Genomic DNA, 576,716 nt, shown 5'->3' on the forward strand with positions numbered 1-576,716 from the left:
AGAGAGGAGCCACCCTCTTTGCTGGAAGCTGAACGCTCATCAGGACACCCTGGCCATGAAAAGGAGCTGCTCACTATGGGTCTTTGCTGAGCTGTTCTGTTGCTCAGCAATCTTCGTCTTGCGCACCCTCCACTTGTCTGCATAACTCATTCTTCTTGGCCGCAAGACAAGAACTTGGGACCCACCAAAACGGTGATGCTAAGAGAGCTGTAACACAAACAGGGCTGAGACATGCCCCTTGCTCACCACATTGCAGGTGAAGAGAAGGAGAGAAGAGCTGCAGCCCTTTGGCGAACCCAGACCTGGGAGCTCCCTGAGCCAGGGCTGTGACTCCCTCTTTGGGGCCCTGCGGTTCCTGGCATCTCCAAGCTTCTGGGAGCCACTGCATTTCCTGCTGCCAGCTGGGGAAGCTGCTTGCAGTGCGCCTAGTCCAGCCGCAGCCTTGCTGCCAGCACCTACAGTGCTACAGCACCTACCCATACTGGCACCTGGAACTGCCCATCCCACAGCAGCAGCCAGCGTGTCTGACTGCACAGTAGCTGGACCCCACACTCGCTCACACACCCCTTGCTGCTCCACACCTGACTCACAGCCTCCCTTAAAGGCATGGGATCCAGGCTGGTAGCATGATCCAAGCACAGCCTGCCAGGCTGCGTAGGCGGAATGAGCCCAGCGGGCCTGAGCAAAACTCAGGCAAAGGCGCCACCAGCCACAGGTTTCTGGCCAGAAAAGTGACACCGCAAAGATCCCGTAACACAAACGACGAAGCATAAACATTCATAAAGCAAAATCTTTAGGAAATTTAATGAAAAATAGAAACACAACTTATCTCTTTCCAGAAATGCATGGATGTTTCAACATTAGGAAATCTATTAATATAATTTCCCATATTATTAGATCAAAAGACAAATCATATAATCATCTTTATTTATGCTGGAAAAGCACTGATAAATCTCAACAGCCATATTTTTATTTTTCCAGCTGCTCAAAAATAGCTGGATTGATACTTAATGTGACAAAATGCATTTATCTCATCCCAAAGGTCAGCATTATAACTAATAAGATAATATCTATAAACATTCCTGTTAAAGTTAAGACAAGACAAAGAGATCTATTGTTACTATTATTGGACATTATCCTAGAGATACCAACATAAACAAGAGAAAGAAATAAGATACGTAAAAATGGAGAAAGTCTGCAATTATTATTATTTGCAGATGATATAATTTTATATCTGGAAATTCCAAGAAAATTAACTGAAAGATTATTACAAATAATGATAGAATTCACTAAGAGCGCAGACATGAAGTTGGCATATGGAAAGCGATAGGTTTTATATATCAAAACAAAATGTATTAGAAGGTATAACAAAAATGATTAAAATATCTACAAATAAACCTAAGAAATGCTCAAGCTCTACTTTTTAAAAATTAAAATGGAACTAGATATAAAAGAAGACTTAAAATATGCATACACATGCCATGTTTTAGCATAGGAAAGCTAGACAACATCGAGATATTAATTATCCTCATAGAAGACATCAATTGGATGTTTTGAGAAACCAGATATGCCAATTCAAAAGGTCTCACCAAAAAGATTAGTGAGTGACTACCCCTACCAGTTGGTAAAATGTGTTAAAATTACAAGAATTTAAAATTTTTGATCCACGTACATTCACATACAGATCATACACACATTTGGATAGAGAAGACATGAGGAAATGTACTGTATTATAGAAGTAGAAGGTCCAATTACAGGAGAAGATAGATTATACAGTTAATGGTGTCTGGGGAAAAAAATGGAATCCCTCCCTTATGTTTTACAGAAAAAAAAATAATTTCCAGATGGATGAAAGACTTCAATGGAATGATAAAACTACCAGAAGAAAACAAAAGAGAATTATTTAAATCTCAGGATGGCCAGAACTTCTGAGCATGTTAAATATGCACACACGCATAGACACAAATACCTCCCAAAAAATGTGCACATTTTGACTACATAAATGTTTTAAAATTATGTAATGTAAAAAAACCCATAAAGTTGAAAGACATAAAAGAGTAGAAAAATGCGTGCATTTCATATCACAGGACTGTTTAATATGTAAAGAGCTTCTATAAACCAATAAGAAAGTCAATAGATAAAAGGAAAAAATAGACAACAGTTAAAAACAAACAGTTCACAGAAGGAAAAAACACATTTCTTAAACATTTGAAGAAATGTTCAACCTTGGTCATAGTAAGGAAAATGCAAACTAAAATTAGATTTTTTTCTTTTACTTACCAGGTTGGCTGTGATCAAAATATTTGTCAATTTCACATTGATATGGGTGTGAGAAAATAGGCAGCTCAATGCACTGGTTAAGAGCATGGGCTCTGGAACAAAAATGTCTGGATTTCAGATTCTCTTTCATCATTTAATAAACCTGGGAAAGTTGCTTAGTCTACATAAACCTCAATTTCCTAATCTGTAAAATGGGGTTGTTCTGAGGATTGAGTTGAAATTTGTCAAATGCCTAGAACAGATATGTTACATGTGGTGTTAAAGAAAATACCTGTAACATATATGTTATGTGTAATGTTAAATAAATAAAATATATTGGTGATGAAAATGTAAATTGACATAAATCTTAAGGATAAAAAAAATTAAAATTAAAAATGCACACAGCCTCTAAATAGCAATTCTACTTCCAGAAATTTAATACTACAAATACGCTCTCATGTGTGTGAAATGTATGCAAGATACATTCATTATAGCATTGTCTGAAATTCTGAAAGATTCCCAATATCCCCACTCAGGATTGGTAAGCAAATTAGGCCACATTCATGTAATGGAAATAGAAAACAAGATTAACCCCAGAAAACCAAGGAAGAAAACAAGGGAAAGAAAAGCAGAGATTACTGAATTAGAAAAGCAGAAAAAACTACCAATAAATTAATATGACAACTGCTGGTGTTTTTGTTTTGTGTGAGAAAATGGATAAGTCTCCGGAAAATGTAATTCAAAACATAAGAGAAAAACAAACAAAAAAGCATACATTAAAAAGTCCTATGTATACTTTTAGGTTGATATATTTTGAGCTTTCAACGAAATGAGACGTTTCCCTAGGAAAATATAAATCATAAAAATTTCTGGAAAATGTCAATAACTAATAACTATGTAAGGAAATTTTAAAATTTAATTTAGAAACCTCTAAATTGTTCCAGGCTCAGATGATTTCAAATAACAGATCCCTCCAGTGCCAGATAAACAGTTCCAGGCCATTAAAACAAATCTCCCCATTTGTTTTATAACAGCATTTAACCTTGAATCAAAACCTAGCAGCAGGATACTAAAGAAAACCACAGGCCGATCTCACTGATTAATAGACATGCAAAGCCCCTCTTCTCATTGGACAATGGGCAGGCTCTCCGTGTGGCAGGCACCGGGCTGTGTCTCCGGGACACAGCGGGGAGCACGCTGTGGGGAGGCAGAGACTGCACGCTAAACACACACCGCACACCTTGCCCCTTCTTGTGGGGCACGGATTCCTGAGAGAGGGGCATCCCAGCAAGAAGGGGAGGCATTAAAGAGAGAAGGCGGCAGGCGGTGCCCATGGAGCAAAGGGGCAGGAGGGCAAGGAACTAGGACAGGAGGAGTGAAGGATGCAGGGTGGCACGGCTGTGTCCTGCCACTGCTATTACAAAGCCCCACACACCCGTGGCTTTTATTCACTCGCAGTTCTGCAGGCCAGAAGTCTGGGTCCACGTGTCAGCAAAGGCCGCGCTATCTCTGAAGGCCCAGGAGAGGGTCCTTCCACACCCGTTCCAGCTCCTGCTGGGGGCTCCCTCCCGGCATTCCTCCGTGCTCCTGAGCATGCTGCGACCCCACTCCGGCCTCTGCCTCCCTCACCACATGGCTTTCTTCCCTGTGTGGCCCTCTTTCCAAATTTCCCTTTTCTTTTAAGGATGCCAGTCACGGATTAGGGCCCACCCGAATCCACTGTGACTTCATCCTAACTCGATTACATCTACAAATACCCCATTTCCAAATGAGGTCACATTTATAGATATCGGGAGTCAGGACCTAAACATATATTTTGAGGGGACACAATTTAACCCATAACAGAGGGGATAAGGAAGGTCCTTGGAGCCCCAGTACAGGAAGCTGTTAAAAACAGGCTGTGTCTACACATGTGTGTGTGGAAGTGTTTGTGCAGGTGTGTGCGCATGTGTATACATTGGAGCATGTGGATGTGACTTGTATGTGTACAGGTGTTTTCCATGTGTGACCTATGTACATAGGTGTGTACATGTGCATGCACATGTGTACATGGGTGTTTGTGTTACTTGTGTTACTTACATAAGTATGCATATATAGGTACTTTACAAGTGTGTGCTTATGTACATAGATTAGTACATAAGCATGCACATGTGTACATGGCTGTGACAAATATGAACAGATGTTTTACATGTGTGTGCCTGTGTACATAGATGTGTATACATGCTTGCATGTGCAGATGGATATGACAGATATGTACAGATGTGCATGACTGTGCCTACGTACATAGATGTGAATATATGTGCATGTGTGTACATGGGTGTGTATGACATACATGTGTGCAGGTCCTGGGCATGGGTGTGCCTATGTACATGGATGTGTATACATACGTGCACGTGCGTACAGCTGTTCTGCATGAGTGTGCCTATGTACATGGATGTGTATACATACGTGCACGTGCGTACAGCTGTTCTGCATGAGTGTGCCTACGTACATGGATGTGTATGCATGCATGCACGTGTATACAGGTGTTTTGCATGTGTGTGCCTGTGTACATAGATGTGGATGTGTTCACGTGTGTACGTAGGTGTCGGGGGCAGGAGAAGGGAAGCGACAGGTCAGATTTGACTTCCTCAAAGATCACTGACTGCAACAGGAATGAAGGCCTGGAGGTGGCAGGGTTGGCCCAGGTTGCAAGGCTGTTGCAGGCGCCTGTGGGCAGTGCTGGGGGTGTGTGGGATTCTCTCACAAGCAGAAGGGGCGAGGGGAGGGATGTTGAGGAAGACCTGGCAGCCCCGTGCCTCGGGGAGGAGGGGTGACAGAGGGACAGGGGTGTGGCACGGAGGCAGAGGAGGTGCAGCAAGGGCTGGGTTTCTGATGCCTGGAACCGGACCACAAGGCAGACTTCTCCTAGAGAGACCAGGTTTGTGGGGTGGGAGGGTGTGGGGTGAGCTGAGATCCTGTGGCACCTTGGGCCACTTTGAGGGTGTGGAGCCTTCCAGGCATCCCTGTGCGGGCATCAGTGGGCAGATCTGTACACGGATGGAGGCTCCGTGGAGCAGTCTGAGCTGGAGATCTCACCCTGGGAGCTCTGTGCACGGACAGCACCCAAACCACTGGCCTCAGTGTGATCTGAGTGGGGACAAGGAATAAGAACAGGGACTAGCGGCAGCCGTGAGAAACTCTAGCAAGAATGCCCGGGTAGGAGCCTGCATGGGGGCCAGGAAAGGACCACACTGATCCTAAAAGAAACACAAGGGCAGGATAAGGACAGAGAAGGATTCAGAGAGTGGTAGTGGCCCCGGGGAACGGCAGCAGGAGGCGTACGGTGAGGAGGTTTTGGAGACACCAGGGCCCTGGGGCCTTCAGCGTGTGGGGCGCAGTGGGCCAGCGCGGGAGGGAGGGGAGTAGGAGAGAAAGAACAACCAACAAAAAAGGCCCTCAGGAGAGAAAGCGATGGGCCCCTCCTACTGCCAGGGGAGACAGACATGTTAGCAAATGGAACGAAGACACCCATTAGCAGGGACAAAAACCAAGGAGGGCATACCTCAGCAAAGGTGCTTTCCAGAAAGAAAACGGATTCATACTAAGATACACACCGACCACATCCATGGTCCCATGGGGCCATCTACCCGCCTGCCCCTCCCCAGGCACGCCCACATGGTCACTGCTACAAGGCCACAGAAGGTGTCTCAGGAAACCAGGACTTCCAAAGCCACCCCTATGCCTCCCTCAGTGACACCCACACTCCCTCGGTGACGCCCACACCTCCCTCGGTGATGCCACACCTCCCTGTGCCGTGACGCACCAGAGGCACCCCCACTCCTGACAGGCGTGGGCCAAGGATGGGCACCTGCTCCTGGCTCACGGTCATTTTCTGAGGTTTCAGCAGATGCCGGGAAGCATCAGACAGACCTGCAGTCCCCGCCAACCTGCGGTGTCTCTCTCGGTGGCTTCAGTGGCCCGCAGTGAACTGCCATCGAAAAGTAGTGCGTACAGCACAGAAAGCCATTTTAAGAGAGCGCATTCACACAGCTTGCATCATAGTATATCATTAGAATTGTTCCATTTTCTTATTGTGATTATTGCTCGTCTCTTACTATGCCTAATTATAGTTCAACTCGATCACAGGTATGGATGTAGAAGAAAAAGCACAGCACGGTGCACACAGGGGTCCGAACTACCCAGAGCTTCAGGCAGCCACTAGGGGACTTGGAATGTGCCCCCACAGATAAAGGGGGGCTTGTATATAATGACTGGAAAGGAAAATATAACAGTATATCGAATTTGCCCAGGATACATGGGTGTCACTTTCAGTGCCCAGAAAACCCAAGAGAAGTTACTTTTTTAAAAAATAGTGTTCCATAGCACAGTCAGGGACTGTAGCTAACAACCATATATTGTCTGTTTCAAACTAGCTACAAGAGAACCTTTGACATGTCCCCAACACAAAGAAATGGTCCATGCTTGCAGTGATGGATATTCCAAATGCCTAATTTGATCATGACACATTGTATACATGTATCAAAATACCACATCTTCTGTAAGTATGTACAATAATTATATGTCAAGAAACATTCTGTAAAAACACAATTGATGGTTTAGCAATTTGGCTAGATTCTAAAGAAATTAAAGGCCGGGCATGGTGGCTCACGCCTGTAATCCCAGCACTTTGGGAGGCCCAGGCGGGCGGATCATAAGGTCAGGAGATTGAGACTATCCTGGCTAACAGGGTGAAACCCCATCTCTACTAAAAACACAAAAAAGAATTAGTCGGGCGTGGTGGTGGGCACCTGTAATCCCAGCTACTCGGGAGGCTGAAGCAGGAGAATAGCATGAACCCAGGACATGGAGCTTGCAGTGAGCCAAGATCGTGCCACTGCAGTCCAGCCTGGGTGACAGAGCGAGACTCCGTCTCAAAAAAATAAAAATAAACAAATAAAAATAAATAAATTAATTAAAATCTATAGTTTTCCTATGTAATAGTAATTACCAGTTAGTGACTAAAATGGGGAAAAGAAAAGGTTCCACTCAAAATAACAACAGGTAAAATGTTTGTATGACTTCGAAATAGCAACACAAATATTTCAGTACTGTGTGAAGACAAAACTCTCGGCTTTACTGATAAAATATTTAAGCATAGAAGAACATGTTACATTGATGGAAAGTCTGAACGTTGTAACTATATCAATTCTCCCAAAATATTTCAAATATTTGGCCTAATCCCAATCGAAGTCCTACTTGAAAAACAACAACAAAACTTTGCAGCAATACTGCACAGCACTAGCAGAAGATAAATGAAAAGGACATTTGGAAAAGAAGGGAAATGGGGAATGCCCTTCCCTCCCAACGACTGAGACGTATATTTAAAACAACAGTAATTACACACTGTGGGACTAGCACGAAAATAACAGGTGGATCATTGAGCTGAAATACAGACTTGAAACGGGCCTTCATACATCTAAAGACTTGATATACAAAAAATGAACCATCAAGAATGATTTCAGGAGTTGACAGAAACATTCTAAAAGCTGATTTACAGTGATGGTTGCACAACTTAGCGAAATAACTTAAATCATGGAAACGTATACTTGAGGGGGTGGATCTGACGATATGCAAAATATGCCTCTATAAAGGTTTTTTTTTTTTTTTTTTTTTTTTTTTTTTTTTTTAGATAAGTCTCGCTCTGTTGCCAGGCTAGAGTGCAGGGGCGCGATCTCGGCTCCCTGCAACCTCCACCTCCTGGGTTCAAGTGATTCTCATGCCTCAGCCTCCTGAGTAGCTGGGATTACAGGCGCCTGCCACCACACCCAGCTAATTTTTGTATTTTTAGTAGAGACAGGGTTTCACCATGTTGGCCAGGACGATCTCAATCTCCTGACCTCATGATCCACCCGCCTCAGCCTCCCAAAGTGCTGGGATTACAGGCATGAGCCACCGCGCCTGGCTCTTCCCCTCCCCAGATCCCATGTAAATGATTTAGGAACATAAGCATCAACACAGTACTGGAAAACAGAGAGAGGAGAATTAGTGAATTAGAAGTGCTGAGAAAATCTGAGCTAAATAACATGGATGAGATGAACTGATACAGAAAGTGGGCTGCCCAGAAAAGTACGAGAAGGCAGCTCCAGCACTGGAAGGATCCCCTGCAAAACTGGGCACTGGTTTCTCAATGAGCAATCCCCAAACCCCAAACATTGGTGGACAAAAGCGGGAAGAGGAAGCTGCCATGGAATGTAAGAAACAAAGACAAATGACAGAACCAGGGCTGGTCCCTTCCCTGCAGCAGAGGAGGTACCTGGTCCAGACTGCATATGGCCAGTGAAGACCAGTACTGCAATAAAGCTGGGCGTGTGGCCCCAAGGGCTCCAGCCACAGGCTAGAGCAGACGTTGGCAAACTATGACTCAGAGGCCAAACCCTATGGCCAATTTCTATCAAGTTATAGAGGTACATAACCTGACCCACTTGCTTACCTCTCACCTCTGTTTTTTCTCCAATGGCAGACTTCAGTAGTCGCCCCAGGGCCTGTACGGCCCCCAAAGCTGAAAATACTTATTCTGTGGCCCTTTGTGGAAAAAGCTTTCAACTCCCGGGTTACAGAGAAAAGTGTGGTACTAGCTACCAGGGCCACTGCAGGTCACTTCCTTAGACATGGATACAAGTACACTTACCTCCACGGCAAGCGTGTCTACGGGGCAGTGAAATCCTTGAAAACACATCTCCAAAATGACCAAGCAGACAACTAATCCATGAGGAATCAGGATTAATGCAGGAAACAGAAGAAGATGTTAAATTTCTAATGAGCATCCACAGAGAGACTCAAAAGGATATTACATCCATAAAATTGGAACTGGCCACAGTCTTTTAAACAGGGGATTGAATACCAAAAAAGAGATCTTTGAAATTTAAAACATGATTACGAAAATAACAGGCGCTGTGAATAACATGACTTAAACTCAAACTGGTGAACTGGAAGGCAGTCATTAAAGTCTCTTGGAGCTTAAGAAGAATTGAAAGAGATGGGAATTACGAGTGTTAGGTTAAGAGATAGGTACAGACTCAGGAAAAGTGAACGCATTCCCATGGGGGCCCAAAGGAGAGTGGGGAGAAAGAAGTAATTAAAGAAATAAGAGAAGAAAATTTCCCCTGGAATGGAAAGAGATGAGAGCCTTCAAATCACAGGTGAACTGTCAAGGAATAATAGAAAAATGTCACGCTTCTATATACATTCTAGTGAAACTTCTGACTCAATGGATTAAAAACTCCTTTAAGCTTCCAGAGTACAAAAATAATAGGTTGCCTTTAAAAAAGAATAAAAATCCCACTGCCATTGGTCATTCTTGTCTGCAATTCAAAAAGGCTAGAAGGTAACATTTGTGGCACTAGCTACAAGGTTCTGAGGAAACAGGACCTCAAACTGGAATTCTATAGCTGGACAAAACTATTGTGAGGGCAAAATGAACTTGAGGACTCAGCATACTGTACACAGCTCTGAGAAAAATAACTATGGGGCAAAAGTCATTAGAATGAAAGAAAAACAAGAAAGGAATGGCATTGGCATGAAAAATAATTGTGAGCAAATAGATCATTAAAATTTAGAGTTAAGTACAAATATTAATAATTACTGAGAAAATGAGGAAGAATGCAGCTGTTAAAAAATATTCCCCACATAGACAAGACATCATGTTCTTAAAGTAATTGACGTAATGTAAAAGGAAAAAATCATATTCTGGAACCAAAATTCCGAATGATTGCAAAAAAAATGCCAAATATCTTGTCATAGTCAAGTGGTAATTTATGGATACGATTAATACTTGAAGTGGATAGAAATGTGTCTTAATATGTTATTGATTAGGACTACATTGGTTGCATGGAACAGAAACCCAACTCAACCCAGCTTAAGCAAAACTGTGAATCCATTGCAAGAACATGAGAATGTTTTATAGGACCCACAGAGAAGACGAGGGTTGGACCTCAGAGACAAATGGGACCAGGGCTTCTAGAGGCCAAGGGCCATCTCTGCATCTCTCTCCATCCCACCTCTTGCCTCTGCATGGGTGCCCCTCTTCTCTCTGAGTAGATCTGCTTCCTCTGCTTCTGAGACCCACGGTGCAAGATGTGGCCACAGACAGTGTTAGCACTCTGCATCCACCTCCATAGGCACTCAAAGCAATGTTGAATTCTTTTTTCTCAGCTCTGGTTCCAACACCCTTGGAAAGACTCTAATTGGCAGAGCTTGGATCAAGTCCTCACTGCAGAATCAATCAATCAGCTGGGACCACGAGGCCTGATCAGTGTTTATGTGGCTGATCCAGGGACACAATATGTGTCAGCAAAGGCAAGTCATGCCCTGAAAGATGGGTGCTTAAGCAAACAGGCCCGTTGTGGCTCCTGCAGTCCACCCCTTGTCTACCCGGCACATGTGGGCTCACACCCACTCACAGACAATTCCCTGGATATGCTGGATACGATGCAACCTTTTAAGTTCCTGCGAGGACTGTGGCCCAGTATGGGTTCAGGAATTTGACCCACCCAAGTATCTGGGCCAGGCAGAGAGAGAGGTGGGAAATGAGAGGCCTGCAGCTCCCACTAGTGGGCAGTCTAAGCCCTGTAACAGCTGCGGGAGCATCGCGGACAGATGCGTTCCTGCGCCCCACGCCTGGAGGGAAGGAGACACATTAAACTCATACTTACGAATAATCGCTTGGGTTAAATTAATGCTCTAAGCCCTCAGGCACAGTGGACACGCACATATTTGAGTGTGGATGGTCAGTGTAGACACACACATATTTGCATCCCGGCATTTACAACAGCACGGCACCATGTCCTAGTGTGGAAAGGGCATCTTTTCATTGCTGTCTTGGGAACATACTGGGAGATGTCCCAGAAGGAGCTAAAATAATTAAAACTGGGCTTTATTTAGAGGTCGTGCTTACTTCCATTTGTTCTCTACACTTTTGCGTGGCTGTTTCCTCCCTGTCCTGCCCCTGCAGGTGACTGGGACCTTGCTGACCCTATTAGGGGTGGACATGCCTTTGCAATTGTCTACACACAGGTCCGTGTCTCCCAAACCTTAAGATACTTGAGGACAGGGGCTGTGCACAGTTCGGGGATGCGTATGCACTGTGAAGGCAGACAGACCGCCCCCCTCCTCTGGAAGGAATGTCAGTTCCTCATTACCATCATCTTCATCATTGGAAAATAGCAGCAAATGCAGAAATAACAACAATAATGGATTAAATCCTCACAATTAAAGAAAAGAGCAACAAACTCTTGCGAGTGTTTGTGTGGGGGAGGCATCGTTCCAGGAACTCCCTGTGCCCCAACTCGTTTACTCCCTCCACGCTCCATTCTTCAAACAGAGTAAACTGAGGCAGAGATAAGACAATGACGTCATCCTCGAGCCCATTCAGCTCATGTGCAAAATGGGTACAAGCAACCGTCCGGAGTATGGAGAGATGCGGGTGTGCGGCGGAGCTGCCGTGACTGGTGGGCCTCTGCAGGATGTTTCAGAGCCCACAGGCCCCGGCCAAATTCCCAAAGCACTGTGAAATGGCCCAGAGTGCTCCAAGCTGAGGGAACGTGGGTGTCCACAGGATGGGGGTCCCATAGCCTGTCCCTTTCCTGCTAGGCTCAAAGCTTTATTGTCCCCTCGCAGCTGGTGCAGGAGGAATGAGGGCTCAGTGGGCCTTCTTGGCTGTGGGCAATGGGAACTGATGAGAGGACCCTGGGTCCTGTCCAGGGGAGAACAGGGCAAGGATGAGGGGGCACCAGGGCAGGGTGGGAGCTCAGGGGCTCTGAGGAACGTGCACTCTCCAGCCTTTGTCTCTGGGTTCAGGAATTAAACCTTCGAGCAGCCATCAGGTGGGCCTGGCCGGGGCTGCTTGTGCACCTCCCACTGGAACTGCCCCACCCAGTGTCAAATGATGACTGAGGATGGCTCCCGGAGAGGTGAGGCTGGCAGCCACACAACACCCTGTAGCCACCACTACAGGGGCCACGCCTCAACCCACCACAGAGGCAAGCCCTGGACGGCCACCCTGCAGGACCCATCCCCCCCAACCCTCCACAGAGGCAAGCCCTGGACGGCCACCCCGCAGGACCCATCCCCCCCAACCCTCCACAGAGGCAAGCCCTGGACGGCCACCCCGCAGGACCCATCCCCACCAACCCTCCCGGGTGGTGTGGCCTCCCACAGCAGCTGTACAGCTTTGCTGGCTGACGACATTGGATTCAGGCCCAGCAAAGCCCACTCATCCCCTAGACACCGACGGCCCCATAAGCTTCACTCCTGCTCGGGCCCCTGCCCAGGCCCTGGATGGCAGAAGCCGGCCCTCCCCTGTGGGCAGGTGCATCCCTGGGGAGTGTGGGGACCTCTCTGGGCCTCGGTCCCCAGTCCTTCGTAAAATGTCCACACAGCTTCTCCCCATGAGCCCCTCTGGTGAGGCCCACAGCGTGGGGCAGGCGCAGGGAGGCCCCTCCTGCCCAGGGCAGAGAACAGCTCTGAGCCTCCCCTCCTGAAGCATCCCATCCCACCAAGGGCAACCACCCTGTGGGGAAGAGACTGAAGACCGCCAATCGGGCTGGCAGGTGTGGCCCCTGGCTGGTGGCCTTCAGGCCAGGTAGGAGGTAGCCAGGAGGGGTGTGGCCACGATCCCCAAAACCTGGGACACCTGGGCTTGGTTCTCGGCCAGCCCAACCCACCCAGCCCCACGTTCTTCCTCCAGAGGGCCCAGGGTCTGCATCTCTGCCCCAGCGTCCACCTGCTCTGTCACCCTGTCCCGCGTCCTGCTCCCCACGCCACCATGCTCCAGAGCATGCCAGAGACAATGTGGGGAGGGGCACCTGTCACTCTCTCCTGACGAGCGGAAACACTGAGGTCACGTAAACAGGCGAGATGATGCCTAAGGTACCTGTCCGGCTTCAACACAGGAAATGTCCCTGCTCACTGTGCAGCCCGCACTGGGGAAGCTCACAGAGCGGCCATCCCCAGGGACCCTGTGTGCCCCTCAACAAACACCTCCCTCTCCACGAGGAAAAAAAAATGCACGACCATTTAATGACGCACCCTCAGAGTGCCAGCAGGCAGAGGCAGGACTGGAGGGGAGTAGAATCTGATTAATTTAACGGGGAGTCCAGGGGAAAGATCTCAGAGATAGGGCAAAGAGGTGTTTGAAAAGCACGGCGATAAATACACTAAATCACGCAGAGCAAACAGAAGCAGCTGCTTTGCTGATAAATGCTTAAGCTCTGCGACTTTCAAGATGAAACGGCCCAGCCTGAGATAGACGGAGTGAATTCCATGGGCTGAGAGCTGCCGGCGCCGCGTCCTGAGTCGCTCCCCACCCCCTACCCCCAGCGTATGTTCCTGAAGATAGTTAGGATCTTACCTCGGGACAGCGTGTTGCCTTTTGCTCTGAAGACGATCTGACAGTTCTGATCTGCGGGTTTATTATCCGGCTGTCATGCATTTCTCCTGTGCTGGGGTCACATCCGTTTGGGGAATGAATCTGTTTTGAAAGCGGCATTTGGGAGAGGAAGATAAGGCGGCCCTTGGCATGGCACTGAGGACTCCCAGCTGGTTGAGCCCCTCTCCGTCCAGGGCAGCCAGAGTCCTTCTCACTGCAGGGGGCATTCAGAGCCACTCTGCCAGGAGACCTAGCCCTGAACATCCTTCTCAGCTCAGAGATGGTAAAACTGAGGCCCAGCAGGCTTGGGCTCCGTAACCATTGACTGACAGCTGGAGCTCATGACCAAATCTTCTGGCCCCAAACTTAGTAACCTTTTCCTCACGAGGGCAGCCTGCACGGAGCGCGGCTGGGCGAGTCCCCAGTCTGCAGCCATCGCTGACACCTGGTGCAAAGGGGTTTACCTGCTGCACCTGGGACAGGAAAGCAGGCCTATGTCTGGAGGAAGAGGGTGCGGAACGGGTAGGCACAGAATCACACCACAGGTGGGATCACGTGCTAGCTGCAAATGAGTGCTCCAAAATTAGGCAGACCTGGGTTCAAATGCCAGCCCCACTACTTACCAGCTGTGTGAAATGGAGAGGTTTCTTCCCTCTATGAGCCCCAGTCCTGTCCTCTGAGACTGATGGTAATGAAAAGCTCTGCTCCCTGTGGGCTGTTGGGAAGATGGTGAGATCCCTTTGATGCATTTAGCCCAGTGCTCGGCACAAAGGAAAGGCTTAATAAAAGTTCTCAACTCTTAGTATGTGTGTCGGTTATCTCCTGCTGTGTAACAAAGCACTCCAAAATTTAGCAGTTTAAAACATCAGCAAACCTTTAGACTTGTAGTTTTTGGGGGTCAGGATCCAGGGTAAGCTTGGTGGGTGGCCCTGGCTCAGGGTCTCTCCGGAGGCTGCCTCACGACACTGGCTGGGGCTACCATCATCTGAGGGTTTGACTGGGGCTGCAGTCTCTGCCTCCAAGATGGGCTGCTGCAGGGAGGCCACAGTTCCTCACATGATGGCTCCACGGGCTCTCGAAGGTCCCACCCCACAGCAGCGGGTGCCCCAGAGCACGTGATCAAGAGAGGACAGAGGGGAAGCCATAGTGCCTTTTCTGACCTGGCCTGGGAAGTTCCATGCGGCCACTTCTTCCATATTGTATGTGTGAGGAGGGCATGAAATTAGCTTCTGCTTCTTGGAGGGAGGAATGATAAAAGACTATGGTGGACGTATTTTAAATCCACAACGTCATTGCTGGAAGAATGAGACCAGACCTCAAGGGAAGGAAACAAGGAAATTGCCTAGAAAGGCCCATGAAAGAGCCAGAAAATAACTGAAAGTGACTTGCAATTTTCTTTGCTACATCCAGCCAAGAGCATGGTTCCCACCGGCCCAGCTGACTGACGCTTTAGGTGACAGAACCACGTCACCCCAAACTTTTTCCAGGGCACAAAAGCCTTCTGAGCTACATCCATGTGTGGGTCTTTGATACTAGAACCTGCACCTCCAAACCACCTGGAGTCCAACACATACGATGCAGGGCAGGCAGGCCCACAATGGGGGCTTAGTCTGGGAGGGTCCTTGGCTTTACCTGGGAAAGAATTCAAGGGCAAGCCGGTGGTGTGAGACAGCAACTTTTACTGAAGTGGCACCAGAGGTGCTGCTCCTTACAGAGCAGGGCTATCCCATGGGCAGTGTGCCCAGAGCAGTAGCTCAAAGGCAGTGCTGCATTCTTTTTTTTTTTTTTTTTTTTGAGACAGAGTCTTGCTCTGTTGTCCAGGCTGAAGTGCAGTGGTGTGATCTTGGCTCACTGCAAGCTCCGCCTCCCAGGTCCAAGCAATCCTCCTGCCTCAGCCTCCCAAGTAGCTGGGATTACAGGTGCACACCACCACGCCTGGCTAATTTTTGTATTTTTACTAGAGATGGGGTTTCACCATGTTGGCCAGGCTGGTCTCGAACTCCGGACCTCAGGTGATTTGCCTGCCTTGGCTTCCCAAAGTGCTGGGATTACAGGCATGAGCCACCGTGCCTGGCCTGGACTCATATTTATACCCATTTTTAATTACACATAAATTGAGGGGCACTTTATGCAGAAATTTCTGGCAAAAGCATGATAACCTCTGGGCTATTGCCATGGAAAGGGGTGGTAACGTCCAGGTGTTGCCATGGCAATGGTAAACTGACATGGCACAGGTGGCCATGTCTTATAGGAAGCGCGTTTGCCTCTTCCCTGTTTTAGCTAGTCTGCAATCTGGTCCGGAGCCCCAGCCCTGCCTCCTGCCTCCTCTCCATTTTCCATTGAATAATTTTCCTGCCACCTCTCCATTTTCCATTGAATAATGGAATAATTCAGTAATTCAGTAATTCCATTGAATACTGGAAAATGATGAAATGGACTGGAATATGCAGGCTGGAATATTTTCCCAGGATTCTGAGGGAGGGACTGAAACCAAGGGAATTATAACATCTCCCTCCAAAAAAGAGAGGCTCAGGGATCCTCCCACAAAGGGAGATGGTCACATTCCTCTAACTGTGGCTCCACCCTTGGGAGGTGTTATACGCCCATTTCACAGATGGAAAAACAGAGTCTCCAAAAGGGCCAGCAAACTGTCCAAAGCCACACAATGTGGAATGCAAGAGCCTGGCCGAGTTCAAGACGCCCTGCCACCAGCCTGGGTTTCCACACCACCCACGTCCATCCCAGGCTTGCATAAAACACATCTGCCATGACCAGATGATGTCCACGGTAGGGACGGAGGCTGTGAATGCACAAACCCACTACCAGGGGCTAAGCACAGCCACCTGGGGGACCACAGCAGCCATGCTCTCCTCCCCATCCCCTCCCTGCCATTGCACCACCGCCTGCCACCTTGCAGACACTGCTGCAGAGACCTGTCCCTGCCTAGAGATGGGCCGTGGAGAGGGCACCGGGCTGTGAGCACATTAGAGAGAGATGCCCACACCAAAACCCCACAGAGCTCAGGGGAAGGCAGGGTCACGTCTGCCTTCCAGAAGTGTCCCTGAAGTGCCCAGGGAGGGAGGGTAGCCTCAGCAGAGAGGCTGGGGAAGGAGGGTGACATGGGGGAGCCCGGGAGGGAGGGAGACGTCGGGGAGCCGGGTAGGAAGGAAGAGGGGAAAGAGAACAAGTGGCCCTGCCACACAAGCAGTGTGAGGAGACCCACAGGGCGGGGGGGCCCAGCCTTCAAGCGAGCTCGACAAAAGAACAGGGTGTGTATTTGGGCTGAATGGGGTAGTACGAGAGAGGGCTGCTCCAGGCCTGGGGCTCCGTGATGTGTGAGCTTGGAGGTGGCCAGGAACGGAGGCCCCGTCAGGATGTCTCAGCTTCTGGGGGTGGCCGTGGGCTGAACAGGAAAGTATTTTGAGCATCCCCACAACCCAGCAATGCTCACTGGCCCAGCGGACACTCTGACCCCACCCCAAACAGGCATCCCTCATCCCTCACCTGTGGCTCCCACTAGTAAGGAGGACCCAGCCACTCCCTCCACCTCTGTTCTCTCTCCGTCACCCCACATCTAACCCTGAGAGAATCACCTGCTGCTCTAGCTCACCCCACATCTAACCTGCCGCCTGAGGGCTCGCTGCTCTAGCGTCCAGCCCGAGTTCCCAAGTCAGAGGATCTCATCGGTCTGAGAACACACAGCGAACACCTGCTGCGCGTCTGGCATCCTTCCAGGCCCTGGGATATGACAGTGAACAAAAGGGGCCAACACTTCCGAGGAGAACACCCTGAGCAAATGGGCAGCATGACTGGCAGCAACGGGCACACAGCGGGCAAAGAATGCTGGGCAGAGGGATGGGGAGACCAGGCTGGGGTCCACTGAGATGGGCCAAGCACAGAAGAACTCCAAAAAGGCGACGCTGGGGCAAAGAGCTTACAAGACAAAGGGGTGAGCCCTGTGGGCCTGTGGGGCGGAGGGTCGCAGGCAGAGGGCAGAGTGAAGGCCCGGGCCGGAGGGTCAGGTGTGGCTGAGAAGCAGCAGGATGGCCAGCAGGCCTCGATTGTGAAGGGAAGCAGAGACGCGGGATAGAGCGAGGTGGAATCTGGTGAGGCGGCCTGTTTGGATGCTGATGGGCGTGGCCCAGGAGAGGAAGAAACATTCCTGATGCAGGACAGGGAGGGGACCACAGCTAAAAAGGAGTCCCGGAATAATGCCAAGGAAAAATGATTCACCGGACGCTTGTTAAAGACAGCAAGGCAGACGCCACCCCGGCTCCTGCAGTGGGGAGAGACTCGTGCACAGAGCTGAGCTCAACTCCCACTAGAGCAAGGCCGTCGGGGCACACAGCCAGCAAGCAGAGTGGGGAGACGGGAGGGTGCGGAGTGGGGAGACGGGAGGGTGCGGAGTGGGGAGACGGGAGGGTGCGGAGTGGGGAGGGGACCTTGCTGGACATCAGAGCTGGGGATAAGGGGCTTCATCTGATATCAGAGTGCGTGGATTCTCGATAAGTGAGCTTAGCAGGGTCCTTTGCTAAAACTGGCTCAGCCCACCAAGGACAAAGCTTCTTGAGAAGAGGGCTCCAAGGAGGCCACTCCAGCATGGGCAAGGAGGGAGTCCCTGTCACTAGGTGAGAAGAGACAGGCTTCCGTGCGGGAGGGACGGGGCCGGCCTTGCTGGAGTGGAGCCAGTGCAGGGAAGGTGGAGACAGGAAGGTGGAGACCCGGAGCACACAGGTGGGCTGAGGAGCACGTTTGTTGTTGCTGGCCCTGGGGACGCAGCAGCTGCCTCACTGCCACGGAGACGGGGATGCGCCCGTGGACGGCTGCCCAGCCAGGCCTTGCCTAAGTCCCATCTGCCATGGCCATAAGGCAGCAGCTCAAGGTCATCAAATGGGCCTCTCTTTCCAGGGAAACAGGTTTCTCTCTTCACTGTCATTCCGGGGGTTCACGCAGACGCTGGCCTGGCAAATGCTGGGGGCCTTCCACGTGTTTCACGTAAGAGGCTCCCCCAGCTCTGTCCTCCACGGTTTCATGACTTTTATCAGTGCCAGGATGAGAGTCTTCCAAGGATGTTGGGCTGTGTCTGCCTTGAGACAGGATCCCATACTGACACCCGTGGGCCATGAGTAGGGAAAGGAAGGCATGAGGGTGCCAGCTGCCTTCCCTGCCAGTCCCAAACGTCTAGCCTGAAATCAGACACAGTGTGCGGATGTTGCTACCCTGCCAGTACCCTGCACGTGGCGCCCGGAAACTCCGATGTGAACTTCATGCCGTTAATTAGAATCAGGCCCTACCATTGCAGCCCTTCTCGGGAGCATTCTCACGAAAGAGAGCCATTCCCCAGCCTTCCCAGACAACCACCAAGCACGGCCCCCATGCTGGAGGATGTGGGTAAAGGCAGTCAGCTCATTGGCCCCTTTTGGGGCGTGAAGGGCACGAGTTCCTGCCTTGCTAACTGGAGGTCCCTGTCTCCCGGGTATTTACCAGCGAGTCTCCAAAACCTGAGCCTGGCTGACCGGGACGCTTACCCCCGGGACCACCTGACTGTTGTCACGTTGCTCATCAAAGCTGCACCGCAATGCTGTTCTAGAGGCCTGCAGTGCATGGCTGTCCTGGAGGCCTGTGATGGCAGTGGCAGGCCACACGGAGCAGCCAGCCGTAGCGGGAAGGGGCAAGCGATGGCGGCAGGAGTGGCTGCAGGAGCATCGGTGGCAGCGGTGAGACCCCTGTGTCCCGTGTTCCCTGTGCCCTGTATCCCCGAGGCAGCTAACTGCACCACCCTTACTCGCACGTGGCCGGGTGGGACCCGCCCCCAGGCCCAGAGCCTCCGCCACTCCCGACCCCGGCCCCACATCATCGCTCTCACCCCCCACCCTGGGGGCCGCCGTAATGGGGCTGGGCCTCGTTGCCTGGCAGCAGGGTAGCAGTGTGGCCAGGAGTGGAGGGGCGGGCAGAGAGGGTCCCCAAGGCAGAGATGGCCCCAGCGTGATGGTGCACTTGCAAGTGGAGCATGGGGGCCAGACCCAGGGCACAGAGCTGGGGCTGCGCTTTGGGGGCCCAGGGCAGGAAGTGGGAGTGGCTCCCGCTTTGGGGGGCCTGGCCAGCGGCATGGCCACTGTGCCCACCCGCCAATGGCACCAGGTTCCTGTACCTCAGGGGATGCTCTTCACAAGGCCGACTGGGGCCCCATGTCTAGGGTCCACCCTGCATTGGGGTGACCACCAAGCCTGACACTCCCAATGGCCGGGCTCAGCGCCAGCAATCCACTCCCAGGGGCATCCCTTCTGTGCAAGGCTCTAAGTGGGCGAGGGCGAGCCCCAGGCAGCCCCTGAGCGCTGGGGCCATGGTAAGAACTTGCAGTCATGTCACCCCTGTTCCAGATGCCAACCTGGGCCCATCAAGGACCTGGAGCCCCTGTACCAGGCTGCAAGGAGGCACAGCCAGAGCTGCCCGCATGCTCCACGGGGCAGGTGGGAGTCCCACCCTTTCAGGAGCAAGATCTGGGCATCTCTGCACTCTGCACCCTTGGGGGTCCCAGAAGGCAGCCCCTGCCTCCACAGGCTCAGGGTGTCTACTCCAGCCGCCTGGCCTCTCCCGGCTCCCAGCACCCGCTCCAATCTTGCACCAAGGTTGGGGCCGAACCCAGGTGCTGTCACAGCCTGGCTGAGTGTGCAGACGCTCAGGGCAGCACTGACATGCCAGCTTCCTGCCACTTCGGCCCCTTCTGGACTTTGGAGGCCAACAAGTGCAGGAGGAAAGCCGAGCAGGGAGTGGAGGGTGGCTCGGTGCTGGCCTGTAGGTGCCCCGTGGCACAAGCAGCCTGGACTCCATGGACGGTGGCAGGAGGCAGACTGTCTTCTGGGCGGAAGGGGGCGGGTCCCTGGTGAGGCCCCACCTTTGGGTCATGGAAGGCCTGAAGGCTGGGAGCTGGGCTGCCAGTCCCAGGACCAGAGTCGGAACTTGTGGTGCCTTTTCTGGGCCCATCTATGGCCACCCATGGACCAGTTGGCATGTACTTCCTCCCCTCTGAGATCCATAAAACCCGGAGCTCAGCCAGAGCAGAGAAGACGACGAGAGGACCAGCTGCAGAGAGGAGCTGCCGTCTCTTCAGAGAGCTGGATGCTCGTCGGGACACCCTGGCTGCGGAAAGGACCTGCCCCTGTGGGTCTTCTCTGGGCTGTTCTATTGCTCAATAAAGCTCCTTTTCGTCTTGCTCACCCTCCACTTGTCTATGTAGACCCCATTCTTCCTGCCCTCAGGACAAGAACTCGGAACCAACCAAATGGCAAAGCTGAAAGAGCCATAACACAAACAGGGCTGAGGCACGCCCCTCGCTCACCACGTTGAAGGCAAAGAGAGGGTGAGAAGAGCTGTGGCCCTTCCAGGAGCCCAGACCTGGGAGCTCCCGGAGCCAGGGCTGTAACACCCTCTTTGGGGTCCTGCAGTTCCTGGCGTCTCCAAGCTTCCAGGCACCACCATGTTCCCCAGTGCTGGCTATGGAAGCTGCGTGTCCAGCCACAGCCTCGCAGACAGCCGGCACCCATGCCAGCACCTCAGCGCCCCGCCCCGCTGCGGCAGCCGGCCTGTCTGACTGTGCAGTGGCCAGACTCCATGCTTGCTCACACACCCCTCACTGCTCCATACCGACTTGCCCTTGGCAGGCGTGGGAGCCAGGCCGGTAGTGTGAGCTGAGTCCAGCCTGCCAGACTGAGTGGGCAGAACAAGCCCAGTCCCAATCAAAACTGGGCAAAGGTGCCACTGGCCACGGAGGTTTCTGGCCAGAAAAGTGACAGCCCAAGGATCCCATAACACCTGCACTGCATGGCCATTCTGGAGAGCCGTCCCACGTCTGCTGGCCCAAGCCCTCCACTCACTAAGGAGCAAAGCCAGCCCCTCCGCTTTCTGCATTTGTGCTTCCTCCTGCTGGCCCCTTCATGTCTCTTTCCAAAGCCCTGCATTCTTCCTGCTTTGAAGCAGGCAAGAGCCTCCACACATTTCCTGGCCTTGGGTGGAGACCAGGTCACTGCTGGGGATGCCTGGACCACATCCACCTGTTTCATCCCAGCTGCTGAGTGGCCTTGAACGCCACGCCCTTCAGCTTTGAGTGTGTGATCCACGGCACGCAGGAAGCACTATCTCTGCAGATGTTAATGGACTCCCTGTCCGACGCAGGAAGCACTGTCTCTGCAGAAGTTAATGGACTCGCTGTCCGATGGTGGCTGGGGGCAGAGGCCACGGAAAGCTGCCTGTGATGCTGCAGTGCTTCTTGGCGGTTTCCCAGGTAAGAGGAAACTGCCCCACTGCAGAGAACCCACGGGTCCAAACACACCTGCAGTATTTCCCTCTAATATCCCGGGTCTGTATTTTACTCCTCAGATTTCTCTCGTGGGGGACAGGGCCATTTACATCAAGCTATTGGGGATCAACCGTGGACGGCACAGACATGTGGTCCCTGCCCTCGGGGTGTGTCAGCACCTAGAGAAGAAATCTGAGCCTGGGGCTGGGCACACACAGTTCCTGTGGAATAAAAAAGCCGGTGACTGGATACAGGGTGCCCATTGGCGAGGCGGTCACGACGGGTGTGAGCAGGCCGGTGACTGGACACAGGGTGCCCATTGGCGAGGGTGCGAGCAGGCCCGTGACTGGATACAGGGTGCCCATGGGCGAGGCCCTCACAATGGGTGTGAGCAGGTTAATCAATTGCATTCCACGCGTTATTTCCAGACATGAGCGACAGTGTCTGGACAGCTGGGCAGTGTCCTCACAGAGGCCCCCAAGTGGGGCTGCGATGATGCCCAGGGGCGGGGCTGGCAGTTGTTGGGGTCAAGCAGCCTCCTGTGCCCCCACCGGCCTCCTGCCCTCAGGGGGACACAGAGCCTTGAACAGCGTGAGGTCAGCGGGGTGGGGGCCGGGGGCAGGGTCAGCGGGTGGTGTGGGTGCAGGTTCAGCAGATACACCAACGATCGGATAGAATCAAACACTTTCCAGGATCCAAAAGTGCTGGGGGCAAGATCGGGGTGATGTGTCCACAGTGATGGGGGAAGGACCACTTCAGGGTGGGGGTCAGGGTGGTCCGAGTGAGCCTGAATGACCAGGAGGACCCCTCCACCCGCTGATGTCTGGGGACAGAACATTCCAAGCCAGGGAAGTGCTGGTGCAGAGGCCCTGAGGCCAGAGCGAGGGCACGGGCATGGCTGGGGCTCCAGGGACAGGAGGGCCAGCGTGGCCAGAGCGAGGGCGCGGGCATGGCTGGGGATAAGCATGGGAGAATTGGGAGTTTCCTTTGGTGCAAGGGCAGGGCTGGTGGGACACACTAGGCAAGCCTTTCCCAGCTGTGCTGAATAACGCGCCTGAGGCTGCATTCACCACCAGGAGACAGACTGCAGCGGGCTCTCGGGCCCAGGGACTACGGGAGCCCCTTCTGCATAACTCACATTCTGTGGGTGGAGAAACTGAGGCATGGAGAGGTTAAGTCTGCTGCCCAAAGTCACACAGTAAGATTGAAACCATCTAGAGAGACGGTGAGGAAGGCTGGGTGGGGGTCCAGCCATGAGAGGACCCCGGTTTGGGCCTGGGTGAGACCTCTAAGCATGGAGGGGCGGGAAGGGGGGACGTGGGAGGGGCCCTGACAACAGTGACCACAGCATGGCGTCCATGGAAGAGCCCGGAGTCCCCTGACTCAGAGCACCAAGCCAATGCCAAGACGCATGCGACCTCCTGAAGCCTCATGGGTACCAGGGCCCGGGAGTCACCACCGTCTGAAAGGCCCGTGCACCAGCCCCTGGAGCCCCCCCTTCCACAGGGGCCGTGGGTGGAGCCCGAGCTGAAGTGGGGTGAGCTGAGCAGCCCTGCACCTTCCGAAAGGCACAGGGCAGCGGGGCTGCGCCACTGCAGGGCAACAGCTCCTGGATTTACACCCCCAGAGTAAAGTTCTTCAGGCTGCTTTCCACATGCAAGGGCCAATTTATTGTGGTTTTTTTCCAAAAGGAATCATTCACTGAGCCAAATGTGAATTGTCACCAACTTCCAACAACAGGCCAGAGATATCACACATGTGCATCAAAGCACCGTGAAGCGAACGGCCCTTCCAGAAAGAGCAGAAATCATTATTTTATTGTCATCTTCGTCTGTTATCATAATTTACAATTTCACTACACTCCAATTACTGGGTACTTGGAGAACGTTTGTTAATGTCCCCAGCACCCTCAGCACACGGCCCCCAACAAGTGGACAGTTTAACTCTCCACTCAGCGCCTCATGCCGGCCCCTGGGGTGTGAGAATGGGACACGCCAGTCCCCGCCCGCCGTACTCCCAGGTCCAGAGGAAGATGGATGATGCCATCCGTGAGAGCACATGGTGCCGTGCTGCCCTCCCAGCCCTGGCCTCCTCGCTGGCACAGCCTCCCTGCGTCACACACCAGGAAGGGCGCCCCAGGAGCAGGGAGGCAGAGCCACATCCAAGTGTGAGCTACCTGGGGACTGGCGATGGCCCTACCCACCAGGTAAGGCTGGGGCCTGTCTCCCCTCGGGAAGGAAGCCAGCAGGCTCCAGGAGAACCAGGTGGAGTAGATGGTGTGTGTCCTGGAGACATCCTCCTGGAAGCTCAGGCCTGGGCTTAGGGTCCTGCAGCTCTCAGGGCCCCGTAACAGGTCTCAGTCCATGGAACACGGCCCTCACCTCACATCCATCAGCAGAAATTTGCCGAAGTGGAGCCAAGCCTCAGGGCCCTGGGAACACGGAGCTTCTAGGCAAAAGCCTAACCATCCCAGAACAACTGGCAAAAGAGCAGGGCTGTGAGGCCCTCGCTTGGCAGCAGCTGCCTGAATCCGTGTCATTTTGGCAGCACCTGGACCTCGGTGGAAAGACAGCGCCTCCCCTCAATGCACCAACAGCCAAGAAATATGGGGCTCAGCCCAGTCGGCCCCTCCCACCGGGAAGGTGGGACGCAGTCGCTGCCTTCTTGGGGTCTGGCAGATATTTACGGTTTGTTAACGTTATTGCAAAAACCCCTCTCTGATGAAGCCGGCTTGGGTTGTTTAAATTAATGACCTCAGGTAGGATCACTAGGAGCATCGCCCAGCCCTGCCAGAAATCCTGCATGTCAGCAAAAACTCTGTCACCAAAGCCACCCTGGAGAAATAACTCAGCCACCAGCAGTGAGCGCAGAGCGGGGCTCTGTGTCCCGGCACCACAGGGCGGGGGCGGCCCAGGCAGGAGCGGGGTCCTGGATGCAGGGGTGGAGCAGCCCCACGGAGAGGCTCCAACACCCACAGCTTTGCCAGGCGCTACCCACACGGGAAGGGACCCTGCTCACAGCCAGCACAAGCGGATCTGTTCTAGGATAGCAAAGATGACCCCTCACCCCAGGCACCATGTCCCGCTGGTCAGATCTGCATGACCAAGGGCACCAAGAGCCCCCCAAAGGGTGCCTGGGGACTGAGGGGGTAGCTGGGGCTGGAGGCAGCACGTGGTTCACTTCCAGCCTTGGTGGAACATTGTTCTGGTGCCCAGAGAGTCTGCTCCTGCCCCAGCTTCTGTGGCTGCGCCTGCCCCAGTCCCCTGTATCTGGCTGCCCCAGAAACTGGAGGGGGGTTTGCCTCAAAAAGCTGCAGCCCTCTCCACTGAGAAGCTGTGCAAAGGAATGGGCCTGGGGATGTCTTGGGCTGCCAGTCCTCAGGCTCTGTCCCGCCTCCAGGCCTATACTCTCCAGGTTCCCAGAGAGGGCATCCACACACGCACACACACAATACACACATATCAATGCACATCCACACACACATGCACATATGCCCATGCATACATACACATACACACACACATGCTCATGCATGCACACACAATATGCACATGTACGCATGCACGCATGCATCAATGCACATCCACACACATGCACATATACCCATGCATACATACACATGTACACACATATGCATATGCACACGCCATACACATATGCACACACGTCACACACATACATTTACACATGCATACCTATACATGTCTGCACATCCACAGCAGGAAACTATGCAGGTCAGGGCTCAACACATTCTCAGGTTCTACCTTAATAGAGGGCTCCTTCCTTCTTCACAAGGTCCCTGGATGCCAGGGGAGAAGGAAGGCCCTTCCTGGCAGAGGTGCGGAGGGACGTGGAACTGGCAGGGTCAACCTGGCAGGATCAGCCCAGCCCCAGGCCTTGGTGAGCCTCCTTCCTTCCACCCAGACACTGAGAGGGCAGCCCAGCCTGTCCAGGCAATCAACAGCTGTCAAACGAGAGCCAGGCTGGCTGAGGGTCCTTTTGCACCATGACCCCTGTCCCGACCTGTCCCCAAGGGCCAAGCCGCAGACAGCCTCTGTCCAGTTATCCAAGATGCCAGGTTCATCTTCAGTCTTACGGAAGAGAAGGAGGGAGAAGTGAGTGGCAAGTTGGGTGGGCGGCAAGTCAGCTCACAGGCGAGCCAACACCAGCGTGACAGGAGGGATGACTCACCTGGAACGTCAAGCAGGTTGAGGCCAAGGTGGTCCAGATGCTGTCTCCTCTCCCTCCCTCACTGCCTCCTGTCCTAAATTCATTTTCTTCAGAGTTGCTGGAATGAGTCCAGGTGGAACTCTGTGTCCTGCAGCCCAGGGGAAGGGCAGGCAGGGTTGGAACTGAGCCCAGCAGCCTGGAGATGCTGCTCACCACCAGCGGGGACCTCACAGCAATGGCTTTAGCCCCTGGAGCCCTGGCCGAAGAGCTCAATGTGGAGGAAGACTGGGTGTCACAGACATGGAGTGGGAGGAACCTTGTCCCGACCCAGCCTTAGTGGCCAAGCGTCTCCCCCACAAGCTCCCAGTGCAGGGGTGCACACACCAGGAGGACAGTGGGGGGTCACTGTCCTGGGAGGAGGAGGGGCTGGAGTTAGGATGGAGGAGATGACGCAAGGGTCAGGGAGGAGTAAACCAGATGGGGACCATCATCACCAGAATCCACTCTGACTCCTGCCTGGAAACCCAGGCTCCTCGCCCAGGGAGAGGGGATGACCTGGGGGTCCAAGAAGGCCAGGAGGAAGCGCAGAGGAGGGGGCTGCCCTGAGAGCTTGGAGGGGCTGAGGCCTTCTGGGAGGGAGAGAAAGGAGGGGGCCCCCAGCAGGCTCAGGCTCCAGGGTGCAGGAGAAACAGCAGGGCGCCCTGATGGACGGCACTGCCATGCCCACCCGCCTCGGAGTCCCACCGAGATCAAGCCATCAGGCTTCTTGCAGCTGCCTCCTGACACGCTGGGCCTCGGGTCCCAACCTCTGCACAGAGTCACACTCAGCGAGAGGCAATCCAGCCACCAAGAGTCCCGAGAAAGAGCCCCAAGGCTCACCCCGAGGACGCCCCACCTGCTCCTTTTCCCAGAGCCCTAAACTCTGGGAACCTCAGCCTCGGGGCATCTGGAGCTGGTCCTAGTCTATTTTTCCAGAATTTTCTCTTGCCCCTCTTTACCCATGTCCCTTCTCCCCCACGCTGTGTTCCACACTGGATCTCCAGCCAGGCCCCCTCCAACTTTGTTCGTGCTCTTCTCTTTCCAAAATGTTCTCCCGTATCCAACAAACTCCTATTCATTCTTCAAGGCCCAGCTGAAATGTCCCATCTCTCAGAAAACCGTGACCCTCGCCGGTTGGAATGAGCCCGGATTGTGATGGCTCCCACACCCCAGCTCTGGGCTGGGCTCAGAGTGGGCAAACCTGAGTGATGCTGAGTATGTGAAACCCATTTCCCTTTATCAGGAGAGAGCTTTGGCCTGAGGCCCCTGGGTGGGCCATGCCTGAGCCTGCACTTCCTGCTGTCTCTAAACCACTGACCCCTTTCGATGAGCCCAGCCAGATGGAAACAGCTCTGCACTCCCCTCCCTTGGGGATCTGGACAGCACAAAAGGGCGGCTGGGTATGAAGTGCGCAAAAAGGGCCCTCACCTTTCCAGGGGCAATTATTACTCCCGGAACCTTGAACCGTGTTCTTCATTAGGTTACCAAATAAATTGTTACGTTATTACATTTTAAGTTGACAACTAAATCTTATTATAAAAGTGTAATGACACCATAAAAGACGTTTTATTCATCCGTTTCGTCCTCTTGTTCCTGTTGACACTTCATTACAGCTCCCGAGACATGGAGAACTAGAACATTAATTTGGCAAATCGATGGAACTCTTTCAGGAGCCGGGGTTTCCAAGCTCTGCCCCAGGGGCCCCGATGAACGCTCAGGGAAAAGACCCCCAGGCTTGGGGGTGGAAAGAGCTTGGAGGCCTCGGGTATAGACACCCAGGGAGGGCTCCCCTAGCACCACCCCTGGAGCGTCCCCCAGATTCCCCCAAGGCCCTGCCAAGGCCCAGCTGGCCCACGCCTCTAGTCCCCCTGGGACGGTGTCTCAGCTGCACTGGTCTGTGGCCTTGAGTCCATCATCGGACACCCTCCGCGCCATCTTAAAACCGGGGATGTCTTGATGAACAGATAGAAACAATTAGGGCAGTGGTGAACACCCCGAGCCCGGAACCGAAAGCTCAGGTGACTAGGGGACACTTTCCAAGGACCCAAGAGGGTTAGGGCTGAGACGGCACCTGTCAGGGTCAGAACCCTGGGGCGGCTGGTGGGAACTCGCCGTCTTCCTCCTAGTCTCTAGTTTCCAATTCATTAATGGCCTCTACTACCTTCATGGTGGAAAACATACATACAGGTACTAATATGGATAAGACTTGATGGTAAGTGCACAGCTCATGCTTGTCAGCCTTCAGGGCTTGGCCAGCAGCACCGGGCCCCTGCCCAGGACACAGCCACTCCTCTCCAGGGTCCCCGAGGCACGTCCTCTCTCTCTGTCTCTCTTTCTCTCTCACAATTCAATGATCGATGGGTTTTTCCTATCTTCTAACCCGCCTGTAATTTGGAAATTGTGCTACTTCAAACAATTCAATTTAAAATTGGGATTTTTGAGGTTGATCATTTTTCTCTTCCTCCTACCACTATTAGCAGGATGCTACACAATTTCTAAGTAAATGATTTGAAACTGGAATAAAAGCAGTAAATGGTCTCCACTGGGCTGTGAGGAGAGACCAGGAAGCGAGTGGAGCCCAACCAGGAGACAGACAGGTGATGCCCCGCCCCTATGACACCACCCCCAGGACACCACACCCCCTGTGATGCCACGCCTCAAGATGCCTCGCCCCACGGTGCCGGGCCCCAGCAACGCCACGCCCCCATGATGCCATGCCTCAAGATGCCCCGCCCCATGACCGCGCCCCTGCTCCCCTTTCTGCCTTGCCACACCCACTGACCCCAGACACCTTGAGGATGGTCCTGCTCTGCAAAGGAAGTGGGGGTCCACTCCCCTGCACCTGGAGGCACCCGGACTGCAGCTGGGACTCCCCCTTGCTACTGCAGAGCTGGGGAACCCCTACCGAGGTGCTCCCCCTACTCCATCCCACGAGGCAAGAGTGGCCAGGCTGGAGCCTGTCCCTGCCCGGAGGAGGGGGTGAAAGGTTGCAGGTGCACTCTTGTGACATAGGGTGGGGACTGGACAGAGCAGGACGGGGCTCTCCAGCGTCCCACAGATGGAGCCACCACAGGAGAGCCCTCGACCATGGCCCTTAAGCATGGTCATGGTCGGGGATTTTCTGCCTTTATGGGCAGAGGGAAGAGCCCAGGCAGAGGTGAGGGGTGCGGTCAGCCCGCAATTAGAATGCAGGGGACTGGTCCGGGGCAGGCGGACAAGAGGGGAACTGCAGATAGGCCACATATCCAGGGGTAGGATATCCAGCACCAGGGCTCAGACACCACAGGATCGGCTTGTTCTGTGGAGGGGCCGGGGAAAGAGGCTGGTCAGGGGCAGGTGAGGAGTGCCCCAGCAAGCCGCGCCGGGACACAGCCTTACCTCCCCGGGTCCTGAGCAGTGCCCTGACCCCACATCCCACAGCCACTGGTTGCAGCACAAGCCAGGAGCCTCGGCCCCGCCAACCCAGGAAGTCACTGGAGAGCAAGGACTCCTGGAGTAGCCGTGGGTGCCAGGCCCCAGCAACGCCACGCCCCCATGATGCCACGCCCCCACGATGCCACGCCCCACGATGCCACGCCCCCGTGATGCCACGCCCCTGTGATGCCCTGGCCGGCACCGTCCTCACACGGCCACAGTTGGCAGGCCCAAGGCAGGCTGAGCCGGCTGTCTCGGCTCCCAGCAGAGGACTGCATTCTCTCAGAAGGACAGGGGGAGGGGGGCCCCCCACACGCCAGTGACCAGGAGGAGGCAGGGACCGGCATGCTGACTTGGCCCCTTCACTCCTTGAGTTACTGGTGGCTGCGCAGGGCCCACAGCACGCAGGGCTGGGGACAGCACTAGGCCTGAGAGGAAGAATCAGGGATCCTCAGAGAGACAGTAGAGCAGGGCCCCCAGGGACGCTTGGGAAACACGGTGCACGGCCCATGAGCCTGAATCTCCCCACCCCCAGCTCAGGCTGCTGCCCAGGAGGTTTCAGGGAGCCGGTGCGTGCTGCAGACTCAGAGACGCAGGTAAGGCGTCCTTCTCTTTCTCTCTCTCTCCTTCCCCTGCCTCCGCCTCTATCTATCCCTCTCCTTCCCTCCCTCTCTCTCTCTTGATCTATCTCTTTCTCCCCCTCCTCTCTCCTCCTCTCTGTGTCTCTTCCTCTCCCTCCCCCTCTCTCCCTGTTCCTCTTCCTCTCCCTCTCTCTCCTCCATCTCTCTCTCCCCGCTGTTTCTCTCTCCCTCTCTCCATCTCTCCCCTCCCTTTCTCTCTCCTTTTCTCCCTCTCTCCCCCACCTCTCTCTCTCTCCCTCTCTTTCTTTCTCTCTGTCTCTTCCCCTCTCCCTCTCATTCTCTCTCTCCTCCTGCTTTTCTGAACAATGCACAATGACCATCACTGGGCTCACAAAATTAAATATCTGAAAGATGTTAGGAACTTACTTTGGTTTCTATGGCAACATGAGAATAATTCACATTTCCCAGCCAAACTGGAGGCAAACACATTTTTCGTCTGCTTTATGGGTGGTCAATTATTTTTAATAGCCGGGTCAGCAGTGGCAGTCCCTGGGTCCTCTGTTCTCATTAGCATTCCCCGGCGACGAGTGCGTGAGGATGGTGGTCACCAAGTTTACTAAGAGACTCTGACCTGGTGTGGGGAGCAGAGATGACCTTCTGCTGCTTGTCACCAGGAAGAGCGAAGCTGGGCCACCCTCGCCACTATGAAGTCCCAGCACCTCCACCCAGCGGCTGCTGGCTTGGTGGAGAGGTGTGGGTCCTGACACCAGCGTCCTCACTCATGGGCAGGTGACCTCCAATGTCCTACTCTGCTCTCTGACACTAGAGTGGAACCATAATCCTCACCCCAGGGGCCATCAGTCACTCCACAGATCCATGCCTGGAAGACAGTAGGTGTCCAATAAATGCTTGTGGAGTTAAATGACCAACCAGTCACCCTCCACAGCGTCAGGCCAGCCTCGTCGTGCCACCTGCTGGATAAAATCTCTCCTGCCCAGTTGATCACCAAGACAAGAGCTGGCGGGATATCCCTGGGCCTTCAACCTCGACTGATGAGGATGGAGGAACAAAGCCAAGTGCAGAAAACAGGTCATCTGGGTCAGCCCGGCCTCCCTCGATGCAAAGCCCTGGGCCGAGCTCCCTAGTCTATCTGGAGCTCATTCCTTCACCTCTCAAATGTTGTCAAGGACCCGCCACGGGCCCAGTCACATGTCCAGCCCTGTTCTAGATGCTGGGACAGGAATGGACGAGAAAGACACGGTTCTGCTGCGTGGAGTTGGTGGCCTAGTGGAGAGAGGACCCTAGACTAGTAAACAGCACGGGATCCTTGCAGGTGACAGTCATGACCGGAAGAAAATGGAACGGGTTAAGAGAGACGGCCAGGGGGAGGGTGTGGGCGCTGGGTGGGGAGGGCTCCTGGGGAGGGCAGCACCCACCCCCTGGCTGCTTCCCAAGCAGGCCTTAGCTTTCCTAGGCCAGGCCCCACGCAGGGACAGACAGCTGGGGCGGGGCTTATGCCACAGCCATGCGGCTTCCCACGAGGAAGGAGAGGCAAGCTTTGGGACACGGTGGCTGAGGCCGCTGTGCCACACCCCCCACTCTGTGCAGCACAGGGGCCACCATCCACCTGGCTCCTCACCCCTTGACCCCAACAAGCCGTAGGCTCCGGCTCCCAAGGCCAGGCCAACTCTTTTTTTTTTTTTAATCAATTAAAAATTACAGAAAAGAAAATGAATAATTTAACAAACACTCTCATACCCACAACAGGATTAACCCCTGTTAACATCTGGTTGTATCCGAATCATTCAGATTATAAGAAAGTGTAACTTAATGTAATTATGTATAAATGTAAGTTATATAACTTTTCAAGTATATACAAAAATATACAAATATATGAACGTATAATATGTAAATATAATATAGATATAATTAGCTCAAATGCATATACAATATCAGATAATAAAGCACACAGCTGCCGCTGGGCCCCTCCCCGCCACCTCGCCCACCTTCCCACGGTCACGCTGACGGGCTCACTTCTTTCCATCCTGTGCTTTCTGTCTTCACAGGCATGTCCACAAATGATACACGTGTGGGTCAGTGATGCGGCGGGGGAGCAGCAGCTTGGGGGGCTGAGCTGTGGATGCCCCTGCCCGAGTCCCCATCCGGGGAAGGCAGCAAAACCCAGCTTCATGGTCCAATGAAGGCCCAGCAAGCCACCAAGGCAAGACCCTGGCATGGCCTGAGTCTGGTCAGGTGCAGCCACGGCTTTGAGCCCACCCCGGCTGTGCCAGTGACCCCAATCTCGTGCATTCTTTTATGCCCTAAATTGTGATCCCTGGGGTTTGGGAAAGGTGCCATAAAGCCATCTCAGCATGGGGCCTTTGGAAAGGAGAGATCTAAAGCTGCCGCTTCAAGTTACTGAGTGCTTTGTGATTTATTCAGGGCTTTTATTTCCTTTTTGAGTCAATATTTGTCATCTGTATTTTTCTAGAAAGTTGCCCATTTCAGCCAGAATTTCAAATTCATAGGTACAAAGCTGCTCATAGGATGCAATTATAATTTTTGTAATTAATAGACTACAGTTTTTAGAGCACTCTTAGGGTCATAACAAAAATAAGTACACAGAGTTCCCACCTAACCCCACCCACATCCGCCCCCTCCAAGGCCAGCACCCTGAACCATAGACACATTTCACAGACACAACTGATGACCAGCACTGACACATCATTATCTTCCAAGGTCAACAGTTTGCATTAGGTTCACGCTTTCTGTTGTACATTCTATGGATTTGGACAAATGTGTATTATCCACCATTACAGAATCATACAGAGCAGCTTCACTGCCCTAAAAATCCTCTGCACTCTGCCTATTCATCCCACTACCCTCAGCCCCTAGAAACCTGATGTATTTACTGTCTCCGTGGTTGTCCTTTCTCCAGAATGTCATATACTCGAAGTCCTAGTGTGTAGCCTTTTCAGATTGGCTTCTTTCACTTAGCTGTGTGCATTAAAATTTCCTTCCTGTCTTTTCTTTTTTTTTTTTTGAGACGGAGTCTCGCTCTGTCGCCCAGGTTGGAGTGCAGTGGCCGGATCTCAGCTCACTGCAAGCTCCGCCTCCCGGGTTCACGCCATTCTCCTGCCTCAGCCTCCCAAGTAGCTGGGACTACAGGCGCCCGCCACCTCGCCCGGCTAGTGTTTTGTATTTTTTAGTAGAGACGGGGTTTCACCAGGTTAGCCAGGATGGTCTCGATCTCCTGACCTTGTGATCTGCCCATCTCGGCCTCCCAAAGTGCTGGGATTACAGGCTTGAGCCACCACGCCCGGCCTCCTTCCTGTCTTTTCATGGCTTCATAGATCATTTCTTTGTTATCACTAAACAATATCCCATTGCATGGGCATATCGTAGTTTGTTTATTCACTTATTGAAAGACATTTTTGTTGCTTCCAGGTTCGGACAATCATAAGAAAACATTCATTTGTAGTTTTTTGTGTTTGAACATTTTCGACTCAATGGGGTAAATATCTAGAAGCATGACTGCTGGATTATATGGTAAGACTACAATTAGCTTTAGAAGAAACGGCCACACTGTCTTCCAAAGTGGCTGCACCATTTTGCATTCCCACCAGCAAATGCGTGAGAGTTCCTGTTGCTCCACATCCTCATCAGTAGTTGGTGTAGTCAGTGTTTTGGATTTTGGCCATTTTATTTTTTTAAATTTTGCAACTTAAAAAAAAATTGTGGGTACATACGTGTATATATTTATGTGGTACATAAGATGTTTTGATACAGGCATGCCATGTGAACTAAGCACATCATGGAGAATGGGTGTCCACCCCTCAAGCATTTATCCTTTGAGTTACAAACAATCCAATTACATTATTTTAAAATATACAATTGTTATTATTGACTATAGTCACCATGTTGTGCTATCAAATACTAGGTCGTGTTCATTCTTCCTATTTTTTTATACCTATTAACCATCCCCACCTCTCCATGCAACCCTCCACTACCATTTCCAGCCTCTGGTGATCATCCATCTGTTCTGTATGTCCACTGGTTCAACTGTTTTGATCTTTAGATCCCACAAAAAAAGTAAGAACATGCGATGTTTGTCTTTCCGTTCCAGGATTATTTCACTTAACATAATGACCTCCAGTTCCATCCATGTTGTTGCAAATGATGGGATATCATGCTTTTTTATGGCTGAATAGTACTTCATTGTGTATATGTACCATTTTTCCTTTATCCATTCATCTGTTGATGGGCAGACACTTAAGACTGCTTCCAAATCTTGGCTATTGTAAACAGTGCTGCAATAAACATAGGAGTGCAGATATCTCTTCCATATACTGATTTCCCTTCTTTTGGGGGTATATATATATCTTATGATATATATACACATATGATATACATATATAAATATATATGATATATATGATACATATGATATATAAATATATATGATATATATGATATAAATATATATGATATATATATATCAGTAGGATTGCTGGATCATATGGTAGCTCAATTTTTAGTTTTTTGAGGAACTTCCAAGCTGTTCTCCATAGTGACTGTAGTAAATTATATTCCTACCAACAGTGTACAAGAGTTCCCTTTTCTCCACATCCTTACCAGCATTTGTTATTGCCTGTCCCTTGGATATAAGCCATTTTAACTGGGATAAGATGATATCTCATTGTATTAATAGTTTGATTTGCATTTCTCTGATGATCAGTGATGTTAAGCACCTTTTCATAAGCCTGTTTGACATTTGTATGGCTTCTTTTGAGAAATGTATATTCAAATCTTTTCCCATTTTTGATCAGATCATTATTTTTTTCCTGTACAGTTGTTTGAGCTCCTTATACATTCTGGTTATTAATCCCTTGTCAGAGGAGTAGTTTGCAAATATTTTCTCCCATTCTGTGAATCGTTTCTTCACTTTATTGGTCGTTTGCTGTGCAGAAGCTTTTTAACTAACGTGATCTCGTTTGTCCATGTTTGCTTTGGTTGTCTGTGCTTTTGGGGTAGTATTCAAGAAATCTTTGCCCAGACCAATGTCCTGGAGATGTTCCCCAATGTTTTCCTGTAGTAGTTTCATAGTTTGAGGTCTTAGATTTAAGACTTATTTTCATTTTTTATTTTTGTATATGGCAAGAGATACAGGTCTAGTTTCATTCTTTTGTATATGGAGATCCAGTTTTCCCAGCACCATGTATTGAAGAGACTATCTTTTCCCCAGTGTCCATTTTTGGCACCTTGGTCAAAAATGATTTCACTGTAGGTGTGTGGATTTGTTTCTGGGTTCTCTGTTCTGTTCCATTGGTCTATGTGTCTGTTTTTATGTCAGTGCCCTGCTGTTTTGGTTACTATAGCTCTGCAGTATAATTTGAAGTCAGGTAATGTGATTCCTCCTGTTCTGTTGTTTTCACTTAGGCTAGCTTTAGCTATTCTGGGTCTTTGTGATTCCATATAAATTTTAGGATTGTTTTTTCTATTTCTGTGGAGAATGTCTTTGGTATTTTGGTAGGGATTGTATTGAATCTGTAGACTGCTTTGGGTAATATGGACATTTTACCAATCTTTATTCTTCCAATCCATGAACATGGAATATTTTTTCGTTTATTGGTGTCCTCTTCAATTTCCTTCATCAGCGTTTTAGAGTTTTCATTATACAGATTTTTCACTTATTTGGTTAAGTTCACTCCTAGGTATTTAATTTTGCATGGCCATGATAAATTAGATTACTTTTTAAATTTTTTTTCACATTGTTTGCTGTTGGCATATAGAAATGCTATTTATTTTTGTATGATGATTTGTATCTTGCAACTGTACTGAATTTGTTTACCAGTTCTAACAGTTTCCTTGTGAAGTCTTTAGGTTTTTCCAAATATGAGATCATATCATCAACAAATAAGGAAAATTTGACTGCTTCCTTTCCAATTTGGATATTCTTTATATATTTCTCTTATCTGACTGCTCTAGCTAGGACTTCAGTATACTATGTTGAATAACAGTGGTGACAGTGGGCATCCTTGTCATGTTCCAGATCTTAGAGGAAAGGCTTTCAGTTGTTCCCCATTCAGTATGATACTTGCTGTGGGTCTGTAGTATATGGCTTTTATTATGTTGAGGTATATTCCTTCCATATCCATTTTTTTTTTTTTGGCAGGTTTTGAATATGAAAAAATGTTGAATTTTATCAAACACTTTTTCAGCTCCAAGAGTCAAGTCCTAGAATTGGGGACTCAAAGAGCCCACCTGATGCTTTAACTCCCTGTGGCAGTGTTGGTACCTAAAGCCAGCAAGTCTCAGAGGCTCACTAAGGCCCTGGATACAGTACCTGGGTATCACTGCTGGTTATTCAGGGCCCAAGGGCTCTTCAGTTAGCAAGTGATGAATGTTGACAGGATTGGGTCCTTTCCTTCAAGGCAGTGGATTCTCTTCTGGTCTAGGGTGTGTCTGATTTTTGACTCTTACAAAGGTGTTTTTTCAGTGTAGACAGTTGTTAACTTGGCATCCTTGTGTGAGGAGACGATTGATTGGTGGAGATTTCTATTCTGCCACCTTGCTCTGCCTCTCCTGCTTATATCAGATTTTGGCCATCCCGTGTGTAGTGGTATTTCATTGTTGAGTGTATTTTGCAATATGCTAAGCATATTTTTGTATGTTTATTTGCTATCTGTGTATCTTCTTGGGTGAGGTGTCCAGATATTTTGCCCATTTTAAGATTGGGCCGTTTTTTATTGAGTTTTAAGAGTTCTTTTTAAATTTTAAATGGCAGTTCTTTATCAAGTATGTCTTTTGCAATTATTTTCCCCCACTCTGTGGCTTGATTTTGGTTCTCCTGATGCTTATAATATTTAAAATATCTCCAGCATCTGCAGTTTCACCTCCCTTCATTATTACAGTTGGATTTTAATCCTTAGGAGTTCATCTATTTGTCATTCAACAAACATTATTCGGCTCCTACTATAGACAGGTCCTGTTTCTGAATGCTGGAGATACACCAACTGCAGAACAGGCAAAGATGCTTACTCTCAAGTCTCCATTATTAGTCTTTTCTAAAAGTAAACTTTTGTTTTTCACAGTCGTTTCCATTATTTGTGTTTATTTTCTACTCCAATAATTTTTGTTTCTATATTATTTTGTCTTCTTTTTAAACCTTTTTCTCATTGGTCCATCATTTTCTGCAGATGAGTTATAATTTCCCATTATACTTGTGGATAGGTCAGTATTTCCTCATCATTGTATCCATTTTTGCCTTGTTTATGCTGAGGTTAGGTTATGTTGTTATATTTATACAGGTCCATGACTGAGTGAAGCACTTTTGATCACATGAAACACCCTCTTTGTCCTTGTTAATCCTTTTCAAATGTGATTTGGGGGAATACAGATATTCCAGCCACATCTGGGGAGGTGGGTAATATTTCCCCCATATTTTTTCCATCCTTCCATTTCAAACAAAATTTTTAGTCTTGGTGTATCTCTCATCAATGGTATGTTGTTGGCTTTTATGGAGTTTTTAAAAGTATAATGTATCTCCTTTTGAATAGGTGACTATAAATTATTTATCATGATCATATCTGAACTTGCTTGGGCCCTGGTAATTAATGCTTCGTATTTACCATGCTTTTTCTTTGCTTTTTTTCCTACGTCTTTTCTTGCTCCTTAACTTTGTTTCTTCTTTTTCCCCTCTCCTGGAAGTTACACACTCCATTCCCAATGTTATCTTTAAATTTCTAAATAATTTATCAAACTTACATTTTCTAAGATATTCCAAAGGAAACCAGATGTGCAGACCTGCAGCCTCTGTTGCAAACCACTGTGGGGTGGGGAGGGCTTCAGCGATTTTGTTGACTCCTGTATTCGGCAATAATGACTGAAGAATCCCACTACTAAAAATCTATTATGGAAAAAGTACCCAGAAATGTAGACATTTATCACAGCACCATTTGCTAGAGGAAAAACATAGCAGCAACTTGATGTATAATAAAGGAATAAATTATGTTAATCCATGCAACTGCATATTATGCAGTCATTAAAATCACATTTTTGAAGAATTGTAATGATATGAGAAAATGCTTATGATCATAGCATCACACGAAATCCCAGGTTAGTCTCTTTATGTCTCTTTTGGCTGCAGCAGGAAGGAAACAGATGCTCCACCACAATGGGAGTTTTGAGAGAGGCCAGGTATGCAGCTCTGTGAGCAGCAGGGAAGGACAGATTACCCAGAGATGCAGACATACCCGTAAGAAGGGCTAGGACCGACCACACCCAGTGTGGGGGAGGAACGAGAACCATCGCCAGCCAGTGGAAATGTAAGCTGGAGAAGGTGCTTTGGAAAATCATTTGTCACAATCTATTGGAGGGAAGGATGCACGCCCTATGACTCTGCAATCCTGCTTGTAGGGGAGAGAAAAGCACAGAACTGGGGCACATGTCCACCGAGAGGCACGCAGATATTCAGAGGGGCATTGCTTATAATGGTCTCAAACTGGACACAATCCAAATGTCCATGAGGAGTAGAAGGGACAAATTGCAATCTATTCATGTGATGGAAAACTTTACAGCAATGGAAAAGAAGAAACCACACTTAATACCACACAGATATTCCCACAAACAGAAAGTGGAAGCCGGGCGCGGTGGCTCACGCCTGTCATCCCAGCACTTTGGGAGGCCGAGGAGGGCGGATCACGAGGTCAGGAGATCGAGACCATCCTGGCTAACACGGTGAAACCCCGTCTCTACTAAAAATACAAAAAATTATTTGGGCGTGGTGGCAGGCACCTGTGGTCCCAGCTACTCAGGAGGCTGAGGCAGGAGAATGGCGTGAACCCGGGAGGCGGAGCTTGCAGTGAGCCGGGATCGAGCCACTGCACTCCAGCCTGGGCGACAGAGCGAGAGTCCGTCTCAAACAAAAACAAAAACAAAAACAAAAAACCAGAAAGTTGAGCAAGAAGAGTTGTTCACAAAAGAGTATATATTGTCTACTTCCATTCATATAATAAAAGTGTACAAATAAGCAGAACTAAAGGATGGTTTGGAAGTCAGCGGCATGTCATGCTTGGGAAAGGGGAGCACACAGGGAGCTCCAAGGTGGGCCATGTTCTATTTCTTGACCAGGGTTGTGGTTACCTGGTGTCATGAGTCCATTCTCACGCTGGTAATAAAGACATACCTGAGACTGGGTAATTTATAAAGAAGAGAGGTTTAATAGACTTACCGTTCCACGTGGCTGGGGAGGTCTTACCATCACGGTGGAAGGCAAGGAGGCATAACGTCTTGTCTTACATGGATGGCGACAGGAGAGAATGAGAGTCAAGCAAAAGGGGTTTCCCCTTATAAAACCATCAGATCTCGTGAGACTGATTCCCTACCATGAGAACAGTATGGGGGAAACCACCCCCGTGATTCAATTATCTCCCACCAGGTCCCTTCCACCATACATGGGAATTACAGGAGCTACAATTCAAGATGAGAACTGGGTGGGGACACACCCAAACCATATCACATGGGGTGTCTGCTTTGGGATGATTCTCCGAGACCTAGGTTTGTGTTGTGTCTGCCCCTTCACAGCTTAAATGTAAAAACAGCAACAACGAAAAATCATTGCAAAATATTCAGAAAAAAATACAGACTAAAAGAGAGAGGGTATTCGTTTTCTCCTGCTACGTAACAGATGATCATAGCCACAGCCCAAGGTCACGCAGCCAGCCCTGGTGCAGGCAGACGGCTGGTGAATGTTGTTTCATTTCTGTGACTATTGGTGATGTGAACTTCTTATCGGTCACTTGCACCACTTTTGTGAACTGCCCATTTTCTGTGCTGTGCCCATTTTTATCGATTTCCAGGATCTCCACGTGCTGAGGAATCTGAATCTGCCTTGCCTAGGTGAACCGGCGTGTCGTTCACATTTGTCTTTGGTGACAGTGGCTGGGTCTTAGTGGTCCCTGCCATTTGCTTTGGTAGCATGTACTACAGATATATATTATTAGTCTTTTTCTATCTTGTTTTTGCCCCTGGCATCATGCTCAGAAAGCCTTTTACCATTGCCAATAACAAAAATAGCCATGCGTTTTTGAGTATTTGGGGGTGATTTTTATATTTACATCCACTTATCTGGAAGTTGAATATAATTTTTTTTCCTAAAAGAATAATCAGGTCAGGCATGATGGCTCACACCTATAATCCCAGCACTTTGGGAGGCCGAGGCAGGCAGATCATTTGAGGTCAGGAGTTCGAGACCAGCCTGACCAACATGGTGAAACCCCATCTCTACTAAAAATACCAAAAAAATTAGCCGGGTGTCATGGTGGGCACCTGTAATCCCAGCTGTTCAGGAGGCTGAGGCATGAGAATCACTTGCACCCAGGAGGCAGAGGTTGCAGTGAGCTGAGATCATGCCACTGCACTCCAGCCTGGGCCACAGAGCAAGACCCTGTCTCAAGAAATAAAACAGTAAGAATAACCATCCTCATCTTGTCAACAAAATGGACTCCAGCTGGGTGGCTCACACAGGACCACGTAAGTGGCCGTGTGCGCTCCTGGGTGGAGGCCATCCTGTGCTGAGGACCCTCCATGCCAAGGAGCGGCAGGGTGGGTGTGGAAAGGCCTCACAGCTGAGTGGGGCCCAGCCCAAGCAGCCCGCAGCCCCGCAGGACTAAGTGCAGCACCAGAGGGAAGCGAAGGGGCTGGAGCTGAGAGAGGAGAGGAACAGTGGGCAGGGGCCGGGGAGGCCCACACCCCCAGGGGTCTGAGTCTCTGGCGAACTCCACAGGACTGCGGCCCTGAGGGCAGATCACTGGGGTCGCAGGGCAGACAAGCAGCCTCCAGCTCTGGAGGACGGCAGGGAGGCTGGTGTGCTGCAGCTTGGGATGGCACCTGTCATTCTGCAGCCTGTCCCCATGTCCTCAGTGGAGCAGGTCTGCTCAAACACAGATGGGATTCCTCCCGTTTCCATTCATCAGTGACAATGCACAGAAGCGTCCCACCTGCTAGTTCTTCCAAAAGCACAAACCACAGACTTCCCCTCTCTGACTCCCCAGGACCCCAACACTCCCCAACGTGCCTGACCTTGCCAAGGGCACAGCAGTGGTGCCAGCAGGCTGAGCCTGTCCCCGGGACCTTGCCAAGGGCACAGCAGTGGTGCCAGCAGGCCGAGCCTGTCCCTGGGACCGGGCAGCGTGAGGTGCACGGGACAGCAGCCACCACAGGTCAGGGACTGATCTCAGGGCCGCTGGGCCCGGGCTACCTGCAGGAGCAGAGTGAGCATAGGCTGTGAAGACCCCAAGCTGGGCCCAAGGAGCCAACTGCTGAGCTGCGAGCTCCGGGGAACCGGGAAGGCAAATGGCAGCTGCGGGGCTGGGACCTGGAGTCAGGAGCTGAACGTCTGGTGGTTGCTGGGGACAGCCAGTCTCCGTCCTGCAGCCCACAACCCTGCAGACCAGTCAGGCATCAGTGAGGTCAGCCCACGTGCCGGGCCACCGGGCCCAGGAAGGCAGCCACGCCTGGCTCAGCTCCGCACTGGGTTGCCACGGAGAGAGGGGAAGGCACTGCTCCCACTTTGTGGAGCCACCAGCCCACCCGTGGGGACGGGAGCGCACCCCACACCCAGGCAGTGGGCAGCACAAGGCAGTGGAAAGCCAAGTGCTGCCAAGGGAGGGTCCTGAGGGTGGAGCACCCAGGGGGGTGTGGGGTGCCCGAGGGTGGGGACACAGACGGGGGTACTCAGAGGGGTGTGGCGCACCTGCAAAGCTGCCCTGAGAAACTGAGGCCCTTTGAAGGGCAAGGAGGGCGTTTCAGTGTGTGGTGGGGGCGAGGCAAGCGTATCCCAGGAGAGAGGGGGTAGACCCCAGACCCTGGTGCCTCCCTTGGAACAGCCCTTTTCATGGCAGGTGCTTGACAGATGTGGCCCAAGGGGAAGTCCCTTGTGCAGGAGCCTGGCAGGGGCCAGCCTGGACCCCACACTCCCATGTTCAAGCCAGTGCAGAGCTGGGCTTCGGGGATCAGACCGGTGCCTGAGTCTTGCCCCGCCCGGGCAAGTGGCATCCCTGCACCACCTGTGCAGCTGTAACCCCATCTCCCCAAGAGGTCCTGTGGGTGGCAGCGAGACCACAGGTGCTGCTGTGCCCACACTGGTGTGTTGTAATGGCACCACCTGGTGCGCTGCAATGGCCCTGAGCTCAGACTCTTGGCAGGGCTGGCCCAGGGTGCCCCGTCCTCGATGGGCAAGTCCTCGAATCACAGGCCAAGGCCGCGGCTTTCTCACTGATCTTTATTCCGTGTTTTTAGCACGTCACATCCAGACAGCACACCCCGAACATTCCAGATGGATCTGCTCAGACTCTAGGCCCGTGGCCAACACCCCTCGCATTCAGTCTTGGCGTTTACATGTATGTGGAGATGAAACGCACACAGGGCTGAACTCCATGGAGCATCCTATTCAAAACATAAACCACCTCAAGAAGCAGGTGAGTTGTGTCCGCAACCTTCTGGCCACACGGCATGATCCGAGCTAGAGAAGGGGATTCTCCCAGGGCTGATCTCGGCAAAGTGACCCGGGGCTTCCTGTACACGGCCATGGGGGTGGCTCTTCTTGTGACGGAATCCCCTCCCCATCTAGAAAAGGAGGCGGCAGGAGGAGGAGGCATGGCTGGTCTGAGGAACCCCTGACCCTGGGGTGTGGACAGGCAAGGCAGGCGTAAGGCGTGCCCACATCTGATCTGAAGCAAGCCCATCCCTTTGCTGGTCTGGGAGCATCTGACGTTTGCACAGCATTTTGTGCTAATTTCCATGCTGTGTGTAATGACCCTGGATTTTTAAAACAGAAGCAGAAACACACACATCACTTATGCCTGTATGTCCCACAGTCTCCAGCAGTGTCCCAGGGCCTGGGAGAGGACACGGCTGCTCCTGAGGGACAGAGAGGCTGAGAAGTCGGTCGCCAGTGGGTCGCTGAGGACATGAGCCTGTCCTGGGATCAGAGAGGCTGTGGCTGTGGCCCTGCCCACATTCCAGGGGCCATGCGGCCTGTGACACACAGGGAATACTGGGAAGCCAGTCCCAAGGCCACTGGAGCCACAGACACAGCCCTAGCAGAGCGCTGGGCAGGGGCCGGGTCTGCGCCCTTCCACACTTAGAGCCCCAAGGAACCAGTCCATAGCGGAACCAGTCCAGGGCAGAACCGGTCCAGGGCAGAACCGGTATACAGCGGGAACCGGTCCACAGTGGGAACCAGTCACACCTCCCCCACCCCTGGCAGATCTGGACAAGGACAGCAAGCCTGGGGAGCCTCCAAAAGCTCATTCCACTTCCAGGCTGTGGTGAGAAGAGCACTGCGGTTCAGGGCTTTGATGACGGAGCCGCGACCCCCTACCCCGTCTGCCAGCCCAACATGGCCCAACAGCCTGGGTGGGTCTCCAGGGGCTCTGTCTGAGGCCAGCCCCTACCTGCATGGTGGGGCCACTTGGCCCTGGACCTCAGGGAGGTGGGGGGTTTTCTCTTGTAAAAGAGGTTCAAGGTGGAAAGTAAGGCGATGGCGAGGCCTCCCTTTGCTCCCAGCCTTTGGTCCCACGGCCTCCCAGGCACTTGGCGGGTTCGCGGGTCGGACTCCAGCCTTCAGCTTCCCAGCCACATGTAAACCAAGCAAGCAGGAAAACACACGGAGGGAAAGGGCCAGCAGCGGTGAAATATGGCTGCGAGGGGATCTCACAGCACAGAGACCCCGGGGCAGTGCAACGTCTCGGTCTAGATTTTGTCTATATTTTATTCTTTCACTCAACAGAATAGCAGTTTTGCATTTCAGAGTAGGTATGAGATGGCCACTGCCTTGTTCCGGCCCTGGAGACAGCGGGCCTCCCGAGAGGGTTGGCCTCCGAGGCTGCCCCGGACTGGGGGCTACAGGAGGCAGTCATTTGGCAAGGACACTGCAGGGAAAGGGCGAGGGGACCCCTGACCTGCCTCTGGCCGCCGAAGCCGGGGCCCTCCCCTGGCTCTCTTTGGTATCCCAGAAAACAGAGGCTGTCCCTGTCCTTGTCCGCCCTAGACCAAGCCTGGGGCCCGTCCTCGCCAGCTCCCCTGGAGGGTGTGGCCACCTTGCAAGGCCTTCTGGCAGCCCAGGACCAGCTCACAGGGGCCTACCAGCGGCCGGGCAGGTGGGGCGCGCGCCTGGGGCAGTGTGGCCAGCTGCAGGTGGGCCCAGCCTCACTTCTTATAGTGATTAGGGGCGTCGGCGAAGGCAAACTTGAGGCGGTAGGCCTCGGCCAGCAACAGGCTGATGTCCTCGTCATCCCACTGGGCGGTGGGCAGGTTCTGGAGAAAAAGCAGCAGCTCCTGGGGAGAAAGAGACAAGGCCAGGTGAGAGGAGGTGACCCACAGTGGAGGGCGGGTGACCCCAGAAAACTGGAGAGAAAGAGACAAGGCCAGGTGAGAGGAGGTGACCCACAGTGGAGGGCGGGTGACCCAGGAAAACTCGCCCAGCCGGCAGCTGCTCCCTGCTCAAGCCCAGCAGGGCCCCAGGCCTCGTCCCACAGCCCCCGCCCCATCCCAGCAGCCAGGCGGGAGGCCCACTGCGCAGCTCCAGGTCTGACATCTGAGAAGTCGTGGCAGGGGCTGCCCAGCGCTTCACTTAACTGAATCTCCTGCCCCTCACGGGGAGACCCAGCTCTCGGGGCCCTGTTGCAGCTTTGCAGTCTCCGCCCAGAGGCTTCCCACTCCCCTAAAGCCTGTATCAGCCCAGGAAGTACCGCAGCACCCCTGGAACTGTCACTAAGCACAGACTTCTGTGCATCAGGAGACCCCTCTGGGCAGCAGCACAGTCAGCAGGTGAAGCCCACACATGTGGGGACCACGGAATGGAGCCAGCTCAGGCCCACCCCGGGAGCCCAGGAACACAGCAAAGCCCCACCCCGCCCCTCCTCCATGCCTGCCTCGCACCAGTGGGCGGAGGTGCGGGACTCCACCAAACCCAGCTTCAGGTCCAGGTCCAACCTGGGGCCCTGGGACGATGACTCCACCCTGAGGCCCAGCTTCCTCCTCTGCAAAATGGGGCCACCATTGCCAGCCTGTCAGGGCTGCTGGACAGACTGGGAAAACACTCACACAGCCAGCAGCACAGCCAGCACTGGGTGGGCACACACTGGGTTCACTGGGCATGCTGGGCGGGCACACCGGACTCACTGGGCAGGAGCACTGGGCTCACTGGGTGGGCACACCAGGCTCACTGGGTGGGCACACTGGCCTCACTGGGAGTGCTGGGTAGGCACACTGGGCCTATGAGGCTCACTGGGCAGGTTCACTGGGCTCACCAGGCACACTGGGCAGGTGCATTTCGCGCACTGGGAGTGCTGGGCGGGCTCCTCTGGCCTGCAGCTGGGCCGTGTCTCAGCTCAGGTGGGCTATGGGGGCACTGAGTCCCACCCCCAAAAGACACACGGGGCACTGTCTCCAGAGCTCATCTGGAAGCCTGCGGACACTGGGAGATGGAGACTGACCTATGTCCACTGAGGCCAGGACGGGGAAGGAAAAGCACAGGTCCTTGGGGAACCCCCTCCACGATCACCGCCTGACAGCCCTGCCTCCCACATGACCACGCCCACATCCACAGCAGCTGGCGGCCCACCAAGGACAGGGCAGGTCTCGGGGGACCCCAACACACAGGGGGCTTGGCAGAAGTAGGGATCAGAGAGGGCTGAGTGGCCAGGACAGCCTCCTGGTGTGGGGGTTCTCAGAAGAGAAACGGGACCATCGGGTCAGGGCCAGCCCAAGCTCAGGCTCCGCATGAAGCTGGGCAGATTCCCTGAGGGAGGGGTCTACACTTCTCGGATGGCCCTGCAGGCTCTGGTCCTTGATAATTTGCCCCCGGGGGCCACCTGCAGGCTCCCCGGCTTCTCCTACCTCCCACCCCAAACGGAAGCCAGATCCTGGAAGTCAGGAAGGCGGCTGAGGAGCCCTGAGGGTGCTGGAGGGTGCTGGAACTGCCCTTCCCCAGATCCTAGCAGGTGACAAGGGACAGGGAGGGCCACAGGCTCAGGATGCCCATGTCACCTGCCTCGAGAAAACACAGTCCAGCAAGGCTGGCATGGAGGGGAATGGGGGGGTAGCTGGGCTCTGCAGTTCACATCCTGTCTCCTTGTCCAGGAGGTCTTGGGCAGGGGGCCTGGCTCTCCAAGCCACACTCTTCTTCATCTGGAGATAAGGATGGCAAGCTCTCTACATGGGCACAGCCAGGATAAGCTGAGCTGAGCTGTGCAGGCACCAAGCCTGGAAGATGACCCAGGCTTACATCCTGGCTGTGCCGGAGGCTGTGGTCTGCATGTCACTAGCCCCACCCTCACTGAGGCAGGCCCCTTGACCATCCCGGAGCCACACTCTCCATTCCCGAATCAGGAGGGTTACACACCAGGACTGTCCTCTCTCCATTCCCACATCAGGAGGGTTACATACCAGGACCATCCCGTCTCCGTTCCCGCATCAGGAGGGTTACACACCAGGATTGTCCTCTCTCCAGCCCTGAATCAGGAGGGTTACACACGAGGACCGTCCCCTCTCCGTTCCCACATCAGGAGGGTTACACACCAGGACTGTCCTCTAATTGCTATTTCGCAGTTGCTGGGCTTCCACCCCCACTTCCTCAATTCCATTTCCTTTTGCATTTTGGATACTTTCAGTGGGCCTTTAAATTGAATTCAGGGAGCAAATTTCACCGGCTAAAAGTCCCCAGGGACATATCAACAGCAATCTGCTGTCTTTCACCATTAGATGCAACTTATACGGACGCCAATCCAATTCTGAGCAGGTCATAAATAAATACCTTTGGTTTTATTTTTAATCCACTTCGCTTCATATTATCATGACCTCGCTCCTTGCAAGGTGAGAAGCAGTACCCTCCCATTATGGTAACTCACCGACTCTACTGAACACTCAATTTCAGAATCTAATTTAGTCCCCCAGGTTCACTGGATGGAGGGAGAATAGAAATGCCCAGTTCTTCGCAGCCTGCAATGCTAAAGAAGGAAAAATCTATCTGGGTGACCTTTACGGAAGGCGAAGAACATAGCCAAACATGTCCTCAAATACAGATTTCTTTTTGAAAAAGGCTTGTCTTATTTATGCGCTAGGCCAAGCTGTCTCCTGTCTGGGAAACACGGCACATTTATTAGCCAAGAGCTGTTCTGCGTCGCCCACACCAGGCAGGCGGAGGGGCCACGACGGGCGAAGCCATCCCTCGGTCACATTCAGGGACATGGCTCTCCCAGCAATGACGATGCTGCCTGTCCAGGAGGGCAGGTGGAGAGAGGCCTGCCCAGGGCCCGGCCCAGAAAACTGTAGACAGCACTTGCGTTTTTATTCTTAACTTTTCCATAAACAATTAAGGGCCACATTTGTGGATCTAAAAGTTAAAGGAAGGCTCAGCTCATGACACTGGTGCTGTAGAAGTCAAGGTCGCCTCAGGTCTCTGTAATCCATTCCCTACCCCGGTCCCTGGGGCACCCACTATCTCAACAAAGCCATAGCTGGAGGGCAGCGTGGAGTGTACCCCTCCTTTCTCCATCACCCTGTGTCCCGAGAATCCTTCCAGCGGATGTCGAATGTCTGCGGGGCCCTTTGTAAAGGTTGTGGGGTCTATGGGCATAAAGGCTGTGGGGTCTATGGGCAGTGAGGGATCAAAAGCAACAACTCGCTGCATGGCCTGGAGGCTGACGGTTCTCAGGCCTGACCACACATCCATCAGCACCCAAGGAGCTCGAAAAAGCACCCCATTGTCCTGGCCCCAACCCAAGCAACTGACCTGGACCTGGGAGGTGGGGCCTGGGGAGAGGGATGCCTTGGTCCTCAGGATGGTGGGCGACCTGGGTGTGCCCTGGACACTCTCAGACACATCATGAGAGTGGATAGAGTTCTCCACGCTTTCTGCCAGGTGGCCCCTGTTGACGTCGAGGGTTGGGGGGGCCCTGCTCACACCACCCAGGCGGAAGTGGAGCCCTGACTCACACACCACCATGCAGGCAAAGGCATCTCTCTAAAACCTCAGTGAGTGGGACACAGGGTGGAGGTGGGAAGCCAAGCTGGGATGTTTCCAACCGTTTTCCCCCATGGACCATACAGCAGTGGACGGCACTTAGACAGAAGCCGCCATGCCACTCACTCCTGCCCGGCGGGTTCCAACAGGTGAGGCTCCCGATGCCGGAGACCAGGTGAGGCCTCCTGATGCCGAACAGCAGATATCGCCATGGCTTTGGCTACTTCTTACCAGAAGGGTTGTATTTTTCCAGAGTCAAACGAATCCTAGTGCCATCCGTGGAGGACGCTGACCTCCCCCGTGTGCCAGGCCTTCCCAGGAAGGGTGAGACGGTGACACGCCCATGTCCTAAGGCCTCAGGCTCCAGAACAGGGGTGGGTGGGTGACTGCAGACCCTGGGCTGCCTCAAGACCCTGAGCTCCGTGCGGCTGGCCCAGGGCTGAGGCTCACGTGAGAATGGGCAGCAGTGAGGGAAGCAAGATCACTGGACCAGATGCGGGAGTGCTGGGCTGGCGCCCGCCCCCGCTGCCACCTGACCCCATGAGTACCGCAGGTGTGTCCCTGCTGTTCTCCCCAGCGTCTCCGCCACTCCACCAACAGGTCTGTGTGTCCCCGTGTCCCGAAAACTGAGCCCACAGCGTGTGCTGGGCAGTGAACGTCACAGAGTCCAATGAAGCAATCAAGAGCATGTTTGCGGGTGCCCCACAGCCACATTCAAATCCCAGTCCTGCATTTATTAGCTACGCGACCCTGGGCAAGTCTCATAACCCTCAGTGCCTGAGTTTCCTCATCTGTAAAACGGGATAATAACAGTGATAGCGACAGGAGACAGACAAGTTCCTAGACAGACACGGACCGGTCCCCGGTGAAACCTGACCTTCAAGCCAAGGACACTTTAGAGCCTGAACACCAAACTGCCAGTTCTGGATAGAGTCCATGACTGGAGTGAGAACTTCCATCCGTCTTACCCGCTCTCTTTCAATTGGTTCCTCCTGAATGATGTCCTTTATCTAATCAAATGGTGCTTCTTCCAAGCCCACCCATGGACCAATCAGCATGCACTCCCCCATTCGAAGCCCATAAAAGCCCTGGACTCACCCTCACAGATGGCTACCCCGCCTTCAGGTCCCTTCTTGCAGCTAAGAGCTTTCTTTCTGTTGCTCAGTAAATTCTACTCTGCCTTGGTCAGGAGTTCGAGACCAGTCTGGCCAACATAGTGAAACCCCGTCTCTACTGAAAATACAAAAAATTATCCAGGTGTGGTGGTGTGCACCTGTAATACCAGCTACTTGGCAAAGCTGAGGCAGGAGAATCGCATGAACCCGGGAGGTGGAGGTTGCAGTGAGCCGAGATTGCGCCACTGCATTCCAGCCTGGGTGACACAGTGAGACTCTGTCTTTAAAAAAAGAAAAAAAAAAAAAAAGAATTCTACTCTGTCTTACTCTCTGGTGTCCACGTACCTTATTCCTCTTGGCCGTGGGACAAGAACCCAGAACTTGCCAAACTGTGGGAGCAAAAGAGCTATAATGCTTGCTGAGCTGTGGGCGGCAGGAGTAAAAGAGCTGGAACCCTCCCTCCCGCTCGCTGAGCTACGGGAGCAAAGAAGCTGCTGGGTGCCACTCCTTCCCACTTCCTGAACCGCTGGAGTGAAAAAGCCAGAACAATAACTCCCTTACTGGGTTGTTGAATGTGTGCAAAGTGCCCTCGACAAAGATTGAATGGCTGGCCACACCTTCCACAATGGGGCTTCCAGTGCCCACGATGAGCCAGGCACATGAAGGTGCCCCGCTGTGCACACGCCTGGGTGTTACCTTTCTGTGTGTATATGCAATTTCACGGACATGCACTTGCATGAAGAACTCCAAAAGGACCATCAGTCAAAGACGAACGTGGTCATTGCTGGGAGAGAATGTGATGATTTCTTTTTCTTATCCATAGTTTCTAATCTTTTCAAAATAAACATGCATTAGCTGTATACTAAAAACAATTTTTAAAATAAAAGAAGTGCAGGGTTTGCTCTGAGATCACGCTGGAACCTCCTTGTCCAGCTGGGCAGCTGCCAGGACAGTGCCCCGCCCGGTGCTGGAGCTCTGCTTACAGGGGTAGGGAGAAGACCAGGTGCTGTGAGGCGTCCCCCACACTGCAGCCAGAGCACCTGGAGCACTGGCTCCCACTCACACCCTGGCCCCTCTCCTCCAGCAAATGGGGCGTGAGGTCCAGGCCCTTCGTGCCAGACCTTCTCACAGGCACTGCAGGTGTTCACTGGGTGACCACACGCCCAGGGCTGCCCCACACCAGCCACCACTCCAGGCACACACTCAGCCCACAGCCCGGCAGGGCGTACATGCGTGTGTGTGTGTGCTGGTAGGTCAGGCAACAGATGGAGAAATAAACAAGAAAAGAGACAGGGTCCAGCACTATGCAGAGAAGCGTAACGGAACCATGGGACGCAGGCTACTGCAGACTTCGCCTTCCAAGGGCCACGAGTGGTACGTCTGAAACGGGGTGGGTCTGTGCGGAATGCACTCTGGACTTTGAATATTTATTAAGAACAAAAGAATGTAAACTACTCTTTTATGATTTTTATATTGATTCTAGGTTCAAATGATAGTATTTTGGATGTGCTGGGTTAAATATGTTACTAAAACTAATGACACCTGCCTCTTTCTTTGTTTTTACGTTTCCATGTGGCTGGTGACACATTCCTTCTGGACAGCACTGTTCTAGGTATATATCCTGCCTCCCTCCTCCGTCTGCTTCACGCCAGGGTCTGCTGGCAGCACTGACCAGTGCTTCCCTCCCCTGGACCCTCTGTGCACACAGAAGGTACTGGAAGGCTCCCCCAGGCAGGATGGGCTGTGTACACAGTGGCAAAATTCGTCAACACCTGCTCCCGGGCACAGCAGACAGCACACAGAGGTCTGCTTAAAAGCTACTCAAGTCAGAAGTTTACAAATTGCCAACATGCAAAGATGAATAAATTAATCACGATGGGGCTAAAAGGCCCATTTGCCTACTCTTGTTATTTTCTTCCCCTAACCGAGAAAGATGAAACAGGACTCACCACGGTGACATGCGAGGCGGGGAGCAGGGTTAATTGGTTTAATTTGCTTTTCCACAGCCTCCTGACACTCTGCGTGCACAGCCTGGTGAGAAACCCTAACCATTGGAGGTGCTGCGGAGTGCCCGGCTGTCTGCAGCGGGGAGGCCCTGGTGCCACCTGGGGAGACCACTGAGGACCCTGGGGTATGGGGGACAGGGCAGCAAACATGAGGTTTCCCAGCAGGCAGGCCCTCGGGCACTTCTCTCAACCCCTCCGTCTTTTAGCTGAGGAAACGAGCGGACAGGCTGGGCGACTTGTCCCAGGAGGCATGCAGCAAGCCTGGCACCCTTGTGGCACCCACACTGCAGTCCCACTCCCCATAACGCCGTGGGGGGCAGCGGGGCGGGCTAGATCCCTGCTCTAGAACCCAGCAGGCTGGAGCCCACTCTCCACGCACTGTCCCTGGAGGACGAGTCCCTGGTCTAAGAGATGGTGACAGCAAGGGGAGTCACCCCCAGGCTAGAGGGGCAGCAATACCCGTGCTGGTGCAAAAGGCTCTAGGAACTCGCCCTGTTGTTTCGTGCTCATCATGACCACCACCCTCTATCTGCAGGAGTTGCAGGCACCTCCTGGGAGGTGATGGAGGAGCCCCTCGCAGGTGCCATGAGGGCTGAAGGATTCTGCGCACCCCCTGGAGCGGGACAGGCAAACAGGAGTCGCTCCTCTACCCCTGCCACATCCTCCTCACCACGGGGCCCTGGCAATCACGAGCCCTGGCAACCACCGGGGATGATGGCCACAGTTCAGAGAGCAGGAGGCGGCCAGGAGGGCTGAGGCCAGAACCAGAACAAAGGCCCTGCCGCGCCTGGACTCCGCCCCCTGCCCTCCGAAGAGGCTGGAGTGAGCACTGGATGGGCTCCTCTTGGGCTCACTGACCCCTCGCTGTCACTCCCACTCCTGATCTGACAACAGTCTCCAGGGACCACGCACTACAGAGGTCAAGGGTCATTGTTCCTACCCAAACCCACGGGCCTTTCCGCAGACAGCGGGGCATCTGGATTCCTCCTGCGCCGGGGCTGCAGCGTGTGAATCCATATTCAACACCAAGTATCCGCTCCCACGAAGTACACGTGTAGATGAAGGAACGGGACCAGCTGAGATGAAATCATGCTGAAAAGGCCGTTGCTGCCAGCGCTGCCAGCTGAGGGACCCCAGTGAATTTCAGGAGACCCGCAGACCGTGCCTGGCCCACTTCAAGTGCCTGAATGAGGCCATTTCCTTCCTCTCGGGTCTCCATTTGGGTTCCTGACTCGACACTGACATTCAGCCTTAGGAAACAGGCCCAGGAACCCTCCGTGGCCAAGGGATCGCCAGCCTCCGCAGCAAAGGCAGCGGAGACCCAACACACAGGCCGTCCCATGCCCCAGGCAGGCTGGGACCCCCGCCAAAAAATCCCCCGGGAGGAGCTCAACCTGACACTCCCCAGGTCCTGCCTGTCCCTCACACTCAGGTGACCAGGGGCTGCCCTGGACATGCATAAGTAACAAATGCCTCCAAATCAGTTCCCTAACAAGACCCACTGAGAGTACACTGGGCTTGTCAAACAGGACTTCAAGCTGGTGACCGAGGTCATAGTGGCCCAGGTCTAAGGAGCTGGCAGAGTGTGTGGCTTCTCCTGTACAAATGAGAACGGCCTGTGGGGAGGGGCTCCTGCTCCAGTGCACACCCTCCGAGACACGCAGCTTCATGTGGCTGGGCCAGCTTTGCCTCACCCTTGGCGCAGCCCACGGAGGCCTCGGGTTCATCTGAAGCCGGCTGAGATCTCCGCACAGCAGCGTCAGAGATACAAGGCTCAGCTCTGTTACTTGCCGCGGTGATGGCTGCTTCGTATGAGGAAAAGCATGGGCCTTGGAGATGTTGCCACGGGAAAGAAGTAAGGCCATCTTCGCAAGGCGGCCATGGGCTGCTGACAGCCGAATGATGAACTTGGTGCTGATGTGTGCGGACATCCAGGGAAAGGGGACCCACTGGGCTCTTGGTGTCCTGGTGCTCACGAACCCTGCTCAGCGGTGAAGTATGTGCGTGAGGAAATGACCCCGCGGTGCAGGTGTCATGACCGGTACAACGGTGAGGCTGCCCTCAGAGCCAGGTGGCTTGAGATCCAGATGCCAGGAGCCCCGGCAGCATGCAGGCACTGGTAGCACTGGGAGCACCGTGCTGTGCCCACCCCCTCAGAGGCAGTGCCCGTCCCGGGCTCCTTGCACAGAGACCCATGCTGTCCGTGCTCTTCCCCCACTGCCCTTCCCTCCTACCCTCTGACCTCTCCTGGCTGTTCAGGCTCCTACAGCGACCATGGCTGTCCCTTTCCCATTGCAACCTCACCTGTCTGCCTTCTGTGTAACTCCAGGTCACCTTTCAAGACTCTAGGAGGACGGAACCACGCACACCGACCATAGCACCTTTAGATGCACCTGTGCTCCAGGGGGCCCTGCCTGTCTCCACACTGCAACCAGAGACCTTTGGTTTCAACCCCCTAAGAACGGCATTTAAAGGTTCAGAGACTATTGTGAGCAGGAATTATGGGGAGAGGGCAAGCAAGACAAACGGGGTCCCCAGAGAGGATGAGAATGAGTGCAGGCGTGGGGAGGGGACCCGTGGTCTCCGCTCTGGATACCAGAGAAAGAGCGGCTGCTTGCTCAGGGTGGGCCTCCCAAGCCTCCGATGGCCATGGTCCTCCTGTCCCTCTGTCTGGGTGGGGCAGCTGGGAGTGGGGGAGTGGGGGCTGCGCTTGTTGGAAAAGGAACCACAGGGGAGGCAAACCTGCTCACCCTGGCCACTGGCACGCCTGCCTGGTCAGTGCCCACCCGGCCCAGTCCAGCTCCGCCTGCCCCATCTCCTTTGGTCTCTGGGCAAAAGGGTATTTCTAGGGAGCAGGGTTCCCGCCTGAGGTGGGGTTTGCAGATTGGGTGTGGGCATGGCGTGGTCCGTGATTCTGAAACTTTCAGACACATGGTGTGCACTTTAAATCCTGCTGGAGGGGAGGGCCTACATATCAAGACCATGAGGAAGTCCCTGGACCAGGTCCCACTCCCACGACTCTCCCCACACCGGGTCCGCGGTCCCACCCCCGCGACTCTCCCGGCACCGGGTCCACGGTCCCACTCCCCCGACTCTCCCTGCACTGGGTCCGTGGTCCCAGCCCCGCGACTCTCCCCACACCGGGTCCACAGTCCCACTCCCACGACTCTCCCCGCACCGGGTCCGCGGTCCCATCCCCGCAACTCTCCCCACACTGGGTCCACGGTCCCACTCCCCTGACTCTGCCTGGAGGACAATCTCGAGGCTTGCAGGAAGGTGAATGTAGAAAGGTGCTCATCTGTGCACTGTTGTTCACAGCCAAAGGAAAAAAGGAAACCTCGAAGCGCCCAGGCCAATGGCTACATGCCCCTGGGCTGTGCAGGAGGCTCGGTCAAGGGTGCCGGAGAAGTGAAAGTCGCCTCTCCCCTCACACCACATGCCGGGGCAACTCCAAGGGGGCCTCAGTCAACGCCACGTGGACCTGAGATTGGACATGCAAAGTGAAAACATGAGAGCACCAGGTGACACGTGCTGAGTCCTTCACCCTCAGAGGCGGGAAAGCCTTGCTAACTATGACTCCCAGTCCGGGAGGAATACAAGACGGATAAGTTCAACACACAAAACCTCAAAACAAAAAACAAACCCTTCCAATGAAAACTAATACATGGTATCTCTCATATATTTATATATACATAAAGGCCACAGACAAAAAAAAAAAAGGAAGAAACACTTGTCATTTTTATCAGAAAGGAGGAAATGCTGGCATTAGTATGGAAAGAGCTCTTGAAAGAGACAAACAGATCAAAATCCTTAAAGCAATGGGCAAAATACAGGAACAGGTGTCCAGAGCGAGGAGGCCCTGTGATCCTTACACAATGCAAAGATGCTCAGCGGTGCCACAAGGCAGGGTTTGCTGCCACCCCGAAAAACGCAAAAGCGCCGGCAGCCCACTCTGGGGCTGGCTCAGTCATCCCCAGGGACATCTGGGGAACAGCTGAGGATGCTCGAAGAGCCTCTGGGTATTCGCGGGCGCTAGAGAGCCCAAGCTCACACTGTCGGGTCCACAAGCCCACGGCACACACTTTCGCAGAAGGGCTTTCTCGGGAGCCGCCTGGCTGCCTCTGTCACTCATTTCCAGGTGTGTACCCAAGACGAGACACTCGGCCCCTTGCTCCAGGTCACTCATGCAAACACAGCAAATGCTACCAGCTATTAAAGCTAGGTGGTTGTCCCGGAATGATGCTTTCTGCCTCTCTGTATTTTAAACTTTTTCACAGTAAAAGGTGAGGGGGAAAAAAGGCCAACTCTGCTAGTGTGTTGAAGGCAATTTTGGTCTATCCATGTAATGAGATGTTTATTTATTTAGCAGTTAAAAAATACGTGGTTGAAAAAAACATAACGACGCTGGCAACTCCTGTGAGTGTAAAGGTTGCTGAGGGGCAGAGGGTGGCAGCCAGGTGGGAAGCCCAGTGCCCCCTATACCAAGAGACGCATGGCAGCAGGTTGGGCAGGGGACGGACTGTCCTCCACAGCTGCCGGCCTGAGAGGGAAACAGCTGTCCTCCAGTTCTCGTCTTTCAATTTCTGTTTTCCATTTTTTTTTTTTCATAAGGGCATGTACTGAAAACACGATTTCAATTTCTAAAAGACAATCCAGGCACTGTCTCCTTCCAGAAGTTTCTCCTGGCAGTGTTCCCTCCCCAGCAGGGCCAGACACACCTCCACGGTCACCTGGTGTCCCCAAGGCCAGCTGGGAGGCGGGGCCTGACCAGCATGTGCTGTGGCAGGTGGGTTGCTCCCTTCTTTCCAGGACCCTGGAAACCTCAGGTTTTCTAGAACCAAGAAAGGCCCGGGGAGCAGCCGAGGCCCCCTTGAGGTCCCCCCTAAACCAAACAGCAGAAGAGTGTGAAGACTGGCTAGGAGGCTCCAGGGGCTTGCTGGGCCCCACAGCGCATGTGGGTCCTGAAGGGGAGGGTCGGCGGGGAGGCCATGGGGTGCCAGGGACTGCCCCGCCTGGGATCTCCTGCCCATTTTTATGATGTTCCCACGGGATACACCTTCCCTTTGCCATCTCAGTCCCCGTGGCTTAGTCATGTCAGGGGTGGGGACACTTAAGAATTAGTGAGAGAACAGGTCAAGGTGTAAATGATTCAAAGATTCAGATTTCAGACATTTGAAATAGTGAGTCACGGCACGGCTCCAGTGAAGACCCCTGTATTTTCATATTCAATCCAGCATGTGGTCCCGGGGGAGATAGAGAGGACTCGGCCGGGGAGGCACGGGCCTGGGAGACCTCCCATTGCCCCGGGACCCAGGTGTCCACGTGGCCTGCAGGACGCCCTGGCCCTGTGCTTGGGGCTGCAGCCGCATCAGCTCCCGGCAGCCCTGCGGAGACCTCTACCCGTTGACCAGGACCAGGACGTTCCCTTCTCCCAGGCAGGTAGGATGAAGGGCCCACGTGATTCCAGGAAGACGGCAGGGCCTGGTCCTGGATCCCCAGTGAGTGGCAAGGGAGGGCCCCTCACACAGAACCCGAGAACCCTGCTGGGCACCCACCCTGTATCCTGACCACGTGCTCCAGCTCCGCCCCACACTGGCTCCTTGGTCAGGCAGTGTGCACATCCTGTCCACACCCTACTCTCAGCACTGAGCGTCTGTGCGGGAAGCACAACCCAGGCTGTGTGAAGGGGAAGAACGGTGGGGAAACCGAGTAAGGGGTTGGGCAGCCTGGCCTCCCTTGCCCTTCCCCGCCCTGCATGCTAAGTGCATGCTAGTCCTGTGTGTGGTGTGTGACACACACGTGTGTGTATATGGTGTGCAGTGTGTGTGGCGGTGTGTGTGAGTCATCTGTATGGTTTGTATGTGTGCTGTCTAGTTTTGTGGTGTGTATGTAACATGTGTATGTGGCACTTGTGTGTGGTGTGGAGGGTGTGTATATGTATGGTGAGTGTACTGTGATGAGGATGTCATGTCTGTGATGTGTGGTGTGTGGTGTGTGTGTGTGTGTGTACTGTATATACATGGAGAGTAGTGTGTGTAGTGTTTGTGTAACATGTGTGTATATGTGGTGTGTGATGCATGGGGTGTCTATGTGCATGTGTGGTGTGCAATGTATGTATACATGGTGAGTGTGTGGTGTGTGTGTGTACTGCCTGTGCATATACATAGTGTGTGGTATGTGTGTGTAATGTGAGTATAGATGGTGTATGTGCTGTGTGTATAAACATGGTGTGTGTGGTGTTTGTGTATGTGGTGTGTATGTGGTGCCTGTGTGTATACATGGCGTGTGTGTTGACTGTGTATACATGCTGTGTGTATGGTGTCTGTATATACATGGTGAGAGTGTGGTGCGTGTGGTGTGTGTGGAGTGTCTGTGTGTATACACGAGTGTGTGTGCTGTATGTGAATACATGGTGTGTGTGGTGTGTGTGTGTACATGAGTATGTGTTGTGTGTCTATACAAGGTGTGTGTAGTATATGTGGGCGGTGTGTGTGTATACATGGTGTGTACTATGTGTATACATGGTGAGTGTATTTTATGTGTGGTGTCTGTGTGCATACATGGTGTGTGTACCTGGTGTGTGTGTGTGTATAAATGGTGTGTGTTGTGTATGTACTATTTGTATACATGGTGTATATGATGTGTGTACATGATAACTGTGTTGTGTATATGTATACATGGTGAGTGTATGTGTGTTGTCTGTGTGTATACATGGCATGTGTTGTGCGTCTGTGTGTGTGGTATCTGTGTATACGTGGTGTGTGTATACATGGTGAGTGCGTGTGATGAGTATTGATGTGGTAACTGTGGTGTGTGTGTGTGCATGTGTGTGTGTGGCCTGGCGAGGGGACCCATGCCTGCCTTGCCTCCTTTCTGGATGCAGGTCCTGCCCTGGCTGGTGGCTGCAGGGCCCTGTGCAGGTGCTCCTGACTGAGGCAGGAGGGTGACACCAGTGGTGCTATCTTCCTGGGATGTAAGGCTCCACTGTCCTGTTCCTTCCACAGGACGGGCCACCTGGCCGAGGAAACCAGAGCTGTGTGGCATGTCCTTCGCAGGGGGTCCCGAGCAGGACGCAGCAGAGGCCCCATGCTGGGTCCAGCAGCTGGGCTCCCGGCCCTTCTCCCACACACAGGGCTGGGAGGGAGGGCACAGCCTGCCCATGGGGCTGTGCAGAGGGTGGTCTGCGATCCACGTGTGAAGAACCTGTCAGGGCTGGGCAGCCCAGGGCCTATTTTTCAGATGGCGGGGGCACTGCCCCCGACCCAGGGCTGCTGCCTCTCTCCGCCCTCACTGCCTTCCTCTCCCCTTTCTTCCTACTTTGTGTTCCTAAGAAGAAGAGCTCCACTCTCATCCAACACGAATGAGAGTGCTAAACAACCCTTCCTTTACAAACTCCTCTACTTGGGACTTTCTCAAGCACTTTGTTGTTGCAGCCCTCAATGTGCTTAAGCGTCTGGGTCACATAGAGCTGATTCTGCTAAGTTTCTAGGATGTCAACCACAGAAGCATGCAAACACTGAGCACTGGCTGAGGCCACACTGGACACCAGGTCACGGAGGGGCTGGGTGCAGAACCTTCCCGAGCCAGAGCCTCCGCCTGACTCCCGGAGCTGCGGCGTCCTGGGAAGGCCGTGGTGCTGGGTGAGACGCAGCCTCACAGATGCGGGGGTGGGGGTGCAGGGATGGACGGAGAGGAAGCCCAGGCACACCCGCCGGCTGGACGGTGATGGGCAGCGCAGGGAAGACCCAGTTAAGAGCCGCGGCACCCATCCAGCCACCAAGCACCTGCCTGGAGTCCCCCGTTACCCCTGCCTCACACCCAGCATGACACGGGGAACTGGCATCTCAGTAAGAAAGAATGAGGGCTTGGAGGGCGTGTGACTTGTAGAGATGCCGCCAACTAACAGCTGGGCCTCCAGACAGATGTCCACTGTCCCACACCACCGTCTGGGCACTGGCCCTACCCAGCCCTCGGGAAGGGAAGGTGAGGCTGGGAGCTGAGCCACACCGCCTCACCAGCAGACTCGGAGCGAGGGTCAGCGAGCTGTGGAACCAGGACCAGAACGGGCAACCACATGGCCACACAGGGCTCACGACGGCTCTGAAGTGGGGAGCCGTGGGACGCACATGTGGGAAGGGTCACCACAGCGCACCTGCCATCCTGCGAGGCCAGGCACAGAATGGGTAAGCAACGTGGGAGAACCACATCCCGGCCCATGCAGCAGCAAGGACACCTACAGCAGGCCCCAGCCATAGCTTCACTTCATCTAGATGGACACGTGCACACACCACAAACACACAAGTTAAAGCCGCCAAATAATCAGAAGATAATGTGTGTGGTGCCAGAGTCTGCAGTCACGAACTTGAATCACGAACCCTAAAAAGAGATCAGAAAAGCGGCTGAGAGGTGCAGAACAGCGCAGCTCTGTCCCGCGGGGCTTCCACACGCCCGGACTGGTTTCTCTCTCCAGTTGGGAGGAGCTGCAGATCACAGCACTTGTGCCACGGTTATGCCGCGTGCTGCTCTCCCAGGTGCTGAAATAATTCACGCAGGAGTACTGCAAGGAGACAAATCGCCCCACAGGAGGCGCTCGGCACCCCAAGACGGCCACTCTGCATCCTGCATCACCTGCACGCCGGGGGCACCCAGTGCCTGGCCACTGCCCCTCCACAGGACCCAGTGCTGACATCTGCCCCTCTGGCTAGGGATGGTACCGGGCGCAGCCCACATTGATGCACAAGCAGCTGGTGCCCTGGAAGCCTCCAAGGTTCACGGGACTTAAAACCATGGGGCTGTGACCAGGACGACGGGAAGGAGAGGGCAGATGGGTGCAGCACGCGGACCCTGCTGAGCATCAGGTGGTCGGCGCGGGCAGCAGTGGCTCCCAGATAGCAGCTGGGGGGCCAGAGAAGGGGAGGGCTGCCGGGTGGCCAGGCAGGCAAGTGCACTCACGGATCCATCGGGTGACAGTGCGACCCAGCCCGGGGTGGGGGACTGCGCTGTGAGGGGAGAGAGGGACACCCCCAGGAGGGGACAGGAGGAAGGCACGGAGGGGCGTTCTGACAGCCTCAAGCCCACCCTCACCTCCCCAGCTGCCCCAGGTCCCTCCTCTGGTCGCCTCAAAGAGGCTGCCCATCCTGGTGTTCACTTGGCCAGCCTCAAGCCAGGCATGGATCTGACAACTGTGAGGTGTCCTCCATACCCGCCATGTCCGGGGGAGAAGACGGCCGCTCAAGAAGCCTAGTGACAGCTCAGGGTCAAGCAGCCGGCCCGCGGCAGGGCTGCCGCCTCCCCCACCAGCAGGGCTGCCCTCCTGAGCCACTGGACCCGACCACCATACAACCCTGTCTCTCGGAGAGGGTTACAGGGACTGTCCCCACTAAATGTGTCCCTACTTGGCCCTAAAACTTAGAATGACATCTTCATGTGGAAGCCAGGAGCCTGGACTGCTGTCGGATCGTCTAGGCTCTGACTGGTCCCAGCCCAGACACTACCTGTCACCTTCGGCACAGCCTCTGAAACCGCACGCCGAGTGTGCGCGTGGGGTATGGGTTTTCTGTGGGCGGTCAACACTGACCAGCTTCTCCAAGAGATAAGCAGCCCTGGCTTCGGCCATCTGGGAGGACGGGAAACTCCATCTGGGGAGGGGGCTCGCCGGCAGGGGGAGGGGCTGAGTGATGAACCCAGTGTCACATGTAACACGACGCTGGGTGCACTCTATAGACGTAGGAGGACCATAGAGGTCCTGGTAGGAAAATTGCCTGTGAAAAGTTCATCCTTATTTACCTTATTTTTAACCTTTCTATCACACTCAATGCCCTTTTAACTAGAAGATCAAAGAATACAGAATATACCGCCTGATACACAGAAGACAAAGTAGCTCTGCACAGAAAGGTCAGGCTGCGCCTGTCCACACCACTGCCCCTGAGGGTGGGCACTCAGGTGGGGGTCTGCGCCGGCCCCAGCCCATCCTCTGTCTTGTGAGTGCAGGAGCCCGTGGGAGAATGGCCGTGGTGCCCGAAAAGAGGGGCTTCCTTTGCTGGTGTGTGCAGGGTGGGGGTCTGCGCTGGCCCCAGCCCATTCTCTGTTTTGTGAACGCAGGAGCCCGCGGGAGAACGGCCGTGGTGTGGGGAAGAGGGGCCTCCTTTGCTGACGTGGGCAGGGTGCTGCGATGTCAAGTGTCACGTGTCCTCGCCGGCCCTAATGCCTTTGAGTTGGGTCAGTGACGATGCCACCATTTGCCCAACGTGGTCCCTGGTCCACAGTGGCCGGGAATCCCCAGGGCGTCTCCTGCCTCTCTCCCTCTCTCCCCCTCCCAGACCATCCTGGGAGCCCGGAGTACAGGCTCTGACAGCTGATTTCTTTGACAATCCAGTTATTAGTTTGAAAATCTTGTCAAGTTCTGGACCAAACCAGCGCTAAAAATAGAAAGACAGTGACAGCCAGCCGGGACAGGGTGGCAGCTGCTGGAGCTGGCCAGCCCGCCAGGAGGACAGCCCTGGGAAGGTGACAACTCAATACATCCACCTTGTGAGGAGTCTCTCACGGCACAGGGATGTAGCCTGTGCTTGTAATTCATCTCATTTTTTCTTTTTTCCAAAAAAGGAATTCTAAAGAGAAAAGCGGCTTTCAGTGCTGAAAACATGGGCTCGGCATGGAGCGTCCCCATCACACTGCCCTTCCGTTCCATCCCTGGGCACACGGCTGAGACTTCCGATCCACACGCAGAGGACGCTGCAAATCCTGGCACAGCCCTTCCTCTGTTTCAACCCGTGAAGACTTCCTGCCTTGTGGTATTTGGGGCCAAGATGCTGCGGCCACATTATCCCTGGAGGCGCCACTCAGGAAACGCCCAGCGGGCAGCAGGGAAGGACGCCCACTTCTAGAGGTGGCACCCTTGGTCAGGTGCCTATCTACAGGGCAGCAGAGAGGCTCTTCCCACAGCAATCCCGAGTGAAAACGCCAGAGGAAAAGGCTGGGTTTGCCAGGCGGCTTCTGCTCCTAAAGCAGAAATCATGAGGAGTGGGCCGCTGAGAGTGCGGGGGAAGAGCAGCCGTGTGGGCTGTTTCTGGCATCCCGGACCTTGGGCATGTGTCCCAGAGCAGCCACCATCACTCCCTGCCTAACAGGGCTGCAGTCTGAGCTCAGACAGCTCTGGGCACACTGCCTGCTAAAGGCAACCGCTACCAGCTCCAGGGTAGGCTGACAGGACAGGCACCGCTGGGGTCCCCCAGCTTCCTGAGGGCTTTGGGGAGCCAGCCTGGCACCCTGTCGGGTTTGGAGCTGGGATAGACAGTGTCTGCACATTGCCAGGCCCATACTAGGGCCTGAGGTTTAAGGAAGGGAGAAAGCTGTGGTCAAAGAGTCATAATTTCAGAGGTGGGGCGTTTCCAGGCCATGGCAGTGTCCTGCGTGTGACAAGTAAAGGCTGCAGCTACAGTCAGTCGAGATGCAACCAAGCCAAACATCAAGTAACAGAGCTCAGAGGATGAGGCAGGTCACTCATGACCCGGAATCGCTCAGCGCGTGGCAGGGCCACACTAGGACACTAGGAACAGCTCTCAAAAGTGCAGAGTGGCAGGGCCACACTAGGACACTAGGAACAGCTCTCAAAAGTGCAGAGTATGAGGAGGTGGGCTGGAGGAGGGGATGACAGGGCCACAGGGGACTCCCGTGTTCCGGGGACCTGTCTGTTCCTCAACAGGAGGGGGGAGAAGTCACGGCCTGGAGGCAGTGCTGGGGGCCCAGGAGGCCCCAGAGCTCCTCTGCTCCCGCCAGCCACGCACCCTCTTCCCGGCCCTTCTCATCCACTCGCAGTCACAGCTACTCACATCTCTTCCTACTCTCTGCCCACCCTCCCATGCCCAAGGGTGACTTCTGCCGACCTTCAGACCCATAGGCCAGTCCAGTGTCCCCGGACCTCCCACAGGCTCTGTCCACTCCCCGCCTCCACACAGGACTCATCGTCGCCCCTGTCAAGCTGCCCTTGCCCTTGTGGGTCTTACCTTGATCTCTGGCAACAGCACTCAGCCAGTCACCCGATAAACAAATGCAGACATTGTCCCCAGTTTCTTTCTCCTTCTTCTCTGACCTTGCCCTGTGCCCCCGCCCCCCGCCATTTCAATCTATCACCATACCCTGTGGGTTCTAGGCACACCTCCTAGGCACCCTGCAAACGCACCTGCTTCCTGGCTCACTTCTGGGGGGTGGTATCTGTCATCTCTCGCTTGGATGATGGCCACAGCTCCTCCCTTTTCCCTTGCCCGTCCACCTGCATGGCCACCTCCCTACCTCTTTCCCCCTAGAACCCACCACCCCCAGGCAGACCGGGCCCCCTTCTCTCACGCGTTCTGCCTACAGGCTCTCCTGGCCCCTGGGTCACCCCCCATGCTGTTTCCTCTGCCTGGAGCACCATGGCAGGGGCTGCCAAGCACCACTCAACAGCCGTTCAGCCACTCTCCCCGTCTTTAAGAACAGAACTTTAATTTTCTTCACGGAGACACAAGCCTTGCTAAAATACTGCATTTCCCGGGCTCCCCTGAAGTCAGATATGGCCACATGACTGAGTTCATGCACGTGAGGTGCATTTGGAAGTAGTGGGCGGAATTCAGGAAAAGCTCATAGAGGTAGCTATCTTGGCAGGGAAAGGTGCCTTATATCCTGCTGCTGCCAGGCTGGACTATGGATGCAATGGCTGGAGTTTCAGCAGCCATCTCAGGCCACGAGGTGCCTCTGAGAATGGAAGCCACAGACAGCAGAGAAGACAGACAGGAAAGTGGGTTTCTGAAAGCACTGAGGTTGCTGTTCCAGCCTGGAACTGCCTACCTCAGATCTCCTTTAATATCAGAATGAAATAGGCTGTGATTTTTTTTCCTTTTCTTGTCTTATTCAGTCAATCCTACTTCCAATTAGCCTGAGTGCTTTTCTCCCACAGCTCTCGGGGGTCTTGCTTCCAGCAAGCTTCCCGTGACCCACCGTGGCATCCTACGTCTCCCCCGAAGGGTCAGAGACATGTGGACCCCGTCCCGGCTCTGCTGTGCAGCTGCGGCCAATGCTCTCTCTCAGAGGCCCCATGCCCTGGCCTGTAAAATGGGAAAATGCCACCTTTCTCATCACGAGAGTTAAATGAGATGACAAATATAAATGGGCCAAGCACACTCAGTAAATGCTAGTTCCATCTCAAAAGCAAGGAGAGCCACCAAGAGTGGCCATTAAGTGTGGCTTTGGGACTTAGAAGCAACAGAGAGTGCAACTGCGAGAGCCTCATCAGGACCAGCTATGTGGGGGGTCGTGGCTGGCCAGAAACTCTCTCGTGAATGTGCCTGTGGGCTGAGGGGTCATCATCCCACGGAAGAGGGGAGCAGCTGAGATGCCATGACTGGCCACCGATGCCCGCCAGCCAGAAGCAGAGGAGGAACCCACCGCGGCCTGGGAACCCTGAGCTTGCGCTGATCTGGCACGGTGCCCACAGGGCCCAGGGTGGGGTCCTTGTGGGGGGCTGCGGTGGTTTCTCACCCAGGGAAGGGGAATCCGCCGCGCTGACCCAGTCTGGATTGTGAACCCACTGTTTTGAACAAATGACTGAGAGAGAACCTCGTACTGGTCAACTCAACCTGAGGACAGAGAGGTCTGCTTCCCAGCATTAGTGACAATTTATCTCAGGGCACTTAGCCAGGCAGAAACAGCTCTTCAGAATAAAAGGAGAACCACGGAGCCCTCGGACCGGGTTCTAGTCAGATCCACGCAGGAGAGTGGGTGAGGCCCAGGCGGGCAGACAGCCCAGAGGAACCCTCACATGGGCTGCCAGCAGCAGAGTAAGGCCTGGACCACAGCCGCACACGCTCCTAGGCACACGGCCCTCCGCAGTGGGCCTATCTTCGGGAGCTGAGACCCCAGAGGTGACATTGCTGGTCCCGTCAGCTTGAAAAGCGTAGGTCACTAGGCCGCACTGCCACGTCCACACCGCGAAGGGGTCCTCCCCTGGGTGACGCTGCTCCTTCCCGACAGGCCGGCATGGTGGCTGTATGCTCTCCGTTCCCCCAGGGGTCTCCTTCAACCCCAGGGTGGACACAGGGTGGACTCTGCCAGGAGAGTAAGGTCACTGGTGACCACACAGGTCTGAAAGACCTTCAGGAGAACTGACTCATGGGACCTCCCCGAGCCCCACAGGAAGCAGCCCTGGCTCAGCAGCCAGCACAGCCCAGCGCTCAGGACCCCCGGGGAGGCCCCCTGGAGAGGGGCCACGAGGGAGCCCAGGTACCAGAGCTTCTCCCAGCCATGGACCAAGCCTCCAGGACTACCTTTAAACCTGTGGCAATATTGACTTTCAACAAGTTGATTTCATAGATTCACTAGCAAAATGATCTTTTTCCTCGTAATATACATTGTGAAAATTATTCAATTTCCCGAGTTGTTCAAGTCTGCGTTGTCACATTGATTTTTCTGCTGCCTGGGAGGGCAGGAGGAAGGCATGCAGTGGGGCTGCGATCTGGAAAGGTCAGTTCTGCATGAGTGCGCCGGGAAGCTGCTGGCCTGCCTCACCAGGGAAGGTGGAGAGTACACGGGTGGGCGCCGAGTGTCACACAGAACCCCACACCATGCGGCGTTTAAGTGTGTTCAGATCAATCGCCTGGTGAGGCTCTGGGCCCGCACAGCCAGGCTCGCAGGAATCTGCGCGAATCCAGCAGGCCCGGGACCCTTTCCTTTAAGCGGAGCAGGTTGCTCCCCACACTGCTCACAAGCCCCTCAGAGGCCGAGGGGCCACAGCAGATCCCACATCCTCTCTTGAGACCCCACGGCCCCAGCATCATGGCCGGAAGAGCAAGGCCGCTGGTCACGCCAGGTGCCTCAGGCAGAAGCACAAGGCCTCTGTGCCAGCCACACAGCCACATGCACGCCACGTGAGGGCCACAGAGTTCCCACGGAAGGAAGAGAATGGCACCATCACTCAGCAGGGCGGTGGGGGCGGAGGCTGGTCTCCAGCTATCTGGTCCCAAGGGAGGGTCACACGAACGGGAGCCCTGTGGGTGCAGGGAATGATGCCGGGGGTGGGAGTGGGGCACCTGGTGACACACAGAGAAGGGCCTGGCTCAGAAGGGGGCTGGGGAGACCGCGTACTGGCCTTGAGCTGGCGCTGCAGCTCACCAGCCCGTGCCAGGCTCTTGTGGAGCTATGGCACACGTCCTTGTGGCCCACAGGTAGGCAAGCTAATGAGCAGTCAGCTTGGCGAGAAGGCCCAGGCACCCACATGCAGAGGCGGCTCAGCAGAAGCACCGGGGCACAGGGACTCCTGTGCCACCCAGCAAGCCCGGCCACCCAGACCGCCTCAGGTGCACAGGCTCGAGAGGTGCTCTAGATGGAAGCGGGATGTCCCTGGAGCAGAGATGGAAGAGCACACGGTGAGTCTTAGGTTGAGTGTTTACTGACTTTTGAGATGTCCAAAAGATGAACTCGGGGCCGCATGTTTACTGACTTTTGAGATGTCCAAAAGATGAACTCGGGGCCTCAGAGGTAGGCTCAAAGATGCCTGGAGCCCTCGCCACTCCACTGTGAGTACAGCCGGGAGGGCCGCCCGCTCCCCAGTGCCCTCCAAATCTGACTCGTGTTTGGTGATATTTGTTTCCCACTCTCCCTGAACAGGGTGGCGGTGCCCAGGACCGTGGCTGCCACTTCCGGGGCCCTTCCTGACCCTTTCCTCATGAACTCTAACAGGCTTGGAGGAACATAGTCCACCCATTTTATAGACAAGAACAGAGAGACCAGAGAGGCCAATCCCGGCCCGTGGCCCATCTGCTCCTGGTGCACAGGCCCCGCCCCGCTGCCCCTGAGGAGTCAGTGCTGTAGGGTTTCTGCTATGGGAGAGGAGGCCCCTCCTCTCTGAAGGGGCTCATCTGAGGCTCTGGAGGGGATTCATACCCCAGAGAGACCAGAGATGAGAGCTGGGCCAAAGGGCCCAAGGCCTCCCATTAAGTTGGAGGTGACAATCACCCTGGTCCACAACGAGTAAGTCACATCATCAGGAAACCTTCCCAGGAGGTCATCACATCCTCCAAAGAACAAGCCTCTAAAAGCCCGAGAGCCTCAGCCACCTCGGCCCCAATGCCAGCCCTCCTTCCAGAACCTTCCTCCCTGACTCTCCACTGCGGCTACCTCCTGCAGCCCTGCCGGCTCTGCCATCCTTCCAGCCTCTGTGAGCTCCGGGGGCAGGACTGGTGGCCTCGATCATGTCCCTTCCCCACCAGTCTTCACAAAGCTGCCCACCTGGGCAGGGGAGCGGTCCCGCCACAACACCGTCCTGCCCGCCTCCTCCAGCCTTCTCGGCAGCCAGCCTGGCCCGTGCCCGTGGGGGCGGCACGCTGTGTACACGGGAGAGCTTTTTCTCCTGAAGAACTAACAATGCGGCCAAGCGCAGGGATAAATACTGTGTGGCATTTTGCTAAACGTCTCATTAAGTTCCTATTTTTAGAAGGTTTTGAAAGCCATTTGAGGGAAATAAATGGAGGCCGCACAGGATGCCACGGAGCAGATGCGAGCGTCCGTGATTCCTGCCGCCGCTGGGCCGTGAGCTCACCTCACAGGCCGGCGGAGCCTGTCCCCCAACCACAACGTGCCACGGACACATCTGCGGTCCAGCCCTGCCTGCAGCTCCTGAGGGGACCCCGAGCCATGTGACCCCAGCCCCAGGGGACTGGACCAGCGACGGGCACCAATCACTCGGTGGCCAGTGACAAATGCCAGCTTCCTTCCTCCACTGCCACACTTACTCTCCCTTATCTCCACCTACTCGCCCACTCACCCACACAGCCTGCATGAAGGGCCACATGGGAAGGCCCCCCAGAACCTGCGTGAAGGGACACATGGGAAGCCAGGTCTCCCCAGTAGAACCTGCATGAAGGGCCACATGGGGAAGCTGTGGCCCCCCCAGAACCTGCATGAAGGGCCACATGGAAGCTGTGTGGCCCCCTCTGAACCTGCATGAAGGGCCACATGGGAAGCTGTGGCCCCCCAGAACCTGCATGAAGGGCCACATGGGAAGCTGTGGCCCCCCAGAACCTGCGTGAAGGGACACATGGGAAGCTGTGGCCCCCCAGAACCTGCATGAAGGGCCACATGGGAAGCTGTGGCTAGGTGGGACCAGAGCCAGGAGGTGGCAAGGCTGGGTCAGGTATTCGGTCCCTGAAGCACAAGCAGGCACTGCAAGAGAAATCCCCAGGAGGGGAGCCCGGGAGAGGGACCCAGGGGAGGGGAATCCAGCGGGGAGGGACCCCAGGAGAGGAACCCTGGAAGAAGGACCCCAGGAGAGGAACCCGGGGGAGAGAGGGACCCCAGGAGAGGAACCCTGGGAAAGGGACCCAGGGGAGAGGAACCCAGCAGAGAGGGACCCCAGGAGAGGAGCCCAAGAGAGAGGGACCCCAGGAAAGGAATCCAGGGAGGAGGGACTCCAGGGGGGGGACTCTGTTCAGGCCCTCGAGACCCACCCCACACCCGGTCTCCAGCGATTCTGAGTGGGTGTTTGTTCTCTCAACGAAGATCACCAAACTCTCTTAGGCACATCCTCCTTTTTCAGATTTCTATTTTTAAAATCCAACTGTTCTTTTCTCGTGCCATATGGTTTCTCTTCTCCGCCTCTATTTGTGTTTTTAAATCGTTGGGGTTGCTCTGGAATTCCTCGCCCGGTGGCTGCAGAGGTCCCCTGTGTTGGGAGGTGCCTCTCTGTGACAGGATTTCCCCCAGATGTTGTCACTAGGGCAGGAGCACACCTGCCGGGGCCACTTTATCCGCAGGAATCCCACCTGTCCAATGGGATGGTGGCCTCTCCGGGCTTTTTAAAAATTTATTTTGCTTCTGTTGAGATGCTTCGTTTTTCATCAGTTCAGACCAGCTTTGTTTTGTGCTTTGATTCTGGTCTCCACCCCACCCTGAGCCACTTCTGGGATCAAGGGCCTGTGGGAGCCTCTTCCCTGGCACTGTCCTAGGAGGAAGGAGGAGGCTGGTGGGGAGTTTCCAGCCCTCCCAGGAGCAGCACAACCCCACAGATTAGAGGGCTCCAGCTTCACACCGAGCCCTCAGTGGCCTCCGCTTCCCACCCTTCCCTAGGCTGGGCCTCCGGCCTCTGCCCAGAACCGACACAGTCTAGCTCCCCGCTGGCTCTGAGTCCCATTCTCCCTTCTGGCCGCTGGGCACAGCTCCTTGCTGACAGTGTAGCCAGGCTACCTGTGCTCACCGCTGGGTCCGCTCCTGCCCTTAAGGATAGACCAGGAGCCCTGTGGTGGGGCTCACTCCTAGCCTTGCCCTGTCCCACCACATCAGAACTGCCAGAAACAGCAAATGCTCCATGTGTGACCAACGTATGGATGGAAGAAGGCCAGGTGCAGCCCGGATGGAAAGAGCAGGGCGCACCTGTGCCCCAAGGCCTCTCTGAGGGCACTATGCATGACCCCTAGGTCCTCACAATGCCCCAGGAGATGGGTGCAGAGCGTGTGTTTGTTGGAGGACTGCAGCCCCCCAGCTAGCCCTCTGACAGACCACCACATGCTATATACCAGGCCGGCAGCAGGATCCACTCAAGATCAAGTCAGCAAAACACACCCACTTGAGGCTTTACACATCTATTATTAAAAGGTAACAGGAGTCACAGAAATGGTTTTTACATGAACAAAACGCCTTTTACAGGGAGGAATATTTAATCTCTGGCATTGCCTGTGCTTGGCAACTGATTATAGCAAAAGCAGACCGACTCCGAGTTGGTTTAGTGTTGCTCCTCAGTCCTCTGCAGACGGCGGAGCCCTCCCTGTCTCCCTGTCGGCCCCAGACAGTGCCCGCTGCCTGCCGAGGCCCGGCCTGGCTGGAGCCGCTGCTCCTCCCTCGCCCTTCCAGACTCAGGCTGGGTAGCCGGCCGCCTTCCTTCCCCACAGTGGCCCTTCCCTCTCACCTAACGCTGTGTCTTCCCACTCTCCCCAGCCCCGTCAGTGCAATCTCCATGTAACTGCCACTGTCACGGGCCAGCTGCTGGGCTGTGGTATTTTTCGAATGAACGGGTGAATGAATGAATGAATGTGTGTCATCCGAAAGGGTGGAGGCCTCCAGGTGGGCAGACAGCCTTCTCCTAGTCCCTTGACCTGTGACAGACCCGCCTCTGGAGCTAGACGACAGAGGGAACAAGGTCTGTGGGAAGATCGCCCAGCCCTGGCATCCCATCCTCCACAGATGAGGAGACCTCCTGCGTCCCGGCAGGCAAAGCCCTCCCACCGCCCTATCAAGAGCGGGCCACCGAGTCACAGGCCACGTATCAGGAAGAACCATCTCGCTGCCTGTCCTGTAACACAGTCTAAATCAATTCCTGCAGCCCAGTCTGAAAGCTAATCCAATCTGATGATCTCTGAATGATTACAGAGCGGCATCGGTGCCGGCTGCCTAGGGTGGAGATTAAGCTGTGCCATGGGTGGGGACGACATCAGAGATAACAGTTGCCAACACTCTCTTGGCCTGGCCCAAAGGAGCCACAGGCCTGGGCTTTCTCTCTTCAGGAATAAAGCTTATAGATTTTTTTCTAACGTCTCTTCTGCTGTCTCTTCATCAATTCTATCTAGCAACTGTAATCAAAGGCTTCAACGTGATGGCAGGATTCTGAGCTGGGGAAAGAGAGAGTTCATCAGCCCTTTTAACAATTCCACTCAAGGACTAGCGTGAACGGGTTTGGAGGTTATCAGGAAAGCCAGCAGCACGAGAACGCGAGGAGCCCTGGGTGAAAGGGACAGCACGGAACAGGTCAGCAATCCAGTACATCCCCGTGCTGTGGGCCCCGGTCAACCCGCTTTAAGGGACAGCAAGGAGCAGGCCAGCAATTGCGCCGTAGCCCCCTGGGTCAATCCCTGCTTTAAGGGACAGCACAGAACAGGCCAGCAATCCAGTGCGTCCCCATGCCGCGGCCCCCTGGTCAACCCCTACTTTTTGGATGATCCACTCCGCTGACTCTCAAATGGGCTGAGGCCGACCCAGGCTGTGTAGGCCATGAAGGTTACACAATGTGGGAACCTTCTTTTAGAAAGAAAAAGAACATGAGATATGAGTTCAAAACTGGCAGTGCAGGTAGGTGCTTACTTAGAAAAAAATCAGAACTATGAAATTTAAAAGCTGGCAAATACCATAAACATAAAAAATCCTAAAACAAGAACAACACCTCTCCGAATGAACTGCCTGCCAGGCCTCTATGATAGCCCCTTCCCTGCCTTCTGGCTGCATAGTCTTTGATTAGCTCTTCATATGACGATGCTTTTGTAATATCATGTCTCAAAGGCAATTCAATCTTGCACGCTAGCGACCCTTAGTCAGTGATTCTCAGTTGGGGCATTTCTGGTTGTCACTACACCTGTGATGACAGTCCAAGGGGTCAAAGGTGCTGGCTAACAAGGACTCTGGGCCGAGGACCTCTCCACTCAGGGTCCTCCTTCCACAGAGCAGTTGCCCTCTTGACTCCCTGCAACACCAGCTAGACGGGCCACTCCCTGAGACAAGGGCCCTGCCAGTGACCTGGGCATGTAAAGGACGATGCCGAACCTCCCCACAGAGGAACCGGCACCTTCCCAATCCGCCTGGGCCAACTTTTGGCAGAAGACGCAGGCAGGGATCCGGGGCTCGGTCATCCACCTGTCCTAGCTGTAAACAGGTGTTAACAGCAGCCCTGCCCTTGCCAGGCTGCTGTGAGAATAAGGTGAGATGCACAGGAAAACGCTGCGGCCGGCACGTGGTATGCACTTATTCATGTCTGCCACCATCACCAAGGTAGTTCTGATTTAAATCAACATCTACATGGCTCTGGTCCAGGGGCACCAAACAGCTCAGCCGCCTCCAGACCCCAAGACCCAGGATCTCAGCCAGCAGGCACCTTCATGGGAAGCATCCAGTCCCACCGGTGCTGACTGGAGATAGTAACACCAACGCACCCCCAGGCGGTGGGCACTGACTCTGGAGAGCCCCTGAGTGTGCCCTGAGTGCATGCACATGTGTGTGCGTGTAGACTGTGTGCACGCCAGGCAGACAGGGGTGCAGTAAGCACAGGGGCCAAGGAGGGACGCTGGTGCGGTCACAAAGACTACCTTGCGTGGCGTCCCAAGGCCTCAGAGCCCCCCAAGGTGGGACTGGTGGGTTCTGGAGTACGGCAGAAGTGGTCTCACTTCATCTTTATGCTGCAGCCTGTGCCAGAAAAGGGCCCTTTCCAAACACAAAGGACCTTTTGGGACGGACGCTGTCCTCTGGGAGAGGAGCTCTGGAAAGGGAAATGGGCAGCTGCAGCCACTAGAAACCCACAGGTCCTCACAGGTCCTGGCAGTCCAAGTGCACGGCTCTGACAGTGATGAAAAGTGAGCACAGGAGCTCAGGAGGGGTGTGTGTGGCAGAGGGTCCTTTCTCTAAAGAGACAGTGATACTCTGAGACACCCTTTCCCTGGTGTTTGGGAACGGTTTGCCTCCCACATCTTCAGGTACAGGATCCCACGACACTGTCCAGGGACATCGGGCTGAACCAAGGGTGCGGAGTGCTGGAGGAGGGGCCTTTGGACATCACAAACTAAAGGCTTGATTCGGAGTGTGGCCAGGCACCACGGCCAGCCCGGCAGGACACAGGATGCTGGAGGAGACGGAGGCAGCAGGCCCGCCGTAAGTGCACACCTCTCCACATGTTTCCGGCATCCTGTCTCTGCAGGCGAAGTGGAGGGCTGCAGTCGTCAGCCTTCATCCCCAGGCCCAGCCCTCCTCGTGCACCCCTGGCAACTCCAGGGACCAATGTTCAAACAGCTGCCTCTGACAGGACCTCTGAGCATCAACAGCTCAGCTGGATACACGCGGTGCGTGCAGAGCTGCTAGGCACCCGTCAGAGAGCTTAGGGTCAGCTGGGTACACGTGGTGCAAGCAGGGCCGTTGGGTGCCCGTCAGAGAGCTCAGGGGACCCTGCAGGCAGGGCTGCCCACTGGAAAGAACTCTGCATTTCCCAGGACCCAGCTTCTGTTGTTCAGTCACAGGCTCTCCGCACGTCGGGCAGTGCCTAAGTATCATTCCAGGTAGAGCACCATTCCCCAGAAGGCGCAGGGCCACTGCACTGATGGTGATACTCTAAACGCACGCTTACTCCTGAAGCGGTTCAAAACTCATTAGCTAGCTGGCACAGCATGGCTTTTACTTCCTAATTCCAGTAAAATCCTGGCTGTAAATCCTCTGCTGTTAGGACACCTTTTCTTTCTTTTCAGGAATATTAAAGGGTCACTGCCAAGTACTCAGGCCAGAGATTTATAGACTTACCAGCAAAAAGTTGCTGTCAGGTCTCCATCGATTTGTAGACCTCAGAGTCTACACTCTGAGCTCCACTAAGGCTGGCTCAAACTCAGAAGGGCAGAGGTGGGGACAGGGGTGGCTCCAGGGTACCGATCCACCTGGATGGTTCCCCTTCTGGGAGAGAGAGGAGGGGTTTCCAGGAGAAAAGGTCCCTTTGAGGCCAAGGCTTAGGTGGGGCACCCTCTTCCCAGCACCTTCCTCTGGGGAGTTGGGTGGTTCTTAATGTCTCCACCAGGTAGTCACCTTCAAGGCCTGTGCATGATTCCAGCAGGCCCTCACAGGGACCTGAGTCTGCCTCCCCTGAGGGCAAAGGCTCAGACCTCCACAGTGCTTGACTGAGAGCAACAGAGTATGTGTCCAAATAAATGCTGAATGGTGGGTGGTTGGGTGGATGGGTGGATGGATGATGGGTAGATGGATGGGAGGGTAGGAGGATGGATGGATGAGTGGGTGGGTAGATGGACAGCTGGATGAATGGGGGGGTGTGGTATATATACGTGTGGATAAATGGATGGAGTGGGTGGGTGGGTGGGTGAGTGGGTGGATACATGGATAGGGGATGGGTAGATGGATGGGGGATGGGTAGATGGATGGGGGTGGGTGGCTAGATGGATGGATGGATGCATGGATGGGTGGATGGAGGGCTGGTGAATGGATGGATGTGCAGATGGATGGATGTGCAGATGGGTGGACAGATGGGTGGATGGATAGATGGGTGGGTAGGTGGATGGATGGGTAGGTGGACAGATGGGTGGGTGGGTGGATGGATGGATAGGTGGATGGATGGTGGGTGAATGGATGGGTGGGTGGGTGGGTAGATGGATGGATGAATGGGTGGGGGGTGGGGGGGTGGGGGCGTGGGGGCGTGGGTGTGTGTGTGCGGGGATGGATGGGAAAGTAAACAGCTTCTGGGGTGGGCTTGAAAGTAGGCTCCACAGTTCCCATCTTCCTACTGGGAACATGGAGGGAGCCAGTCCTATGAGGAGCTGACCTTGGCAAAAAGTCACAGGGGCCAGAGCTGTGGCAGATGTGGGAAGAATCCTCAGTGCCTACTAGTGGGCCCAGCACACAGGAGGCTGATGATGTTTATGTCCAATTAGCACCGGTACTGATAAAATTGATCCATAAAAATCCAAACACATTTCATGCCAGATAGCCATTTGGTAGAACAGAAATTTCAGCCACAACTCAGAATATTATCCAGCTAAGCTCTATTTTGGAACTAGTAGAATTTGACATAAAAAAAAAAACTGTAGCATTTCAGGTATTAGCCAAGTCATTTCCTTCCTTATTCTCTCCCTCCTTCTCTCCCTTCCCTTCTTCCTCCTTCCCTCCTTTCTAGGAAAACACTACAAGCAATGTAGGAAAGAGCAGGTACATGGCACAAACCGGCATGTGGCTCAAATCCCATTTCTTTACAGAATCATGGTGCCTGCTTCAGAGTGAGGTGGCCGGGAGGGCCTTCCCGAAGGCACGGAAGAAAATCAGGGCAGCGGACGAAGCCGAGAGTCCCGGCGTGGAGTCGACTGCCCTGAGTTCAGCTCACAGTGCCACATACCAGCTGTGTAGCTCCAGTCAAGTTCATCTCTGCTCTGGGGACAACCGCCCTCTGTGGGAGAGCTGGCCCGAGGATTATAAATGTGTGCGTAAGGGGAAGGCAAAAAGCATGGGGGCAACTCTCAGGACTACCGATGGGAATCTGTCTGCTTCCAGGACTGGGTGAGGAAGGACAGAGTGACCTGATCAAGGCCGCAGGCTAAAATGGTTTGGCCATGTCCCCACCCAAATCTCATCTTGAATTGTAGCTCCCACAATCCCCACGTGTCATGGGAGGGTCCTGGTGGGAGGTAACTGAATCATGGAGGTGGGTTTTTCCCGTGCTGTTCTCGTGATAGTAAGTTTCACGAGATCTGATGGTTTTATAAAGGGCAGTTCCCCTGCACACGCTCTCTTGCCTGCCACCATGTAATATGTGACTTTGCTCCTCCTTCACCTTCCTCCATGATTGTGAGGCCTCCCCAGCCATATGGAATTGTGAGTCCATTTAAACCTCTTTTTCTTTATAAACTACCCAGACTCGGGTATTTCTTTATAGCAGTACGAAAATGGACTAATACACACACTAACAAGCCAGATCAGTCCTAGAGCCAGGGCTGTGGAGTCTGTATGCCAGACCCCTCCAACTCCAGCACCTGCCCAGGGCTGTGTGCTGCCAATTGTGGGAGGCAGGTTTTTTGGGGGTAGGCGGCAAGTTGCACTTTGTGATAAGCTGCACCAGCGTGGGGAATGCTCACAGGGCTGTAGAAGCCAGAGCAGCAACCGGGCCCCAGGGACAGCCCCCAGGCCCAGGCCACCAGGGCCAGGCTTCCAGGGCCTGCAGAAGGAGGGAAGGCAGGGGCAGGCATCCCCTGCAGGCCCGGCCGGCTGCCAAACGAGGCCAGCTTCCGGATAAACAAGGCTTGTCTCCCGAAATGGGCGCCACACGGCAGCATTTTCACAACTGATGAGATGTATTTTAAAATAAGCAGAGCAGCCTGGGCCACCGGGAAGAACAGACAGACTCAGCGCGCGCACATTCAGAGCCTGATCGATGCGACGTTTTCAATTGATTTCTAAATACCCACAGCTCAATTTTTGCTCAACATTAGGTCTGTGGCTCCCAGTGAGGAGAAATCACTTCAAAAATTGCGGGGTTTCACTGTGGGGGTCACCACTGCTCCTAGCTACGCATCTCCAAAGTGACAGAGGTGTCATCTGATAATGATTATAAAAAGATATGAATGAATCAGGGAGTGCAGACAAGACCACAGCTTGACATTTCAGAATGGGACCCTAATCAAGACTGACAGTGTAACAGGAGCAGTTACACGATGTGGACGTCGCAACAGGTCCACAGGCTGGTTCTCACGGACCGGCAGGAATTAAGTTTATTACAATGGGATTATCTGGAGGCATAAGCAGGACGGTGAGGCAGTGAGAGTGGGGCTTCTCCCGCCGCCACTCTTGAACACAAACTTGGGTCTTAGCGAGCACAGCTCAGCCCAGGCGCCCTGGGCAGACACTAACAACCTCCCCGGCCAGGATACCGCGCCTCCTAAGTGACTGGAAGCAGGGGGCTTGGAAGGTGAGTTTCCTAGGCTCACCCAGGAGTAGTGGTCCCTCTCCTGTCCCAGCGGGCCACCCTCAAGCAGCCTCTCATGAGAACAGGATGGGGAGCTGACCCAAAGCCCCCTGGAAGTGCTATGCTCAATGTACAGGAGGGAACACAGGAGCTGGGTGGAGACCAGAGCCCCTTTGAGGCCGCCCCAACCAGCCCCTGACAATGCAGACCCCGGGCCTACCCAGCCGGGAGCCCTCCACGGCTCATGTTTGGGTGAACACCTGTCTCGAGGTGCGCACCTGCTAAGGGGCCCTGGGAGGTGCGGCCAAGTCAGCACCTGTGGTTTGTGCCAGTGGTGTCCTCTGAGGTACTTTCTCGGCAACTGGGCCCCAGACACACAGTTCCGTGGGGGCGACCGGAACCAAGGGCCTGCTTTTGGTGGCCTCAGTGTTCTGTGCCTGACTGGTCGCTGCAGGGGCGGAACAGTGACTGAAGTACGTAAACAAAGCGATAAAGCACATGACGTCCCCCTCAAGGTGGGACTCACAAGGGCTTTGGCCGAGCCAAAAGGCTGAGTCCAGGCTGGGCCCCCAGGGAGGATGGCCGCAGGCCAAGAGCTGGCCTCCTGGTATTCTGAGTTTCTGCCACATAACGTGCTACAGCTCGAACATTTGCATTTTCCCCACTCCATCAGCTGAAATCCTCATGCCAAGGTGGTGGTATTTGGAAGCGGGGTCTTCGGGAAGTGACTGGCCATGAGTGGGAGCCCTCGGGGACGGGATTGGTTCCTCTATGAAGGAGACGCCGAGAGGCCCCTCCCCATTCCGCCGTGTGAGGACATGGCAGAGGGTGCTGTCTATGAACCAGAAGCAGGCCCTCACCAGAGGCCGGGTCTGCCGGTACCTTGATTATGGCCTCCCAGCCCCTAGAACTGAGAAGTAAGTGTCCACTGTTTCTAAGCCCAACGTCCATGCTATTTTGTTATACCAGCCCAGAGAGACTAAGATGCTTGTCAACTGCAAAGCACGCAGAATTGGCAAATACCCTAAGACCCACCGAGGGGGCTCTCCGAGGACAGCCTTTGCCAAAACCTGCCTCCTGCAGCTCAGGGGAGGGAAGAGGCAAAGTTAACTAGGGAGGGTGGCTGGGAAGCCGGGGATGCACGGCACCTGCACTTCTCCAGAAGTGCTGCTCGCCTCTCCCCAGCCTGCAGGTCATCACTGTCCACTGCCCTCCCTGTCCCCTGGAGGCCGAGAGCGCCCTGGGGTGGGGTCTGTGCGTCCTACTGCTCGCCCCTCCCCAGCCCGCAGGTCATCACTGTCCACTGCCCTCCCTGTCCCCTGGAGGCCGAGCACCTTTTGGGGTGGGGTCTACAGCGTCCCCAGCTGGCGCACAGAGCACACTGCAAGGCTATGCAGGATGCCGCCTTTATAAACGAGGCTCTGGCCACTTCCTCAACAAAGTGGGATGGGCTAGTGAGACAGTTGTGAGGTGCCGCTACCTGGGACAATCCCACGCAGGGCTATAGCTCACAAGGTATCCCCTGCGTGCCGGAGCTCTGGACGCCTGGGGACCATGCGATCCTATCAGGTGACAGTGGCACTGACAATGACACGCCACAGAGCACCCAGTTTCCCAGCATTTGCAACAACCCTGAGAGCTGGGGCGGGGGCTGCAACATCACACACAGACGGAGACGCTGAGCCCTGAGGAGGGAGGCAAAGGCAGGGCCAGCCCCTTTCAGAGACGCAAACTTCCTGTCTGAGAAGGTTCCCTTCCCACTCTGGCACCCCCCGCACCCCCACCCCCATCCCTCACCCCCCACTCCCCATTTTATTTTTGATTTCTGACTTCGATCTGATTTGATTTTGATTTTTTGATTTTTTTGATTTCTCTGATTTCTTTTGTTTTGATTCGATTTTGACTTCTCTCTCGATTTTGATTTCGATTTCTTGATTTCCTTGATTTTGATTTTTATTTGACCTTTATTTTGATTTATTTTCCGGATTTGACTTTTGATTTTCTGATCCTGATTTCCTGATTTGACCCACCCCCACCCAACCTCGTGGGAGGCCCATTTTCATGACGATTTTCCCACCACTTCCACCCCTTTCTTTCCCCAGTGGTAAGTCACATGAAGATCACCGCTTCAGGGGCCAGGCTTGGGTGTGGCCCAGTGTGGCTGGTGAAGGTGGCTAGGCAGGCCTGCAGGGACAGTGGTGGAGAGGCTGGGGTAGGGGGCAGCCTAGGGCCAAGGGCACAGAATGTGGGCTTGTGCAGAGGCATCCAGCACCCCGAAGTCAGGGAGGCCTGGGAAAGCTGCCCTAAGGGAGAAGGAAAGCAGGGGTACAGGGGGGGTGCAGGGGGTCCTCAGCTCCTCACTAAGGGGCAGTACCTGTCCCCTCTTTGTGCAGTGAGGGGGCAGTGACAACAGGGCTGGGACGTCACCATGCTCCAGTGTCCACTCTGACTGAATCCCACCAGCCCCTCCAGCCTCGGTGAGAATCACACACACTAAATCAGAGAAGAGCAAATATTTTTTCTTTGCATGAGGAATTAAAAGATCAATGCAACTTCTCCTGTGTGCTTTATCTCAAAAAACAAACACCCCAAAGTTGAACTGAGAAATCCTGTCATGTTTGCCCTGAAAATCCTCAAACTAATTAGGGTAACAAAATGAACACACCGTACAGATCCAGGGCTTCCTGGACTGGAAGTGGATCACAAGGCGGCACGAAGACCTCCTCAAGCGCTTCCACTTTCTTCCATTTTATCTTATTTTCCTTTTTTCTATGCCCGTGCCAAGTGAAGATGTAGCCAGGGCCCAGGGCCAGGTTTGCTCACACTCCCACCTGCACAGCACGGGCTGGCGACACCCGCAGCCCTGGGCCGACTGGGAGGAGATCTGCCATGAGATGTGACACCGGGACAGGTCTGGGGGCTCTGGAGAGGGGGCAAGTGCATGTCTGCCACCACCCCACCTACGCAACAGGGTGCAAGAGGGGTCCCGATGAGGCAGCTCCCGCTCTGAGGGCCACAGGTGTCCTGGGGGCACAAGCAGTGATGTCCACCGCCCCTGCTCACCTTAGCAGTCCTGATCCCACGGAGCATGCGAAAGCTCAGGGTGGGTGGGTGCTGAAAGGCCACTCAGAACTCCCAGGGACGTGGGGGCTCAAGCCCAGGAGCCCTGATCGCCCAGGCTCTTGGTGCCACATGGCCCAGGGCTGGTTCCGAGGAACTGGGTTCACAGCCTCACCTCCCGGTCCCCCCGCCCAGGTCCGTCCATCACTGAAACAAGCCTCCTCCAGCAAGGTTGGACGCTGGGGCGTTTCACACCCCACCTTTACACTGCTCTTCAACACACAAACTGGGGACAATCAACCCACTCCTTCCAACATCCTACAGCTTTGGTTGAAGCGTGGAACTTGGTGCCGTAGGAGAGACCACCCAGGTGGGTGGGAGCCAGCCCCAGGAGCTCGAGGTTGTGGGGAGACCGGCTGAATCCTGGGGCCAACGCCAAGTAGCCAAGTCTACCAAAGGGGCTGTGGGGACCTGGTGCGGGGGCCAGGACCCTCACTGCTCCTAAGAGGCTGAAGAGGGCAGGTGGGCAGGCAGCGGGCAAGGGTCCCCACCGCAGCCGGCACTGGGAGGCCCCAGGGGATGTGGTAGAGAGAGCCTGGGCCCTGACCCCCATCTCGAAGGCCTTCCACACCACCGCGCCTCACTTCCCCTCCGTACGTGAGGTTCTGGGAACCTCAGCCACTCACTCCTCTCCTTTCCCACTGCCCTCTCCATGGAATCTGCCAACTCCTACCCGAGCAACTAGCACTGCCTCCTCAACCGGTGTCCCTGGCCCACCTCCTCAGCCAGAGCAACCTCACCACGTGTGTCCGGATGGTCCTGGCACGTGGCGCACGCTCAGTGAACAAGCACTGGGCGAATGAACACAGCGCTCCACATACGTCCTGCCTAGAGCTTTTTGGTCACTTCCCCTCAACTCTCATTCCTTCAACAAGTACCAACCTAGGCACAAGGATCTCTGGGCAATTTAGAAGCTAAAGTACTGCAGACTCACTCCCAACTCCTCCCCACCACGGCTACCAGCCCTGTGGGACCCGGCCTCGAGGCTCCTCATCCTTGCCTTGGGCCATGCCCCACTATCGCCATCAACCCGGGGCTGGCTCTGGCACCTGTGCCCCCTGAGTGGAACTCTCTGCAGGGCCCAAGGTGCCAGGCGTTGACCACCCCGCATCTCCCCCCACCCTGATCGCTGCCTTCTGGCAAGAACCCCAAGCTGTGTGAACCCCAGGCTGTGTGAACCCCAGATTGTGTGAACCCCAGGCTGTGTGAACCCCAGGCTGTGCTCGTGTTTATTTTCTGGTTCACTCTCACTCTATCCTCCCTGCCAGGACCGCAATGCCTGGGACCTCCAGGCCCAGAGTGTCACCTGGTCCAGGACATGCGCTCTATACACGGCTGCTAAATGCAGAAATCAGTGAAGGAGGAAATGGACCCACCACAGGCCCTCATCAAGGGGCCGGGATTAACTGGGATGACAGGAAACAGTGCTGAGCCCTGCGCCGGCCTGCCAGGAGGTTCTGGGAAGGCCGGCTGCCCACAGGTGGGCTCTGCACCACTCTTGTCAGGGAAGAGGCCCCATCCTGCTCATTCCTGAGGAAGACACTCAACAGCAGAGCCACAGCCAGTGTCCCCTTCCCCTGGGGCCTGGGGTCTGAGTCTGGCCACAGGTGCAAGAGGGGTCCCGATGAGGCTGGCTGAGGTCTGACGGAGCGGGTAAGTGGCCAGCCCTTCGGGCATGGAGGTGGTGGGCAAAGGCACCACTCAGGCTGGAATCAGCCAAGGCTCCAGGAGAGCTGGGCAGGGAAACTGTATCAGCCTCCCCTGTGGTGCCACGTGCCCTGCCAGGCAGAGGACCCTGGAGGCTGTCTCCCTGCTGCAGCCCATCTAAATTTGGGGGTGCTCGGTTCTCACATCAGAAACCCAGGACGTAAGCAGAAAGGATGGCAGCCGCACAGCACAAGGAATTCTTTCTGCAAACAAAGTCCCGGGGTGTGATAGTGAAGCCGGCTGACCCTAGGTTTCACAACAGGATGCAGCCTCGGGGAGGCGGGGGGGTTCCACAAGACACTCCCAGGCTGCCAGTTGCTTTTTGATTCCTTTAACACCCCAGGTTTACATAAAAAGCTCAGGCACTCTCAGCCCTAGCCGCACACAAAAGTGACTCTGTCTCTCTAAGTTTCGCTGCCTGTAAACATTGGCAGGTCCGGCCCTGAGGGAGGCCTGTCCTGGCCAGGAGCTGGTGAGGGGCGGTGGGCTACCAGCCAGTGGTGCGCCAGCAGAACCCACCCTCCTCCCACCCCGGCCCGGCCCGGCCCACCCTCAGGCCGGCGTCATTTATTTCCATACTAGGTTCTTTCAGGTGTCCGGAAAAGGCTGCAAAGTGGGAAACCTGACAGCTGAGATGGAGACGTTTTATAAGACCCAGGATGTAATCACATTTCTTCAGGGACCGAGCGGATGAGCTTCTCCAAGTTTATCTGCCTTAGATATCAAACACCACTAATGAGATAATAAGGGCTTTTCAATTAATGATTTGAACGGGGGTATAATTTTTTTTCTTTAATGGCAAAACTAATTCACAGGCAGAAACGTGATAAAGGGGAGAGAGACACTCAGCAAAGTCCCTGTCCTCCTACTCTGCAGCAGGCAGCTTGGCGAGGGAGGCAGGGGCAGGGCACCTTCTCGAATAACAAGAGGACACACAGGGGACCCGGCTCAGGCCCAACAGAAAAGGCGCATTAAGTTCCGATAACCGAAAACCAACCATCCAGCAAACCGAACCATATGATAAGATGATGATGCATTGATGACATGATGATGATGATGACATGCATAATATGATGATGATGATGATGATGATGATGATGCCGATGACATGATGATAATATGATGACATGATATACGATGATGATGATGATGATGACATGATGATGATGATGACACTCATGATGATGATGATGATGATGATGATGATGATGATGATGATGACGGGCGATGATGATGACATGATGATGATGACATTTACATGATGATGATGATGATGATGATGATGATGATGATACGATATTTACGCAGCGACGATGATGATGATTACGATGATGATGATGATGATGAGAAGGGAGGGAGGGAGGGAGGGAGAGGAGAGGAGGGAGAGAGGGATAGAGGAGAGTGGACAGCCCACGGAAGGACATTTGAGCTCTCACGAGAGCAACACGATCGTGGCTGCCAGCCTGAATGCTGCTGATTCCATGAAGTGTATTGGCATGATGCACGTGGCAGCCGCCCGGCCAAGAGGCACGGGGCCAACCTATGTCACCACACCAAGCTCCACGGCCCTCCCATTTCCTGACAGCCAGCAAGTGAGAGCTTCAGGCACAGAGTCCAGGAGCCGCTGGTAAGTCCCAGCCAGAAGAGACCTGCCAAGTTCCCACAGGGGACAGATGAGAGTCCTAAAAACCAATGTCGAAAAGCCACAGTCCCATCTCAAGCAGTATGTCAACTCCGCTGCCCAGCTGGAATCACCTGGAATTTCACAAAGGCATCTGGGAGTGAAAATCAAAACCAGCACCCACAGGTGGCCCTTTCACGTGGGGCTGGCAAACCCTCGGAATCAGCCTCCCGCTCTGGTGCTGGGGCCGCCTCCGCAGGGCTGGCTCACGTTCCTCTCAGTCCTTGCCCCCAGTAGTTTAGAGGCTCCACCCCAAGCATATTAAAATGCAGCCAGACTCCACACTAAGTCTATTTCTCCTTAGAAAAACATGGAAAGATCTGTATAGTTTTGCTTCGAAATTATTCAGCTGCAAGTAATTCATTTAACTTAAAACTGGCTATGGTTTCTAAGATGTCCCTGTGCACACTTGGGAACCGCTGAGAAGTGACAAATTCTAGGCCACAATTTATGTTCAAATGTCATCAACTTTATATGAATACAAAGTTGAACACTTAGTGAAGTGGATAAGCTGTTACATTTTATAGGTGTCACCTAAACATTTGCCTACTTCGATTTTTTGGAGTTCGTTATTTTCCATATTCCAAAGAGCACACCCGGCTCCCTGAGACCGTGGTGGCCGCCCTGTCATGAGCTCACATCCAAGCGAGCCCTTCAGTGAGGCTGAAATCTCCAAATGAACTCCATGTCCACCCCAGGGAGTTCAAGGCCTTGGTTGGAACTGAAGTGCAATGGCTTGGTTTCAGTTATGTTCGAAGGTGCCATTTCCGCGGACACTCGGGGGTTTCCTGCATCCCCGGCAAGCAGCCCGCCTTCAAGCCACCGCAATGGGGGAGCAGGAACCTGCACCTCCCAACCTGCTGTACAAGCCGGGGCCATCGCAGCCTCCCCCCGGAACATGGCGCAGCAACCATGGCAGCGTGGCAGACAATGACAGGCCGGGAGCTGGGACAGGACTCCCGACACGGCCAGGGAAGAGGAAGAAAGGCCATTCGCGCTGGAGAGAAGCAGGACACAAGCAAGGAGGAGGCTCATGTCCTGCGGGTTCGGAGGCGCAAGTCAGTTTGGGTAGCAGGCCAGGGAGAACAGGGTGGGGCGGTGCAGGGACAAAGGCCAGGCAGGTAAGCAGCCAGGGGGCAGGGGGCAGGGGGCACGTGCCCACAGTCCCATGGCAGAGCTGGCTGCTGAAGGGTTGCAGGCAGGCACATGAGGGGATCAAGCATACATTCTAGAAAGCTGTCTCTGGCTGCATTCTGACAGGTGGATCAGAAGAAAGCAGGAGTGGGGGCAGGCAGAGCCAGCTCCTGTGACAGTCCCAGAAGAACGGGGTGGCACGGGGCCAGAAGAGGGTTCAGGAACATGGGGTGCAACCGCCAGGCCTGACGACCAAGACTCAAGGGGAATCCAAGCACAAGCAGACCCCATCTCTTCAGGCACCAAATGGGAGCTCCTAAAGGTGGGGTGGGGGCTGCAGTGTCTCCCAGCTGGTTTGGTCACAGCCCTCAAGGATGTATGTGCAGAAACTGAGGGAGGTGCAAAGAAACCGGCAGCACCCTGCACCCTTGCCACGCCACCATTACGGTACTTTAGCAAAGTATCAGTCTGAAATGAATTGGGAGAAAATCTAAACTGGCCTTCCACACAGAGAGTTTGGGAGGTACTGCCACGAACTCGAGTGGCCCCACAGACGGGCTGGACTAAGCCCCAAGCGCAGCTGGGCTCGGACAGGGCGGGCGCCCCGGGACTGCGCACTCACTTCTGGCTCCCACGTGGGATTGCTCTCAAGGAGGCTGCAGACCCCAGGGGCCTCTGCGAGAGAGCCGAGGTCACTGTGCATGATGGGCAGACGCTCTCCTTTCTGCTGAAAAGGGGCCTGTCGCTGCAGAGGGAGGCAAGACGACCAACGCCAGGCTCCAACCCCCACTGTCAGCAGGGGTGGCCCTGACATGCTCCTGCTTCCCCAGGCGGCAGGACCCCATCACACGGGCAGAGGCCATCTACTCTCCTTGCTCCAGCAGCAGGGGCACAGGCTGGATTTTTACCCCCACATGGAATCACAGATCACACGGAGCCCACAGGGGGCAGGGGGAATACCTAGGGGACCTGCTGAAGCTCATCAGTGACAAGACTTGGCAACTCCAGAAGGGCTAAGAGTCTTCACCAAGAGGTGACGGCACTCACCACGGTGAAACTGCAAAAAGTGAGAGACTTATACATCCTGGTGAGTGGACACCGCAGACACACACCCGTCCCGGTCAGCCAGGCCCACACGCACACACTGTAAATAAAGGAATGCTCTCTTCACTCTGCTGATGTGCCCGTTACTTGCCGGCCTCACACCTACTGTCAAGTGTGACCTCATGAAGACTCGGGCATTTTGAGGACCTGGGGCCCACCTGCCTCGGACGCAGCACAGAGCCAGTTACACCGTCGCCAGGAGCTTGCCCGGAGTCCACGTGACTGTCCGTGGCTTAGCCACAGTCATGGCCACTGGGTTCAGCAGGGCCGCTGGGCTTGGGTTCCAGCTGCTCTTTCCCCAGAGAAAGTGGCATCCATCACAGAGAGGGATGATTTAATAAACACACAGATAATCTGTGAGCCGAGTCATGGGACAAAAATCGATTTTCTGCAGCCTTGTGCAGGACTCCATTTCTCTTCTTTGGAAAGTGCCTTCATGAGTTAAGTTCTTAAAGGAAAAATGATCACAGCACACCTGGGGACAGCAAGGTGCCCAGACCTCTCTCTGGAGAACACCACTCAGGAGCCTACTCTTGGGGACGGCAGTGACAGAACACGGAAGGACCGGCTCCCCTCCCTCCCCCAGCCACTCCTGATTCTCCACCATGGGGCTCCCCACTGGGAACAGGTGAAAGGCTCGCATCAAACTCGTCAGCTCATCGAAACAAATCAGCAAACAAAGGCGTCAGTAAAATAAAAAGAAATCAATCAAATCGAAAAAGATCGAAATCAAGAAAAACTCTTCGTCAAAAATAAACTCAAAACCAATCAAAACATCCAGCAAAGTAAATAAATCATAGAGACAAATCGCGGTGGCAGTAATGGAAAAACAAATCAATCTGGCGATCAATCGAAAAAATCAGATCAGATCAATCATCAAGCATCCTCTCACCTCAGGGAGGCTCAAGGCTGGGCCAGGATGGCTCAGGGGAGAAGGTGAAGACCACTTACCCCGAAGAGAACCAACACAAGGCACTTGCCATAAAAGCAGGCACCAAGAGCGCCACATCCGTGAGCCCTGGATGGTGGATGCCTCCCCTGTGGCCCCCGCTCCTCCTGCTACCTGCAAGTGCTCCAGCACACATGGGCAGGACACAGGCAGGATGTTGCTTTCTCCCACCCAGCAGGGCGCTGGCGGCAGTGGAAGAGCCAGCTGGCCGCAGGTGCAGGCAAGAGCCTCTCAAATGAAGACTCTCACTGCAATAATGAAAGCCCAGGAGGCGTATGTCAAAAGAAATCCAGGCTGGGCGCGGTGGTGGCTCATGCCTGTAATCCCGGCACTCTGGGAAGCCGAGGTAGGTGGATCACCTGAGGTCAGGGGTTCGAGACCAGCCTGGCCAACATGGCAAAACCCCATCTCTACTAAAAATATTTTACAAAATCAGCTGGGCATGGTAGCACACACCTGTAATCCCAGCTACTGGGGAGGCTGAGGCAGGAGAATCACCTGAACCCGGGAAGCAGAGGTTGCAGCGTGCCAAGATCGCATCAGTGCACTTCAGCCTGGGCAACAGAGTGAGACTCTGTATCAAAAAAAGAAAGAAAGAAAGAAAAAAATACAAAAAAGAAAAACAATCGAAGCCAGTTCCACATGAGGTAAGGAGTAGTTTTCCTTATCACTAACCAAGAACTTTCCACTTGCAAAGAGAGAAAGGGTTTGTTTTCCAGGGATCAAAAAAGACCAGGATTAATTTTTCCCCTGCCTGGTTTCCTGAGACCCCGAGGGTGGGTGGGTGTGCATGCACACGTGTGTATGTGTGTACTGTGTGCACCCGTGCCTGTGCGTGTGAAAATTTGGTAGCTCTGAGCCCCTCCTCTGTCCATCATCTCACCTGACCCTCCAGCAGCCCTAAGAGTGCAGTGAGCAGACGCCGCCATCTGCCCTTTCTGGATGAGAAGTTCAGAGATGTTCCAGAACTCTTCCCACTCACAGTCCTGCCCACCCTTCTGGGTCGGTGGAGGGATTTTCCCGGGCGCACCCGGTTAAGGCAAAAGGGCCACCCTGCCCTTGACATGGCTTCCCATCCCAGGAGGTAACCCCCTGCCAGGCCTTGAGGCCTCCAGCCTGACGCTTCCTAGAGAAGCTAGTGCCAGGGGTCACTCCTTCCATCCTCACTGGAGGGCCTGAGCTGCTAGAGCGAGAGGCACTCAGTGAGCAGATGACACGTGGACAGAGAGAGCCGCCCACCCACCAGGATGCAGAGACCAGATCCTGTGGGCCCCCGGCGGGCCCACCTACCGATGGCCGCATGCTGGCCTCCGCCCAGTTACAAGAGGGAGGTGTGGGCCGCCTCCGATACTGTTTTACAGGACAGGGCTCAGGAACGGGGAGAAGGGGATCATGGAGTCCCTGTCTTCTGCTGGCCTGAAAAGGCTCCATCTTTCTTAAAAACATCATCACCTGGCCAGGCACAGTGGCTCACGCCTGTAATCCCAGCACTTTGGGAGGCCGAGGCAGGCGGATCACCTGAGGTCAGGAGTTCGAGACCAGGCTGACCAACATGGTGAAACTCCATCTCCACTAAAAATTCAAAAATTAGCTGGGTGTGGTAGCGTGCGCCTGTAGTCCCAGCTACTTGGGAGGCTGAGGCAGGAGAATCGCTTGAACCTGGGAGGTGGAGGTTGCAGTGAGCCGAGAATGTGCCACTGCCCTCCAGCCTGGCTGACAGAGCGAGACTCTGTCTCAAGAAAACCAACCAAACAACAATCAAAAAAAGCATCGTCACCTTCCTTTGTGTTCCCACGTGCTCTGAGTGGGCACTGCCCTCTGGCAACTGACTCTCTGGACACCAGGAGAGTCACTTGTACTCAACCATCTCAGGATGCCCGACGGCAGCTGCTCCAGGAGCACCAGCTGGGCTCAGGCTGGGGTTGGTCTGCCGCGTGCGGGTCCCTCTCCACAGCAGCCAGTAGGGAGCCCTCAGCAAGGGATATCAAAGAGATGCTGGCAAGTTCTTGCAGAGTGGCCCAAATTTCTCTTGCCTTAATTGAGCCACAGAGAAAAAGATCTCATTACTTGTTTTAAAGATCCCTGCAAATCACCCCAGAGTCTCTCCCAACAATCCTGTTCCTTCATCTTAACTCACACTCCATCTTCCCAACCTTTCGTCATTTACTCCAGGAAGAAAGCTATTAAACTCTGCAGCCCAAACCCCACTTCACCCAGAAACGACCTGAACCTTCCAATTCTACCGCATTATCGTAACGAGAGGTATAATTTAATAAGGAGGGCCCATTTTTTGAAGTATAAAGAAGTTGCCTGCTGGTGTCACCGTGTGAGGACTAGGAACAGAAGATGCTCTGGGTGTGTCAGGCCTTCCTGCTCCCCTGGGTCTCCAGGGCACGCCTCTTAGCTGTGCCAGCTTCTGAGAAAGTCCCACCCCGGGGAACAACCGAAAGTATTCTGGAAGACGCTGGGAATCCCGTGGGCTCTCTGGGGACGGTCGCCCTCCCTGAAGTGTGAGGAGGAACCCAGGGGGTGCGTTTGGCCATGCTGGCAGCAGACCTTGGGGACTCGATGGGACTGAGATGTCGCCCCTCGCCTGGGTCTCTGCAGGGCCCTGCCCCATGGGCCTGGAGCAGGAGTGTGGTCACTGTGCTGGCCACACCTGGTCCCCGTGCTCACCCTCAGCATGAAGGCTGCCTCCCCCGCAACCCTCTGCAGGTCCCTGCCCCTCTCTCCTTTACAGGGCTTGTCCCATCCACGCTCCTTCAGCCTGTGTCCCCGCTCCCGCCTGGCCCAATCTCTGCAGGCGCCATCTTTGTCCTTCCCTGTCCCCTCCAGGCCTCTGCCTGCCTGTCCTCCCAATGGCCCTGTGGCCAGCACTGCTGCCTCACTGTCCTGCACGCTAGCTGTGCTCAGACTGGCGGACCTCAGTGGAGCCCAAACTCATTGCCTGCTTCCCCCGCGGGGCCCTCACTGCTCCTGAAGGCCTGCCGCTCCTCCAGGCTAGGAACCCCGTCTATCCCCCTCACCCTGTGGCCCACTCTGCAAGCCCTGCCTCTGGGACCAGCTCACCTCCTCCATGCCCCTCGGTGCCACCTGTGGCTGACAGGGCAGCACCCCATGCCCAGTTGATTTGCCAACTCCACATCAGGCATGTTTTAGCTCCGAAAATGACATGCACAGAGGCACAGGCAGGTCCCCTCCCCACAGAGCTTCCACCTGCATGCCCATCCCAGGCCCAGGTCAAGAAGAGACAAGGTCCCAATGCCTCCCAGGACATGCGCCCCTAGGCTGACTCGAGGACCTGGCATGGGTAGCCTGTCCTCCAGGCGGCTCCCAGCCCTGCTTCACTCAGGGGATTGCTGTCCTCTTCCCCAGCTTTCCCACAAAGAAAGCTCTGCTCCCTCCTCGCAGCTGAGCCCAGGTCCCAGCTCCCATGGCGCCCTTCCCTCTGAACCCTGCACAGCACCACCCCATCCCCAACCTCTGTGCATTTACCCTGTGGCTCCTGCAGCAGGGATGCAAATGCTCAGCTCAGGCGTGCCCTCCCCCACTGACCCGAGAGTCCTCTTCTCTCTCTGCCGCTCCCACACAAGGACCCCTCTTCGGGGAGGCCTCATCCAGCAGTGAGCGCACCCACCATGGACCTGCCACATGCCTAGCCGTCGTGAATGGTGTCCTCTTTCCTCAGTTTCACGCTGTTGCATCAGAACATGGGAGGCCGGGGTGTGGGCCCCCAAGAGCTTCTGTTCAAGAATGGTCCAAAGAGCTAACACCACATGGCCACACAAGCCCCACACAGCAACACAAACCTGATCTCACAGCACGCATGACCCTGTAAACCCCACACTTTCACACACGCAGCAACCCGCACACAAAGGCACAATTCACTGAAGAGATTACTTTTCAATTGACTCAATTTTGTCTTTAAAATGTCTTGAAACAATAGAGACGGAGACAACGATCTTTACTTTGGCATTTCATGACATTTGCTGCTCCCAGTGAACGCAGGATGAAAAAGAAACCTGTATGAAGCCTGTCGAAGGCTACTCACCATTGCAAGATCAGTCCCATTTGACAGAGACATGGCCCACTGCCACGGGCCGTTCTGTGAGCCGATGGGCAGGCTGAGGCCCAACGGACTCATTAACTGGGTCCTGGGTGTGAGTTTACCAGTGACTCAAGGCAGCAATGGACTGGCCCAGAAGGATGCTGGAACCCCAAATGAAAGCATGCAGAAAAGCACGCCAGTTAGGACTGGTGTGTACAAAGTCATCCTGCCGGCCAGCAATCACCCCTTCCATTCCTACCACGCGCCAGGTGCTGTGCTGGATGCAAAACCATGGCTCGAAACCCCCAGTAAACACAACAAGGGGGCTTCACAGGTGAGGGGCCTCCGGCAGGAGTCTACGCCTTCCCGGAGAGAATGGAGGAAGCGTCACGCAGGAAGAAGCTGGTGCTCTCTGTTTCCATGCCAAAGGGAAAGGCTGGGTGGCCAGGAGTAAAGCCAAGCAATTCCACTCATCTGCCCCGAAGTCTTGGCAGATGGAATCTCATAGGAACACCCCTCAGCCTCCTGGAGGGGCTGAGACCTCATCGTCATTAATAATGTGGTTCTCTCAGGTAAGAAAAAACTAGAAATGATAAATCTCCATGTGCAAACCCCGTCTTCTCTCCGCCTCCTTCCAGGTGTAACTCTAAAGCTGCCATTGATCTTTAAAGCAACCTTCAATTACCCTGAGACCCCAAAGGCCAAATAAGCCAAGGCTCGAGCGAAGGAGCATCTGCTTTGAGGCCTCTCATGAAGCAAATGAAGGGGACTCCAGGGGTCTGCAGCCAGAGAGGCTGGGCACACCCTGGCACCAGCTTCCGAGGCCAGGGGACGGGGAGGAGGGAGGCCTCGCTGCTGCCTCTGCGCCGTGAAGCCCGCTGGGGTGTCTGCAGAGCACAGGGCTTTTGCTGCTGTGTCTTTCCTACTTTGTAAATCACAGACGCCCAAGAGAACCTGTGATGTCTTTATTGCTTGTCTCCTTAGCAAAGATCCCTGAAGTCTGAGGACAGCAGCATTTAGGGTGGCCTCCTAGGGGCAATGGGTGACTTCCAGACTCATCAGGTGGCCATATATGGGCTGAGAGCACCTCCAAGTAGGGGCTGGGCCCAGGGGGCCAGCTGGCCAGCTCGGAGGGTCTCAAAGGTCATGGACTGGAATTTGGTCCCACTGTGCACACAGATCCTCGCAGGTTACTCGGAAATGACCACACCCAGCCCCTCCTCTGTGATGGGGACACTGAGGACCCTGGAAAGAGGCCCAGGCCCATGAATGAAACGCAGCCCTTACGTCATCTATGGGCAGGACTGGGCAGTTCAGGAAACCTCATCATGGTGGCTGAGCCAAAGGGAATGCACAGCCACTCACTCAACGGCACTTTGTGCAGCCTGGGAGCTGGGGTGACCTGCAGAGTCCACCCACCTCTCTCTTCCCACAGCCCCTGTGACCCTCTCACACTCTCGTCCCCAGTGCCCCTCATGTGTTACCCAGGAAGCATCTGGTAACTAAGTCTCCACCAGACAAGCAGGGCATGCCTCTTGCCTTGAAGGCCATGGGCGTGTGTGCTCTGTGCGAGTGATGTGTTTGCACGTGTATGTGTCAGCGAGCTGAGGGGACACCTGAGGGATGGACACGGCAGGACACCTGAAGGGCAGGCACGGCAGGTCACCCGAGGGGTGGGCGCGGTGGAGCATCCTAGAAGAAGTGCAGAGAACCCACAGCCCTGCATTCTGAGCACCAGCTCCAAGCCGTGAACCTCCCAAAGCGGTGGAATTCCCACAACCATCCTTAACGTGGGAATTAACCCTAGTGAGAAAACTATGTTGACACATATTGAAAAGAACATGCAAAATACAAAAAAAAAAAAAAAAAAATCAAACAAGAAAATAAAATATCCATAACTCTACTAATGAAAACTAAGTCAGGCTAGCACACCATGGTTTGCTTCTGTTCGGTCTTTCTGTCCATGCGTGGAATAGAAGCAAATCTGGGATCATTTTTATCTGTATTACATACGCCGATATATATAATTTCAGGTCATGCTTTTCCTCCACATAGAAATGCACTGAAAACATTTTCTCCTTTCAGTAAATACTACTTGAAGATATAATTTTGGGTAGTTATGAAACATTATAACCAGTCATGTACCATAATTGAGGTAACTGTACCCCGGCCGCTGGATATGCAGGCTGCTGCCAATTTCTTTTTCCGTAATTATAAACAAGGAGAATCACTGGGTCGAGGAAAGGCTCTTGATATTATTAATAGCTCTCCAGAAAGGTTCTGTATCACACCCCTCGTCAGAATGAAAGAGCATGCCTGCTTTACGCCAGCTTCATCCACTTCCAGGAGGGCCCTCGCTAAAAGCAGTGCTTATTTCAGAGAGCGTTTGTTTCCATTTTCGATTCTTTACTAATGATTGGAAGAAACACTTACATTTTCTGGATAGCTACATAAATTCTCCTGTGGGTTTCTGACTGCTCTGATTGTCCTCATCCATTTTCTATGAGGACATTTTCTTTTTATTAGTTATTTGTGTGAGTTCTTTGTATATTAAGGGTATAAGCTATGTTGTGAATGAAGAACCTTGTCAACTGCCTCTGAATTTGGTTTATGTTGTTTCTGGTACACGGATATTTACAACTTCTACGCTGTGCTTAAAATGGGCCACTCTAGAGCGAACTGGCGTTTTCTTGGGCTAGGCATCTGGGGCTCTCTGGCCATATTAAGTTAACTTGTTAGCATTGGGTTTTTCAGACATAAAAGTAATGTAAATTCTAGACCTAAGTGAGTGAGAAGGTGGGCTGGGGCCACAAACTTTCAGAGGAGACTTGCTTTTATTCCTCTTCCCTTCAGAGCTAAGCGTCAGGCAAGCAGGAACCTACGAAGGCCATTCTGTCTGTCTGTCCTGGTTCACTTGCTTGGGTTCAAGGGTCCTGACTTAGGCAAAGGGTCTCTGACTCACATCCACCTGCTCCAGCCCCAGGCCTTCTCCCCTGCCCCCTGCCAGGGTGTTTATACTGGGAAGCTGGCCCCAGAGCAGGAAGCAGCAGATGCCTTCAGGGCAAACACTAGTTCTAGGGCTGGCTTAGTCCTCTGAAGAGTCCATGAACTTAAAAAGTATTTTGTTAATATCCACGTTGTGTGTGCTTGTGTGTGTGCATGCACCTTGTATGGGGAGAGGACAAGGAGCCTTCGCTGAACGTTTGTTCATCACATTACAGAAACAAAAGAATAGTCCTGATCTCAGTGGGGCTGTCTCTAGCATTTCCCTAGGTACTGGTGGTGGCTGATTTAAAATGTTCTTTAGCGTGTTAATAAAGTATTATTTTAGTTTTACTTAAGGGTAAAGTTTTCTATTCATTAAACTCAGGAAAAGCTACTGAATCTCTTAAGATGTGATTGAGGGCCTCTGGTTTACTGATAGGATACTTTTATTAATAGTGTAAGCCGGACAGAGTTACAGGTGTACTGGCCTGATCTTTGAGGCTAACTCTAGGCTGGCATCCCGGAGTATGGCTACGTTCTGGTGGTATTTTTATGGGATATTTTTTATTTTATAATATTGATGAAGGTGGGCCTCATGAATGAGATGGGTGCCGTGAGGGAGGCTGATGGGAGCGCCCAGCCCTCTTGCCCTCCTGCCTTCCACCATGTGAGGATGCAGTAACGAGGTGCCCTGGGCAGACACCAGAGGCCGGAGGATGCAGTAACGAGGTGCCCTGGGCAGACACCAGAGGCCGGTGCCTTGATTTTGAACTTCCAGTCTCCAGAACGGTGAGAAACAGATTTCTATTGCTTATACATTACCCAGCCTAAGGTATTTTGTTATAACAGCAGGAATGGACTAAGACACTCCATGTATGTGGAGGGAGAACCTGGCAGATGTGGGATCCTGCACAGAAGTCACCGATGATTCAGCTGAGACAGGGCGCTGGGAGCCCCGTGTCCGGTGGGCAGCTCTGTGAGACACAGGGCCGAGCCTGCTGCTTCTCTCCGGCAGGACAGGTCACACAGGGTAAGGTTTTTAGAAACTGTGAACAAACTCACTAGGAAGACATTTTCTGGCCTTAAGAATCAGATTTAAAACCACGACTTTTGGCGATGTTTGGATTTACTCCCAAATTATAAGTCTATACAAGTTTGGTTTTTTTGTTTTTTTTTTTTTTGAGATGGAGTCCTGCTCTGTCACCAGGCTGGAATGCAGTGGGGTGATCTCAGTTTACTGCAACCTCTGCCTCCCTGGTTCAAGCGATTACCCTGCCTCAGCCTCCCGAGTAGCTGGGATTATAGGCATGTGCCACCACGCCCAGCTAATTTTTGTATTTTTAGTAGAAACTGGGTTTCACCATGTTGGCCAGGATGGTCTCCATCTCCTAACCTCGTGATCTACCCGCCTGGGCCTCCCAAAGTGCTGGGATTACAGGCATGAGCCACTGCACCTGGCCAGGTTGGGCTTTTCTTAAAGCTTGAGGCAAATTTAGCATTTTTAAAGTACGTGTGTATAAATGCCTCTTTTCTAACACAGAGGAGGACTACGTTTTCACCCATCTATCTTGGTCCTCCTTACTGGAGGTCTGCCTATTTCACTAGCATTTTCAACTGCCCCTCTAAGATATACTTAGGAATTCTACATAAAAATCCTGTCTTCTAATGTATTTGTTTGCTTTTACTCATTCATTCTTTTATTGTCTTTATCATAAGTTGTCTTTATTTTTCTATTTTTAACTTCTTGGTTAAAGGCTTAGTTTACTTGTTTTAATGTTTTTAAATAATGAAAGCATTGCATCTTTGAACCTGTTTGCAAGCCCAGCACTGGTACATTCCTTGTGCTTTTCAATATCCTTCAGTAATTACAGGGTCATTTCCATCTTGACCCACATTATTTTGAAGGGAGTTCTTTAACATCCAAATGCTTGGTTTTGTCATTTTAACTTTATTATGATCTAATTTTAAAGGATTATGCTCAGTGAACAAAGTTTATGTCATTGCTGTTTTCTTATTTTGGAAATGTTTATGGCCTAGGTTGAGTGATTACTTTTTGTAAGTATTCCATAAATACTTAGAAAGAAGATGCATTCTTTGTTGGTACAAATTCCACTCAGAACTCCTAAACCACTCCTTTTTTATGCCATTCAGATTCACAATCCTCCTCATTTATTTATTTATTTATTTATGAGATGGAGTCTCGCTCTGCCACCCCAGCTGGAGTGTAGTGGTGCCATCTTGGTTCACTGCAACCTCCGCCTCCCAAGTTCAAGCGATTCTCTTGCCTCAGCTTCCCCAGTAGCTGGGATTATAGGCGCCCACCAGCATGCCCGGCTAATTGTATTTTTAGTAGAGACAAAGGTTTGGTCGGCTTACCAAAGTGCTGGGATTACAGGTGAGAGCCACTGCGCCCAGCCCCCACCTTATTTTTAATCCAACTAAATACGCTTCAACTTTACTCCTATGGTGGCTTCACTGAATGTCTTTGTATGTTTTATACAGTTTTAAATTCAAGTTTAATACGAAGACTGGAAAGTGCACAGATCACGGCCTCTACCAGGAGGCTTCCGACAGAGCTGGCGCTGGGCTCCTGTGCTCCCAGGGGCGTCCTGCCTTCCTGGCTCCTGCGGCCGCTGCCAGACCCGTGCTGGGAGAATACCACAGTATGGAGTGACTCTCTCTGCTCGATGCCATGGTGTGGGGTGACTCCCCCTGAGATGCCACCATGTGGGGGGACTCCCCCTGCGATGCCATGGTGTGGGGTGACTCCCCCTGCGATGCCACGGTGTGGGGTGACTCCCCCTGCGATGCCATGGTGTGGGGGGACTCCCCCTGCGATGCCACGGTGTGGGGTGACTCCCCTGCAATGCCACGGTGTGGGGGGACTCTCCCTGCTCGATCCCACAGTGTGGGGGGACTCTCCCTGCTCAGTGCCATGGTGTGGCGTGACTCCCTGCTCTGCCCAGTGTTTTCTTCTTGAAGTCCGAGGACACGATTGTTCCTGCTTCCTCCGTGCGCCATCCTGCCCCATCCCTGTTCGTCTTTTCATTTGTATTGCTCATGGCTGCTTGTGTTCTAGCTGCCAACCCACCCTCGGTGCTGAGTTCACCAAATCACTTCACATTGCAGAGCAGGCTGTTACAAATCCATTGTTATGGGAAGGCCACCCCATCCTCTCTTTGCCACTCTCCCCCACCGGCTCCCCTCTCCCCCATCTATCACTTCTATTCCCTCGTCCCTGCTCACTTGCCGATCCCCGCAGAGCAGTCCCTTCATGCACCTGCCCCTCCCAACTTGCCCTGCCCCTCGCGGGCAGAATCTGCAGCACGGGGCCTGGCTCAGGGCGAGGGTTCCAGGGGCATTCAGTGAAGGAATGAACAGACCGGCTGAGGCTGTGAAGCCCAGGGTCACAAAGCCAGACTGAGCCCCTCACCCTGGGCACTGCGCACACCTGTGTGTGTTCGGCTTCCCCAGTGAGCAGCTGGCAGATGCACAGAACTCAGTCCCAGAGCCAAAGGGGACAAAGATGAAGGCTCCCAGGCTGGGCAGCTTGGGCTGGCACCCGCTGGTCCTTCCCATGCAGCCCACCCAGCAGCTGGGGCTCCCACAGAGACGCAGGCCCAGGGCCAGGTGGCTGCAGACTGCCCGGAGCATGCTTCCAGAGCAAGGGCCTCAGCCTTCCACGATGCCGCTCTGCCGCCTCCTCGCCGCCTTCACCAGCCTCCTGGGACAGGCAGCCACCACACTGGAGGAAGCTGCTTCTCCCAACGAGGCTGCCCACGCATCAACATCAGGCAGTGGCGCACCCACTGATCAGAGACATTCACAGACCTCTCAGCTGCCGAGGCCCCCTCAGAGAAGGTTCCTGACTTCACGGAGGTGCCACACTCTGCTCACATAAAAGTAACTGCTTTTTCTACTTAGAAAAACGACTCTGCCAACTGCCGTCCCCACTGTGTCTAAGCGGCTTGCTTACTTTAAAATTACAAACCACAATGGTCCCAGCTCCTGGCGGGTGGTGGGGTTTCCAACCTCACGAGGCATTCCCACTTCTGGTGGGCACCTCCTGGACGCTGGCAGAGCACAGTCGATCCCGTGTGGGCGGCCTCCTCTCAGCCAAGCCCAGGGTGAGGGCAGTGGGGCTCCAAGGAGGGGAAGCTGGCGAGGATGAGGGCCGGCGGGCATAGGGCGGCCTGCAGCGGGGTTGGCAGTTGGACCCCCACTCCCCTGGGAAGCCAAACTGAGAGGTTTAGACTCGGGGGGTAAAATGGATAAATGAAGATTTTCTCGGATAGCTTATTTTCTAATTTTACAATGCCGTGCTTATTAATCAGCAAAAGATCCCAGTAATGCCGACATCAGGCGCTTAAACTACACCCCCAGCCGGTCAGAACGGGCACAGGATGTGGCTCAGTTCTGGTTTAGGATGACGACACCTGGGCTGGGTTCCATCTGCTCGGCCAGGCCCTGTTGGCAGCTCCAGGCCTCAGCACGACCCTCACCTGTCTGGTCTCTCCTGGAACCGAGATGAAGTGGGGCAGCAGGACCTCCCTGGCTCCTCCCAAGGCTCTCGGAAGGAGGAGGGATGCTTGGAGCCACCGACGAGCACGGAGCTGGGGAACAAAAGGCTGCCAGCTATGGAGAGCACTGCCCTGGGGACCCAGGACCGTCCCTTTAGTTGAGAGACGAGGGCCTGGAGAAGGCAGAGTGGTGAAGCGTGGCTGACCCCAGCCGGCTGGTGCAGAGTCTGTCTGGTTCCCACTGCTGGGGTCTTCCTTGCTGCACCCAGAGCCCTCTGCTGGGTGAATACTGGGCAGAAGGACTTCCCAGCCAGCACCTCGGAGAACAGTGGGTATCACCCCGTGAAGGGGCCAACAGTCCACAGGGTGCTCGGGACGCCTCACAGAGGAACATGTTGGGGGGGTCAGGGGCTGGACACTAGTCCACAGGGAGTCCCACAGGTAGAGCACGGGGCCCAGCAGGGTGTGCCTCTGATGAGTGGGGTGCAAGGAGGGCTCTCCCACTAAGTTGCCAGGGACTAGCTTAGTGAGGTTAAACAGTGCGTCCCCAGTCACACAACTCCCAGTGGCCTGGCTGGAAGGGACCCCAGGCTGTGTGATTTCTTGCCCAGCCCTGTCCCTAAAGCATCACAGTCCAGGTGCTGTGAAGAGGGTTCCAGGGACCAGAGGTCACGTGCTGCACCCTGCAGGGGTCGCGCTGCTGAGGGGCACACTGGCCCAGGGAAGGTTCTGCGGGGAGCTTGTCACACAGTCACATCAAATAACTCATAACTTGGGCAGCATTTCCACTGCCATGACCACATGACCACTGCCAGGCTCGTCTTCTCAGCTAGACGAGCTTTCAACCAGCGGGAGGTCAGCGGCGAAACGCAGGCAGTGCTTCTCAAAACTCTTCCACAAATAACCCTGTGAACTAAAATTTAATAAACCTCTCTCCTAGTAGAAAATCAAACTCGGGTTCTTTTGAAAGGGCATTTACTTACTTGAAAATCTTTCTCTTCTAGTATTTCCTTCCTCCATCTCACGAGAAAAGCAGCGCACACGTACAAGTGGAAATGAGAAAAGCCCTCTGGTTCAGACTAAAAGAGAAAAAATAACCAAGAGAGAAATTGTAAAGTGTGATCCATGAACATCACTGCAAGGTTATCTGCAACAGTCAGGGTTTATCTAGTCAGGGTTCAGAGAAAACCAAAGCTTGTGTTGACGTACTTTTACTTAATGCCTTAATTTCAAAATTGTCAGCTCATTAAAACAAACACCATTTTCTCTTTAAGTACCAGCAGGCTGACAAACAGCAAGTGAATAGCAGACCAAGCTTCGGGCAGCCTCAGAGGCGGTTGTTCACTCTCCTCTCTTGCACAGACAATAGCCAAAAAGCATAAGAGACAAATTCAACATGTGCTGGTGCCGTGCCAGGCACAGAGTCTGCTCCTCACAATGGCATGTGAGGGAGGCCTCCTCCCACTCCACAGATGAGGAAACAAGGCTGAGCCCAGGCCGGGCCTAGTCAAGCCGGAGATCAGGTACTGGGCCCAGGACCACTACCTGGTCCGGGTCTCCCTGGGAAACGAACAGGGAAGTGATGCTGATCGGAAGCCACAGATGTGGAAGGACACGGCTCACACCCCTCAAATCACCACCCATGTCTCTCTCTCCTCACTGTCATTCAAACGTGCCTCCCTGCTCCCCCTTCTTGAGGTAGCTACCCCTTACTCATCCTGGAAACCCAGGACCACTGTCAGCTCCCAGAGACCCTCCCATACTGAGGTTCGGGGCGTGCACACCTTGGGGCTGTGGTATTAGTTCAAGCACACACAGCCAACTGCAAAGACTGAGGGTTCCCAAAACTCCAGTTCTTGGGGTACCACCTTTACTTTTCTGCCTTGCCCATGCAACATCTGTAGGACTACTGTCAATGGTTCAGTAAGTAAACAAATCAAACGCACAGTGCATTAGATGGTGATGTGCTACGGAGAAAACAAGGCAAAGACTGGGACGAGGAACAGCAAGTGGGTTTGTCTGTGAAGAGGGGGATACCACTTTAGTTAAATGGTCAGTCACCTAAGGTGACAGATGAGCAAACATTCAGAGAGAAAAGGCGTTTATTATTATTATTATTATTTTCTTCACTGAGACGGAATTTCGCTCTGTTGCCCAGGCTGGAGGGTAGTAGCATAATCTCGGCTCACTGCAACCTCCGCCTCCCGGGTTCAAGCAATGTTCTTGTCTCAGCCTCCTGAATAGCTGGGATTACAGCTGCACGCCACCATGCCAGACTAATTTTTGTATTTTTAGTAGTGGGGTTTCACCATGTTGGCCAGGCTGGTCTTGAACTCCTGATCTCAGGTGATCCACTTGCCTCAGCTTCCCAAAGTGCTGGGATTACAGGTGTGAGCCACCGCCCCTGGCCAGAAAAGGCATTTACACACATGGCAGAGAAACATTCCAGGTAAAAGCTACAGGAAGCACAGAGACCCTGTGGTTAGAGGCTGCCTGGCACGTTCCAGAAATAGCAAGGAGACCAGCACAGCTACCACAGAGCGAGGCGAGCAAAGGGAAGCGTTGGCAGGCACGTGTGGGGTATAGATCCTCAGGGCTCTGAGCAGGGAAAGACACAGGCTTCAGAAGCATCCCTCCGACTGTCATGCTGACAACGGATGGCACAAGGCAGGGTGGGGAGAGACAGAACCAGGAGAACCAGGAGGCAGGTTAGGGGACCATGGTAGTCAGAATTCAAGAAGGGCTAGTGACTCGGGCCAAGGGGGAGCAGGGAAGCTTGTGGGAAGACCAATTCGAGATGTATTTTGAAGGTTTTACAGAAAAACTACACCAACACGCATGAGAGATCTGGGGTAGGAGAGAAAGGAACCAAGGGCCACTCTGACAATTTGAGCCTCCACAGCTGGAAGGGTGAAGCTGCCAGTTCCTAAGATGGGGAAAGGTTTGTGGAAAAGGCTGTAGGAGACAGTGTTTTGGTGGGAAGGCCGTGAGCTGTTCTTTGGAACTACCAAGTTTAAGATACTTGGGGATCCAGGTGGAGATGCCAGGGAGGTACACGGACACAAAAGACCAGAGAGTGACCAGTGATTCGGGACAGAAATAAACACCAAGGACTAAACCGCACACAGGAATGATCAGCAAGCTGGGGCCAGATCAGAGAACATGAAGAGGGTGCATATTCTAGAGTTCTTGGATAGAGTGCCCTGCATATGTCCACTAAATAAAGTTCATCAACAGCGCTGGTTCAAGTTTCCTATAAATCCTGTGGTTTTTTTTTTTTTTTTCCATCTACTTATAATCTATCAATAACTGACAGGTATGCTTCAAAACTCCCATTATGAGAGTGAGTTTATGTCTTTCTCCTTATGGTTCTGCCAATCTTTGTTTTCTGTGTTTGGAAGGTATGTTATCAGGAGCACACGAATTCAAAATTGTTTTCTCTTCTCTTGAACAGTATAAACACTTATGACCTCTAACCTCACACAGGGCTTTTGCTCTGAAGTCTCTAGTGGGGAGGAAGAAGTCTAATTGACTACAACTACGTATCAGTTTTTGTTGGGTAATGTATTTTAAACAGCTCTCCTGAGGTATAACTGTTATGTAATAAATTTTACATACTTCAGGCCGGGCGTGGTCACTCATGCCTGTAATCCCAGCACTTTGGGAGGCCGAGGTGGGTGGATCACAAGGTCAGGAGATTGAGACCATCCTGGCTAACACGGTGAAATCCCGATTCTACTAAAAATACAAAAAATTAGCCAGGTGTGGTGGAGGGCGCCTGTAGTCTCAGGTACTTGGGAGGCTGAGGCAGGAGAATGGCGGAACCAGGAGGCGGAGCTTACAGTGAGCCAAGATTGAGCCACTGCACTCCAGCCTGGGTGACAGAGCGAGACTCCATCTCATTTAAAAAAAAAAAAAAAAAAAAAAAAAAAAAACTTTACATACTTCAAGTTTACAGTTTGATATGTTTTGATATATGCACACACCTGGGAAAACACCATCACAACCAAGGTAGTGGACATATCTATGGCTCCAAAGGTTTCTTTGTGGCCATTTGTAAATCCTCCCTTCGAGCCCTCCCAGTCCCAATCACCGACTTACTCGTGTCACTACACATTAGCTTGCATTTCCAACACTTTCAAATAAAGGGAATCCTATAATACACATTTGGTTTTGGTTTAGCTTTTCCACATAGGATAATTACCTTAGATTCACCGTGACATTGCATGTACCAATCGCTCATTTCTATCAACGCTGAGCAGCACCCACTGCACGGATATACCACAGTTTGTTCATCCGTTCATCTGCTGAAGGACTGAATTGTTTCGAGTTTGGGGCTACTACGCAGAAAGATGCCATGAACATTTGTGTACTCATCTTTGAATGGACATAGGCTTTCCTTTTGCTTGGAAAAATACTTAGGAGTAGAACAGCTGGATCATATGGTAGGAGTATGTTTACCTTTTGAAAAATCTGCCACTAGTTTTGATATAAATCTTTTATCAAATACATGCTTTGCAAATGTTTTCTCCCTGTGCCTTCTCTTTTCATCCTCTTAACAATGACTTTTGAAGACCATGGGTTTTTGTTGTTGTTGTTGTTGTTGTTTTTGAGACAGAGTCTCACTCTGTCGCCCAGGCTGGAGTGCAGTGGTGGGATCTTGGCTCACTGCAACCTCTGCCTCCCAGGTTCACGCCATTCTCCTGCCTCAGCCTCCCAAAGAGCTGGGACTACAGGCACCCGCCACCACGCCCAGCTAATTTTTTGTATTTTTAGTAGAGATGGGGTTTCACCATGTCAGCCAGGATGGTCTCAATCTCCTGACCATGATCCACTGCTTAGGCCTCCCAAAGTGTTGGGATTACAGGCGTGAGCCACCGCGCCAGGCCAGATCATGCATTTTAAATTTTGATGAGGTTCAACCTAGTACTTTGTTCTTTTACAGATCATGCTGTTGGTGTCTTATCTAAAAAAATCATTGCCTAACTCAAGGGCACAAAGGTTTTCTTCTAGAAGGTTTATAGTTTTAAATTTTTACTTTAGATCTATACTCCATTTTTAGTTAATTTTTGTATATGGTAAAAAGTATGGAAGTTCATTTTTTGTTTGTTTGTTTGTTTTGAGATGGAGTTTCATTCTTGTTGCTCAGGTTGGAGTGCAATGGCATGATCTTGGTTCACCGCAACCTCCGCCTACCAGGTTTAAGCGATTCTCCTGCCTCAGCCTCCTGAGTAGCTGGGATTACAGGCGTGCGCCACCATGCCTGGCTAATTTAGTATGTTTAATAGAGACGGGGTTTCTCCATGTTGATCAGGCTGGTCTCGAACTCCTGACCTCAGGTGATCTGCCCACCTCAGCCTCCCAAAGTGCTGGGATTACAGGTGTGAGCCACCGTGACCGGCCTGGAAGTTCATCTGTATGCACATGAATATCCAATTGTTCCAGCAATTTGTTGAAAAGACTAAACTTCAGCTAGTGCTAGCCTTCCCTTATGTCTTCTTCTTTTTCAAGGCCGTTTTGGCTATTCCAAATCTTCTGCATTTCTGTATAAATTTTAGAACCTGTTTTGTCAATTTTTACAGAAAAGTTTGCTGGGATTTCTGACTCATGACCATAGTATAGCTTTTAATCCATCTTCTGACTCATGACCATGATATAGCTCTTCATTTAATCAGATCTTCTTTCTCTTCACCCGTGTTTGATGGTTTTCTCAGTACAGGTCTATTATTCTGTTTTTAGATTTTCCCTAACAAGTTCATATTTTTGATGATATTGAAAATGGGGTCCTGAAAATCTTCATTTCTGTTTGTTGGTAGTTGTTGGTCTCCCCCCTAACCTTTATTTCCTTATATTTCTCTTATAACTAGCACAGCACTGGGTTCTTAAACTCCAGTCATGCTTTCTAACCGAAGAGCTTGGTCCCTGCTGGCTGTGACTCCTGAAGCATTCAGGTTAATTCACATGCTCTCGTTTAGAACTTTCCAACTGTTCTACTTTTTCTATCATTTGTCTTTCTTGCCTACATGTGGACTAACCTACTTCCCTCTACATTCTAATGCCCCAACCCCAATTAATCAGGAAGTTACTGAATTGTTTCTATTATTTTAATAGGCCCTCTACAAATTTTAACATGTATATTTAACTTAATGATCTAAAATGAATTATCTTTATTCTCCTCCCAAACAATACAAAAAATTAAGAATATTTTAATTCTAGTCATATCATCACAGCAGCACCACACACTGACCTAATCTTCCCTAGCTATGTACTCGTGCTTTCCAGAATTTCAGTTCTATTGTGACTTTTTTGTTTGTTTGTTTTGTTTTGGTTTGTTTTTTGAGATGGAGTCTCGCTCTGTTGCCAGACTGGAATGCAGCGATGCAATCTTGGCTCACAGCAACCTCCTCCTCCCGGGTTCAAGCAATTCTCCTGCCTCAGCCTCCCGAGTAGCTGGGACTACAGGCACGCACCACCACGCCCAGCTAATTTTTCCATTTTTAGTAGAGACGACGTTTCACCATTTGGCCAGGATGGTCTCGATCTCTTAACCCCACGATCCACCCGCCTCAGCCTCCCAAAATTATAAATGGAGATCTTCTTTTTGTTCTTTTATACATCAAAGTTTGTTTAGAGTCTTTCATGACTTTACCTATCTTTTTTTCTCATTATTTCTTCTTGTACCTAGACCTTTCTTTGGAAATTATTATCCTTCTTGAAATTCAACATTTAATGAGAGGGTCTTTTGGTTGTAAACCCTCTCAGATTTCATTTGTCTAAAAATGTCTTTATTCTCATTCTTGAAAGATAGTTCGCTGGATATACAATTCTAAGTTGAGTATTATTTTAAAAGATGATACTGCATTATCTTCCAGCCTCCACTACTGAACGCTATCAATCTATTTGTCATTTCTTCATCAGCAATCTAACTTTTCTCTCTGACTGCTTGTGAATACTTTCTTTGTCTTGGACGTTTTGCAGTTTCCTTGTGATATTTATTCTGCTAGAGATATTGGTCCTTCTGAATCTGGAGAATAAGTAGTTTTCATCAGTTTTGGAAACAGTCATCCATTATCTCCTATCAAACATCCATCTGTACCCATTCTCTTTATTTTCCCAGAACTCTGATCAGACAAGAGTTGGGGTCTTTTCATTCTATCCTTCGTTTCCTTTAGCCTCTCTTTTTATATCTTCCGTCTCTTTGTCTTTCTGGGAGAAGTACTTTCCTCAAATCTCTCTTCTACTTCATTAATAATCTCTTCAACTGTGTCACAATTTGTTTCACTTATCTATTACGTTTGAACCTTGGTTATTTCTTCAGACTTGCCTTGTAAATTGATAGTTACTCCTCCTCCTTTCATTCAGTATCTTTCTTTGCATTATTTAAAATGTACCAGCTTATTTTTATAGTGCATCTCAGATAATTCTAAAATCTCTGTAGATCTCTTTCTGCAGTCTGTTTTCACTGCTGATTCTTGCTCCTGGTGGCCCACTTCCTTGACTTCTCCTGTCATTATGCTCCTTAGAATGTATATCTGTTGGAATTCTTTGAGGCTTTTCTTTTTCAGGTTGGGGGACTGTATTTGCTTCTCTAGAGCCTGAAGGCATTGTTATCCCAGACTACATTAAACCAAATTTTTAGCTTGCAATTTTTTAGGTCAAATAAGTAACATGAACTAGGGTTCCCAATCCATGTGAATGTAGGATTGTAGGTGGAAATTCTGAGGAGGGGGAGGGTTCTTTCTTCCTCCTTTAACCTGGCCAAGGCTAAGAAAGGCAAACACAAGCACCTGTTTAGACTCTGAAAAAAACAATCCCCAGGTTTTGACTCCTGCCAGTGGCTCATTAAAATCAACTCACAGATACCCCTGGGTAAAGACCAGCTTTGATGTTGCTCCCCTATCTCGCTAGATTTGTATTTTCTCGAGATTTCTGGTCTCTGATAGTCTCACCTTTGTGGTTATGTTTTTTAAAAACACACCAGCATTATTTGGTGTATTCACACAAAAAACAGAAGGGCCTTTTGCACATCACATTCACCATACCACCAGAAAGGGAAGGCTCTGCCCTATTATTTTTTTTTTAAATCCACTCATTTCAAGAACCTTAAATATATTACTACTGTGGCTTTGTAGTATAGGTTTGATGTGCTAGTTTTTTTATGATATTGTTGACAAAAAGAGTCAAACTCTGTAAAATATTTAAAGAGATTTATTCTGAGTCAAACATGAGTGACCACGGCCGATGACACAGACCTCAGGAGGTTCTCAGAACATGTGCCCAAAGGGGTCAGGGTGCAGCTTGATTTTATACATTTTAGGGAGGCATGAGACATCAATCAAATACATTTAAGAAATACACTGGTTTGGTCCACAAAGGCGGGACAACTGAAAGGCGGCAGTGGCAGCGGTCGGGAGGTTGTTCCCAGGCAATAGGTAAATTTATACATGTTCTAGTTGACAATTGGTTGAGTTTGTCTAAAGACCTGGGATCATAGAAAGGAAATGTCCAGGTTAAGATAAAAGACTGTGGAGATGAAGGTTCTTTTGAAGTCTTATAGTGGCTGCCCTTACAGACAATAGAGAGAAATGTTTCCTATTGAATCTTTTTTTTTTTTTTTTTTTTTTAAACAGAGTCTTTCTCTGTCACCCAGGCTGGAGTGCAATGGCACGATCTCAGCTCACTGCAACCTCTGCCTCCTGGGTTCAAGCAATTCTCTTGCCTCAGCCTCCAGAGTAGCTGGGATTACAGACGCGTGCCATCACGCCCATCTAATTTTTGTATTTTCAGTAGAGATGGGGTTTCATCATGTTGGTCAGGCTGGTCTCGAACCCCTATCTCAGGTGATCTGCCCACCTCGGCCTCCCAAAGTGCTGGGGTTACAGGTGTGAGCCACTGCGCCATCTACTGAATCTTTAAAAGGTGCTAGACTCTTAATCTCTTTAGGATTGGGAAGGCCTGGAAGAAAAAATCCAGCTATCTTAATAGAGATTCTTTTTTGTTTTGTTTGTTTTGTTTTGTTTTTTGAGACAGAGTCTCAGTCTGTCGCCCAGGCTGGAGTGCAGTGGCGCAATCTCAGCTCACTGCAACCTCTCTGCCTCCTGGGTTCAAGCGATTCTCCTGCCTCAGCTTCCCAAGTAGCTGGGACTACAGGTGCACACCACCACACCTGGCTCATTTTTTATATTTTTAGCAGAGACAGGGTTTCACCATATTGGCCAGGCTGATCTCAAACTCCTGACCTCGTGATCCACCTGCCTCTGCCTCCCAACGTGCTGGGATTACAGGCGTGAGAAACAGTGCCGGCCAAGATTCATTACAGATGCAAATTTTCCCTGACAAAGGACAAATTTGCCATTTCAAAATATGGCAAAGAAACATGTTTTGGGGTAAAATACTTTGACTTTGTCATATAATGTTATGCCAGAGTCAGGCTGGAAAGTAAGTCATGATATACAGGGTTAATTAAAACCCATCTGATGAGAATTTTTGTATGGTTTGTAGGGCCTGACTCTCCAGACCCCTTAGGAATTTGGGCAAGATAAAAAAAAAATCAGAGCTTAGTCCTCAATATCCATTAAAATATATAGAGCCATTAAAATGTCACATGTTTGTGCTGGAATTAAAATCGACCAAATATTTAAACTGAGTTTAAATGCCACTGAGGCCCCTGTATCCCATTATCTGGGCATGTCAGCCCTCTCTGTGCTGTAACTAGGATGCCCTTTCTAATTCAGCGGGCTCCTATCATGTCACCATTTTATCTTTAAATACCCATTGCCTTCAGGACAAAACAGAAGTGAGCCAGAGCAGACCGGACATCCGGTCTCTACCCACCCCGCACCTGGTGTTCCAACCCTCTGCAGCCTTGGCTCTCTTAGGCACTCTGCTACCGCAGGAGGGGATGCTCCTTGTTTGTTCTCCTAGATAAACCCTTTCACTCTTCAGGATCTTCCCCCTTTCTCCCAGGCAGTGGGGCTGTCTCCACCCCTTCTTCCCAGGAGCCCTGGCCATGTCTCCGCGCGGTACGTGCCACACCGTCACGGTCCAGTGTGTCCCGTGTGTCAGCTTTCCCCCGTGACCCCTTCTTCATTATAATCCCAGCCCCAAGCCTAGAGTAGGAATGGAAACTGAATGAAATTACACATACCCCCAAATCCACGACTTTGGGTTACCAGGAGCCTGGGGAAAGGGACAGGCCAGGTGCATGGAAGCTCAGCTGTGAGAATGTACCTACAGAAATGTACCTCACCCCCAAATCCATGACTTTGGGTTACCAGGAGCCTGGGAAAGGGACAGGCCAGGTGCATGGAAGCTCGGCAGTGAGAATGTACCTAGAGAAATGTACCTCTTTCTGGGGTGAGGGTGAGGGTTAGGGGGAAGAAAAAAGAAGAAACATGCATCTTTCCTTTTAAATACCTTAGGTGACTTGAACAAACAAAAACCTTCAGGTGCGTAAGGCCCTGAGCGAACCAGCCCTGAGGAATGCATGAGTGGTAATTAGCATTGCAAATAGTGAGAGGGAAAAGGTCTCCAGGAGTACTCTGGGATATTCCAGAATGATGGGTTCTCCAAGGAATTCTCTTTACACTCTCAATTTGCTTAAAAGCCTTTTATTTAACCAGGGAGTGCAAAGGTCAGCCTCCGGCCAGTGGTAGGACCCGCTCCTACTCAGAATTAGTAAGGCTGGACTGTAAATTCTGCTGCTCACAAGATGTTTCCAGCCCAGGAGCGGAACTTAGGAGAGTCCACACTTTCATGGAAACAGAGCACTGGGGAGAAACAGAGCTTTACGGCATCACTTAAGTGGATTATTTGTCTTGGATGACTTGGTAAATTGCATTAAAACACTAATTTAATAAATAAAAAATGCATATCATCTATGGAAAATGGGCTTCTGCTTTAATGAAGCATAATCCAGACAATAAATATCATCCAGCACTCAGTGGGTAAACAGGGAGGCGAGAGCAGTGGCCGCAGGCCAGCCCTGGGCACCCGGCCTTGGCCTAAGCCCACTCAGGACTGGGGCTCCATCCCCTTCACTGGGAGGCACACACCTGGGGTGGGTCAAGCAGAAGGAGGCTGTGACTTGGAGAAGCCCCTGGGGCTGTTGGATCAGTACCGGCTGACTCACAGGGAGGTGCAGCCCGCAAGGCCGCTTCTGGCATCCCCACCCCCATGCCACCAGGCCTGTCCTGCAAATCAAGATCTCCCCTTCCTCGCAGGCTCCAGGCTAGTTTGGGGAGGTAAAGGAGGGAGCCAGAGACTGGGAAAGGATCCTCAGTGATGAACCTTCAGCAGATACTCAGGACTGTTCTGCAGCAAAGGCAGGTGGGGGTCCGGGGGACGGAAACGGTTTCCTCCCTCTGCCTTGAAACAAAGGTCTTGAGCTGGTCACCTGTGAAACCATAAGCTCTCCCTTCTTCTCCCAGCAGAAAGCCAGAAAGACCAGATGAGGAAATACCATCATGTGTGTGGAATATTCTGGATTGGGGGTGGGGTGTTCAGCTACCCTGCCACCAGCAAATTACCAGGCAAGTTCTGGACGTCACCGGAGCAAGGACAGCTGTCTGCCACGTGCAACGGGTATGACGTAGTGGGCAAAGTCTCAGTGAGCGGATCCTAACAGTCGGAGGCGCCCCGTCTCCCGTCAAGGAAGATGAAGCCCCCAGTTCCCCTCAAGGCATTTGAGGCCCCATCCACCTAACTCAGTGCCCCGACTCTGTCCCATGACCCCTCCATATTGGCCTCCAGTGCTGGGCCTGTTCCTGCTGGCACCGGTCTGCTACAGCCCTGGCACTTGAGAAAAAGCCCAACACGCAATCAAACCCTGGAACCAGCTGGGTTTGGAAACCAAGCATGTCCCGTCCGCGGACAGAGGATGCTGGGGAAACTGCTCCTTTCCTCCTGGGGCCTTGGCCTCCTTGCCCCACAGGCAAGGCTGAGGCAGCTGGGCACTGCATTGGGAAACTCCCACAGGTCTCGGACCCAGCCGAGGTCTGGAGAGACAGAGAAGCTGGAAGGACGTCCTCGGCCTGACCAGCGCAGTGACAGGCTCTGGAGACCGGCCCAGCATCCAGCAGTCCTGGTGAAGCAACGTCCCAAGCCCGTCCCTGCTTCCTCTCTGTGGTTGAGGGTAGGGGGGCACCTCCAGTCTTCCTCACACTGCCAGTCTGCAGAGGAAACACTCCGGTGTCATTTAAAGAGTGAGTCAGGAATATTTCTTTTAGGATTCTGACGAATGACGAATATGGTTCTGATTAATACAACAAAAGAACACTTTGGCAATTTTTATTTCAGATCATTTCAGTATTACCCTCTCTTAATCACTAATGAAGGAAACAGCAGCTTTGATTGACGACTTGACAATAAGTCTGCCGGGGCCACACTGAAGCACAATGCCCAAGGGCTCCCGGGAGTGCCATGCAAACCGGGCATGTTTCCACACTTTGCAATGGAAGAGAAATATGGTTCTTTTAAGCAGATCCTGGCAAGCTCACAGACTGTCTTACAGAAGCCCAAAGCTAATTTAACCGAGGCTCTAACCGCCTAATCAGAGACCAAGCGATCACTCCGCGGCCCGCCATTGGTAGAGAGGGCTCTGCTTTGAAGAAGGAAGCCTCCTGCAGGAAGGGGAGGAGGGGCACACCTCACCCCGTGTATTAGTCCGTTTTCACACGTGGTTGATAAAGACATACCTGACACTGTGCAATTTATTTTAAAAAATATGTTTAATTGGATTTACAGTTCCACATGGCTGGGGAGCCCTTACAATCATGGCAGAAGGCAAAGAGAAGCAAGTCACGTCTTACGTAGATGGTGGCAGGCCAAAAAATGAGAGCACTTGTGCAGGGGAATGCCTCTTTTTAAAACCATCAGATTTCATAAGACTTATTCACTATCATGAGAACAGCACGGGAAAGACCTGCCTCCATGATTCTGTTACCTCCCACCAGGTCCCTCCCACAACACGTGGAGTTCAAGATGAGATTTGGGTGGCAGCACAGCCAAACCATATCACCCCTGTTCCCCGAGGCCTCACCCCTGCGCACCAGGGCTTCATCCCTCCTCCCCAGGCCTCACCCCAGCACCCCACAGCCTTACTCCTGTGCTCTGAAGCCTTACCCCTACGCCCCAAGGCCTCATTCCTATTCCCCAGGCCTCACCCCTGCACTCCATGGCCTCACTCCTGAGCCCTGAGGCCTCACTCCTGCACTCCACAGCCTCACTCCTGTGCCTTGAGGCCTCACCCCTGTGCGGCACTGTGTGAAGTACTAAGAACAAGCCAGGACCGGCCTGCAGCTACAGGGATGGGCCAGGCAGGGGCCCTGGAAGCCACCCAGCTGGGTTTCAGCCCCCTACAGTTTTCACTGCAAACACTGCCCTTGACCTGCAATCTTGGCTCTGTCAGCATCTACCCACTCTCAGGCCTGCAGCCCAGTCCACACAGCCCCAGGCCACCCCACCTCCCTTCTCTGGTGCTCGAGGCCTTCGTCAAACACCAGGGCTGGAAGGGCTCTGAAGGTCAGCACGTTGCACCTCTCTCTATGGATGAGAAAACAGCGGCGAGGCGGAGTGCCTGTGTGAGGTGCCCCGGAGGGTGGTGTGGAGTACAGAACGGGCCACATGACACCTGGCAGAGCCACCCTGATGTCTTCTACCTTTAGAAAGCAGCGACGAGGCCGGGTGCAGTGGCTCACGCCTGTAACCCCAGCACTTGGAGAGGCTGAGGCGGGTGGACCCCCTGAGGTCAGGAGTTTAAGACCAGCCTGATCAACATAGAGAAACCCCATCTCTACTAAAAATACAAAATTAGCTGGGCGTGGTGGCGCTTGCCCGTAATCCCAGCTAATCAGGAGGCTGAGGCAGGAGAAATGCTTGAACCCGGGGGGCGGAGGCTGCAGTGAGCTGAGATCACACCACTGCACTCCAGCCTGGGCAACAAGAGGGAAACTCTGTCACAAAAAAAAAAAAAAAAAAAGAAGAAAAAAGCAAGCAAGCAGGGACGAGGCTGCTCACTATCTTTGCCTCTGCTCACGCCTTCCAGTAGGCCAAACCATTCTTGACCGCCCCTAAACCCAACTCTCCCTGGCTCCTCCACCCCCAGCCTCTCTTGCCTTCCTGAAAACCCTCCAGACTCCCTCCCAGGCTTCTTATCTGGTAATGAGAACAGACAGCGCCTCGGCCAGGCCATTCCCTCTGGTTATGGCTTTTCCTCCCAGCTGCCGTCTAAGGCTCTGAAGAGCAGGGTCTGCATTGCCACACGGTGACACCCAGCACAGCACAGAGTAAGCGCTCAGGACTCCTGGCTTTCTGAGGTGGAACTTTCTCCTCTGCAGCAGCCTTGGCATTGGGACCCCTGTCAGGGTCTGAGTAAAGAGGGGTTTTCCCTGGAGCAGACCCACTGGCTAGGATGGGAAATTCGTCGTCAGGAGCCCCTGCAGTCACGGTTTGGGGTCACTGTGTGCAAGCTCGCTAAGTCAAGGGTAGCACCTGACTGCACCCTATGCCTGCAGGCTCCCCAGAGGCCCTGGCTTCTGTCCTCACAGGAGGTCCCGGTCGGAGCTCAGAGCACAGCTGTTTGCCAGAGACACTGTGCCACTAATGGCTGCACGACTCCCTGGGGTCCCCATCTCAGCCCAATGAGGGAAGGACTGTCAGCAAAGGTAACGGGCAACAGGGAAGAACCTGCAGACTCCAAGCCACCCGTGACGCAAGTCGTCTGACCTGTCCCCAGGGCAGCCTGATACACAGAATCGGGGGCATGCCTCACCCGGCCCTTCCCCGGGGCAGCCTGGTGCATTGGTGGGGAGCATGGCTTCTGCTGCACAGTGCACAGGGAAGAGGGTCCAGTTTCTGCAGTGCAGCCCCACAGTGCACGGGCCACCTCGGGGGGGGCAGCATCCGGGAGGCAGAACAGCCGTTAAGTGAGGTCGGGGCTGTGTCTGGACACGTCCCATGCTGCCCCTTCACCCCTGTGAAAAACAAGTCCATGAGAAGAATCTCCTTTGAAAATGCTCACCCTGGAGAAAGGGCAGGACTCTGGGGACAGGGGGTTCTGAAGGTCAAGGAGAAATACTCTTCTTTGAGCCAACACCGTCTTTAAAAATAATACATCTCTTTGGTTAAGGGGAAGACATTTCACGGAAGAGCCCACACGCCTTGGAAATGACCATTAAAAAGTCCTGATCCTATTCCAATTGGATTAGACAGCTGAAATCTCCCAATCCTGACTTTTTCTTTTTTTTTTTTTTTAACTACCTCCAGTAAACTGTATCTAATAATGTAGCCAGCATGCCACGAGAGCTGCTCCAAAGGACAGCAGCACGGTAGCAGGGGCCCCTGCCGCTCCAGGGGATAGCTAGCGCTCAGAGTCCGTCTTACTTCCAGGTACAAAGATGAAAGGGCATTCTGACCAGTCAAAGGCAAAGGCAGGTAGGCAGCCTCTGGGCACAGGAGCCCACCCCTGCAGAATTTTTGCTGAGTGAGAGGGACAGAAGAACTCAGGAATATATTACACAAATATATGCAAGACACTTTTGGAAATGATGTAAAAGTTACCTGAAAGACATAAAAGAAAAGCTAATTAAACACAGAGATATACCAGGTTCATAAACGAAAAGATTCAAATGGAAAAGATGTCAATTATCTCCTTTTAATTGATATGTTCAATGTATTTCTTTTCTTTTTCTCTTTCTTTCCTTTTTTTTTTTTTTTTTTTTTTTTTTTAAGATGGACTCTCGCTCTGTCACCCAGGCTGGAGTGCAGTGGCACAATCTCAGCTCATTGCAAGCTCCGCCTCCCGAGTTCAAACGATTCTCCTACCTCAGCCTCCCAAGTAGCTGGGATTACAGCTGCGCAGCACCATACTGGCTAATTTTTGTATTTTTAATAGAGATGGGGTTTCACCATGTTGGCCAGGCTGGTCTCGATCTCCTGACCTCCTGATCCACCCGCCTCGGCTTCCCACAGTGCTGGGATTACAGGCATGAGTCATCATGCTGACCCCAATTCAATGCATTTCTAATAAAAACTCCCTATCCTCTATCCAGAATTTTTGTGGAATTAAAGTATATTCCAAAGTTGACATTGAAGAGTAAAGGGCCAAAAATAGCACGACAACCCCAAAGACAAAATGACAAGGTGAAGACTGTACCAGATAGCAAGACATTCTGTGGGACTAATGTAGGCCACGTGGCCTAGGCCCCGGACAGAAAGACCAGTGGAACAGAGGACACAGGGGCACGCCCATACTGAGGTGGACACTCAATCATCCATGATAGGCACAGCAGTGCCGGCCGGAAGGCAAAGGATGGAACGTTCCATCCGTGGTACAGAGAAAACAAGTGGTTATCCATGTGGAAGAAGGAAACCGGACCCCGTTGCACACCACATGCAAAAGCAAACTGAGGGCAGGGGAGAAAGCAGCACCTAAAAACACCACCTCAGGGCACAAAGGAGACATTTTATTTCTTTCTTTTTTTTTTTTTCCTTTTTTGAGGCAGAGTCTTGCTCTGTTGCCCAGGCTGGAGTGCTGTGGTATGAAATAAGCTCACTGCAACCTCTGCCTCCCAGGTTCAAGCAATTCTCCTGCCTCAGCCTCGCAAGTAGCCGGGATTACAGGTGTGCGCCACCACGCCTGACTAATTTTTGTATTTTTAGTAGAGACGGGGTTTTGCCATGTTGGCCAGGCTGGTCTCGAACTCCTGGTCTCAAGTGATCTGCCTCGCTCGGCCTCCCAAAGTGCTGGGATTACGGGCGTGAGCCACCATGCCCGGCCAACAAAGGATAAATTTTAAAAACTGATGAAGTTGATTACCCCAAAATTTTAAACTTCTGTATTGCAAAAGACACTTAATCACAGACTAGAAAAAGATATTTGTAGTGCGTATGTGACTTGACAGAGGATTTGTATCCAGAATGTATTATATGTCAAAATCCTCCAAAGAATCAACAAGAAAAAAAATCTGGGGCATGCAGTGCAGTGGGTCAGGTAAGAGGCCAGTTCCCAGTTTCCAGATAGGCAAGAACTAAAAAGATGAGGAATACAAAGTTTAGGCGAGAACGTGGGTTACAGGAAACCGCAGACTGCAAAGGAGAGGAAAGGAGGAGAAGAGGCTTCCCTAGTACATGTGAAGTGTGTTTCTAAACAAGAAACAAACAACAGATCTGAAGCTTTTTAAAAATGAAACAAATCTTTTAGATTTGACAAAGCTAGGTAATACATTCAAAGGCATTCATGAGACTACTATCTACATGTTTCTGTATATTTAACATTTTTTATAATTAAAAAAAGCAAACAGATCAAGGACTAATCTGAAGTAGTCTTTTCTAGTTACCAACAGACTCATCTACGTGGCGGCACCTCTCATCCATGTGACTCAGCCTCGGGTCAGCCAGAAGTGGACAGGGCCAGCCTCCAGCCCAGCCCCGGGAAAGGGTTCTGGTTCCGCCCCCTCTGCTGTCACTCAGACTCAACCCGCTCAGCATCCTCACACTGGGAAAGGTGCATAGGCCTGGGGCAGCTCCTGACAGCTCTATAACCTCCCTCTCAAGGGTCTCCCTGCAGGATTGTTCCCTTAAGAACTGCCATGAGTTTCCTCAGGGGCCAGGACCCTGGTGTTGGAGAGAAGCTCAAAGGGACGGACAGCAGGACAGAGCAGAGCTGCTCCTCTCCTTCAGTTCCCAGCGGGGAGACGGGGGGAAATCCTGGTGCCTCCCCACATGAGTTCTCTTAACACTGCGCCCCAGTTCTGCAGCGGATTTAGTTTTGCTTATAAAATGACAAAATGAAAGTTCAAAATGACTAAGATTAACTAAATGCAAATTACTTACAGATGATATACACTTTTTAAAATGTAGGAACTAAGGCAAAGAAACGATTTTCCTTCTGTTTTTTATAATGGAGAAACTGTGATAAAAGGAACAATATTTCACCTTTAATTGCATCGTTCGATTTTCCTTATAATTTTTGGCACAAAATAAAAACAAATGACCTTCTGGCCTCAGGAGAGTTCCCCGCATATGCGTATTTACGTAGATGTGGTTTTGAGGCCATTCAAATGACAGAAATTGTTTCCCATTCTTCGTTAAGATTCAAGTGCACCAACTTCAGCTGCACAAGCAAAATCTTTGCTATGATTTCCTTTGAAATATTCATCACCAGACCATTGCGTTTCACGATTACCGGCCCATAATGCAGGGCATGGCCGTTTTAAAATTCACGCCAACATCCCCATGTTTAGGGCATGCGCTGTAGTGAGAGCTGCGCGTCATATTTCATGGCACAGTCAAATCTTAAAGCCTAAATGAGCCTGTCTCTATCCAAGCAGCCTCAGTGACTCATTCAGTAGCTCTATGCCACCCATGTTCTATTTTGCCAGATACTTATTGGCACGTGTCTGTCCAGGTCTGAGAACATTCTAACTGGTTAAAGACAAAGGTCACAGCCACTCAAATCTAGTGAGTCACAGGACGGGTTCTCATCTCTACAGTCTCGGGGGCTGATCGGGGGAACGGAATGACCTACAGGGTCTGCCCCTTGGTCCTGGGATTCTGGTCTAATGTATGAACACTCTGTAACTGAAAGAAGCCTTTTAAAGTCATATAGTATAAGAGAAAAACATAAACTATACTGAACTTTAAAAATTCCTAATGGATATTTATTCTTTGGTTGATGTATCAGTCAGGGTTCTCTAGAGAAACAGAACCCAAAGGACATACGTACATGTACATGTATATAAAAAGACATGGGGCATTTATCTTAAGGACTTGGCCCATGCGATTGTAGAGGCTTGATGAGAACAAAATCTGGTGGGGTAGGTGGCAGGCTAGAGACTCAGGGAAGAGCCGTGGTTTAAGTCCACCCAAAAGCACGCAGAATTCCTTCTCGCTTGGGAGAGGCCAGTCTTTGTCTATTAAGGCCTTCGACGGATGGGATGAGACCTACGCTCATTATGGAGGGTCATCCTTTGCTTTATGCAAAGTCTCCTGACTTAGATGTCAACCTTGAAACCCACTCAATAGTCCCACAGTCCGTTTTTTTGACAAACTTAGAAACTGACCCTTCTGATCTTAAAGCTTAAAACTTAACACTTTTTTTTACCCGAGTTCCTTCCTCAGGAAAGGACTTGCAGGTTTCTCAAAAAGTATCAAAGGACTGAAACTCACCAGATCCTGACAATGAGATACCAGGCCTCTCAAAAAATATCCAAGACCTGAAACTCACCAGGTCATAGCATCCAGACAGCTAGATGCCAAGCCCCTCATTCATCTTGACGGCTTCTTTACCCCTCCCTGTTTTCCCATACATCATTACATTTCGTCCCTGCTATGTTTGAGTCAGTCTGGGAGATGGATTTAAGACTGAGTTCCCACCTCCTGGGCTGCAGCACCTGATTAAAGCCTTCTTCATTGGCAACAATTGTTGTCTCAGGGATTGGCTTTCTGCGCAGTGAGCATCAGGACCCAGACTGAACCCCTGGTGTTTCCGTAACAACCTCAACCAAAAAACACCTTCAGAGAAACATCCAGAATAATGCTTGACCAAATCTCTGGCAATGGTGGTTCAGCCAAGTTAACACATAAATTAACCGTTACAGTGATGACCGCATCCGTCATCAATGATGTGGTCAGTGATGGGAATCGCTCCCATGTTCAAATTTGAAAGGCGTTTTCCAGGGCTGTGTTCCTAGGTCCTTTCATAAACCAGACGACTGGTTTAAATATTCAATTTATTAATGAACAAATCAACATGCACTGAGAACCTGGGAACTCCCAGGGCTCACGGATGAGAATGGCCTAGCCAGCCTTTCCGGTGGGCAGCTGAGAGTCTGGAGAGTGAACAAGGCAGCCCCCTCCTCCAACCTGCTCTCTCTCACCCTTTGCCGCTGCTGGCCCTGCAGGGAGCCAAGAATCCTTAAACAGGAAAAAATGCACATCAGCAAAAACTAGTTAAGAATCAAACACAAAAAAATGACCTTGATTTACATATTTTAGCAAGGGTCCGAGGAGAGATGCAAGGTCACCAGCAGGCGCTTAGAGCAGACCACAGGAGACTCGGCGTAGGATCACAGGGCCCGCTGGCCGCCAACTCCCATCAGGCAGGCGGCTCACTTCACAAGCTCCCATCACAAGTACTGCACCGCCTGCAAACGCCTGTCTCCTTTATGGATGAAATCAAAGACATCCTTTTAATGCTGCTCTGTCAAAACTTCATGAATTATACAAGCTCAAGAAGAATGTGGAGGCCAGAGCTGCCACTAAGTTGCAAGAAGGATTAACTTTCTGCTGCTAACCTCAGCCACCCTCAATGCTCCTCCTCCCGTTTCCCGAGTCTCAACATTCCATGTCTGATGACTCAGCATTTCTAGAAAATGCTGTATCACCACGTGGTCTGTGAGCACCACTCTAAAGGTACTTTTGCTATCCTGTCCAAACTGATGAACTTCGCTGTTTTCTTAATTTTTGTCAAGGACGTTCTCGGCAAATTCAAAGGGAAGAGAACTGCTGTGGGCCTTGATTATTTTTTCTTTGAAGCAAGAAATGACATCACACCAGTTAATAAGTCAAAGCCTGAACTCTCTCTGTAGACTGAACTTAGCTACAAGAGCACAGGGGTCAGAGAAGGAGTAAGTGTGGGGCAGCTCTCAGTGAGCGACCCATGTTCTGTCCCCAGCCCTGCAATGACTTGTGAGGCCTGCAGGTGGGCGTGTCCACAGGCTGATGCTCACAGGCCTGCATCAGTCACACACACACACACAGACACACACACGGGCTCACCTCTGTGCACACGAGTGTGTGGCCTGCAGCCTGCTCCTAGGACACGCATGCAAGGTGTCTGCCAGGTCCCTCCACTCCAGTTTCCACTCCTGGACATCCTCGTCCACTCTCTCCTGGGACTCATTCCTGCTCCCCCGGCCTGGGAAGCGCCTTCTTCCGCCTCCACCATCCCAAGGCCCCATCCCTTACGGTGAGTCCTGTCCCTCTTCACTGATACTCTCTGGGCTGCCGCAGGCTCCCTCCACACTGCTCTGTCCTGTGCTCTGGGGCTGTATTCCCCCTGCAATCTACCAGGACATCCATGCACAGTACATCCCTCTGGGTACTACTCACTTCCCCACAGGGACTCCTGAGGCCAGGGTAAGGCGCCCTGCTCCAACATCCCTCCAGTGCACAGCTGAGACACAGGGACACAGTGTGCCCTCTGTTCTGTTCTCGTGGAAAGAGCAGGGGCACTGAACTCAGGCCTGGCCCACAACTCCCACCCCGTACGGTGCAGGGCAAACTGAAGTCCCTGCCTCAGGTTCCAACCGCTCATCTGTAAGATGGCAATCATGATGTCCAGTACGCGAGTACACACTTTCCAGTACTAACGATGGTAAGAATTAGAGATGACATTGAGTGCGTATCACCATATCACAGAGCTCTGTACCCAAAAGAGGCGGTTAAGAGAATGGTGAAGCCTACGGTGTGTTAATACCTGTCTCACTGTAAGCACGAATCTGAAAATTCCTCAAAACAGACAGCTTAGGTGCAAATGAACCTCGGTTTCCTCAACTGGAAAAAGGAAGAGTCAAGCTGGATAATCTAAGGGTCTCAGGACCTCTGAAACCCAGACCTGTGGAGTCCTCCACTCAAGAACGCTGCTTTGTGAAGGCTGAAACAGCCTGCAGGTGCACAGGACCTGAGAAGAAGCCCAACGAGGCCACTCCCCAGAAGACGACTTCTCATGCCTGTCTCGATCAACACGCAGCCACCCCCTCCCGGCTACTGTCAACTGCAAATGACCCAGACCTGGAGCAGGCAAACGAAGGGGACGCTGAGGAAGCAGAGGCTGTGGCAACCTGGGCCCACCACCGGACACCCCCAGGAGAGCTTCTGCAGGCCTAGCATCCACCTGGAGAGGGGACACAGCTGCTCATTTTCTAAACAGGACAGTAAAGGGCATTCGTGTTGGGTTTCTGACAGCACTGACTGGGACTTCCCGAAGTTACTCGGCTGCTGAACACGGAGCTGAGCGGCAGTAGGGGACGAGCACATCCACCCTGGAGTGGCATCCAGACAGAAACGTCTACACACCTCCAAGATGCCCCGTCTGTCTGAGTGCTCCCTGGGCTGGGACTGCGTCTCCTGTGCCTATGTCCTTGTCATTCCTGCCCAGCTCAGTGTGTGCCGGGTGGGGAGATAGGCTGGCGGATGCCGGCCTTTCCCAGCACGAGAATGGGTGGCAGGTCCCGGAATCGTCATCTTTCACAGGCTCCCGAGATGACTCCCAGGTGAGGTGGAGCTGCAGAACCACTTTGCTGGGATATAAGCTTCTAGAGATGAGGACCCCCCACACACACCCCTCTGGGACCCCACAGACTTAGCACAGGCTGCTGCACGTGGCAGGGCCTGGGAAAATGATACAGACATCCAGCGGGCAAGCAAATGCCAGGCTAAAGTTCTGGACTGTTCACATCCCCAGAGGCTTCACACTGGGCTGTTCTGACCTCTGTTTATCACTGATGACCGAGCTTTTACAAGGACCTCCCACCACCAACCTTGAGCAAACACTTCAACCTGTCCCCTTGTAAGTCAGGCTGTGGATAAGACTCATGAATAAAAGTCTTATTGAACTAATTTGAACAAAAAGAATCCACATTCACCTAATAACCATTAACCAGGGAATTCTTAGATATAACAGAAAATGGAATAGTGAGAAGATTTTCTTAGGAGCTAAAACAAGGAAAATTATACAGGTTCTGCACAATAGTAAGAAACAAGACAGGATCTTTAAGACAGTCAAACTGTCCCCTTGTCACCTCCAGCTTCCCACTCTGGTGACTACTGTGACAACTCCCATCCTGCCGGACTCACTCCTCTCACACGAGCTCACCCAGGCCAGGCTTTCCGCCTTTGCGTGCACGTGTGTGTGCACGGACTGTGTGTATGTCTACGTGAGGCGTGATGTGTAAAACCATTTTCAAATAAGACTTTTCAAGAAATTCCCCAAAGTAAAAAGCATAGTAGAAACACACCCCTGCATCCATCACTCAGGATTCACGATGATCAATATTTGGCCAATGCCATTTCATTTATTACTGACCCCCGCTCTGCCCACATGCTGCTTGGTTATTTGAAAGCAAATCCCAGACATCACATTTTAGCCATAAACAGCTTCTCTCAGAGATAACAACTTAGACACATAATCACAAGCCTATTATTACATCGAAATAATTAACCATGATTCCTTAATGTGATCCTGCATGCCTCCTGATCATGTGTCTTTCTGCTGTCACTTTGTTCTAATCAGGCTCCAAATGACACATACACAATGCATCTGAGAGCCAACTCTCTCACTCATTTAAAATCTCGGACTCCCTCCTCCCTCTTTCTTGCTTCTCTGTCGTGCTTTTGTGGAAGCAATCTGGTCATGGCCATGTGGGATGTTTCACACTCTAGTTCTGGCTAGTTTATTCCCCTCGTGAGTTCTATCCGTTTCCCCCTTCCCTGGCACTCCCTGGAAGCGAGACTGAGGTCTAAAGGCTGGATCCGATGCAGGTGGGATCTGTGTGTGTGCGTGAATGCTTCGCTGTTGGAGCTGTGGCCTTCGCATTTCACCGCATCAGAAGGCGTGGAATGTCTGGGGTCTCCTTCCTGGTGATGCTGTGATGATCGGCAGGTCCAGGTGTTACCAGGCAGAACCATCCATCACCAAGTCCCCTGCAAGCTTCCCCTCACGGTTCTGAATGCTACTGGTGAGCACTGGCTCGACTCCTCATTTCATTAGGGTGACAGTGCAACTCTTTCACTGCCTCTGCATTTACAGCCACAGTCCTTCCTTAAGGAATAACTTGCCCACATAAAAAAAAAAAAAAAAAAAAAAAACCTATTTGATTACCAGGAAAATAGAATATTGCTTGACTCTTTCCTTTTATTTACCGGTTGGTGCCTTAGCAACTTTCACAGGTGAACTAATAAGGGCTTTACTTAGAAGTTATTATGAATTCACAGACTTTAATATTCTTGGTATGTTCTAATAAACTGCCATCATAATTCTCTCTGACGCTTAATTTTCCTATTTTTGGCTAGAGGGAGTCCCTTTAAATTGGGTTTCTGGCATGACCCCAAGAGTCTGTGAGAAGTTCCTTTGCTTTCTTTATGACTAGATGTTCCAGATTCATCTTAAACATTTCCTGGCATCAAACATTTCTCTAAGGAGCCTTGGTTACTTTTCATGGGAAATGGCTTAAGGACTCCGCAGGGGTGCTCATCTCCAATGGGTTGATAACTGGGTCCAATAATTTTCAGTGGTCAGAGCCAGGAGATAAGACGTTACGTTTTCAAAGGGCAGAACCCACCAAAAGTTCACACTGAATCTTAATTCATATTTAAGCTTGCAGGTGTTTTACTTCTTTGATTTTATGCTTGACTCTCTTTTATGTCAGAAATTGTGGTTCCTCTAACATTATCATAATTACTTACCTGCTTTGTCTTAATAGATGTATGCGCAAATATGCATTTCAGTAAGTAGGTATATAAGTCATAGTTTCAAACAGCACTAATAATATTACCAGCAATCTGAATTTTGAAAACTTTTGCAATTCTTTTTTGCTTAAGATAAATCCTGCTGGGGCTGTACATTCAAACTGCTTCAAAGTCTATTTGAAGTCATTTTTCTCTGTGTGATTAAAGTACCGACTTGGTATATAGTTTAGGTTCTCTTTTCATTTGATTTTGTTCTTGCTTTTTAAGAATAGCTTTCTGATTTGGGTTTAGTTTGGCTTTATAATTACGTAAAGCAATACATGATTCAAAGTAAAAAAACCATAAAACAAAGTACATTCAGAGAAGAGAAGTCAGGCTTCAGATATGACTCTTCCACTATATCTCATCTTCCCCATAGAGACTATAACCCTTCTTCATTGGTTTCTGGTTTATTCTTTCATTAATTTTGTTTGTTAATATAAGCAAATAGGAATGTTTGTGTGCGCACACGTATGCGTTTATACTCGTACTCTGCCAACCAATCAACAGATAAGTGATGGCATATGACACACGGTTCTGCACCTAGCGCCTCCAGTGAACAGTGAGGCAACCAAGAGTTCACCAGCGGCAGACAGAGCACCCACATTCCTTTCAGGCCCATGCAGAACTCCAGCTACGGAGTGGCAGGTGTAGAACAGCTCATTCAGCCCGTTCCACATTGACGGATATCCGTCTTTTGCTGTTGCAAACAGTGCTATGACGAACAGGACTGTAGATACGGCGTTTTTCATTTTCTCCAACTAATCTTTTGGATGGCTCCTGGGCCAACAGTTGTCCAGGCATATGCTACTTGCTAAGAGTGTGAACCACCCGTCTGTGCTCATTCTTGCTGCGTCCCTGCGTCTGCCCTGCTGCCGCACTGTGCTCCCCTCCCGGCTGTCTGCCCTCCTTTCCTCTCACCGTACGAGGAAAGTCACCATGGGCTGAGGGCTCTCTGCTGTTGGGCATTAGATAATATTACCTGTGATAAAATACTATCATGTACACGCTGTTAGTATATGGGGAGAGGAGAATACTTTCTTTATTAAACTTTTTATCCTGAAATAATTGTAGCTTCATATGTAGTTGTAAGAAACAACACGAAGCAATGCCCCTGGACCCTTTACCCAGATTAAGGCTACAGTTGTTTTTGGAGGGTTTTGTTTTGTTTGTTTGTTTTTTGAGACAGGGTTTCACTCTTGTTACCCAGGTTGGAGTGCAATGGCACGATCTCGGCTCACCACAACCTCCGCCTCCCGGGTTCAAGCGATTCTCCTGACTCAGCCTTCCAAGTAGCTGGAATTACAGGCGCCCACCACCATGCCTGGCTAATTTTGTGTTTTTAGTAGAGACGGGGTTTCTTCAGGCTGGTCTCAAACTGCCGACCTCAGATGATCCACCCGCCTCAGCCTCCCAAAGTGTTGGGATTACGGGCATGAGTCACTGCACCCGGCCATGGCTATAGTTTTAATTTACAGTAGAAAATGGTGCACATGGGAGCCACAAAGCTCCCAGAAGAGCACTGGGCTACAGTGCCCAATGGACACGTCCTGATGCCACCGTCAACTGACACTTCACACACTGTACTAAATTCTTGATTCTGGTGGGCACTGGCATGCTTCAAACGCTTAATCTAGGCACATGGTTTTAACCTAACTGTTTACATCACAATTTAATCTAGTTTGCACTGCACATTCATCAGTGCACACATACGTGTGGGTAGACAGCAGGTGCATCTGTGTGCATGAATCTAGATGGCAGTGTGATTTCTTCTAAAAAGTCTAGCTATTCTCCCATCTCTGGATTCCCAGTGAACAAATATTAATTTGACCATAAAACTATATTATTTGAATCCTTGGCCCTTTTTTTTTCTATTTGATAACTCACACACTGATAAGAAAGAATTAAAGTTCTCTCTTACAACTGTAATCTTTCTATCAGATTTTGGCTTTCTGTTTTCTTATCTTGATGACTCTGACATATATATTTAATATTGCTTTACTACAATAGAATGGCTCTATGTAATTAACTTAATACAGTTTTCCTGAGTCTTTTTTTAATCTGAATACTATAACTCCTATTTTGCCTGTAGCTCAAGTTTGATTGGGAGAGCTCTTGCCAGCATTTTACTTCTAATCCTTCCATGCCTAAGAATAAATGGAAAGTTCAAGCAAAAATTGGCAACTCTAAGATTGCATGAATAAAATATTTATCTAATCCATAGATGAAAGAATATTTTTGGTGCTCTATGTCACTTTCTGGAAAAAAATTCATGATCAACCAAAAACTCTGATATTTTTATAGTTCTAAATGATTTAAATATTGAGTTAATATCAATTTATTTATTTATGAGACAGAGTCTTGCTCTATCACCCAGGCTGGAGTGCAGTGGCACGATCTCGGCTCACTGCAACCAACGCCAATACAACCAGCTAATGTTTGTATTTTTAGTAGAGACAGATTTTCACCATGTTAGCCAGGCTGATCTCAAATTCCTGACCTCAGGTGATCCGCCTGCCTCGGCCTCCCAAAGTGCTGGGATTACAGGTGTGAGCCACTGTGCCTGGCCTCAAAATATTTTTTTAATATGAAACTAAAAGAATGCCAATAGATCAAGAACCCTCAGAGTTACCATCTATTGTTTAAGGAGAAAATGAACCTCTGGATTGGTGACTTCACCTGAAGCCGGCCATTTCCATGAGATTCTAATCCTTCCAAGGTAACACTGTCCTAAACAGGGCATTTATCATTTCTTCCCCTTTCTCTATCTTTTACCATCGTTGTTTTCTTCTGGTTTTGAATTTTAGATGAAGATAAGCATATACTAAGTGTTCATCAGGGACTTTTCATACATTCACACTATTTCGTGTACCTGCAGACCATTATTAATTTTCAGTTCCCTAACAATACTCCACAGTTTATCCATTCTATTGTTCAATGTTTAGGTTCTGCTCCTTTCTTGCTATTAAAAATCAGGACTGCAGGAATCCGCGTGCACATTTTCAAGAGTCCCTCTAGAGCAGTGGCTCTCAACTGCTGTGTGCTCCAGAACCACCTGGCGGGCTTGTTAAGCACAGCCTGCTGGGCCCCGCCTCCTGCATCTCTGACTTGGCAGATTATTAAGGAACGAGACCCATGACTCTGCATTTCTTTTTTTTTTTTTTTTTTTTTTGAGACGGAGTCTTGCTCTGTCGCCCAGGCTGGGGTGCAATGGCCAGATCTCGGCTCACTGCAAGCTCCGCCTCCCGGGTTCATGCCATTCTCCTGCCTCAGCCTCCCGAGTAGCTGGGACTACAGGCGCCCGCCACCTTGCCCGGCTAGTTTTTTGTATTTTTTAGTAGAGATGGGGTTTCACCGTGTTAGCCAGGATGGTCTCGATCTCCTGACCTTGTGATCCGCCCGTCTCGGCCTCCCAAAGTGCTGGGATTACAGGCTTGAGCCACCGCGCCCGGCCGACTCTGCATTTCTAATAGAAATGCAGCATCCCGTTGATGCACCTGACAGCATCCTGCCGACACGGATGCTGTTGGTCCAGTGATCACCCCTGGAGAATCAGTGCTCTCAAGCAGCACCCTGGAAAGAATTCTGCAATGATGGGAGTGTCTATGTCTGTGCTGCCCAATACTGTAGCCGCCAGCCACAGATAGGTCTGCAGTATCCGAACTGTGACGAGTGTGACTGAGAAATGTCATGTTTCAATCAATTCATTTAAACAACTGCATGTGGCTAGCGGCCACCATCCTAGACAATGCAGCTCTGACTGCGTGTGACCTAAGCATGGAATACCTGGATCACACCTGGATGCACCTCCTCAACTCTCCCGATCAAGATATACAACATGTCCTTCTGCCAGCAATCCTGCACTGCCCAGTGCTAACCAGAGGAAAGCACTGTTTTGATTTCTATTACTATTGATCGGTTTTCGTCAGTTCTAGAACTTCGTGTAAGTGAAATCAGGTGGTATGTTCTCTCTTGCTGGTTAAAATGTTTTGAGATTCATCCACATTGTCACTGAACAGCACTGCTCACTATGAATTTGTTTATCCATTCCCTTCCTGACAGATACTTGCATTGTTTCCAGGTTTTGGCTGGTATGAATAAAGCTGCTATGAACATTCTGGTGCAAGTACTTTTTTGTGGACATAAATGTTCAGTTCCCATGCACATACCTAGGAATGGAGTTTGCTGAATTACAGAGTAGGTACATGTTTAGTTTAATAAGAATGTGCCAGTTTTCCAAAGTGGTGGTACCACTTAACATTCCCGTCCGCTGTGCCTGGGGCTTCCGGCTGAGCCACATACTTGCCACCATTTAGTGTTGTCAGCTCTTATTTTTAGCCATTCTGGTAGGCTTGCAGTAGTATCTCGTTTGTGGTTTTAATTTGAATTTCCTTGATAACTAATAATGTTGAGTATTTTTTCAAGTGCTTGTTGGTCATTAGAATATCTTCTGCTGTGCAGTGTCTATCTGAACCTTCTGTCCACTTTTAAATTGGGTTATTTGTAATGTTAAGCTATAGGAGTTTTCATATATCCTGGATATGGGTACTTTGTCAGATGTATGTATTATAAATACATCCTCCCTCTCTGTCCTTTGACTATTCAGATCTCTACTCGATTCCATTATTCCATTATCCATTCTTATGTCAATGCCACACTGTCCTGATTGCTGCAGCTCTGTAGGAAGTACTAAAATCAAGAAGTTCTCAAACTTAGTTGCTCTTTTAAAAAACTTTTTAAATTTTATTAACTTGAATCCTTTGCATTTCCACATAAATTTTAGAATACACGGATTTGTGTCTATAATAAAGGTTAGTAGGAATTTGATTAGGATTTCACTGACTTTAAAAATCAATTTGGGGACAATTAAATTTTTTTTATTTTTTGAGAGGGAGTCTCGCTCTGTCACCCAGGCTGGAGTGCAGTGCCACAATCTCGGCTCACCATAACCTCTGCCTCCTGGGTTCAAGTGATTCTTCTGCCTCAGCCTCCTGAGTAGCTGGGACTACAGGCATGCGCCATAACGCCTGGCTAATTTTTGTATTTTTAGTAGAGACAGGGTTTCACCATCTTGGTCAGGCTGGTCTTGAACTCCTGACCTCAGGTGATCCGCCCACCTCGGCCTCCCAAAGTGCTGGGATTACAAGTATGAGCAACCATGCCCGGCTGGCAATTAATTTTTTAACAGTGTTAAGTCTTTGTATTCATAAAACATGGTACATCTCACCATATGTTTAGATCTCTTTCTATTTCTCTCAGCACTGTCTTGCAGTTTTTAGTGTAAAGATCTTTTACACTAAAGATAGTAGTTTTAAATTCATCCCTAAATATTTTTAGGATTTTTAATGTTGTTATAAATGATACCAGTTTCTAAATTTTATTTTCCAATTGTTTATTGCTAATATACAGAAATACATTTGAGTTTTCTGTATTAACCTTGTAACCTGCATCCATGTTTTCTGGTAGATTGTTAAATTTTTTCTATCTATATAATCCAAAGGACAACTGAGCTTTTTCCCTGTCAATCCTCATGTCTTTTATTTCCCTGGCTACACTCCCCAGCACAATACTGGATGCAAGTGGTGAGAGCAGAATTCTTGCCTTGTTCTCATCTTAGGGAGAAAGCACTTGATAACTTCACCACTAATTATGATGTGAGATGTGAGACTCTATGCATGTCTTTCAACACTGAGGAAGTGTACTTCTACTCCTAGTTTATGGAGCTTTCTACCATGGTGGGTGCTGAATTTGGACAAATGCTATTTCCGCATCTACGGACATGGTCAAATGGTTTTCCCCTTTATTCTGTTAATGTAGTCAGTCACATTGGTTGCTTTTGGAAGGGTAAAGCAAGCCTGGGACAAATACTACTTAGGGATGATGTACTGTCATTTTTTTATATTACTTGATTTAATTTGCTAACGCTTTGCCAAGGATTTTTGCATCTATGTTATTGAGATATGTTAGTGAAAGACAGTGGTTTCTAATTTTCTTATAATGTCTTTGTCTCATCTTGGGAGCTGAGCTATGCTTGCACAAAGCTTGGTCATTTGTATACTTCATGGAATTTGTTCACTTTAGGTGACGATTATTGTTATAAAATTGCTAATATTATTTTATCTTTTAAATCTCTGTGGGATCTGTAGTGATGTCCCTTCTTTTATTCATGGTATTTGTAATTTTTTTTTCTGTCGCTTCATTGATTAGACTAGCTGGAGATGTTTCAATGTTACTGATTTTTTGATTCTGTTGATCTCCTCTACTGCTTGCCCATTTTCTATTTCACTGATTTCTGCTCTTTTAATTTTCATTTCCTTCCCCCTACTTCCTTTGGGTTTAATTTCCCCTTCTTTTACTAGCTTCTGAAGGTGAAAACTAAAACTCCTGACTTTGAGTCCTTCTTTTCATTCTCTCATATATATATATAATTATATATATGAAATAATATATAATATATAAATACTATATATAAATTATATATTATATAGAATATATGTACTATATATAATATATAATATATATTATTTATATATAAACTATATGTTTTTATATTTTTTATATAGTATATATAATTTATATATTATTTATATATAGTTTATATATAAATCTCTGTGATCCCAGAGATCTATATATATAAAATATATATTTATATATTTATTTATATTATTTATTTATATATTTATATTTATTTATATATATTATATATAATTATATTATATATATTATATATTTATATATTATTTTACATATATGTTTATATATTATAATATAATAAATAATATTATAAGTATAAATACTATTTACTTATATAAAAATATATGAGTTTTATATATATATAAACTATATAAACTATATATAAATTATATATACTATATATACTACATATAATTATATATATTATATATATACTTTTTTTTAACAGGTATATGGTTAGCTCCCCAAGCACTGCTTTAGCTATAACCCACAAATTCAAAGGTTACATTTTCATAATCCATTCAGTTAAAAAAAAATTCTCTTTTCCCTTCAACTTCTTTAAATCAAGGATTATTCAAAAGCATGCTGCTTAATTTTCAAAAATTTTGAGATTTTTATCTTTCTCATTAATTTCTAACTTAATTCTACTAGAGTCAGATAACATATTCCATATAACTTCGATCCTTTAAAACCTTCAAACTTGTCTTATGGCCAGTAAATCACGGTGACTTGTTACTGAGTACTTGCAAAGAATGTCACTGGGTATCTGCCATTGTTGAGTGTGGTATTCTATAAATGTCAATGAGATCAAGCAAATTACTTCATAATTTTATTTAAATCAAATATACTTTTACTAATTTTTGGTCTATTTATGCCATCAATGACTGAGAAACAAAAGTCAAAGTCTCTAGTTATAACTAGTTTATCTACTCCCTTCAAGTCTGTCCATTTGTGCTTCATGTAATTAGATGTCCTGCTAACACATTTAGGGTAGTTTATATGTTTTTGATTAACAGACCTTTCATTGAAAACAAAAAAGTCCGTCTCTAGCTGTGGTAGTATGCCAAAGTATGTCTTGCAGTCTCCCTAATCTGACATTAATGTAGCCAGCCTTCTACTGACTAGTATTTGCATGACACATATTTTTTTAAATCATTTTTCCTATCTGTGTCATTATATTTGAAGTGCTTCATCTGCAAACAGCATATAGTTGGATCTTGCTTGTCTATTCACTCTTACAACCTGTCTTTTAATTGAAGTATTTAATCCATTTACATCTAATATAACCGTTGATATGATTAAGTGTAAGTCTACTATCTTGCTATTGCTTTTGATGTTCTCGTCTGGGCTCCTCTTTTTTTCTACACTTCCAGCCCTCTTTTGGATCAATCAAATATCTTGCAGTACTCCATTTTATCTTGCCTACTAGGATTTTACACCCATGTTTCATTTTGCTAGTGGTTGCTCTAGGGTTTATAGAACACATCCTTACCTCATCTGAATTTATCTTCAGTTATTTTGCACCACTTAAATATAAGAACCTTACAAGAGTTTACTTCCATTTACCCCTTCCCTGTGCTATTATAAATGCTATTTTCTAGCATTTTTATTTCTTTTCTATGGGAAGGTGGCTATTTCACCAACCTACTAGAAATGAAACTTCAATTTTTCTTTATCAAGATGTCTGTCCCAGCTGGGCACAGTGGCTCACGCCTGTAATCCCAGCACTTTGCGAAGCCAAGGCAGGTGGATCACCTGAGGTCAGGAGTTCAAGACAAGCCTGGCCAACATGGTGAAACCCTGTCTCTATTAAAATACAAAACTTAGCTGGTTGTGGTGGCAGGTGCCTGTAATCCCAGTTACTAGGGAGGCTGAGGTAGCAGAATTGTTTGAACCCGGGAGGCAGAGGTTGCAGTGAGCTGAGATCGTGCCACTGCACTCCAGCCTGGGCAACAGAGTAAGACCTTGTCTCCAAAAAAAAAAAAAAAAAAAAAGTCTGCCCTACACTCTCACTTACTGACTCAATGGTAACAAGCTCCAAGCCATGTAAAGCAGTGCTGTCTCGTTTGTACATATACAGAGTGTTTAGAGAGGGCAAAGAGAGAAGCTCTGCACAGTTGAGGACACTGTAGCTGAGAGCTCTGTAAACTGATGGAATCGGTCCGTGCCCTTCTGTGAGCCTTTCCACCCCAATACTCTCTATCCTACTACAGCAGCTCCCGAAGAGAAAACCAATCCCCGTGGGAGCATTCCTACCATATGACAGACTTTACATGAATGTAAGGAAAGCCGTCTTAACTAGAACCAATTAATAACGGAAGAGGCTGCCTTGTGAGTAGTGGGTTCACTGTCACCACAGGTAATGCAGCAGATGCTGGATGATCATCAAAGAGGGGTGCAGCAAACGGATTGCATATGGGGTGGTAGGTTCCCTAGACCTCAATGGTAAGAATCACACTAATAGCAACTACACGCTACGGCTCTGACCTGTGACACGGTACTGCGTGCCACAACTGTGCTAAGCACTTGACATTCACTATTCCATTTGGTTTATTCCTTGCAATGGTCTCATGAAGTGGATCCTACCACCAGCAATGCCTTACAGGTAAGGGAGCAGGGGCACGGAGCTCTTCCATGCCAGCCATTCTCACCTGCCTCAGCTCTCCAGGGAGGAGGCCACACTAGCATACATGGTTACAATTCCCACCCTTTTTCTATGTTTATTTTAAAAGCAAAACTCTTACAGTATAGATTGAAAGATACTCACGTCCATCCAGGGAGAGAGGTGACACAAAGACCAAGGGCAGAGGGAAGAGGAGCGGGCGCCACAGCACTGCCACATACTTTTACCAAGTGATAGCCTGCTCATCCACAAAACCTGAAATCACACCTTCTACTCCCTTGAGGGTGTCCGGGGGGATCAAAGAGAGTGACTCCGTGGATGGGCCTGGCATGGAGATCCAGAGCACTGCTATAACAGATGGGCATGTATGGCCACGTTCTTTTACTGTTCTGTAAATTTCAAGTGCTAAAGACAAGATGCTGCTGGGCAAGGCAAGGCAATACTGAGACAACCATTCCAGGAAAGAGTGCAAAAAAGAAAACTGTGAGGTACTGACTACATACTGTGGGCCAAGTTCTATGCAAATTCTTTTAACTTTTACAAATCATGGCGCACAGGCATTCCTATTCCTTTTTTTTTTTTTTGAGACGGAGTCTCGCTCTGTCCTCCAGGCTGCAGTGCAGTGGCGCGATCTCGGCTCACTGCAAGCTCCGCCTCCCAGGTTCATACCATTCTCCTGCCTCAGCCTCCCCAGTAGCTGGAACTACAGGCACCCGCCACCTCACCCAGCTAATTTTTTGTATTTTTAGTAGAGAGGGGCTTTCACCATGGTCTCGATCTCCTGACCTTGTGATTCACCTGCCTCGGCCTCCCGGAGTGCTGGGATTACAGGCGTGAGCCACCACGCCCGGCCCCTATCCCATTTTAAAAATGAAGACACAGGTTCAGGAAAAGAAGCCACAAAATGAGCTTTATCCCAGAAAGCCTTCTCTGACCCCCTAGACTAAGCCAAATGGCCCTGCCACCTGCTCCCATGGTCCCGTCCTTCTGCCACCACAGCCTTCAGCGCCCTGCAGTGTAACTGTCTCTTCACTTGTCTCACTTGTCTCACTGCTCACTGGGGTGTGAGCACCTCACTGCTGGGCTCCTTACTTACAACAGACACATAAAAAGAGCACCATAAATACTCAATGTGTAACTACAGATCGCCAGGCATAGAGCTGGAACTTGAACAAAGACCTTTCAGACCCCACAGAGGAACAGAAGCAATAAGAAACCACTTCCAATAGGTGGGAGGGCTCTGCTGCCAGGCCTTGGGGAAAGGTAAGCACTGCAGACAACTCGAGCCACAGCAACTTGGGATCACAGGTTAAAGGGACAAACTGCCCTTAGCCACAAGTAACTCATATCCCAAACTGGAACTCACATACTGGTGAAGACTGAGTCACCAGAAAGAGTCCACACTCACCAGGTAAAGAGGAAAAGATGTCTAGGCAGAAGAGATAGTATGTACAAGAGTAATGAATGCACACAGAGAGTTGGGGGAATGGCCAGTGGAATGATGTGGCCAAGTGTGCCAGCTTCCAACCCAAATACTCATTCTCCCCTTCTTCAATAAGAGATTCCACAATTTTTAGCTGGGCCATTGGCACCAGGAACAAGTGGTCATGTGCCCAATCTCCTTTTCAGCTAAGTCCGGTCATGTGATTATGTTTTAGCCAATAATACGTAGGCAGAAGTACAGGCAATAATCAGGAGGCATCCTTCAGTAAAGGAGGCATGATGCCCTTCTTTACCACTTCCTCTTTCCTGCTAGCTGGGATACTGACATGATGGCTGGAACTCAAGCTGCCCTTATGGACTATGAGGTAGCACATTAAGAAGATCAGAGCATCAGGATGTGTGCCACCAATGATCTTACAGTGCCACAGATGCCTACGTTTACACTCTACTCTGTGACAGGGAGATGATATTCTGTTTTAACTTGTTTTTGTTGTTGTTGTTATTTTCCCCCACCTGTTACATGCAGTCAAAGCAAATTGAACTAACACAAATGGGGAGACCAATAATAGAGGTCAGGGAGGAGAATGAACACGAAAAATGGGACGAAGAACTAGTGGAAGGAAATGCAGGAGATAAACCTATCCTCACATAGTTTCCCTGGCCTGCAAGACTCCAGTCCGCCAGATCTCTTTAATAAATACCTAATCACCTACCAAAACACGATTCAATTATTTAAAAAGTGCATTTTAAAATTTCCAAATGCAGGGGATTTGGTATTGCTGTTCTCTTTGCATTACCGGTTTCTATTTTAAATGCACCATGGTAAAACAGATCTGTATCTATATCTATATCTATCTATATATCTCAATATATATCTATATATATCTATATATATATAACTCAGTCCCAATTTGCTGGAAGAATTTGTTGAGATTTGCTATGGCCTTCCATGTGCTCAATTTTTACAAATGCTTCATGTTATTCTCTGTTTTCAGGTGCAGACTTCTATATACAACCATTCAATTAAGCTTGTTTTTGTACTGTTGTAGTCTTCTATGCCTTCTCACTTTATGTTTGTTGGCTTATCAACTAATGAGAAAGGAAAGATAAAATCTACCACAATGATTATGGATTTGTCAATCTATCCTTGTAATTCCGGCAACATTTACTTAATATACTGTAAAGCTAAGCTTCTTAGGTGCATATACATTCAGAACTGCCATATATCCCTAGTGACTTATTTATTTTAGCATCATGTAGAGATCTCCTAACACTAACACTTTTTGGCTTAAAACCTATTTTGTCTGATATCAGTGTAGCTACTACAACTTTCTTTAGTCATGATTTTCCTATTGTATTTCTTTCCATTTATAAAATTCAAAACTTTCTGTGTCCTTATATATGTATGTGTCAATCATGAATACCACATAGTTGGAGTTTAGTTTTCAAAAATCACTGTCTTTTAACTGGCAAATTTAGGCCATTTATATTTATTTAAATAACTATCTCAATATTTATTTAAAATATCTTATTCAGGATTTTTACTTTTACTGCGTTTTAAAAATATTTCTTCTCCTTTTATGTCTTCTATTGTATTGATCAAGGTTTTCTTCCTCTCCATTTTTCCCTCTACTAATTCAGAAGTTGCATGTTCTATTTCTACTCATTTAGTGGTCACCCTTTAACACTGAGAGATGGGATTTTGCTATATGCCCAGGATGGTCTTGAACTCCTGCCTCAAGCGATCCTACCACTTCAGCCTCCTGAGTTGCTGGGATTACAGGCACGGGCCCCCTCACCTGGCTGAAAGTCTGTTTCTGATGCTCTATCAGCCTCTCTGGGAGTTCTCAGGATCATGTGATATATGATATTGAAAGCTCAGCACCCTACAAAGCGTCCTCCAACACACACGAGCAGCAAAGCAGGGATCTATGTCCCCGTAAACTCCTGGTTTAGTACTTTGGTTCTCACTCTTTTTTTTTTTTTTTTGAGACAGAGTCTCGCTCTGTTGCCTAGGCTGGAATGCAGTGGTGCAATCTTGGCTCACTGCAAGCTCCACCTCCCGGTTTCACACCATTTTTCTGTCTCAGCCTCCTGAGTAGCTGGGACTATAGGCGCCCGCTGCCACATCCGGCTAATTTTTTGTATTTTTAGCGGAGACGGGGTTTCACCGTGTTATCCAGGATGGTCTCAATCTCCTGACCTCGTGATCCGCCCGCCTCAGCCCCCCAAAGTGCTGGGATTACAGGCGTGAGCCACTGCGCCTGGCCCTTTGGTTCTCTATTACACCCCTTTGCTCAATCTGATTAACCCAGGAGGTCTGGGCCTAACCCAGAGTAGATGCTCACAAGAACACTGACGAATGAGGCTGAATGAAAAGGACCCTCACAGCCAGGCTGTGGTGTGCAGACTTGATTTGACAGCCAATGGAGGTGCCAGCGAAGACGACTGGGCAGGAAGGCGGTACGACGGCTCTCGAGATGACACGGAGCTTCTGTCCCTCACAGCACCGACAGAACAGAATTCAGACAGCGCCATTTCCAGGTCCCTGAGGGGTTGGCTATCAAAAAGCACTCCAAAAGATCTCACGTGAAAATGTACAAAGAAGGGATATTAGATTGTATGCATCTATTTTTCTAAACCTGCACAAAGACGTCCATTATTCACTTGAGTGGATGTAGCTGAGGATCAATGAGACGCCTTCCCTAAACAAGCCTATTTCTCTCCAGAGAAAAGGTTTTGAAGTTGCCTGGGAAGGGTTAAGACTCAGAATTAACAAAATGCCTGCTTCCAGCACCTCCTGGGTTGTCATGGTGACATTTCCAAGTGGAAATCATTGATACTGAGCAGTCCTTTCCCCTCGGTTCTCCTAATAGATGTGCTGACACACATTAGGGAAAACAAGGGAGTCTGCAAAGGCTGATGCAGGCGATCTCAGCTAGCAGCTCCATCGGTCTCCATTTAAGCCATAACCTGGCCTGGATTCCTAGCCTGGGAGGCGCTCCGGACTAGGACACGCACCGTCCACATCACTGTTTCATTGCCTTGGAGTAAGAACAACAGTTGGGATGTTAAGTCTGAATCATACACTTTGTGAGGTGTTTTTCTGTTTTGTTTTTGAGACCGGGTCTCGCTGTCACCCAGGCTAGAGTACAGTGGCGTGATCACAGCTCACTGCAGCCTCAACCTCCAGGGCCCGACTGATCCTCCCACCTCAGCCTCCCGAGCAGCTGAGACCAGAGGTGTATGCCACCACACTCGGCTAATTTTTGTAGAGACCAGGTCTTGCTATGTTGCCCAGGCTGGCCTCAAACTCCTAGACTCAAGTGATCTGCCCTCCTCTACCTTCCAAAGTGCTGAGATTACAGGTGTGTGCTACTGTGCCCAGCCTGAATCAGTCTTTTAATATTATCTTTTTTAAAAAGCTCCCATGGGGTGGTGTCTTCAAGGCCTACTAAGGAATAAAGGGCTGTTTGGCCATGTATTAACTACACGCAGACTTCTGTAGAAAATAAGCATCCGGTCTGATTTTTAAATCTGTTTTCCTCCCTGCTGCCTGCCCTGGGGTCTGGCTGCCGGGCCTTGTTTCTGCTACCATCACTGTCGGAGTGGGGACGTCCTAGACCCTGCAATCAGAGCCCTTGTGGTTTTATGTGTTTTTTTTTAACTTTTATTTCGAATGCTTATGGGCACACACAATCATTGTATATATTTATGAGGTTTCATGGTTTGTCCCCGCCGCCTCAGCATGCTGGCAAAGCTCTGTGGAAGGCACCCTGAAGAGGCATCCACACGAGACCTTCTGATATCAATTGTGGGGTTCAGTCACCCTCCGCAGTGTTCCAAACAGGGAAGGCTGCTCACCCAGTTCTAGAAAAGCACAGTGTTACTATGTTAATAAAACCGCCAGCGGCACAAAATAGATTCTGTGCTTCAATATCTGGAATAAAAATAGTTGCTTTCTACAGCCTGGAACAACATTATGTGGATATGGTTTCCACAAAGTACACGATTTCCTCTTTCCTCGTGAGTTTTCTGGGTCACATCTATTTCTTCGCCGAGTCTGTACTTCTGCTTCAACAGTTAGAAGAGTCTTTCAGTATCATTTTTCCTGGAATAATTTGCTATCCATCATTTTTATGGCAGTATTAAATTTTAAGAGGGAATTGAGAGGGATAGAAAATCTATTGCATATTCCAGCCCCAAAAGAAAGCCTTTAATAAATTTAGAACTTTTCAGTTTTACATTCAAATCTGACCCCAGAACCAAAAAGCTGCCCAGAGCCATCCATCCTTCATATAGGAGTGTGGGGCCGGCCACCCACACTTCTCTGCAGCTGGGCAAGAGGCTCCACGCGGGCCCTCCCAGCAGACAGGCAGGGCAGGTCTGATGAACCAGATCATGACATGTATGGCCAAGAGGCACAGCCTTGACGGCCAGAGGGCAGGTTCTGTCTCCACCCACACACAGGCCTGGCAGGTATTCACAAGTATGCCTGACAGGACACCAAGTAAATCAGATCGGGGTGCCATGTGCCCACCACATACCTATCCAGTTCTTAGCAGGCTGCCAGCGTGCCAGGCCCCCCTGTACAGGGTGTGGGATGCAGAGCCAAGTCTGGCACTGCCCTGGGTGCTTGCAACAGTGGCCCTGGGAAATGGCAGGGGTGCTTACAAGGGTGTGGCCAAGCGCACAAGGCACAGAGAGACAGGAGCCCCTGCATCTGAAACATGCCAGGCAAGCTCTCAGGGGAAGGCCACTCCACGGATGAGACCGGGAAAACTCCACTTCCACCAATGCAGGCCCAGGCACCGCACTGCTGCAAAGCCAAGAGGGCTGCGACCAGAAGCACGACAGGCACATTGTAAGAATCACACAACTGCTTGGTGCTGGAGAGCTGGTGAATGAGGCAGAATGGCCCCAAAGGAGAAGCTGTGGCCTGGATGAGTGGGGACTGAGCTTCAGTCCCAATTCTGCCACCTGCCAGCTGGGGAGCTCCACACCCTCCATTGGCCCGCACCCCAGGAGGGCAGCCTCTTCAGGCTCTGTCCCGCTCCTCTTTTTCCTCCTAATTCCCAGAGAAGCCCACCAGTGTCCGGGACGTGCCTCTGCCTCGGGGGCCTCACCTTTCTGAGCACACTCGGAGGGCTGCTTGAGAAAACTGCATCTCTGAGTATTCATGACAAACGAAACCACCTTAGAAACATGAAGTTTTCTCTAATAATGCTCGTAAAGACCAAGGCAACACAGGCCTGCTTCCAACATTACGCCAAGTGTGTAATCTGCAATATAAAAAGGCAGCGGGTCTCAGGAGAGGCCATGACTGAGCCCAGCCAAACACACCACGTTTTATCATCACAACCCAGGGTGATGCACAATGAGAAACTGTCTCTCCACTCCAAGAATAACAAGATTGATGTCTGCATCATATTGACTCTCAGGACTCAGAAATTCAAATGAGGAAATAACTTTTATTTATTAGGACTGGCTCATTTCTTTTCCTCTTTCCCAGAAGCACGACAAACCACAGCCATAAAGCATTAGCAAGTGTTTCTGGATTGACAGATCAAACCACAGGATGATTAATGGACAGAGTCTTGTTTAAAAGGAAAGAAGGGAAGTGGCAGGGCTGGATCCTCTCCCGCCGGCCCGAGGGAAGGGTTTCCCGTTTTAACTTTGACTGTAAAAGCAAAGAGCCTAAAAGCGGCCGCCCACCCCAGAGCGGGGACGACTTGGGAAGACTGAAAGGGCTTGTGCTGCTGCAGAAGCTCAGTGGCTCAGGTGGCTGGGAGGGCACAGTGGGGGAGAGAGAGGCCTGCACTTCCACCAAAAAGCAGCTGAGGACAGGCAGGGAGCAGCTGAGAGTCACTCCCGCTGGGGGGTCTGACTGCTGACCCGTCTGCACGCCTCCCAAGCACAAACGTCTTTTCCTTGGCCACAGCAGCACAGGCTGTAAGGTGGGTATCTGTATCCACCTGTAAGGCTGTAAGGTGGGTATCTGGCCATGCTCTGCGTAAGCTCCCGGGAAGGTGAAACAAGCTAACAGGTGCGGACTGTGGATGACAGTGATGGGCGCATGTGGGCTCTTAATACGTGGAAATGACTGTGGTTGTATTTTTTTCTCCAGTGGTATGGGAGGTGGGTTACTAAAATTACTTTTCAGTTGCCCATTAAAAAGAAATAAGCACAGGTATGGGGTAAAACATTTCCAGCTAGGCCTATCACTTTAAGTTCGACAATCTTATGAAATGTTTATACTCTTAGGTTCGCAGAAATGGAATTATTGGGCCGTCTAAGTATACTCAAAATAACGGGGAAACAGAAACAACTTCCACAACAGCCTGCAACCGCCAGGTCAGCTCCGCTCCAACCGAACCTCCGGGTCAGCTCCGCTCCAACCGAACCGCCGGGTCAGCTCCGCTCCAACCGAACCACAGGGAACAGCCCAGAACCGCTGGGTCAGCTCCGCTCCATCCAAACGACAGGGAACTGCCTGGAACCGTCGGGTCAGCTCCGCTCCATCCGAACAACAGGGTTTTGCTCCAGCAATGACAGGGAGGTGCAATTCAGATGCACTTGCACGCCAAGACTCACGTTCGTCCATCCTGACATGTGCATCACTGAGGCTACAGCCGAGGCCCGACCGAGAGGACACGGCAGTGGAAGCACGTTCCATTAAGATTCCGCTGCTCCGGAGAGCCATGGAGCCAGCACTCAGTCTGGACTCTGGGAGGGACGACTTTCCATCTGCACCACTCACACTAAAACGAAGTTGGTTTTTGAGATTGTCTGGATCATGTTTGCAACAAAAACATATGTGAACCTGCAGACTCTCTGCTGACACTCTTTCAGTTTGGTCTATGTATGCCAGATCTCACTTGGAAATTTAGCCAAATGAATTCCTCTAAAAACTTGCTTTTGCAAACTTTTGTTGTATTATTAGATTTTGCAATAGAAGTTATTTTAACAATGTACAATATAATTAGCCACTTAATGTTATTAAGAAAATTTATGAGCCATTGTGGTTGAAAAACAGTCCCAAATGTTATTTATTAACTATCCAGGACTAAAAATAGGAACCTATTGCCTCAGTGAACCACATTTAAAAAAATGTAGAGTCACAAATAATATGTCTAATTACGTATTAAACTAATTCTCGCCTTCACCTTTTGAATTTCTAAACTCTTTACCTCATGTATCATTTTAATTATTTTTCCAGTTCATTCCCAGGGAAACTGGCTGATGGGGAATTAATTAATGGGTCCAATAAAGAGGCTGCCAGCATTGTTCTACCACAATCTGCACCCTGGCCTCATTTGCATGTCTCCTTTTATTCTAAACAATAGCACTGCTGAGATTTCAGCATGAAATTGTTAGCTCATTTAAAAGGACACAATCATATCCATTTCCACAGATATTCATCAATTATCACATTTTACTGCAACATGAATCCATGAATAGAGCAACCACTAGAGTTTCTGGCCCCAGGGTTTTAGAGAAATTACAGGTATTTAAATATTATATGGCATATTCCACTTGATGAGATGATTCTGGATTATTTCAGAAAGATCTTATATGAAAAGCAGGTGCTCTATGGTGCTGCAAGTCGCGACATTGAAGTCCACACCAGAAGAGCTGCCTTCATCTCCTGACATCTCACACCCTGTGGGACTGCCACACGGACTTCAGAAAAAGAAACATGACTTCCTTTGGTGACACCGGCTTTCCTGATGGCCAGCAGCGTCAAGGACGCCTGCTTTCGACCCAATGATGCTGGCAGAGAGGGAGGGAGGGCACTGGGGGCAACGGCTCCTCTCCCCTGACAGTGGTGCCATGGACGGGTGGCTACCCCAGTGAAGGGTCTGGCCAGAGTGGGGAGCCTGGCACCCACATGGGCACCCAGACTTCTGCCCACAGCATCTCCGCTGCTGGCCTGCCAAAAGTGAACACCAGCCGGGTGACTAGACACTGCCCGTGGCCAGACGGGGAGCCCCTCTCCCTAACTCTCCGTGCCGAGCGCTTTCGCTGACTCTGGTCGAGGTATGTCTACTCCCTGCCCCTCTCAACTGAAGGCTCCCCCAGAGCAGGGGACGGTGCTCACTGGTCTGTTATGTCCAGCATGCAGCACTAGAACACATGGAGTCCAAATGTTCAAAGCATCGTCCACGAAAAGATGGTCGACAGACAAGGGTGTGTTCCAGAGGCCTTCAGGCACCTGAAGAGGGCCGCTCAGCGGGGAAAGTACTGAGCAAAGCACCGTTCTGTGAGTTCACGTATGCACGCTCAAGTGTGTGTGTGTGTACGCGCACAAGCGTGGTCTTAATCTGTTTCAAGTTATTAAATACATGATGATGGTCCCTCCCCGAGGCTTTGGAATCCAGCCCCAGGCATCTCCGCCTGTTCTGATTCCTGACACCACTCACACCGACCCTGTTGAGCCCGACACAACAGGAGAGCCCGGGGCGGACACGCCCAGCCGCTCCGAGCACCGTGTCTTTCAACAGGACAGCCTGTGGTGGATACGCCCAGTCGCTCTAAGCAAGGCATCTTTCAACAGGACAGCCTGGGGCGGACACGCCCAGACGCTCTGAGCATGGCATCTTTGGAGCTGGCGCCTCCTTTATTTGTTGCACAGATCAGAAGGGAGTTCTCTGTGGATGTACAAGGAGCATCGTTGCAAAGGGTGGAAGGCCCACCTCTGTCCTTTTGTGTGCTAATGCCCATCTCTTTGTGCACCCTGGCTTTCCTCCTGAGCAGTCGCCCCTTCATTATCAAGATGAATACAGGAGGCAGGATTTATTAAACTACAAACAATGCCTGAAAGAGCTTGTGCTGGAGCTTACAATGGTTCTCTTCTGCCTCTAAAGGCCTGGAAGGAGAGGCAGAGTCTTACTCTGTTGCCCAGGCTGGAGTGCAGTGGCACCATCTCGGCTCACTGCAACCTTCACCTCCCGGGTTCAAGTGATTCTCGTGCCTCAGCCTCCTGAGTAGCTGGGTTTATAGGCACGTAGCACCACACTTTACTAATTTTTGTATTTTTAGTAGAGATGGGGTTTCACCATGTTGGCCAGGGTGGTCTCGAACTCCTGACCTCAAATGATCCATCCGTCTCAGCCTCCCAAAGTGCTGGGATTACAGGTGTGAGTCACCGCACCTGGCCAAAATGAGTCTTTTAAAAGGACTGGTATCAGGCAAACCAGGCCAGGCACAGGCAACAGAGTCTGCGTGGTGTCAAACCTTTTTAACAGGCACATCCCATTCAAGACAGGATTTGCAATGACCTATCCAGACACCAGCCCTAGAGCTGCATTAAAATACAGATGTGGAAGGGGCCAAGGGAGGAGAGCAGAGATACAAGTATGCCAGGGGGTTGAGCACAGTTCATGGGGGGCCTGGGGTTTTCTTGATGCCCAAGGCAGATGAGTTTCAAAGAGGCTGGCTGCCTGGGCAAGCGCTGCCTCCCGAGTGGCTGAGTGCCAAGGTACAGGGAACTGTGGGACACAGCCGGCCAGCACTCTGTTAACACCGTGCTTTGCCTTCCATGGGAATACCTTAGAGTGGACACACGGCCAGGCTGTGCTTCCCAGCCTCCCTCTGCACGTGCTTGCTCCCTCACGAAGGGATGCAGAGGGACAGGTGCCCTCCAGAGAAGCGTCTCTTCCATGGGGCGGAGCCATGATATATTGTGTACGCTTGGGCGGCCAAAGCTTGGCCCGACCTCCCCTGACTCGAGCATCCCCTCATATGCCCTCTAGTCCCGCACGTACGTCCCGGCACGCCACCAGCATTCCGAGGAACCCCCCTCGTGGGTGCCGCCCACTTCGGGATTCAGGCAGCAGCACATCCTCCTGCATGAGCACCAGGTGGCTTTGCCATTGTTTGTGTGAATTTTAAGATGCTTTTCCTTTTCAACAAAGTCAGCTTTTTAAGAAGTGCCTGTGAGTCGTACCCATATGCCTTGGTTTATCTAGTCCCCAGCAGCTTAGTTCCCAAAATGCTGCTGGCATGTTGCAATGCAAAGTGTTTCGATGACATCAATCACCTTCCCTCATGGTCCTTGATAAATGTGTTTCTTTCCACCAGCTTGTTTAATACAAGCCTTTCTATATCTCACATGACGCACAGGACGATGTGACTCAGAGGAGGGCTCTTTTCCTGGATCCACGTGTCCAGCTGTCTGCTGGGCATGGGCACCAGTGTCCCCAACGTCCACTCACTCAGTGTGTTCCCAGGGGGACACTGCATTTCTCCTAGATCCTCCTTCCTTCCCACCCCACGCACAGCTGGACACAGGGGGAGCTGAGGAACTCAGAGCAGGATTCACGAAGTGGCCGAGGAACCCACATCTCCTCACCTAAGGACCTGAAGTCACTCATTTGAAACAAAACAAAACACAACACTGAAAACCAGCTGCTTCTAGGCCTTAGAACTTTGTAGCTTCCTCAAATCAGAAGGGAAAACTAAGGATGTGATCCCGCAGGTCTTCCCGCAATCCAACCAACCAACCCAGTCCCCACTGAAAGGCCTGCTAAGTCTCCGTGGAGACCCACAGCAAAAAAAAAAAAAAATCTTCAATAATACTTGCTTCTCAACCCTCCCCCAAGGGCAGGCAGGGGACGGGCAGGGAGCCAGGTCTGCCCCCAAGAGAAGCAGGTCCAGGAGTGTCCAGCCACAGGGGAGGCTGGTGGGAGGGTCCTGAGCCCTGCCCCGTGGAGAAAGGCTACCGCCTGCACAGAGCCTGCCTGTGAGATTGCAACTCTCGGAACTTCGCTTTTCCCTAATGTTAGTGAGGAACCAAAAAGAACTACAAAATAACCTTAATGTATAATTGAGATTCCTGTTGTTTAAAAAAAAAAAAAAAGGCTTAGGCCAGGCGCAGTGGCTCACACTTGTAATCCCAGCACTTTGGGAGGCCAGGGTGGGCAGATCACGAGGTCAGGAGATCAAGACCATCCTGGCTAACACAGTAAAAGCCCATCTCTAATAAAAATACAAAAGAATTAGCTGGGCGTGATGGTGGGCACCTGTAATCCCAGCTACTCAGGAGGCTGAGGCAGGATAATCGCTTGAACCTGGGGGGCGGAGGTTGCAGTGAGCCAAGATCGCACCACTGCACTCCAGCCTGGGTGACAGAGTGAGACTCCGTCTCAAAAAGTAAACAAATAAAATAAAATAAATAATAAAAAAATTTTAAAAAGCTTGATACATCCTTTAGAAACTGCCTCTTTATAATGACAATGATTAAAGTGTACAATCCATTTCTCAAAAAGACTGTCAACTACAGAGAAGAAATTAAAGACACTTGGAGAGTTAACATTTATTCTTCGTGAAATTTAATTAAAAGCAGCACATTCCTGACACCGTAATGGGCCGGCGATCCTGAGTATGACAGAAGACAGGAGGTGCTCAGAAGGATGATCTCAGCGTTTATGAATACCTAAACGCCCCTAGGATTCCTTCTAAATCATCTGGTCCTGCGTTATGGTGACAGCAACAGTCACTACACAGCCCTGCCAGGCCCTGAGGACAAGGGGGCAGTGCTGAGCACGGCTGGGCAGGGCCAGGCCCAGCCTGGCCTTAAAGCCACGTTGAATGATAGTTCATTCGCAGCAGTAAGCAATGGAGTAACTTTTTCCTGAAAATGTACTACCGTCTCTGTACTTAAATAAAATGCCATTGGGTAAGTGGATCAGACGGAACCATTTAATCCTCCCTGACATTAACCACACTGAGCTGAACAGCTCAATCTGCAGAGATGTACAACAGGGATTCTGGTTTTCTAATTCTGTGTTTGCTGAAGCACACGTGGCCTCCCGCGGACAAACCTGCCCAGCTTAGAGCAGCATGACCGCCCGGCACTGCTGCCCAGGAACCACACAGCTGCACTGGCCTGTTCCGCTGCTGGGCGGGAGAGGAGGGCCAGTCCACCATAGAGACAGCACGGGTGCCAGCAGCGGCTCCCCGGCAATGGCAACGCATCAGCCCTGCTCCACGAGGACCTGTCCATGGTGAGTGGATCTGTGTCCCCCAAGCCCCAGTCCTGGTGGTTCCTGTGAATGTGACCTCACTGGAAAACAGGGCATGTGAAGACGCAGTTCAGAGGAGGTTGCAATGGAGTAGGGTGGGCCTTGATCCAATGATGTATGTCCTCGCGGGAGGAGGAAAATGGCCCTGATCCAACAATGGGTGTCCTCGCGGGAAGAGGAAAATGTGGACGCAGCCACACAACGGGAGAAGGCCACGTGGCGACAGAGGCAGAGACTGGAGTGAGGCTGCCATGAGTCAGGAATGCCCAGGATGGCTGGCAACACATGGGGGTGGGAAGCGGAAGCATGGGGCAGATTCTCCTTCGAAGCTTCCAGAGCGAAACAGCCCTGCCCATACCCCAATTCCAGAACTCTCAGGCCTGCAAGCCCTCAGCATGTGGCGCCTGGCAGCCCTAGGACACGGATACTCCATGCCAGTGACAGCCCATTCCTGACGTTCTCCACCTCCTCAGGTGTGTCTGGAGGGGCAAGCAGGCTCACCCTCAACACAGTGCTCCCCGGACTCCCAGCAGGCACGAGGCTGGTGGTGCCCGGGCCTTGTACCACAATGGCCAGGCTCAGTGTGCCCTGGTGCACACCCCCTGCAGTCTCTCTGCAGGCTGTCCTCTCCGTCACCCAGACGAGGCCTTGCTTCCACCTACGGGGCTCCGGGACATGACCGGGCCTAACTTCCACCTCCCTGGCTTTCCACAAGCGTTTCACAGGCTGTGTGAGCCCACAGTGGGCAGACCTCTCAGAGGCAGGAGGAGAGCGGTACGGATCGTGTGGAGTCCAAGGAGGGAGCAGCTAAGCTTGCACTCCAGGACGCCAGGGGACAAGATGAGGATGAAGAACGCCAGTTGGAGGTCCACGCTGGCCCGGAGACGCCACCACTGTCATGAGCGCTACTTTAGAGTAAGGGACCTGAGAATTGGAGAAAGAAACTCCACCCACCAAGGCCACAGACCTAGGGAGGCGCGGGGCCACAGGGTGCCCTCGCCTGCACCACACGGGGGCTGAGCCTGGCTCCGGGGTGGGGGCCACCATCGCCCCACTGTACATGGTCAGACACCCCATGGCCTTTCTGCTAGCAAACAGGAGGCATCGGGAGCTGAGTGTAGGCCAGTGAAACTGCAAGCCATCATCATTTCTGATACTGCACAGCCTCTAACTAGTGCCTAACAGAATCGCATATTAAGGATGTATAAAGTGGCCCATGAAAGGCCAAGACAAGAAAGCTGAACAATTAGAACCTTCCAGCCACTGGAGTCACTCTCAACCAAAGACAGTGCTGGCGGGAGGTCACATGGCAGGATGGGGGTGGGGCCCTCCCTGGCTCTGCACCCCCGCGTCGTCCCCTGCCCCAGAAGGAACGCCCCCGATCACAAAGCAGGCCCGGGCTGAATGCTGAGAGGTCAGAACGGAGCTGATTAAACTGCATTTGCATATGTATTCCGTTTTTCAATATTCAAGAAATAAAAACGTGTGAAACCCTTTTAATAACTTAGACTTAATTCACACTGAGCTCTGCCTTTGTGTGAGGCCGCTTGCTTTGTTGGTGTGAGGGAGCAAATGCACGCCCTCTGGAGAGCTAACTTCTGCCGACCGTGATATCCAGTATCAATATCCCGCACCCGATTCCGGCCCATGGGGGGCTGGGGCTCAACTCTGACAGGCTGCTCGGCTGCCAAGGTTTTCTCAAGTAGAAACTGGTGGAGACAGAATAGAGGCTTCCCAGCCTGAGACAGGGCAGGTTGTTTAATGTGATGAGGATGAGGACAAAATCCTCATCTGGGGCCCCCCAGAATGGGGGAAAAGAGGGGGCAAATGCCCGGAAAAGAGAGGGTGATTAAATGGATCAGGGCCCTGGACCCAATGGGACTGTATCTTACAGCAAGTTCACAAATTGTCAGGAAGAAATTCAAGTTTGTTTCATCTCAACCTGATGATTTAACTGAAAAACCATTCTCAGAAAGAGCATTACTCTTATTATCTCGAATGCTCCCTCCAATGACACCAGGGTAAATCCGCACACGCTCCCCTTGGGCCCACAGATAGGGGACCCCGGGACACCCTAATCTCAGATGCAAAGCCCGCAGTTGGGCGGCTCCTCCCGCCACACGCCTGCCGCCTCCCTGCACAGGGTGCCAGTGGCCAGAGCTCTGGAAAGAAGCGTGTGGAGCCTCCTCCTTCTGGGGTCAGAACAAAGCAGCTCACACAGCCCCCAGCCCCAGGTGAGGGGCCAGCTGTCACAGGCAGGCGCTCAGGGACGGCTGCGGAGTGCTGGTCTGCAAGGAGCCCCACTGTCAAAGAAGCACACAAGCTAAACAGCCCCAAGGAACGCTCGGTGTCACAGCCTCTGGGAAGAAACCTGCACTGGGTACACTCGGGTATTGCCGCAGAGGGAGAGAAACACTGACTCCCAGAAGCCCTGTCTCCAGAAAGCTGAGGGGCCCAAAGGGCTCCAGACAGGCTTCTGGCCACAGGCAGGGGCATGGTCTGGCTCTGATCCCAGGCTTCAGGGCCTCAGGGCCTCTGGGTGCTGGCTGAGACGTGGCAGAGAGGCGGTTCCATCTGTGGAAGGCAGACATTCGGCATGTGAGTCGGGCTCCTTACCTCCACGACGGGACAAGAGACACAACGCGCTGATCCCGCAGGCACCGCACCCTTCACCGTGGCCTGCCGGAAAACTGCCGGAAAGGAACCCACGTGTGACCCCGCCACGCGAAGGGCAGCCCTGGTGTGTGGGCGTGAGTGCAGTCAGAGGGGCGGTCGCACACTCACTGAGTCCTACCATGTGCAGGCCCCAAGGACACCCTCCCTGGTCTCAGAGCAGGTACGGAAGGGGGACAGGAGGTCATTCCAACAGGAGGAACAGGAGATGACGTTAACAGGAAGAGAGGTGAAGAAGAGGGACGATCACACGAGGCAGGAGCTGCTGGTGCCACGGCTTTGGGCCTCTCCTCCCGCATGCTCGGCCGGAAGCTTGCTACTGCTCCACGCTTGCCACTGCTCCACCAGGAGGGGAGTCCACATCCCCCCATGATTCTGGGTGGGCCTTCATGGAAGTGGCCCGGCACAGCGGAAGTGATGCTCTGTGACCTCCAAGGCTAGGCCATTAACGAGCCAAGCACTTTCACCTTGTTCTCCTCAAATTCAGCCACCATGCTGTGAGGAAGCTCAAGCAGCCCATGGAGAGGCCCATATCGAGAAGAGTGGGGGCTTCCAGTCCCCAGCCCTGGCTAAGCTCTCTGCTGAGCCAGCACCAACTTGCCAGACAGCTGAGTGAGCCATTTTCCAACCTGGGGGTTCTCTAGCCCCCAGGATAGGCCACCCAGTCCAGCCATCCCCACTGAACCCTGCACAAACCGCGTATCTGTGAGCCAAACCATTGTTATTTTAAGTCCTTAAGTTTGGAGTGACTTGCTTAATCCAGATGAACCTGCGGGTTGCCCAGGTTATCCATGAGTGGCGGGTGGTGGCAAAGATCAACCATTCCAAGCAAAGGAAGAAGACTGGCACACAGGACCCTACTCCACAGACCCCTAGGCCACCACGTGCAATGAGGTAGCTTGGTCCTGCATCTGGGAAAAAGCCTGAAGGTGAGAAACAGCAGTGAGCGCAGGAACATGGAAACAGGCAGAAGGTGGCACGATGATGACCCCAGAGGAAGGAGGCCATCTGAAGGCAGGCACGGTGGAGAAACAGGATGGGCAGTTCCAGGTGCAGGAGCAGCAGGACTCGGTGGAGGACAGACAGAAGGAAGAGTCTAGGCCAAGGGCCTCAGCCCTGGCTGAAGAATCGCTGGGGCTCAGGAGCCACAGATGCTTGGATCCCGCCTCCAGAGATCCCAATCTAATGGGGCATTGGTAGTAAAACCACCCCGGGTGGTTCCAACGTGCAGCCAAGGCTGAGCGTGACCAGTCTAGTGTGGGGGGCCAGGGCTAGTGGCTGTCACTAAGGGCCACCCAGCAGGAGTGGTCTGAGGGTAGGTGAAGAGGCTCCCTTAGGACTCGAGAGGTCTGTGCTGCCTGTGGGCCCTGAGGCTTCTCTCCTCACCCACTTCCTAAGGTTGACCAGAGACTGTACTCATTTTCCTACTCTTTTCCACCCAAAGCTGCACCTATGGCTGCAGTTTATGTCGTGACAGCAATAGAAATCACTACGGCGCTTATGCTAGAGGAACCACCATGCACTGTATTTTGGAATAAAACAGAAAGAAACACACGGACATTGGGTCAGGACAAAGGAAGCAACACCAAAGGCTTTGTCCAGACAGCCACGTGCTGCTTCCGACCTGACCGTAAAGCCAGCAGGCCCAGCCCTCATCCTCCCTCGCGCCACAGAGAATGGACCTCAGACCTCAGACACGAGCAGGTGTCCAAATCCCCAAGAGCACACAGACTGCCGGGACACCCAGAGCTTCCAACTCAGGAGGCCTGGGTAGGGCCTGAGAATGTGCTTTTCTAGCAAGTTTCCAGGTGATGCCAAGGCTGTGCTGGTCCAGGGTCCACACTGCTGGAACTCTGGGAAAACATTCCACGTTCTGACTGATCTTGTCACACTGTCTTTTTTTGTTTTTTGAGACAGAGTCTTGCTCTGTCACCCAGGATGGAGTACACTGGAGCGATCTGGGCTCACCGCAACCTCTGCCTCCCAGCTTCAAGCAATCCCCCTGCTTCAGCCTTTGGAGTAGCTGGGATCACAGGCCTGTGCCACCACGCCCAGCTAATGTTTGTATTGTTAGTAGAGATGGGGTTTTGCCACGTTGGCCAGACTGGTCTCGAACTCCGGACCTCAAGTGATCCGCTGGCCTCAGCTTCCCAAAGTGCTGGGATTACAGGCATGAGCCACCACACCCTTGTCACACTTTCTAACCTCGAGACAGGGAGGAAACAGATGAACTTTTAAGGAAAGAATCCTTTACGATGACAAACCACTCCACTACACAAAGACACAAGCCACCGACAATGCAAACTCCTGGCTAAATCTCAAGATGACTGTGGAGACTGAAAGAAGTCAGGTGAAAAGGGGCATATGCTGGAGCCCAGCTTGTCTAAGGCTACAAAAGAGACAAAGCACCGCAAATATGTTTAGGACTGTGTGGGGAAGCTGCGGTGAGGGATCAGAAGCCACCCTTGGATCTGCGCTCGAAGCTTCTGTGAGAGCTGCTGGTGGAGCGAGGGCTCCGCCAAGTGCTGGTGGCTGAGGATGAGCAGGACAGGACGTCCCCTCTCGAGGGACTCCCAGAACCGTGGAACCAAGCAGGGACCATGACCAAGGCAGAGGAGAGAGTGAGGGGAGGAGGAAGAGGCCCTGCACATCTGGGCATCTCTGGGAGAGCAAGCCAGGTCCTGCATCTGTCCCAAGGAAAGCATCTGAGCACCTTCACAGAAGACCATGGTGAGGACACCGAGGAAGACAGTGTGGCTCAACCTTTCCAGGAGGTCGCGTGCGAGTGGTTCCGGTGGTTATCTTAAATGACCCCGAGTGTCATTCCGGGGCTCCAAATGTATCTTAAGTGGGCAAAGACAAGGGCCCTGATGATAAAACATAAATGACCACCTGCCTTTTGCAACCACCCTGATGATGGGAGCCGAGTGGCGTGGTGCTAATGGAAGGGAAGCGGCCTGAGACACATGGGACACCAGGAAAGCCTCCGAAGGCACCTGCTGCTGGGCTGATTCCACTAAATCATGTGCCCTTTCCTTTTTTTTTTTTGAGACGGAGTCTCGCTCTGTCGCCCAGGCTGGAGTGCGGTGGCGCAATTTCAGCTCACTGCAAGCTCCGCCTCCTGGGTTCACGCCATTCTCCTGCCTCAGCCTCCTGAGTAGCTGGGACTACAGGTGCCAACCACCACACTCGGCTAATTTTTTTGTATTTTTAGTAGAGACGGGGTTTCACTGTGTTAGGCAGGATGGTCTCGACCTCCTGACCTTGTAATCTGCCTGCCTCGGCCTCCCAAAGTGCTGGGATCACAGGCGTGAGCCACCACGCCCCGCCTCGTGTGCCCTTTCTGACAGCATTTTCCTATGTAATTTGACAATTATTTGTCTGTCGAACCATCGCCAACTTTTCCCAAAAAGAAAGTTTGAGGCGGTCGGATGACCTGAGGTCAGGAGTTCAAGACCAGCCTGACCAACACAATGAAACCCCATCTCTATTAAAAATACAAAAAAGTAGGTGGGCATGGTGGCAGGCATCTGTAATCCCAGCTACTCGGGAGGCTGAGGCAGGAGAATCGTTTGAACCCGGGAAGCGGAGGCTGTAGTCAGCCGAGACTGTGCCACTATACTCCAGCCTGGGCTACAGAGCGAGACTCCATCTCAAAAACAAACAAACAAATTAGCTGGGCATGCTGGTGGTCACCTGTAATCCCAACTACTTGAGAGGCTGAGGCAGGAGAATTGCTCGAACCCGGGAGGCGGAGGTTGCAGTGAGCCAAAATGGTGCCATTGCACTCCAGCCTGGGCGACAAAGCAAGACTCCATTTAAAAAAAAAAAAAAAAAAGGTCAGAAACCCTTCGCAGGGGCCGCAGAAGCTGAAGGGAGACCTGATCTGCCTGCTGGAAGTACACAGAGCACTGGCTTCTGGCATCCTGGTTTTAATGATAAACGGAGCTGACGAGTGGATAAAACATGCAACAACAATCAGGACATAAACTGCCACAGTCCTGTCCAAATGAGGCCTTTTCTCCAGGATCTCGAGCACCCAGAATCCTCTTCCGACAGGAGGACGGCCACGTCATGTGTAGTTCCCTGCGGATTGGGTGGCTGTGCGATGCTCCTGCAGCCCCTTGCACCCTGGAGTGGACGGCTCGGCCTGGAGCTCATCTTCTGTGAAACACACAAACACCACAGCACTCGTGTGCACAACTGAAACTGTGCACTTTTTTTTTTTTTTTTTTTTTTGAGACGGAGTATTGCTCTGTCGCCCAGGCTGGAGTGCAGTGGCCAGATCTCAGCTCACGGCAAGCTTCGCCTCCCAGGTTTACGCCATTCTCCTGCCTCAGCCTCCCGAGTAGCTGGGACTACAGGCCCCCGCCACTTCGCCCGGCTATTTTTTTGTATTTTTTAGTAGAGACGGGGTTTCACCATGTTAGCCAGGATGGTCTCGATCTCCTGACCTTGTGATCCGCCCGTCTCGGCCTCCCAAAGTGCTGGGATTACAGGCTTGAGCCACCGTGCCCGGCCGAAACTGTGCACTTTTATAGTCACGGATGGTCCTCTTCCAAAACCATCTTTAGTAATAATCGTAAGATCCCTCCTGTTACCGTAAAGTCTAAATGCCAGAAACATGTGCTGGCTCAGACCTGAAAGCGAAGGGATGCTGCCGGAGCTCAGGCAGAAATGGCACCTGCATTTCATTCCAATTAGCTCATGACAGAAAGAAAGAGCTTTGAGTCTTACACACTTGGAGGTGGGAGCTTAAAAAACTGCCTTTCAGGAGATCAGCAATTCTTTATTCCTTACAGTAATTTAAGGTATCCCTCAATTAAACAAGTATCTTTGGGTGATAGACACAGACTCGCTCGCAGTGGAGCGGAAACACACATACACATTCCCAATTCAGTGCTCAGGAGAAAACTTCAAAACCTTCACATGCGGCTCAAATGACTCCAGCGGAAAGAAGGCGCAAAGCTGCGGCTTCTGAAAAGCCAAGCGAGAGCAGGTGCTGGTGTGAGAGGCGGGGGGACGCTGCCAGTGCAACCCCCTGCTGTCTGCACCTTCTAGTTCTCGCTGCTCTCTTACAGCATCAAGAAAGGACTCCGGGCCTCAGACACGTGTGCACCCTCACCAGTGTGTCCAAGAGGCCCGGCAGGACCATGGCAGAAAGTCCAGGTGCCAGGCAGTGCAGGCACCCACACAGCATGGCCTGTCTCCCAGCGCTTTGCTAGTTACCAGCTGGATGGCTTTGGACAAGAGCACCTACCCTGGCCAAGCCTTGATGTTCTCATCTGTAAGGTGACCATCACAGCGCCTACTGCACATGGCAGTTCTCAGGATGACAGGGGATGTGTGGAATGCCCAGCGCAGGACCGAGACACTCTGCAGTTCTTGTGTGATGATAACTGGTCCTTCTTCACTGTCAATTGAAGGAGGGGTACAGGGAGAGGTTCCCCAGGGCCCCGCCACTGCTTAAGATCTGTCTCCTTCACCTGGGGTCCAGCAGGCCCCACTCATGCTCCTTAGTCATCCATTTCATTTATGCCACCCTATTCAGCCAGCAGTCACAGAGCAACACGGCTGTGTCAGATGCTGTCCTGAGCACTGAGACCAATGAACCAACCCCACCAAGGCCTGGGCCTCAGCGAGCCTGGTGGGGCAGAGCCACTGTGGCTCTCCAGGGACCCGGCCTGTCCACTCGGACATCTCTCTGAGCCCTGCCTCCTTGCTAAAACAGGGAATCACAGGTACATGATAATGTGTAACTCGGAACCAGGGGACAGTGGCCTGGAGCAGGCAGAAGAGGGCAGAGAGATCAGGGAAGAGTAGACAAGGGAGGGGAGGCAAGAGCTAAGGGGAAGGGGGGCTCTCAGGCTGGACTGGACTGGGTGGTCACACCACCAAAAGGAGCCGGGAAGAGGAAGGACAGTGGGGCTGAAGGTTGAACTGATTCTTGCAGGGCTGGCCTGGCTGCCAAGCACTGGCCCTGTGGCGGCTTTTGTCAGGTGGGTGGATTTATAAGCTGGGGGCCAGGGAGAGGGACAGGATCGTAGGAGTCTGAGAAGAAAGTCAAGTCAGTAACAAGTAGCTCCAGGCCTGCAGGGCATGGGGAGGAGGCCGGCCCCTCAGAGTCACCTTTGAGACGCAAAGACCCGCTAAGGGCAGGGAGCTCCAGGTGGCTGGGCCAGACAGAGTCCACACGCACGGTGCGGCGTGAAGCTAACCAGCTGCTTGCTGAGACGACAGTGGCCACCGGAGCTCAGATCTGTTGGGCAGTCCTTGCCGTGCCAGCCCCTTGGCCTACAATCCTTGCCGCACCCAGGGCAGCCCAAGGGGGGTTGAGGCACTGCCCGGTGCCACACAGTAGCAATGACGCAGCCTGACCACAAACCCAGGATCTTCACCTGTCAACTGCCCAGCGGGGCGGTCCCTTTACAAGTGCAGTTGCATTTCACCTTGTAAACCTCCACAGGGCCGGGGTAACCATTTTTATATGGTTTGGCCGCGTCCCCACCCAAATTTCATCTTGAATTGCAGCTCCCATAATCCCCACGTGTCATGGGAGGGACCTGGTGGGAGGTAATCCAATCACAGGAACGGTTTTCCTGGGCTATTCTCGTGATAGTGAGGAAGTCTCATGATCTGATAGTTTTATAAAGGGCAGCTCCCTGCACACACTCCTCTCTTGCCTGCCGCTATGTAAGATGCACTTTTGCTCCTCCTCTGCCTTCCGCCATGATTGTGAGGCCTTCCTAGCCATGTAGAGCTGTGACTTCATTAAACCTCTTTTTCTGTATAAATGACCCAGTCTCAGGTACGTCTTTATTAGCAGTGTGAGAACAAACTAATACACATTCCCACGTGGCTTAGTGGAGTGAAGGGATGTGCCCATGTCTCCTAGAAAGAAAGTGTAGCACTTTCCATCTGGGTTCGAGCCACCCTGGTCCCCTGCACCTGGAAGGAAACTTTTGTAAAAGTCCTGCTGCAAAGTGCAGGGGAAGCCGGGACGGTGGCCTAAGCAGCCATGGGGTGGGAGGCAAGAACCTCTGCTCCTGCGGTTGGAGGAGTCGGGGACTGCCCGGGAGGGGAACAGGGAGGGAACCCTAGCCAGGTGCCCAGCACTCATTCATGGCAGCCTCGACCTGACTGAGGAAGGGGCAATTCCGGCTGAAACCCACCTACAGACTTCTGAAAATGACCAAACTTGACATCGAAACAGCCTCAGAATCCAACAACACTGCATTCAGCCTGATTCCCAGGCCCGAGTGCCACAGACCCAGGGCTAAGGCAGGGTCAGGCACCTGCCAGGTGGGCTGGCCTCACGGGTTCTCTCCTGAGTGGCTGGGCCTAGGCAGCAAGGCAGGGAAAGGCAGTGTAGGAGGCGGCTGCTGGACCCCTCCCTGTGACTGCAGCCCGCCAGCACCCCCCATGAAGGACACCCCTGCATCTCCTCTGCTCCACACCCCTTCCACTCCGTGTCTGTCCCTGCAGCTTCCCCGGCTAAAATGCTGTGACCCCACTCTGAGGACCACCACCCCAGGAAACCTGAGGTGGAGTGAGCCGTATCCACTCCAGATGCTGCTCAGACAGCTCCCGCTGGTCTGGTAAGAAGGTCACCTGCCATAGGACCGTGTCTGGGACAGAAGGTCTGGGTCCTCTGAATCCTTGGGGTTGACATGAGTGTGGCCACATCTGTGTCCTTAAGACCCAGCTAGCTGCACGGCTCGAGGCCTTGTAGCGAGGAAGGCCAACAAGGAGGATGGTGGCTGTGCACAGGAAAACTGTGATGGGGAGAGGGATCTGAGACAGGGATCTGAGGCAGGAGGAGAGAGGATGGTGGCTGTGCACAGACGCGGTGGAGAGGGATCTGAGACAGGATCTGAGGCAGGAGGAGAGAGGATGCTGGCTGTGCACAGACACGGTGGAGAGGGATCTGAGGGAGGAGGAGAGAGGATGGTGGCTCAATGCCTGAACCAGTGAAGAGATCGAGACTCGAGATCAAGAAAGGGAGGAAGAGAGGATGGTGCTTCATGCAGACAGTGAGAGATCAAGGGGAGAAGGAGAAAGGGTCGTGAAAGCAAGTGAAAGGGTCAGAACAAGGATCAAGGGGAGGAGGAGAAGGATCGTGGCAAGCCACTGAAGTGAAGAGATCAGAATAAAGGATCGAGAGCAGGAAGGATGCAGTGAAGATCGGGTGCAGGCAGGAAGGGTCTGCTGCTCTGGGCTCACAGTGAAGATCAAAGGATCAAATTAGAAAATAATGATGGAAAGGATCAGAACAATCAAAGGAAGAAGAAAGAATCTAGCTAATACTGAACTCCTGATGAAAAGATCAAAGAAAGGAAAAGAAAGGAATAAGTAAAAATACACACAAACAGTGAAAGAGATCTAGAGACAAAGAGATCAAAAGAGGAAGAAGAAAGATAAATGGCTAATACTAAACAAGGTAAAAGATCTAAGGAACAAAAGGAGATCAAAACAGAAGAAGAGAGATAAATGCTTTAATACTAAACCGCAGTAGAAGATCCTAAGACAATCGAAACAGGAAGAAGAAGATCTGCTTAGGCTCAATGAAAGGATCAAAGGGAGGAAGGATGGTGCTATGCACACAAACCTTGAGTGAGAAGAAGAAGGATCTGAGAGACAAGGGATCTAAAGGCAGGAAGGAGAGAAGGATGCACTGGCTATGCTGAACACAGTGAGAAGGATCAGAGACAAGAGGATCTGAAGGGGAGGAGGAGAGAGGATGGTGGCTGTGCAGGCAGTGCAGAGGAACAGGGCAGAAAGGGATCTAGAGGTAGAGGAGAGGGATGCAGCTGGTGGCGGTGGAGAGGGATCTGAGACAGCGATCTGGGCAGGAGGAGAGAGGATGGTGGCTGTGGAGGCCAGGGTGGGATCTGAGACAGCGATCTGAGGGAGGAGTTGGTGACGGATGGCACAGGGCACAGGACGAATGGCCACTTCTCTCTGGCTTCTGCCTTGGGAACGGGGGTGGCCTCATCTGCTGAAAATGCACAGGCTTATTCTGAAGGATCGCTCAAGGCTCCACGGTGAAGTCAAATCAGCTCACAGGCATGCTTGTGCCTTCAAAACCAACTCAAACTCAAACATGCTGTCAATCACCGACCAGCACCCAGCCGGAGGAGATTTCCTTGAAAGAGCAAGCAGGGCTTTACATACAGGAGCCCCAAGGGCACCCAGGTCACATGGAGGAAGGCGAAGCAGTCTACACCACAGCTGGGGGGCAGCAGTGCGGAGCATCACCCTGTCCAGCCCACCACCCACACACGCTCTCCCTGAAAGACTTCTTTGGGCCGCTGTTACCCGACCCAGACCGCTCAAACAGACCCAAGACAACGGCAGTCGCTGCTGTGTGCACGGGACCCCTAACTCAGGCAAGTAATGAAGCCTGAAGATGGGGGTCTGCCCAGCCCAACAGTCCCAACGATGGGGAGTCCTGCTCCCTGGACAGCACCTTCCTTCCCACGGAGCCAAACGACAAGGACCCTCAGTGCCGTATCTCACTGCCCAAGAGCTCAGACCCAATTATGGCCGAATGTGGGCGGGGGTCACATCTATGCTCTACTCATCCCAGCTCCCAGCAGCAGCCAGGTAAATGGCCTTTTCCCCCTGGCCACAAGTGGCCAGAACAGCTCTTCCCCAGCCTCCTAGGTGTGCCTGCCCACTCCCTCCCTCCCCATGGTGGCTCCTTTGCCTGGCTGCATCTCTCTGCCTCCCCATACCCACCCAGTGCTGAGATTCCCTGAGGGCAGGGGCTGCACCTCACCCCTCCATGACCCCAGCTAATAGCATAGGGTCAGGCTCCAAGTTCTTACCTTACAGATCTTTGCTGAATATCACAAATGTACATACCCCTGATAAGGGCCTAATCAAGATTCTCATTACGATCTCTGATTTGGGTGTGTACTGACACAGTCACTACTGGGGCTAGTTTTCTTCCAGCCATCCACCCATCCATCCACCTCTCCCGCCGTCCAACTGACCACTCCGGCATCAGTTTGCCAGAGACGTGCTGGAGCAATTAACCACCCACCCGCTCCGACCCTGAGCATCAGCTCTGGGCTTAGCAGCAAAACACTCACATGACTCCATCGTTCTCCTCCCATGTCTCACACAGGGATAGAGAAAACGGCAACAGGAAGAGAAAGACTTGTGGGGGCGGAGCCCCAAGCAGGGCACAAGGGCCAGTCCAGCAGGTGTGGGCTTTGGGGCAGACCCCAACACCCCAGGAGGGAGCGAGCACCCACGTAGTGTCATACCCAGCTCCTGCCAGTGCCCTCGAGACCCCCTCACCTCCTCCACCTCCGAGGTGAGAACGAGGAGGCTCAGAGGCCAGGTCCCCTGCCCACGGCCACCCACCTGCTCAGGGGTGGTCAGGACTCTGACCCACGGCCATGCTGGAGCTGGGCTGTGAGCCCCAGCCCGTGCTTTAAGGGTGAGAGTACCAGACCTGCACCCACACCCCACGGCGTGTGCCCTACACACCACGACGTTTCTGCTGTTTACAAGCTAACGATGGGAAGGAGGGGGACTTGAGGGAACTGGATGAGTCCCCCGCCCTTGCCCCACAACTTCTGCGTGTGCACGATCATCATCCCGACCTGCCCAGGGACAGCCCTCCCTGGCCACCTCCCAGGCACCCGCCACCAGCCCTGCTACTTGACTTCAATCAGCAACAAAGCGCCTTTCTTCTCTTATCGCATCAGCAAGGGGGAAATGAGTGCCCAGGATTCGACGGGCCTGAGAAGGAAGTGGAGCCGCGCGGCCGGAATAGCAATGAGCTGCAGCTGGGAAGGCTCTCGGCCGCACCAGCAGATGGACACGGTGAAGCCACAGGAAGGCGGCCCAAGCAGATGCTGGAGCCAGCTCTGTGGAGCGTAAGTCACGCAGGCAGGAAGCAGGGCAGAGTGGGAAGTGGGCCAGGAGTGGACATAGACGATGGGGAGGAATGGCCAGGCGAAACCAGCACCCCTCAACTCAAGTGGTGCCACGAGGAAGAAGAAAATGAAGCCCAAAGGTGGCTGCTCATCGTCTCCACCAGCTTTTCCAACACAAGCAGTGGCAAGTCCACTCGTTTCTAACTTGGCCAAGAGAGACTTCGGGATCTGCCACGTGCTCTCACCAATATCTTGCTTTTTTCCTGAAACAGCATCCCTCTTTTTCTGCACTGTGGGTCCCTGCGCGTCCTTCCTCCTCTCCCAGCAGCCACGGGTGCTGGGGGCTCTTGAGTCAGGGATCCGTGCCCAGAGCCCGGGTACTGGCTGCTACCCAGAGGCTCTGAGCAGCACTGGCCATTGCTCAGGGAGGGAACTGCAGCTCTCTGGACAGACTGAGTCTGTCCCTTCGAAGCCGGATGACCAATGAGTCAGGGCCTCTCTCAGTCTGCTTCCTCTTCCGTACAACGGAGAAGTGACAGCCCCACGGTAACAGCTGCCACTTTGGGAGCATTCCCATGTCCTTGGTTCAACTCCATTTCTTACTGGGGTTGAGGCTGGGGTTGCGGCTCCCAGAACCTCCTCTTATTGTTCCTGGAAGATTAAATGCACTGGTAGACATGTGAGTCCACAAGGCAGCACGCAGGAATCCAGACCAGCGCCTGGAGTGCAGAAGGGCTCAGCCAGCCTCAGCGAGAGGCCTCCCTTGTCGCTGGCGGCGTGTCTGGCGGCGTGTCTGGCTGCTTTGGCCTTTCTGCTCTCCTGATCCTCACCGGCCTGGCGAACTCCTGCCCCGACTGGGAGAGAAGCGCCTTCCCCTCCTTCGAAGGCGCTAGGGAGCAGCACTCCTGAGGCCTCTGAGTGCGCCTGACGAGGCGGCCCTGGGACAGGCCACCCTGCTTGCTGGTCCTGCAGGTAACTGTGGCCTCCAGAGGAGGGGATGCCCTACCAAGGGGGATTGGGACAGCAAAGCCCTTAGGCTCTGCCTCTCAGGAGGGGCCCTGGCGACCCCTCACCTTCTCCACTGCGGAGGTGAGAAACAAAGACACGTGCACCCCATCCACAGGCAGGCAAGGAAGAGAGCGGAACAGGAGGAGGCAGACAGTGGCAGAGGAGTCCCCCAGGCCAGAGGGGACACACAGGAAGCAGTGAGGCCCTGGGCTGGTGGTGGGCATGAGGCAGTGAGGCCCTGGGCTGGGGTGGTGGGCACAAGGCAGTGAGGCCCTGGGCTGGTGGTGGGCACGAGGCAGTGAGGCCCTGGGCTGGTGGTGGGCATGATGCCTGGGGCAGTATTCGGACACAGTGAAGGTGCCCAAGTCAAATGACAGAGACGTGACAGTGACCACACAGGCAAAGAAGAGGGAGGCCAGTGTGCAGGTGTGAGGAGGCCCACCTAGCAGCCCAGAATGTCACAGCTGCATGGCATCCAGGGTTTAGACCAAGACCCCAAGATCATCAACAGGGGGACACTGGGTCCCGCAGAGGGCCAGCCATGTGGCAGCGATGTGCCGACACAGATGGGCACCATCACGTGGTGGGCTTGGTGTCACTGATTGGGGAGCAGTGGCCTGGAGGGACAGGAAGACGCCCAGGGGGACTGTGGGAGGCTGTCCTCCTGCAGTCCCGGCTGCCCCAGCAGAGCCTGCACAGCGCTGTGTGAGGCCAACAGGAGTCCTGCTCAGGACAGGCAGAGCCTCCGGCCACTGCCCCTCCGAGCAGGAGGGCCGTGATGTGGCCACCACAAGCACAGGGCCGTCCCCACAGAGAAGCTTGGTGCAACACTGGCAGGCAATGGCCTGGGCACACCGTGCTGCGTGGCCCCAGGCGAGTCCCCTGCCCACTGTGGGAGGGTCTCAGGGTCCTCTCTCTGTACACAATGCACCCCAGGGGTTCCATCCATCAGGCCGTCTCCTTCTAAACGGATCAAGTCCATCTTCCTTCTCAGCCTCCCCGCTCCTCACCTTGAGGGTCCCTCCCAGGCATCCCCGGGCTTGTCCGCTGTTCCTGTCCCTCCCAGGACCCTCCCTGGCTGCTACCGGGAGCCCACACAGGCCGCATGGCCGACGGGCACCCTCATCAGGAGGGCGCTGGCCCGGCCTCTGGACCACGGAATTATTCAGTATTTCCTGATGGACTCAAGTATTCAAAATGAATGCAAACTGTTCTAAATACGTGCTCATAAAAACATCCCACTGTAACTCCACAACTGGCTTCCCTGCACCGTCTGCTGCTCTCCAAATGAGCCCACGTTCAGAGTGATGGGGGGACCTGTGGACACCTTGCTGGGGGCAGGAGGCCCAGTGACAGCCTGCCCCACCCTGCCTTCCCACCGAGGAGGAGGCATCCCGCCCGCTCTGTGCTTTCTGTCCACACTCGCAGGCTCCCCGGAGGCTGAGAACGCAAGCACCGTGAGCTGCGCTGGTGGCAATGCACCCTGCTTCTGTTCACCTCCGCACAGCCACTGCCTTTCAGGGCAAGATTCCGGAACAGCAGGGAGCCGGGAGAGCACTGCTGAAACAAACTTACTCCCAGAATACAAAGCAAAGGACTCTTCTCCACTCACGACAGAACACAGCGGAAGCAGAGGAGCGCGAGGAAGGAAAGGAGGAGGGAGAGGAGCAGGAGAGGAGCAGTCCCGGGGCTGTCGGGAGGTACCAGCTGCCCCCACCCTAGGCATGCGGCCAGGGTTCACTGCCCAGGTTGGCCCACCTGCTCCTACCACAGAGGGTCTCCTCCAACAGAGCTCCACAGCCTGGCATGGGCCCGGCCCCTTGAGGGGACCTGAAAAGCACGGCTGGCCCAGCCCTGCAGGAGAATCACCAGGGCCTCCATGGGAAGAGCGTTTTGAGATGAAAGGATGTATTAGCTCCCAGCTCCCTAAGCCACCCCTGCAGCACCCAGGGTCGGCATCGAGGCAAGTCCAGGAGGAGCCACAGCGCACAGCTGAAGACCATAAATCTGGAACTAGACTGTTCTTTAAGGTTGGAAAGACAGTATTTTCCAAATGTGTGCATTCAGGACTATAAAAAAAAAAATCTTACAAAGATTTTAAGGTTAAATTGTAGTTAATTATCTATAACCAGGTACCTTCTCTGATAAATAGAATTATAGGGAAACTTGCTCCAGTCTGGAAACTGGAGGGTTTATGTATTTAGAGACAAGATCACTGGAATGTTCTGCTGAAGCTGAGGTGGGAACTCCTCCCTGCTCCCCCTCCCTCAGCTCCTTTGCTACAATCTCCAGCCCTGAGGGAGGAGAGGTCCCTGCACTGACCCAGCCTCCCACATGACCTGCCAGGCCACAGGGCAGAACCCACAGAACCCCCTGGGGAAGCCCCAGAGCCCCCGCCCCAGGCAGGGTCTCCTTAGGAAAGAGAGCGCTGCTATCCCCAGGCGACTGCAAAGGTCCCCGCGGCTGCCCCGTCGCCCCCTGCTCCCTCCACTGCATTGGTGCGTCCATCCTCCTCATCCAGCGACATTGGGACCAGCAGCTGCCACCCAGGGTCAGAGTGGAACCCAGTCCACCTGCCCACGGCACGGCAGAAAGACCACAGGCTCCTCCCAGGCTGTCCTCACCACCCCCCACCTCCACTGCTGCACACTTCACCCTCATCCCACCCACCCCAAGGTTCTGCCCTCACGAGGCCCTTCCTGAGTCCCCCACATGGCCTGCAATCTGACTGCAGGCCCCACCCATCTCTGGCTACTCTTCGAAGCTGTCTCCTGTGGCCACCCTGTATTTTGTGCAGAAGGCAAACTCCTAGAGTCAGGCCCGAGAGGCGCCTGGAAATGCCTCACGCGCGGTCCCAAGCGAATGCTGGCCGCAGCGAACACACTGAATGGAATCTCTCAAGCTTAAAATGTCCCACCAAGACACCACAGATGAAATAAAAGGTTACCTAAAACACAGAGCACAGCCAGCTGCTAAAAACATGGGAAACTTTTGAAATTAAATAGCAGCCATGGAAATAAAAATAGAATCAGGGTGTTTCTGTCTACTGCTTAACCAAATGAGGAAGAACAAGGAAATGCCCAGTGATCGTGAGGGTAAAGAAATGCCCCCTCTCGGCCGGGCGTGGTGGCTCACACCTGTAATCCCAGCACTTTGGGAGGCCGAGGCAGGCGGATAACCTGAGGTCAGGAGTTCGAGACCAGCCTGGCCAACATGGTGAAACCCTGTCTCTACTAAAAAATAGAAAAATTAGCTGGGCGTGGTGGCAAGAGCCTTAATTCCAGCTACTTGGGAGGCGGAGGCAGAGGTTGCAGTGAGCCAAGATCGAGCCATTGCACTCAAGCCTGGGAGACAAGGGTGAGACTTCTCTCAAAAAAGAAATGCCCCCTCTCACAAAATTGCTGGCTGCTGGGCAAACCAACTCAGTGGGCCCCAGGGTCACTTGGCCGTGTGCACCAAGTTCCTCAAACATGGGGGGACCCGTTCACCCTGCAGCCCCTCTCCTGAACATCTCTCTTATGGGATGATTTCTAAATACAGGAAAAGCTTTAAGCACAAACATATCATCTCTCAGTCATAATTACACTGAAAAATCACCCACCACATTTAAGTAGACTATAATCTATCCACAGGCCAGAACATTATGCAAACATTAGCTATAAAAACTCCAAACACACACAGAAAGCGTTCTGACCAGACAGTGTGACAGACGCAGAGAGAAATTTACGTACTATTTGATTTGTGTTATGTTTTACAAAACACTCGTAGAAAAGGATGGAAAAGGGACACTGACACCTGCTCCACTGGGGGCCATTTAAGTTGGGTTGGGTATATTCAAAGTTTCAGCAATATACATGTACTCTCATGATGAAACCTTAAAAATTAACACTTTGGAAAACAGACAGTGAAGGAGGCCAGCTAAGAAGTGCATCGCTTCTGCAGGTTTACGCCGAGCAGCGCCATCTGCGCAAGGTCCCGCTGCCCGGGGGATCTTGATGTGGACGTGAACCCAGACCCCGTGCCTGTTCTTCTTTCCCACACTTCTGCGTGCTCGACAATTAAGTACCAAGAGGTTCGCCCAGGAGCTGGGAGGTTAATATTGGGAAATGTCAATACCAGAACAGTGGCGCAAAGCTGAAGGTTGGCCCCAGACACCGTCCTAATGTCACAAGCCTGGTCATGTAGGGCCTGGAAAGGAAGAGCACAACGTGTGCCCGGCAGAGCTGTGAGTGCCACACTGGGGACCCAGGCGGAGCGCCGGCCTCCTCTTCCCGGCCATTAACGAAAGGTCACAGAAAATTGGACTGGAAACCTGGAGAATACTCTCCATGCTGGGGACACACAAGGCCAAGCTCCTGAAAGCGATTCTTAGGTTAACGTTTCCTTTTTGGATTTCTTCCAGAACACATAAAAATGAAGGTAATTACCAGGCTACACCAGACCTTAAAAGAAGAACCTATAAATCCAGGGTGCATGCGGGCAGTCAGGGGTGCCCTTGCATGGGGGCCGCGATGTCCAAAGGGCCCCTCACCCCCACACTGCCCCTGATTATGTCACGGCAGGTGCCCCACCTCCCCCCAGAGCTGGGCAACAGTAAGTCAGCCCTTCCCCGTCCCACCCTGCACAGGAACACAGCAAGCTCCGTTCACCAGGAGAAGCACTGGAGGAGGGGCCTGTGCAGGGGACTGCAGAGGGAGGGAGAGAGGGACAGGAGCTGGTGGGGGAGGCCCGGCCTCAGGGAGCTGTAAGTGCTTCCCATGGCTCTGTCTGCCCCATGCTCCTCAGGCCCAGTGGCAGCCACTATGAACATCTGGAAGGCAAGGCTCCTGTGCCCTTCATCCTTTACTCCTTGTCCTCTGCCTGCCAAGGAGACCTCTGTAACCAGGAACCCAGGCCAGAGACTCCTGAGCACCGTCTCGGCAAGTGACATAGGAACTGGATGTGCTGGGGCCTGACCACCCTGTCCTGGAAGGTGACGCATCCTCCACTTCCCGACCTCAGGCTGGATGCCACCCTTTCCCTACCTGACAGCAACCGTGCGTGACCCTGGGCTTGGGCTGACCCAGTAAGTGCTAAGGGGGTGCTCTGAGGGGAGCCTTTCCACACTGTGAAACCCTGAAACCACACCTCACAAAGAAGACGGGTCCACACACACCTCTCAGCAGCAGGGCCCAGGCTTGGGCTCCCCTCTCAACTGCACCCAGCGAGCTGAGGCCCAGGAGCCGCAAATGCAGTAACAGCAGCAGAGCCGGGGCAGCCCGGGGAGGATCGGAAGGCACCTCGGCCTCCACTGGGACCCTGTTCTGGCTTTTTTCTTATTCCTTTCATTTAAGGAACACCAACTTGCAAAGAGGACACCCAGCCACACGGTCTGGGGAGGGGGCTGTGTGGAAAGACTGAGGGGCTGCCCTTAGCTTCCGGGCTGGGGTCAACTCTGCGCTTTGCAGAGGTCCTGTGAGCAACCCAACAACGAGATGGGAGCAGAGTCTGCAGCAGAAAACAGGGCACAGCTGGAGCAAAGGCAAGCAGTGGGGGCAGATGGCAGGAGCCTGGAGAACGCACAGCCTCCAGGGCACCCGACAGGCTCTGAAGACCCCAGCTCTGAATCCTGCACACAGGAGAGGACAAGCTTCTTCCATCATCAAGGATGAGGTCCACTGAGTGTTCATTCTCAAAGTCCCGTCAAACTGCAGGCCTGACCTCTTGGTCACCATCACTGGTGGCTCCAACCTGGGGCCATAGGCCCCGGCCACTTGCCCGGGGTTGGGACAGCTGGTGCTTCCCGACAGCCCCAGGACTACTCCTCTCTGGGTCCTCTCCTTCGCCACCCCACCCCGGGCTGTCTCCACCCATTCCCAGCAACTAGCTGTGCTGAGGGTTTGGCTCCTTGAAGGCAAGAACTTCTCCTCTGTACCCCTCTCCTTCAGCGCCCAGCACGCTGCCCTGCGCAGGTGATCTTCTCAACTCTTTAGGACTATGATTTCAATCACCGGCCACGAAGATACAATTCAATAATTTTCCTAAAAATGTATGATTCGTATTTAATATGCAGCCTTCGGCTGGGCGCAGTGGCTCACGCCTGTAACCCCAGCACTTTGGGAGGCCGAGGCAGGTGGATCACAAGGTCAGGAGATCGAGACCATCCTGGCTAACTCGGTGAAACCCCGTCTCTACTAAAAATAAAAAAAATTAGCCGAGTATAGTGGCGGGCGCCTGTAGACCTAGCTACTCGGGAGGCTGAGGCAGGAGAATGGCGTGAACCCGGGAGGCGGAGCTTGCAGTGAGCCGAGATCGCGCCACTGCACTCCAGCCTGGGCGACAGAGCGAGACTCCGTCTCAAAAAAAAAAAAAAATATGCAGCCTTCATTAATAGGCTTTGTGTATTCCTTTCTTTCTAATCTTGTCAAAAATCTTCCCAGGCTATGCATTTCTAGCGAGAGGGTAGGGCTGGCCTTGGTATATCACAGAATTGCTCCAAGCAGGGAGGGAAGGTCCCCGAGCCCTCCTCCACCACACCCTCACACTAAGAACAGGCTAAGATCAGGAGAAACACAAATCCTCACAGCAAGCGAAGTCAAGCCCTCCTCTAGGGCTTCGTCCCACAAGGGGCCTAAAGCAGTTAGACAAGATGCTTAAGGTCACACTGTAGATAAAATATCAATGAATACATCATCTCAAAGCTTAGCAAATTGCCCCCTAGAAAGTAAACTCTTCGTGGCCTGGAGTGCGGCAGCCCCGCCAGCCTTTCTTACACTCCTGGGGAACAAGCCCCCAGGCTCCCTGCACGGGCCCTGCACCTGGCACATGGCTCTTCGCGCAGCCTTGGTCTGGGACCTGAGGGGATCCAGGGCTCTGAGACAGAGGGGCCCCTGGAGATGATCAACTGAGACATCAACGGTTCTCTGACTCCTCTTCAGTTAAAATCTGGAGAAGTGCGGGGAGCAGGCACTGCTTCGGGGGCCCACGCGCCATCACTGCAGCAGCTCTGACAGAAAGGTACGCTTCACGTTCAGCCCTGTTCTTTCTACCCACAGATCCCAGTCCCACCAAGACCAAGTCCAATGCCCATGCCAGGACCCAGCTCTCAAACGTGAGTGGAACTGTGTCCCTGGCTTCCCTCCCGTGGCCACACCGTCACAGGGCCAGGTGCGACAACCGTCCCCAGCTGGCCTCTACCACACCCTCACTCAACGGGTGTCCCCCTGGGCGCTCCCCCAGCACAAATCCTGACCAGTCGCTAAGGGAGGTACAGGGACTTGGGGGCCCAAAGTGTTCCTAGACTGCCAGGGACCCCACAGGCCCGTGACCTATAGATGCCCCAATGAGGGCAAAGCAGCACATCTCAGAGGGAAGCCTGCACAGTGGGGTACAGGGACTGTCCAATCTGTCCCCTGAGCCGTGACCTGTCAGAAACAGTCTGCAGTCCCACTTGGGGGCTCTCCCAGCAACCTGTAAGCTACTTAGACTTGGACACCCTCCTTGGGGGGCAAGGCCTTGTGTACCCACACACACAGACACCCAAAGGTGGACCACACCTCACGTCCTCCCAAGGCCCAGGGAGTGTCAGCTAGTCCATCTGAGGGACCCTGGCCCTGTCTCCCCATCACCAGGGCCCATGCTGGGAACCTCCTTGGCCCAGGTCTTCTCACCTCCACCTCCGCCCAGGGCTGTCCCCACTAAGACCTGCTGCTTTCTTTACTCACCTCCGAAAATCAGAGGCTGGGGGTGCTGTGGGGGTGCAGTGCTGAGTGTGGGGAGGACGTGGAGACAAGGACGTGCAGCCACCAGGAGGAGCATGGACTCTGGGACCAAAACCAAGTCCCGCTCCAATCCGCAGAGCAGCAGCTTCCTGCGGGAACAGCAGTAACTGGCCCGCTCACAGGCTGCTGTGGTTGGAGATCACAGCACGTCCCCCACATGGTGGGCAGTTTCTTTTTTATTTAACATTCCGGTTCAAAGCCTAGCACACAGTGGGGCCTCAGTAAGGGACTGGCGAGCAAGAAATGAACACGATGGGAGAAAAGAGTCATCAAAACGTTAACCTGCTAACAACAGAGCCCGTTTTGCTGCATGTTTTTACTATTAAAAAAGAAGTCTTTAATGTCTCCCTAAGATATGTCATTACCATTCCATTCAAACTCTGGAGCTGGCTAAGGACTCTTGTCTACTTTGGAGCAAGTACAAGGACATTTATTCAGACCGGTCACCCACTATCGATTACCACAGTGCGGTCTGACACCTCTGCACGACCGCTTCCGGGAGGGAGCTGGACGTCCGCGGCGTGGGGAGGCCCAGATTGACTTCTCAGAGAGAAGTCGCATTAATGGGATTTCCAAACCACGGAGGAGCGCAGCCGGGACTGTGGCTCTGCGTCACCCTTTCCCGCAGAGTCCGAGGGAGGTGACCACGGAGCCGCACCTGCAGCCGGGTGCCATGCAGCCGCAGTTCACAATCCTCATCACGTAACTTTTCAGAAAGAACAAAGATCTTACGTATTATAAATGTACAGGTCAGGGCTGAAAACGTTATACAAACCACTTTTCTTGCTCCAAGCACAGCTCTGTATTTTGTCCACAAAGAGAGGAGAGACCGCCCCATGCGAAGGGCCGTGGAGGTTGACAGGGGTCCCGAGTGCCCACCTGGAGACTCCGTCTTTCCTGGAGGCGCCCAGACCAGACCTCAGGGCCTTCACACGCCTATCCAAAGGTGCTGGAGCACGCCAGGCCTGCAGGGGGAAGAAACCATCTCCTGCACAGCCCTCGAGCCCCAAATATGCTCTGATAAAACACAACGTGGTTGATACATGGAGAAAGCAAGCTTAAAGTCGCTAAGGACTCTCCAGACATGTCTTTAAATACAGCTCTAAATCCCCAGGACACCAACTTTACTGCCACTCTGAAGGAGTAGATACACTCCTCTTCCAGCTCCTCCCTGCAAACATAGCAGCAGCGAGCCGTATCCTGCTGAATATTCTCATTTCGAAATCCCTCCCCAGCTGACAGTGATCTATGCCTACTTCCTGTGGGCGGGCAGGCATGGAAAGCTTAGGACCTCAAATCTTAATGGGCTCATGAGAAAGTACGACGTACGGAGACCAGCTCCTCCTGCTTCAACAGGTTAACCCGATCACCAGTTTCATTGCCACCTGATCCACAGAATCCATGCTGTGGCACCTGGGACACTCAGAGAGCCCCAAAGGCTGTTGCCTGGCACATGGGGCAGAGGACCCAGCAGGTGCGGTACTTGGAGCACGCTGTCCACCCTCACCCAGGCTTGGCAAGGGCAAGTGGAGACCCGAGGCAGCCTTTCAAAGGAGCCAGGACAGCAGGTCCAAAGGACTCCTGGGGAAACGCAGGGCTGAGGACACCCAGATGGTGGAGGAAGTGAGTGACCAACCAGTAAATCGTTTACATCCAGCAAAAATCCCTAACAGGGACCAGAGGGAGGCTCTCAGGAAAGCACAGCACCGGACAGAGGCACAGAGCAGAAGGGTGCAGGAAAGGGCAGGGCCTGAGACAGACACAGCAACTGGCCCCTACTCTGCCCTGATGGAATGTGGGTGAGCTGAATGCCAGGCAGCACAGCCTCAGAGATGCCCTTCCAACCCCAGTGCCCAGCTGCCTGGGCTGTTATGAGGACCGACGGTGAAAGGCGGAGCCGTACCCTGCTCAGACAGGCTCCTCCCCAGCACCTGCCCCAGAAAAAATGCAACGTCTGAGCAAGGCACGCCGAGCCTCCCACGTGGCCCCACCTGAGTCTGGCAGCCTTGAACCTGCCCTGGCATCCAAATACTCGGGTGCAGCCACACCCAACTGTACCTCACATAGAGCACGCTGTGCCCACCTGACCTTCAGAGCCTTGGAATGCTCTTCCTCCGTGCAACCCACCTCTCACTCATTTCCTGGACACCCGCTCTGTGCCCTGTGGAGGGACCTTCTTTGCACCCTTCCACCCTCCTTCTGTTCAGCTGCAACTCAGTCCCCAGACCCTGCTCACATGTCTCCCCAGGAAGCCTCCTCCAGCCCCGGGAAGATGAACACACCTCATCTGCCCCACGTCCTCAGCACACCCGGGCACCTGTATGGCATTCTTCCTGACTGCTGGCCACCGGTTGGGCTGCGAAACTGCAGGTGGCAGGGGCTGCTGCCTTAGATAGGGCCCCCACTCGCTCAGTCCCCACAACGGCTTTTCCTGACCTCACTTTGTCTCTCACCTGGAGCACTGCAGGTGTGCTGCACCTCTCCAGCAAGCCCGGGGGCGGCCGCATCCTGGCGCTGACCTCGGGCCCTTCGCCCCAGCCTGCCTGCTGCTCCCCACACCCTTTGCCTGCTCTGTCCTGGCCCAGGCACTCGAGGCAAGAAACATCCTCCTACTAGAACCCATCATGCAGCACAGATCTCAATTCAGGACCCCCTGCCATGGCCGCCCTGCCTGGGGGCCGGCTCTCGTGGCCTCCCACCATGTGGCCTCATCACCTGAAAGGTGCCTGAGAGATGCTGCTGGTTTGCTGTCAGGATCCCTCTCTGGGAAAAGGGCCCTCAACAGCAGGCCCAGCTTTCCCGTTGCTGTGCCTGAGTGATAAGAACAGGGCCCTACCTGGAGGAGATACTGATAACTACACGTGGGCTGAGTGATTCGGGGCCCAAGGTGGCCAGGATCAAGCTCTCTCCTGAGAGATATCAGGGACATCTGCAAAGTGCAGGCCCCACCTCCAGCTACCTTCTGACGCACCCTCCCCAGGGATGGCAAGGCTTGCACTGGCCATGCTGAAGAAAATAAAATGAAGACATTTCACCTAAGATACTGAACGAGGATCAGGTGCCATGACAATGCACCAGCTGCAGCAAAACAGGCTGCTTCTGGATCAAAGCTCCCTCTAGGAGACGTGCCTCAAGGCCTGCAGGGATCTGTGTGGCCCCTCTCAGCAGTGGACAGATGGGGGTCCCATCAGGCAGTCGGCATTTAACACGCTTGGAGGCTCTGGCCCTGACTTCTGCCCCATGCCCCTGGCTGCCACAACTGGTGTCCTGGAATGTGGGGCTGTATCTCAGAAATGGCACGGCCAGACCCACAGGGCACAGGAGGAACACAATCAGATAGCTCCTCCTGCATGGAAATCAGAAGGCTGCGACACTGAGTGCCAATGTCCCCGCATCATTTGCATTCTCATTCATTCATATTCTCTCTCCCTCTCTGGTACAGGCTGGCAAGGTACCAGTTCCACAGGCCAGGAGCCATGGCACGCCCCCACTGACATAGTGCGCTGATGGGGGCTCTGGCCAGGACAGAGATGTGGACTGGCAGTGGCAGCCCTGGCCCCTGGCCTCTGCTCCAGCCATGCATGGCCTGGTAACCGACAGACCAGAACCCTATTCGCATGGTGCCTCAGCAGGGCCCTGGAGCCCAAAGTACCTCACGCGGGGCAGAATATAAGCCACTGTGACACAGGATGAAAGGGAGGGACCCTGGGCAAGGTGCTCACGCTCCTAGACTCCCAGTTCCATCTTCTATAAAAACTGGAGAACAATGATAGACTGGTAATAAAGCCCAGAATGTGTACAGCACCACAGCTGACAAAACACCAGTGATAAGGGCTGTGGGGAGACAATCTTGCCTGACGCCTACTCTGTGCTTGGTGCAGGGCCAGGCACTTGCTATAGGTTAGGGCGGGCGAGGAAACCACGGCTCGCTGGTGCCTCGGTAGGCAAGTCTCACGGAGACACGGCCACGCTCGCTGTCCACGTCTGTGGCTGCTTCTGTGCTACAACAGCAGAGAAGTTGTGAAAAAGTCCATATGGCCCGCAAGCCTGAAAATATTTACTATCTAGCCCTTTACAGGAAACGTCTGCCAAGCCTCACTGGAAAAACCGTCCTCAGTCCTAGCAGCAGCCCCTCGAGGCGAGGATCGGGAACTCAGCTTGCCCAAGGATGCACAGGTAAGCACTGAACTAGGACAGAAACGCCCTCGGTCCGAGCCCAGGACGCCGCACAGAACATGGACCCACCAGGGCTTCATGAAAGACTCAAATAAACCTTCTCCTGAATGGACCCAGATCTGTTTGGTGAACAGTAGGCAATTTTGAGCCTCCATGTATAGAAGTGTCCTGGCCACAGATTCTCACACTCCAGTCCCTCCGCAGCACCTGCCCTTGGGCGTGAAGTGGGAGGACGTGCCCTCAGCAGGAGTCCACCGAGTGCGGTGTGAGGCGGCTCTGACCCTCAGGAAAGGAGGCAAATGGTAGAGGAATGACCAGATCTAAAGCTCAGGGAGACAAGCACCATCTTTCATCCCCTGCAATTTACAGCCAGCCCTGTGTGAGGAGCGCGGGCACTGATGATTAAAGATACACTTTGGGATATGGGTGGTGGAAGTGCAATGATTAAAATTCAAGTGGCCTTTTGGATGTCACTAGAAAGGAATTTAATAAATGCCTTAAGCCAAATGAAGTCATCTTGCAATACTTACCTGGCAAAAACAAATGTTCCCTTTTCTTAGGGGGAAAAAAGCATCAAATCACTAGGGGATAGGAAATGTAAAGTGTGGGGATGTTCGCCCGTTTACCAGGGAGTTCCCTCCCCACCTGCACAAGGTGTGTGTGAGGAGCTATTCTAAAGCAGCATAAGTACCTGCTTCAGGTGTACACAGGGCCCTGAAGGCAAACAGGATCTCAAACGAGAGGGGGCCTTCACCAAACTGGAAACAAAAATTCCCAGGCCCAGGAGGCCGGCTTCGCTGCTGCTCACTCACCGATCCACAGAGGCCAGGGAGCCTGTACTCAGAGCCCTGAATGTTCCCCAAGAGGAAGAAGTCACTGGAATTTAGAGTAGAGAACCTGGCTTTGCATGTCCTGTCAGAACCTGTTGTTCTTTTTCATTCCACGGCCTACCCCAGCTGCTCCTCTGCTGCTGAGTCACATCGCGCACGGGGTAACCTCGCACAGGGCCCCCCATCAAGTCAGCCGCCGCCCTGCATCCTCCCCTCCCCAGCAGCCTCACACACCCAGGTAAAGGAGGAGACCACCTCTCATATGGTCTTATGCCCAATTTCTGCCTCCAAAGAAAGAAGAAGTAAAAACTAAAAGGCAGAAACGAAATCCACAGGCAGACAGCCCAGCGCCACACCCTGGGCCTGGTAGTTAAAGATCGACCCCTGACCTAACTGGTTCTGTTATCTATAGATTACAGACATTGTATAGAAATGCACTGTGAAAATCCCTATCCTGTTTTGTTCCGATCTAATTACCGGTGCATGCAGCCCCCAGTCACATACCCCCCTCTTTCTCCAATCAACCCGGCCCCCCTCACACGCACCCCCTTCGAGTTGTGAGCCCTTAAAAGGGACAGGAATTGCTCACTCGGGGAGCTCGGCTCTTGAGACAGGAGTCTTGCCGATGCCCCCGGCCGAATAAACCCCTTCCTTCTGTAACTCGGTGTCTGAGGAGTTTTGTCTGCGGCTCGTCCTGCTACACAGGGATCGCCCACTGTGGGATCGCCCTCCCCAGGTTCCACCCACCCCCCATCTGAGCTTCCCTCTCCCCATTAGAGCCATACTTCTCAGACTTACTGATGCCCCCGTCATCCTGGCTGAATTCAGCTCCACGCACCCCCACGCACCTGCTCTCAGCCATCGATGACCACTGCTGACACAGCGTTTGGATCTGCGTCCCCAGCAAATCTCATGTTGAATTGTAATCCCCAATGCTGGAGGTGGTGATGAGGCGGTCAGACTCTCCTGAGTGGTTTAACACCACCCTCCCTCAGCGCCGTTCCCATGCTAGTGAGTGAGCTCTCCTGAGATCGGGCTGTTTAAAAGTCCGTGGCACCTCCCTCACGCCTTGCTCCTGCTCCAGCCACGGAAGACACACCTGCTTCCTCTCCACCTTCTGCCATGATCGCAAGTTTCCTGAGGCCTCCTCAGAAGCTGGGCCGATGCCAGCACCATGCCTCCTCCACAGCCTCTTTGGAACCATGTGCCAGTTTAACCTCTTCTTTACAAATGACCCAGCCTCAAGTGGGTTTTTTTGTTTGTTTTTTTGTGGTTTTTTTTGAGACGGAGTCTCGCTCTGTCGCCCAGGGTAGAGTGCAGTGGTGCCATCTTGGCTCACTGCAAGCTCCGCCTCCCGGGTTCACGCTGTTCTCCTGCCTCAGCCTCCCGAGTAGTTGGGACTACAGGCGCCTGCCACCTCGCCCGGCTAGTTTTTTTTTCTATTTTTTTTAGTAGAGACGGGGTTTCACCGTGTTAGCCAGGATGGTCTTGATCTCCTGACCTCATACCCCTCGGCCTCCCAAAGCGCTAGGATTACGGCGTGAGCCGCCGGGCCCGGCCAGGTGTTTCTTTACAGCAGTGCAAGAGCGGACTAATACAACCACACGCCGAGGCCCTGCAACTCTCCTCGCTGATGGGAGGTGGGAGCTGCCGTCTCTGCACAAATGACTCACGGCTCCACCAGAACCACATTCCCCGGTAGGGCCACGGCTGCCTGGGGAGCCTACTCAGCTGAGTTGCTGAAGGCAACAGAGATCCAGAGATCTGCTGAGTGGGGTCTGGTTCTAGAGGGTGGGGTGTGTCTTTTCTACTGTCCAAAAATGGGGGCAAAAGGGAAAGTGGCATCCGTGTTTTACAGAGGACCCCAAAACTGGCTCTCACGGGCTAGGGTTCTTCCAGGAGCTGGGACTGCCTCGCCCACCCGTGGCTTCCCCACGGCCACTGCATGCATCCATGAGGGAGCACGCGACCCCTGGGGGAGCAGGGCCATTCTCTTCCATCTGGGCTCTCTCTGCATCATCGGCTTTTCTTCCATGCCTTTTGTCACCTTCATGACAACGCCCCTCATTCGTTTTTTTGTTTGTTTGTTTGTTTTGTTTTGTTTTTTGAGACGGAGTCTCGCTCTGTCGCCCAGGCTGGAGTGCAGTGGCGTGCCTCGGCTCACCGCAAGCTCCGCCTCCTGGGTTCATGCCATTCTCCTGCCTCAGCCTCCCGAGTAGCTGGGACTACAGGCGCCCGCCACCACACCTGGCTCATTTTTTTGTATTTTTAGTAGAGACGGGGTTTCACCATGTTAGCCACGATCTCCTGACCTCGTGATCCGCCCGCCTCGGCCTCCCAAAGTGCTGGGATTACAGGCTTGAGCCACCGCGCCCGGCCCATTCGTTTTTATGAACTATCTATTTCAGGGCCTGGGACAGTATAGGTGCTTATAAACAACCTTTTATTGACACATGTCCCAAGAGGATTTTAAGCTACCTTGTAAGGGGTTAAAGAGTAACTGAAACCTGTAATGGCTCAGCTAATAAACACCCCAGTTTAGGGGAGAGTAATCACCCGATTGCTTTCCTATGATTACTATGTATTTTCATTGCCAAAAGATGCAATACAATTTCATGGTTACTTGGCCCTGTAAAATAGAAATACCCCCAATTTTTAAGATATGAAGAGGTTTATAACCAGGGTACTGTCAGTTCAAGAATGAGTCCCTGGTACAAATGAGTCAATTCATGACAAAATTTAATTTCAAGAAAATTAACTCAATAAAGATGCCACAATTGTGCTTAAAGTTTTAATACCTATTAGGAGTTTTAGGGAGGTGGTGCAGAACCGTGGGCAAGCCGATCCATTTTCTGGCTCCTCAAAAATGCGACTGACTTAATAACTAATTTATTCATAATGGGGACAGTATTACAAGGAGCTCTGTGTTTAATGAGGGAGGTCTGGGTCTCAAACAACCTAACCAATCACAAAAATGGAGAGCATTTGCAATTTACAGGATATTAAGTTTTGTTTCCTGTAATATTACAGAGAGCTGATCAATAGCACTAGACTGACAGCTACTTTAACCAAACAGCCCAAGGTAAGGCTTTATGTCCCAGCAAATGCTGCTGGCCAGAAATTCTGTAGCTGCCAAACACTTCGAAGAGCAAAACCCAAGTCGCAGACACGAATGACAGGCTGCTGACTGGTGATAATTTCCGTAGTGAGATCATTAGACCAGACAAGCGGCATGAAGGAAAAGCAAAGTCAAAATACAGGCCTTCAGAGTCACGAAACACTCACACCCACCAAGGGGCACACTGACCAGCAACCGGTGTCAGGAACAAAGCTTTGGGGCATCGTTCTAGAGGACTCAGACGAAAACAGGCTCAGAATAAGAGACTGGACAGCACGGAGGCCCAGCAGGCACCCCGTTCTGTGGGAAGAATGCATCTAGCCTGAGGCCCTGTGGGGAGCAGCTGGTCAGAAAGACCCCCCAGGCCCTTCCTAGCAGCTCTGGGACCCCCAGCCCTCCCCACCTCCACGGGCAAGGCACCAAAGTTGGGACCCGAAGCAGTGCCTGGGACCGAAGCAGCCTCAGAAAAAGCCTCCCGCCTAGAGCTCTCCTTTCCAGAAACGCCCAGCATCAACCTCCAAGGGCGGCTGCCCCCCTGCAAAGCCCGAACACACAGCCCATGAAGGGCTGTGCTCACTGCAGTAGAAAGCCTAGCTCTTGAGGTGCCGGGATGGAAACCAGCCATACGCGTCTTTCTTTCGCACTCTGTAGAGATTTGATTCCCGATCCCACATAATGGTGCCTGCTATTTGTAACCGATGATGAAAGGCTGGCGCAGAAACCCCCCACAGCACCGCCTCTGCTTCAGCAAACATCTCAAACAAAATGAAAAGGTGCTAGAATAAGTGATGGGACACTCAAGGGAACAGAAGTGGCTTGTTCCAGAAAACTCAATCTCCTGAAGAACTGAATTTCATCAGAACTGGTGAAGAGTAGAAAATTTCATAGCACACTGAATCTGTGATTTTTTAAAAATCTTTATTATATGTAACTCAAAATATAGACAAGGTGTGAGTCCCGAGCGTGAGTTTTTTGGCAGATGCGGCTCAAACTCACAGCAGAGTCACCGGCATCCCTGGCATCCTCCTAGCACACTGCTCAGAATGTAACTTCCCAGCGCGTTCAAGGCTGCTGTCACCGTGCAGGCAGAATGAAACTCAGCCACAAAGAGAACGGCCCGAAGTTCTTTTCCCTGTTTTACATCTCCTCAGATAAAAAACATGCCAGGAATACACTTTTTATTCTTATTTATTTATTTTTTCAGATGGAGTCTCACTCTGCCACCCAGGCTGGAGTGCAGTGGTGCAATCTCGGCTCCCTGCAACCTCCGCCTCCCAGGTTCAAGCAATTCTCATGCCTCAGCCTCTGAGTAACTAAGAATACAGGCGTGTGCCACCACGCCCAGCTAATTTTTTGTGTTTTTAGTAGAGACGGGGTTTCGCCATGCTGCCCATGATTGGTCTTGAACTCCTGAGCTCAGGCAATCCACCCACCTCGGCCTCCCAAAGTGCTAAGATTACAGGCGTGAGCCACCGTGCCCGGCCAGGAGTATACTTTTTAAAGACCACATTGCAATGGAGAGAGCGTTTTGAGGGCACAATCGAACGCAGCACACAGGCCCAGGGCAGAAGGCGACAGGAAGCGGCCCGGCTCCTGGCACCCCCGTGGCGGAGGGCGGAAGGAGAGCTCACCTGGTAGGTGTCCCACAGGCGGATGGTGCAACGCAGGGGCACCTCCCTCATCAGCAGGTTGTTCATCCAGCGGAAGGCAAACTGCAGGTATCTCACCTCGTGCTGGTCCAGGTGCCGGTGCACTTGCTCTGCACAAAACAAACACAGGCCCCAAGGCTGTCAGGGGTGCCCTCTGGAGGCACTGGCAGCCAGGTCACTGGTGCCCCCAAGGCCCTGTGCCCGCCCCAGAACCCCACTCCAACAGGGAATCCCAAGCAACAACCCCTAAGGAGCAAAGAACTAATTCTATTAACGGGAGACTACGGGTCTCTCTTCCTACAGGAAAACGAAAGCTGATGGTGCTGCTGATGTGATGATTATAATCATGGCCACGTCCGGGCGCGTCATGCCCTAACACCCGGGAAGATGGGGGGAGAGGGCTTGGGTCGACACCCACACCGTGGGGCTCCACAGATAGACACTCTTTCCCCGCCCCACACAAGCTCCACAGACCCAGGCTGGTGTCCGGGGGGGCTTAAAGAGAGAGAGGAGATGAGCTTGCCAGCTCCTCAAGAGGGGCCCAATCTTGTCCAGGGAAATGCTCCACCTATGCCTGGACCCAACTGTTGAGTGAGCAAGTGGGACATGAGGCCTGCAGGCCAGGTGGAGGGCACCCCTCGATTCCAGGATGGGGACACCCCTGAAGACAGCTGGGCCTCTGGAAAGAGGCAGGCTTTACCAAGCATCGCTCCCAGAAGCACATGCCCGCACCAGCCCCAGGAGCTCCCCTCTCATCAAGCTGCAGTGGGCGGCAGATTTGCAGCCTGAGCTCAGACCCTGTGCTCCCTGCCTCATCCCCTGCAGAGTCCTGGAGGTGTCACTCCTGGAGGCAAAATCCCAGCAATCATGGTGCCTATGCTCCTCTTTCCAATGTTCTGTCCATGAAGTCCTACTCTAAAGGGCCTAGAAGAACGGTTACTGCTTTATAAAAACAAACAATCATTACTAATTATTGCCCAAGTGAGCCGGACAGTGGATCCTTGGTTTTTAAAATGTGGGTGCACCCGAGGGCAGCTGAGAGCCTTCTTTCTGCAGCTCAATTCCTTACCCTACTTCCAAGTTACACCTTCCTTCTCACCACGCTTACCTGACCCTGGCTTGTCCTGAGAAGTGACCCGGAAACACTTCACAGGGATCGCCATTCCCTCAAAGAAAGTTCTAGAAACGGCATATAAACAAATGCCAGAGAAAAGCTACTGTTCTGTTTACTGGTTTGTTTTACTCAAGTCCCTGGTAACTTGCAATATTTCAGCAACAAGCGAGAAGCAGGGGGAAGAGGAACAGGAGGGTCCATCCTGCAATGCCCTCCACCTGACGGACCAGGAGCTCTGCCAGGACATGCGAGTGCCGGCCTGGACTTCAGGGCTGCCCTCACCTAAGGACGGGGTCTGGTTTCCAAGCAGGCGCCACTAGGCTGGCCCTGGAAAAGCATGGGCAGCTCTGGTCCCATGATGGGACCCTGCTGTGATGGGAGCTGGTCCCTTCGCTGTCTCTGTCCTCACTGTCGCCCTCCTCCCCTAAACCACTGCTGTCCTCAGCTGACCACAGCAAACGTGCTGGGGCAGGGCTCCTGTAGGGCCGGATGTCGGGGATGCCTGCAGGACGAGGCTTTGGTTCACACTGTGGGGTAGACACAGCAACACACGCTCCATTCCAACACGACAGTGAATAATTAATTATTGTGCTTCGTTAAAAGAGACCTGCGATTATAGTTATTTTCAGATAGCTAAAGAATGTTTTTTGGAAGTAGGATTTGATTTATTTTATATAGGCCTAGAATCTGGGGGATGAGGAGGATATAGGACATCATATTTGGATTTCATTATGGAAATTATTTTCCTGTGGAAAGATAAGAGAATGTGGCCAGGCACAATAGCTGTAATCCCAGCTCTTTGGGAGGCTGAAGTGGGAAGGTTGCTTGAAGCCAGGAGTTTGAGATCCACCTGGGCAACAAAGTGAGACCCTGTTTCTACAAAAACATGAGAAACGTGGTGGCGTGCATGTGTAGTCCCAGCTACTCAGAAGGCTGAGGCAGGAGGATTGCTCGAGTCTAGGAGTTCGAGGCTGCAGTGAGCCGAGATTACGCCACTGCACTCCATCCTAGACGAGAGAGGGAGACCCTGTGTTTTTCCCCCATAAAAGAAAGGAAAAGAGAACAGACTGTTGTGTGAGCTTTGGGGCTTCCCTTTCATTCCAACAGGACGTGAATAATTAACTGTGGAAACTGCACGACTTGGCGGAGCAGAACAGCAAAGGCTCCCCTCTGAGCCCCAGGGACCAGCCCGGGCGGAAGTCACCAGGGAGACTGGACTGCCTTGCCCACGGCCCAAGGGAATGCCCTCCAGGAGGCTGCCCGGACCCAGAGGCACCCACACACACACCCACCACTGCGCGCTGCCTCTGCAGTAACAAACGTGAGCACCAAGAGCTCCAGGCCTGCAGAGAGCAGGTACAAGCAGGCCAGGCAGGACCAGGAGGCAGGCGGGGGTGGGGGTCCCTGGCAGCAGAGCAGCCTGCAGGGCGGCTCCTCCAGATGGCATCTGCTCAGACACGCAGTTGCTACAGCAGGGGGTTGGCCTGCTTTTTGCTTTATGAAGAGGTCTGGCGCACACCACACACACTTAGCCACAGACGCCCACACGTCTTCATTAGCAAGCCCACCTGTCTCCCCTGTCCCCACGAGAGCTTCAGAGGTGGAACATTTGGGTGGATGAGTGGCTGGGAATGCAGGTGCCTGATGACTCAGGGAGCCTGACGCATCAGTGCCACAGTCGGCCGCAAGCAAAGAGGGTCACACGCAAGCAGCAAGGACAGTTTACTCTGAGCGACTGAAAATGTTATTTGTGTATTGAAACCAAAACCAATGCATAATATGCCATAAAGTCAATTATCATCATGAGTTGTTAGGATAAAATCGCGATTTCGACGAAATTTCATCTCTGCACTGGGCCTGTTTGAGCTCCGTCGTCCAAAGTCCCCAGCACGTAGGCCAGGGATTGCCTCCCCCGCCGTGGAGCACTTCTGAAAGGTGTTGGGCTAGAAACGTTTGAGGAGCCAGGCCCAGAGTAGCCGAGGGACAGGGAATGCATGGGCCTGCTTTGGGGGTGAGGAGGGCCTGACGCCAGGGTGCAGTGGGCTTGGCAGTGACCTCAGGGATTCCCAAACAGGGCTGGACATCATCGTGTCTTCATCTTCCTCCTCCCCCTCCTCTTCATCCTCATCACCACAGGAGCTGTTAAAATACAGATTCTCATCTCGACTCTCTCAATCAGACTCTTCCAGGTGGGATGTCAGAGACTCTGGAGAAGATGCTGACGTGCCAGTGACACCTCCGCACTGCAAACACCTCAGAGGGCAGTTCACACAAGGATGTGGCACCATGCAGGCTCCCAGAGACAGGAAGGTCGGGTCCCAGTGGCTCAGGCACCCGCTCCAGGAGCTCCAGGCCGAGGGAGGGGAGGGCTACAGTGCAGGTCCAGAGGCGGCGCCAGCATGTTGCTCACTTAACAGCTTCCTTCTAATCCGCTGGTGCTTTATTAAAGACATTTATTTTAAAAATAAAACTAATTTCACTACCAAGAAATGGTTCCCACAGTCTCGTAAGTAAAGGGCAGCAGGGCGAGTGGAGGAAACAAAGCAGTGCGGCCAGGGGGCCCCTGAGGCCGCAGCTCAGGCAGAATTTAACCTCACGGCTGCTCATCGGGGGGCGGAGAGACCAAAGGGGGTGCCAGGTGTCTCAGGATCCCCACAAATGGCCCACAGATGAAGAAACACTGGCCCCCAGAATGAAGTTAGAGTGCCTAAGAAAGGCACCAGACCCCCACTCCCTCCTCAGCCTTCACCGCTGCCCTCCCCTGCAACGCCGTGCCTCCTGCAGTGGCACCAGGTAACCAACAACACCCACGCCACCATGCAGGCTTCCCGTGTCCCGGGCTCACCCTCATGGCAGCCTTCCACCAGGGCACCTGTCTCTGCCCAGTGCGAGGCTACCTGGACGTCAAAACTCCTAGATGCTTCCAGAAACACCCCACGCTGTGAGTCGTCCCCTCTTCTTGGTTCTATACACACCTCTATGGACGCATTTATCATGAAAGGGGCATAAGCGCTCAGGGCGCCTGCCCACTCTGGGGTGTGAGCCGGTCAGGTGCGGGTCCAGGTCTGTGTCGTCTTTGTTTCCCTGGCCCCCAGTACACACAACTGAGTGTCTGTGAGTGTCTGTCAGGTGACTGTGATGAACGAATGAGTACAGAGAGCAAATGGGTAACTGGAAGACAGACACATTCCCAGCCTGGCCGTCCTCCTCTACTTCTATTTCTCAACACGGCAACAGCGAGGAGTTTTCCAGCCACACCCTAGAGCATGACGTTCTTCTCAAAGAACTTCCAGAATCATTTCTAACCTGAAGTTAATCTGCAGCTACAAAACTAAACCAATAGAAAGTTCTATGAAGCCCTGAGGGGGCTCCACCAGCCAGGCCTGACCTATGCCCGTGCCCCTTGGAGGGCGGAAGTCCGCCCGGGCTGCTACCAGCCTCTGCTGCCCCAGCGCACTGACACGTGGAATTCCAGTCTGATGAACATGTAAAACCAGCTGTTTAGAAAATGACTCCATTTACTCAACAAGGCTCTTTTGCACATCTTTTTACTCAACAAAGGTCATTCTTCAATGAGCTTCTATGAAGCTGACCACTTGGGGAAGAGCAGCCAGGACAACAGCGACAGCTCCAGAGGAAAATCACTGCCCGAAACACAGCACCTGAGGAAGGAGGGGACACACAGGGTGGCCTGGCATGGCAGTGTGAAAGGAATGCTCCAGGGCAGGTAACTGGCCTGGCAGGTGGCACCTGGTTTCGCTGGCCACTCCCAGTCCACAGCTCCGTGTGGACATCTGGGCTGCAGCAAGTGGGTGCCGCCTTGCACTGGCGTGAATGAAGTTCTGCCATAGAGATGAGCTGAAGTCAGCAGCCTGGGGCCTCCTGGGACACACGGCCACACTGCGCATCCCTGTCTGGCCACTGTTCTGAAGGTTCTCCAATGCTGCCAGGGCAGGGCCCCAATGTACCAAGGCAGCAGTGGGACAGTCATAGGCTAATCACCAGGACACAAGTGCTGAGCCCACATTTTACACAGGAGGCTTCAGGCAACTTTAGACAGGGCTCTACAGAGCCTGGGCGTTCTTCCCTTTGGGTTTGTGCTCGCATCCACTCCCTCTCTCCTCTCACTCCAGGCACGAATACAGTAAGAACCAAGCCCAGTGTATGATGAGGGCTCTCAACCAAGCACTCCCCGGGCCAGGCCCTGGACCCAGCCTCGGGGACCTGGTGTGGGTGGGACTTGCCAGAGGGTCTTATCCTCTAGACTGTGACTTCCTTGAGGGCAGGGACTTTGTCTGGGCTCAGAGACCAGCACCAAGGCAGGCCATGGCCCATCACGTGTGATGTGTGCATGGCACACGTTTGTTAACCGGGCAGCCTGGCACCCAGGGCGGCCTCTGCCATGGATGAGGACGAAGTGACTGCTGGGGAAGGTACGCACCACAGAGTCACACGCAGAAGAGGAGCCGTGGCTCACCGGCTGGTCTGTGACCTGCCTAGAGCAGCAGTAGCCCACCTGCGCCAGGGCTCGGCATATCCTCACCTGGGGAAACAGACAACTCTACCATGGGCCTGGGAGGCAGGCAACACCTTTCCAACACAAACTGGCAAGAAACAGACTTGAAAGTTTAAACACATATCAATATTTCTGGAACACCTGTCATTGTGGTAACTAAACAGAGTACAAATTAACCCGCTTGCAGGGACTGTGGGGTGGAAAGCACAGAGACCACCAAGACCTCAGCCCCTCCCTGAGGGATGCTGACTTGAGGAGAAGGAGCCCATTCCGGCCAGAGCACAATGGCCAGCTGACCTGCACAGAACTCCCACTGCACAGTTCCTGAAGGGGGACATGCATCTCACACCCTGACCCTGGGGACCCTGGCCCTGCACCTGTCAGGTGAGGCAGGTGAGGGGACCTGTCCAAAGGTGCACACAAGGAGGCAGCCAAGCCAAAATGGGCCTGAGGATTGCCCCGCTCTGTCCCCTCGAAATGACCCCGCCAGAGCAAAGCATGGACCCACCCTTGCGTCTCTGGGCACCTGCACCCTGGGCACAGCCACCCACCCTCCTCAGAGCAAAGCCCAGGACATCTGCAAGAACACCCAGTCACGAGGAATTAACCAGAAAACCGGACACAGTGTTAACCTCACAACAGCACAGGCAAGGCCATTCCAGGACGAGCGGCTCCTCTTTCACTGGTTCCTTAAGGAAAGATTTACCAGGGGGCTCCACGTCCCAGGGCTGCCTCTGAAAGCAAAGCTACCGGGAAGACAAGGCCTATTTCTGCCCGCCAGGGTCTCAGCAGCCTGCAGCAAACAGCAAAAACAAAGCTGTGCACTGCATCCACATCACAAGCCCTCTGAGTCCTGAGTGCCTTCGGCCCAACAAAAGGAGCGAAAAGGCAAAATTCCGAAAGGAGCGAAAAGGCAAAATCTGCGCCCACCCGGAGGTGACGGCAGGTGCAGCACGAGGCCATGGGGACCACAGCGAGGGACTCTGTGGCGAGTGCTACGCTGGGTCACCCAACACAGCCTGGCTAAGCCAGCTTGATTCTGAAGCCCATGGGACATCCAACCCGAAGGCACCGGGCAGCGTCCTTCTTCACACGGAAGTGGTCACCTACCACGATTCCGTGCCTTCTCTGGCAGCGGGTCATGAAGGGGGCGGGCGCAGCCAGCCAGGGCCTCACACCCTGGACGTGCATCCCCAGCAGGTGAGCCTCCTCCCATCTGGGCACGGGGAAGGATGGGCTGCTAAACTCCAGGCATTACTTCCAATTTATACACATCAAAGCTGCAAATGCACACGCCGAAAGGATTCATTTTTCTTATTTTATAAGTAATTGCAAGCAGATGCTCTTTCACTGATAAAGGTAATTTGGTTGGCAATAATTCTGAATTTGAAATTTCCATTTCACTGGAAATAAGAGTATACCTACAGTGAATGAGCAGGCAGGTGTAATTATTGTCATATTTCAGGCGGAAAAGGTTCTTCCATAAAGCCCTTATGTGGCAGGGCAAGGCAATGTTATTGTTGTAAAGTCACCAGGAAGAGATGTGTCATATTGGCAAGCTGGAGAAACAACCACAATATTTGTTGAACACTTTTCTCAGCACTTTAAACAGCAGATCCACAGACCGAAAATTCTGCTGAAACATCTTGTCTTCTTGATTAAAAATAAAAATAAATTATGCAAACACATTGTGTCCCAGGATTTATGCTAAAAAGGAAAAAACATGTATCCCATTGACTTGGCATGAAAAACACACTGTTTATGCAGGACCAGACACTACGCAGATTTATGGCCCGAGGAGCAGCACAATTGCTCACACTCAGACACCTGACAAAGAAAACCTTTCAACCCCCTGCGCAAAGCCGAAAACAGACACAAATACATCACGCTTTGGCTGGGACAGCCATGAATAGGCTTTGATTTTGGGGGAAGATTTCAATTCTCTAATTGGTTAAAAGATAAAAAAGAACAAAAGCAAGAGCCACTGACAGTGAGCAGGGCCCCTCCGCACCAAGAGGCCCCTCGCTCTGAGTCCACCTCCTTTCTCATTTGCATTTGGCTGATGTCGCGGACAGCTAGAAAAGCCAGGTCCCCAACAAGCAGGGTCCAGTCACACTCACCAGCCAGAACACCAAGAGCCACTCACTCCAAGGGTGGGCAGAAGGAGGGAAGGGTTCAGACCCAGGATGAGCAGCAGCCCCGGCCCAGCCCACTCTGTGGGGGAAGCAGTCAGGGGCTGACAGCTCAAGACAGAGCACTGTGGCCGCTCACCAAGGCCTCCGATGGGACAGCAGGCCTGAGCTGGAAGGGAACAGGGGAGAGAGATGGGGCTCGAGGAAGAACAGCAGAATCATGGACCCACAACTCCACTTTCCCGGCACGGGACACTCACTGGCAAATCCCTACAGGCAAACAGGCAGGGCTCCTGCCATCCCTGCCCCAGCAGCGGCAGCCAGGAGCCCTGGCCAAGATCCAGGCTGCCGGCAGGTCTCCTCTGGGCAGCAGCCGAGTCTGGGCTGGACACCAGTGAGCACATTAAGGCCTCAGGTTGTAGAGTCAGGTGAGCCTGGGTGAGGGGAAGGGAGGAAGGAGGAGGGAGCTTGGGCACCGAGCTTGGCACCCTTCAGTCATCTGGCCAATGCAATGAACCGCAATGAACCAAGCTCTGAGGGGCTTTCTTGTTGGTGAACACATGGCTATCGCAGGAGAGCTAGCACCCTGGCCCCGTGGGGAGGGGTATGGCAGCGCTGCGTCCCCCGGCCCCGTGGGGAGGGGTATGGCGGCGCTGCGTCCCCCGGCCCCGTGGGGAGGGGTATGGCGGCGCTGCGTCCCCCGGTCCCGTGGGGAGGGGTATGGAAGCACTGCGTCCCCGGGACTCTTGCAGATTTCGTCCCATGCTTCTCCACATTTGGCTGGTCCTCCCAACCTGTACATAAAACTGGAATCATAATCACCGACTTTCTCGAGTCCCATGAGCCATTCTAATGAATAATCAAACCTGAGCAAGTCATGGACACCACTGAATTTACAGCCAGTTGGGCAGAGATGCAGGTGGCCTGGGGACCACTGAGGTGCGGCTGGCATCTGAAGCGAGGGTGGTCTTGTTGAGGACTGAGCCCGCCCAGCATGAGTCTGGCAGCCACACCAACTCTGGGACATTAGCATCAGGATCGTGCGGTGGTGTCCCACATTTGGGGGCAAACAGAATGCTCCCACCATCACCAAATGGCCCTGAGGGCTGAGATCCAACCAGACTGCAAGGCAGAGGCCAAACTGCAAACACATTCCCTCAAGATAACTTCTCCACCATTCAATTTAATGTCAAAGTCGTGCCACACAACTGTCTTCTCACACGCTCAACACAAGGACGGGGCTGAAGACAGGTCAGACCCAAGACACAGCTAAGCATGCACAGGCAGGCGAGACCGAAGTGGCTGCCAGCACAACCCCAGAAAGAGGTCACACTAGGTTCATTCCTGGGCCGTGAGGGACAGGGACCGAGGGACAGGAACGCAACCACTCACTCTCAGAACCTCAGCAAACATGAGCGCAGAATGAAATAAAGCCTCCTGGCAGGTTGTAAAGAAATGGTGTTTATCTGACACCACAACACGCAATCTTTTCATCTCTAGAGAGGTATTGAGGTCTATTTTTTTGACAGTAACAAAATCTAAAATACAACTTCTTCTAGAGCTACATGGAATTGAAGCAACGAGGTATTAAATCATTTTCACTTCACAGATGTGCTTGTGAGCTACTCAGCAAACCCCTCCAAAGCAGGGTCATTTTCATAGGAGGAGGCAACAGAAAGTCTGATTTACTTCCTTTAAAAATGCAGGTGACAGAGCCACTTCCCGGGGTGCCTGAAGCTCCAGGGGCCCTGACTACACTCCATGGCCAGGGAACCCGCAGTTCCACAGCTGCCCAGGGAAGAAGAGTGGGCTGGACAAGACAGGGAGAGTCTAGAAGGCGGGCCTGGCCCTAGGCTCTGTCACAACCCGCACTTCTGGAAGGCTCGCCCAGTCTTTAGCTTGTCTTTTCATTATATTAACAGAACAGCATCATCTGAAGAGCAGATTCTAATTTTGGTAAAGTCTGATTTATTTGTCCAAGCTGTCTTTAATGTCTGAGGGTTTGGCCATTATTCCCAGAAATCTTGTGTGCCTAGCTTGAGGTCACACACAGATGCTCTGTGTTTCCTTGCGGAAGTTTTACAGCTTTAGGTTTCAAACATAGGTCTCCGAGTTACTTCACTTAGAAGACTAGTCTCCCACCCCCACCAGGCTAAGCCATGGGATTCAAAGGCATGACAACGACGCAATGGACGTTGGGGACTCAGGGGAAAAGGGTGGGAAGCTGGTGAGGGATAAACGACCACGAACTGGGTTCAGTATATACCGCTCGGGAGATGGTTGCACCAAAATCTCACCAATCACCACTAAAGAACTTACTCATGTAACCAAATACCACCGGTTCACCAAAAACCTATAGAAATAAAAAGAAATTTAAAAAACTAAACAAAACATAGGTCTCTGATTCATTTTGAGGTAAGTTTTTAACGTGGCACAAAGTATGAATTCAAACTTCTTCCTCCGACGTGAATTTTCAATTGGAACTTCTTCATTTGCCCAACATATGTAACGATTATATGCATAACAAATAGATGCTTTGCCACTGAATTTCTTTTGTACCTTTTTGGAAATAATTGTGCACATATGCACGGTTCCGTTTCTCAGCACTGTCTTCTATTCCATTGATCTCTTTGTCTATCTCAATGGCAGCACCATGCTGTCTTGATTACTGAAGCTTTATAATTCTTGAAATCGGCTAATGTGAACAAAAAAAAAAGAAAACAGTGAACAAAGTCCTTCAACTTTGTTCATCTTTGTGTTGTTTTAGGCATTCTAAGGACTTGGTATTTCCATATGAATTTAAAAATCAGCTTGTCAATTTCTATAGAAAAGCATGTTGGGATCTTGATTGCCACTGAGTAGAATGTACGATCAGTTTGGTGAGAGCTGACATTTAATACTCTCGAGTCGTCTGATCTCTGAACGTGATTAGGTCATCTTTAATTTCTCTCTGCATTGTTTTGTAGTTTTCAGTGTACGGGCCTATTACATATTTTATCATAGTGTTTTCACTAAATATTTCATGTTTTCATGCTATTATAAATTGTATTGTTCATTCAATTTCAATTTCTCATTTCTTACTGTGAGTATATAAAAACACCACTTTGGGAGGCCGAGGCGGGTGGATCACGAGGTCAAGAGATCGAGACCATCCTGGCTGACACAGTGAAACCCCGTCTCTACTAAATATACAAAAAATTAGCCGTGCATGGTGGCAGGCACCTGTAGTCCCAGCTACTCAGGAGGCTGAGGCAGGAGAATGGCGTGAACCCGGGAGGCTGGAGCTTGCAGTGAGCCGAGATCGTGCCATTGCACTCCAGCCTAGGCAATGGAGCAAGACTCCGTCTCAAAAAAAAAAAAAAATTGTATGTAAATCTTGTATCCTGAACCTTTGCTAAATAAACTCTTATTCTTTCTAGTAGCTTTTTTGTAAATGCCATTAGACTTTCAAAAAAGATGATCATGTTGTCTGCAAAAGCAGAGAGTTTTACTTCTTCCTTTTTGGTCTGGATGCCACTTACACTTGTATGTATGTACAAATAAATGAAAGTACCTTTTTGGCCGGGCGCGGTGGCTCAAGCCTGTAATCCCAGCACTTTGGGAGGCCGAGACGGGCGGATCACGAGGTCAGGAGATCGAGACCATCCTGGCTAACACGGTGAAACCCCGTCTCTACTAAAAAAAAAAAATGCAAAAAGCTAGCTGGGCGAGGTGGCGGGCGCCTGTAGTCCCAGCTACTCGGGAGGCTGAGGCAGGAGAACGGCGTGAACCCGGGAGGCGGAGCTGCAGTGAGCTGAGATCCGGCCACTGCACTCCAGCCTGGGCGACAGAGTGAGACTCCGTCTCAAAAAAAAAAAAAAAAAAGTACGTTTTTGTCTTTCTGCCACCAGAATCTCCAGCACACATACCGGACAGAAGTGGAAGGAAGGAACACTGTTCCCATGTTTCTGATTTGGGGGTAAAGCTTTCCATTGACACCCTTTCCTATCATGTCAGCTATAGGTTTAAACATGGAACATGCTCTTTATCCAGCTTCAAAAGTTCCTTTCTATTCTTGTTTACTGAGAGTTTTCACTGGGAGTGGATACTGGATTGTGTCAAATGCTTTTTCTGCATATATAGAGATGATTTTTATGGGTTTATTCTTCTTTTTAAATATATTAATAAAAATGAATTACACTGACTGAAAATCAACCTCACATTCTAGGATAAACCCTACATCATCAGGATGTGTATTGCTGGATGTGATTTACTAAAATCTGTTCAGGATCCTTACATTTATGTTCACGATGGATACCAGTCTGCACTTCTCTATAGTACTACACGTTTCCCTCTAAGTACTGCCATCTTCTCACACACTCAATACTATATGATTCCCTCTAAGCACGGCCGTCTTGCCATGCACTCTATGCTATACGTTTCCCTCCAAGTACAGCCTCTTCTCACACACTCAGTACTATACGTTTCTAAGCATGGCCTCTTCTCACACACTCGGTACTATACATTCCCCTCTAAGCACAGCCTATTCTCACTCACTCAGTATCATACGTTTCCCTCCAAGCACAGCCTCTTCTCACACACTCAATACTATACGTTTACCTCTAAGTACTGCTTGGTGCTCTAGGTTTCCCTGTAAGGGAAGTACTATACATTTCTAAGTACTGCTCTTTTGCATCCCACAAATTTTGAAATGTTGGATTTTATTGTCATTCACTTCAAAATACCTTCTCATTTCCCTTTTGTTTCTTCTACGATCCATGGGTTACTTGAAAGTGTGTTAATTCATTTAGAAATATTTAGGATTTCCCAGGTATCTTACTAACTATTGCTAATTTAATTTCATTGTGCTCAGAGAACACAAGAAGTACTTCATCTTTCTTGAATCCTTTAAGATTTATTGAGACTTTTCTAATGGCCCAACACATGGTCTATCTCGGTAAATGTTTCATGTGCCAAATTAAAAAGAATGTGCACTCTTGGAATTTTCCATAAAAATTAAGTCAAGTTTGTTGACAGTGTTTTCAAGCTTCATATATCCTGATTTTCTACTTGTTCTATCACTTACTGAAAAGAAGAGATCGAAATCTCCTTCTGTGACTGTGTCTCTGTCCATTTCTTGTTGCATTTTTATCTGATTTTGCTGTATATTTTGATAGTCTTATTAGATGCATAAACACTTAAAATCATGTCCAACTGATTAACTGACCCACTCTATCATGAAATGATCCTCTTGATACTTGATAGTATATTCTGAAATCTGTTTGCCATTAATATAGACATTACTGTTTTCTTTAGATTGGTGTTAGCATGAAATATCTTTTCCTATCATTTTATATTTAAACTATTTGTGTCTTCATATTTGTGGGCTTTTTCTTTTTTTTCTTTTTTTATTTTGAGACAGGGGACAGGGTGTTGCTCTGTCACCCAGGCTGCAGCATGATCACGGCTCACTGCAGCCTTGACTTCCTGGGCTCAAGCAATCCTCCCGTCTCAGCCTCCCACATGGCTAGGCCCACAGGCACATGTCTGCCACTACACTATGCCCAGCTAATTTTTTTTAAAAAGAGACAGGGTTGCTTTATGTTGCCCAAGCTGGTCCCAAACTGCTAGGCTCAAGTAATCCTCCTGCATCAGTCTCCCAAAGTGCTGGGGCTATCGGTTTGAGGTACCATGCCCCAAAGTATGGAAAATATATTCAGCTTAATACCTGAAAGGAACCCCTGCAGAGCTTTGGTTCTGAGTTGCTTTCTCCTCTCCCACCCTCAGTCCAAAGAACCCTCGTGTGAAGGACATAGTTGCGTGTTGATTTTAATCCAATCTGACAAGATCTGCCTTTTAATTGAAGTGTTTAGATCATTTGCATTGAACACACTTACTGACACGGCTGAGTTAGAACCTGTCATACCACTATTTGTGGCCCAACTGTCCCATCTGTTCTCTGTTCCACTTTTCCTTTTTCTAGCCTTCTATTATATTAATTGAGTATTTTATATAATCTACTTTATCTCCTGTGTTAGCTTATTAGCCATAGCTCTGTCTGGTGATGTTAGCGGCGACTGTAGGGCTTACGGTATGTGTCCTTGCCTTACCACAGTTTCCTCCAGATATGATTACCCGGCTTCACAGGCAGCACAGCGTGAGCGCCTTATCACAATCTACTTCCATCTCTCCCTGCCGGTGCCTGTGCTCCTGCCATCTTCATCGCACTGCAGAGTGTGTTAGAAAACCCACAGTACACTGTTACTGTGTTTGCTTTAACCATCTGATTGTTTCTGAAGATATTTCAATAACTAGAAAAAGGGTTTCAATGCATTCCTAGAGTTGCCAGTCTGGGCACTCCTCAATCTTTGTGCAGGTCCACATGGTCATCTAGGACCATGTTCCTTCCACCTCCAAGTTTACCTATTGCTTGTCATGCAGGTATCCCGGTCTCCTGGTGACAAATTCCTTTAGCTTTTATATGTCTGAAACAGCACGGATTTCGCCTCCATTTCTGAAAGATACGTTTGCTGGTTAATAGGTTTCTCTGGTTTGTGGTTCTTTGAAGAGTCCAAATAGGCTGCCCCCTTGTCTCCGGGCTTGATGCTTCCAATGAGACTTCTGCTGTCAGGCTTACCTTTGTGATGCAGCGTGTCTCTTCTCTGGATGCTTCTGAGGTTTTCTCTATATTAGTAGTTTTGGGCAACTGGATTATGACGTGCCTTGGACTGGTTTTCTTCATGTTTTCTGCTCGGTTGGCATTCATTCACATCCTCAATTCTACAGGTTTACAGTTTCCATACAATTTTTTTAAATTAAGTATTATTTCTTCCAATGTTTTTTCTGTTTCCTCCCTTTAGTGGACCACAGACTACACATACATAAAGCTATTTAAAATGTCCCACAGTTCGGCCGGGCGCGGTGGCTCAAGCCTGTAATCCCAGCACTTTGGGAGGCCGAGACGGGCGGATCACGAGGTCAGGAGATCGAGACCATCCTGGCTAACCCGGTGAAACCCCGTCTCTACTAAAAATACGAAAAAAAAACTAGCCGGGCAAGGTGGCGGGCGCCTGTAGTCCCAGCTACTGGAGAGGCTGAGGCAGGAGAATGACATATACCCAGGAGGCGGAGCTTGCAGTGAGCTGAAATCTGGCCACTGCACTCCAGCCTGGGCGACAGAGCGAGACTCCGTCTCAAAAAAACAAACAAACAAACAAAAAACAAATAAAATGTCCCACAGTTCACTGACTCTGTTCGTTTTTTTTCTTTCATTTTGAATAGTTTCTATTGCAGTGTTGGCAGGTTCACGAATCTTTTCTTGTATAAAGTCTAATCTGCTGATAATCCCACACAGTATGCTTTTCATTTAAGACATGGTAATTCCTCCCTGTAAGTTCAATGTGGATCATTTTTATATCTCCCATGTCTTTACTTCCATGTCTTTATTTCTCCAGATTTTTAATATATGAAACACAGTTATAATACCTGCTTTAATGACTCTGCCTAACTAACGAGTCTAACATCTGTGCCATTTCTGGGTCAGTTTTGATGGACTTTTGCTCTCATTATCTGCAATATTTTCCGTTTCTGTGCACGCCTGACAATGCCTTTGAAAGCTAGATATGGTGACTTTTACCTTGTTGGGCACCTGGTAATTTTGTAGTCCTATAAATATCTTTGAATTTTTGCTAGGATGCAATTAAGTCATTTGGGAACAGACTAATTGTGTAGGATCCTGTTTTTAAGCTTTGGGCCAGAGTAGTATTTAGGTTAGGTTTCTATATTATCACTACTGAGGGAAAACCCTTCTAAGTTCCCTGCCTGATGCCGGGGACTTCTAAAGGTTTCCATTCTGGCTTTGGGGAACAGACACAATTTCCACCCTGTAAGGGCTCCGAGGCTTGTTCTCTCTCATCATTTCAAGCGGTTCTTCCCCAACCTCACCTCTGTGTATTGATCAGTACTCAGCTTAATACCTGAAAGGAACCCCTGCAGAACTTTGGTTCTCTGAGTTGCTTTCTCCTCCCCCAGCCTCAGCCCTAAGAACCCCAGCTGCCATGGCTTCCCCAGACTCCCTGCTCTATCTAAACCCGGGGAGACCCACAGGTGCCTCCCCACACCATGCTCCGAAGACTCTCTCCAGGCAATGCGTTCGGGCAATCATGGAGCTCACCCTGCACTCTTCCTCCCTCCCAGGGATGGCCCGGCTGCCTTATGTCCTGTATGTTAAAAACCATCGTTTCACATATATTTTCCAGCTTTTAGTTGATTCAAGCAGTAGAGTGAGTCTGCTCCCTGAAAACATGAACTAGAACATTGGGTGTACAGGCTGTCACCAAACCTGAAGGCGTCTTTGTTTGGAGATCATCAACATCAATGTTGACTGGAAATAGGAAAAATTTCCAACATTTGGTGCTCATTTCCCTGATCAAGTTTAAACAAACTGTGGGGCTGTGATTTTTCTTTTAATCCTGATTGTATTCCTTTCTCTATTTGAGGGAAAATGCCCAGCCTGTGGAGGGGAAGGGGTGGTGGGACCCTTCTGAGACCCTCACTGCAAGACACTCAGCCCTGTCTACACTTGCCACAGCCAGCAGCGCCTGCCAACAGTGGGCAGGGTGGCAAGCAGGCGGCAGTTCCTGACCCAGGAATGTCAGAGCCGCATTGAAGTGAGTGGAGCAGGCCCTGAATCCCAGCGCTGGAGCGGGAGGGAGACAGGGACTCTGTGGGATTATTTGTCCTTTGTTTATTTTATTAGTTTTCTGTTGCTCTGTAACCAATGACCACAAACTTAGCAGCTTGAAACAACATATATTTATGAGTCTGTATGGGTCACAGTCTCTATGGGCCCAGGCTACAGGTGGGGTTCTGCTAGAGTCTCTGCTCCGGGCTCCAGGTGACACATGGGCTTCTGCCAGGTTCCCTGCTCAGGGCTCCAGGCAACAGGTGGGGTTCTGCCAGGTTCCCTGCTCAGGGCTCCAGGCAACAGGTGGGGTTCTGCTAGGTTCCCTGCTCAGAGTTCCAGGCAACAGGTGGGGCTCTGCTAGGTTCCCTGCTCAGGGCTCCAGACAACAGGTGGGATTCTGCTAGGTTCCCTGCTCGGAGTTCCAGGCAACAGGTGGGGTTCTGCTAGGTTCCCTGCTCAGGGCTCCAGGCAACAGGTGGGGTTCTGCCAGGTTCCCTGCTCAGGGCTCCAGACAACAGGTGGGGTTCTGCTAGGTTCCCTGCTCGGAGTTCCAGGCAACAGGTGGGGTTCTGCTAGGTTCCCTGCTCAGAGTTCCAGGCTACAGGTGGGGTTCTGCTAGGTTCCCTGCTCAGAGCTCTAGGCAACAGGTGGGGTTCTGCCAGGTTCCCTGCTCAGGGCTCCAGGAGACAGGTGGGGTTCTGCTAGATTCCCTGCTCAGAGTTCCAGACGGGTGAAGAGTTCTGCTGGGTCTGCTTGGAGTTCCCGGGCAGCAGGTGGGGTTCTGCTGGGTTCCTGTCAGAGTTCAGACAGCAGGTGGGTTCTGCTTGGGTTACATAACAGGAGTTCAGGCAGGGCAGCAGGTGGGGGTTCTCTGCTGGAGGTTTCCTGCTCCGTTCCCAGACATGGTGGGGGTTCTGTAGGTTCCACTGCTCGAGTTCCAGACAGCGGGTGGGGACTGCTGCCGGGTTCCTGCTCAGGATTCAGGCAACAGGTGGGAGTTGCCTTGGGTTTCCTGCTCAGGACTCTGAACAGGTGGGGAGTTCTCTGCTAGGTTCCCTGCTCAGGGCTCCAGGCGACAGGTGGGGTTCTGCTAGATTCCCTGCTTGGAGTTCCAGGCAACAGGTGGGGTTCTGCTAGGTTCCCTGCTCAGAGTTCCAGACAACAGGTGGGGTTCTGCTAGGTTCCCTGCTCGGAGTTCCAGGCAACAGGTGGGGTTCTGCTAGGTTCCCTGCTCAGAGTTCCAGGCTACAGGTGGGGTTCTGCTAGGTTCCCTGCTCAGGGCTCCAGGCAACAGGTGGGGTTCTGCCAGGTTCCCTGCTCAGGGTTCCAGGTGACACATGGGGTTCTGCCAGGTTCCCTGCTCAGAGTTCCAGGCTACAGGTGGGGTTCTGCTAGGTTCCCTGCTCAGAGTTCCAGGCTACAGGTGGGGTTCTGCTAGGTTCCCTGCTTGGAGTTCCAGGAGACAGGTGGGGTTCTGCCAGGTTCCCTGCTCAGAGCTCTAGGCTACAGGTGGGGTTCTGCTAGGTTCCCTGCTCAGAGCTCTAGGCTACAGGTGGGGTTCTGCTAGGTTCCCTGCTCAGGGCTCCAGGCGACAGGTGGGGTTCTGCTAGATTCCCTGCTTGGAGTTCCAGGCAACAGGTGGGGTTCTGCTAGATTCCCTGCTTGGAGTTCCAGGCAACAGGTGGGGCTCTGCTAGGTTCCCTGCTTGGAGTTCCAGACAACAGGTGGGGTTCTGCTAGGTTCCCTGCTCAGGGCTTCACAAAGCTGCAGTCAGGGCTGCATCCTCATTGGGAGGCCTGACTGGGGAAGAAACTGTATCCTGGTTCATTCAGGTTGCAGGCAGGATTCACTCTCTGGCAGCTACAGGACTGAGGGTCCCACTCAGGGCCAGCTATGTGCTGGAGGCTGCCTACAAGCCCCTGCCATGTGGGCTTCTCTGGCCAGCCCCTTACTTCAGAAGCAAAGGGAAATCTCTAGTTCCTGCTTGCTAAGGGGGAATCCTATATAATTACAGGACTGACATCCTACAATCTCACGTTCCATGGATTAGAATTAAGTTCAGACTGTATCTGAACTCCAGGAGAGGGGATGACACCAAGGCAGGCGATGACCCATGGCAGTCACCTAGGGCCTGTCCACCACGATCCTTTGCTGCATTTGTCTTGGCAGAAGGAAAGCCACTGACCCCACTGCACTCCTCTTTGCAGCAAGGCAAGGAGGAGACGGCTCAAGATTCCCTCAAACTCCAGCACGGAAACCCAGATACGGCAGGGAATCAGGAGAGGAACAAGAAAGCTCTGGCCGACAGTGCCACACCAACAGGCGGGCCCTTGTTTTAAATGGAGAAGGAAACAGAGAAATAAGGAACTCCCAGTGAAAACAGCACAAATGACTCGGATAAACAAGTCATCCCATCTGCCGTAAGAAATCCATGATGGGGCCCAAGTCTACAGCGAAGTTGAAGACACAGAGCTTCCCCGGATAGAGTCCCTCTCTCCCGATGCACTGTATGGCTGAGAATCCTGCCACTGCGAGTCCGAGCTGTGATCCTCATCCCAGAGCCTCCCACCGCGGCTGATGGTCAGCTGACTGCCCCTTCCACTGGGCCCACTCGGTGGCCTGTAGGTTGTGTGAGGCGGGGGAAGCACATTAGTGGCCTTGGTGGTTTGCACGGCTGTTCCTCCCATGAGACTGCGAGCTCATGACGACATGAAATTTTTCCATTCCTTTCCATCCCTAGGCCCAAAGAGCAAGACCCAGTAAAAGTTTTCCATGGATGGATGGATGGATTGATAGTTGAAACATGGGTGAGGGAATAGATCAAGGCAAAGTGGAAGGATGGACGGTTAATGGAGAGGGAAGGATGGAGGGCTAAGGGAGAGGGGATGATGGAGGGTTAAGGGAGAGGGGAGGATGGAAGGTTAAGGGAGAGGGGATGGATGGAGGGTTAAGGGAGAGTGGAGTATGGAGGGTTAAGGGAGAGGGGAAGGATGGAGGGTTAAGGGAGAGGGGAGAATAGGGGGTAAGGGAGAAGGGAGGATGGGGAGTTAAGGGAGAGGGGAAGAATGGAGGGTTAATGGAGAGGGAAAGATGGAGGGTTAAGTGAGTGAGTGAATGGATGTGTGGGTGGCTGGATCAATGGGTTACCCAGTGAGGGACAGATGGGTAGGATGGATCATCCTAGCATGCCTTCGGGGAAAAGCACTTTCCAAACCAAGTCCTTCCCTGAACACCCCCCAATGCTCACACCGTTGCCCACAACGTCTCTATCCCACATGCCCCATACCGCTACCCCTGCCCACCCACAGCCCCCACTGCTGATTCTGCTGCCCCCATCCTCCCAGCACACCTGCACTGCTTCCTCTGCCCCCAAACACCTATACGAGACTCAGCACCAACGTCCCAACCTCTGCACAGCTATCTCTGGACACTTCTTCAACTCAGTCCTTCACGCTGTCACAGAAACTACAGACAGTGATGGCTCCCATCTGTCCTCGCAATCTGCCATCTCATCAGAGAAGAGTTCCCTAAGAAGGACCTTGTCTAGCTCATCACTGTCCACTCAGGTCCCAGCACACAGTGGACATTTCACAAATGCTTGCTGAAGTGTGAGGGTGTTCATGTCCTGATCCAGAAGCCACCGGGCTGGGAGGGAGTGGGAGGCACAAGTAGGTGCTGGGACCACTGAACAGTGGAGAGGTGCTGCCTGCTCCACCCAGAGCACTGGGAGGTCACTTGGAAAGTGAACAAATGCAGGCTCCGTGCTCCCTCCCTGCGCTGGATGTGGGCGCCAGGCCAGCCGGGAGGCGCTGGAGTGAAGAGGGGCTGTGGCTGGCCTTGCTCACTATCTCCTGCACCAGGGCCTCCAACGCTACAGGGCTGGACAAGACTTGCTGAGTAACTGACTCCAAGGATCACGGGGGCTGTCAGGGCCCCACAATGAGTGCTATGGTGACAGGAACGTCTGGCAAAGACAGGAGGAGGATGAGGGGAAGGAAAGGAGAACTGCTTCTGAAGTATGCCACATATTGAATTCCTCCAGATACATTGAGTGACAGGCGAAGGCCCTGAGGATCCCGAGTTTCTGCTCGTCCCGCCCAGGATCCCAGTCGCCTTCATTTTCAGCAGCCTTGGCCCCGCTCACCACCAGGACCCACTCCCCATGGCAATTATGACCTGGGGGCAGGAGGCACGGTGGTGGGGGAGTGCTACCAGCCAGTGTCCTGGCTCACGCATCTTTAGAGCCCAAGCCTGACGTCCTTAATGCCTCATGGTGCTCAGCAATGTGGCCCAAGTGGCCACTCACTAAATGGCCACCAACAGTGACTGACTCACGTGAATGTGTGTAGTCAGCCCAAGCAGAGGAGAGTGGGACGGACAGACGGACGGGCTCCAAGAGGCACGACAGCCAAGCCGAACGGCAGGCAGAGAAGAAGAGGCTTAAATTAAAAGCAGTCTAGCCAACGTCTGTCTCCTCAGATTCCACTAAAATGGGGGCACCTGTATTCTTCACACAGTGACTGATGTCATTGAAACAACAAATCAAGGACAAAAACTAGAAGTGAGACGTGACGGGCTTGCGTGTGCGCCCAGCACAGACCAGTGGCACAGATCCACACGCATCCAGCAGAACACGGAGAAACTCCGCCGCAGACAAAACGCGGGGAAAGCTCCACCCTCCACAGGCGCCCCTTCCACGGATGGGAAGAACAGAAGTGCCAGCAGCCACGCTGATGCAGGGGAAGCAGGAACTGCAAGAGTCAGGTTGCTCTGGGCCCCGGGCCCCTGGGCCCCTCGCCTGGCACAGGCCTCAGTGCCCAGAACGAGGTGCCTGAGCAATCTCTGGGGCACCCGCCCACACCAGAGCTTCCTGGGAATGTGACTCCCCGTTACAAACTACTTCTGCTCCAACACCCCATCCATAAGCAGCCCCACTGCTGCCGAGGGGTCCATAGGCAGCACGCAGGAACGGAACGTGTTAAAGGCACGTTCACAGCTACCAAGAGAGCAGGACAAAGTCACCTGGGCACTTAGCTCCAAAGCTTTTAAATAATAAATGGAAGGTGTTTAAAAATGAGATTCCTTTATCAAAGGATAAATTTCAAGGGAAGTTTTATCACCATCACATTCAAAGAACTAAGAGGTCCCTTGCCCCTCTGACAGAAACGAGTTTTTTCCACTTTCCTAGCACTGAAATCTAACCACAGATACCTGAAAAACTCTCACTTCCCGTAAAACCTTTGACTGGGAGCAAATCACAGTTTACTCTGTTTTCTGATGGGTCATGCAAAGCCTGAGCGTCCCCACCTCACTCCCTCCCCACCTGGCATTCCCAGGGCACACAGGATCCGAGGGAGGGCAGAGCACGTGTGTGTCTCACAAGTCACTGGGTGTGCCCAGAGCCCACCTCCCTGCCAGCATTCTGCAGCCAACCCCATCACGGTGCCTGCCCAGTGCCCAGCTCCAGGTTCCCCCAACACTCAGGGAAGGCAGCTCCCACATCCCCCAACCCCATCTCAGAGAACAAGGCAACCCCTCACCTGTGGCCAGAGACTGCAGCCTTGGGATCACTCCCTCATCATGTGTGGCCCTCCTGTCCTCTCCCATCTCCCTGCACGGACCCTCGCCTTGGCCTTCCCATGCGCCCATGTGACTTTCATACAAAATGCAAGTTTCCACTCTAGAGTAACTCTATTACCACCTTCTTCCCATGGAAAAATCCTTAAAAGGTCTGCCACACCAAGCTTGGGAAATGTGGAGCATCAACACCATTCATGACAGTAAAGACTTATAACTGGTAATAAAGTGAGAATCCCCAAGTCCCACTAAACAGGAGAAGAAAAGCTTCTCCTCATGGCCAGAAAGCCAAGTAACAAATGGGGGAAAACTGGAGTTCGAAAGCCGCCATCCGCAACCATCGCAGGCCTGAGCGCGTCAGACAAAACCATCAGCGGACGCTGGGACAGGTGCACCAAGCCTGAGCGCAATGGGAGGCTCTCCAGGCCCCAGAGGGCAAGATCCTGGCCCAGGACTCTGAGGAGCACAACAGCCCCGCAGCAGCTCTGCAGGAGACAGGCCAGCAGCCCCCTCTGCACTCCACCCAGGCAGGTCGCGCCAGGACTGGCAGAGACATGATGACACCCACAGCAGCAGCTTCTGAAACTAATACGGCTGTGACTGGAAGCAGAGCAGTGTGAGCCTGGCTCCACCTGAGAGGATGGCCAGGCAGACGCAGGAAGGACTCATGCAGTGGACAAAGGACAGGAGCTCACGGAGCTCCTGGATCCTAAGTGGAAGAGCTTGGGGACAGCAGAGTTCTGGAACCTTCCAATGACACTATCAGGCAAAGAGCTCAGTGTCCTGCAAGCACATACTGCCCCTCCCAGCCCAGCCCTCAGGATAAGCCAATGGAAGGGCTCGCTCTCCAGGGACACCTGAGCAAGCTGACTGGGGCAAGGACTGTATTCAAAACACTAAACAGTGAGTATCACGAAGGCAGCTTCCCCGGGCCACACGAGGGTTCCTTGCAGGAGGGCCAGCCAGTCGTAGGCAGCCACCGCATGTAGCAGGGAGGTGGGGGATGAAGACCAAACACGTGCCCACCAGGATGCTGGCACCCACACCAGGGGCTTGGCTACCCTGCCAGGCTGCCTGGCAGGTCACCAAGTGCTAAGGGGGCTTCCCTAAAGGCCCTCCAAGGTTCCCAGGGCTGAAACACAGGGGGTGCACTCAGGAGTTCAGGGCGCCAGCGCCCAGTGTCAAAGCTTCTATAATCTTAACAACCGGGAGCCCTGGCATGACTGGAGGGCTGGACTCACAGGAAACACGCCGGGACAGAACCAGGGAAGTGCATGCTGGCGACTCTTCAGGAACCCCTACTTCCACCCTTAGTGGCTCTGCCACCCCAGGGGGGCATGTGCAGTGTGGAGGGCCAGCGGACGCAAAGGAAACCAGGCAGAGGGCTGCAGGGTCCTGAGTGGCAGATAAGCAGAGGCTGCATTCTCCGGGGATTAAAGAGGAGGAGGCAGATGGACGTGAGGAGAAGCCCAGGCCCCTCGGCTAGACTGGCTCCAGGCTACATAGGGCAATGTAAGGCCAAGACCCCGAAATGCTCCAGACGCCAGGCTGCTTCGAGGAGGGAGGCTCCCTTCTCCTCCTGGCTGAGACCACCGCAGAGTGGCTTGTGGCCAGGGATGTTGGACCTCCCATCACTGCACATCTGCCTCTTGGATGCTGGGCCCTGGCTTACCGGCTGCTGCTGTCAGGGAGCAGCCCGCACGGACACCGCATGGTAAAACGTGTTCAACCAGAACAATTATATGTGTGTGGTCGCAAGACAAGATACGATTCCTTCTGGAGCTCTCTGTGCTCACAGAAGTATGATGGGAGAACAGCTAGAGTAAGATCAAGTAGAAAATTACAGATTCCAGTTGAATTGCAGGTTTCCTCGAAATTAGAACGGAGGCGCCAAGTGTAAAAGGGGGTGGGCATGGCCTCCTCACACCTCTATAATTCAGTCATTTAAACAGGGAGCTAAAAGCATTCATTGTTCCTGGAATGTGTTGTGGGTGTGAATTAAATAAAGCGAGCCTTCCTCCCCAGGCAGCTTAGGCAGAGGGACCCTCGGGAGTGTCGCACTCCTCCAGGTGCCCCCCAGGCACCTGTGCCAGGAACCGCATCCTGGTTCTCCAAATCACTAAGCCCATGGCCGACACAGGCCACCTTCAGCACCACGTACGGTCACATGCTATCACTTGCTGGGTGTGTGCGATGTACGACTCTGACAGTGGCTCTGTGCCCCCAAAACACCCTGTGTCCAGTTTGTCCCACAGGTGTGGCATCAGGAACGCCTGAGCCATGTACACAAGTTACAAGAGGTGAACCTATGGGTCCAAATTCCTTCTGCTCTGTGCAGGTGTGTGCACAAGCACCAGGGAGGACAGGGCAGGTGAACATAAGCCCCTCGGGGTCCCCAGTCACCCAGGCAGCTCAGAAGGGAGACAGCGGCTCTGTTTGCAGCTGGGCGTGTCCCAAGGACATCAAGAGGCTCCCTAACAGAACATGGCGAGGGAGGCCCCCACGTGGCAGCAGCTAGAGACTGGAGCAGTCCCCCCAGCACACCCACCCCACACACAGGCCGTGCTAGAGCCCTGGCTGAGGGGCAGCAGGCAACAGGTCCAGAGACGACAGACCCAAGCTCCAATATGGACTCCAAGTTTCACCTGTGTGACTCGGACAAGAGTCCCCCTCAGCCTCAGTGTCCCTGTTGGTCAGGAGGAGACACTGTTAGTTCCGACCTAACGAGCTGCCGTGAGGAGTAAGCGAGGTGAAGGACACGGCTGCCTGGCAGGGCACAGGGACAGCAGGCTCGACGAGCAATGAGCGCTGAGCACCGGAGGGGGCTGCGCCCACCCCAGGGCCCTCACATGGCTGCGTGCAGGAGCCACCTCACTACAAAAGCGCACTCACGGCACGTCCAGCGGGGACTGCTGGGGCCCTGGGTCTAGTCTGGGGCAGCGCGGACTAAGGCCTGGGGCTATGGGAGTCATCAGAGGGCCCTGGGCACCTGTATTCACCTCTCCTGGTCCCAGCGCCTCACAAACCACAGAAGAGTCAACACTCAACGCACACAAGGAGGGGAGAAAAGCCAGATGGGAGGACCTGGGAGGCAGATGGACAAGTGGTCCTCACAGGGGTCTGAGAAAGCAAAAGCCCAGGCCAGTGCTGCAGAGAGCCAGGGGCAGCCCGGATGCAACCGATGAGGATGCACTGTGCATCCTCAAAGAGGGGCACCGGCAGGGTGAGGGGACACAGGAGTGTGGTCTGTAAGCAGCAGCTAGACCCCACAGCCACCCCTGCACATCCCCATACACCCCACCGCCTGGGTCCAGCGCCCACCCCCAGATCACCAGAGCTTCTGCTCGGCAGAGGATCAAACCGAGGGTCTCTGGAGGGGAGGACCCAGGCACAGCAGAGTGGGAGGACCGGCGTGTGCAGTGACACGGACCTCTGACTGCAGAGGGAGGCCTAGGTGACAGTGGGTCTGAGAAGAGTGGGAATGTCCCTCACCTCGAAGGGCTGATCCAGCGGGAACCCACAGTCCAGGGTCTAGAGAGACGAGGGGGTAGAGAGGAGTAAAGAGATGGGATGTGCCCTCCAATGCAGGGAACAACGCCTTTTACTTCAGGACCAATGGCTTATGGTGTGGAAAGGAAAACGACCGCATCAAAATAAACTGTCCTCATCCCCAGCAAGCCCTGGCATGGAAAGGCAAGGCGTTTCCACCTGCAATGCGGCCTCCTATCCTGATTTTAAGAGGGACACTGAGCTGGCCGGGCGCGGTGGCTCAAGCCTGTAATCCCAGCACTTTGGGAGGCCGAGACGGGCGGATCACAAGGTCAGGAGATCGAGACCATCCTGGCTAACACGGTGAAATCCCGTCTCTACTAAAAAATACAAAAAAAAAAAGCTAGCCGGGCGTGGTGGCGAGCGCCTGTAGTCCCAGCTACTCCGGAGGCTGAGGCAGGAGAATGGCGTAAACCCGGGAGGCGGAGCTTGCAGTGAGCTGAAATCCGGCCACTGCACTCCAGCCTGGGCGACAGAGCGAGACTCCGTCTCAGAAAAAAAAAAAGAGGGACGCTGATTCCTTAAAATGAAGAAGAGAAAAGACACAGTCTCTCTAGCACCTTGTAACGGCGATCAGCAACAACTCTGGGAATCACTTCCAAACCAGTTTGCCGGCCTACGTTCGAAACCACGACGGCTCTTTCTTGCTAAGGTCAAAGAGAATCGCTTTATTTGTATGTCTCTACTTACAATTTAACTAATTAGTCTCAGCTCGGCAATAAACCCCAAACATCAGTCTCGGCATGGAGAGTCACACAGATATCATCATCAAGGAGAAAAGGGCCTGGATCATGAGCCCGGGAGGCCTCACGTGTTTCTTTTTCATGACACACAGGATGGTCATCACCACTTTGCGATGGTAAACACACTCCACACTTGAGCAGCTAAAAAGAAAAATGCTAATCACGACTTTGTTGCTCCCACTCCCAGCACCTCAACGGTCCTGGGAAGGAAGCGACTGGGACAGACGCAGCGGAAGAAGCAGTGCTCCCAGCAGCTCTGCAGCAAGCTCTATGTCCAGCTCCACTCCCCCAGCAGGTGGGAGGCTGGAGGGCCAGATACAGGCAGCCCTCTCCCGGTCCACCCCAGCTCAGCTGTAACTGGAGCAGGATGGCTTTCCGAAAGCTGTACGGCAGACTGGCTGGGGTGGCCAGAGGATCTCAGAGGACCCTCCACTCTGAACAGCAAGTTTTTTTATGATTCTGTGCTAAGCACAGGCCTGGAAGGATGAGCTCTCGGAACAACTGTTAATGTTCCGTCTTCTAATGTAGGGCAGAATGTCCTCCGCGGTCATGAGCCAACCACACATCAGCATGAGCTCTGCAAGAATAAGCGACTCCTTTTGTCCAGCCGGGGACTGAAGTGTGGTCCCACCTGAAGGCCACAGTCCAAAAGTGGGATGAAAGCTGTCCCTCAGTTTTAAGTAAATGAATCTCTCTCTACTTGTTCAGGAGGAATACCTTAAAATGAGCTGAAATTGGGAGGAACGCAGGAAAAGTCAGGGAGGCAGCAAGGCTTAGAAAGAAGCAGAGTAGAGAAACAGGTGAGGGCCACAGGGGACCCCAGTGACAAGGCCATACCCCTCTTCCAAGGCACCACTCTGGACACAGAGGCCTGATTCCGAGGGCCCGGGACGACAGTGAGGGGCCTGATAATAACCCCCTGGGGCCTGGGGACCTCAGGGAAAGGCTGGCAGGTTCCGGATGGGGACAGAGAAGAACGTGCCAGCGCCGGGCTGGTCTGGGTTTTAATGGCTCAGGGGCAGGAGGGGTGGGGGGATGTGAGCCCCAGGACCCTCTGACTCATGGAATCTTCCGTTCAGGCTTTTGCCAACTTTTCACAGCGGAACCGAACATTTCAAAGCACCCTGGCAGGCATCACCTCCTTCGACCATCTTAACAACTTTGGGGTGGGGGAAAACAAATGTGAAGGTTGTCACTCCAGATCAAGGCTCTTCCAAAGAGGAAACACGGCCTCTCCTCCCAGCACAATGGTCGATTGCTGGGAGAGGCCAGTGAACCCGAGGGGCCCACAGGTGAGTGTGCAGGGGCGGGTACGCAGAATCCGCTGGGGGCAGGGTGGGGACAAGGCCACCAAGGCAGAGCGGGGTGAGAGAGGATTTACTGTGAGGCAAAGACAATTCTCGGATGTAAGCAAGGGAGCCAGCAAGCATCCTCGTCATTTATACCAGAAACGTAACACTGTCTTCTGTCACTTGTACGGGGGGTGTAGCAGTAGCGCAGGCTGCACTGGTAAAATTACAGAGCTTTTCTGCACATGCAGATTATCTATTCTATGAATTAAAAGGGCAGTAGGATGAGGATTTGAGATCCTTAGGGAAAACAAAAGCTATGGAGAAAACCCAAAGGATATCATAGACATCTGGAGATGAAAATAACGGAGAAACTGCTTTAAATCCCCACTCCAAACATCCTCTTTAAGCAGGGGGGCGTCACCCATGAGCTATATTGAAGCAATGTGAAGCCACACAGGCTGCTGGAGCCCTGACGTGCAGGCTGCTCCATTAAACACTTTATCCCTTAGTTCCCCAACATTTGCTGAGGCCACTCTACAAACTGGGCACTGGTTACGGGGAACATCGGGATGAAAACGTAGGCATGTGCTCAAAGCCAAAAAAGAAGGAACGACCACTCCTCATTTCGAACGGGCACATTCGACCTTCTCATCTCCTCCCACTTCTCAGGGTCATGAGGTGGGCGGGGCACCATAAGGCACAAGACACTGGTCAGGAGTCCCAGGAGGAAGCCTGGGGGAGTGGAGGTGGAGGGCCCGACCACAGGCACAGCTGCAGGCTGCGGCTCCCAAGGAAACCCCGGAGCAGAGACAGGCAAGCCCCCTGGGTCCACAGGACACCCCAAGGCTGCTCAAGTGGGTAGGAAGGAACAGGGAGGGCTCTCTCCTGTGCACCAACCCAAGATGGGCAGTGCCGGAAGCAACCTGGAGATAGTCTAGCCTGCGGGAAAGCTGAGATCAGAGATGGGCAGGACTCTGAGCATGGGGGTGGGGCCCATTTACGCACTTGATGGGGCGGTTACGAAAAGTCAGCACAATGAAACAGACACAGAGCTGAGAACAGTGATCCGTACACTGCAGGCACTTCATCAACGCTGGCTGCCATTATCGTCATCATTACCAGCAGCAGCCCAAGTCCAGAGTCAGGGACCGAGGCTGAACTAGAACCCAGGTGTATATTCCTAACACATTATTTTGGGGATTACATGAAACTTCTATTTCTTTGATTTTTGTTGTTGTTGTTGTTCCATATAACGCATCCCTCTTCCCAAAAAAGGAACAAAATACCCATTTAGAGTTTCAATAGAAAGCACATTAAATCAGCCTGACTTAAGGAACTCAGGACGTCCATCCAACAAGAGAGCAAATTCCTGCCTGGGGTAGCCTGGAACGCAGGCTGCAGACAGGTTCACCGAAACGATTTCAACAGACAGTGACAAGCAGAGTCATCTGGTCACAGAATAAACAGCCATGTTCAACTGTGAAGACCTGTAGGCAGAAGGCCCGTGGGGACCAAGACCCTGCCTGAACCAGGAGACCAGGAGCACAGGAACGCAGCCCTCGCCAGCACACACAGCATGCCTCCCAGAAAGTCCACACACACCCTAGATCTCACATAACAGCAACTACGCATGTGCCTTGCCAATTGTCACGTCCTTACGTCTCAAATGAAATATCACTATCATTTCAAATGCTCAGATCAGCCCTTCCGGAGCCTAATGAGGACAAGAGACGGGGGAGGGAGCCTTGCTGCCTGTTCCCCGGTCTCGGCTGCACTGCTGATTTATCCTCTGCTCCTCGGCTGCTTACTTTGTAGGGGTAATAAAAATATTTCCACCTGGGTGGTAATAAAGCTGAATCTAGTTTCCTAGCTGTAACTGAATTCTATCTTAAAAGAATAAGTCAATTTTAACCTTACAAGGTAGTCAAGACAACTTTCAGAGAAATTTCATTAAAATCACATTTAACCTGAATTAAAAACACAGGAAAAGGAAAATGTTCAAGTACATAAAGCCGTTTCCCACACACAGGTGGAACCATTCTCCAGTACCGTGTTTTGGCATTTTCTTCCTTACAGGTGAAAGTGTAAGATATGACTCATAACAATGGCCACCGTCACCTCGGTGCCACTGACGCAGACTCAGCCAGTGTCTTCCACTCCAACTGACCTCCCTGGGGGCTGGACAGAAGAGGCTGCCTCAGGAGCGGGCATGGACAGGGACCTTGGCAGCTCAACAAGGTCCAACGTGGGAGAAGCAGAGCCCTTCAGACTAAACTTCCAACACTCAGCCCCACCATGGACCCATCTGTTGTACAATTTGTTGATGGTGATGATGGTGAAGATGGTGATGGTGATGAAATGATGATGGTGATAGTGATAATGATGGTGATGATAGTGATGATGGTGATGGTGATGAAATGATGGTGATAGTGATGATGGCGGTGACGGTGATGATGATGGTGATGGTGGTGAAGGTAATGATGATGGTGATGATGGTGATGGTGATGATGATGGTGATGATGGTGGTGAAATGGTGATGATGGTGATGGTAATGATGATGATGGTGGTGGTGATGATGGTAATGATGATGGTGATGATGGTGATGGTGATGAAATGATGGTGATGGTGATGGTGATGGTGGTAGTGATGATGATGGTGATGGTGATGAAATGACGACGGTGATGGTGATAATGGTGATGATGGTGATGGTGATGATGACATAATGATGGTAATGATAGTGATGATGACATGAGGGTGGTGATGATGGTGTTTATGATGCTGGTGATGACAATCATGATGATGGTGATGGTGATGATAATGACAATAATGGGTACTAACACTGCATAAGAGTTAAGTGTACCAGGCAGTCCTATAAGTACTTTATTCCCATGACCTGACATGCGTGGGGAAACAAGGGTTAGAGTGGGGACATTCCTCACAAAGCCAATCCTCCAGTATACAACAGAGCCAGAAAGTCAACCCAAGTCTGCCAGCTTCCAAAGTCCACGCTGTTACCCCACAGAGCAGAAGAGTAGATTAGAATAAGCCAGAAATTTCTGAGAATTATTTCTAATAAGTCCTTTCCTCCTCTAACCCACAAACTAGTCCACAAACCAAAATCTCCCATTGTTGCTCCTGGCCTGACATTTTTGCTGTCACTTAGCCACCAAAACGTAAGGAACGAATTTCCTTCTAACTTCCCACTGGGAGGTCAGCCTGTTCCTGAGGTTTCTACCACTTTACAGGCATCAGCTTGTTTGCTCTACATGGAAGAAGGGACAGAAGGCTCTCCCGCCGCTCTCAGCACCTGCACCCAGGCCTCACTCCAAGGGGCCAGCACTGGCTGCCCTGATGTCATCAGGAAGCACCCTGGGCAGGAACGGGCTGCCTTCCAGATGCAGCCTTGCCCCTTGCTGCAGCCCACTGTTATCCTATCCTTCCTGCAGATATGGAGCAGGTCAGGGTTGGGATGCTCCGCACAGCAGGTGGGCAGAGACACTGGACACAGAGGCTGCCTTACAAACCAGCTCCACAAAGACTGGCCCTGAAATGTGGATCCAAGGGAGATGTGAGAAGGCCCTGTCCTGGTTCAGGTCCCAGGCAGGGTCTCCAGGCCAACTCTATGAGGGAGCTCTATACCTGGGGAGAGCTGGCAAGTTCCAGTTATCTGCATCTGCTCCCTCCGGGCTAGGAAATGAATGGAGAGGACTGAGAAAAGGGCACCTGACCCCAAGATGCTCCATCCTCAACCCACAGCACACTGAGAGCTCCACACAGAACAAACGTAACAAACATTGGAAGGATCTCATTTTGTCAGCAGTCATCTATCACGAACCAGTATTCTGGAGTAAGTCCTTCACGGCCATTTCAATGGACAAAATCCAAATTTGCTGCTGTTTTTTGGTGCCCTTGATTATAAAGCTTCAAAGACTCGATTTCGAACAGAAAAATGAAGAGTCCTCTTTTCCTTCCCTCATGGCATTATTTTGATTTGGAAAATCTGAAATATTTGCAACCTGGTTCTTCTGCTCCACCTGCCCAAGACATGAGTCATGCTTCCTGCTAATGGATGATAATGATGAGCATTTCTTCCATGAACTGTATCTTGGTCTAAACCCCACACTTCCAAGCTGAATGCCAGAGCTTCCCCAAAATTCCTGCGTTGAAGCCCTAACATGCAGTGTGGCTGTATACGGAGATGGGGCTTCTAAGGAGGTGATTAAGATTAAATGCGATTGTGAGGGTGGGACCCTGATCCCACAGGATTAGTGTCACTATAAGAGATGGCAGATAACTCCTGCTTGTTCTCTCTCTCTCCCATTGCCACCCCTCCCCTCCACTGGCACTCCCACAGACACCTACCCAGGAAGGGCTCTATCTACATGTGAGCGAGAAGGCAGCCTTTTGCAACCCAACCCTAGGGGAGAGCCCTCACCAGAAACCAAAGCAGCTAGAACCTTCATCTTGGACTTGTGGCATCCAAAACCATGAGAAAGTAAACTGTGCTTTAAGCCACCAGCCTGTGCCTGTGGTATGTTGTTATGGGTCCAAGCAGACACATCTCTGGGGCAGGAAAGTCTCCCGAAGGGTTCCTCTGCCTCTCCCACGGGCTCCTACAATGCACCTGTCGCTCTGTGACACTTATCAGTCACTGTCGGAAGCGGTTGCCTTTTCATCTGTGCAGTCCCCAGGCCACCCTGCTGGAAACGCTCTGCAGAGGTGCGGGACACAGGTCCTGTGCCTGCCCAGTGCCCTAGGCACAGCAGGCCAGCTGTGGCACGCTACCAACCCACTTCAGAAATACTCATGATGGCCCCAAACCAGGAGGAACATCACAGAAAAAAACTCTTCAGGGACCCAGGAGCTTTGGGACCCCTGAGTTCAATGTGACAGTGACATCCTTCTGGGATTCCGAGAGCGCCTTCTTGTCTTTGGCCTGAAGAAAGGGCTGCCCACAGACCCCTCCCAGCAGGTGTACCGCGCCATCGAGCACATGGCACAGAGTCCTTCTTGGGCTGGCATCTGGCTGTTTCCTGCTTACGTGTTACCGTCTCCAGTTCCAGGCTCTCTGAAGCCCAAGGTCCTGTGTGACAGTTGTTTCAGGCTTCTCACCCTTGGCTCAACCCAGCAATACATCCTCCTACCTCTAAGCACCATCAAGAACTGGTATGGCTGGGCACAAATGAAAAGCAGCCTGCCAGGGAAGGTGGCAGGAGGGCAAGAAAGGGTTTTAGACAAAGGAAAGGTCAGGAACAAAGGAAGCACCAAGGCAGAGGCCTGAGAGCACTGGCTCTAGTATCCCATGGCCTAGGGCTGGAGAAAGAGGAGCGGAGGGTCTGGGGTGCAACTGCCACTAGAGCAGGGGGAGAAGGAACTAGAGAGGAAGAAATCGCAAAGCTGATTAAGGAGCTGAAAAGCAGAAATAAGAAGCTCCTACAAGGTCGGATCAATGAGGCCGCCATCCTGGGTGCCCTGAGACGGCCACAGAAGATGTGCTGTGGACGCAGGCTCACAGCCTTAAGGTCTCAACACCCGGGGTCACTGCCAAGATCCAGCCTACTACAGGGCGGTCCACCTCCACCTGACTGTGAACACATTCACCACAGCGGTCAAGAAGTCCTAAGCCAGCCCTTCAGGAATAAGAAGGCAGAAATGTGCCAGAAACTGACCAAAACTAAGGAAGGGTAGCTTCACTTCAAAGCCGTCACTGGGTGAGCAGCCTCACCACGATGCCTGCACTGTGAACAGTCAAATGAGAAGAGTTTATTTATAGCCCAATCGAAGTCCTTGGCCACCAACAAAAATCTGTCCTGGAGGAGACAGGGTGGCCCTCCTCTGACACATCAAGCAACAGAAACGTGTGACCAGTGTCAACACGTTCCCCAGGAATATGGGAACATAAATGGCCTCAAACGCAGTGACCATATACCAATGAGATAAACCGTATCTAAAGTGGGTGTGTCTAAATATGTGTATGTGTGTAAAGACATATGTATAGGAGTGTGTGTGTGCATGTATAGGCAGGTGTGTATATGGGACTCTGTGTAGGTGTGTGTGTATGGGGTGTGTATACATAAGGGTGTGTGTACGTGCATACATGTGTCTGTGTATAGATGTGTGTAGGAGGTGTGTGTGTATATGGGGGTGTCTGTATAGGCATCTGTGTGTAGCTGTGTATGTGTATAGGGGTGTCTGTATATGGAGAGTGTGTATATAAGGGGGTGTGTGTGTATACTGGACATGTGTGTAGGTGTGTGTGTATACAGGAGTGTATATGTATATGAGGGTGTGTGTATAGACGTGTAGGTGTACGTAAGTGTGTATGCGTATGTGTATATGGGTGTGTGTGTGTACAGAAATGTTTGTAGAGGGTATGTGAGTATACAGAGGTGTGTGTGTATATAGGTTTGTGTACATATGTATATGCATATGTGTGTAGGAGTATGTGTGTGAATACAGGGGGTGTGTGTTACAGGCATGCATGTAGGCATGTCTAGGTGTGTGTGTGGGTATGCGTGTGTATATGGTGGGTGTATAGGCATGTGTGTATAAGGGTATGTGTTAAAGGGTATGTGTATATATGTGTATTGGTGTGTGCATAGGGGTATGTGTGCACAGCGTGTGTGGAGGTGTGTGTACATATGAGGGGTGTGTTTGTATAGGCATGTGTGTAGGGGGTATCTAACAGGAGTGTGTGTATATGTGTGTATAGGCGTATGTGGGGGTGTGTGTATAGCAGTGTTTCTGTGTATATATGAGGGGCATGGATATGCAGCATGTGTGTATAGGCATGTGTGTATATATGAGGTGTGTGGATATACGGCAGGTGTGTATAAGCAAGTGTGTAGAGTGGTATGTGTATATACAGGCATGTGTTTGTGTATAGACGTGTTTTAAGAGTATGTGTGTATACAGGCATGCATGTGTATATGGCAGGTGTGTGTATATGGTGGGTGTGTACAGGCATGTGTGTATAGGAGTGTGTATATATATATAGGGGTGTGTGTATAAAGGCAAGTGTGTGTATGCATATATAACAGGTGTTAGTACAGACATAAGTGTGTGTGTATACAGGGGTGTGTATGTAGGTCTATGTGTATATGGCAGGTATGTATATATAGGGGGGTGTGTGTATATAGGCACTTGTGCAGGGGTGTGTGGGCATATGTGTATAGCATATATAGCAGGTGTGTATACAGGCATATGTGTAGGAGTGTGTGTGTATATAGGCATCTGTGTGTGTACACAGAGGTGCGTATGTAGGTGTATGTGTACATGGCAGGTGTGTGTATGTATGAGGGGTACGTGTGTATACAGGCACGTGTGCAAGGGTGTGTGTATAGAGCCTGTGTGTGTATATGGCAGGTATGTGTATAGGCATATGTGAAGCAGTGTGTATAGGCATGTGTGCAGGGTGTGTGTGTATATGGCAGGTGTGTGTATATAGGGGTGTGTGTAGGGCTGGGTGTGTATACAAGCATGTGTGTATATATGAGGGGTGTGTGTATATAGGAGTGTGTATATATGTGTATGTGGCAGGTGTGTGTAGGGGTGTGTGTATGAGGGATGTGTGTATACAGGCATGTGTGTAGGTGTGTATGAATCGGGTGTGTGTATCAGTGTGTGTATACAGGCGTGTGCAGCGGTGTGTGTGTATGTATGAGGAGTATGTATATAGGCATGTGTGCAGGAGTGTGTGTATAGGAGTGTGTATGTGTATATGGCAGGTGTGTGTATAGGCATCTGTGAAGGGATGTGTGCGTGTATGAGCGTGTATGTACACAGGCATGTGTGTAGGGGTGTGTGTGTATAGGGGTGCATATGTAGGTGTGTGTATGCGTGTAAGGCAGGTGTGTGTATAGGAGTGTGTGTAGGGGTGTGTGTATATGAGGCTATGTGTGTATACAGGCATGTGTGTAGGGGTGTATGTGTATATAGGGGTGCATCTGTAGGTGTGTGTATGTGTATCTGATGGGTGTGTGTATATAGGCGTGTGTGCAGGGTGTGTGTATATAGGCATGTGTGTGTAGGGTGTGTGTGTATACAGGCATGTGTGTGTAGGGTGTGTGTGTATACCCGTATGTGTGTGTAGGGTGTGCTTTAATTTCAAATATTACATTTAAGGCAACATTCTTGTCATCTGCAACCTCGGGGAGGAAAGGGTAGCCTGGAGCTCAAGCCTGGGACCGAATTCCACTTCACCCCACGCAGAATTCACCCTTGGAGGATTACCAGACAAATACAGAAGACTCAGTGAACTCTGAATTTCAGCGTGTGCCAAACACTGCTCAGGGCGTACTCATATTAAAAAGAAGTTCACTGTTTATATGAAACTGAAGTTTAACTAGCGTTCTCTATTTTTATTTGCTCAGCCTGGCGCCCCTAGCCCTTGGAGGTTCCAGGGGTTAGAAAGTAGAGAGATCTAGTTGTTCCCAATTTCTACTAAAGAGAGGCGAAGGCACAGTTTGCAGGAGAAAACTCAGGAGGCACATGGCTGTGGGCCATCCTACACCCGCTAGGTGGCCCCGGCAACGGCTTCGATGCTGTTGCTGGGAAGGCTTTGGGTTGCTGTTCCTTGCAAGCTAAGTTCAGATCAGCTTAGCGATGACCAGGTTTTGCCAGCAGCTCCTCCTGACCCAACGTGAGGGTAGAGCCTACCAGCACCAGGGCCCCAGGGAACAGCTCTGCCCACTCCTCTCGTCCATGGGTGCCCAGGCACCATCACTGTGGCACCAGAAACAATCCATGAGCTTCCCTTTTAGGGCCAGTGTCACCCCCAATGGGACAGTTCTCTGATCTGCAGTGCAGTTGTTTATGATCTGATCTTTAAACCTGAAAAAATCGAGAATGGACATAATCAAATGGACGTATCTGCTGAGGTTTTCAAATATTCTTTTTAAATATTGAAGTAAGTTCTCCATGGTTTTTTAATCAAAAAATGTAGCAAATATCTCATTTACACAGACATCATCTATGTCACAAAAGATGCATGAATCTGAGTCCCAGGTGAGGCTGGCCCCAGAATTCAGACAGAGGGGCTCTGACTCCAGCCTTTGGAAAGGCTAGGGCTGAAAGCCCACTTTTCTGGCCATTCTATCTTGGGGGGCAATGAGGGATCACGTGATTTCAGAGGTTAACATCACATGTAACAGATGCAACAACTAAACGTACATGGGACATCATTAGGATTCACTGCAAAAACGTGGAATTTCAAGTATGTGCAAGCGTTCTCGATGTGGAAATCTCATCATGTGATTTACATGTTGAAATTCTGTCAGTTGGAGAGTAAATGTACATTTATTATTACAGCAGTAAATTACTAAATAATTGGTGTGAACTGTTGATTTTACATACGAAATCCTTTGCTAAGTAGGGAACAGACTGACAATTAATACAAATACTGAGAACATATTAACTAGATAATTTTAGAATGAACAGTGTATCCTCTTTAAGCCTACAAATGCTTATAAAATTTTAAGTAACACAAGGCAGGATAATACCGATTAGATGACATCCTAATTCTATTTTTTGTGGAGTTGCTGGACACATGCCCTATTCTAACATAAAACAAAATAAACTTTAAGACTTATACTTAATTTTTAGTTATTTAATTCCACTTGGCCATAAGCCTTGTTTCAGTAATTTTTCAGAAAAATTATTATTCCTGAAGAAAAATGCCAAGCCCTTAAAATATTCCAAAAGATTATATAAAAGAATTAAATTTGGGGTAAAACTCCAGATTTATACTCTTATCTCTGAAGTCTTTTCTAGGCTGGTGCCTGTGGAACTTGGCAGCACTTGCCACCAAATACTCACTTAGAATCATGCATAGGTTCTTGGAAGCTGTGACCTGAAGCAAAACGACATATAATGAAACCAATTTTACCACAGGCTGATTGATAGAATAACAGTTAACTTCCAATGGCATATTTCTGGCCACAAAAACATCATCCAACTCTGTGTGTGTGTGTGTGTGTGTGACGATTTCACTCTTGTTGCCCAGGCTGGAGTGCAATGACGCGATCTCGGCTCACCGCAGCCTCCACCTGCTGGGCTCATGTGTATGGGTCATTGTATTTGAAAAAGCTGTTTGGGGTTATTTAAAAAAAAAAAAAAAAAAATTACAATTTGAGTTGTAACTTCCTCCAAAAAAAAGATTTTGTGTTGCTTCTCGCTAGCATTTTGGGGAACTCCAGTACAGACTCACCATAATTAAGGTTCAAACAACCCAGGTCCTGTCAGGTTGGAACCTAGATTTTATGAGGGTGTATCACTTCCGCTTTACCCTCACGTGTCACTATTCTGGGTCTCGGAAACTATATGGGCATTTCTCAGATCCCTATCCTGACTAAATGGGTTGGATCCAAGCACGACATGAGGCGTCCAAACTACAACTAGCTTTGGGATGATTTCTTCTGCATCAGCAAACACACACTCAGAACAACGGGGGCTTTAGTGCTGGGCATACCTAGCTGGGTCCTAGCACCACTCTGGCCCAGGAAGTCCTTATTTTGTAGATAGCAGTTCAATGCTTTTAAGACATTTATTTTTTTCTTTCTTTCTTCTTTTTTTTTTTTTTTTTTGAGACGGAGTCTCGCTCTGTCGCCCAGGCTGGAGTGCAGTGGCGCCATCTCGGCTCACTGCAAGCTCCACCTCCCGGGTTTACGCCATTCTCCTGCCTCAGCCTCCCGAGTAGCTGGGACTACGAAGCCGCCACCTCGCCCATTTTTGTATTTTTAGGAGAGGCGGAACTACCGTGTTAAGCCAAGGATGGTCTAGGCCTCCCTGACCTCGTGATCCACCACCTTGGCCTCCCAAAGTGCTTTGGGATTATAGAGGCGTGAGCCACCGCAGCGCCCTAGCCTCTTTCTTTTTGCTTTGTTTGTTGGCAAAAAACAAACAACCAACCAACCAAACAAACAAAAACACTCTTATCCAGTGGGAAACGTGGTTGAAATTATCTAGCCTGCCACGACTGAAAATGCATGTTCCGGCCAGGCACGGTTGCTCACGCCTGTAATCCCAGCACTTTGGGAGGCGCAGCAAGGGCCAGGTGCGAGGAGTCAGGAGATCGAGACCATCCTGTGAACAGTTAAACTCCATCTCTACTAAAAATACCAAAAAATTAGCCAGACGTGGTGGCCCGAGCCTGTAGTCAGCTACTTGGGTAGGCAGGAGAATGGCGTGAACCTGGGAGGCCCGAGGCTTGCAGTGAGCAGCTCGGCGCCACCCAGCACTCCAACCTGGGTGACAGAAACAAGACTGTCTCAAAAAGAAAAAGAAAGAAAATGCATGTTCCTCCTACTCTCACCTTTTTCTTTCACTCCAAATTCAGTGGCTCCAGTCACCCTCTCTGACTCTGTGGGAGCTCATACAGTGTCTGTCCGGAAGGGGATTCCCGGGGAGTTTCGCATCCACGAGCTTGCCTCTCGCTTTACTGCCCGCCCAGCACACACACACCCTGAAGGCTGCCCATCCTCCTTTCCACACGGCTTCCATTACAGACACAGCCCTCTCTCTTCATTCTCAGTACCTTCGTGTCTCCGCGGCAGACTTTTTCTAAAGGCTTAGGGATGACAGAGAAGGGTCACAGTACTTCTCAAGATAGGAAGAAACTACTCAGAAGTGCTTCTGAGAGACTCTTTCACAACTCCTTACCACAAGAAAACGAGAGTGATGTCCGTCTTCCGATCTGCCCTCTCGCCCCTCACCAGGCTTCCCTCCATCCCCAAGACCTCCCCCTCCTCCAGCTCTCTGCTGGCTCCTGATGAGCCCTTATCCTCACGCCACCACTGCTGAAATTCCACTTGACTTTGCAGAGCAATTCAGCTCTTTTCTGAAGTATTCCCATCTGGGCAATGTCCGCAAAACCTCTCCATTCTCAACCAGTCCATGAAGATGTTTTCCTTCACCGAATTATCAAAATTTTCTGAAATAAATGCTGTCCTCCTAAAACGCGGAAATGAGGAGAGGCGTTTTGTTTTTGTTTGTTTGTTTGTTTGTTTTTGAGATGGAGTCTCGTTCTGTCGCCCAGGCTGGAGTGCAGTGGTGCCGTCTGCACCGGCTCACTGCAAGCTCCGCCTCCCGGGTTCACGCCATTCTCCTGCCTCAGCCTCCTGAATAGCTGGGACTACAGGTGCCACCACCCCGGCTAGTTTTTGTATTTTTAGTAGAGGCCGAGGGTTTCACTGTGTTAACCAGGATGGTCTCGATCTCCTGACCTCGTTATCCGCCCACCTCAGCCTCCCAAAGTTCTGAGATTACAGGCTTGAGCCACCGTGCCCGGCCTGACAGGCTTGTCTTTTTTAAGCAATTTCTTCTTGAATTTTTTCTTGAATTTTCCTAGAATATTCTCTGCCCTTAATAAAATCTTTACAATCCCTGCAAAAGTTCCAACCCACAAATCCTTCCTCTAGGAGGCAAGTGATGAAACTGGGGAGGGGAGCTTCACATGGTCAAGGCCTGCAGATGCTTCTCCCAAGCTTGCTCAGGCATGATGGCTCCCACCAGTCTGAGAGCTCCAACGCGAGAAATTCTATGTACTGCTTTAGCAGCCTGGGTATTCTTATTTTGAGGCCATGAGAGAAATTCCTTAGGGTTTCATTAGAAGAACAGGAACAAGTTACACGGTTTAACCTCTTTACAGCAACACACATCTTTGTCTGCTGTGAAGCACAATCAACTTTAAACAAAAGGGTATTGCCATGAAAGTAAGCCTGCTCAGAAGGCTGTGCTGAAAATAAAAATATGATTTACCAAAAAGTACAGATTTCGTTGGGGTTCCTTTGGTTGCTGCTCTTTTAAACAATCATCCAGCAAATCCGCAATGTGCTTCTTTCTAAACCACAGCACCAGAGAAAATCAATTCAAGTATTTCCCAAACTGCAGCACTGGAACAAACGAGCACTAACCACAAGTTTCTAACCTCCAAGAAAACATGAAATATGCCTTCCAAGGGGCACAAGCAGGAAAGGAAGAACCTGCGAAGAACGTGTAATTCACATCTACTGCAAACCATATTTCAAAGAGCTCAATGGGGCTGGGGAACGCTTGTGAAAGTGCTGGCAGGGAAAAGAATCCAACCGTACCCAAACAAGACCTCAGGGTGCAGCGTGCGATGAGTGCCCAGGAGCGCACTGACGGAGGCAAAAACAGTATTTTTAACAGATGATAGACTGAAAAGCAGCTAAATGTAATACTGAAAGTATTATCAGAAGAGCTGCATACAACTTCCTGATATGGAAATTAGGTAGCAATCGTTAGAAACAGAGTTAAAAATCAGATTCAATCAAGGAACAAAATGGAGTTTGTAATTTGTAGGAGTCCACTTTAGAATATCACTCAGCAGTTTCCCAAACCGAGCGCCTTCCCCGTGAAGACTGCTGTCACAGCCTTCCATGCTAAAGGCGCAGGGAGGGGAAACGGCGCGGTGACCTGCGACGCCGAGCGGGCAGGACCCTGCAAGGCACATGGCCAGGGCTAAGTTTCCAACAAAGTGCAATTTCTCTCCACGTTGTGTGAAATAATTTGCCAAGCACGCGTAGAACTCTTTGTGAAAGAGCATGTCTCTCTTCCATAGCTCATCGCTGACCAGCTGGTATCACAAATGCAGGCCTGGTTCTGCTTGGCATCACTTGCTTAATGCTCTGTTCATGAATTTAACAAACTATCAGGAGAATATGCCTGGAACGGGCAAGCATTATCTCTCAACTTCCATTTAATTAAACTCTGCTATTGTAATATGACAGTCAGCACATCGCAGGGGGAATTATTTTAAAGATGAAGGTAAAGAGTATTTCAAAGCCCCCACTTAAACATGAAAGCATAATCTGAAACTGCCTGAGCACACACTGTCATTTTTCTGTAATATTAAAGATGTTATTTCCAGACTCAGTAATTAGTTAGATTCCATGGAGGATTATTCTAGCATCCTTGATAGAAAAATGATGTACAGAGCCAGGGAACAGAGTACCGAAGGACCACCACAACCAACCATCTGTCACCTAGACTATGATAATCACCAAACTTAATAAGGAGTGAGCACTGCCTGCTTCGGGTGCACACTCACTACTCTCCTGCAAAGCGAATGTACTGAATTCTGATGATATCGCCTTAAGACGAAATAAGAGCAGCTTGCGCGCCAGCAGCTGTCTCAGAAGGATGCCCATGAGGGATCCTGAGCAGGCCAGGATGCCACCGGCAGATGAGGACAGCACCCTGTCCCACCGAGGGCTGGGGGCCACCTCCCCCTTCCCACAGAGAGGGGCTGCACAGGAAGCTGGCTTACCATCTATCCGGCTCACGAGTTCTTCTAACATTTTCACTTTCATTTGAATTCCAGGTTGGGCAAAGGTGTAGTTGTCCTAAGGAAAAAATAATAATGTGAATCATAGGCATATAAAATAAAACACACTTTCCAAAAGGGAAAAAGGCAGCTGGGATAAAGGGAACAGCTTGATAATAGGACGAATTCACAAGCAGATTTTATCTTGAGAAACAAATAAGCGGACACGCACTGCACAGCACAGCCCCTCGCGGTGCCGCCGAGTGCTATTTTGAGAAGGGAAAGTCCAGTATTTCCCGATGTCAGGTGATGAGCACGCACATCTCAGGGAACACTGAATGGTACATTTCTATTTGTAAATGTGAGACACTTATATCTAAATTGAAAATCAGGCATCCAAGTGCATAGCTCATTGACCAGAACAGTCTTTGGGAACTGACCACCTCACTGGCCACCTGGACCTCGAGAACTCAGCCCTGCTGGAAGCCAATGGCAAATGTGCCCGGCGCTGACAGCACCATCATCGTGGCCACAATCCAAGTGCCGATGACATGATGCTGAAAACAGTGGACATGTGGCTTTACCCTCGGAGATATAGTTGGGTGAACTCAGGTTAAGTTCAGATACTAACAGAGGAAGGTCTGCATAGCATCAAAGGGAAAGGGGCCTGGGCAGTTTCAAGTCAAACAGCCCAGGAATGGGGCCCCAGCTCTAGGACTCAGGAGCTGTGTGACCCTGGCAAGTAACACAACCCCTCTGGGCTTCCGTTTCATTACCAATAACACGAGAGTAATAACACTGCCTTCTAGGACTGTCTGAGGTCTCAAGGAAATAAGTAAGTGGAATGTGGAAGAGATTTCAAGACACAGCAGGTACCAGGCAGTGACAGGTCTATTACTCCTGTGTCACCACCTAAGAGAGCACACACACGACACTGGGGGGTGCGGCCAGAGAAGACTGGTCACACTGCCTCATCCCACAGCAGGAACACAAAGAGGCAGCTCCCATCAACAAGAGAACGGCATTCCCTATGCAGGCTGCCCTTTGGGCCTCAGCCATTGCTCGGGGGCATTTGCAGAAGGAGGGTTTCAACCAGACTCGTGGTTAACAGACTTAATCTGTACCCAACAGCAGTGAATGTGGAAGGCAGAATAATAACCAGCCCCAAAGATGTCCAGGTTCCAATCCCTGGAACCTGTGGATGTGTCGCCTTACATGGCATGGGGAACCAGGGTTGCAGGTGGAACTAAGGTTGCTAATCCATGAACCTGTGCAGAAAGGAGAATCAGAAGGCAGCAAAATGACGGGTGCTGTGCCTGGGGCTCCTGTGGGTTCCGGCCTAGGCTTCTAACTCTTTAGTGAGCACACAGGGCCTCTGGCCCGGCCAGCACTGGGAGATGACTGCCTGTGGCAGCTTTGCTCTCAGAGAGTGACACTGGGGATGGCCCCAGGAGCCTCAGCTAGGGGAAGCCAGGCAGGCCACTGGCCTCAGTAAGGGTACAGGTAATGCAGTCTCAGTCCGAACAGGAGGTGTTGGGCACAGGCAACTGCAGCTCACCAAGCGGGCTCAGGCCACCAGGCAGGTACTAGCTTGCAGCAGGCAGCGTCAGAGCAGCCTCTCCGACAGTGGGGGATGATCTGCTGCCTGTGCGCCCAAGAGGGCAGGGGTCTGCAGGCACCACCTGGCAGGACGGAGGTGCTAGCTTTGCGTGACAGGGGAGCAGGTCTACACGGGCAGCTGTCCACATGGCACCCGACATTCAGAGCCCAGGAGGAAAGTGGAAGGACTGATCTGGACTTGATACTGATACTCCTCTTCCATAGGCTCAGGACTGGAAAACGGGTCGAGAACAACGTTCCTGGAGGTGGTCAACCAGGCAGGCCTCCCTGTGCTGTGAGGGGACGCAGCCACGGAGTGCACAGAATCTGCAAGTGAAGGAAGGGTGACGGGGCACACAGCAAGGGTGTCAGCCCTCGGGAGGCCCCAGTGATGTGGAAACAGCACTCACAGAACCCCCAGCTCCAGAACCCAGGAGGGGACCCCAGGTAAGACAAGCGTGGAGCTGAGCGACTGCTTTCGGGCCAGCAGTATTCCCAAGTCTGGAAAGTCGAATGTGAACACACGAAGCCAGCACTCGCTACGTTTCTCTCTCTCTCTCTCTCACACACACACACACACACACACACCCGCGCACACACCCAGAGCACACGTGACATCTCCTAACAAGAACAGGCACGGCGGCCGCTGTGGCACAGAACACAGAAAATGCCTACACGGCACTGAGGATTTTTCTGTCCCTAGAAATGGAAAATGAGCCGAGTCAGACCTGCCCGCTTGCTGAGGGATTTCTCCCAGGTGGATTTCAAGTGACGGGCTCTGGATTCCAAACTGTCGCATCTCTGTGAGGGCAGAACCGCGAAAACTCCGTTTGCCACCTTCACTTAGAATGACGCCAAGGCCCTCTGGTGACACTGGGCGGCAGGAAGGATGGGCTCCGGAGAGCGGATCTCTGCAGTGACTGCTCCGGGGCCTGGGGATGATCTGTTTCCTAGATGTCGTGGGCCGATTCAGGGATAAGCTTGGAGGCCTCCTGAATTTGGCTGTCCAAAATACGGCGTTTAATGGGCAGGACTTTTAGGCCTGAAGGAGCTGCGATGGTGTCAGTGAGACCCCGGCACCTGTCCAGCTGAGATGGAGCCGCGGCAGCAAGTGAAGGACAAATTGTGAGCTTTCATATATTTGAAATTTAACAGGAGTAAGAAATTTTGGCTCCAGACTTGAATTCCTTTGACTGTCATCATCGTTGGACCTGAACTTGCAATGGTTACCCTTTAAGACTGAATTTCTCCCCAGAGACTGGATAACAGAAGCAGATTTATGTTAACATTTAGGACATACTGCGTGTTGCAAGTTTGCGTCATGTCGTGGAGGAATCCCGACGAGCCCGGCCGAACAATACAGCCGCACAGAACTAAGGGTGAGAAGTAAACCACAGAGTATGCGGCCGCCTCCAGTACAGAGAAGCCTTAGGATTACTTAATTAATGTCCTATTCGACAAATTCCGGAGCCGTGGGGAGCACATTCTAACCACCCCACTGGTCTGTCCTGAGGGACTGTGATCTCTGCCACTCCAAGGGAGGCCACGCCCCCGGCTGTCCAAGGCCCTGATGGTTATGTGAATAGCAGACAGACCTGGAGTCAGCGTCCAGGTGGAGGGAGCACAGCTGCTGCCTCTCCTGTACTGGCTCTATTCCCAGAAATGCTCGCTCCACGGAGGCTAAAACGGGGAGAGGCGAAGATGGGTTCAGTCCCTCGCACTTCTCAGAGGTTCCACAGCAGGCAGGCAGGGCCCGGCCCGCAGCGCCGGCTCTGATGGGGTGGGCGAGCCTGATGGGTCCTGGGGTCGGTCAGCCAACTCAGTGGCTCTCCCACTAAGACAGGATCTCAGGCTCTCGAGCAGAAATAGTTATTATTTGGCCTCCATCTGCCACAACTTTATTTCTCAATTTGTTCAAAACTCAGGTAGGGAAGACGGGTTCTCAGAAATCCAAACAATAAAAAAGAATGGCACTGAGAGCCCATAAAGTAAAGGTCTGCATTTTGAAAGACAAAAGGTTTGTATTTTGGAAGACCTGCAAAGACTGACAGCTATGGCCTTGGCATTCTGGCTTCAGACTAGGAGCAGAGAAGACCAGCCTTCAGAAGACTGCAGCACGGACGCCCGGCTCCACCTCCGGAGGGCGAGACACACCAAGCCACGGGGGGGCGGGGAGGGGGTGGTCTGGGCCCTCCTGGCTCCGGAGGTGAGTCCAGGCTACAGAAGGCCCCACTCAGTGGCCAGGAAGCCTCCAAGGGCACTCTAAGGAGGCAGACACCGTGGCCAAGGAACCCAGAGCCAGGCGGCTGAGGAAAGGAATGACTAAGACCACCCCATGGCCCTCGCAGCAGCCTGTCCCGGGGAGGCACTGACTGCCCGGGCCCTCCCAGCAGCCTGCTGCCCGCAGGTTCCACCAAGGCCCCTGGGCAGATCACGGGCTCTGTCTGCTTAAGGCCCAGAAATCAGATTTGCCCTCAGGATACCCCAGCCCAGCACCCCACCTCCCACACCTGGCCCCCAGATCACCTGTGCTAGTGAACATGTACCTGGGCAGCAAAACAGGATCTTGTAAGCAAAAATACTCTACGCTTATAAAAATATCATTAGTAATAATATTAACATTATTCCCTTCATAAAAAGTAAACATGCATATCCTTTCCAATTGAGATCGTGTGTCTTTGAAAAGGGATATAATTTACAAAACGTATGGGTCAGAGGGAAGAAAGGAAGGGCTGAAGACAATGGCCTTTTGCGAAATGTTTCACAGAAGGTAAAGTCTGTGAATATAAATTTTTTTAAATGCTCTCAGCTTGCCTTACACCTGTTGCCATTACAACATCACACTCCTCCCAATAACAAATAACACTTTCTGCGCTTTTCGGAAGAAAAGTAGAATAAAATTTTCTCAGGGAGCATTTTAGAGAAGAGTTGAAATATAAATTCCTATCAGCTCAGCTGGAAGTACCAGGAGGCAAACCTGCCAGCTCACGGAGAAGTTAGACTCCGCCTGCCTCTCTGACAAAGGGCTCTTCCACCTGGACCAGGATCCAACTCCCCACAAAGTCCAGCCTCCTCTTTCCAGGCTAATCTCACCGTAACATAGTGTCTTCCCCACGCCGAAACCAAATGTGCCTTCCGCACACAGGCCTTGACCTGCCTCCGAAACAGCTCAGGAAGTCTCTTCCGCAAGCAACGGCCTGAGAGACTTCAGATTCCTTCAACTCTTAAAAGACTCCCTTCCACGTCCTCTCAGGGGCCCCTGGCCACCAGCCCTCAACACAGAAGCTGGGCTCTGATCATGCAAGGACAGAGCTAGGACGCCTCCTGTCACAGCTGCACTCCACTGTCAGCCATTAATACATTAAAGCAGTTAATGCACCAGTCCAGCAGAAGGCAGAACCACATCAGATACTAGTTCTCTCATCTGTTCAACAAACACTGAAAGCCTCCTACGTGCCAGAAAATCAAGTCCTGAGTATCGATGTGTGCGAAGGAGTCAAACACGCAGGCCTGGGAATGCCATCCCCGGAGAGTCCTGCTTGCAAGGCCGGTCCCCGGCTGGTGCCTAGAATGTGGGTTTCGGGAGAGTTCCCACCATTCCCTGACTGATCTGGCTGACTCGGCGGGTCTACACTGTGCAGTATGGTTCACCCTGGGCACCTGCTCTCCCCGTAGGAGGCTACATTTGGGCACATGCCAAGCAGAGAGTGTCCGTATGCCCAGTCCCCACTAACATTCTCGGTGCTGAGTCTCTAATGTGCTTCCCCAGCAGGCACAATGTTTCGGACAGGTCGTCCCAGCCCCATGCTGGAGTGATCCAGTGTGTCCTGTGTGACTCCGCCAGGAGAGGGCTTGGAAGCTCACCCCACTTCCTCTGGACTTTACCCCTTGATGGAGTCTCCTCTGCATCCTTGCCCTGTGAGGAATCACAGCCACGAGTGTGGCTCCATGGGGTGGCCTTGGGGTCCCTTGACACAGATGGGGAAAAGTAGACAGGTAGACAGGGCCCTTCTGTTCACAGGGATGACAGTCTGGCAGCTGAGCCAACGTTCACCACATGCCAGGCAAGTGCACATTTACTGCTAACGAGGACCTGGGTGGCCACACCATCACAGCACAGAACCAGGCTGGGCCTGGAAAACCACTTGGAGGGTGTCAGGCCTGAGCAGAGATGAGAGAGAGTTCAGGCACCATGCGACAGAGCCCCGGCGGCCCGAGGGAGCACGTCACATCCCAGAAATGAAACAGAGGCCAGGGCAGCTGAAGGGCAGTGAGGAAGCTGCGGCTAAGGTAGGAGGAGACTGTTCCGAGGCTGGAAGGCCATGTCCGAGGCAGCGGTGAGGCCCAGGCAATGCTCTCAAATGCAGGTAATGAAATGCAAATGGGGGCCACTGCAGGTAAGAGATTTGCATCACAGAAAGATGATATAGAAACAATGGAATGAGGCCAAAGAGGATGCAGGGGTATCATTCATGAGGCAACTGCCGTAATCCAGGCAAAGTGACCACACGCGCTTCCCACGGAAGACAAAGTCAACCCCAACTGTCCACACTGCCTTCTGCTGAGCCGACTGATCGGCTCGTGCACCTGAACGTAGGACTTGCCATTTATTCCTATTAGCTCATTCATTTGATTGGTTCCCGGCTGGCAATGCAGGCAGTTGAACCCGTTCTGAATCCTGATTGTGCCTTCTATCACATTCGCTGTCCCTCTCAGCTGAGAGGCACTGGCTAAACAGATCCCCTTGACGTCTTCACTGCAGTCTCTGCAAAGAGGAGGGAAGGACAGGGCCAATGATGGGGCTCTGTAGCAGCTCTCAGAAAGTGCCCTCAGAGCACAAAGGTGTCAAATTCGATGAAGCCTTGTTTAAGCCCCTGCTTTCCTACCTGCCAGGTTCATTTCTCTGATCTCCTGTGTCCCCATCTGTGAAATGGAGAGAGGAAGAGCTCCGTTGCAAGGGTACAGGGGGTATTGAGTTACTGTGTCTAAAAGAACCTAAGACAACATCCATACAAAATGCAAACCCAACCTCCCCGCAATTCTGCACCTTCCATGACATGTCGGCCACAAAACAGTGGTTTAAGACTGAAGGCTCCCAACCCAGCCAGGCCAGAGGAACCAGTGCCTCTCTAAACCACCGGAAACTGGCTGCCACTTGTCTTCAGACACAGACCAAGCAGTAGAGTAAAGCGGCCGCACCACCAGGAGGCGGCCATCCACGGTCACTCCCAGAGGCACACTGCGAGGAGCAGAGCCGTCATGAACGCCGGCGCGGGAGGGGGACAGCCAGTAAGCCAACGAGAAGAGAAGCAACCGTAGCGCAAGCAGTCAGGCTGGAAAGGCTCCAACTGCGGGATTTCAACCAAGTCACATTCTGGTAAAGGCGAAACTATGGAGACAGTAAAAAGCCCAGGGGTTGGGTGGAAGGGGATGACCAGGCAGGGCACGAGGGTGGTTCAGGGCAGGGGATGACACTGTATGACACTTTCTTGGTGGACTCATGTCACTGCACACCTTTCAAAACCCACACCTTTCAAAACCTACAACACAAAAAGCCAACTCTGGTGTAAACTATGGACTTGAGCTGACAATAATGTATCGATATTGACTTCTCAATTGTAACACATATGCCTCACTAAAGTCAGTGAGGGGAGATGCTAATCTCAGGGAGGCTGGGGCTGAAGGAGGACGCTGAGGAGCGCATGGGGCCTCTCTAACCTCCTGCTCGATTTTTCTGCAAAGCTGACACTGCTCTAAAAAGCCAAACTCCATTAACTTAAAAAAATACTCAATTCATCCAAAGAAGGTAGGGAAAAAAGAACAAAGAAAAAATAAGAAAAGATGAAACAAATAGAAAATAAATAGGAAAATGGCAACCTAAACTCCAACCATATAAATAATTAGGTTGGACAGATCAGATGAATATATATGTGTGTGTGTATATATATGTATATGTAAAAAATATATATACACACATATATGTGGTCTAAGCACACACTAAAAAGTTAAGAAAGCAAACTCCAAGAATAAACTATCTACAAGAGTATATTTTAAATAAAACATATATTTCGTGACCAGGCGCAGTGGCACATGCCTGTAATCCCAGCACTTTGGGAGGCCGATGTGGGCAGATCCATTGAGCCCAGGAGTTCGAGACCAGCCTGGGAAACATGGCGAAACCCCATCTCTACCCAAAAATATAAAAATTAGCCAGGTTGGTGGCACCTATAGTTCCAGCTACTCAGGAGACTGAGGTGGAAGAATCACTTAAGCCTGGGAGACAGAGGTTGCAGTGAGCTAAGATCACACCACTGCACTTCAGCCTGGGCAACAGAGTGAAGCCCTGTCTCAAAAAAAAAAAAAAAATATATATATATATATATATATATATATATATATATATACACACACACACACACACACATATAATATATATACACACACATACACACACACACACACACATATAGTGACTCTGTTTCACATTTTGGCAATTCTCTTAATATTTCAAACTTTTTCATTATCATTACATCTTTTATGGGGATCTGTGATGAGTGATCTTTGATGTTACTATCGTAATTGTTTTGAGGCACCACAAACCATGTCATGTAAGACAGCAAACTTAATCAATAAACGTTTTGTATGTGTTCCAACTGCCCTGCTGACCAGCAGTTCCCCATCTCTCTCTCTCTCCTCGGGCCTTCCTATTTTCTGAGACACAACAATATTGATATTAGGCCAAGTAAAAACCCTATAATGGGTTAAGTAAAGAAAGAGTTGGACGTTCTCTCACTTTAAATCAAAAGCCAGAAAGATTACGCTTGGTGAGGAAGGCATGCAAAAAGCTGAGACGAGCCAAAAGGTAAGCCTTTTTTTTTTTTTTTTGCCAAGCAGCCAGGTTGTGAAATGCAAAGGAAAAGTTCTTGAAGGAAATTAAAAGTGCTACTCCAGTGAACACACGAATGTTAAGAAGGCAAAACCGGCTTCTTGCTGATGTGGACAAAGTTTCAGTGGTCTGGATAGAAGATCGAAACAGCTACAACATTCTCCTAAGCCAAAGCCTAGTCCAGAGCAAGACCCCAACTCTCCTGAATTCTATGGAGGCTGAGAGAAGTGAGGAAGTTACAGAAGAAAGGGTGGAAGCTAACAGAGGTCAGTTCATAAGGTTTAAGGAAAGAAGCCGTCTCCATCACATAAAAGTGCACGATGAGGCAGCAGGTGCTGAGGGAGAAGCTGTAACACATTCTCCAGAAGATCTAGTCAAGATAATTGATGAAGGTGGCTACTCTAAACAATAGATTTCCCTGGAAGAAGACGCCATCTATGACTTTCATTGCTAGAGCAGAGGAGTCAGTGCCACACTTGAAAGCTTAAGGACCAGCTGACTCTCTTGTTAGGGACTAAAGCAGCTGGTGACTTCAAGTTAAAGCCAATGCTCATTTACCATTCTGAAACTCTAGGGCCCTTAAGAAGCATGCTCTATAAATGGAACAACAAAGCCTGGATGACAGCACATTTGTTTACAGCAGGGTTTACCAAGTATTTTAAGCCCACTGTTGAGACCTACTGCTCAGAAAGAAATATTTTGTTCAAAATATTCCCGCTCATGGACAATGCACCTGGTCCCGCAAGAGCTCTGATGGAGACGTGCAGGAAGATGAAAGTTGTGTTCGTGCCTGCTGATGCAATATTCATTCTGCAGACCATGGATCAAGGAGTACTTTCAACTTTCAAGTCATTATTTGAGAAATATACTTGATAAGGCTATAGCTGCCATAGACAGTGATTCCTCTGATGAACTGGGCAAAGTCCATTGAAAACCTTATGGAAAGGACCTGCTTTTCTAGATGCCATTAAGAAATTTGTGATTCATGGGAAGAGGTCAAAACAGCAACATTAACAGGAAGTTCGAAGTTGATTCTAACATTCGTGGATGACTTTGAGGGGTTCAGTACTTCAGTGGAGGAAGTAACTACACACATGGTGGAAAGAGAAAGAGAACAGAATTAGAAACACAGTCTGAAAATGTGCCTGAATTACTGCAGTCTCACCGTAAAATCTGAATGGATGAGAACATGCTTCTTATGAATGACGGGAAAAAGTGGTGTTTTGTTTGTTTGTTTGTTTTCCAGAATGACTGGACTCCAAGACCGGACTTCTGTTTCTTGAGACAGAAGCTATTCCTGATGAAGATGCTGTGAACACTGTTGAAATGACAACAAAGGATTTAGAACACTCCACAAGCCTAGCTGATAAAGCAGCGGCAGGGTTTGAGAGAACTGACTGGGGTTTTGAAAGAAGTCCTACTGTGGATAAAGTGCCATCAAATAGCTCGGCAAGCTACAGAGAACTCTTCCAGGAAAAGAAGGCTCCGTTGACACAGCAAACTTCAAACTGTTGTCTTAATTTAACGAATTGCCACAGCCACCCCAACTTCAGCAACCACCACGCTGATCAGTCTGCAGCTGTCAATACGAGAAAAGACCCCCCCCCACCGAGAAAAAGATTACAACTTGCTGAAGGCTCAGATGATCATTTGCATTTTTTAGCAATAAAGTAGTTTTGAATTCAGGTATGTACACTTTTTAGACACAATGCTACTGTATGTTAATAAATTAAAGTATAATATAACTTTTACATGCATTGAGAAAGCAAAAACTTGTGTGGCTAGTTTTATTATGATAGGTGCTTTCTTGTGGTGGTTTGGAATCAAACATGCATTATCTCCAAGGTATACCTATAAAAACCATTTGTCTTGCAAAGAAAGAAGAGTCTCTTTATTTGCTGATGATATCACTGCGTACAGAAAATCCTAAGGCATCTACTAACAAGCTCCTAGCAATAATAAGTGACTCTAGCAAGATTACTAGAAACAAGTAGGGTATTTTCCAAAAGTGGCCACATTGTCTCCCGTCCCACATGCTCTTTCAGGAGGGGACTATGCCACTCCAGCATCGAGAGATGGAGGCTAATTTCTCCCTCTTTGAATTAGAATAGGCTTGTGACTGCTTCCACCAAAAGTGTACAGGGGGCACGACTTCTGAGTACGGTGTGTGACTTCTGAGGCTCAGTCACGAAAAATGCAGCTTCCACCTTGTTTGCGGACAGTCTCACCGGGAGCCTTGAACCATCCAGCGACAGGTCTGACTATCCCAAGGCATATCATGGCCACTATCATGGCCACTATGCCATGAGGACACTCAGTGTGTGGAGAGGCCAGGAGTGGGTGATCCAACCCAAAGTCCTACTCTTAGAGTCACGCAGGCCCAGGGCGCCACGCTCTTAAATGAATGGGAGTCTAGATGCTTCCAGCCCCCACCTGAGATTCCAGACATCATGGTGCACAAATGAGCCATCCACACCAGGCCCTGACGGAGATCCTGACCCACAGAACCCGAGAGCACAAAGGCACAGCTGCTTCCAATCAGGGGGTTTGGGAGTCATCTGTTAGGCAGCAGCGCCTGGGAAACTGTCCGTTTGCAAAAATCAGCTGTATTTGTATATACCCCTAGTATATCAATCCCAAACTGATTTACTACAAATCAATAGTAAAAAATCCAAAAATAAAAAATACCAACAAAGCTATACCATTTGAAGTAACATCAGAAAAAAACAAAATATTCAGAAATAAATTTAACAAAGTATGAGCAATACCCTACACCAAAAACTGCAAAATGTTTGTGAGGATAAATTAAAGAATACCTAAAGAAATATACTATGCTCACAGATAAGAAGACTCAATATTTGTTAATATTGTCAATATGAGGGAAACTGACATACAAATTCCACATATTCTCATTCAAAATCTCAATAGGCTTTTTTTTTTGGTAGGAAATGGCAAATAACAAACTTTATATAAAAATGCCAAGGACCAAAATTACTTAAGATAATTTTTAAAAAGAACAAAGAGGACGGTCTTACCCAACACCATGAAAATCTGCAGTAATGAAGACAGTGTGAACCGGATTAAGATCCATTCGTAGGTCAATGGGACAAAACAGGGTGTCCAGAAACAGACACACACTTATACAATCATCTAATTTTCAGCAAAAGTGAAATAGGACAAAACTGTTTTCAATAAATGGCATGTTGTTCACCAGGATATTTGTAGAGGAAAAAAATGAACCCTGACATCTTCCTTACACCATATACAGAAATTAAGTCAAGCTAGGTTGTAGACCTAAAACTAAAAACTAAAATTATCAATCATAACATAGGTATAAATCTTGGCATTGTGGAGGTAGGCGGGACACAGAAAACTATTACGACAAAAGAAAAAAAAATGATAAATTGATTTTATCAAAGTTGAAACTGTTGGCTCATAGAAGACGTCGTTAATGAAATGAACTGACAAGTCACAGGACTCAAAAGCATGCTCAAAAGATCTATCTTGACAAAGGACTGCTATCGGAATTGGAATAAATGAAGACCCTGCGGGGGATGCAGTGTTGGAGAAATCGCATTCTGACGTGGTACGGCCAGAACTTAACAGGCGTCTAGAAGAAGATGTGGACATGAATGTTCCCAGAAATGTTATTCACAAGAGCCCAAGACCAGAAACAGCCTCGGCTGCCACCAACAGGAGGACAGATAAACTGTGATAGATTCACGCGGTGGAATACTACTTAGTAATCAAAAGGAATCTACTATTCATTCAGGCAACCACATGGATTCTTATGGTTTTCAATGCTATTGTAAATTGAATTTTTAAATTTTCGTTTTTAAACTGCTTGCTGCTCAATGATTCATTCTTAATGAACCTTCTGTCACAGCCCAGTAACTAACACATTCTTATCTGTTTAATAAACCTTTCTAAAATCTTGTCAGGAGTCCTCAATTTTATTGACTGGGACTCTGAAATCACCTACCTAAGATTCTCCCCCACAGGGGCACAGTTGAGCTGGCATCTGGGGCAGGTGTGGATTTGACACATCTAAACGGACTCGGCGCTCCACGCATTCATTCTCCTACCCCAGGCCTCCACCAAGCGCTCCAATGCCCTGTCCAGGTGAAGACTCTGCTTCTTGACGTACACAACAAATGCCAAATCAGAGCTCAGTTGGAGTGCACTTTCTCTCTGCCACCTTCCTGGGCATCAGACCAGTCCTTCCTTTGTTACTCTCTTTCAGATAATGACATCCCTGGGGCTTAGTCCATTCCAAGTTCCAGCTGCCTGAGCTCATGGCAGAGGCTCCTGAGCCGTCCTCAACTGCCTTTGGCCGGCCCCCTCTGTGAACAAGCACTGTAAGAAGCCGCACGTCTCCCCAGCTTGGTGTGCAGGATAGGGCTTCCCCCAGCTACCCTGTCGCCTCCCTGGTGTTAACATCAATGGTCAACTCACACCAGCCCTACCTGAAGGGCAACACCTGCTGGCAGGCAGAGTCCATTCCAGCCCGAGTCACGGGCCTGGCCGTTTCCTGACCTTTCTCTAAATGAGTCACAATGCCACTGCGTTTCTGGCCTTTTCTCTGACAAGTTCCAAGACAATTTAGTCACTTTCCCCAATATTCCTATCACTTCCATGCCACCGACCAGTTCTTAGAATTCAATAATTCTTCCCCAAGGAAAGGAAATGTAAATGACTAATTATAAAAGGCAACGGTTCTTTTCTACTCAAAGAAGCTGTCCTGTTAAGTAATGAATCTAAGAGTAATAGTATGACTTCGGGGTAGGCAAATATGGAAGCTGTAATTCAAGAAGTCATAGCGAACCGACAACCTTGGGGCGAGTGCTGTTAGTGAAATGAAAAGACTGGCACAAGTGCAAGAATAATCCCCTAAAAGCCTGAGAGGGCCTCATTCAGCCTGAACTTATATATAAAATTTTTTTTTGAGATGGAGTCTGGCTCTGTCACCCCAGCTGGAGGGCAGTGGCTCAATCTCGGCTCACTGCAACCTCTGTCTCCTGGGTTCAAGCAATTCTCCTGCCTCAGCCTCCCGAGTAGATGGGATTACAGCCACCAAGCCTGGCTAATGTTTGTATTTTTAAAAGAGACAGGGTTTTACCACGTTGGTCAGGCTGGTCTCAAACTCCTGACCTCAAATGATCCACCTGCCTTGGCCTCCCAAAGTGCTGAGATTACAGGCGTGAGCCACCGTGCCCAGCCCAGAACTTCTCACTGGATACCCAGTTTAAACTCCCAGGGAGAGGGAGGGGCTGAAACAGCACTAGTTGAGCAGCTTCCACTGCCCAGAAAGTGCACACTCAAAGCCAGTTATCTTCAGGCCCCGAAGCCAACGTGCTGTGTGAAAGCAAATCCTTCTTAAAGAAGGGTTCCATCAGCTGGAATCGGCCCAGGTATATTTCTGTGATCTACACGAAAAATCATCCCCAAAACATAGCTACTAATACCAAATAGCATTAAAAAGACATCCATGAAACCACTGAAAGAAACAGCCCACCAAATTATTTTTTTTAATTAAGTGACTGGAACCCTCACAGTGTACTTGGTAGAGAAGAAGAAAACAAACAAACAAACAAACCTGGTCTTCTCACTCTGGCACCAGCTACTCTGCCAGCTGGTTGGGGAGCCACAAAGGACCCTCCCTCCAACCTCACACCCCAGGTCACTACAGAAAAGCCAGAGCCCCGGAAACCCACACACGGTCAACCTGTGCACACCCACCCACCTCACATCACCCAGAGAACGAGACACACACAGAGTGAAACTCAGGCAAATGGGCAGAAAGCCCAGCCGGGAAAGAAAATGAAAAATAAAGACAAGAATGAAAAGAAATTATTTCTCCAAATTAAGCTTATCTGAATTTTTTTTAAAGTACTTACAATCAAAGCTACCACACAACTGAGGAAGACAGCACAGAAATTCTGTCCTCAACATTGAGGATTAGTCCCCATGAGGCTTAAATGGGAGGTTCAAGGTCATCACTGCCGCACTGAGTGGTACCCCACTTTGAGGGCAACCCACCCCTGCCCTACCTCACACCCGTTTGCCCACAAGCCAGCCTGGGCACCCTCCTGCGCTGTGGAAACTTGACCAGATGGCCTGCCGTGCCAGATCCAAGACACTTATTGCACCACAAAATACAGGACTTTTCTCACAACCTCATTCACTCTCAAGATGAAACCGTCCAGCTGGAGTCAGTAACAGGGTCACGCAGGTGGAAAATGTTGAGCCCAGATCCAGTGACTGCAAGTGCAGCATTCCTATGCAATGCTTCTTACTGTGGTGCCACAAAGGTTCTTCCCAGGCGGAACTGTCCATGCAGCGGCATCTGCCAGAGGTGGTAACCACTGAAAAGCTCCCCAGACATTCCTAATGAGGCAGTAGGGCACCCCACCGCTGCCACCACTCCACACCGGGCACTTGCTCCGCATGGCCAACAAGGTCTACAGCTGGCCTCGGTGTTCTTGCACCTGCCCGCCAATGCCTGTCCCGCCACCACCTAGTTTAGGCTCCTGTTTGGGTCCTAGGTGAAACTCCCCTCCTTCATCCAAATACAGCCCACATCCCACTGCAAGCGTAGACGTCCCTCAGGGCAGTGCAAATGACCTCGATTCGTTGTTCACATGACCGGCAAGTCGGCAATGGATTTCCAGGTATTACTTGCTGGACAGAGCATCTCCCCTAAGACCAGCACATCTGGAAATGTAGCTGCTTTGCCTTTTCCCCCAACATCAAATGCCCCCGAGTAAAAAGACTGTCTCTTGGCTGGGCGTAGTGGCTCACGTCTGTAATCCCAGCACTTTGGGAGGTCGAGGAAGGTGGATCACGAGGTCAAGAGATCAAGACCATCCTGGCCAACATGGTGAAACCCCGTCTCTACTAAAAATATAAAAATTAGCCGGGCGTGGTGGCGTGTGCCTGTAGTCCCAGCTACCCGACAGGCTGAGGCAGGAGAATCGCTTGAACCCGGGAGGCAGAGGTTGCAGTGAGCCAAGATCGTGCCACTGCACTCCAGCTTGGCGACAGAGCAGGACTCCATCTCAAATAAAAGAAAAGAAAAAGACTGTCTCTTAGACACCTAGCAGGAAGGGCATCGATCCACCAGAGATGAGTGATGAGGCCCGAGTATCTGGGGAGGGTCACAAGGACACTTTCCAGAGCTGTCAAACATCAACCCAGCTTCCCAGCCTCAAGCTCCAGCACACACTCCTACTCCCTAAGCACTCTGAGTGGTCCCACACCATGGAGTCTCACTTTAGTCTAGAATGCTCTTCTAAATCTGCTAATCCCCCACCCAGACCTTGGTCTACCTGGCTCCTGGTAACTGCTGGCATTGCTGTTCTTACAGATGTTCTGTGCAGGCTGGAAAAGAAAGAATATTCTCTGTGTGCTGGATATGGGGGTCTAGATATGTCCAGTTGGCCAAACTGTGCAGTGTGCGTCCTCCCAGATCTTGCTAATTCTTACCTGCTCGATCTACTGTATTAGTCCGTTTTCATACTGCTATAAAGAACTGCCCGAGACTGGGCAACTCGTAAAGAAAAGAGGTTTAATTGACTCACAGTTCACCATGGCTGGGGAGGCCTCAGGAAACATGGAATCATGGTGGAAGACAAAGAGGAAGAGGCACCTTCTTTGTAGGGCAGCAGGAAGAAGTACCGAGCAAAGTGGGGGAAGAACCCCTTATAAAACCTCAGATCTCATGAGAACTCACTATCGGGAGAACAGCATGGGGGAGACCACCCCATGATCCAATCAGCTCCGCCTGGTCTCTCCCTTGACACGTGGGGGATTATGGGGATTACAATTCAAGGTGAGATTTGGGTGGCAGCACAAAGCCTAACCATATCACCTACTAATCACTGAGAGACAGGAAGGCTAGTGCTGGACTGTGTGGGTCTAAATCCCAACGCTGCAACTAACTAGCCACAAAATGGGAAGTGCCTTATGGGTTGTTGTGAGGGAAAATGAACTAATATTACAACGAAGCACTCAGGACAGTGTCTGGCACTGACAACCACCACCCCTCTCCCATCATACTTATGTACATGTGCAGAAATATGGGGTCAAGGTCATGCATTCCAGATTAACTTTTCCCTGGTAAACGTATCCACTGACAGTGATACTCTTTGTCTCTAGGAATGTTTTTTGCCTTAAAAATCTATCTCATTTAATACCTCCATGGCTATTACACAGCTACATATGGGCTACAGAGCTACATAACTATTACTTTGGTTAATATTCTTCTGTTGCATATCCTTTCTACTTGTCTTCTTGTGGTTTAGGTGTCTTGCAAGCAGCAAATAGCTGGATTCTGTTTTTAAATCTAATCTGACTGGACAGCTATTTTTCTTCAGAAGATGAGACACATTATTCTCCTTTTTTCTGGCCTTTCTTCTTTCCTGTGAGACTTTCTCTTCTCTTTCTTATTCAGTGGCTTCACTCTCATGTCTCTATAGGTAATTTCTTTCAACTCATCTTTCTGGAGATTTGTTTATTATTAACAACATCTCATCAATGCTGAAAAAATCCCAGCCATAGCTTTACAAATATTGACTTTCCTCCACTACATTTTCTCTTTCTAGTTCTATTTTTTAAATTCTATCTTTCACGTCTTAATCTGCTGTATTTTCAGTATCTCTCTGTGTTGCCCAGTCGGTAATTTTCTCAGCACTACATTCAATTCTAAATAACTCTCTCTTCTCTTTTGTCTAATGAGATTTAAATTTCAGTGACTCTGATTTTGACTGCTGGAAGTTCTCTTTGGTTCCTTTTAAAATCTGTGACTTCTGGCCAGGCACGGTGGCTCAAACCTGTAACCCCAGCACTTTGGGAGGCTGAGGCAGGCAAATCACAAGGTCAAGGGATTGAGATCATCCTGGCCAACATGGTAAAAGTACAAAAATCAGCCAGGCATGGTGGTGCGTGCCTGTAATGCCAGCTACTCAGGAGGCTGAGGCAGGAGAATCACTTGAACCTGGGAGGTGGAGGTTGCAGTGAGCCGAGATCGCGCCACTGCACTCCAGCCTGGGCGACAGTGAGACTCCATCTCAAAAAAAAAAAAAAAAAAAAATCTGTGAGTTCTTTCTTCAGAGTCTTTATTTTAAAACTGTTTCTTTCTCCTTAATGTTTCAAAGTTACACATTGTCTGGTTCCTTTCAAATCGCTGTTCTAGTGTCTCAGGTCTCTGGGTACAAATCCTCCTAATGAGAGTAATCGCTAACATTTATTCCCGGCGCACTCCTTCTCCGCTTGGTTTGTACTTCGTCTGCTGTGAGGTCATCTGCAGACGCCTCTTCCCATGGGAACGCCACAGGCCTGTGGCAGGAGATCATCCCTCCAGGGCAGAAGTTCTCAGAGGGTAGCCAGCCAACTGCTGGGGGTCACCAGACCTTTCAAGGGGTCTGTTACATTGAAACTGCTGTCATAGTAACATGAAGGCATGATTCACCTTCCTCACGGTGCTGACATTTGTGCCGGTAGTACACAGGCAGCTGTGGGCAAAACTGCGGGCATGCTGGCAGCAGGCAGGGCAGTGCCCTCACCACACTCACCGTCACTGTCTTCCCAATAGCACATGCTCACGGTGTGAAAACGAAAGGCTGTTTCGCTTAAGGATGCCCTGGATGCGGCGGGAAAGGTCACTCATCTTACTATTAATATTGTGTTCAGCCTCAGCCCTGAACAACAGGCAGGAAGAACACGGAAAGCCCGAGGGGCAAATCCAGAAACAGAGACTTCAAGGAGAGCACTTGGTGCGCGGGCTTCAGTTGTGAGCCGAACTGAACACTTTCTTCAAGAAACATCATGTTTACATGAAAGAAGGACTAGCAGACAAACCAGTTATTCAAACGTGGGTCTCTGGAAGATATTTTCTCAAAAATGAATGAAGTCGGCCTGTCACTTCAAAAGAAACAAGGAACTGTGTTTGTTGCCAATGATAATACCTGAGGTTTTAAATTAAAATCTGAATTTTGGAAGACTTTTGTCTGCCACCCTGGGCCTGACAGCTGTTTCTTATGAGATGGTGGGTCTAAATCCCACTTATAATACTAACAAATTTGATCATACGATGAAACATATCAACATTTAAAAGATCTGCACACCTCAGTCAGCCAATATTTTCCAAATCGCCAATGAATGATGCTACAGAGCCAATATATGGGTAAAAGATCCTATCGAAGTATAAGACAGGCCATCAACTTTAATGTAACTGAGTATAAAACATTCACTGATCAGGTTTCAGATTTCATATCGCAACTAACCTTTTTTAAGAAACTACCATTTGTTGAATAATAGTATAGTATTAATGAAAAAAGAATCCAAAATTCCCTGAAAAGGCTATTAAAACACTTCCTGGCCACACATGGTGGCTCATACCTGTAATCCCAACACTTTGGGAGGCTGAGGCAGGTGGAACACTTGAGGTCAGGAGTTTGAGACCAGTCTGGCCAACATGGTGAAACCCTGTCTCTAACAAAAATACAAAAATTACCCGGGTGTGCTGGTGTGTGCCTGTAATTCCAGCTACTCAGGAGGCTGAGGCAGGAGAATGGCTTGAACCTGGGAGGCAGAGGTTATAGTGAGCTGAGACTGCACCACTGCCCTCAAGCCTGGGAGACAAAGCGAGACTTCATCTCAAGAAAAAAAGAAAAAAAGACAGTTCCTTTTCCAACTACGTATCTAGGTAATGCTGGATTTTCTTCACATTCTTCAGCCAAAACAAAAACTACCACAACAAATTGAATGTAGAAGTAGATATGAGAATTCTTCTTCTATGAAGTCAGACATTAAGGAGATTTGCAAAAATGTAAAACAATGCCTTTCTTCTCACTAAACATTTTTATTTTGAAAAATGTAATTTACCATAAAAATATTACTTATAATAATACGTAATGTGTTTTTCATTGTTGTTTTTAAATAAATTACTAAGTATTTTTAATTTTCTCTATTTGAATTTCTAATATGGCAGTTATCAAGAGAATTAACCCCACACAAACAAAAGCTCTTCGAACTCTTAATAACGTTTGGAATGCAGAGTCCAAGGCACACAGGCCTGGGCGTGTCCACGGCAGAGTTCGTGTCTCTGCTCTGGGCAGCTCTTGATCTCCCTGCACAGGACTGGCTTCTGTGATCGCACCTTGCCAGGGCAGGAAAGCCTGCACTCCTAGCCATGAGGTGGTCTGACAATTCCCTCCAGTTCACTAGCGTCAGCCAGTGGAGTCAGCGCTGTTCACTCCTGGAGGACCTCGCTGCTGCTCTTAAGGAGACCCACAATGTGTGCTAAACAATCTTTGTTTAATACCGCGGATACGGTTTGGATCTGTGTCCCCACCCAAATCTCATGTTCAGTTGTAATTCCCCGTGCTGGAGGCGGGGCCTGGCTGGAGGTGACTGGATCATGGTGGGGAGGGGGGGCAGTTTCTAATGGGTTAGCACCACCCCTGCTAGCGCTGCATCAGGAGACCTGGTTGTTTAAAAGTGTGTGGCACCTCCCCCAACCCCTCCCTCCTGCTCCGGCCACGTAAGACGCACTGGCTTCCCCTTCACCTTCTGCCGTGATTGAAAGTTTCCTGAAGCCTCCTCAGCTATGATTCCTGTACAGCTTGTGGAACAGTGAGCCAATTACACCTCTTTCTCTATAAATTACCCAGTCTCAGGTACTTCTTTAAGCAGTGCAAGAACAGACCAATTACCTAACGTTTCCAGGCATTTGTCGGGAGAAGAGTGGTTTGCTCTTTTTCCTAGTTTGCCGTCTATCTGGGGGCTAAAAGCCTCCTCTCCCAGCACTCTGTCCCTCGCCTCCATCAGCTGTCCTCTACCCCTGCTCCCTCCCACCAGGCTCTGAGCTTCTTGGGGACAGAGGGGTGATACTGACTCACACCCCAAAGTCTTCCGCCTCTCTGAGCACCTGTAGAGGGCAGGTGCTTCACACATTCTGGCCAAAATGACAAGGTTGATGAATTACTGAAAACAAGTAGAATATGGAATCTCAAATTGAGGCTCCAAGGTGAGTCAAAAGCATAGTTATGACTATTCAGGACATCCAAAGGTAAAAAAAAAAAAAAAAAAAAAAGATGTGCTTTCTGCCCTCTAGAACTTCCCCTGCAAATGGAACTCACTTCTGTGTATTTCAGCCAGGAAAGGTCATAGAGCAGCCAACGTGGGTTTTAACACAAGCCGTGTCACCTGGGCAATGGGCCTCATCTCTCTTGGTCTCAGCCTTGTGTGCTGGGTGTAACCGAGCTCCAACCTGTCCCAGGAATGCCCACGCCAGGAAGCACCGTCACGGTGGTGACACTGTTAGTTCCTCACATTCATTCCCATGGTGACTACCCACCAATCACAGAAACTGTGGGGCTAGAGGCCCTTTAAGATCCTCTTCCGGGTGAAGAAGAGCCCCTGGCACACGGTTCCGGTTCAGCGGCTCCACTAAAGCCTCTGCAGCAATGGCGTGGACGGCTGCCACAGAGCTGATGAATAAACACGCCCGTGAAAGAGCACTGGGAATGACTGGCGGAGGCCAGGCTGAGCGCGCACTTCAGAAAACCAAGAGAGCATTTCCCCAAGGGGTTCAATTAGGGTGATGACGTGATGAAAAGGGTGCTTGAGGAAGATGGTTCCAGCAGTTCCAGGAAGAATGAAATGCAGATAGTAAGACCAAGAGTAAGGAAAGGAGCTAAGAGGCAGAAGCGGCCAGGTCCTCCGGGAGCGGACACGCCGATCCGCATGTTGCCTTGGTTTTAAGTGAGTACATGGCCTCATACTTCTCTGAACTTAAAACAGCGGCAGTGTTTGTAAACACTCAACAGTCCCCAGGAGGAGCTCTGCTCGGGCGGCCTTATCTACGGGAATCACAGCTGAGCTGCCAAGTCCCCTGGATGGTGGGCACTGACATCCCTCAACTCTTGCTCCTGGGAGGATCACGTGGAATCCGTCGTGGCAGGTGAGAGAAAGATAAATGGCTGCCACGGGACGGCGATGTGCCATAAACACACACGCCAGGAAAGCATGATCCCCTACACTCATCGGCCCTGCCAATAAACCATTTCATCAGGCTACAAATCTCAGGTGAAAAATGAAAAGCCAGCATCGATTTCATTGTACAGTGGATTTTATTTACAAATAGAGGCCAGATAATCTTGTATTTAAATGGCACAAGTCCCATCACTCACCATCAGAGAAGTGACATTTGAAATTTATAAAGTTTTACATTATGATTCAATCCTTTTTCTAAGAGGGCAAAAAGCCGAAAGGTCTAGGAGAAAGAATAAAATGTATGAAAATATTAGCAAAGGAGGGGAAATGATAAATTGGTGCTTGGGCCAAAATATGTCTCTAGTGGGCACATTTTTCTTTACAAGGAACAAAGTAAGTCAGGAGGAGTCTGGACCAGCCAATAGATACAAGGTTTCCATTCTCCAACCGCACGATAGGCTTCTACTTTCTCCTTTTTCATTCCTACATTATGAAAAGTAACAGCAAAAACCACACATCTTTCCTTAACAGAACCTTTCAGCTAATATATTCAAACTAAACCTAGAGTCTAAACCTTAGACCACAGACTATAAAAGCCATATTCTGACGATTTCAAGTCAAGTAGATGAGCTGAGACCTCTTCACTTAGGGGTATCAGGAGCAACCTTTACCGCAATGGCTCAGGAAAAGTCAAGCCCTGCTAGGCAATGCAGATGACAAGTGACAACCCCGTCTCTGTCTCTCTCAGATGAGGGCCCCCTTTGAGCTGGGATAACAAGGATGCTGGTAGAACATGCAGAACCTCCCAGGAGGCCCCAGCTCTCAGCAGAGGGCCACCTACATGCGAACACCTGTGACGGCCTTGGCATTTCGTTCCTCAGAAAACGATTATCAACCCAAACCGTGCTCTGGGCTTTGACCTTCCCCTGCCTGATAAGTCCTGCCTGCTCTGTCAGCAAAATTCACTGTCCCCTGAAATCTACTATTTCCCACCTTTGGGTCTTTGGGGTCGAGTGCCTTCTGTCCCCTCATGTCATACTTACCCGTCTACCCTCCGCCCCCAGTGAGCTTCCGGAGCAGGCCTCACCCTTACTGGCCACTATTCCCAGGTGTGGAGCACAGCACCTCACAGGAAGCGGGTGTCTAGAAAGGATGTGCCAGGCTCAGATTAACTAAGACGCCCACACCCGCTCCAGGGCCTGTCCATCCCCATCAGTCATTCTTCTGTAGTGTCAGCTGGTTCTAGTCCTCATTCCTGACTCGCCTACCAACAAGGCCCTTCCCAGGCACTGTGTGGAATTCTGCCCCTACGCCATTCCACAAGATCGGCCCTGTCACTGGGAGACCTGTGGCTTTTCTACAAAAATCTCAGCCACTAACCCTAGTTAGTCTCTGCAGAGACCCGCAGAGTCCCCACTGTGGTGCAGGGGACTCCTACCAGCTCGTGTTGCTCTCCGGGAGCAGGCACGGCTGCAGCGCCCCACGCACGTGGAGCCCCCGCCACCAATACTTCAGGACGAGGGCTCACGGCCTGGTGTCAGAGACCAGGAGCTGCGGCCCCCGATCTGAGGCCCTTTAAGGGGGATCCCTCTTAGCACAGCCAGCCACACACACGCAGCTACCGTGAGCCTGTGCCCCATTTGGTGGTGGTGGCTACAGTCTGCAGGCAGCAGGGGATGAGACTCTGCACCTCCCTTCCTGCCGGGCCCTCAGCAGGACACGGTGACCGTGCCCAGAACGAGGGGCACACACACTGTGTCTCACACTTCGTCAGCCCGGAGGGGTCTGTGCTATTCCAGATGTAGGAAAGTGAGGCTTCAGGACAGACTGCACGGCCACACTGAGACTCAGGAGCAGCCCAAGGCCTCAAGCTCTCTTCACCTCACGGGCTGTGGACGTGGGCTGTGTTCCTGTGGGTGCGGGCGCTCACCTGAATGCCGTCCAGCAGCTTGCTCATGCACCAGTAGGTGTCGGCTTCAATGTTGCGCAGCACCTCTGCGGGCACGCCGGAGACGTCCACCGTGTCCACCTCCTCTGCCTCTGGGCGGCGCCGAGCATGCAAAAGACAAGGAGACTTAGCCACACGGGACCTTTACTCACCAGGAGGCCCACGGAGGAAGAGAGCTGAGCCCGCATCCAGCTCCCCCCACCCACTCTCATCAGTCTAGCTAAATGACTCATGCAGCCTTCCACCTCATCACTTACTGCTTCTCAATCTTAGCACCTAATTAGTTGCAGATAATTAATATTCTGAATCCTCTACAATTAATTAACATAATTAATACATTATAAATTATTGCTTCTCAGGCATTTCACATTCTAATAAGAGAGAAAATAGAATATATTACTTAATCCTAACAGATCTGAAAGTTTTTTCAGAAGATTTTGAAAACTCTGCTTCTGATATATTTACATATTCATTTGGCAATCATTCCTCTAAAAACCTCTTTCCAAAGTTAGAGTTTCCCAAACTGCGCTGGGTAAATACTTCTATGCTAGGATCGAAAACCCCAGAAAGCCGTAACACAGATGTGCTTCAAAGATAGAATGGACAATGGTGCTCTAAATAACTTCCTTCTTAAAGTACAAAAAACCTAATGAGAAAACATAATCTAAAAGTTTTTAAAATGCAAAACAGATGCCTAATTGAAACAGTTTATCAGATATTTGAACAAACTAATTTTAGATCCTTACGAAACTGCTGTCATCCAGCAAAATACTCATAAATGTTTTAAAAATTATCTACCCTATTTTTAATTTTTTTTTTCGCTTTAGTTTTATTTGCATGGCATCTTTGCAAGGAAAATGTTCTTTAAGAAAAGAAACATTTCAGCCCAGAATATATTTAGAAAGGTTTAAGCAGATAAACATCACAATCATGATAGGGATGTTAACACTGCCGGTGTTGGCCGGGGGCTGCTGATGCGCCAGGCCCTCTCCTGCGCGCTGTGAACGTGCGCGCTCATTTCAGCTGTCACCACTCTGCCGTCACCACCCTTGAGCCCTGACAACAGTGGGGTAAAGAGGGGCAGGGCCGTGGCTATGCCGAGCAGCCTGGTACACACCGGGAGGAGGGTACTAGATGCAGTGCCACCTACTGGTCCCAGAACCCAGGTCCCTAAGTGCTCCCCAAGGACCCAGAGGCCCACCTCACATTCGTGTTGCATACAGTCCTATCCCATCGCGCTGCTTCCCAGCCGCGGCCCTGCACAATGGCTAACTCACACTGAAGCTCTGCACAATTGCTAACTCACACTGAAGTGTGACTGGAAGAGACGAGGTGACACACCACCTCCCACGGTTCTTGGTTCACCCCAGAACCAGCAGGATAAAAGGGGAAGAGCGCCTCCGTGTCTGACCCTCCAGCAGGAGCGAGTAGCTGGGCGCTCGAGGGCCTGGACAGGGAGGTGACAGCCCCGGACACATCCAACATGGTGGGGCCTGTGGGAACACGAGAGGGTGGGCGGATTCCAGCCAGTTCGTGCATCACTCCTCTCTCTGGGGTGGTGGCGGTGGATCCTCAGTCACTCCATGGGTATTGCTTTGATTGGGTCCTGGGTTTTGTAAACTGAGAGATAATTCAACCGCCATAAAATCCACTCTTTAGCGTGTGAGACGCAGTGGTCTTTAGTAGGGTCACAAGGCTGCACAAGCGTCACCACTAGTTCCAGAGCCTTTCCGTCCTCACAGAAAGAAACCCTGGACCCTCAGCGGCCGCTCCCCACTCCCCACCCCGCGCCTGGCAACCACGAACCTGCCTGTCTCTATGGAGTTGCCTATGCTGGACATTTCACACTGCTGGAATCAGGCTCTGCGCCCCTCTGTGACCGGCTCCTTCTCACTGAGCACGATGTTCTCCAGTCATCCACGTGGCAGCCTGTGTCAGTGCCTCACTCCTCTTCACGATAGAGCCGCACCCCCTACGGCCAGGCCACCCCCCTACGGCCAGGCCACGCCGCGTCTCTGCATGCCTCGGCTGGTAGACCCTGGGCTGTCTCCACTGAGGGGTAACGTGGACACAGAGCAGGTCCCCTGTGTGGGATCCGTCCCTGTATGCCAGGCACCAGGCACAGACATGAGGGAGAGACTTGACGCTCTCAAGATGCTCATGAATTAAAGGGGAAAACAAGTGACTTTAAAGTTTGAAAACATCCATGTCAGTGTCACCCAGTGGCATGGAGAAATGGATGGGTTCCTCCTGGGACCTGGCGTGCGAAGGACACCGTCGTCCACAGCATACTGGGCACTCCCAGGCCCTCACTCTCTTGGCCTGTGTTTTCACCCCAGAAGGCAGGTCCCAGTCCCCCATTCCTCAAATGTGGGGCTAGGATGACAAGTGCTGCTGGCTGACCATGGCTCCATCCCTGGACCCTCCTCCCAGGCAGGTGTGTCCATGACACTGGCACTCTCCTGGTGGCTCTGTCCACCCACCGGCCCCCTGCAGGGCTGCAGGCTCTCCCTCCAGCAAGTGGCAAGGTGTCTGGCCTTAAAACTCTGCTGGCCCAGGAGCCCGGGTTGATGTGAGCACACCGTCTGATGAAGCCCTCACAGGGACTCCCAGGGAAAAAGGCCCTGTCTCCCAATTTCCCACGGCAGCCCGAGGTGGGAGGTGTTATTTCCGCCGGTCTACAGATGCAGAAACTTAAGCCTCCACACGCTGATCAGTGTGCTTTGTGAGGCAATGGCGGGAGTGAGCAGGACAGGCCTGCCTGGACTCCAATCCGACCCCCTTGTAACGCCTTTCCTACTGGAAGGAACGCCAGCAAAAGCCAAGCACGTAGACAGGCGTGTGAGTGGTCTCCCCAGGGCCCCACCTCCTCCCTGGGAAAACAGTCTGGGCAGAATCAACTCAACATTCTGCCGGCCTAGAGCAGGTCTGATTTCTATTGCATCTCAGGGAACTGAATCAGCAACAATAATCAGCGGGCTTCCTCGGAGAGGTTTCCCATCGATGTATCCTCTTTCAAGGGCCTTCCAAGCACGGAGACATTTCCTCAGGGATAATAAGAGTAAACAGGGAACCGAGGCCTCTCCAGACCTCCACAGCCTCTCCCCGAGGGCACAGACGCAGCTGGGCTGTTGGAGCTCTGATTCGCAGAGCCAGGGGTGCATGAGCCAGGCAGGCCTCGCTCTCTGGGTCTGTTTAGCTGGCTTGTTATTTTATCTGAGGAAATGTCAGTGGCCTATTCTAGGTGTCATTTCTCACAATGGGCCATTTGTTACTCTTCAAGGTAATGAAGTAACGGCATTTAACTCAGAGAGGCCCCCGCGGCGATTTGTCTTCTACACGCCAGGAGAATTGGAATTACCCTTATTGTTAGAATGAGATAAATATCCCCTGCCACAGAAAGCATCCCCCACTTTGGCGAAGGCACACAGAGTGGCACAGGACACTCTGGACTCCAGGCTGTGACAGCAGGGTCAGGACCAGGACAAGCTGCAGAAAATACTCCCAGGCTGGTGTGTCTGGCCCCTGGGGAGACAGCCTGGGAAGGTCAAGACCACCCAGAGGAGCCCTGGCCCTGGGTGTATGGCCCAGACGGAACTGCAGGCAAGATCAGGTTTTCCCTGGCTTCCATCTGTTAGACGTTGATCTACAAAACCACCTGGCCCAAGGACTAGACAGAGTCCACTGTGGGGTGACAATGGTCTCTGAATCAAGACTCCGAGATGTCCAACAGCCGTGACAGATTTTAACCCAAGACCTTCCCACTCAAAGGTACACACTGTCCACCAGGCATGCTGCCATCCATGGGGCAAGGAGGGAGGGAGACCGAGAAGGAAGCAAACTGGAACGAGGCACGACCTGGGAAGCCTCGTGGCTGGGGCCCGCACCGACCAGCACTGGGATGTTCACAGCCGGGCAAGCCACAACAAGGACGGATTTACCTCCCAAAACGTGTCACTCCATAGGACAGCAGAGATGACAGCACTGACACCAATGGAAAGAAAGATTTTTCAGCTAAGATCACAAATGAGGAAGGAAAACACAGACACGGCAATTCCAAGCAATTCCAGGGTTCAAAGGAAGAAACAAGATTCAAAGGAAAAAAATGATCAATACACAGGTGAAAGCAGAGGAGGGAAGCAGAACCAGATGCCAATCAACGGAGGGCGGGGCCTAATGACATGGCAGCCATGGCTGTGGCCCTGGGGGTGAGGGTTGGGCGAGGGGCGCTCTCAGGCCCCAGGGCCTTGGGAGATCTGGGCTTAGAGATCTGAGCCATGGGAAATCTGAAGCCATGCCCAAGCTGCCTCGAAGCAGCTGGATGCCAGGAGGTGGGTAATTCACAGGGCACCCCTGGACTGTGGTGAGGGCGAGGGCAGATGTCTACAACCTCAGCTTCCTCCCAGCCAGGAGGGGCCGTCGCAGCCTGAGAGCCATGACAGAGATGGACCACTGTGGGGACTTTCGAAGTTGACATTTTTACAAACACATAAAAACACTGAAATTTAAAACAACGTGTTTCCACATCTAAATATGATTCTTTTACTTTTCTCATTTAATTATAAACATTAACACCAGCGTGCATAACAGTGTTCTGGAACTGCATTTGGCCTTTTCTTCTCCTTCATCAGTCACCACACCTCCATACAAGGGGCAGCCCCGTCCCCCATACCCTGGGGACACCACGTTGAGAAAAGTGTGAGTCCTGACCCCAAAGAGCCCGCACGGTGGCGGGGTGGCGAGTGCACAGGCTAACCCCAAGGGGAACCTGGAGGAGGCAGAAAAGGCTCTCCCACAGCCCAGGGCAGAAGATGAGCAGGCCCAAGTGGACCACAACAAAACGTGAAGTCATGGGACATAAAAACAGACGCTGAATTAAAAACCATCTCGCTTGCCCTCTTAGACTGGAGAAAGGCTTTGGGGGATGATTTAACTAACCTTCTTTGAAAATGCTGCCCTGCTACAGTATTAAGGAAAAAAAACAATTTGTAAAATAAGCCCACCTTTATCAACAGCTCCGTTTACATGGAAAAGTCTACGACTGCATCTACATTAATCTACACAGAGGAGCATCATCCAGGGATGCCACACACAGGAAAGTCTGAACACTCCTGCAAGGCGGGGGGAGTGGGGCGGGAAATTCGCACTATTTTCTGCAGAAGGGCATAGAGTAAAAGGGAATGTGAGTTTTCACAATGAGCAGTTATTTCTGCAATAGAAAAAAAAAATAATGTTTAAGCCTTTAGAACAGTTTAAATAAGGCCTGTCTTCTCCTCAGATAACTACCCCCAGAGCAGAAGATCCCACAGGTGGTGGTACTGCCCTTGTGAACGTTTCGAGAAACCTTCAGGGCATTTGGGGGTCAGAATGACTAGGGTGAGGGGTGCTGCTGGCATTCAGTGGGCAGTGTTACAAGGTGGGGAGAGCTGCACAGTCACCACGTCCAGCCTGAGACTCCACCAGTTCACGTGGACAGAGAGATGGATGAGTGGACAGATGGATGGGTAGGTGGGTGGATGAATGGTGGGTAGATATACAAAGCTAAGTTTTTGAAATGGAGGATATTTAGCCTGGTTAGGAGAAAAGCACACAGGGATATAATCGCCACTCTGAAATATGTGAAAAGCTGTTTTAGGGAAAACAGAGCAGAAATTCTTGGCCCCTCTTTCCACATCCAGAAAACAAAAAGGGTCAGAAGATTAAAGGAACAGGGGGATGAATGACTCAAAATCCAGATGGTCCTGGTGATGAAGGTTGCCTACCCAGGACCACCGGCCACACAGTGAGGACACCTGCCCACCCAGGACCGCTGGCCAGGCAGTGAAGACGCGTGCCCACTCAGGACCACCAGCCACACAGTGAAGACACCTGTCCACCAACTGACAAGGCACTTGCGTGTTTCCACAGCTGGCCTTTCTGCATGGGAGCCCACATGTCCACACATTATTCCACTCCATCCAAAAGCCCCCAGGGGGGTCCATGCCACGCTGCGCAGGTAAGGAGGCTGCAGGTAACGTGCCCAGATCCTGCGCTAGGAAGTGGCAGAGCCTGGCCGCGAACCAGGTCTCTGCCTAATTAGTCTACATGCTTCTAATCGGGTTCACAGCAGGACCCCGCATGGCACACAGGCCTCTGACTTGGTAAGAAGCGTCCATGATGGAGCCTCCCTTGTGTTGCTCCAACTCCAGGCAAGTCTAATTCCAGATATAAAACAGCTCTACAGCCACGCCATGGGCGCCTCTCCTGTCATTCAGCAAAAGAGCCTGTCACCACAAAACCACCCAAGCTCTGGGTCTCCTAAGCGGCTCATTTTCCTCATGGCCCCCCACCCCACCTCTGTGAGATGACGTCAGCCTCTGGAACTGGAGTAGAGGACTGGAATCGTAGCTTGTAATTACCAGGAGGTGCACTGGAATCGTAGCTTGTAATTACCAGGAGGTGCACTGAATCGTGAGTTTGTAATTACTGCAGGAGGTGCAGTTCGGAATCAGAGTTTGTACTCACGGTGGGTGTTCTCAAGAACAAAGAGGCTTGACGCGGGTTAGGGTCTCCCTCATATTAAACCACATGGAAGAGCTTGGTACTGGGGAAAGGGGAAAATCCCTTCAATTTAAACAGCTCCTTTCACTTCAAAGGATTCCAGGACACTGGTACCAAGGTATGGAAGCAGTCACCTATAGCACAAATGCTGTGGGTAAGAGCCAGCCCCCACGGGGAGCGCGGGGAGGGAGCTATTGCCGTTACCACCACATTCATCACCTGCACGGCACAAACCCTGCAATAAGCCTCTTCACTTAATTAGGAGCTTAACTGGTAATCAAAACTGTTCTGTTTTATAAGCAAGATGGAATTGCTCTATGGAGCTCACCTTTTGCATTTCCCAACGTGGGACTTTTAAATTGGAAACTCCGGCACTTTGGTGAGAGAGATTTGAACAGTTCATTACGTAGATTTGGGTTCCAGGACGGAGAAGAAAGTCCTGCCTTGGTGAGAGTGGCATCACAACTCAAGACTATAAATTCGCAAAACTCTTTGGTTCAGCAAAAACCACTAACGTTATGATCAAATGGCTCTAGCAGCGGAAATGTCTAATTCTAATACAGATAACGTTCAACTCAATCAAGGTTACACAGACTGAACCACAGTCACAGTTGCCGACTCTGCTTCATGGCTGTAAGCCTGGGCCGTCTGCCTGTAGTCCACAAGCGCAGGCATGTGGTGGGAGGGCGAGACGTTGGCAGATGATTATCACAGGATGAGGACAATGCCCTCAGCATGGCTAGGTGAGGTGGCGGCATCAGGCCAGCTCCAACAATCAACTGCCGTTCCCAAGAATGATCCCAAATGATGAGAACCAACACACGCTTCTCACCAACAGCATGGCTGCTTCCCATCCCACCACCCACAAACTGACCCGACCCGCAGCCAGGGGGTCTCCAACCTCAAAACCCAAAGCAGGAGGCCTCAGGGCCTGGGAACAGCACAGTGTCTGTGAAGCAGCTGGTCTACTTTTTGTATAAAGAACTTGGTACCAAATTCCACGTGGAAAAAGTCTGTAGACAACACTTGGGAAAAGATCAACTGTGGGATAGATACTGCGGTAAAAAGTGAAAGAAATCTTCTGCATCTTTCACCGTCCTCATTTTGATGAGGCCACTTCTGCAAAAAGCAAAAATTCCAATCTCATAGCATGCTGGTGGCTTGATCTTCAATGATTCAATAACGCTGTGACTAGAAGTTTTGGTTCATAGAAAACCTATTTGTTGAAACAGTGATTTCTTCTACTAACAGTACCAAACACTTCCATGTGGGAGAAACTGTGGGACCGGGAGAAAGGCGAAGACGAAACAAAGAACATCCTAGTGCCTGGAAGAGAGGCTGTCCCCATGCGCTCCTCTGACTCATCGACTTCATGCGCTCTCCCGATGCTCTCGACGGTCTGTTACAGAGAGACGCAGCTCACACAACCACACCATGTGAGCTGGAACCTGCCAGGTGGAGAATGAATAGGGTGAAGGGGCAGAAGGCACAGAGGTGGGCTAGGCTGAAAAGCATGAGCACAGAGCCCCTGGCATTCCAACCAAGCCTGGAGGGCGGCAGGATCGGAGAGAGTGCAGGTGATGGGAAAGGGCAGAGAGTTCGCAGACGTAAGGAGGAGGAAGAGGTTGTGGCGAGCGTGATGCGGAGGCCCCCGAGACTTCCCTGCAGAGGCCCCTGAGACTTCCCTGCAGAGGGACGGGGAGCGCCGGAAGACAGCTGTGTGTTCGAGTGGTGCCCTCGGCACAGGGCCCCAGGAGAGTGCCGTGGCTGCGGGAGGAGTGAGGAGCCCGCCCACCACGCATGGGCAGGTGTCAGGGAGGGACGTGATGTGCATTCAGTGCTGTGGAAACGAGGTGGGCACAGGCGGGTGGAGATGCTGCCACCTGGGGCCTGCTGGCCCAGCACTGCTGAGGCACACGAGGAAGGTGTGGGCCCACCACAGCTGCCCCTCCAGGTAGCAAACACACTGCCAGAGAACCAACGACTGCACCATCACGAAACCCCACACTGGGCCACAGGCCACGGGGACTAGATGAGGCAGACGGCGTGCCTGCTGCCGAGATGTCACCCCTGCTCAGGGCTCTGCCTGTGTGTATTAGTTACTAAATAAATTCAGTAACATTCACCAAGCTCACCAATAAAACTGGCCAAGATCCCCAAGTTTAAATATTCCCCCACTGATACAAGTAACAAGAAACAGACCCTCTGAAACACAAGGACCACTCAAAACACAGTTCTCCATTCGCTGCTCCAGAGATGACGATGCATTCTGCAAAACAATCTGACAAAGCACATCAAAGCCTTTAAAATCCACGGAGCTCTGCTGAGCCCAGACAGTGCACCCAGTACTGAGATGGGGCCATCGCAATCCAGGAGAAAAACAGTCCTGGGCCCTGCACGTCCATAGCTCATGGTCTGACATGGGAGTCGGCAACAAGACAAGGCCCCACAACAAATGAGAATGGGCGGGGCACCCCGTCCCCAGAGGTCAGATGGCAAAATGGCACGCTGGTGCGGAGAAGGTGCCCTTACACTTTACTGTTAATAACACAAAAAAACAAGAAATACACCCACGAAAACACACTGCAGGTTACTCTGCTATTCAGATGAGGTGGCTAGCATCCAAAAGTGCTGGCTAACTGGAAGAGCTTGCTGCTCTAACTAACAGACAATCCAGCTTTCACTGACGGCTCCAGCAAGTGACTTTGGTTGGAGCCACTTACAAAAGCCTACGTCCCTTTCCTCACCAATCCTTGGTCTTCGATAAATAACTCTGACGCTCGGCCCCAAAGTTCTGCTCCTGTTTGGGTACCGCTTACCACCCAGCTGGCAGCCCCACCACTCAGAGCAAGAGCGGGCATGCAGCTCGCCAGTGCCCAGCGTGGCTGCGGCCCCTGTCGCAATCCTAACGAGCCTGCGTGAAAGGTTGGCTATGGTCACTCATTAGGCATGGCCTTGCCAGGAATCAGGTTGGCAACTCGACCCCTCAGCCCTCAGTGCCCCTGCTGGCCCATCCATCTGGAATCGATACATTTCAAAACACTCCTCCCTCTCTATCATACCCAGAAAAGGGACTATAAAAATCAGGTGAAAAACTGCTTACATTGTAACTATCCAAACTGGATGGATATAATCACAGAAGGATATGAGGCTACTGTATCAAAACCAAAATTGGACAGACTGTGCGTGTCTTATAGCACAAAGCCAAAGCAAACTAAGACGGCTTCTTCCGGATGTTTTCCAATATACTTCTGCTTAAAACAATTTAATCAATTGTATGGCTCTTCAATTTCTCAACGAAAAGAAACATGATCCACTGAAAAGAACATGTGGGCCTCCCTTCAACACAGAGGGCCCTTCCCTTCCAGTTTCTCAGGCCATCCTGGCTGGCGGAGGCCACAGGCTCTGCAGGTCATCTGTAGGTGGGGAGTGCCAGAGGGGCCTCCACATGCCCAGAAGGTACTCAAAAGGTATGACTGCAGAACAGCCCCACAAATAAACTTCTTCCTAAGTGACAGATACCTATATAACTTGCAAACAGCCCTGCTTGCTCTCCATGCCTACCCTAAAGAGGCTTCCCATAAAGAATGTGTTTCGGATGGCCCAGCTTTCCTACACAGAGCGGCACGAAACCAAGGCTCCAACCAAGTGCACAGCCAATTACTGTGCACCTGCCAGAAAATCAAATGGATGCCGCTGGCAGCCAAGGAGGGGCAGGAACCCGGCCCTCACACTAACAGGCAGCTGCATTGCCCACACTCAAGTCCTGGTGCTCTGTTATCACAAGTGAACATCTCAGCACCCCACGGAAATGTGCATCGCTCCTGCTCGACCCAAGATCAGAGCACACAGAAGGAATGGTGGCCAGCCAGCTCCCGAGAGCCTTCAGATAACAGGTGTCCCTGCGGGCCCATGCCCTGCTCCTGCGCCTGCGCCTGCCTCGCCACTGCTGAGGCAAAGGCTGGAGAAGCTGGCGCACAGCAACAGCCTGTGTCCTCCCCAACATGCAGCGTGGGGGCCCGGAGGGGAGGTGCACGGCCCCAGAATGCAGAAGGGCCTGCTCAGCCCAAAGACCCCATACCCTGCCCGGAGTGGCACCTGGGCCCAGAGAAGGATACAACCTTATGCCTGTAAATTGCCCTATGCACCCTTGATTCAAGGATGAAAAGAAAGGAAGATACGCGCCTTCTCAGGCTTCCAAAATGGCTTGTCTCTTGGGTTTTCCACTTGCCAAGGTTCTACTTTCCTGAACAATATGTGTAGCACTCACTGGGAGCTGGAGAAGGCACAGGAATAAGTGCCTGCTCCGTTCAGAGCCAATACACTAGGCCAAGAGAAAGCAGAAGATCACACAATCGTGGAGGCCTGAGAGTTCCCTGAACACTCCCTGGGCCTTCCCAGCTTCAGGCACTGCGGGACCCAGGGCAGGCAGTGTGATGAGCACTGTGTGGCCCAGGCAGGGTCTATAGGGCATGTCCAAGACACCATGGGGTAAGGTGATCAGGCACTGATTTTTTTTTTTTTTTTTTTTTTTTTTGAGACGGAGTCTCGCTCTGTCGCCTGGGCTGGAGTGCAGTGGCGCTCCGTCTTGGCTCACTGCAAGCGCCGACTCCCGGGTTCACGCCATTCTCCTGCCTCAGCCTCCTGAGTAGCTGGGACTACAGATGCCCGCCACCACGCCCGGCTAAATTTTTTTTTTGTATTTTTAGTAGAGATGGGGTTTCACCGTGTTAGCCAGGATGGTCTCGATCTCCTGACCTCCTGGTCCACCTGCCTTGGCCGCCCAAAGTGCTGGGATTATAGGCATGAGCCACCACGCCCGGCCCAGGCACTGATTTTTTTTAAAGTCATCGTCACAAAAAAATTTTTAGGAACTCACAATACTAAAGAGAGAAATTAGCCACAGATACATTACATAAAACACAGCCAGGATATCTGTTGGTCTAATTTTATCCCAATTTGTTTCTACATAGGTTTTGTTCAACTGTTACAGGACTACGGTTGCATTATAAATATAAATGTGTGCCCTGTTGAATCTGACGTTTGTAACAGGGATCTCCCATTTTATAACATGCTCTTTGAAGCCATCCCTCAGTATGCTGCATAATCATCTAAAGGACTGCAATCTCCTCGTCCACACAGCCACATCCCTACTTTGGGATGCTGGCATTGTTTCAAACATCTTACTGTTACAAAGAATGCCCCAGTAAGCCTGTTTTCTATATAAGGTATATGATCCACACTGAGAGAGATTTCCTTAAGATAAACATCTCAAGTGAAATTGGCAGGTGAAAGAGTAGAACATTTTATTGAGAGATATTGGTAAAATATTTGAAAGACATGTTGGAAGTTTATTCTACAACCAGCAGGACCCAGGACCATCCACCTTACCGATCACTTCTCAGCAACATGACCTTCTGTGCAGCTCTAGTCACTAGGAAGGTAAAAACATCCATTATAATGAGATCTAATTCACATTCTTTATTTTCTGGTAAAGTTTTGCTGGTTTTCACACATTTGTGACTGTTCCTTAAATCCATCTTTGATTCCTGTGGTTCTCAGTTAAAGTCATGCAGAGCAGGAGGGGTGGTGAGGCGGCGAGTACCGATCCCGGGCAGAAGCCAGCTCTCCTTGGCTGGGATCCTAGAGACACCCGCATCTCCTCCCAGACGGCACACTCCCCCAGGGCCAGAGGGCTGGCCACAGCCAGTCCCGCTCAGGGACTTGCAAGAGGCAACCACCTGCCACTGACAAAATCTGCAGGAACCTGCAGTGACTTTTCGAAAACACGCAGGAAACCAAGCAATCCAACTCACACAATCTGGATACATCTGCCAGAATACACACTCAGACACACTCCCACTCACACACACACAATACTCTCTGATAGCAAATTCCCCAGGGCTCTCACATGCCCGATGCTGGTGACGCCACTGATTGTGCCACACTCACGCCACGGACCGAGTCCCTCTGTGCTGCTCTCGGGGTCCCTCTCAAACCCTGACAGAGCCATCCGTGCCCCGCATCCTGGAGTGAGGAAAACAGCCACTGAATGGAAAGCCTGGGTTCAAATCCTGGTCTCTATCAAACAAATTACCTGAAGAAATGACTTCGAGCTGCTTCTTCGCCACGCTCACGTGGGAATTATAAAACGCAAACCCAGGGCCGCAAGCACAAAATGCTGCAAGCCATACAGAAATCTGGAAACTTCACCAAAACCACACAATCATTTGCTGAAGTTTCTGTATTTGCTTCACGTGGATACAAGCTCTAAGGATGGTCTCGGAAATGTCTGGAGTCGCTTGAAAAGCTAAACGTAACATGAATACAAAATTACACAGAAATGCACTACAAGCTAAGGTGCCAGTGTCTTGCTGGCTGTGGCAGAACTTAGGTGTGAATCTACAGCAATTATTCAAATTGAATCTGAGGACAAATATATAAGGAAGGTGGATGATTCTTGACATCATTTGCCGTATTTTCCACAGTTCTTAACTGATTTTTTACAAAACAAAATTGTCTTAATATTATGGTACAATGAATATCTCTGTTCACTCAAAAGCAGTCTAGAAATTAGCGTTCAATATGATAGCTGCCTAGGATAAAAAGTAAATTATCATTGACGAACACTAATTACCAAGAAAATAAAGAGTTTAAGCCTCAAAATGAGGCTTCGAAGATTTGTGTTTGTATCTTCCATGAAGGGTGCAGAATTCTCTTCATGCCAGGAGTCCTGGGCAAGGGTTTTTGTTTCTTGTCTCTGAGAAGATGTGTCCGCTTAGCTACGGACTGGGTATCTTTTGTTGCTGTTGTTGTTGTTGTTGTTGGAGATGGAGTCTCGCTGTCACCCAGGCTGGAGTGTAGTGGCGCGGTCTCAGCTCACTGGCTCACTGCAAGCTCCGCCTCCTGGGTTCACGCCATTCTCCTGCCTCAGCCTCCCAAGTAGCTGGGACTACAGGCACCTGCCACCGTGCCCGGCTAATTTTTTGTATGTTTTAGTAGTGACGGGGTTTCACGGTGTTAGCCAGGATGGTCTCCATCTCCTGACCCTGTGATCCACCTGCCTCGGCCTCCCAAAGTGCTGGGATTACAGGCAAGAGCCGCCGCGCCCGGCCTGGACTGGGTATCTTTTGTCCTCAGCTATGCCTGTGTGGTAGTGGCAGACCAGACTGCCTGGATGGGGACACTGCCAAAGAACCAAAAGATGCCAAGAGGCTGGGCGTGATGGCTCACGCCTGTAATCCCAGCACTTTGTGGGGCTGAGGCCGGCGAATCACTTGAGGTCAGGAATTCAAGACCAGCCTGGCCAACATGGTGAAACCCTGTCTCTAATAAAAATACAAAAATTAGCTGGGCGTGGTGGCAGGCGCCTGTAATCCCAGCTACTCAGAAGAATAGCTTGAACCCAGGAGTCAGAGGTTGTGGTGAGCCCAGATCCTGCCATTGCAGTCCAGCCTGGGCAACAGAGCAAAAACTCCGTCTCAAAAAAGAAAAAAAAAAAAAAGATGGGTCCAACACTGTACCTCCTACATAACGTCTGATACGGCACTATATAACAGGCCAGCACCGAAGACTGTGAAAAATGCGCTAATAACAAGATTCCTGTTGGAGGCAGATAAAAAGCACTTAGTTAAATTGGAGGTAATAGAAAAGACTCAGGCCCTTTTTCCTGCTGCATCACTAGCGGTCAGTCCCACTGTGTGAGTCCCCTGCTAACTAATGAGATGTTAGTCTCTGACACCATCCTCTACTACAAGGAACCAGGGCTCTCAGCTGATGTGGGTTTGGGCCAGAAGAATTCAAAAGGAGGCTGTGGACAAAACTAAAGGAGGCTTTCAGAGGTGTCTGAAGGCAGGGCTAAAAAGGCTAAGTAAAACCAGTCAGTTCCAAAGGCCAAGAAGCCAAGTAAATGTCAAAAAAACAAATGCCGATGGCAGGTCATTAGAAAACAGGGAGTCTGGAAAAGCCACGTCCAGACTGACAATAAGCCACAGGAAAACCTTCCGACAAGAGTGAACTGACAGGTGCCAGGCTGCCCAGAAAGCCGGGAGACGCAGCTGGGCTTGGCCGGCTCTGACCAAGCAAAATCAGAGTGCATCAGAGGTCCATGGCAATCCCGGGCACCAGAACCAAGCCGAAGGACAGGGGAGGGGACAGAGGGGCCATCCGCACAAGGGACCAGGAAATGGGCCTTTCCCTACTGGGGTCTGTCTGTCTCCAGTGTGGCAGCAGGGAGGCGGCCCGACTCCCAGCAGGCCCCTCAAACCCGGGACCGCACAAGTCACAGCACAGCAGCAGAGGGCCAAGGCTCATCGGGGGCAGCCACACCCACACCCTGTGTCCTGACACCACCTGCAGCTGGCCCTGCCAACCAACCAGAGGGTCAGTGTCAGGACCCACTGTTCCCAACAGTGCACATCTAGCTCCATGGCTGAGTCCAGGCAAGATCCAACGTGTGCGTGTCCCTCTCCTGTGCCACCCTCACACCAGCCCCATGCCACTGACTCCTCACAAACTCATCATCCATCCGTCACAGAGTTTAGGGGTTGCTTTCGTTTTAGTTTTTGTTTGGGTGGAATGCAAAACACAGGGCAAGATCCTAAAGCCCCACAGCTCCTCGTCCAGAAATGCGAAAACTAACAAGAAAACGCTCTGTCTGGCCGAGCTGTCAGGGGAGATGGCCGGGGGCGCATTCTCATAACCGAAGCTGCCTCAGTGAGCCACGGCCAATGCCCGTTTCATTTTCTACTGAATTAGAAGGAGAGCTTCCCGCTTCACAGGCAGCGGGAAGAACGAGCATGGCATGCGGCATCGTGAAAACATCGTCGGTCTCCATGCATTTCATGAAGGTACTCAATGAGAAGGCCGCAGCTGTTTCAGGAACCACAGGCCTAGGCAGAGGCAGGAGCACATTCAAAGTAAACAAAGTGCTTCTCCTTTCCAGAAAGAAATGCTAATTCCCTCCAATCCAGTAAGCCTATGGGTAAGGCAAAGGTCAAACAGCAACTTTTCAAAAGAAGCAAAGCCTGCTGTCTCCTTTAAAACACAGAAAACTGTTCCAGCAGCTGGGGGAAGAGTCCCAACACTGGGCACAGGGCTAGAGACGCCCTGCTACAAAACGCTTATGCATGAAGAGCTCATCCTTGTGCCAAGTAGACACGGAGGCTGGCTGAGTGAAGACAGGCTGGAGGATTAACTCTGCATCACACACGTGAACAGGTGGAACTGGCCGGAAGTCCCAGCTCTCCAACGGTGAGACGGACACCCAGGTGGACAAGGTGGGGGCCTCTCCACATGCATATGCCGAGCCCCCCGCCCCATCCCAATGTAACGACTGATGGTTGAGCACCCACAGTGCAGAGGACACAGGCTGTCCTGGGACCACAGCCACAGGGAGACGCTAAGGAGCTGGGGGTCACAAGGTTTGCACATCCACTCAGAACAGGCAGCCAGCTTGTACCTCCAACCCCAAAGGGAATCAAACAGAGGGCCGAATAGACCTGATCAATAAACCTCCCTGGTTCTACAAAACTCCCAGGAGGTCACAACCACCAGAGAAGGGTGCCACGTAGAAATATAAAAGAAATGGTCAATCCTTGGGCCAAGCCCTCAGGGCTCCCTGATGTGAGCCACACTCAAGACCATAACTGCTCCTCCACCTGCAGAAACTCCATCCAGGCAGCACCCTCCTCCAGGAGCCCCCTGGCCTGCCCCATCATTCCCCCAACCCCCGCCAAATGTAGGAGATGCAGGGTGCTCTGTGGGGGTTCTACCACCACAAGTTCGGGGGGGTTATCGTGTGCCTCCTGCCTCTGAAGCTCCAGCTCCAGTCCATCCTCCATCATCTGCAAATGGATTTGTCCACTATTGTTAGAAACGTGTTCCATGCTTGCTGTTTGATGGCCGTCCCTCCCCTCAAGAAGGCAAACTGGGTGCTGAGTGGCTGCAAGAGGTGTGATCCACTTCCCCACATAAGCAGCGCAGGCACAGCCTCACCTCTCACCTGCCCAGGATGGCGTCTCCTGCACTGGAAGGCCCCACTCAGCTCAGCTGGCCCGTGCTGTCCTCATTCTGGGATCCCGAGCCAGCTCCAACCCATCTGCTGACTGGCAGTCAAGGCCCTTGATATGGTCTGGTTCTGTGCCCCCACCCAAGTCTCATCTCAAATTGTAATCCCCACGTGTTAAGGGAGGGAAGTGATTGAATCGGGGGGCAGTTTCTCTCAGGCTGTTCTTGTGACAGTGAGTTCTCACGAGATGTGCTGGTTTTATAAGCATCCCACATTTCCCCGGCTGGCACTCACTCTCTCCTGCTGTCTTGTGAAGAAGGTGCCTGCTTTCCCTGCGCCTTCCACCATGATTGTAAGTTTCCTGAGGCCTCCCAGCCATGCTTCCTGTTAAGCCTGCGGAACTGTGAGTCAATTACACCTCTTTCCTTTATAATGACCTAGTCTCCGGTGGTATTCTTTATCGAGTGTGAGAACAGACTAACACAGCACTACTCCAACCTCCCTCTGCCAGGCCTGTATTTCCAAACAGTTGTATGCACAGGTGAAGAGGGGCGCTTTCACGGGGTCCCTTGGCCCATCACACCTGGCGCCTGCAATGGACACATCAGCTGGCTGAAAGCTGGAGACCACGTCCCTCTCTAACAGAAAGGCCTCAAGGCTCCCAACTGTCTTCAGAGCAAGGCCTCCAAATGCGAGACTTCAGGGACCTGCCACGGCTTCTGCCCAGCACTGCCCAGGCTGGCAGCACCCCAGCCTTTTCCTGGGTTCCTTGTTTCTTATCTGCCCAACTCCCACCAACCCTTCTGAAACCTAGTTCAAGCTGGATCTGGCCCCAGCCTAACCAGCAACACAAAAAACATGTAAATTCCTGAAAGCCAGTGCTCAACAGTCCGTGCTGGTTTAGAATCTAAGCCTCCATCTGAAAGAGAGAGGAAGCGCCTCACATAAAGCCCCTAGTGTCTCCTCAGTCACACCCCTCGGCCGTCTCACAGTGGCCTGCGTGCACCACCCCTGCCATGCTGAGGGGAACGCGCCCCACAGACGGCGGACCACAGGCCCACAGGCTTCCGCACACACCACACGAGACACACACAACTTTCGGGCTGGGCAGGGCACCACACATTAGCACAACGCCTTCAACTCAGAGCTGACCAGGCTGAGCCCCAAAGAGGAAGGGGCTTCTGTCAGCTTCTGCTAAGTCTCTCTATACAGACCAAGGAGGAAACTTCCCAATAATGCTTTGTTACATGATTCTTGTAAGTAATTTGGAGAATACGGAAAAGTTTAAAAAAGAAAATTAAATCATCCATAAATGTACTATGCAGATATAATGAATATCTTCATTTAGTTTCACTGTATTAGCCTGGGATGCTGTAATAAACTCCCACAGACTGGGCAGCTTCAATAGCAAAAATGTATCTCTCCTCACAGTTCTGGGGGCCCAAGGTCCGAGGCCACCGTGTCAGCAGGGCTGGTTTCTCCAGAGGCCTCTCTCCTGGGCCTGCAGACGCCATCTTCTTCCTGTTTCCACTCATGGTGTGCCTCCGTGTGTGTCCCTGTCCTCGTCTCCCCGTTTTTTTTGTTTTTTCTTTTTTTGAGACGCAGTCTCACAGGTACGAGCCACCATGCCCAGTCAATACTATTGATTGAATGATTGATTGACTGATTGAGACAGAGTCTCGCTCCATCGCCCAGGCTGGAGTGCAGTGGTGCGACCTCGGCTCACTGCAAGCTACCCCCTCCAGGGTTCACGCCATTCTCTGGCCTCAGCCTCCCGAGTAGCTGGGGACTACAGGCATCTGCCAACACACCCAGCCAACTTTTTGCATTTCTAGTAGAGACAGGGTTTCACCATGTTAGCCACGATGGTCTCGATCTCCTGACCTCGTGATCCACGCACCTCGGCCTCCCAAAGTGCTGGCATTATAGGTGTGAGCCACCACACCTGGCCCCTCGTCTCTTCTCACCAGGACATCAGTTCCATGGGGTTAGGACGCACCCTAATGGCCTTACTTTATCTTTATTACCGCTTTAAAGACCCTATCTCCAAACATCTTCTGTGGTATTAGGGGTTAGGACTTCAACAGATGAATTCTGGGGAAGCAATTCAGCCCCTAACATTCACACACATGAACCTTTTCGATCAACCAGAATTGAGACTAAATATGAAGTTTTATGTCCTACTGTTTTTATTTACACCCTGATCATTTTCACATACTGAGAAGGGTTTTTATGAAATCATGTGTCAGGTGACACAGGAATCAATGTACCCAGTGACTTTAAACTTCCTCTATCGATGGTCATCTGGGCTGGTTCAAGCCTCAACTCATGCAAACATTTGCCTCCACCGTGAGCCCCGTGCTCAACCTTCACAGACATCCCCTTCTATGTCCTTGGGGCAGGGAGGCACCGGGCTGTTCAGTGGCCACCAAACTGCTTTCCAGAATGGCTGTTTCATAGCAAAAGACTGGAAGAGTGTCAACTTCACCTCGCCTGAAAAGCACTGAGTATTATCTTGTTTAATTTGTGATGATTTGATAGACAAAAATAGAACTGCATTATTGGTTCAATTTGCATTTTCATTACCTGTGAAGTTAGATGGTTTTTTCAGCTTATTAGTCATTTGTGTTTCCTGCTTTGTAACATGTCTGCTTATTTCTAAAAGAAAGAATTTTAATATATTAATCTCCCCGAACATAAGAAATGGCTCATAAAGACAAATACTACCACACACACACAAAAGAGAACAGGTGTCAAGGTGAGTAGCACAGGTTGTTTTGAAAATGCAAATACGGCCTCCGCTGGTACATATGCCTAAGAAGCTGCCAATCACAGCAAACCCTTCCAGCCAGTGTGAAGCTGCCTTTTTACATAAACATGAAAGATTGCTAAAATTCTGAAACTATACAGGGTGACTGGAAAATAATTTATTTTGTTTGGCCTTATTCAATTCATCATTAGTGTACTTTTAATCAAATATATCAACACGCACTAATTAACCCTGCTTTGGGTAAATCAAAATTAACAAACCACTTCAATAATAAATCAAACAAACATAATTGGTATTTTAATTTTTAATTCTTTATAAGTAACATACCATGTAACACTAGGCTGAACATTATATTACCACCACATAATGACCCCACAGCATAGCAACAGCCTGTCCTTAACACTGTTACTAGACTCACGAAATACGCTTCCAGAATGAGAAAAAACAGCTGTCAAGAGCCGCGTCTTATTATTCAACTATTAAACTTCCTTAATCATCAATCAGTTTAATTGCTCCTGACATGGGTTATAAATAACATTTTGTGGTTCAATAAAATATCACAAGGATAACCCCTTCGCTCCCCAAGCTGATCAGAAATTCCTCCTTGAAATATTCCAGTACAATCCATTTATCCTTTGCTGGGATTCAATTATTTCCACTTCACTTGCATGTAACATTTTGAAGCATTTTGCTAATTTGGGCAAAAAAAAAATGTTAAGAAATCACTGTATTAAATTGCACAGTATTATTTTCAATTAGATCCGTAATGGGTAGATGGCCCATTTCACTCCGGCCCACATCAGTCAGCTGAACACAGCTGGTACTCAGCCACATTCGGGGGCTGTTTTGTCCCGTCCTGCACTTCACTCAGCTCAGCGTCCTCAGCTCCTGCTCTCCACCCAGAGCATGGAACCACAGCCACAGTGACATGAGGGCTGTGCTTCGGAAAGATGAGCCCAGGAGAGGAGGCCAATCGGAGGGGTTGAAGTGTGAGGCAGGATGCTAGAGTGCGTGCTATGCCCACAACTCTCAGCCTTGAATGAGGAAATCGATGTGGTATCTGACCTGCACAAAATCCAAGTCATTCATTCAACAGGTAGGAGTGAGCACACCCCAACCAAGAAAACCTTCCCAGTGTTGGCCACAGCACTCACACACAGCATCACGTTTCTTCATCCTCATCTAAGGCAAATGGCGGCTCTCACCTATGTCAGAGATGAAAACACAAACTGAGCAAGGACATGTTCAAAGTCACACAGCCTGCAAGAAGCAGAGCGGGACTGGAGCTGAGACCTGTCCGACTCTAGTGCCTACGGACTTTCTATTGCGGTAACAGCATTTTAACTACACTAGTATGACCCTGACCTGACCCTGGACCTTCTGAAGAGGATGAATTCAATAAACAGTGGTTAAGATGCAGATTGTCTCTGGCATCAGACCATCACAGCTCTGCTGCCTCCTAGGTAAGTGGCCTTGAACAAATCAGTTAACCTGCTTAACTCTCAGCTTCCTCACCTATAAACTGAAGAATATCACCTCCCTCCCTCCCTTTTAAGGGTGTTGGGAGAATCACACACACGCACAGTGAAGCTGAACAAAGCACCTGACAGAGGTAAATACTCGGTCAGTGTTAAAATACTGGAGCTGGCTAACTTCGACAGAACTCTACCAAATCCTAAGCCATGGACCGAAGATAATAATGACAGCAGACTTCCTGTCGGAAATTATGCAGGACAAAAAGACGACAGAATGACAGTGTTAAAGGACTGGGAATAAAACCGGTAACCCAGGATTCTGTATCCAGTAAAAATATGTTTCAAAAACAAAGTGAAATATTTTTTCAGACAAATTAAAGCTATACTACAAAAAGTGTTAAAGTTCTTCAGGAGGCCTACACAAAGAAATGAAAAAAACAGGAAATTATAAAAATAAAGGTAAATACGAAAGGCTTTTTTAATATAATTTCTTTAAAAGGTAATTCACAAGGAACATACCAGGCACACAGATCTTGGTTTTAATACAATCCACCAATAAAAGGAACTAGGGATCCTTGGAGAAATGGCCACATACAAACACACACACACACACACACAGATGAGAGTGTGTCACGGGACCCAGGGGCCAACTGAAAGAGCCCCCAGTGGCAAAGCTGAAACAATCTGAGCAACAAAACATATAATGTAATACTGGACTACAATCCAAAGTATGAAGTATTTAAAATCCATATTGATATAAATAATTGGATAAATTAACAAACGTGGAAAACAGAAAAGTCTTCCATGCAGAAAAATTCCAAATAATTTCTGAACATGCTCTCCCCTCAAGGAAGTGAAGTATGACCCCCAGCCCTTCAGTGTGGGCTGCACACAGGGACTTCCAGAGAGTGCAGTGTGGGAAGCAAGGAAAAAAGAGTGACTTTACAGTGAAGACACCCGGCAAACACTTCACCAGGTGGTCAAGGTCACAGACTTCGGCTGCTAAGACAAAGATGCCACCACCCTCAGATCAGACCTGGTGAAAGGCCATCCAAGCAATGTGGCAAGAGGAAGGCCAGAGGCAGGAGACAATGGGGTGGTCCTGACATGGAGGACAGAAGGAGAGAGTGGCCGGGGACAGAGTCAGATCTGGTACCCACAATGTTGAGGGGTTGAGAGAGAGAATCCAGGGGCCCTTGGGTTTCAGCAGACTGGGCAGATGCACTGACCAAAGAATACAGCCAAGGCAGCAGGTGTGGGAGGCCACGCTGCCTCTGCCTCCAACACTGGACTCTGTGGTACCAGCATCTTCAAGGAGCTGGCAAGGAGGCAGGTGTATATAAGGGAGTGGAGCTCAGGACACAGATCTGGGCTAGAAAGCTGACACTTCACAGCACTAGGTCTTAACCTTGCAGGCTAGCACCCATGCCCAAAACTGATAAAAAATGATGCTTCTTTTCTCCAGAAAAACGTACAGAGATATAACATTTGGCATCATGTCAGGAGGCTCCTAAACCTGCTAAACGCCACTTGTGGACTTTTAAGTACACAGTGTAATGAAGACACTAGCATGCAAGAGTAGAGAACGCAGGATGAAAGGGGAGAGGGTCAAGAAGAACGCTCAAGAGAACCAACAGCCCAGGCAGAGGAGGATAAGAGGCACACACAGGAGCCGAAAATGATGGGGAGGAGGGACGGGGGCCACAGGAATGCCAAGGCCACGGTGAGGAGGGACAGAGTCCACAGGAATGCCAAGGCCAGGAAGGTTTGCTATCCCAGAGCATGGGAGGAGAATGCTTTCAAAGACGTGGATGTGCTGTGAGGGATATGATGGCTGCAAAATGTCAACCACACATGGGGCAGCCCAGTCACTTGTGACCTCAGTAAGAACTTGCTCGCTGAGGGACAGTAAGAACTGTCCCCCTGTGGACATCCACGTGCCCTGTGCTGTGGGGCTCGGTGGGATACATCTTATTGACAAAACTAGTAACAAGCAGCCTCCTCTGTGACTTATGCTCTTAATGTGATCATTGGTCCAACTCCAACAAGCTAAATGGGACTTCCTGCAAGATGAAAGGAGACCAGGTGCACCTGCTTCCTCGTCTCCCCTCATGCAGAGTCTCTTTTGTCATCACCTGGACATGCTCAGGGATGAAAGCATCAGGACACCTTAAAGAAAAACATTTCCTACTAAACAAAGCTCTGCCTTTGAGCCTTCTGCTTCCAGCAGCACAAATCCCACTGGTTAGAAATCAGGTTTATGAATTTTGCATGGATCTGAAAGAAAAAAACCCAACAGTCATCACTGAGACGCTCGTCCACTTTACGCCTCACTGTAACTGGACAGCTGACACGAGATGCTCAGCCCTGATGACGCATTATCACCAAGTCAAGCTCTGAAGGCTCCAAGACGGCGCCAGCTGCAGTGACAGCCCCTACCTAGAGTGAAATACAGCCGTGTCCGTGCAGACGTCCCGTCACTCTCTTAGTACAACTGGCCCAACTGTACATTTTCAGTACTCACTGCTCCGGGCAATCCTGCATGCTCTTGATTATTCTTTGAAAATGCATAATACATGAATCATGAAACCGACTGTGAAGGCCCAAAATTAGACACTGCTGCCCGGCCTCAGAAAACGCTATCATTTTAGAACGTTCTTCTAAAGTGGTTTGTGTTTTATTGGCAAACCAGTATATTATTATTGCAATAATAATGATTTACATATAAATACCATTAGAGCTACAATAATAATACACATATACTTTGTGATTTTACTTCAAAGGCTTCCCAGCACTACACACATACTCAATCATTAACCTCCCAGAGAGAAGAAAAGCTGCAAGGATTGTCTCTGTTTTGCAGATGGAGAGTCTACGGCAGAGAAGCAAAGGGTGGGTAGTCCCAATGCCACGTACAGGAACAGCTGAAAGCTCCGGAAGTGCTGGGCCGTTTCTGCCCACAAACATGCGCATATGCACACATACTTCTACGGATGGATGCAGACTCCACACGTGTATCTCAGGACAAACACATATCCCGGACATTTACAAGGAATGTGAAAGGGAGATTATTTACAAGGAACTTCTCTAGTGAAAAGGAACAGAATTAAAACTACACTGGGAAACTGGAGAAAAATAACACAGAAGAGCAGAGGTGTGGGGTGTGTTTGGTTTTGTATTGTCCCTGGCTCTCCACGCACACATCCATCCAGGAGATGAAAGGGTCCGTAAAACGTGCTCTCTCTACCTCTTCAGATTCTCCTCCACACTCACCCGTCGTTGGCGCACATCTACCGTGAATAACTCAACCTAGGAAAGTTACCACCACCGTCCTCCTGTTGTTCCTTGCAACTTCCTGATGAGATGAGACATCGCCATGTCCACACTGGAAAGGAAGAACAGGAAGCTCCGAGATAACAGCTGGCTCTGACCTCGGACAGCAAAGTAGGAGCCAGCAGGCCCTAAAGCCTCCATCCAGCCATTGGCCCTAAAGGACAGTCCAGCATTTCACAGCGGACACAAGGACCTCAAAACGGGGGCAGAAATCAACGACTGCCTGGTAGGACAAAGTAAAGCCCCGTGGGGTTTTGACCAAGAGTGTTGAATGATTAGGACGTCCGACAGGCCACATAAACAGCACCCATCCAAGACTAAGCTCCTGCCATCCTTCCAAACCCAGAACCTCTCCCACCAGCCACTCAGGAATGGCAACTCCACCCTCCCTGCCAGTGAGGGAGAAACCTTGGAGCCATCTTTAACCACCCTCTCACTCGTTCCTCCAATTCATGAGCAAACGCTTTCATCAGCTCAACTTTCAAACCAGAGTCAAATACAACCACCAATTACCACCCTCTTGCTCCAAGCCACCACCAGTCACCCCGACCTGGCTTAGCACAATGACCTAACTGGTCTCCCGGAGTCCACCCAGCTTCTCCCTATAACCTAGTCTCAGTACGTTCCCAAGGCGACCCTTTTCAAAAAAGACCATGTTAACCCACGTTAACCAACGTCCCTCCACCGGCCTCCAGGTCCCACGGGGTCACTGCCGCTCAGATGACCCTGAGTTCAGCCCTCCCTCGCTCAGCCCGCTCCAGCCCCATGAGACTCGGCTCAGGCCCTCAGGGCCCCCGGAAGTCTCCGCACTCACTTGCCTGCCCTTGAGCACGGCACTCGCCACTCCTGTCACTGCTGACCCACTCAGTGAGGCCTTGCTGAGCCAGCATTAAAGACTGCAACGCTTTCTTTCCCTGTCTCAGTTCTTTCTTCTTAGTGCTTGCCAATATCCAACTTACTGTATACACTTTAATCTTTTTTATTTTCCCTCTCCCCACCAAAAGAATAAAAGCTCCTTGAGTGCAGAGATATCTGTTAAGTAGATGGATGAAGTGATACAGATTTGCTAACAAGAGACCAATTCAGATGCTTCCATGTGAAGCATCCATTTGCTCTATCACCAAACGCGTAAGAATAACCGCCAGACACACCCCAGATTTACACGGGAACATTTAAAGCAGGCCATGCCCTCCTCTAGGCCCCATACAAACACTGTGGCGGGAGGCAGGGCTGGAGGGGAGCATCAGAGTAGAGATGAGGGACAGGGTCAGGCTCAGCTCCATCACAGACGGGGCCCTTGGAAAACCAACTTCTTTCTCTGGCATAGGCTTCCCTGAGAATGAGGAGGATGACTCAGATGATCCCGAGGTTCCCTCTGGCACTCACAGCCTCTAACTCCCTGAACCACACTCGGTGGCCGGCTGTTGTCATGCTCATGGTGGTTCCAGGTATGCGGGTGGACCTTGGTGTTGCATCTTGTTTGAGGGTCAGCTGTGAAGACAGGACTCAAAAATGGAAGAGAAGCAAAATGAGGCACAATGAGTCTCTCGAACAAAGACTATTTTTGGACCCCAAATTTCTGCTCCCTCATTGGGTCAGACGGTCGTTTCTTGCCAATCTCGGATGAAGTGAGTGACCCTCACTCAGAAGTGGCACCCCGCTCGCTCCTGCTTCCCGCAGGGCTTCTGCTCCTCAGCGAAAGGCAGACGGCACTCCCGCGCCTGGAAGCAGGCTGATCTGCCTGTGGGGCTCTCACCCACCTGTTTTTGTTGACCTGGAAGCAGGCTGATCTGCCTGTGGGGCTCTCACCCACCTGTTTTTGTTGACCTGGAAGCAGGCTGATCTGCCTGTGGGGCTCTCACCCACCTGTCTTCAATCTGCATAAGGTAAATGTGTGTGACGGGCCTCTCCAGTGATTTTCCGGCTTCGGTAACATGCATCTGCATGCTTCTGTTTGGCCGTGCTTGCAAGATGAAATTGATTCTGTGGGGAACGGCAAGGTCTTTACCTGTCTCACGGGGCCTCTTAACAACAGGAGCCGGCTCCGTTTCAGCAACTACCATTTCTTCCTTCTTGAGAAATTGCAGCTTCTGCCCCACGGGGACAAAGACCGAAGAGGGGAGACAGCCTCTGTGCTGCATCAAAGATTTCCCAAACCAAGCTGAGCACAAACCATCGCCACGGAATACATGGAGACCAACTCCAGAGACTCAAAAGGGTTACTGACCAATACACGCCTGGATTACAAACCCACCATAGGGGGGATGAGCAAAGCTCATGACTGCGACCAAGGCTTTGGGTGCAGAAGACTCTACCCCATGGGCACCTACCATGTGGGAAAATCTCAGAGCATCACCAGAATGTGGACTCTTGCCTACAAAGGCATGACCATGTATACACATGACTCTTAAGTGGTGAGTAGTCAAGAGTTCGTGAGAAACTCTAGTACTGTTTCTTTAACAAAGTCTTGCTCTGGAGTAGAACAAAAGGGAAAAAGGTCTGGATGCCATCTTACTTGTCAATTTAAGAGGGAAAAATGAAAATCTTTCCTGCTTAAGGGGCTTTGATTTCTTGTTTTCTCTTTCACCTAAAATATTTTATTTGAAGATATGCAGGTTTGTTTTTATTTGCTTTGTTTTGCAAATCTCTTTTGTTCGCCTCTAATACCCCAGCCCTCCGTCCTTGCGGCCCTCCAAATGCATGTTTCCTAGACAACCCAGCGTAGCCCAGAGCACCTCGTTTATGCAAGTGTACAAAGAGCGTCCTTCTCTCATTCACAGCCGGCATTAAAAGGCGAGTTTATCAGGTGAGAGCAGGATTCTAAAAGGCCTGGCAATTTTTCTGAATCTCTCTTGATGAGAAAGAGCTAAACAAACAGGTCCCCAAAGTTAGCAACAGAATGGAAAGGTGGTCACAGAATCCCCAGAAAGAATAGGCAGACTACTGAACAGGCTGACACAGAGGGCCAGGCAGTCCTCATGACATCTCTGGCCAGGTTCCTTGGGCAGGCGTCTCTGCCCACATCCCACTCCTGGCAACAGGGTGCGGGGGGAAGGAGGAGGGAGGCGGGAGGCAGGCGGGAGGGAGGGATCACACTTGCAAGGGCCAGAGTCAATGTAGGAAGAAAACCGGGACATGCAACACAGACAAACGCAACACAGACAAACACCAGTAGCAGCTCGTGGCTTCCACGAGGCCTTGAAATAAGCGCAACAAAGATGGTGGCGGCCTGGAGGGGGCACCTATAGACCTGTCTCTGTCCCACCAGCAGGTTCAGCAGGTGCTAGGCCCTTACTGCCCCACCTGTAAGATGACGGTGGAGGACTGAAGGGTCTCAGAGGCCCACCCGTCCACCTTTAATGTGCAGGGATAAGTCACTGAGCCCCACGTGGCCTGGGCCTTTTTCCCTAAGAACAATGGCTGTACTCGGATGACCCTGACTTCAACCAGCCTCAGCCATTCGACTTCACACATCTGGGTCCAGACAGAGCGACTGAGAAGAACTCAAGAACCATGTCCAAACAACAAAACCCAGACAAAGTGGGTGACTTAGGGTCCATCAGTTGATACAGCAAACATTTTCCCCATTCAAACTGGGGACCCAGTAGCAGTTCTTTATACTGATTCACGTCACTCTGCAGAGAAAAAGCACAAAGCTCTACTACCTCATCCACATCACAGGGAGTGGCCTGGGGAGACTGGACCTGGCAGTCTCTGGAGAGCCCTTGGCCTCAAATTCTATGATGAAGACTTGCTCCTCCTGGAGAAGGCCACGGCTCAATATTCAGGCCACGGGAAATGATCATACAACTGGACTGTACTGTACACGTCCCAGAAAGAAGGCGCAGCTTCAGTCTCTCTCTAAAACCTGCTGGAGACATAACATGCCAACATAAAAGTAGGAGGAGGTGTTATCAGGTTGCAAAGAAAACTCTAGAGATTTGCTCAGAATGCACTTCCTGATGCAGTCAAGCACGCTGGTCTGAATACCAACCTGGAGGAAGGGCCCCAGGCTCATTCCTGGTAGCAGAGACTTGCTGAGAAAGCAGCTGAGGATGCTGACTGAATGAATGAAATAGACTCACCTCAAAATGAAAACTGCCAGGGAAACTCAGCCATCAACAGGAGCCCATGTGCCCGCACAGCCGTGGGACTCACGCAAGCGCCGTCCCAGAGGCCCTGCTTGTGCACCTACTCAGTGCTTCTGTGGATGGGGCAGTGAGGCGGCCCCCTGTGCCCTTGAATCTTACAGCTGTATCTACTCTCCATCTGGCTGGCTGGCCTCAGGCTTCTATTTGCTTCTGAGCCCAGTGCCACTCTTTACACAAGAAGTAGAGTCACTGAGGCTCACCAGCCGCCTGAAGGAACAGTGGGGAGCAGGGGGCACCAAGGCCTCTGCTCGCCAGGAGCACCTTTCTCCTGCAACCTCTTACAGCCTGGCGGGAGAGGCCTCTGTGTGTTCTGGCCAGCTCTCTTCCACACAGCATCCTCTGTGCAGCCAAGGATGGGAACACGGTTCAGTTCAGCCACACAGGCCCAAGCAGGTACTGTCACACTGGCTGCACGAGGCCAGCAGCTCCTACAATGCACAAGCTTACGCTGGCCCATCCAGAAGAGAAAAGGAACTACGTGGAGGAAGCTGGTAGGACAAGACTCCATTCCCCGCCTTTGGAAAGCTGTGTACACACACCCTTAAGGGCGAAACGGTAAGAGTCAATACTGTGCAGAATCACAGGGCTCCTGAAAACTCCTCTTCCAACCACAGTGAGAATTACACAGAACGTCACTGTTGCTTCAGCCGCTGATAAAAATCATTCTAAAGCACTTGGGGTCCCAGTTCTGCAGTATGAAGTAGAAAAGTAAGTTCTAAAGAAAAGGGTACAAAATACTAGTCAGCAGGATGAAGCTCACTGCAACTGATTTTGAGCCGTGGGCCGTGGATGAGTGATTCGCTTCTTTGTGCCTCGACCCGCCTCTACGGAAGGATCGTATCGCCAAACCCAAGGAAGGCACGAGGCAGGTAATATTCCACCAGCAAAGTGTGTGCCCTGACGGAGGGTAACCAGGGGGATCCCTGCTCCTGTACAGGCCCACAGAGGAAAGGACAGAAGGACTCAGAGGCTGGGAGGCAAATGCAGACCCCTGGACACAGCCTTAAACCCCCAGGGCTTCTGATGTCAGCTGGTTGGTTACACTTTTCCCCATAACCAGAAATGCCGCCAGCACAGCTGCAGCCTGGGTTAGGATCCTGGCTCAGACCCTCAGTGGCTCTGCGACCCTGATCAAGTTATTCGATCTCCTGTAAAACAGGGGTGATAACAGCATCAACTTCATGAATCAGTGAGACGTAACAACAAGGAAAGTTCTTTAAAAGCTTCGGAAACCACATGCGAAATAAACGTCAGCTGCTGCCTCCAACGCAACCGCCATCACAGGCCTTATAATTTTCGTCACCTCTGTTTCTACAGCCCCCAGCAATAAGTGCTGAACGAATGAGTGAATGAACACTATAAACTGCCGTGGATCCTTCCTGAAATTTAAACTGCCTAAGAGCAAAGATCGTGGCACACAATCTGGCTTTTCGAAAACCCACCAGTATAAGTAGTTTTTCAAAAGTTTGTGGGATTGAACTGAAAATTCAAGGAGACCAGAAGATAAGGATTCCATTTTGACTTTTAAGAACCAAGGTCATGACCAAACTACAGATTTGGAAGGGGCTCACAGTTGCTAAAAGCATGAAGTTGCAAAGTTTGAAGTGGTTGCCTCTTATTTCCAAATTTCCCTTTAATCTCTTAGGCACAAGATGACAGAAATTGAGATAATCAATACATATTTAATTATCTATCTTAAAAGAAAAATCATCTACATGTTCAACTTTCAGCTTTTTGTGAATTAAAAAAAAATCGAATTTTCACACTCATCTTCAAGGATTCTTTTTGCCTCTAACCAACAGAAAAGACAAAAGGGTAATAATGATAAAAAATGTGAGACCAATTCCACTCAAGTTATAATAGATCAAAGAGCATGGAATAGAAAGTTTTATTTTTAAAAAAATGGAGTACAGGCCAAGCACAGTGGCTCACGCCTGTAATCCCAGCACGTTGGGAGGCCGAGGCAGGCGGATCACAAGGTCAGGAAATCAAGACCATCCTGGCTAACATGGTGAAACCCTGTCTCTACTAAAAATACAAAAAACTAGCCGGGCGCAGTGGCGGGCACCTGTAGTCCCAGCTACTCGGGAGGCTGAGACAGGAGAATGACGTGAACCCGGGAGGCGGAGCTTGCAGTGAGCTGAGATCCGGCCACTGCACTCCAGCCTGGGCGACAGAGCGAGACTCCGTCTCGAAAAAAAATAAAAGAAAAAGAAAAGAAAAAGAAAAAAAGGAATGCATAGAATTCAATGCAATTAAAATAAATCTAAAGTTTAAAAATTTTTAAATGAATCCAATCAGTATCAAATGTAATTGCCAATGAAGAAATCATCCAGGAAATACAAACAGAAACACAACAAGCCACCACTTTATACCCAGTAGGATGGCTAAAATAAAAAAAATAAATAGTAAGTGCTGGCAGGGATATGGAGAAACAGAACCCTCACCCTTTGCTGAAGGGATGGTAAATGGAGCAGGCCCTTGGGAAACAGTCAAAAGGTAAAACGTAAAATTCCCATATGAACCAGGTATATCCCAAGAGAAATAAAATCACGCCCACATAAAAACTATACTAAATGCTTACAGCAGCACTGTTCATAATAGTCAGAAGTGGAAACAACCCAAACGTCCATCCACTGATGAATGGATAAACAAGATTCCATATTGTACACGGAATATTCTATATGGAATATTACTCAGCCGTAAAAAGGACCAGGGTACGGATGTGTGCTATACCACCAGCGAACCTCGAAAACATTATGGTCAATGAAAGAAGCCAATCAAAAAAGGCCACATGCCATAGGATGCTGTGAACATACAACACGAAATATCAGAACAGGCAAATCCACGTGACGAAAAGCAGATCAGTGGTCACTGGGGTCTGAGGAAAGGAGGTCATGTGGCTGCTGAAGGGACTGGGATAAGAGTGTGGCACAATTCTGTGAAGACACCAAAAACCACTGGATTATACACATTAAATGGAAGACAGACAGATGGACCAGACGGAATACACGAGTAGGAGACAGGAGGAGTACTTTCCCCTTCCCACGCACAGTCCCCGACGCGCCAGCCCTGGCCAACCAGCAGACCGCGCCATTACTCTGTGCTTACAGCTTTCAAGGTAAGAGTCAAGGCTGAACGTTTAAAGCCTCAGATAAAACACAACTTCTTTCTCTGCCTTGGGTTTTAAATTCTGTTCTTACAAAAGTAGAGATATTGCAAAGGTCTTTCATATGCGGAAAAAACACAAGGTTGCTTTCCGCCCCCAGCTAGGACAGCTGGGCGGCCTCCAGTCCAACTCTACCACCTCCTGGCTTCTGAGTGGGAGAGGAGGCTCATTAATGACACCGAGATGGATGCCACGGGGAGGCTGGGAGGAGAGCACAAGCCAAAAGTGAGGCGGGCAGCCCCCTTCGGAGGACGTCTCTCTCCTCATAATTACATTAATTGCAATTAGCTCTCTCCTCCTCCATAATTCTTTTGCACGGACACCTCCGGAAGTCTTCTGGCTCCTGTTCAACGCCATTTTCCTGCTGCCACGGGTCCTCCAGCTCATTTCCCGCTTGGTTCCAGAAGCACAAAGCTGCTCCACCCTGCAGTCCTGGGTGACACACCTCCGTGTGCAAGCACGCCCTGCTTTCACCAACCAGCCCACGCCTCATCTTCACACTGAAATTAATTTCTCCCCCAGTCAGCCCTGAAATAAAGTTACTAATGACGGGCAGATACTTCCATCTTTTCCTCCTAATTCATTCACCCGTAAGGAAAAGTTTCATAAGTAATTAAATTGATTTTTCCTTTCTATGTGGGACACAGGTCTATTTAGAACAGCAAAGTAATAGAAAGCCTGATTTCTCAGCAAGGATCCCTCAGGAAGGCCTGACGATGTGACTGCTACAGCAAGAGGCACTTCCTGAAGCCAGCTTGGAGGGGCCTCGGTGGACCGGTGGCTGAGCGCACATCAGCCCTCTTCCTAATTGACATGTGCTGTATAAATTACACTCAGAAGGGATTTGCAGGCACTTTCTGGATCTGAAAAGCTCTTTAATATTAATGCAGTTTGAATCCTTCTTGAATACTATTCAATTCTTATTACTGAAGTAAAAACTTCGATGTGTGACGTTAGTGGCATAGCTAAGCAGCTGAAAAGGTGTGACCAGAGTAGCCACGTCTAATTACCCACAAAAGTCACTGAAACGTCCCCAAAGAAACAAACAGTAGTGGTGAAGCTTGGGGCCTTGTGAAGTCAATAACATAGCTTTATAAAGCTCAGCTTTTCACCCAAATACAGAACAGGATTTTTTCCTATTTACAACTCAGAATGAAAAAACACCTCAATACAAAGTTAAAACAAAAAACCAAAGCTGGCTCCATCATTGATACCTGATGTGAATCTCATGCCAGGCAGCCTGCCTAGTCCTGTAAGACTGTGGACTGTGTATATATATGTATGCTGGTGACCCCAGCCTCCACGCTGTTCAAGGGTGGGCTGTGTATATATATACATATGCTACTGCCCCAGCCTCCATGCTGTTCGAGGGTGGTGTGTGTGTGTGTGTGCACGCGTGTATGTGTGTCTGTATACATACCTACATATATATACACACACACACTAGTGCCCCAGTCCCCATGCTACTCAAGGGTGGACTCTGTGTGTGTGTGTGTGTGTGTGTGTATATATGTATGCTAGTGCTCTAGCCTCCATGCTGTTCAAGGGTGAACTGTTTATGCTAGTGTCTCAGCTCCCATGGTGTTCAAGGGTGGTGTGTGTGTGTGTGTGTGTGTGTGTGTGTGTACATACATACATATACACATACATATACACATACGTACACACATATATACACACATATATACGCATACACACACACACATATATATATTCCAGTGCCCTAGTCCCCATGCAATTCAAGGATGGACTATGTATACGTATACGTATGCTGGTGCCCCCAGGCCCCATGCTATTCAAGGGTGGACTGTGGGGGGGGGGGGTGTATGTGTGTGTATACATACACACATATACACATACATACATATACACATATATACACACACAAATATATACACAGGCCCCATGCTATTCAAGGGTGGACTGTGGGGGGGGGGGTGTATGTGTGTGTATACATACACACATATACACATACATACATATACACATATATACACACACAAATATATACACACACACATATATACAATATATACACACATATATATACACACACACATATATATATATTCTAGTGCCCTAGTCTCCATGCAATTCAAGGGTGGACTATGTATATGTATACGTACGCTGGTGCCCCCAGCCCCCATGCTGTTCAAGGGTGGACTGTGTATATATATACACTCACGCACGTTGTTGTATTGTGCTTTGCTCTATTGTGCTTCACAGATCCTGCATTTTTTACAAACTGATGGTCCGTAGTGACCCTCCATCGAGCAAGTCTATCAGTGCCATTCTCCCAACAGCATGTGCATGCTTTGTGTCTTTGTATCAGCATTGTTTAGCAAGGAAGGATTTTAAGTCATGGTATGTATGCTGCTTTTTGAAACACACTGCACACTTAATAGATGACAGTATAGTATAAAACATAACTTTTATATGGACTGGGAAACCAAAAAATTTGTGTGACTCATTTTCTCACAATGCTCCCTTTCTTGCAGTTGTCTGGAACCCAATCTGCAATATTTCCGAAGCATGCCTGTATAGTGGATCTAAAATGGCCAATATCCCGTGAATGCGAACGACCGCTCACCAACTGTCATCACTGAGCCTGGGCCACATCTGTAAACAGTGATGCTGGCTTTCCAATTCCTCTCTGATAGGTCCCCTCTTTGACACTGCTTTGGGTTCTTGTTGCACTGATGTTGTTGAAATGCAACTGTGATTCTAAATTTCAAATGCGTCTCTAACAGGTTTTAGCTCATCATTACTTCTAGCTCTTTCTCCCATATTTTCGTTGTGAAAACACAGTCTCTTTGAAAACTTTGATGGCTTACAATTTTGTTGAAGATAGTCATCTTCAATGTTCCAAAATCGGAGAGGATTTTCATTTTTAGATTTTAAGACATCAATTACAATGACCAAGCCAATGGCTATTTTCATTTCTATCTCTATTTCCTTCCAATTATCTCCTGATTGCTTTTAGCAATTATCCATTTACTAAGTATCAAGGTGGGTCATAAACATCTTAAAAGACAAAAGACTACTGTCACATATCTGTTTAACAAAAGGGGACGGTCCACATTCTTGTCATAAAATATTATGTGATAAAGCCCATCCTGTTGAATGACTAATTGGATGAGAAACCATATTCCCTTCATATTCTTAGAATACTATTCACTCATTGATGCTTGATTTTAAGAAAATTCATCTAAGCTATCTTCCACTGAAGGCGCACAGTCTGCGAATTTGCTGATATGATCAATTTCACCATCATCATTAGCATCTAGAGAGCTGCTCTCAATCTGTCTGCATTCATCTTCTGATTCATTTAATAATGGTGAAATGTCTTCCTCTGCCAATTTTCCTCTCATTGCTATTACAAGTGAAAAATAAAAAATTCTAAATTCTCTGTGTTTAATGAAAGCTAAAAGAAAAACAGACTTCAAACATGGTGTCTCCAGACTGTATTCATACCTTTTTGAAAGATAATGCAATCGTGTGGGTAACACAGTAAGAAAATTCAAGGATCATATAAAAGATATGGTTTATTCCACTATCACATGATTCTTGATAGCATCTCTTATTCTTCCATTCTATTATTTTAGTCTATTTCTACCACAGTTAGAAATAACTGGCCGGCCATGGTGTCTCACACCTGTAATCCCAGTATTTGGGGAGGTTGAGGCAGGCAGATCACCTGAGGTCAGGAGTTCGAGACCAGCCTGGCCAACATGGTGAAGCTCCATCTCTACTAAAAACACAAAAATTAGCCAGATGTGGTGACAGGTGCCTGTAATCCCAGCTACCCTGCAGGCTGAGGCAGGAGAATTGCTTGAACCTGGGAGGCAGAGGTTGCAGTGACCCAAGATTGTGCCACTGCCGTCCAGCCTGGGCAACAGAGCAAGACTCCATCTCAAAAAAAAAAAAAAAGAAAGAAATAACTGTTGAATAATGATAAAATAGCATCGAGAAAGAGAAAACAGCAAAATGTTTCCAGATATAGATTTAAAAATACCATTCAGATGTGATAATGCAGCCCTGCACTGCTTAACAGGGACACATTCTGAGAAATGCATCACTAGTCTATTTCATCATTGTGTTAACGTCACAGAGTGCACTTACACAAAGCTAGAGTGAAGCCTACTACACGCCTAGGCTATATGGTATAGCCTGTTGCTGCTGGGCTACAAACCTGGGCAGCGTGTTACTGTAGTAAATACTGCGGGCAAATGAACACAGAGGTCAGTTTTTGTGTATCTAAACATATCTAAACACAGAAAAGGTACACTGCAGATAAAGTAGTGGAGACAAAAAACCGTACACCTGTATCGGCCACTTACCACAAGTGGAGGCTGCAGGGCTGGAAGTTGCTCTGGGTGAGTCAGTGAGTGAGTGCTGAGTGGCTGTGAGGCCTGGAACATCACAGTGCACAACTGGAGACTTTGCAAGCACTGTATATTTAGGCCACACTACATTTATGATTATTAATGTCCTTCAATAATAAATTAACTTTAGCTTACTGTACCTTTTTTACTTTATGAACTTTTTAACTTGACTCCTTTCTAATAATACTTAGCTTAAAACTCACCCACACTGTACAGCTATACCAAAATTATTTTTTCTTTATATTCTTATTCTATAAGCGTTTTTCTGTCTTTAAAATTTTACTTTTTACTTTTTCAACTTTTTTTTTTAAACGCTAAGATACAAACATTAGCCTAGGCCTATACAGGGTCAGGATCATTCATATCACAGGATCATTAATACCACATTAATTCCACCTCCACACCTTGTCCCACTGGAAAGTCTTCAGACGCAACAGCACAGCACCTAGGGAGCTATCATCTCCTCTGATAACGACGCCTTCTTCTGGATACCTCCTGAAAGACCAGCCTGAGGCTGTTTTACAGTTAACTTTTTTTTTTTAATAAGTAGAAGTATTACATTCTAAAATAATGATTATAGTATAGTAAGCACTTAAACCAGTAACACAGTCATTTACTATCATGATCAAGTATTATGAACTGCATTTCTTATAGACCAGCAGTGCAGTAGGTCTGCTGACAGCAGCATCACCACTAACACGTGGGTAATGCATGGTGCTAAGACATTACGATGGCCATGACGTCACCGGGCGAGAGGAATTTTCCAGCTCACACACACTTCTGTGGTATACGCCATCCAGTGCTGATAAAAACGTCGTTACGTGGCGCAGAATTGTATGTCCAAGATTTCCCACAGATGCAGTGGTAACTGCAGGCTAGAATGCTTTTTCTTCTATTTTTCAAAAATAAGATTTTATCCTTGTTCTTTGAAGAACAGGATAAAAATCACCAAATGTCAATCCTTATAAATAGTCTGAAATGTTCAAACAGGAAACCTAAAATGGACACGAGATTACGCCTTTCTTCGAAACAAAAGCCAAGAACAGAACATACCTCCGCCGGAATACAAACTCCCACAGCCCTCCGCAGAAGACGCAGAAGAACCCTCTGTCCCTGCCCCCCACAAAAAAGCCAAGCCTGATGACTGTCAGGTGAAAATATTCATCTCAAGAATAGCTGGCTGGGTGCGGTGGCTCATGCCTGTAATCCCAGCACTTTGGGAGGCTGAGGCAGGTGGAACACGAGGTCAGGAGATCGAGACCATCCTGGCTAACACGGTGAAACCCCGTCTCTACTAAAAATTCAAAAAATTAGCTGGCCGTGGTGGCAGGCGCCTGTAGTCCCAGTACTCAGGAGGCTGAGGCAGGAGAATGGCGTGAACCCAGGAGGCAGAGCTTGCAGTGAGCCGAGATCGTGCCACTACACTCCAGACTGGGTGACAGAGGGAGACTTTGTCTCAAAAAAAAAAAAAAAAAAAAGAATAGCTATACACTTAGAGATTTTGAAACAATTTTCAGTCCCCAAGACCAGTCTCATTTGTTTATTTTTGTGAGTTTGCTTTTTGGTGAGCAGTTTTGTTTTTACTTTGAGTTAAAAACTTTAAAACTTCTGCAGACCAGGTAAGCAGAGCAGGGTGAATACTGCTCCATGCCAGCTTGGTAAACACTCAGGACTAACTTTCTGCTCTACTGGGCTGTGTGTCCTCACAGAGCGAGGCTCCCGTTCACACCTGATTCTTTTGTTCAGTGCTCCATTGCAGAGCCTGAGCGGGTAACTGACAGCCCTTGTCCGGAATCCGACAGAAAGATCCATAATTACCTTGAACCTGTCTCATGCTCTGCTTGTCAGGCTGTCCGCCTAAACTGTTTGGTAACGGAGGTCATCAAAGGAGGATGGGAATGCCTGAGCTGGCCCCAGGCCCCTGCGGGTACAGTTCATTAAAGAGATATGCTATGTACTGTTTGGGGCACTGCCTGTATATTCTCAGTTGCTTCTGGAGGACTCCTGAAAGCTCCCCAGCAGGGAGGCTGTCAGGAAGCCAGGAGGAGGGCATGCAGAATCGCGAGGACCCTGGCCCCAGCGGGACCCCCCTACACTGAGTCTCCCAGGCCTCACCCAACCACAATGCAAAGGCAACAAGTCCCTATAGCCATCAAAGGTGAGGGGACGACTCAAGGAAAGAACCACGGGTGTCAAGGTGACCGGCACATGCCCAGCACCCTCTGGCACCTAATAAATGGCAGCTACATGCATGAATTCTCCACTAAGGTAGAACAGTGCTTAGGATGAGGCACTCAGACCCCCTGGCATTAACTCAAAAGCTGATGAGGACAGAATAACCCAATGCTGACAGTGATCAAGTGACAGAAAACAGGTGCATAAGCACAAAGCTTCAGAGTTCAGAGGAGGGGCCCAGGAGACAGCGTGACAACCAAGACCACAGAGACACGGGCATGTCTGAAGAAGAGACTGGAATAGAAGGACAGGGAGGAAGTCTAACTGGTTGCAGCGCACAGACAGCCCACAGCACAGCAGCAAAGCCACCTGGGGAAGTGACCGCTGCAAGACTCCTAGACTCGGAAAGGAGGTGGGGGTGAGACAGAATCACAGGGAGAAATGTCACCCAAACTTCAAGCTCTGAATCCATTTAATGACTGGTTATTTCCCAAGAACTTTCTGAAGCTTCATGGTTTCTATCTGTATTTTCAAACTGCCAATACAGCCCTTGTGACGGGGGCCGCGGGGGAGTGGGGGTTCACCTAAATTTACTGTGCGAACTAAGTAGCCCAGAGGCAACTTCAGGATTATAATTTTTTTAACTCACTTTTTAACAAGAATTTCCACTTTTTCTCGCTGTACTCCAGGATATCACTTAGAGTCCTGAAGGTTCAACCAAAGTTTCTAATTTGCTGAAATACAGGGGCTTCGTCCCAGCCCTCTGAATGTGAGCTACAGGACAGAAGGTGCTAATGTTGGACTCGACTCTGCTTGGCTGACATCAGAGGTAATATTACTTGTACCTTCTTAAGGCCACTTTCAAAATCTACTGACGCCTTCGTCGCTGGGCGGGTCACATCAGTGACCAGCTGTGCCTGACGCACAGATGTCTCGCCCTGAAAACCTTCATGATCAGACAGTCAGCGGAAGCCCAGCACACCCAGGCCCCCATTTGACAGAAAAACAAGTTAACTGAAACCATCAAACCACCAAACCTCTAACCGTGCTATCAAACAGCTTTCTAAAGGAGACACCACCTCCCCTCCGCACGCTCTCTCTTCGCCAGGCGTGCTGGCCTTGTGAAAACGCTGTGGCCACCACAGGGTGATGGCCAGCGAGCCCAGGGAGGGCCCCTGGACAGGCGAAGAGTGAGCCGCCCATATTTCACGTGAGCTGCTCCCTCTCCAACACCGTAACACCAACACCAGAGGCAACGCTGAGCGGGGGCAGCACACATTACCCTGCACTGAACCACAGAGAAACAGATTTAGAGCAGACCCTTCCTGCCAGTGGGTGACGTGTCCCCGGGCTAGAGCACGGACGCGCCTCGCTCGCCCTCAGGACTCCATCACTACTGCTCAGGGACTGCAACGGCAGAGTCCTTGCCCTCTTATGAAGTGAGTCCTAAAAAAGACGAGTCTTCCCCAAGAGCAGTATAGACGATGTGGGGGATGGTGAGAGACTCCTGCTCTCCTGGCAAGTGGAAAGAGCTGCAATTTGGTGACAGCCAACTGCACACTGCAGTCTTTAATTTTCCTAACAACCTTCCAAGATACTCACTCCTCCCACTGGCCCAAGGTTATGACACTGAGAAAGGGTGAGTGCCCACACGTACCACACAGCCTAGAGCACCACGGCTGAGAATCTAACCGAGGTTTCCAGGACTCCAAAGCCCAGTGCCTTCTGCTACACACTTGAGTGTCTCCAATTTTTTTTGTTGTTTTTTTTTTTTGAGACGGAGTCTTGCTCTGTCTCCCAGGCTGGAGTGCAGCGGCACGATCTCGACTCACTGCAAGCTCTGCTCCCCCAGGTTCACGCCATTCCCCTGCCTTAGCCTCCCAAGTAGCTAGGACTATAGGCGCCTGCCACCACACCCAGCTGATTTTTTGTTTTAGTAGAGACGGGTTTTCACTGTGTTAGCCAGGATGGTTTCAATCTCCTGACCTCGTGATCCACCCGCCTCGGCCTCCCAAACTGCTGGGATTACAGGCGTGAGTCACCGCGCCCAGCCGAGTGTCTCCACTTTTGAAAAACACATAACTTGCATGTCCTTTTTTGCTGTTACTTAAAATTTCAAGGTAAAGTAGATTCCTTAGTTATTTGCAAAGAGCAAATTTAATTTTGATCATGAAAACTAAATATCTTTACTTGGATCACGAGAAATAAAAAGTTTGCAAACTCACCCATTCACTGGGTCAAAAAGGCTTGCCTTTGCCATTTTGTTTTTCCTTTTGAGAAGATAAAGATGGCAAGAAAATCAAATAGAAAAAAGAAAATATAAAAAGACACATATCAAGTATAAACTCCCACACACCACAAAGTGGGAGTCCAGCTTTCTCAAGGGCGAAAAGCCGGAACGCTGGAGACCACTTGGCCACACAGCCTCACCTCAGCCTGGTTCACCCCTGCACCCCATCCCCACCTCTGCTTCCTCTCACACTAAAGCTGTGCTTCCCAAGACCAGAACCAAGGCACATATGGCTACTTAGTCTGAAATGAATGAAAATGTAACAGAACTGAACCTTCAGGGGTGCTGGCCACATTTCCGGTGCTCAGGGGCCACGTGGCTGCAGTCAACACCCACCCCGGACAGTGCAGGGAGAGAACACACACATCCGAGTGCAGAGGCTGCCAGTCAGCGCCACCCTGGCATGGCAGCGTGCCTCCCCCTGCAAAACCCCTCCAGTGGTCTCTCCCTGTCTCTGTCCTCAGAATTAAATAGCATCCCTGCGTGGAAGTGGCCAGAGGTGGAGAGACTCAGGAGAGGAAGCAGAGCTTCCTCTCGCCCCGTCAGAGACTGTCTCGTTTCCCTCCCGCCTTGCTGACCAAGAGAAAGCCCTGCCCAGCTTGGCCAAGAGAAAGCCCTGTCCGAGAGCAGAACCTTCACACACCTCAATTCGTCACCATGGCTTCAAGTAATTCCAAGCCGTGCTGAAAATCCTGGATCTGGAGCAAACTCTCCTTCTACTGAGGATCGGAAGACACCACTTACCTAACAGAGAGGCCCACCTGAGGCCCGGGAAGTGCACCTCACCTTGATTGTCCTCTGCCCTCTGCTCAGTGTGCACGCTGTGGTTATGATCATGGTTAACTTTTATTGGGAGAAAGTGGTCCTGAGAAGAATGCCACCTGCTAGAACTGCTGATGGATCCTAACAGCTCAAAGATACGAATGGAAGGCAGATGGGTGCTAGGCAGAAAATGTAAAATTTCCGGAGGGAGGAAATACAGGTAGCAGAAGACAAGGGCAGCCAGCAAGCTACCCGCTCCCAGCAGTTCCTCCCAAACGATGCCAAAAAGCAAGGAGGAGGCCGGGTGCGGTGGCTCATGCCTGTAATCCCAGCACTTTGGGAGACTGAGGCAGGTGGATCACAAGGTTAGGAGTTCAAGACCAACCTGGCCAACATGGTGAAACCTCGTCTCTACTAAAAATACGAAAATTAGCCAGATGTGGTGGCACGCACCTGTAATCCCAGCTACTCAGGAGGAGGCAGGAAAATTGCTTGAACCCGGGAGGCGGAGGTTGCAGTGAACCAAGATCAATCACACCACTGCACTCCAGCCTGGATGACAGACGGAGACTCCGTCTCAAAAAAAAAAAAAAAAAAAAAAAAAAAAGCAAAGACACCGCACACTGCACTAAAACCCTATCCTCAGAGAGAATGCCTCACTGCCAGTGAGAAGGAATCATCTCCACCCGTGATCTCCCCTTACCACCCACCCAACGCTCCATGATGGGTAGAAAACCATGGGGAGGAGAAGAGAAAGGAAGTGGGCCGTGGGAAATGAAGTAAACTTCCTACTTCCTTCTATGAGGCAAGCATAACATTTATTCCTAAACTTGAGGAAAATGGTACTCCACCAAAAAACCCTACACACCACTGTCACTCATGGATACAAACGCAAAAGCTGAAGGACAAATACTGCAAACATACGAACAAGAAAAAATCAACACCACATCGGAATTCTCAACAGGTCTTTCTCTGGCCTTTACTCTTCGAGGTGACAAGCTGGTGGAGAAAGCACGAGTTCCAGGGCCAGGAGAGCTGCCACGCCACGGCCTTGACAGGCAACCTGGGGGAATCACAACAGTAACGTATGGTGGTACTGCCAGAGGGCATTTAAGAATTACAGGTGATAATGTGATTACCTGCTTAGCACAGTGTCTGACACGGTGAACCCATTACTAGTCACAGTCATCTTCGCTGACAGAGTCTTGCTCTGACTAGCACAGGACTTACACTTTCTATAAACGCACAAATGGTGGTATGCATGAGCCAGGAAAGAACCTGCGTAACATCAGAATAAGGCATTCCTCGACAATGCATCAATTTGTAAGCAGAGATTTGTTTCCCAGGTTGTGACACTGAATTGGAAATACAAAGAAAACAATAGATCACAGAATAGACCATAAGGATCTCATAACTAAATGCCATTAAGTTTTTAAAGTCCATTAACATTTCTCGGAACAAAATGAAAATCATGTATAACATGCAACAACAGCCAGGAATGGAGAAAACCACATGAAAAATGAAGCTCCGTCAGATCAGTCTTGACCACGCTCCTCTGTATGGCTTTAAAGGGATTAAGAATCAGACCCAGGAAAGAGAGTCTGTGAAATTTCTGAAACGTTCATCGAAGGGTGGGGTCAGGCGTCTGTCTGGGGAGAAGAGGATCCACAGTCTTCAGGACATTCCCAAAGGTGCCGCCCCCAAATCACAAGAACTCCTAACACAAAGCAGACACCCTCTGCTGGCTGGAGCCGACTTGGATGAATTTAGTATTAAGAGTTTTCTAAAAAAATAAAAAAAATAAATAAATAATAAATAAATAAATAAATAATAAAATATATAAAATAAATAAAATAAAAAAATAAAAAAATAAAAAAAGAGTTTCTAAGGTGCTGGTTTGAATTACTCAAGTTCCTGGATATTAAAATATGTGGCATTTACATAAGGAGGATTAAAAGTGGGAGGATATCTCTTATGTATTTGTTGGTTTATTTCCTCTTAGAGCCAGAACCACTTCAACGACTGTCATTTTAAAACTGGAAATGAAGAGAAACTCATTTTTTAGAAAAGAAAATGAACTGGAAAAAACATGAAACTGCATTTCAGTGGAATAGAAATAGAACTTGTTCTCCGAAGGAAAAAGTCCAAATTAACAAGGATAAAAATCCCGACATCTCAGTCTTGAGGACCAGATTCAAATGAATAAGAACTCGGGCTGTGTATCATTAAGAAAAGCCAGATACTGGAGAAAGGAATCCTTTGATTTAACTACCAGCTGCAAGCATAAAAACCACGTGACCAAGTAATTCCATGGCAGGCTCTCAGACAGCAACTTCCAAAGCTGCCTGCAGTCCAGAGGTAGAACAGGAGGGACTAGAACTCTGGAACTGAAACGGTAGGGCCTTACAAGCCACTTAACCTCTCCATAACCCTTCTTCTAAACTACGAGCAGTAGTATCTACCTTACAAGGCTGCTGTGAGAATTAGGGAGATAGACGGTGAAGTTACTCCAACTGGAAATTTAGCTTAGGTGGATTCGTGTAAGGTAGAAAGGCAGGCAGGAAGGAGAGCTCCTTATTTATCCCCATAATCCCACATCATTTAAACTAGATACTGGCTTTGGCTCCAAATAAATGGAAGCCAGGATTTAAAAGCAAGGAAAGGCCGGGCGCGATGGCTCATGCCTATAATCCCAGCACTTTGGGAGGCCAAGGCAGGTGGATCACGAGGTCAGGAGATCGAGATCATCTTGGCTAACACGTTGAAACCCCATCTCTACTAAAAATACAAAACAACAATTAGCCAGGCGTGGTGGCGGGCGCCTGTAGTCCCAGCTACTCAGGAGGCTGAGGCAGGAGAATGGCGTGAACCTGAGAGGTAGAGCTTGCAGTGAGCCAAGATGGTGCCACTGCACTCCAGCCTGGTGGACAGAGCGAGACTCAATCTAAATAAATAAATGCAACGAAAAACAAACAGGTTAATTCTTGGATGTTGAATATCAGAGTCCCCAAGTCCTACTGACTTCAGGGACTATGAGAGTAGTTTTAACTCCCCACAATTTCACTTTAAAATCTAACCCAAGCTATCCACCACCATACGCATATAACACTCGGCCTGGAGAAAACACCCAATAAATGTCAGATACTATAATACAAAATGCTTCACCAAGACCAGTGTGTTGGTAATACAGGAGCAGACTGCAGGCCGGCGTGGTCTGACGGGGGAGAGAGTGAGAAGGAGCCAGGGAATGAAGAAAACAGAAAGCAAGGTCCCAAAAACAGGCACAAGGCCAAAGAAAGGGCTGACTTGCTGCTTGGGGAGCTTATGATGATCTCCAGGTTCCACCTCATTGTTTACAAGGAATGCTAACATCGTCCTCTGCATGAAGTACATCAGGGACTTGCAAGAAGCTGACTCAGGCACTGCACTTCCATAAAACGGCCCAAACTGAGCCCTCTACTGCTGCTCCCAAAGGGGTCCACACACTCCTCAGGGGCTGAGGAGCAGAGCTATGTGTGGCAAGTTCCCAGCACCCCAGGTCCAGGGAGCCACTGGGCACATGCTTGCTTCTCCCACTCTAAACACGAGGCCTGCAGTCCCCGGGTTCCAACCCAATTGTTCAATTGTTGTTTTACCACACACATGCATGCATGCGCACGCACGCGCGTGCACACACACACACACACACACACCCTTGTCTTTGCTGACTTTTTAATCAGACCAGTTGAATAAGATACCTTTAGGTTGAAACCTCACACGTCAGTACTGGAGAGTGTATTAATTGCTCCTGGCTCTTTAATTCACTGAGTCACTTAGCATCTTTGAGCTCATGCCCATGTGGAAAGCAGCCTTGTGTGTGAATACTAAAGCATCTATCCATGAATGAGGTACATCTGGAAGCACACAGACACAGATGTTCTTCCTGTCAAGCCAATCAAAGACCTATTAATAATTAAGGTAAAGAAAATACCAAAGATAGGGTAAGATGGCACTCTCTCACATGGTGGTGAGAATATACATATTCATTTCTTTCTGGAAAACAACCTAGTAAATGTTATCCAGACCTAAAAATACTCACAGCCATCGATTCAGTGACGCCTCTTCTAAGAATGCATCCCAAAACCAATCCACAACACAATCAAGGATTTGTTTACGGAGCCACCACGTGCATTATCAACAGTGAAAAAGCAGAAACTACACAACATTTGTCGATAGAAAACTGCCGATTACATCTCCTTACAACAGAATAATGAGCTTCCACTTTCTTTTTTAATGTTTAACTGAGATATAATTCACATACCACATAATTAAATTATTTAAAGTGGTTTTTCAGATATTCACTAAGTTGGGTAACCACCACTACAATCTAATTTTACGACGTTTTGCCTCCCCCCAGAAGAAACTCTGTACCCATTAACAGTCAATCCCCCAGCCCCCCCATTCTAATTTCTCCACGTCCTTGCCAACATTTGTAATTGTTAATTTGTTATTGTTCATCTTTTTGATAGTAGGGTGTGAAGTGGTATCACACTGTGGCTTCTGACTTGTATTCCCTAATGATTAATGATGTTGGCCATCTTTTTGTATATTTATTGCTCATTTGTAGATTTTCTCTGGAGAAATATCTATTCAAACACTTTGCCCATTTTAAAATTAGGTTTGTCTTAATACTGAGTTGTACGAGTTCTTTGCATATACCAGATATGAGTCTCTTTTCAAATATATGATTTGCAAACATTTTCCCCCGTTCTGGGGAATGTTTTTTTTTCATATTCTTGAGAGTATTATTTGTAACATGAAAGTTTTCATTTTGATGAAATCCGATTTATCTATCCTTTGTCCCTTTTGCTGTTATATCTCAGAAACCATGGCCTAGCCCAAGGTCATGAAGATTTCTTCATGTTTTCCTTTAAGAGTTCTGATTTCAGCTCTTACATTTAGGTCATGATTCACTTTATTTTTTGTGTCTACGGAGAGGCAGGAGTGGAACTTCATCTTTTTGCATTTCAGTATCTAATAACCGTCCCAGGACTACTGGTTGGAAAACACCATTATTTCCTCATTGAATTCACTTGGCATTTTTGTCAGAAATCAATTGACCAAAAATATGAAGGTTTATCTTTGGCCTCTCAATTCTATTCCACTGATCTACATGTCTACCCACGAGGCGGCATCATAGTCTTGATTAATGTAGCTTTGTAATAAATTCTGATACCAGAATGCATGAGTCCTAATCTTTGTTTCTCTTTTTCAAGACTGTTATGGCTATTCTGGGTTCTTTTAATTCCCAAACGAATTTTAAGATAAGCTGGACAATTTCTGCTAAGAAGCCATTTAGGCTTTGACAGGGATTGCACTGCATCTTTACGTCAATTCGAGGGTGAACGCCACCCTAACATCTTTACGTCAACTCGAGGACGAACGCCACCCTAACATCTTTACGTCAACTCGAGGACAAACACCACCCTAACAATATTAGGTTTCCAATGCATAAACATGGGATGCCTTTCCATTTACTTAGATCTTCTTTCATTTATTTCAACAGCATTTTGTAGTTTTCAGAATGCGAATCTTGTACTTCTCTTGCTAAACTTATGTCTAACTATCTTATTCTTTCTGATGTAAGTGGATTTTCCCAGTTCCATTTTTAAATATTTCATTGCAAGTGCATAAAAATGTAACTGATTTTTTAATCTTAATCTTGCATCCTACAAACCTGAATTGGTTTATAAGCTTTCATAGAGTTCTAGTGGATTCCTCAGGGATTTTCTACGTACAAGATCTTGTCATCTACAAATATAAGTTTCATTTTTTTCCATTCTGGATGACTTTTGTTTCATTTTCAGGCTTAAGTGCCTTAGCTAGAACCAATACTAAAATAGATGTGGAGAAAGTAGACATCCACATCTTACTCCTGATCTTAGGGGAAAAACTTTGTCTTTTAAACTAACCATGATATTAGTCAAAGGATTTTCATGGAAGCCTTTATTAGAGAGGAAGTTCTCTTCTATTCCTAGTTTGTTGAATATTTTTCTCATAAAAGGATGTGGGATTTTGTCAAATGCTTTCTCCAGATCAACTGAGATGATCGTGTAGTTTTTGTCCTTTACTCTGTTAATACAGTGTATTACACGGATTGATTTTCAAATGTTGAACCATCCCAGCATTCCTGAAATAAATTCCACTTGTAATAATGCCTAATCCTTTCAACACATTGCTAGATTCAGTTTGTTAGGATTTTGCTGAGGATTTTTAAGTCCATTGTGATAAGGAATACTGTTCTATATTTTTCTTTCCGTGTTAAGAAAAATATCTTTGGTCTCAGAGTAATACTGGCTTCATAGAATGATGTGAAAGGGGTTCCCTCCTCTTCTATTTTTTGAAAGAGTCTATGAAGAAATAGTGTTAATTCTTTGTTAAACATTTGATCAAATTCACAAGCAAAGTCATCTAGTCCTACGATTTTCTTTGTGGATTTTTGAAATTATTATTTCAATAACACGAATTAATAACAAGTTAGCTTAACATTATTTAAATTATTGATGAAAACTGGTTCATTATTAATTTTAAATTCTTAATAATTAATTCAGTCTCAAAGAGAGACTTATTTTGTGGAATTGGCTCACACAATTGTAGGGATTGGCAAGTCTGAAATCTGTAGGGTAGGCCAGCAGGCTAGGAACTCAACCAGGATTTCCCATGATGCAGTCTTGAGAAGAATTCCTACTTCTTCCAGAAACTTCAGTCTTTGAGCTCACGGCCTGATTAGATTAGGAGACCCACCTACACTGTGGAGGGTAATCCGCTTTACTCAAAGTCCACCAACTTAAACGTTAATCACATCTAAAATACATCTACACTGCAGCTACAAATAGACTGGTGTTGGACCAAACAACAGGGCACCAGAGCCCAGCCAGGTTGGCACAAAATTAACCAGCATAGTCAGTTTTGGCAATTTGTGTGTTTCTAGGGGTTTCTTTGTTTCATATACACTGCCTAGTTTGTAGAGTTGTTCATAGTATTACTTTAATGCTGTATATTTCTAAAATTTCTCATGAATTTAGTAACTTGAGTTTTCTCTCTCTCTCTCTGGTCAGTCTAGTTACAAGTCTGTTTCACTTATTTCTGTTCTAGTCTTCATTATTTTCTCCCTTCTGTTTGTTTTGGCTTTATTTTACCCTTCTAAGTTTCTGAAAACGGAAAGTTAATGATTTGAGGTCTTTTTTAATACAGTCTGTTACAACTATAAATTTCTCTTGGATCACTGCTTTAACTGCATCCTGTAAGTGCTGATATATTGTGTTTTCATTTTCTTCATCTCACAGCAATTTCTAATTTCCCTTACAATTTCGTCTTTGACCCACTGGTTATTTAGGGTGTGTCATAAAATGTCTACGTATTTGTCATTTTCTTCAAATTTCCTTCTGTTAACTGGCTTCTAACTTAATGACACTGTGGTCAAAGAACACATTTTGTATACACTCCATCTTCTCAAAAGTATTAAGGCTGGTTTTATGGCCCAGCATATGGTCTATTCAAGAGGATGCCCCACAAGCACTTGAGAGGAACCTGCATCCTGCTGCGGCTGGGTGCAGTGTTCTGTGGATATCTACTAAATCTAGCTGGTCTTCTGTGTCGTTTATTCTTCTAGTTTCTTGCTGGTTTGTCTCATTTCTCTAGCCGTTATTGAAAGTAGTATGTTCTACTTTTAAAAAACATGATTTTTAAAAATGTTGAATGACACTGGAAAATGGTTAGATACTAAGCAAAAAGCAATATTGAAATGTGCACGCATAATATAATAGCTACTATGGAAAAGAACCTACAGAGTAAAAGGCCAGAAAAAAATTAGCCAAATGTTCAAGTGACAGCTTCTGGGATGGCAAAGCCATATTGTTATTAAACTTTCCAATTTTTTAAACAGTAGGTCCATTATCCTAATTATTTCCACAACGTTTTTAACTAGAAAAAATGAATATATATGAGTCACGGGCAATGGAAAGATGTGGCACCTGTACTGTCAGTTCAGGGGCTGCAAAGCCAGCCACCTCCACTTTGCTATTCTACCCACGGGCAACCCCAGGCAGCTCTCTGCTTGTCTCACGCGGGGCCTAGAACTGCCACAGAAAATGTGCTATGCTCAGATGCTTTGGTTTTCACCTTTCAGTGTTTCTGAGATTAACTGTGGAGCACAAAAGCACCTAAGCTGTGAGGAACATTCAAGGAAGTCAGGCAAAGGATGTATTTGGCAGCAGACTTGCTTTAGACAACACAGAAAAACAAGGTAGAGTGAAGTGAAATTTAAATGCAAACAACGGAAAGCTAAAACAAATCATTCTAAAGCTCTAACTTATCAATGAGAAACTAGCACCAGCTCTTCCTTCCCTCACTGTCACTCAAAGCCCTAGTAATACTGATAATGGAAATAGGCAAAGGAATGACTGTGCTGCTAAGATCCACCAGCTGCGAGCATGTTCTCTGCGTTATTCCTCTCATGTGTCCCACTGGCTGTGGGGATTACACGAATCACAACTCTAGCAGTCCTCCAGCTCCAGGAGCCACATGCTAGAATGTCCTCTCTGGGCAACTACATGTTTAAGAACAATCTATACTTCAAGAATTTGACTTACAAACAGGAACATAAAAAAATATTTTTTGAGATGGAGTTTCACTCTTGTTGCCCAGGCTGGAGTGCAATGCACAATCTTGGCTCACTGCAACCTCCGCCTCCTGGGTTCAAGCAATTATCCTGCCTCAGCCTCCCAAGTAGCTGGGATTACAGGCACACGCCACCACACTCGGCTAATTTTTGTATTTTTAGTAGAGATGGGGTTTCACCATGTTGGTCAGGCTGGTCTTGAACTCCTAACCTCAGGTAATCTGCCCACTTCAGCCTCCCAAAGTGCTGGGATTATAGGCATGAGCCACCGTGCCCGGCAAAATAAATATTCTTAATGTTCTTAAGTAAATGCACTGTTTATTCCAAACCCATTGCACATTTGCTTTCAAGAGTAATTTAAGGGAAAATAACAAAGAGAATCAAGTCAATTAGATATTAGACCTCCTGATGGTGAGAATCCATTGTAAAACACTCTTCACCTTCCAAAATGTGGTCCTACTGCTCCCCTGCAGCACAACCAACAACCAGTCAGTCCGAGTTATCAGTCCAAAGTACTCAGTCAAGATTGTTTCTACATTTAAATAGCACGGAGACATCAAAGATGGGGAGGGGGGCAAATACTTCTTCGTTTCTTGCTCTGCTAAAAATGTTTAAGCTAAAATACAATTTTCTGCTTAAACTGTGGAATTCAAGGTGATGGAATAATACTCCTTAATTCAAAATCAAATTTAACATACTTAAAAGTAATATGACAGTCACTGTTTGAAAAGTACGGGCTTTACCTTAAAAATTACACCCTGCCTAAAGGAAAGAAAAACTAAAAAAAATTCACCAACACTGGATGGTTTCAGAAATTATGCTACATGATCTCAATAGAGTATTATGTACAGAAGATAGAAATCATTTTTATAAAGATTTCTTAATACAAGGAAAAGCTTATATTATAAGGTTAAATGTGGAAAAAACGTGAAACAAATATTATAGATAATATGCACTTGACTATGTAAATACAATGCATAGAAAAAAAAATTAAAGGAAATACAGAAAACAGCTGCTTATGCGCAGTGGTATGGCGGCTGCCTGGTGGCCACACACAGGACAGTAACCCCTGAGTGAGCACTGAGCGGGCAAGTGCCCGGCACCCTGGCGCAAAGGACGGGCTGGAACCACAGCTCAGGCTCCAGGCGGGATGAGTCCTTCTTTCTCCCAGCCCAGACCTAGACACTGGGACCCTAGCAGCCTAGATAAGAGACCCAGGCTAGCTTAGAGGCCCAGCCCCAGGCAGGGCAAGAGATGGGAAGGGCCCAGACTCACACTGCTTGCCACACAGAGGTGATACCGTGATACCACCCCCAAGGAACTGAAGTAGAGTCGAGGAGTCTCCCCATGCAGATAGCCACTGGTCTCTTGGGAGCAGAGAAAGTAGGGAGACCCTTCTCCAGACCTCCCAATGTGGCTGTGTGGGGAGAAAGGATCTTAATCAAAGGGGAGGCAGCACAGTGAGGAGATAGGCTTCAATAAGTCTTCTCAACAGTGGGATAGCCAAGTATTTTAACTGCTTCCTTCATAACTTATCTATGTCTTCCAGTATCTCTATACTGTTTCTATTAAGTATTTAAGAGCCATGCTTTTACATTATTCTGTAACACTGAAGGAACATACTTCAAAATAGGAAGAGCCAATTATGACAAACCCACAATCAACAGCACACTGAATGGGCAAAAGCTGGAAGCACTCCCCTTGAAAACCGGAACAAGACAAGGATGCCCACTCTCTAAACTCCTATTCAACATAGTACTGGAAGTCCTTGCCAAAGCAATCAGGCAAGAGAAAGAAATAAAAGGCAACCCATAGGAAGAGAGAAAATCAAACTGTTTGCAGTCAATATGATTCTATACCTAGAAAATCCCATAGTCGCTGCCCAAAAGCTCCTAGATCTGATAGCTGAAGTTTTAGAATACAAAATCAATGTACAAAAAGCAGTAGCATTTCTATACACCAACCATGTCCAAGCTGAGAGCCAAATCAAGAATGCACTCCCATTTACAACAGCCACAAAAAGAATAAAACACGTAGGAATACAGCTAACCAGGTACATATAAGATCTCTATAACGAGAATTACGAAACAGTGCTCAAAAAATAGAGATGAATATACAAATGGAAAACCACTCTATGCTCGTGGATAGGAAGAATCACTATCGTTAAAATGACCACACTGCCCAAAGCAATTTACAAACTCAGTGCTATTCCTATTAAACGACCAATAAATGACATGTTTTGCAGAATTAGGAAAAAAAACTATTTTAAAATTCACATGGAATAAAAAAAGAAGCTGAATAGCCAAAGCAATCCAGAGCAAAAAGAACAAAGCTGGAGGCATCACAATATTCACACTTGTGAATATACTTGTGAGTATACTTGAAACTATACTTGAAGGCTATAGTAACAGAAACAGCATGGCACTGGTAACATGGCACACTAACAAAAACAGACCCATAGACCAATGGAACAGAAATAAAGCCACACATTTACAGCCATCTGATCTTCCACAAAGTCGACAAAAACAACCAATGGGGAAAGGACTCCCTATTCAATAAATGGTCCTGGGATAACTGGTTAGCCATACACAGAAGACTGAAACTAGTACCCTTTGTTATACCAAAATCAACTCAAGATAGATTAAAGACTTAAATGTAAAATCTAAAACTGTAAACACCCTGGAAGATAACATAAGGAAATACCACTCTGGACACAGACCCTGGCAAAGATTTCATGACCAAGATGGCAAAAGCAATTGCAACAAAAACAAAAATTAATAAATGGGACTTAATTACGCTAAAGAGCTTCTACACAGCAAAAGAAACTATCAACAGAGTAAACATACAACTTACAGGAGAAAATATTTGCCAACTATGCATCCAACAAAGGTCTAATATCTATAGGTCAGAACCTATAAGGAACTTAACAAGCAAAACACAACCCCATTAAAAAGTAGGCAAAGGACACAGACACTTTTCAAAAAAAGACACATGCGTGGCCAACAAACATATGAAAAATGCTCATCACTAATCATTAGAGAGATGAAAATTAAAACCACAATGAGATACCATCGCACACCAGTCAGAAAGACTATTATTGAAAAGTCAAAAATAACAGATGCTGTGGAGGTTGTAGACAAAAAGAAATGCTTTTACACTGCTAGTAAGAATGTAAATAGTTCAGCCACTGTGCAAAGCAGTTTGGGGATTTCTCTAATAACTTAAAACAGAACTACTGTTCAACCCAGCAATCCCATTACTGGGTATACACCCAAAGGAATATCAATCATCCCACCATAAAGACACATACACAGGTATATTCATCACAGCACTATTTACAATGCAAAAAATACGGCATCAATCTAAATGTCCATCAGTGGTGGACTGGATAAAGGAAATGTGGTACATATACACCATGGAATACTATTCAGCAATAAAAAAGAACAAGATCATGTCCTTTGCAGCAACATGGGTGGAGGTAAAGGCCATTACCCTAAAAGAACCAATGCAGGCACAGAAAACCAACTACTGCATGTTCTCACTTATAAGTGGGAGCTAAATATCGAGTACACATAGAACCAACGAAGCAAACAATAGACACCAGGGCCTGCCAGAGGGTAGAGAGTGGTAGGAGGGTGAGAATCAAGAAACTACCTATAGGGTATACGCTTATTACCTGGGTAATTGAATAATAGGTACAGCAAACCCCTGTGACTCACAATTTACCTATATAAAAACCTGTACATGTACCCTTGAACCTTAAAGTTAAAAAAATAACATAGTGACCGGGCACAGTGGCTCATGCCTGTAATCCCAGCACTTTGGGAGGCCGAGGCAGGGGGATCACTTGAGGTCAGGAGCTCGAGACCAGCCTGGCCAACGTGGTAAAACCCCGTCTCTACGAAAAATACAAAAATTAGCTGGGCGTGGTGACACGCACCTGTAATCCCAGCTACCCGGGAGGCTGAGGCAGGAGAATCACTTGAACCCGGGAGGCGGAGGCCACAGTGAGCTGAGATCATGCTCACTCACTCATGAGTGGCTCATGCCTGTAATCTCAGCCTGGGCAACAGAGCAAGACTCCATCTCAAAAAACTAAATGAATAAATAACATAATATTAACTTCAAAAAATAAATAAGAATTATATATTGTTTCAGTGTTTCAACAAACATTAACAAAGTGCTCTGTAAACACAGAAGCTTTCTGCAGGGATCCAATTCAACAGAGTTTCTCCAATCCACTGAGCTCCTCTGTGCAAAGCGTGATACACGCATGAGACACAGTCCCCAGTTCCCTCTTATGACAGCAAATGTGGCACTGGGCACGAAGGCTGTCAACACTGCAGGTGTGCTGGGTTATGGGGAAAACAGCAGCACAGGGGAATTTATTTGTCTTTACAAATAATTTCTATAGTCAACATCCCTTCTTATCTGAGTTGTTATCACAGTTTGAGAGTAACAAGCAGAACTTAATCTCTTTCAATTAATACGAGGTTCAGTAAAGTCTACAAAAATAAAAAAAAAAAAGTGAAAGATAATGACAAGTGTTGACGAGGACGTGGACACGCTCCTGCGGGAAGAGGAAACTACGCTCCTCCCACACCGCACCAGGACGTGGACACGCTCCTATGGGAAGAGGAAACACACGCTCCTCCCACACCGCACCAGGACGTGGACACGCTCCTGCAGGAAGAGGAAACCACGCTCCTCCCACACCGCTGTGGGCAGGGAAAATGGTGCCGCCACGTGGAAAGCAGTCTGGCAAACAAAAGGCAACTCAAAAGGTTAAACACAGAGTCACCACGTGACCCAGCAATTCTCCCTCCCAGTTACATACCAAGATAAATGGAAACACACATCTACACGAAAACTCATACATGAATACTCACAGCAACGTTATTCCTGTTAGTCAAAATATTAGTCAAAAATGGAAACGATATTAGTCAAAAAATGAAAACAATCCACATGTCCATCGACGGATGAGTGGAAAACACACGTGCTGTGTCCGTACCAGGGGCCGTTACCTGGCTACAGAATGAAGGAAGTACTGATTCACACTGCGTGGATGAACCTTGAAAGCATGAGGCTGAGTGGAGGAAGCCAGGCACGTATAATTCCACTCACGTGAAACGTCCAGAGAGGCAAATCCACAGACACAACGCAGATGAGAGGCTGCCTGGGGCTAGTGGATAGGAGAAGAGGGAAGGATGCGGAGGGACTGCCAACGGGTACGGGATTTCTTTTGGGGATGATGAAAATATTCTAAAATCAAATGTGCTGATGGTTACACTCCTCCAAATATTCTAAAAATCTTTCAACTTTACACTCTAAGTGGGTAAAAGTTATGGTTTCTAAACTGAATCTCAATAAAGCTGTTTTTAAACAGCAGTAGTAAGTGCAGTTGGATGGAGGTCGGGAGTGGGTGGGGGACAGAAGGAAGGAGAACGGCCGGGCGCGGTGGCTCACGCCTGTAATCCCAGCACTTTGGGAGGCCGAGGCGGGCGGATCACGAGGTCAGGAGATCGAGACCATTCTGGCTAACACGGTGAAACCCCGTCTCTACTAAAAATGCAAAAAATTAGCCGGGCGAGGCGGCGGGCGCCTGTAGTCCCAGCTACTCGGGAGGCTGAGGCAGGAGAATGGCGTGAACCTGGGAGGCGGAGCCTCGACCCGTCCGAGACCCCCCCTCTACCCCCCCCTGGGGGACAAAGGGAGAGTCTTTTCCACAAAAAAAAAAAAAAAAAAAGGAAGGAGAACGGTGACTGCTGGTGGCTGTGGAGTCAGATGACAGGCACGCGGGTTCTTCCGACAATTTTGGTGACTTTGTGTTTGAAACTTTCCATCATAAAAAATTATTTAAAATGAAGTTGCAAGAGGCTGTGGTCCACTGAGTGCAATATTCCCCTAGCACAGAAACATTCAGGCCCCCATTTCTGAGGGAGGGCGGGGAGCTGATGTGACAGTTTGCTTGCCACCATTCTTCAGCCCGTTTCTGGCAGGTCGCTAGTGAGATCCCCACTATCAAATGCTTTGACCAACTTTCGGTCTCCATCCCTGTAGGCTCTGCTGACCACTCCCTCCTTCCTGAAGTTGTCCCCTCCCTTGATTTCTGTGATACCTCAGGCCTGGCCTTTGTCCTACCTCTGACACCACTTCTTCCCCATTTCCTTACCACACCGCCATAGCTCTCCCGGGGGCACACACTGGTCTGGGAGCCTGCACGCACGTACACAACCTCTTCCTTGCCTCCAGTCTCCACCCACATCTTCTCCAGGCCCCCAGTGGCTGGTGGGTGGCAAGGGTGTGGCCGATGGAGGACTTCGTTGTGTGCGTTCCGGGAAAGCTTCCGAAAACACATGGGCTCAGCTGATGCATGCTTTGGCCCCAGCCCTGCGCCCTGCACCCTGCACCCTGCACCATCTCCCTCTCTCCAAACCTAGGACAGGGACCTAGCGGAGGCACGGCCACCATTTTAAGCAGAGGAAAGTCACAGGCGGCGACAAGGAAAGTGACAGTACGATGATCACCTGCTGCGTTCCACACCTGGTTCTAAGCTAGTTTTGCCTCATTCAGTCTTCACGCCAACCAAAGAGACTGGTGCCATTATGATCTCCATTTCGCATCCATTGCAGAGATCACTGAGGCACCAAGGCCGTCTGCAGCTCTTCAGGGGCAGCGCCTGGATGTGGACCCCAGCGGTCAGACCCCAGAGCGGCACTGCATCCTTCACAGATCCTGATGGCGGCCCTCAGCAGCAGGAGCCACCTGGATTCTCCATGCCCAGACTCCTGCATGGGAGAGCGCCATCAACCTCCCTGTGGGACAGCCCCACTGCCAGCTCCTCGAGTCACAGTCACACCTTGGAGACCCCTGACACATGAGAGAGCCACGGGATCCTGTGACCCGCTGCACTCCACTCTCCCCAGACACACACACCCACAGCCGTGACTGTCAGCAGCCATTTCCGGACCAACAATTTCCAGACTAACCTCCACTGCAGATCTCCTGCCCAACAGACTCTTCTACTTGATCACTGCCGACAGAGCACACTCAGCACATCCTAAATCAGAACGCCATCCCGCCTCCTCCACCTGCTCTTTCTACTCCACGTCTCATCCTGGAAAACGGCACCACACCCCTCACAGGGCCAGGAATCTAGGAGGCCACTGGATTTTTCCTTCTTGTTCACACTCCCCTCCGCTCACATCAAGCCACTTTGGTGCCCTCACGGCAGCCTATTTGACATCCAGGACCAGGGCCTCCTCTCAGGCCCAGTCCTCCCTCAGCGAGTCTCCTGCCTCTGCTAGCCTCTGGTCTGGGCCCGCTCCTGTGCCCCGCAGTGTCTCTAGACCAGGTGTTGCTCCTTTGCTGTTATAAACTCTAAGATGCCCTGGACCCTGTGTTATTCTCATCCTAGACCTGCCTTCTTCCATCCATGGCCTGAAGTAAGTCCAAAGTACAATGTGCCTTGCTGTTTCCTTTCACTTCCAAAAGATTAGACTAAAAAGTGGGTCTTCTGCCTGTTCCTAGTTGAGTGTCGTCTCCAGTGAGTGTGCTACCCGGAGTCTCCTCCGTACTCTGCCCGCCCCGTGGGTCAAGGATGCAATCTGCAACAACAAGCACCCACGCTCGGCTCTGAACTGGAACGGCACACTCGAGCTTCAGCAAATTTATCACCACGCACCTCTAGTTTCTTCCCCACTCCCTAAGGCTTCAACCTCCGAAACTTACAAGCTGCGAAACCCTCCTGGCATAGAGAACTTCTCCGTGATCGATCTCTCCAATCAAATTATACCTCTCATTTCATTTTCACTGGTAGGGTTTTCTCCCCAAGCTTCAGTGATGTCTAACTGGCTGTATTCACTGGACTTCATGATCTTCACATGCTTTGCACACGCTGCTGCTCCTGCCTCTGAGGTCATGAAAGATGGCTTGACCTCCTTCTCTAATGCCAGGCTCCTCCAGGGACTGAGCGAGACTGGCGGGTGCCACTCAAACAAAGGTTAGTTACAGATTTGTTCCCCATATGCTTGGAGAGGTTGAGGTTAGCACTAGTGAGGAGTGTGCAAGCGGGTTTGTGTCTCTGTGTGGTTGTGTCTGTGTGCAGAAGCCTGCACACCTGTGTGCATAGCATGTGTGTGTGCAAGTGCATGCGCTAAACATGCATTTACAGACTCTGCATCCATCAACAGCAGGACCAAACTGCCCTTCCCAAATACTGGCAAGCTCCACGAGGAGACCTGGGATGCATACCATGTATTCCTGACTCAGGCTGGCAATGTCCTGGCACCCACGGAGACCCATGGAACCCTGACCCCCTGAGCACACCTCCACACAGCTTGAGCACGGCTCCCCCACTACAAACTGTTCCTCTGACTCTGACATGCTGGCCGCCTCCTGCCGAAGATGAACCTTCTCTCCTGTGCTGGGAAGCAGTTCACCTAGTTGACTGGTCTGCCTTCAGACCAGGTCCTGTGTGTCAACCTCAACCACCGCAGCTCTCATTAGTTGCTTAGCAATGAGACAACCTCCTATGAAATCATAAATGGAAACGAAGTGTCAGAGGGGTTGCAATAAAATTCACTACATGGATATGTCCTTATCCTAGGAGGATAATCTGTCCTCGGGTAAAGCTCATCTCTCCAGATTACAGCAAGGATGGGAATCTGAAGCCCACCACATCCTTCTTTCCAAGTCAAAGAACATTAACACTGAGAGGGCTCTGAGTACCAGCATGTGCAGCGTCGGAACCTCCCACTGAGAGCCAGAACGAGGAGCCACTCCTGAAGAGCTGTTCCTACTCAGGACCTGTGCCACGCTCCAGGATTCCCCACATCCCGTGGAACCAGTGGGAGCATGCGGCAGGCCAGGAGCTGTGGCTCTTTAAAGGCTCTGGACACGGCGAACACACGTCCCCAGAAAGAGCCCAGCTCCCACTAAGGCATCACAGATCTGTCTGCTGTTGTCTGAAAGCCCCTGGAGAAATCCCACACCCTGGGGATTTCTTAAACCTTTGATTAACTGGGATTCTGTCCTGTACTTCAAAGAAAGAGGATTATCCAAGTAACAACACAAGCTTACCGCCAGAACCAGGCCAGCTGCAGCTCTCAGGAGGTAGCCACGCCCGGGCTAGTGCTACAGGCAGCTGCACCAAAGGTGTACGAGCGGTCACGTGACAACCTGAACGCTGAGGCCCAAGGACTGGCGGGTGCTCAGGTGTCGAAACCACAGAATCCCATGACCAGGTTCTACTCTCCGAAGGAACCGTCAATCTTGAAGATCTTCACTAAGCAGAGTGTTTGAGGTTTACTGGCTTGAAGACTCAGCAAACTAAGAGTTCAGCAAACCAGAACAGCCTCTCTGGAGGGGACCCGTGCCTCTGCCGGCGCTGGAGCCTGCAGATCCCTGGTCTGTGAGCTCCCCCAGAAACCCTCCAATCACATCCATGCAGCTGCCAGAGTGAATGTTCAAAGACGAGAACCTGAGCACAGTGGCTGGGGGTTTTGCACGCCCCTGAGACTCGACCCCAAGCTTCTCCTTCTGAGCACCGCAGCCCAAGTTGCCCTGCCCTTCCTCCCAGTGCCACTACTTGTCACTGTGCCTTGGATTCCAGGCCGGCCCTCCTGCTGCCCTCTCCGAATGCCCAGCCTCAACCTAGCTCCTCCTCATCCTGTGAGACATGGCTAAAACATCACCTCACCCTGGAGGCCTCCCCTGACCCCTAAAAGGGAACAGGTCCTCACAGCAGCCCAGGCTTCCTCTTGATAATGTGAATGTTAATTACTTTAATTAAGACTTTAAATTACTCATCTAAAATCCGTCTTCCGTGCTACAACCACAAGCTCCGAGAGAGCAGGGATCAGGCTTTCCTTGTTCTCCTGCCCAGCTCCCACAGCACAGGGCCAGGAGATGCTCTGTCAACACTGGCTGCATTGAACTGAAGTCATATTCCCACCCCAGCGCTCTGCACCAGACCCAGCAGCAGGGCAGGGCTCCATGAAGGGCTGCGTGAATGACAAAATTTCAGCCCCATAAGGAAGCTGGACAGCACACCATGCAAGTTAAACGCCTCTTTACAACATAATGAAAGATGGACTTGGACTATACTAATGAACATTCCCCAAACCTAGGAAGCAAGATCTAAAAAGGACTACAAATGCAATAATCACATGTGAAATCCGGGACCAAACTTTTTTTTTTTTTTTTTTTTTGAGACGGAGTCTCACCCTATCGCCCAGGCTGGAGTGCAGTGGCACCATCTGGGCTCACTGCAACCTTCACCTCCCAGTCTCAAGCAATTCTCCTGCCTCAGCCTCCCGAGGAGCTGGAACTATAGGCACGTGCCACCACATCCAGCTAATTTTTTGTATTTTTAGTAGAGATGCGGTTTCACCATGTTAGCCAATGGTCTCAAACTCCTGACCTCATGATCCATCCTCCTCAGCCTCCCTAAGTGCTGGGATTACAGGCATGAGCCACCGTGCCCAACCCAAACATTTTTATATGTCCACTTAATAGCTGACCAACAGAAATAAATGATATGTTTTACACAGATGTTTGAAAGTGACACTGTATACCAACACAATGTGTGGTTGTGTTCTGATGTGTGCATACATGCGTGCATGTGCCTGCGTGTGTGACAGGGGTGCAGGAAAGATAGGGACGCAGGAAGGACGGGGACGCAGGAAGGATGGGGACGCAGAAAGACAAGGAAAGTGTCTCTGAGCTCATCTGAAGACACCACTCATAAGACACAAATTCCATTTTCTCCAGTCTTTCTTTCTTCCGGACAATTAAGATCGTGGTCATGCCCCTTCGTCCTGTCTTGCAGATAATCAGGCAAATGCATTAAGAATCGCTTGGGTCTTACAACAGAAGTTGGTGGTAAAGTAGTTAAAACAAACTTATTTACCACATTAATTAAATGGTCTATTTAACACGGAATATCAATTCTCTAATCACATCTCAGTTGAACTTCTCCTTTCAATTAACAACTCTGAAGTCTACTGACAGAGGTCCTACTGTTCCAGGAGCATTAAGAGCATTTTCATTATCTGGCAAATGAGGGGTAAGAGGCAGAAAAGCAAAGCACCCTCAGGAGCGGCCTCTCCCCTACTTAAGAGATGATTAGGGAGGGAGGCGCGGCAGCTCTCATTAGTTGCTTAGCAATGAGACAACCTCCTATGAAATCATAAAGGGAAACAAAGTCTCAGAGGGGTTGCAATAAAATTCACTCCATGGATATGTCCTCATCCTCGGAGGATAATCTGTCCTCCGGTAAAGCTCATCTCTCCAGATTACACCAAGGATGGGAATCTGAAGCCGACCACAAACTGGAAACGCTAAAAACACCATGTAATAAAAACAGGCAAGCGCCCAGTCCAGAAGGCTTGCAGGAAGACAAACCCGGGTTTAAATTAAAATGCTGTGAGTAAACAGTAAAGTCCCCTCTTTCCTATTTGTTTTTTATTCATAGATGAATTTAAAAGCAGATCCTCACTTTTATTATCAGAGGTTTTAACTTAAAAACATATTCAAAACAGATTAAGTTATAGTACAGTTGATTGTGATAAAGGAAAACCATGCAGTGCTTAAAGGGAAACAGCATAAAAACATAGCCCAACCGAAACCGCTGTTCAACCAGCTATTTCACAAGTAATTAATACTCTCATAAAACCAAATGTTACTAGTATAGCAAAAGTAGAAAAGGGATGAAATGCCACAGAAACACAATTAAAGAAGATTTGATTTTCAGCTTGTAAGCAAAATATGTGACTGATGCTCTATCACCTTAATCTTAAATTCAAACCACTGACTGGGCATGGTGGTTCATGCCTATAATCCCAGCACTTTGGGAGGCCGAGGTGGGCAGATCATGAGGTCAGGAGTTCGAGACCATTCTGGTCAACACGGTGAAACCCCGTCTCTACCAAAAATGCAAAAATTAGCTGGGAGTGGTGGTGCATGCCTGTAGTCCCAGCTACTCAGGAGGCTGAGGTAGAAGAATCGCTTGAACCCGGAGGGCGGAGGTTGCAGTGAGCCGATATCGCGCCACTACACTCCAGCCTGGGTGACAGAGCAAGACTCCATCTCAAAATAAACAAAATAAACACACAGATTGATTGATTGAAACCATTAAACTCAGTACTGTGATGGCCTTTAGAATAAACAACACTCCCCAAATATATTATCTATCTTCAAATATTGTTAAAAAGAAGATATTAATCATTATAACTGCAACTTAATGTCTTCAGTAGTTGAGCATGTGGATTAAAGACATTTTGGAAAGCTGTTATCCATGAGAAAACTATTATTCTCTAATATTCCCTATCATTAATAACATTAAACTTAGTGGCAATTCTCAATATTGTTATAATTATGCATAGTAACACACAGCAAGTCCACTGAAGTTCACGTTTAATGTTTGCGAGAAATCTTACCTATGTATTCACAAATGAAGACCACAAAGAAGGGAGTGACGAGATCATTTATCCCCTGAACATATCCACTGGCGGGGTGGCGGATCGCCCATATAAACAAGATCCTTTCAAAAATCTGAAAGAAAATGGAACAGGTGGTAAAGCACAAAGTAAACATGGCAGAAACTTTAAAATGAAAGCATCCATTACTTGAAATGTATATTGTATATTTTCATTGTTCCTAATATTAAGATACAAATATAAACAAAAATCAATTGCTTTTTTTTTTTTTTTGAGACAGGGTGTTACTCTGTCGCCCAGGCTGGAGTGCAGTGGTGCCATCTCAGCTCACTGCAACCTCTGCCTTCTAGGTTCAAGCGATCCTCCCACCTCAGCCTTCCAAGTAGCTGGGACTATAGACACGAGCCACCACGCCTGGCTAATTTTCATATTTTTTGGTACAGACAGGGTTTCACCATGTTGGCCAGGCTGGTTGTGAACTCCTGACCTGAAGTGATCCACCCACCTCAACCTCCCAAAGTGCTGGGATTACAGGCGTGAGCCACCATGCATGGCCCTTAATTTTTTTTTTTAATCAAGTTTGAATTATCTTAACTATTTATTATCTCACAAGCAATGTGCAGCATTTCACCAGCCCCTGGCTCAGTCCGTCCCTACGCTGGCTCTCACAGCAGAAACTCTCTGCTCCTCCACACCCCACGGGCCACTGTGCAGCAGCACCTGGCCTATCAGTGGAGACTTCCTCAGGGAGGGAGGCATGGATGAGTGAGGAGGTGGGTGCATGAGTGGATGGACAGGTGGGTGGATGGATGCTCTAAATTTCCCTCATTAAGTAAACAGGTTTCTTTAAACCTCTGAAAAGTTATCACCATTCAAGAAGACAAACTTAAACATCTTCCATCACTTACAAAATCTTAGCAGGGATTCAGGTACCCAGGCCAGGCAGGCAGGAGTCATCCCAGCCTCCTCCCTTCCAATACTCTCAGTATATTCAGTTGATCCCTCTCTTCACCATCTCTTCCTCCCACCCACTCTCTTCCATCTTCACTCATAAGGAGGGTTTTATTACAACAACGTGCAACACAGTCCTATCACCCACACCATACACGTGCACATGCGGCTGAAGACCTGTGTGTGCTCCTCACCTCCCACGGACAGAGCCCCCACCACCACCAGCACAGGCCCAGTGCAGTGTCCCTGGCCCCTCAGTCTGGTCCCTGCCCCGGGTCTCCCCAGCCAGCACCCACATTGTGGGTGCACTGAGCTACGGCACTCTTCCCCAGCTCAGCCTGCCAGCCATCAGCCCGTGCTCCTACCACTGCCTGGAAAGCCTGTCACACCTGCATCCTGAGTCTCAACACCCCTGGCTTCCGGGATTCACCTCAAACACCACTCCCTCCGTGAAGACTCTGCTGCCACCTGTTCCCCCTCCACTGTCTTTCTGGAAGAGCCAACCACTACCTACTTTGTGGCCCCCTAGTTCCCATCCTCTCCACTGGGTCACCGGCTGATGGCTCCAGCCTGACCTTCGGGCTGCCTGGCAGCTAAGGCCGGGTCCAACTGCTCTGTCCAGGCTCATCCACACAAGCAAGGCACAGGAGGTAGACCTCAGGAACACACACTCCGTCAGATGGACGAATTACATCGCTTCCATACAAACTCGGCCCCGCAGAGCCGACCACGCTCGCACCCTGAGGAGTCGATCCCTTCCCACACTGCCTACAATCCTAAATCTTACTGGGCTTGGCAGGCTCCATCCCCAAAATCACATCCCCAAAATCACTATCAACTTCCTGTGTGTGTACAGGAGGACTTTAGGCAGTGGAGCACTCCCACCATTTAACAAGGCCCCTCACTTTACAAAGGAGGGACCTGGAGCCGACAGGTAAAGTCTCTCAACCCAAGGAACCTATCTAGAGTGGCCTCACCAGCCCTCAAGTCTAGGCCCCACCCTATCCCCACGCTAGCATGCAGTCCACACGGCTGTTCAGATGAGTAACAGAGCAACTGCCTAACACAGCAGGCATCTGAGAGACGCCGGTGGAATGAGTAATACATTCGCGCATATATATTCATACATGCTTTTCATTTTCAGTCCACATCTTTCTAGAGAGAACTGAATATTTAACATCAAAGACCAAACCCACTCAACAACACAGTGCTATTTAAGAATTTCTCACGTACCACAGCTTCGCAAATGATGTGAATGCTATTTAACCGAGCTGCAAGTAGTGGCCAGAGGAGCCACGTGGGGGCAGCCCCTCGGTGGCCCCAGAGGGAGATGAAGAAGCGGGACGGCAACAGGAAGGGCCCCTCGGCCAACAGTGCTGCACCACGAGTCACCAACGTGCAGCCCCATCCCTGCCCGGCCACTGAGGCATGAAGGAAGAAGCCCAGGGGACGGCGTGTGACTAGAAGACAGGGAGACTAGGCCCACGAAGGCAGGCACGGGGCACAGGTCCAGCTCAACAGCCCTTGGGTCTGTTCACCAGCAAGCCTCTGAGGGGCCTCTGAGCCCCCGAAAGGGTCAGGAGCAGGAGGTGGAGGGGAAGGAGCCACACGAGAACAGCAGCAGCAGCAACAGAAGGCAAAAGGAATGACAGAGGCGGTGACTCCACAGAAGCTGACCACACGGTCATGAAGAAATGGAGAAACTCTGCCCAGCTCCTCCTCACCAAAAAGGTCCAGGGTGCCTGAGGCCACTGATATCCCTCCACACGCATCCAGGGGGCCACGGCAGCCAGCAGCCACCGGACCCGTCCCTGTCGCCACGCGGTGTCCTCTACAGCCCAGGGAACAAGCAGTGCAGCGCCCCAGGAGCACACACCCTGGACAGAGGGAGTCAAGGCAGGCACTGCCCAGAGCAGGGGGCAGTCGCACTGCACAACGAAAGAGAGACACAGAGAGAGAGAGAGAGAGAGAGAGAGAGAGAGCGCAAGCACATGTGACTGTGTGTGTACAGGAAGACTTTAGGCAGTGGAGCACTCCCACCATTTAACAAGGCCCCTCACTTTCAGAGGGCTTGTCTCACATGTGCACGCACGCACACACACAAACACTCTCAAGCCTAAATCTACTCATACGCATGAATGCAATACTTCCCTTAGCAGCCTAAGTGCCGGAAAAAACCAATTTGGCAAATAGGACATACCCAGCTTCACCCAGGGAGGACGCCAAGGGGAGCCTAAGTCCTCTCGGCACAACAAGTTCCTGGGCTGTGCGGAACATGAAACAGGCTGCTGCAGGGACAGAGATCTGAGCAGGCCGGAGCCCCTGACTTGGTTCCACAGCAGAAGGCTCCATGAGGCCGCGTCTCTGAGTCGTACCTGAGATAGACCGAGTTCTGCCTGAGTACAGCCTCGGGACAGACACAGAATGCGGAACGCACTACGGGGCAAATCGGTGGCACCAAACAGGCACAGCGGGAGGTGGCGAAGCCTTCAGTTAGCAAACAAACAGTGCTGAAGCACTTGCCACGTGAGTGCCCTTTCACAGGCAACCCAACGACCCAGCAATTACCTTCTTCCCCTCATCCAAGTCAGGGCAGAGGGCCTCCGCCCACCCAGACGCCGGGACGCTCTGCACCAGCCTGGGTAGTAATGCCCTTTAAAAGAGCACGCGTGTACTACTTTGAGGAAAAATGCAGAATTCCGATTTCTTATTGACTGAAGAAAGCTAGTCAGTCCAAATTCTTCAGATTGAACTCTGCTTGATGTCCGCTGTCATCCCACTAACATGTAAATAAAGGACAGCCAGCTCAAGCATTGAACAAAAATGACCTTTAACGCAGCAAGCAGGCTAAAACAGTGAAAAGCGGGTGTCCTGTGGCAGCATGTGACACTGCACACAAAGCCTGGCTCTGCCACTAAAGGCACATGCTTTTAGGCCATTGCTCCTGAGGCCCGCCCCTCAGAGAATCCCAGGGAGACCTACGGACCCCCGAGGCCATCACCACTATAGCAAACCCCAGACGGGTGTGGCATCCAACCCCTTCCCCCCAGTTCACTGCCACAAGCCTGACCACCATCACCTTGTGCCTGGTCCACAGTGACAGTCTCCTGGCTGGTCTTCCTGCTAACACCCCCATGCTCTGCATCCTGCTGAGCAGCAGAGATTGCTGCTGAAAATGTCAGGTCACACCGTCCGTGCCCGTGGCTTCCCAAGACCCTGATGAGACCACGCACTCCTGAGCACGGCTTCAGGTGCGTGCCCAGCCACTCCCTGCTCTCTGGCCTCCAAACCGGCACTGGGTGCTCTCTCACCAGGCCCAGCCACTCCGCAGCTGTCTCGGGGCCTTGGCACTGCTGCTCTTTCCACCTGGAATCCCCACCTCCCAAACTTCCCACAGCTCCCACGATGTTCCACCCAAGGTCTTAGTTCACATGCGTCTCCTCAGAGACAAACTCCTCTACCACCTTCCCCACCCAAAGCAGCAGCTCCTCCACCGCGCCAGCCCGGCTCTGGCCTGCGGCTCTCGTCCAGTTCAAGATGGGTCCCTGGGAAGCGTTTCCTCCACACACTTTACTGCGGCACCCTCAGTCCTGCACGGCCAGCACAGAGGAGGACTGGGAAGCTCTTTGTGGCTGAATGGAGATACGGACGGTGGAGGCGCGGATGGTGCTGCTGCTCCCTGGTGCCCTGCATGTGAGCCCTCCCCTTCCTCCCTTCTCCAGGTTTTGTGCCATTGGCAGGGCCTGGGCTCATTCTGGGGGTCTGTGGGGACTGATAATGAATGCCATGGGTGCCTGCCTGGGTTTGTGATCAGTCTCTCCCATCTGTTTCCTCTACCAGGCAATGCTGCAGCCTGGTACTTCAAACATCAACCAGTCAGGACCTCCGGGCCCCCACTGTCTGAGTGGAAAAACGCACAGAGAGGAAGGGGCAGAAGTAACTCCATCGAAAGGGACAGGGAAGATAGGAGCACTTGGTGAAGGGAGACTGCAGAGAGGTGACGGGAAGAGAGGGGGGTGAAAGCTGAGGTGGGAGGAGGAGAGGAGCCTTCTATGCAGAGAAAAGAGCATGTGTGCACATATGGAGAAGAACACATGCACAAACACCGAGAAGAGCACACACACAGAAGAGCACACACACGTAGAGAAGAGCACATGCAGAAAGCAGCACACGCACAGAAGAGCACACACACGTGAAGAGCACACACACATTGAGAAGAGCACACACACAAAGAGCGCACACACGTGGAGAAGAGCACATGCACACAGAGAAGAGCACACACACAAGAAGAGCACACACGGAGAAGAGCGCAGAGAAAATCCCGTGTACACACACACAGAAGAGTGTAAGTGCTTCGATTCACACCCACAGAGAAAAGCTCATGCACGTATGCAGAGAGCACACGCACACACATGAAAAGCTCATGCACACATATACACAGGGAGGCAAGAGCCCGTGTACACACACAGAGGCACATGCGCACATACACAAAAAAGAACACACACATGCACCTAGAGCACACACACACACAGCCACAGGCCAGTGAAACAGCTCAGCGTCTATCTGGGAACTACATGTGGCTGAGAAATGGACTGAACAGCCTTTCCTTAGTGACTTGCTCGTAGGTGGAGAGCTGTTTCTTTTCTCCCTGAAAAGCCTTCCTATTTCCAATAAGCCAAGCATCTGGGATGGAGAGGCCCTGCCAGATGAAACCCACGGTGCGTGCTCCTGCATCTGCCATCAGTGCCGAGTCCCTGCTACTAAGAGAAGGCCTGAGCATGTTTCCTGCTCAGGGATGGGCTGCCTGCAAGCTGTGTCCAGACCCGCTGTCCCCACTGTAGACAGCGGCACCCAGGCAGCTCACCTATCCTAAACGCACACCAGCCTTGCCAATTAAATCACTGCCACAAACCGCGCAGAGCCATGCAGCCCTCCCCAACATTTATTCTGGGCAGGCTCTCCTTGCTCTTCGTGTAATTACGGATCTAAACTCACCTTCTCGCTGCTTAGCTCCCTCCAACGATAGCTATTAATTTAGAAAGTAAGAAAACATATATGATTTACATTTCTTTGGATAGCAGCAGGGAAGAAAAGGTAAATTACTTGCTTGAATTTCCTGCAGCTGCCCTTTCTCCCATCACTGCTGTGCTGGGGGCACACCAAGAACCAAGATGGCTCCATCCTCCACTAAGCCAAACGCAGGTCGCGGGTCGCAGGTTGCAGGTCCCAGGCGCCCCGCACATGGCTGAAAGGCTAATGTGAGCCTCACCTGCCTGCAAATCATCCCAGCTCAACTTACCCCAGCAGCAGGACCTCCCACCAACCCACCAGAAAAGTGCAAAAGCAGCAGCCATCCCGCCAACGCAGCAGACAGAAACCGACCTCTTAAAATGCTACCACAGATCAGCCTTGTCTAGACTCGGAAGAGGAAAATCCCCACCACCCACAACAATGGAAACAAGTTTCCACAAACAGAGAATGCCTGCGACACTGGAAAGTCATGACCCTAGAAGGATGGTCTGATTTCTGCCTGCCCATAGGCTGCGGAACAACCTGCGGGAAACCAGCAAGGCAGGGGGAAGCTCGGCCCCCAGGTTCAGGACATCCCTGGCCATGCCCCAGAGGCTCCCTTGGCCCCAATCTCTAGGACCTCTGACCCTCGAGTGTCCGCCTTGAGACCCCCACTCAGCTCAGTCCCCAGAGACCCTGCCTGTCCCCCCCCACCTGCCAGCCAACTGTAGGCTCCTCTTCCAGCGCCCACCCCGTGCCCTCCTTCCCAGGGCCGGCTGCAGGGCTGGAAGCTAAGAATGCCGGCCCAGGGGGTGGCTACTAAGGACACCCTGCACGGACCCAAATCAATCCGCTGCTTTACCAACTTGCTCACGAAAGACTCTGAGCAGAGGTGACAGTCACAGATCCCGAGCTCCTCTTCATGCTGGCAAACTGTGAGGCCAACTGACAGGATGACTGTCTCCATCAGAAAGGACAGTGGCCTTCTCCAGGCCCGGGCTTCCCCTTCCTTGCAGCTGCTGTTGTTCTCACGGACTCATTCCTTTTATCTTTTGTCTTAAATCACTTCATACGAGTTATGCCAGTGTTTTGAAATGGCAAAAACTAGTTCTAATCCCAAAATAATTTAGTATCATTTTAAAACCTCCTTCCCAAATCACCTGATTTGTACTGTGGCACCTGAGGGTCCCCACCGTCCCCCTCGGAAAGCCGCAGAGGCTTTAAAACATTTTCTCGGCCAGGCGCGGTGGCTCACGCCTGTAATCCCACCACTCTGGGAGGCCAAGGCGGGCAGATCACCTGAGGTCAGGAGTTCGAGACCAGCCTGACCAACATGGAGAAACCCCGTCTCTACTAAAAATACAAAATTAGCCAGGTGCGGTGATGCTGCCTGCAATTCCAGCTACTCCGGAGGCTGATGCAGGAGAATGGCTTGAACCCGGGAGGCGGAGGTTGCTGTGAGCTGAGATCACGCCATTGAACTCCAGCCTGGGCAACAAGAGTGAAAATCCGTCTCAAAAAAAAATAAAATAAAATAAAAATAAAAAAATAAAAATTCTCATCCTAGTCACCAGCAGGCAAGCCAGGAAAGCGCTCACAGCTGAGAGCACATTTGTAAGGTATTGCCGAGGGTTACCCTGAAATTATCTTGCCACGTGATTTTCACCACAATGAGCTCGCCACATAGCAGACATCACTGAAAGCCTTTTGGAAGAAAAAGAGGTCCCATCCCCAACACCAAGGGACACATGCTGTGGGACTTTGAAGCCCTGCATCAAATAATCGTACCTTTTTTTCCCCCAAAAAAACTGCACTGAGCCAGTTCTAAGCTTTTGCTCTCAGACTGGTAAATATATACATATATATACTTTTTAAATTTAGATATGTATATATATACACACACATATACACACATATATACATATATATATATGACAGATTTCATATCATTTTTTCCAAATAAGCATTTTCAAAGTCTACAGGTGGACACTGAAAAGGGTTTGGGTAAAAGTTAAGCATGCCACCTCCCTTGAAGGTGCGTCCACGGGGGGCAGGGCCCTCAGCAGCAGCCGGGCAAGCTCTGAGCAACTGATGTTTTTCCCGGTTTGCTGGGAGTTCCTGCCACCCCTCAATCCCAACCACTACCCAGTGCCTCCACTGCTGCCTTAGACAGTCTCAGCCAGAAAAGAAGTCAGGTAAGAATCTCTTCAAGGAAATTCCTTTCCTCCCCGCTCCACTGGGGCCGTCTCACAGCAGCGGCCCAGCCAAAAGGAAACGTGCTCCTGTGTGCTGCTTCTTACCCTGCTGGGGCAGGCACAGGAAGACCTGGCAGCTGCAGAACACTGAGGGGGCCTCTCAGACTCCCCACGCCCCCGGACAGGGCCCGATTCCTCACAACTCCCTCAGGACCTTGCTGGCCCCTCTAGACTCACACTCAGAGCAGTGACCAGAGGCAAGAGCTAGGGTGGAAGTCCACTAAAGCGTAACAGGAAGAACCGACAAGTCCCCAAATTCAAGCAGCAAAAGCCAGAGGTACAGAGTCAAGAACCTCAGAGAAGAGGCCTAGCCAGCCGGAGCAGCCATCAGGGTGGGGAGGGCACATAGGCTGGCTCAATGCAGGGAGAGGGCCTGGTCCACAGCTTCCCCGAGTACAGCCACCCCTGCAGGCTGAACCTTGCTCTGCTACCATCCTGTGGGTTCTCAAAGGGGAGCCCATTCGCCTGCAGCCTGGGATGGCTGGGCCACTGAGCTTCACCTCGGCCCCTGGCCCCAGGCACTCACCAGGCCGAGGTCTGTGCACCCTGCAGGGCATGAGGCTGGGTTGCAGAGTCCCCTACAGAAAGAGATCCACAGAGACACCAGGTACACCAGGGAGGTGTCCGCGGCCCAACCGGGCCAGGAAATAGAAGAAATCACAGAGCAGGGAAGTGAGGCAGCCCCAGCAATTCAGTATGACCCTCCAGAGTCGAGTACCCCATACGCTGCCCCTCCTCGGGCTGTCCTCTCCAATTCTTTCAGCCACCCTGGAATGGAGTCGGCAGGATGCAAACTGTGGTTTCATTGACAACTGTACATGATCTCTCTGGGTTTCATGCACATCTGTCTTCATCCCTGACTTCAACTGTGCGCTGCTGAGGACAGAGACATCTGAGTCTTCATGTCACCCCGTGCCCACCGGGTGCCTGTCTGCTGCTGTTCTTCAGGAATCACAACCTTACACCTTTGTGTGTCAAAAATCCAGGTGTGTTACTTGCAGTTTATCGCAGGAAAGGTGAAAACAATGTGCCCACTTGAACGGGGCTCTAAGTGACGGGACTCTGGAGGCGAACAGTCAGCTCAGTGCACTCTGAGTGGAGGCGAACAGTCAGCTCAGTGCACTCTGAGTGGAGGCGAACAGTCACAGCTCAGTGGACTCTGAGTGGAGGCGAACAGTCAGCTCAGTGGACTCTGAGTGGAGGCGAACAGTCAGCTTAGTGGAAGGGCTGGTCTAGCGGACACAGCGGGGCTCTGTACCAGGACAGCAACTTGCATTGCAATGAGCGAGCTGTCGCTTAAGTGGTGATATTATCTAGCAAAGGGCAGTAAAGGAAGGATGACTTAAGGATGTGGCTGTGTTTAAGGACAACACAGAATAATCTGAAGTGGTTCAAACAAGAAGTACTCACTGGATATCATTAGCTACTGAAGTTCTAGTAACATTCTGGATGTTCACACCTTTGTTAGAGAGTGGGAGTTCATTAAAAGTAGTACAAACGGCCGGGCGCGGTGGCTCAAGCCTGTAATCCCAGCACTTTGGGAGGCCGAGACGGGCGGATCACGAGGTCAGGAGATCGAGACCATCCTGGCGAACACGGTGAAACCCCGTCTCTACTAAAAAATAAAAAAAAAAAATTAGCCAGGCGAGGTGGCGGGCGCCTGTAGTCCCAGCTACTCGGGAGGCTGAGGCAGGAGAATGGCGGGAACCCGGGAGGCGGAGCTTGCAGTGAGCTGAGATCCGGCCACTGCACTCCAGCCCGGGCGACAGAGCAAGACTCCGTCTCAAAAAAAAAAAAAAAAGTAGTACAAACTTTAAACTCTTCCCAAAGTATCTTTTCTGCAAATCAGTTAATATTCAACAATAATAAAAATGGTTGCTACTACTGGTTACCACCAGGGCTGAAGAAATTTAAAAACTAGAGGCATTCCCAGTTTGCTTGCCAAACTTTAGAAACCTGAACGCCAGAACACACGTGCTAATTCAGAAGGAAAAGGTTCTTCCTAAAAACCTCAACAGCACTCTCCCACAGAAGGCTCCCAGGAGTGGCTTGAGGTCGCCTACCAAGGACCTCAGTCTTCACCGTGTCCACCTAACAAACACCCCGCATGGCTCCAAGGTAGGCCCGGAACACCAGCAGTTCAATGCACACAAGGGAGCTGAGAGACTCTGCGTAACTAAAAAGGAACTATATTGAAATTGAAAATGTTGCTGTACTCATGTTTACTTATAAACAATCTGATGTGAGAAATTTTAAAATACCATAATTCTACTATATGCATCAGCAGTGTGACATCACAGTATATAAAGTACCACGGAGATAATTTCTGGGAGAGGAGCAAAATAGAGAATTCTCCTGAGAAGACCTGTGGGATGTACAGCCCTCAAAATCCAGAAGCATTGTAACCTCGGAAAGAAGAAATTATTTACAACTCAAGTTTCTGCAACATGATTCAAGGAACATTCTCCCCGTATGAATTATAACACTTCATGAATGAAACCAAAATCAAACTGTAGAAATCTAGAATATGGGTTAAAAGACAACCATATATCACATAAAATCCACACTGAGTACACCAAAACTACTGACTATACGTTTACAACCTAATTAATGGGTAGAACTCTCTTGCGACAAGCAGTAATGCTACATTTGGTGTGTGAATCACTCAACATTCGCCTCATTCAAACATGTTAATTTACAGACCACGTTTTGTGCCCACGTCAGGTGTCTTGATAGGTTAGCAAAACACAAGGGTTTCATTACATCCAAAGAACTAAGTACTGAAAATAAACAATACTTTCACACCAAACATCACAGGGTCACTATTACCAGAGAGAACAACACAGCTGAGAAGACTCCACATCAGAGCTTAACTGAAGAATCAGTACAATGGTCAGAAAGCACTCTCCAAATTAAAGAGAAACCTGGCTTCCACGTCTGGCAGCGTGGCACATCACACGTTAGCAAACTTAACCCTGCAGGGTGGCCTGGCACGTGAGATGCCAACAAACTTCTGAAATGCACTTTTAAAAATCCATCATGACCAATTTGGATTTATTTCAGGGATATACAGTTGGCTCAATACGAGAAAATCTAATAGAATTCACTAGGTTAACAGATCAAAGAAGCAAAAACATCTCTCAGAGGATGGGAGGAAAAAGGATTTGATAAACCTCCACAACCATTCATGATTTTAAAAATAAGAGCAAGGCACCCTCCTTAAAATAGTAAAGATTCAAACCACAAGTCAGTGGTGCAGTGTTAAAAGACTTCCCTTTAAAATCAGCAGTGCGACCAGGACGTTTGCTTTCGCCACTAGGATGAGCACATGAAGGTTTAGAGAAAATTGATTTTGTAATGGGCAAAAATTAGAAAGAACTCCAGTGTCCGTCAACTGGTGCACAGACACACACACTGTGGTATGGCCATCTGGGAATACTACTCAGCAGGAAAAGGCAATGAACTACTGATACTTGCAACAGCAGGCACGAACCTCAAAAACACGATGCCAAGTAAAAGACACAGACTGAAGTCTACAGTTTGTACGATTCCATTTATATGAAATTCTACAAAAGAGCAGGACTCTAGAGGCAGACAGAAGATCAGCAGTTGTCAAGGGCAAGGGTGGGAGAGGAGACTGACACAAAGCGACGGGGAACCTCGCAGAGTGACGGAAATGTTCTGTATCACATATTAGGGGGTTGGTACACACCTATAAACACAGCTGTCAAGCTGGACGTGGTTACTCAAACCTGTAATCCCAGCACTTTGGGAGGCCAAGGCTGGTGGATCTCGAGATCAGGAGTTCAAGACCGGCCTGACCAAGATGGTGAAACCTCGTCTCTACTGAAAATACAAAAATTAGCTGGACATGGTGGGGGGTGCCTGTAATCCCAGCTACTCGGGAGGCTGAGGCAGGAGAATCGCTTGAACCCAGGAGGCGGAGGTTGCAGTGAGCCGAGATCGCGCCACTGCACTCCAGCAGCCTGGGCAACAGAGCAAGGCTCCGTCTCAAAACAAACAAACAAACAAAAAAACTCACAGCTGTCAAAACATCCAATTATAAACCTAAAATGGGTGGATTTTATTCGAGCTCGCTAAAACTGACCAGAGAGAGAGAAAGAGAAAGGGAAAGAGAAAAGAAGGAAGAGAAGGAAAGTAGCAACTGATCACCGTGGACCCGACCATCACCTGTGGAATGGGTAAGTCAATGTTTCCATAGATGTAGGGGGCTGGAGGGATGCTTACGGCAGAAATCCTTCTTCCTACTAGAAGCCCAAACTTTAGGGGAGCACATAACTAAAAAAATCAAAGTTACATTTTCCCTGATCCATACAGCTAACTATACAACCATGTCACTTCGGATGACAGGCTAAGTCACAGCCAGTAAGAAACAAGCAGAAGTGCTATGCGCAGCTGCTGGGACACACTTTTAAAGTGGGGGTACGGCCTTCTCTACCCATGCCTTATTAGCCCTGCCAGTGGAAGGCAAACGTGATGAAGAGTGCTAGGCCAGCCGCCCTGGACCACGAGGTCAAAGACAAGCACACAGAGGAACAAACAATTTGCTGACAATGACCTCGTACTGGAGACAGTAATCGAGTTCTGTCCTGTGAAGGCACCATAATTAGGGATTTGCCATCACTTGCAGATGTATTCAAATCTAACCTCTACAATGCCAGAAACCATAACTCAATGTTTTCTACTGGCCAACACAAGACAAACTTTTTTTTTTTTGAGACAAAGTACTGCTCTGTCACCCAGGCTGGACTGCAGTGGTGCCACCTCGGCTCACTGCAGCCTCCACCTCCCGGGTTCAAGCAATTCTCCTGCCTCAGCCTCCCAAGTAGCTGGGACTACAGGTACACCCCACTACGCCTGGCTAATTTTTAAATTTTTCATAGAGACAAAGTTTCGCCATGTTGGCCAGGCTGGTCTTGAACTCCTGACCTCAGGTGATCTGCTTGCCTTGGCCTCTCGAAGTGCTGGGATTACAGGCGTGAGCCACCACGCCCGGCCAAGACAAACATTTCAATACTTTCCTAAAGCCCCTTGCGCATCATTCAGTTTCCCCACACACACAAGGCTGTGCTCAGGTTACCCCCTCTTCACACTCTGCCAGCCTGCAGGAGCCTGGCTCTCCCAGAAGCTCATCTACCCTCCAAGTTGATCCATTCTGCCAAGCCTTGCTGAGCTGGGACCTGGAGAGGATCAGCACCCCCCAGGGGGAGCACGTGGGAGCCGAGCAAGACCCACTGCCAAGGGCGTGAAAGGAAACTGAATCTTGAAATCCCAAACTTATTGAGCCAAAGGGAAAAGTCAAGCTGGGAACTGGGCGACGCAAACCTCCCTTCCCCTTTTGGTTCCAAAATAAGAAGGCTACAAGATGAAGCTACACGCCTCCCCCATATTTTGCCCACAAGGAAATTCCTAGTGAGCTGCAAGACCTTTTAAGGTGCTTCTGCAAACATTTCACCATGGCAGTGTAAATGGACAGCTTATGTTTACAGGTGCAGTCTCCCCCAGCCCACCAGACACAAATGCATATCTGATTGTTCCCCGGCCCCATTGTGTCTAGGTTATCTTATGTAACACGCAGACTCCCTGCATCTTCCCTCTGCTCCATTTGTCTATGTCATTTTACATTTAAAAAAAAAAAATGCAGATTCACTGAGCCAGACAAAGGCATGAATGACTGTTTTTCTCTATCTCCCTCTTACATGAAAATTGTGCACTTCTCAATATCCGGCCCTGTCCCCTTTAAATTTGGAGCCCTGAAAATCATCGTCGGAGAAAACATAGACCTGAATCCCAGGCGTGCTTCCTTAACTTTGGCAAACAAACCTCCTAAAATGATCGAGAATTGTCTCATCATTTTTTCTCAATTGACAGGGGAAGCTTTCCAAACCAACAGCTCGAGGCCCACGGGGGTCAGAGACAAGAGGACCAATTGCCAATTGCTACCACTAGCAGTAGTGACTCAGGGTCCACACCCTGAGACCAAGGGGCCGAGAGGTCAGCCGCACAAAGAATGTGGCAAGTGGCAGGAAAAAATAAATGAGAATAAACCAAAGATCCTGTGGCAGGCTCTATTTCCCATTTTTAAAATCATAAGTAAAAAGGAGATTATAATAAATTATTTCATTTTCCAGGTATGATAAGCACAATTACTAAAAAGGACAATCAAAGAGAAGCGTCTCATAATGGCTCCTTCCGTTGGACACTAATTTTCTCTTTTTGTATTCTACAATCTATAAGTACTTTTGCTTTAACAATCCTGAGTTGTTTTTTTAACAGATTTACTGCACAGACAAGAAATGTCAAAGTTTAAAAGTGCATTTACTGAAGCAATCAACATGCAAAACAAAATATTTCAAACGATAAAAAAATTCAGCTTTAAAGAGATAACATTTACTATAACAAGAAAAAATGTGATAACTAAGAATAAATCTAATAAAATATGTGAGGCAGGAGAATAGGGTCTGGAGGCAGGTAACCTAAGGCCAATTCACACTAGCTTCCTAGAAGTAAAAAAAAAAAAAAAAACTTTCCGTGCCCAGGTAACAAAAGGACCAGAGGCTACTCCCTTCACAATCCACCCTTTTTCTGCGTGGCAGATGAAATACTGAAAGTACCTCTGATTGGTCCCAGGCCAAGTCTTCATCTGCATAGAAGTGTAACTTTGTGACTTCAGCCTCCGATTCGTCACTTTCTGCAACCAATCAGACGTTTGCATAGGGTGTTTTATAACTTCACTTCAGCCTCTCATTGGTCGCTTTCTGCAACCAATCAGACTGATCGTGGGCCACTACTTCATTTACATAGGGTGTACACCAAGTAACCAATGGGAAACCTCTAGAGGGTATTTAAACCCCAGAAAATTCAGCTACCAGGCCCTTGAGCTGCTTGCTCAGGTCCACTACTGACTGAGGAGTGTGCTTTCATTTTCAATAACTCTCTGCTTTTGTTGCTTCATTCTTTCCTTGCTTTGTTTGTGCATTTTGTCCAATTCTTTATTCAAAGCATCAAGAACCTGGACACCCTCCATTGGTAGGTAACACATGTACAAGGCCCTTCATGGGGAAAATTCAAAAGCTTCACTGAAAAGCATTAAAAATGACTTTTAAAAGAGGAACGAGCACGTTCACGAAAATAAATATTTAATTTCATAAAGCTATCCATTCTCCCAAACTGAAAATTGTCTTTTCTGACCCCTAACTTTCCATGCAACAGAAAGATTCCATGCAATTCCAGTCATAAACCAAACAGACCTCAAAAACAAAAACCAAGTGAAAGACCTTGGCAAACTGACTCTGAGACGTGTGTAGAAGAGCAAGGGGTGGGACTGGCCATTCACGGTGAAGAAGAAAATACTGGGCGGTGTGCGCCCCCACCAGGTAGGAGGACTTCATGAAGCTAAATTACTTGCAAGGTGCAATACGAAGGGAAGACTCCCTAAATACTGGGACCAAAAACAAAAAACACACAACACAGATCTATATGAATGTGGTAGTGACAGAAAACAGGAGTGACGTCGCAAATACGGGAGACTAGCTGGACCCAACAACAGTATGGGGCCTGCCGCTGTCTCAGGAGGAAATTAAACAGTTTCCTACCTCCCATCACACAGCCATCAACTGCAGATGAACTGAACACGGAGGCATGAAAAGCAAAACTTTTGGATGAAAATCTGGGCAGACACCTTCATGTGTAGAAAAAGGTTCTTTGGATAAAGCGCGAACCACTGCTCACCAAAAGAGACTGTGAAGTTCAACCACACTAAAGCTAACAACTTCTGATCATCAAGATCCACCAGGAAAAAAGGAAGAGAAAAGCTGCAGGGGGCAGAAGATCTTTGCAACATACAAACTGACAAAGAATCAGAATTCTTCCCATGTAAAGATCAACAACTCATGAAAGAGTGAATCAACAAACCAAAAGAAAAATGAGCAAAAGGCAGGAACATTTTGCAGAAGGGGGAAGACAGAAGACATCCGTAAATATACAGAGATGCTTAACTCTGAGAGCAACCAGAGAAACGAACTGAGGACTCCAGTAGGAATATCCACCAGAGCAACAAAAACAAGAAGTCCGCGGCATGAAGAACTGGCAAAGAAGTGCGGCGCGCGGAGGGAACGCTCACACCCTGCAGAGGGGAGATGCATTGGTAGAGGTCGTCTGGGAAGTGTGTGGACATTATCTTGAAGGTACAACAGGCACACACCACACCCAGTGATGCAGTAATTGTACTGCTTTGTAAACGCCTTAGAGAAACCTTACCTGTGGGCACCTGCAGAAACGTACGTGAAGGCTCCAGATAGCACCCTTCCTAACAGCAAAACATCAGAAACAACCCAAATGTCCAACAGGAAGAAGGCGAAGGAGAGTGTGGAATATTTAAATAACAAACCATTATACAGCTAGATACAACAGATTCGCTGAATCTTAGAAAACAATGAGAGAGGCCGGGCGCCGTCGCTCACACCTGTAATCCCAGCATTTTGGGAGGCCAAGGAGGGCAGAGCACTTGAGATCAGGAGTTCGAGACCAGCCTGGCCAACACAGCAAATCCCCATCTCTACAGAAAATACAAAAATTACTTAGGTACAGTGGTGGGTGCCTGTAATCCCAGCCCAGGGAGGCTGAGGCAAAAGAATCACCTGAACCCAGGAGGTGGAGGCTGCAGTGAGCTGGGATCACACCACTGCACTCCAGCCTGCGAGACAGAGCAAGCCTCTGTCTCTAAATAAATTAAGGAAAAAAACAAGAGGCAGAGACCAGACTACACAAAGAGTGATGCAGCTCCAAAAGACCCAAATTAAATGAATACATTGTGTTCCTACTGTCCCATGAATGAAAGTCACAAAGAATCGAAAACATAAAAGGCAAGAAAGCGTCATCCAGGAAGGGGGTTGCAGGGGGTGGGGGATACATAAGCAGCCTCAGTGCTCTGGGTCAGGCCTGAGGTCATGGCCATGTGTGTCGCTGGGCAGCACTGGGGGGTTCTGGTTCCTCAGTCTGGTGGTGGATCATGAGTGCATACATCCACACATGTGTATTACATACATTGCTTGCTGTGTGTCAATATTATACAGTAAAAACACTGAAAGAACAAATAAGATTCCTGTCAGCAACTGTGTCCACAAGGGCCAGACGCACTGGCAGTTCGCCACAGCAACCTTGCTTCTGGGCAAGCACCTCCGGCTGCACCCACTGTTTGGTTAGCACAGGGGGCATCAGCCACTCCCAACAAGGGGAACTGCCTCACGGCAAGAGCGTCTTACCTCCGTCACCTTGGGCTGCAGGATCAACGCTTCAGGGCTCATGCGAGGGATGTCTATGTGGATCTGGAGAAGCAGGAGAAAAGACATTTATGTTACGTGACAACAAACATCATTGCAAGCGTTATGATGACAACCGCAACACTGAGGGAAGTCCTTCCCCTGCCTCTACCCTGCTCTCTCCTTGAGGATTCTTGTTCTCTGTTACCGCCTTCTCCCCTGAAGGAGGCATCCAAAGTCTATTCTTTCCGAACAGCTTGCCCAGTCCTAGGCAACAGGCTTGCTTAACACTGACCCCATCCAGCAGCCACTGCGGCGTGATTAGGAACAGAGCAGGCCTCGGCCGCTTAGTACATCAGCCACAGCAATTAGTAAACATCGATTTTCAGCCTCTGACACAGAGAGCAATTCAAGTACATCAATAGTTTACACGTTTTCGGCTGTGACAGCTTCTTCTTGGACAGAGGCCACATTTTTCTCCACTTTATGAAGTCCTGGGGGAATCTAGAACATTTTTCAAAGGAAGCATTTGAAAGCCTCTGTTAGTGTCAGCTGGTTCCTGCTTGGCCACCATCTGACATGACAGTCATAATAAAGTCCCCAACACTGCAGAGGGGGACACTTGTGGCTTCAAGAAGCAACCAAACGAGAGTGTTATGAGCTTGGGCTGGCATCACAGGCTGGCCCCCAGCATCCCACGGGAACATCTCACACCAGCCCACGCTCCCGTTTATCCAGGACAATGGCGCCAATGGGCTGAGGGAAACAGGCAAATTTTAATGCCAAGGGAGATGCTACGATTGCGTTTCATTTCACCCCATCCTTGCACATCTCCACAGAGGACTGTAACACCCAGGAGGCTGGGACACCATCACTCTGCCACTTATCACGCTGTGGCCAGGCCTCAGTTTCCTTGTCTACAAAATGCCTGCTCCAAGTATCTCAAAAGGTTACTGGTGAACATCAAGTAAGACTGAGAGTCAACAGCCAAATGGAATAAGCTGAGATGCACACACATCTGTGATGCATGCCAAAGGAGGCCTGCCAGCAGCAGCGCTGCCGAGGAGGAGGAGGAAGGGGAGGAAAAGCAGGAGGAGGAGGAAGGGGAGGAAGAGCAGGAGGAGGAGGAAGGGGGGGAGGAGGAAGGGGGGGAGGAGGAAGGGGAGGAGGAGGAAGGGGAGGAGGAGGAAGGGGAGGAAGAGCAGGAGGAGGAGGACGAGAAGGAGGAGGCAGAAGCAGCACTACTCTATCCAGACAGGCAGGGCCAAAGGACTGCAGCTGGCCCCATGCAGGAGTCCAGGTGCCAGCAGGAACAAGGGCCCAGGTCTCTTGTCAGGGTGTCCTGGAGGCCTAACTGCTCTCCCATACAGTTACACTTGTGTGGACACACATCTGTCCTGGCATGAACAGCGTAAGCTCCTGCAGGGCATGAACCAGGTCTGAGCCACCTCTGCACAACCAGGGCCAGCACAGCGCCCCTTACAAAGGAGCACCTGTCACACATTTATTAAGCAGACGAGGCGGCGCCCACCAGACCCGACCCGTGCCATCATCCTCACTGTCAGGAGAGGCTCCAACGTTAGACAGGCGGTCCTCCACAAGGCTGGGCACGTGGGGCTCTATGCATCCCTCCTTCCATCCTGCCGGCCTCCCATGATACACAGAACTGGGCAAGTCAGAAAAAGGCCACAAGAGAGCTGACTGAGGGAGGAACAGACAGACCAGATGAACGTTTAACTCTGACTCCATGTGGCTCTGACATAACATCTTCAGCAGAAGAGTGAGCACATAAAAATCAAATGAAGAAAGGATGGAAAGCGAGTGGGGACCCTGCCGAGACCACCCCCATCCTGCTCCCTCTACCAGTGTGCAGGGGCGGCACTGCCCACTGCGGGTCAGACGACCGGTCGGGCTCAGCCCACAGGTCAAACACCTAAGTGGATGTAAAGGAGAAACCAGGGTCTCCAAACCCCCACTGGGCCCAGCTCTGCCTGAAATGGTGATGGCGAGAACGTAGAAGGCACAGTTCCAAGAGGCCTCAAAGCATCAGGCAGACAGGAAAAACTACCATGTTGCCGGATGCATGTCTAATCTGTATTAATGTAGAAATAGTCTGGGAATTCACAATAATCTGGAATCTTTTTATTACCTATCACAGTAACTAAATAAAGATGCATGCAACCTGTTCGTAATTAACTTTCTCTTCAAAAACTCATAACAGAATTCTGCTTGGTAAAACTCGCAGATAGATGCTAGTGTCATCCTTTTGAAATCTTTTCTGAAATTAAAATGCATTAAAAAACGGGTTCAAAATAATGCCAAATTTATCAATTTCCTAAAACCAGTGGAGTGGCAAAGGAGGCCAGGTAAGCTAATATTTCCTTAAGCCAATCCAAAGTAATCTGTGTATCAAATCCGTTTCCCAGAGTAACTGGGTGGCGGCCCAGTGAGGCCCAGGGGCCCTGGTGTGGGACAGAAGGCAAGACGGGCCACAGGCAGCTCCGGCCTGGAAGGAAATGGAGGTGGCCGCTTTGCCACAGCCTCACTCCTAAGTCACTTTTCCTCCTGCAGCCCTGTGTCCCATCCATCTTGGAAGATGCCGTCCAGGAAAGCATTTAACTTAAAGAATCTTTTATTACGTAACAGAGGTAAGGTGTATATTTGGCCTTTTTTTTTTTTTTAACAGATAAAACCAACTACCAAAGAACTGTAGCTATCCCATGTCTGAGAGAGAAAATGTGGCAAAGCTCCTTCACCTAGAAGCAGGGTTTGCAGAGGGAAACATTCCTGCCATGCATCAGGAAACCCACAAGCTGATTTCAGATAGCTAAGCCAATGATGCCAATTAAGAGCTACCATTTTGACCTTTCACATATTACAAAGAGAGTGAGAACTATAAAGTCCTCAAAGAGCTATTCTAACAGCAAATTCTGAGTGTAGTGTGAATCATAAATCAATTTTAAGTATTTTCCCAGTACGTACATCATCTGTCAACTGACTATTTAAGAAACCATCATTAGACACACTTTATATTAAACTAAATCGCAAAATGGTAACTTGGCTACACCTTCCGCTATGGTCTGAAGTGTGTCCCCTGCAAAACGAAGCTGATGAACACTCCTTTCCTGGGCTGGTATCACATCCCTAACCGGACCAAAGAGCCCAGGGCCAGTGAAGTCCCAAGCAACCTCTCTGTCCCCATGCCATCCAGCTAAATGCCTGGGCTGGGCCTTTAGGAATGACCTTTGATCACCAGACAGCAGCTCACTGTGATACAAACTCCCACCATCACACCAAGGCTGGTCTCAGGAATCCCAGGCATTTATTTTGTAACCTCAATTTAAAATACTCTCCTCTTGTAGAGGGAACTGAAGACAAGCAAGATAGTACTATCAGAGGAAATCTGCCATTATTTGTTTTAAAATGTACTTATTAGAAAATAAAACTCTGAGAGCTAATCAGGGACCTGCATCTTTAACTCTGACCAACTCCACATGGTTTTCATAAAACATTTCCTCCCATAAATCACACCAAACAAAGTACTTCAGGCAACATACGAAAAAGAGAAAGGATCCCCACCTGCCTGTATGTGTCCTGGTGAACTTCGTCGTTCCTAGAATCGTAATAGTGCTCAATAAATGCAAAATATTCTTTTTGTTTTCTCTGGAGAGTGGCTGGTCTCCGGTCTACGTTGGCAGGAAGGTAACCCTGGGTGAGAAATAAAAAAAACAAAAAATATACATGGTTATAGCTAATGCATGGAGTCCCTGTTGGAAGTGAGAAATAAAAAGGCTTCATCCTACCTGAGCTTGGCATTCTGAAATCTGACACAGAGAGGAGCACAAATTGGGAAAAATGAAACACACACAGCGAAGTTCAGCCAGCTCCACACAACACAAGCGCCACTCCTGACAGCACTGAGGAAGCGGCCCGGGCCTGCGTCCCCAGCCTCCCGGTGCAGGCCCTCTCCACTCAGCCAGACAAGAGTCCCACAGGCTCTGCAGCAGGTGGGCCCAAGGTTCTTCTACAGCAGGGCTGCAAGATTAAACAAGCCCTTCTCTAGAGGTCTCATACACCAGAAAGGATTCCAAAGTCTGAACAGTCTAACAGCAACCACGCGCACACACACACATATACATGTATACATGCATGCACATATACACATACGTGTGTATGTACTGTCACTTATGCAAATGTGCCATCTTCAAAGACTCATGGGCCTGTGGCAGCCGCAGCACCAGTACGTGAAGGGGACCTGAAGTCAGAAAGGGCCAGGCAGCACAAGGAGGTCATGAAGAGCCTGATTCCTGGGCCAGACTGCCTGGGATTTCATGTTTTCTGTTGCCTTATTTCTACTTTTTAACTTGACATTATTGACAATATATAGTTGTCCCTAAGTATGGGAATTTTGGAATACCAAAATTCTTTTTTTTTTTTGAGACAGAGTGTCGCTCTGTCACCCAGGCTGGAGTGCAGTGGCCGGATCTCAGCTCACTGCAAGCTCTGCCTCCCGGGTTTACACCATTCTCCTGCCTCAGCCTCCTGAGGAGCTGGGACTACAGGTGCCCGCCACCTCACCCAGCTAGTTTTTTGTATTTTTTTAGTAGAGACGGGGTTTCACCGGGTTAGCCAGGACGGTCTCGGCCTCCCAAAGTGCTGGGATTACAGGCTTGAGCCACTGCGCCCAGCCAAGAATACCAAAATTCTTAGCTATGCAAGACCCTTATATAAAATGCTGCAGTATTTGCATGTAACCTATGCACATCTGCCTGAATAAATAATCTCTAGATGACTTATGACACCTGACACAAGGTAAATGCTACATAAGTAATTGTTATAATACTGTTGTTTTTTATTTATATTATCTTTTGTTGCACTGTTACTTTTTTTTTTATTTTTTGAGACAGTCTTGCTCTGTCACCAGGCTGGAGTGCAGTGGCATGATCTTGGTTCCCCACAACGTCCGCCCCCCAGGTTCAAGTGATTCTCCTGCCTCAGCCTCCCGAGTAGCTGGGATTACAGGCACCCACCACCATGCCCAGCTAATTTTTGTATTTTTAGTAGAGACAGGGTTTCATCATGTTGTCCAGGATGGTCTCGATCTCTTGACCTCGTTCTTCACCCGCCTCGGCCTCCCAAAGTGCCGGGATTACAGGCGTGAGCCACCACGCCCGGCCTTTTTTTTCCAAGTATTTTCGACGCACAATTGGTTGAATCTGCAGATGCAAAACCCCCAGATATAAATGGCCAATTCTAATTTATAAAATAAGATGCGCCCATTTTAAGCAATCAGTTTGGTGGCTTTTGACAAGGGCTTCCAGCTATGTAACTACTACTCCAAAGAAGATACACACTTCCATCCCCCTGCCCCCATAGACTTCCCAGTACCCTCTGCAATCCATCCCAACCCTGGCCGGCGAGGCGCTCACCTCCTCACTGTGCATGGCTGACGCTGCCCTAGGACTCCCCAGAAATGCAGTCACTCAGGACCTGCGCTTTGTGCGAGCTTTTCCTTCACTCGGCAGCACAGCGCCTTCCGAGACGGATGCAAGTTACATGAATCAGCTGTGATTTCCTTTTTCTAGCTGCATCCCTTGAATTGATCCGCCAGTTTGTTAAAGATTCACCTGTCAATGAGCATTTGGGTTGTTTCCAGTTGGGGGTTGGTTATATTCCTGCACAGGATTTTCGTGGGCATACGCTTTGGGTTTTCATGGTTAAATACCTAGGAGTCGAGTTACTGAGCCATAACACTGGGATATGCTTAGTTTTCTAAGAAACTGTGAGCTCTTTTTCCAAAGAAATTACTCCACTTTACATTCTCACCAGCAATGTATGAGAATTCCAGATGCTACATAGCCTTCCCAACACCTGGTATTGTGAATCCAACTATCAGCCATGCTTTTGGGTGTGGTTTTAATTTCGTTTCCATCATGATTAATGATAAAGAAGAGAGACTTCATGGAGCCATCGCATCTCTTCTTTAGTGAAGTATCTGTTCAAATCTTTGGCCCAGCTTTTACCCAGCTTGTGTGTCAACTTATTACTGAGCTCGATGAGCTCTGTACACACTCTAGATACAAATCTCTCTTTTCTTCGTATGTACTGTCATTCCTCTCCCTAGCCTATGGCTTGCTTTTATGTCTCAAACAGATGAGGTCTTAAAGTTTCATGAAGTCCAGTTGATAGTTTTTCTTTTATAATTAGTGTTCTTGTATCTTATCTAAAAAAGATTTTCGGCCAGATGCAGTGGCTCACGCCTGTAATCCCAGCACTTTGGGAGGCTGAGGCGGGCAGATCACGAGGTCAGGAGTTCGAGACCAGCCTGGCCATTATGGTGAAATCCGTCTCTACCAAAAACCAGCCAGTTTTTAGTAGAAATCCGTCTCTACTAAAAACCAGTCTCTACTAGCCAGGTGTGCTGATGCGTGCCTGTAATCCCAAGTACTCAGGAGGCTGTAGCAGAAGAATCACTTGAACCCGGGAGGGAGAAGTTACAGTGAGCCGAGATCATGCCACTGCACTCCAGCCTGGGCGACAGAGCAAGACTCCGTCTCAAAAAAAAAAGAAAAAGTTTTTCTCCTTGTTTTTTTTCCTGGCAGTCTTACTGCTGTGCCTGGCCACGTCTTTCTCATCCCTCAAGTGTCTCCAGTGGTCACTTCTCCCATGAGGTCTGACCAGGCTCCTGGTCAGTAGTCACTTTTCCCACGAGGCAGGGCTGGTCATCCAGCCCTCCAGCAGCCTCTAGGAGGAAGTTCGCTCAGGACCAGCCCCTCATGGTGCCAACCAGATGGCGGGCACACAAGCTTTCACTGGGTGAATCACATATGAACGAGTGACTGCATGAACAAATACATCCCGGACGGTGCTTTCTGCCTTTGAAAGTGCTTCCACGTCTGTAGTAGACATCACTGTGGTAGTCACCAAACAACTACTCATCCTCGCTGGAACAGAGCCCTGAAGCTGCTCTGGGTGCCATATCTCCCTCTGCCCAACCCTTGCGGTCCGGATGAGGAGCCTCTTCCTTCAGGAGAGGTCTCCACCGGGCTAAGCTACACGGCTAAGCCATCCTCCAGTCACCATGACTGACAGTTCGGGGGTGGAGAGGTGGCCCAACACGGGGATAGGAGCCAAGCCAGGGCTTTCCTTGGCTGCTGCTGTGAACAAAAGTGAATGTGGCAAGTGTGGAGTTGCAGCGGCCACCCTCTGACGGGAGGGGAGAATCACAAGCTGCAGGTCCGTCAGGAAAAGCTGACCTGAAGGAGAGCGGGACTCAGAGAGTCCAGGCCTCGAGCATGAAGCCAGACTTCAGCTGTGTGAGCACTGGCCTTCCTTCCATTCTCCAGTTTCCACTGGCCTCTATTCTGCATTATCAATTACACTCAGGCACACTCGTGTTAACACATTAGGATCACACCACTGAAACTTCTTTTTAATAAATGCTTACTGAAGTACAGCATTCTTATATAAACGCATACCCCAAAATCATGTGTGAATTATCACAAACTGAACACACCTGTCAACACCACCCAGGTAAAAGCCAGACCATCACCGTCTTAGCAGGCCTCTCAGTCACCGTCCCTTACCTCCTCCCCTCCTAAGTGGCATTTTTTCTGTCTGGCTGTTTGCATTCAGTGTTACACTTGAAAACTCATTCATGTTATAATGCATCACAGTAGTTCCTTCCTCCACTGCTGCGTAACACGGCCGTGTGTGAAATCCATTCTGTTAACACACATTTGTGCTGTTTCCAGTTTTTGCTTTAAAATTTCTTGAAGCTCCCTTTTACGGTACATGCTATGCATTTCTGTTAAGTGTATACCTGGGAGTGGGCCTGCTAGGTTTGCATACCTCTGAAAGACTTTGCTAAAGGATTTTCAAAGTGATTCTACTCCCGTCAGAAGTGTGTGCAAATTCCCAATGTCCTACATCCTTGCCAACACTTGACACTGGAACCTTTTCGCATCAGCCTTTCAGATGGCTTTGCAGTGGTAGCTATCAAGCTCCATTTCGTTTTCATCTGAATTTCCCAGGAGACAAAGGGATGCCGTTGGGTGTCTGCATCTGTGAAGTGTGAGGACAGATGGATTAGTCTCTCCTATGAGGCCATCTGCCTCCTCCTTTCTGACTCACACGCGTTCATATCTAGATAGTACACGTGAGCCCTGCTGTAAACAGCCTCCTTCTGTGACTTGCCTTTTCACCTTATTAATGACGTCTTTGATGAAGAGAAGTTCCTAACTTTAATGTAGCCCAGTTTATGAATCTTTTATGACTGGTCCTTTCCCTTTAAAATCATGACCATATTCCCACTGTCATGAAGTCCTGTTCTACAACAGGAATCAGCAAACTAAGGCCCATCACCTATTTGTGTAAATAAAATTTTGCTGGACAGGGCACAGCCCATCTGTGTATGTGCTGTGTGTGGCTGCTTTTGCCCTATCGCAGCAGAGTGGAGTGGCTACAAGAGACCACACGGTCCACAGGCTCAAATATTTACTATCTAGGCCTTAACTGAAAACATTTGCCCACCCTGTTCTAAAACATGCATCTGGAAGGCGACACTGGCTTCCATCATACGCACTTCTATGTCACCTTTCCCCAGTTTGTGAGTATTTTGATTATTTCTAATTGTCCAGTATTCTAAAACATACATCAGCTAATAATGTCAATTACTTCCTGAAGTAAACGTCCCACAGTGAACTTTTAGCTCAGAGGAATACCGGATACCTTCAAGGTTCATCATGCGTGATTTCCAAGTAGCCCTGGCAGAAAGGGCAGTGGGTCACAACCCAACAGCCTGGTTACACGCGTGTCAAACGCATCCCCAACCCAATGGGAGGAGGTGCCTGAGGGGAGAACACTCTCTCCAGAAAACAATCGCTCGGTGAATTACGGTATTCTGGAGAGGGGCACAGAACAGTCTAGCTGCCAAGATGCACTCCAGAGGGAGACACTCAGAGTCCTCGTGATGGAGCAAAGGTGTGGCCATTATTCCCACCTGGCATCTATTTTCCCATAAAATGAGGCAACAGTAGTATTCCAAAGAGCGTATTGCTTTGCATGATTCTAACACTGACTGGCCAGGCGTGGTGGCTCACGCCTGTAATTCCAGCACTTTGGGAGGCCAAGGCGGGCACGAGGTCAGGAGATCGAAACCATCCTGGCTAACACGGTGAAACCCCATCTCTAATAAAAATACAAAAAATTAGCCAGGCGTGGCGGCGGGCGCTTGTAATCCCAGCTACTCGGGAGGCTGAGGCAGGAGAATCGCGTGAACCTGGGAGGCGGAGCGTGCAGTGAGCTGAGATCACACCACTGCACTCCAGCCTGGGTGACAGAGCGAGACTCCGCTCCAAAAACAAAAACAAAAAAATTCTAACAATGACAAAAAGAATAACCAGCCCCGAGTATGCATGGAAGTGCCGGGCATGATCCTGCAGTGCCTTCCGGGTGGTTAACGACCCCCCGACCTGAGCACCTCCAGAATCAGGCCTCTTTCACTGGGATGTGCTGGCTGATTGCCAGACACAGAGCTCCTTCTGTTGGGTATCCAGCCCTGCCCCCAGTGATGGGAAGGCATAAAATTACAAGGCCGGGGTGACGGCCAGACCTGAGTGAAACCAGCTTCTACTTCAAGTTAAAGTCAGCTTCACAGATAACCCTCTCAGAGTCACGGGCTTCATCCAGACCTGTCTTCACCTCATTGTTATTTCAAGCCTGTCTGTCTCTTGGCAGTAACAATTACAGAAGATTACTTCTTTTTCTTTGTCCCAAAATTGCCATACCCGTAGGTGAACTAAGGAAGGGCTGGGTCCTCACCAGGCTTCGTGCTTCACACAGTGCTGCTTTAATCCCACTAATCACAGAAGGCTGTTACTGTCCCTATCTGCAGACGAGGAGACGGGCTCAGGAAATGTGGTTAACATGCCCAGAGTCACACGGACACAAAGGCAAACTGAAGCCAAGCCCCAGCTCCTGACCTGAGGTCCCACACTGCTCAGGAGAGCCATGTGATCCCAAGTCTCCAAAGACCTGGGGACAAATCCGCAGGCTGAGAGCCGCTCACAGATACACACACAACAACATTCATTCACCCAGCCCCAGCCACTCTCCCACCCGCTGCTCAGCCCTGGATATCGAGACGCTGAAGACTAGCCAGGCTCATAGGGGACTGTCCATCAGTGGGTGGACACAGACTCCACAGTCCTTTCTCTACACTCTGGCCACAGAGACCCTGTGAAAATCCCATCATTTTAACACCACCACCCCGAAAAACTTCCAATTGCTTCTAATCATGCTCAGCATAAAAGCCCAAGCCCTGCCTAGGCTGACGGTTCCTGCGGGCCTGGCCCTTCCTGCTTCTCTGACCAAGAGGCCGACACTCATCACTCACCGTGGCCCCTCCCACTTTTACTATGCTGCTTAAATATTCCTTAAATGCCACACCTCTCCTGCCTCAGTGCCTCTCTCTGAACGTACCGTTCCTCTGCTGAGACCAATTTCATCCAGAACAGGGTCAGTGAACTGACCACCAGCCAATCCTGCCCACCGACTTTTGTAAATGAAGTGTTATGGGAACACAGCTGTGTGACTTCCTTTATACGGATTCCCTGTGGCTGCTCTGGGCCACGATGGCAGAGCTGAGCTGCAACAGACCACAGGGGTCACCGAGCCCAGGCTGTTGAATGGCTGCCCTTTCAAGGACAGCCACTGTCCGCTGCTCTCAGTCTGTGCAGAGCCGGCAGCGCCTTTCCACAAGAGCGCCCTCTCGGTCTCCACCTCCCCGGCTGCAGGAGGAGCCCACGGTACTGCTTCCGGTTACCTACTGTTCTCCCTCCTCATCACCTGTGTCTGGTGGGCACTACTCCCCGATGGGAAACACAGTGAGGGAACAGGTAAGCCATCTCCAAAGCATGAACCAGATAGGAATGCACCCCCAGGCGCCTGCATAGCTGCCTCCCAAGCTCCTCTAAGTCCTCGCTCAAAGTCAGCTCCTCAGTGGCCCACCCTGACCGCTACCCAGCTACTTCAACAGCCCCTTCCCCTCCTCGGCCCTCACCATCCCACCAAGCTGATCCCAGGCCTTTCCCCAAGCACTCCTCACATTCCACAGCACATCAAATCTACTTCTCGGTGTAATGTTTATCTTCTCCCACCAAAATGTGAGGTCCACAAGGGCGGAATGTTCGTCCGAGGGCTTGGAACGCTGTTTGCCCCAGAAGGGACCCTCAGTCTTTCCTCGCTGAGTGCACGAGTGATCACGACGTGCAGCGATTCTGTCAGACCCAAAGGGGGCCACAGCCCTGACACTCAGGGAGAAAGACGCGTGCGCTCACTTGGGACAAGTAAGAACGAGCACACGCTTCTGGGTTTGGTTTTGATAGTGGAGAAGACAGAGGTGGGGAGAGACAGAGCATGGAGGACACAGGGAAATGTGTGCCGGTTGGCCCGGGGCAAGGTCGGAAACAGCCTGGCCAATGAAGCCGCGTGCAGCAGCCAGGAGAGAGAGGCCTGCGTGCCAGGAAGGGGCCCGGCCTTCAACACAGGGCAGGGTGGGCCACCAGGGGTGGTCAGCTAGGCCGTGGTGTAGGCAGCCTGACATCATCTGCATTCAGTGGCCACTAAAAGCGCTCTCAGAAATACTTCCCACAAAGACGGCTCTCAGAAATACTTCCCACTCCCCAAATTTTAAACTTAACTTGAAACACAAGTTCGAAAAGGCAAGTACGTCATGATCGGAACACAGGCAATAAAAACCCTACGTGAGCTCCTGACACTCCTATCCCTACAGGAAAACACACATATGCAAGTTGAGGCCTTTCAATAATTAAGCAAGACTAGAAATTATGCAAATGAAATACATTCAAGTATGCAATGAATTTTAAATGACAGAACTACAGAAAACTTAATTGCTGTATTAGCATGCTATACAAACACTAATCATAAATGTAAAACAATGCATGCACATACTTATATCTAAATTGTCCCGGTGACACCAAAATCAAATTGTTCCCTCCCACTGTGTTCATATGCAAACCTACCTCAACATACTGCAGAAAGAAAATACTGGAGCTTCACTCATCATTTTTAACCATTAGACTCACTAATGCAAATGTTCAATGTTTAATTAGTTTTTGTGTCATGTTTCTGAAATACTTATTTTAAAAAGAGCCAGAAATGTGATTCTCGATAGCAGTAATTTTTAAAAAGTTACTACCCTGCTTGCATAAAATGTAAACATTAAGTAGTATTACTTGTGGCTGAACGGTATGTTCTAGACTAGATGTTAGTTTTTCATAAAAGACAAGTCATGTTTCTCATCGTTCTTCATTGAAGTGGCACTGCCCACTCATCAATTAAAAATAAGGCTACTAGAATCATGTTAATTACAAATCATAAACACAATGAAAAAGAGTCATTAGTGTGCCAGACCCTGAAATAGGTTCCCATTCAAGCACAGCTTTGGTTATCTGCCTTTTTAAGCTGGACAAATGATAAATTCTGAATTCTGGGTGTAACTGTTAACCTCTGGATCCTGGACGGACTCTCGGACTGGGATAAACCCCTCCCATCTTACCCTACTCACCCGAGCCCTCCCAGACGACATGCTCGTGGCTCTCAGCGAGTCTCACTCAGCCTCTCTCCTCCCACGCGGGCCTCCAACGCCCCAGGCGGGTTCTCCTGCCCAGGTTCCTCAGCCCAGGTGTGTGCTGCCTGCAGTGGCAGGCATAGCGCATGACTTTCAATGACCTGCTTCCCAGGTGGCTCATGTATACCCCACCCTGTCCCACTGGAGCCTGAGGGTCCTAGAGCAGCCGTCTCCAACCCTGGGCACCTGTGAGAACCCCTAAGAACTCAGGTAACAGGATTTCCTGAGCTCCCCAGGTGATACTAACATGTGACCAGAATGGAAACCCACAGGTGAAGAGGGCAGGCCTGAACCTCCCGCACCCTCGCCTCCCATCCCCCGCCTAGCCGCAGGGTGGCACTCTGTGGACTGCGTGGTTCGCAGCATGCCGGAGTCAGTCAACAGCCTGGCGCCTGAGTCCACCCTAGAGATTCCAATTTGTTTCATGGGCCCGGACACAAGGATCGGGAAAAGCTCCCAGGACAGTTGAACTGGAAGCCAGGCTTAAACCCTGGGATTCAGGGAATGATACAGAGGCATCCTTGATTGGGGAGACCCCTTCCCTGCTGAGTTCCCAGTCCCCACCATTGTCCCAGATGTTCTTGTAACCCCAGCACCTGCAGAGGGCCTGGCTGAGGGCAGATGTGTGAGCAACATGTGCTGACTCGGGGATGGGTGACTGGCATCGTGCACTGTGCTCCCCAAATCTCTACTCTTACAGAAGGCCCAGAGCCATGGTGCAGCATGACTGCCTGGGGAGCTGGATGGCATCAGTGCTCACCAACAAGCTGGATGGCATCAGTGCTCACCAACACAGGGCACGGAGCGTGGCGAATGCACAGTGAGCACTTGCTCCCGGAAAAAGAACCAACGCTTGCTCCCTACTCTAGTTGCGAGAGTCCTCTTACCCCACCCCTGTAGCCTTTGGCCCCTCAACTCCCTTCCCTGTCGCTTCCCAGTTCTTCCTGTCCCAGCTCTAGTCCCCTCCCAAGAGCCCGCCAGAAGCAGCCTCCCCTTACAACCAGCACTGCTCCTCCAAGCCAGACACTGGGCAAGAACAGCCGGGTCCTGGAGTTGCCTGCCCACACGCCTGTCCGCAAGAACCTCTGAATGCATGGTCTGATGCAGGGCAAGCGCTCAGCCAGGGACAGACACAGGGCAGCAGTGCACTGGGAGCACGGGAATAAGATCCTGAGAGAACGGGCTCTGTCTCCATGTGGCCTAGGTCTCTTGGGGCTGGAGAGGGTAAGAGAAAAAGACAGGCCATCTACCGTCTGTTCTGCGGGTCCCAGGGGGACAACTTGGTCTTCTTCCCTGCCTGCTATTTCCCAGCACCGGACACAGTGCCTAAAACACAAAGTGCTCAATAAATGCTAATGGATGAATGAATGGATGAATGCAATGGATTAATGGAATGGATGAATAGGATGGATGAAAGAATGAACCAACCAATGGCTCTTTCAAGGCTTTTCTCTTCCAGAAACACAGGCTCACCACTCCCCCCTTAAATCCTTCAGGATAAAACCCAAGCAATGGGGCGATAGGGAGGGCAGTAGGGCGCCTGTCACCTGGCCTCCTCTTGGGCCCCTCTACCCCAGCCTATGTTCCTGCTTGTCCCACCCCGACTGTGTGCCCCAGCTCTTACAGCCTCCCCACTTCCCACTAGCAGAGAGAACACTAACATCCCTTTTGAGATGTCACGTAAGATGCCACCTTCCCCAAGAAGACTTACCTGGCATCCTCATGAACCCTTTCTTAGCATCCTACACTTGCAAGGACAAGCTTTGCTCCCTGACGTAACATTTATTTTCTACTCATCTGTCAATCCAAGCCCAGAGAGGGCCAAGAACCACCATGTTCATCCCTGTGCCTTGTGACTGCAAGACTCCCCATCCTCCCCTCCTTCCCCACCTGCCATGGCCTTGCGGATCCCAGGTGTGAAGTCCCCTCCTAGCAGGAGCTGACCCTCAGCACTAAACTGCCCCCACGCTGTGGTACTCCTCCACCCCCTGGTTCATACTTGTGTCCTGTCCAACCTACAGTATGTAGTCCCGGCCTCCACCACCACTGTCCCACCACAAGTCTGCAGCACCCGACCTCCTCCTAATGGCAGGCTAGTGTCTAATTCATCTCCATCTCCCAAGCAAAGGACCCTGGAAGGAATGATGGTTGAAGGACTGCATGTGTCTTTCCTTTCATATGACAAAGCCCTGAGAATGCTCAGGCTTTCTCTTATGAAAGGAAAATACTTGGGCCCCCAAGATCACTAAAAAACTCAAGCTGGAAACTGCTCAGGGCAAACCTGCCTCCCATTCTATCCAAAGTCACTCCTCTGCTCACTGAGACAGATGCACATCTGATTTGCTTCCTTTGGACAGGTTCATCAGAAACTCAAAAGAATGTAACCATTCGTGGATCACCTATCGGTGACCTGGAAGCTCCCTCACCACTTTTTACATGTTTTGATCAATGTCTCATGTCTCCCTAAGTGTATAAAACCAAGCTGTGCCCTGACCACCATGGGCACATGTCGCCAGGACCTCCTGAGGCTGTGTCACCAGTGCACCCTCAACCTTGGCAAGACAAACTTTCTAAACCAACTGAGACCGTCTCAGATTTCCTGGGTTCACACACTCTCACTTGCCTCACCGGCATTCCTGGCTCAGACTCCGCCTGCACCCGCCTGCCCTCCTGTCCACAACCAGCAAAGTGGGGCTGTCTGTCACCTCCCTCTCTGCTCCTCTGTCCCCTGAAACCAGAGTGTCCATTTCCACATCAGCCCCTATGCTACACACATTAGGGAAGTGGAACCATAACCCGCGGAGGCTGAGAACTAGAAGAGAAAGAACAATATAAAATAACTCACGTGAGACTTTCCACCTAGACACGGCACATCCTTAACAAACAGAAAACTGCAGTTCGGTATTTTCATCAAAACTTCCTACAAACTAACCTGAGAAGTTTGCAACCTATCTGAGGGGACATTTAGAAAACCGGATATAAACTGGAAAACTAGGTTAAAATATAAAAGCACAAAACCAAAACGTAAGCAATCGCAGCAAGTCTAATTTTAATTGCAAAGAATATTTAATTAATAAATATTCACTGTTCAGAGCTGCATCTGCATTTAGGATTATGAGGTACTAAGCTGTAAATTTATTAAGACTCATTAGCCAGGAAGAGTCTTTTAAATACTAAAAGTCAGACCCAATTTAGAGTAAACACTTAGAGCACACTATTGACTTAGCTCCAAAAATAATGAAAAAGGAAAAGAGAAGAAAACTGTCTATAACCAATTCTGAAATGGTCGGCAGGGCCAAACTCACTTGCAATAGTAAGCCTGAGCTAAGAGTACGAGGGCGTGCTGATGGTCACCACCGCCTACCCCAACCTTTCCCAAAGCGCTTCCAGACAGGCAGCTCAGCGCTATAGCTGAGGCAGCCGGAACTCCACACTCCACCCAAGAAACACAAACCGCTTCTCTCATCCACTTTTTTCTTTTCCTAACAACACTACTAATACTTACAAAAAAAACTTGGTAAAACATATGTCCTTGTTTTCAGCATATCTCAAACAAATTTAAAACGTATTTCCCTGTTTCAACTCCTCAGAGTTGAAATAACCATCTATGCTGAAACCTTTCTATATCACAGGCTGGAACATATAAAGATTTTCTATTAATAAAATCTGAGGGGAAAAAACACCATTGTCGTAATTATGATCTATCCTTGTTTTCTGCCAGTGCTGTCAAACCAAGCTTAAAATTAAGCAAAGAATGGAAAATGTCAGTTTAGCCATAGCAAAGGCCTTTATCGCTGCAACAAAGCCAGGGCAAACCCGTGGGCAGTGGCTGTCAGGCCCTACTCAGGCCAGACGCCCGCAGTCCCTGTGCACAGGAAGGAGGCGCTGATGGGCGGCGCGGTGGGACTTACTGGAGGAGCTTCCACGTCATTGGACGCACTGGCTTAGGGATTCCGGACCAGCTCAACTTCCGTAATTCCTCTGTTGATGAAAAAAGAGACAAGGAGAAATAAGATTTACAAAAGTTAGCAAACCTCCCCAGTGCTTTAACACATTCCACCTGTTTTACGTAGGAACGGGCCCGTCAACAAATTAAACTAAATGATCAACATTTCAGATACCAATTGATTTCAGTACCTCAGAGAAGGTAAGTGACCATTCTACTCAAACCAAGCTACCGGTCACCTGTTTACAACAGAATCCGAGTACATGTCTGCAAAAGGCATCCCCAGTGCCCCTGCAGCTACCCTGGGACAGGTGAGGCCCCATGACCCCTTCCCTCCTTCAACCAGGGAAGTCCAGGGCTACCAGCCTCAGCCCGCCCACACTCCTTTGCCTGCCCTCCCTCCCACCTCCTTCTCTCTCTCCCTCCCACCTCCTCCTCTCTCTCCCTCCCATCATTTAATGTCGCGTAATTTTAATGTCATTTTAATAATAATGTCATCACTTGTCATTTATATGTATCGCATCGACATGTATAAGCCATCATGTCATTATGTCATCGCATCGTATGTATGTCGTAAAGCATCATCATCATCGCATCGTAAATATGTCATCGCATCATCATGTCATCATCATCATGTCATCGCATCATCGTATGTCATCGCATCGTGTAATAATAATAGCCATCGCATCGTGCGTAATAATGTCATCGCATCATTTAATATGTCTTCCGCTCATCGCATCGTTTAATATGTCATCGCATCATTTATAATAATATGTCATCGCATCATTTATGTCATGTCATCGCATCATTTAATATGTCATCGGATATCATTTATAATATCATCATCGGCATCGTTACCACAATAATATGTCATCCGGTATCATTTAATAATAATATCACCTCCACACCTCCTTCTCTCTCACTCTCCCTCCCACCTCCCTCTCTCTCCTGAAGGCTTTTACCACAACCTGATCATGTTAATTGGTTTTCCTTTCTTTCATCCATCTCACTTTCCATTTACTATTTAAGCATACCTATATGATGCCGTTTTTTCTCACTACTGGTTTTGAAAGAAATCGTTTCACGGAGATAAGTTTGTCTTTATACACCATTAATTAAGGATGTGGCCATATTCTACACAGACAAAGTCTTCAAGGTAGTCTAATACAAGTCAATGAGGCTTTATAAATACTCACAAGTAGAAAAAATCACGAGAGGGGAGGGGCTGGCCAGAGGCAGAGGGGTCCTGGAGCAAGGTCCAGCACCTCCAAGGGCAGGGAAGGACAAGCACCGGGGCAGAGGGGTAAGGATGTGGGCCCCGCATTCCATCGACCTTCTGAGTCTCCTTGAGTGTCTCATTCCCATGCCCTGAAGGGCGGGAGAATCTATTTCAATGTCTAGGTATAGCAACACTTGCCCAATCCCACGGAAACTCAAGTAATTCTTTCCTTTAAGTTAGGAATCTACCATTAGGTTCTTCTCCTAACAGCTTGGAGCTAATGATTAATAACAGGAATAAAAGAAATGATTAAAGAGAAGACTTTGCTAATATAATCAACAAAATACAAAGTCCTGACATCTAATCTTTTTCCAATTACTAAAGTCTAAGTAAAATAAGTACAGAATAATTGGGCGACAGTCGCAGCAGTAACTTGCATTTTACAGCAATCTCAGAAAATATCAAATCTTCCCCAGTACCCTAAGGATATTATGAAAAGCAGGAACCTCATATCTGAACACCAATAATGTAATGTTTACCAACCATGTTCCCAGTGCCTCTCCCTCAGCATAACTCTGGTTTTCTGATTATGGTTTATGAGGAAAAGCTGAGAGGAAACTTATTTGTTAATGTTCTCTGAACCTCTCTCCTCACTGGAAGAAATTCACAAAAATTCAAAAATCCTGAATCTACATAATGAGACAAGGCTCTAACTCTGCTCAAGCTTTGGTGTTAAAAGAGAGCTTTCATACGTCTTATCTCATTTGATCCTCAAAACAAGCTTGTGTTACTTAGGGCTGTGATCACTATTGTATACGAAAGAAATAGTCTCAGAGAGGTTAAGTGACTTGACCAAGGTCACACAGGAGCTAAGCAACCTTCAATACCAGGGTCTTTCCACTACGTCCCTTCCATTCTTAGAAAGACTTTTGTAGCACAGACAAATCTCACTTCTGAATACAGACAAAAAGATCCAAAGTAAAACCTTAGGAGATCAAAGCACAGCAGCAGGATAGTCAAAGAATAATACACGTAAAGAATGAAGGAGGGACGGTTCAACGTCGGGAAATCTTGTAGCTTTACCGACATGCTGAATGGGGTTGACAGGGAAGCCACATGACCATCCTCAGAGGTGTTTGGTGCATCTTTCTAGCAGAATCCCAGCTTCGCGAAGTATTCACACCTCCCTGCAGCAGCCCTGTGGGTGGGGACTCAGTCCAGAGGCCGCTGAACCCACAGGTGGGCCTGGTTGGAGCCCTGCAGCGCTAGGCCACACCTCACCAATGGCTGAGTCAGCAAAGGGCCTAGGCCCCTACTTAAGCCACTGAGCACAGACAGCTGAGGGCTTCTGAGAACACTCCGCCGGGTTCTTGGGAAGTTCCTGGAGGCAACCCACTCCTCTTCCACTGAAAGCTACCAGGGTCAGATGTGGGGGTCAGAACTGCTGCAACCATCTGCACCCAACCAGCCTGAGGAATGACGCCAGCAGAGACAGACGCAGAACCGAGAGAATGGCAGGAAACGGAGTTCTGAGATAAGCAAGATGGCCAAATACAGGAACATTCAGAAATCAATAGCCCTCCTCTGCCAGCAAAAAGAAAATAACATGGCATAAACCTAACAAGAACTGTACAAGACCTCACGAAGAAAACTACAAGTGTTCACTTGAACACTTACATAAATAGGAGGAAACACCACGCTCACTGACACCAACCTGCATTTACGAAGCTCTTCCTCTGGGCCAGGGAGAGGAGGGGAATTACAAATGTGAGCAACACCAAACACAGTCCCCGTGCCTACACAGACCCCTGTGCTGGACAGCCTGCCTGGCTTAGAGAGTCCCCTGGGCTTCCAGATCCGCCCTGTGCTTAAGAGAGTGCACCTGTGCTTACAGAGCTCACCTGTGCTTATAGAGCTTAACTGTGCCTAGAGAGTTCACCTGTGCTTAGAGTTCACCTCCCATTCCAAGGAAGAGCAAAGTAAACTTACAGCTACCCTGAGTGCTCAGATGAAGAGGCAAAGGGTGCCCTGAAACCGTAAATGGGGAATTGTACCTTGTTAGGAAGGTCAGGGAGGTTTCCTTGAGGAAATGACAATGGGGATAAGATCTAAGAATGAGGGGAAATGAACTGAGTGAAGAGTGAGGCCAGCAGGGGAGTAGTCAAAGCCCAGGGAACAGTTAATGCAAAGCCTGGATTATCCTGGAGAAGAGACTGGGGGGCCAAGAGTGGTCATAAGGAGACCACTCAATGGACTACTTCACAAGCCCAGTGTAGGGGTGATGATGGCAGTGAAAGTAAAGCAATGACCAAGGAGATATTTGGGAGCTGAAAGCAAGAAGACTCAAACAACAGACTAAATAGAATACATGGATCTAAGACTCAAAATTACAATGCTGTCAGGTGTCACTTTAGAAATCGTCAAGTTCAATGCAAACCCAATCAAAATTCCAACGGGATATATTTATGTGTTCTGAAACTTGGTAAGTTGACCCTAAGTTTACCTGGAATTTGATTGGCGTAAGAAGAGCCAATAAAATTCCCAAAAGGAATAATGTGAAGAAACTCACATTAACTGATAAGAAAAACATATAATGAAGCTACGGGAATTAAGACAACAGGGTTCAGAGAGACAGACTAAGACAAAGAAATCAAGGACACAGAATGAATGGTTCAAAATCAAGCCTATGTATTTATGAGCACTTAGTTATGATAAAAATAGCATTTCGGCCGGGCACGGTGGCTCAAGCCTGTAATCCCAGCACCTTGGGAGGCCGAGACGGGCGGATTATGAGGTCAGGAGATCGAGACCATCCTGGCTAACCCGGTAAAACCCCGTCTCTACTAAAAAATACAAAAAACTAGCCGGGCAAGGTGGTGGGCGCCTGTAGTCCCAGCTACTCGAGAGGCTGAGGCAGGAGAATGGCGTAAACCCGGGAGGCGGAGCTTGCAGTGAGCCAAGATCGCGCCACTGCACTCCAGCCTGGGAGACAGAGCGAGACTCCGTCACACACACACAAAAAAATAGCATTTCAAATCAGGGGGCAGTCAACCAACGATGGTCATACAATATGGTATCTGGAAATTCGACCATGTATCTTACCATACACAATTCCAGATGCTTACAGATCTAAACAGGTGGGCAGATGAGTGTGTGTCTGTGTGTCAAGGAAAGAGTGAAAACACTAGGAAAAACTATCCTGGTGGGGGAAGGGACTTCCTAAGCAAGACATAAATCTCAGAAACTATAAATAAAAGTATTAACAAATTAACTACATAAAAGATTGGAAATGACTGTACAGTGAAGGACTTTTGATATGCAACCAACAAATAACAGACTGAAAAATACATGCAACATATATAAAAAGGTTAGCAGCACACAGTAAAGTAGGATGATGAACAGCCCACGAAAACTGGAAAATACACAGAAGAGGAAATGCAAATGGCTAGTAAACATATTGTGTAAAAGACATATGACCTCAGGCTGGGCACAGCAGCTCACATCTGCAATCCCAGCACTTTCGGAGGCTGAGGCGGGCGGATCACTTGAGCCCGGGAGTTTGAGACCAGCCTGGGTAACATGGCAAAACCCAGTCTCTACAAAAAAAAAAAAAAAAAAAAAAAATTAGCCAGGCATGATGGTGTGCACGTCTAGTCCCACCTACTCAGGAGGCTGAGGTGGGAGAATCAGTGGAGCCCGGGAGATTGGGGCTATAGTGAGCCATGATCACTGCACTGCACCCCAGCTTGGGCAACAGAGTGAAACCCTGTCTTTTAAAAAAAAGAAAAGACACATCACCTCAATAGTGATCAAACAACAAATTAAAACAAGAAATCTGTCAAAAATAAGCTGGATAACATTTTTAATGAATGATAATGCCCAATACTGATAAGACTTTGGGTAAACAGCCACTCTCTCACAGTTTGGTAAAAGCGTATACTGGCATAGATTTTTTGTTGGTCAAATTTCAAAAGTATATAACCTTTAAGCAGCAAGGTTTTTTTGTTCTTTTTGTTTGTTTGTTTGTTTGTTTTGAGATGGAATCTCGCTCTGTCCCTCAGGCTAGAGCATAGTGGCGCAATCTCGGCTCACCTCAACCTCCGCCTCCCGAGGTCAAGCGATTCTCCTGCCTCAGACTCACGAGTAGCTGGGATTACAGGCAAGTGCCACTGTGCCCAGCTAATTTTTGTATTTTTAGTAGAGACGGGGTTTGGCCATGTTGACCAGGTTGATCTTGAACTCCTGACCTCAGGTGATTCGCCCACCTTAGCCTCCCAAAGTGCCGGAATGACAGGCGTGAGCCACCGCTCCCGGCCTTGGGCAGCAACTTTTAAGAAACCTATTCTACAGAGAGATTTGCAAAGGAATGCAAAGGCTATGCACAAGGCTGTTCATTTGAGTGATGCCGTATTTTAAAATGCCCATGAATAGGGAGACGATCCATGCACTGGAATACACTGTTGCCGCAGAAAAGAATGTCTGTCTTTTTGTGTGGACACGAAGTTTATCTAAATGATAAAGTAAAAAGGGAACAATGAAAACAGTCTGTAAATACAATGATGATTTCTGTAGCACATACGAGAATCTGAAAGCACAGGCAGCACCTGGGGAGGGGTTCCCAGGATGGAGTCAGGGATGACAGAAGACTTACTTTCTACTGTATGCCCTACGGTGTTTCTACAAAACTACAAAGTTTCTGTGACATTGCCACTTTAATCCCCGATTTGTCAAATTCCATGCAGCTCTCGGGGCCCATCGCAAGACCTGCCACGTCTAAGATGCCTTCCTGACAGCTACAGTCCTCACTCACTTCTCTCTTCTGTGAGCGCCAATGACAGGGGGTGTCATGAGCACCCGCCTTGTCTCCTAGGAGTAATGTATGCGTTCCTGAAGGTCAGATTCCACCACCTGGCTTTTGTCTGTCTCCAGTTAACTGCCGGACAGAATGCTCCATCCTTTCTTCCTCCCCTTTAGTGATTTGCTTGTTGCGGGGTGTGATATTTTGAAATCAAAGTATAATTTACATATAATAAACATATTGCTAGGCCAGGCGCAGTGGCTCACACCTGTAATCCCAGCACTTTGGGAGGCCAAGGCGGGCGGATCACCTGAGGTCAGGAGTTTGAGACTAGCCTGGCCAACATGGTGAAACCCCATCTCTACTAAAAATACAAAAATGAGCCAAGCATGGTGGCTGGCACCTGTAGTCCCAGCTACTCAGGAGGCTAAGACAGGAGAATCACTTGAACCTGGGAGGCGGAGGCTGCAGTGAGCCGAGATCACGCCACAGCATTGCAGTCTGGGTGACAGAGTGACAGTCTATCTCAAAAAAAAAAAAAAAACAGTATTGCTGCCCTCAGACAGGACATAGAACATGTCTATTGCTCTTTTCTAGTCGTTCTTGGCCCCCACTCCAAGTTAACTGCCTTCTGATATCTATCACCATAGACTGGACTTGCCTGTTCTTGCAATTCATATAAACGGTACAGATAGTATATATCCTTTGTGTCCTATTTCTTTTGCTCAGAATGTGTAAGAGTCACACATGTTGCCAGCATCAGTAGTTCATTCTTTACAAGCAGTAAAAGTATTCTAAGAATATACCACAACTTGTTTACACATTCACCCATTCATAGACTTCTGTGTTAGTTACTGATTTTTACCATGAATAGGCTGCAATGAACATTCTTGTGGATGTATGTTTTGTGGGTTGTATGTCTCCATTTCTCCCAGGCAGGTGCGAAGGAGCGGAACTGCCGGGTGATTTTTACCATGAATAGGCTGCGATGAACACTCTTGCGGATGTATGTTTAGTGGGTGTATGTCTCCATTTCTCCCAGGCAGGTGTGAAGGAGTGGAACTGCCAGATCACAGGGCAGATGTACATTTCCCTTTATTTAAAAACTGCCTTTCTGCAATCTATGCATCTGACAAAGGTCTGATATCCAGCATCTATAAGGAACTTAAATTTACAAGCAAAAAACAACTCCATTAAAAAGGGGGAAAAGGACATGAACAGACACTTTTCAAAAGGCCAGGCGCAGTGGCTCACATCTGTAATCCCAGCACTTTGGGAGGCCAAGGCGGGCAGATCATTTGAGGTAAGTAGTTCGAGACCAGCCTGGGCAACATAGTGAAATCCCATCTCTACTAAAAATAGAAATATTAGCCAGGCATGGTGGCAGGCACCTGTAATCCCAGCTACTTGGAAGGCTAAGGCAGGAGAATCACTTGAACCCAAGAGGTGCAGGTCGCGGTGAGCCGAGATTGCACCACTCACTCCAGCCTGGGTGCAAAGTGAGACTCTGTCTCAATAAAAAAAGAAAAAGACATACCTGTGGCCAAAGAAACATGAAAAAAAGCTCAACATCACTGATCATTAGAGAAATGCAAATCAAAACCACAATGAGATACCATCTCGTATCAGTCAGAATCGTGATTACTAATGGTGGTGAGGTTATGGAGAAAAAGAAACACCTTTACACTGTTGATGGGAGTGTAAATTAGATCAACCATCATGGAAGACAGTGTAGCAATTCCTCAAAGACCTAGAGACAGAAATACCATTTGACCCAGCAATCTTATTACTGGGTATATACCCAAAATAATACAAATCATGCTATTACGAAGACACATGCGCACCTATGTTCATTGCAGCACTATTCACAATAGCAAAGACATGGCATCAACCTAAATGCCCATCAATGGTAGACTCCATAGAGAAAATGTGATACATATACACCATGGAATACTATGCAGCCATAAAAAGGAACAAGATTGGCCAGGAATGGTGGCTCACGCCTGTAATCCCAGCACTTTGGGAGGCCGAGGCAGGCGGATCATGAGTTCAGGAGATCAAGACCAACCTGGCTAACATGGTGAAACCCCAACTCTACAAAAAATACAAAAACAAAAAACAAAACAAAACAAAACAAAAAAAACAAAAAACAAAATTAGCCGGGCATGGTGGTGGGCACCTGTAGTCCCAGCTACTCAGGAGGCTGAGGTGGCAGAATGGTGTGAACCCAGGGGGTGGAGCTTGCAGTGAGCTGAGATCGTGCCACTGCACTCCAGCCTGGGTGACAGAGTAAGACTCTGTCTCGGAAGAAAAAAAAAAAAAAGGAACAAGACTATGTCCTTTGCAGGGACATGGATGGAACTGGAGGCCATTATCCTTACCAAACTAAAGCAGGAACAGAAAACCAAATACCACATGTTGTGGGGCCTACTGGAGGGCGGAAGATGGGAGGAGGGAGAGGATCAGGAAAAGTAACTAATGGATACCGGGCCTAATACCTGGATGATGAAAGAATCTATACAACAAACCCCACGACACATTTTACCTATGTAACAAACCTGTACATCCTGCACACGTATCCCTGAACTTAAAAATAAATAATTAATTAAAATAAATCTGCCATAAGGTTCTTTAAAGTGATTGCACCATTTTACACTTCTCACCAGCAATGTATGAACATTTGAATTGTTCCACATCTTGGCCAAAATTTAGTGTTGTCAGTCTTTTTATTTTAGCCATTCTAGTAAGTGTTAAATGGTATCTGATTGTGATTTCATAGAGCAATTCTATGAAGATTAATGATGCTGAGCACTGAAGAGATTTTCATGTGTTTACTGTGGCCATCTCTATACTTTCTGCGAGGTGTATGTTGAAATCCTTTACCCATATTTTATTGGGTTGTTCAAAATGTTATTATTGATCCATGAGTCTGTTTCTAATTACTAATATTTTTTCTGATTACGGGTCATATTTTTCCGTTCCATTGCATACCAGTTACTTTTTTACTGAATGCCAGATATCCCAGGTATCAGTTTATTGCCACTGTGGTACTGGAACTGGATCTTGTAAAAACTTTTCCTTTGTCAGCTGGCGCGATCTCATCCTAGTCAATAGAGAGGGCTGGAGGGACACGAATGGTGTCTTTCAGGTTCATGTGGCTCATTTGCCAAGTTCCTGCAGGTGCCGTCTCTCCAGCACTCGATTCCCACGGCTCTTGGGATTATTCAACTCACTGCTTTCTGGTGACTTTCCCCAGCTCATAGAATTCCACCCTACTCCTGAGCAGATCAATACTCAGCCAAGGACTTGACAGGACTTTGCAGACATCTGGGGTTCTCTCCCTGTACAATTCCCTCCTCTCCAACACTCTGCTCCATATATGATTTCTGTTTCGGCCTCCTCAAAACTCTTTCCTAATTCCTCAACTCAGCAAAGCTGCTTGGTTTCTTCGGGTTCCCCCACTTATGCTGCTGCTTGGCAACTGCATTCAATTGCAAATTGAGTCCTTATACAGGTCACCTTACTTATGTCCTATCTCACAGGGTCACAGTCCTGCACTGCCTGTTGCCAAGTATCTGAAAACAATTGTTTCACATATCTGGTCCAGTTTTCTAGCTGTTGATAACAGAAGAGCAATTCCTTTGGCAGTTACTCTTTCATAGGTTAAGGCAAAAGTCAATTTGCTAATATGTTTTTAAAGAATTTTTTGTCTATATTCATCATAAATATTGGTCCCAGGTTCCCTTTTCTTATAATGTCTTTGTTAAGATTTTGATATCAGGATTATGTTACCTTAAAAAAATGAGAAGTGTTTACTCCTCCTTTCTTTTCTGAAAGCGTTCCTGGAGGATTGCTATTATTTCTTCTTTAAATGTTTGATAGAGTTCACCAGCAAAGCCATCTGGTCCTGATGTTTTCCTTGCATGAAGGCTCTTGTATAACAAATTTAATTTTTTAAATCAATATAAGGATAATAAAGGTCTCCATTTCTTCCTGCATTAGTTTAAGTTGTGTCTCTCTAGAAATATCTCCATTTCATGAATTTATTGGCATAAAATTGTAAATAACATTCCCTTATTAGCTTTTTAATGTCTGTAGGATCTGTAGTGATGTCCCCTCTTTCATTTCTCATATTGGTAATTTGTTTTTTCTCTTTTTTTCTGTTCATTAGTCTAACTAGAGGTTTTTCAAGGGTCTCTTCAAAAAAACTTTATATTTTAGTGATTCTTTTCTTGTTTATCCATTTTTCAGTTTATTTATTTTTCACCCTTATTTAGATTGTTTCTCTTCTTTTACTTGGTTTTTGTTGTTCTTCCAGTTTCTTAAAATGAGAGCTTTGAATATTAAGTTGAAACCTTTATTCTTTTCTAATATAGGCATTTAAAAGTATAAATTTTCCTCCAGGCACTGTTTTAGGTGCATCACACAAATTTTGACACGTGTTGTCATTATCATTCAGTTCAAAATTTCCTTATGATTTATTTGACCCATAGGTTGTTTAGAAGTATGCAGGTAAATTTCTATCTGAGGATTTTCTGTGTACCTTGTTGTTATGGATTTTTAATTTAAAGCACTTGGTCAGATGAACTTGGTGGTATTTCAACCCTTTGATATTTACTGTCAACTTTTTGGGGCCAGCATATAATCTACTTGGTGAATGCACCACATCCTTGAAAAGGATTAACATTATCAGTTAGCAGATGTGGTATTTTATAAATCAATTAGATCCCACTGGTTGATAATGTTATTCTAATCTTCCATACTTTTACTAACATTTTAATTTACCTGCTGTTTTAATTACTCACAGAGGGCTGTTAAATTTTCTGCCTAGGATTGTAAACTTGTTTATTTCTTTCTTTATTGCTGTCAATGTTTGCTTCATGCATTGTAAAGCTGGCGCATACACATTTAGGATTCATCTCTCTACTTAATGAATTGATCCTTTCATCATCATGAAACATCCCTCTTTGTCTCTAATACAACTCTTTGTCTTGAGGTCTACTTTTCCTGATGTAATTATAAGCAAATTCATTTTCTTGTGATTAGAGCTTGCATGACATATCTTTTTCTACTCTTTTATTTCAACTGCCTGTCTTTATGTTTAAAACATGTGTGTCTGGCTTTTGTTATGGTTTGAAAGTTTTTGTCCCTCCAAAAATTCATGTGTTGGAAAGTTAATCCCTGGTTAATCCCCGGTGCAACAGTGTTAGGAGGTGGCCTTGTGGGAAGGTGTTTAGGGCATGAGTAATCCACCCTCGTGACTGCATTAAGGTCATTATAAAAGGGCTCCCAAAAGTAGGTTTGCCCTCTTCTGCTCTTCTGTCACATGAGGACGTAGATTTTGTCCCGTTTTGCCCTTTGCCTTTGACCATGTGATGACATAGCAAGCAAGCCTTCACCAGATGCCAGAGCCTTGATGCGAGACCTCCCAGCCTCCAAAACTGGGAGAGACGGAATTTCTGTTGCTTATAGATTATCCAGTCTGTGCTATTCTGTTAGAGCAACATGCAACAGACTAACACGGCCTTCCTTTCAGCTTTCTGTCTCTAAAGTTTCATACAGTCAAGCAGTAAAATCATAAGTGCTCTGAGACAGAAAACTAAAATGTAAGAAATACTTACATAGGTAGAAAATGAATGAGATTAAGTGAATGAGAAATAAATACCATTTCTCCTACAACAGTGGATTTCCTTTCTGAGAACTGAAACTTTGGAATATTTTCAGGAAAACACCACCAAAATCACAATTCCATGCTCATCTGCACTGTGAAAGCTTTACTTCTCAATAGGAAATTACCAAGCGCTAACTCTAAAGCGAGCAGAGAGAGAGCAGAGCGTAGAGTGACAAACACTGGTTGTGGGTTCAGTGCACCTGGTTCAAGGACCAGCTTGGCCAACAACTATCTGGAGGCTCTGGACAGTCCCCTTTATCTGTCGAGCTTCAGTTTCCTCCACTGAAACACAGGACAAATAAAAACACCTGCCTTGATTAAGTCACATAATTTTTACAAAGAACAAAGAGACAATACATGGGGAAACATTTGTGAACTGTGACATAATATACAAATGCAAGAGCACGCTTCTGTTATGCTGACAGATGCAGTTATTCAGCACACTCTGTGAACCCAACCCATAAAGCAATTGGGACTCATTCATTCTAATTGGATGTAAAATATCACATCTGAGACTGAACCAGAAATCTGTCACAAAATGGTATATGCAAAGAACTCCTAATTATAAGCACCTTTTTTCTGAAAAGCCAAGAATAACAGAAAAATCAACCCATCATTTAAACTTCTTTAAGATTCATTTCTTATTAACTGCTTTTAATTATGATTTTTAAAACCTTTTGTAATAATAAAATCTGGGAGAAACACTGAACAATAGTAAGAAATGCATGTGCACTGCACTTAGGCTTACATGTGGTTCTAGACTAAAAGCTGAGTGTCACCAGCATAAGGAGGGTCTACAAAAATATGCATATGTGCTGTTCCTAAAGCCACATGCAGGGGAGCCTCACAGATCAACTCCATGTGGCCAGCACTTGCTGAGCACGCCCCCTGTGTAAGCTGCCTCTGGGCAAAGCCACTGAGATGCTCCCCAGGCCGAGTCCACCCACACATTAATCCATCCCATTGGCAGGTGCCAATCAACACTCACCACAGACCAGGCCCTGAACTAGCCTCCAAGGGAGTGATTAAACCCAGTTCCCTCCCTCAAGGGGCTCGCTGTCAAATAGCAAGAAGAAACCTATCCAGTGAAATCACTGTTCACCAGGACTATGAGAGAAAGGAATGCAAGGTACAGTGAGTCACCAGAGGGGTGGTCTCTTCTCTGAAGAAGGGGACATCAGGAAAGATTCTCCATGAGCTGCTACTGGAGAGCCATCTTGAAGCCAAGCAAAGCACAGATTTATCTCTACTTCCCCTAATTCTCACCAACAGGGCAGTAAAGGAACAATGTCATAAACAAGGACAAGGGTGTAAAGGAGGCAGACAAGAAATGTCAGCAGAAATCTGAAAGATGGACAGCAGACACAGTAGTGGGAGGCGGCACAGCAGCACGGATAACAGCCTGACAAGGGGACGACAACAGGGAGCGGCCAACTGAGGACAAAGAACCCCTAGAAAGGGCTGTGTTGGAGCAGAACACAGGAGCAAGCCCACCTACTCCCACCCACACAGTGAGCTCCCCCTACCTCACCCCGCAAATGAACAACTTTAGGATAAAACAAGTTATACGTGACAGGTACTCAGTCACGAACCAGAGTTAGAGTTATCACATCACAAACAATGAATCCCAATGTCACCAAAAATTAAACTGAGAGAATGGGGAAGGAGAAGAGGAAGAAGCACGGTAAGAGAGTTAAAACCCTCTGCTTCAGAGTAGAAAGTTAATAAATACGGCTAAACTGTAAAAATCTGCAAAATTACCACAGTATTTAGAAATATCAAGACCAGTACCAGCAGCAACAGCCAAGAGGTACAATCACAGCCTCGTCTCAGAGACGGAAGGCAGGGATGATGAAGGGTGGGGACGGGGGACTACCCTTTCCAGTACAAATCTTATAGTGCCTGTTGAGTCTCCCTTATCCAAAAAGCTTGGGATCCCAAGTGTTCAAATTCTGGGTTTTTTCCAGATTTTGGAATATGTGCATATATATAATGAGATATCTTGGGGATGAGACCTAAATCTAAACACAAAATTCATTTATGGTTCATATATACCTTACACATATAGCCTCAAGGTGATTTCATACATTTTTAAAATAATTTTGCCCGTGAAACAAAATGTGTGTATACCGAACCACCTAAAAGCCAAGGTGTCACTATCTCAGTCACCTGTGAGGGCAATCTGTGGTTGTCTGGCATCACCATCATTCCTGACTCTAAATTTACACGCTACCAATAAGCAATCATTTTCTTACACTTATTCCCACATAAGTACTTAACAATAAAAAATATGACCTACCATTAATACAGTGAAAAAAACTGTTCAGAGTAGCTAAGTGGCACGGCAGCCTCCCCAAAACACCCGCGTCCACTGCGAAGCAACAGCGGCAACAAACAATGGCGGCTTCCAGTCTCCATCTACAGTACTGGGTTTCCATTAAAAGGTTCCTGGACACTGCGGGTTTTTTGCTTTTCTCAGTGAGAAGAAACATCAGAAGCAGTTGAGGGACCAGGAAGTGAGTGCTCTAGGGATGAGAAGGCATTCTGCCTGGTGGGTTTTTTAAATGTTTCCTCTGGAGTCATCTGTTCATTAGCGACAGTTTTTGTCTTTTAAGTGTCTCTTTGATTTTGTAAATTGATGTGATTTCTTGCTCTGCTGTGAACACATGCTGCCCTAGCCCTTCAGTAAGCCTGTCGCACATTTTCCTATGTCATCTGTAGGTGCTTTTTCTACAGTGTGAATGTCATCGTTTTCATCGTCACTATCATCACAGTTACCTCGACTCAAAAACATTTTTGCTATTTCAACATCTACTGATGGTTAACAACTGGTACCTCATTTATCCATGTTGAGGACTTCTTTGATATCCACTTCTTCCAGCTTTCTGATGAACCTTGATGGTGTACGTAAGGAGGTCAGACATCACTTTTGTCTCGCTTGACACGCAGAATCCTTCAAAGTCACCACTTTGTTCATCATCATCACTGAACACACAGTCACAGCCCAGAGGCTGTGTCAGGCATGCACAGCTGTTTGTTTTGTCACTGTGTTCCAAGCGCTGGCAGCAGCAGATACAGCATTCTTCGTGCTAAACTCCTTTGGACAACCTTCCAAACCCACGCCGCCTCTGTTCACCGCCACTGACATGCTGCCTGAGAAAGTGTTTGGATATCGATTCTTCATTGATCTACAGATACTTGGTCACGTGGCTGAATTAATAAAGTCAGATCTCGGGGGAAATACATGGCATAAACATTACTATTGTTGAGAATTTCAGCTGGAGAAGAAGCAGAACAGCTGTCATGAAATGACGAATCCTGCAGTCATCATCCAGTCCAGCCTCCCTGCAATGAGCACAAGCCACGGATACAAAACGTTTGTGAAGTGAATCAGAAAAGATGTCCTTGGTGATCCATGCCTTTGTGTTAGCATAATAAAGGACTGGTGAGAAATCCACTCCTTGAAAACAGCAAGGATACAAGCTTTTGCCGATTACAGCAAGTTTACGCTTCCGCATGCCTGCTGCATTAGCACGTCCCAGCACAGTGATTCTGTCCCAGGATCCTGAATTCCTGAAGGGGCTGTCTCATCAGCTGTCGTCAGTATCTTTCTGGGGCAAGAACACCAAAGCAATGATGGTTCATCAGCACTACAGACTTGTTCCAGCATCAGCGTCTCATTAGAGATGATCTTGGCAAACTAAGGAATTTCTCCACCGCTTTGTGATCAGCACAAACTTTTAAACATGTAATGCCTTATCTAGTCTTAATTTCTGCAACCAGCCTGCACAAGCGTCACAGTTCCCTTTAACTTTTAGTTCACGGCGAACGAGCTTTGCTTGCGGCTTGACAGGTGTATTGTTAAGTGGATGTGTTCACTGTGATGCTGATGGATTCACTCTCTCAATACACAAACAAGATCTTCATTTTTGGGGTCATGCACGGTGGCCCACACCTGTAATCCCAGCACTTTGGGAGGCCGAGGTAGGCCGATCACTTGAGGTCAGGAGTTCAAGACCAAACTGACCCAACATGGTGAAACCCCATCTCTACTAAAATACAAAAATTAGCCAAGCAGGGTGGCACACGCCTGTAGTCCCAGCTACTCGGGAGGCTGAAGCCGGAGAATCGCTTGAACCCAGGAGGAGGAGGTTGCAGTGAGTCAAGATTATGCCACTGCACTCCAGCCTGGGTGACAGAGTGAGACTCAGTCTCAAAAAATAGATAAAATAAAATAAAATGTTAAAAGATCTTTATTTTTTGGCTTTATGCACTGGTTTTTAATTTTTCATTGACTTCTATTCAACAATTTCGGCACAGAACTTCAACGGTTTCTCCTTCTGATTCTTCAGGTCCCATAGGGTGGTCATTCCAACACCACACTCTTGTGTAAGATGTTTCACTTACACCACGGTCCAGTTTCTCCAACAGCCTGACTTTTCTGTGCTACAGATAAACATCAATGCTCCTTGTTCTTATCATTGTTACCCACAGGGGTATCTACAGGTCTTTTTTGGCATTTTCAATAGTATCTTTACGCCCCAGAACAAAGAATAAGCAAAAAGCCACAGTGAGTAATGCACAAAGGCCTCGCTCATGGGCGGCTTCAGGGGGAACCGGCCCTTGGTGCGTCCAATGCACAAGTGTGGTCTTATTACCCCCTGTGGACATGCCTGTGCAGGGGAACCTGGACGTGCGCAGACAAGACACATCACAGCTGAAGGGGCTGGAAGGCTCTCATTTCCCTTGGGGATACTGATAAACTGTGTGTTGTGCACCTAAGAGTTCACATGTGATTTCACATAAGATCGGGTGAAGAATTGTCTACCTGTGGTGTCAAATCAGTGCTCAAAACATTTCAGACTTTGGAGCATTTCAGATTTTAGATTTTTGGATTATGGATGGTCAACCTACACTACTCCATTTTTAAAACCAGGTACATAAATGACTTTGTAAAATAAATATCTGACCTAAAACTAACCAAGTAAGGTATATGTCAAGGACACTGCAGCTAGAGAGGAAGCAGCACAAATAGAAGCACAGAGTGTGAAGCAATAAAACATCTGCCCGTCACTGCAAGAGCTTAACACGGTGCACCCATCCAGAGGGTGGAGATGGGGGGTGCCTGCAAGAAACAAGACTGGAGAGAAAGGCAGGGCCTGGATCCTACAGAGAGGCTGGAACAGGTGCCAACTACCTGGATTTATACACACAGGTGCTGAGGAGACGATGGGGACTGGGAGACGGACGTTTGGCAAAGATTTCAGAGGTATGACCTGGTGTGGGTTCGGTGAGAACACCACCAGTATTTGGACAGATGCCACAGGTCTTGCTGGGTGACTTGGGAGGTGAAAGTCAAGCACAGTAATGGGAGGCTCGTAACAACCAGAAATGGCAGAGCCCAAATGGGAGCCAGCAAACCCCTAGGCCTGAGTTCCTCACTCACTCACTCAGTTAGTCGCGCCGCCAACACTCAACACACAGGATGAACTCGGTATGGGCCGGGCACTGTCCTGCAACAGAGGTGGGAATCAATCAAGCCAGGAGCTGCCCACAGTACCCCCTCAGGTCCCCAAAACAGTGCAGGTACACCTAGAAGCAGACTACACCCCCATCGCCCTCAGGCTTTCAAAATGGAATAATTAACTTTCTGAAAAAGGCTGTGTTTCTTCTTAGGTGAAAATAGGGGGCAAGAGAAAACCACCAATCCAGAAGACGATGTTTCAACATTTATCTGCTGAATTGTGTGCTCCTTACCAATTTGTTTGTGCAGAAGGCTGAATGTCAGAGGGGAAAGTACAGCAGCCCTGAGGAACACGTCTGTTCTTTTCCTCTCCAGCCTTTGGCAGATTTCAACAAGTTTCATTTCTACAGACAGAGCTAGGAGGGAAACTGGTTTTCCCCGATCAGGTGATACAGTTAAATGAGCCTTTCAGAAGGTGTTCTTTCTGCAGGATCCTGGAGGCCAAACCGCAGCAAGGGATGGTGGCTGCTCTGTCTCTGGTTCCACCGCAGGACCATTAGAGAGCCATGGATGCTCGTCACCTGGCAGCTTTTCTAGAGAGTTATGGGAGTCTAGGCTTCGTGACCCTTAATTCCTACCATTAACATAACAGAGTTTTTCAAAATAACTTCTCTAGCTTTAACTTCTTCTTTTATTTGAAAGTTGGGGGGGGTGGTGTGTGTGTAATTTCAGGCAGCTTCTGGTTACAAATAGGAAGGAATATGCACGTGGAGGCATCAGGACTGTCCGAAAAGGTGTTGGACAAACGCTCCTCTAGGCCATGTGCTGTGCTGAACCCCAGGGAGGCAAACAGCTACCTGAGTGAATAAACACAAGGAGGGGGCCCAGGGACAAGTCGAGAGGCCTCGTACAATGCTAAATGCTGAGCTAGAAAAGGCCTCGCAGAGGAAGCTCTATGTCTCTGGAAATAAGAGATGTCCGTGAGGCCAGCAGACAGAATGGAGGGAGGCATTCTTCATGGAGGGGGAGCGTCTGAGAAAGCTATGCAGGCCAGAGGCAGGTGCAGCCCAGGCTGGGGGAAGGAGGCATTTTAAGGGAAAAGCTGAGAGAGACGTGGGGGCTGAATGAGGCTCCTGAATGACAGAAATGCTTTTGTTTTGTGTAGAATCATATCGCATGACCCCTTTGGTTTCCAAAACACTTTTAAAACTCCATTATGGGGCTCTAATTAAATCCTAATTGGGATAAGAACAATGACCAAGAAAGTACATCAAATGACAAGGTTAAATACTAGAGGTGGCTAGTTGCTGAGATACCAAATAGACCAACTTATCCTGACCAGTCAGAACCCAGCCAGCCTGAAAGAAACGGGATCAAAGGGAGCAGGGCTCTGAGCTCACTGCTCAGGTGGCTTCTGTTCCTTGGTCAGTTGGAATTAGTATGCACCACCTGTGTCACCAATGCAGCGCATGATCAGAAGAGACATTCCGAATTTACTACTGGCATTTCTGTACGTCTCCTGCCCCTCCCCCTCCCCTCTGAGGCAAGCCCTGCTCATCCTTGGAACATCATCTCCTCCATGAAGCCTCCAGCTCCTCCTCACATTGTCTTGGAGAGCGACCACCTGGAGAGCCACCTCCTGGCTGCTTGTCATGGGTGCCCATCAGACTCAAGGCCCTGGGGGGATGGGGCGCATGCTGTGGGCACCTAACCTGTGACCAGTGTGACCACAGAAAGAGAAGTGAGAGTTGCTCCACTCCTCCAGGAGGGCAGCTCCCGCTGGGGCAGCCATGCCACACTTACCCTGTGCAGACTATGGCAACTGCAGTGGTAAAACCTGGGCAAGATGCTTTGGAAGCCCATGGACCAGAGGCACTCTACCTACAGGCAGAATTTCTAAAACAGAAATTTCAATTTAGAAATTTCTAAAAGTGGGTCCACGGTGCCTCTTCAAGAGACTGTCCCCTTTCCTCCCATGCTCCCCAGTCCTGCATCCCAGAATCAGAGGTCCCCTCCATTCCAGAAAGCCCCAGCATCCGGCCTCTCAGCTGCACCTCCCAGGGTGGGGCCTCCGCCCTGCCACAGCCTCCTCTCTGCTTCTCTATGGCCACAGCAGGCGATCCACCACCCTTCTGGGCTGCTGCCTTGGATGGGAAACCCCCTACACCCACCCCTGCAGACCCTCAGCTTGCAGCACTCCCACCCTGTCTCCAAACAGCCAATTCCCACAGCCCCGCTCTCGCTGGCTGGTTCCCGGGGCTGAACAGCACTGAGTGGAAGCAGGTGCTTCACTGGGAGAATGGACTCGGGAGCCATTTTCAACCAAGGTGGCAGGCTCTGGACAAGCCACAGAGACAAGCATGCATACATGCCCTAAGAACAGAAGTAAGAGAGGACTGAGGAAGGCCGGTGGCAAGAGAAAATCTCCAAATCTCATCTCACTGCCAATTCCACCACCAGCACCTCCATCTGCAACCATTCAAGCCTCTCCTGCCCACAGCCTCCCTGGGCCACTGTCAACTTCACACACCCACGATTTACAGAGGACCCACTTCGTGAGGGCCAGGCACCCCAGGGGGTGCTAAGAGCGAGAAGACCTCACGGAGCTGGGGAACAAAAGCTGACATTCACTGAGCACCTGCTGTGGGCCAGGTTCCATCCACTGTTCATCCAATCTTCACACCCACTCACTAATACATGAATGATACACCGTTCCAGCCAATCTTCACATCCACTCACGAATACATCAATGTCATCACTGAGGGCCAGGGGAGTGCAGCCACTTGCCTGAAGCCACAAGGCCAAGGAGGCCACACAGAGGCCCCAGTATGCTGTCCTGACACGACATGCTCAGTCCCTCCCAGAAGCACAGGAAGGGACAAACAGGGCCAGGGACTGTGCTCTGTGCCTTCCACACATGTTCTCATGGGATCCTTAGGCCAAGGTGAAAAGTCAGAGTCAAACTGGGTCAACACCGCCACAGCCAGAGAGAAGCCGAGCGGGCTGAGGAAGCCCACCTCCCACCCCACTGTCAGCCACGCCGAAACGACTGCTCAGAGCCCCAGCGCAGCCGGGATACACAATTCTGAGTTTGCCCATGGGTTCTGAGCAGGTGGGCGTGAGGTGAGGGCAATAGCTGCCCTCCTCCCTCTCCTGGGAGGTGCACAATTCTGGCCAGTAGAACATGGGCACCGTGGGCCCAGGTGGCCACCCCAGTGAGAGACAGAATCTGAGGATGCAACGTCCTCAGAGACAAATTCAAGAACCACAGGAGAAGCCAGGCCATCCACTCCCAAAATCCTGCAAGTTCTGAATGAAGGGGAGGCCCCCTGGGGTCTCCGGCCATCTGGGCTGCTCACAGAGGACAGAAACCTGCAAGTCACAGGTAAAACACACAGTGAGGCTGCCTGCGCTAGACGCTGGCCATGCTATTAGATTTTGAAAACCTGAATAGACGAATGTTTTAAAAGGAATGAAAAAGTAAAACAGGGACATATTTTATTCTAGAAACTGTCCTACGATTAACTAAGTCATTTTATGTGAGACAAAACACAATTCTAAAAATTAAGTTTATAATCCCAGCACTTTGGGAGGCCGAGACACGGTGGATCGCTTGAGCCCAGGAGCTCCAGACCAACCTGGGCAAAAGGGTGAAACTCCGTCTCTACAAAAAATAAAAAAATTAACCAGGCATGGTGGCGCACACACAGTCCCAGCTACTTGGGAGACTGAGATAGGAGAATGGCTTGAACCCGGGAGGCAGAGACAGTGAGCCAAGATTGGCCATGGCAACAGAGCTAGACCCTGTCTTAAAAAAAAAAAAAAAAAATTTAATTTATTATCTGTTTTCAAATGTGCCTTCACCAAAAGAGCTTCTTAGAACGAGCAGAGCCTCCCCCAAAGGAAGTGGAAGCTGATGTGCACCTTCTCCCTCTGTCCCACACCCTGTAACCCCCACTCACTGCCACAGGAAACACTCATGTAATTTACACTCGAGCCCGAGATGGCCTGACCTGCTCACTGCTCCAGGAGACCCATCTGGCAGCAGGACCCTCCCTCAGTGGTCCCAGAGCCAGTCTCTAGGACAGATGTCACCAGAAGACGCCGGCCGTGCCAAAGCCAGGAAGGGGTACAGCACAGCGCAGACTTCTATCTAAAAGGATTCTGGTCTGCGCGTGGGCATGTGGGCCTTTTTTTTTCTCATCATTTGTTTTTGTTTTGCTTGAATTTGCTAGTTTTAACAGTCATGTGCAACGCATGTAGAATTCTTTTATTTTTAGTAATTTACCACAGTGAACGCACCCAAATCATAGCAGGAAAAACAAATCCTATTAGGAGAATAACTCCTCTACCCTACTCGGCGGTGGGTGTCCTCCCTCTCCTTAGCCCTTCCATCTGGAATGGCCGAGGCCACCTCTCCCAAGAAGCGCTTGAAGCACACCCGCCAGCGCATCGCTCAGCGTTCCCCCTCGGTCCACCTGCTCTTCTGCAGGAGAGATGTCTCCCGGGGAAGCATCGGGAACGCCTGCAGGCGCCTCTGCAGGGACACGGATGGCATGCGTTCCCGCGACTACTTCATCATAAACATGGAACGTGGCTCTGAGGCCCAGCTCGGTCATCCCTGAGAAACACATGGATCAGAGCTGGGGGAAGGGGTGTTCGCCACAAGAAACAAAGCCTGCTGGCCCAGGGCGGCTGGCCTGCTGTCGGCTGCCGCCAGCCTGGTGCTCATGGCAGCCAACTAAAAAAAAAAAAAAAAAAAAAAAACAGACAGTATTGAGTGTCAAGAGTCTTGGATATCAGTAACAAAAACATGAGTAATCCAATTAAAACTGGGCAAAGGGTATGAATAGGCATTTCTTCAAAGAAGATATACAGACAGCCAATAAGCATGGGAAATGATTCTCAAACTTAAGAGCCATCCGGGAGCTCAAAACCACAATGAGATACCCCTTCACGTGAGGATGGCAACAACGTTTAAATGTGGGATCACAAGAGGATGGCGACAATGTTTAAATGTGGGAAGACCAGAGTCCTCGTGCATTGCTGGTGGGAAGGTAAAACGCTGCAGCAGCTGCAGGAAAGTCTGGCAGCTCCTCGCAATGTTCACCATGGAGTTACCACGTGAGCCAGCAGCTCCACTCCTTGGTATATCCCCAAGAGAAAGGAAAACATGACTGCAAAAATGTGTGTATGAATGTCCATAGCAGCAGTCTGCATAACAGTCCAAAAGTGGAAACACCCCAAATGTCCATTCACTAACAGTGGATGAATAAAACACGGCATATCCATTCAGTGGAATCTCATTTGGCCAAAAAAGAATGAAGCAGGCGTGCTGCAACCCGGATGAGCCTTGACAGCCCCATGAAGGGAACGGCGAGCCAGTTTCAAAGGCCACAGATTGTGTGATTCCACTTATACGAATCCACAGAGACAGAAAGCAGACTCCTGGTTGCCTGGGACAGGGGGAAGGGCTGGAGGAGTGGGGAACGATTACTAATGGGTACAGGGTTTCCTTGTGAGGTGATGAAATTGTTCTGAAATTGACTGTGATGACAGTCACACAACTCTGCAAACACACTAAAAACCATTGAATTGTACACTTTAAATGGTGAACTCTATGGTACGTGAATTACATCTCAATAAAGATGTCTAAAAAGAGTCTAGAATAAGGATGTTTTAAGGACATTTATAAGCCCAACTACCTTCTCAGAAGGCAGCTCTCGGAAACAGAGGCCCTTTGCTGTGGGACTACAGCGACGATGGGCTTTGATGTGCAGCTTTCAGGTCAGAGCTGAGGAGGGCTGAGCAGCCCCACCCAGGGGCAGCAGGGATTTCAGTCTGGATGGTGCTTCCTGGATGGCGAGACGGCAGCAGAGCAAAGAGAACTCTCCCAGGGACCCCAGGCCTGATTACGCTAATAGAAATCTTTGCAAAGGATTGATGTAAACGGTTGTGTTGTTCTGTTTTTTTGTTTTTAACTAGAGAGGGCTTGAGGTTGGCATAGGGCAAACCAAACCTGCCTGGGAAGACACCGTGACTCCATGATGCCCACAGCATCCCTTCCACAGGGGCACCCCACACATGGGAGACACAGGCATTCTGGGGAACACTCCAGCCTTCATCAAGCAAGAAATAGGCCTGGAGGCAATTCTATGACTAGACCTCATGGGGAGAGATGCCTCTAGCTCGCATCCCAACCTCATTTAAAATGCTTGCACCCTCTGAGCCAGTAATTTCATTTCTGGGAATCTGTCCCAAGGAAATTATCCAAAATGCAAACAAATATTTATGTAGAAAGATGGTCATCACAGCATTATTTATACATCGAAAAAGATATGATCTAAATGTCTAATAATATGGAAGTGATTAGAGCTATATCCCATTTGTTGCTGACACGAAATCAAGAAACAGACCCAAAATGTTTAAGGGAAAACCTTGGCCTTTCAAAGTCTATAGCAAGGAAAGGCAAAGTGCAACTAATCTGCACGTCCGGTACCAGCCCCCACCCCCACTCTTGAAAGAGAGCCCTAATCATTTGTTAGTCACTTCACAAGGCCTAATTACACTGTTTTTTCCTTCAATATCATTGATCTCACAGCCAATGTTGCATGGTATTTAATTAAAGGAAAGGCTACTGCTATTTCATGTTAAAAAATCTAAATCCTTTCAAACAAATTAGAAGCTTGAAGTTCACATTTTTACTTTCCAGTACAACTCACTCAGCCTCTTATAATTTCAGCATTAAAACATATACAGCAGGACTCAGCTCAAGCCCCTTCTGAGGTTAGCAGCCTTTGTTGATAATAGTACCTGGCAGCAAGTTACTCCATTTCTTAACAGGCAGAGTCAATAACAAGATTGGCTTCAGCAAGGATAATCGTTCTGATGCTACGATATGTAAATATTAATGGGGCAGCCGTGCAGAGGCTCCTGAGACAGTTTTCCACCGCATCCACGCTTTGGGTAGGGCCCTGGCATCACAAGACCTCTCTGGCACGTGCTGTACTCCAGGTTCATCACTCCCACACCTGTCACCCTGTAGAAGCCCCCGGACCAAACCTCAGGGGGCATGCAGAGGAGCGGCGTAGCCTCTCAGCACTGCCAAGGGACTCCCTCTGCCCACTTTCCTTCTGTGGCTCTGGAGGCCAGCATGCACACGCCTAACTGTCACACGTGACTGAGAAATCCACCAGACAGGAAGCTGGATACACAGAAAGGCTAGAGAGAGTCTTGTCCGTGATAAGCTCAATTAATTTTAGATAAGTATGCAATGTAATTATGAAGGCAAAGCAACATAATCCCACAGTCCCCTGCATATAATTTCAAATATAAGGCACAGAAGCACAGAAGAAAGGCTCAGATGGCAACGAAAGACCCCGGGACAGTCAAGAACTGACCATCAACCTCCCCTGCTGGCCTACAACCCATATGGCATGGCCAGGCTTGCTTTATCCTGCAGAAGCCTGATCTGGTGCCCCAGAGCGCTTCTGTCTAAAACCCCATCAGTCCTGGATTTCTACCCAGCAGCTCACTGCTACTCCGTGAAAGGGACGGCATGGATCCCACCCTGACTCCCAGGCTGCACACGGTCACTGCTACCCCATACTGGCACAATCACTCCCTTCCTGCACTCATGCCAGCAAGAGCTGTACCTGTTTCCAGGCCCCTCTGAACCCCAACCACAAGCTCGTGGTCTGCACCTCCCACATCCCCGTGCTCCTAACTCCTGGTGGTATCACTGCACAGACGAGGTGCTGAGGAAGGTTTGTTAAACAGAACACAAAAAATAACAGTATGAAACCCTCCACCTGTCTAGTGAGATGGGCAAGAAAGAAGGGCTCTGGGTAAGCTAGATTTCAGTGGAGTGCCATTCACACTCTGTATTACGTATAGGTAAGGGGACCATACGACGTACCGTCCAAAGCAGACACCTTGGGCACAAGTAATAATTATCCTAGGACAGCAGGGGTAAACCAGCACCTCAGCCTCTGATCAACCTGTGTCCATGGCTCTGCATAGGTGCTTTCGGTAGCACAGGTGCAGGAGGCTTCCTGGTAGCACTGGGCCCATAGAAAACGGGTGGAAAGACACCGTCCAGGCAAAGAAAAATATTAATCACTGTTACTTATTATTAACTATTATAATGGTTACTACCTTGCCATTTATTGTGTCATTGGAGTATTCTATGTTTTCGCATATATTTCAATAGTTACTGTTCACAAGTATTAGGCAGAGATTAATAATGAACAGGGGGACCAGCAGGTTCCTATGTCTGGATGGAACAGAGGATGAACAAGTAATCAGGAGTCCGATGAAGAAGGGCATTAAATATCAGGAGTGTGATCTCTGTCCTGCAAGCGACGGGGAGCTGTTAAAGCAGAGGTGAAAGGCACGTTTCAATGTGATTCACCTCCCGCCAGGACGTGGAATGCATCGCAGGGGAAGACGGAAGCAAGGAGACTTGCTGAGAAGCTACTTCAATGCCTGGGCAGAGATCATAAAGGTGTGATCTAGGGCAGACCCATCAAAGCCAGGAAGGAAAGGCTGAAGGAATTAGTGCAAGAACATCCGGAAAGAACAAGAACGGGTGGGGGTGGGCTTCAGCAATAACTAGACATGGGGACAGAGAGAGGCCAAAATGACAATGACCAAACATTACCCTGGAGAGGAGGATTAGCACCATCTATGATGTAAACAGGAAGTTGAGGGGGCGGCTTGTTCAGTGGAGGAGGAGCAGGGAACGGGAAGGGGCAGGAGAGAAGGGATGTCGAGGCTGTGCAGCAGCGTCTGTGCCACGCACTGGTTTCCACGTGACAGTCTGTCGTCCTGGACAGCAGTTCCCATCCCCAGTTTACAAATGAGGAAGGGCAACTCGGGGGCCTGACTCTCAACCAAAGTCCATGATCTTCCTATCACATGTGACACGTTTCTCACAGGGAAAGTCCGAAGACAGTGCGGTGGGCACCTCCGGAAGACAGGGACACTGGGCAAGGAGGCTCAGGGGTGCGGAAACGCAGGTGGAGTCCCAACCAAGGAAGAGCGTGTTAAAAACAAGAAGTCCGGAAACGCACATGGGTGTGAAGGAGAAAGAGAGCCCACTCACAGGGGACACTCGGAGACAGCGGGGGAGCATCAGAGCAAAATGTCACAGAACACTGGGAAAAAAGTTTTCACGAAGTGTCCATGGGTGCAAAATGCCCCTGAGGTCAAGCAGCATGGCTGAGAAAGCAACCCCTGAAACAGAAAAGAGCCGCACGTGCCGTCCGGCACTGCCCGCGCCCAGCTCTGTGCCCATCACTCCGACCGGCCACCACACACCGTCCGGCACTGCCCGCGCCCAGCTCTGTGCCCATCACTCCGACCGGCCACCACACACCGTCCGGCACTGCCAGCGTAGCTCTGTGCCCATCCTCCAGCCGGCCACCGCAGCCCGTCCGGCACTGCCAGCCGCTCTGTGCCCATCCTCCCGACCGGCCACCGTGCTCACTGCTTTCGTCTCAGGGCCCAGCCGGACAGGCCCTGCCTCAGTGAGTGCTCAGTAAGTATCTGTTGAACAATAGACCTCTTCCCTTCTTCATCTATAAGGTGATTTAATTAACTTCTCGGTTCTGGATTCGGCTCTCAAGTACACTTGAGAGGCCAAATAATGTGGCGTCTTTGGTGGCCAGTTTCAGCAAGAGTAGTGAAAACCAGATTTTAAAGAGCAGCACTCAAAGAACTTCCGAATCTCTCCATCCCTCACGGCAGCTGGCGTGAAGCTCGCTCCGTGAGCCTCTATTGGAGGCTGGGAGGAAATCCTCGAGTGCTCACTGCTGCGTCTCCGGGGCCCAGCAGACGAGGCCCTGCCTCGAGTGAGTGCTCAGTAAGTATCTGTTGAACAATGAACCTCTTCCCTTCTTCATCTATAAAACTGAATTAATTAACTTCTCGGTTCCCGTTCCGCTCTCAAGTACAACGAGGCAAATGTGGCGTCTTTGGTGGCCAGTTTCAGCAAAGTGAGTGAAAACCAGATTTTAAGGGAAACAGCACTTAAAGAACACTTCCGAATCTCACGCGATCCCTCACGGCAGCTGACGTGAAGCTCTCGCTCCTGCGTGCTGAGCCTCTATTGGAGGCTGGAAGAAATCCTCGAAAGAGTCACGGCCAGCCACGTGGGCACAGAGCCAGGCATGGGGCCAACCCTCATGTAAAGAACATTTTTTCAAATGTTCAAGACGTCCTGCGCCCATCCTTCCGTGGTACATCCTGTAGCACATCCTGAAGGAGGCAGCTTCATGCCTCTCGCCTGCTTTCAACATTCCCAAGGTTCTGCTCAGATCCTAGAGGTACCTCCGTCACCCCTGCCCCACCACAGCAGGTGACAAATGTGACCAGGCTGGGGTGCTGATGGAGCATGAAAGGAAGGACGAGGGGAGGCAGAGCCGAGGACGAAGGCAGAGAGGGGCAAGTGCTTTGGAAACACACGCAGATGCTCAGCAAAGGCCCTGTCATCCTCTCAGGCCTCCATCTTTCCACAGACAACTGCCTGCTCAGCTCCTGGTCTTAAAAGGCCTCCAAAGTGTCCCCTCAGCAGGAAGGGCTGCAAAGGAATCATGCTCCCAACAGGAGCAGCATCGGAGGTCACAGTGTGCAGGCAACGGACTGTCGTCCAGTCCCACAAGAGCCAGGGGACCCAAACCAGGCTCTTTAGGCAATACATGGATGGACCTCAGTCAGCAGAGATGCAGAAAATGCCAGTGACATGGCGCTCCGGGACAGGCAGGCTCCGAGCACAGGGAGATGGGCAAAGCGCAACTCTGCCTAGAGGAGCTCGTGATGCAGCCAGCAAACAGCCAACCTTCCACAAGGCGAGATGGACGAAGCTCAGACAGAGACGCAAGCAGGAGCAGAGAGACAGGAGTCAACAGACTCAGCAGGAGTCTGATGTGAGGAAAAGGGTGGGCACTGATGGTCAAAGGCATCAAGAAGGAAGCCAGATGAGTGAAGTAGGGCAAAGGCAGAGGCCTCGTGGAGCCAGAACCAAGAACAAGCCTTCAACCCAGTATGATGTTTCCAGCGGCAGATTCGTCCACCCCTGAGAAAACAAGGACCTCACGCCACTGAGATTCAGACAAACGTTACCATGATCCCAAATACAGACGGAAGATTCCGTAAGTCTCATAACGTTGTGCTCAGCCTCAAGGGAGTGGGTACCAAGGGATCAGCATGTGAATGGTGTCGCTGAAGAAACAGGTCAGACCACAGACAGGGGCACACGCAGCAGCAGCAGCCACCCTGCGGTTCTGGAAGACGGAGGTGCTAAAGTTCTCTGCGGGCAGGGAAGCCGGGAGGCCCTGGAAGGGGAGGGAGGCTCCGAAGAGCTTCAAGGCACCCTTTCTTCTGTATTTCTCTCACTCACTTTGAGAAGGACAAACCAGCAAGGGCTCACAGAGATACCAGGCCACTGTGGTGCCCATGATATCCCCCCAAATAGCTCAGCAGCCGCAGCACGCATGGGAAAGACAGCTGACTCCCAGAAACCACCAGAGCTGCACGGCTGCCTGCGGCGCCCCTGAGCCCCACCACAGTGCCCACGAAGCATCTTCTAGGCCCAGTTTGTCCAAGGAAAAGCCTCATGTCTTCATCAAATCCAAATGCACAACAAAACCAGAGGCTGCCACCGGCTCGTGGCCCCTGCCTCTTAATGTTCCCTACTTTGACCAACATTACATTCACGGCAGAAAGACAGAAAGAGCACACCCCTATTAAGAGCCTAAAACTCAACTGCCACCGTGTGCTGAGCCATGCACCCCTTCCTAGCCCTGCCAACCACAATCAACAAAGAGCTATGGAGGTCGCTAAGTACCTCTGAAATTCCATTTCCGATTCTTCTCCCAATGGCACCTCTTCCCATCTGAAGACGGGATGAGGAATTCTAATCGCTGCACTAAATCCCGATGGCTCACACAGGCCACAGAGGAGAGCTCCCAGGACTCCTTGTACTCTGTCCTTATTGGGGCAGAGCAGCCAGGACCAGGAAAGAGCACCAAAGCAAACCGTTTCAAACAACCTGGGTCAGCGCCTTCTCAAACCATCGAGGGTCTCCTGCCTCAGGGCCGGGGACAGGCCGGCACCAGCAGGCTCTCGGGCACAGGCACTCAGGCACTAAGCTCTGGGGAGCCTCTCCGGCTAGAAGGGGTCTCTAGAGATGAGTGCAGCAGCGGGAGGGGCTCTGTGACCTGAGAGCGATGCCTGCCCCAGCCCGGGTTTGAACCCTGGAGGTGATGTCAGGTAGGCATACGGTGAAAGTCAAGCCTGTTCAGCTGTGTTTTGTGGTCTAATACTATTCCTCACCTCTCCGACAGACTGAAACCTCTTTGAGGGCAGAGTCTCTTCTGGATCCCCTTAGGGACATCCCATGGCAAAGCCAACAGGTATATGTTTTGAGTTTTTTTATTGAGACATAATTCACAAACCATAAAATTTAACATGTAGGACTCAGTGGTTTCCAGTATTATGCAGAGCTGTGTGACCGTTACCACTGTAATCACAGAACATTTCCATCACCCTATACAGAAACCACGTGCCTGTTCACCATCACTCCCCACCCCCTACAACTACCGATCCACTTTCCGTCTCTATGGATTTGCCTGTTTTGCACATTTCATATAAATAGGAGTCACACAATATGTGGTCTTCTGTGAGTGATTTACTTCACTTAACATAACGCATTCAAGGTTCATCCACTTATTCCTTTTTATCACCAAATAATATTCCACTGTCTGGAGAGACTCTGTTTGTTTATCCATTCATCTGTGAGAGACACTGAATTGTTTCCCCTTTTCTGGCTACTATGAAAAATGCCGCTAAGAACATTCACGTACAAGCCTGTTTGTGGGCATGTGTCTTCATTTCTCTTGGGAATATACATACCTAGGAGTCCCGCTGCTGGTCACGTGGCAGCTCTTCGTTTAACTGTCTGAGGAAACCTCAGGCTCTTTTCCACACCAGCTGCATCACTGTATGTTCTCAGCAGCGGCATATAAGGGTTCTGATTTCTCCACGCCCTTGCAAACATTGGTTAATGTCTTTCTTTTTCTTTTTGGCCTTTTTTATTATAATCATCCTAGTGGGTGCAAGTGGAACATTTTTGGAGTGGGATAATAGTTAGTTCCCAAAATTTTGGATCTAGTTTTAAACCTTCCCAAAAGGGTTCTGCACACCACATTTGCATGTGTGAATTTCTAACGCACGCGCACACACACACACACACACAGCCACCAGGCTGGCATCAGGTGCATGACAATGCCAGGGGATGAGACATTTCACAGTGTACCTCAAAGGCACCCACAACCCCACGGCACACAGCAGCCTGTCTCCTGAGAGACAGGGCAGACAAGAGGCCCTCCTGTGTGCCCCTCAGCACTCATCTCCATCCCCACTGACCTGTAAGCTCCAGAGGCACGTGGCCCCTGCCTGCATCCACCATGCACTCCAGCACACAGCAGGAATGCAGTCGAGCTGCTCCACAGACGCACACCCAGGAAGGAAGGGCTATGTCCCCACAAACGCAGCAGCTGTTCCAGGGGCAGCTAACTTCCTCCAGATGTTCCCCAGATAGCAACCACGACTAAACTAAAATATCATCACCAGCTGTCTTTTGCCCAAGTTCATCTAAACCAACCTGGCTAAATACGTAACTAACAAGAACAACTTAAGTGAAGACAAAGAAGGCATGTTCGGAAATCCACCAGCCACGCAGCACAGAAAGAGCACTCATGACCGAATGAGAGAAACTACGGTACCAGGCGACGGTCATGGTGCACGGCAGAGCTGACACTTGTATCTGGCACCTCATTTTGTCGTTGCTAGCTGAAGACCCCCAAAAGTTGCACAACCGATCCAAGATCACTCCATTAGAGAAAAGCGGAGACAACAAATGAAATCGGGTTGTGTGACCCACATTTCCAGGTGTCCCTTTGCCTGCTGCCCACTGCCCAGCCTCTCCCAACAATCCTTGCAGGCTGGGATGAGAGTAAAAAGATAGATGAACATGTCCAGCCCAGGACATGTGACTTGACTTAGCTGTTCTCTAATAAAGATGACAGAAACTGTGTCTTAGTCAACAGCAGGTTCAGTGAGGACCAGAGCGCGTGGAAGCTGTCCTGGGAGGTAATGGGATCTGAGGCCTCCACTAGTCAGTTCTAGAATTTCGCAGAGAAACACTGAGAGACAGAAAGGTGTCCAGGAGGAAGGCGGTTGGCAGAGGGCCTTGAGGGCAGGCTGGGGCTGCATGAGCAACAGCAGGTCACCCACAGAGCAACCTGCCAATTGGAGACCCACGTGGACAGAAGCATCTACTCCAGCAGCCAAGGCCAGGCCAATGGGGACAACCTGCAGGCAGACGGCATCGCCACAGAAGAACTGTCCAGCATCGGAATAACAATGGCCGCAACCAGGCACTCTGCCTAGAGCATCACATAAATTGTGAGATAGCCCCTCCCTACAGAGGAGGTTAAGTACTGTAACTAGCTACTAAGCAGTGAATCCAGGATCTGAGGGTGATCTGTGAACCGTGTGTCACAAAAATGGCTCAAACAGAGATGGGGACGGGGAGGGGAGGGTGCACTGGTTAAGGGTCTCCACAAGGTCCCCATTGGCAATGAAATCTCACAGGAGTTTAAAAAAAAAAAAAAACAAAAAACACAGTGAAGCAGTGAGGTGCTATTACCGTGGGCTGAAGCACACTCAGAAAGAAACACCAAGGGAAAAATACAAACTGCTCAGCCCTGCAACCCGAAGTGTACGTGAGACTACTTAGAGCAACGTGTCACAATGCACTCAAAACTGTAACAATATTTGTGACTATTTGCAACAGAAATAGTATGCCATAAAAAAGTAATATACGGTAACAGCATAAACATCATCATACAGACTCAGCAATGCCAACCAAAAGCCCTTGTTACCAAGAAAAAGGTGATAAATATTTCTACCAGAGAGCCTAACTGGATTTCTATCTAAGGCACTGACAGAAGGGCTGCAAACAGCTGGTCGACCCCCTGTTGTCCCAGGTCTCTCCCTCAGCTTAGAGAACCATACAGGCTGCTCTGAAATCAGAGCCTCGATGAGGCATCACTTAAACTTCACAAACAACCTGCTTTAAAAACTCACTGCAGTTACTCACAGACCAGTTCACGAGCCTAGAATCACCTCTAGCTGGCTCTCCACTACCTGCCTTCCAGCAGCAAGCACTTCTTCCCTCGTCTCCAGGGTCCTGATGGAAACCTTCTAGCATGAGATTTATGCCCGCAAGGGTGGAGGGCACCCTGAGTTCCACTAGAATACTTCCAGGGCTCTTCTGACACCCCCTCCACGATACCATTTTTGTGGAGTGGGGAAAGTTACAGGCAGAAGTGTAAAAAAATTAAAGGCTTTAAAGTCGCTCTTAACGAGCAAAAACTTCCTATTGCAAAGTCATCGTCCAACTAACTTAGATCACTCTCCTAACTATTTAATCGTTTCCCGTCCTCTCCCTTCTCAGACAGGAATGTCACCCAGAAAGAACATCTACTGCTCAAGAAGTGTTTGCAGTCTTCCCTCCGGGTGTTTACTGTGTAGAGTACATGCGCGCGCACGCACACACCCACACACACACACACGCACACACACACGCACACACACACGCACACACCCACACACACGCACACACACACGCACACACACGCACACACACACACGCACACACCCCCACACACACCCCCACACGCGCACACACGCGCGCACACACACACACGCACGCGCACACACACGCACGCACACACACACACCCACACGCACACACACACGCACGCACACACGTGCGCGCACACCCACACACGCGCGCACACACACACGCACGCGCACACACATGCACGCGCACACCCACACACGCACACACACGCGCGCACACACACACACCCCCCATGAGGTGCCATCGGAACTGGTCCTCTACATGTTTTTAGATGTTTTACATAAAAGTGTCCATTTACAATGGAAACTGTTTTCATTTCAAACCCACGTTTCCTCCCTGGAATGAGTGGGGCACTCCTCTCCAAACACGGAGGACCAACAAGCCGGGGCGCCGCGACTGCAGGGTTGTTTTGCACATAAAGTCCTTTGTAAGAAAGGACTCAAGAGTCCCAACCTGGGAAAAACACAGACCTCAGATACCAGCAGCAGACCTGGCAGGCGTGACGTAGACCAACAGGAAAACCCAACGCATCCCACATTTTCCTACAGACACGTCCGCACGGTGGGGCAGGAGGAGGGTGTGAAGAGAAGGGACAGAAGAAAGGCAGAGAAGCCGCAGAATGCCTAACGGTGATCATCCTCAACACGCAGAAAGTGTTCTTGACAAACAAGTCAGGAAAACGACAGATAACGTAAAATAGGCCAAACTTAATGCCTTAGGACCTACTGGGCACGTCTATGGCAGATACTGGTGGATACGTAAACCAGCACTGGCTAGTGACTTCTGCTCTTCCGAAAAGGTGTATTCTGGTCTTTACAACCCTCCAGGACACCTGAGGCCAGGCCTCCTCCCTCCCAGATCTCCCATGGTGGCAATCTCTTCTACAGTATTTGTCCTATGTGGGAATCTAAATGTCAAACTAATGGCACAAAACATACCAAATTCCTCCAGGTTAGACCCACCTGGGGTCTCCGAAAATGAGGGAGAGGTCACTGCAGAATTGATTTTCCACACTGCAAAGTCCTCAGCCCAGTCCCAACTGACCAAAGATCATTAGCTGCACGGCCGATAAGAAAGGCCAATGGCTTCCAAGGCCCGGCCCTGGACTGCTGAACTCCACGCAAGATTCCACAAAGGCAGACACCAGCCTAAAGGCTCTCCCGACGGCACCGGCACCAGGTTCCGAAAACAGCATTGTTTTGTTTTTTGTGGAATGCATACTGACGTTGAGAAAGGGGAAATGACAGGATGTCTGGGGTTTGCTTTGAAATACTCCAGCAAAGCAGAAGGAAAAGAAGAAGAAAAGCAAGGCACAGATGAGAGGATGGTGGCGTATCTTGATACCTGCCGAATCTGGGCGATAGGTGTGTTGTTTCACTGCACTGTTCTCTCAACCTTTGAGCATGTTTGAAATTTTTTATAACACAGGTTTTGTTGTTGTTGTTGTTTTTTAAGCGTGAGAGATGGTAAAGGTGGCCCAGGCCTGCTGACAATGATTGATGACATTCCCGTTTGGGAAAACTCTGTCCATTTCCCGAGGAGCAGAGCCTTTCCCCCTTCTGGACAAGAAGTCACCCCTCCTCCCACACTTAGGTACCCCACAGCCCACAGTGAACTGTCTCCTCTGACCTCAACACTGCTTGCAGGGTAGCTCTTCAAGATGGAAAGCACAGATGAGTAAGCTATGTCACCAGGCCCACTGACAAACATACATACAAATGGATCAGTGCTGCTAGCAACAATTCTAACTCACTAAACAGTTCCCATTGAAAGATCACAACAGCTATTGCCTGTTCGCCTCATTATTTAAATCTACATCATGGTATATGTGTGCTGTCGAGATAGATGAGTAACAGGAGAGGGGAGAAAAAGCACTTGGCACATCGCTGCCTTCCAGATGCATTGTGGCAAACTCCGTGGTTTCTGCCTGGCAACAATACTAATGGCAAGATACCCATTTCTTGTCCCAAACAGATGGATGTCTAAAAAGCATCTCATCTTTTAAACACAGAATTTTTTTACCCCTAAGCCAACACCCCAGCCCTCCCACAGAGCCTTGGCTGCTGCCAGCTCCCCGGCTGCTCCTGCAGGCCGACTGCAGCAAGGTGCATCATCCGCCTGGAGTGGGCTGGCCACCGGTTCCTTCCCGAGGGCTGGCGACCCAATGCAAACAGAACAACAGACTCTCAAGTCCCCAGCTTGCAACTAGTACATGATCATCATTCTATCACTTTCAAATAAAAGAGCCTAATATTTTGAGCATAATGATTTTAAGGAGCTCAACAATTTCTTTGCATGCATTATTCATTTTGTGACACAAAACTGTTATTTCACTGAGATTACTGTAAATCGCTACATGAAGAGCTGGCTTGCATGAACAATTAAATGATAGATATGATAAACTAGATTTATAAGCTTTATGTTCCCATAACATAAATTCCTTGAATGATTTAACTCAGCAGAGCTAGAAAATTCTTTTCAGACACCAGGTTCGTGGATCTCCAGCTCCCCCATCAGCATTTAATGAAAACTTACCTCAAAACTGAAAGCAAAAATATTTAATAAAAGGCTTAATATTACTATGGTAACCACAGCAACTTGTTTCAAAAATGAATAATAGCTCTGTTAGGTGCTTCATTAAAAATTTTCCAACCAAATACTGCCCTTAATCTTCTCAATGGAACAAAAGACTTATTCAGGATCCATGTAGAAGACTAAAAATAATGTCAGATACAACCTTGTGCTCAGGCACAGACATCCTTACGTCTCAAGCACAGAGAAAGATGGAATCTAATCAGCTAAGAGGAGAGAAAGTTGGGTATTTATCCTAAAACAATTGATTAACAATCTCAATATCCCATTGTTACATTCTTTCCTCCACTGATCAACAAAGACATTCCTCGTCTCACCAAAATGCCCTTCTCCTGACACAGGCAACCGCCTGCAGCTAATGCAGGAATCAAAGACTACAGTCGCTGGACACCAGGGTGTGACCAACAAACACCAGGGCCCGCTGGACTCCAGGAACAGACAGGACTCCCTTCTCCAGAGAATTCCAGAGTTGGAGAGGTCCAAGAAACCAAATCTGACTATGGCACAGGACTTCTGAGACCACCCACACAATACTTGCCGGGATGGAGGAGAGCGCGGCATCTCCAACCCAACAGTCTCCTACCGCTCTCCACTCAAGAGCCCAACAGGACCCCTGGGCCTGGGATGACTCTGCTCAGACGTCTAGGCCAGCCTCACTGTGCTCAGACCATCAACCTCTATGATGCCTGCGAGTGAGCAGGAGGACTTCGTTACAACTGGGTAAGGTGACTGCTCCAGACCCCACAGGGGACCCAGATGGAAGCATCCAGCTCAGCCCAATCCTTCCCAGGAATCACTCGGCCCCACCTCTGCCTGGTGCACTCTGGCTGTGCTGTGCTCCTCTACCCACCCATAAGCTCCGCCCATCCTCACACTCAGGCTCCTGCAAACTCGCTCCTGTCCCACCACCATGTCAAGCTGACGACTCAACCACACAGACCTATGGCACCCAGTCACTAGCTTTATGCTGCTGGCTATGCTGCCTGGCACAGAGGAGGTGCCAAATGAGTGCCCACAGGGGGTACAGTCAGAGGGAGACAGGGCTGCCCAGATGCTTTACAGCTACATGCAACTAAGCTTATAAACTTCTCCAAAGAGGAGAGTAAGAAGAGAAGGAAGCAGCACGCAGTGGAATAGTTCACGGTCTACACAGCAGTTAATGGCATGACACAGTGGACATGGGCACCGTGGCACGGTGAGACCACAGAAGGGGATGCTTCTCAATGAGGCTCCTACTTGGAATGCTTAGAATGGCTTGACAAGAATTGTGCTTGGATCAGAGTGCCCACGCCCAGCATCCAGCATGCCTGACCCACATGTTTACACCCACAGGAAGGCTGGCTGGCCAGTCCAGCCCAAGCTTGTACTCTTTTGCAAACGACAACCAAGAAGACAGAGACCATGTGACCATCAAGACCAAACAATCCCACAAACATCGATCTGCCCTGAGATTTCCTGACCCCATCCCGAATGCTTTCTGGCCCCAGCACAGCATGCCAACAGCATCTGCCCGTGTGGTGACTGGAAGGCAGCTGAACTTCCTGATGATGTGAGAACACAGGGTGCTGCTGGCTGCTACTCACCAGGCTGTGTTGATGCTCACAGGTGAATCCGCTGTGAATGAGGTGCAGTTTATTTTCATTAATAGAAAAGCTTGGCCTCCTTCACCCCAGGAAACTAGGATATCATCCATCTCAGTTTACCCGGCTCACCGCTCACCTGCCCCTCTTCAACTGTCAAGAGTGCCCCGTTTGCCCCCAAAACAGATGATAAATAATACGGCCCCTCTACTGAGAAACCCCAGAAGTCTACAGACATCATCTACAGAATGCATGACACCCACTCCCAGCCCCAACTTACTTCTGGATGGGTGTAAAAGCTTCACCCAAAATGTACTGGGGGCCACACCGTGTGCTCTTTGGGGCCCAGATAACAAAGGGGGCACGCTGAGGTGGCTTAATCACAGTGAATGATTCCTATTTGGGACAGCTTCAGAACAAACCCGAGAGTCTCAATTCCCTGGCACCCCAGGAGGAAGAGCTGCTGCAGACCCGGCCGGGTGGCCACTGTATACCCATGGCTGTTTTATCTCTGCAGAGGAGTTATTATTATTACAAAAATCAACAACAACAACAACAGCTGACTTGACGGAGCGCTGCTCTGTGCGGTTGGTGGTTTGTATCAGTGTATTTGTACACTGAATGCGCGTAACAACAGAAGTGAGTGATGCCCACCTGACCAATGAGGACCCTGAGCTAACAGCAAGCAGCAGGACCGGCTCGGGGCCTCCCCCGAACCACCACACTAGAGTGGGTTGTTTCACAAAAGATGCCCTGAAATCCAGCCACCCAACTAAACACGCGGAACTAAATCCACTTCCCACCAACTGCCTCCAGTACACAAAGTGTGCATGAGGCACGGTGGACGCTCAGAGAGAGCCAAGTCCCAGGGGACCCCAGGATCCTGGCCCTGCCATTCTATCCTCCTTCTATCTCCTCGTGAACATGGGCCGCCACACCTCCTTCAGCTCCCTTCTCATTGATGTTGCCCAGACACTGCTCCATTCAACTGTGATGTTGTCAAGGCACGCCCTGGGCCCGCAACAGCAGCTCTGGAACATCCCTACCCGTCAAGGCACCAAAGCCCTCCCTCCCCCACTCATCGCCCGAAGCTGCCTGCTGGGTGTGGCTGTACAGTCTGTGCACTGCCAAAGGGCCCTGGAGAACTTTCTGCAGTACGGCTGATGTTCTATAGCTTGATCAGAGATCACGCTGCATGGCATGCCTTTGTTAAAACTCATCCCACTGATTTTTGTGCTGCAGATTTGTACATTTCATGGTGTAAATATTACCTCCACGAAAACCCCAAATCTAGTTAATGGCATGCACACTCAAGTGTTTAGTGGGGAAACTGATGTCTACAACTGACTTTGAAATGCATCCAAAAAAAAAAGAGATGGATTGATGGATGGATGGAGAGAGACAGAAGGAGAGATGGAGGGAGACCTAGCATATTCTATATGGCGGCTTCAATGGATGGCCATGACAAGTCTTTCAGCTTTTCTCCATGTTTGAAAAGTTTCAAATAAAATGTTAAAAATAAATTCCAAGTCTTAGATCCCATAGAGACCCAAACCCACGACTGCTCAGCCTATATGGCTTTTGGCCAAATGATATCCCACATCTTAGTTGTCCCTACTATTCAAATGACCCGAAAGAAACCAGTTTGTTATTTCAGCTCTGAGTTCTTCATGCCTTTACCAAAGAATGCAAAATTGGTGCCTGTTTTAAATTAAGGAAAAGTTTTTAAGTTGCAGCAAAAATATCTATACTTGTAACTTACAAACCCATCTGTCCTTGTTTTGTGTTGAATGGACCAAATAATAATACAGAATGTTATTATTAGGGATACAGGAATATCAGGGATGCAATTATTTTTTCCAGCTTAAAAGATGTAACCAAAGAGTAAAAATGGTATGCATATAAGATGCTCAACATGGTGTTCTGATTTATATATACATTGTGCATTTACTACCAAAATCAAGCTAATTATATCCTTCACCTCACATGTTATAGTTACCTTTTGTGTGCATGGTAAGAACGCTTAAATCCTACTCTCTTAACAAATTCCAAGTATACAGTACTGTTAACTATAGTCATCATGCTGTACACCTACAGATCCCGGGAACTGATTAATCGTATAAATGAAAGTTTATTCTCTTTGGCTCACATCTCCCCACTTTGCAGCCCTCCAGTTCCTGACAACCACCATTCTACTCTCTACTCCCAGGAGTGCAATGTTTTCGGATTCCACCTATAAGGAAGATGACGAATATCTGTCTTTCTGGGTATGGCTAATTCCATGGAGGATAAAGTCACCCAGGCTCACTCATGTTGCTGTAAATGACAGGGTTACCTTCTTTTTTAAGGGTGAATAATATCACTGTCCCACTCCCCATTAGTACTATTAGAACAAAATATCTGAGACTGGATAATCCATAAAGAACAGAAAATTTTTTCTCACAGTTCTAGAGGTTGAAAGTCTAAGATCAAGGTGCTGGTGGGTTAGGTGCCTGACAACCGCCCTCTGGCTGTGTCCTCAAAAGGCAGAAGGGACAAAAGGGACAAATGTCATTTCCTCACATGACCAAATAGCAGAAGAGAGTGAACCCACTTCTTCAAGCCTCTTTCTAAGGGCCCTAACCTCAACCATGAGGGCTCCACCTTCATGAATCAATCACCTACTATAGGCCCACCTTTGAATACTATCACATTGGTGATTACATTTCAACACATCAATTCTGGGGATCATTAAGGCCATGGGAATCCCATTTACACACACACACACACACACCCATTTTCATTATTCACTCATTCATTGGTGAATACTTGGGTTATTTCCACATCTTGGCTGTTGGAGAATAATACACCAATGAACATGAGGGAACAAATATCTCTCTGAGGCACTGACTTCATTTCCTTTGGATATATACCCAGAATCGGGACTGCCGGATCATCTGACAGTTCTATGTTAAATTTTTTGAGGAACCTCCATACCGTTTTCCATAAAGGCTATATCAATTTATATTCCCAACGGCGTAAAAAGGTTCCCCTTTCTCCACATTCTCACGAACGCTTGTTATGATTTGTCTTCTTTTTTATTTTTGGAGACAGAGTCTCACTCTGCCACCCAGGCTGGAGTACAGTGGCGCAATCTCGGCTCACTGCAACCTCCGCCTCCCAGGTTCAAGCGATTCTCCTGCCTCAGCCTCCCAAGTAGCTGGGACTACAGGCGCACACCACCATGCCCAGCTAATTTTTGTATTTTTAGTAGAGACAGGCTTTCACTGTTAATCAGGCTGGTCTCAAACTTCTGACCTTGTGATCCACCCACCTCGGCCTCCGAAAGTGCTGGGATTACAGGCATGAGCCACCGCCCAGCCTCATTTGTCTTTTTGATAAGAGCCATTCTAACAGGTGTGAAATGATAACTCATTGCGATTTTTATTTGCATTTCTCTGATTAGTGATGTTGAGCACCTTTTCATATACCTATTGATAATGTGTATGTCTTCTTTTGAAAAATGTCTATTCAGGTCCTTTGCCCACTTTTTCATCAGGTTATTTAGTTTGTTTGGTTTTCATTTTTGCTGTTGAGTTGTTCGAGCTCTTTATGTATTTCAGACATTTACCCATTATCAGATGTAGAGTTTGCAAGTATTTTCTTATAACCCGTAGGTTGTCTCTTCACTCTGATGATTATTTCCTTTGCTGTGCAGAAGCTTTTTAATTTGATGAAATCTCATTTGTCTATTTTTGCTTTTGTTTTATGCTTTTGGTGACATATCCAAAAAGGCACTGCGCAGAACAGCGTCAAGAAGCTTTTTCCCTATGTTTTCTTCCAGTAGTTTTACAGTTTCAATTCTTACCTTTAAGTATTTTATCCATTTGAAGTTGATTTTTGTATATACTGTGAGTTAAGGGTCCAATTTCATTCTTATGCATGTGAATATCTACTTCTCCCAACGAACTTATTGAAAAGACTATCCTTTCCCTAGTGTGTTCCTGGTACCTTTGTCAAGGATCAGTTGACCACAAATGCATGAATTTATTTCTGAGCTCTCTATTCTCTAATCCATTGATCTATATGTCAGTTTTTATGCCAATATCATACTGTTTTGATAATCTAGTTTTATAACATATTTTAAAATCAGTAAGTGGGGTACCTCCAGCTTCACTCTTCTTGCTCAAGACTACTTTGGCTATTTGGGATATTTTCGAATTTTAGGACCATTTTTCTTCTTTCTGCAAAACATGTCATTGGAATTTTGATAGAGATTGTCCTATGTATAGATAACTTTACACAGTGTGGACATTTTAACAATATTAATTTTTCCCATTCATACCCATGGGATATCTTTCCATTTATTTGTGTCTTCTTTACTTCCTTTTATCAACTGTTATAGTATTCATTGTAAGAATCCTTCACCTCCAGGTTGCAGTGAGCTGAGATGGCGCCACTGCACTCCAGCCTGGGCGACAGAGTGAGACTCCGTCTTAAAAAAAAAAAAAGAAGAAGAAGAATCCTTCACCTCCTTGGTTACATTCACATGAAAGTATTTCCTTCTTTTTGATTCTTTTGTAAATGGGGCTTTCTAAAATTTTTTGGAGAGTTGTTGTTAGTGTATAGAAACACAACTGATCTTTGTATGTTGATTTTTGTGTCCTGCCACTTCGCTGAATTTATTAGTTCCAACAGTTTTTTGGTGGAGTCCTTAGAGTTATCTACGTATAAGATCATGTGAACTGCACACAGACAATTTTATGTTTCCTTTTTGATTTGAATGCCTTTTATTTATTTTTATTGTCTAATTGCTCTGGCTGGGAAGGCATCCTTATCCTCTTCCTGATCTTAGAGGAAAGGCATTTGTAAGATCTTAAGCCACAGGATTATCATATATGGCCTTTTTATGTTGATGTACATTCCTTCTATACCTGATTTATTGAAAGTTTTATCATGAAAAGATGTTGAATTTTGTTAAATGCTTTTTTTGCATCTATTGAGATGATACAATTTTTCTCCTTCATTCTATTAATGTGATACATATTTACTGACTTGCGTGTGTAGAACCATCCTTGAATCCCAGCGATAAATCCCAATTGATCACAGTGCCTGATCCTTTTAGTGTGCTGTTGAATTCAGTTTGCTAGTATTTTGATGAGAGCTTTTGCATCTATGTTCATTAGGAATACTGGCTTGTAATTTTCATTTCTTGTAATGTCCTTGTCTGGCTTTTAAATCAGGGTATAATATATCCTCATAATACAGCTGGGAAGTGTTCCCTCCACTTCAATTTCTGGAAAGACTTTGAGAAAAAGTGGCATTCATTCTTCTTTAAGTATTTGATAGAATTCACCACCGAAGCTATCTGGTCCTGAGCTTTTCCTCGTTGGGATATATCTGATTACTGATTCAATCTCCTTTTCATTATTGGTTTGTTCAGATTTTCTGTTTCTTCATAATTCACTTTTGGTATGCTATATGTTTCTAGGAATTTATCAATATTTCCTCATTTATGATTTCATTTGAGTCTTCTTTTTTCTTAGTCTAGCTAAAGGTCTGTCAATTTTATCTCCTTAAAAAACCAACTCAGGTTCTTTTTAATCTCGTCTGTTGTTTTTCTACTCTCTATTTCATTTACTTATTCTAATCTTTACTGTTTTCTGTCTCCTGCTAACTTTGAACTTAGTTTGTTCTTTTTTTTCTAGTTCCTTCAAGTGTACAAGCTGGGTTGTTTATTTACAATTTTTCTTTTTTTTTTGAGATGGAGTCTCACTCTATCTCCCAGGCTAGTGTGCAGTGGCACGCTCTTGGCTCACTGCAACCTCCGCCTCCCAGGTTCAAGCAATTCTCTGCCTCAGCCTGCCAAGTAGGTGGGATTACAGGCACCCAACACCACACCTGGTTAATTTTTTTATTTTTAGTAAAGACGGGGTTTCACCATCTTGGCCAGGCTGGTCTTGAACTCCTGACCTCGTGATCCACTGCCTCAGCCTCCCAAAGTGCTGGGATTACAGGTGTGAGCCACTGCACCCTGCCTGCCATCTTTTTTCTTAACAAGGCACTTATCACTATAAACATCCCTCTTAAAACTACTTTTGCTGTATCTGAGAAGGGTTGGTATGCTGTATTTCCATTTTCATTTGCCTCAGTATTTCTTTTTATTTCCCTTTAATTTCTTCTTTGACCCACTGGTAGTTTAGGAGTGTCTTGTTCACATATTCGTTAACTTTCCTCCTTTTATTTCTAGTATCACACCACTGTGTGATATCAAGTATTAAAGATTCTTGATATTATTTCAATCCTCTTAAATTTGTTAAGACTTGTTTTGTGCTCCAATAAATGATCTAACCTGGAGAATGTTCCTTATGACTTGAGAAGAATGTGCATTCTACATGCTGTTGGATGGAATGGTCTGTCTATATGTTGTTAGGTCCATTTGGTCCATACTGTTATTTAAGTCTGCTGTTTCCTTACTGATTTTCTGTCCAGATGATAGATCCATTTTTGCAAGTGCAGTACTAAAATCCCTTATTATTATTGTATTGCTATCTCTTCCTTAAATTCTGTTAATACATGCTTTATATATTGAGGTTCTCCAATGTTGCATACACATATACTCACAATTGTTATATCTTCTTGATGAACTGACCCCGTCATCATTATACAATGGCATTGTCTCTCGTGACACTTTTTGTTTTTGTTTCTTGAGACAGGGTCTTGCTCTGTTGCCCAGGGTGGAACTCAGGGGCGTGATCAGAGTTCACGTTAACATCAAACATGTACCTAGGACTACAGGCACATGTCACCATGCCCAGCTAATATTTTTTTTTTTTTTTTTTTTTTGAGACGGAGTCTCGCTTTGCCGCCCAGGCTGGAGTGCAGTGGCCGGATCTCAGCTCACTGCAAGCTCCGCCTCCCGGGTTCACGCCATTCTCCTGCCTCAGCCTCCCGAGTAGCTGGGACTACAGGCGCCCGCCACCTCGCCCGGCTAGTTTTTTGTATTTATTAGTAGAGACGGGGTTTCACCGTGTTAGCCAGGATGGTCTCGATCTCCTGACCTTGTGATCCGCCCGTCTCGGCCTCCCAAAGTGGTGGGATTACAGGCTTGAGCCACCGCGCCCGGCCGCCCAGCTAATATTTTTAAGAGACAAGATCTCCCTGTGTTGCCCAGGCTGGTCTCAAACTCCTGGCCTCAAGCAATCCTCCCACCTCAGCCTCCCAAAGCACTGGAATTATAGGCATAATCACTGCACCCAACCTCTTGTGACAGTTTTTAACTTAATGTCTGTTTTGCCTGATATAAAGATAGTCACCCCTGCTCTCTTTTGTTATCATTTGTGTGGGATATCTTTTTCCATCCCTTCACTTTCAGCCTGTGTGTCACTAAAACTAAAGTGAGTCACTTATAGGCAGTATATTGTTGGATCTTGTTTTTTTAATCTATTTGGTCACTCTTTGTCTTCCGATTGGATAATTTAATCCATTTACACTTAAAGTAAATACTGATTTAAGTACTTACTGATTGGTAAGGACTTAACTATGGCCAGGTTGTTAACTGTTTGCAATTGCTTTATAGCCCTTTTGTTCCTTTCCTCCTCTCTTGCTATCTTCTGCTGTGATGTGATGATTTTTTTTTTTTTTTTGTAATAGCACACTTCGATTCTTTTCTCTTTATATTTTCCATATCAACTATATGATTTTTCTTTGTGGTTACCATGATGCTTAGATAGCGTTACAAAATGCATAGTGCTAACAATCTGTTTTAGACTGATAACAACATCAATTGCACACAAAAACTTTACACTTTTAGTTCTCTCTCTCACAAATACACATACACACACATTTTGCTATTGATACCATAATTTATATCTTTGTATATCCATTAACAAAATGTTGTAGCTATAATTATTTTAATATTTTTGGTTTTTAACTTTTATACTAGAGTTAACTGTGGTTTACACACCATTATTACAATATTAAAGTATTCTGAATTTGACTACATGCTTACTTTTACTGGTGAGTATTATACTTTCATAGGTCTTCATGTTACTAATTAACATCCTTTTATTTAAAATTTAACTCCCTTTCACAGTTCTTTTAAAGCAGGTCTAGTGGTAACGAATCTCCACCACTTTTGTCTGGGAAAGTCTTGCCCTCATTTCTGGAGGACAGCTTTGCTGGGTATCGTATTCTTAGTCGGCAGGTGTTTTTTTTCCTTTCAGTACTTTGAATATATCATCCCATTCACTCCTGACCTACAAGGTTTATGTTGAGAAATCCACTGATAGTCTTAGGACATTCCCTTGTATATAACAAGTTGCTTTTCTGTTGCTGCTTTCCAAATTCTGTTTGTCTTTGACTTTTGACAGTTTAATTATATTACGTTTCAGTATAGACTTTCTCATGTTCAATCTATTTGGGGTCCTATGGGCTTCTTGAGTCTGGCTGTCTATTTCTTTCCCCAGATTTAAGACATTTTTTGTTCCTATTTCTTTAAACAAGCTTTCTACCCCTTTGTCTTTTCTCCCTCTGAAATTCACGTAATGTATACACGGCTTTGCTTAATGTTGTTCCATAAATCCTATAAGCTTTCTTCCCTCTTTTTCATACTTTTTATTTTCTAATTGGGTAATTTCAAATGACCTGTCTTCGAGCCTATTGATTCTTCGGCTTGTTAGAGTCTGCTGTTAAAGCTCTCAATTGCATTTCATAGTTCAGTCATTGTATTCTTCAGTTCCAGAATTTGTTTGGTTCTTTTTTATGATTTCTCTCTTTGTTGAACTTCCCATTTTTGTTCATATATTATTTACCTGATTTTGTTGAGTTGTCTGTTTTCTCAATGTCTTAAATTCTTTGTCAGGAAATTTGTAGATCTCCATCTCTTTGGGATCAGTTACTGAAAAGTTATAACGTTCTTTCCGTCAGGTCATGTTTCCCTGACTTTTCATGTTCCTTTAAGTCTTGCATTGCTGCCTTTGCATTTGAAGTAACAGTCACTTTTCCCAGTCTTTACTGACTGGGTTCAGAAGAGAAAAATCTTCCAATCAGCCTGACTAGGAATTCTAGGAGCCTGTCAAACCTTTCCTATTGATGCACCCACTCCACTCCTCTTGTTCCCTAGTTGGGGCTAAGTCTTAGGATTGTACGCCTTATCTCAATCCCACAAAGCCAGGCCAGGTGTTACGAAGTTTCCATTTATTTTTCCTAGGGCTCAGGAGTGTTGAAGGTTAAGATCTTTCTCCCAATATAGCAGAGTCAAGCCAGCTATCTGTGTCTGCTTGTACACAATCTGCAGAGGCTCACATGCTGTCTACAGGGGTGCAACTGTGCCAGCTGCCAAGGAAGGGAGGCATACAGAATGCTGGAGGCGTATGTGGGCTAGCTGGGGGTGTCTGCAGGAAACAGATCCTATGAAATTTGTGGACTAGCCTCTTGGTGAAGTCCACAAGGCAGTTAGTAGAAACTGTAGCCCTTTGTTGAGTTCCATGCCCTGACCGCTGACAGTTCCGGCCCCTTTTCTCTGCACTTAGTTGCTACCAAACTATTCAGTCATTCTGACCCCCTCAGTGTTCTGCAAGGGATGAGAAAGGAGTGGGCCTTTTGGACAGCATCCCACGTGGCTGGGGTCACTGGGTGTTCACTACGCTCTCACCTTCCCTTTTGAGAGAAATCAAGAACCAAGGGAGTCTCTGTTGGCACTGAGCTATGCTGCCTCGGGGGAGGGGTGTTATGGATAAGTGAAACTCTTCTTCTTACCCTCTTCAATGTGTCTATTCTTGAGTGTTTTTCTCCAACAAGACTGCTAAGACCTCTGCACTTGTACTCCTGTGCTCCACAAAGGTACTCTCATCTGTGGACATTTGTCAAAATCAGTATTACTGTTGGGGGGATGAGGGCTGAAAACTCCTATTTCACCATCTTTCTGACATCATTTGCCACAGTGTGCTTTTTTATTCTGGTATTTCCTTACACCCTGAGCCTCTTCCCTATTTTATTCAACCCAGCAGTCTGTATTCATTCCTCTTAATCAGGATTTGAGCCTTGCACCTGCTCCTTTTGGCTGGGGTTGAGCCTACTTCAGAGGCTAGGGATATAGAGGGTCCAAGTACAATTTAAATAAGAAAATGCTACTAATAAAAATGTTGAGAAGAATATGAATTCTAAAAAAAAATGAAAGAAAATGGAAAGAAAAGAATTTTAAAATGTTAAGGCATCTGGCAGAGAGACGAAATGGGAACAAAAACCCAATTCCTCTCTCCTGACAAGTCCTTGCACCCTGGCCTACGGTTGCTTCAACCCACAAAAACGCCTTTGTTTATTAGCACTCAGGTATCAATAGGCTGCCATGCAGTTGCAATTTTACCCAAAACCAAGGCTCCAGAGAAACCAGACCTTTCACTGCTCTGGAACTAAATTCACAACTTCACCCCACTGCTGCTTCTGGAATATTATCCCATCTCTCTATTTACTTAAGACCAAGCTCCTCTGCTCAGTTGTCATCTTCTCCTTTAAAAATGTTCCGATCATCACGAGGTCAGGAGATCGAGACCATCCTGGCGAACACGGTGAAACCCCGTCTCTACTAAAAATACAAAAAATTAGCCGGGCGTGGTGGCGGGCGCCTGTAATCCCAGCTACTCGGGAGGCTGAGGCAGGAGAATGGCATGAACCCGGGAGGCGGAGCTTGCAGTGAGCTGAGATCGCGCCACTGCACTCCAGCCTGGGCCACAGAGCGGGACTCCTTCTCAAAAAAAAAAAAAAGTTCCTGATCACTCCAGCCAGATGTGTTCCTCCCTGCCTTTGAATATTCGTCCTTTTGTTGCTGGTTTGAATCCTATCAACCCATGAGTCATGAAGACCTTGAGGACAGGGACAGTAGCACAAAGCCCTTCAGGCAAGGCAGCTTGAGCCCAGTAGAAGAATGTGCCGTGGGACTCAGGAGAAGCCACTGCCTGCAATGCAAGGAGCCGGCCATCCATGCTGGTTTCTAACTGCCAATCTTCAAAGGCCCTCAAGTGGTGACAGGTAACTTAGCAGTTAGCCTAAGCTGGTCTGTCTAATTGCACATTCTCCACCTACAATTCAAGTATGTTTATAATAAGGCCTGAGCTATGACCTTCAGCCCAAACAACTTAAGCTTCCTATAAGTATGGTCAAATAAGTTAAAAGTCATGTTAGCGCATTGACACACAGCAAACAAAGATTTCAAACACTGCCTAGTCATCACATATATAAAATTAAGACTTAAACAGAAAGAGATTAACGCATATGTATCTTCCCACTAACCTGAAAGTTTCAAATCACAGCTTTTTTTTTTTTTTGAGACCGAGTCTTGCTCTGTCGCCCGGACTGGAGTGCAGTGGCCGGATCTCAGCTCACTGCAAGCTCCGTCTCCCGGGTTCACGCCATTCTCCTGCCTCAGCCTCCCGACTAGCTGGGACTACAGGCGCCCGTCACCTCGCCCAGCTAGTTTTTTGTATTTTTTAGTAGAGACGGGGTTTCACCGTGTTAGCCAGGATGGTCTCCATCTTCTGACCTCGTGATCCGCCCATCTCGGCTTCCCAAAGTGGTGGGATTACAGGCTTGAGCCACCGCGCCCGGCCCTCAAATCACAGCTTTAATTGAGGCTGGGCTTCCTAGTCAGGGGAGATCTAACCTTCCCTCTTCCTGGGGCTGCCCGGGCGGATAGGGCCTCAGAACGCAGGCATGCTTTGTGCTCTCCAGGCTTCCGTTGACACTCATATTCAATCTCCAAGAGGAAGCCCCATGCAGCTTAGCTGGGATGGACACCATCTGCCTTTCTCTGTCCCTGTTCCATCCCTTCTTCCTCACACTCCACAGAGCCAAGTGAAAGCCAGGTGACAGAAAGTTCATTCCAGTGCCTGCTGGCCGAAGTCTCACCAGTGAGAATGTCACTGGCCAATGACTTTAGTGACTTAGCACCACATATCCAAAAATCAGCCAAATAATTATCATTTATTTCCGCAGAATAAGAATAAATGTATTTTAAGTATTTTTATTAAAATATTTCATTTATGTGGACAACGTATTTTATTTACTTTTTTTTTTTTTTTTGAGATGGACTTTCGCTCTTGTTGCCCAGGCCGGAGTATAGTGGTGTGATCTCGGCTCACTGCAACTTCCACCTTCCTGTTTCAAGTGATTCTCCCTCCTCAGCCTCCCAAGTAGCTGGGATGACAGATGCCCGCCACCACACCCGGCTTTTTGTATTTTTAGTAGAGACAGGGTTTCACCATGTTGGCCAGGCTTGTCTCGAACTCCTGACCTCGTGATCCACGCACCTCGGCCTCCCAAAGTGCTGGGATTACAGGCGTGAGCCACAGCGCCCAGCCAACACATTTTAAAAGAAAACACACGCTTTTCCATAAATCATAACTTTCTGGGACACAATTAAGAAGGGCACAACAAGATTTCTAAAGAGAGACCACATGACTTCCCCATACACAGGCCCAGGGCTCCTGCTCTGGATCTGCCCTATGGCCACCTGGTCTCCTGTTTGGCCCTTCCCTGCCATGATGCATGGACTGTCTCTCAGATACAAGGGCAAAATCAGGCCAGACATCCTGCCCAAACCCAGCCTCTTGCTGGGCCTCCACTATTTTCCAGGACATGAAGCCCAGGAGTTGACTCAAAACAGAAAGGAATAAGAGAAATATTGACTTGCCTCCCTAAAATCCTGTACCTGCAACTGATGGCTTTTATCCCACTTAGAAAGATACAATAATAATGAGGGGGGAAGGACCTTCCAACATCGATAACACCAAACAGCAATTCACTGGAATCAGCTAATTTTCATATTTAAAACATTGCAACACTGTATCCTGTCCTTCACTTTCCTGACTTTGCCACGATGATCTACCGCTCCTTCTCTTTCAAACGGATTGCCAAACAGCATTTTATTGGGGATTTCCTCTAAAAGGCAATTGGAGGTTCCTGCAACACAATTTATAGGTGCATTGTTTCCATTTATTTTAATTTTATTTATAGCCTTCTGCCAGAGTCCGCTGGGCACAGGCAGTTATAAATCAAAGATCACAAACACAGTGCTGCTTTGTTCCTCTGTGGATGCTCACATATCAGGGGATTGTTTGGTAAGCTCTAATATGAATACTAATTACTTTTTCAATCAGACCATGGGTGTGAACTCACTTGAAAAACTGCATAAAACAAAATTTCATTGTATACTAGATATGATCTTGAACCAAAGGACACCAGGAGTGGTCCCACTTGAGAAGGAACACACACGCCGGAGAGAGCCACGTGCTTGTGCTCCGAGTCCAGGAGTTACTGCAGGTTCAGTCTCCTCTGCCAGATGACCTTGGAGCAGGTATCTTGACCTCTGTGGGCCTCAGTTCCCACAACCATTAAACGAAACAATGGTAAAGAGAATCTACTCTGGAGAGTTGCTGGAAATCCAATGGAAGACTCTACAGAGAGTTCTGGAACAATGTCAGACACACAGGAGGTCTTCCACGTCAATGTCCTCCCTTCCATGGAAATGTCAGGGGTGGGCTCTGTCCACGCTCTCTGCTCCTCCCTGACACGAGCCCACTGGGTTATTTCCTCCACCAACACCTCCATTCTCATGGTGCCAGGACCCAGTGCCCAATATCGAATGCCTTGGGCTTGCCCACTCTGCTCCTCCTCTCGTGTCCTCTTAGATGAGGTCACTGCTATCTACCGTGACTCCAACGCCCAGCATGACTCACGACGACCCTGGGGCTCCCTCACGCCACCAGTCACTAGATTCTCTGACTCCATCTTCCTCTGAGACACTCCTTAAAGCTTTTCTTTCTTCACCATCCCCACTCCAACAGCTTGACCCTCTGCCCAGAGCTCGCTGGGCACAGGCAGCGATAAATGTATTTCCCACCTACACTGACCCTGAATCATCTGCACTTTCCCAGGCCGCCCTCCCTACTTGCACCAGAACGAACTTTCTAAAAATTATAAATAGGATCACATTACTTCCCAGATTAAAATCCTTCAAGTGCTCTGAGCAGCAGCCTGTATCACTGTTCTTGAAGATTCACTTCCCTATAAAAGGATTATACATGCCTGCCCAATGATGTTGGACTTGGCCTTGTGCCATCAGCTGGCCAACGGAAAGTGATACGACACACACTGTCCTGGCAAAGCTCGAAGAAGCACTGGGACCTTCTACCAGCCCCTTGCTTCAGCTCTCTGCCAGGGGAGCGGTCCCAGACAGACTGCACTTTCCAACGAGGGCCTGGAATGAGGACAAGCACGGAGCTGCCCACAGTTTGCAGCCTACATGCAACATGACGCCCTGTGATTTCCAGCCCTGGGAGATCTGAGGGCTGCTGGAAATGCTGCAATGACTGCTTTGTCATTTATTGAGAACAGGACCCTACCCTCCAAGGGCTCAAAGGGTGATGGGAAGTAGTAAGAGTGGAGAGAAGAAGTCACATACGATGAGCAGTCACTCTCAGGCCTGGCAACCACAAGCCTTCAGAAAACAGATCATCCAGCACGCCGACCTGCCTCCAATCACTTGCCTCAGTGTCTCCATGCATGCCCGCCTTGGGTGCAGCTCGCCTGATGCCCACAACACCTGTGTGCAGCTCCACACCCTTCCGGCCCTGCTGCACCATCAGCAACTGGGAAACGTCTCCGCTTCAGATCCTTTCCTCAGCCAGGGCTCTGCGCTCACAGCACCAGGCAGACGGTCTGCCTCTCACCGAGCTCAGCGCCTTGGGAACAGAGCCTGCCTCATTTCCCTGTGTACCCCTGCTCCTTTCGTGGTGCCTAGTACTAAGCTGGCACCAAATCTGGTGTCTTGGGATTCTTTTTACGACCTCCATTGTTTAGAAATATCGACACACACAGTTCTTATGAAATCGTTTCACACGGCACTGAACTCCAAAGCTCTGGCCCCCAAACAGGAAGACAGCCAATTTTGGAAACAAAGGCTAGAGATAACCTCAGAAATCCATGGAGGCAGCTAAGAGCCAGAAGGCCATTCGGAGGCACAGAAACGCCACTGCCCCCACTGCATGAATAATAGCCGCATTATCATTCCCTACCTTGGGCAAACAGGCCATTGTAAATGCTTATTTTATGACTCAGACTTTCATAAATTATGCAATAAGATTCTCTTAACTTGGCTTTTCTCTGGCCTTCCAGAGGCAGTATTAATTTGGCAGCAATGTTAAGTAGATGTATTCTCTCCGTGCTAGTAAGTCCGTTAAAAGAGTTCTGTCTCTAGATCAGCAGCAAAAGCAGAGGTGACTTCAGGAGCATCGGGGAGCACAGGAAGAGAGAAGCAACAGCAGGACCGCTCCTCACAAACCCCCACTCACCAGGCCATGAAGGGGGGTGAGTTCCACAACATATGCTTTCAAGACATCCCAAACATTACCTAATTTCACCAGGTACCTACTTACTGTGTGCCCTGAACCTCAGAACCTGAAGATGAATAAGATGCACCCCTACCCTGAGGCCTCACAGCCCAGGCCACAAGTAACTATGAAACAATGTGCTTGATTACCGCACAGTGAATTTTGTGAGGATGGACAGAAGAGTCAAAGAAAAAAAAGCCACAAAGAGGAGGTGCTATTTGATCCAACACTTGGAGAATGCACAGAAGCGAAGGAGGGGAACCCCCACTCCCACCAGCACAGCAGGAATGTGGAGGGGGTGGGGGACACATCTGGGCTCTCATCCCAGACCCATGACATTGGAGACTGTGTGACCTTGAGGACTTTGCTTACTGTATCAGTGCCTCTAGCTTATCTGAAACGGACAATATAGTACCTGCCACACAGGTCATTTCAAGCATGAAATAAGACCCATGAGGCACTAAGAACAGCGCCAGGCACAAAAGAAATGAGCGCTCGACCTGAGGGCGTGTATGTGTGTGTGCACAGGCGCACAGCTCACCTGAAGAGCAGAGATGAGCCCACATGGCTAGATGACAGTGGGTGGCAGAGAAGAGTCCAAAAAGAGGCAGGAAGGTGGGGGAAGGCCTAAGTGGGAGGTGGTGAGAAGTGTGGCCTCCTGTCCCAGGCTGAGGAGTCTGGACTCTGAGCTCCAAGGAGGAGGCTAACCAAGGCTCTGAACTCAGAAGCTCAGGTAAGCGGACTGGCCTCTAACAAGATCGCCTGTGGGAGACAGGCAGGAAGAGGTAAGCTGGGCGCCCTCGGGCCAGACAGGAGACTCCCAAAGTGGCCCGGGCCAGAGACAGGGAGAGTGTGAACTCCAGGATCGGTGGGAGACGGGCAGGAACGGGCAGGAAGAGGTAAGCTGGGCACCCTCGGACCAGACAGGAGACTCCCAAAGTGGCCCAGGCCAGAGACAGGGAGAGTGTGAACTCCAGGATCGGTGGGAGATGGGCAGGAAGAGGTAAGCTGGACGCCCTTGGGCCAGATGGGAGACTCCCAAAGTGGCCCGGGCCAGAGACAGGGAGAGTATGAACTTCAGGAGAGGCCATGGGAGTGGCTAGAGAAATGCAAGAGACAAACGTCTCACAGTGACAAACGTCTCGCAGTGACAGACGTCTCGCAGTGACAAACGTCTCGCAGTGGCCCACGCAGTTCTTCAAGTGGACACGTTGTTAGAACCAGAACGTGAACAACTAAGAGGACAACAGGCCACTTCAAAGGCTTCTTGCCTTTTCAATCTTTAACTCCTTTGTCTTTCTTCCTGCAGAATTACGAGGCCTCCATTTTTTAACTTTATCACACGTACGTATATGTATTAATCCGTGGGCCAGAAATCATGCTGAGCCAATGTATCCCACCTCCATCCATTCTCTCAAACATAAAGGAAAAATCCCGCTGGAGTCCTGACCCTGCACCAGAACCTCTGCTGTGTGGAGGGCACAGGAGCACGGAGCGGCCCCCTGGCCTCGAGATGCTTCTAATCTTAGTCAATGGCACACGGAAGCCCCCGGGGCGCAAAAGTCCTGGGAATAATCTGCAGCGACACCTTGTGGGGCAAAATTATACTGAACAACGCACAGGCCTAACAACATCTGAGGTTGTTTTAGGGTGAGGAGCACAAAGGGGCGCGCCTGTGCCATACATCCGCACAGAGAGCTGCAGAGCGGCCTTAACGCTGCTCACGTGGTTGAGACAGACGCTCCCTGTGGATAAGACAAGCAGCTCCAGATGAAGTCTTCACTGGCCGCCAGTAGAAAGTGGCCCATCACCCATCATGCTGGGACCCCAGTGCACTCCAGCCAGGCACGCTCAGAGAAGACAGGAGCCACACGTCCCACTTCAGAAGCCCACCTGAGGCCGAGACCTCCCTCACACCACCAGGCTGCACAAGCTGACCAAGCCCACGCACGTCCTCAGGTGGAAACAACAGCAGCTCTCTCTGGGCAGGCCGATCCCCTAGACTGCTGAGATGTTCTGCTGGCGGCCAGGACTCGTTTTGATACAAGAAGACCGACTTATAAAATACCATTTGGTACACGCATGTTCAAAGGGTAAGTCTGTGAGAAAGGAAAGCAGATTCTGAAGGGGCTCTGGGTGGCTGAAATGCCTTAAGAACAGGCAATGTGTGAGGTAGTCACATTTTAGAAACACAAGCTGTACCAATGGTGGAAAAGCCAACGTCACTAAGAGGACACCGAACACAGTTTTCTCCCGAGGTGATGCATTCGCTGCATGGGAGCTCAGGAACGCCGACTCGGCCTGCACGACTTGCCCCACGTGAGGTCACAACACCATTGCGTGGTGACAGCGGGCAGAGCACTCTGAAAGTTAGAAGCCTGATCTGAACAGGGGGGCCATGGGACCCAGGAGCCCCCACTCACCTGAGGACACAGATTATAACCAAAGAGTGCTGAGGAATCGTGGCGCTTATAAATAGGTTGTGAAGAACATTTTAACATAATTTGCTTTCCAGGCACAAAGAACCCTGTCAATCAACTCTACAACACGACAGAGGAAAGAGTCTCTGTTGACGGCTTCCTGGCAAAGGAAAAAAAAACAGATTTTACAGTCAGCTAATCTGTCTTTCAAAAAAAACGGAAGCTAAAACCAGATTTACGTTTTCATGTATTCATTCAACAGCTATCTGAGTGCCGACTGCGAGCCAGGAACCGTCCTGCACAGCGACCACGAGTTACACTCTGGATCGGACAAGCGTCTGCGCAGGTTCAAATCCTGACTCTGCTGTGTTAGGTGCTATGTGATTGTCCAGAGTCACCCCCCTGAAACTCATTTCCTCATCTCTAAAATGGGTATAATACTTAACTTTGTAGGACAGTAGCACTCAAGTTGGGCAAGCTCCAGGACAGTCTCCTCCACTTCCACCCAGGCTGGCCCTGCTGAGCCTCACAGGAGCCCTGGGCGCCCAAGCTCCACCTGCATCCCATCCACCTTCCAGGGCACCAGGACATGAAAAGCCCTCTCCCAAACACACTAGGACAAGACAAAACCATCAGAGTAAAGTCCGCTCAGGGAATTGACAGCAGAAACACAGATGGCCCATAAGATGTGAAAAAAGAAAACTTGATCAAGTCTTAAAAATAGGCATATCTTTGGAAACAATTTTACATCGAGTGATTATCCCAAGAAAATAACCAGAGATGAGAGCTAAGATGTGAGTACTAAGATATCTGAGGCTGCGTTTAATGGGAAAAACTTGGAAGAAAAAAATGGAAAACAACAGGGGCGGCCAGGGAAGTGTGGTCCAGCCAAACGATGGAACCCCATGTCGGTACCGAATGCTGGCTTGCAGAAGAACATCCAGTCACAGAAAGGGCCACGGTTTAGCGATCAACGAACCACCACTATGTCTCATCGCCCAGGTGAACTTCTGTTTGAAAAATGTTTTTTCATATCACATATGCAATATATGAGAGCGATTTTTATTTAAAACAATTCACTGTAGGCCAGGTGCGGTGGCTCATGCCTGTGATCCCAGCACTTTGGGAGGCCAAAGTGGGTGGATCACTTAAGGCCAGGAATTCGAGATCAGCCTGGCCAATATGGTGAAACCCCGTCTCTACTAAGAAGACAAAAATTAGCCAGGCGTGGTGGTGTATGCTTGTAATCCCAGCTACTTGGGAGGCTGAGGCACAAGAATCGCTTGAACCCAGTAGGCAGAGTTTGCAGTGAGCTGAGATCGCGCCAGCCTGGGTGATAAGAGTGAGACTGTCTCAAAAGAAAAAAAAAAAAACAATTCACTGTAATCTTTTTTGGCAAGTGGGTATTACATAATTCATATGAAGGGAGAAAACAAAGTTCTCTGCACCTCCTGGTAAAGGGAAAGGGGCAGATTCCAAAGACAGAGCCACTGTGGGTGCCCTGTGCCGGTGAGGGGAGCTGGGCCCCTGCAGAGAGGAAACGCAGCACAGGCATGCGCATGGCAGGGTTCAGATCCCCAGGAAGAAAAAGCCACCTGTAAGAAATGCCTGGTGGCAAAAGGAATTTCTTTGGGGGGAACATGGATGTTTAGGAGTCGATTTTAAATTATTACGTAACTATTACATTATCCCTGAGACTCCAAAACTCCACTGACGCCTGCTGCAAACACAAATGCCTTGAGTTAAAAGAGAACACAGGCACCACCCTTCTTTGCAGAATTAAAAATGTGTTGACCCCAGCAGGTCAGCACATGAAAAAGTATGCTGGGCAGGCCAGGTCTTAACGCAACTCCAGCGTCCACACCCCATGTCCCCATCCTGGCACCTGCCCTGGCTACAGATCACTACAGACATGCCTGTGTCCAGCTGCCCACTTGATACCCTGACTTAGATGTCCCAAGCCAAATTACGTCTCTTTTCTCCCCAAATTTGTTCCTCTCCAACTTGCCCCATCCTTGACAGCCACTCCTGATGGCCCTCCTTCCCTCATCCCTCACACCCAGTCCCTCAGCAAGCCTCCTCCCCAGAGCTTTAAAATACACCCCCTCAAACCCTAGACTTCTTACCATCTCCTCCACCCACTCCAGCCACCACCCTCCTAACTGGTCTTCCTACCTCCACGGAAAAGCCAGACAGATCTTCTTGAAAGCCTTAGTTGACTCATGCCAGTCCCCGCTCAAACCTTCCACTGGCTTTCCACCACAACTAGCATGGAATGTAACCTCCTTCTACCGCCCTCAGTGGCCAGCAGGGTGCAGCTCTGATTCCCCTCCCTCCTCGCTCGCCTCCGAGCTCCACCCTCACTTCACTGCAGCCACAGTGGCCTTCTTGGAGAAGGACCACACGCACACCAAGCTCATCCCCACATAGCCCTCCTTAGAGGGTTATGTGCCCCCAAATCATCAGGTGGCTATCTCTTCCCATCCTTTGGGTCTATGCTTCACTGTCACCCCATCAGAAGGACCATCCAAATCAGCTCCATAAGCAGCCCCTCCTTCACCCCTGTGCAGGAGCCTCGCGCCGCGCAAGCTACAGGACGCCTGAAAAGTGGTCCAACTGAGAAACGCTCTACGTAGGAAACACTCTAGGCTTAGGACAAAAAATTGAGTGTAAGTTATCTCCTTGATAGTTTTTATATCGATTATATACTGAATTTATAATGTGTTACGATGATACAGTTTATATATTATATTAATAGAATGCATTACTAAAACTCCTCTCACCTGTTGCTTGCTACTTCCTCACCACAGCTACAGGAACGCTTTAAATCACACCCGCGGCTGGCACCGTCGCCCTGGGCGGTGCTGCCCCGGACCATGGTCTTGCGTCATCTGAATCACAGCTCCACTGTCCATCCCACCTTATGTGCTGATGGGGCCCGTCAGGTGTGTGTGCAGCACCTGCTGGTCCTGGGCACGGCCACACTCCCAGCTCCTGTGACAGCACATGGCACGCAGCAGGGTCTTAGACCAGAAGTGCTGTGGGCTGATCAAATTACATCAAGAGTTCTGGAGAAGGCAGAGCAGACCCAGCCGTGACCATGAGAAGAAAACTCAATAGCATCGCTAACATGTATTAAGTACTGCCCCCATGCCAGGCACTATTCTAAGAGCCTACCTTCCGTGAACTCACCGAATCCTCCCCATAAGTAGTGAGGCAGGACTGAAGCCACACTGCAGTCTGCATCCTGCCCAGCATGGACAAAGGCACAAACACCATGTGGGCACCTGCCACACGGCTTCCCACGCCCCGAAACTCACCCAGGGTCCTCAGCCTCCCCGAACGGACCCGCCCTTCTCAGGAGACCACAAATGGCAGGCAGGGTACAGTAGTATCAACCACATGAAGAACAGAAACTAAAATGGAGCTGGTGATGCACACGTGGTGATTTCTTTGCAGCAGTTTTTTATATTTTCCAAATTTTCCCATAATAAATATGCATTATTTATCTAAGCCTAAAGTTTTCTGTATCACATCTTTCAAGAAATCAGATTGGTAAGGCTGTGGGTCACCACGAATCACTACAGCTTGGCGTTGCCCTAGCTTTTGGATTCTTCACGGAGACACTGTCACGGACCCTCAACCTTATTCCTCATTCGGCCTCCTACATGCGTATTTCTTCAAAGAAGACAGTAAAATGCTTTGGATTTCAAACTGCAGTCATTCCCAGAAGCCTGATGTAACCAGATACTTGTGGTTCCTGACAGCAGAGGCTACCCACATTGGTCCGAATGGTCCCAGCACTGACTCTCTTGCTGTCCTTTACCCTAGGATAGTGGTTTTCAACCCAGGAATGGTGGGGTCCCTGGCTTGGGGAGCTCCCCAGGAGACAGGCAATTGTCACATATACTGGAGCTCACCCAGCTCTTAGCCCAGGGTCCCCATTCAAACAACAGTAGGGACCCTTCATTTGGTAACCTGAGCCCCCACCAACCCTTAGCCCAGACGAGTGGGTTAGCCCGCAGCGAAACACACCCTCTCCACCAAGGGACAAAGTGCTTCCTTAAACGGGTCCTGCTCCCGGTGCCACCCAGCTGGGTGAGACCCTCCAACAGGGGTTATCAGACACCCGATACAGGAGCGATCCTACTGGCATCAGGCTGGTGCACCTAAAGGTCAGAGGTCCCAGAAGCAGCAGCAGGTCCCCATCTTGGCTGCTGTCCAGCCTCCATGAGGGACATCTCTAGGCATGGGAGCGAATCAGTTGAATAGGGCCTGAACCCCCAGCAAACTGCAGCAGCCCTACAGAACAGGGACCTGACTACTGCAAGAAAAACAAGCAGGAAGTGACAACAGCAGCATCAACAACAACAATGAAAAGTCTCCCACTAAAACCCCATCTAAGGGTCAGCAGCCTCAAAGTTTGAAACTAGACAAACTCACAAAGATCAGAAAGAATCACTGAGAAAATGCTGAAAACCCAAAATGCCAGAGTGCCTCATCTCCTCCACACGATCAGTGTCTCTCCAACAGGGGCGCAGAACTGGACAGAGGATCAGATGGACAAACTGACAGGAGTAGGCTTCAGAAGATGGGTAATAAAAAACTACACTGAGCTAAAGGAGCAGGTTCTAACCCAATGCAAAGAAGCTAAGAATGTGGATAAAAGGTGAGAGGAGTTGCTAACTAGAGGAACAAGTTTAGAGAGGAACACCAACGACCTGATGGAGCTGAAAAACACGGCATGAGACCTTCGTGAAGCAAACACAAGTATCAACAGCTGAATCGACCAAGCAGAAGAAAGCGTATCAGAGACTGAAGACCACCTTATTGAAATAAGGCATGCAGGCAAGAATAGAGAAGAAAGAATGAAAAGGAATGAACAAAGCCTCCAAGAAATATGGGATTTCATAAAATGACCGAACCTACGATTGACTGGAGTACCAGAAGGAGACGGGGAGAATGGAAACAAGCTGGAAATCACACTTCAGGATATCACCCAGAACTTCTCCAACCTAGCAAGACAGGCCAACATGCAAATTCGAGAAATACAGAGAACATCATTAAGATACTCCACAAGGGCCGGGCGCAGTGGCTCACGCCTGTAATCCCAGCACTTTGGGAGGCCAAGGAGGGCACATCTCGAGGTCAGGAGATCAAGACCATCCTGGCTAACACGGTGAAACCCATCTCTACTAAAAATACAAAAAATTAGCCGGGCGTGGTGGCGGGCGCCTGTAATCCCAGCTACTTGGGAGGCTGAGGCAGGAGAATGGCACAAACCCGGGAAGCGGACAGTGAGCCGAGAATGCGCCACTGCACTCCAGCCTGGGCAACACAGCAAGACTCCGCCTCAAAAAAAAAAAAAAAGAAAAAAAGATACTCCACAAGAAGATCAACCGCAAGACACATAATCATCAGATTCTCCAAGGTCGAAATGAAGGAAAAACTGGTAAGGACAGCCAGAGAGAAAGGCCAGGTCACCTACAAAGGGAAGCCGATCAGACTAATAGCAGAAACTCTACAAGCTAGAAGAGAAAGAATCAATATTCAACATTCTTAAAGAAAGAATTTTCAACCCAAAATTTCATATCCAGCCAAACTAAGCTTCATAAGCGAAGGAGAAATAAAATCCTCTCCAGACAAGCAAATGCTGAGGGATTTCGTTACCACCAGGTAACCTGCAGAGCTCTGCCCTGCAAGAACTCCCAAAAGAAGCAGTAAATATGGAAACGAAAAACCGGTACCAGTCACTGCAAAAACACACCAAAATATAAAGACCAATGACACTATGAAGAAACTGCATCAAGTAGTGTGCAAAATAACCAGATAGCATCACGATGACAGGATCAAATGCACACATAACAATACTAACTGTATATGTAAATGGGCTAAATGCCCCCAATTAAAAGACACAGACTGGCAAACTGGATAAGGAGCAAAGACCCATCAGTGTGCTGTATTCAGGAGACCCATCTTACACGCAAAGACACACACAGACTCAAAATAAAGGGAGGCAGGAAAATATACCAAGCAGATGGAAAGCAAAAAAAAAAAAAAAAGCAGGAGTTGCAATCCTAGTCTCTGATAAAACAGACTTTAAACTAACAAAGATCAAAAAAGACAAAGAAAGGCATTACATAATGGTAAAGGGAACAATTCAACAAGAAGAGCTAACTATTCTGAATATATTTGCACCCAATACCAGAGCACCAAGATTTATAAAACAAGTTCTTAGAGACCTACAAAGAGACTCAGACTCCCACACAATAACAGTGGGAGACTTTAACACCCCACTATCAGTATTAGATCAACAAGACAGAAAATTAACAAGGACATTCAGGACTTGAACTCAGCTCTGGACCAAGTGGACCTTGTAGATGTCTATAGAACTCTCAACTCCAAATCAACAGAATATACATTCTTCTCAGTGCCACATGGCACTTATTCTAAAATCGACCACATAACTGGAGGTAAAACACTCCTCAGCAAATGCAAAAGAACTGAAATCATAACAGTCTCTCAGACCACAGTGCAATCAAATTAGAATTCAGGATTAAGAAACTCACTCAAAATCACATAATTTCATGGAAATTGAACAACTTGCTCCTGAATGACTTCTGGGTAAATAATGAAATCAAGGCAGAAATCAAGAAGTTCTTTGAAACCAATGAGAACAAAGAGACAACGTACCGGCATCTCTGGGACACAGCTAAAGCAATGTTAAGAGGGAAATTTATAGCACTAAATGCCCACATCAGAAAGCTAGAAAGATCTCAAATCGACACCCTAACATCACAATTAAAAGAGCTAGAAGAGGCAAGAGCAAACTAATCCAAAAGCTAGCTGAAGACAAGAAATAACTAAGATCAGAGAAGAATTGAAGGAGATTGAGACACGAAAAACCCTCCAAAAAAATCAACAAATCCAGGAGCTAGGTTTTTGAAAAAAAATTAACAAAATGGATGGCTAGCTGGACTAGTAAAGAAAAAGGGAGAGAGGAATCCAAGAGACACAATAAAAAATGATAAAGGAGATATCAGCACTGACCCCACAGAAATACAAACTACCATCAGAGAATACTATAAACACCTCTATGCAAATAAACTAGAAAATCCTGAAGAAATGGATAAATTCCTGGATGCATACACCCTACCTAGACTAAACCAGGAAGAAGCTGAATCCCTAAATAGACCAATAACAAGCTCTGGAATTGAGGCAGTAATTAATAGCCTACCAACCAAAAACAGCCCAGGACCAGACAAATTCACAGCTGAATTCTACCAGAAATACAAAGAGGAGCTGGTACCATTCCTTCTGAAACTATTCCAAACAAATAAAAAGGAGGGACTCCTCCCTAACTCATTTTATGAAACCAGTATCATCCTGGTACTAAAACCGGGAAGAGACACAACAAAAAAAGAAAACTGCAGGCCAATATCCCTGATGAACAGCAATGAGAAAATCCTCAATAAAACACTGGTGAACCGAATCCAGCAGCACATCAAAAAGCTTATCCACCATGATCAAGTAGGCTTCATCCCTGGGATTCAAGGCTGGTTCAACATACGCAAATCAATAAACATAATCCAAACATAAACAGAACCAATGACAAAAAACCACATGATTATCTCAATAGATACAGAAAAGGCCTTTGATAAAATTCAATATCACATCCCTTCATGTTAAAAACTCTCAATAGACTATGTATTAATGGAACATATCTCCAAATAGTAAGAGCTATTTATGACGAACCCACAGTCAATACCATATTGAATGGGCAAAAGCTGGAAGCATTCCCTCTGAAAACTGGTACAAGACAAGGATGCCCCCTCTCACCACTCCTATTCAACACAGTATTGGAAGCTTTGGCCAGGGCAATCGAGCAAGAGAAATAAATAAAGGGTATTCAAATAGGAAGAGAGGAAGTCAAGTTGTCTCTGTTTGTAAATGACATGATTTTATATTTAGAAAACCCCATCAACTCAGCCCAAAAACTTCTGGGACTAATAAGCAACTTCAGCAAAGTCTCAGGATACAAAATCAACGTGCATAAATCACAAGTATTCCTTTACACCAACAATAGGCAAGCAGAGAGTCAAATCATGAATGAACTCACATTCACAATTGCTACAAAGAGAATAAAATACCTAGGAATACAGCTAACAAGGGATGTGAAGGACCTCTTCAAGAAGAACTATAAACCACTGCTCAAGGAAATAAGAGAGAACATAAACAAATGGAAAAACATTCCATCCTCATGGATAGGAAGACTCAACATCGTAAAAATGGTCATACTGCCCAAAGTAATTTATAGATTCAATGCTATTCCCATCAAACTACCATTGACATTCTTTGCAGAATTAGGAAAAACTATTTTAAATTTCATATGGAATCAAAGAAGACCCCGTATAGCAAAGACAATCCTAAGCCAAAAGAACAAAGCTGGAGGCATCACGCTACCTGACTTCAAACTATACTACAAGCCTACAGTAACCAAAACAGCATGGTACTGGTACCAAAACAGACATATAGACAAATGGAGCAGAACAGAGACCTCAGAAATACCACCACATATTTAAAACCATCTGATCTTCAACAAACCTGACAAAAACAAGCAATGGGGAAAGGATCTCCTATTCAGTAAATGGTGCTGGGAAAACTGGCTAGCCATATGCCCAAAACTACAACTGGACCCCTTCCTTATACCTTAAACAAAAATTAACTCAAGATGGATTAAAGACTTAAATGTAGGGCCGGGCGCGGTGGTTCAAGCCTGTAATCCCAGCACTTTGGGAGGCCAAGACGGGCGGATCACGAGGTCAGGAGATCGAGACCATCCTGGCTAACATGGTGAAACCCCGTCTCCACTAAAAAATACAAAAAACTAGCCGGGCGAGGTGGCGGGCGCCTGTAGTCCAGCTACTCGGGAGACTGAGGCAGGAGAATGGCGTGAACCCGGGAGGCGGAGCTTGCAGTGAGCTGAGATCCGGCCACTGCACTCCAGCCTGGGTGACAAAGCAAGACTCCATCTCAAAAAAAAAAAAAAAAAAAAAAGACTTAAATGTAAAACTCAAAACCATAAAAACCCTAGAAGAAAACCTAGGCAATACCATTCAGGACATAGGCATGGGCAAAGACTTCATGATAAAAACACCAAAAGCAATTGCAACAATAGCCAAAATTGACAAATGAGATCTAATTAAACTAAAGAACTTCTGCAGAGCAAAAGAAACTATCATCAAAGTGAACAGGCAACCTACAGAATGGGAGAAAATTTGTGCAATCTATCCATCTGACAAAGGTCTAATATCCAGAATCTACAAGGAACTTAAATTTACAAGTAAAAAACAACCCCATCAAAAAGTGGGCGAAGGATATGAACAGATACTTCTCAAAAGAAGACATTTATGCAGCCAATAAACACGAAAAAAAGCTCATCATCACTGATCTTCAGAGAAATGCAAATCAAAACCACAAAGATACCATCTCACGCCAGCCAGAATGGTGATTAAAAAATCAGGAAACAACAGACACTGGCGAGGCTACAGAGAAATGGGAACACCTTTACGCTGTTGGTGGGAATGTACATTAGTTCAACCATTGTGGAAGACAATATGGCGATTTTCCAAGGATCTAGAACCAGAATTACCATCTGACCCAGCAATCCCATTACTGGGTATATACCCAAAGCAATATAAATCATTCTACTATAAAGACACATGCACACACATACGTTTACTGCAACACTATTTACAATAGCAAAGACATGGAACCAACCCAAATGCCCATCAGTGATAGACTAGATAAAGAAAATGTGGTACATATACACCATGGAATACTATGCAGCCATAAAAAAGAATGAGATCATATCCTTTGCAGGGACATGGGTGAAGCTGGAAACCATCATCCTCAGCAAACCACCAACACAGGAACAGAAAACCAAACACCACATGTTCTCACTCATAAGTGGGAGTTGAACAATAAGAACACATGGACACAGAGAGAGGAACAACACACACCAGCGAAAGAAGGGAACTTAGAGGACAGGTCAATAGGTGCAGCAAACCACCATGGCACACATAACCTATGTAACAAACCTGTGCATTCTGCACATGTATCCCGGATTTTTTCTTTCTATGGAGGAATAAAGGAAAAAAAAAGGACAACCCAGTTATCTTCGTATACTGAAAGCGATGTGGACAGGGAACTGGACTCATCCAGCACAGCCCCACTTATTACAGCCAATGGGTAGAGGTTACAGAGAAAGCTATTCCAGTACAACCAAAAGGAAAACAATTTTTAAGACACTCTTGAGATATGATTGACTTACAAAAACATGTACCTACTTAATGTATACAACTTGATGAATTTAGAAAGAATTTTCTAAGCTATGCGATACAAGATGTTCTTGTTACTGGAAGTCTTTAATGTTCGAATATCAGCATTTTGCCTATGTGAGGAGGACACTGAGAGAATTCAGATGTTAAGATCTGATGACTAGGGAATCAGAGGGAATGACCCTTTGAATAAGGTTCAATCAGAGGGAATGACGCCATGAGTAAGGTTTTCAGTTTCCACAAGCTCTACCAGCTTCCTGTAGAATACCACGACAGTGAAATGTTAGTGGCCTGTGAACAAGCAGCTCTGTAGACAAACGTTAGGAAATGCGGCCTATCTTATTTTGGTCATGGGGATCGATAATATGTATAAGCATCAAAAGGCTTTGAAAAGTACCCCCCGACAAAAAAAAAAATCACGACCTCAGCCTGTCATCTACCACATGGCTAACTTCCCTGTACTAACTGTTCCCCACCTCACTCCACTGCCTAAAGCAAAGAGCCGCACACAACGTGTCCCAATAAAATCTACTGTTGTTGAGACGTACTGTTTTCGGGTTGACTTCTCATGGAACTGGTTCTCCTTCAAGTCCTCACAGAATTTACCTAATCTTATTGGAAAGAATAACTTCATTCAGTGCTTAGAGAAGGGCAGTAAATTTCTTGAAAAGGACAGTTTTTGGCTGGGATAAGGGAAAGAATGAACACAGCTCCAGGCAGAGCTTACTCTTCAGTTTACCAAATTATTACCGAGCATGGCCCTGAGCCAGGCCCGGCACCAAGCCTAATCACTCCCCGGAGATACCCTCCAAACCACAGTGTACGGGAACGGGAACGAGGCACAGGGGCCACAGACAGCTTCAGTAGGGAGGCGCAGGGACAGCACTGCAGGCAGAGGAGGAGCTGCGGGCAGAGAGCAGGCAGGCAGCCGCAGCAGGAGGCCCACAGCAGGCTCCCAGGATACGCGCAGCAGCCAGAGGGCCAGAGGCTTCGAACCCTATCCCAAGGGCGTGGGCGTGATTGTTAAAAAAAAAAAACTGTAAGCCGGGAAATGACCCCACCTGCAGGATAAAATCCAATCTGCTTCAGGTTCCCAGAGCCCTCCCCTAGGCTGCAGCGGGATCCACCTGCCCATGGCACGCACCGGCACACCCCACGGGCTCCAGCCACTTCCGTCCACTCACCCCCGACATACCAGCAGGCCTCCCCTCCACGCAGGCCCTCTCCCTCCATCTTCCATCCTTCCACCAGCCAAACCAGCCCCATCCACGGAGGTCCAGGCACCCGTCCCCTTCCTTTACCTTGCCTTAAAGCTGGAGTTCTCCCGTTCTGCCCGGTCTCTCGGCATGGATGAGCTGCCACAGGGCAGGGAGCACGACTCACAAATACATCTTGGTATCGTCAGTGCCCAGCACGAGGCAGATGCTTAAGAAACGTTTTCCGAGTAAATGAGTGAACAAATCAATGAGCGAATGACTGAATTCATGAGGGAGCAAACAAGTGAATAAATTAGAAAGAGAAATGGCCACAGTCTTGTTAGAACGGCCCACCGACCTCTGAAGAATCTAGGAAGTCTGAAGCAGGGAAACCTTGGCAAATCAAACACAGGGGAAGTAGGATTGCGTGCTCTGAGAGAGACAGTATCCGAAGGTCCAAATAAATTACTGTGTGCCCAGGAGCACTTCAATTCAAAAACACTGATATAGAGGAAACGAAGGGCAAAGAGTAACCAAGTCAACAGTGGTTATCAAACTGCACGGGGCCAGCAGGGAACCGCAGGGGCGAGCAAGACAGCATGACTGAACAAGCAACTGCCGCGTGGCTCCGATTAACACTGAGTCCTCGCCCCAGGGCTCACACCGCGGAAATACATAAGGAAGTGTTCAAGAGTTATGTGTCGGGGTCTGCCTCCCAGGTTAGTAATTACAATAAATAAAAAACAACATCAAAAACAAAACTGGAAACAACTTGAACACCCAAATAATAGAAAGTCTTCAGAAATGTTTCACCTACAAGCAGTCGAAAGAAATGAATGTGTTTTGATGACTGTTACAAAGCCATTAACAATCATGTTTTCAAAGAAAGTTAGTGTCATAGGAAAAGACATTATTTAAAATAAGTAAAAATACGCCGGGTATGGTGGCTCACGCCTGTATTCCCACCACTTGGGAGGCCGAGGTGGGTTCACCTGAGGTCAGGGGTTCGAGACCAGCATGGCCAACATGGTGAAACCCCGTCTCTGCTAAAAATACAATAAATAAACAAACAAACAAACAAATAACCGGTGTGGTGGCGGCTGCCTGTAATCCCAGCTATTCGTGAGGCTGAGGCAGGAGGATCCCTTGAACCCAGAAGGCAGAGGTTGCAGTGAGCCGAGATCACACCATTGCACTCCAGCCTGGGCAAAAGAGCGAGACTCCATCTCAAAAAAAAAAAAAAAAAATTAAAAGTTAAATAAATAAAAATAGATATATAATTAGATAAGATACACTGCTTGATCTCAAGTCTATGTGAAAAGGAAAACACACACATACAACCCTCCCAAAAAGACAAAGAAGATAAGCTTTGGTAACATCCTGGGGAAACCAGGGTGGTAGTTCACACGGGTTTTTATCTTTCTTCCTGAGACTGGTCTTGGGAGGTTGCACAGCAGGCAGGAGAGCCTGTGCCCAGTGGACTCAGACATTCCTATAAGTTTGAGCCCTGGCTCTGTGCCGTCAGAATCTTGGAACACCGGGCGTGTTTCTTAACCCCTTCAAGCCTCGGTTTCCTCATCTGTCAAACAGGAATAAAAAGAGCGTCCGCTTCACAGGACTACTGTGACAAATGATCAAGAAAATGCACGTCAAGGGCTCCACACCCCACACCTGGCACGTAGCAAGCGTTAAAATACATTAGATTCTATTATTATTATTACTCTCAGTAGTTGCTAAATTTCAAACACTGAACGTCTGTAATTTTAAATCATATTGAAGAATAGTAAAGATGAACAAAAGTAAATATTCTGTAAGAAGATAAGGCAGGCCGGGCACGGTGGCTCAAGCCTGTAATCCCAGCACTTTGGGAGGCCGAGACAGGTGGATCACGAGGTCAGGAGATCGAGACCATCCTGGCTACCACGGTGAAACCCCGTCTCCACTAAAAAATACAAAAAAAAACTAGCCAGGCGAGGTGGCGGCGCCTGTAGTCCCAGCTACTCGGGAGGCTGAGGCAGGAGAATGGCGTAAACCCGGGAGGCGGAGCTTGCAGTGAGCTGAGATCCGGCCACCGCACTCCAGCCTGGGCAACAGAGCAAGACTCCGTCTCAAAAAAAAAAAAAAAAGAAGATAAGGCTGGTGCTCCTGCTGCGCCGGCCCGTGGGTGAAGAGGCCGGGGTGTGCACTGACCATGCCAGGGCTGCGGAAAGGCAGAAAAACCAGCAGCAACTTTCTGTCCCCACCAAGGCTCCGGGAAGGAGCGCCAGGGCTCGGCCTCCTGTGTCCGACACAGAGATTCAATGTCCAAACCACGCCACCTGCCCAAATACTGTCTGCATTTTTAGATCTGATTTCTTGTCCGTAAGGTGCCCCTGCTTTGGTGGAACACCCTGCCCCAGTCCTGGGCAGAGGAGGTGGCTCAACCTCCGGTACCCAGCACAGACAGGATACCTTCTTGCAGCTATTCTGACCCCTGAAGGCTCCCACCCCCAGCCACATCCCCAGCAGAATCCATTACTTGTTCCTCCATGTTTCCACAGAACTTCTGACATATGCTTAGGGGCCCTAACCCTTCCTGGCTCTATCGTAATTACCTGCGGCAGATCCGTTTCTCCACCGAAGCGGAAGCCTTCGGGTCCTCTGTGCCTCGCCTGGTAGGAGCTCACTACATATTTTAATTGAATGAAATAATCAGAAATAATTTTCACTATTATTAAAGCATTCTTCTTCTACCCCGGGAACATGGAAAAGCCAATAAAAAGTTAAAGTAAAAACAAGATTTCTCTCTCTCAAGAGCAGTCACCCGTTCTTAAATTTGCCAAAGCAAATTTAAAATCTCACTGAAGATAACTGTAAATTAAATGCTGCATACTAAAGATCAAAAACTGACTTTGCTAAATAGATCTTATTCTTTAATATTTGGCTTAGGTAATAGGGACAGAATTTTCAAGCACAGAAGCCCCAAGCCTAGAAAAGTTTTAATGACCTCTGATGGAACGGGCACACACAAGGAAATCTGTGTCTTACGAATTCAATACACACTTTATTGAGGAAATAACCGTGAATCAACGGAAGAAAAGAGTGTACTTTAGTGAAGTATTTAATGGTCTGATCTGGAAGGTCATTAAAGTAAAGCAAGACGCAAATGAAACGCAGTGGCCTGCATACAGAAAGGCCTGCAGAGCCGCCTGGGAAACGAAGAGCGCACCGAGGGGAAGCGGCGGCTGCGTGAATCACCTCACAGACAGCTCCGGACACGACAGACTAACAGGAAGAGATCACACACACCACGAGGATCAACTGCAGCCTGGGAAGAGTCAAAAGAAGCATCAAACGGCTTGAAAGATCCAAAGCAAGAAAAGATAAATGCGAACATTAAGTCAAAACAAGCAAGATTTTGCCCATCGAGCCAGACCAAAGCCACACACAGCCAGCAGAAAGGTGGCAGTCCCCGCAGGGGTGGGCAGAGTCCCTGCAGGGGTGGGAAGAATGGCTGACGAGGCTGTGAGGCCAGGCAGCCCACAGTGTGACCAAGCCGTGGGAGCCCCAGAGCCTGCACACTTCGAACGCCAGCCTCACATCTGGGCCGCCGTCATCCCCACAATTCATGGGTGCTCCGTGTCTCCTCAGCACCACAAGCCCGCCCAAACAGCCTCATCATCCTTGTGCCTGCTGTGCCCACAGGGTGTGCAGAGAAGCCAGCGCTGGTGCCAGGGAACGAGCAGGCAGGAGGAGGCAGCGGCAGGCAAGAAGCTGCCACCAGATCAAGAAACGGCATGAGGGAGCTCCAAACAGCCACAGCTCAGAGCACAGCTAATTCACCTGCTGCTGAATTTCAAAGTGTCACCCCCACGTCACTTCCAGCCCTACAGCAGGATAATCACAAAGCACCAGAAGCCCGATTAACCTCCCCAAAGAGCAGCTCTGATCATTCCACTCCCTGCCCAGAACCTTCCGGGGCTCCCAACTGCACACAGAACAAAGACTTCCAGACCTTGGCAACCGCCCGGACCAATTCCTGGAATTTAGCGATGGGGAAACTGAGGCTACGGCGGGATTAAGCGGCTGAACGGTCTGAGGGTGGCAGCGGCAGGATCCGAGCCCGGGATCTCAGCGTCTCCTCTCTGTCTCCAGTGGCTTTCTCACGGCACCACAGCGGCCTCAAATCGAATACCTTCACCTGGCAGGCCAGACCTTCCAAGAACTGACCCCGGCTGCATTTTTGGCTTTTCCTACCACTGCCTTCTTCTGAAACTGTCAGTCCTGCAGGGCGAGACTGGGTGCTGGCTCTGACACACTTGGCCTCGAGTGCTGGCTCCACTAGCTGGGCGACCCTGAGCCAGACACTGAGCTTCTGTAAGTCTCTAGGAATCGCAGAGGGACTGCACACAACGCGCTCAGCACACAGCTCCATACATCGTTGTGACTGTTGCTACTGCTGCCCTCGCCACTCAGACGCCGCTCTGCCTCCTCCCCTCAACTCTCCGCTTAAGTGAGTCCCTCCCTGGGAGAGTCTTGCCCCATCTCCTACTATGGAAATCACCCCCACAAGATAAGATGCCCCCCCAAATGCCAGCCCTTAGAAGCTACACAACTCAAGTACTCATCACCGTCCGGCACAGGGCCTGGCAAGGCAGGTACCTACTCGTGTCTGATGGATGAATGAAGAGATGGGAACCCTGCTTTCTTGTCACCTACGTCTCTCTGCTGGTTCCACCCCACCCCAGAATCCGTCCCTGACAGTTCCTCGCCACTCCGTCCAATGGGTCTTCCTGACCAGGCCACTGACAGGCACCACAGCCTGTCCACGTGGCCCAGTCACCACCCAGTGCCTGCATCTGGCCAAAACAAGCCTCACCAAATATCCAATGCCCACTGTCCCCTGCCCACAGGAACCTGAGGCCAGTCTGCTGCCCTGCACCCAGGGTACTTGGTAATCAGCCTGTCCTGGATGACAGCCGTGTGATGGACTCTGACACACAGCCTGGCCTGTGCCAGCCACGCTCCCCAAAGTAAGCCCAGTCTCTTTAATCATCCTGCACGTAAGGGTTCAGACTCGCAGCAGCCCAGCTGCCCCCAAAGTACTCACATGAGGACAGAAGGACGGATTTGATGTCCCCTATCTTCCAGGAGGCATCTGAGTCCTTAATGGAAGAGTGTATCACCAAGGGGCGTCTAGAAGGGTCAAAAGCAGAGCTACCTATTCATTTGATTCTAAGAATAAAAACTCTCCGATTTTGTAATTATTGTTTAAAAAAACAAAAAACTCCTCCCAAAGGTTAACTATCCGCCTATTCTTCTGCATGAGGAATACCTGAGGTGGGAGTTGTGCAGTAGTGTGAATGTACCAAAAGCCGCTGAACTGTTCACCACAAAACAGTTTATCGTCTGTTATTTGAACTGCACCTCAAGTTTTTAAAACAATTTTTACTTAAAAATTTGATGATTTTATGCCATTTTGACACTCGTAATAAAAGATGATTATGCCTATATACTAAATCTCACCTGTTCTCATGCTCTCCTATATACATTTTTCTTTTTTTTTTTTTTTTTGAGTGAGAAAAGGGGCACATAACACTAATATGTTTTCATTTGCATTTTTAAAAGAATGGGGTGGAGTGAGAAATATATTACCATGTCTATATAAATCTACTTGAATATGCGCGGAACACTGCTGAAAGGAGACAGAAAGAGAAGGGTGGCTCAGGGAGCAAAGCAGATTTATTTGTCAGGCTGCAAGCCCTGAGGAACCATTGTAAATGTTTTCACTTTGTATAATGTAGCTTCTCCCATTAGAAACACAGGTAAATAGAGTAGAAATCAATGTTACCAGTTCCTAAACTGCAAGTGGTGAGCCCCGAGCATCTCTCCCTCCTCCAGAACACCCCGGAACACGGCTTCTGTGTGCGTGAGCTGATGTGACACGTTTTGAACACTCTCAAACAAGTCTACATTTTCATCAAGCATATAAATGAAATTTTGACTTAGATAAGCAATTTTAATAAATTTTAACTAGCCCGGGCGCGGTGGCTCAAGCCTGTAATCCCAGCACTTTGGGAAGCGAGGCAGGCCGGATCACACAAAGTCAGGAGGTGAGACCATCCTGGCTAACCAGTGAAGGCCGTCTCACTAAAAAAATACAAAAAAAAAAAAAAACTAGCCAGGCAAGGTGGTGCCTGTAGTCCCAGCTACTCGGGAGGCTGAGGCAGAATGGTAAGCTTCGGGAGGCGGAGCTTGCAGTGAGCGAGATCAAACCACACTCCAGCCTGGGCTGACAGAGCCAGACTCCGCCTCAAAAAAAAAAAAAAAAAAAAAAAGATCATTTTCAAAACATTATACAACCATTAAAAATGATGGTTATGAAGATTACAGCAGCATGGGAGAGGCTGATGATGCAATATTAACTGGAATAAAAGGACAACAAATGCCATCTACAGCTTCATGGCCTCCATGGAAAACCTGGGTGGGAAGAACACACAGGAAAAAGACGGTAAGAGCCCAGCAGCCGGGCAGAGCTCCATGCTAACCACTCCACAGATGGCCTCATCACGACTCCCAAGCACTATTGAGGCCTCTGTCGTTACCCCATTCTACAAATGAAGACACTACCCAGGTGGTAGATGTGGGGAGGGCTGGATAAACACGGGTTACTGCCGCTGCAGAGGTGCAGTGCCAAGCAGTGCCAGCGTGTCATCAAGCAAATGGCTTTGTCACACAGACGCACGCGTGTGCTTCTTCCTTCTAACATCAAACCCACTGTGCCTCCCAATCAGCTCCAAGCAAAGCAGCACTGGAGCCTCAGAGCAGACAGGACAGAAGTCCTCAGCACGGGCTGACAGGCTCCACAACACCGACAAGCAGGAGAGTTGGTATCACCATCATTCCCACCACCATCATCACAGTCATCATCACCATCACCATCACCATCACCACCATTACCATCATCATCACCATCACCACCATCATCACCACCATCATCACCATCACCACCATCATCACCACCATCATCACCACCACCATCATCACCATCACCACCATCATCCACCATCCATCCACCATCATCCACCACCATCCATCCACCATCCACCATCCACCATCCACCACCATCCATCCATCCCTCCACCATCCATCCATCATCCACCATCCACCATCCATCCACCATCACCATCCACCATCCACCATCCACACTATCACCATCCACCACCATCCACCACCACCATCCACCATCACCACCATCACCATCCACTCCCTAATCCACCATCACAGTCAATGCCCAATCCCTGGAAGCCTAAGATTCTAAAGGGGGAACAATCTTGCTACTGTTGATCCCCATCGTTCCATGCTCGTGGTGAATTCTAATTGCTCACCACTCTCTTCCACCTTTCCTTAAAGAAATCCTCTTCCCTCTAACTTCACCTATAAAGTGTCTACAGGATGCACCTGTAGAATCTGCAGTTGCACAGGAAGAATTTGCGGTCACAGAACCTGCCAATCCTCTTACAAAATATACCAAAATTCTAGAGTATCCAGGCCGTGCATGGGGAGGAGCAAAGCCCTATTTGCTCTGCACACATTTGCTCGGCCAGCCCTGTGAAGTGGTTGACCCTCCCCTCCTCGTATCACCAAACCCAATTCCTTAATTGTATCTACTCGGGTCTGACTGGCTGAAGATCAGGACTATTCTACCCACTCCAGACCCAGGTGGGACCCACCAGCCACAGACGTCCCACCTCTGCCCCTCAGGCTCCATCACTCTGTCCTCAGGCTTACAACCCACCACCATACCCAGAGTCCCCAGAAAGTCAAAGGTACATTATCACATTTTTCTAAGTTAACACATTTTTAGATCCTTTTTTAGCTTGATTTTTTTTTTTTTTCCAGCTCAGTCTTACATGTCAGTTCTAATGGCCTGTGGTCAATCACTTGAACCTGGGAGGCGGAGGCTGCAGTGGGCCAAGATCAAGCCACTGCACTCCAGCTGGGCGACAGAGCGAGACTCCATCTCAAAATAATAAACAAAAAAAAAAAGAAAAATAAATAAATAGAAAAAGAAGGACAGAAAGACGTTAAGGAACCAGAAATGGGGGAGGGGGGTTGACAGACACACACATCAATCTCTGTGAATAGAAAACACAGTTGGCTGCCTAAGCGATATCCAACCTGTCCCACCTCTCTATTTCCAGAATCCCAGTTTGAAAGTGTCCACGGCCAGCCCACAGGCTTGCCACCAGGAGCGGCCATGCGGCCTGGCTGTGAAGGGAACCCTGCTCTCCCAGTGAGAAGACGCTGCCCTGGTGATGGCTCCTCCCATCACCCCATGGTGACGACAACCCCTTTAGAGCCGTGAGGAAGAGGCCCGGTGACTTGGAGCTTAGCTCCCGAGGACACCACCGAGCCAGCGAACCAGCGCCAACAGCTACCCTGCCTCCAGGCATCTTGCTGAGAAACTGAACCCCTATTTGCTCAAAAGTCCTCGCGTCTGCTTTTCTGTTACCTACAGCAAAAATGCATCTTCACGGAAAGCCCTGGATACAAGGCACCCTGGGTCAACTGGAAAACCAGCGATGCCCCACTCACCACTCAAGAACACGGGGAAGGAAAGAAAGAGACTGACCGCTGGTGGCTCAATTAACTCTGCCAGCATTGCCTGAGAATGTGCCATGCGTGTGCCAGTCACTGGAACAGGAGAACGAGTGACTCCAGCCACGGCCCAAAAGCAGCTCACAGTCTAATGGGCAGAGGGACACAAACTCACACTCTCTCGGAGGAAACCATAATGGGAGCTAAGTTACAAGAAGACGTTGTACAGGGCAAGGAGCAATGAGTTCCTGGGGATCCTGCCATAGTCGCCCTACTTTCCTTCTCCTACCCCTCGCACAGAGAAAACACACACCACAGTCGCACAATTGCTCAAGTCTCTATTCAATATCCTCACCTACAAAAGAAATTATAAGAGAAAAAAAGATAAACATGTAACAGATGAGTTTTTAAGGCGGCTCCTTTAAAACCATCCCAAAGACTTATAAACTCTCTTTTAGCATTTGCTTTGAATATTACAGACTAAAAATCACCATTCGACAGAAACAAATCACCTGAAGGAACAGAGAAAGGTTTCCTATTAAACTGAAGATTACGCTACTATGGATAGTAAATAAAATTCTCAATTTTCACCAAATCATATCTAATTTGGTTATTTTAAGCCGAGTGACATCACATGTACTTCAAATACCACATCGAGCAGGGAAAACATCGCCCAGAAAAAAGGATGCCGGCAATGCCATGAAAGGGGGGAGCCAGCGTGTTCATCTGAGGCTCTCGCATGCCCTGCCTGAAGCCCAGATCATTCTGCAGACGAAACGGCCGCTGAGAGCAATTTCTGCTAGTGCGCTCTGAAGGACTGGTAAGAACCGATTAAGAGGGAATAAATTAGAGGGAAAAAGCAAGCACAACTCTAGTTAATACAGCATGTGGAAACAGTGGCACTTTTGGTTTGCTGGTTTTATTATCTTTTCCATTTCTCTAACTTTCAATAACATTTCTGTTAACGATGATCACAGAAACCCTTTAGTGACAAAACGAGCAGAGGAAAGAAACAGGCGCAGCTCCTGTCGTAAGTGGGAACACACGAGCAAAAGCGGGCCACGGCCTGGGGCAAGCGTGGAGGGAAAGCAGAGGAGCAGTGCTGTGGGGGAAGCCACGGAGGGGAAAACGCAAACCCACAGCCACACGGTTGGAAAAGCCCATCCTTGGCTCAAGGAGGTACCATCGCATTATTGCTGAGCTGCCACTGGATGGTAGTGTCACTTACCTAGTAAATTTAAGAAACAAAGGAAAACCAGAGACAGAGGCCATGTATGCCCCAAAGGAAGGTGAGAAAAGTCTAGCTGAAGAGTCAGCGAACCATCAAATGGCAAGTGGCTACCATGTGACACTCACTGCAGGGGACTTGAGGACAGAGCAGGGCCAGCAAGGATCTGCGTGTGGCTGGGTCACTGCATGCACAGAAGGGCTGTGCGAGCGGGAGTTTGTTCCCTCCGCCCCGGGGCCTCTGCACTGGGCAGTTCTAGGTGGCCAGGGGGCTGCCTTCCTTGAGAAAGCCCTTCCCTGATGAGACTCCAGGACAAGGCTGAGTTAGCCAGAGCTTTCATCTTCATCCCTCACTTTATTCTCTTCTGAGGCTGTGCTTGCCTTTCAGTAAGCATGCTGGACACACACAGGCACTTTCAGTAAGCACGCGGGACATACACAAGCACGCACAAGTGTAAGCAGGCTGGACACACACAGGCACGCGCAAGTGTAAGCACCCCCCACCCATAAGGCCAACGTGCCCTGCTATGTTAACACAACACAGGCTGCAAGGACAGCGCCTGGCCACTAGAGGGCGACGCTGGACACCGACGGCCGGGTCCCGGGAACCAAGCATCCTCCTGGCCTCGGCTCCTGGCGCCTGGCCCCAGCTCCCACACCAGAAGCCAGGATCTCCAACAAGGCCCACAGGAGAGAAAACCGCCCCCGTTCCTCGGGCCTCCAACAGCACCGAGAATGCCCAATGTCTACACTAACCAGAAATGTGTGACCTGGAGGCTGGGAGCCCAGCCCGGGGTAACCCTGGTTCCCAGCCAGCTCTGCCCTCACTGTGGGGCTGGAGGGCAGCCGCCTGCTTAACCTTGTCTGAAGCTCCTCAGCCATAAACCAGCGATAAGGCCAGCAATCTGGGGCACACAGGAAGGCGGTGGGGGTACAGAGCGGGGTCTGGTGACTGGTAACATCATCTCTACGGCACAGTGCCCAGCACAGAGTAAAGGCCCCCAACGGCTGTAACTATGTCATTATTTAAATACACGCTTTCCCTGGCTCTCTGTTTCATGAGGACATGATTTTGTCTCCCCAGTGAAATGCCATCTCTGGAGTGTGTTCTGATTTCTGTGTCTATCGGCTGTTCCCCGTCCCTACAGACCCCAGGCTCTAAACTATGGGGGTCCTGGCTCTCGCCTTCTCGCCAGTCTACCCAGCTCCAGATCCCATTAGCCCCCGACTCATGCAGCCCACCCCACCCACATCCCCAGCCCATGGCCTCCACTCTTGCCCCCTAGTCTCCCACCCTACTCTGACCCTCCCCCAGCCCCTCCCAAGAGCTCCCCAAGGACTCTGCCTAGTCCATGGCTACTGGCAACACCTGCTCAGAAGCAGCCATCAGCTCTTCCTGCCACAGAATAGCAACCACTTTCCCATGCTCTGCACCACGCTTTACTCCCCCGGTTCAAAACCTCCCAGAGGCTTCATGCTGTGCTCAAAGTAAAAGCAGAGCTCCTTCTCCTGGACTTCTCAGCCCTGGGGACCAGGTCCCTGCCTGCCTCGCAGGCCTCTCCCCACACCCCACTCAGCCACCAGGCCAGAGGCTCAGCAACCCCTCAAGCACATGAAGCTCTACTGCCCGCAGGACCTTTGCACCTCTGGGCCTGTCCCTAGAATGCTCGTGCCCCCTCTTCAAATGCCTGCCTCCATGAAGATCTCGCCCCAGAAGCAGCCAACTGCAGAGAAGCTCCAGTCTCTACCCTCCACGTGCCTTGACTCTCCCCAGATGCTCCCTGATGGTTGTGGGGTTACTGAGCGAGTTCCGTCTGTCTCCTCACATGAGAATGTCAGCTCCTTGAGGGCAGGGCCCTTGCAAGCCTGGCTGCCGATCCCTCCCCACTGCCCACAACCACAGCAGGTGCCCAACAGAGCCTGGATGAATGAGTGACTCCACAAGAATTCCCGCCGACCTTCACAAGGACCCTACAGGGCAGGTCTCCTGACCCCTCTACAGCTGACGAGACAGGGAGGTTCAGCCACTTCATGAGTAAGGACACGGCCAGCCATCACACTGAGAGTCTACCCCAAGGCCACACCTGCTTCCTCCTGTCACCAACAGCCCAGGCCCCTTCAGGGCTGCCCTCCCGCCATGGACACCAAGGGGGCATCTACTCATATTAGTACTCCCGAGGTGTACGGCTCCAAACTTCTGTTCATGCCCTCCCAACCCCCAAACCCCCTCTCCTGCTGACCTCCATCTATCGGCACACTCTTATACAGCCCAGACTGGGTGCTCACCCCTCGGGGGAAGTGGAACACGGCCGTGGCCTGGCCCCACTCCTTGACAGAAGCATAGTCATGCCTTCTGTCCTACTGTTTGAAAGCCTTGAGGGCCAGAGCTGAGCTCCACACACAGTTTGCCCTCCAAGGCCCCACTGGGGGGCTCTAGATGGCGGGCTCTAGACGGCCCTCAGGAAACTGCATGTACTGCAGGCTACCAAATGGCACTACCATTTACCAGACACACGTGACCAACATGAGTGTCATTTTCTGGGGCTTCAAAGTAGGCAATCTTTGTGTGAGTAAATATTGAGCCAATGCTAAGAGCAAAATGAGCTGTTAAGTTCTATTTGCTACTTTCATCCCCAGGCTCATAACAGAGTGTAAGCTAAACAAAGAGAAACAGCACTCCGCTGGACAGTGATATTCCGCAGGTACACTCATTTCTGTAGGCACTCCTCACATCGGTGGTTTGCTTCTCCAACATTGGCAAATATTTGCCACTTATGTCTTTCATGCAATGTGAAGACAGTACATTCCACGGTCTTCCAAAGCTATCTCAACTGCCTTATAAAAACAGGCAATTTACTGGCGATGTTTTATCTTGCTATTAAATGCAAATGCAGTAATCGTTTAACTTTGAAAGCTCTGCATTGAGCTTTTTGGTTTTAGATGTGATATTTACATAGAATTATAAAGAAAGAGAAAAACCCACAGTCCCCTCAACCTAACAAAATAACCTGATTTTTACACGGTAAAATCTAGCCCTACATACTCCCATCTTCCCACAAGTCTTGAAAGCTTTACTTTTAAGTATGATTTTAATTTCCAAAAGTTGCTTCAATTACAAAGTCCTCCAGAATGTTCCAGGTGGGTACTCAGAGCCTGGCCCAGCACAGGGTTCCCATCAGGCAAATCTTGCTTTCATCAGCTGTCTCTCCGCCACCTGCCTATTGCTGGAAACCACAGGACACAACCAGGACAACATCTGTAAGTCACCTGACTCGTCAATGACTACAAAAGTGACCATATACGTCAGCAGTGCAAAAATCAAGTGAGAAGATAAAAAGATAAAAAGGCCAGTTCAAATGAACGTAACCACCACCATAAAAATAACTAACATTTTTGAGTGTTTAGTATGTGCTAGGCACTCTCTTAAGCACGTTATACGTACTATCTCATTCAAACTGCAAAATGAGCACTGCTTTCGTCATGCCTATCACGCAAACAAGAACTCTGAGATGCAAGATCATCACCAAGCTGGCTCAAGGTCACGTGGCGAGTAACCAGTGGAGCCAGCTCTCCACACAGGCAGCCTGGCTCCAGGACCTGCTCTCCTAGGTGCAACGTGGTTCTGCATCCCCGCGCCACCCTGGAGGCACGAGAGCCAGCAGAGAAGGGGCGCTGGCATGCTAGGAGAGGAAGTGGCTAATCCATCAACTACAAGACTCTACTCCTGCAAGCACGACCTACCTTCATCTCCTGTCTTGGTGGGTGACACTTCCACCTACCCGGTGCTCTAGCCGAAATCAGAGTCATCCCCCACACTGCCTTCTGGCCTCGCCCATGGCTAGGGATGCTCTGTGAGCGTCACCATCACAGAAGGAGGTTCAGGTGCCTGAAGAAACGTTCTCGAGTTGTTTGTAATAATAGCAAGTTAGGAATAACCTGTCTGCCCATCCGCAGGGGCTGGTGCAGTCAAGTGGGGCACGTCCATAGGATGGCATGTTACAGGACACTCCAAAGACTAAGGCGGTTCTCCACATACACCACGGGAAAATATATCATTCCTTTAAAAAGTGAGGTGCACAACCCTTACCGTGCAAGGGGAGAAAGAAAAACACCGTAGAAATGCACAGACCCCAGAGCGTCCCTCTACAGAACACTTCATCACCAAAGGAAAAAGGGGAGCTCTTCGGCGCAAAGAGCTGGCAGACGCCACCTCAGCCAAGTGATCGGAGTCCACGTCAATGCGAGGACCCACCAGCACCACGTGCCCCGCTGTGATGACCAGGAAGAACACAAATCCCTTCAGGGATGTTCCTGCCAAAAATTATCAACCAGAATCTCACCGTGGGCAAACATTAGACAAGCACAAACCAAGGGACATCCCACAAAAACACTGGCCTGTGCTCTGCTAAAGTGTCAAGATCGAAACGCAGAGACAGGCAAGGCTGCTGCTCCAGGCTGATGGAGAAGACAGAAGCGTGACACCCAAATGGAACGCGTGGTCCCCCACAGGAGTCTGAGCTAAGAAAAAAACAGAGAAAGGACGTTACGGGGACGACCGGCAGAATGTGACTATGGACTGCGGATTATAATAATAAAAGTGTAAAATAGTACTGTGTCAATGTTCAATTTCCTGATTTTGATACCTGTGCTGTGATGATACTGAGGGAATGTCTTTGTGCTTAGGAAATAGGCAGCGAAGGTTTTAGAGGTAAAGGGATGTATCTCCAACTGACTCTCAAATGGTTCAGAAATACATATATATACACACACACACACACACACACACACAAAAACAGGCACACACATGCAGAACGGTAACGGGCAAATGTAAACAACTGGTGATTCTGGGTGCAGAGCATATGGGAGTTGTTGGCACTATCCTTGCCAACTGTTCTGCAAGTTTGAATTGCATCAACATAAAATGTTTAAAACAACACATGCATGGGCCATCACTGGAAGGAGACACCTGGAACTGTGGAAAGGAAGGGAAGGTGGAGGCTGGGACAGGCCTCATTTTCACACAAACCCTGCTGTGCTGTGTCATGTTATAACACATGCAAGTGTTGCTGTTTCAAAAAAACAAACATAAGGAAGAAACAACCACCCGCTTTGAGAACGCTACGCAGAGCTATGTCCTCCTTGCCAACAGACCTTCCAAGAGCCCTCCCCAGTCTCGGGAACACAGCTCCAGCCGTGCCCTCTGAACCGCTGCTTCTGCCCAGAAACCCTCTCCCTGCCCTGGGCCTGAGCATGAAGGCCCAGATGCTGCGAGCTCCTGCATGGCCCCTGCACGGCTCCTGCGTGGCTCCCGGCGGCCCATCCGCGTGCGCCACTCGCCACCTCCTGGCCAAGCCAGGCGTTGCACCTCCGGAGTGCCACAGTGACACTGGCCGTAACTGTCTGATACAGGTTTGTCCCCCCAGTGAAGCAATCTCATGACCAAGGCCACATTCCAGTCCTCCCGAGAGCTCCAGCATTTAGCAAACGCCTAGCCAGAGTGGTGCTCCACAAAGATGAGATACGGAAAGGAAGGACATGGATTCAGCAGGAATGCCACCAGAAGAACTCAAAGCAAGTGCGTTCCACAGAGCCTGGCCACGGCAGTCCACAGGGACACTGCGTGTGCCTGGAAGCAACTCGCACAGGAAGAGTCACGCTGGTGACTGTGCTCTGCCCTGCGGGCCTGCCCCTCTGCCCCAGCCTCACCCTTGCCCCTTGCAGGGCTCACAGCCTGTCACCCTCTGATGACTGCCAGCCCCAGGGCAGGAAGGTACAAAACCAGCAGATCGAGTTGATGGTCACCAGCGCTGCGCCTCCATGAGCCACCGTCTTCAGAATACTATGACCAACAAGGATGTCCACCTGGCCAGCCTCGAAGGGCTCACCAAGGGCGGCAATAATGAAGACTGCAATTGGGACAACAAGAAAACAGAATGGGCCAGGCGCGGCGGCTCACGCCTGAAAGCCCAGTGCTTTGTGAGGCTGAGGCAGGAGAATCTCTTAAGCCTAGGAGTTCAAGACCAGCCTGGGCAACACAGGGAGACCCCTATCCCTAGAAAAAATTGTTTAAAGAATTTGGTGAGCGTGCTGGCACAATCCTGTAGTCCCAGATACTCAGGAGGCTGAGGCAGGAGGATTGCTTGAACCCAGGTTGCAGTGCGCTATGATTGCACCACTACACTCCAGCCTGGGCGACAGAGTAAGACCTTGTCTCAAATTTAAAAAAAAAGAAAACCAAAAGGAACGCAAAATACATTTTCAAATTGCATTGGAAAAACACTAACAAAACATATCTAGAGGCAACTATCAGCACAAATTGCTACTACCTTAGTGACTTACTGACTTGAAAATATTACGTGAACTCCTCACCTTCCTGCAAGGCAAATTACACACGGAAGCGTGTGCATTACCTAAGCCCACACAGAATCCTTTAAGATGTGATCTATTTCAGAAACGGCAAGAAATGTCTGTGTGTGTCCTCCAGAGGGCAGGGTGCTTACCAAGGTCTGTGTTGGGGCCGGCAAGCAGCTGCTTGAACTTGTCGAGCCGGGAGGCCTCTCTTTCGCTCAGCGCTGAGCTGCTGAGGGTGCTGGGGTCAGATGTGCCACCCAGCGTGACGGTGGCCGCGTGTGGGAGAGACTGGGACCTCTGCAGAGGGGCGGCATCGCTGGCACTTTCTGCAGGGGTGAGAGAACGGGGGTGAAGGTGAGGGCGTTCCACTCGACCGCATGTTCCTCCTGGCTGTGCCACCGTCTCTTTGTGAACGCTGTCGGGTCACAGTGGTCCCTTCTTCCCATCACTGAGCAGTTGGGGACCTCAGTTTCTTGAGCGGTAACATAGAACTGACACCTTTGAAATTCACTGGCCTCATTGGCAGAGTATCAGTCATCAATGAAATCGAGCACCTCGCATAAAAGCAACACAAAGACAGCCAGAAAACTCCAGGATCCCTCGGGCTGTGTTGGCGGTCAGGCTCCCACCACTGCCTGGGGTGGAGGATCAGGGCCTTCCCAGGTGACACGACCCAGAGGGTCTGTGCAGGAGGGTATTCCCAGGTCAGCCAGGCCTGAGCGTAGAGGGCAAGTCCACGAGTTACCGTGAGGGAAAGGAGAAAGCCTGCAGAGGCGCTGAGGACAGGAGACAATGGTGGGGACACAGCAGGAACCAGGGCACTGCGAGGGCACTCACCTGTTGTCTCAAGGGCATGCCCAACCCGCCACCTGCCTGGCCCTCCCTGGGTTTCCCCAGTGCCCTGGGAGGAAGGTCCCACAGGGACCCTCATCCCAAGGAAACAAAGGAAGCCAGACAAGTAAGGAATGGCACCTTCCCAGACCCCACCACAGGCAGTGACCGAGGTGGCACTAGAGTACAAGCTGCCCGCCCTCCCTCCCGCCCTCTGCTGCTGCCCACCAAGGCGTCGCTGACCCCCAAGATGGACAGGCCCACAGGGGCCTAAGCAGGAGGTGAGACAGCACGTCCCACCTAGCAACCTGGGACTGGGTCAGCCCAAGGGAAGACCCTAAGGCCCTCAGGTCACTCAACACGGCCACCCAAGACCAACAAGCAAGAGGTTGGGGAAGGCGCCAGACTCCTAGGTCTAAATCCTGTCTAGCTATCTCATCTTTCAAAAGCTGAAAATTAAACTAGAGTGAAAAATAAACTCCAGGAAACGGAGCCGGAGCACATGCTGCAATTGACCGGCTGACATCCACTCCAGCAGCCGGGAGCAAGGAGGTAGGAGCCGCACTCCCCCGCGCCCTCCTTCCCACACAGCGCCCCCATTTCCTCATAACCTGGGGGTGGGGGAAAAGAATTCACACAGAAACCCTCAGGCTATCCAGGAGCCAAGCAACCTATGGCCTCCGGGCAGAATGTGGTCCAGTTAAATTTCCAGCGAAGTCTAGTGCTAAAGTGGGGGCATAGACTTCAGAGTACCGCCCTGTCTCTTCCCCCGATTCCCGCTGCCCACTCTCCCTGACACCCCCCAACCCCCGGGAGAATCTCCTCCCAGCAGCCTCAGTGCCCTTGCTGTGATTCCTATTTTGTAGCAGCCGCACGCCGAGCAGTGGGCTGGGGCCCCAGGCCGGGGCATCTGGCTCCAGAGTTCCCGCTGCCGGCCTTACCGCAGGGCGGGCTGAGAACGAGCACCTGGGCAGAGGGGAGGACCATGGGTAACAGTGCCCCTGTCCCTCCTTCAGAGGCTGTTGCTTCAGCAGCACTGACAGTTCCTCAGAATCAACATTCAGCAGGAAGAGCAGCTGTGCACCGAGTCCCAGAATTAAAGGTGCTCAGCTGGACTTCCCTGCGATCCTTAGGAATGACTGATGTGGCTTCATCAGGACACGGAAAGGGCCACTCAGTCCTGAGCAGGGCCCACAAGTCCATGCCCTAGTGTTGCTGCAAAGTTTAATGAGTTTAGTATCACAGAGACGTGATACGGTACCTGCCGCACAGTAAACGATCAATATATGGTATCACCGTTACTATACTGGAGTGCTCAAAAAAGTCTTGCCCAGAAAGCAAACACCGGAAAAGTGGCCAACTCCAAGGCAGGCGGTGGGGGCACAAGGCAATGAAGTCACAGGCTCCCTTCTCCCAGTGCAAGCTGTCTGGAGCATCCTTTGTTTGGCTCTTCCAGGATGAGGCCATCCCAGGGTGACATCCCACAGCTCCCCGACCCCGGTTGGTCGCAGCCTGAGCCTGCCTCTTGTCAGATCCCCCAGCCACACACAGTGTGGTCCTGCGGCCCTGGCCACTCTCAGCCTGACAGCACCCTGAATCTTGGGGGTAGGGGGCGGTGTGCTGAGAGGCTCACAGAGCTTCAATGTCAGCACCACCCTCCATGAGCAGATGAAGTCAGGGATCCTGCCAACTCCGACTCTGCCCAGGCTGAAGGGCGCTGCCCAGGATGGGCCTGCAGGAGGCGGTCAGTGCATGCTTCAGTCAGTCACCAGGTTTCCAAGCCTCCCGCAAAGGCCATCACCAGATTTCCACTTACAAGTTCAAATACTTTAAAATTTATTAGATTCCAAAAAGAAAACTGATCAAATGAAATCACGCACAGCGTTCTCAACTAATGAGAGCTGTAACATTTTAGAAGTTAACCAATTCCTGGAAAGTGGTTTTAAAAACTAGACCTAGGTATGAAACCTAGTTCTGCAGGGTTACCTCAGACTCTTCTAACAATCTCCATCTTCCCAGCTGGAAATGTGGGGAGAGCACCCTAGCCCCCAGAAGACCTTGGAGGGAGGTACCTATGAGGGCCTGTGGCCGCCCCGGCTAGCCCTCGCCCCTGCCCCTCAGCCCTGCCTCCCAACAGCACTGCTCACGCAAGGACACCCTGACCTCCTCGTTTAAGATGATATTCACTCACCACTGCTCTCACAGCCACCGCGTTCCCACCCCATTCTCTGCCTCTCTTGACCATGGCACCTGCTGCCTCCCAGCACACTCTGTGCCCCCTTGCTGGCTGTGGGCAGTGCTGCATCCATCCCTCTCACCAGAACGGACTTTCCACAGGGCACAGATGGACCTCAGTCTGTCCAGTGGGGTATCCCAAGCTCTGAAAACAGTGCCCGGGGCCCACGGTGGGTTCATCACATGACCGTGCGGCTTTTCCATCACAGACGTGATGGCCTGTAACACCTAAAGAGCGGCAGCCACAGAAACAGCCTCAGGAACAGCTGCTGCGCACCAGTGCCATGCACACGGCCCCAGACACGACCCCACCCGAGGGGGTCAGAATGCGAATGTGGCCGACCCAAAAGTCAGACTCCCAGCCGCTTCGGACCTGAGCCCACGTGTATGCACCCCGGGCAGGAATCCTGTAAGCTGCCTAGAGGGCCAGCCCCTAAACATGCAGGCTGGCAATGTCACCCATGGAACCATTGCAAGCTGGTGGAGTTAGGAGGGAGACAGTGTCCCCAGGTGCTTGCTCCTCCATGGCCCTCTCACGGCTGGCCCACAACAGCCTGGTGCCTCCACTCCACTCGGAGGAGAGACGCGCTTAGCTAGGACAGAAGAAAGCACATGGGGGCCCCAGGATAGAGCGCAGGCCGCTCCCCTACCCTTGGAAGAGAACCGTAAGGGCTCTCATGGGCCAGGGAGCCTGCTGCAAATGAGGACGGGAACCCACTGATTCTCCCACAGTGAGTGGGTTCTGGCCATTTTCTTAGCCTGCCCAGAAACCCAGATCATCTCTTCAGTCCTCCCATCATACCTGCAGGACAGGACGTGTGGCTCTCACTGACAGACTTCACCAGCCGGAGGTCACCGCTGGGAGGTGAGGGCGGCTCTGCCTCAGGCCTGGGTTTCTGCTGAAGCCCCGGCCCCTCCTGCAGCGTGGGCCGCCCCTGCCGCTGGCTGTGGTTACGCAGCACCCGGTTGGCCGTCTCCATGACCACCTCGGAGTTCAGGCTCTCCGCTGCCATGGCCAGGAGCTCGTCGTCGTCCTCCCCAGCGTCCCAGGCATCACTGGTATTGCTCTCAAACTCCTGAAAGGTGCTGACCCTCTTGGCCTTCACTGGTGTGGTCGGCATCTTGGCCGTGGACTTCAGCAAACTGCAATGCAAAGGCGGTCTTTACTCGTACATGCTTGAAGGTTTCACCCAAAACCAGCCAGGAAAGAATTCCCAGGTGAAAAGACAGGCATAGAAGTTTTCAGCTTCGATCTAGCAACAGTGAGTGAAAAAGCAAACACAATTCACAGAGGCAGCCAAAGGAGCACAGCAGGTGAAGCCCATGAGGACTCAGTGGCAGGAGGGGAGGGGGCTCCAGCAAGGCCACCTGGGAGGAGGCACAGGGCCACATGGTGCTGCCCTGCAGATCCAGCCCAGCTCACTCTGGCCAGTGGCACCTTCCCCGAGTCCCAGTAAGGCTCCTGCCCAGCAGTGGGGGTGTGGGCCAGGAGCGCCTGTGCAGGGTATGGGCCTGTGGTATACGGATTTGAAGACACGATCATTTAAACAACATTCCCCCAAAATATGACAACACACAATACCGGCCCTACCTCATGTCAGAAACTCGTCAGACAGGTGCAGTCCTGCAGGGCCACACCAGTCAAGCACAAGTCCCACACCCTGTGCTCCCGCCTGCTGTGGAGGGGCCAGGACAGGCCAGGGCCGGGCTCCAGCAGCCGGTGGAGAATGTGGGAAGGAGGAGCGGAAAGGACAAGCCAGCATGAATGGCCTGCAGCCAGGCTGCCCGTGGCTAAAGGATGCCGGCTCCTGGCTCTTCCCAGGGCTCCCCCGCCTCCCCGCATCAGGCTGTGGCTCCCACAGCCACCGTCCTCACTGGGATGGGAAGCATGGGGTGTGCAGCATCTCACACAAAGCGACTGCTCGATCAGTGTGGCTGAATGAGAAACCACTCTACTCCCTCAGGAATGCCTGGGAGCAGAAGGGAAGCAGGAAGACCAGGGTTGCCACAGCCCTCCCACATCAGAGCCGAGACGCCAAGTGAGATTGGAACGTCACTTACGTGCCATGTAACAGTGGATCAAAGGGGGGGTGCTGGGCGCCATACACATGCTGGATGCTGATGGAAAAGAAATAGAAAACCAGTGAGCCTCTCTCCTGCCTTCCCAAGAGCCTACCACCAGCTTAGCCAAAAGGTGGGCTCCCAGGAACCCACAGGACTGAAGGAAGCAGCTTCTCATTGGCTGCTGCAGGCCTCCCTGCAGCCACCCGGGGTCCTGAGGGCCCAGTTCAGAAGGGATGAATGGCACCATACAAGCCCACACCCCACACCCCACACAAGCAGGGCATTCAGCCCCTCCCTGAGAATAGGCCTCAGCCCAACAAGCACCACCACAGACCCTCGGGCATCCACACGGTGATGAGGGTGTCTGGGAGTGCAATGAAGAAACTGCAGACTCTGCCCACAGACTAAAAACTCCAAGAAACGCCCATCTGGGAATTCTCAACTGCCATCATTTTGTCTGAAACTGAATGCAGAATTGCAAAAGATAAATATAATTTTTTTAAAGATTTAATGGGCTGGACGCAGTGGCTCATGCCTGTAATCCCAGCACTTTGGGAGGCCAAGGTGGGCGGATCACAAGGTCAGGAGTTCGAGACCAGCCTGGCAAACATGATGAAACCCCGTCTCTACTAAAAATACAAAAATTAGCTGGGCATGGTGGTGCACACCTGTAATCCTAGCTACTGGGGAGGCTGAGGCAGGAGAATGGCTTGAATCCAGGAGGCAGAGGTTGCAGTGAGCCGAGATTGAGCCACTGCACTCCAGCCTGGGTGACACAGCAAGACTCCGTCTCAAAAAAAAACAAAAAAAAAAAAGATTTAATTGTTTTATTATAAAAGTCTTTATTATAAAAGTCTTATATTCATCAGAGCAAATTTGGAAAACCGATGGAAATGAAATACTCCACATGGCGGACACTGTTGGTTGACTGATCAACCTCTACCCAGAAGCCTTTGCTCCTTTGGCTGACTTCAGCCACGGCTGGCCCTGTGACACACATTTATTTCTCACAGCCAGCAAGAAATAAATGGGGGTTTTTACTTTTCTGGGGAAAAAAAAAAAAAGAAAACAGGCTTACCTAGCACCCCTTTGGTCCCTAGCTTCTCTCCGTTTTTTTCCTCCTGGAACACAGAGGTGAGGCCTGGGACCTCAGCCATCGTGCATGAGTGACGGAAGATGCCACCATGAAGGGCAGCAGGGCAGACAGGCGGGAAAGAGCATGGGACTACGATGGCTTTGAGCTGCTGCCCAACCCTGCGCTGCTCACCACAGACTACCAGACACATGAAACAAACGAATCTCTGTTTGTTGATGGCAATACTGGCAATGTTGGGAGGCCGAGGTGGGTGGATCGCTTGAGCTCAGGAGATCAGGACTAGCCTGAGCAACAGGGCGAAACCGTGTCTGTACAAAAAATATAAAAATATTGGCTGGGCGTGGTGACACAAGCCTGTGGTCCCAGCTACTTGGGAGGCTGAGGTTGCAGTGAGCCAAGACTGCACCACTGAACTCTAACCAGGGTTACAGACTGAGACCCCGTCTCAAAAAAATAAAATAAGTGATTACAAAAAATATGGTGGGAATGATCGCTTGAGCCTGGGAGGTGGAGGTTGCAGTGAGCCAAGAATGTACCACTGCACTCCAATCTGGGTTACAGAGTGAGACCCTGTCTCTAAAAAATAAAATACAACGGGGATTACAAAAAAGTAATAAAGATATTTGGAGACAAATATTTGCACACAACTATGATAACCTCTTGAAGATAGACTCCTAGAAATGGAAAGCTTGGGACATAAAGCACGCATTAAAAATGCTGCTGGTCCACACTGCCAAAGAGCTGTGGCTCATATCCCACCAGCAGAGTCTGACACCACACATCACTGCTCATTCAACAGGAGAACAGTGGTCTCCGTGTCAGCTATGTGCCTTTTCATTCATTAGTGAGGTAAAACATTTTTTTCTAATTTTGTTCATTTGTACCTCTTCTTTTTGTAAATTGTTCACACCCTTTGTCCATTTTCTAATGAGGTGCTCACCACTTTCTTACTGCTTTGCAAAAGAAACCTTGTAAACAGACCATTCCTTGTTAGTCATTCCGGTGGTGTGGTCAGCAGAATAACGGCCCCCAGCCAAGATGTCTACATCCTAACGCCTAGAACCTGTGACTGTGTCACCTGACGTGGCAAACGGGACTTTGCAGATGCAATTAAGAACACAAACCCGGAGGTGGGAGACCATCCTGGGCTATCCTGCTGGGCACAATCTAATCATGGGTACTCAAACGCAGAAAAGCTTCCCGGCTGTGGCCAGAGGGAGACATGACCACCAAAGGTCACAGAAATGCAATATAGCGTTTGGAGAAAGGGGCCATACACCAAGGAATGTGGGCGGCTTCCTGGCGCTGGAGAGAGTAGGGAAAACGCTCTCTCCTGGAGCTTCCAGAAGGAACCAGCCCCACCATCACCTTGGTGTTAGCCCAGTGAGACCCACGTCAGACTTGCAAACTCTCGAAGTCTAAGATACCATGTTTGTTGTAAGCCAGTAAGTTTGTGATGACTTGTTAGAGCAGTGACAGAAAGAGAAAGGCGGTGGCCAATCTGTTTTCCTTGGTCTGGGAGGCTGAGCCACTCTTGTGTCCTTTCCTCATGATTCCACTTTGGGGACGACACTTGGAAAGGCCCAGCCCTTCCAAGAGGGCACAAACATTTCACTGCGTGCTAGCTTCATCCTTCTAGAGGGCTTGTTCCTATCCTAACGTTTTCAATCCACCTAAAATTTATTTTATTTTGCTATATAGCATTTAGTAGGAAACTTTTAAAAGAAAAAGAGTTCAAATGTCATTGATTAAGTAACCTCTCCTTTCACCCAGTGAAATGATATTCGAGAATATCATTTTTAACATTAAAATATTACATTAGGTCATTTTTCAGCTTCCCACTCAGTTTCTATTCAGTATCCCATTCCTATGCCTGCAGCACAATATATTAATTATACCAAATGTTTACTGTTATAGTCTAAGATTTTTCAGCAAAATTTAACACACATTTTTTCAATACTGACTCTCAGGGCACTGGGGAGGCCAAAATAAGCACAATACAGTCCAAACTATTCAGGCCCTTACAGTTTACTTACAAAAGCAACACAAAGCAACACTTCCACTGGCATTTTGAACGTTCCATGATAATTCCTGCAAGAGCATGCCACAGGAGTATAGAAACCCAGTCTTACTGGGAGGCTGAGGCGGGCAAATCACCAGGTCAGGAGATTGAGACCATCCCGGCTAACACGGTGAAACCCCGTCTCTACTAAAAATACAAAAAATTAGCCGGGCTCGTGGTGGCGGGTGCCTGTAGTCCCAGCTACTTGGGAGGCTGAGGCAGGAGAATGGCGTAAACCCGGGAGGTGGAGCTTGCAGTGAGCCGAGATCCGTCCACTGCACTCCAGCCTGGGCGACAGAGCGAGACTCCGTCTCAAAAAAAAAAAAAAAAAAACAGAAATGAGGAAGAAGACATTATTATCAACCTTACAGAAATAAAAATAATTATGAGAATATTATGAACAACTGTACACCAACAAACAAGATAAATTAGATAAAATGATGTACAAATTCCCAGAAAGATACATACAATCGAAACTTACTCAAGGAGCAAGAGGAAATATGACTAGATACATAACATGTAAAGAGGCTGAATTAGAGGCTGGGCACACTGGCTCATGCTTGTAATCTTTGGGAAGCCAAGGTGGGAGGATCACTTGAACCCTAGGAGTCCAAGATCAGCCTGGCTAACAGAGCAAGACCTTATCTACTAAAAACCAAAAAACTAGTGGGCATGGGAACACACACCTGTAGTCCCAGCTACTCAGAAGGCTGAGGTGGGAGGATCACTTGAGCTCAGGAATTCGAGGTTACAGTGAGCTATGATGGCACTACTGTGCTCCAGTGTGGGCAACAGAGCAAGACCCTGTCTCAAAAAAATAAAAAATGAAAATAAAGAGACTAAATTGGTAATCAAAACACTATCCACAAAGAAAAGTGCAAGCCCAGAGGGATTCACTGGTAAATTCTACCAAATAGAGAAAGAAGAATTAATACCAATTCTTCACAAACCCTTCCAAAACCTAGAAAAGGAAGTAATACCTCCCAACTCATTCTATGAGGCCAATACTACCCTGATACCAAAATCAAGCAAAGACATCACGAAGAAACAAAACTACAGACCAGTGTCTCTTATGAATATATACATAAAAACCCAAAACACTAGCAAACCAAATCCAACAACACATGAAAAGGGATTATGTGTAACAATCAAGTGGCATTTATGCAAGAAATGCAAGGTTTGTTTAATAAACAAAAATCAATTAGTGCAATACACTATATTTAAGAGAATAAAGTACAAAACCACATGATCGTCTAAATAGATACAGAAAAAGCATATGATTCAATTCAACATTCCTTCATTCTAAAAATTCTCAACAAACCAGGAATCAAAGGTAATCTTCATCCTGATAAGAATATCTACAAAAAACTCACAGTTAACACCATACTTAGTGGTGAAAGGCTGAGTATATTGCCCCTAAACTCAGGAGCAAGGCAAGGATGGGAGGTGGCTCACACCTATAATCCAGCACTCAGAACTTTGGGAGGCCAAGGCGGGCGGGATCACTTGAGCCCAGGAGTTAAAGACCAGTCTGGGCAACAAAGTGAGACCTCTATCTCTACAAAAAATCAAGAAGTCAACCAGGCATGATGATGCATGTCTGTGGTCCCAGCTACATGGGAGGCTGAAGCAGGAGAATCACTTGAGCTCAGGAGGTTGAGATCAAGGCTGCAGTGAGCCATGTTCGCAAAACTGCACTCCAGCCTGGGCAACAGAGCAGGACCTTGTCTCAAAACAAAACAAAAGTACTGACACAAGCTACAACATAGATGAATCTTGAAAATATTATGCTCAGTGAAAGAAGACAATTACCAAAGAAACGTGCATTATATTATTCCATTTATTTGAAATCCCTAGAACAGACAATTCTATATACAGAGAATGTAGATTAGTGGTAACTTGGGGACCAGAACAGGGAGGAAGGCAGGAGTGATAGTTACAGGACACACGAGGTTTTTTAGAGGCAATAAACATTCTCTAAAATTGATTGTGGTGATAGTTACGCAACTCTTTGAAGACACTAAAAAACCACTGCGTTATTTACTTTAAATGGGTGAAGGCTATTGTGTGTGAAGTTACATGGGTGAACTGTGTTGTATCCGTATCTCGGGGAAGATGTTGTCATTTTTTTAAGTCAACACAGTTTCTACCTGGCCCTCTTGGGTTCCCGCTCTTGGAACCCAGCTACCCATTCTCTGAACACACCAAAATTAGCCACAAGGATCTCCCATATGTACACATTACAACCCACAGCACCAGCTAAAGGCCCAGCGGACAGCCTGCATCACCGCTAGACAAATCAGTGAATCAGCCTTCTTATAATTTCAGCCCCGGCCTTCCAGTCTTCCTAGTGAAGCCCCAGACATCATGGAGAAGAGACAAGACATCCCCACTGTGCCCCATCTGAATCTCTCACCCACAAAACCTATCAGCAGAATCAAATGCTTGCTCTATGCAGGGGGAAAAAAAAAAAAAGATACAGCCTGCTTAGATCAAGCACAATCTATCTGTCATGTCCTTTCCCTGAAACGTCTTGGACGTCTCTCTGACACTGGTAGAAAAAGCTTTCAGGTTTAACAATCAAAAGGCCCAGGTTCAAGGTCCTGCTCCAACACTTACTAGCTGGTAAAGTTTTAACCAAGTAAGTACTCTGAATTTTCGTTTTCTCTTCCTGGAAATGGGAAGAAGAACACGTATAAAATGAGATAACCATATATCACAGCAATCCAAACACTGTGACGTGGCCTACGAATAGCAGTCATCAATTTTTTTTTTTTTTTTTTTTTTTTGAGGCAGAGTCTCGCTCTGTCGTCCAGGTTGGAGTGCAGTGGCGCAATCTCGGCTTACTGCAAGCTCCGCCCCCCGGGTTCACGCCATTCTCCTGCCTCAGCCTCCTGAGTAGCTGGGACTACAGGCGCCCGCCACCACGTCCGGCTAATTTTTCTGTATTTTTTTTAGTAGAGACGGGGTTTCACCGTGTTAGCCAGGATGGTCTCGATCTCCTGACCTCGTGATCCGCCCGCCTCGGCCTCCCAAAGTGCTGGGATTACAGGCGTGAGTCACCATGCCAGGCCACAGTCATCAATATTATCAATCTCTCTTTATATGAACATTTACGTTCTTCCTATCATTCCCCAATGTATCTCTATTGCTCAAAACCAGCATACATCTCGGCCTACTTAAAAGGGCTATTTGCACGTCCTTTTAAAAACAGTCTCTGTCACATTATCACAGGCCACAGGCTTTTCCTCCCAGGACAGCCGGAAATTCATAAATTCTTCATAGGCAAACCATTTGTGTTTACTAAACAAAAAATGTTCCAACAAAGTTCAGCTCAGACTAAAGGAATCCCATTTTATCTTACCAAAATTGCACTTTTATTTGTTTCTGCATAGCTAAAAAGAAAAGCAGACTTCAACTAAAGATATTTTAAAAGAATATGTAGCTCATTTCAGATAACGAAATCTGTCTTTAAAAAAGTATATTAAGGCCGGGCGCAGTGGCTCTTGCCTGTAATCCCAGCACTTTGGGAGGCTGAGGCGGGCAGATTACGAGGTCAAGAGATCGAGACCATCCTGGCCAACACGGTGAAACCCCGTCTCTACTAAAAATACAAAAAATTAGCCAGGCGTGGTGGCGGGCACCTATAGTCCCAGCTACTCGGGAGGCTGAGGCAGGAGAATGGCGTGAACCCGGGGGGCGGAGCTTGCAGTGAGCCGAGATCGCGCCACTGCACTCCAGCCTGGGTGACAGAGCAAGACTCTGTCCAAAAAAAAAAAAAAAAAGCATATTAACTGGCCAGGTATGGTGGCTCACACCTGTAATCCTAGCACTTTGGGGGGCTGAGGCAGGAGGATCACTTGAGACCAGGAGTTCAAGACTAGTCTGGGCAACATAATGAGACCCCCATCTCTACCAAAAAATTAGCTGGGCACAGTGGCATGTACCTGTAGCCCCTGCCACTCATGAGGCTAAAGTAGATGGATCACACGAACCCAGGAGTTGGAGGTTGCAGTGGGCTGTGATCGCACCTCTGCACTCCAGCCTGGGCAACAAAGCAAGACTCTGTATCCAAAAAAAAAAAAAAAAAAGTATATTAGTCAATAAACTTCTTAATGAATTATACTGCTTTGAAACATTGCAGCCATCTACTGTTTTAAAGAGAACCTTTGTGATTCCTTATGAAAAGCAGATACATATGACATAATTTCACTTGACAATGTGGAAAACCCGTGCACAAGCACACAGGAGATGAGCTCAGCAATGTCTAGAATGCTAACAAAGAAAAAAAAAACTTTTTGAGATAAACCTAGATGCCCATTGACTGAATAATGCGTAAGCCAGAATACATATATATGATGGAATACTACGCATAGCAGACGGGAATTAACTAGAACCACCAGAACCAATACAGATAAATGTCATAAACAGAACAGTGAAGAGGAGAGCAAGTTGACAGTGTGACATCCTTTATAAAAATGTTTTGGCTGAGTGCAGTGGCTCACGGCTGTAATCCCAGCACTTTGGGAGGCAGAGACGGGCGGATCACGAGGTCAGGAGATCGAGACCATCCTGGTTAACATGGTGAAACTCTGTCTCTACTAAGAACATTTTAAAAATTAGCCTGGTGAGGTGGCGGGCGCCTATACTCGGGAGGCTGAAGCAGGAGAATGGCCTGAACCCGGTAGGCGGAGCTTGCAGTGAGCCAAGATCGTGCCACTGCACTCGAGCCTGGGCGACAGAGCAAGACTCCGTCTCAAAAAATAATAATAATAATGTTAAAGGCGAAATGATACTGTATATCATTTTTGATACATATATGAGTGGTTAAAAAGAACTCCTGCACACATGGGAATGGAAATACAAAACTCAGAACAGGGGTCTGGGGAGTGGCTAAGTTCAGGCAAAGACCCCACGGCAGCTTCAACTGTGTGTGTGCACTGTCTTCTTTCCCGTGCCGGATGGAGATACGGTGCCTTCTGTATTACATCAGCCTGTGTGCCCTTTCCGAATGGCTGAAACGCTTTCTAGTTTTTTAAAGATCGCTCTGGCTCTGTGAAGGTGAGGTGTGCGTGCCCTGGACACGGGCACACTGCTGGAGCACCGCCTCACTCTCCAGAAGGGTCAAAACATGAAGGGCTCCTGGGGGCACACTGCTGATAACTCTAAGTCTCCCCATTCTTTTGATACTACAAACAGAAGTCTTTCAAAAAGTAAGCTCAGTATCATTAGCCATCAGAGAAACACAAATCAAAACCACCATGGGATACCACTTCGCACCCAGCAGAATGGCAGAAATTAAAAAGATGCTAAAGCGTGATGGTGAGGATGCAGAGACTGGAACCTCACACACTGCTAGTGGGAATGAAAAATGGGCAGCTGCTGTGGAAAATAGCTCGGCAGGTCCTCGGAAGGTTACATGGAGTTATCACGTGACCCTGCAATTCCACTCAAAGGTAGATACCCAAGAGAAACGAAAATACACATCCATACCAAAACCTCGTACAGCATTATCCATAACAGCCACAGAGTGGACGCAAATGTCCACCAGCTGATGAATGGGGTCAACACAACATGGCCGAACCACACGATGGAGTAATATTAGGTCATAAAGGGAATGAAGTCTTGGTACACAACATAGCATGGGTGAATCTTCACAACATGAAGCTGAGAGAAGCCAGATGCAAAAGGCCGCACACTGTATGATTCCACTGACATGCAACATCCAGATAGTAGACCCGTGGTTGCCAAGGGGGCGAGGAGAGAATGGGAAGTGAATGCTAACAGGTACAGCTTTGCTCTCTGTGGTGATTAAATTTTTCTAAAATTGACTGTCGTAATGACTGCATAACTATGAATATACTAAAAACAGCAAGCACTTTAAATGGGCGAACAATGTGGCACGTAAGTGGTATCTCTATAAAGATGGAAGGCAGGACAGGAAAGGCCCCCTCCCTGACCACACTGTGTCCCAGGAAGGCCGGTACGTCATGGAAGGGAAGGCTCGAGATGGCTGACCCGTCTTATTCATTCAACCTTTAAATAGGCCAAAGCCCGGCCAGGAGCAGTGGCTCACGCTTGTCATCCCAGCACTTTGGGAGGCCAAGGCGGGCGGATCATGAGGTCAGGAGATCGAGACCATCCTGGCTAACATGGTGAAGCCCCGTCTCTACTAAAAATACAAAAATTAGTCCAGGCGCGGTGGCTCACGCCTGTCATCCCAGCACTTTGGGAGGTCAAGGCGGGCGGATCACGAGGTCAAGAGATCGGGACTATCCTGGCCAACATGGTGAAACCTCATCTCTACTAAAAATACAAAAACTAGCCGGGCGTGGGGGCGCACGCCTGTAGTACCAGCTACCCGGGAGGCTGAGGCAGGAGAACTGCTTGAACCCGGGAGGCAGAGGGTGCAGTGAGCCGAGATCATGCCACTGCACTCTAGCCTGGTAACAGACTGAGACTCCATCTCAAAAAAAATAAGAAGTCCAAGTTCACTTGTCCCACCATGAATGACAAGTTTGTAGTGCCAATCACCACAAAACAACACACTTCAGCATGTGCTTCACATGAAAATGACAGATTTCACCACCCCCAAACTTGAGGAGGGCTAACCGGTTGGCAGTGAGCAAAGGCAGGGGCCATTAGTTGGGTGTTCTGGTCGAATGGATACACATCCCACTGATCCTACACACACACAGCCGGGGCCCTCAGACAGAAGAGCACATGAGCAAACACTGACAAAGGGTCACAGGCTCTAGCCCGCGACAGCAGAGGCCGCACGCAGGTGAAAGTGGAACAACGTGCACGAGGGACAAGACACCCCAGGGCAGGCCAGGGAGGGGCCGGCAGAGAGATGCCCCAAGGGGCTGGGCCCTGAAAAAGACCCCCAACCAAAAAGACCTCCCCATGCTCTCCCCAACAACAGCCCTCAGGATTGTGGCCAAAGCTCACCTTTTCAACACAAGGCACAAGGAGACGCAACTGCAATGCTGCCACTCGTGAGGGGAACCCGAGGACACCCATGGCAAGGGAAGCAGGTCAACTAAGGTCTAACACAAGAACTGGGGTTGGGCATGGTGGCTCAGGCCTATAATCCCAGCACTTCGAGAGGCCAAGGTGGGCAGATCTCTTGAGTCCAGGAGTTCAAGACCAGTCTGGGCAATGTAGTGAAACCCTGTCTCTATAAAAAATATAAAAATTAGCCAGACATGGTGGTGTGCTCCTGTAGTCCCAGCTACTCAGGAAGCCGAGGTGGGAGGATCACCTGAGCCCAGGAAGTCGAGGCTGCAGTGAGCCAAGATCACGCACCACTGCACTTCAGCCTGGGCTAGAGTGACACCCTGTCTGAAAAAAAAAAAAAAAAAGTTGGGAGGGCACCTCCAGGGAGAAGGGGGGAGGGGTCACAGCATGAGAACAGGCTGGAGGAAGAGGCTGGAAACACTGGTCAGCTGTGGGGGTCGGAGCAGAGGGAAATGCCCAAGAGAAAGAGAATGGGTCCCTGAAATCAACACCATCTCTTCAGGACTGTGCCCAGAGCTGTCTTTACAACATGACTCAGAAAACCTTGAATTTAAATAAACAATAAACAAAACACGAGAATCAAATACTTGCTGAAAATCTACTTGTGGATAGCCAAAGCCTCCACTTGGTTCTCGCTTGACAGCAGCATGAAACACAGAAGCCTTCAGCTTCTACTGACTACACTGTGTTATGTTTCTCCATTCAAGTCACTCAACAAACACTGACTGGGCACCTGCTCCACACCAGGCCCCGGGCTGGTCGCGGAAAGCTGACAGTAAACAAGCGAGAGTCCCTGTCCTCAGGCTGCCTTCACAAAAGCGGCTAATCCATGAGGACACAGGTGACTCTGAAGCGGGAAGAGACAAGTCAGAGGCAAGAGGAACAGAGCGACTCGAGCCAGTGCTGCAAGGGCACTGGGTTTTGACAGGAGGCAGCTCTCCCCAGCAGATTCCGCAGAATGTTTCTCTGGTTTGAATCTGAAGCCTCTACACCAAGGTGCTGATGGTGTATCAGAACAGCTTTTTTTTCAAACAAACAAACCTGATGGTGTATCAGAACAGCTTTTTTTTTTAATTGAAGGTTAAACAGCAGTGGTTGAAAATAGCACTGGAGAGTGAAATAGGGAAGAGTGAAAGAAAATAAAAGTATGGAAAAGCAATAAATTCAGCTGCAATGTTCTCGGAATCATAAAAGAAATGAAACATTTACGATTAAATGCTTCTCTGTATTTCACATATATGAAGTAAACAGACAAGTCATCTAGTCAAATTCATTTTATGGCTAATCAACCTCTCTTCTCCAAGCACAGTCATCATTCAATGCCCCCTTAGGGTTCAATAGCAGCTTTCGGAAATACGTACTCAAATTAGCAACTGAATTTACCATTCGGCTCATTCCAACACACGGCGATGCTCCCCAGATTTATAAAATATGTTCAGAAGTAAATTTTCCAAGGAAATTAACTGTATGAGCTTTGAAGGAAAATGTACGAAAAACCATTCTGACAACGGTAAACAATTCCACCATCCACTCCGTCCACAGCATAATCTGAAACTCGTGCCCACCCCAAGGGTCAACAGCAGAAAGATGTGGTGCCTGAGACCCAAACCAGAGGGTCTCCGAGGGCTGTCCCGCCCCGACACCCACACCACTCTGGCAGTAATGCACATGCTGTCCCGCAAGGCTCCCAGCTATGTGGTGTCACTTCTGGGCCACAAACTCCCTGCTACATTTTGTCTCGTGTCACACTCCTCACAGCCCTCGGAGCACTGAGAACCCAGCAGGGGCTGAGGCAATTACTGGGTCAAATGGACATCTCTGCAAATAGGTCTTGGAAACAGCATTTTTACAAAAATTTTTTCCCTCACATAACAAAAGCAATGCGTATTTATTATAGAAAACAGAAAACACGAAGGAAATGGAAGTATTTTGAAATTGTCCTGGCGGGGCACTGTGGCTCACGCCTGCAATCCCAGCACTTTGGGAGGCTGAAGCGGGTGGATCACCTGAGGTCGGGAGTTCGAGACCAGCCTGACCAACATGGAGAAAACTCATCTCTACTAAAAATACAAAATTAGCCGGGCGTTGTGGTGCACGCCTGTAATCCCAACTACTCAGGAGGCTGAGGCAGGAGAATCGCTTGAACCCGGGAAGTGGAGATTGCGGTGAGCTGAGATTGTGCCACCACACTCCAGCCAGGGCAATGAGAGTAAAACTCCATCTCAAAAAAAAAAAAGAAACTGTCCAACACAGAGAAGTACAGTCAAGCACCACATAATGACATTTTAGTCAACAACAGACCTCATATGGGACCATGGTCCTGTAAGACTATAATGCCGCTGAAAAATTCGTCACCTAGTGATGTCACAGCCAAAGTTACATCGTAGCACAAAGCATACTCCTGTTTGTGGTGATGTTGATACAAGCAATTCTACTGTACTGCCAGTCCTATAACAGTACAGCACATACATTATGTACTGTATGTGATACTTGATCATAATGAACAACTATGCTACTGCTTTATGTATGTATTCATTGTACTCATTGTATTATACTTTTTCTTTTTTTTTTTTTTAGGCAGAGTTTTGCTCTTGTCATCCAGGCTGAAGTGCAATGGCACAATCTCGACTCACTGCAACCTCTGCCTCCGGGATTCAAGTGATTCTCCTGCCTCAGACTCCTGAGCATCTGGGATTACAGGTGGCCACCACCATGCCCGGCTAATTTTTGTATTTTAGTAGAGACGGGTTTCACCATGTTGGCCCGGCTGGTCTCGAACTCCTGACCACAGGTGATCTGCCCGCCTAGGACTCCCAAAGTGCTGGGATTACAGGCGTGAGCCACTGTGCTCAGCCTATTGTACTATACTTTTTATCATTATGTTAGAGTATGCTCCTTCTACTTATTAAGAAAAAAAAAAAAAAAGCTGTAAAACAGCCTCGGGCAAGTCCTCAGTCCCTCAGGAGGCATTCCAGAAGAAGGCAATGACCGCTCCATGCATGTTACTGCCCCCGAAGACCTTCCGCTGGGACAAGATGTGGAGGTGGAAGCCAGTGGCACTGATGGTCCTGACCCTGTGTCGGCCTAGGCTAATGGGTGTGTCTGTGTCTTAGTTTTTAACTAAAAGCTGAAAAAGTAAAAAATAAAAAATTTTAAAAAGAGAAAAAAGCTTACTAAGGATATAAAGAAAAAATTTTGGTACAGCTGTACAATGTATTTGTGTTCTAAGCTATGTCATAATAGAAAGGAGTCAAAAAGTTTTTAAAAAATCAAAACGTTTGCGAAGTTTGAAAGTCACAGCAAGCTGAGGTTAATTAACTACTGAAGAAAGAAGGTGTTTTCACGAATTTAGCGTAGCCTAAATGCAGAGTGTTCAGGACGTCTACACAATGCACAGTGACGACCCAGGCCTTCCCGTTCACTCACCCTCCATTCACCAACCCACCAACAGCAAGAGCAACGTCCGGTCCTGCGAGCGCCAGTCACACCGGCCGCCCTACACGAGCATGCCACTTCATCGTTTATCTGTATTTGTACTATCCCTGCTCCATATTCAGAGATGTTCAGATACACACATACTAACCACTGTGTGACAACTCCCTGCAGTATTCAGAACAGTACCATGCTGTACAGGCGTGTAACCTCGCAGCAACAGACGGTGCCACACAGCCCAGGTGTGCAGCAGGCGACACCGTACTGACCCTACCTAGGTTTGTATAAACGCGCTCTGTGATGTTCACACAAGGACAAAATCACCTAAGGACGTATTTCTCAGAAGGCGTCCCCGTCGCCAAGTGATGCATGACTTCCCGCGCGGCTCCGCCATCCTGGCAGCCAGCCATCACCGAGTCCCACTCCCCCTCTCTCTCCTTCTTGCTGCTTCTCACTCAGTCCTGGCCCTGCCCGGCTTCCCCTCGGGACTCACCACACTGAGCTCTTTCTTCTTGCTCCCTCCTCTGCCTCCTGCCAGCCTCTCCACATGCCCCAGACTCTTCTGTGTGTTCCGTACTCTGCTCCCCAAAGCCAAGTCCTCAGTCCTCCTTTCTTCTCCTGTGAAAAATCATGCTCTCTCCTGCCTTCCTCCACCCGAGTAAATGGTTCTCAAACATGTGCCTCCAAGCAGAACCACTGCCAACTCTCAGCCACGAATCCACCACCTCACGTCAATGGGTCCCCCACAAAAGTCACTTGTGGCCCACCGGCCACTCACCATACCCACTCTTCGGTCCCCACCCTTGGACAACATCACTCTCTACCAGTCACACGAAAATAGACAACGTGCTGGTCCCTGCCTTGTACCTCTCCCTCGAGCCCTCTTCTCCTGGCAGCCCCTGGCTCTCACTGGCCTATGTCCTGGCGTCAAAAACCCTGTTTGTGGCACATATACACCATGGAATACTATGCAGCCATAACAAGGACAAGTTCATACACTTTGCAGGGACATGGATGAAGTTGGAAACCATCATTCTCAGCAAACTATCGCAAGAAGAGAAAACCAAACACCATATGCTCTCGCTCACAGGTGGGAATTGAACAATGAGATCACTTGGACACAGGAAGGGGATCATCACACTCCGGGTCCTACTGTGGCGGGAAGCGGGGAGGGATAGCATTAGGGAATATACCTAATGTAAATGACGAGTTAATGGGTGCAGCACACCAACATGGCACATGTATACATATGTAACAAACCTACATGTTGTGCACATGTACCCTAGAACTTAAAGTATAATAAAATAAACAAATAAATTTGGATTTTAGGGAAATAAAGAGTTTCTTATATATGTCCCAAATATTGCACGGGGCAGACCTATACTAAAAAAAAAGAAAAAAAGAAAACCCTCTGTTCCCACTGACTTAAATCAGGGCTCCATTTTCTCTCATTCTGCCCATGTATCTCCTGTGACCACCTCCAGAACTGCAATCCACCAACATGAGGGTCAGCCTCGTCTCCTCCCTGAAGAACACCACCCACCCACAGTCTCCACTTCCTCTAGGTCACCTTGGAAACCTCCCACACATCCCTCCTCTCCTGTCCATCAGCCCTGGCCCTGGCCCATCCCCTCCTCCCAAGAAGAACACAACGGCTACACCAGCTGCCCCTGGGTTTGGCTTCAGCTCTGCCGTCCTGTGCCCATCAGGGGACGGGTCACTCCCCAGCTGAACATCCTTCAAGGTCTTTCTACAGACCTTGGGGAAGAACTCGGATGCTTTCAGGTCCCATGAGGCCTGTGCAGCGCCCTCCTGCCGCTCCCGGCTCACACGCCCCCTCTCGGGAGGGCTCTCTTTTCCCACCTTTTGCAATGTGTGGCACAGGGTCCATTTTGAACATCTACTGAACTAAATGAATTGCAAACACTTCCTGACAGTCCCCTTCCTCTCTCTCTCTCCTCCCCATGGCCATGGTTCTCACCCTACTTCCTGGCCGGCCTCGTCCTACCCGTGCAATCTCGGGTCAGCTCCCTGACCTGAGCCCCTGTCTCTAGCACACAGTAAGAGGTCAATAAATGGTAGCAGGAGGTCTGATCAGGTGGCCCCTGCTCAGAAACCTTCCCTAGCTCCAAACACAAAACAGCCTGAAGCCAAAACTCCTGCAGCCACCATCCTGAACACTGACCCTCACCTGCATCCCACCACACAGCCGCAGCTGTGCCCACTCCTTCCACCTCTGTTCTCAGGTAGCCAGCGACTCACCAGGTTCCCAAACACACCCTGTATTCCTCCTTACCTGGGCTGTGTTCAAGCCACCCTGTGCCAAGAAGGCCTTGTCGCAGCCCCTGACTACAGAACACGCCCCCACACCCCAGGTAACCTTCAAAGTCCACTTTAATGTCATCTCATGTCCTCAGTGAAAACTCCCCTTTCCCTGCCCATGCTGCCACAGGGCTTCCTGGCCCCTCCACGGCCCGCTTGGCACCAGCATCCTTGCGGCAGAAGCTCCCGGCTGGTCTGTCTCCCTCAGCAAACGGAAGTCCCTCGGTAGCAGGAGTAACACCAGGCTCACCTTTGCACGCACCCCAGGGCCTCGCGTGCAAACACAGCGCATCCCGTAACTGCTTGTTACATTTAATTCTCTTCCTCACTATGCAAACACTTGAACGATTAAGCATTTAAAGGCATACCATATCTTTGAAGGAATTCAGTTCCAAGAATACAGGACATCTCCTCACGACAAAACCTAGCTAGGTAACAACACCCGCTTAAAAGCTCCCAAGCTGCTGTTAAGGTGGCCTTTTCTATGAGCTATTTAAAAGCATGACGGCTTAGGAAGGCACATGTGGCTGACGCACAAGCTGCTACGGTGGCTCTAGTGACTGGTTTTGGAACACAAAACTAACTCAATATAGAGATTAATTCTAAAAGAAAACAAAATGGAGCCCACAGCCAACAATCCTCTACCAGCCCTTTCCAGGAGGCAGCTGTGGCCATGCAGGAATCACCTCCTGCACCATCGATAAACCTGAGAACCTGGCAGCGGCCAGACCCAGTCCCAAAACAGAAGAGGCGGCACTCTGTGCTCTTCCTCCACCTCGATAAAGCAACTCCCAAGGCCCCAGACATGAGCAGGAAAATCCTGTCCTAAGTTCTATAAAACCGTGATTGTCTCTGAACCTTTCTTCCTCCCAGATCCCTTCTGAATTCGGAAAGAAGCAAGGCCGGATCTCCCCTTGACTCCCAAACCCAACAGTATAATGTAGGGAGTCCCAGCCAACTCGCTGGCCTCCCTGCCGCAAACACATACACGTGAAAAGAAGGGCAGCGGGGGCACCAAGCCCTCGAGGAGGAGCTGCCACCCCTGAGAGAGCCACAGTGACACCAACGGACTCGCCCCCTTTCCAAGACGGGGTCCTCTGCTCTGCCCCTCCACACATCCCGAGCCACTGACAGCTTTCAGCCAAGGATCAGGAGCTCATCCAGATGACTGCAATGAACATCACTTGCCTCATCTAGGTGAAAGCCTTAGAGCCAGAAAGCCTATTTTTTTTCTTCTTTTTTGAGACAGAGTCTTGCTGTGTTGCCCAGGCTAGAGTGCAGTGGCGAGATCTCGGCTCACTGCAAGCTCCGCCTCCCGGGTTCACGCCATGCTCCTGCCTCAGCCTCCCAAGTAACTGGGACTACAGGCGCCCGCCACCACACCCGTCTCATTTTTTGTATTTTTAGTAGAGATGGGTTTTCACCGTGTTAGCCAGGATGGTCTCTATCTCCTGACCTCATGATCCACCCATCTCGGCCTCCCAAAGTGCTGGGATTACAGGCGTGAGCCACCGCACCCGGCCTTTATTTTTTAGTTTAGTAAAAATGTTTGATAAAAGAAGGCCCATTTCAAACCAGCACAGCAAGGAGTACAAGGTGGAGAGAGCTGCACGGCACACTTAAAAATTCTATCGGAATCGGCCTGGCTCCGGTACACACAGCGCACGTGAGAAGGAAGAGGGTGGCGGAGGGCGAGGCAGCGCTCAAACGAACCCAGTACAAGCAACAACACCTAGGAGGGACCTGTGGGAACAGAGCTGATGCAGTCGGGCGCCCAGAAATATCAGGGGTCCCGAAGCCAGAAAGGGCTCTGCCTTGGACCGGCCTGAGGGTGAACCTATTCCCCTAGGAGCTTGGGGCCTTGAGCAGAGGCCCACCTTCCCCACGCAGGCCATACGGGGAAGGCAGATTCAGGGTGGAGAGGGCGCCCAGGAACACCTGGCCCTGCCTCGGGGGGCTGCCATCAGTAACAACACAGGCGTTCTCAGCCTCTACTTCCTACTCAGTAAGGGAACCCACAGCTATTCTAAGCAACTGGACTCGCGGGGGCTACGTGCCCTTCATGATCCACAGCACTCGGAGTGGAATTTCCATGTTTATCACCAGAAAAGAGGAAACATTTCAGAAAGGAGGAACAGAAAGTCTGAGGATACTCAAAATGAAAGTTCCCCACAGCACGGGGCCCAGAAATGGGAAGAGCCCAGGCGGCCCTGTTCTCTGGGCCTCCTGATACCTCTGCCTCGTGTCTGCAAAGAGAACACGGGGGGACCTGGGAGAAGTGGCTCACCTCTCTCCAGAAGAATCCCCGGCAGTCTGCCGAGCGCAGGAAGCGTGGCTTTCCCTCGCCTGGAGGAGTCAGGCCTCAGGCTGAGCTCAGCAGGCGGCAGCCTGAGTTCAAACATGAGGATGTGTGCCAGGGCGCAGGGACCACCTCCACCCAAGCTAGCCCACAGAAGGATCAGATTCCTGGTGAATGAGTCAGCCTTCTCTGTAATAATTTCAGCACCTGTTAAGTCCGCTTGGGCGTGGAGGAGATAAGGATGAGGCTGTGATGGGTAAGGGCATAGACTTCTCAGATTCAAACCCTAGCTCTGCCACTTACGGGCTGTGTGGCTTTGAGCATGTAACTCAGCTTCTGAGTCTCCTCATTTGTAAAATAGGGACCACACGGTACCACCCCCAGCTGCTATGAGGACTACATAGGTGGCTGCACGTAAAGTGCCTAGTCCACCGGGCGCGGTGGCTCACGCCTGTAATCCCGGCAATTTGGGAGGCCGAGGTGGGCAGATCACCTGAGGTCAGGAGTTCAGGACCAGCCTGGCCAACACAGTGAAACCCCGTTTCTACTAAAACACACACAAAAAAATTAGCTGGGTGTGGCAGCATGAGCCTGTAGCCTCAGCTACTGGGAAGGCTGAGGCAGGAGAATTTGCTTGAACCCGGGAGGCAGTGAGCCGAGATCGCACCATTGTATTCCAGTCTGGGTAACAGAGCGAGACTCTGTCTCCAAAAAAAAAGAAACACCTGGCCCAAGGGAAGCACTCCACAAACAATCCCCAGCATGGGGCGTGATGCCAAGGCCCCACCTCAGTTCCGATTCCCCTCTGCACCTGAGCGCTGCAGGGAACACCTGCTCTGTGCCTGCTCCGCACACAGACACGCTCCCTGGACTCCTCAGGAAAAAGAACCATGCAGGTGGCTCATCTTGCGCTCCCAGGGCCAAGCATGGTGACACTCCCTACCCTGTGGCAGGATACCAGCTCCTGTTCCTGGGCTCCCCACTGCACCCAGAAACACTGCACAATGCAGATCTCCACGGCCTGTGTTCAAGGGGTGAAGGGCTGAGCTGAGAAGGGGCAGAGACCCTGAGCCTGCCAGAGAAAGAAAGGAGGGGCAGGTGTCACTCTCAGGCTGCAGAGCCAGGACAGCCCCATGCACATGAACACTGTCCTTGTCCTAGCCACAGGCAGGCCGCACTAGACTGTGGCCGTTCAGGGAAAGAAAAACAGAGATGACTTCTTTTCAACCCAAATGCCTATCAACCAACAAGTGGATAAAGAAAGTGTGGTGTAGGCCGGGCGCGGTGGCTCAAACCTGTAATCCCAGCACTTTGGGAGGCCGAGGCGGGTGGATCACGAGGTCAGGAGATCGAGACCATCCTGGCTAACATGGTGAAACCCCGTCTCTACTAAAAATACAAAAAACTAGCCGGGCGTGGTGGCGGGCGCCTGTAGTCCCAGCTACTCGGAGGCTGAGGCAAGAGAATGGCGTAAAACCCGGGAGGCGGAGCTTGCAGTGAGCTGAGATCCGGCCACTGCACTCCAGCCTGGGTGACACAGCGAGACTCCGTCTCAAAAAAAAAAAAAAAAAAAAAAAAAGAAAGTGTGGTGTAGCCGGGCACAGTGGATCATGCCTATAATCCCAGCACTTTGGGGGGGCCAAGGCAGGCAGATCACAAGGTCCAAAGATGGAGACCATCCTGGCCAACAGGGTAAAAACACAAAAATTAGCTGGGCATGGGGGTGCGTGCCTGTAATCCCAGCTACTCAGGAGACTGAGGCAGGAGAATTGCTTGAACCTGCGAGACGGAGGTTGCAGTGAGCCGAGATTGCACCACTGCACTCCAGCCTGGTGACAGAGCGAGACTCCCATCTCAAAAAAAAAAACAAAAACAAACAAAAAAAAAAAACACTGTGGGGTGTGTGTGTGTGTATGTAATGTGTGTACATATATATGCATATGTATATATATGATAAAACACTACTCAGCGTAATGCCATTAATTCATTACTACTCATTCATAAAAAGGAATGAATTAATGGCATTCGCAGAGACCTGGATGAGGCTGGAGACTAAGTAAAGTAACTCAGGTATGGAAAACCAAACCATCTGTTCTCACTCATAAGTGGGAGCTAACGGCCAGGCATGGTGGCTCATGTCTGTAATCTCAGTACTCTGGGAGGCCAAGGCAGGTGGATAACTTTAGTTCACAAGGTCAAGACCAGCCTGGCCAACATGGTAAAACCCCATCTCTATTAAAAACACAAAAATTACGCGGGCATGGTGGCACACACCTGTAGTCCCAGCCACTTGGGAGGCTGAGGCAGGAGAATCGCTTGAACCCAGGAGGTGGAGGTTGCAGTGAGCCAAGATCACGTCACTCCACTCCAGCATGGGCAACAGAGTGAGACTCCATCTCAAAAAAAAAAAAAAAAAAAAAAATTGTAAGTGGGAGCTAAGCTATGAGGATGCAAAGGCATAAGAATGACACAATGGACTTCAGGGACTCAGGGAGAAAGGGTGGGAAGGGGGTGAGCGATAAAAGACTGGGTTCAGTGTATACTGCTCAGGTGCACCAAAATCTCACTAATCACCACTAAAGAACTTACTCATGTAACCAAACACCACCTGTTCCCCAGTAGTCTATGGAAATAAAAAATTAAAAAGAAAAAGAAAAACAGACAAGTGGTCTTCCAAGACATGTTCTCCTCAATTCCATGACCTCCCATGGTTCCTCACAAACACTTGGGAGCAGGGAGACTGAGGCAGGAGAACAGCGGGAACCCGGGAGGCGGAGCTTGCAGTGAGCTGAGATCCGGCCACTGCACTCCAGCCCGGGCGGCAGAGCGAAACTCCGTCTCAAAAAAAAAAAAAAAAAAACCACTTGGGAGCAATGGGGCACTTCCTCCTGCTCTCATTACTTAAGAAACAAATAAATAATCCAAAATTGTCAGGGATTATTTAATCATTTTTATCTTCATTTAAAATTAACCCAGAGTCCAGATTTACTCTATTAGACAAATATGTAAGAGAAAGGAAATAGGATTCACATTCAATTTATTTTTCAAAATGTTTCTGGACAAAGTAAGACATTTAATAACACGGAAAGTGACCACTGAAAGGAACAAGGAAAAGGAACTGCGCCTACAGCAAAAACTCACCCACCAGCGCTTCCGAGGCCACTGTCACAGGAAGGTCATCTCCACTCACAGACAAGAAGAGAAACCCAGTTGGCGGGGAACACACGATCACTGCCGGGACAAAACTCCGGGGCTTGCCCCAGCATGAAAACAGGACTGAGGGTTCTTACCCAATAAACCACCTCTTCAAAACACAAGCAAGGCAATACAGATGTATAAAAACACAAGCAAGCAAGGGGGCCCGAGGCAGCAGCCAACATTCTGAGGAAAGAGGCAGGGCCCTATTTGCTTCCTAGGCCTGAGCAGGACAGAGGACACAGGAAGAACCCTCCGAGCTGACTTCAGTCCCCTGGGTTTAAACATACTTTGTGGAGGTTACCCAGTGACCCCCCACAAGGCCGCTGACCAAGGTACTCCTGCCACATCCAAGTGCAGGACTGCTGAGGGAGGTGCCGGACCGCCTACCACTCCCTGTTGGACATCCCTTGGCACAGTACCCCACTCTTCACGGCTGCTGTAACAAATCACCACAACTTAAAACATGCATTCATTATCTCGAAGTTCTGAAGGTCAGAAATCCGGCGTGGGTCTCATCACACTGAAGTCCAGGCGTCGGCCAGCTGCGCTCCTTCCGGGAGGCTGGAGGGGAGAACCCGTTTCCTGCTCACTCCGGTTGAGCAGAATTCCCGCCAGGAGCAGAATTCAGCTCCTGGCGGGGACAGGAGCAAGGCCTTGCTCTCCTGTTAGCTATCCATAGAACGCCTTGCTCTCCTGTTAGCTATCCGTAGAACGCCTTTCCCAGCTTCCAGAAGCCGCGCCACATTCCTGGTGGCTGCCTCCCACATCTGCAAAGCCAGCCACTGTGGATGGAGTCCATCCCACACCGTGTCTCTGACCACTTCCAAAAGCTCATGAGGTTACACTGGGCCCGCCGGGTAACAGGACAATTCCCCCATTTCAGGTCAGCTGATTAGTGACCTGAACTCCCCTCTGCCATGTAACAGAACATACTTGCAGGGGTCAGGGATGAGGATGAGGACACCTTTAGGGGGTCAGTATTCTGCCCACCACACTCCCATCCCCTCAGGCCAGCGTCCTGGAGATCACCTCGACCCCCAGCACCCTGCCCATCAGTGAATCCTGAGAGTACCACGCACACCCTGAACCTGCCCACTCCTCTCCAACCCCACAGCCTCTGGCCTCGGCCTCCTCAGAAGCCCACCAGCTTCCTCTCGCCTTCTCTTCAAGGATGACGGACAGTGTCACAGTATCGCAGCCCTCCCTGTTTAATACCCTTCAACACTCTCTCATGGCTCTTAGGACCACAGCCCGGATCTTCACCATGGCCTTGGCAGCAGCTCCAGAGCCTGCTCACCACCCTCCATGCCCCTCCTCCCCAGTCAAGTGCTCCCCGCAGGAGGTGGGCTCCGATAGACTCTCCCCCGACCTCTGCAGCCAGGTCTCGGCAGAAGCCCAACCTGTGTCAGGAGGACACGACCATTCCACCCACTGAGGGCCCTGCTCTCTGCCAGCATCCCGGGACTGCCACCTGCCCAGCACCACAGTCTGCGTGCATGTGTTCACGGGGCAGGCGTCCAGTCGCAAAGGGCCACGTGGATGGCTCAGCACTCACCACGGCAGCTGGCACAGGAGAGGAGCAAGTAAACGTTTTCCGAATGAATTCATTATCGCCAACAATGCCTCTCCTCCGGCGAGGACGGACGGTGGCCTATTCAGCCAACTGTCTCATTTGCTCACAGGCGTCTCGTGGCTCTGACAGTGTAAGCTGACGGCTGTCAGAGCCACAACACTGAGAACCCTCTTTTGCTCCAGCTTTACCCCAGCACCCACATCCTTGCCATGTTCAATTTGGGCCTTTCTTGCCACCATGCCACTTACTTTTTTTTTTTTTGAAACAGAGTCTTGCCCTGTCGCCCAGGCTAGAGTGCAATGACGCGATCTCAGCTCACTGTAACCTCTGCCTCTCGGGTTCAAATGATTCTCCTGCTTCAGCCTCCTGAGTAGCTGGGATTATATTATAGGTGCCCGCCACAATGTCCAGCTATTTTTTGTATTTTAGTAGAGATGGGGTTCCACCATGTTGGTCAAGCTGGTCTCGAACTGCTGACCTCAGGTGATCCACCTGCCTCAGCCTCCCCAAGTGCTGGGATGACAGGCATGAGCTACAGCGACCAGCCGCCATCAGGCCACTTTCAAATGTCATACTCCAAATACCCCAGCTGCCTGCATACCCTCTGTCAGCAGAGCACACCCTGCCAGGCAGAGCTGAGCTAAAATAGCAAACATCAGACCCACACTGAAAGACTGCCTGTGTTCTCAAGCCCAGTGTGCTGTGATTTTGTCTTGGCATGTAAAGTGAAGTGTGGCCAGAATTCCAACTGCAACAGCCCATCGGGAGCCAAGAGAGTCAGCGGCCCAGGAAAGAACCAGCCCAGTCAGAGACTGAACCTTCAGATTCTACTTTTTTTTTTTTTCTTTTGAGACAGAGTCTCACTCTGTTGCCCAGGCTGTGAGAGTCTCGCTCTGTTGCCCAGGCTGTGGTGCAGTGGTGCAACCTTGGCTCACTGCAATCTCTGCCTCCTGTGTTCAAGCGATTCTCCTGCCTCAGCCTACCAAATAGCTGGGATTACAGGCACCAGCCACCATGCCCGGCTAATTTTTTAGTAGAGATGGGGTTTCGCCATATTGGCCAGGCTGGTCTCAAACTCCTGACCTCAAGTGATCCACCCACCTCAGCCTCCCAAAGTGCTGGGATTACGGGCGTGAGCCACGGTGCCCAGTCAAACCTTCGGATTCTTATCACCTACCGTTTCTCGCCACCACCACAGCTTCCACTCCGGTGCAAGCCGCCACCACCAGTGGCCACCGGATGCTGCAGCACCCTGGCCTCCTGGTCTCCCTGCTTCTGCCCTTGCCCCGACTCCCAATGCCTCCAATCTGTCTTCGGTACAGCAGCCAAAGATACCCCATGAAACCTAATGCAGACCATGCCACTTCTCTGCTCAAAACCCTCCAAAGGTGCCCCATTCAGCCAGCATCAAACAACAGTCCATATCTTCACTGCAGTCACGAGACTCTACCCCCACCACCCTTCAGGACGCACCCCTTGACTCTCCCCTTCTATCGGCCAGACCCACACTGGCCCCAGCTCCTCTCCTCAAGCACGCCAGCATCGCTCTGGGGGTCCTCTGCACCTGCTCACCCCTCTGCCTGGATAGCTCTACCCCAGCCTCCTGGTTGGCCTGTTCCCTCACCTCATGCAAATCTTTCCTCAAATGTCACCTCAGCGAAGGGCTCCTTCTCACCACCACACCTGCTACTAAGCCACCTAGTCCTCTTCCCAGCTTTGTTTTGATAGCAACTGTCACCTTCCAACAGATAACTCCATTTAACTGAGCTATGTTATTTATACCCAGCTCTCCCACTGCACTGTAAGCTCTGCAGAGCAGAGATCTGGGTCTATTTTGCTCACTAATATTATCTCCAGCACCTGGGGCTGTTCCTAACACATACTATGGATTGAATACATATTTGCTGGATCAGCAAATCATCAAATTCTCAAAACTGGTCCAAGAAGCCTGTCCTTTTCTCATCAAAAAGAACTGTGCTAAGCCAAAGAAATCTCCCCATTTGCCATAGCTACTTAAACCAAATTCAACCCCTTTGTGCTACAGATACAGACACTGATGGCCGCAGAGGTAACTTGGTGAAGACCACTACTGGCAAAAGAAAGTTAAAATCTGGACCACCCGACTCCTAGTCAGAGGTCTGTCTACCACACGACACATCCTGGCTCATCCAGAAACAAAGTTTCTAGGAAAGCATCAGCCAAACATGTAACCTAAGGACCAGGGTGTGCATAAACCGAAGGTCTACTAGCAAGACCACCTCTCCTGCAGTGTATAGCCCTGGCCAAACCACCCACTCTCCAGGCTAACCGAGAAGATAGGTTGGAATAAACACCATGTATCGGTACTGACAATGCAAGAATGAGAAAGACACATTTCCCAAACCTGTGCATCTCACAAGTGAAAGCAAAAGCACATACCAGGGTCAACAGGAAGCCAGAGGTACCAACAACACTGAGTTTGATGCAAAAAAGGGGGACTTTAGTTCAGGCTGCATAAAAACAGGAGGTATGCTGGAGAGTGTATATTGAGAAGGGGGGGGGGGGGAAGCTAAGCCAGGAGAAAGGGACGGGAAAAAACATTCTGGTCAGATACAAAAGCATGAAAGTGACAGGGTCATCAAACAGGATGGTGTGCCAAGGAACCTAGCAGTCCATCAGCACAGCTGAGAGCAAAGCTCAAAGCAAGAGAGCAGCCAGGTTTTAAAGGGCTTAGATGTCGTGCAAAAACACTTATACTTCTCAGCATGACATTGAAGGGGAAAAAACCCAGGGATTTAAACCAAGACTGCCTCAGGGAGTGCAGGATCAAGCATGTCTGCTGCAAAACACCAGCAGACATAACATGTAAAACGCCAAAAACAGTGTCTAGCAAATGCTAAGTGTTTAATGAATACTAGCCATTATTGCCATAAGGAATTATTGAGTTGTGCTACTGGCCGGGAGCAGTGGCTCACGTCTGTAATCCCAGCACTTGGGGAGGCCGACACAGGCGGACCACTTGAGATCAAGAGTTCGAGACCAGCTTGGCCAACATGGTGAAACTGCATCTCTACTAAAAATACAAAAAAATTAGCTGGGCGTGGTGGCGGACACCTGTAACCCAAGTTACTTGGGCAGCAGAGGCAGGAGAATCACTTGAACCCAGGAGGCAGTGGTTGCAGTGAGCCTAGATCGCACCACTGCACTCCAGTCTGGGCGACAGAGCAAGACTCGTCTCAAAAATAAAAAAGAGTTGAACTATCTGCAAGATCCCTTACTAGTCTTGTACTGTACAGCAGGTGTAGTCTTCTTCCTGAGTTTCCTTGAGTTGATGGCTACACTCAAAAAAAAAAAGAAGAAAACAAGGCTGTGCACGGTGGCTCACGCCTGTAATCCCAGCACTCTGGGAGGCCGAAGTGGGTGGATCACAAGATCAGAAATTCAAGACCATCCTGGCCAACATGGTGAAACCCCGACTCTACTAAAAATATAAAAATTAGCTGGGCGTGGTGGCGAGTGCCTATAATCCCAGCTACTCGGAAGGCTGAGGCAGGAGAATTACTTGAACCAGGACCCAGGAGGTGGAGGTAGCAGTGAGCTGAGATTGTGCCACTGCACTCCAGCCTGGGCTACAGAGCGAGACCCTTGTCTCAAAAAAAAAAAAAAAAGAGGAAAAAAAGGCTGGGCACAGTGGCTAACGCCTGTAATCCCAGCACTTTGGGAGGCCGAAGTGGGTGGATCACCTGAGGTCAGGAGTTTGAGACCAGCCTGGCCAACACAGTGAAACCCCGTCTCTACTAAAAATAGAAAAAAAAATTAGCCAGGCCTGGTGGTGGGCGCCTGTAATCCCAGCTACTTGGGAGGCTGAGGCAGGAAAATCGGTTGAACCTGGGAGGCAGAGGTTGCAGTGAGCAGAGATTGTGCCACCGAACTCCAGCCTGGGCAACAGAGTGAGGTACTGTCTCAAAAAAAAAAAACAAAAAAACAAAAAAACAAAGAAAACCATCATGGGAAACAATTGAAAGAGCTGCTAAAGCCACAGGAACCTGGCTAGGATCTCCACTAGCACTGTGCTTGCGTAGGTGTGGACTAAATAAATATGCAGCTGATGACCAATCACCACTACTGACAGGAAAACGGGCATCACTTTGTGACTCCTCCTTCAGGGCGGAGTTCCAGCCTGCCACCTGAAAGAGCGGCACTGCCAGAGGCTTGAGCCACAAGATGGATGGGAAACACAGAGGCTTCACAGGCCTTCCTGCTGCACCCAACCTCTCCTTCTTCTGCCCTCTTCAGTGACAGCCTCAAACAACTCTCCAAGACTCCAACTTCACAAAGGAAAGGTATTACGGAAGCTGCTCTCAAAAGTGCCTGAGACACAGAACAGCATCAAAGTCAGAGGAAAAGGAAAGCTGGTCTTTGGTATCTCAGGTTCACATAGAAGAAAACTGGAGACTGTATTAGTTTCCTGTGGCTGCCATAACAAATTACCACAAACTGAATGGCTTGAAACAACAGACATTTATTCTCTCTCAGTTTTAAAGGCCAAAAGTCCAAAATCAAGTCATGAGCAGGGCCATGCTCTCTGTGAAGTCTCTAGGTGCGCATCCTTCCTTGCCTCTCCCAGCTGCTGCGGGCTGCCAGCAACCCCTGGCTTTCCTCGGCTTGTAAATGTACTATTCCAATCTCTGTTTCTGTCTCCACAGGGCCATTTCCCTGAGTGTGTGTCTCTGTATACAAATTTCCCTCCTGTTAGAAAAATACTAGTTGTTGAACTAAGGCCCACCCTCATCCAGTAAGACCTCATTTTACCTTGATTACTTGTGCAAAAACCCTATTTCCAAATGTCATATCCACGGGTTCCAGATGGACATAAATTTGGTGGCAGGGGGTGGGGGAGGGGGCAAACACCACTCAACTCAGTATAAGGACAAGTTACCAAGGGCCACAGCCTTCAATCCAAAGGTTGAGTCACTGCTGTAACTCCACACAGCAGCTCTGTTTTTTTTTTTTTTTTTTTTTTTTTGAGACGGAGTCTCGCTCTGTCGCCCAGGCTGGAGTGCAGTGGCGCGATCTCGGCTCATTGCAAGCTCCACCTCCCGGGTTCACGCCATTCTCCCGCCTCAGCCTCCGAGTAGCTGGGACTACAGGCGCCCGCCACCACGCCCGGCTAGTTTTTTGTATTTTTAGTAGAGACGGGGTTTCACCATGTTAGCCAGGATGGTCTCGATCTCCTGACCTCGTAATCCACCCGCCTCGGCCTCCCAAAGTGCTGGGATTACAGGCTTGAGCCACCGCGCCCGGCCACAGCTCTGTTATTCTTACATCTCAGTTGATTAAGAATTAGAGTTGGCCGGGCGCGGTGGCTCAAGCCTGTAATCCTAGCACTTTGGGAGGCCGAGACGGGCGGATCACAAGGTCAGGAGATCGAGACCATCCTGGCTAACACGGTGAAACCCCGTCTCTACTAAAAAGTACAAAAAACTAGCCGGGCGAGGTGGCGAGCGCCTGTAGTCCCAGCTACTCGGGAGGCTGAGCCAGGAGAATGGCGTAAACCCGGGAGGCGGAGCTTGCAGTGAGCAGAGATCCGGCCACTGCACTCCAGCCTGGGTGACAGAGCGAGACTCCGTCTCAAAAAAAAAAAAAAAAAAAAAGAATTAGAGTTTAGACTGATGAGGAACCAAAACCTTAAGACCTAAAAGTAACACATAAAAGTTACACTGTCCTGTGGCTCCTCTTCCCTGGACTCTATGTTCCATAGCATTTGTTCCTGTCGCTACCAGGACCTCCTATTCACCACCATTCCAGAATCTTCACTCATCTTGGACCCTGACACTGGTTTTGTTGGAAGCTCTTACTGTTCTCGAATCACGCACAGTCAAATAGGGTCTCTGGCCACCTTTGATGACTCCCTTCATTCTCGAAGTCACCCATGAGCAGTCAGTAACTCACTCTGCTAACTCCCAGATCACTCTTAAAAGTAAACTTTCCTTTTTTTTTTTTTTTTGAGACAGAGTTTCACTCTTGTTACCCAGGATGGGGTGCAATGGAACAATCTCGGCTCACTGCAACCTCCACCTCCCAGGTTCAAGCGATTCTCCTGCCTCGGCCTCCTGAATAGCTGGGATTACAGGCATGTGCCACCGTGCCCGGCTAATTTTGTATTTTTAGTAGAGACTGGGTTTCTCCATGTTGGTCAGGCTGGTCTCAAACTCCTGACCTCAGGTGATCTGCCCACCTCGGCCTCCCAAAGTGCTGGGATTACAGCCGCACCCCGCCAAAAGTAAACTTTTCTAACTGGATGCAGTAAATTGCAAAGGTTATCATTCAAACACTCAAATGATAGTGTTTATTATGAAATAGGAGTACAAACCATTTTCCTGTGTTTATGAATGACTCGACTCAGACTTGTTTTAATATCACAATTCATCATTTTCAGCATTCCAGACTTCAACTTTGGAACAGAACACACTATGTTCTGAAATCTTGAAGTCTGCTTATCTCTGATCTGTTTTCACCAGTGGCTGATTTTATCCTAGGTACCCTCCAGGTAATGTCTCATTCCCTAGGGCCCTGGCAGAGCTCAGCGCCACAGCAATCAGACAAGGACTCTGGAGCTGTAATAGCATCTAGGGTGTACCCAGGTTATTCCAGGCTCAAAAAAAAAAAAAAAAACCTTTCTGCTAACACAATATAGGAGTTGGTTTTGAGATCAGCAAGCAGAGACAGGGAAACTCACAGGGAAACTCTAATCCTCTTGCACGCTCAAGGCAAGAGCAGCAGCCCACAAGAGACCAGAGGCAAATCAAGTGGGTCAAAAGCACCACACCCCCTGCAGAAACTGATCTGCCCAGCAGACGGGGCCTCAGCCCGGCCAGCTTCCGGACTCCACCACACTTCACAGCATGACCCGAATCAGTTCCTTCCAGCCTCCCCAGGGAGCCCAGAAGTTTTTCGGAAAGGAGTCTGCCAGTGTTGGGAAAAACGCCAACAGCTCCTCCTCGTCCTTGCAAGCCTCGATCCTACTTGCAGCCACTGTCACCCCCAAACCCCACGCTCCGACCTCCGAGTCCCACAACGCCCATCACACCACCCAGTAGTCTCCTCAGAGTCCAAGTTGCCCGCTCCAGACCCCCGACTCCGCCCGCAGTCCAGGAGACCAACGCGGCTACCTGACCTTTGACCCCTGACCCCGACCCGGCCCTCCCGGGCACACCCACCTGCCCGGGAGCTTGCTGTTGCTGCGCTTCCAGAACTGCTTCCTGGCCCCGTCGCTGGCCATGGCCCCTCCTCATCCCTCAGACCCGCGGCCCAGACACCCCGAGTGCAGCCGGCCCTCCCCCAGCGGCCCTTTCCTGTGCCCCGGGTGGCCCCTCACTGGTCCCGGGACTCCGGAACGTAGACCCGAGAGGCTCTTCCGCCTCCTTCCGGAAGTTGTGCCTACGCGCGCCCGGAAGTCCCGCCTAAGTCCCAGGTGGCGAGTGACGCAGCGTTCGGAGAACCCGACCGCATTAAAGGGCGACGTCGCGCGACCCACGTTACACGCGTCGCGGAGGGAGCAGAAGTGGTTGGGTTTCGTGTTTGCTTAAGTCTGTCGCTCCCTGCTAGCCCGACCCGACCGCGGCGCCTTCCTGCAGGTAGCGGACTCCCAGCAGCCAGTGGAGCCTACATTGCGAAGCTGAGCTGGGCCCGTGTCTGATTCCGGTTTCTCTTGAGCGCGTCTCGGAGCCGGCCCAGAACAGAGGGAAGCCAGACACGCCATACCCAGCCCAACAGTGGCAGGGCGGCTGCGGGTGCTGGTCAAGCTGGGTCTGCGGGCACTGGGTGAGGATCAGCAAATACTCAGTGGACGAAATATTTGCAGTGCGGTGAGGTGAGGGGCATAACCGCGGAGCGTATTCGGGGGGATGAGAGAGAGTGGGGATTAGGCCAGGCTTGAAGGGAAGAGTGGTTGAGCACCGAAGACAAGAATTAATTCCCCTGGCCTGAGTTCCAGCCTTGTGCGGCTATCACGTGCTTGAAACCTGGCTAGTCCGGAGTGAGATGCTCTTTACGTGTGAAATACAGGATTCTAAAGACGTCGTATAAAATAATTTGTATATTGTTTGCATGTTAGATAACATTTTTAATAATACATTAAATTAAATAAAATGAATTATTCTTACATTCCTTTTTACTCTCTTTAAAATTATTTTTACCTTTTTTATTCTTTTTCTCCGGGGGGGAGTGGGGGTGGGGCGTCTTGCTATGTTGCCCAGGCTAGTCTCTAATTCCTGCCCTTTAGTGATCCTCCTGCCTCACCCTCCCCAGTAGTTGGAACTACAGGTGCATACGTTATGCCTAGATCTTTTTACTTGTGTGTGTGTGTGTGTGTGCGTGTGCAGAAAGCCACTAAAAAAATCCGTATCTGGTTTGCATTACATTTCTGTGCGTCTTAGGCCAAAGATTGAAGGCTCAGGGACTGTCCTTTCAGACTGGAGCTTTAGTATATTTGGAGCTCCTGCCAGTTCTCTTTTAAAACAAAAATTTGATAAGGTATATTTACTGATTAAGAATTTCCCGAGAGGCTGAGGCAGGACAATAGCGTGAACCCGGGAGGCGGAGCTTGCAGTGAACCGAGATCGCGCCACGGCACTCCAGCGTGGGCGACAGAGCGAGACTCCGTCTCAAAAAAATAATAATTTCCCATGCCTCTTCATTTACTGGTAAGTAACATTGACTTAGTACTTACTACGTACAAGGCATCCTACTCTCCTGAGATCCTCTCCTAGTAAAGCTCAGAAGACCCCAGGGGTCTCCTGACATATAGCCCTGACAGCCTCAGACAATGCTGTCCCCTACACACAACATTGAGGACCATGGCGGTTCTTTCCAGCTCAATCTGGCTTACTGCAAGAATCAGTGAGCGAGGTGACAGCAGGATTAACCTGATGGAAGGGGAAAGGAAGGAAAAACTGTGAAACAATTGACAGAGGAAAAACTGGCAGCACTTAGTGACTGGTTACACCTTAGATCCGGGTGCTCTTTATCGCTTACCGTATGCTTTGCTACTACTGTTTTCAGGCAAAGGAGTGAGGCTGAGATTGACTTGAAGGCTTCAAAACCAGCTAAGCAAAGGATTAGTAGGATCATGACAGAAACGTGAAGACGGAAAAAGAGAGTCTGAGTAGAAAGCCAGTTTTGAAAGCCAAAGTAATACAGATGTTGGAGTCTAGATATGGGACCTAGGAATTGGGACAGACCCTCCAATCCGAGAGGTAATGAGTGGAACCTTTTTTATTCATTTTTGCAACAAGTATTGAGCAGCAATGCAAATTAAAACTAAGGATGTACCACGTTACACTTAACAGATTGGCAAAAACTTAAAAATCTGTCTTTACCAAACTTGATAAGAATGTGGATTTGTGAGCAGAGCAGAACTCGTGCACTGCCGGGAGGAGGGTACATTCATTCACTAATTTCGGATGGCCACTTAGCAATTTCTAGCAAAAATACTCTATAACTTAGCAATTCCACTCCTGGTATGTGCTCTGGAGTACCTTGCCTCCGTGTGCAGAGACAAGAATGTTCAGTGCAGCGTTGCTCCTAGTGGTAGTTGGGGTCTGGGGGAGAAGCAACCAAAATGCCATCTGTGGCAGAATCGATAACTTACACAGTTACGTAGTAGAATACCATAAATTAGTAACAATGATTACATACATCAACATAAATGAATTTCACAAACTGGGGTGGTTTTTGAAATGGGGCTTACTACGTTGCCCAGGCTGGCTGCAAAATCCTGGGCTCAAGTGATCCACCTCAGCTTCCTGAGTAGCTGAGTACAGATGCGAGCACTACTGCACCTGGCTCCACAGTGCTGAATGAGAAAAAGTTGAATATGAATTCACATGGTATGATTCCATTTAGTACTATTTTCTTTTAAAGGATGAGAATACGGCCAGGTGTGGTGGCTCATGCCTGTAATCGCAGCACTTTAGGAGACTGAGGCAGGAGGATCTCTTGAGCCCAGGAGTTTGAGGCTGTAGCAAGCTATGATCATGTCACTGCGCTCCAGCCTTGGCGATAGTGCAAAACCCTATCTCAAAAAAAAAAAAAAAAAAACAGAATGTAAAAGATAAATTCAGGAGAGTGGTTGCCTATAGGTATGGGTGGGGACTGTGATCAGGAAGAAATTCATTCATAGGAGATCAATTGTGCTATTATGCTTTGTTTCTTAAGGCAGATGGGCTATATTCAGGTGTGTGTTATATTCTTTATGACTCTTTACATGTATAAAGTGTTTCGTAATACATTCAAGTATCATTATTGAGCATGAACTGTGCTATGCACTGAGCTACCTTGAACTGTTGTGGGGAAAGGCAAACAGAAGTGCAGCAGGCCAGGCACAGTGGCTCACACCTACAATCGCAGTAGTTTGGGAGGCTGAGGTGAGAGGATCGCTTGAGACCGGAAGATCAACACTAGCCTGGGCAACACAGGGAGACCCCGTCTCTACAAAACTTTTTTTTTTTTAATTAGCCAGACATGGTGGTGAACACTCTTAGTCCTAGCTACTTGGGAGACTGAGGCAGGAGGATCACTTGAGCCCAGAAGTTCAAGGCAGCAGTGAGCTAGGATCACACAGCTGCACTCCAGCCTAGACAACAGAGACCCTGCATCAAAAAAAAAAAAAAAAAAAATATATATATATATATATATATATAGCAATAGTATTTCAGGATGGCAGGATTTGCAATGCCAGTTGGGTTCCTTGGAAAGTGTTTTCCGCCTTCTCCTTTTTCAGATGGCCTGCTCCAGGCCTAGAATATCTCACACAGGACCTTACTGAGTGAGCTGCCACACTCGCACATGGTGGGTTCTCCCTGCTAAGTTTCCTGGTGCTGCACTCTCCATAGGCACCGAGCCTGTGCCCCAAAGTAAAAAGCTGACCGTCCTATCCGTATTGGTTTCCTAAGGCTGCTGTTGGTGGAATGCTGCAGACTTAGTGGCTAAAAACAAGACACATTTACCCTCCTGCAGTCCTGGTGGTCAGAAGTCCAAAGTCGGCTTCGCTGCTCTAAAGTCAAAGTGTCAGCAAGGCACTCCCTTCTGGAGGTTCTAGGGGAGAGTCCGTTTCTTTTTCAGCTTCTAAAGGCCACTTACATTCCTTGGCCTACGCCCTTCCTCTGTCTGGAAAGCCGATCACTGTAATCTCTACTGCCATCATCACATCATTTTCTCTCCTTCCAGTTCCTCCTGGATCCCTCTGACCTCGCATCAGGCCCATTGGATAATCCAATCCAGGCTGATCTCCCCATCACCCAGCCCTTAGCTCAGTCACACCTGCAAACTCCCTTTGGCCATTTAAGGTAGCATTTGCAGGTCCCAGGATTAAGACCTGGTATATCTTCAGGGGTTCATTATTAGTCTACCACAATAATTGATGGCAAATAGCAAAGGTCCCCAGTTTTGCACCGCGAGAGGCAGGCATCCTCTTCACTGCCCTCTTCCCCAACTCCTTTCAGCCATTTTGATATTATAGGGTCTGTCACTAGCAACATGCCATTTCCTGACACTAAGTCAAGATGAGTTAGGGTGCTGTTGGTTGCAAGAATGACAAAGTTCAACTCAAATTAGCTGATACTATAAAAGGAATTGGTTGGTTAATGAAAAAACCCAGAAGTAGCTCAGAGTTTGGAGAAGGGCTGATACAGCAGCTCAACAATGACTCAACGGCCTGTATCCTTCTGTCAGTCTCTTAAGTCTGTGCCAAGGACAACTTCTCCTTGAAGTCACGGGATGCCTCTGTTGGGCCCCTGAGATCATGTGCTTACCTCTAGTCAGGATGCTAAAGTGCAGAAATACTGTGAACTAATGTCAGTCCCTGGGAGGGGAGCACTACACATTGCTTACCAATTCCAGGAGAGCACTCTTAAACACCTCACCAATTTCTGCTGAGTTTCCTAAGGCTGCCAGGAGGCTTTGCACAAACCCAGCAGCCAGAGTTCTGCAAGTTTTCTTGAGTCTGGCAGGGGCTCAAAGCTGATCTAGCTGCTGCAGCAGTCATACCTCCACCCCCCGCATTCTTCATGTCTAGTGTGGTAAAACAGAATACGTGCAAAACACATCAGACAAAGCAACGTTATTATTCACAGAGAGGCCCCAAACATCAACCCAAGCCTGGGGTCCATGGCGAGCCAGTCCACCAGCATTCAGGAAAGCTCCCCAGGGCACTGGAGTGCTGTCTGCAGGTGCCCCCACTTCACACCACAGCTGAGGAGGGACTTTAAAAGCACTCCACTCTGGGTTCTATAACCCAGATGCAACTGGGTCCACCATCCTGATCTAGGGGAGATGAGCACAAAGCCTGAGCTGTTTGGGACAGTTCCGCCTTATCTCAGAATGTTGCATCCTCTGTATATTCTGCCCAAAAATTGTAACCAAGAGTGGGAAGAGCTGGGTCATCCAGTATCATTTGGGGACCTGTCACCTGGTAGATGCTCCCTTGTAGCTGGCATTGAGAGTCAATCCTTCCAAATTTTGCAGCTGCTGCCCAACAAGGGAGGGCTAGAATGGATACCAGAAACAATCCCAATATCCATTATACCACCAAAGGCCATGTTCAGAGAAACTGGTGGATTTGACAAGTTAAAATGTTCACTTGTTTGTCAAAAAAAATTTTTTTTAATTGGACAAAATATGTGTGCTATATCTGACAAAGGGTTAATATATGGGAATCTTACAAATAAGGAAGTAAAAAACCCCAATAGGAAATGGGTGTGATTTTTTAAACCAAGTATATATTTTTCAAGCTTATTTTAAACTATATATTTAAATAAATCAAATAATATATTTTCAAAAGAAATACAGTTCTCTAGCTCCTGCTGTCACCATGTGACATGCCTGCTCCCAGCTCACCTTCCACCATGAGTAAAAGCTCCCTGAGGCCTCACCAGAAACCTAGCAGAGACCAACACTACACTTCCTGTACATCCTGCACAACCATGAGTGAGTTCAACATCTTTTCTTTATGAATTACCCATCCTCAGGTATTCCTTTATAAGCATCACAAAAATAGCCTGACACAGAAAACTGGTACCAAGAAGCGAGGCATTGCTATAAAGGCACCTTAAGAGTAATGACCTAGGGTATCTGGCAAAAGAAATTTCTAAATAGCAAAGCATTCAAGAGGTGGCCTGCCTGCTTGTCACAGCCAATGATCAGATACTGGAACAAAGGAAAGTTGGAGCTCGTATTTAAAAGGGAAGCAGAGCATGAAAGTTTGGAAAATTTGCAGCCTGGCCATGTGGCAGGGAAAGAATCCAAGCAGGCTGGGGAGCAACCACTAGCTAGAGAGATTAGCATGACTAAAAGGGATCCAAGTGCTAATATCCAAGACAATGGAACAAACGCCTCAAAGGCATTTCAGAGATCTTGGAGACAGCCCCTCCCATTACAGGCCCAGAGGCCTAGGAGGAAAGAATGGTTGCAGGGGCCAGGCCCAGGACACTCCTCAGCCTATGGATATTGCTCCCCATATAACAACTGCTCCAGCTCCAGCTATAGCTCAAAGGCCCCAGGTACAGCTTGGGCTACCACTCTGGAGGATACAAGCCATAAGCCTTAGTGGCTTCCACATGGTGTTAACCCTGTGGGCATACAGAATGCAAGAGTAAAGGTGGTAGCTTCCACCTAGATTTCAGAGGATGTATGAGAAAGCCTGAGCGCCCAGGCAGAAGCCTGCTTCAGGGCCAGAGCCCCCACAGAGAACCTCTACCAGGGTAGTATGGAGGTTTCGGAAATGTGGGGTTAGAGGCCCACACAGAGTTCACACTAAGGCGCTGCCTAGTGGAGCTGTGGGAAGGGGACTGCACCCTCCAGACCCGAGAATGGTAGCTGCACCCTACACCTGGAAAAGCTGCAGGCACTCCACCCCAACCCGTGAGAGCAGCCACAGGAGCAGGACTGCCCACGGCCTTGGGATGCCACCACTTGCACCAGGATCCAAGACGTGGAGTCAAGGATTATGTTAGAGCTTTAGGATTTTTTTTTTCTTTTTTTTTTTGAGATGGAGTCTCACTCTGTCGCCCAGGCTGGAGTGCAGTGGCATGATCTCAGCTCACTGCAACCTCTGCCTCTCAGGATCAAGCAATTCTCCTGCTTCAGCCTCCCAAGTAGCTGGGATTACAGGCATGCCCTACCATGCCCAGCCAGCATTGGGATTACAGGCATGAGCCACTGCACCTGGCCCAAATGCTTTCTTAAATGCAAAAAAATAAGAAATTTTTAAAAATTAAAGGACACCCTCACCCCCCAAAAAATTATCAATTATTTTCACGTCCAGGAAAAACAACAAATGCAAATCCAAATGCTTTGAAGAATGAGACTGACTTTTGGAGGCTTTCAGGGTAGACAGAGGAGGGCCGTTCTGCCACGACTCATGCAAACAAACCTCCTAAATGCACCCTTGAGATGCATCGCGCCCTTCACAGCCACCCTCAGCCCCTTCCGTTGCCTTCGATCCTCTGCCGTGCTCCTGCAGACCTCCTGCCCAGACCTCACCCTCAGGCCTCAGTCCCTTTCCCGTGTGCATCTGCAACCCTCCACCTCTCAAGCTCAGCAAATTCCAGCATCCTCAGCATCCTCCCCATTCCCCCTCACCAGGTGCCTGGTGGCAGTGGGGGCAGCGGGGAATGGCACACACAGTGGGTATCATTTCTGCTTTAAAGATGAGAAAGTAGGGGCTTCGAGAGGCAAACTCCCCCAGCTAGAGTGAAGTGAACAGGGTTTGGAGTCCAGCTGCTGACCCCACAGCCCATTCACTGTCCACTTCACCTTGCCAGGCCCTGGCCACAGTCCCACTGCTAATTGGAAACACAACCAGCTGCAGCATTTCCTCCCGTGGTCCTTTGCAGCACGTGGGTCCCCACCCCCACCCTTGGTAAATGTGCAGGAGCCACAGTCAGCCATGACTCATGGCCAGTCCAACCCACCGTGACTCAGGCGGGATAGAGAGAGGACAGCAGATGTCAGAGTGTGCCCAGACTGGCCATCTGCAAGCTGTGTCCTGGCCTCACGTCTCCTGTGACTGATTACACTGTGCTGTAAACACGGACAGCCTCCGTTTTCCCACCCGTAAAATGAAGATGAGGACACCTGTCCTGTGTGTTTCCCAGTCATGATTGGAATCCCCTGAGACAATGGACTGGAAGGCACTTTGTAAACCACAATCTCTGAGCAAATATGACAGAATGCAGAGGAGGGAGTGAGTCTGTAAGTGACGTGAAGCCTGGCCTGGAGTGGCAACCGGAATGCCCCATGGCCCCATGGTGCTGTATCATCCCTGGACTTCCTGCAGCTGCTAGAGTGAATGAAGGAGCTGGTCTGTCACTTAACACTAGCAGAGAAAGTGGCCCAGAGAGCAGGTATCTCCAGGTATCTGACTGGGCCTCTCATGCTAGGAACTGGGGACACAGACCTGGGAACTCTGTGCCCTTATGACATCACAGCCTGGGGGCCAGGATGGAAAGTGTGGTGGGGCCACCAACCTGAATGGCACTTTTGGCCAGAGGCGCATGGTGTGGGGAGGCTGGCACTAAAGGGCCTGACCGTGTGGCATCCCAGGCATGGACACCCTGAGGGTGAGGGGAGAAGGCAGGCAAGATGCTGGCGCCACGCTCGTGCTGGCATTGTGCACAGTTTGGCATCCTAGTTCCAAGCTGAGCCCCCTGCAGTTGCAGAAGGCCAGTCTGATGGGGAGGGGATGCTCCTGGGTTCTGGTGGCATGGCCTGCCTGGCACAGTGTGGCACTGGATGGAAAGAGAGACCGGGGTGGGGGCGGGTGGTCTCTTATTTTGAGACACTGCAAACACCTCTTTTCTCTGGGCCTCAGTTTCCCCAATCCTAAGAGACCGTGGGTCAGGCCGAGTGGGAAGGTGGGTGAACCCCTGACTTTGGAACCAGGCAGACATGGATTTCAATCCTGCTGTGCAAATCTGGGCAGCCTTCTCAGCTGAGCCTGTTTCCTCACCTGTTGGGAGAGGGCTCAGTGCAATGGGGCATGAACCTGGGCGCATGACAGAATCCAGGCAGGGCTAGCTGCTGTTTATAGTACTGATGCTTAGCGATCCAAACAAAAATAAAATTTGGGAATCTGGCCCCATAGGGTCTGTACTGGCCACTCAGTGTCATCCTCCCGCTTCCTGACCACCTTCGGATGACACTGGTTCTTCCAAAGGAGGGATGGTGGCTGCCCACCCAGGTCTCCTGGGGACACTGCAAGGGGTGGGGGGACGTGCCATTCTGGAGGAGTTAAGCTTCCTGGCAATGGATCCCAAGCCTCCCCCCACTCCCCTACCCAAGGGACCAAGCCACAGCTGGCATGAAGTCATGCCCTACGGCACCTTCCAAGGAACTCCTGCCACATCTCCCTCCCCTCTGTCACTGAGGAGAAGGACCCGTCCTCACTGAAGCAGAGGCTCCCGGGGCATGGGGCAGGACTTGCGGGGAGCAAGAGCGGGGCCCGGGTATGGGAGTGGGGGAGGCACGGGACCCAGGGTTGGCCCAGGGGTACTCGGGGCCTGAGGGCAGGGGCCAGGGCCAGAGGGGTGAGGGACTGCGCTAAGCCAGGGAGCCCTCAAGGGCCACACCTGAGTGTGGTAACCCCTGTGCGTATCCACTGGAGCAGATTACCAGTTACCCCAGCTTCCCACACCCCTCTCCCTTCATGCATCTTGACCCTTAGGCAGTCTCCACTTGGGAAGGCCCAAGGCGCAAACTTAAAGTGTTCCTGGTGCCTGCCTCTGAGTCTCTTGTTTTAGGATTGGGGAAACTGAGGTCCAGAGAAGCAAGGCATTTGTGGTGTTTTGCAGGGGAAGATCCCCTGGTCTCTCCTCTTTCCATCCAGTGCCACACTGTGCCAAGCAGGCTGTGCTGGCAGAACCTAGGGGCATTCCCTCCCTATCAGAGTGGCCTCTACAACTGCAGGGGCCTCAGCTTAGAACCAGGACCTCCCATGTCTCCTGGTGGGGAAGGTGAGGGCAGCCTTCCTGCGGGAAAAACGCCTGGCCCCAGCCCATGTGGACCTCCAGGACGCCAGGACCTTCCCAGGGGAGGGGCAGTGCTGTGCAGGCCACCCCACCCTTGCCACAGCAGTCACTACCGTCTCTGGATGGCACAGAGAGAAGCTAAGGCTGCAGCCACCCACAGCCTTTCACCAAGAATAAGCTGTGGCCAGAACTAATGGACATATAGGCTGCTTGGAATGGTGCCTGGCCAATAAGAATGCATCCGTGATTGACATGAGATGCCTGCACAGTGTTCTGGGAGCCCCAAGGGAGCCGGGCCTCAGCCACCTGCACAGAAATTCCCCCAGGTCCTTGATCGCCACATCCCTCTTGGTGCCCCTAGCATAGGGCAGCCATGGAGCCCAAGACCGGACACCTCCCCACTGTGAGTGTCAAGCAATGTGTGGAGGCTGTTGGTTAGTGGGGACAAAGCCCAGGCCAACTGAGACAGGCAAGAGAGGGGGTCTCCAGCAGGGGGACCATCATCCAGGCACCCTCCCAGCTGCCAGGGCCGGGCCCTCACACCGCCTGCCACGCCTGCTCTGCTCTGTCCTTGGCTCTGTGAGTCCCTGCAGCAGGGCTGTGTCTCAAACCAGCAGCTCACCCTCATCCCCATCACTCTGGCTATGGGATTTCCAGTAGGTCATAGCCCCCCACCTTCCCAACAGAGCTTCTCTGGGTCCTCACTTAGTTGTTGATGACATACTTGGCAAGTGCACTGGATGTGATCTGAGGGAAGTGGGGAGATGGGGCCCCAGGGCCTGGAACCCTCTTGGTCCTTCATGGGCCTTCCAGCTCTGTTACCAGAGGGCAGAGTCAAGCCTGCGGACCGCAATGGCCTGCAAAGGATCAGGCCTCACTGTGGCAGGGGCCATTACCAAAGGAGGAGGCGTTGCTCCCAGATGGGCCACGTAGTTTATAAATGTTGATGGCAATTCTAGGAAAAGCAGCTCCACTTGGGAGGGCCCAAGGCTCACGTGTATACTGTTCGCAGTACAGAATGTGATGTGGTAGGGCACGGGAGGAGGGGAGCGGGGACAGTGGCCTGGGTGAGTCCCAGCCCCTCTCTGGGCCTCACCTTCCCGCTGTGTCAGATGGAGATAACTACCACTGTCCTGCCCCTCTCCCAGGATTCTTCTAAAGATCAAGGGAGGGAGCCTGAGGAGGAGAGGGAGGAAGAAGAAGAGCTGGAGAAGGAGGGAGGAGGAGGGAGCCCGAGGAGGAGAGGGAGGAGGAGGGAGCCCGAGGAGGAGAGGGAGGAAGAAGAGCTGGAGGAGGAGGGAGGAAGCAGGTGAGAGGGAGGCTGAACGGGAGCTGATGACCTTTTGGTTTAAGCCCCAGCTGAGCAGCTGAACCCTGAAAGAGGACTTGTGGCTGTTAGCCCAGGATTCACTCCCAGAGCTGTCGGAGCTGGGCTGCACCCCAGGTCCTAGCAGGGACAGCTCTCAGGCACCAGGCCACGTCCAGGTGTGTGTGGCAGACTGGGCACCTGTTGGGGCCTGTGGGAGTGCATGCCACACCCTCCACGCCCTGCCCCGTTTCCTCGTGTCCTCGTTCACTCCTGTCAGCCACTGACCCCAGACTCTTCCGAGGCTTCTGGCCTCAGCCACGCCTGGAGTCGGACCTGCCAGGCATCCTGCCCATGACACAGCGAGGCTGTTGGAGCCAAGAGAGGGGGCCCTGGCCCCCTGCCGGCCTCTCCCTATGGCCCTTCCCAGTGATTGCTGCCCGCCCAGCACCCCCCATCATAAAATGCTCTGCTCAAGAGCCATCAGGGGCTCCCTGTGTCTGCGGGAAACGGTGGACTCCTCACTCTGGTGCCCAAGGCCTCTCCAGGTTGGGGGCTCTTCTGCCACTGCCAGGTACTCCGTCCCTCAACACATTCCAGGATGCCTGTTGCTGGTGCCCTCTGCCTGGGAGCCATCCCCCACCCTGCACCCTCACTCACTGAAATCACTGCATGCTTTGAGACCCAGGCAAACACCTCACCCCACCCCCGGTTCCAGAGTTGTCCAGCCCCAGCTTCCAGGGCTTGCTCCCTCCCGTGGGCTCCTCCCTGAGTATAAACCGACGTTGTCTTTGGGGAACTTGGCCTTTCCCCTCCACTCCCATGGGGAGCTCCTACAGGGCGGAGTCACCACCCACACGGGCTCCAGTGGGCACAGACAATGGGCTGGGGAGTGCTAGCAGCCGAGGGATTCAGGGACTTGTTAAGGGACTAGGCGTTGTTTCTCCCACGCAGGAAGATGCCTGAAGCCTCCTTTCCTCATGCCATCCACCCACAGCAGGAGTGCCAGCCTCCTGACACCCTGCCCCCACGACCCTAGCCCCATACCATGCTGGATGCCACTGGACGCCTGGGAAAGGCCCTGATGCACATCCTGCGAGGCAGTTTCCCCAGAGCTGCCCCACTCCTCCTCTCCCTCCATCCCCTGCGAGGCAGTTTCCCCGGAGCTGCCCCACGCCTCCTCTCCCTTCATCTCCAGGGCACCCCTCTGAGTCACGAGCATCACATCACCCACTGGAAATCTGGAAATGCCACATGCAACCAAAGAGCTGGCCAAGGGTCAGATGGCCCCAATTCCATGTGACCTGAACACATCCCAGCCCCTCTCTGATGGTCATCTTCCCATCTGTAAAATGAGGTAATCAGCACTGTCCCGCATACCTAGGAGGGTTTTTCTAAAGATCAGATGAGACAATACATGGGAAACTGCCTTAGGGAGATGCAAGCATCCCACCAGCGTCTGGGATGGGTATTGAATGGGTGAGCAGGCTGGATGACTCCACACTGAGACCAGCTTGCAAGACCTGTTGGGTGAGACCTCCAGCACCACCGCAGGTCCTCCGTGAAGGCTTCAGGAATCTGTTTTCACAACCCCTAAGCCTCATTCCACTTTTCTACTGCAACGCACAACACAGTGTTTCCTTCGGGTAACATCCTGCAGCTCGCCCTGCGGAATTCCTGCCCTGGCTCTCAGCCGCTGCAGCCAGCCGTGACTGGGGGACTGTTTACCCCCAAGTGATGGCGGCAGCCTGGCCAAGGAGCATCTCGTGAACCGCTTCCTGTGGCTCTGAGTTAACACTGTGACTCGCAGACAGGCCACTTCAAGCTGTTTCTTTGCTGGAAGCGGAGGAAGATTAAAGCATGGATTTTTTTTTCCTTCACGAGACAAAGCAAGCTCTGTGTAGCTCGAAACTTGGCCCTTCCTATATGTTGCTCCCGGGGAAGTCACAAAATGTACTGAGAAAGCAGCAGGCAGTCGGCTGAGTGACCAGGATGTGCCCAGGGAGCCTTGGAGTATCAGAGCTGGTGGGCACCTTAGGTTCCTGCCTCCAATACTCCCATTTTGTGGATGGGCAAACTGAGGCCTAGAGACTAGCTATACATTTAAAACAGAGCTAGACTCAGCCCTAGCTCCCCGCCTCCCCAACCAATGCTGTTTCTGTCACCCCTCCACTCTTGACAGTAAGCAGCCCCAGTGGGGAGGAAGGAGACAGGACAGAGGAGATGCTGGGGGAAGAGAGCAGCCACCTTGGGGATGGTAGGGGGTGAAGGCATAAGCGAAGCGGTGGCCTCTGGGAGGCTCTCCTCTCAGCCCTGATTCTTAGGAGGCTGTTGTAGGAGCTAGAGGGGCAGTCCCAAGAAAGGCTACCCCACTTCCTGACCCCCAAGCAGTCACCAGCAGCGAAGCCCAGCTGCTTGGGCCCTGACCGCTGAGACCCAGGCTTCCCTTTGAATGTGGGAGGTATTTGGGTGGGGAAGCACGTTCCAGGTCCCATCATCACCAGGACAGACACTGAGAGACACCTGGCTTCCTACAACCCCCATGTCTGCTTTCAGGGCAAGCGGGGGCCAGCAAAGGGATGGGAATGGCACAGGGTCCTTGGTTGGCTGGTGAAGCAGCCTGACCACAGAGGTCCCTCAGCTCCCTGCCAGGGTTCTTTCCTGGCACCAGGTGCGCACCTATACAAGAGGCCAGAGTTCAACTGGACAGAGGCAGACACCAGCTCTCAGCAGCAGCGACGTCGTACTGGCTCTGTGCCAGGCTGCATCCAGGCATCTGCCTCTCAGCTGTCCTCTGGGGGCCGGGCCAGTGAGCAGGTGACCACACAGGCCCAGGTCCAGAGTGGATTCAGGGCCTGGGCTCCTGACCCTGGATGGGACAGAGTAAGGCAGGTCCCTACCGTATCTCACTGTGTGTTGAAAGGACCACCTGCATCCAGACCCCCTGAGGAGGGTGTAAAAAGTGCAGATTCTCACCCCACCTGCCTCAAACCCAGTGAATCAGCATCTCTGAGGGTCTGTGCCTCCCAGCCCCAAATGCTCTCACCCTTGACCAGTGGACAAGCAAGAAGCAAAGCTGGGTGCATCCCCAAGGGAGGAGGCATCCTCACAACCCCTCCTCTCCGTGGGAGAAGATTACACGTGGAATTTTCCGTATCCCACAAACATCCCTCGGTGGAGAGGCTGGGGCAGATCCACATGCCCTTGGCTCCCGAGCAGCTGCTAATTGGCACTGCTGTTCTATTTCTGCTCAGGGTCTAAATGAGGTCACCTCCCAGTGCCACCTGAGATGAGCCAAGCAAGGAGAGCTCAGGGCCCAGGTGCAGCTGGCCCAGCCCATCCCTGGGGAAGGCTGTATAACCTGGAATCAGGACAACTCGAGCGATCCACCTCTTACGAGTGAAAGGTTTCCCAGGACGTGGGACTTGAAGCGCTAAACTAGGAAAGTCCAGCAAACCAGGGGTATTTGGTCACCAGAGGACAGCCCAGGGACGTCTGTGTGTGCCTGCTCCTGTGGGGAGTGCATGGCGATCACAGGAACCCACTCCCCAGAGCCCCAAAACTCAGTCAGACCCAGCAGCTTTGTCCTGCCAGGATGGGAAGGAAGCGTGTAGCACAGGAGCTGCAGAGTCCAGCAGGGATCCCCTCTGCCACTTAGCATCAGCAAGGCCCTGAGTGGGGAGTGCAGCCCTCCAAGTGCCTCTGGCTGCTGCCTGGGGACAGAAGTCCCTCCAGAGGTAGCCCCTGAGGCTTTCTCCCCTGCCTTGGTCTCTTGATCACTGTACATAGACCAGCCTCAGAGAAACATGACCACAGCCGCCACCGAGTGAATGCTGACCGTACCCCAGACGCTGGGCTCAACAGTCTGCCAGGGCTGCTCGCTCTGATTTTGTGAACTAACATTTAATGAGCCCTTATTATGCCAAGCGCTTTGCATTTACAATACTATTTAACCCTCTTAACATCCCATGAGGTTGGTTTTAGTATCTGCACTTACAGAGGAAGAAACCAAAGCACAGAAAAATCGAGTGATTTCTGTAAGGCAGAGGTTATCATGGGGGATTTGGCAATGTCTGGGGACACTTTGAGTTGTCTCTGGGTGAAGGCCAGAGATGCCGCTGCACGTCCTGCAGTGCACAGGACAGTCCCTGCCACCAAGAGTGATGTGGCTCCAAATGTCCACAGTGCTGTCCTAGGAAACCCTGGCCCAAGGTCTCACCGCCCTTCCTCACAGAGTCTGGACTTGAATCTTGAGCCCTCAGCCACTCTGCTCTGTGATCATTATCCTCGTTTCACGTGTGAGAGAAAACTGAGGCTCCAACAGGCGAGGTGAAGGCTCCCAGCGAGTGCAGGTAGAGCTGGGGCTCCACAGGACCATGTCTCCCTTTCTCCGCCTTCCCTGGGGTGCTGTGACCCCTGCTTTCCTCCTGCCTCTCTGGCTGAGCCATCTCAGTTTCCTTCATGGACTCCTTTTGAAGCTGTTCTCTTTGTGCTCAGGGTCTAAATGAGGTCACCGGTTCGCTGCCCTGCCTTTGAGTGTTGGTGAATGACCAGATTACTAATCCCACAGCAGGGCTATCCTGCAAGTGAACAGAAACACCAGCAACAATGAAGATAGCACAGTACGTAGAGACTAGGACTGTCCCTTATAATCAAGGACATGGGGCTCCCCGGTCCTGGTCCCCTCCCCTCCTTGCTTCAGCAGATCCACTCCCATCTATTCACCAAGGAGTCTCCAACATGACCTCCGGACCCCAACACAAAACCCCACAGGCACCGTGGGATGCTCCTTGCTCCCCCCAGACAAGGCAGGGTGCTGGGGGTCATTCTAGACTGCTTCCTCTCACCCCACATCCTGTCAATCACTGCATCCCATCATTTCTGCTTTTTGACCACCTTGATCCTAACCCATCTGTTTCCAGCCCTGCTGTCATGGTCCATCTGGGATACCCTAATCTCCTGAGTGGGCAATCATCCTAGAAATTCATCTTTTATTTTGGTGAAATACACATAATGTAAAACTTACCATTTTCGCCATTTTATTTTTTTCGAGATGGAGTCTTTCTCTGACGCCCAGGCTGGAGTGCAATGGCACGATCTTGGCTCACTGCAACTTCCGCCTCCTGAGTTCAAGCAATTCTCCTGCTTCAGCTTTCTGAGTAGCTGGGATTACAGATGCCCACTATCACACCTGGCTAATTTTTGTATTTTTAGTAGAGACGGGGTTTCACCATGTTGGCCAGGCTGGTCTCGAACTCCTGACCTCGGGTGTACCTATATAAGAATATATGTGGCCAGGCGAGGTGACTCATGCCTGTAATCCTAGCACTTTGGGGAGGCTGAGAGGGGTGAATCACAAGGTCAGGAGATTGAGACCATCCTGCCTAACACGGTGAAACCCCGTCTCTACTAAAAATACAAAAAAAATTAGCCCACTGTGGTGGCAGGCGCCTGTAGTCCCAGCTACTCTGGAAGCTGAGGCAGGAGAATGGCGTGAACTCAGGAGGTAGACCTTGCAGTGAGCCGAGATCGTGCCACTGCACTCCAGCCTAGGCGACAGAGCGAGACTCCGTCTCAAAATATATATATGTACAACATGGATGAACTGTAAAAACATCCACAGAGATAGAAGGTAGATTAATGGCCGAGGCAGGTGGAAGGGAAGCGTGGAGAGTGAGGGCTAATGAGTATAGGGTTTCTTTACAGGTAATGGAAATGTTCTAAAATTGATTTTAGTGATGGTTGTATTACCTTGTAAATACTCATCAGCAGTGACCTGTACATTTTAAATGAGCAAATTGTATGTGAATTATATTTATTTATTTACTTATTTTTATTTATTTATTTATTTTGAGACACAATCTCGCTCTGTCACCCAGGCTGGAGTGCAACGGCATGATCTTGGCTCACTGAAATCTCCGCCTCCCGGGTTCAAGAAATTCTCATGCCTCAGCCTCCCAAGTAGCTGGGATTACAGGCACGGGCCATCATACCCAGCTAATTTTTGTATTTTTAGTGGAGACAGGGTTTCGCCATGTTGGCCAGGCTGGTCTTAAACTCTTTACCTCAAGTGATCGTCCTGCCTCAACCTCCCAAAGTGCTGGGATTACAAGCGTGAGCCACTGCACCTGGCCATATTTCAATAAAGCTGTTATTAACAAAACAAAGGCTGGAGGAGAGGCCTTGGATATGTGGCCTGGCCTGGCCACCACTAGTCAGCGACTGTCTCTGGCCCTGCTACCTTGGTCCCTCCCTTCACCAGACTCTCCCCTGCTTTACCACTGACCTGGGGCCGTGGCTCCCATAAGGTGACTGCCTGCTCCTGTGTCCTGGGTGAGCACAGCGCCCTGGACTTTGAGCCTTGGGCCTCTGTGCACTAAGGTGCGGTTCCTGGGCCCTGCCCTGGCTGTGCTGGGATCCCAGTGCATCCGCCAAGCCCTCCCATGCACGGTTGCATTCGTGTCCATTCCTTTATGGTTTTGTGTCTTTGCTGTTTGGGGCCTGTAAATATACATAATGCTGTTATGTATTCATCAATCTGTATGACGAAATATCTATCATTACCTTTGGGTGGCCCTGGGTTAGAGGCAGCGCCCACACTCTGAGTAATCTCCAGCACTTTGGGCGTCGAGGTGATCACCTGAGCCCAGGAGTTTCAGCCAGCCTGGCTAACATGGTAAACTCCTGCCCTACTAAAATCAAAGTGGCCTGCCTCGATGTTGGTGGTGCCTGTAATCCCAGTTATCAGGGAGACTGAGACAGGAGACTGTTGAATTAGAGGTAGAGGTTGCAGTGAAGGAGATTGCGCCACTGCACTCCAGCCTGGATGACAGAGCAAGACTCTGTCTCAAAAAATAGATTTTAAAAATTTTATTTATGGACATGCTCACGACACAGCCTCAGAAGGTCCTGACAGCATGTGACATATGCCCCTATCATTGCCTTTTTTTTTTTTTTTTTTTTTGAGACGGAGTTTTGCTCTTGTCGCCCAAGCTGGATTGCAATAGCACAACCCTGCCTCACTGCAACCCTCCGCCTCCTGGGTCTGGCTTAAGCCCTGCCTCAGCCTCCCTTGCACCCCAGATTACATGCACCCAACAAACCACGCCCGCTAATTTTTGTATTTTTAGTAGAGATGGGGTTTCATCATGTTGGCCAGGCTGGTCTTAAACTCCTGACCTCAGGTGATCCACCCGCTTCAGCCTCGCAAAGTGCTGGGATTACAGGCATGTGCCACCACCACACCCTGCTAATTTTTTTGTACTTTTAGTAGAAATGGGGTTTCACCATGTTGGCCAGGCTGGTCTTGAACTCCAGACCTCAGGTGATCCTCCCACCTAGGCCTAGAAAAGTGCTGGGATTACAGGCATGAGCCACCACACCAGGCCATTATACCCACTCTTTAAGACGGGTCAGCGCCCTCTGCACACACCTCCAAGTGGTATTATTTCCAATTTCATGGGTTTGACGGAGCAGGTTTTCTTCTTTTACTCTCAGTGCACCAGGTTCCAAATGTGGCCCCATCCCTCATCCTCTTGTCCCCAGACCCACCTGCCTCCAGTCTCTGGCTAGGGGGAGTCACTGGTGCCTCCACCTCCCACCCCCTGGCTGAATCAGATCACCTGTCTCCTGGGCATCTTGCTATTTTCTCACTATTTTTTTATAGGCCTCAAATATAAAAAGGCAAACAAGACACACCCAGCAAGCTATCGAGCCTGGCCTTATCAGTCTCAAAATCACAGTTTATGGCACTCCTGGGCACTCATGGCCTCTGGCTGTGTCCTCACAGCCTGGGTTCCAGGTCCCGTCTCCCCAGTGATCCCACTCCACCTGACCAGGGTGTTCAAAGGCAACTCAGGTGGACCCCGTGCGGGGTCACAGATGTCAACAGGATGGGAGTCTCTTGGGGTAACTCTTCCCCCAGACTCCCAAGGCTGGACATCGTGGTGCCTCCAGTCCCTGGAATGAGTCAAGGCTGCATTGCATCAGGGAGAAATGGACACCTTATTGAAGACGCTGGAAGAGGCAGGTGCACACCCTCCCGTGGGTGCTAGTAGACTGGCCTGCTCTCAGGGCATTTTTGGTTTGGAGCGGAAACCCCGAGCATGGCCAACAGGGTGCAAGGTGGTGAAGAGGGCGGGATTCAGAGTCTGGCAGTCCTGGGTTCATTCCCAGTTCTGCCCCTGGCCTGCTGGATAACCCTGGCCTGCTCCTCTAGCCTCTCTGGGACTCAGTTTCCTTATCTGTAGTAGGGTAGTATCACCTTGAAGGTGAAATGTGCTAATGCTAAGCAGAGTGACAGACATCCTGTTGGTGCCCAACAGAGGCAGGTCACCCAGGCAGGAACCTGCAGGGTTTAGGCCAAACCCAAGCCTAGCCTTTGAGACCTCCCCCTGGGTGTGATGTACCCCCGGCCCTCCAGGGGTGTGAGCAGTCCTGATCCCTGGTTGCCTTTGGAGCTAACCCAGGCTAGCCTTACCTCCCTAGCCTTTTAGCTTGGTTCCACTGCCTCCTGAGGGCCATCCTCCACTTCAGCCCAGGCTCTAAGTCTGTCTTCCCTAGATGGGCAGGCTGAGGCGGGGCAGAGCAGCACTGTCTTCCTGTAAGAGAAGCTCAGGCAGGACAGTCCTGCACGTCCTGGAGGGTGGAACAGACTGGTCTGCCCTGGTGCCCAGGGAGCAGTGCCCACTGAGGCTGAAGCCTGGAGCTTGTGTCATCCACAGTTCCCACATTTCAGACTCTCCCATGGCAGGGAGACCCCAAAGCCTGGGACAGGGGAGCCTGGAGTGCCCCCGCAACCCATCTAATTACTTTTCTGTACAGCCAGAGCAGGCCAGGTTCGTTTTGTGGGTCTTAGTTTTCATGTCTGTGAAAAGGGGTAAGTGATACCCATCTCCAGGGGCTACAGTCTGGATCACGTGGCGAACCCAGGGATGTCTGTTTTGTAATGATCAGCTTACTCTCCAAATGTCTGGGCCTCTTGGGGCCCAAGACATTTCTTCCAGACCCTTGAGGAGAAGCCTCGAATTCTCTTTTTTTTTTTTTTTTTTTTTTTTTTGTGAGACGGAGTCTCGCTGTGTCTCCCAGGCTGGAGTGCAGTGGCGTGATCTCCTCACTGCAAGCTCCGCCTCCCGGGTTCACGCCATTCTCCCGCCTCAGCCTCCCAAGTAGCTGAGACTACAGGCGCCCGCCACCACGCCCGGCTAGTTTTTTGTATTTTTAGTAGAGACGGGGTTTCACCATGTTAGCCAGGATAGTCTCGATCTCCTGACCTCGTGATCCACCCGCCTCGGCCTCCCAAAGTGCTGGGATTACAGGCTTGAGCCACCGCGCCCGGCCTCGAATTCTCTTTAAGGCAGTCAGCCTTGAAGAGGAGCGTGGGAGGTTTCTCCTTGAGGGTGGAGGGCTGAGGGTGGACGGCTGAGGGTGGAGGGCAGAGGATGTCATTCCTGGCAGCCCATGTACAGCTGGTGCCGGGATCCTCCCACCCCAATCCAGCATTCTAGTTTCTGATGTCAGATGGTGGTGCTGACTTCACAAGACAGGGAGTCTCGGGAGATAAGCTGGAAGGACTGGCACAGCAAACAAGGCCAGGGGCCCAGGAAGAGAAGGGAAGAATACATCAGAGGCCATGGAGGAGACCATGCTAGGCGGGGCTGCTGGTGCCAGGCTCCTGCTGGTGGCCAGGGCTCCGTGGACAGGAGGGGCTGGGGCCTATGGTTTGGATGACCCAGTGGGTAGGACACTCGTGGGTATGGGGGTGGAACAGCTTAGATGGAACCTCAGGAGCCAGGCGGCCCATTGTGTGGGACAACCTGACCGCCCAGGGGAATGGGTGCTGGCTGCCGCTGGGCAGGATGTCTGGCTTAGCAGGCCCCAGGGCCATCAGGCCAGCAGGCAGCAGCCCAAGCCTGCAGACTGGATGCAAGATAGGGGCAGGTGGCAGGTCAGGGCCTGACTAATTAGGACCAGAACTCCAGGCTGCTGGGGCTGAGCCCATGCTCTCTGGCCTACCTGGCAGCTCAGGGCCCTGTGCAAAGCTGAAACCAGCCGTGTACACAGCAGGCTAGCAACAGGCTAGGGCATCAATTGTTCTGAAGTGCCGTAAGGAGAAATGAGGCCCTGTGGCAGCTGGGGGTGGAAGTGCCATGCAGCGAGCTGACAGGGGACTCTGTGGCATGAAGGGACAAGATGGGGGTTGAAGGAGAAGGTGAGTGGGGGCCTCTCAGGCAGACGTGTGGGGAGAGCATTTGGGGCAGGGCCTAAGGTGGGCAAGGTGTGCCTGCCAGGGAAGAGGTGGGTGAGGTACTGGGAGGTCCTCAGGCAGCCAGGGCTGGCCTCGTCTACATTTTCAAAGCTCCTGTGGCCTTCGCAGCCAGCTCCTGAAGAGCCCCTTGGGTGTAACACACAGCAAGGACCTGGCAGCTGCTCTGGGGTGGAGCTGCTCTTTCCTCCCATCCCTCCCGTGCTGTGCCCAGAGTCATGGCCCTGGCCCCACACAGGGCCTGACCCCCACCCAACCCCTCTCCCATGCAACTCAACTGCAGGACGTGTATCTTCTGGAAACTTGGGCTTCGTGACATCACCCTCTCTCCCTGAGCATGAGCATGGGGGTCTGCAGCGGCCAGGCCCCTCCCCAGCCCATCCTAGGACTACAGGTCCCCTGGGTCTGCTCGGGCTGCCATAATAGAATACCACGGACTGGGTGGCTTCCACAAGAGCAATCTGTCGTCTCCCATTAACAGTCGCAGAGGCTAGAAGTCTGAGGTCAGGGTCCAACCCACAGGATTGGCCTCCTGGAGGTCACACTCTCTTGTTGCTCCTTCCCACGGCCACCCCTGTGTACATATGCCTCGGGGGTCTGTGTGTGTCCACATTTCCTCTTCTTTTTTTTTATTTTTTTGAGACGGAATTTCGCTCTCATCACCCAGGCTGGACTGCAGTGGCGCAATCTCGGCTCACCGCAACCTCCGCCTCCTGGGTTGAAGCAATTCTCCTGCCTCAGCTTCCGGAGTAGCTGGGATTACAGGCGCACGCCACCACACCCAGCTAATTTTTGTATTTTTAGTAGAGACAGGGTTTCACCGTGTTGGCCAGGATGGTCTCCAATGCCTGACTTCAGGTGATCCACCCGCTTCAGCTTCCCAAAGTGCTGGGATTACAGGTGTAAGCCACAGAGCCCAGTCAACATTTCCTCTTCTTGTAAGGACACATCGGATGAGGGCCCTAGCAGCCTCACTGAATCTCCTGTGTGTGTTGTAACTGATGTTGCTGTCTCCCGCAATGGAGCTCCTTTGGGACCTAAGCAGTTCTGAGTCGTTTCTGGGTCCCCCACTCTGGCTGCAGGATTTTAAGCCGAGGTGTGCAGACAGACGACAGAAATGTGAATACGCCGGGAGGGACAGGCAGAACCTGAGCACAGGGAGGCCCAGGGAAGAGGTCCCCAGCAGGGACACTGGTGCTCCCGGGCCCCTGCCCACGCCACCCTTGCCTGCCAACCCTCTTCGCACGCAGCAGCACCCTCCTGCCACTGGCACGAGCTTTCTTTTCCAAGTAAGTTTCAGATCCACATTTCTCAGGCCTCAGAGTGGCAGCTATGGGAGGGAGGAGGCTGGGCAGGCCTTGCTGCTGCACACCCCACTGTGTGCTACGATCAGATACGGCCTGCTGGGACTCAGACTGGGCCCAAGGTGGCTGCAGGACTGCCCTGGGGCCTCCACTACATGGCCTGAACAGGGGCTTGGCTCCCAGGGAGGAATGATTCATGGCCGATTCCTGCCCTATAGACAGTCACAAGGAGCTGGCAGGATAAGACCTGTACATGCAGCCACCTGGTGCCAGGCACAGCAGCAAGGCCACATGGACCTGGCCCATCCCACCTCTGTCTGCAGCAGCAGGGCTGGGCAGGGGAGCTGAGGGGAGGGGCAGGCCTCACACCTCAGTGTCAGAGCCAGACCTCAGTGTGAGCCTAGGCTCTGCCACACTGGAGCCCCGTGCTCTTGGGCAAGTGACTTAATCTCTGTGAGCACAGTCTTCACTGATAAATCAGGGAGGGATGTGCCCTCTGAACCAGCTTGTGGCTGCTTCCTATGGGGCTGTGTTAGGCACTGCGGGCACAGAGACTGGAGCTTGCATGAAGGGGCAGAGTGTGCTCTGAAGGCAGGGCTGGAGTCCCTGCAGGCTGGTGATTCCTTCAGCTGGGGGGTCAGGGAGGCCTTCCTGGGGAGGCGGTGAATTGGGGCCACAGGGGCCATGTCTCTCCAAGTCTGGGACCCAGGCTCCGGTTCGTAGGGCCAGCTCAGGGGCGGGTGCTCAGCTGTCTGCTCTGTGGCTTCAGGCCCCAGAGCGTTCAAAGGGCTAGCGTCCCAGCCCCCTAGGAAGACCTCCACCTCCTGAAAGGCTTCCCTGACTGCCGGGGCCCAGCTGCAGGTCCCCTCCCGGGCCGACAGGAGGCCAGGATCGAAGAGGGCACCCGCTGCCCAAGGTCACGCCGCCCGTGGCGCCCCCATCCAGGCCCGCCCCGCGCCCGATCGCCAGGATTGCATTTCCGCGCCGCCCGGACCCCTCCTGATCCGCGGCCCGCGCGGAAGGCGCCACTGAGTCCCGGCCGGCCGCGGGAGCGCCAGACTCAGCACCGAGCACCCAGCACCCGCCGGAGAGGAGAGGAGAGAAAGGCAGCCGCCTCCCGGCCCCAGCTCCCTGGCTGCGGCCCGCCCCATCCCGGCCCCCTCCTCCGCCCCCTTCTCCCCTTCTCGGGTCCCCCCCCGCCTCTCCTCGGCTCCCGGCCACTCCTCTACCCACCCCTCCTCCTCGCCCCCGCCCCTCCTCGCCCGGCCCCTCCGCGGTCCCCGCCGCCCGCGTACGGGGTGACGCAGCGCCGCCTCCCGCCGCCTGCCGCCGGGGCCACTGCAGGGGCCGCTAACGGTCCGGCGCCCCTCGGCGTCCGCGCGCCCCCCGCCTGGCGGACAAGCCCGCCGGCGGCGATGGGGGCGACGGGGGCGGCGGAGCCGCTGCACTCAGTGCTGTGGGTGAAGCAGCAGCGCTGCGCGGTGAGCCTGGAGCCCGCGCGGGCGGTACTGCGCTGGTGGCGGAGCCCGGGGCCCGGAGCCGGCGCCCCCGGCGCGGGTGAGTGTCGCCGCCGCCCGGGTTCGACCGGACCGGGCCAGGGAGCGGGGGCGGCGTGGGGGACCCGGCTAGGGGGACCGGGTGCGGGGAGCGGGCGACCGTGTTGAGGCCGGGGGCCCTGGGAGCGCAGGCGCCGGGGAGGGTCGGGGCCGGCGGGAGGGAGGCCGGGACCAGGGTCCGGGCTGGGCGCTACCGTCTGCTCCGGGAACCGGAGGACAAAGCGCCGCGCAGTGGAGGGGAGGCCGGCGCCCCATCCCCGCGGGGAGGTGGTACCCGGGGCGCGTTCACGGGGTCGTGGCCCCCGGTGCGGTCTGTCCGCAGGGCACCTCTGTACAAGACGGACTGTGGATGGATCCTGAGGGGGGTGTCAGGCGCTCCCCACCCCGAGCATTGCAGTTTAATCCGAGAACAGATGCTTTTTTTAAGCAGGGATCCGAAACCTGAGAGGCGCCCTTGCAGGCTGAGGACTTCCTGTTAAGAAGTTAAAGAAGGAGCCCCTGACCTTCTGTGGGGTGTGCTCCCTACTCGGGATGGGGGAATTGATTTCGGTGCCACGGGTTGACGATTTGCCCCACAGAGGCCCTCCAGATGAGGAGAAGAGTGACTTTGGTAAACATGGAGGACGCACAGCCCACCCTGGAGGGCCGCGGTGCAGCGGCGGGACGGCCTCCTCAAGGCTCTAGGGCAGAGCTCTAGGGCAGAGCTGTCTGGTGGCAGAGAGGTTGGCAGAGGCTTATAAAGAGGTGCCCTTCCGCACTCCGGGGCAGCGGGAGGATTGCAGCAGTTCAGGTCTGGACAGTGAGAAGGGGGAGGTGTTGGCGGCACAGGAGACCCAGGCTGGGTGGTAGCCGTGTGTTCCATTTCATTCATGCCCTCTTTGGCAAATGTTTATTGTATGCCTGCTGGGGACAGACGGGGGCCAGCATGTGTGACACAGTCGCTGCTGCAGCAGAGCTTTTTTCCTTAAAGGGAGAGACAGGGCACACAGAGACAAGTGTCTAATGGAGTTGGGCACAGAGGACAGAGCTTGCAGGGTAGGGGGCAGGGTTGTGCAGGTGGGGTAGGTCACTGTGTGGTAGCTGGTGGTCTCAGCAGTCCTCACTCACACGGTGGCTTTGACCAGAGACTTGGGGAGACTGAGGGCTCTGCATTCCAGGGACAGATCCATCCAGGCCGGAAGAGCAGCGAGTGTAAGGCCCTGAGACCACCAGGAGGCCAGTGTAGCAGGAGTGAAGGGAGATGGGGGGAGGGAGAGTGGGGCCCAGGACTCCTGCAGCCTTACAGGCTGAGATGGCGACTTGCTTTTCTCAGTGAGTGGGGTGGGAGCGCCTGGAGGGCCTTATCCAACTTAGCATTTTCCAGGGATCTCATGTCCTCTGCGTGGAGGACCCAGAAGAGGGATGGGTCCTGCAATGGGGAGGCTTTGGCCCTGTGCAGATGGGAGATGGCGGTGGTCAGGGTTGGATGTGGAGGGACTGAGTATGGGAAGGAGGTCTATTGGAGCTGCTGTTTGCTAGAAGAGAGAGCCCTGCAGGAGGACAGACGGTTTGTTTTTGTTTTTTGTTGTTGTTGTTTTTCTTTTTCTTTTTTTTTTTTTGAGACAGAGTGTTGCTCTGTTGCCCAGGCTGGAGTTCAGTGGCGCGATGTTGGCTCACTGCAACCTCTGCCTCCCAGGTTCAAGCAATTCTCCCTGCCTCAGCCTCAGAGTAGCTGGGATTACAGGAGCCTGCCAGCATGCCTGTCTAATTTTTGTATTTTTAGTAGAGACAGGGTTTCACCATGTTGGCCAGGCTGGTCTCAAACTCCTGACCTCAGGTGATCTGCCCACCTTGGCCTCCCAAAGTGCTGGGATTACAGGTGTGAGCCATGGCGCCCAGGCTTTTTTCTTTTTAATTATTGGGGTGAGTGTGGTGGAAGCCAGGATTCATGGTGGATGTGCAGAGCTGGGGTGACACCTTTAGACCCTGTGAGCAGATAGGGATGGGTGTGGCGGAGGCCAGGATTCCCTGGTGGATGTGTGGAGCTGGGAGGACACCTTTAGACCTTGTGGGCAGTCAAGGTCAGGAGTTCTTCTGGGCGGTTTCTGGTGCTGAGCTGTGAGGATCTGCGGGCTGGGTGCTGGTGGAGACAGAGCTGAATGTTAGGTGGGGCCAAGGTCGAGGGGTGGTCTCAGACCCATGACCAACACTTGGTTTCCAGCCCTGGGGTCACCTATCTGTGGCTGGGCATCTGAGACTTAACTTTTCTGAGGTCTGTCTCATGTCCCTTTTGGGAGAAACGTCACACCTCAAATATTACCTACCAGGGCCCACACACAAGGAGAACAGATGCCTGGCCTGGGCCCGAAGGGTTTGTACTTTGTTGTTAATCCCTAGGCTTCAGGAAAATGACTGCCTCCCCAGGCACTTCCTAAGTGCCCGCCGCTGGGCTTTAAACCGGATGGGTTCCTGGGGGGCAGCTGCTCCCATCCTAGGGATGAAGGGGCTGATCTGCAGGGACTGGAAGTAACTGGCCCAATCAGCTGCTGTGCTTGTAGCCACTGAGTTGTAAGGCCTCCCGCAGGCTCCAGTGGCTGTGGAGACACCAGATCCCACTTGCAGGGCGTCTGTGTGGGAGGTCAGTCATCACTGCTTTCTGCCTTGGCGTCCCTGGCCAGCTCCCATTATGGCTTCTAGTCGCCTGGGTCAGGGCTTGATGCGGCGCGGCGTCTGCTTTTGTCCAGCGTGCTGGGGTCTGCCTCTTGGCATGCTTATTGCTTCACTCTCACTAAGCCAAGGCGTTTTTGTGCAGGTTCATCCTGAGCTGCCTGACTGGCCTGTGGGGAGCTTGGTCCCTCTTGGAGAGGGAGGGCCCTGGTTGGTGGGGCCATGGCTGGTGGGGACCTGGCTGGTGGGGCCCTGGCTGGTGGGGCCCTGGCTGGTGGCCCTGGCTGGTGGGCTCCCTCCAGGAAGCAGCCTGCCCGCTCCACCCCGGAGTGCTCTCCCACGCGATGGGAAAATCTCAGCAAGTTGGGAAACGCTGAGTTGTGAATGAGTTCAGAAATACAGCCACACTGTCTCTTGGTTTTCTCTCATAACTTTACAGTCCTCAGAAGGAATCAGGCCCAGGTTCGATTCTTATATGCTTGAGGTCAGTAGGGCCGTAGTAGGGCGGAAGAATGTGAACCCAGCTCACAGGATATTTAATTTGGTCAGCAAGGTGGCATTGTCCAGCCCTTGCCACTCCCCCAGGTGTATCTGGGCACACTGGGATTTACTAGGTTGAGGAATGATGAGAGGTGGAGAATTGTTCTAAAACTGGCCCTAGGAGACCTGTGAGATGAGGCAGGAACAGCCCTGGAGCTCCAGGTGACTGATGGGCTAAGGACAAAGGTAAGGCCACTGTGTGTGCCCTGCTGGGGTGGCCACTTAGTTATTCCAACTCCTTTGTTTTCTCTGTAGCATCACCCCTGTTTCAGATGTGGACAGTAGGAGTGGGAATTGACTGGGCCCAGAGGCAGTGATGTACAGAGGGGGCTGGCTTTAAACCCAGGCACGTGCACTTTCCTCTGTGGGTCATCATGCTGGGACAGTGACTGACCCGTACAAGAGCAAAGACAAGGACTAGCAATTCGGATCGCTGCAGCTTCCTGGGCCAGAACCTCACCCAGGCACCTGAGGAAGCCGCGACAGCGGTGCCCTGGGCCACCAGCCTGGTGGGAAGTAGGGCAGGACAAAAACAGGAACTCGAAGTGGGTCATGCTTGTTGAACTGGAAACACTGCGTTGATATCTGGGTTATTTCCCCTGGCTGTCGCAAAACACACTTAGATAAACCCTGGGCCTGGGAAGTGTGTGTGTGTGTGTGGGTGTGTGTGTGTGGGTGTGTGTGTGTTGGTGGGTGAGGGGGCTGCTGCCCAGGCTCTACCTTTGTGGGAGGATCCTCCCCTTCCTTGCACTAACCCCACTTGGGATGTCCCAAGCTGGCGGTGAACTCATTGGGCAGGTCAGTGCTGTCGTGTCCTCAGCACATCCTGCAAAGTGCCTGGCAAAACATAGACATGCCACAGATACTTTAAAATTTTTTTTTCCTGCTTACAAAAGTAAGTCATGTTGATTTAATAATATCTAGAAAACACGGAAAAGCATACACAAAAAGTCATTCTTCGACTTAGATGTGATTAATATTTGGTATTTGTGTATATGTAAATATGCATGAAAGAAAAGCTGAGAAAACATACTGCAGAGTGTTTTCCACGCTACGAATTCCCCTCCTAAAACATGATTTTAAAAAATTGACTTTATCAAGGTCTAATTTGCTGCAATAAAACTCAGACATTTTAAGGCACATAGCTGGATAAATTTTGATAATTGCGTGCACCTGTGTAAACATCACCCGGATAGCAGCAGCCCAGAACCTTCTCCTGGGCCCTGGGCTGTTTTCTCGCCAGGGACGGGTGCGATGCTAATAGAGTTTCATGTAAATGGAATCGTGCCATGTGCACTTCTTTGTGCCCAGCTGCTTTATCTCATTTTGTGTTTTTTTTAAGATTCATCATGTCAGCGGTTCCATCTTTCCGGTTACTAGTCATATTGCATTGTGTGGGTACACTAGTGTATCCGTCTACCTGCTGATGGGCTTCTGGACAGTTCCCAGTCCATTCAGCTTGACTATGTGGATAAAGACACCCTGATCCTTTGGGGGCTATGCTTTTGCTCCTCTTGGATGCATATTTAAGAGTAGAAAGCTGAATCATAGGAAAATGTGTGTGTGTATATATGGGTATTTTTGAGTGTATATAATATATTTTATTTATATTTTTGGAGTCTTCTTCTGTTCCCCAGGCTGGAGTGAAGTGGCGAGATCTCGGCTCACTGCAACCTCCGCCTCCCGGATTCAAGTGATTCTCCTGCCTTAGCCTCCTGAGTAGCTGGGATTACGGGCACCTGCCACCATGCCAGGCTAATTTTTGTATTTTTAGTAGAGACAGGCTTTCACCATGTTGGCCAGGCTGGTCTCAAACTCCTGACCTCATATGATCTGCCTGCCTCGGCCTCCCAAAGTGCTGGGATTACAGGCGTGAGCCACTGCACCCAGCTGTGAATTCTTACAAGAAAATAGAGGACAATTTACAATATTGGAATGGGAAAAGGCTCTCCTAACCAAGATGGAATCCAGAAAGAATAAAGAAAAAGCTAGATTATTTGACTCAATAATTTTAAAATGTCTTTTGTAAGATACCATAAATTTTTTAAAAAATGATGGGGGCCGGGTGCGGTGGCTCACACCTGCAATCCCAGCACTTTGAGAGGCTAAGGTGGGCAGATCACTTGAGGTCAGGAGTTTGTGACCAACCTGGCCAACATGGTAAAACCCCATCTCTACTAAAAATACAAAAATTAGCTGGGTGTGTTGGCATGCGCCTGTAGTCCCAGCCACTCAGGAGGCTAAGGCAGAAGAATCGCTTGAACCCGGGAGGTGGAGGTTACAGTGAGCTGAGATTGTGCCCCGGTACTCCAGCTTGGCAACAGAGCGAGACTCCATCTCAAATAATAATAACAATAATAATAATAACATAAAAATTAAAAATGATGGGGGTACTATTTGCAACAAATAGGATAGAGAAAGTGTTAACTTTGTTAACTTTTTTTTTTTGAGATGGAGTCTCACTCTGTCGCCCAGGCTGGAGTGCAGTGGCGCAATCTTGGCTCACTGCAAGCTCCGCCTCCCGGGTTCACACCATTCTCCTGCCTCAGCCTCCCGAGTAGCTGGAATTACAGGCGCCCGCCACCACACCTGGCTAATTTTTTGTGTTTTTTTGTGTTTTGTTTTGTTTTGTTTTGTTTTTTGACACGGAGTCTTGCTCTGTCACCTGGGCTGGAGTGCAGGGGCGTGATCTCGGCTCATGCCTGTAATCCCAGCACTTTCGGAGGCGTGAGCCACCGCACCCGGCCATCAATTTTTATATCAGTTTAAAATGTTTAAAAAATGTTAACCCAGCCGGGCGCGGTGGCTCACGCCTGTAATCCCAGCACTTTGGGAGGCCAAGGTGGGCGGATCACGAGGTCAGGAGATAGAGACCATCCTGGCTAACACAGTGAAACCCTGTCTCGGCCTTATGAAATAATGTTCCATATATCCAGGAAACAACCCACAATTACATTATTTTGTAAGGCCGAGTCCTGTTAATGTTTTTTGGAGGCTAGGTGTTGCGCATGCCTGTAGTCCCAGCTACTCAGGAGGCTGAGGCAGGAGGAGCATTTGACGCCAGGAATTCGAGGTTACAGTGTTCCATGATTGCACCACTGCACTCCGTCCTGAGTGACAGAGCAAGACCCTGTCTCTTAAAAATAAATAAATAAAAAATAAAGTCCTGTGGACAATTTTTCTTTTTTTTTTTTTTTTTTTTGAGACGGAGTCTCGCTTTGTCACCCAGGCTGGAGTGCAGTGGCCGGATCTCTGCTCACTGCAAGCTCCGCCTCCCGGGTTTACGCCATTCTCCTGGCTCAGCCTCCCGAGTAGCTGGGACTACAGGCGCTCGCCACCTCGCCCGGCTAGTTTTTTGTACTTTTTAGTAGAGACGGGGTTTCACCGTGTTAGCCAGGATGGTCTCGATCTCCTGACCTCGTGATCCGCCCGTCTCGGCCTCCCAAAGTGCTAGGATTACAGGCTTGAGCCACCGCGCCCGGCCCTTTGGACAATTTTTCTATTTAATTACATTAATTTATTAATTTATTTACAGTCTTTCTGTTTCGCAGGCCGGAGTGCTCACTGCAGCCTCAACCTCTTGGGCGCAAGCCATCCTCCTACCTCAGCCTCTCAAGTAGCTGGGACTACAGGCATGTACCGTCATTCTGGCTAATTTTTAAAATTTAGTTTGTAGAGATAGGGCCTCACCATGTTGTCCAGGTTGGTCTCAATCTTCTGGCCTCAAGCAGTCCTCCTGCTTCAGCCTCCCAAAGTGCTGGACTTACAGGCATGAGACACCAGACCCAGCCAATGTTTCTTTCTCAAAAGCAGGTACTCAGTCTGGCTAGGCACAGATGGCAGGTCTGTCTCATGTGGCGAGGGATGTGGCACCTGACTGCCCAGCCTCCGAGGCCCTGGCTGCCCTGGTTTGGTCCCTCAGGAACGAGGCTGGACTCATCTGGTCATTCTCAGAGCCAAGTATTCCTGCTCCAGTCCCCTCTGCTCTGAGCGCCCCTCTGCCCCCAGCACACCCTGGCTCCTCTGGGACAGGGCCTGCACCCACCCTGCTGCCCCATAGCTCAGACATCCCCGAGGCCAGAGCTGGAGGTAAACCTGGCTCCCAGCCGTTGACTCTGCACGCCAGCCTCTCCAACCAGCAGGCCTGCCGCTGTGGATCTCTGGTGTCCTCGGTTCATTGCCCGTTTCTTCTGTCTTGTCCAGAGTTTTTCGTTGTAGCGGGTGGGAGAGACAGGCAGTCGGGCTTGCTTCATCCTGGCCAGAACTGGACGTCTGAATGCTGCTGTCCATGTAGGCCAGTGTGTGCCATGCCCTGCGGTGCTGTGGCTTCACACCCAATGGGATCCTCACAGCCCTCTGAGACGCCCCTTGTTGTCTTCTCGGAGGTGGAGACGTGGGACTTAGAGCTCAGCTCACAGGTGGGGAGTGGGGACTCAGAGCGAGGCGGCTCCAGAATCTGGGGTGAGCTCCCTCTTCAAAGGCAGGGACTCTGGGATTGAAGTAGCCCCCGTGGCCTTTCATAGCAGGGTGCCCGGCGGGAAGAGCAGGGTTCCTGGAGCAAACATCAGTCCAGTTCCCATGACAAAGTTCCCTGAGGCACCGTATGGTCCCTGGAACCCTCGGACACCCCGTCTCGTCGCTAGGGCGGGAGGCTGACGCAGGTTTCCTGCGGCCTGACAGTGGGCGTGGAGTGGGGACGGCGGGGGTTCTGTGTTGAGATGCCGACTGGTATGGACTTCAGTTCTGCGGGTGTCATCTAAGCAGGTCTAGGATTAGCCTGATTCACTTCCGGAGCCCACAGACGGGGCTGCGCAGGTGTGTGATTCCAGCCTGCCTTCCAGAACCTCCTGGCTTAACAGGAAAAATAGAGTCCTGTGTGTTGGCTGCCACGTGGGCTGTGCAGGTGACTTGCCCGTCCACATGCCACAGTCCTGTTTCCTGAGAGGAATGATTTGGCATCCTCGGGTCCAGGCCTCTTGTGCATGCTAACGGAGCATCCATGCTAAGGAGTGGCGGGGCTGGCAGGGCCGGGGGGCGGGGGTTGGGGCATGCGCGGGACGTTCAGAAGCCCTCGGACCTTGGGTGGTCACCGGGTGGTCCTGTGGGGTGCTGACCAGGCCCCTGCCTGAGAGTGGGGCAGGCCGACCACAGCACCCTCAGGCTGGTATCAGGGGACGTTAGGACGAGGAAGGATTTCTGGGGTGGGTTCCACAGGGAATGGACACTGTTTACTTGAGATGTGTCCCTAGAACTAAAAAGGCTGGGCACAGTGGCTCATGCCTATAATCCCAACACTCTGGGAGGCTGAGCGGGTGGATCGCTTGAGCTCAGGAGTTAGAGAGACCAACCAGGTTAACATAGAGAGACCCCATCTCTCCAAAAAAAAAAAAAAAACAAACAAAATAGCTGGGCATGGTGGCACACACCTGTGGTCCCAACTACTTGGGAGGCTGAGGTGGGAGGATTGCATGAGCCTGGGAGGTTGAGGCTGCAGTGATATGAGACTGCACCCATGTACTCCAGCCTGGGTGACAGAGCAAGACCTGTCTTAAAAAAAAAAAAGAGAGAGAGAGAGACATTGGTGGCTCCTAATGGTGTGCTGACAAGGGTCAAAGGTCACATTTTATGGCATGAAATAGCAGTAAGTTATAATTGGCAGGTACCTTATCCCAGCATTATGAACTTTGGGGGCTTGCTATGAGATTTTCTTCCTCATCCGTGTGGTCAGAGTAGCCATGGCTCAGCCTCATTGAGTTGCAGAGCAGAGGTCTTTGGGCTAAATTTGCCACATATTTTTTTCTTTGTTTGATTTGCATGGTGAGTTTTTCTTTTCCTTTTAAAATTGTAACTAATGTTCTACAATCAGAAGGTTTCCCATAAAAATCCAAACTTGGGCACATCCCTGTGTGACAACAGCACCTGCAGTGGAGACAAGGGCTGGGGACACAGACGTGCAATCGTGTCTGGATAAGTCACAGCTCAGGGCTGACCTGTGGGCGCCACATGGGTTCTGGCTTCTCCAACCTTCTGTCTGTGTATCAGACCCATCAAGGGCTGTGTCGGGGTGGACGTGGTGGGCGGGGAGGGAAGGGGGACAGTTTGACCACTCTCTGAGTTTGCTGCACGTGGGATTTCTGGACTCTCCCTGGCAGTGGTGGGCAGGGCTGGTTTTTGGTCTTCCTTGGCATAGGCAAGCGCTCACCTTTAATTTTTATTGAAGATCAGATGTTCACACGGCTCGTGTTTACTGAGTGGCGGGTTGCCAGGGAAATGCATTTGCGTTGCATGTAATTGCAGGGGGAATCAGGACTCCCAGCCGCTCGGATCTTTTGGGTGTTCTTCCTCTGGGGTGACCCTTACTGCTCGGACTCTAAGCGGGCCGGGCATGCGGAGGTCAGTGTGGCCTGTGCCACTTCTCCAGGACCTCAGCATCCCCTGCACTGTGTGTGGGTATGATCCACAGACTTCCACACTGGACTTGGCACTTCTCCAGTGGGCACAGTGGGTAGCGGCCTGCTCTCTCACCCGCTTCCTTCTGCCGGCTCTCATGTGGCAGGTTGTTTTAGTGGAGAGTCCCAGGGACAGCTGCACCCTTGGCTGTGAACTTGCTTTTGTCTCGTTGCATATCCCCAAGAGGCGAAAGACATCTGGGGGCCTCCCGACGACTGCGTGAGGTCGGGAGTGGTGTATTCCGCCACCTCGACCCTGCCCTGCCATGAGCATGCTCACACATGTGTACCCGTGTCACTGGCAGACACTCAGTGCTCCTGTGACACACGGGAAACCTGTGCGCCCTCCTGCTGGACGAGAGGCCACTGCGCGTGGCTCAGTTTGATCCAGGAACTTCTAGTGTCAAAACTGATTGACAGCAGGCACTGTTTTCATCTGTGAGTCACCAGCGTGAAATAAATTTGATTTTAGTGGAACACAACAAGCACTAAAAAACACAGAGAACAGAATGGAAAAAGAAGCAACTGGAAGCCAGCGTGCTCTCAGCTGCCCCAGCAGGCATCACCCGGACTGTGGCAAATGCTGCAGCGGTCTGCAGAGAGGGAGCCGGCAAACACGTGAGCCGCCCGAGAACCAGGAGGCCAGGCTCACTCGCTGACGTGGCATTTGATTTTTCTGGAATGTGATGGCCATTTGATCGTTACCTTTATTGGAGAGCTCACTGCATGTCAATATGCGTCACCGTGGTGTCTCATGGGCAGGAGAATTTATCTCTGTCAGCGAAAGAATATGAAGGTGCCCCAAATTCCCACCTTCCGCCCTTTGCGAGATGTTCCCACAGCGTCTGTCCACCCGGGTCAAGTGTGTTTTCTCCCGCGGATGCTGTGGCATGTCCACATGCTACGTGCTGTGCGGGGATGCCGCTTGGAGCCAGCACATTGAGACTCACCCTCGGAGGGCAGTTCCTTCTGCTTCTAGAGAACTGTCTGCATTCTCCTGTGTGCCAGCCCTCGGTGGCCCCACTGCCGTCCGCATGACCTGCCCTCAGATGAGCAGGCGACAGCTCTCCAACCGGCAGACGCTGGCCAGCGTTTCCTGAGCTCCCCTGCAGGGAGCTGCTCTCCGTTTGTTCAGATTCTTGGCCCGGTTCTTTGTTTCCTAATTAGAAATCAGAGTTTCGAAGACTAGGGCGTAATGCCCGTGACACACCGAGGTGAGGAGAGCGGGAGAAGGGGTGAGTGCTGCCAGGCCAGAGGCGTCTCACTGTGGAGTCCTCAGCTTAACACAGGGACAATGGCCTGAAGGAGGCAGAGCCTTCATCTCGAGCCCAGCCCTTTTTTGTTTTGTTTTGTTTTTGAGACAGAGTCTTACTCTCTGTTGCCCAGGCTGGAGTGCAGTGGTGTGATCTTGGCTCACTGCAAGCTCTGCCTCCCAGGTTCATACCATTCTCCTGCCTCAGCCTCCTGAGTAGCTGGGACTACAAGTGCCCGCCACCACGCCTGGCTAATTTTTTGAATATATTTAGTAGAGATGGGGTTTCGCCATGTTAGCCCAGATGGTCTCGATCTTCTGACCTCATGATCCGCCCACCTCAGCCTCCCAAAGTGCCAGGATTACAGGCGTGAGCCACTCCGCCCGGCCGAGCCCAGCCTTTTTGACAAGAAAGGAAGCCATCATTTATCAGACATTTTTGTGCTTGAAACTTTTTCACCCTTTATCTTACTACAGTTTCTAAAACCCCTGTGGGGTTCATCATTCCACCCCCTTTACAGCCGTGCTCCAGGCTTAGCGGCTTACCCACAGTAAGACAGCAGCCGCATGCAGGCCAAAGCCACGCCAAGTCCAGCCACTCGTCGCCGCCTGGAGAATGTGTTCCTGCCCTGGCCGCACTACTTCAGGTCTCCTGAGTCAGCGAGGAAGCCCTGTCCTGAGCCGTACCCAGTGCAGTTGACCCCCAAACAACATAGGAGTCAGCGCCCCAGCCCCGTGCAGTTGAAAACTTTTGACTTCCCCAGCACTTAACTACTAACAGCCTACTGTTGACTGGATGCCTTGCGATAACATAAATAGCCAATGAACACATATTTCCTATGTGGCCTGAATTGTATGCTGTATTACTACAGTAAAGTAAGCTAGAGAAAAGAAAATGTGGTTAAGAAAACCCTAAGGAAGAGAAAATATGTTTACTATCCGGCAAGTGGAAGTGGATCATTACAAAGGTCTCCATCCTCGTGGTCTTCATATTGAGTGGGCTGAGGAGGGATCGGTCGTGCTGTCTCAGGGGTGGCGGAGGCGGACGAGATGGAGGAGGTGGAAGGGGAGGCAAGAGAGGCAGCTGAGCTCAGTGCCACTTTTATTGAAAAATCCAGCTGGGCATGGTGGCTCACACCTGTAATCCCAGCACTTTGGGAGGCCGAGGCGGGCGGATCACCTGAGGTCAGAAGTTCGAGACCATCCTGGCCAACATGGTGAAACCCTATCTCTATTGAGAGTACAAAAGTTAGCCGGGTGTGGTGGCAGGCTCCTATAATCCCAGCTACTCAGGAGGCTGAGGCAGGAGAATCGCTTGAAACTAGGAAGCGGAGGTTGCAGTGTGCCAAGATTACGCCACTATACTCCAGCCTGGGCAACAAGAGCAAGACTCCGTCTCAAAAAAAAAAAAAAAAAGAGAAATGAAAACTCCCCACGTCAGTGGACCCTCGAAGGTTAAGCCCATGTTGTTCAGAGGTCAGCGAGGTCATTCTTTTTTTTTTTTTTTTTTTTTTTTTTTCCTGAGACTGAGTCTCACTCTGTTGCCCAGGCTGGAGTGCACTGGTGTAATCTCGGCTCACTGCAGCCTCCGCCTCCTGGGTTCAAGCAACTAATGCCTCAGCCTCCTGAGTAGCTGGGATTACAGGAACACACCACCACACCTGGCTAACTTTTGTATTTTTAGTAGAGACAGGGTTTCACCATGTTGGCCAGGCTGGTCTCGAACTCCTGACCTCAAGTGATCCGTCTGCCTCGGCCTCCCAGAGTGCTGGGGTTACAGGCCTGAGCCACTGTGTCCGCCCTGTGTTCTTATTCTTGACATTCCTCAAGCTGTGCAGACAAGATTGAATTTTATTCGTCTATTAACTTTCCTGTCCCTTTTTAGAGACAATAATTCCATTTATTAATCTGTGTAAAAGGAACGTGTGTGTAAACGAATGACCCCCGCTGGCATCTGTGTCTTTTTCTCACACCAGAGGAGCAGGTACAACTTGCTGCAGGTCCAGTGGAGTAATTTGACTTCCACTTTATCGAAACCGATCTTCTTGTCCGAACCGAATTTTATCATACTCCAGACCATTATCCTCACGGAGCATCTTCACCAGCGCTTCGCCGCTTCTCCTCCCATCTTCACAGCCGCCGCCTCTTCCCAGCTGCCACCTTCATTGCCGCCGCTTCCTCCTTAGCTGCCATCTTCATGCCGCTGCCACCTTCATTCACTTCTCCTCCTAGCTGGCGCATCTTCCCTCAGTTTCCTGCCCTTTATCGCTTCCACCTACCGGAATCCTCTGAACCCTGACCCCTGATGTAAGCTGACACTGTCCCCGCCTTCCCCCAGGCTCAAGGGCCACTCCTTCCAGCAGCAGGACCCGTGTGGACCACCTGGCCTCATGCTGGCACCCCTGGCACTGCATGGCCTGCAGCCTGGTCAGCATGGCGAGTCCCTTCCTGGGCTCTTGGAGTCTGTGGGACTGAATGTGCAAGGCTGAAAGTTAGTAACCTGTGGACTCAGGTGACTGTCCTGGAGTCACTTGTAACTTACCGTGCTATCTGTTGTGCAGTTTCCTAAACCAGTCCATCAGATGTTGGGGAACTGACCTGACTGCTGACTCTCAGACCATGGCTTGTTCTCACTGCCTGTCGCCGCTTCTTATCAGACAGCCGTGGTCGTGGTTATCCACAGGCACTAGCAGGTCCCGAAGCCTGCGCTCAGCGGTCCAGGAAGATCGCGGTGTGCATTGTCGTATCCATAGGTGGTGGATTCCTGACTCACTGTCTGTATCATTGAACCCTGCCCCGAGCGTGGCCCGTGCTGGGTCCCGGAGCTGCAGAGGCCTGGCATTAGCTCTGTCTCATAGGACGAGGATGCCATGGTGTCAGGTGCACTCACAGGGTTTCAGTGCCATGGTCACGTCCCTGCAGGACCGGGAGGGCAAGGCCAGTACCTCAAGAAATAGGGGGTGGTTAAGGAGGCGAGCCGTGCCAGACGAGAAGAGCCAGCATCCGAAGGCTGGTGGCGGAGACAGGGAAGCTGATCCACGTGCGGGTGTATGAGATGCCCTGAGATCCCTTGTGGCTGTCCTGTATGGACGCCAACCCGCAGAGCAGAGAGGGGCCTGGAGCATCGGGGTTCAGGGTTCTGAGGGAGAGGAGAATAAGAAATGGGTGGAAATTATGTTCTAGAGTCAGAGCCTCGAGGGCAAGATGGGAAGCCAGGGCCTGGTGTGGTAGTTCATGCCTGTAATCCCAGCACTTTGGGAGGTTGAGGTAGGTGGATCATCTGAGGTCAGGAGTTCGAGACCAGCCTGGCTAACATGGCGAAACCCCGTCTCTACTAAAAATACAAAAATTAGCAGGGCGTGGTGGTGGGTACCTATAATCCCAGCTACTTGGGAGGCTGAGGAGGGAGAATCACTTGAACCAGGAGGGGAAGGTTGCAGTGAGCCGAGATTGCGCCACTGCATTCCAGCCTGGGCAGCAAGAGCAAAACTCCATCTCAAAAAAAAAAAAAAAAAAAAAAAAAAAAGGTGGGAGGCCAGGAGGGAGGCCTAGGTGGGGCACTGGAGGGTCGGGTCCCTAAGAGTCTCTCTGGACCCCACATTCTATACCCAGGAGCAGGATGCACATGGACACCTCCTGGGACCTTGAAACCTCTATTCTCCAGCCAGACTTCTTCCTCTGTAACCCTCTCCCCAGCAAGTCTGCTCCCCTGGGGCTGGCTTCACTTCAGAGGGAATCAGGAGGCCCCACTACTGACTTTTCAAGGGTTTCTGCCGTGGTCAAAGGCCTAGTTCAGACACTACCCTCTCAGGTTCCTAGAACTTAATTTCCATGGGCAACAACTTTAAAAATGATGCAAAATTACTACAAATGTTATAGCATTTTTTTTTTTGCATTTAGCTACAGCAAAAACATAGTATTTTAGCTATATTGCAGGTTTTATAGCCAACCTAGGAAGCTAACCACAAATTGTAACATTCTTCTGTATAAAAATATATCATACATGCCTAACAGTAATTCCAGAATAAGCTTTTGGAAGCCAGCTTGCTCAAACTTGGCTTTGCTGTCTTCAATCCCATGCTCTCCTGGGCAAGTTCTTTCAGGCCTTGGACTTCAGTTACCCGTCACCTCCCATGGCTCTGCTCCCAGCCCAGAACTGTCTTTGATGTGCAGGCCTGTAATTGCAGCTGCCCACCAGATGAACATGCCCCGGGTGGCTCGGGTGGAATTGGCCCTTCCTGGTTGCCAGGGTGGAGCATGTCCGGTGCTGTCATCCCCTGGGTCCCTGGAAGTCCCCCCGCACTCCAGTCCCGCCACACTTGGGCTCTGCCTCACTTGCACGCTCCGTGGTTCTAGCTGTCCCGGGTCCTGTCACGTGTCTCCCTCCCACTTGGATTTCCGAACCAGACACTGTCCTGCAGACAGAGGCCGTGTCTTGAGCATATTTCCCCAAATTTAACATGGTAGCTGGCCCAGAATGGTCAGCATTTGCTGCTTGAATGGCTGAGCAAATGGTGTGAAAAATCGCAGCCTCCATCTGGTGACTCGGCTGAATAAAACATCCCGCCGTCTGGTAACACTGAGCTGCCCGCAGTTATTTAGCTCTGAGTTTAAAAGTGACCTATAACCGTCCTTTTTATTTTTTGATTAAAAAAAATTTTTTTTTTTGAGGCGGAGTCTCGCTGTGTCGCTCAGGCTGGAGTGCAGTGGCCAGATCTCAGCTCACTGCAAGCTCCGCCTCCCGGGTTTACGCCATTCTCCTGCCTCAGCCTCCCGAGTAGCTGGGACTACAGGCACCCGCCACCTCGCCCGGCTAGTTTTTCGTATTTTTTGGTAGAGACGGGGTTTCACCGTGTTAGCCAGGATGGTCTCGATCTCCTGACCTCATGATCCGCCCGTCTTGGCCTCCCAAAGTGCTGGGATTACAGGCTTGAGCCACCGTGCCTAGCCAAAAATTTTTTTTTAGTATTTGGAGATGGGGCCTTACACTGTTGCCAGGACTGGAGTGCAATGGCACCATCACAGCTCACTGAACTCCTGAGCTCAAGCGATCCTCCCTCCTCAGCCTCCCAAAGTGCTGGGATTACAGGTGCACACCACCACACCCAGCCTGAATATCTAATGAGAATATTAAAGCAGAATATTCTCAGCTTCTTGGAGTTGGACTGATTTTACCTGTGTTGATTCTGATGAATTTATTGACGGAAGGATGTGGTGTTTTACAGATGCCTGCTCTGTGCCTGTATCTGAGATCATCGCCGTTGAGGAAACAGACGTTCACGGGAAACATCACAGCAGTGGAAAATGGCAGAAAATGGAAAAGCCTTATGCTTTTACAGGTGAGAGAGCCTAAATGTCTTCTCCCACAGTCTTCATTAATTCTATGTAGATTACACGAGAGGGAACTTTTTTGTTACTAGTTTAACGAGCTCAATGCGTTGGTTTATCTTTATGAAATCTTCCTAGTATTTTTTTTCCCAAATGCTACCTTTAGTTAATGTTTTAGTTAATGGTCATTTTTTCCCTTATTTTTATTTATTTATTTATTTTTTGAGACAGAGTTTCGGTCTTGTTGCCCAAGCTGAAGTGCAATGGCCCGGTCTCGGCTCACTGCAATCTCCACTTCCTGGGTTCAAGCGATTCTCCTCCATCAGCCTCCTGAGTAGCTGGAATTACAGGCGCCTACCACCAGACCCGGCTAATTTTTTGTATTTTAAGTAGAGACGGGTGTTTCACCGTGTTGGCCAGGCTGGTCTCGAACTCCTGACCTCAGGTGATCTGCCCGCCTCAGCCTCCCAAAGTGCTGGATTACAGGCGTGAGTCATCACATCGGCCCTTTTCCTTTATGTGACCTAAAACGTTTGAAAGATAGGATGTTTTTTTCTAATATACCTTGAAAGTTACTAACTCATTAGAAGGTAAGAGAACCCCTGGGGAAGTTCAGTTAGGAACCTATAATTAGCTGCATTTGGTGCATATTCCCTTGAGGTGTTGTCAGTGACGCTGCAAACCTTGCACTAATGAGCGTGTTTGCTTCTGTGCAGTTCACTGTGTAAAGAGAGCACGACGGCACCGCTGGAAGTGGGCACAGGTGACTTTCTGGTGCCCAGAGGAGCAGCTGTGTCACTTGTGGCTGCAGACCCTGCGGGAGATGCTGGAGAAGCTGAGTACGTGTGTGTTTGGACTGAGAGACAGGATGGCCGTGGTGGCACGCGCACTCCTGATTGGGTGATCTTCCGGACGTGTCTCCCCCTTTCATGCAGCTGGCCATACTGCAGGTGGACATGATGAGTCAGGCTGACTTAATTCCTCATTAGCTGACCAGCCCAGTGAGTGCAAAGGGCATGGGCTCCACAGCCTGGAACCTGGCATGGAGTCCAGCCCCCTGCTCACTAGCCAGGAGGCCTGGGTGCGGGTCACTTACCCTTCTGAGCCTCAGTTTCTCTTTCTGGAAGTGGGGATGGTAATAGCTTTTACATTCGAGGTAAATGTGAGAATTAAACTGGACCCATGGAGGAATACAACTCATATCTGTCTGGGATGTGTCCATATCTTTTTTTTCTCTTTTCTTTTCTTTTTCAAGATGGAGTCTTGCTCTGTTGCTCAGGCTGGAGCATAGTGGCGTGACCTCAGCTCGCTCCAACCTCCACCTCCTGGGTTCAAGTGATTCTGCTGCCTCAGCCTCCCGCATAGCTGGGACTACAGGCACTCGCCACCATACCCAGCTAATTTTTGTATTTTTAGTAAAGACAGGGTTTCGCCAAGTTGGCCAGGCTGGTCTCGAACTCCTGACCTCGAGTGATCTGCCCACCTTGGCCTCCCAGAGTGCTGGGATTACAGGCATGAGCCACCATGCCCAGCCAAGGATGTGTCCACATCTGAAATGTAGTAGGAGCCCGGAGCCTGGTGGGTTAGTTATTGCATGCTGAGTAACAAGACTTTGTCACCCTTAAAAAGTAGTAGGATGAGTGGAGACATAATCTGTACACCAAACCCCCATGACATGCACTTTACCTATATAACAAACCTGCACATGTACTCGTGAACTTAAAAGTTTAAAAAAAGAAACATAAGGTTCACACACACACACACACAAAGTGGTTGGTGTTCATTCATTTTGTATTCATAACACTATTTCATGTTGTTTGCTTATAACCCTAATACACAATTTTTTTTGAGACAGGGTCTCGCTCTGTTGCCCAGGCTGGAGTGCAGTGGTGTGATCTTGGCTCACTGCAACCTCCACCTTCCAGGCTCAAGTGATCCTCCCACCTCAGCTTCCCGAGTAGCTGGGACTACAGGTGTGTGCCACCCCGCCTGGCTAATTTTTTTTGTATTTTTTTGTAGAGACAGGGTTTTGCCGTATTGCCCTGTCTGATCGCATACTCCTGGGCTCAAGCGATCTTCCCACCTCAGCCTCCCAAAGTGCTGGGATTACAGGTGTGAGCCACTGAGCCCAGCCGATACACAGTCTTGACAACAGTATAGGCTTCACCCGTAGAATAGAAATGGCACGTGTTTAGGTTAGTTTTATGTATCTTTGAATGAATTTGGCATCTACATCAAGAAAGTGAATTTCAGTTTATTAAAAGGAGGTGTTCCCATATATCCACTTCAGAGCAGCATCCTTGCTTGAAAGAACCCTCCTCTTGATTACAACTGGGGTGGGAGGACCTGTGTTTCCACACTTCCTTGTTTAATCCTGGGGGACTTGGCCTCCACCACCTGCTGTCATGACAAGCTCATCCTGACCATCCTCACATCTCAAACCACCACAAGCCCTGTTCCTGTGCGTGTCGTTCCGCACTAGGCTGTTCAGAAAAGCACGTCCGTTTCTCCCACCTTCCCTTCCTCTGTTTGTCTCTCGACTCCCTGCTTTCTGTCCATCCTGTTTTCTTTTTCTCTTTCCCTTTCCTCCCATCAAACCTGTTTTCATGAGACTTTAGGTGATTGGATTCCAGACCTGATCCTATAGGTGCAGACTCCAAGAGAAGGTTCTCTGAACCCTGCCTTCCACTGGAGAATGTGTGTTCATTTTCATCTTTATAATTGTGCATTTGGTATAGTCTACTTGTATGTAAAAATTGTATATGATTCTATTGTTTCAGCTATTCTGCAATTTTAACTTCTAACCCTGTTATCTGTTTCAGTGGGCTTTTTTCTTTGTTTTGTTTTTGTTTTTTGAGACGGTCTCACTCTGTCTTCCAGGCTAGAGTGCAGTGGTGCAATCTCGGCTCACTGCAAACTCCTCCCAGGTTCAAGCGATTCTCCTGCCTGAGCCTCCTAAGTAGCTGAGATTATAGGCGCCCACTACCACACCTGGCTAATTTTTGTATTTGTTGTAGAGATGGAGTTTCGCCACGTTGGCCAGGCTGGTTTCCAACCTCTGACCTCAAGTGATCCGCCTACTTCGGCCTCCCAAAGTGCTGGGATTTCAGGCTGTTTTAGTGTTTGATTATCATGTCGCAGATACAGAGGATCTCACTCTGAGTGTGCACTGGGTGAATTTTCTTGCTGAGCACACTTGTGTAACCAGCACCAAGATAAAGAAGCAGAATATTGCCAGCTCCAGGGTCCCCCACTGTGCCCCTGTGGTCATGACTCCCCAAAGGGGAACCACTGCCGTGACTTCTAAACAACTAAGTTCATTGTTGTACTTGATAGAAATCAGATCATACAGTATGAACCCTTTTGTGCCTGGCTCTTGGCTCAACGTGACACTTGTGAAGTTTTCCACGCTGTTGCGCGGGGCTGCCGTTTGTTCATTCTCTAGGCTGTATGGTATTCCGTGATGTGAATGTTACGGCCATGTATTCACCCATGGTGCTGTGGCTGGTCATCTGGACAGCTTCCTGATGCGGGCTGTCATGAACAGTAGCATTGTGAACATTCTAGAGCATGTCTTTTGCACCCGTCTGCATTTCTCCTGGGTGCATAGCTGGGAATGGAGTTGCTGGGTTGCATGAGTTTGTTTCATGTGTTGACTTGAGAAGACGCTGCCAGCCTGCATTCCTCCCTCAGGGTGCGGGAGTTCTGGTTGCCCCACATCTTAGCCACACCTTTACATCTTAGCCGTGGTGGGGAGTGTTAGTAGTCTTGCATTGTGATTGTAGTTTGCACTCCCTAATGGTTAATTAGAAACACATTCATTTGTTCATGGGCCATTTGGATATCCCTTTTTGTGAGGTTCTGTTCAAGTCTTTTGTGCATTTTTCCATTTGGTTGTATTTTTTGTTTTCTTTCTTTCTTTTTTAGACAGAGTCTCGCTTTGTTGCCCAGGCTGGAGTGCAGTTGCGCGATCCTGGCTCACTGCAACCTCTGCCTCCTGGGTTCAAGCGATCCTCAGTTTCCTGAGTAGCTGGGACTACAGGCCACAGGCATGCACCACCACACCTGGCTAGTTTTTTGTATTTTTTAGTAGAAACGGGGTTTCGCCATGTTGGCCAGGCTGGTCTTGAACTCCTGGCCTCAAGTGATCCACTTGCCTCGGCCTCCCAAAGTGCTGGGATTATAGGCGTGAACCACTATGCCTGGCTGGTTGTATCTTTTTCTTAATGATGTGTAGAAACTGTTTACATATGGCCGGGCGCGGTGGCTCAAGCCTGTAATCCCAGCACTTTGGGAGGCCGAGACGGGCGGATCACGAGGTCAGGAGATCGAGACCATCCTGGCGAACACGGTGAAACCCCGTCTCTACTAAAAAATACAAAAAAACTAGCCGGGCGAGGTGGCGGGCGCCTGTAGTCCCAGCTACTCTGGAGGCTGAGGCAGGAGAATGGCGGGAACCCGGGAGGCGGAGCTTGCAGTGAGCTGAGATCCGGCCACAGCACTCCAGCCTGGGTGACAGAGCAAGACTCCGTCTCAAAAAAAAAAAAAAAAAAAAAGAAAAGAAACTGTTTACATATTGTGGATCTGAATCTTTTATTGAATTTATGAATTACATAAATTTATGTAATTCATAAGAATTACCCATTCTATAACTTGCCTTTCAATCTCGTATTTTTCTTTTTTTTTTTTTTTTTTTTTTAAGAGATAGAGTCTTGGCCGGGTATGGTGGCTCACAGCTGTAATCCTGGCACTTTGGGAGGCCGCAGCGGGTGGATCACCTGAGATCAAGAGTTCAGGACCAGCCTGGCCAACATGATGAAACCCCATTTCTACTAAAAATACAAAACTTAGCCAGGCATGGTGGCACACGCCTGTCATCCCAGCCACTCCAGAGGCTGAAGCAGGAGAATCACTTGAACCCTGGGGGCAGAGGTTGCAGTGAGTTGAGATCACACCACTTCACTCCAGCCTGGGCGAAAGAGCAAACCTCTGTCTCAAAAGAAAAAAAAAAAAAGGGAGATGAGGTCTTGTTCTGTCACCCAGGCCAGAGTGCAATGGCATGATCACGGTTCACTGCAGCTTTGAACTCCTGAACTCAAGCAGTGCTTCTGCCTCAGCCTCCCAAGTAGCTGAGACTACAGGCACATGTCACCATGCCTGGCTAATTTTTTGAAAATGTTTTCATAGATCTGGGGTCTTGCTGTGTTGCCCAGACTGGGTCTCAAACTCCTAAGCTCAAGGAATCTTCCCACCTCAGCCTCCCAAAGCATTGACATTACCAGGGTGAACTACTATGCTCGGCCTATTTTTATGATTTTAAAAACTTTCTGGTAAGCTTGTGTCCTATTGAAGACATCCTTGTCTACTCCAAAGTCATGAAGATGTGGTATTCTCCAAGCTCTATTGTTTTCCGCTTCACATTTAGATCTACATAACCCATTTGGTATTCATGTTTCTGTACAGTGTGAGGTGAGCAGTCAAGGTTCATTTTCCTCTTTCTTTTTATGTATTCATTTTTTCAAGATAGGGTCTCACTCCGTCACCCAGGCTGGAGTGCAGCCATGCAATCATAGCTCACTCTGGCCTTGAAATACTGGGCTCAAGCGATCCTCCTGCCTCAGCCTCCCAAGTAGCTGGGACTACAGGCACGAACCACGGTGCCTAACCTAGTATTTTCATTAAATAGATACATCTGCTTGACCCTGTAGCATTTACGGGAAAGTCTCCTTTTCCCTACTGCACTGTTGTGTTTTTTTTATTGTTTGTGTATAGAAATGTGATTGAATTGTGTATTTCACCTTGCATTCAATGACCTTGCAAAGTTCACTTATGGGTGCTAATAGTTTGATGATTATTTTAGATTTTTGTCAAACACGATCACGTCAGCTGTGCATAATAACAGTTCTGTTTCTTCCATTTTATTTCTTCTCTCTTTTATTTCTTTTCCTTATGTTTTTGCCCTGGCTTGGACCAACACAGGGGTGCTGGCCGCATCCTTGTCTCAGTTCTGATCTCAGGAGAAAGCTTTTAGTGTTTCACCACTAAGAATGATGTTTCTTAGGTTTTTAATAGATTTTTAAAATCAGATTAAGACAGAATTTCCTTTTAATCTGACTTTTCTGAGAGTTTTTTTTTTTAAGTGGATAATGGGTATTTAATTTGATAAATGTCTTTTCTGCATCAATTGAGATGATTGTATGACTTTCTTTCAGTTAATTTGTTGAGTTAGATTAATTTCTCATTATCGCATTCCTGGAGTAAACAAACCTCTCTTGGTTGTGAGATAGTGCTCTGTTTATGTATCACTGGATTTGACTTGTGGATATTGTGTTTAGGATTTTTGCACGTAGGTTCAGGGGAGGGATGTCTGAATGTGAGCCCCCTTCTGATAACGACCTTGTCTGGTTTTGTTCCCAAGGTCACAGTGGCATCATACAAAGAGTTCATACATGTTTGTTCTTTTCTGTTCTCTGGAAGAGTTCCTATAATCTTGAGTCTATTTTTTCCTTAAATGTTTGGAAGAATTCAGTTGTGAAACCATCTGGCCGTGGAGTTTTCTTCATGGGAAGTTGTCATTAATAGCTTCGGTGTCTTTATTAGCTGTCAGACTATTCCGATTTTCTATTTCTTCTGGTATTTCTGACAAATTTTGCTTTTTGAGAAGTTTAACCATTTCATCCAAATTTGTGAGTTTATTGACATGAACTTAGTAGTAAATTCTTTCATTTTCTTTGTAATATTGGTAGAATCTGGAGTGATGTCTCACTCTGTAGCCCAGGCTGGAATGCAGTGGCACAACCATAGCTCACTGCAGCCTCGACCTTCCGGGGTCAAGTGATTCTCCCACCTCAGCCTCCAGAGTAGCTGGAACTACAAGCGCACACCACCACACTCAGCTAATTTATTTATTTATTTATTTTTATTATTATTATTATTTTTTGACATGGAGTCTCACTCCGTCACCCAGACTGGAGTGCAATGGCATGATCTTGGCTCACTGCAACCTCCACTTCCTGGGTTCAAATGATTCTCCTGCTTCAGTCTCCTGAGCAGCTGGGATTATAGGCGCTTGCCACCATTTCCGGCTAATTTTTGTATTATTAGTAGAGACAGGGTTTTACCATGTTGCCCAGGCCGGTCTCAAACTCCTGACCTCAAGTGATCCGCCTACCTCGCCCTTCCAAAGTGCTGGGATTACAGGCATAAGCCACTGAGCGTGGCCTAATTTTTTTGATTGTTTGTCGAGACAGGATCTCACTGTATTGCCCTGGCTGGTCTTGAACTCCTGTGCTCATATGATCCTCCTGCCTTGGCCTCCCAAAATGTTGGGATTACAGGCGTGAGCCACTGTGCCTGGCCAGAATCCTAAGTGTCAATCAATGACTTCTGAAACACACAAAGCTTTGTAACTCAAACCCATCCAGGCTTCTGTCACCCCAGAAGTCTTCTCATGATGTTTCCCAGTCAGGTAGGGAGCCCAGGCTGGTGTTGTCTTGTAGCTGTGGTTGTGGTTGTTTTGCCCACTCTCGAACTTCACGTGCGTGGGACTGTGTGACGTGTGCTCCAGGGTGGAAGGCTTCAGTCTTTCTGCGTACTGTTTTCACATTGAGTCATGTTGGTCGCGCCCCAGTACTTTGCTTATTTCATGACTGAAAGATGTTCCATGGATGTGTGGACTGTATCTCGTTGATCTCTTCTTCAGGTGATGGGCGTTTGGGCTGTTCCCACTGCTTGGCTGTTGTGTAGAGTGCTGTGATGAACATTTGTGTCTGGGTTTTTTGTTTTGTTTTATTTTGTTTTTTTCGAGACAGAGTCTCGCTCTGTCACCCAGGCTGGAGTGCAGTGGCATGATCTCGGCTTACTGCCAGCTCTGCCTCCCGGGTTCATGCCATTCTCCTGCCTTAGCTGTAGCTGGGACTACAGGTGCCTGCCACCTCGCCCGGCTAATTTTTTGGATTTCTTTTTAGTAGAGACGGGGTTTCACCATGTTAGCCAGGATGGTCTCGATCTCCTGACCTCGTGATCCGCCCGCCTCGGCCTCCCAAAGTGCTGGGATTACAGGCGTGAGCCACCGCATCTGGCCCTGTATCTGGGTTTTTGTATGGACTTAAGTTTTCAGTTTTCTTGGGCAGATACTGTCTTGTTGCTTGTATTGATTTGTTAGTTAAGCGTGTTATTTTAAGTAGCAGAGTTACATGAACCCACCAAAACAGAAATGTGGAAGTTGTTATAAGAAAATGGGGGTGACTGAGGAAACCCAAACATGGGAGTTTGGTGGGGTCCCTGGAGAGACGGAAGTGAGGTTATTGGCTTCTGTCTTTCCATCTCCACGAGCATCTCCCTGTGTGGCTTCTTCTTTCCATGCCCGCCTGTCCGCTTCTCCTAAGACTCTTCCCGACGTCTCCTTCCTTCTTCCTGCTGTCCGCACACTCGCCTCCTTCACCTGCAGAAGAATGAGGCTGCCGCCCCAGCATGTACACCCGACAGCACCCTTCAGAGCAGAGAGAGTCCGTCTCAGTCGGAATTCTGAGTTCGTGGGACTTTCATGGTGTCTGACATAGCCTTTGCTCAGTTGGACAACCTGTTAATTTTCTTGTTTCACAGATCAGGAAACTCTTTGTCATTGTTCTTTAACATTTAAAAATACTTTCCTTCAGATAATACTAAGCAGAATCCTAAAACCCCCACGGTTTGATTTTGTCCAGTAGCAGAGCTCTTCATTTTGATTTTGTTATTTTCATTGCTATTTACATGTTGTTGTCTTGCAGCGTCCAGACCAAAGCATTTACTGGTATTTATCAACCCGTTTGGAGGAAAAGGACAAGGCAAGCGGATATATGAAAGAAAAGTGGCACCACTGTTCACCTTAGCCTCCATCACCACTGACATCATCGGTAAGGTGCAAATTCTGTGTTAACTATGTAGGAGTAAGTTTGAAAAATGATTCAAGTATAGTCACTAGAAAAGTTTGTTTTTTCTAGACGGTGTCTCACTGTATTGCCCAGGCTGGAGTGCAGTGGAGCAGTCGTGGTCACTGTAACCTCAGCCTCCCTGGCTCAGACAATCCTCCTGCTTCAGCCTCCCACACCATGTGCCATCATGCCTGGCTAATTTTTGTATTTTTTGTACAGGCGGGGTTTTGCCATATTGCTCAGGCTGATCTCGAACCCCTGGGCTCAAGCGGTCTTACCCACCTCAGCCTCCCAAAGTGCTGGGATTATAGGCATGAGCCACTGTGCCCAGCCCAAGATTTTTATCCTGTAAGATTATTTTAAACAAAATAGAACTTTTTTTTTTTTACATACCACAATGGGAAGAATGCAAAATAAATAACTTAGTATTTTCCAGCCAAGTCTCAGCATAGAAGGCATCAAGAAAAACACTGAGAAGATAAAAGGGCAACAATTATAGTCAGAAAATTATCAAAAGAGGAGACACAAAGGATTAATAAGTCTTAGAAATAATCTCACCAATAAATGACATTCAGAATGCATAATACAGTACCACAGTGCAAGTGCTGGATGTGGAAAGGTGGGGAGAGACCGTGTTTTGTGAAATGATGTTAAAAAGTCACTTGGTAATGTGGGTTGAGAGCCTGAAAAATGAGGGCATTTTTGCCCAGTATTTTATGTTTTCTAAATCTCTCCTAGGACACAGTCAAGTTCACAGAGATGGATGCACGCAACAGCCCATTGCACTCTTTGTATTATAGCAAATCATTGGAAACAACTTACTCATTTTTATTTTTGTTTTTAGACGGAGTCTCACTCTGTTGCCCAGGCTGGACAGGCTGGAGTGCAGTGCCATGATCTCGGCTCACTGCAACCTCCACCTCCCAAGTTGAAGCAATTCTCGTGCCTCAGCTTCCCGAATAGCTGGGATTACAGGCATGTGCCACCACACCCGGCTAATTTTTTGCATTTTTAGTAGTGATGGGGTTTCACCGTGTTAGCCAGGATGGTCTCAATCTCCTGACCTCGTGATCCACCCGCCTCGGTCTCCCCAAGTGCTGGGATGACAGGCATGAGCCACCGCGCCTGGCAATGTAGCGTTTCTAAAGGGTCTTTACAAGGGATTTTTTTTTTCCTTTTTTTTTTTTTGAGATGGAGTCTCGCTGTGTCGCCCAGGCTGGAAAGCAGTGGCGTGGTCTCGGCTCACTGCAAGCTCTGCCTCCCAGGTTCATGCCGTTATCCTGCCTCAGCCTCTCGAGTAGCTGGGACTACAGGCGGCCGCCACCACACCCAGCTAATTTTTTTTGTATTTTTAGTAGAGACGGGGTTTCACCGTGTTAGCCAGGATGGTCTCGATCACCTGACCTCCTGATCCACCCGTCTCGACCTCGTGATCCGCCCGTCTCGGCCTCGCAAACTGCTGGGATGACAGGTGTGAGTCACCGTGCCCAGCCTACAAGGGATTTTTAATGATAACAAGGTGATTGGGATATACCAGGAAAACAAGGGTACAAAACTGTGTGTACAGTAGAATTTCAATAGAAGTTTACATCGGGTATAGAGACTACACTAACATCTTACTACATTTTGGTATAGAGTATAATTTTGAAAGTTGTAAAATAAGGAACTTGTGTAGTAAGGAAACTTGTATAATAAGGAAAAATTATAAAACAGATGTAATCTCTTTCAAAGAAATTATTATTTGCCAGCAATTAAATGCCAGGAATGCTGCATCTCATCCGGCAGACTGTGGCCCACGAGAGGGCCATGTTCACGTTCCCTGAGGTTAGTTTGATCCCGTCCCATAAGAGCCATGTAGGATTGAAGAAAGCATTTTATCTAGGAAACCCACCTGAAGGTGTTACAGGAACTCATTTTAAAAGAATGGATGATTTGCCTTTTACAAGAGGACTCCCAGATGTGAATATAAACTGCGTGACGTAATTTTTCCCCACAGTTACTGAACATGCTAATCAAGCCAAGGAGACTCTGTATGAGATTAACATAGATAAATACGACGGGTGAGTAAGCCGTCTTTCATCGGGATTGAGTCCATTGTTAATGAAAAAGGTTCCACCCACCTCTCTTAGTTTTGAGAGCTCCCTTTCCTAAATCTGCACCCCCCCCCCGCCCCCATCCCTCCGCCCACAACCAATTGTAAAAGTAAACATGCTCCTTACAGAAAGGCCAGAAAAAAAAGGCAGAAAAGTGCAGAGTCACACGCTCCTCCCTGGCTGGGCTGGGCGAGAATGGTTGTTTGCTGGTTCTGTTTCCGTTCAGTCTTTCACGAGACGTGCTTATGCGGCGCTGCGTAGACAGAGAAGCCAATCAACCAAGCACGTTATCAAGAAAGTTTAGATGCTGTCGTTTTTACAGTTTGGGATTCTTCTTTTCCCCAAAATTCCCAAACAGTTCCCAGAGGTACTATTTTTAATGCCCATATCATGGCCCATTATGTGGGCATGCCATATTTATTTAGCCTCTCACTTGTAGATGTTTAGGCTCTTTCCAATTTTTGCTCTTAGAATAGGATAGCGTTCTTGTACATAAATCTCTCTGCATACATCTACATTTTTAAAGGTAAATTCCTAGAAATGAAATTAGTCATAGGAGATTAACATTTTAAAATCTCTGCTGTGTACTGCCATATTGCTTTCGAAAGAGATTCTATTAACTTCATTCTTTTTTCTTTTTTGAGGCGGAGGTTTTCTCTTGTTGCCCAGGCTGGAGTGCAGTGGTGTGACCGCAGCTCACTGCAGCTTCTGCCTCCCAAGTTCAAAAGATTCTCCTGCCTCAACTTCCGGAGTAGCGGGGATTACAGGCGCCCACCACCATGCCCAGCTAATTTTTGTGTTTTTGGTAGAGACAGGATTTCGCCCTATTGGCCAGGCTGGTCTCAAACTCCTGACCTCAGGTGATCCACCCCACCTGCCTTGGCCTCCCAAAGTGCTGGGATTATAGGCACGAGCCACCGTGCCCGGCCAGCTTACATTCTGTCTTATAGTACATTATTTACTGTCTTTGTCAACATGTTTGGTATTATCAGTATAAAATTTCTCTGCTAATTTGACATGTGCAAGTCTCTAATCTTTTAAGGAATATGTTTATTGGCTAGCTGGCTTCTTGGAATTGATTTTTATGTCTTTGGCCCATTTTCTTTTGTTGGCCATAATTTTAGTCATTTGTTCTTTTATCCAACAAATAATAGGCATTTCATATTTACATTCATATTTTTGCAAATATTTTGGCTAGTTTTGAGACTGTCTTTTAATTTTGCTTATGGCATTAATTCTTGCCAGTAGAAGTTTTCGAATTCATGTACTCAAGTCTGTCCAGTTCTTTTGATGCTGTTCTTCACGCTTAAAATTGCACTCTTCCTCTTGAGTCGAGCTCTTCTCCTGCGGTTAATGGCCTTGTCATTGGTTGGCTTCTTGTTTTCTTCTCTCTGTTCCATCTGGAATCTGTGAGCAATGTGTTATCAATTGCAGCAAGTATTTATTGAAATCATTATTCATTCCACAAACATTATCGGGTGTCCGCCAGGTCCCAGCACTCTGCTGGTGCTAAGGTTAGAAAGGGAAATGAAAGGAGCCCCTGCCCCCAGGTGTTGACAGGGATACCCCTTTGCCCCCCTCCTAATACGGGAGTGTTCTGTTCATGAGCTCCAGGAAGCAGGCGGCTCCGCCACGCACGTCTCCCCAACTCCACCCGACAGCAGCTCCTCCACGCACCTCCCCCACCCGCTCTACCCAATGGCGGCTCCTCCACGCACTTCCCCTGGACCAACTCCACCCGACATCAGCTCCTCCAAGCACGTCCCCCCACCCACTCCACCCAACGGCAGCTACTCCACGCACCTCCCGCCAACTCCACCCGACAGCAGCTCCTCCATGCACCTCCCCCCCACCAACTCCACCCGACAGCAGCTCCCCCCAGCGCGCCCCCCCACCCACTCCACCCGACGGCAGCTCCTCCACGCACCTCCCGCCAACTCCACCCGACAGCAGCTCCTCCACGCACCTCCCCCACACCCATTCCACCCGACAGCAGCTCCTCCACGCACCTCCCCCACACCCATTCCACCCGACGGCAGCTCCTCCACGCACTTCCCTCTCACCAACTCCACCCGACGGCAGCTTGGCAGGAAGACAGTCTTTACTCTTCAGCAGGGATGGGGCTGGTACCTTATTGCACCCACCCTAGCCAAGGGATCAGCCAGTCATGCCGTGGGCCTCGCCTCCTGAGGGCACGCCTCCTCCCCAAACCCAGGGACATGCCCTGCAGGAGGCCGGGAGGCCTGGCCGGTGAGGGCTGCTCTTCCTGCGGCTGAGCTGCCTGTCTGAGTGATCCGTGAACGCACAGGGGCTACACTGCACGTTCAAGGATGCCCTGTCCTCGAAACCACAGCCCCACTGGGAAGGCGACCCCAGCACAAGGTGTAGGCTACGGGGAAGGGCGAAGAGCCTTCCCACGGGAGCCGGGCCCGAAGCAGGTGGCCTGTGTGGTGGGTGGTGGGCAGAGATCCCAGCCCTAGAAACTGGGCACGCCTGCACAGCCAGACCCACTGGGGAATGGGCAGGCGCCTTGATGCTGTCATGTTTGAGGGAGGACTCTCAGGCTGCACCCCCAGTCGACTCAACGCCATTCCTCTACGGGCAGCGCTTCCACATGCAGCCCTCTCTTCCCAGGTGATGGGAGCTCTTGGGTTGCTGTAGGCTACGGAGATGTCCAGGAAACCTGAGCTCTGTTCTCTGCCTTCCCTCTGGGCTGCAGTGACATGTCTGTCTCCATGCCTGCACCTCTCATTCTGCTGCCTCAGTGTTAGTTCCCTGTGGGTCACCCCCAGCATAGGACATCATGCCCTAAGACCAACCCATCTTTACTCCCTTCAGCACTGCCCCCTTTCTCCGTCTCCTCTCCTTAGGTTGTCTCATGACCCATTTTGTCCAGCATTTATTCCGTCCCCTCTGCTCTTGCCTTGGGTCCTCAAGACCACCCACACGGCTGGTGATTTGCTGCCTGAGCTAGAGTCGTGCTCTCGGCTGAGATTTCTGACGGGACACAGCAAGGCTGCACAGCGGGCTCAGCAAAGGAGAAACGTGTCCGTGCAGGTTGCTGTGCCTCTCCCGCAGTGCGAGTCGCCTGGAGTGCACCCTCTCTGCTCCCACAAATGCAGCAGCACAGGCCTGCGGTTCCTGCCCCGCAAACTTGAGTCCTGAGACCCAGAGTGTAGTGTTTTCGATGCGGTACAGGCATTCTCTGCCTGGCAACCTGAATTGCAGACTCACAGAAGGAAAGCCAGTATTTGCCATAAATCTTGTTATTTGTACACGTGGTCTAGGCCAACCGGTACGGAGGCATGACCTTATCACTTAGGGACATTTCAGGAGCCACAGTCCCAGACACCTGCCAAGGGCCAGGCGCGCAGGCTGCCCCTCCTGAAGCTGGATGCCTCAGGCCTGCTGTGCTCAGAGGACCGCACCTGCAGGAGCCCTGACCAGCTGTGTTCCTCCTGCAGCATTGTCTCTGTCGGCGGAGATGGCATGTTCAGCGAGGTGCTGCACGGTCTGATTGGGAGGACACAGAGGAGCGCCGGGGTCGACCAGAACCACCCCCGGGCCGTGCTGGTCCCCAGCAGCCTCCGGATCGGAATCATTCCCGCGGGTACGGAGCCGGCCTGGTGTTCTCTGTTCTCTTCATTCCCATCCTTAGGAATTGTTCTGCACAAGCAGCCACCTCGGACACTTAATAACCCAATTATACTCAGTTTAGTGCGTACAGATTTCCTACCATTAGGGCCACTCTTGGGGCGACATCGTTGAGAGTATGACCCCAGTGAAGCAGACACTTGTGGAAAGTTGCCTGACTCCCCCGAAGGCTGCTTCTCGCAAGGCAGGAGAATCCTGCCGCCGGGGGCGCATCCTGGAGTGGGGAAGCCCCTGGTGCCCAGAGCAGGTAGGTAGGTCGGCAGGGGTGCGTTCTGGAAGAAGTGACTTCTGGACCTGAAGGAACTGGGAGTTTGGGTGGGTGTGGGCAGAAGGAGTCAGGCTGGGGAGTTGAGAGGAGACTGAGCAGGAAAGGTGGGGGCGGAACCAAGGGCAGGTCCTGGTTAAGCCTGGGAGCAGCTGGGCTGTGTCCTGAAGTGCTGGTTTGGCTTGGTCCATTCCACATCCTTCTGGGAAGCACATCCTTCTGTGATTGTTCTTTGAAAAATCATGGTGTTAAGCTGAGTCAAGGTGAGGGCCTGAGTGTGGTGAGTTGCAGGCTTTGTGAATGACCTGCCAGGGGACGAGGTGCCTCTGTCCTCTCTGGCCTTGTGTCTGGCCCCGAGGGTGATGGCACAGTGCATACTTTCACTCTGGTCACTGCTCTGGGACATGAGCATCACAGTCATTCCCATTTTATGAATGAAAACAGGAGGCACTGGGGGTGAGGTCACAAGGTCACCAGATGGGAGCCAGAGTTGGAGGCTTAGAGCCCACTTTGCTGCAAAGCAAGGGAAAGGCCAGCCCTCACGAGGGACAGAGTCCCCGAGCCACCTTCTCTGTGCGTGCTGTTCTCAACTCTAACCTGCCTCCGACAGGTGACATTGTGGGCCAGTGTTTACTTGAAGGAGTCGTCCTTTAAACTTAAGCCGTTACTCCTTAATGACAGAGCTTGTGAATAACGGTGTGAGGCAAAGTGTTGCCCATAGATGGTGACATTGTGGATGTTTTCAATATCAAGATTCATTTTTAGGGGGATTTGTGTTAGCATAATATCTCATGAATTACTAATAATTGTTAGCAACAAGTTGACGAAGGTCACGGTTTTAAGCATATAGGAAAGGGATGATCGTCTGGTGAGGACCCCTTCCCTTTGGCTATTGGGGAAGGTGGGATGCGGTTATTTATAGAGAAGAATTTTTCGTAATATCGCCTGATGAGTTTTAGAAGAATGCCGCTCGCCTGAGAAGAGTCCTGTCTGATAAGAACAGCCCGGCTCCTGGCTGGGAGACACGAAGGGGAGAAATCGTTCTTTAGAAGTAGCTCAATACATACATAGGAGGCTGAGGCAGGAGACTCGCTTGAACCCGAGAGGCGGAGGTTGCCATGAGCCGAGATCGTGCCACTGCACTCCAGCCTGGGTGACAGAGCGAGACTCCGTCTCAAAAAAAAGAAATAGCTCAATAGAGAAAAAGCTCTCAGCACCCCCTTCTCGTAACAAGTCTCTCAGTTAAACCAAAGCATTGTAGAAATGTGCCGCTGGGTCTCGGCGGAGCCTCTGCTGGATTTCTTCGCATCCTTCTCAGGCCTCGTGTGTGCCACCGACCTCTCGGTTCCTGCCAGGCAGTGAGGAGTGGGGAGAGCAGAAGAGCTGGCCAGAGCGGATGGCTCAGGAGGGCCCCTGGGCCCTGGCTGATGTCTGTCTTCCCCGAAGGTGGGGCGCTGGCTTTCAGTGGTGTGTCCTCAGTGGGGCACCCAGCCCTGGCACCGAGAGGCTCTCTTAGATGTCTGTTGAAAGACTGAGCACAGCTGTGTCAGGTCGAGCTCTATGTTCACACACATGCTCCAGGCTCCCGGGCCCTGAAGGTGCAGAGATCACGGCTTGTCTTTTTGTTTGAGACTGGGTCTCACTCTGTCACCTAGTTTGGAGTGTACTGGCATGATCGTGGCTCACTGCAGCCTAGACTGCCCCAGGCTCAAGTGATCCTCTTGCCTCAGCCTCCCAAGTAGCTAGGACCACAGGCGTGCACCACCACACTTGGCTCATTTTTTTTTTCACATTTTTGTAGAGATGGGGTTTTGCCACGTTGCCCAGGCTGGTCTCAAACTCCTGGACTCAAATGATCCACCAGCCTCTGCCTCCCAAAGTGCTGGGATTACAGGCGTGCACCACCATGCCTGGCCAGTCACCACTTGTCTTGCTGGCTGGCGCCGGTTCAAGTGGCCTTCCAGTTCTTCGTGTTTGTTTGTTTGTGTGTTTGTTTGAATCAGTCTCACCCTGTCGTCCAGGCTGGAGTGCAGTGGTGCTATCTCGGCTCACTGCAACCTCTGCCTCCTGGGCTTAAGCGAGTCTCCTGCCTCAGCCTCCTGAGTAGCTGAGACTACAAGTGTGTACCACCATGCCTGGCTAATTTTGTATTTTTAGTAGAGACAGGGTTTTGCTATATTGGCCAGGGTGGTCTCAAACTCCTGACGTCAAATGATCTGCCTGCTGTGGCCTCCCAAGGTGCTGGGATTACAGTCATGAGCCACCGCACCCAGCCCGTTCCGATTCTTTGAATGACCCAGACAACCAAAGTTGTCGGCCTTGCACTGTGTCTCCCTAAGGCCACGCGTGCCTGAGTGAGATCAAGGCTCCGTCTCCTGCCATCTTCACCCCAGGCCCTCACTCCATCCTTCTTTCCGTACTCTCTCTGCATCTTCCACACTTCTTCACCCCAGGCCCTCCCATCCTTCTTTCCGTACTCTCTCTGCATCTTCCACACTCATGAAGGACCCTGACCCCTTCACATGTGTGGCTCTCAGAGGCTCCAGGTCATCATTTCCTTGTGGACATCCCTTGACGTGGAGTCTCTGGGCCCACTTAATTCTCCCATGAAGGCCACCCACGGGGCTGGGAGGGGGAGTTTTCCTGAGCCTGGCGCAGCCTGGAGGTTTGTCTGTGGTTTAACTTTTATCCCATCTGATAGGCTGAGTATGCTGCCTTATTCACTATCTTTATTTACTCTGTTTATTTGTATTTCTTTCATTATGCATGAGGCCACACTGTTTTCACAGATCCTCTTGCTGTTTGCATTGTGTGCTTTTGTAAACTTCCTTTCCCTTGCTTGCTTCCATGCGGAAGCAAGAGGGCATTGTCACTTTTTTTTTTTTTTTTTTTTTTGAGATAGAGTCTTGCTCTTTTACCCAGGCTGAAGTGCAGTGGCATGATCTCAGCTCACTGCAACCTCCGCCTCCCAGGTTCAAGCAATTCTCCTGCCTCAGCCTCCCCAGTAGCTGCGATTACAGGCGCCTGCCATTGTGCCCGGCTAATTTTTATATTTTTAGTAGAGACAGGGTTTCACCATGTTGGCCAGGCTAGTCTTGAACTCCTGACCTCGTGATCTGCCCACCTCGGCCTCCCAAAGTGCTGGGATTACATGGCGTGAGCCACCATGCCCGGCCTGTCACTTTCTAATTGTCCGTAACATTGTTTATATGTTATTTGCCCTTCATTGGTTTTTGTGTCTTACAATTCTTTTCCAAATTAGGTTTTGGTCTTTTAACTTTGTATGTGGTGCACTCTGGATTCCATGAATTCTGTTTTTCTGCATTCTCATCTATGCTGTATGGTTCTTACCTTGTTTGCAAGAAACCTGTCTTTTGTCACCATTTGCCAGTGGCAGCACTAAGCCCTAAAACCTTCAGCTCTTAAAATCCAAAACAACCTCAGGAGCTGAGACCTGCGGCTCCGGAGTGCTCGTGGGGATGCAGGCTGCACTTCGCCATGGTCAGGGTGGAGGTACTGCTGTGTGCCCTGCCCTGTGGTCAGGGTGGGGGTACTGCTGTGTGCCCTGCCCTCCTCTAGACCTTGGCTGTGGCCTCTGCCCCAGGAGAGGATGGCAGGCACCCCACCAAATGTGGGCATAAAAGCCTTTCCCAGGGTGGGTGCACAGTGTAGCAAACGCCACTAGGGGGAGGGTTCGGGGGTAGGGTCTCTTTGTGGCCCCTTTCCATGGGTGTCCAGGAGGCCTTTCTGAGAGGTGACAGGTGAGGGGCCTAGGCCTGGAGTCAGCTGGTGCAGAGGGCAGCAGGTGGGGGGAGCTGGGGGTGTTCGGGACAAGGAAGCCAGTGTGGCTGGGGTTGGGGAGGGAGGGGCCCGGCAGGGCCCTAGGGAGATGCCGAGTTCCATTCTGCCATGCAGCAGGAGGTCTTTGAGGCGGTGGTTCCGCAGCGGGTGGCGTCTGACTCTGCTCTGATACCGCTCTCTGCATTTGGTCCTAAGAGCACGTGGGCCCCGGTGAGAATGCTGGTGGCTTGGATGGTAGAGGGGGTCTGAATCTCCGGGGTGTAGCTGGTGGGGGGCTGTGTGGAGTCTCTGAGCCACAGCATTGCCTTGAGTGGAGGAGTAAGGGTGAGGGAGGCACCCAAGGGTGGCCCTGTAACGGTCGCCATGGCAACCCGAGGACTAGCCTGGGGGCACAAGAGTCGTGAGTGAGACCTGACAGCCACAGACCCTATGGGGGAGGCCGTCTGGACATGCACGGCCAGTGGTGGCAGCAGGTACCTGAACTCACTTATGTTCCAGGGTTCCAGCCCCTAGAAGGTGCAGAGGTCACTGCTTGTCTTGCTGGCTGGGGGCAGGAGGGGCAGGTGGGGGTTGGGGTCCTGGGATCCCAGGTGTTGAGCTGCTTCCAGGACAGATGTCACTGGAGCATCTGAAGGGCATGGCTCCAGCTGCTTTGCGACCTGATCTAGCATGTTCTATCTTCCAAGTCTCTTCCACATACGTATTCATATAGGTGCATTAGCACATCTGTAGGAAGAAGAGACCGCCATTCATTCGGTCCTGTTAGCCTGTGACTGCATCTGCTGCTCGTAACTTCAGCCAGCATTGCCCGCTAATGACCTGAGGCACAGAGAGGCTCAAGGAGATGACGCGTGTGTGCTGGGAGCAACCTCCCTGGAGCCCGGTCTTTCCCGTGTGAATGGGAGCGTGTGGTTGGTCGTTACTGGGGTGGCAGCAGTGCTGGCCGGGTGGATGAGGAACTGCTGTACTCAGCTGTGTGGGGAATGCTCAGGGCCAGCATAGCCACTCCCACAGGTGTGGGTGATGATTGTGGATGCAGATCATTCTTTTGAGCTTGGTCCTTTGAGGGAAGGCCGTGTGATCAGCTGGGGCAGCTGCAACTTGCCTTTCATCTGAGCCGGTGAAGCCCAGGATAAAAATACGCGTAAACTGCAGCCGGCCCTGTCCACAGCGAATGTCAGACTGAAGCAGGGACCCGAGCTGCCTGTCCTAGTATTAAGATCTCAAGTGATGGCCGTATGTGACCTTCGCCGCATCCAGCCGCTTCAAAAGTTTACGAGGGCCAGGTGCGGTGGGTGGCTCACACCTGTAATCCCAGCACTTTGGGAGGCCAAGGCGGGCAGATCACAAGGTCAGGAGTTTGAGACCAGCCAGCATGGTGAAACCCCGTCTCTACTAAGAATACAAAAATTATCTGGGTGTGGTGGCGCATGCCTGTAATCCCAGCTCCTCAGGAGGCTGAGGCAGGACAATTGCTTGAACCTGGGAGGCGGAGGTTGCAGTGAGTTGAGATCACACCACTGCACTCCAGCCTGGGCTACAGAGCAGTATCTGTCTCGAAAAAAAAAAAAGTTAAGTAATCTTAAACGCTCATTGGCACTTTGTTTGTTTGTTTACTTTTGCCCTTTTTTTTTTTAATTTTTTTGAGACGAAGTCTCACTCTGTCGCCCAGGCTAGAGTGCAGTGGTGTGATCTTGACTCACTGCAGCCTTTGCCTCCCAAGATCAAAATGATTCTCTCCTGCTTCAGCCTCCCGAGGAGCTGGGATTACAGATGCATGCTACCACTCCTGGCTAATTTTTGTATTTTTAGTAGAGTCAGAGTTTCACCATGTTGGCCAGGCTGGTCTCGATCTCCTGACCTCAAGTCATCCACCCACCTCGGCCTCTCAGAGTGCTGGGATTACAGGCGTGAGCCACTGCCCAACCCAATCTCGATATTCTTGAGGAATCAACGCTAGTATTTTCCACATTCATTTTGTAGGTAAATTCTATTTATTCATTAGTGTTGACTCTAGGGCCATGGAAGGAAAGGAGTGAGGTACCACTCACTGAATTGGGAGGCGATTACAATTCTCAGTTATTCTGATGATATTCAAGACCTTCTTTTTCCCTTTACAGGGTCAACAGACTGCGTGTGTTACTCCACGGTGGGCACCAGTGACGCAGAAACCTCAGCATTGCACATTGTTGTTGGTAAGCCCCTCCTCTGCACGTGCGCACGGTGGCAGCCGGGCCTCCTGTGCCCCAGGCCTGTCCCCGTCGCGCGTTCCAGCCGCTGCCGTCCTGTCCTGGAACGTGGGTCATGCTGTGTCCCCCCTGCTCTGCTCGCTGCCCTGTGATCCCACTCAGCACCCAGCTCTGAGGCCATCTTGTCAGGACGGCCATCCTGGGGGCAGGCCCAGTGTGGGCCGAGTTCTTTCCCACAGAATCCACCGCATGTGCGATGCCCTCACTCAGCTCACCTGACTCTTGCTCAGTTCCTCTTCCAGAGGCTGCTGCCCCGAGGCTGGGAAGCCGCCCACATCCTGCGGTGGTGCCCATGGCAGTGGGCGTGGGCAGCTGTGCCTGGGCTGCCGGATGTGGAACGCATGCCTTTGTGAGGCCTGGAGGCTTCAGTCCAGGACGCAGAGCCCTGGTCAGGAAGAGCAAAAGGGGCTTCCCATGGCACTCAGCACGGTGGGCTCTGGCAGGACAGATCTTTAGTGCCATCGCCTGTTCCTCATCCCAGTAGACAGGTCACAGAAATTGTGTATTTTAAAATAGCCAGTTAGAATTTTTTTTTTTTTGGTGAGACAGAGTTTCCCAGTTGTTGCCCAGGCTGGAGTGCAATGGCGCTATCTTGGCTCACTGCAACTTCCGCTTCCCAGGTTCAAGCAATTCTCCTGCGTCAGCCTCTCGAGTAGCTGGGATTACAGGCTCCCACCATCACATTCAGCTCATTTTGTACTTTTGGTAGGGATGGGGTTTCGTCATATTGGTCAGGCTGGTCTCGAACTCCTGACCTCAGGTGATCCACCTGCCTCGGCCTTCCAAAGTGCTGGGATTACAGGCGTGAGGCACAGCGCCCAGTCAGAATTTTTTTTTCTTTGAGACAGGGTCTTACTCTGTCACCCAGGCTGGAGTACAGTGGCATGATTTTGACTCACTGCAGCCTCGACCTCCAGAACTCAAACGATCCTCCCACCTCAGTCTCCTAAGTAGCTGGGGTTACAGAAGTGCATCACTACACCTGGCCAATTTTTGTGGTTTTTTGTAGAGATGGGTTCTCCCTGTGTCTCAAACTCCTGGGCTCAAGTGATCCTCTCACCTTGGCCTCCCAAAGTGCTGGGATTATAGGCATGAGTCACTGTGCCCGGCCTACTTCTGATTTTACGTTTTATTTTATTTTATTCTATTTTACTTTATTTTATTTTGAGACAGAGTTTCGCTCTTGTTGCCTAGGCTAGAGTGCAGTGGCGTGATCTTGGCTCACTGCAACCTCTACCTCCTGGGTTCAAGCGATTCTCCTGCCTCAGCCTCCCAAGTAGCTGGGATTACAGGTGCCTGCCACCACGCCCAGCTCATTTTGTATTTTTAGTAGAGATGGGGTTTCACCATGTTGGCCAGGCTGGTCTCGAACTCCTGACCTCAGGTGATCCACCCACCTCAGCCTCCCAAGGTGCTGGGATTACAGGCGTGAGCCACCGCACCTGACCTATTTTATTTATTTTTTGACACAGAGTCTCACTCTGTGGCCCAGGCTGGAGTACAGTGGCGTGATCTCGGCTCGCTGCAACCTCTGCCTCCCACGTTCAAGTGATTCTCCTGCCTCAGCCTCCCCACTAGCTGAGATTACAGGCATATGCCACCATGCCTGGCTAATTTATGTATTTTTAGTAGAGACAAGGTTTCACCATTTTGGCCAGGCTGGTCTGGAATTCCTGACCTCAGGTGATCTGCCCGCCTCAGCCTCCCCGAGTGCTGGGATTACAGGTGTGAACCACTGCGCTTGGCTTGATTTTGTGTTTTAAAATGCCATGTGCTTTTTCTTCATTCTCAAACCACCATCCTTTCAGTTAATGACATTTCATGAGCCCATGGATATGCTCTTGTTCAGTCCCCACAGGACAGCTCCCCAAGCCTGTTTTAGAAATTTGAGTGAAGTTCAGCCATTTGAATAAAAAATATGGCATCCAATACCCCAGGAGAGAGAATCCTTGTATTGAATGCCTTGTGTTTGTTTTCACACTTTTTAAATGTAACTCCCGTGTTTGCAAAGTGCTGTTGAAGGGGATGGAGTGGATGGGGCGGGGCCAGAGCGGGCTGTCTTCCCTCATGGCTGTTCTCTCCCACAGGGGACTCACTGGCCATGGACGTGTCCTCCGTCCACCACAACAGCACACTCCTCCGCTACTCCGTGTCCCTGCTGGGCTACGGTTTCTACGGGGACATCATCAAGGACAGTGAGAAGAAACGATGGTTGGGTCTTGCCAGATACGACTTTTCAGGTAACTCAGAATCATGCAGACTCGCCCCCCACTGGTCGTGCCTCTGCTGCCTTCACAGACGTTACCTGACGGAATCCACGAAGCAACGTCAGAGGTGGGCCCCCGCCTGCTTGCAGACGGGAAGCTAAGGGCCTCATGAAATGTGCCGTGGCCAGAACGTGGCGGGGTCTGGACTGGAACCTGGATTGCTCTGAACCAGATCCTGCCCCCTGGACCCAGGCGTAAGCCACAGAATAGACACCATGACAGATGAAGTTCACTCCAGAGCCCCAGATGCTGGAACCCCGAGACGCCAGGCCACCAGCCTCTCACATCTGGTAGGCAGGTGACAGAGGCCCCCCCACACAGGTCAAGTGGAAGTGTTAACTGGAAAAAAATAGTTTTTTAAAATATATTTAAAAAAATTTTTTTGAGACACGGCTTCCCTCTGTCACTCAGGCTGGAGTGCAGTGGCACGATCACGCTTCACTGCAGCCTTAATCTCCCAGGCTCAAGCGATTCTCCCACCTCAGACTCCCGACTAATTGGGACTACAGGCACACGCCACCTTGACCAGCTGATTTTTTTTTTTTTTTTGTATATTTTTGTAGAGACAGGGTTTTGCCCTGTTGCCCAGGCTGGTCTCAAACTCCTGAGCTCAAGCAATCTGCCCACCTCGGCCTCCCAAAGTGCTGGGATTATAACCGTGAGCCACCACGCCCGACCTGGAAAACAATAGTTTTATAATCACTCTGAGCTTATTAGTCAAAGTGGCAAGAGCTTTGTGCAGAAATTCAGCCTGGGATATCTGTGCGGAAGCTTGTCTGTAACTTCAGGCGCAAGTATCCTTCACTTCATTCAATGAGGTCTCGTGGTTTTGTTGGAGTTACACCGTAGCTAGCCGTGTAAGTGAAATACACTCACTCAGCACGTATTTATTGAGCCTCTGCTTTATGCTGGGCCTGGTTTTTGATGCAGGGACGTGTCCATGAAAAAAACAGGCAAGATTCTGCCTTCCTACGGCTAGGCCGCGGCGGGCACAGAGAAGGACGAGTGTGAGCGAATGCCACACCGTGCTCCCCGAAGCCCAAAAGCTTTCATTCTGCACAGTGCTCTTCTCGCCCCAGCAGGTCCTCCTGCATCACCGAGAAAACAGGCACAGAGAGGTTGCCCTTATCCTGCCTCACTCTTCCTTGAGCCCAGGGGTCCTCAGACTGTGGTGGGCACCAGCATCCTCTGGAGGGCTTGGAAGAACCCAGAGCATCCAACATGGCAGGTCCGGGTGGGCCTCGGAACACACAGGTCCCCCAGGCTCCCGGGGCTGTGCTGGGGCCTCGGGCCAGATGGTGGTAACCTGTTGCCCAACCACAGAGCTTAGAATGAACCAGAAATGAAGGCTGGTTCGAGCTCAGACACAAGAGTTGCAGTCTGCACACGTCAGGCAGTGGGTGCAACATCAGCAGCTTTTAAATGCTGGAAAAGGAGAACTTTAAAAATACATAGAATTAGCCAGGGGCAGTGGCTCACGCCTGTAATCCCAGCACTTTGGGAGGTCGAGGCAGGTGGATCACCTAAGGTCAGGAGTTCAAGACCAGCCTGGCCAACATGGTGAAAGCTTGTCTCTACTAAAAATACAAAACAAGCCAGGCATGGTGGTGGCGCCTATAGTCCCAGCTCCTCAGGGGGCTGAGGCAGGAGAATCGCTTGAACCTGGGAGGCAGAGGCTGCAGTGAGCCGAGATCATGCCACTACACAGAGCGAGACTCTGTCTCAGAAAAAAGAAAAGTAGAATTTTAGCCTGGGCGACATAGGGAGACCCCATCTCGACAGAAATTAAAAACAAAATTAGCCAGGCACCCCAGTTACTCAGGATGCTGAGGCAGGAGGAGCCCTTGAGCACAGATGGTAGAGGCCGCAGTGAGCAGAGATTGGGCCACTGCACTCCAGCTGGGGCGACAGAGCCAGACCCAGTCTCAAAAGAAAAGAAAAAAAGAAAAGAGAAAAGAAGATGTAGACCGTGCGGTTTGCCATTCTCGCTGCCCAGTTGACTTTCCCAGCTCTTTACAGTTCGCTTTCAGATACATCTGTATCAAATTAAATCGAGCAATTCCTAATACTGAAATCTTAACCCTTTTCATATGAGAGAAAGAAATAGTAATTTGGCAAACTTTACGAAGCTTAAAAAGATCTGACGAAATTAAAAAACTAGTGTGGCTTGAAAATTAAAACCTAAGAAATGGAAAAGTTAGGTATTTATCTAAGGCTTATTAAGAAAGGTAATACCGGCCGGGCGCGGTGGCTCAAGCCTGTAATCCCAGCACTTTGGGAGGCCGAGACGGGCGGATCACGAGGTCACAAGATCAAGACCATCCTGGCTAACACGGTGAAACCCCGTCTCTACTAAAAAATACAAAAAACTAGCCGGGCGAGGTGCGGGCGCCTGTAGTCCCAGCTACTCGGGAGGCTGAGGCAGGAGAATGGCGTGAACCCGGGAGGCGGAGCTTGCAGTGAGCTGAGATCCGGCCACTGCACTCCAGCCTGGGCGACAGAGCGAGACTCCGTCTCAAAAAAAAAAAAAAAAGAAAGGTAATACCGAGAAAATGAGAGAAGCTGTGAGGATTTTAGGAAGCAGTTTGGGTTGTGCCATTCGCCCAACTGCCCTTTGTTGAGCCCAGTGTGGCTCTGCCCAGCAAGGCCCCTGGGACGCCCCCTCCCTGTCCCTGCCTGCTGGGGTGGGGTGGCAGGCAGCCCCCTGCATGCCTGGCCCTCCCTTGGCCCTCAGCCCATCACCGCAGACAGTGGCTGCAGCTCTGTCCCTCCCACCAGGATGAGAGCCCCAAGGCAGGAGATGCCTCCTGGGTCTCGGGATCCCCATCCTGGCCACAGGGCCTGAGATGCTTTCAAGAAGGTGGGTTTGGGTTCAGTGGCTGTGAGGCGGAAAGCGTCCGGCTATTCTGGGGCAGTACAGAGGGCACTGAAGGAGAATGAGCCTGTGGAAATGACATACTCTGTTAAGCCAAGTGGAGTTTTAGGTGCCGGTAGGACATCTGGGGACCCATCTAGGGGCAGACAGAACCTGGGACGTCAGAAGCCAGTGAGGCGTCACCCTGGAGGCTGCATCTGGGTGATGAGGCCGCTGCCCCCCAGCGCCCTGCACTTGAGCGGGGAGCTGGCTTGGAAGGTTGCTGACTGGTGGGTCGGCCTCCTCCCAGGGCCGTGTACACGATGTCCTCGTGGGACTCCCATGGGAGGAGCAGGGAGAGAGGCCAGAGCCACCATGCAGGGAGGCGGAGCTGCAGCCTGGAAGGGCCCGCCTACTGAGTGCATTCCAGGCACCTGGCCCATGCCAGGTCCAAGACCCACAGGCAGGGCTGTCCTGGGGACAGTTGGGAGCTGAGTTTCAGGCACACAGATGTCCTGGGAGCCAGACCGCTCTTGCCGGCAGCTTCCCCCACCCTGGGCGGTGCACACTGGCTGTGGGCTTGCTGTCTGCAGGCGGGGATGTGTGGGGAGGATGGAGGCCTCTGTATGTTGGGGTAAGGTTGGGGGTGGGCTCCCTGCAGGCTGTCACTGCCACCCCAGATGTCATACAGGGCAGCACCAGCCCCAGCATCAGACAGGGAGGAATGATGTCGCCCTGAGACACTCAGGACACGGCCAGGTTCCTGGTGTGGCCTACGGCACCCCAGGGCCCCCCTCCCGCCTCCTGCCCAGTCCCTGCTATCCTGCTTGGTGGTGTTTCCCAGACAGCCCTGGGTGCCAGGCTGCAGGCAGCCCATGGACAGCACACATTTGCCTGGAGGGCGGCCCCAGACTTTGGGTGGCAGCGGCCCTGGCCTCTGTCCTGAGCTCTTTAGGATGTCACAGGGGCTGTGGCTGACCCCAGTGGGGGCCACGCCCTGGGGCAGGTGGGGGCATCGCCAACCCTCATGAAGGGGTGGAGGGGATGACCCTGAGCCACTGGACCCCACAGGCCACATCATCGAGGCTACACGGGGTGGCTGATGGCAAAGGCCCTGCTTTGCTGGCGTCAACAGTGGCCAGAGCCCTGACTGTCCCAGCATCAGTGGGTGTCAGAAGGCGCCAGCACCATGACTAGACGTGCTGTTATCCCGCGGGAGGGTAGAGATCCTGCCACTGCCCTCAGTGGTGACATTGCCTGAAGCAGGCCTGGCCTCTCCCTCCGGCAGACAGTTTAGGCAGATGCAGTTTCAGCAACGTTTCTGACACTGCCCAGCACAGCATCGTCACCGAGCAAGGACCCTTGTGGACGTTTTTTCTTCGCTGCACTCTGTTTCCAGGTTTAAAGACCTTTCTCTCCCACCACTGCTATGAAGGGACAGTGTCCTTCCTCCCTGCACAACACACGGTGGGATCTCCAAGGGACGGGAAACCCTGCCGGGCAGGGTAAGTGCATTTTTGTGTGTGTTTCTCTTGCAAATGACGGGAAATAAAGCAGAACAATTAGGAAGGTGAATGCGGAAGTATTTTCCAAATGTAGTGGAGGGTGCTGGATGCAGCGTGCCCAGAGACACGATGCCTGTTGATGCCCATGATGGCCTAGGCGTGCGTGGGGCTTGCTGTCCCCATCTCTGTCCTCATGGCCTGCTCAGGCAGCCGCTTCTGTGCCAGGGATGAGGACTCTGGGGGAGGGTCCCACACCCACTGTTGGAGTGGGGGCTGAGCACAGGGTCTGCCCCTGCTGGGGTTCCCTTTGCACCCTGCGGGGGCCTAATGGAGAAAAAATGCAGGCAGGAAAGGATGGCAGATGCCTTCTCGGTGACCGTGTGCGTGCAGGGCGCTGGTGGCAGGACTGTTGGCAGAGCTGGCTGGAGTGTGTGCTCTCAGCAGCGACCCTCCTGTCCGCACTCCTGGCTGAGACCCGCACCCGTGTTAGCCCCGTGCTCCAAGGCAGGAGCCCACTCTACAGTAAGCAGAGCCCAGGCCAGGCACACCCTCAACCCCACAGGAAGGCAGGGGACCCTCAGCAAGAAGGCTTGAGCTGGCAACAAGGGCTGGTGCCAGGGGTTAGGGGGCAGAGCCAGGGCAGCCGCCCAGGGAGAGACGATGCAAAGGGAAAGAGGCGTCCCGCCAGGGAGGGGAGGCTGAGTGGAGTCAACCACAGCTGAGAACGCTGTGCTCTCCCGGTTTGGCCAGTGCAGGCTCTGCAATGGTGTATACGTGAATGACCAAGCAGTGACTCCTCTCACCTGGTGTATCCCCGCCCCCCACCCCCACACAGTGTACTCAGTAATATCCGACCAGTGTAAATAGAACCTTAAATAAATCTAAACGTCGTTGTCCCAGGCCGCATGACCTCACTAGCGGCGCCATGGAGGGCGCCTGAATGGTCATCCCGTCTCTGCTCTGCCTGGGGCTGAGGACACGGGGCTGTGGGGACAGCTGCGCCTTTGTGAAGGACACTTACTTTGTCCTTTCAAGTCATGCAGACTTCAGAACCTCCTTCTCCTAGCTCCTTTCCTTTTTTAAGTGAAGAATTTGAGACCGTAAAATGAGAATATTTAGAGGCAGATGCTGTTTGCGTCACTGCATTAAAGAACTCGGCGGCTGATAGCGATTTCCACCCGTGCACACACTTGTCCTGCTTGACAGTGTGAATCCAGCAGCCCCCAAGACCAGCAGGATGTGCCAGACGAATGACTAAGTTGTAAGCCGATGGTTCTGAGTTATTTGCTTGTTATTGACTGGAACAGATAAGCCCTGTATGATTTGTTATCTGAAAGTCAATGAGTTCTCATCCCAGGAGTCTGCGGGAGGAACCAGTGCCTGGGTCCCTTCTCCCAGCCAGGCTATGTCAGCTGCAGGGCCAGGCAGACACCGTCTCCAGGTGGCACCTCAGCGTCCTCATGCTGTGCTTCTCCTCATGTCCAAACCTTTTAGAGAAGGACATGTTGAATGTGTCATTTTAAAAGTAGGTCTCATTCTGAAACCTCTAATTAATATGCCAAAGAATATTTTTAGTTAAGCCTTTGAAATGGAACTTTTTCGTATGTGAAAAGAATGTAAATACATCTGTATGTGTCAAGCATACGCACTGCACCTGCAGCTCCATATTTAAAAGGTGGTGATATTCTTGTCTTTCAGATGCTTTGTTTGCAGGCAAAGCAAGCAGCAGCTGGAGGAGGAGCAGAAGAAAGCGCTGTACGGTTTGGAAGCTGCAGGTAATTCCTAAGACACAGGCTCAGTGTTGTCACTGTGTGTGCTGGAGTGTTAGTTTCTGTCCTCTCTCAGGGCACTGCCTCTTCTCCCCGCCCACCTTTGCTTTTCCTTTTTCCTGTCTGGCACCAGGAATCCATTTCTCCTTAGTTCCAGGCATCATCAGGTCACTGCCACTTGCCGTGTACAACTGTGTAGGGCAGCAGGTTTTGTGAAAGTCCCCGTTGCCCTTTCTGAATCGCTGTAGTGGTGCTGAGTCTGGACTCCTGTCCTGGTGCTCTAGAATGTGGGGCAGCAGACTTCCCATTGAGGGCTTGCTGGTGACCACCTCAGGCCCTGGCAACCACAGTCTCTGTCCAGCAGACGCAGCCTAGGCAGTGGACAGTGAGTGGGTGTGGCCATCTGCCAATGAAACTTTATTTATGGACACTGAAATTTAAGTTTCGTAGAATTTCCACATTCACAAAATATTATTCTTTTGATTTTTTTCTCTTTCTCTTTTTTTTTTTTTTTTTGGATGGAGTGTCACTCTTGTCGCCCAGGCTAGAGTGCAGGGGCACAATCTCGGCTCACTGCAGCCTCCACTTCCTGAGTTCAAACCATTCTCCTGCCTCAGCCTCCCTAGTAGCTGGGACTACAGGCACGCGCCACCATGCCCAGCTAATTTTTGTATTTTTAGTAGACACGGGTTTTCACCATGTTGGCCATGCTGGTCTCTAACTCCTGATCTCAGGTGATCCACCCGCCTCAGCCTCCCAAAGTGCTGGAATTACAGGCATGAGCCACCGTGCCAGACCTTTTTCAACTATTTAGAAACATGAAAAGCATTCTTAGCTCTCAGGCCACACACAGATGAGCGGCGGGCCAGATTTGACACACAGCCATGGTTTGCTGACCCTTGTTCTAAATTGTCCAAAAGTCACCAAGTGAGAGGGACAACAGTCCTATCTTCTGGGAGGTGACCCTTTGGGTACCCCTTCCTGTGCGGAGCGGACAGTTCCGTGGTGGATGTTTTTGGTGTTGAGCTGAAGAGGCGGTTGCATGAAGTGTCTGCTAAATGCATGACCAGGTGAGAGCCCGGATGGCCTCCCACCATCCTGGTGCAGGGCGCTGCCCGGTGCCACTGGAACTGTGACGTCTCCGTGGTTCTTTCTGCTTCAGAGGACGTGGAGGAGTGGCAAGTCGTCTGTGGGAAGTTTCTGGCCATCAACGCCACAAACATGTCCTGTGCTTGTCGCCGGAGCCCTAGGGGCCTCTCCCCAGCTGCCCACTTGGGAGATGGGTCTTCTGACCTCATCCTCATCCGGAAATGCTCCAGGTTCAATTTCCTGAGATTTCTCATCAGGCACACCAACCAGCAGGACCAGGTAAGTGGGGTGCTTTTGCGTGGAACCTCCATTGGCGAGTAATGTATGGTCCGGCAATCCCTGGTTTATGTGTTGTAGGAATTCATTATTTAATTCAAGGGAAGGAAGGGCAAATTTTTCTTATAATTTCACAAACTTTAAACTCCTGGTTACAACTACTCCTTGTAAAATTTCATTTAAAGAGATACATTTTTGAGGCCAGGTGCGGTGGCTCACGCCTGTAATCCCAGCACTTTCGGAGGCTGAGGCAGGTGTATCACCTGAGGTCAGGAGTTTGAAACCATCCTGGTTAACATGATGAAACCCATCTCTACTAAAAATACAAAAATGAGCCGGGTGTGGTGGCGGGCACCTGTAATCCCAGCTACTCGGGAGGCTGAAGCATGAGAATCGCTTGAACCCAGGAAGTGGAGGCTACAGTGAGCTGAGATTGCACCACTGCCCTCCAGCCTGGGTGACAGAGTGAGATTCCATCTCATACACACACACACACACATATACACACACACATGTACACACACATATACATATATACACACACATATATTTGAGCACAGAAACTAAGAGTTATGAATGTTTATAATACAACTTCTTGTCTGTTGTTTCTCTTCCTGTTAAAAACAGAACAAAGCGATCCAGTAAAGATGTAAGTGGCCCTTGAAGGCCACTTAAAATAGACTCTTTAGGCTCCCAGAAGCGGGTTCTGTTCGGGCCCTTCTGCCACAGCTTTCTGTGGCCGACACAGAGGAAGACCTAAGTCTAGTCATGTTGGGAGAAGCGGAACTTTTCGTCACAGTCTCCAAATTTAGTCACATTTCTTTTTTTACTTAAGTTCTATTTAAGATCTAGTCTCATGCTATTTTTATGTGGCTTTTTAAGTAGTGCTTGTTGAGAATACAAAATTCTATAAATCACTGCTAATTAACTATCAGAATTCTGTTAAAAGCGTTCATCATTGTAGATAAGCTGTGGTTTCTAAAAGCATTAGAAGTCATTTTGACAAGTGCCGGGAAAGGTGGGCGCTGGGGAAGGTGGGCGCCAGGGAAGGTGGGCGCCGGGGAAGGTGGGCTCTGGGGAAGGTGGGCGCCGCGGAAGGTGGGCGCCGGGGAAGGTGGGTGCCAGGTTTCCCTTCATCTCTGAGCCGTCGGGTCACCCAGAAAGGGAACCCCAGGGGCCCGCACAAGCGGCTGCATCCTCCAAGAAGGGCCGTGTGTGCACCAAGGCCCGAGAGAACTCGCTGTTGGCCTGGGGTTTCCTGCTGCCCCACCCGGATGACGTTTAGAGCTGAGTCATCCCTCTCACTGTTTCTTGGTAGTTTGACTTCACTTTTGTTGAAGTTTATCGCGTCAAGAAATTCCAGTTTACATCGAAGCACGTGGAGGACGAGGACAGTGACCTCAAGGAGGAGGGGAAGAAGCGCTTTGGGCACATCTGCAGCAGCCACCCGTCCTGCTGCTGCGCCGTCTCCAACAGCTCCTGGAACTGCGACGGGGAGGTCCTGCACAGCCCCGCCATCGAGGTCAGGTGCGTGCAGGGGTCCTCCAGCCACCAGCGCCAGCCCCGTGAGCCCTGAGGTGTCTGTCACAGGCTGCCCCACCCGGGGTGGGGGGTTCCCTGGGACTTTATAACACAAAACGTAAGAATGTTTTGTAAATGCATTTTTCTTTCCCTACGTCAAATATCAAATGAGATGCCGTTACCCGCATTCCGGAAAGCTGCCGGGGCGCCGAGTCCGCAGCGTTTTGTTTTGCAGATAATTTTCATGGGTGTTTGAGGCCCCTCTATTTCATCTTTTCCTCTTCCACACCCTGTGCTCCAGGCTGGCACTGGCTCTTTGCCCTGGCATTCCCTCTCTTCTCCTGAATAATTCAGAAGGTGGGAGGCCGAGGTGGGCAGATCACTTGAGATCAGGAGTTCAAAACCAGCCTGGCCAACATGGTGAAACCCCATCTCTACTAAAAATACAAAAAAAAAAAATTAGCCGGATGTGATGGTGGGCGCCTGTAGTCCCAGCTACTTGGGAGGCTGAGGTACGAGAATCGCTTGAACCCAGGAGGCAGAGGTTGCAGTGAGCTGAGATCACACCACTGCACTCCAGCCTTGGTGAGAGAGCTCCCTCAAAGCTGGTCTGAGCCCCACTCCTGGACAAGGGCTGCAGTAAACCCTATGTGTCCCTCACTCAAAGCTGGCCCTGAGCCACCCTGACACAAGGGCTTGCAAATCCCCATGTGTCCCTCACTCAAAGCTGGCCCTGAGCGCCACTCCTGGACAAGGGCTGCAGTAAACCCTATGTGTCCCTCACTCAAAGCTGGTCCTGAGCGCCACTCCTGGACAAGGGCTGCAGTGGGGAACCTCAAAAAATTTAAAAGGCAAACAAAGGAAACTGCCTTTACGGGCAGTCCTTTGTCCACCGAATCCACCAGGGAACTGTCGGCCTCAAGGGCCATGGTCAGTCACCAAGTGTGCGTGCTCTGTCCGGCGAGGGAGGTGGAGGCAGCAGGGCTGTACAGTCACTCCTGGGAGGGGATGGGAGGCGAGGGAGGAGCCCCAGAGGGATGCCGTGTGCTGGAGGCCACGCAGCCTGGGGGAGGCCGGTGTGGCCAGACACGGATGTTCCGTCTCCCTGGGGCAGGTGCCACGCCCCTCCTCTGGCTGGCTGGGTGGAGGGTGGGAAGCCGTGTCCTCCCCACACCCACTGGGGCCCATTGTATTTGGAAATCTGTAATATATCACATTGCCAGATGGAATTTGAGTGCAAAGAAAATTGTTTCTCCATAGAAAGACAGTAACAAGCAAGCTGATTTTTTCAAAAGGCCATTGAATTAGGTGTGGGCGTGCAAATTACATGAGACTGGGGAACTGTACAGCTCTAGGCGGATTCTGAACTGTTGGCAGATGTTGGTAAGAGCTCGGTCTCCTTCAAGGAAGCCCAGCTGGACACTTGTTAACAGAGCGTGGCTCGCGTGAGAGCGATGGCAGGCTGGTCAGCAGGCCCACACTCGTCTGCACCGAAAGCTGGGTGTCAGATGGCCCTTGGGCGCTTTAAGTCACAGCATGTAAGAGGATGCATGCATCTCTGTGGACAGCTCCCCACTTTCAGTGACTCCCCAGCCAGCCAGCTGCGGCTCTAAGAAAGCTTCTCCCATTCGCATCCAAACAAACCTAAGGGAGAAGGAGGCCTCTGCCCCTCCCCAGGCCCAGGTCCGCACGCCCCCTTTCTTTCTGTCAGGGTGGCGATGGCAGGAGGCCGTCGGAAAGTCCCAGGAACACCCACCACCCCAGGCAGCTGTGCACAGGGACTTTCCTCTGTCAACTCATTTTACAAGTTTGGGAAGTGGAATTATTTTTAATATTGGTATATGTATTTGTTAAAGAAATAATTTGAAAATTAGGACAGGCATTCTTGAAATACGTCCTGTCTATCTTGATAAATAAAATTGTTATGCCTTGAGCAGCACACCACTTTTAAAAATATAATTTGTGTATGTGTGAGCTCAGCTCCATGGAAACAGCCTGTCACTTATTTATTTATTTATTTTTATTTTTTTGAGACAGAGTTTTGCTCTTGTTGGCTCGAGGCTGGAGTGCAGTGGCGAGGTCTCGGCTCACTGCAACCTCCGCCTCCCAGGTTCAAGCAATTCTCCTGCCTCAGCCTCCCAAGTAGCTGGGATTACGGGCGCCTGCCACCACACCCGGCTAATTTTTATATTTTTAGTAGAGACGGGGTTTCACCATGGTGGCCAGGCTGGTCTTGATCTCCTGACCTCAGGTGATCTGCCTGCCTGGACCTCCCAAAGTGCTGGGATTACAGGCGTGAGCCACTGCACTCTGCCCCAGCCTGTCACTTAATGAAGGGGTTTAGGTTACTGAAATATGTCTGAGGAGGCTGTGATATCATTAATAAATGAAATAAACAGAGCTGTCCTGTGTGGGAAGATGGAACTCACCCAGGGACTCACTGAGGCCCCTGAGCCCCTGGGCAGGGGACCTCCAGGGACCCCCGACTGGCTTCTCAAGCCCGAAGGCTCTTGCTGGCGATGGGCCACCTGTCTCTCTTATCTGACCATTCCTCACACATCTCGTACACACACGGAGTTGCCCCACACAGACTCCTCACACGCCCTGCGCACTCAGGACTGCGGAGGAAGTGGAGGTGGGTGGGTGGGTGGGTAGAGTGGGCACACACTGGAGTGGGCGCTCTGCTTTCCATGGGGGTGCTGGAGTCCGAGTCAGGTCTACTAATGCCCAGATTTCCCAGCTGGCCACTGGCACCCCTTTACAAACTCGGCATCCTGGGAGTCTAAGTGAATTACTCCACTCCCACGACCCATCATTGTGGGCTAGACTCCCGAAGCCCACGGTAACGCCTGACCGTTCCATGCGGGGCGGGCCCCCACTGCAGCCCTTGTCCAGGAGTGCGGCTCAGGCCGGCTTTGAGTGAGGGATACATGTGGTCCAGGAGTGGGGCTCAGGCCGGCTTTGAGTGAGGGACACCTGGGGTTTACACGTGCCCGCTTGTCTCTGCAGAGTCCACTGCCAGCTGGTTCGACTCTTTGCACGAGGAATTGAAGAGAATCTGAAGCCCGACTCGCACAGCTGAGAAGCCGGCGTTCTGCTCTCGAACTGGGAAAGTGTGGAAACTATTTAAGAGAATTATTACAGACCAATTATGTTGATATATACATTTAAATGTAGAAATTTATTTTTGATAGTTAAATCTTGATTTTAGAAGAAAACCCTTTCGTCAACAGTTTTGTGTACATATTTGGCATTTTCAGTTCCGCACGCATCTGCGGGTTGCAGCCCACGCCACTTACTCTCAGCAGATGCAGCTGCTGACTTGGGGGCACTGGCCTCTTAGGTTTTAAAAATGTCAACAGTGTAGTTTAGAAAATGGCCCGTTAGTGCCTCTGTTGCAATAATTTTAGGGACATGATATGATTTCCACGCAGGTCACAGCATCTGGGCCTGAGGTAGCAGTGGGTCACTTTGATCCACTTGGTGGGACTTACTCTGTAATGGTTTGTGGCCAAGTTTTGGGAAGTGGTTGATTCTCTTTGCCTTCATTTCACCTTCCTCTTAGTTTACGGTTAGGACATCGCTGCTTGATCCTTACAATACTGTGCAACTGCAATGCAACGTGGCCCTGCTTCAGATGATCCGCGGGAGGGGCCTCCAAACCAGCGCCGGGAAGGCTGCTGGGGCCTCCACACCTGCCTCATCACGGTGGCGTGGCTAAGACAATCCGGCTGGGAGCACGACCTTGGCGTCTGTTCTGGGAGCACAGATGATACGCTCTGGAAGCTGGCAGTGTGTAAAGCACTGCCAAATTTGTTACTGTTAAAATGTCAGATACCAATGCTTTCTATCAACGCGAAGCGCTTAACACAGCCGGCCTTGGGGGGCAGTCAGGAGGAAGCTGGCCATCCGTGGAGGAGGGGCCGTTCCTGGACTCCGGCGGGATTCCTCTGATGCAGGCCCTGAAGTCTGTACACGTGGTCCAGATTTGTTCTTGTCTTTTCTTCACGCCGAGTTCTCTCTATTTATTGAACAGCTTGTCTTTTTAAGCCAGAATAGTGTAAACTGCGCCTCGGATGTCTGTCTTTTGTCTCAAAGCCATGATGGATCGCTGGTTTCCTCTGAAGCGTGAGGGCTCCGGCGACCAGAGGGTTCTTCCCGAAACGCATTCCTGCCCCCTCCCCGGGGCACCCCTCAATTGTGTGCCACGTCCTTGTTTCGTGTGTATCCGTGCCCGTGTAGATGATGTCTGTAACTTAGTTTTGTTTGAAATATGAGAATATGCGGCTTAAACTTTGATCTGTCAGGAGCGGGGCCGCGGCCGTTTGGAGCACGCTGTAGACACCGTTCCTCAAGCTGCCGGGTGGGTTTTGCAGAGGTTGCCTTAGTGATTTCACATTTCACAGGCAGCATCCATTTTCGGGATGTCGTGGCATTGATTTATGTTTTGAAGCATACAGGACACTTCTCATTTCCTCGTTGAGCCCCACCCAGGTCGGTGAAAGGGCAGCTTTAATGGTGATTTTTGTGGACCGCATTATCAGAGATCACTGTGCAAGCCGAATGGTTTAATAATGAATGGTTGAATGAAAAATCTGGGTGTAAAGAGTAAATATGCCCTGGCTCTTTCTACCAATGTTTGCTCCTGGTTGGAAAGAAACCAAAGATTTAAGACGGGCTACTCTTCCAGACTGGCTGTGCCTGCCTGTGCCCAGCGGCCTGTGCCGCCGGCAGTGTGCCTGGTGTCATGCCAGGAGGCTGTGGCTGCTGTGGGCCCTCTGGAATTGTGCTCCTCACAAAGTTTCCCCAAAAGGTTCTTCTAAGCCTTTATTGTCCCTGGTAAATGTTTCCTGGCCGGGCGCGGTGGCTCACACCTGTAATCCCAGCACTTTGGGAGGCCGAGGCAGGTGGATCACCTAAGGTCAGGAGTTCAAGACCAGCCTGGCCAACATGGTGAAACCCCGTCTCTACTAAAAATACAAAACTTAGCAGGACATGTTGGTGCATGCCTGTAATCCCGGCTACCAGGGACACTGAGGCAGGAGAATCGCTTGAACCCAGGAGGTGGAGGTTGCAGTGAGCCAAGATTATGCCACTGCACTCCAGCCTGGGCAACGAAGTGAGACTCCATCCCAAAAAAAAAAAAAAAGTTTCCCATACACTGGCCTGCCCTAAAACCCACTAACAATTTTAGCAAAACAGTCCAGGCCAAAGAGGAAGCATTTTATGTTTGATAAGAAACCCAGCCATTCCGGATGGCCGGTTCCTGAGTGGCTCTGGTGATACTCGCCAGCCACCTGCTGACATTCAGAATCTCAGACCTCGGGGCTGCTGTTGCGGTACCGTGTGTCTGACACCCGCCAGGAGCCCTTTGCTGTCTGCGCACAGGATGGGGCGACTGCCCAGACATACCCGCTTGATGGGCTCTGATTTCTGGGGAGCCTTTCAGATGCAGCAGACATACACCACCTGTACTTTGGAGTTTTAAGGAAAAAAAAATCAGAAGTGCTGGTTAGATAGTGAAAACTTAGGATAACTTAGAAAGGTTAGTTTTAGCTTCCTTTGTGGCTCCCTGGTGCAAAACAATTAGCAGTTAGCAATGGACCTGATTCTAGTTTATTCTAATTAAGAAGTGAGGCCGGGCGGAGCCTGCCTCTGAGGGCAGGGCTTGACTTTGTTCCTGAATATACAATCCTGAGTAAGTGCAAAAGTCTGAGTGAAACGATGGCCTCACTCTCTTTCCAATCTTGCTGGTTTCAAGATTAGAAAATGGCATTATTTGATCTGAACTGTTTGAGAAGACACAAATAAAGTTACTTGGGCAGACTTGCCTTGCTTTCTTTCCTTTACACATACCTGTTATTTTCAAAGCAGAATATTTTTCATGAAAACACACACAATTTAAAGAACAAGAATAAAATGAACCAAGGTGTCACCACCACCTATGCCAGGAAACTGAACGCTGCCCTAAAGCCTTCTGTGCCCTGCTCTGGAGGCCCCCTGCTCCCCCTCGGAGGGCGCTCCCATTTCACGCTAAGCCTTCCTGCCTCTGTCCATGGCTGTATCCCCAACAGTGAGTTTAGTTATGCAGGTTTTGCTCTTTAGCCAAAGGAAATGTGTTGTTTTCTGTAACTTACTTCTTTCACTCCACATGTTTATTGTTTGTTTGTTTATTTTTTGAGACAGAGTCTCGCTCTGTCGCCCAGGCTAGAGTGCAGTGGCGTGAACTCAGCTCACTGCAAGCTCCGCCTCCCAGGTTCACACCATTCTCCTGCCTCAGCCTCCCGAGTAGCTGGGACTACAGGTGCCCACCACCACGCCCAGCTAATTTTTTTTTGTATTTTTAGCAGAGACGGGGTTTCACTGTGTTAGCCAGGAAGGTCTCGATCTCCTGACCTTGTGAACCGCCCTCCTCGGCCTCCCAAAGTTGTGGGATTACAGGCATGAGCCACTGCGCCTGGCCCTCTCCACATGTTTGAGAGGGCATTTGCATTTGTATTTGAGGACCTTTGAAAGGACATTTGCATTGTGAAACTGACTTTTCCAGTCCATGAACATGACATTATTTCCATTTATATAGATCCTCATTCATGTCTTTCAATTATTTTATAGTTTTTCCATGAAAGTCTTTATATTTTTAGATTTATTCCTAAAACTTGTTTTTCATTTTTGTAAACAATGTCTCATTCAGTTGCTTAGGCTGGAGTGCAGCGGCATGATCACGGCTCACAGTAACCTCAGTCTCTCGGACTGAAGCGATCCCACCTCAGCCTCCTGAGTAGCTGGGACTACAGGCGTGCAACACCATGCCTGGCTATTTTTTTCAAAATTTTTTCTAGAGACAGGGTCTCACTCTGTTGCCCAGGCTGGTCTTGAATTCCTGGGCTCAAGCAATCCTCCTACCTCAGCCTTCTAAACTGCTGGGATTATAGGAGTGAGCTACTGCGCCCAGCCAAAAGTTCATATTTTGAGGCTTTTTTTTTTTTTTTTTTCCATTAATGTTTTGTAGAGACAGGGTCTCACCATGTTGCCCAGCCTGGTCTCAAACTCCTGGCCTCAAGAGATCCTCCCATCTTGGCCTCCCAAAGCACTGGGATTACAGGTGTGAGCCACCACACCTGGCCTTTGAGGCTGTCATAAAATTTGTTTTGTTTTGCATAGAAATGCAATTTTTTGTTTGTTTGTTTTGAGACGGAGTCTCGCCCTGTCGCGCAGGCTGGAGTGCAATGATGCGATCTTGGCTCCCTGCAACCTCCGCCTCCAGGGTTCAAGCGATTCTCCTGCCTCAGCCTCCCGAGTAGCTGGCATTATAGGTGCGTGCCACCACACTCAGCTAGTTTTTTGTATCTTCAGTAGAGATGGGGTTTCCCCATGTTGTCCAGGCTGATCTCAAACTCCTGACCTCATGATCTGCCCGCCACAATTGTTTTTTATGTGTTGGGTTATATCCAGAAACCTTGCCTCCCGTCAACCTAAAGTGACATCAGAGAGCTCTCCTAAGAAAGAGTTTATTCAGGAACAGCAAAGGGATTGCAGTCAGGATATGCATGCTACGCCAGTAGGCATTTTGGGGGGTGTTCGGGATAAAGGCGACACTTTAAAAGGCAAAGAAGTCCACGTAAGCTGCTCTAGAACAAAGTTCACAGGTCGCAGCAGCTCCTGGCACGAGGCAGTACTGTTCACTGCGGGAGTGGCTGTCACTGGGTGGGCGCCCTCGTCGCAGTCCCGAGGGTCCTGGGGTGAGTTGTGCTACAGGCAGGCCTGCGAGAGCTTCTTCACGGCCTCCCCTGACTCATTTTGTACCAGCAACTTCCACACTCCTATTATGATAATTTACCTGTGAATTTGGGGGTTTTCTGTCATCACATCATTTACAAATAGTAACAGCTGAGGGTCTTCTTTACAATCGTGCATGGCCCAGCTATTTCCCCTCGCTTGCGATGCCAGCTGTGACATCTGGTACCGAGTTGAGCAGAGATGATGGCAGGTGCCTGGGCCAGCTCCTGTCTGAGGGAGGGGGTCAGCTGTCCATCACTGCCTCTTGGCTGTGGCCCCACCCCACTGCCCCTCTGTGATCCCAGGTGTCTCCCTTCCAGCTGACATGGACCCGAGGGCCCCTGGAGGACGGCAGAGCTGGGCTTCCCGGTTCCAGGGGTTTTGAGGGCAGATTTGGGATTTCAGCGGCGCCGGGCGGCTGCAGCGTACAGTCCTTTCCCCAGGTGGCTTTCCCAGCTCACGCCCATACACGACGGGGTCTTGGGGTCCTTCCTTGGCTGTGCCCTTAGTCTGTGGCTCCTGTAGTCTCTGGCCAACCCTGTCCTCCAACTGCTGCTGGAGCTCATAAGCCCATGGAGTGCTGCCTCCTGACGTTCTGCAGGGCGAGCAGAATGGACCACAACCCTGGGTTGCCAGCGTCGCTCACGTTGGTCCACGTGTGGTCCTTTCTGATTGATTTACTCATTCATTCATTACATTCATCCACTAAACACATAGCAAGTACCTATGAAGAGAACCCCTGGTTCAATAATAAAATCATTAACAATTTCATTCCCCTCTGGACTGTCCCTGACGCACCCCCACCCTGGGTGACCCCTCTTCTGATTGGCAGCCAGAGTGCCAGCTTCTGCTGGAAGCTCTGCAGCACCCCGTCACCCCCAGAATAAAAGTCCTAGAGAGCACCAGGCCTGCCCCACAGGTTTGTGACCTTTCCTTCGTTCCACAGCCCCTGTGGTTGCCAGGTACAGCCAAGAGATGCCCCTGAGCAATGTAAAACACATGCATTAAAACATGCATGACTGCCAAGGAAACCAACTGTACTGAAATCGTTATCACAATCACCCGCGAATGGCGACAGAGGTATATATAGGCACTTTTATTGACATTAAATGATGAAATATATGCAAAACAGGCAAGCTGTCGGTTTTAGGCATAGAGTCTGTGGGCCGAGGGTGGGTGGTCTCCCACAAGGTTGGCCTTACTGAGCACTCAGAAGCCCCTGGGAGGCCCCTCTGCCTCCTCCATGGCCCAGCTCCCGTGACACCCGCCATGGGCCCGCACTGCCCCATCTGCATGGAGGGGTCAGTGTGGGCTGCCACGGGTTAGGTAGGTCTGAGCCTTGTTCCGAGTTAGAAGCAAGCGCGGGGAGGCCCTGTTGCAAAGAGGACAGAGGGGTGGATGGAAGGGGTCGGTGGGTACCACAGGATGGATGTGTTCTTGGGAAGAATGTGAGGGTGTGTTTGGCAGGTTCCTAGCCCATCACTGCTGTGTCCCAGCACCAAGGACAGGGCCTGCTATGCATGGCTGGCTAGCTGGTGGGTAAATGGGTGGGTGGGTGGATCGATGGATGATGGATGGATAGATGGATGGGTGGGTAGGTGTATGGGTAGGTGGGTGGGTGGATGGATGGATGGATGGATGATGGATGGATGGATGGATGATGGATGGATGGATGGGTGGATGAATGGGTGGATGGATGGATTGATGGGTGGGTAGGTGGATGGATGGATGGATGGATGGATGAATGGGTGGGTGGGTGGGTGGATACATGGATGAATGAGTGGGTGGGTGGATGGATGGATGGACAGATGGACGGATGGACGGATGGACGGACAGATGGATGGATCAGTGGATGAATGGATGGATCAGTGGCTGGCTGGCTATGTCAATGGAGCATGCACATGTCCTACTTTCTGAAGCTGTGCCCCTTAGGGTGGCGTGGCCCACTAGACCTGGTTTCCTCCTGGCTCCAGCTCCCTCGCTGTGTAACCTGGGGAGGTCTCTGCCTCCTAGGGGGCTCCTGTGGGCTTGAGGTGCAGGAGGCTAGGCAGCACCAGGTGCACCTGGCACAGGCCTATGCCCAACTCCAGGGGTTTCAAAAGCCAGACAGGTCCTTGTACCCTTCTGTGTCTGGTATCAGCATCCGGATGCACCAAGCCCCAAGTGTTGCTGGAAACCCCTCTGTCCAGGACCCCCAGGCAGCCAGGACACCACAGTGGAGAGGGGCCAAAGCCCACACGCACCCTGACCCCAAGGCGCTGCCTGCCTCCCCCTCCCCCACTTCGTCCTGTGCCAGCCCTGGGTACCCTCCTTGCAGGCCGCGTCCCTCGCCACCTGGCCTCCTGTCTTCTGGAACGCAGGCCCTGCCTCCTGCTCCCAGCCTCCAATGCCCACATCCAACAGGACTGCTTCTCAGCCCCACCTCACCCCACAGCCGTCACTCAGGCTGCATCAGTACCCGAACGCCCTGCCCTCAGCAGCCGTGGGGCCCCAGGGAGCAGCGGGCACTGAGGGCCTGGGGTTGGTGGCCCAGGTGGCTCAGGCCACCTGCAATGCGTGTGGCCCTGCCAAGGAGGCAGACAGCCCTGAGCCTTAGCACAAAGCATTTTTAGGTTTATTTAAATAAAAATTATAATTTATACAAGACTTTTTCTTTAAACAAACAAAGTTTTCTTAAAAAAATGTTACGGGAGAATTTTTTTTCATCAGTTCTTAATACAGTACAATCCTTTTGTTGAACAAAAGTCACACTGGCAATGATTATTTACAGACCCAAAATAGACTCAGGCTTCAGACATAAAAAATTTAACATTCATCTAGTTCAGGGATTAGTCATAGAAATTAAACATCTGCCCAGATGTACACAATTTGGTAAAAACTACAGCTTCTCTCCATGGGGAGCCCAGAGCCTGTGCCGGTCTGCGCCCCGCTCCCGAGGACTTCCAGGAGGGGCCTGTGCTGGCAGCAGAGCCAACCTGGTGGCCCTCCCCCTCCCCCTGCTCCCCGAACGCGGCCCTCCCTGGGGGGCTGCAGCCACACCTGGCACGTGGTCAGTTTTCATCTCCCTTTCTCCACAAAAGGGACTCGAACTAAACCACCCGACTCTGGTAAAGAAGCCTCATCTGCCCCAGGGACCCCTCCCGCTGTGTTTGGGGACCGAATCCCAGCACCTGAGAAGAGGCGCTCACTGGCCCCGAGGCCCTGGACCCACCCTTGGGGACAGCCGGGCCCTGGGGAGAGAGGGGTGACCATGGTCTGTGGGCAGGGCCTCTGCAGCCGTCCCTGGGGTGGGTCGGTGCCCACCCTGTCTTGCCCCAGGCGCCGAGGGGGGGTTCACTGGGGCGTGTCCCCCGCCCGTGGTGCACCAAGACAGCTGGTCCCCCACAGGGCCAGACCCCCGGCTCAGAGCAGGTTCTGCCCCATTCGGGAAAGGCCGCCACGCGGTCATCCTGCCGCTGACGTCCATGCGGCCCAGAACCAAGAGGGCTCCGCTCCACCACCCAGGATAGGACATGTGCTTAATCTGGTGATCGGCGCGGCTCCCCCCAAAGCACCCCCGGCACCAGTGTGTGACCCTGCAGCCCCTCGTGAAGGGGGTGAAACCAGCCCGTGCCGCCGGATCCCTCACCCACACCAGCAAATGAGGATCGGAGCAAAGGTAAAAATTACATCTGAAAAATGATACAAAAATAAGAAAAACAGCTTGCTCTCTGTAAAAAATATAATCTTCTGTTTCTTCAAAAAACAACAATCTCAACGACACCCAGGGGACTCAGGACAGGCTGAGGGGGCTGAGGGAGCTGAGGGAGCTGCCCCAGCAGACGCTCAGGCCCGCAGGGTGGCCACCTCCTTCCAGGAGGCCCCCGCCTTCCCCTCCCTTTCCCAGTGCAGGTGGCCCCAGCAAACAGGCCTGCGGGCGCTCCCTCCACAAATGCCACCTTGTTCCCGGGAAGCCCAGGCTTCCCTGGGGCGGGGCAGGGGCTGGGAGGGTCTGTGCCCGGACTGGCACTTGCTGGGCACGCGGGGGAGGGAACACTGTCACACGGCGGCTGCAGGCAGTGCAGGCCCGAGCCTCTAGGCTCGGCTCACGGTTGTTCCCTGATGCACAGGGGCTGCCAGAGAGCCTCTGGCATGGCCCAAAGGCGGCTGCAGCCTGGGCCACCATGGACCCGGAACACCCCTGCCCACTCCCTTCCCCAACCAACCCGGGCAACTGCAGCCTGGAGACCACGTGCCAGACATGCCACGGTGCTCAGAGCACCTCCAACGGCCTTCACAGATGTTCTCCTGGGCCTTCCAAAGAGCAAGGTGTGAGAAAGATGTGCTTTTACCTGCACCATCCCGTGCCCTTACTGGTCACCGACTACAGACCTCCTGGCTGGCGTGTCAGGCTGAGAGCGGCGGGCGGGTCCTTACAGACGCGGTGCTGAGCGCCCTGGAGGCCGGCAAGGAAGGCGCCACCAAAGACACTGAGGGCAGGCGCGGGGTGGGCCCTTCTCACCCTCCCTGCTCCCGTGGAGCACAGGCAGGGACAGGGACAGGCTCCCGGCTCCAGCCCGGCGCCAATAACAAATGCCTCAAGAGGACCTCATGTAAGAGGAAGGAGGACTGCCAGGCCTGCTTCTCGGTGGTTGGTGAAAGGCCCCCATGTCCCTCCTTGATGACATCTTTCTGTCCCCTGGAGGAAGGGCCCCGCACTCTTCAGCTATGGCTTTGGTGGTGGACGAGCTTCCGGCCTCTGCAGAGCGGGACACAAGGTTGCGAGAGCCTCTGGGGTGGCTGGAGAGGTTTCTCTGTCCAGGCTGGCACAGAGAAGGGCGGGGCCAGGGGTCCGGTGCGTCCTCTCTACGGGCCCCCGAGGGCCTCTGCCCCTCCCCCAGTCTGCAGGTGGCCCTCGGAGGCGCCTGCCGCGCCCTGCGGGAGAGACGCGCCCCCAGCCCTGTGAGCCCTGGCCCCTTCGTGGTCGATAAAACGCAGAGGCCAACACAATAGAACCGCAGGTCCGGGAGAATTATTGCAAAAGCTCATGAGGATGTCCAATTGCTTCCACTACCAAATTGTTTAAAAAAAAAAAAAAAAAAAATTCCAGCAACGTCCCAGGCAAGTCAATACTAGCTGTCCCCGCCAGACGCTGCCGCTGAGGTGATCTTGATGTACTGGCTGAGAATGGTCTCGAAGGCCTCATCCCTGTGCACCATGGCACCAAACACGAGCGGCTGGCAGGGAAGAAATGACACCAGTGAGCATGGCACAGCCAGGCTGGCACCAGGACCAGGACCAAGACGAAGTCCAAGACCAGCCCCAGGCCAGCACGCAGTCACATGGGTCTGGGTGCCAAAGACAGGTGTCCCCCGACTACCCGGAGCCAGGCTCCAGCCTTCAGGGGAACGGAGCCAAGAGACAGAGGACAGCCAGGCTTTAGCCCCGTGCCTCTCTCCTCCCGAGTCTCTGAGTCGGGGGCCCCCCATGCCCGGCATCCCTGCCTGTCCCATGACTCGATGGCCCCAGCAAGATTTCCAGCTCAACCTGGATGCAGCCCCAGGCTCCGGCTGCTGCGAGGGAGGGGTGGCTTTCTGACCCCGCTGCCCAAACGAACCTCTGGCTGGCTGCCCCACGCTGGTCCCAGGGTTGCCCAGAGCCAGGCCCCTGGGCCCACACTGACCCCGGGCAGCCCCCGCCCGGCACTTACTTTCTGAGTGGATGGCGTTGACACGGCGATCCCCATGCCTGAGCCCGGGAGGACAGACAGGACCTTGTACTGAAAGGGCAAGCGTGGCTGTCACCACAGGCCTCCGCAGGCCCAGGGCATCCTCCTCCGCTGGGCATACAGGTGGCAGGGCCCACGGGCACCCAGGACTTCCGAGCAAGAGGGTAGGACCTGTGGGCACCTCCTCACTTTGTGGCCGAGACACCAGACCTGGAAAGGGTCTGTCCCACCCCATCCCAGACCGCTGGGCAGCTGGCCTGAGGAAGCTCGGAGACAAGCAGGCCCAAGGAGGCTGACGGTGGGCACTGGGCCCCAGAACTCGCTCTCAGGGCCTGGCACCAGAGGGCCATCTGTCAGCACTGCCAAACCCAAGAGGCAGGCTGAAAGGACCCCAGCCCTGAACTCACCCCTTCTGGTCACCTGACTGCACACTTTTTTCCAGAGCCGGACGGGAGAGATCACCCACAACTGCCACGGGGCGAGAGTGCCCCCGGGGCCAGTGCAGACACGCCCAGGACGCTCGGAGCTGGGAGGGAGCTGCGGCCCTGACCACCCCGGCTGAGTGTGCCTGCCAGTGCCTCACTGAGCCTCCCCTGTCCCAGAGAACAAGGGACCACAGGCACCTGTGGCCACGCCCACCTACTCATTCCATGTGACGGTCAAATGCTGAGCAAATGCCCAGAGCGGGTGCGATCATCTGAGCTCTCACATGAAAACCTGCGTCCGAGGCAAGAGCTCAGGGCCCCTGTGCTTTTCTTTGTGGGGAGGGTCCCAGATACGAGGGGGGGGGGGAACACAGTAGCCAGAGCAGGGCGTGGGCGCCTGACCTCATGGGCTCCAACCCAGCCCCTCCACTTTGAGACACAGGTCCAGGCAAGCGGACCCAGGGCAGGCGCTGACCCACAGCGATGCGGGGACTCAAGCCAAGGACCCGGACCATGGCCGGCCAGCGCGGCCACGGTGTCCAGATGCTGACAGAGGCTGGCAGAGGTCTACATGGAAAGCCTCGCCAGCCGCTGTCAGGTGATGAAGAAAACCGGGGGCTGGTGGGGGTGGATGGCTTCACCAACCTTCTGGATGTCCGTGATGTCCACCAGCTTGATGACTTTGTTCCTCTTTGAGGACCCGGATTTGGAGCTTTCGAAGCACAAGTAACTGGAAGGGAAACGGACAGAGGCGTCGCCTGGCTCTTGAACCAGAGCGTGCTCCCACCAGGTGGGGGTCTCCCGCGGCTGCCCCTCAGCCCCCAGTGGGATGAACAGAGACGCTCCCTCCCCACCAGACACAGCATGTGTGACACACACACGGCCACCGCTCTGTGAGACACACTCGTGGCCACGCTCTGTGAGACACGGCCACCGTTCTGTGTAAGACACTCATGGCCGCCGCTCTGTGTGAGACACTCAAGGCCACCACTCTGAGACATGGCCACTGCTCTGTGTGAGACACTCATGGCCACAGCTCTGTGTGAGACACTCACGGCCGCTGCTCTGTGAGACACTCACGGCCACCGCTCTGTGTGAGACACTCATGGCCACCGCTCTGTGTGAGACACTCACGGCCACCGCTCTGTGACACGGCCACTGCTCTGTGTGAGACACTCATGGCCACCGCTCTGTGTGAGACACTCACGGCCACCGCTCTGTGAGACACTCACGGCCACTGCTCTGAGACACGGCCACTGCTCTGTGTGAGACACTCAGGGCCACTGCTCTGTGTGACACACTCGTGGCCACCGCTCTGTGAGACACTCAAGGTCACTACTCTGAGACACGGCCACCGTTCTGTGTGTGACACTCAAGGCCACCGTTCTGTGTGAGACACTCAAGGCCACTGCTCTGTGTGACACACTCACGGCCACCACTCTGAGACACAGCCACCGCTCTGTGTGAGACACTCGTGGCCACTGCTCTGTGAGACACTCATGACCACCGCTCTGTGTGAGACACTCGTGGCCACTGCTCTGTGTGAGACACTCGTGGCCACCACTCTGTGAGACACTCATGGCCACCATTCTGTGTGAGACACTCGTGGCCACCGCTTTGTGTGAGACACTCGTGGCCACCACTCTGTGAGACACTCGTGTCAGCTCCCAAAAGTGAGACACTGTGGCCACCGGCTTCATGAGACACTTCTAGGCTACCCACTCTATGTGAGACACTCAGGGCCACCTACCTAGAGACACCCAGCCTGTGACATTATCTGCACACCACTCTGTGTGTGAGACACCTGCGGGCCACCGGGCCTGTAGGACACTCACACCGCCTGTGAGAGACACTCGTGGCCACTGCTCTGTGTGAGACACTGCACACCGCCTGTGAGACACCTGTGGCCAGCTTCTGTGTGAGACACTGTGGCCACTGCTCCGCGGAGACACTCACCACTGCCTAGTGTGAAACCTAAGACTGCCGTTCCCAGGACGCTGGGAATGAGATTCCCATTCCCCTGGGATTCCCAGCGAGCGACACAGGCGTCCCGGAGCCCTAGCTGGGAGTGTCCAGGTCACCTCCTCTGCAAGAAGCAGAGGGGAGGCAGGGCCTTGGCCACTGCTACAGGTGTGGGGGACGGGGTGGCCGAGGGTCAGGCAAGACCAAGAACAGATCCCATCCCCAGGCCAGCTCTCGCGCTCCCACATCTGGGGTTTCGGGGGTTTGGAGTGTAGCAAGAGAAGTCAACGTCCTCTTCTGGCTACTGTGTCTCAGACAGCAACAAGGACCCAGAGCCTCAGTACTAGCTACGGGCCTCGGTCCCCTCCTTGGGAGACTCTGCCCCTGGTCTCCATGAACTGCTTGGGCCCCAGAGGAGACAGCATCCCTGCCGGCCTGAGGGAGGACAGCAGTGTGGCACAGGCCACGTCCGGCTTGGAGGCGACACTTTTCCCCTGGGAGCCCAGACAGTCAGCAAGAGCGGAGCGTGGGAGAGGCCACGGCCGCCACTCGGGAAAACCTGCACTGGGCCAGCCGTGCCATCCCAGAGCCCAGGCAACCCCTCCTGTGCCCCCTCCCCTGCAGCCACACGGGGCCCCCCGGCCGCACTCACTTCTCCGTGACGTAAAGCACCCCGTTCCTGATGTAGTCCGTGGGCATCTTCCGGTCCCTGTTGATGAGGCAGCAGCGCCAGCCGTTCTCGCACACTAATGGGAGAAGGCCCGCCCGTCACGCCTTCCACTGGAAATAGCCAGCCTCTGACCTGACGCTGGGACCCGGGAGTCCTGACTCTCAGATCCTGACATCCACCCACTGCGCTCACGTCACCCCCACAGCGAGAGGAAGGCGCGCTGGCAAGAGTGAGGTGGCCGCGGAGGGTGGAAAACAGATGCTTCCTCTTCACCAGGCACTGGCAGTGTTTTTAAAGTGAAAGCAGCCAGGCAGAAGAGGGAGCAACAGAAGTGACAGTGCGGCCAGGACGCCACCTCCATGAAGACCGCCAGTGCCAGGGCTCAGCAGAGGACGAAACTCAGTTCTCCGCAGCTGCCTCTGCAGCCGCTCAGCACACACCTCGAGCTGCCCGGTTTAGTTTAACAGGAATTCCCTTTGGGAAGGCTGACCTGTCCCCAGGCTCCTGCGTCACCTCTCCCTTGGCAGCTCTTGTTTCTCCAGACACGATGGAACCAGGAGCAGACCCCCTGCCAGCGCCCTGCCGGCCCTGACGCCTCGCCCTGGAGTCTGTCCCCAGCGGGCCACCTGCATGCCTGCTCTCAGGGGAGTGCTACAGCGTGGGTGGCTCTCCCCATGGACACGCCCTCCTCCCCTGGAGCCCACAGAGTCCTCATGACCCCCGGCTCCTGCACTGCCTCCTGGGGTCCTGGGACAGTGGATATGAACGCTGTCCCGAGGGCTCCTCTGGCCTGTCATAGGGCAACCCCCTCCTGTACCCACAGCACCCCCAACGGGCCTTCAGTCTGTGCCTGTGCTCGGCCTGGCCTCAGGCTCACGGCACACATACCTGCCAGCGGACGCTCGTTTTCTGTGAGGTTGAAGATTTCGTGGAAATTGCCCTTCTTGGTGCTGTGGAAGCGGCCGGCGTCCTCCTCTTTACCCAGGCCGGCCGGTGCGCTGGGCACATAGCTCCGTGATGAGGTCGTCTGCAGCTGCCAATGGCAAACAGCGCGAGGTCAGGCCCACTGCCCACGCCCGCAGCACCCAGATGCGCTGGCCGCACGCACACCCCCCCACAGGCTGGAATCCGAATTCGGGAAGACATTCCCCAGGCCCCTTCTGGCCCAGCGCGGCTCCTTCCAGGCAGGGCCACCTCACTTCAGCGGGGAGAGCCCAGTAACCCTCCCGACTCATCTGGGAGGAGAGCACCGAGGCCACTCACTCCCCACGGTCCTGGCTGGGCCACTGTGCTGGCCATCTGGAGGGCCTGTGACGGAATGAAATACGGCCCAGGGCCAGCCTGTGGCTCCAAGGGGGCCCTTCTCAAGCTGCCTGGTCTCAGTGCCAGAGCCTCACCTGTCAGGGATGGCAGGGGCCGGGCGCCCCCATGGAGGGGCCACTCCCAGGCCCGCTGGCTCTCAGTCATCATGGCCAGTCCCCAAGTGTTGCCTTGGGCTTGGGAGGGGCTGGATGGGCCTCAGACACCGCAGTGGTAACGGGAAAGAAAAAACCCTCACATTTTAAAGACTCCATAAAATTGAATAAACAGCCTCTAAATGAGCCGGAGGTGAACACAGCACTGTGGGCCTGGGGATGTCCGGCTTCGTGGCCCCCCATCCCGCTACCCCCGCAGCTGGGGGCCGGGCTCACCCTGCGCGAGACGGCAGCACTGGAGCGCTCCTTGAGCTGCGGGTCGGTGGGGAGGCTCTTCCAGATGATATAGGGCGTGTCGTACTTGGCACGCAGCCTCGGGCAGCGTTTAAAGATGAAATCGATGAGGAAGAACTTGATACCAGCATAGAGTCCTGACAGCAGGGGACACAGGCTGTTCAACACAGACCCCTGAGGGCAGGGGACACAGCCCGCTCCATCCAGAGTCCTGCAGCTGTGCCAGTCTACTCAGGGTGATGGTTCCACCACCTCCCGCCTCCCAGATTGGCACCCTCCGCTCTGAGCCTGGATGTGAGAGTCCGGCTGCTCGCTCAGTCCTCACCCTGGACGCCCCACTCCCCTGGGGCCCCATCCAGCTGCAGCCTCAACCACAGGCGAGGGCTGTGCCCTGCATGTTCAGACCTATGGCCAGCCTTCCCCTGCACGCCACACACCTTCCCGCCCCAGAATCACGCAACGACTATGCCCCTCCCCAGTGGGCTCCTCCCCACCTTCCGCTTGGCACTGAAGGGCACCATCACCTGCCCAGCAGTTCAGGGAATGTTCCCAGCATCCCTTCAAGGCCCTCCCCGACCCCCGTCCCGCCCACCTGCAAACTGGTGGCTCTGCCCTCCAAACAGGCCAGATCCACTAAAGACCCACTTAAGACCTACTCAGGTTGACGGTCCAGCACCTCGCGCCTCCTAGATTGGCACCCTCCACCCTGAGTCTGGATGTGAGAGTCCAGCGGCTCACTCAGTCCTCACCCTGGATGCCCCCAGCCTCGCTCCCCTCGGGCCCATTCCAGCTGCACAGTCTCCACCCCAGGCGAGGGCCCCACTGCCAGCGCCCCACCCGCTCCCACTAAGACCCCTCAGCTCTGCTAGGACCCCCCAACCCATGCCTCTCACTTCCCTCTCCAACTCTGCCCGGCTCCGGGCAGTTCTCAACCCACCTAAAACACTTCAGGACTGTGCCTCCTCTGCCCCAATTCCCCACACCAGGCACCCAATCTGAGGTGCCTCCATGGCAATCCGTCCCCAACCCCCCTCCCACCTGCCCTCCTTCACCTGGGTGCCCCCCCAGGCCCGGCCCAGCCCTGCTCAGACGGCCTCCCACAACCACCTGCTCAGACGGCTCCCAGCCACGCCCTCACAGGCTCCCCTCCTCCGCCAGCTCCATTTTCTCCCGGGCACTGTCACCTGACACAATCATGGTCAGTCCCCCTACAAAGCATGACCTCAGAAGAGCAGGGCCTGGCTGCGCCCCAGGACCCCACCCGGCAACAGACGCAGGGATGGCAGGTGGGGCCGGCCCACACACACCTCCTAACGCACCCCTCTGGGCAGCGAAAGCTGTCAGGAGTTCCGGTCTCTCCAGGTGCCCCTCCCAGTGCTGGGGGCTGTCTCACTGCCCACAGTGCCTGGCCCACCAGACCAGACCAGACGTGGCAGGTCCTCCCTGCAGGGGCCCCAGGGTCAGAGTTCCATGTACTATCAGTGTTGTAAGGGGATTGATAAAACCGTGCCTTGTTTCGTTTTTTGCCTTTGTAGGACGTTTTCACATAAATTCATCAATCAAGTCAGACTTTTTGACCCCAGTTCTCTACTTGTTGATTCTTTTTTTTTGAGACCGAGTCTTTGCTCTGTTGCCCAGGCTGGAGTGCAGTGGCTCGATCTCAGCTCACTGCAACCTCCCGGGTTCAAGCGATTCTCCTGCCCGTCTCTCAAGTAGCTGGGCACCTACCACCACACCTGGCTAAAAATTTTGTATTTTTAGTAGAGACGGGGTTTCAGCATGTTGGCCGAGCTGGTCTCGAATTCTTGACCTCAAGTGATTCACCCGCCTGGGCCTCCCAAAGTGCTGGGACTACAGGCATGAGCCACCACGCCCGGACAACTTGTTGATTCTTAAAAGATGCTAGATGTAGGGAGGGGCAGGGCCAGAACCACCCTCTTGGCTGACTGGACAGAGCTCCCCGGTCTCCCTCCACGTGGTGCCCGACCCGTGAGGGACAGCTCAGCTCAAGAGAGCCCAAGTCCCAGCTGGGGCCATCCTTGCTTGGGGCAGGCAGCCTCTGCCCCTCTAAGCTGAGGTCTCTTGTCAGCACTGCAAAAGGACACGTGGGCACTGAGGAGCCAGGAATGCCACCTTGGCCCACATCTGGCAGGGTCAGCGCCGCCCAGTGGCAGTGGTGATCTCAGTGTGGTTGCAAGAACCCAAACACACTGGTTGTCACAAAAAAGGAAAGCAGGGGCCGGGTGGGGTGGCTCACGCCTGTAATCCCAGCACTTTGGGAGGCCGAGGCGGGCGGATCACGAGGTCAGCGGTTCGAGACCAGACTTGCCAACATGGTGAAACCATTAAAAATACAAAAATTAGGTGAGTGTGGTGGTGCGCCCCTGTAATTGCAGCTACTCCCAAGGCTGAGGCAGAACAATCACTTAAACCCCGGGGACGGAGGTTGTAGTGAGCGGAGATCGTGCCACTGCACTCCAGCCGGGTGAGACAGAGTGAGACTCCATCTCGAAAAAAAAAGGACAGCAGGGCAAATCCAGGACACCAAGACCCAGGTGCACACCCCCAGGCTCCCCGTGGAGGGCGGCCTGCCCCGGAGCTGCCCAGGGCTCCAAGTGCACTGCAGCTCTGGAGCCTCGGCACCTGGACCCAAGCCCAGGGGTCTAACAGGAGGTCACGGCGGTCACCTACCCACTCAGGAGCCTAGAGTCCTGGGTGCTAGCCAGAGGGGCTCCAGGCCATTGTCAGGGGAAGGGTCTGATCAAATCTGGCTCTGCCCACTCCTGGTGATGCCACCTGATGGCCACAATGAGCTGTTGCTGGAGAGCTCAGCCCTGCTGCGTCCAGAGGCCTGTCCTCCCACCAGCAGTTACACTGGGTCAGGACTAGGGTCAGGCTGGCGTTACAGCAAAGGCATTCAGAAAAGCGGCAGAGGAGCGGCGGGGGGCGGGGGGCGGCGGGGGAGCAGCGGGGGCATCTCCTCTTCCACACAGACACAGTCCCCCACTGCTCCTCTAAGTGGCATGCCAAGCCCAGACTGCTGAGAGGCTAGGGTCTGACTCCCGACTCCAGCACGGAGCTCTCCCCACCCTTGGCTTTGCAGCTCCCACAACCACACACACTGTCCTGCTTGGGCCCACCTGCCCCCTCAAGAACAGGACCCTGGCGGCCTCGCTCCCACATGCCAGTGTGCGGCCCATGTCAGACACTGGATCGCTGGTATTGAGGAAAAGAGAGGGAAGGGGAAGGGGAAGAGGAAGGGAAAGGGGAAGGGGAAGGGAAAGGAGACCAGACACAGTGGCTCATGCCTATAATCCCAGCACTTTGGGAGGCTGAGGGGGGCAGATCGCCTGACGTCAGGAGTTCAAGACCAGCCTGGCTAATAAGGTGAAACCCCGTTTCTACTAAAAATACAAAAAAAATTAGCTGGGCGTGGTGGTGGGCGCCTGTAGTCCCAGCTACTTGGGAGGCTGAGGCAGGAGAATCACTTGAACCCGGGAGGCAGAGGTTGCAGTGAGCCAAGATCGTGCCACTGCACTCCAGCCTGGGCAACAGAGCGACACTCTGTCTCAAAAAAAAAAGAGAGAGAGAGAGAAAAACAAAGAGAAACAGAAAGAGAGAAAAGAGGGAAGCAAGAAAAAAGAAAAGAGAAAGGAGGGAAGAGAGCACACTGGGCAGCAGTGGACGAGTGCCTCCCGGGGTGAGGAGGGGCCGCCACACCCCACCCACCACCCGGCACAGTCTGGTCCTCGCCACCAGCTGCCCTCCTTCCCCACAGCCAGCTCTGCAGATGAGTGTTTTAGTGGATGAGATGAGTGTTTTAGTGGATGTGACCCTTGGCTTCATGTGATGCTACCAAACTCATCAGCTACAACCAATCTCCCCGCACATCAAACCAGGCTCTCAGCCTCCCCGCAACTGTCACCCCTGAGCCCACGGGCGCCCCCCAGAGGTGTGTCCTGCCCAGGGCAACTCCCTGACACCCCCAGGGCCTGCTATCCTGGGTCTTAGGTCTTCCAACTCCTCCCACTTGGCAGGAGACACGGGGGCCTTGGAATCGGAGAGTTTCTTGATTTAAGAAACAATCACCGTGTCCCTCGATCTCGAATGGGCTTCACTTCTCCCAAATTGAAACGTTTGTGACAAAAAGCCGAGGAAGGATTGCCAGTTCTTGCAGACACCTGGCAGACACTGGTGGCACACAGACACTTGTGTCCCCCCTCCTGAAGCTACAGGCCACAGGTACATCTCCTTACCCACGGTGAGCCCCACCAGGCGGTAGGGGAAGAAGCAGGAGGCCAGGAAGGCAGCCCAGAGTGCCACATACAGCTTCTGTGTGATCTCCGGCTGGACCCACATGAACAAGCTGGAAGGAGACGGGAGGCTCAGGCCGGGCGGGCGCTGCCGGGCCAGGGTGGGGGGCGGGACTTACTTCTTGATCTTCTCCAGGATGTCAGCCATCTTGCCGAAAAGGTTCTGCGTGAAGGAGAAACAGCGATTACAGCAGCCCCCGTGCCTGGGCTGTCAGTCACACCGCGACGCCGGGAGGGCCTCCAGGTCGGGCAGCCCTGAGGTCACCCAGAGCCCTGTGGTCCTGCCCAGCTGCTCCGAGGCCGGGGAAGGCGTAGCTCTGGTCTAGGGCAGAGGTGACCGTGCTCACAGCAACAGCAGACCCAGGCCTGAGTCCTTTCCAGGGGCGCTCAACCCTGGCCAGGGGCTCCCCTGGGGGGACGGAGAGGGGCTCCACTCAGACCCTGGCCCACCATCCGCAGAGGCTGAATCAGGAGGCCCCTTCCCCACCCACCAGAGTTACTGTAATGACCAACCAAGGGCAGGGTGACTACAGGTCAGCTGACAGCAGGCAAACCGGGCCTGCAGTGTCAGGCATGGACCTCCCCGGGTGGCAGCTGAGGCCGGCAGAGACACACCCCTGGCCAGCATAGGCACATCCCTGGCACAGAGACACCCCTGGCCAGTGCAGAGACACCCCTGGCTCGCGCCCGTGGCCGACACAGACACACACCCCTGGCTGGTGCCCGTGGCAGTACCTGGGCTTTCTGAGCGACGTCCAGCACCAGCTGGAACTTCTCAGACACAGTCAGGTCTTCCTTTGGAGGTTCCTTCAGTCAAAGGGGAAAGAGAATTTTCCACTGAAATTTAACAGTTCAGAAAAACTACTGACCAAACAGTGTGGAGCCCTCCCAGCCCCAGGGACTCCGCTGTCCCCACACAGCCAGAGGGGATGGGACATCCCTTGGGGACCTGGCACCAGGAGGACACCCCTCTGGGCTGATGGTGACATCTCACCCTGTGCCCCTCACTCTGGGCGCACAACAGGAGTGGGGCAGAGCTGCCCCTGCAATGGCTGAGCAGAGGCTCTGCCTCACAGTTCACCTTCACAGCTGTCCTCCCTCACTTACAGGCAGGGAAACTGAGGCCCAGCCAATGGGAGCTCTGGTCCTGCTTGTCTCCCATTCATGAAGAGCCTCCTAAGGTCTCCCGGGTCCCAGTGCTGGGCGAGCAACAGCCCGCCTCTTCCAGGCACTTCTCCTTACCCCTGGTGCTCCATGTAAGAAACAGGCACTGAGATATCCAACTAGGCCCGTGGAGGCACCGAGGCCTCCCTTCTGCCCAGGCCCAGTGGTCTCGCCCCATGGGCCGAGGTCTCCCTCTAGAGCAAACTTCTGTAAAGGGCCAGTAGTAAATATTTGTGGCTTCCAGGGCCACGTGGTCTGTCGGCTACTCAACCGTCGTGCAAAAGCAGCCACGGCGGTGTGTAAGTGAATGGGTGTGTCTATGGCCAATAAAATTGTATTTTTTTTTTTTTTTGAGACGGAGTCTCGCTCTGTCGCCCAGGCTTGGAGTGCAGTGGCCGGATCAGCTCACTGCAAGCTCCGCCTCCCGGGTTCAAGCCATTCTCCTGCCTCAGCCTCCCGAGTAGCTGGGACTACAGGCGCCCGCCACCACGCCCGGCTAGTTTTTTGTATTTTTAGTAGAGATGGGGTTTCACTGTGTGAGCCGGGATGGGATGGTCTCGATCTCCTGACCTCGTGATCCGCCCGCCTCGGCCTCCCAAAGTGCTGGGATTACAGGCGTGAGCCATCGCGCCCGGCCAATAAAACTGTATTTACAAAGTTAGGTAGTGGGCCAGAGGTGGGTGTTTTGTTGTCGTTGTTTGTTTTATTGAGACAGAGTCTTGCTCTGTCGCCCAGGCAGGAGTGCAGTGGCGGGATCTCGGCTCGCTGCAACCTCCGAGAGGTGGGCTCTTGCACCTCAGAGGGGAACAGGTCCGCTTGTCCAGCCCGCTGTTCACCGCCCTACCTGGGGAGGCTGCGGGGGCTACAGCAGCCCCTCAGTGTCCCCTACCCCTGCCACATCACATCCCAGCTGGGAAGCCTCAGCTAGGACAGGCCAGGGCCAGGCAGCCAGCTTCCTGCACAGCCAAGCCTGGCCTAGCAAGCGGGGCGGGGCACACACCCTCCCAGGGCTTGGGGCCAGGGAGGGGCTGGCCTCCTCCTCCCCTCCTCTTCGGGCCAGGGCAGGGCTCCCGGGGGAAGACCACATGGCCTCATCCAGAGGCTTCCCCGAGAGGTGCCCACAGGCTGAGAGGCCTGGTGTGACGGAGACAGTCGGAGGAGACTGTGCACCCTCCAGGGACTTACCATGGGCTCAGACACTTCCGGCACGATGCTCCACTGTATCCGCCAGCCCCTGGTGAACAAAAACCACACATACCTTTATGACAGTGCCACCTGAGTCAGGGGATGGCATCGAATCACCAGCCCTACACGCCCAGCTGGCCTTGGAGGGGGCCCTTCTTTGTCCTTCTAGGTCCTTCTATGCTGCCTAATGGGGAGAAAAGGGCCCCCAGAACCCCCTGCTGTAAGAGCAGACAACTCCTATCATCCTCACCAATCCCTCCCTTAGGGCCCTTCTGGGTAGAGGGGACATATTTAATGGCAGCCAGAGGTATCAGGAAGGGCGGCCCTTCAACATCCACCAGCCAAAGGGGTCCCGCCCCAATGCTGGGTGCCAATGACACCTTCCAGAGTATTTAAGTGATTTCTACAAAAAACGTTTTCAAATGAGCCAACTGGGGCAGGCACAGAGAACCATCTGGAAACACTGCTGCATAAAAGTGCAAACTTTTGAATGGCCAAGTCAAAGTATGGAATCGCAGCTCCTCCCTCAGCCCTGGCACACGGCTGACATTCACTCCTAGGGGTAACCGTAGGCTAAGAAGGACCAAGGAGTGCTAGGACCAGGGGTCTGCCCCGGGGCGTGGGCTTCCCAGAGCCCCACTCAGTCTCCACAGGGAGGGAGTGCTCAGAGGGGGTAGAAGGAGTGATGCGAGGGCCCTGACTCAGGCCGGGGCTAACGTGTTGGTCACACGGGTGGGCTGCCTGCAGGCGACTGGCACTCCTTCCCAGTCCAGCTCCTCCCCAGCAGGCTCATCTCCAACAGGCAGCCAGCAGGAACCTTCTAGGGTGTGGAGCCCTGCTTGCTTCACCCACCCACCCACTGAGGTTGTGAAGAAGTCCCCTGCGATGCTCAGGGAGGTGCAGGAGCAGCTTTGGCTCTGCTGGCCGCCCACAGAAGGAGGTGCTGGGGGATTTGGGAACTTCCCACTACCATCTCTAGCAAATCAGGGAGCCGCCCTGCCTGGGGGTCTCTGCAGCCTGTCGGGGGGCCACCCCTGAAATGTCAGTGCATGACATACCCAGCTGGGGTCACGGTTGTGTGAGACACAGGGAGACAGCACAGCCACGCACGTAGTGGGATAAAGCGGCCGCAACAAACCGGCTCACCTACCTGGCGATGAGGTAATTGAGGGATAACCTCAGAATTGCTAGAAATAAGAACAACGGGATGGCCCAGCCATGCCACACGGCATTCATGTACACCTGCGGGGGAGAGACGGGGCGTTAGACCTCCTGACAGCTTGGATCAGGACAAGGCACATCCCTCCCACCTCCCGCAACCAGGAGGCCCCAGTGGGGAGACCAGGCCACCCCCCCGGCTCTCCAGACACTCAGGGACGAGGGCGCGTCTGATGGGGAAGCCGGAGGAAGGGCTGCTTCCCTAGTTTAAGAGCTGCCAGTGGAAGCGAGGAGCCACCCAGGGAGAAGCGTGTCCTGGGGACAGAAGACGGCGGCTGATTCCACACGGGGATCCCACTCGCCCCGGTGTGGCTCCCACACTCCAGACTTGGGGCATCACCAGGACTCAGCCTGGCCGGGCAAGGTGGCCAAGCACTGCTGAGGGCGAGACAGGTGCATGCCCAGGGCCACCTTCATGCCAGGCACCATGTGTGCCCAGCACAGAGCCCGGGACAAAGAGCAGATGTGCAGACAGGGCAGAGGACGGAGGTGAGGCCTGGAAGGCTGGTCCAAAGCTTGGGCTCATCTCTTAGTGACAACAGACACGGCACAGGGGCGTGTGGGACCCCAAGCAGCAAAGGCCTCCCATCGCAAAGCATTTGTGAGGGGTGGTGGGAGAAGAGGCCTTCCAGGGCCGGGGTGGAGCGGGTGGCCCCAGCACCCAGCCTTCATCTGTGAGTGTACAAAGTGCCCATGTCCCAGGTGGGCAGTAAGTGCCTGGGGCAGGCACAGGGCCATGCACTTCCCCGGAGAGCCTGACCCAGGCTGAGGCCATCTGGGGACCTCTCCCAAGGGGCCCACTCGGCAGGGCAGTGCTGCCCTCAGGAGCCCCGGACAGTGTCAGGCTGTGGAGGCCTCCTCTCTGGCCTGGAGGCCTCAGCAAGCGGGTGGGCTGCCTGCATCCTCCTTGTGCTGGAGGCACAGCCTCCACCCCGGGTCAGGGGCATCCCCCGGAGGACGAAGTACTGAGACATAGGTGGCAAGTCTCTCCAGGGCAGGTGGCAGCCGTGGCAGGGCAGTTCCAGGCAGGGTGGCTGGGCCCCTTTTCCCCAAGGCCCCGCAATGTGGGCCCCGGCGTCCTCCAATCCCTCAGGACTAGTGGCTCACAGGGGCCGGGCTGGGACCCTCACGCTGCTGTGCCCTTGTGAGGTGCCCCTGGCCCCAGCACCAGGTACTCTGGACCTCAGCAGTGTGGCCACTGCACCGCATGGTGAGTGCCAAGAGGCCTTTCCCGAGGGCACCCTAGGGGACGAGGCTGCACCACAGCCCTGTCCAGGGAGCCGTGCAGGCTAGTCCTGGGCCATGCCCATCGTCTTTGATCCTTGAAGCCACCCCCTGGCAGGCGCCGGCATCGCTGAACCCACTTTACAGAAGGAGAAATGAGCATGTCCCTGGGGCCCAAAGAAGTGCCACCTGGGCGCTATCTCCCACTCCAGAAGGTGCCTGATCATGTGATGAATGCTGGCAGGCACGTCCCACCCACCCTGCTCGGCCACTGGAGGACCCACTCACGGTGAAGGCGATGGCAGACGTGTAGACGGAGTACCAGTCGGATAAGGCAGAGAGGTTCTTCACAAAGTTAGTGACAGGCTTGGCACCACGCTCTGGGGACAGAGCAGACCGCAGTGGTCAGCACTGTGGCCAGGGGGCCCCTTAACCACGTCTCCCTGGAGAGTCAGTTTGGCTCAAAATCCCAGAGTCCCCACTGCCATGGGCCCCACCCACACTGGGCACCATGGGCGCCACGCAGAGCCGCGGGTACTCACTGAGCCGTCTCATATTTTCAGTTAACCTAAGAGAGAAGGGGAGAGATGGGAGCCCAGGGTTAACGCATCCACCGGCTCTGCAGTCCCCACTGCCCAGTTCCGCTGGCTCTGCAGGGGCCAAGGAGGGCGTCTCAACAGCCTGGGGCCCCTTGAGTGCACAGAACGGCCCTGCACGGTGGCTCGGCACAGCAGGGGGCACCGGGATGGCCCTCAGTGCCGCTCCCCAAGTTAGGAAGGTGGGGGCGACTCGCCAACAAAATCGTCCCCTCGTCTCCTGCCTGTGTCCCCAGAACAGAAGTCCTCAAGGGCAGGGCCTTTGCTGGCCTCGCTCCGTCGGGATCCCCAGGGCCCATGGCAGCGCCTGGCAGGGGAGCCAAGGTTTACTGAAAGGACTCAAGAGCCAAGGAAGGCCCCGGGCAGTGGGCTGAGCCCCCGAGTCCCCATACAACTGTCACAAGCCACGGCTGAGAGCGGAGTGGGTGCACGCAGCTCTGCTGCACCTAAGCGGGCCTTGCGAGCCCCTGCCAGGCATGGCCTCCAGAAGACCGGACACAGTGGAGCCTCCAGCTGCTCTCGGCAGCCTCACGGACAGCTTTGGCCCATGGTGAAGCCTCAGCCCAGGGACTGGGGCCCCTAATGCACAGGCAGCCCCAGGCTCGGCGACCCCTACCTGCGGGCACTCAGGGGTTCCTCCGTCTCCACAGTGTTCTCCTCGGGCTGGAACCGGAAGTCCTCCACGTACTCCCCGAACCGCTCGTAGAACCACTTCTGCAGGCGTGAGGACAGCCCCTGGCTCCGGCGCTCTGCAGGGGGCAGGGGCCTGGTGAGGGCATGGCAGGGCTGCACAGCCTGTTCTGGGGTCGATCCCGGAATCTCAGGGCAGGCAGGGGCCTCACTGCAAGGGCGCGGCCGGCAGGGGCACAAGGAATGCTCGGGGGTGGGGCAGGGAAATGAAGGGGCCCTGTACAAGGGACTCTGAAGGGCTCAGTCCTCTGAAGACACAAGTGCAAACCAACCGGCACAGAGCAGAGCTGCCCCGGCCATGAAGACCTCAGTGCGGGCTCTCTCTGCTTTCCATGCCCTGGCCCCAGCTCTCTGCCTGCCCTGGGCTCTCATCAGAGGGCAGCCCGTCCATCCAGGCTGCTTGGCCCACCTCAGTGGTCTGCATCAAACCCCCTTTCTACCTCCGGGTTGTCAGAAAGTAGCTGGAGGGGTCACTGCCCCAGCCCTGCCTATCCTGGGCATCAGCCAATGGATGGCAAGGCAGGAGGCTGTGTTCTGGGCTGGGGGTGCCCGGCGAGCGAAGCCAGCCCAGGCTGAGCGCATGGTGATGTGCTGATGACCAGCACTGTTCTCAAGAAGCTAAGACCTCTAGAAAGCAGCCTCCATCGCGGAAAACCGGAAGAATCCCTCGGAACGGGGGTTCAGGGGTACAGGCCAGTTCCTCCCTTCAGAAGGCCAGTGAGGAGCTGTCTGCAGCAGATGCTGCCTTGCCACAGTTTCAGGCCCTGGGACCAGAGGGCCTGTGGTCACCATATCCAGGAGGCTGCGGGCTCAGGGCAGAGGTTCAAGAGCCACAGGCCAAGGGGGCTGAGGTCTGTGCACCCCAAGGCCACCCGGGCAGGAAGGATGGGGCCAGGGCAGGCTCCTGCGGCTTCTTCCGACCCCCACTGCAGCCTGGCAGAGTTTTTAAGGGGAGGGTCCAGGCGAGATCGGCACACTCATCCCAGCCGCCAGCGAACCGGCCCAGCTGTGTTCCCGTGGACTTTACTTATGGACTCAAATTTCAGGTTTACATAATGTTCTCATGTGATGAAATGAAACCATTTAAATTTGTGAAGCCAGGCGGGGGCTGGAGTTTGCTGACCCCCAGGTACAGGGAACTGTGCCAGCTGCCTGCAGGGTGTGGGGCAAGATAAAGAACAGGCACTCAGGGATGGAGGACGAGGAGCGAGAAAAAAGGGCACGTGGCCCCTCACTCCCCACTCGCAGCCAACCACGGCCCCACTGCCCACTTGGTCCGTTCGGGGAGGCACCAGGGAAGTGGCAGTGACCAGTGCGGCTCTCACATCACTGTTCCGTGGGGCAAGGCTGAAACCGAGAATGAGCGTATTCCCCAAAGAACACACAATCACGCTTCAGTTGAGGGACTAGAAATTTGCGATGATGACTATGGTGACTCACCACTTCGCCTCAGAGACACTAACCCAGTTCTGACGGGAGGAGATTCCCGGATGCCAGCAGGTGCCTGGGCACAGAACCAGCACCTGCTGCCCGCCCGCCTGCTGGGGGTACCTGCTCCATTGTTAACCTGGGCCTGCAGAACCAGCAGGTGACGTGCACCCGCCTGCCTGCCCGCCTGTCCACCTGCCCACCAGGGAGGGTGTACCTGCTCCATTGCTGGCCTGGGCCTGCCCTTTTGGGGGCTGCTGAGCCGTCTGCTCCTCGGTTCTTAAAAAGCAGGGGGAGAAGAGACAAAAGGTCTGTTAGTTCCAAACTCCATGCCAAGTCAGGCACCCCCCAGGGTTCCTGCGGCCGTGTGCTGCACAGGAGGGCTCAGGGACAGCGGGACTCTCTCCGGAGTCCCCACCGCTCAAATGCTGGTTCCGAGCGTACACAGGCAGAGCTGCCTTCCTAACAGGCACACGTTCTGTTTTTAAACAACCAAACAATGGTTCTCACCACTCTTTCCTATTCATTTTAGCACACTTGCTTCTTTTTTCATCATTAAGCTCAGAATACTCTCATATCACCAACCTGTCTGCTAATGAAAAGATACTGATCAACACACATGTATTTATCAGGTACCATGCTAGGCAACAGGCTGGGTGCCGCCTGTCAGCAGCCTGTGCCCAGCTCCCAGCTCAGCCTACTCCAGCGACCTGCCTGGTCTGGGCAGAGTCACTAGACGGCCACTAGGGTCTGCTTCCGTCCCACACCCAGCTCCTCCAGCCAAGGCTCATGAGCAGGTGCAGCACAGAACAGGGTCAAGTGCTGTGTGGTCGCCCCTAACCTTCCTAACTCTTGGGGAGCGGGAGTGGGGAGGGAGGAAGCTGGGGGAGGAGAAAACCCTGAGAAGAGAACAGAGGGCGGAGCACAGGGCAGGGCCAGGTAAGCGGCAGGCAGGAAGCAGACGGCGAGGTTTTCAGTGGGCTTTGGACCCACAATGGAGAGAACCTCTGCCCACCAACAAGTAGCCTTAAACCAAGGTGACTTTCTGAGAATTTTCTTAAAAACCAATATAGAGGTTTGCATAAACAGAATTGCTGTGCTTTAATCCTGCAGCTTCAAGGGGTGTGGTGTGTGTGTGTGTGCATTGTGCGCGCACATGTATCTGTTTGTGTGTGCCCTCACACACCTACCCACCCTGGACAGACCACAGCCACCCAGACCCACCCCAGATCTGTACCAGGATGACAAGGAAAGAGGAGGTCACTCTGTCTGGGACTGCTCTTCCTTCACCCCTCCTCCTCCAGGCTTCCAGAAGGTTCCTAAGCACCACCCCCATGTAAAGCAGGGGAGGGCCCTTAATACTCTCAGGACCTTCAGCTTCCACTTCCTGGGTCACAGCCTGGACGTTCCCTTACTGCCCACTCCCCACCCATTCCCAAGGCAGAGACTGTGTGAGATGGGGCTCCCTGTGTCCTCACAGCTGACCCGGGCTGCACACACCAGCCACCAAGGGGCTTTGGTAAAAGATGAAGACCAGATCCCGGAGTGGGGCTGGCGGGGGTGAGAGGATGGGAAACAGAAAACAGGCAGCAGGGCCGCAGGGACAGCCTCAGGCCACCTTAGCCACCTGGGAGAAGCAGCGCCCCGTCGGGGGGATGGTACTGTGGCCAAATGCCTGGGACCGCACCTGTCCCTGAGATCTCTCAGCGTGGCAGGTCAGGTCTCTGTTGCACCTCTACATAATTAAATGTAATTTAAGCTTTGAGCTTCTGTGGATTTTCACAGCAGGTTCAGCATCAGGTAAAGCGCCTGCCGAGGCCCATGAACCCATTTCTGGTCTGGGAGGTTCTGCCAGGGTGGAATAGGAAAGTGAGGCCTCTCCCTCCCCCACACTAGCTGGATGCCCCCACGTGAGCCCTCCAGGGCACTCCACAAGATCATGTTGACCTGCAGGAGGTGGGCAAGGAAGAAGTGGGAGCCAGCCCAGCAGACCCCCCGTCTTCCCACACACTAAACCTGAGGGTGCTGAAGGGAGCCGCTTCCTCAGGGCCAGCTAAGCAGCGACACGTGGAGCCCTGACAATGACACACGGCCCCTGGAGTGGCCGGAGCAGGCAGTCTGTGCTCAGCTGGGGTGTCCCAGAGATGCTGTGTGCATCCCTAACCGGTGAGAGCCATCCATGTGGGTCATGGGGGCCATGGACAAAGGTGTGGCCAGTGGTGGTGGGAGGCTGGAGGGGGAGGCTGTGGGGGAAGCTGAGATGGGAGACCTGGGAGGAGGCTGAGTGGGAAGGCTAAGGGGGAGGTTGAGTGAGTGGAGGCTGGAGGGAGGCTGAAAGTGGAGGCTGGGTAGAACCTAAGTGGGGAGGCTGAGGGAGTGGAGTCTGAGGAGAGGGGCTGAAGATGATGCTAGAGGGGAGGCTGAGCGGAAACTGAGGGTGGAGACCGAGGGGGGAGGCTGAGGGAGTGGAGGCTGAGAGGGAGGCTAGAGCAGGAGGCTGCTGGAGTGGAGGCTGAGCGGGAGGCCTGGGAGCCAGAGGTGAGGCCTGAGCTCCCTGGCCTCATCCACCGGGCACCAGTTTGAACTTGTGCAGAAGGACACAGAGCCTCGTGGTGTTAGTGAGACAGGAGGGCATTGGCTTTGTAACTTGCGTTGGGGTCCTGAATGACCTGTTTCCTGCTGGCGGCACTGTGAGGCACAGGGCAGGGTGAGGGAGGAGGCTGTGAGCACTCAGGGCCCCGCATGGGACCCACAGGCAAGAGCAAAGACGTCGGCTGTAGCCATGCTCTCTAGGAGCCAGGGCGGCACTGGCACCCAGGACATGATCCTGCCGGGATGGGGGCAGGGGCCACCGGGCACCCTGAAGGGCTGCAGTGCGGCTGGGGCAGACAGGGCAGATGGGAACACGCACAGACAGTGCTGGGAGGGCAGGTCCTAGGAAGATCCTAAGAGGCCGGGCCGGCCCTCAGGATGGGGCAATGGGTGGACGCACAGAACGGGGTCACCTGCAGGCCACGATCAGGGCCACGAGGTGGCTCTGGGGCTCTGCAGGTCCCATGCCAAGCCTCTCTTCAGTCGGCCTGGCCCCAGGCCTGGGAGCTGGCAGGAACACCTGCGCCAAGGTCCCCCTTTTCCAGACTGCCAGAGGCACAGGAAGATGCCATGTTCCCAGGACCAGGGCTCATGCAGGTATAGGCAGGACCTACACCTGGGAAGTCGGAGCCGGGCCCACCCTCACTCTCAGGCCTCTCCAGGGCCAAGAACGCTGCTGCCAAGATGCTATGGGTGCAGCAGAGGCCGGCGGGGCAGGTGGGGTGGGGGGTTGGGGCAGCCACACACAGGCCAGGGCCCCGAGGAAGGCAGGGTACCTGGCCTTCAGCACCTCCTGCACCTTCTGCTCCAGCTCCATCCGCCGCTGCCGCTCCCGGTCCAGCTCCTGCCGCAGCATCTCCGCATTGGTTTCTTCTCGCAGCTTCCGGAGCTCCTCCTCTATGGGGGAGAGAATAGCCAGGTGACCATCCCTCATGTCCACATGGCCCTCTGACTCTGGGATGCTGGGGCAGGGGTGCCTGACTCAGAAACAGCAGAAGGGTCTCTGCTCTGTAAGCAGACCTGAGCCCTGACCTTCCTCCAGGGTACAGGGTGCTCACACAGCGGGACACACACTGGTCCCCATCCGGTCCTTCCTCCTGGGTAGGAGCTATTAAGGGGGCTACTATTGCATGACTAGGGCCAGAATGAAGCGAGGGTGTGAATTTCTTCACTATGTTCCTAACAGTGCAACACAGAACACAAAAGTCGCTTCACCGAGCACCGCCACGCTGAGGACACCTGCGGAGAGGACACTGACCGCACCCGGCCAGCCCACCACACCTACCCAGCGCCTCCATGCGCTGGGCGAGGTTCTGGGACGCATCGGTGGCAGAGCAAAGGCCCTGGGCCAGCAGGGACAGCCCACAGCTCAAGCTGGCCAGGGGGCCTCAGAAGAGCACGGGGCAGGCTGGACACAGGGCTGCTCTGGGAAAGCCTCGGGAGAACATGAAGTCTGAGTGAAGACCTGGAGGGAACACAGTGAGGCCACAGGCTCTGGGAAAGAACATCCAGGCAGAGGGAGGAGGCGAGGTCAGAGACTGGAAGACTGAGGATGGAAGGGCCAGGAGCCAGAGAGGGCAGGCAGCCTCTGGGAGTCAGGACACTTCCACCAATTGAAGATAGGGGACAGGGGACTCGGCCTCTCTCCCACTTCCTCTGCCCCAGCCCTGCCTCCTCCTCCTCAAACCAACAGTGTTGGGTCACCTAAGGGCAAGCCTGAGGCCCTCGCTTCTCCCCCACTGCCCTCCCAGGGCCTGGCACAGGCTCCACGCATGAAGGACAAGAGCAACAGACCAATGAGAGCAGAGAGCCGGCACCTGTGGACACCCCCAGGTCCTTGGTCCTTCCCAGAGGCCTGGGCCACTGACTGGACCCTGCCCAGATGCTCCCCTCCCCAGCCCACCCACCCTCCTCTGTGTGGTGTCCCCTGCCCAGCCCAATCCTATCTCCTTGACAGGCTCAGGCAAGGTCACGGGTAAGTCCAGGTGGAACAACGCTGGTTGACGGGGCAGCAGTGGCTTGCAGAACCCAGCTGAGGGTCACCTAAGTGCTGTCTCTACCCAGAAGGCTGCCTTGGCTGTGGCCTATGGTGGCTGAGGGTCCAGATTGGTCAGCCTTGACTTCAACTGCACAGACCACACCGACCATGGGGTGGACACGCTGAGACCTTACAAAATGGCAGCGGCAGCAGGAGAAGAGCGTTTGCTGGAGTCCCACAAGATATTCCAGAGACAAAGGAACATGGCCAGTGAATTCACCCAGGTTCGTGGGCAGGGCCAGCAGCCAGACCCCACCAGTGTGAGGCAGGAACCCTTGGGGGTCTGGCCAGCAGTCAAAGGCTGAAGGCAGGTTTCTAAGCCTGGAAGCTTCTTTCTGGGTAGGGTGGGAGATGTTCAGAGTGACCCCAGTAGCTTCCTTTCCTGTCCTGGATACCTCACCACATGACTTGGGGCCACAGGGCCATACCTAAGACTCTAACATTGAGGCCAAGGGCAGTAAGACAGCCTCAGGCCCCAGTCCCAGGCCAAAGTCCAGGAGTAGTAGTCGTGCAGAAACAGCAGGGGGCGGTGCCCAGGCAGGGAGCAGCCGCAGGTGGACTGGGGTCAGTAAACCCAGAAGCCAAAGGTCAGCACACCTTCCTGCCCGGCAGCCACAGGCTCATGGTACCCAAGAGGGAAGAGACAGGCGCCAGCATCTCACCAGCCCCACCCCCACTGGGGATGCTGGCGGCTCAGTGGACGCTGTTACTAACCAGTGAGACAGTATTCGGATTTGCCAAGGGCCAGGATCCATTTGTTCACTGTGGGTGTCTGGAGCTCTGCCTCGCTCCCCTGCCTTCTGGGCTCGGCTCTTCTCCAAGCATGGTTTCAGTGTCCTTCAGCATCCTGGACTCCCGAGAGCCCCCCACCAGGGTTACTGAGCTGGCCTGGACAAGACCCTCCCTATGGAGGGTGGGGTGTGGGGCACTGGGCCTGTCCCTGCGGGCTGCCTGGTCTCATCAGGCTGGTTTGCTCCAGAGCTCACCCTCCCCACCCTGCCTCCGTTCCGGGGAGAAGCGTCTGGCCCTGGCACGGCTACTTTTCTCCGTGGACCGAGGTCCCCAACCCGCTGACATGGCCAGGTTCCACCACCTGGCAGAATGTTAGCTGAAGCCGGTGCCTCCCCATGGCTCGGGACAGGCTGCGAGGTACCAAGTGTCCAGTCTGGGGGCTGAGCAAAGGCAGGGTCAGAACGGAGGCAGGTGGCCTCTGCCCAGGGCCTTGGGAGGCTTCCGGGTCACAATCAGGGGCAGGGTCCAGCCCGGCCTGCGAGTCCAGTTCAGAGCAACAGGAAGGAGCCGGCAGGAGCAGCAGGGCCGACCCGGGGCTGTGAGGGGCACGTCTCCAGGGCTGAGGGAGCTGTACCCAGGCCCTCCCTGGGTGGCCGGCAAGAGCAGCAGGGCCGACCCCGGGCTGTGAGGGGCACGTCTCCAGGGCTGAGGGAGCCGTACCCAAGCCCTCCCTGGGCAGCTGGCTAGCTCCTTTACAGCAGAGGGGAGCAGTGCCAGCCACACTCGGGCGGGAACCCTTCACCCCCACACATCTGGGTTTCTTTCTTCCAAGATCCCAGATCTATCCGCTCTTCTGGTCTCTCAGCTGCCCCAGCCCCATCCCCGTGTTCTTAACCGGCCTCCCAGCTCCTCGCACACCCTCCCGTCCAGCTCCAAGCTGAAGTCCAAGGCTGCTTTTAAAGCACAAGCCAGAACTTGTTGCTTTCCCGCTTAGAACTCCTCACCGGGCTGGCAATGAATCCACTTCCCAGCCTGAAGCTCCCTCCCGAGGCCCCCACCCCCCCACTCCCAGCCTCAGCGCCCTCCACACCACCCTCATCTTTGCTTTTTGGGCTCAAGCCACAGAGACTTGCTTTTAGGTCCCCCAATATCCAGAAAATACTCAGATTTGCCCAGGGTAGGGCCTGCCCCAGGACCTTTGCATGTGCTGGCCCTGGTCCCGAGGAAGCTTCTCTTCCGCCCTCCGGGGTCAGGTGTCCCTCAGCCTCAGTCCTGACCCCAATACCACTTCCCCAAGTGAATTCCCCAATAGCCCCCCCATCTAGTGCAGCCGTCTGTCATTTTCCCTCATGGGTCCTGCTCTTGCCTCTTGGGGACAACATGAGTCCCACTCCGGGTGCTGGGTGGGGCTTCCCAGAGACAACACACAACCTCCTGGTAACGTGTGATGTTTCCAGGCTTCCATTACTTGTAGGCCTCCCTGACTTGTGCCCAACACACTCCACAGATTCTGGAGAAGGGACCACCACGGTGTCACCCTCTGTTCCAGCCCCAAGACCCAGCCTAGCCCAGGGAGAAGCCAGCAAGATGTGGGGAAGGGAGAGTGGCTGGGAGGGGATCTTGGCCGGTTCTCACATAGCGCGTCTAGCCGGGAGGGCAGACGCGCTGACCAGCAGGCCGTGCACGGAGTGGAGGCAGCCGGGGACTTGGGTATTTGGGGTCACAGCCCTAACACGGTGATGAGTCCACAAACCCCACCCCCCGCAGGGACCTCCACCCAGCCCCTTGCCAACTTTGCAAGGGGCTTGCCAGCCCTCCGCCCTCCTGGCGCGGAGGAGGGCCAGCTCTTGCACGCTTTCGTCAGAAATACTCAGGTAATTGTTACATGCCGGACTCTGCCACAGCGCCAGGACACCACCATGACCAGAGGGGACACCACCCTGCCCTGAAACGGTGCCTGGGTGGGTCCCCAAGAGCAGCATGGAGCGGGTGAACCCACGGCGTGGGCCCGGCCTGGCCCTGGAGCCCTTGGTGGGCAGGTCCATGCCCCAAGGCAGGAGGAGCCTGGGGACCCTTCCTCTGAGAGGGTCACATGCCCACCAACAGCCAGGAGAACCTGGGCATCTCAGCCCACCTGAGATGGATGCTGCCCTCCCACCCCACCCCCTAGCCACCTCCAAGGGACCCAATTCTCAGCCTCTTGGCCCCTCTTTTGATGTGCCTAGCATACAGAAGGGGCTTAATCAAGTCTCACTGGATGAGCGAAGGAAAGAACCGAGTGCCCCATCAGCCGGTGTTTCTCCCCAAAGGGAGCGTCCGCCTGGCTCAGTCCCGAATTCGGAGCCAGCTGCGGAGGGTTCTGAGACAGCCACGGGGCGTGTTCATCTCATGTCTCTGTCTTCATGTTGTGGCAGTGACTCTCACCGCGTGGGAACACAGAGGTGAGACAAGTCACACGGGGCAGTCTTGCTCCCAGCAGGGCTCTTGGGTGGAGCAGGCCAAGGCGGGAAGGCTCGGGTAGTTTCCCGGGTTAACTCCTAGCACCCACACGTCGCCTCCTCTGGTCTTGGCCCTGTCAAGGTCAAGGCAGCCCATATGCCTCTCCACCCATAGGTCAGAGAGGCACTTCGGCCCCTCCCTGCATGGGTAACAGGAAACCACATTTTCCTAAATGGGGCTCCCCTCTACACCCCTTTCTGGAATCACTAAGCCATGAAAGGGTAGCAGCCAGCCAGGTTCCACCATGCGGCAGAGCACTGGCCAAAGCCTGGGCCAAGGTGGCCAGTCCCAGCCCAGGGATGGATGTGGACGGATGCGGACACGGGTCCCTCCTGGAGCCTGGGATGCAGCATTGTGCCTGCCTGTGTGAAAAGGCACGCTCACAAGCCTGGGTTCAGAGGTCCAAGGGGCCTCAGGCAGCCGCCCCTCTTTCCACCCTGGACCTCCTGGGGTCAGGCTCTCTGAAGAGCACAAACAAATGTGAATGCCAGAGCCCTGCCATCCATGCTGCTCAGAGCCCAGAGGACGCCTGGCTCCCAGGTCGGCCAGCAGCACGGTCCCCTCAGCCTTGCAGACAGGGCTCCTCGGACAGTGTGGCGAATCAGCCTGTCCCAGCTTCCGGAAGAGCCACGAGGCTTCCCACCTTTGCCCAGTGTCATTTCTGACGGTACAAAGACAGCTAAGTAAACAAAACCGGCCGCAGCGTCTGACCGTTGATCTCCCATGAGTCTTTCCCATCTCCGAGCACACGGTTCCCTGCAAGGCCAGGCTGCTGTGTCTCCAGAGACTGAAATGATGATCACACGCCCCACGACTCCATCTCACAGGCCTGCCTCCCGCCCAGCAGCGACACATTCAGGTCAACTGCAATGTGCCAAGCACAGCTGTATCTTTCCACAGGACAAAAGCGATGCAAATCCCCCATCATCAATTTTTCTTTCTCTTCCTCGAGTAAGAAAAGAAACAGGAGGGCCAATTTCCTGCCCAGAGCAAACGACTGAGCTGATATTCACATGGCAGACTCCTCTCGTCCAGCCCCGGCCCCCATCCAGGCCCCGAAAACCTGTGGCTGCTGCCAAGGCTCTGGGTTCCCTCGGCCTCCGGAGTCGGCCTCCTCAAGCTGCTCACAAACACCGAGGACGCCGGGCTGCCCCACCCACGGGCCTCCCTGCCCTGCAGGTCAGGGCCGAGGTGTCTGCAGGGTGGGGGTGGGAGCGAGGCCACACACAGGGCAGGCCACGGGGCCCCTTGGTGACCTCTGCATTTGTTTCCCATGGCTCGCCACAACACAGCGGCTTAAAACAACACAAACGTATTCTCTTACAGTTCTGGAGTCAGAAGTCCCACCTGGGTCTCCCTGGGCTGAGGTCACGACGTGGGCAGGGCTGTTCCTTCTGGAGTACCTCCTGGGGAGTACCTCCCATCTCCCTGCCCTTCCAGCTTCTCTGGCCCCGTGCTCCTTGGCTGGGGGCCCCCAGGGCAATGACACTACCAGACCTCTGACCTCACCCTCACACGGCCTCCCCTGACCTTCCTGCCGCCTCCTTCTCAGAACCTCTGTGGTGACTGTGTGCCCCTGGATAATCCAGAACCATCTCCGCCAAAGGTCTGCGACTCAATAATCCAGAACCATCTCCACCAAAGGCTTGAGACTCAATAGTCCAGAACCATCTCCACCAAAGGCCTGTGACTCAACAGTTCAGAACCATCTCCACCAAAGGCCTGAGACTCAATAGTCCAGAACCATCTCCACCAAAGGCCTGAGACTCAATAGTCCAGAACCATCTCCACCAAAGGTCTGAGACTCAATAATCCAGAACCATCTCCGCCAAAGGTCTGAGACTCAATAGTCCAGAACCATCTCCACCAAAGGCCTATGACTCAATAGTCCAGAACCATCTCCACCAAAGGCCTGGAGACTCAATAGTCCAGAACCATCTCCACCAAAGGTCTGCGACTCAATAGTCCAGAATCATCTCCACCAAAGGTTCATGCACTAACAGTCCAGAACCATCTCCACCAAAGGTCTGTGACTCAACAGTCCAGAACCATCTCCACCAAAGGTCTGTGACTCAACAGTCCAGAACCATCTCCGCCAAAGGTTCACGACCACTAATAGTCCAGAACCATTCTCCAGCCTAAAGGCTCACAGGACTCAATAGTCCAGAACCATTCTCCGCCAAAGGCCCAAGCACTCAATAGTCCAGAACCATCTCCACCAAAGGCCTGAGACTCAATAGTCCAGAACCATCTCCACCAAAGGTCTGTGACTCAATAGTCCAGAACCATCTCCACCAAAGGCCTGTGACTCAATAGTCCAGAACCATCTCCACCAAAGGCCTGAGACTCAACAGTTCAGAACCATCTCCACCAAAGGTTCAAGCACTCAATCCAGAACCATCTCCGCCAAAGGCCTGAGACTCAATAGTCCAGAACCATCTCCACCAAAGGTCTACTGACTCAATAGTCCAGAACCATCTCCACCAAAGGCCTGAGACTCAATAGTCCAGAACCATCTCCACCCAAAGGTTCAGACTCAATAGTCCAAGTAGAACCATTCTCCACAAAGGTCTGTGACTCAACAGTCCAGAACCATTCCCACCAAAGGTTCAGACTCAATAGTCCAGAACCATCTCTCCGGCCAAAGGTCTACTTAATTCAATAGTCCAGAACCATCTCCTCACTAAAGGCCTGTGACTCAATAGTCCAGAACCATCTCACAAAGGCTCAAGCACTCACAGTCCAGAACCATCTCCACCAAAGGTCTATGACTCAATAGTCCAGAACCATCTCCACCAAAGGCCTGTGACTCAATAGTCCAGAACCATGTCCACCAAAGGCCTACGACTCAATAGTCCAGAACCATCTCCACCAAAGACCTGAGACTCAATAGTCCAGAACCATCTCCACCAAAGGTCTGTGACTCAACAGTCCAGAACCATTCCACTGTAAAGGTTCAGGACTCAATAGTCCAGAACTATCTCCTCCTCACTAAAGGTCTACTTAATTTCAATAGCTTCAGAACCATCTCCACTAAAGGCTCATGACTCAATAGTCCAGAACCATCTCCACCAAAGGTCTACGACTCAATAGTCCAGAACCATCTCCACCAAAGGCCTGTGACTCAATAGTCCAGAACCATCTCCACCAAAGGCCTACGACTACAATAGTCCAGAACCATCTCCACCAAAGACCTGAGACTCAATAGTCCAGAACCATCTCCACCAAAGGTCTGTGACTCAACAGTCCAGAACCATCTCCACCAAAGGTCTGTGACTCAATAGTCCAGAACCATCTCCGCCAAAGGTCTACGACTCAATAGTCCAGAACCATCTCCGCCAAAGGCCTGTGACTCAATAGTCCAGGAACCATCTCCGGCCAAAGGCCTTAATTTCAATAGTCCACAGAACCATTTCCACCAAAGTCTAAGTGACTCAATAGTCCAGAACCTCCATCAGGCCTGTGACTCAATAATAGTCCAGAACCATGTCCACCAAAGGTCGAGACTCAGCCAGTCCAGAACCATCTCCACCAAAGACCTGAGACTCAGTCCAGAACCATCTCCACCAAAGGCTCAGACTCAATAGTCCAGAACCATCTCCACCAGCCTGTGACTCATCAGTCCAGAACCATCTCCACCACAAAGGTCTGAGACCTACTAGTCCAGAACCATCTCCACCAAAGTCTACACACTCAATAGTCCAGAACCATTCCACCAAAGGTCTACGACTCAATAGTCCAGAACCATCTCCGCCAAAGGTCTGAGACTCAATAGTCCAGAACCATCTCCACCAAAGGTCTGCGGCTCAATAGTCCAGAACCATCTCCACCAAAGGTCTGCGGCTCATCCACATCTACAAAGTCCCTTCTGCCAGGGGAGGCCACATTCACAGGCAGGGGGACATGGCCACTCTGTGGGGCCATGATTGTGCCAACCATCCTCTCCCTTGAGATGATCGTGTCGGGCAAAGGAACCAAGTGCCTAGGCAGGCTGGGTGAGTCCTCATCCTTCCACCCAGCCCGGCATGGACTTTCCTGCCTCTGGCAGTCCTTGGGTCTTAAAACCACTGGAAGCCCTCCTTTGGTGGGTCCAGGAGCCCTCCAGGAGTATGGGGTCCCCGGTGGCCCCAGCTCTGTCTCTCTCCTCCCCACTTCCAGCTGTGCCCCCAAAGGCACCTGAAGCAGGATTCCCTGGCGCCGCCACCAAGGCGGCCCCACCAGAAAACTGTACACTGAGCCTCTCTAAAGCTCCACAGTGAACAGCACAGATGGAGGGGATGTTCCAGAGTCACCCACGCGGCCCAGAAATGCATGACCTGCCACAGCGCATCCTAATGGCAGCACCGGGCACCTTCTCTCCCGAGACTCCCTGCACCTGTCTCGGGCACAGACATGTGCAAGACATGTGTGAACATCCAGGCGGCAGCCATACACGCCGCACAGGAATGGGAGGCTGCCTGGGTGCACCAGGATGCGCGTGATATCACACCTGCCAGGGCCAAGTCCCAGGTGGAGACCCGGGGTGGGAGCCGTGGCCTGCGACATCAGAACAGAAAGTCACGGCCCTGCAGGAGCAGAGGAGCCACCACATCAGAGGCCACGGCTTGTGCGGATCCCATGGCACTGTTTCCAGCCCAGTGAGCTGTGCCTCTTCCAGGGTCGAGTGCTGGCCGAAATGGGCTGAGTGCACAGCAGACCTGGTCACAGCAGCCACCGAATGGCAAGGAACCCAGTGGGAGGCCAGGGGCCCAAAATGCCTGGCCAAGGAGTGAGTCGGACCCGAGAACCTAAGTGCCAAGGGAGCACCTGAAACGAGAAATCTGTGCCTGCCTCGTGAGTTCTCATCCAGGGGTCTGCTCCCCCAGTGCCCAGGAAGGCACATCGGCCGTCTCACTGTCAGGAAAGAAAGCGAGGGAGCCCAGGTGCATGGCCATGGGGAAACCAGCATGGCTACCCAATGGGCCAGGGCCTGCCCCCACTCCAACCTATCACAAGAGCCATGGGGCAGCAAAATATGTCGGGGTGGAGGGGAAGATGGAAGGAGGCCCAGGGGACACTCTGTGTGCCCAGAGGGACCCTCAGACCCACAGGCGTCTTGCAGTCGGGGGTCAAGCTCTGGCGCAAGGTTTAGGGATGCTCACGAGGAAGAGTGGCTCTGGTCCTGCAGGCAGCCCCACCCACTCCAGATAGCACCAGCCACCGAATGAAGCAGATCAGCCACAGACCAGGAGCCCCCGGGACAGGACAAGAGCCTGGCGTGGTGACACATCGCACATACAAATCGCCCCACAGAGGCTAAAGGAAGCCCCGGGACAGCCAGGCTGGTTGTGCACCCACCCACTCCAGCCTTCACACCTCCCCAGCGTCTGGAAGGAGAAGGGCAGGGATGACCACCTCACCGGTCACTCCAGGGCAGCCCCCAGCACGTTCTCTGATGAGTGAACGGCCACCCTGATTTGAGGGGAGGCAAAGGAGATGCGTCGGCTCAGGCCTACGCAGGCCCAGACGGTGAGGCCGAGGCCCGGCCTCCACCCAGCCTCAACGCCCAGCCCACAGGGAAGTTACTGGAAGGAAGGAAAGCAGCTCTGCGGCTATTTTTAAACCTGCAAAAGTAGATCTCTCAGGCAGGAGTCCTCTTGGCACACGACTGATTCAACAGGCCCTGCCTCACCCAAAAATAAAAATCAAGTGATAATCTTTAAATAAAACTCCTTCCCACCAGACCAGGGGCGCGAACTCAGGATCCACCCAAAAAGCTGCTCCTGGCCAGGCAGAGGCCTGCACCCCCAGAGGCCCGCACCCCCAGAGGCCCGCACCCCCAGAGGTCCCACCTGGCCACCTCCCCTGGACTCTCACCTGAACTCTCCCAGCCCAATTCAGCCCTCCCGCTATCACCACAGGACCTTTCTAGAAGACAGGCATTCCCTCCATCGAATTACCCAGCTGCAAGTTACACTGCAGAGCCCAGAGTACAGCGCCAGCTACAGTCGCCACACAGAGGCAGCCGCTTTAACCCCTTCCTCCCGTGGCCCTACCTGCTCGGGGAAGACAAAAAATTCCAAGAAATGCCTTGCTTTCATGGTCAAGTTTTGCCTGCGTTTTCTCCCTAACATTTATTTATTGCGGTGTCATTTACCGCTATGTGCGGCGGTAATGTTTACTGAACAATCAACTGTCAACACCGTCTCGGTCAGTAACTAGGAAGAAGCAACCTTCCAAGCACATCACACCCTAATGTCGTAGGCTGCTGCGCGCATAGCTGGCCGACCGCCGTTTTAGGTCCATTTCAGGACACCAGTGCAGGATCTAAGGTGGACAAATAATGTACTGACATTTTTACCATGCCAAATAAGAACTAGGATCCCAGCCAGGGTTTCCACCCGGAGCAGCTGGTTTTCAGAAACCGATGCCTACCTCTCCCTGTGAGAGGCACGTGGCATCTGACAGCCCGTGGGCTGGACTGTGGGGCTCCAGCCCAGCACGGAGCCAGGAGAGGCGTGTGCTTGACAGCACGTGCCGTCCCTCGCCCCCGCAACCTCCCTTTCCAACCAAGCACTTGGCACCCAGCAGCCAAGCCCTCCGGGCCCCCAGTCCCTTCCCACAGCAACAGGCTCTCTGCCAAGCACCTGCTCCCTGCTGAGTGTGGGCTAGGGGCAATCAGGGACACTCCCCAACTCCACTTCCAGCTGGTGACTCTAGGCCCCAAGACACTAGGAAGCAAAGGTGGCACAGATAAAACCGTGCCTGGGACCAAACACCAGACAGAATGAGAGGAAGGAGGTACATCCGGAGCTCTGGGAGGTGGCCAGTGAGGCCTTAAAGTATGTGCAAAAGGGCATGCCTAGTGGAGGAAACAGCGTTATTAGTTAATTTATCTACCTATCCATCCATCCATCCATCCATCCATGCATCCATCTACTCACTTGTCTGCTCATTCACCCATCCATCCATTCATCCATCATTTACCCACCCATTACCTAATCTACCCATTTGTTTGCCTTCTCATTGATGCATCCATCTATCCAATCACCCATCCATCCACCCCCATGTCCATCCATCCACACATCCACTCACCCACCCATCTAACCATCCCTTCTCCCATTCACCACCCATATATCTATCTACTCACCCATTCATCCATTCATCCATCCATCCACTCACCCATCCATCCATCCATCCACTCACCAATCCATTTATTTATTTTCGATGATGACGATGACGACGATATCGGTCGACGATATCGACGACGATGTCCAACCATCCAATATCCACCACCACCAATCCAACCAACCTCAAGCGCCGAGCTGATGATGACGATTTGTCGACGACGACGACGATGACGACGACGAGCATGACGACGACGAGCCGACGATCGACGGTTTTACTTATTTATTTATTCGATGATTTATTTATCGACGACGACGATGCATCGACGATGATGGTTTGTTTATTTATCGACGACGATATCTCGGCCCATTTACTTCCAATCTACCTATTTGTTTGCCTACTCACTGATCCATCCATCCATCTACTCACCCATCCACCCATCTACATGTCCACTCATCCATCCATCCATTCATCCACCCACCCATCCATCTATCCAGCAATGCATCCATCCACCCATCCACTCACCTGTCTACCCATCTACCTATCCACTCACCCACAGCCATCCATCCATCCATATATACATACACGCAGACATGCGCTGAGCATCCAATAGCTGCCAGGCTCTGGGCCCAAGCCCTTGGCAGTCACAGATAAGGCAGCAGCTACCTTTACTCCCTCCCACATGAGTCCAGTTGGTAGATGAATGTGACAAATAAGGGTCTCCTTACAGAGCTGGGACACTAGGGACACTAGGGTGCACTAGTATTCTCTTATAATGATAATTAGAGAGCTTGTTCTCATGCAGCCCTCACTCACAGATGAGGTGCAGAGGAAGGGAAGGCTTGCTGGCCTGGGGAGTGTCTCACCCACTGCACACAGGACCTCGACTGTGAGGCCAGGGAGCTGGGATGTGTTCATCGGGGCAGGATGCAGTTGACTAGAGAGGTCACAGAGGTGGGCAGTGGTTCCTGACTTAACACTTCCCATGGAATTCAACACAGGCATCATCCAAAACACCTGTCGAATGACGATGCTGGACCCAGGACCTGCAGCCATTGCAAAACACACAGGCAGGCGTGTTCAGGGTCCCTCTCTGACTTCACCCCAGCCCCTGGGGGCAGCAGGGAGGAGGCCCCCCACTGGCAGGATCAGGGGTTTCTCCTCTGAGGTGTGAGCTCCAGGGACGGGGCCAGGAACTCAGTGTGGCGAGGTCAGCTCACCCCGTACTCAAAGATCTGTCCTGGGCAATGAAGGATCCCAGGGCCAAACATCCACAATGTGTAATTAAAGAGCAGCTGGGTGTTCATGGGGCAATGCAGGTGATGAAGAAACATGGATTGGGGGCCAACTTCGTTTTTTCCTAGGGAAATTCCATGTAATACAGACACGCCACTGTCTCAGAGCCACCTGTCTTTATCTTCTGCCTGTCTGCTCCCTTCTGTAGGTCTGGGTCAGCCGCTCATAGTCATCACTTATTAAACACGTCACTCTAGGGCAGAACCAGACCAACCCAGTGTCTGGCCCTGGAAGTCTGATACGGTTTGGCTGTGTCCCCACCCAAATCTCATCTTGAATTCCCACGTGTTGTGGGAGGGACCCGGTGGGAGGTAATTAAAACACGGGGGCAGGTCTCTCCTGTGCTGTTCTTGTGATCGTGAAGGAGTCTCACGAGATCTGACGGTTTTATAAGGAGGAGTTTCCCCGCACAAGCTCGCTCTTTGCCTGCTGCCATCCATGTAAGATGTGACTTGCTCCTCCTTGCCTTCCACCATGATTGCGAGGCCTCCCCAGCCATGTGGAACTGTAAGTCCATTAAACCTCTTTTGTTTGTAAAGTGCCCAGTCTCAGGTATGTCTTTATCAGCAGTGTGAAAACAGACTAATACAGAGTTTATCTTTTCACCACTGGAGAAACTGTAAAAGCGGAGTTTAAAAGGCCTGAGTCAAGAACCACACCCACAGGCCCAGGTCCGAAGGGGCAAGTCCAGAGATTTTGAGTCAACCCCACACCTAAACCTGTCTCCATCTGGTCTCAAAAGGACACCCTCACCAGCAGGCAGCTGGCAGCTCCCCAGACCCCTCTGCTTCCAGAAGACTTCAATGGTAAGGAAGGTTTTCCTCCCTCTGAATCACCCAGGACAGCCACCTAGAAACTTCCCTTCCCCTCCAGGACCCCTCCATTAAAGCTGTGCATTCAGAGGAAGCCCTGCAGGCCTCAGGAGGCAGATGGCTGGCCCCTCCTGCCAGCTTCTTCGAGAAGACCTCCCATGGCCTAAGGGCCGGCCACTCTGAACTCCGATCCCTGTATGTGACAGCAGGAAAGGGAGCTTCCAGGAGCACCAGGGGCTCAGGAGGAAAAGGCACCTTCTCTCCAAGTCACACTCTT

General features: G+C 50.8%; 3 protein-coding genes, 2 long non-coding RNA genes and 2 pseudogenes across 11 annotated transcripts in view; 3 read left to right on the forward strand and 4 right to left on the reverse strand.

Moving 5' to 3' along the window:
• Positions 1-42,432: 42,432 nt before the first annotated feature.
• On the reverse strand, positions 42,433-456,816 carry TBC1D22A (TBC1 domain family member 22A). Its single transcript, XM_031656180.1, is given in 13 exon segments — positions 42,433-44,506; positions 98,994-99,089; positions 177,172-177,299; positions 219,065-219,140; positions 242,473-242,582; positions 304,649-304,763; positions 322,149-322,211; positions 325,725-325,853; positions 338,705-338,778; positions 421,408-421,584; positions 425,127-425,467; positions 426,386-426,442; positions 456,590-456,816. Coding segments are annotated over 13 exon segments (1,557 nt in total). The 5' UTR covers positions 456,652-456,816; the 3' UTR covers positions 42,433-44,377.
• LOC108580779 lies at positions 97,143-97,621 on the forward strand (annotated as a pseudogene).
• LOC116270719 lies at positions 262,099-268,484 on the reverse strand. Its single transcript, XR_004178880.1, has 2 exons — positions 266,558-268,484; positions 262,099-263,014 (listed from the first exon to the last, which is right to left on the reverse strand). It is a non-coding gene; the product is annotated as an uncharacterized LOC116270719 (long non-coding RNA).
• Positions 456,817-480,343: 23,527 nt separating the features above from the next.
• On the forward strand, positions 480,344-535,125 carry CERK (ceramide kinase). The gene is made up of 13 exons (XM_009217523.4): positions 480,344-480,827; positions 496,939-497,052; positions 497,758-497,880; positions 505,810-505,935; positions 507,950-508,013; positions 511,511-511,656; positions 517,887-517,961; positions 520,103-520,255; positions 524,536-524,641; positions 526,340-526,416; positions 527,573-527,778; positions 529,094-529,302; positions 532,306-535,125. Exons 1-13 carry the CDS (start codon positions 480,686-480,688, stop codon positions 532,376-532,378), a joined length of 1,614 nt encoding a protein of 537 aa, XP_009215787.4. The 5' UTR covers positions 480,344-480,685; the 3' UTR covers positions 532,379-535,125.
• Positions 509,427-509,762, reverse strand: LOC116270720. The gene is made up of 2 exons (XR_004178881.1): positions 509,685-509,762; positions 509,427-509,453 (listed from the first exon to the last, which is right to left on the reverse strand). It is a non-coding gene; the product is annotated as an uncharacterized LOC116270720 (long non-coding RNA).
• On the forward strand, positions 532,883-535,122 carry LOC103888427 (annotated as a pseudogene). The gene has a single exon (XR_652931.4). The product of XR_652931.4 is annotated as an uncharacterized LOC103888427 (transcript).
• A 4,536-nt stretch (positions 535,126-539,661) lies between the features above and the next one.
• GRAMD4 (GRAM domain containing 4) overlaps positions 539,662-576,716 on the reverse strand; it is a 103,472-nt gene continuing 66,417 nt past the window's right edge. For 5 of the 6 annotated variants that reach the window (XM_031656182.1, XM_009217518.3, XM_017945404.3 and 2 more), the window contains exons 4-19: positions 562,732-562,852; positions 559,581-559,642; positions 557,862-557,994; positions 557,192-557,217; positions 556,938-557,029; positions 555,358-555,449; positions 554,208-554,256; positions 552,594-552,665; positions 551,978-552,021; positions 551,802-551,911; positions 547,528-547,682; positions 546,725-546,869; positions 545,819-545,912; positions 543,850-543,934; positions 542,762-542,830; positions 539,662-542,288 (exon numbers count right to left, since the gene is read on the reverse strand). In XM_031656182.1, coding sequence (XP_031512042.1) covers positions 542,184-542,288; positions 542,762-542,830; positions 543,850-543,934; positions 545,819-545,912; positions 546,725-546,869; positions 547,528-547,682; positions 551,802-551,911; positions 551,978-552,021; positions 552,594-552,665; positions 554,208-554,256; positions 555,358-555,449; positions 556,938-557,029; positions 557,192-557,217; positions 557,862-557,994; positions 559,581-559,642; positions 562,732-562,852 — 1,454 coding nt within the window. In that variant the 3' untranslated portion in view covers positions 539,662-542,183. Of the gene's footprint in view, positions 542,289-542,761; positions 542,831-543,849; positions 543,935-545,818; positions 545,913-546,724; positions 546,870-547,527; positions 547,683-551,801; positions 551,912-551,977; positions 552,022-552,593; positions 552,666-554,207; positions 554,257-555,357; positions 555,450-556,937; positions 557,030-557,191; positions 557,218-557,861; positions 557,995-559,580; positions 559,643-562,731; positions 562,853-564,707; positions 565,353-576,716 lie in introns of those variants that run through there. The other variant, XM_009217521.4, reaches the window with a different exon arrangement.

Source organism: Papio anubis, chromosome 16 (genome assembly GCF_008728515.1).
Source record: "Papio anubis isolate 15944 chromosome 16, Panubis1.0, whole genome shotgun sequence".
Lineage (NCBI taxonomy): Eukaryota > Metazoa > Chordata > Mammalia > Primates > Cercopithecidae > Papio > Papio anubis.

Excerpts from the sequence above, each read along its gene's own strand:
- CERK (XM_009217523.4), top strand. The coding sequence starts at position 480,686 with ATGGGGGCGACGGGGGCGGCGGAGCCGCTGCACTCAGTGCTGTGGGTG. Across the intron at positions 497,053-497,757 it reads AAAGCCTTATGCTTTTACAG|TTCACTGTGTAAAGAGAGCA; the intron begins GTGAGAGAGCCT and ends GCTTCTGTGCAG. Across the intron at positions 529,303-532,305 it reads AGCCCCGCCATCGAGGTCAG|AGTCCACTGCCAGCTGGTTC; the intron begins GTGCGTGCAGGG and ends TTGTCTCTGCAG.